The 576,716-nt window shown below is 41.7% G+C and overlaps 11 protein-coding genes, 1 long non-coding RNA gene and 4 pseudogenes across 36 annotated transcripts; 10 read left to right on the top strand and 6 right to left on the bottom strand.

Annotated features, from left to right (window-relative positions):
* The first annotated feature begins 1,054 nt into the window (after positions 1–1,054).
* LOC309610080 (olfactory receptor 8S1-like) lies at positions 1,055–15,832 on the top strand (annotated as a pseudogene). The gene has a single exon. The product of its transcript is annotated as an olfactory receptor 8S1-like (transcript).
* A 34,450-nt stretch (positions 15,833–50,282) lies between these two features.
* On the top strand, positions 50,283–89,549 carry LOC309610085 (olfactory receptor 8S1-like). Its single transcript, XM_082352542.1, has 2 exons — positions 50,283–50,338; positions 81,509–89,549. The coding sequence occupies exon 2, from the start codon at positions 87,785–87,787 to the stop codon at positions 88,583–88,585; it is 801 nt and encodes a 266-aa protein (XP_082208668.1). The 5' UTR covers positions 50,283–50,338; positions 81,509–87,784; the 3' UTR covers positions 88,586–89,549.
* A 20,708-nt stretch (positions 89,550–110,257) lies between these two features.
* On the top strand, positions 110,258–120,784 carry ZNF641 (zinc finger protein 641). 2 transcript variants are annotated; one of them, XM_082352473.1, is made up of 6 exons: positions 110,258–110,401; positions 113,069–113,277; positions 113,903–113,994; positions 115,227–115,314; positions 116,112–116,225; positions 117,088–120,784. In XM_082352473.1, the coding sequence occupies exons 2-6, from the start codon at positions 113,094–113,096 to the stop codon at positions 117,840–117,842; spliced, it is 1,233 nt and encodes a 410-aa protein (XP_082208599.1). In that variant the 5' UTR covers positions 110,258–110,401; positions 113,069–113,093; the 3' UTR covers positions 117,843–120,784. The 2 variants fall into 2 exon arrangements, with proteins under 2 accessions (XP_082208599.1, XP_082208598.1); XM_082352472.1 differs by having other exon boundaries at positions 115,185–115,314.
* A 1,899-nt stretch (positions 120,785–122,683) lies between these two features.
* H1-7 (H1.7 linker histone) lies at positions 122,684–144,940 on the bottom strand. Its single transcript, XM_082352541.1, has one exon. It carries the CDS (start codon positions 128,814–128,816, stop codon positions 128,001–128,003), a length of 816 nt encoding a protein of 271 aa, XP_082208667.1. The 5' UTR covers positions 128,817–144,940; the 3' UTR covers positions 122,684–128,000.
* A 42,337-nt stretch (positions 144,941–187,277) lies between these two features.
* On the top strand, positions 187,278–194,479 carry LOC309610082 (olfactory receptor 10AD1-like; annotated as a pseudogene). Its single transcript has one exon. The product of its transcript is annotated as an olfactory receptor 10AD1-like (transcript).
* Positions 194,480–229,897: 35,418 nt separating this feature from the next.
* On the top strand, positions 229,898–245,885 carry OR10AD1 (olfactory receptor family 10 subfamily AD member 1). Of its 8 annotated transcripts, none has more exons than XM_082352527.1 (3): positions 229,898–230,150; positions 231,810–238,386; positions 243,519–245,885. In XM_082352527.1, exons 2-3 carry the CDS (start codon positions 238,352–238,354, stop codon positions 244,480–244,482), a joined length of 999 nt encoding a protein of 332 aa, XP_082208653.1. In that variant the 5' UTR covers positions 229,898–230,150; positions 231,810–238,351; the 3' UTR covers positions 244,483–245,885. The 8 variants fall into 8 exon arrangements, with proteins under 8 accessions (XP_082208653.1, XP_082208654.1, XP_082208652.1 ...); XM_082352528.1 differs by having other exon boundaries at positions 229,898–230,426; positions 238,218–238,386; XM_082352526.1 differs by having other exon boundaries at positions 229,898–230,426.
* Positions 245,886–258,105: 12,220 nt separating this feature from the next.
* On the bottom strand, positions 258,106–423,416 carry LOC309609347. Its single transcript, XR_014233382.1, has 2 exons — positions 416,414–423,416; positions 258,106–264,511 (listed from the first exon to the last, which is right to left on the bottom strand). It is a non-coding gene; the product is annotated as an uncharacterized lncRNA (long non-coding RNA).
* LOC309609341 (olfactory receptor 10AD1-like) lies at positions 280,103–282,826 on the top strand. The gene has a single exon (XM_082350652.1). The coding sequence runs from the start codon at positions 281,725–281,727 to the stop codon at positions 282,655–282,657; it is 933 nt and encodes a 310-aa protein (XP_082206778.1). The 5' UTR covers positions 280,103–281,724; the 3' UTR covers positions 282,658–282,826.
* CCDC184 (coiled-coil domain containing 184) lies at positions 290,251–315,793 on the bottom strand. Its single transcript, XM_082350659.1, has one exon. It carries the CDS (start codon positions 298,149–298,151, stop codon positions 297,564–297,566), a length of 588 nt encoding a protein of 195 aa, XP_082206785.1. The 5' UTR covers positions 298,152–315,793; the 3' UTR covers positions 290,251–297,563.
* Positions 316,128–317,280, bottom strand: LOC309609345 (ERO1-like protein alpha pseudogene; annotated as a pseudogene). Its single transcript has one exon. The product of its transcript is annotated as an ERO1-like protein alpha pseudogene (transcript).
* ASB8 (ankyrin repeat and SOCS box containing 8) lies at positions 326,230–334,399 on the top strand. Of its 4 annotated transcripts, none has more exons than XM_082350653.1 (4): positions 326,230–326,357; positions 328,911–329,070; positions 330,525–330,629; positions 332,481–334,399. In XM_082350653.1, exons 2-4 carry the CDS (start codon positions 328,942–328,944, stop codon positions 333,111–333,113), a joined length of 867 nt encoding a protein of 288 aa, XP_082206779.1. In that variant the 5' UTR covers positions 326,230–326,357; positions 328,911–328,941; the 3' UTR covers positions 333,114–334,399. The 4 variants fall into 4 exon arrangements, with proteins under 4 accessions (XP_082206779.1, XP_082206782.1, XP_082206780.1 ...); XM_082350654.1 differs by having other exon boundaries at positions 326,287–326,357; positions 328,907–329,070; XM_082350656.1 differs by lacking the exon at positions 328,911–329,070 and having other exon boundaries at positions 326,285–326,357.
* PFKM (phosphofructokinase, muscle) lies at positions 335,809–524,535 on the bottom strand. 3 transcript variants are annotated; one of them, XM_082350631.1, is made up of 23 exons: positions 524,526–524,535; positions 357,570–357,662; positions 350,195–350,268; positions 349,259–349,336; positions 347,430–347,619; positions 347,059–347,224; positions 346,248–346,292; positions 345,722–345,830; positions 345,513–345,608; positions 345,158–345,250; positions 344,449–344,574; positions 343,284–343,348; positions 342,699–342,762; positions 341,803–341,952; positions 340,944–341,014; positions 340,501–340,588; positions 340,261–340,413; positions 339,600–339,764; positions 338,548–338,609; positions 338,208–338,319; positions 336,782–336,881; positions 336,598–336,703; positions 335,809–336,356 (listed from the first exon to the last, which is right to left on the bottom strand). In XM_082350631.1, the coding sequence occupies exons 2-23, from the start codon at positions 357,652–357,654 to the stop codon at positions 336,212–336,214; spliced, it is 2,343 nt and encodes a 780-aa protein (XP_082206757.1). In that variant the 5' UTR covers positions 357,655–357,662; positions 524,526–524,535; the 3' UTR covers positions 335,809–336,211. The 3 variants fall into 3 exon arrangements, with proteins under 3 accessions (XP_082206757.1, XP_082206755.1, XP_082206756.1); XM_082350629.1 differs by lacking the exon at positions 524,526–524,535 and adding an exon at positions 360,832–360,946; XM_082350630.1 differs by lacking the exon at positions 524,526–524,535 and adding an exon at positions 360,827–360,933.
* Positions 369,152–435,104, top strand: SENP1 (SUMO specific peptidase 1). 6 transcript variants are annotated; one of them, XM_082350633.1, is made up of 19 exons: positions 369,152–377,465; positions 381,944–381,991; positions 383,904–384,034; positions 385,078–385,159; positions 386,024–386,065; positions 390,288–390,447; positions 394,190–394,361; positions 401,517–401,620; positions 401,703–401,989; positions 403,537–403,585; positions 407,447–407,485; positions 408,332–408,416; positions 408,648–408,803; positions 409,680–409,811; positions 428,893–429,096; positions 429,966–430,045; positions 430,972–431,056; positions 431,583–431,678; positions 432,634–435,104. In XM_082350633.1, exons 1-19 carry the CDS (start codon positions 377,387–377,389, stop codon positions 432,694–432,696), a joined length of 2,094 nt encoding a protein of 697 aa, XP_082206759.1. In that variant the 5' UTR covers positions 369,152–377,386; the 3' UTR covers positions 432,697–435,104. The 6 variants fall into 6 exon arrangements, with proteins under 6 accessions (XP_082206759.1, XP_082206758.1, XP_082206760.1 ...); XM_082350632.1 differs by having other exon boundaries at positions 401,703–401,995; XM_082350634.1 differs by having other exon boundaries at positions 369,152–378,428; positions 401,703–401,995.
* On the top strand, positions 437,493–438,281 carry LOC309609346 (proline-rich protein 13 pseudogene; annotated as a pseudogene). The gene has a single exon. The product of its transcript is annotated as a proline-rich protein 13 pseudogene (transcript).
* On the top strand, positions 473,808–513,929 carry COL2A1 (collagen type II alpha 1 chain). Of its 2 annotated transcripts, XM_082350627.1 has the most exons (54): positions 473,808–474,074; positions 478,127–478,333; positions 479,847–479,863; positions 480,073–480,105; positions 480,207–480,239; positions 480,338–480,391; positions 480,556–480,657; positions 481,954–482,031; positions 482,664–482,708; positions 482,813–482,866; positions 483,457–483,510; positions 484,283–484,336; positions 484,712–484,765; positions 484,893–484,946; positions 485,218–485,262; positions 485,812–485,865; positions 488,326–488,370; positions 488,845–488,898; positions 490,334–490,432; positions 490,761–490,805; positions 490,898–490,996; positions 491,162–491,215; positions 491,567–491,674; positions 492,074–492,127; positions 492,208–492,306; positions 492,458–492,511; positions 492,961–493,059; positions 493,455–493,508; positions 493,889–493,942; positions 494,283–494,336; positions 494,537–494,590; positions 494,831–494,875; positions 495,036–495,134; positions 495,336–495,443; positions 495,758–495,811; positions 496,115–496,168; positions 496,586–496,639; positions 496,980–497,033; positions 497,327–497,434; positions 498,036–498,089; positions 498,522–498,575; positions 499,270–499,431; positions 499,676–499,783; positions 499,982–500,089; positions 500,310–500,363; positions 500,508–500,615; positions 500,830–500,883; positions 501,025–501,132; positions 501,410–501,463; positions 501,931–502,038; positions 502,418–502,706; positions 503,178–503,365; positions 503,671–503,913; positions 504,370–513,929. In XM_082350627.1, exons 1-54 carry the CDS (start codon positions 473,990–473,992, stop codon positions 504,514–504,516), a joined length of 4,464 nt encoding a protein of 1,487 aa, XP_082206753.1. In that variant the 5' UTR covers positions 473,808–473,989; the 3' UTR covers positions 504,517–513,929. The 2 variants fall into 2 exon arrangements, with proteins under 2 accessions (XP_082206753.1, XP_082206754.1); XM_082350628.1 differs by lacking the exon at positions 478,127–478,333.
* A 2,890-nt stretch (positions 524,536–527,425) lies between the features above and the next one.
* On the bottom strand, positions 527,426–533,152 carry TMEM106C (transmembrane protein 106C). Of its 2 annotated transcripts, none has more exons than XM_082350657.1 (8): positions 533,005–533,152; positions 532,314–532,528; positions 530,975–531,038; positions 530,318–530,477; positions 530,087–530,227; positions 529,595–529,644; positions 529,055–529,108; positions 527,426–528,172 (listed from the first exon to the last, which is right to left on the bottom strand). In XM_082350657.1, the coding sequence occupies exons 2-8, from the start codon at positions 532,498–532,500 to the stop codon at positions 528,076–528,078; spliced, it is 753 nt and encodes a 250-aa protein (XP_082206783.1). In that variant the 5' UTR covers positions 532,501–532,528; positions 533,005–533,152; the 3' UTR covers positions 527,426–528,075. The 2 variants fall into 2 exon arrangements, with proteins under 2 accessions (XP_082206783.1, XP_082206784.1); XM_082350658.1 differs by having other exon boundaries at positions 530,186–530,227.
* Positions 533,153–576,716: the final 43,564 nt, after the last annotated feature.

Genomic DNA, 576,716 nt, shown 5'->3' with positions numbered 1-576,716 from the left:
TCCAAAGAGTTTTCTCTTTCTGTTCTTTAATCAATTGATTAATTGAATGATTGATTTTACATTGTCATTAAATCATGTCTTTTTACATATTCATGTGTTTTAATCAATTTCAGTCATTAACTTTCATTAGAATACTCCATTTTTGGCCTGTGGGCTGGTTGCTGTGACCTTCTGATGACGATAATAGGTTTTGATGCCTTTCTCACTTTCTGGCACACACACACAAAAAAATCCCAGATTTATTATGTGCACTTGCTGTCCTAAACCTGTAATCAGCCCTTTTTCTAAGGAATCCTAGTTCCTTTAATAGTATTTGGAAAACAAACTCAGGGTACCATAGGTGATCACTACTACTGTATCATAACTTCTAGGCTTTTTCAATGGGCAGAGCCTTTTAAAGCAGAAAACAATGTAGCAAGTTCATAAATATTTCAAACTCAAATTTAAGATTACAAAAACTCTATTTGATTTTATATTGTCTCACGTTGTTCTTGTGCTGAAATATATATTCCTAACAATATTAGCATAATATTTGTTTTATCTTTCAAATGTACATCTAATAGTTTCAAAAACAATACCAATATTATTACCAATAATAATACTACTGAGTGAAATCATCTCTCACTGAGTCAGCCCAGTCAAAATTCTACAATCTAAGGTCAGCTGAAATAATTCTTTTCCATTGTGGTTATGTCACTACTTTGATATACAGCTAAGCTCATTTGTTTTAGTTTTTAATTTTAGGATTTTTAAATTTAATCTTTTTTATTTTATAAAATTCAGAAGTTTTACTCAGAAGTCAATACTATAAAACAAAGTACATTCAAAGCGGTGTCACTTTCATCCTTGTTTCCCCCACCCTGTTTGTTTTCTCCATCCTCCTACATGTAATCATTTTTGTTTTTATTTTATACTTCCAATGTTTCTTTTTTGAAAATTAAACTGTGTGTATTGTATGCACATGGGTGTGTGCTTGCTACTCAGAAGTTAGCATACTATTTAGACCACCCTGCATTTTGCTTTCTTTACTTAACAATATATCCTGGATATCGCTCCATAGCAATACATAGAGATCTTTCCTATTCCTTTCTACAGCTTAAAAGTACTCCATCGTGTGAGTGTCCAGTCTCTACTTATGGGTATCTGTGGTGTTTCCAATTCTTTGCTATTATAAATGGTGTCCCAATGAATACTTTTACACAGATGTACACATGAACCTTTCTTCCCGCCTTACTAAAGTGACATGGGGCCATTTACCCAGGTAACCGCATACAGTAAATTATGAAAACCTCTTGACATCTACTTAATATTAGCCCTTGAGATAACAGTAATTCCTTGGCATCAAAAAATGTCATTGCTGTTCCTGTACTTCATAGAGCTAGCACCATTCTGATTCCTATGGATATTTTCTGGGTATAGTTAGACCAGATATCTTTAACAGCTGGATACTTCTCTCCTATTGGCTCCCTGATCTATGAGAAATAAGAATAGGGGAAATCACAGGAAAGCTATTGAAGCTTATGTTCAGCTTGTACACTTTACCATCATCATCTATTTCTTGCATAATACAATACTAATTTTTAAAAGTTACCTCACTTGATTAATATTAATACTGATTAACATTAAATCCAGTTGAATTTCTCATACACATGAGAAGCTAACCTGGAGGTTAGCTGTGAGTCTAGTTTCAAATCCCAAGTGAATTCTCTGAGGGTCCACATGGCCTGTATGTCCCTAAGGGAAAATTCTGGCTTTCTTCGCAGGTTCCAAATTCCCTTCTCCTACCCTTCCTCTCTTCGGTTCCCAGCAGACTAGCAGGAAAGCTCATCTAGGAGTTCAAGTTGATTGCTTCAGTTCACAAGTTGCAAAGGTCACACATGAGAAAATCCCTTATGTCTTTTTAAAAGTTCAAGCTTCTTAGCAAATGAGTCTAGACTTTAGCTTCAAGCTGTAACTTCTAGGGATATAGATTATTGAACCAGTCCTCTGGGTTCCTTAGTTCAGCCTAAACCAACTGCTCTTTTAATTGTCTAGACATCAGAATCCTTTGTTCAGATAACACTATCGGCAACATATTTAGAGTCACTGAGGAAAATGTGTGAACTCATGATCTTGTACTCACTGACTCACATAAGCTTGAGACACTATGAGAGAAATTAGTACAACCTGTCAAGAACTTGAAATTTTCAAGATATTTCTCTTTTCTTTTCTTCAAAGCCATGATGGGGTAAGAGTTCAAATAAGATTCTGAACACTTTCTCTACAAATAACATGCTTTTTGGAGCCTGAGCTAATGTATTTCTTTTTTTCTCCCCTCTCAGCTGCCTAGAAAGAAAACTATGTCTATTCCCAGAGTTGGGAAGTTATGCTACATCTTTTTCTAATGAATATCACTTGATCTCTGATCTCTTCACCTATTGACTCAAAGCTCCAGGATACTGTTTCCACCAAGAGAAGCCAAGAGCATGAAAATGTTCTACTGAATCCTCTGATGCTTTGTCCCCTCCTAACCTACTCCTTGAGGTACTTCTTTCTTCCCTATACTCCCTTCCTCTCTTCTTGCTTCCTAAGAGACTTAGCTTCCCTTTGAAGACTCGTCTCCTCACTGTTCTCCAGCTAAACACTGCTTCCAGGTCTAGGGACAGCTCTTCTGCAATACGGCTTCATATTATCTCTTCCCTAACATGCTTTGATCCACTCCTCTGAAATGCCCTTCTTCTTCTTCCTCTTTCTGGTATGCATTAATAATTACAGTATGTCAGAAATCTTGTTTCCAGCTCTTTATGTATAAGCTAATTCAGTCCTTCCAAATGTATGATATATATTACTTCCCCCAAGTTTACTCAATCTACATGTGGAAAAATTATGATTTAAAAGAACAAACAATATCACAAAAGTTAAACAGATGGTAAGTGACACAACTGGGTTATACAACACATGTCTGTCTCTAAATTGCAGGATGTTGGCAACATGCCACTGCACTTACTGAACCTCAGGCATAAAGCCTGTGTTTTATCTTGGAGCAGCTGAGAGCAGCCCAGATATGGATATGGTAGGACATTAGGAACACATTTCCCACTCTTCATGCCTTAAACTCTCTCCTCATCAACCACAGTCTTAAATCTGCAATTCAAATAATTGCAGATTTAATTTTGCAGTAAATTTTGCAGTAAAATTAAAAAACAAAAACAAAACAGGAAAAAAATCCTCACCACACTAACTCAGCAACCTAGACTTTGTCCTCTACGGTGCCAGAGACTGAATCTTCTACCTCATCTTAGGCACCTACTGCCACAATAATGCCCATCACTTTGTCATCAGGAGTATTTATACTTACAAAATCTGAATTTCAAGCATCCCTCTATCTAACGACTATCTCCAAATCTTAAAATTTGCTTAACCTAGTGTTCCTACATAAGCAATTCTTCAAACCCAAACCAGTGACTATATGACTTTTGCCCTAGCCATAATCCTCTGCTTGGCCACCCATTTAATTCCTTGCACAGCCTTGTTTCTGTGATTCATTCACTTTGTAAGCATGCTTTTCTTCCCTACCTCTTTTTTTTTTCTTTATCACTGCATGTGCCTGGAAAAAAACAAACCCCATTTAAAGCCAGATATCCGCCTGCTCCACACATGTGCTTAAGCAGCTAAATACTACTGTGACAACCACACACTTGTCCAAATTGGTCCCAGAATCTCAAATAGGCAAATATATCACCAGTTAATCCTACTGTAAATTAGTTTTCCACTTGGTATACCTGAGTTTTGTATTCTTGGTTCATCAAAATCCCTCATCGCCACTTCGCTAAAACCACACAACATACGTACGCACACAGATAGAGAGATAGATAGATAGATAGATAGATAGATAGATAGATAGATAGGTAGGTAGGTAGGTAGGTAGGTAGGTAGACAGATAGATAGGCAAACTCTGTTCATGGTCTCATCTCACAGTTCTTCAAAAACTTTGCAGCAATCAGAAAGTCTCTCATATCTCAGCCATAAAATCCTCCAAGCTAGCTGCCTCAGTCCCCACTCTCTATAACTTCCCTCCTATTTACAAAAGATAAAGAGCCTCTCCTCCTGTCTATGGACAAAACTCCACCTGTGCTGTCTGGATCTCATTCCTTTTCCCTTTCTCAAGGACTACACTTCTGCTCTTTACCTCTTACTCTGCTGCATCAATAAATTCTCTATTTCCACTGACTATACAAAATGTTCTTTGTATTAATACCCATCTTAAAAATAAAAGAAACCTCTAGAGACATAAGATGAGGGTCTACAAATTTACATAGGGAGTTGATAGAGGGGTGGTAGAATGCCATCCAGCAATATCAAAGTTATCATGATGATTAGGAAATGAGTTTAGGAATATGTGAACATGGTTTTCAGTACAGTTGTGAAATGATGTATATGAACAAGAGGGCTAAGTCAGTGGGGTAATTGGGAGGCGCAAAAGGAGTTTTAATGTCTCTCTCTCTTGGATTCCTAGGGTAAATCTTTTTATCACTGGGAAACCACAGCATGTTCAGTGGGTTTATCCTCCTTGGGTTTTCTGTTGACCCTCAGACCCAGATTCTGCTCTTCATGTTGTTTCTGATGATTTACCTCCTGACCCTGTTGGGGAACCTGGTAATGCTGCTGGTTATCAGAGTTGATCCCCACCTCCACACGCCCATGTACTTCTTTTTGGGACAGTTCTCCTTTCTGGACATCTGCCATTCATCTGTCACACTCCCCAAGATGCTGGAGAATCTACTTTCTGAAAGTAAAACCATCTTTGTAGAGAGCTGCCTGGCTCAGGCCTTCTTTGTGTTTGCCACCGGGGGGCACTGAGGCACGTCTGCTGGCTGTGATGGCCTATGACCGCTATGTAGCCATCAGCTCCCCTCTGCTCTATGGCCAGGTGATGAACAACCAGCTCTGTACTGGGCTGGTGTGGGGCTCCTGGGGCCTGGCCTTTGTTGATGCTGTCATCAACATCCTTCTGGCTGTCAATTTAGTCTATTGTGAGGACCAAACTATTCCCCACTTCAGCTGCGAGCTGTCTTCTCTCTTCCATCTTTCTTGCTCTGATACCTCCACCAATTTCACACTCTTGCTCTGCTCTTCTGTCTTCCGTTACTTTGGAACCTTAATTTTAATCTTCTTCTCTTATATCTGCATTGTCTCCACCATCCTGAGCATCAGCTCCACCTCAGGCAGAAGCAAGGCCTTCTCTACCTGCTCCTCCCACCTCACTGCAGTGATCCTGTTCTATGGCTCAGGTTTCCTCAGTTATCTCTTTGCCAACCTCAGGTTCCTCCTGGAGATGATCTTCCCTTTACAATACAGTGTGATCACTCCCATGCTGAATCCCCTCATCTATAGCCTTTAGAACAAGGAGGTGAAGGCAGCTATGGGAAGAATGTTAAGAAGATATGTTAACTTTTTCACATAGAGGACCAGAGGAACAGGACCATGGAGAAGCTAAACTACTCTGTAACAAAATACGTAACTGGAAATTAAGTTTTTTTTAGCCTTCTTAGAAACATCTTTATTAGAAGTGTTCTTAAATCCTTCAATACATGAGGATTGTATTGAAGGATGACTTCCATTCACTGATATAATACTGGTCTGATCACAGCTTGCAAGTAGTGTTCTTAGAAACAAGGGATTATTTCTTGATTGACCATCATGCCAGATGTTAAAAGATATATATATGTCAGAATCTTAATACATGCTTAAGAAGGCAGCAAGCTCTATTCATAGGATGATTAATGGTCAGCCCTCTTCAGAGGATGAGAAGTGGGTCAGGTAATTTTACAACATATTGTTTATATATTTGTGTTGTAGAAAACACCTGTTACTTTTGCCTACCCAGCATGATTTTATCCTTCCTACTTTAACTGCACACCACTCTTGCTTAGGGAAATTAACACTTCCCCTTCTGTGTAGACCAGTGGGATTCCCCATGGTGCCCCGTGTCCCCACGCTCACCACAAGGAGATCATGTGACCCACGAAACGCCAATCATTCTACACCTGCCTCCTAACAAGAGACTGCCCAGGCTCTCCTGCTACTGAGGTCTCCAGTGATTCCATGCCCAGTGGGCTTCCTCCCAGGAGGTTTTTCAATAAGCAAAATAACAATAGCAAACTTTTAATAAAGACTCTTATCTTAAGTGTTTTACACATATAATCCTCTTTATCTCAACAACCTTGTATGAACTAAGTACTATTACTCCTGTTTTACAAATAAATAACTGAGAACCAGAAAAGTTGCCTACAGGTGAAGGGAACTGGAATTTCAAACCAGTAGGTCTGAATCCAGAGTCCATTTTCACAAACCCTTTCTTGCGTCTGGTACTTTGCAGAACATCCTTTTCTTTATTAGTGTGAACCAAATTCTAATTATGTTGGTTGGAAACAAAGAAGTCAAACTGGTACTCAAATTGGCACTAAAACTTGAATTATGTCCTTCACTTGACCCCCAGTGGGATTATTTTTGATTAATTAATATACAAGGAGGTACAAAAGATAGCAAATCTTCTATTTATATTCTCTGATGGGAACATATACATCACGCTATACTATAATGGCAAATGTATACTTACCACCTGTGATTACCTAAAATCATGCACCCACCGAGAATGAAACTATAGTGATTAAGAAGCTGCTGCTGTCATTCGATATGGTGGGGATAAAAATATTAAGAACGAAGGATAATTTCAAGCAAGACAAGTTCAAATCTGGAAATTTTGACCTTACTGCTTGCGGCTCAGAGACGACCTAAAGCCAAAGTCAGAGGTTGATTCTCTGGCTTGCTGAATTACAACCCTGTGAGAATGAACTATAATATTGGGCTGCATATAGAACTGATCAAGAGTTGAACACTTATACCTGGGAGGATTTGAGGACAGCATACCGAACCTCCAAACCACTCAAAACTACCTCCACAGTGCTCTCCTCACCCAAGCTCTTCCTTTCCTGTTGGAAAAAACACAAAATTCTTCTCATGCTCATCCCTTCCTGTTACTCTATTAGTTTCCAGCACTCAAAATTAACATGACTTGGGCTGAAATGAAGAATCAGAAAAGATAATTAGGGGATTTGAATTTAAAATAACAATAATAACCCACTAATTTCTATTTCAAAAATATGGAGATAATTTGTGAAAAATTATTTTAAGTATGTTCGGCCAAGGAGTGTGGACTTGACATTTTAAAATTAATTTTTATATCTTTATATACATAAAGACACATATATAATTTTATGAGATCATTTCATGTATAGTGCTTCATGGTAGTCCAGTCTTATTTTTTCCTTTTTTACTTACCTCCCTTTTCCCTAATTTCTATTCTCCCTCCAACTACATCACCTCCTTTTCCATGAACCCATGTTAACTAAAAGTATTTTCCTTCATAATTTTCTCCATGCTCATATAATCATATATAAGTGCTCATATATACATATACACATATATTCATTTCTACATACACATTCATTTTTACATATACATGGCTTCTCTGTTTTTTAAACTCCCTTTAAATATGTAGGTTTTATCTTGTTTTTCTCATTCAGCAATACCAGGGGCATATTAATCTAGGTCAAATGGTTTAGTTCTAATTTAGTCTTTCAAATCGTAGCCTAATATTCCATGGTAAGGATATGCTATAATTGATACAACTATCTTTTAGTTGGGCATTACCTTTGCTTCCAGATTTTTGTCATAATGAGTAATAGTTCAATAAACATATTTGTATATAAATCCTTAAACTTTGGATGCTTTTATTTATATGGGGGTGATTCTCAGGAATGAGATTCTAAAATCAATGTGGATACATATTTTAATTTGAATATATGTTGCTAGATTGCCTTCTGGAATGTTCACACATTCTAAGTAGTGAATAGGTGTAGTTTTCCCCTACATACTCTCCAGATACAGTTGTTACAGATCATTTAAAACTTATGAAAAAGAATATATATATATATATATATATATATATATATATATATATATGTATATAACTGAGTCACTTTGCTGTACAGTAGTAATTAACACAATGTTTTAAATCAACTATACTTCAATTAAAAAAAAATGAAAAAACATTAAAAAAACACTTTCTGCCTTCTGGTGGGTACAAAGTGGTGTCTTTGTTTAGCTTATTCTACATTTTCCTTACTACTGGTGAGCGTTACTGATTTTTCCTGTGTTTGTTAACCATTTGGATTTACTCTCCTGTAAGTTTCTCATTCATATCTTTTGCCTATTTCTCTTTTGTGTTTGTCTTTTTCTTGTCCATTAGTGCCATTTTATAATTAGCAATATTAATAGTAGTTTGTAATCTATATTGCAAATATTGATAATCTATTATCTGTCTATTTATTTTGTCATATAAAAGTTTAACTATTTACATAGTCAAATATGTATGCCTTTTACCTGATAGCATGTAGCTGTCCTGTTTTATTTAAGAATTTCTCTAACTACTCAACTGTACATATTATCTCTTAACTTTCCTTGGTTTATATTACATTAAACTACTTAATCATTTGGAATTTACTTACGGGTGTAATATGGATGTCTAGATGTATTGTTTTTTTTAATTTATTTATTTTTGGTCTTCGTTGCTGCACTTGGGATTTCTCTAGTTGTGGCAAGTGGGGGCTACTCTTCATTGTGGTGCACAGGCTTCTCGCTGCGGTGGCTTCTCTTGTGGTGGAGCACAGGTTCTAGGCACGCAGGCTTCAGTAGTTGTGGCATGCGGGCTCAGTAGTTGTGGCTCGCGGGCTTAGTTGCTCCGTGGCGTGTGGGATCTTCCCAGACCAAGGATTGAACCTGTGTCCCCTGCATTGGCAGGCAGATTCTTAACCACTGTGCCACCACGGAAGTCCCTAGATGTATTGTTTTATGAATTTAAAGCCACTTAGAGAACAATATTTATTAAATATTACTTTCTTTCCCACTGAATAGAAATAATGTATGCTATACATTAAATTCTGTGATATATATCTGAGGTTTCTTTGCTGAGTCAATCATCTATTTGTCTTTTCCAATTATAATTTTACATTGATTAATCTGAAATATCATAGGCTGTTTCATACATCCCTCATTTATCTTTTATTAACAGCTTTATCAAAGTATACTATATGTACTATAAAATTAATATATAAAATTTTATGTACTGTAAAATTCACTCTTTTTAAGTGTGAATTCCATGATTTTAGTACATCTGCAGAGTTGTGCAACCATCACCACAGTTCAATTTTAGAATGTTTTTATATCCCCCAAAGATCCCTTGTACTCATTTGCAGTCACTCCTTGTTTTCATCCTCAGACCCAGGCACCCCCAGACACAGATTTGCTTCTTCTGGACATTTCACTTAAATGGAACTATACAATATGTGCTCTTTTGTGTCTAGCTTCTTTTACTTAGAATCTCTTTTTTTTGTTTGTTTTGTTTTGTTTTGCTTGTTTGTTTTCATCAACATATTCTTTTTTATTGAAGTATAGTTTATTTACCATATTATATTAGTTTTAGTTGTAAAACATAGTGATTTGATATTTTTATAGATTATACCCCATGTAAAGTTATTATAAAATATTGAACATAGTCCCTGTACTATATTATATCCTTGTATCTTATTTACTTTATACCTAGTAGTTTGTACCTCTTAACCCCTTCCACTATACTGCCCATCCTCCCACCCTTCTCCCCACTTGTGACCACTAGTTTGTTCTCTAATATCTATGAGTCTGTTTGTGATTTGTTATATTCATTTGTTTGTTTTATTTTTTAGTTCCACATATAAGTGAAAACACACAGTATTTGTCCTTCTCTGTGTGACTTACTTCACTAAGTATAATACCCTCCAGGTTTATCCATGTTGTTGCAAATAGCAAAAGTTCATTCTTTTTATGGATGAGTAATATTCCATTATGTGTATGTGTGAATATATATATATATAATCTTTTCGATTAGTGTTTTCATTTACTTTGGATATATACCAAGGAGTGGAATTGCCGGATCATATGGTAGTTCTCTTTCTAATTTTTTGAGGAACCTCAATACTGTTTTCCACAGTGGCTATACCACTATACATTCCTACCAACAATGAAATAGGGTTCCCTTTACTCCACATCCTCCCCAACATTTATTACTTCTTGTCTTTTTGATGATAGCCATTCTCACATATATGAGGTAATATCTCATCGTGGTTTTGATTTGCATTTCCCTGATGATTAGTGTTGTTGAGCATCGTTTCCTGTGTCTGTTGGCCATCTGTATATCTTCTTTGGACAAATGTCTGTTCAGGTTGTCTGCCCATTTTTTAAAAGGGTTGTGTTTTGTTTTGTTTTGTTTTGATACTGAGTTCTGTAAGGTCTTTATATATTTTGGATATTAACCCCCTTATCAGAGATATCATTTGCAAATATCTTCTCCAATTAAATGGGTTGTTTTTCATTATTATTGATGGTTTCCTATGCTGTGCAAAAGCTTGTAAGTTTAATTAGGTCCTGTTTGTTTATTTTTTGCTTTTGTCTCCCTTGCCTGAGGAGAAAGATACAAAAAACATTATTGCCAAAACTGATGTCAAAGAGTGTACTGCCTATGTTTTCTTCAAGGAGATTTAGGGTTCTGGTCCTACATATAGGTCTTTAGTACATTTTGAGTTTATTTTTGTTTATGGTGTGAGAAAATGTTCTAATCTGACTCATTTACATGTAGCCGTCCAGGTTTCCTACCACCACTTATTGAAGAGACTGTCTTTTCTCCATTGTATATTCTTTCCTCCTTTGTTGTAGATTATGACATCTATACAAAGATTAACTGACCATAAGTGCATGGGTTTATTTCTGGGCTCTCTATTCTGTTCCATTGACCTATGTGTCTTTATGCCAGTACCACACTGTTTTGATGATTGTAGTTTTGTAGTATAGTATGAAGTCAGGGTGCGTGATGCCTCCAGTTTTTTTCTTCTTTCTCAAGATTATTTTGGCTATTTGGGGTCTTTTGTGTTTCCATACAAATTTTAATATTATTTGCTCTAGTTCTGTGAAAAATGTTCTTGGTATTTGATAGGGATTGCATTGAATCTGTAGATTTCCTTGGTTAGTATGGTCATTTTAAGAATATTAATTCTTCTAACATATTAACATGGTATATCTTTCCATCTGTTAATGTCATCTTCTATTTCTTTCATCAGTGTCTTATAGTTTTCCAAGTATAGGTCTTTTATCTTTTTAGGTAGGTTTATTACTAGGTATTTTATTCTTCAAGAAAAGCAAGATTTTTTCTTGTTTCTGGAGATATGACCATAACACTGTAAATTTCCATCTTCAAACCGCTTTTGCTGCATCCCATAGATTTTGGAAAGTTGTGTTTTAATTTCATTTGTCTCAAGATATTTTCTGATTTCCTCTTTGGTTTTTTCTTTGACCCATTTTTTTTTAATCTCCACTTTTTTGTGTTTTTTACATTTTTCTTCCTGTAATTGATTTCTAGTTTCATACCCTTTTGGTTGGAAAAGATGCTTGCATACTTTCTACTCTCTTAAGTTTGTTGAGACTCGTTTTTTTGCCTATCATGTGATCTATGCTGCAGGGCATTCCATGTGCACTTGAAAAGAATGTGTATTCTGGTGTTTTTGGATGGAATGTCCTGTAGACACCTATTAAGTCCAACTGGACTAATGTGTCATTTAAGATCATTGTTTCCTTATTGATTTTCTGTCTGGGTGATATGTCCATTGATGTAAGTGGGGTTTTAAAGTTCCCTACTGTTATTGTATTGTTGTCAATTTATCCCTGTCTGTTAATATTTGCTTTATATTTTAGGTGCTCCTATATCAGGTATGTATATGTTTACAAACGTTATAGAATCTTCCTGTATTGATCCCTATATCATTATATAATACCCTTATTTGTATCTTATTATAGACTTTAAGTCTAATTTTTTTCTAATGTGAGTATTGCTACCCCAGCTTTCTTTTCATTTCCATTTACACTGAATATCTTTTTCTATCCCCTCACTCCCAGTCCATGTGTGTGTTTAGCTCTGAACTGAATCTCTGTAGGCAGCATGTAGATGGGTCTCGTTTTTTTTTTTTTTTTTTATGATTGAAGCATTAGTCCTTTGACATTTAAAGTGATTATTGATAGGTATATAGTTATTGCCAATTTGTTACTTTTTTTCTGGTGGTTTTTGTAGTTCTTCTCTTTTCGACTTTTAGTCTCTTTGTGGCTTGATGGTTTTCTTTTTTATTTTAATTTTATTGTAGTATAGTTGATTTACAATGTTTTGTTAGTTTCAGGTGTACAGCAAAGTGATTCAGTTATACATATACATATATTCATTCCTTTTTAGATTCTTTTCTCATATAGGTTATCACAGAATATTGAGTGGAGTTCCCTGTGCTATGCAGTAGGTCCTTGTTGGTTACCTATCTTATATATGTTAGTGTTTGTGTGTTCATCCCAGGCTCCTAATTTATCCCTCCCCCTGACACTTACCCTTTGGTAACCATAAGTTTGTTTTTCATATCTGTAAATCTGTTCCTCCTTTGTAAATAAGTTCATTTGTATCATTTTTAATGTAGATTTCACAAATGAGTGATATCATATGATATTTGTCTTTGTAGTATGATAATCTTTAGGTCCATCCATGTTGCTGCAAATGGCATTACTTCATTCTTTTTTATGGCAGAGTAATATTCTATTATATATATGTATCACATCTTCTTGATCCATTCCTCTGTCAATGGATATTTAGGTTACTTCCATGTCTTGGTCATTGTAAATAGTGCTGCAATGAACATTGGGGTACGTGTGTCTTTTCAGATTATGGTTTTCTCTGGATATGCACAGGAGTGGGATTGCTGAATCATATGGTAGTTCTATTTTTGGTATTTTAAGGAAGTTCCATACTGTTCTCCATAGTGGTTGTACCAATTTACATTCCCACCAACGTTGTAGGAGGGTTCCCTTTTCTCCACACCCTCTCCAGCATGTGTTGTTTGTAGACTTTTTGCTGACGGCCATTCTGACCAATGTGAGGTGATACCTCATTGTGGTTTCGATTTGCACTTCTCTGATAAGTAGTGATGTTGAGCATCTTTCCATGTGCTTTTTGGCCATCTTTATGTCTTCTTTGGAGAAATGTCTATTTATATCTTCTGCCCATTTTTTGATTGGGTTCTCTGTTTTTTTGACATAGAGGTGCATGTGCTGTTTTTATATTTTGGAGATTAACCCCTTGTCAGTCTCTTTGTTTGCGGATATTTTCTCCCATACCGTGTGTTGTCTTTTTGTTTTGCTGATGGTTTCCTTTGCTGTGCAGAAGCTTTTTTAAGTTTAAGTAGGTCCCATTTGTTTATTTTTGTTTTTATTTTCATTACACTAGGAGGTGAGTCAAAAAAGACATTGCAGCAATTTATGTCACAGAGTGTTCTGCCTATGTTTTCCTCTAAGAGGTTTATAGTGTCTGGCCTTACATTTAGGTCTTTGATCTATTTTGAGTTTATTTTTGTTTATGGTGTTAGAGAATGATCTAATTTCATTCTTTTACATGTAGCTGTCCAGTTTTCCCATCACCACTTATTGAAGAGATTGTCTCTTCTCCATTGTTTTTTCTTGCCTCCTTTGTCATAGATTAATTGACCATAGGTTTGTGGGTTTATTTCTGGGCTTTCTATCCTGTTCCATTGGTCTGTACTTCTGTTTTTGTACCAGTACAATACTGTTTTAATTACTGTAGCTTTGTCATATAGTCTGAAGTCAGGGAGTCTGATTCCTCCAGCTCCGTTTTTCTTTCTCAAGATTGCTTTGGCTATTTGTGGTATTTGTATTTCCATATAAATTAAAAAATTTTTTGTTCTAGTTGTGTGAAAAATGCCTTTGGTAATTTGGAAGGGATTACATTGAATCTGTAGATTGCCTTGGGTAGTATAGTCATTTTGACAATATTGATTCTTCTAATCCAAAAACATGGTATATCTTTCTATTTGTTTGTGTCATCTTTGCTTTCTTTCGACAGCGTCTTATCGTTTTCAGAGTACAGGTCTTTTGTCTCCTTGTGTGGTTTATTCCTAGGTATTTTATTCTTTTTGATGTGATGGTAAATGAGATTGTTTCCTTAATTTCTCTTTCTGATCTTTTGTTGTTAGTGTATAGGAATGCAAGAGATTTCTGTGTATTAATTTTGTATCCTGCAACTTTGCTGAATTCATTGGTGAACTCTAGTAGTTATCCGGTAGCATCTTTAGGATTTTCTATGTATAGTATCATGTCATTTGCAAACAGTGACAGTTTTACTTCTTTTCCACTTTGGATTCCTTTTATTTCTTTTTATTCTCTGATTTCTGTGGCTAGGGCTCCCAAAAATATGTTGAATAAGAGTGGCAACAATGGTATCCTTGCCTTGTTCAGATCTTAGAGGGAATGCTTTCAGCTTTTCACTGTTGAGAATGATGTTAGCTATGGATTTGTCATATATGGCCTTTATTATGTTGAGGTAGATTCCCTCTATGCTCACTTTCTGGAGAGTTTTTATCATAAATGGGTGTTGATTTTTGTCAAAAGCTTTTTCTGCATCTGTTGAGATGATCATATGGTTTTTATTCTTCAGTTTGTTAATGTGGTGTATCACACTGGCTTATTTGTGGATATTGAAGAATCCTTGCATCCCTGGGATAAATCCCACTTGATCATGATGTATGATCCTTTTAATGTATTGTTAGATTCTGTTTACTAGTATTTTGTGGAAGAATTGTGTGTCTATGTTCATCAGTAATATTGGTCAGTAATCTTTTTTTGTGGTATCTTTGTCTGGTTTTGGCATCAGGGTGATGCTGGCATCATAGAATGAGTTCAGAAGTGTTCCTTCCTCTGCAATGTTTTGGAAGAGTTTCAGAAGGGTAGGTTTTAACTCTTCTCTAAATGTTTGATAGAATTCATATGTGAAGGCATCTGGTCCTGGACTTTTGTTTGTTGGAAATTTTTTTTTTTTTAATTTTTAATTTTTAATTTTTTTTAATTTATTTTTTAAACATCTTTATTGGAGTATAATTGCTTTACAATGGTGTGTTAGTTTCTGCTTTATAATGAAGTGAATCAGTTATACATACACATATGTTCCCATATCTCTTCCCTCTTGCGTCTCCCTCCCTCCCACCCTCCCTATCCCACCCCTCTAGGTGGTCACAAACCACCGAGCTGATCTCCCTGTGCTATGCGGCTGCTTCCCACTAGCTATCTATTTTACATTTGTTAGTGTATATATGTCCATGCCACTCTCTCACTTTGTCACAGCTTACCCTTCCCCCTCCCCATATCCTCAAGTCCATTCTCTAGTACGTCTGTGTCTTTATTGCCGTCTTACCCCTAGGTTCTTCATGACCTTTTTTTTTTTTTTCTTAGATTCCATATATATGTGTTAGCATACTGTATTTGTTTTTCTCTTTCTGACTTACTTCACTCTGTATGACAGACTGTCGGTCCATCCACCTCACTACAAATATCTCAATTTCGTTTCTTTTTATGGCTGAGTAATATTCCATTGTATATATGTGCCACATCTTCTTTATCCATTCATCCGATGATGGACACTTAGGTTGCTTTCATGTCCTGGCTATTGTAAATAGAGCTGCAATGAACATTTTGGTACATGACTCTTTGAATTATGGTTTTCTCAGGGTATATGCCCAGTAGTGGGATTGCTGGGTTGTATGGTAGTTCTATTTTTAGTTTTTTAAGGAACCTCCATACTGTTCTCCATGGTGGCTGTATCAATTTACATTCCCACCAACAGTGCAAGAGGGTTCCCTTTTCTCCACACCCTCTCCAGCATTTATTGTTTGCAGATTTTCTGGACCTTTTTTTTTTTTTTTTTCACACACACACACACTGTATTTTATTTTTACAAGAGATAAATAGACTGACACCAAGCATTGTACATGGATGACCACAACAAAAGCAACAATGATTGTAATTACCAAACATGAAACACACTCATACTATGTCATAATATTGACATTCAGTCCAGTAATCCTCCACTGTAACAGCTCCTTTACTTTGCAGTGAAAATTGATTTGTATATTCTTTGCCTCTGAGTCCTTGTGGGATTTTTTTTTTTTAATTCAGACAGAAAGTCACAAAAATTATACTCATCCTCATCAGTTCACTCAGTCCCATGTAATTAATTTTTTTTTCATCTTGATCTTTTGTTAGCAGTTTTATGAGTTCATCAGTTTTTCATTAGAGTTCTGAAAATGCTTCTTCATTCAGTTCAGCAGTACAGTCAGTTACCAGAAACCTGTACTTGTTAGAGTCTTTTCCATGAATTTCTTAAAGATGAAACCCTTTTATAGGAACATATTTGCAAAAGCATCAGAGTACACACAGAACTGTCTGTAAATGACAAAAGACTTAAAAATGACCACGGTTAAAAATTTGATGAAAGTTCATAATAATGCAGTTGACAAGAAAATTAGTTATTTCTGAGATATACATTTTAAGGTAATAACTAGGATTATGACTTATAACATTATACCAGAACATATAAGATTTTTAGAAATTTCATGTAATGTCTGAAACATTTATATTAACATATTTCCATACAAATAACCCAATGAAAGTTTAGTATTAGTTGTTTTGTTTGTTTGTTTTTTTATACTGCAGGTTCTTATTAGGCATCAGTTTTATACACATCAGTGTATACATGTCAATCCCAATCGCCCAATTCAGCACAACACCATCCCCACCCCACCGCAGTTTTCCCCCCTTGGTGTGCATATGTCCATTCTCTACATCTGTGTCTCAACTTCTGCCCTGCAAACCGGCTCATCTGTACCATTTTTCTAGGTTCCACATACATGCGTTAATATATGATATTTGTTTTTCTCTTTCTGACTTACTTCACTCTGTATGACAGTCTCTAGATCCATCCACGTCTCAACAAATGACTCAGTTTCGTTCCTTTTTATGGCTGAGTAATATTCCATTGTATATATGTAACACAACTTCTTTATCCATTCGTCTGTTGATGGGCATTTAGGTTGCTTCCATGACCTGGCTATTGTAAATAGTGCTGCAATGAACATTCGGGTGCATGTGTCTTTTTGAACTATGGTTTTCTCTGGGTATATGCCCAGTAGTGGGATTGCTGGGTCATATGGTAATTCTATTTTTAGTTTTTTAAGGAACCTCCATATTGTTCTCCACAGTGGCTGTATCAATTTACATTCCCACCAACAGTGCAAGAGGGTTCCCTTTTCTCCACACCCTCTCCAGCATTTGTTGTTTGTTGATTTTCTGATGATGCCCATTCTAACAGGAGTGAGGTGATACCTCATTGTAGTTTTGATTTGCATTTCTCTAATAATTAGTGATGTTGAGCATCTTTTCATGTGCTTCGTGGCCATCTGTATGTCTTCTTTGGAGAAATGTCTATTTAGGTCATCTGCCCATTTTTGGATTGGGGTGTTTGTTTCTTTAATATTGAGCTGAATGAGCTGTTTATATATTTTGGAGATTAATCCTTTGTCCGTTGCTTCGTTTGCAAATATTTTCTCCCATTCTGGGGGTTGTCTTTTTGTCTTGTTTATGGTTTCCTTTGCTGTGCAAAAGCTTTGAAATTTCATTAGGTCCCATTTGTTTATTTTTGTTTTTATTTCCATTACTCTAGGAGGTGGATCAAAAAAGATCTTGCTGTGATTTATGTCAAAGAGTGTTCTTCCTATGTTTTCCTCTAAGAGTTTTATAGTGTCCAGTCTTACATTTAGGTCTCATATCCATTTTGAGTTTATTTTTGTGTATGGTGTTAGGGAATATTCTAATTTCATTCTTTTACATGTAGCTGTCCAGTTTTCCCAGCACCACTTATTGAAGAGACTGTCTTTTCTCCATTATATATCTTTGCCTCCTTTGTCATAGATTAGTTGACCATAGATGCATGGGTTTATCTCTGGGCTTTCAATCTTGTTCCATTGATCTATGTTTCTGTTTTTGTGCCAGTACCATACTGTCTTGATTACTGTAGCTTTGTAGTATAGTCTGAAGTCAGGGAGTCTGATTCCTCCAGCTCCATTTTTTTCCCTCAAGACTGCTTTGGCTATTCGGGGTCTTTTGTGTCTCCATACAAAGTTTAAGATGATTTGTTCTAGTTCCGTAAAAAATGCCATTGGTAATTTGATAGGGATTGCATTGAATCTGTAGATTGCTTTGGGTAGTATAGTCATTTTCACAATGTTGATTCTTCCACTCCAAGAACATGGTATATCTCTCCATCTGTTGGTATCATCTTTAATTTCTTTCATCAGTGTCTTATAGTTTTCTGCATACAGGTCTTTTGTCTCCCTAGGTAGGTTTATTCCTAGGTATTTTATTCTTTTTGTTGCAATGGTAAATGGGAGTGTTTCCATAATTTCTCTTTCAGATTTTTCATCATTAGTGTATAGGAATGCAAGAGATTTCTGTGCATTAATTTTGTATCCTGCAACTTTACCATATTCATTAATTAGCTCTAGCAGTTTTCTGGTGGCAGTTTTAGGATTCTCTATGTATAATATCATGTCATCCGCAAACAGTGACAATTTTAATTCTTCTTTTCCAATTTGTATTCCTTTTATTTCTTTTTCTTCTCTTATTGCCGTGGCTAGGACTTCCAGAACTATGTTGAATAATAGTGGTGAGAGTTGACGTCCTTGTCTCGTTCCTGATCTTAGAGGAAATGCTTTCAGTTTTTCACCATTGAGAATGATGTTTGCTGTGGGTTTGTCATATATGGCCTTTATTATGTTGAGGTAGGTTCCCTCTATGCCCACTTTCTGGAGAGTTTTTATCATAAATGAGTGTTGAATTTTGTCAAAAGCTTTTTCTGCATCTATTGAGATGATCATATGGTTTTTCTTCTTCAATTTGTAAATATGGTGTATCACATTGATTGATTTGCGTATATTGAAGAATCCTTGCATCCCTGGGATAAATCCCACTTGATCGTGGTGTATGATCCTTTTAATGTGTTGTTGGATTCTGTTTGCTAGTATTTTGTTGAGGATTTTTGCAACTATATTCATCAGTGATATTGGTCTGTAATTTTCTTTCTTTGTAGTGTCTTTGTCTGGTTTTGGTATCAGGGTGATGGTGGCCTCATAGAATGAGTTTGGGAGTGTTCCTTCCTCTGCAATTTTTTGGAAGAGTTTGAGAAGGATAGGTGTTAGCTCTTCTCTAAATGTTTGATAGAATTCACCTGTGAAGCCATCTGGTCCTGGACTTTTGTTTGTTGGAAGATTTGTAATCACAGTTTCAATTTCATTACTTGTGATTGGTCTGTTCATATTTTCTCTTTCTTCCTGGTTCAGTCTTGGAAGGTTATACCTTTCTAAGAATTTGTCCATTTCTTCCAGGTTGTCCATTTTATTGGCATAAAGTTGCTTGTAGTAGTCTCTTAGGATGCTTTGTATTTCTGCAGTGTCTGTTGTAACTTCTCCTTTTTCATTTCTGATTTTATTGATTTGAGTCCTCTCCCTCTTTTTCTTGATGAGTCTGGCTAATGGCTTATCAATTTTGTTTATCTCTCAAAGAATCAGCTTTTAGTTTTATTGATCTTTGCTATTGTTTTCTTTGTTTCTATTTCCTTTATTTCTGCTCTGATCTTTATGATTTCTTTCCTTCTGCTAACTTTGGGTTTTGTTTGTTCTTCTTTCTCTAGTTTCTTTAGGTATAAGGTTAGATTGTTTACTTGAGATTTTTCTTGTTTCTTGAGGTAGGCTTGTATAGCTATAAACTTCCCTTTAGAACTGCTCTTGCTGCGTCCCATAGGTTTCAGATCGTCGTGTTTTCATTGTCATTTGTCTCTAGGTATTTTTTTATTTCCTCTTTGATTTCTTCAGTGATCTCTTGGTTATTTAGTAATGTATTGTTTAGCCTCCATGTGTTTGTCTTTTTTATGGTTTTTTCCCTGTAATTCATTTCTAATCTCATAGCATTGTGGTCAAGAAAGATGCTTGATATGATTTCAATTTTCTTAAATTTACTGAGGCTTGATTTGTGACCCAAGATGTGATCTATCCTGGAGAATGTTCCGTGCGCACTTGAGAAGAACGTGTCATCTGCTGTTTTTGGATGGAATGTCCTATAAATATCAATTAAATCTATCTGGTCTATTGTGTCATTTAAAGCTTCTGTTTCCTTATTTATTTTCATTTTGGATGATCTGTCCATTGGTGTAAGTGAGGTGTTAAAGTCCCCCACTACTATTGTGTTACTGTCAATTTCCTCTTTTATGGCTGTTAGTAGTTGCCTTATGTATTGAGGTGCTCCTATGTTGGGTGCATATATATTTATAATTGTTATATCTTCTTCTTGGATTGATCCCTTGATCATTATGTAGTGTCCTTCTTTGTCTCTTGTAACATTCTTTACTTTAAAGTCTATTTTATCTGATATGAGTATAGCTACTCCAGCTTTCTTTTGATTTCCATTTGCATGGAATATCTTTTTCCATCCCCTCACTTTCAGTCTGTATGTGTCCCTAGGTCTAAAGTGGGTCTCTTGTAGACAGCATATATATGGGTCTTGTTTTTGTATCCATTCAGCAAGCAGCTTGTGTCTTTTGGTTGGAGCATTTAATCCATTCACGTGTAAGGTTATTATCGATATGTATGTTCCTACGACCATTTTCTTAATTGTTTTGGGTTTGTTTTTGTAGGTCCTTTTCTTCTCTTGTGTTTCCCACTTAGAGACGTTCCTTTAGCATTTGTTGTAGAGCTGGTTTGGTGGTGCTGAATTCTCTTAGCTTTTGCTTGTCTGTAAAGCTTTTGATTTCTCCATCAAATCTGAATGAGATCCTTGCTGGGTAGAGTAATCTTGGTTGTAGGTTCTTCCCTTTCATCACTTTAAGTATATCATGCCACTCCCTTCTGGCTTGTAGAGTTTCTGCTGAGAAATCAGCTGTTAACCTTATGGGAGTTCCCTTGTATGTTATTTGTTGTTTTTCCCTTGCTGCTTTCAATAATTTTTCTTTGTCTTTAATTTTTGCCATTTTGATTACTATGTGTCTCGGTGTGTTTCTCCTTGGGTTTATCCTGTATGGGACTCGCTGCGCTTCCTGGATTTGGGTGGCTATTTCCTTTCCCATGTTAGGGAAGTTTTCGACTATAATCTCTTCAAATATTTTCTCTGGCCCTTTCTCTCTCTCTTCTCCTTCTGGGACCCCTATAATGCGAATGTTGTTGCGTTTAATGTTGTCCCAGAGGTCTCTTAGGCTGTCTTCATTTCTTTTCATTCTTTTTTCTTTAGTCTGTTCCGCAGCAGTGAATTCTACCATTCTGTCTTCCAGGTCACTTATCCGTTCTTCTGCCTCAGTTATTCTGCTATTGATTCCTTCTAGTGTAGTTTTCATTTCAGTTATTGTATTGGTCATCTCTGTTTGTTTGTTCTTTAATTCTTCTAGGTCTTTGTTAATCATTTCTTGCATCTTCTCAATGTTTGCCTCCATTCTTATTCCGAGGTCCTGGATCATCTTCACTATCATTATTCTGAATTCTTTTTCTCGAAGGTTGCCTATCTCCACTTCATTTAGTTGTTTTTCTGGGGTTTTTTCTTGTTCCTTCATCTGGTACATAGCCCTCTGCCTTTTCATCTTGTCTATCTTTCTGTAACTGTGGGTTTTGGTCCACAGGCTGCAGGATTGTAGTTTTTCTTGCTTCTGCTGTCTGTCCTCTGGTGGTTGAGGCTATCTAAGAGGCTTGATGGGAGGCTCTGGTGGTGGGTAGAGCTGACTGTTGCTGTGGCGGACAGAGCTCCGTAACACTTTAATCCACTTGACTGTTGATGGGTGGGGCTGTGTTCCCTCCCTGTTGGTTGTTTTGCCTGAGGCAACCCAACACTGGAGCCTACCTGGGCTCTTTGGTGGGGTTAATGGCAGACTCTGGGAGGGCTCATGCCAAGGAGCACTTCCCAGAGCCTCCGCTGCCAGTGTCCTTGTCCCCACGGTGAAACAGAGCCACCCCCCGCCTCTGCAGAAGACCCCCCAACACCAGCAGGTAGGTTTGGTTCAGTCTCCCCCTGGGTCACTGCTCCTTCCCCTGGGTCCCGATGCACACACTACTTTGTGTGTGCCCTCCAAGAGTGGGGTCTCTGTTTCCCCCAGTCCTGTTGAAGTCCTGCAATCAATTCCCACTAGGCTTCAAAGTCTGATTCTCTAGGAATTCCTCCTCCCGTTGCCAGACCCCCAGGTTGGGAAGCTTGACGTGGGGCTCAGAAGCTTCACTCCAGTGGGTGGACTTCTGTGGTATAAGTGTTCACCAGTCTGTGAGTCACCCACCCAGCAGTTATGGGATTTGATTTTACTCTGATTGTGCCCCTCCTACCGTCTCACTGTGGCTTCTCCTCTGTCCTTGGACGTGGGGTATCCTTCTTGGTGAGTTCCAGTGTCTTCCTGTCGATGATTATTCAGCAGCCAGTTGTGATTCTGGTGCTCTCGCAAGAGGGAGTGAGAGCACGTCCTTCTACTCCACCATCTTGGTTAATCTCCTCATGCTTTTTTGTTGGAAATTTTTTAATCACTGTCTCAATTTCAGTACTTGTGATTTGTCTGTTCATATTTTCTATTTCTTCCTGGTTCAGTCTTGGAAGGTTGTACCTTTTTAAGAATTTGTCCATTTCTTCTAGGTTGTCCATTTTATTGGCATATAGTTGCGTTTAGTAGTCTGTTATGTTCTTTTGTACTTCCGTGGTGTCCACTGTAACTTCTTCTTCTTCCTTTATAATTTTATTGATTTGAATCCTCTCCCTTTTTTTCTTGATGTTTCTGGCTCAAGGTTTATCAATTTTGTTTATCTTTTCAGAGAACCAGCTTTTAGTTTCATTGATCTTTGCTATTGTTTTCTTCATCTCTATTTCATTTATCTGTGCTCTGATCTTTATGATTTCTTTCCTTCTACTTACTTTGGGTTTTTTTGTTTCTCTTTCTCTACTTGCATTAGGTGTAAGTTTAGGTTGTTTATTTGTGATTTTTCTTGTTTCCTGAGCTAAGATTGTATTGCTATAAACTTCCCTCTTAGAACTGCTTTTGATGCATCCCTTAGATTTTGGATCGGTGTGTTTTCATCTTCATTTGCCTCTAGGTATTTTTTGATTTCCTCTTTGATTTCTTCAGTGATCCACTGGTTGTTTAGTAGCATGTTGTTTAGCCTCTATGCATTTGTGTTTTTTACAGTTTTTTTTTCTTGTAATTGATTTCTATTATCATAGTGTTGTGGTTGGAAAATATGCTTGGTTATTATTTCAATTTTCTTAAATTTTCCAAGGCTTGGTTTGTGGCCCAAGATATGATCTATCCTGGAGAATGTTCCATGTACACTTGAGAATGATTATTTTCGTTAGTGTTGTGTTTGTGTTTTTTTCTCTCTAGTTTTTGTATATCTATTGTAGGTTTTTTTTTTTAAATTAATTAATTAATTTTTGGCTGTGTTGGGTCTTCGTTTCTGTGTGAGGGCTTTCTCCAGTTGCGGCGAGCGGGGGCCACTCTTCATCGCGGTGCGCGGGCCTCTCACTGTCGCAGCCTCTCCCGTTGCGGAGCACAGGCTCCAGATGCGCAGGCTCAGTAATTGTGGCTCACGGGCCCAGTTGCTCCGTGGCATGTGGGATCCTCCCAGACCAGGGCTCGAACCCGTGTCCCCTGCATTGGCAGGCAGATTCTCAACCACTGCGCCACCAGGGAAGCCCTATTGTAGGTTTTTGATTTGTGGTTACCATGGAGTTCATACATGTTGACCTATAACTATATCTACTTGATTTAAGTTGACAGTCATTTAAGTTCAAATACATTCAGAAAGCTCTAGATTTTTTACTCCCCTCACCACGTTTTGTGTTTTTGATGTCCTATCTTAAATCTTCATGTTTATCCCTACATGTTTATTTTAGCTATAGTTCATTTTATATTTTTTGTATTTGAACCTTCATACTAGCTTATTTAAGTGGTTGATCCACAGCCTTACTATATATTTGCCCTTACCAGTGGGATTTTCCTCTGCCTATAATTTCTTATTTCTTATTGTAGGCTTTTCTTTTTCACTTAAGACTATTTAACACTTCTTGTAAGGTCAGTTTCATATTGGTAAACTCTTAGTTTTTGCTTGTCTGAGAAGCTCTTTATCTCTCCTTCAATTTTGAATGTTAACCTTGTGGGTAGAGTATCCTAGGTTGTAGGTTTTTTCCTTTCAGCACTTTAAATATATCATGCCAGGACTTCCCTGGTGGTGCAGTGGTTAAGAATCTGCCTGCCAATGCAGAGGACACGGGTTTGAGCCCTGGTCCGGGAAGATCCCACATGCCACGGAGCAACTAAGCCTGTGCGCCACAAATACTGAGACCACGTGCCACAACTACTGAAGCCCACGCACCTAGAGCCTTGCTCCACAACAAGAGAAACCACCGCAATGAGAAGCCCATGCACCGCAATGAAGAGTAGCCCCCACTTGCCTCAACTAGGAAAGCCTGCCTGCGGCAATGAAGACCCAATGCAGCCAAAAATAAATATAAATAAATAAATAAATAAATAAATAAATAAATAATGCCACTTACTTCTCGCCTGCAAAGTTTCTCCTGAAAAATCAGCTGATAGCCTTATGGGGGTTCCTTTATATGTGACATTTTTCTCTCCTGCTGCCTTTAAAATTCTCTTTATCTGTAACTTTTGCCATTTTAATCATGATATTATTTGGCATAGGTTCTTTGGGTTCATCTTATTTGGGATTCTGTGTGTTTCCTGTACCTGGATATCTATTTCCTTCTTCAGGTTCAAAAAGTTTTCATCCATATGTTGATCAAATATATTTTCTACCACTTTCTCTCTTCTCCTTCTGGGACCCCTAAAATGCAAACGTTTAGCATGCTTGATATTGTCCTGGAGGTCCCTTCAACTATTCTCTTTTTTGTTGTTGTTGCTATTCTGATTGTGTAGTTTCCATTAGCATATGTTTTGAGTTTCATCTATGCAATAGCATGTATCAGTACTTCTAGTCCTCATATTGTTACTGTTTGTAGGTATACCTTTACTCACCTTTTAATTTTCAATCTGTTTGTGTCTTTTACTCTAACGTGTTTCTCATGTAGACAGCGTATAGCTAGACCTAATTTTTAAAATCCAGTCTGGCCATATCAGACTTTTGCTTGCACTGTTTAATCAATTTACTCTTAATATAATTATCAATATAGCTAGACTTAAATCTGCCATTTTGTCATTTATTCCTATATCCCATGTCTTTTTTGTTTCTCTTTTCATCCTTTTCTACTTTCTTTTGTATTAGGTAGATAATTTTCTAGTGCTCTACTTTGTTTCTTTTGTTGATTTTTCTGACATGTGTTTGGAACTATTTTCTTAGTTAGCTCTACCTTAGTTCTAGCATAGAGTTTCTCAAAAGGGGATAATTCTTCCCCTAAGGGGACACTTGATAATGTCTTAAGATGAAATAAAGGGTTTTTCAAACAAAGGAAAGCTGAAAAAATTCATTGTCAGTAGAATTTACTACAAGGATGTTAAAGTAAGTTCTTCAAGCAGGAGACAAATGATACCAGATGGAAATTTAGATATACACAAAATTTCGCAAAATGGAAAACATGTAGGTAAGTATAAAAGGCATTTATCTCATTTATTAATCTTCTTAAAACATAGTTGGCTGCTTAAAGCAAATATAGTAATAGTGTATTTGGGGGCATATAATATGTGTAGAATTAAAATGTATGACAAAAATAGCACATGAGACAGAAAGGGGGAAATGGAAGTGTAGTGTACTATATATGAAGTTGTATAATATTATTTATAGATAGTCTCTGATGAGTTAAAGACACAGATAGTATCATAATGCTGAAAAACTCAGTTTTCACACTAAGATGAGGTACAAGGCAAGAATGTCCCCTCTCACCACTGCTTTTCCACATCATACTGGAAGTTATAGCTAATACAATAAGACAAGAAAAAGAAATAAAAGATATACAGATTAGGGAGGAAGAAATAAAACTGTCTTTGCTCACAGATGACATGATCATCTGTGTGGAAAATCCAAAAAGTTGACCATAATACTCCTGGAACTAATGGGAATTTACATCAGATTTGCAGGATATAAGGTTAATATGCAAAAGTCAATTGCTTTTCTAAAAACCAGCTATGAACAATTGGAATTTGATTGTTCATATCAACAGTTGTAAAAATACAATACCATTTACATTGACACCAAAAAATGAAATATTTCAGTATAAATCTAACAAAATGTGTACAAGATCTGTATGATAAAAATGACAAATCTCTGATGAACACAATCAAAGAAGAAGTAAATAAATGTAGTGATATTCCATGTTCAAAGATAGGAAGACTCAATATTGCCAAAATGTCAGTACTTTTCAACTTGATAAATAGATTCAGTGCAATCCCAATCAAAATTCCAGAAAGTTACTTTGTAGATACTGACAAACTGATTCTAAAGTTGACATGGAAAGGCAAAAGACCCAGAATAACAGAAACAATACTGAAGGAGAAAAACAAAGTTAGAGAACCAAAACTGACACTACCTGACTTCAAGACTTATTATAAAGCTACAGCAATCAAGACAGTGTGGTATTGGTGAAAGAACAGACAAATCAATCAATGGAGTAGAATAAAGAGCCCAGAAATAGACTACATATATATAGTAGCTGATGTTTGCAAAGGAGCAAAGGTAATAGAATGGAGCAAAGATAGCCTTTTCAACAAATGGCACTGAAACAACTGGACATCCACATGCAAAAAAAAAAAAAAAAAAAGAATCTAAACACAGAAATTACACCCTTCACAAAAATTAACTCAAAATAGATCACAGAACTAAATGTAAAGTGCAAAATATATAAGTCCTGGAAGTTAACATAGGAGAAAATCTAGAAGACCTTAGATATTGCTATGATTTTTTAGATACAATATCAAAGACAGGATTAATGAGAGAAATAATTGATAAACCAGACTTTATTGAAATTAAAAACTTCTTCTCTGTGAACAATGTCAAGAGAATGAGAAGATAGGTCACAGATTGGGAGAAAATATTTGCAAAATGCACATCAGAAAGAGTACTGTTATCCAAAATATACAAAGAAACCCCTATAACTCAACAATTAAAAAAAATAATTAAAAAATGGGCCAAGTACTTTGACACCTTGCAAAGAAGATATACAGATAGAAAATAAGCACATGATGAAGTGTTCTGCATCATATGTCATCAGGGAAATGCAAATTAAAACAAAAATAAGAAGCCATTGGACATCCTTTAGAATTGGCAAAATCTAAAATACTGACAATACCAAATACTGGTAGGGATATGGGGCAACAGGAATTCTCATTCACTACTGGTGGGAATGTAAAATGGGATTGTCACTTTGGAAGACAGTTTGATATTTCTTACAAAACTAAAAATACTCTTAGCATAATCTAGCAATCATGCTCCTTGGTATTTACTCAAAGGAGTTAAATACTTATGTCCACACAAAAACCTGCTCATGGATGTTTATAGCAGCTTTATTAACAATTCCCCAAATCTGGAAGTAATCAAGATGTCCTTCAGTAGGGAAATGAATAAATTGTGGTACATCCAAACAATGGAATGTTACTCAGTGCTAAAAAAAATAGCAAGTCATGAGAAGACATGAAGAAACCTTAAATGCATATTACTAAGTGAACAAAACCAAACTGGAAAAGCTACATACTTTGATTCCAAATGTATGACATTCTGGAAAAGGCAAAACTGTGGAGACAGTATAAAGATCAGTGATTGCCAGGGGCTAGGGTAGGGGAGGGATGAATAGGTAGAATACAGAGGATTTTTAGGGCAGTGAAACTACTTTGTATAATACAGATGGATACATGTCATTATACATTTGTCCAAATGCATAGAATGTACAACACCAAGAGTAAACCTTAAGGTAAGCTGTGTACTTTGGTTGTTTATGATGTGTCATTGTAGGTTCATCAGTTGTAACATTTGTATAACTTTGGTGGGTGATATTGATAGTGGAGGAGGCTATGCATGAGTGGGGGTGGGGATAAATGGAAAATCTCTGTATCTTCCTCTCAATTTTGCTGTGAACCTGAAAATACGCTAAAATATAAAGTCACAAAAATTATTGAAATAAAGAATAAATAAGTTAAAAAATAGCCTATGTTCAAGTGTTGGAAGTCTCAATATTGTGACGATATTAATAGTCCCCAAAGTAATACACTGAATCTTCACCCTAAGAATGTTTAATTAATATACAAAAGAAGAAGACAAGGATACTTTACTGTGAAATAATTATGCTATCTTCTCAATTTTGATATAAAATAGTTACAACCTTAAAATTGTAATTAAAAAACAATAACAACAACAACGTGCTTGGAACATGCTGTCTTTTGAAATATTTTCCCCTAAAATCAAAAGGAAAACTTGAATTTATTTTTAAAAAATATGCTCATGTCTTATCATCAAAACAAGAGGGAAATTAAAAGATAAAGGAAGATGATATGATTAATCAGGAGTAAGAGATAAAGCAGGGATTTTTGGTGCTTCACTCACAACTCCTCAGATTTTACCTTCTTAACATTGAGGTACAGGTTGTCCTGACAGAGCCCACATTTGATCTAACATGTGGTGTCAGAAACAAATGCTAGAACAAAATAGAAATTAAAATATTTTGAATACTCTGAGAGGCAAAGAAAGTACCTTACTTCAGTAACTATCCCAGGGACTGGGACTACCACTATTGCAAATGTTTACTCTTTCTAAGACAGCAATATTTTAAATATCACTTTCTGAGAGATGCATCCATGTGTATATATGGCTTTGGCCCAACAAATATGGCAAAACTTAGGGCCAAAATTACTTCTTGACAGATTATTTTTCTCATTTGTGTCTTAGTTAACAAGTCGTGTCTTTCAGGCAACAAGCAAAGAGTGACTGGTATCCTGGTTACCATAAAAGCAAAATTTGCTCCATCTGCTTACCTTCCCCCAGGCCCCTGTATGTCTCTGTTACGGTCTTTGACAATGGTAATGTAGTTCTAATCGAACAATGAATTGAGTTTATTCAGTTTGCTTGAAATAACTTACCTGGTGCTAGCACAATTGTTTCTTCGAATAATATTTTAGGTGTTTGGCTGATGCTCTGATAATCTTATGGGTTTTATTAATTCTTTACAGTATTCAACAGTGGAGCCTATGAGAGATTAAACAGCTTCTAAAGTTCAGAAATTCCACTGGATTTCATCTTAGGATACAGCTGCTAGACTTTACCTGAAATCACAGTCTTGTACAAATCCTACCCTATACTGGATATAATGGATTCCCCTTACTTCCTTACTGATTTCTCCTGAGAGCTTTCTCCTTTAAATTATATACATATGAACATCCGTCTCAGTTTCTGGTTCTCAGGATCCCAACCTAAGACACTATCTACCCCTCAATCAATCTTTCCAACCCCACCAGAGGGCAAGTTGTTACCCGATTGGTGAGTTAGGGAGAAGAAGCATTGCTCAACCCCACCTTTCTCCTCTTTCCCATTTATCCATAGAGAAAGGTACACGCTAGTTTATTCCTTTGGCCATGTGATAAAATTAGTGGAGCAAGTTCACCCTGTTGAGACATGTGTGTTAACCTGTGCTATCTATGATGGGATGCATAAATAAGCCTAATTCAGGGGGAGTGGTAGCTACTTACAACTCAGTAGAGCATGTATGTGTGTGTGTTCCTTATGGTCAATCAATGGGATGTCACGCTCACTGAGTTATTCCTGAGTTTGCAAATGCTTTTCTCTGTGATTAGGCCATCCATATTTACTAGTATTTACTAATTGTTGTTTATGTAAATTAGTCTCCTGTCCTTCCACAGAGACTGAGAGCTAGGAGTACTATCTTCTTCAATGTTTACATTTCAAAGAGATAGTTCTCAGGATCTCGAGAAAGACAGGCAAGAAGCTGAGAGAAGATTCACATTCATTTTAAAGAGGCAGAGAAAGAATTTACAATTTCAAGTTTTTTGTGTTTTTTTTTTATAAATTTATTTATTTATTTTATTTGGCTGTGTTGGGTCTTCGTTTCTGTGCGAGGGCTTTCTCCAGTTGCGGCAAGTGGGGGCCACTCTTCATCGCGGTGTGCGGGCCTCTCACTGTCGCGGCCTCTCTTGTTGCGGAGCACAGGCTGCAGACGCGCAGGCTCAGTGGTTGTGGCGCACGGGCCTAGTTGCTCCGCGGCATGTGGGATCTTCCCAGACCAGGGCTCGAACCCGTGTCCCCTGCATTGGCAGGCAGATTCTCAACCACTGCGCCACCAGGGAAGCCCTCAATTTTTTTAAAGCAAATGCTCTAAGAAAAGGGGGATCAGGGACCTATATTCAGGAAAAACCTATTTAAGGTTTAGTCAAGCTGACTAAGGTTTAGTCAAAAACCTATTTAAGGTTTAGTCATTAAGATTATATTTGTCAACACACACATACATGCATATAAGGAAACTTCTAAGATAATGAGGTCAAAAATCTGCTTCTGGCTGAACTCCAAGGAATTCAAGGAATCAACTCAGCTGTATCCTGGACTTGCGTGATCAGGTACCCACCCGCTGGCTATTTAAATCTAGGCATTCTTCTGAATGGTTAGATCTGAGGAGGCTTTATTTGCATAATACCCTTGGGAAACTATTTAGATCAATAAGAGAAAATAGTGAAAAACAACTGTGTAATTGGTTTTGAAATGGTCTGAGTAGTTGCTCAAATATTTATATGCTGAGAATCAGAACTTTTCAAAATGGTATTTCTATATACTTTTCTTAGGATTCAGAGCAGCCCAAGTTTATAAGAATCTAAAAAAGGATTTTGAAATCTTAGCCAGGGAGACTCCTGGCACATACACTAATATCCTTTCTTTTTTCCCCTAATACTGTCATGTAGATAGACAAGAGCTTTTCTTCAGAGAAAAGAGTTGTTGCTGTTTTCCACCTGCATGGTTTATTGAGACATTCTGTTAACAGGTCAGAGCACCTAGAGGGTTCTCTCCACTGGGGAAGAGGAGAGCTAGGTCTGCCTTGATATCTCCTGGGCCACTTATCTCTACTCTTCATCTCTTCCTCTCTATGTCTCCTTTGCTCTGTACTTTAAGCTTTCCTGCAACTCTGCTCTTACAGTGAGATCATCCTTCCCCCATCCATCTCCGTCTCTCCCTCTTTGATCTGGTTTTTATTTCTCTATTTACGAACATGCTCTGATCTGCCCTCAAAATTAACTCCTGTCCTCTCCTTGAGAATATTGAGGGATTACAACTAAGGCAATGAATAACAAATAAGTCTATCATAACCAACGTATGCACATAAGTTATATAAATAACTTCTTAAAACAATGTAAGAGAGGTATTACTATATGCCATTTTATGGATCAGAAAATTGAGATAAGGAAGGCTTAAAGACTTTCCAAAGATCATACAACTAGTAAGAAACAGAACTAGGACTTGATGACTTGACCCCAGGTATGTCTCAGGCCATAGGAAGAGACACAGGGGAGGTTCAGAAAAACAAAATCTATTGTACTCACAGGTACTAGAAACAGTAGGCATGGCACACCACACAGGGCCATGTGGGGAAGCACCAGCATTGGTGAAGAGGCAGAAGGGGAGAGAGGGGGAGCATGGCCTAGAGCCTTTACTGGGGTTTTCACTAGAAGGCAAGGCAGGGCAGGAACAGTTTGGAACTGGCTAGGTTGAATAATTTTGGGAGGCTCTGTGCTATAGGGGTGGTCCCGAGTTGCCTGGTACCTTGCCTGGTACCTGGTACCTGGTACCTGGTACCTGGCAAGGCAGGGCAGGAACAGTTTGGAACTGGCTAGGTTGAATAATTTGGGAGGCTCTGTGCTATAGGGGTGGTCCCGAGTTGCCTGGTACCTGGCTCTGGGATGGTTAAGGCAGACAAATATTGTTTCCTGGCTTGTAAGGGCTACATAGAGGAGATATGGCTGTGAATTGGTTATTGTGTATAATAAAGGCATTCTCCCTGCTAATTCCTTTGCTATCTCTAAGAATTAGCTATCCCTGGTGAGAGGCAGACTCTCCACAGCCAGAAAGTTTAAGATGTCAAAACATCACATTATACAAAAAATTAAAAATATAAACAATACACTGAGCCAGCTCCTTACTGGCAGTTCTCAAAGCATATTTTACAAGCCAATTAAACATCTTTGTCAGTGAATCTGAATGAATTCTGCCAACTTGTCTACTGATTGGTTCATTGGATTATGTTCACAGGTTAATTTGGACTTGGTAGCTAACAAGGGCTTGATTGCTGGGTGAAGAAACAATAGGAGAAAAGTCTCAGTCTCCCTTAAGTAATTAATTGCATCAGCCATAAGACAGGAAGGCCAGAATGAACCAGCTGACTGAGCCAACAAGTTTGAATAGTGATCTTGAGGCTGAGTTTGTGTGTCAGTGTCAGGTCAGAGCAAGTGAACCTGGGCAAGTTCTAGGTTAGCATAAGTTAGCTAAATCTGGTATGAGAACACAGAATGTAGCAAGGTCTGAATATAACACTCTTAAATAGAACTTAATTATGGATCTGTAGAGGGGAATAAGTAATCATGACCCATTGAGACAGGTGCCTTTCCACAGTAGAACATCTGGGGTATCTCTGGACTAATTTCCTTGTGCTCTAATTTCTAAATTTTAAAACTTTAACATACTTTTAAATGTTTTAACATCATGTGACTTTTCTAGGAGAAGAAGAAAAAATAAACAAAAAAATTCTCATCTTAATTAAAATAGTACCAAGTCTCTGGTTTCCATGTGTCCCTCCATCCAAGGATGTTTTCCTTCACACATTCAGCCAGCACCTTCAAAAACCTCAGTTTCAAACACTCTCCTACCACAGTCACCTCTATTTCTGATTCATTTAATTTAGTGTTCCTACACCAACCATTTTTCACATGCATTGAGAACACTAATCCTTTATGTTGACCACATTTTCATTTCATACCACTCATATCCTTACTTCTCTCATTACACAGGCAAGATTCATTCACTTAATCACCAAGGAAATTTCTTAACTCCATAACCCATCTCTCCTTTTATTACATCACATGTCTGACATAAATGCAATGACTGACTTACTCTCCACATATACCAAACATGAGAAAAATCACATAAGAGTGATCACTGGACTCAAATTTATAACCAAAAATCTGGACTAGACTTTGCCACTGCAACTAATCCAAAGTACTTATTTCAAACACCAGTCTCCCCCCTGCATACCCCCACTGATAACTTTACCTTTCACCTTATTGACATTATAGAGGCTATAAATGGGAAACCCCCTTCCCTTCCAGATACAAAAACTTCCCTGTATCTTTCTCCACACTTTTTACTTTCCTTCCTCTTACAATGGATCAAGCATCCCTATTCCCAAGGTAAACTCCTCCACTCATTCTCTGGATCCTATTGACATTCCCCTTTCAATAAATGCAGCCCTTCCACCTACATTAGCAACTTCTCTCTGCATCTGCAAATGCTGTAATCTATCATCCATCTAAATATTTTATTAAAGACTGAGCAGCATCAGCTTGATCTAGAGTTGAGGGCGTAGAATATAAGAAAATCAAAGATACTATGGAGTCTAGAGAGTTTGTGAAGGTGGTTCAAAACTTGAACTTGGATCCTAGAGTCAAGAAATAATGTGTATAGAGAAAGGATTTAAGGCCCAGAGGAAATAGAGAGGCAAAAAATGAGGTTCAAAATGCTAGTTTTATTCCAAGGGAAAGTTTCTTCTTTTTGAGAAATGCAGCACCATCACCAAGTTCACCATCCTCAGGCTATCTGCTGACCCCCACATCGAGGCTCTGCGTTTTGTGCTACTCCTTGGGGTTTACTTCCTAACCCTGATGAAGAATCTGGTGATGCTGCTGGTGATCAGTGCTGATTCCCGTTTCCATGTACCTATGTACTTCTTCCTAGGACAACTCTCCTTCCTGGATATCTGCTACTTCTCAGTCTCAGTGCCCAAGTTGCTGGAAAATCTCTTGTCTAAAAAGAAAGCAATCTCAGTAGTGGGTTGCATGGCCCACATCTTCTTCGTGTCTGCCTCTGAGGGCATTGAATCCTTCCTGTTCCTAGCAATGGCCCATGACCACTACGTTGACATTTTTCATTCTCTGTTATTCAGTCAGGTGATGAGAAACCAACTGTGTGTGGGACTGCTGTTGGCCTAGTGGGGCCTGGGTTTTCTGGATGATCACATCAATATCTTTGGAGCTGGCAATTTAGAGTTCTGTGAGCCCCACACTGTCTCCTATTTCAGTTGTGACCTGCCCTCCCTCTTCCCTCTAGCCTGCTCCACCAGTCTCACTGTCCTGGCCTGGTCTTATGTCACACATAGCCTTGGAACTGTCCTCCTCATTTTCTTCTCCTATGCTCGCATTGTGTCCACCATTCTGAGCATTAACTCCACCACAAGCAAAAGCAAGGATTTCTCTGCCTGTTCCTCCTACCTCACTGTAGTATCTTGTCTAAGTCTTAGATTTTCACTTGAGCAACTGGGTAAAAATGGTGGCATCACTTACTAAAATCAGCATGATTGGGGGAAATGCACAATAGAAGGGTGAAAATTAAGGATTTGATTTTTTGTTAGTTTGGCTGTTTGGTTAGTTGCATTTTGGCTAAACTGCTTAAGATGCTTATTAGACATTAAAGTGGAATGTCAAGTTGTACGTATTATTTTGACGTTCTGGGGAGAGGTCAGGGCTAATATTTGGCGTATATGTGGTATTTAGAGATATAAGATTAGCATAGAACATCTAAGGAAAATGAAGTGAAGAGGAGGTCCTGGGAATGAGGTCTGGAGCAGTCCAGCATTTCTAGTTCAAGCTGAGAATGACCCAGCAAGAGAAACAGGAGCAGCAGCCATTAAGTAAGAAAGAAAATCAGGAAATTTTTGTGTCACAAAATCCAAGGAAAGAGAATGCTACAAGGACGATAGAGAGGTCAGCTGTGTTGGATGCTGAAGAAGAAAACAGAAAAGTTACCATTGGGTTTTGCAACATTGGTTTTAAAGGGGTTGACAATATTGACAAGAGAAGTTTCAGCTAGCTGGAATAAGATGAGGAGAGAATGGCAACTGAAAAAGTACAAAGAGCAACCATAGATAAATTTACTGAGAAGTTTTGCTGTGAAGGAGATTGAGAAAATGGAGCAGTAGGTTTAAGGAAAGTCAAGGGTTTTTTTTGTTTGCTTTTGCTTCTTGCTTTTGGTTTTGTTTTGTTTTTGAGAAGAGATACTAAAGCTTGTTTAGGTGTTTGTGGAAATGGTCACATAGGTAATATAATATCAAGATTTGGATCAGGATGGAGGCAAAGAAACTTTAGCTGATGGAAGAGAGTTCCTGAGGAAGTTCAAACAGAGGCTGGATGGTCACTTACGGGACATGTTGTATGGGACTCATGCATCAGATTGGAGATTGAAATAAAATGATCCATGTGATCCTTTATGCTCCATAGAATCCTGTGATTCTAAAAGGCTTATCTGTTTGCATATATGTGAGAGAGTGTGGGTAGGAGTATATGTGCATGTAAGTTTACACTGAGGTCGAGTTTTGTCAAACCTGAGGAAGCCCCAGGCTGGTCTCTGGCTAGCAGAAGGGTTTATAGGCCCTCAGTGTCCACCCCATATCCTCCTCTTTCTCAGGACCACAATAGAGGCAGGAGTGCCAGCGGTCCAGATAACTGGCTACTGCTGTTTCCCCATGAGTACTGATTAGTTCCCAGCTCCCTGGGGCCCTCATTACTCCCTCTCACTCTTTAAGAACCAGCCTGGTATATGGGTACCAAGTAGAGAGAGACTAGAGAAAAATGATACAAGTCACACAAACTGGCCAGGAGCCCTCCTTAGAACCAAAAGTGATAAAGGAGGAAGAAGAAGGAAGAAAAGGAGGATGGCTAAAGCTTCTTAATAGGTACTGACTCAAACCAGAGCCCATGCATACCAACACTTCAGGCTTTATCCAAAACTAAACACAAGGTGACTGTTTAACTGCATTAAACACAGTTTTCAACTGGTTGGGAAAGAAAACCAGCGTTTCCTGAAGTCTGAGTTCTTTGAGCATTGCACATCATTCACTCTCAAAGTGACACAGAAGGCAACGACTCAGGTCTCCATGTTAGAGCGAGACTCAACAGTCCTTCTTGGTCCTTCCCATCCCATGAGATGTGAGTAATCTTACTAGGTTCCAAACCTTTTATTGCACAGCAGAGGGAACTGAGCTCAAGAAGAAGAAGCAAAAACTGCCTTGCCAAACTGGCAAAAGTAGGTAATGACAGAGCTGGGATGAGATATTTATGAGGTTGAGCAACTTGCCACTTTATTAATCTGTAATCTGTCCTTTCCCTTCATTTATAAGATGAAGTTCAAGATTCCTTTGGGATATAATGGGGGGGGGCTATAACTTCAGTGGTGGGGGGGGAGCTGAATGGAGCATTTCTGAATTATGGAGCGAGTTTGGAGTATTCTCTGGTTGAAGATTTCCTAGATAAATGCCAGGATCTTAAGCTGAAAGTAATTTGAGAGGTCATTTAGTTCAGGGCCCATCTCCAAGCAAGACCAAATCTGTAGAAATCACAGCCTTAATTGCACAGCTTCTTAGAATTTTTCAGAGATAAAGCAAAATCTGTAACTCTCTTTTACATTCTTGTCACAAAACAAGATTTTTTGAAAGTTTTCATTATCTAAAAGTCTAAACACCTTGTGTCTACAAAGATTTACTCAGGAAGACCACAAAGTCTGCAACTAGGGTAAGAAATGGAGACGAAAAAAGGACATTTTTGATACCCCTTTCTTCCTACTACACCAGAGCACAGCTCCTCTTGTCTTCACTTCAAGACCTTCTCTTCCCTTAAAAAGCTTCTTTCTTTCCTTTTCTACCAGGAAACTTTCGATATCCTTCAACCTTCCCAGTGGCCTCAAGACCGTATCCTCCAGCCACATTTCCTAGACCACAAACTTGGGATTAAAGAGTTAGTAGACAGGGGACAGAAATAAGAATAAAGCAGAATAACTAAGAGAAAAATTAAACTACTTGAGCCAGTTCCATTCTCCAGCTGAGCATTTAAGACTCCTTCTTGAAGAAATGGCTTCTCAGACCAAGTTCAATCTTGTTAGAGAATATGCAGGGTAGAAATAGAATGGGAAGAGGAAGAGGTGCATATATTTTGTTGGATTGAGCTTAATTAATTGCTGAATTTGAAGCAAAAGGGTAGGACTTGGATTGCATATTACCCCCCATAAAGATATTTTTCATTGAAAATATAAAAAAACATATTTTAAAAAATGTAAAATCAAGACAACTGACCATTCTGTTACTACCCAAACAACTCAGCTGTTTATTTTTCCATTGTTAATTCCACATAAGCCCCTATTGTGTGCATATTTTTACATAATTTAATGAATTTATACTAATCATGTATTCTGATCTTTTTACTAGATATCATGAATATATTCTTTCTGTCTCTCCTCTATAATTATCATTTTATTCATTACATAATATTCTGTCATTTGTTTCTACAAAAATAAAGTAGCTATTCTCCAGTTATTAGATCTTTTAGGTTGATCCTTGTGTCACTGTCTTGAAAATAACCCTGGAATATATATTTTCCTACACAGTTTTTTCTCTTCTTTGAATCATTTGTTTAAGATAAATTTCCAAAAGAGAGAACTTAGATTTCATGTTGCCAAAATTATTGTACCAAATCTAATGCTACCAATAATGTATAAGGTCATATAAGACTCACCAAATCTTGCCAGCACTGGGTATTACAATTTAAAATAGTTGATTTCCATATAAATAGATGTAGAACAGTATAATCATCTGGCTTTAATTTGAAAATAGAGTGGAGGATTCCCATATATATTTCTAGTATATGCATAGGATTTTTGGCTACTTATGCATTCACCACTTTAATTTTGTCCGAGGAATTGCAGCAGCTTGAAACCATGGCAGAGAGAACCTGAATACAGACAGGATACAGAAAGCTTCTAGAGTCGTTCAGTGCCAGATGATGAATCCCAAAGTGCCAGATGATGAATCCCATACTGTAGAAGGATATGGAAAGAGGGAAATTTTTAAATATTGAGAAGACAATTAAAATAACAAAATATGTTAGGTAGAAACTGGGGAGACTACCCTGTACCCAGCAGCATGTTTAGACTAAACCAAGAAGAATCAATTGGCTTGTTAAAGACCATGAACTACGTAAGTTAGTTCTCATCAGAAATAGAGTTCATACATTAGCAAATTACTTTTGTTTTCCAATCAATTTTACTCCATTATGGACATGTTGTTATCCCTATTTTTTCCAACAATGTAACCAATCCTCTCTGAAGTGAACTGACAAATCCAAGGTTCCCAAACTAAACCAACTGGTGTTGGAATTAGGACCAGAAACTAGACTTTAAGGCCTATTTCTATATAGTTTGTCATGTAGACCTTGGGAGATAACTCAAATGAGAAAACAGAGATTCAGATTCAGATTTTCCTCCTTGCCCAAAGTCTGACAGCCTGCACAGTAGCTGAGGCTCACGTCAAGGTCCTCTGACTCTGTACAGCCCCATTACCATCCATTCAAGAAAGCTACAGAGACCTCAAACTAGCCCCTTCCTTCAAAGAGGACACAGGCCATAGAGTGTATGTAACATCTCACTGCCAGTGCAACTTATGGTCTTACCAGTGGGGTTGCCTGTGGATCATATGATTATTTATTTCATTAATTCTTTTACTTATTCAATAACCAAAAATATTTTTATGATCTCCTATGTGTGGTGCATTAAAAATAGAACAAGCTTATGCAAAATCTAGCTTTATGGTGTTTTCATGTGTTTATTCTATAAACCTTTACTAAGTGCCAGGCACTGTGCTAAGCTCTGAGGAGATGATGAAAAATACTGACATAGTCTCTGTCTTCACAGAACTTACTCAAAAATCAGACAGTTGTGAAACAAATGCATTCGGTCACTCAGTAAATATATACTGAGCCCTTTTCACATGTTAGGCACTCTTTTATGTGCTAGAAATAGAGTAATGACCAAAACAGACAAAATCTTTGAGTTTACGTTTCAGTAGAAGAGAAAATTGATAATAAATGTATTTTAAAATAGCAGGTGCTGGTAAGTGCTGTGAAGACAAAGCAGGGTAATAAGACAGAGGTAGTCTGCAGGGAGTGGGGACAGGTTGAGGGAGGATGGGAAAAACTTTCTTACATACTCTAAAAAAGTTTTTTTTTTTTTTACAATTATAACTAGCATAATAAAAGAGAAACAAGTATACCAAAAGAAAATTACTGTGTCGGGATGGAGAGCGAGGGCTTCCCTGAGGAAATGACCCTTGAACTGAGACATGATGGTTCTTAGCAGGTTAGGAAGAAAAAGAGAAATAGGGATGATGGGTGGGTTAGTGAGTGATGGAGCTAGAGGAAGGAGTTATAGGTCACTTTCCCCTCTTTGGGACCCAGTCTCCTCACCTATAAACAGAGGGCATTGGGCCTCATGACCTCCAGGGGACCCTTCAGATCAGAGAGGCATAGGTGCATGATTGACCATGCTGAATGAGTGCAGGGACCCTTTGTGAGTTTCTCTTCCTCTCTTTTCATTAAATTTTTCTGGTATATGAAACTCTGTCTTAGAGCATCTTCTCTTATGAGTGGGCTCTCTCTGTGTAAGCTTGTTGATGGTTCTTTAACTCATATATTCAGCCCAAGTAATTTTCCTGAACTTCAGGACTCTAGCTTCAAGTGCCTCCTGGATGTCTCATCACTGTCTCATAGGCTCATCAAACACAACATATTCAAAACTGAGTTTATCATCTTTCCCTCAAACATACTTGTTTTCCCGGGTCACCTTTTTAATCAATGGGACCCCTCAGTCACCAAAGACAGAAACCTGAGAATCATTTTTTATTCACTTCCTTTTACCCTATCATCTAATTGATGATGAAATTCTTTTGGTTTTTTGTTTGTTTGTTTGGTTTTGGGGGTTTTTGTTTTGAGAAGTATCAATGTAAGTTCTTCATTTTATGGTTGGTAGAATTCCCCAGTGAAGCCATCTAGTCCTGGACTTTTGTTTGCAGGGGATTTTTTAAATTACAGATTCTACTTCACTTCTAGTGATAAGCTGTTCAAATTATCTATTTCTTCTTGATTCAGTTTTGGTGGGCTGTATGTTTCTAGAAACTTGTCCATTTCTTCCAGGTTGCCCAATTTGTTGGCATGTAATTGCTCAGAGTTTTCTCTTATGGGTTTTTGTATTTTGAGTATCAGTTCTCATTTTTCCTCTATCATTTCTTATTTTATTTTGGTCCTCTCTCTTTTCTTCTTTGTGAGCCCTGCCAGAGGTTTGTCGGTTTTGTTTACCCTTTCAAAGAACCAGCTCTTGATTTTATTGATTATTTTTCTAGTTTTTTAATCTCTATTTTATTTATTTCGTCTCTGATCTTTATTATTCCTTCCTTGTGCTGACTTTAGGTTTTGTTTTTTCTTCCTTTTCTGATTCTTCTAGGTGGTAGATTAGGTTGTTGATTTGATATTTTTTTCTTGTTTTTTGAGGAAGGCCTGTATTGCTGTGAACTTCCCTCTTAGGACTGCTTTTACTGCATCCCATAGACTATGATCATCCCACAGAATTTGTATGGTTGTGTTCTCATTGTCATTTGTCTCAAGGTATTATTTAATATCCTCTTTGATTTCATTGTTGACCCGTTGGTTTTTTAGTAGCATGTTATTTAGTCTCCAGGTAATCATTTTTGTCTCATTTCTTTTTCTGTGGTTTACTTCTAGTTTCATGCTATTGTGTTCAGAAAAGATGCTTGAAATAATTTCTATCGTCTTAAATTTGTTGAGGCTTGTTTTGTGTCTATCCTAGAGAATGTTCCATATGCACTTGAAAAGAATGTGCATTCTGGTTTTTTCTGATGTAATGTTGTGAAAATATTAATTAAGTCTAACTGTTCTATTGTGTCATTTAGGATCTCTATCTCCTTACTGATTTTCTGCCTGGAAGATTTGTCCATTGATGTCAGTGGGGTATTAAAATCTCCTACTATTATTGTATTCCTGTCAATTTCTCTCTTTATGTCTGTTAGTGTATTGATATTTGCTTTATATACTTAGGTGCTCCTATATTGGTTGCATATATGTTAACAAGTGTAGTATCCTCTTCTTGTATTGATCTCTCTATCATGATATAGTGTCTTTCTTTATCTTTCTTTATGGCCTTTGTTTTAAAGTCTTTTTTTTTGTCTGATATGAGTATTGTGACCTCCACTTTCTTGTCATTTCCATTTGCATGAAATACCTTTTTCCATTCCCTCACTTTCAATCTATGTGTGTCCTTTGCCCAAAGTGGCATCTTGTAGGCAGCATACCGTAGGCTCTTATTTTTTTTAATCCAGTCTGCCACTCTATGTCTTTTGGTTAGAGCATTTAGTCCATTGGCATTTAAGGTAATTATTGATAGATATGTATTTATTGCCATCTTAAACCTTGTTTTCCAGTTGATTTGTATTTCTTCTAGATGGTTTCTTTTTCTTTTTGTTTTTCCTTTTGTGGTTTGATGGTTTTCTTTTGTATTATGCTTGTGTTCTCTTCTTTTTGGTTTTTGTGAATCTATTGTATGTTTTTGATTTGTGGTTACCCTGTTTTTCAAGTAAGTCAACCCATTATTATATCTACTTGCTTTAGACTAGTAGTCATATAGGCTCAAATACATTCTAAAAAAAAGAAGAAAAAGAAAACTACATTTTTACTCACCTCCCCCACATTTTATGATTTGATGTCCTCTTTTACATCTTCATGTTTATCCTTTTGCTGTTCATTGTAGTTATCATTGCTTTCACAAGTTTTTTGTTTGTTTGTTTGTTTTTAAATCTGTGTACTGGCTTATTTAAGTGATTTACTTTCCAATTGTGATTTTCTCTTTTCTATAGATTCTTATTTCTTTTCTAAAGACGACCTTTCAATATTTCTTTTAAGATAGGCTTAGTATTGCTGTATTCTTTTAATTTTTGCTTGTCTGAGAAATTCTTTCTCTTCCCTTCTATTCTAAATGATAAACTTGCTGGATAAAGTATCCTAGGTTGCAGGTTTTTCCCCTTCAGGGCTTTGAATGCAACGTTTCTGTATAGAATCAGCTGATAGCCTTTCAGGGCTTCCCTTATAATTAACTCTTTGTTTTTCTCTTGCTGCCTTTAGAATCCTCTCTTTAACTTTTGCCATTTCAATTATAGTATGTCTTCGTGTAGGTCTGTTTGGATTCACCTTGTTTGGGACCCTCTGTTTTTCCTGTACCTAGACATCAGTTTCCTTCTTTAGGTTTGGGAAGTTTTCAGCTATAATTTCTTCAAATACATTTTCTATCCCTTTTCTCTTTCTTCTCCTTCTGGGATCCCTATTATGCATAGATTGGCATGCTTTATATTATCCCATAGGTTTCATATCTTGCTTTCATTTTTTTTTTTTTTTTTTGTCTTTCTGTCTGCTGTTTTGATTGGGTGATTTTCATTTTTCTGTCTCCCAGATCACTTATTTGTTCTTTTGCATTATTTAGTTTGCTATTTATTGCCTTTAGGTCAGCTTTTGTCTCAGCAAATGAGTTTTTAAATTTTAATTGGCTCCTCTTTATAGTTTCTAGTTCCTTTTTACAGTGATCTGCATTTCTATCGATAGCCCCTCTTAATTCCTTCAGTATTTTTATTACCTCCTTTTTCAGCTCGAGATCTAGTAGACTGGATAGGTCTGTTTCATTGTTTGTTCTTTCAGGAGGATTCTCTTGTTCTCTTAATTGGGAATGGTTCCTCTGCTTCTTCGTTTTATTTATATTTGTCTGACTCTATGAATTTTGGAGAAACAGTTATCTATTATGGTCTTGAAGGGCTGTTTTTATGTGGGAGCATCCCTGCGTAGCCTGCATGAGTCTAATATTTTTGGTGTGAGGGCTGTTTTTGATATGGATGCCTGCCACGTGTTTCCTCAGTGTGTGCTGGCTGTTATCCCCTTGATAGGAGGTGTGATTGGTGTTGTGGTGACCAGAGCCTGCACTGTATGTTAAGCAGCACCTCCTCTTTGCTAGGTGGTTTTCACAGCCCTGCTGGTGGCAGGGTCTGCTCCCCAGTTGGAGTAGAAGCCCCCAGATCCTTTTCTGAGCTGTGGCGTGAGATAGGCCCAACTGGAGTACTCCCACTGAGAAAGAAGCCACTGAGTATTCCTCTGCAGGAGCTGTCCACAGGGAAGTGCTTTGTGGTGTCACCTGTCATCTGATGTGCAGGCTCACAAAGTACACTGTTGTTGGCACTGACCTCAGCCCCACCTCAACCATGGGAACACAGGCAATAGGCCCAGATGTCCCTCAGGCGCTGTATTCACAAACCACCAGTACAAATCTACCAGTACAGATCTGAGGAACTCAGGCATTGGGCCCATCTGTGGGAGCTATGGAATCAGCCCAGACCCCAGCCCCACCTCCATGTGCACGTGCCTGCAAAGCCCACAGCTGCTAACACTGGACCCACCCCAGCCCCTGGAGCACCAGTAATCCTCTCGGATGTCCCACAGGCCCTGAGCTTACAAAGCCACTGGCAGTGGTGTAAATCCACTGACTTCAAACAGCCTCTGGGACACAGCCCAAATTTCAGTCCCACCTCTGCATGTGGGCCACCCACCAGCACTTGCACACTCCCAGAGCTCATAGAGGTGGAGCCGTGCCCACTGTGAGCAAGGTGAGAATGAGGCTGCAGTGGTGGAGCCCCACCCCTCACCTCACACACCCATTAACAATGGGGCTTCTATGGCAGACCCGAGCTCCGTCCTGTATACACTCTTGGTTGTGGCCCAGATTGAACTACAGTCTCTTCAGGCTGTCTATATGCAGCCGACCCCAGTCCTCTCCTTGGGTCTGTCTGCTGAAGCATGAGTTTCAGCACCCAGCCCCTGCATGCACCATCAGATGCGTGTCTCAAGTTGGGGAGTGCAGCGAGGTGGCCAGATTGTCTGTGCTGCTCTCTCTCCATTCTGCCTGCCACAATCTGGCTGCTGCACTCTCCTCTGAGTCTCTGAAGCTCCCTGTCTGTCCCAGCTGATCTCCCAGCAGAGGAAGGGGGTTCCCAGGGTGAGAGAACCTTTCTCTTTCACAGCTCCCTCCCAGGGCCACAGGTCCCATCCTGATTCCTTTTCTTCTCCTTTCTTCCCACCCAGTTATGCAGTGACCTTTCTTGCAGCTTTGATAGTATGATATCTTCCACCAGCGTTCAGTAGGTATTCTGTGAGAACTGTTCCACATGTAGATGTATTTTTGATGTATTTTTGGGAGGAGGTGAGCTCCATGTCCTTCTACTCTGCCATCTTGATCTCCTCTCTAAAATTAGTATGTTTATCTTCTTTCAAGATAATATGAAGGCCATAAAACACTTTAACTCAAAACAACATCATCCCCAATTTATATGCCCTTTCAATCCAGTAATTTAGTTTTTCCTTTCCCCCCCTTAAATTAGATATTATTACTATTTTATTTATTCAGTCAGTTTTGTTTAGATATGCCTAGATATTTACCATATCATTGCTTGCCCTTTCTTTTTAAAAATACTGTAATATGGTTGTTATTTATGTGGTGCTTACAGAATGCTGAAGAAACTTGATTTATGACAATTATACTTATGAAGGTACAATCACAAACAAAATACAAATTATTATAGCACCATAATGATGTTTTACAACATATAGAAAAAACACAGGAGACTTTATATGATGTGATTTTCCCTATACATGCTATAGATCACATAACTTATTAAATTAAAAAAACAATTATTTATTAGAGTATACAATTAAAAGTTATTTATATCAATATTGTCTATGCATCCAATGAAATGAAATGCTAACAATAGAATTACAAACTACAAATATTGACTTTTCTGATAATATTTATCAGTAATTTTGGTATTGTTTTATTAAACCGTAACACTTGGGATCTGTATGTATCTTTTATAGAAGGCACTCAAAACACTTCATAAATATTGAATATCATTTTGGGTACAAGCGACAAATGCAATACCAGCCCACCTCCACATGAGACCTTATAAAATATAGGCAGGCTCCTTGAACTCACTATGTCTTTTTGCATCTCAAATCTTTCATTAGGGATCATTTTCTCATGTCTAAATTGGATCCTTTAGAATTCTCTTTAAGTATCCATCTCTCAGTAAAGAAATGTTTTCGTTTGCCTGAAAATGACTTTATTTCCTGAAAGATAATTTTTCTGGCCATAAAATTCAATGTTGTGGTCTGAGTTGAAGTTTCTATTTTCACAGAAAGGATATTTATTTCATTCTAATTGTTACCTGGGTGTCAGCGCCACTTTTTAAAATTGGAGTATAGTTGATTCACAATACTATATTAGTTTAGGTGTGCAGCATAGTGATTCAATATTTTCACAGACTATACTCCATTAAAAGTGATTAGAAGATAATGCTTATAATTCCCTGTGCTATACCATATATCCTTGTTGCTTATCTATTTTATGCATAGTAGTTTTTATCTCTTAATCCCAAATCCCTAATTTGCCACTCCCACCTTCCCTCTCCCCTTTGCTAACCACTAGTTTGTTTTCTATATCTGTGACCTGTTTCTGTTTTACATTTACATTCGTTTGTATGATTTTTTTAGATTCCACATATCATACTGCTTGAGGGGTTTCAGACAAAAAAAAAAAACACCACGGCATGAATTCAGACCTCAAACTTGTCTGAGCACCAGCTGTAGTTATGAATTTTCAAGAAATACCCTCCTCTTCATTTAACCAACTCCAATGTCAAAAGACCCAATTTTATCATGACCCCTGTCCACATGGTGAATTATTCCTTATTTATGATTACACACATGTTGTTGTCCCTATTTATAACAATTATATAGTTCTTGCTATCTGCTAGGCATTCTAAGAACTTTATTTTATTTAATGTTTGATATATTTATATTTGTATAGCATTTTAAAAATGTTTATTTTATATTGGAATACAGTTGATTTACAATGTTGTGTTAGTTTCAGGTATACAGCAAAGTAAAACAGTTATACATATCCATATATCTATTCTTCCACAAATTCTCTTCCCATTTAGGTTATTACAGATTACTGAGTAGAGTTCCCTGTACTATACAGTAGGTCTGTGTTGATTATCTATTTTATATATAGTAGTGTGTATATGTTAATCCCAAACTCCCAATTTATTCCTCCCCCCTCTTTTCCCCTTTGGTAACCATAACTTTGTTTTCTAAGTCTGTGAGTCTGTTTATATTTTGTAAATAAGTTCATTTGTATCATTTTTTTAGATTCCACATATAAGTGATGTCATGTGATATTTGTCTTTCTCTGTCCACCTTACTTCACTTAGTATGATAATGTACACATCCATTCGTTGCTGCAAATGGCATTATTTCATTCTTTTTAATGGCTGAGTAAAATTCCTTTCTATATATGTACCACATCTTCTTTATCCATTAATCTGTTAATGGAAATTTAGGTTGCTTCCACGTCTTGGCTATTGTAAACAGTGCTGCTATAAACGTTGGGGTGCAGGTATCTTTTTAAACCATGGTTTTCTCCATATATATGGCCAGGAGTGTGATTACTGGATCATATGGTAACTCTATGTTTAATTTTTTAAGGAACCTCCATACTGTTCTGCATAGAGGCTGTACCAATTTATATTTTCACCAACAGTGTAGGAGGGTTCATGTTTCTCAACAGCCTCTCCAAGCAATTACTGTTTTTAGACTTTTTGATGATGGACATTGTGACTAGTGTGAAGTGATATCTCATTGTAGTTTTGATTTGCATTTCTCTAATAATATGCGATGTTGAGCATCTTTGCATGTGCCCCTTGACCATCTGTATGTCTTCTTTAGAGAAATGTCTATTTAGGTCTTCTGCCTATTTTTTGATTGGGTTCTTTGTTTTTTAGATATTGAGCTGCATGTGCTGTTTGTAAATTTTGGAGAATAATTCCTTGTCAGTCACATTGTTTGTGAATATTTTCTCCCATTCTGTGGGTTGTCTTTTCATTTTGTTTGTGGTTTCCTTTGCTGTGCAAAAGCTTTTGAATTTAATTAGGTCCCATTTGTTTATTTTTGTTTTTATTTCCATTACTCTAGGAGACAGATAAAAAAGATATTGCTGCGATTTATGTCAGAGAGTGTTCTGCCTATATTTTCCTCTAAGAGTTTTATAGTGTCTTGTTTTACTTTTAGGTCTTTAATCAATTTTGAGTTTATTTTCGTGTATGGTGTTAGAGAATGTTCTAATTTCATTCTTTTATATGTAGCTGTCCAGTTTTCCCACTACCATTTTTTGAAGAGACTGTCTCTTCTCCATTGTATTATTCTTGCCTCCTTTGCCATATATTAGTAGACCATAGGTGTGTGGATTTATTTCTGGGCTTTCTATCCTGTTCCATTGATCTATAAGTCTGTTTTTGTGCCAGTACCATACTGTTTTGATTAGTGTAGCTTTATAGTATAGTCTGAAGTCAGGGAGCCTGATTCTTCCAACTCCGTTTTTCTTTCTCAGGATTGCTTTGGCTATTTGGGGTCTTTTGGGTCTGCGTATAAATTTTAAGATTTTTTGTTCTAGTTCTGAGAAAAATGGCCTTGGTAATTTGATAGGGATTGCACTGAATCTGTAGATTCCCTGGGCAGTATGGTCATTTTGACCATATTGATTCTTCCGGTCCAAGAACATGGTATATCTTTCCATCTGTTTGTGTCACCATTGATTTTCTTCATCAGCATCTTATAGTTTTCAGAGTACAGGAGTTTTGCCTCCTTAGGTAGGTTTATTCCTAGGTATTTTTTTCTTTTTGTTGTGATGGTAAATGGTATTGTTCCTTGAATTTCTCTCTCTGATTTTTTGTTGTTAGTGTATGAAAATGCAACTGATTTCTCTGTATAAATTTTGTATCCTGTAATTCTACCAAATTCATTGATGAGCTCTAGTAGTTTTCTGGTAGCATCCTTAGGATTTTCTAAGTATAGTATGTTCCAAAACTATGTTCAGTAAAAGTGGGGAGAGTCAAAATCCTTGTCTTCTTTCTGATCTTAGAGGAAATGCTTTCAGCTTTTCACCATTGAGTATGATGTTACCTGTAGGTTTGTCATATATGGTCTTTATTATGTTGAGATTTGTTCCCTCTATGCCCACTTTCTGGAGAGTTTTTATTATAAATGGGTGTTGAATTTTGTCAAAAGCTTTTTCTGCAACTGTTGAGATGATCATATGGTTTTTATTCTTCAGTTTGTTAATGTGGTGTATCACACTGATTGATTTGTGGATATTGAAGAATCCTTGCATCACTGGGATAAATCCCACTTGATCATGGTGTATGATCCTTTTAATGTATTGTTAGATTCGGTTTGCTAGTATTTTGTTGAGAAATTGTGCATTTATGTTCATCAGTAATATTGGTCAGTAATCTTTTTTTGTGGTGTCTTTGGTTTTGGCATCAGGGTGATGCTGGCATCATAGAATGAGTTTGGGAGTATTCCTTCCTCTGCAATTTTTTGGAAGAATTTCAGAAGGACAGGTGTTAACTCTTCACTAAACGTTTTATAGAATTCACCTGTGAAGCCATCTGGTTCTGGACTTTTTGGGAGTTTTAAAATCACAGTTTCAATTTCAGTACTTGTGATTGGTCTGTTCATATTTTCTATATCTTCCTGTTTCAGTGTTGGGAGATTGTACCTTTCTACGAATTAGCCCATTTCTTCCAGGTTGTCCATTTTATTGGCATATAGTTGCTTGTAATAATCTCTTATGATCCTTTGTATTTCTGTGATATCCGTTGTAAGGTCTCCTTTTTTATTTCTAATTTTATTGATTTGAGTCCTCTCCCATTTTTTCTTGATGAGTCTGGCTAAAGGTTTATCAATTTTATTTATCTTCTCAAAGAACCACCTTTTAGTTTCATTGATCTTTTCTATTGATTTCTTGGATTCTATGCCATTTTTATTTCTGCTTTGATCTTTATGATTTCTTTCCTTCTGCTAACTTTGGGTTTTGTTTGTTCTTTTTTCTCTAGTTGCTTTATTGTAAGCTTACATTGTTTATTTGTCATTTTTCTTGTTTCTTGAGGTAAGATTGTATTGGTATGAACTTCCCTCTTAGAACTGCTTTTGCTGTGTCCCATAGGTTTTGCATCATCATGCTTTTGTTTTCATTTCTCTCTAGGTATATTTTTAAATTTCCTCTTTGATTTCTTCAGTGATCCATTGGGTGTTGAGTAGAATATTGCTTAGCCTCCATGTCTTTTTGTATTTTACAGTTTTTTTTTCTTGTACTCGACTTCTAATCTCATAGCATTTTGGTCAGAAAGTTGTTTGATATGATTTCAATTTTTAAAAATTTACCAAGGCTTGCTTTGTGTCCCAGCATGTGATCTCTCCTGGAGAATGTTCTGTGTGGACTTGAAAAGAATGTGTATTCTGCTGCTTTCGGATGTAATGCTCTATAAATACCAGTTAAGTGCATCTGTAGTCTAATATGTCATTTAAGGCCTTTGTTTCCATATTGGTTTTGTATCTGGGTGATCTATTGATGAAAGTGAGGTGTTAAATTCCCTCACTATTATTGTGTTACTGTCAATTTCTCCTTTTATAGCTGTTAGCATTTGCCTTATATATTGAGGTACTCTTATGTTGGCTGCAAAGATATTTACAATTGTTATATCTTCTTCTTAGACCGATCTCTCTTTTTTTTAATTTTTATTTATTTTTTAAACATCTTTATTGGAGTATAATTGCTTTACAATGGTGTGTTAGTTTCTGCTTTATAACAAAGTGAATCAGTTATACATATACATATGTACCCATATCTCTTCCCTCTTGTGTCGCCCTCCCTCCCACCCTCCCTATCCCACCCCTCTAGGTGGTCACAAAGCAACGAGCTGATCTCCCTGTGCTATGTGACTGCTTCCCACTAGCTATCTATTTTACATTTGGTAGTGTATATATGTCCATGACACTCTCTCACTTTGTCCCAGCTTACCCTTCCCCCTCCCCGTGTCCTCAAGTCCATTCTCTAGTAGGTCTGTGTCTTTATTCCCATCTTGCCCCTAGGTTCTTCATGACTTTTTTTTTTTTTTTTAGATTCCATATATATGTGTTAGCATACGGTATTTGTTTTTCTCTTTCTGACTTACTTCACTCTGTATGACAGACTCTAACTCCATCCACCTCACTACAAATAACTCAATTTCGTTTCTTTTTATGGCTGAGTAATATTCCATTGTATATATGTGCCACATCTTCTTTATTCATTCATCTGTTGATGGACACTTAGGTTGCTTCCATGTCCGGGCTATTGTAAATAGAGCTGCAATGAACATTTTGGTACATGACTGTTTTTGAATTATGGTTTTCTCAGGGTATATGCCCAGTAGTGGGATTGCTGGGTCATATGATAGTTCTATTTTTAGTTTTTTAAGGAACCTCCATACTGTTCTCCATAGTGGCTGTATCAATTTACATTCCCACCAACAGTGCAAGAGTGTTCCCTTTTCTCCACACCCTCTCCAACATTTATTGTTTGTAGATTTTTTGATGATGGCCATTCTGACGGGTGTGAGATGATATCTCATTGTAGTTTTGATTTGCATTTCTCTAATGTTTAATGATGTTGAGCATTCTTTCATGTGTTTGTTGGCAATCTGTATATCTTCTTTGGAGAAATGTCTATTTAGGTCTTCTGCCCATTTTTGGATTGGGTTGTTTGTTTTTTTGATATTGAGCTGCATGAGCTGCTTGTAAATTTTGGAGATTAATCCTTTGTCAGTTGCTTCATTTGCAAATATTTTCTCCCATTCTGAGGGTTGTTGGACTGATCTCTTGATCATTATGTAGGGTCCTTCTTTGTCTCTTGTAATAGTCTTTATTTTAAAGTCTATTTTGTGTGATATGAAAATTGCTACTCCAGCTTTCTTTTGATTTCCATTTGCATGGAATATCCTTTTCCATCCCCTCACTTTCAGTCTGTATATGTCCCTAGGTCTGAAGTGGGTCTCTTGTAGACAGCATTTATATGTGTCTTGTTATTGTATTCATTCAACCAGTCTATGTCTTTAGGTTAGAATATGTAATCTGTTTAATTTTAAGGTAATTATTGATATGTATGTCCTTATTGCAATTTTGTTAATTGATTTGGATTTGTTTTTGTAAGTCCTTTTTCTTCCCTTCCTCTTTTGTTCTCTTCTCTTGTGATTTGATGACTAACTTTAGGGCTGTGTTTGGATTCCCTTTTCTTTTTTTGTGTGTGTATTTATTGTAAATTTTCGGTTTGCAGTTACCATGAGGTTTTGATATAGCAGTCTATATATAAACAATATTTTTTTAAATTGATGGTCTTTTAATTTCAGATGCATTTCTAATATCCTGCATTTGTACTCTCCTTTTCTCATGATTTCTGGTTTTGATATCATATTTGTGTGTGGATGATTTCCTACATTTAGTATATTTTTGCCTTTTTCAGTGAGCTTTCCCATTTGTAATTTCCTTGTTTCTAGTTGTGGGCTTTACTTTTTCTGCCTAGAGAAGTTCCTTTAGCATTTGTTGCAAAGCTGGTCTGGTGGTGCTGAATTCTCTTAGCCTTGCTTGAGTGCAGTGTTTTTGATTTCTCCATCAAATCTGAATGAGAGCCTTGCTGGGTAGAATCTTCTTGGTTGTAGTTTTTTCCCTTTCATCACTTTAAATATATCATGCCACTCCCTTCTGTACTGCAGAGTTTCTACTGAAAAATCAGCTGATAACCTTATGGGAATTCCCCTGTATGTTATTTGTTGCTTTTCCCTTGCTGCTTTTAATATTTTCTGTTTGTCTTTAATATTTGATTAATAAATGTCTTGGCAAGTTCCTCCTTGACTTTATCCTGTATGGGGCTCTCTGCACTTCCTGGACTTGTGTGACTGTTTCCTTTCCCATGTTAGGGAAGTTTTTGCTTATTATCTCTTCAAGTATTTTCTCAATCCCTTTCTTTCTCTTCTCCTTCTGGAACCCCTATTAATGTGGATGTTGTTGTATTTAATGTTATCTCAGAAGCCTCTTAGACTGTCCTCATTTCTTTCCATTCTTTTTTCTTTATTCTGTTCTGTAGCAGTGATTTCCACCATTCTGTCTTCCAGCTCACTCATCCGTTCTTCTGCCTGATTTATTCTGCTATTGATTTCTTCTAGTGTATTTTTCATTTCAGTTATTGTATTGTTTATCTCTTTCTGTTTGTTCTTAGACTTTCTAGCTCTTGGTTAAACATTTCTTGTATCTTCTCGGTCTGTGCCTCCATTCTTTTTCTGAAATCTTGGATCATCTTTACTATCATTACTCTGAATTCTTTTTCAGGTAGATTGCCTATCTCCACTTCACTTAGTTGTTCTTCTGAGGTTTTATCTTGTTCCTTCATCTGGGACATACTCCTCTGCCATCTCTTCTTGCCTACCTTTCGGTGATTGTGGTTTGCATTTCACAGCCTGCAGGGTTGTAGTTCTTCCTGCTTCTGCTGTCTGCCCCATGATGGATGAGGCTGGGTTAAGAGGCTTGTGCAGGCTTCCTGGTGGAAGGGACTGGTTCCTGCCCACTGTTGGGTGGAACTGGGTCTTGTCACTCTTTTGGGCAGGGCCGTGTCAAGGCGTGTGTCTAGTGGGTAGCTGTGGGCTCAGGAATAGTTTAGGCAGCCTGTCTGCTGATGGATGGTGCTATGTTCCCACCCTGTTTGTTGTTTGGCCTGAGGTGTCCCAGCACTGGAGCTTACAGGTTGTTGGGTGGGGCCAGGACTTGGTGAGAAAATGGCAGCCTCCAGGAGGGCTGATGCCAATGAGTACTCCCCAGAACTACTGCCACCAGTGTGTTTGTCCCCACAGTGCACCATAACTGCCCCCCACCTCTGCAGGAGACCCTCCAATACCAACAGTAGGTCTGGCCCATGCTCCTATGAGGTCAGTGCTTTTTCCCCTGGGTTCTAGTCATATGAATCCTTGTGTGCACCCTCCAAGAGTGGAATATCATTTCCCCCAGTCCTGTGGAATTCCTGCAATCAAACCCTGCTGACCTTCAAATCCAGATGCTCTGGGGGCTCCTCCTACCACTGCCAAACCCCCAGGTTGGGGAGCCTGATGTGGGGCTCAGAACTTCACTCCTGTGGGATGAAATAATATAATTATTTTCCAGTTTGTCGGTCCCCCACCCAACAGGTAATGGATTTGATTTATTGTGATTGTACCCCTCCTACCATTTCATTGTGGCTTCTTCTTTGTCTTTGGATGTTGAGTATCATTTTGTTAGGTTCTGGTGTTTTTAGTTGATGGTTGTTCAGCAGTTAGTTGTGATTTTGGTGTGCTCATAAGAAGAGTTGAGCTTATGTCCCTGTACTCTGCCATCTTGTTTCCACTCCCCGTCTCTAAGATCTTTATATATCTTAACTAATTTAATGCTCTGAACAACCATATGAGATAGTTACATTATTATCCTTATTTTACAGATAAAGAAACTGATCAACAGGGAGGAAAAGTGCCTTCTTCAAGGTCATTGGAAGAGCTGGGATTTAAACCCAGGCAGTTTGGACCCAGAATCTATGCTCTTAACTGCTAGGCTATAATGCTTCTGGGATTCATTCCAGTGAATGTGTATCATTCTCACTGTTGGAGTTCTCCTATTAGGATCATTTCTATTAGAATTTTCCTATTAGACTCATTAGCCTAGATGGTCTCTAGGTTTTATCTTCTGCCCCTGCATCTAGCTGGTTTGGGTATATGCTTAACTTCTAGGATTTCTGCTTTCACTTCATTTGTGAACTGTGAAGAGCTAAAAATGTCATCTTGGCAACACATTAATTTTTTAAAATTCAGCTTGTTAGTTATTTAAACCAAAAACATTGTTTGAGTCAATTAATGTACTATATTGTCAGAAGTAGAAGTCATCTCCTCAGTCAATAATTCTTGATACTTTCTAATCCTACCATCCCAATTTCTGGCCCAGGTGTCTTCTGACTTCCAAACTTGTCACTGACATTTTCAGTATTTTATACTTTATTAAGATGTATCAGAACCTCGTTTTCAATAAAACAATTTAATTAAACAAAGAAGCCAATAACTGCATTATGTTGAATTACGATACTCATACTAATTTTTTCAAAAATAGAAATTAATCCTTGGTGTCAGCTCCTTATTTATTTTGGAGGTAACAAATTTACTCCTTCAGAGATAAAGGGTCTTGGTAAAAAACATAACCAGCCACATATCTTATTTAGAATATCTGATTTCCCTAGAACTTCATCTTTAAGAAGCCAACATCTGAGAAATATTTAGAAAGTAGAATTAAGACAACTTGATAACCCATTAGATCTGATGAATGAAGGAAAAGCAAGAATCTGGCATGCTTTAATTTGATTTGGGTTAATATGAACTCTTTCATAATTGTGGAACTATTAGACTTTTTGTCAGGTTTTTCTGTTTAATATTGTTCTTGACATCTTTGTGCCTAAATACTGGTTCTGTATTTTAGGTTCTTTGCTTTAAAAAGAGTCCCAGAAGTAGAATCACCAGTTCAAATTGTTTAACATGATATCCACATTGCTCCTGGCCATATCTGGGCATGAAAGATGGAGTCACATAAACTATTTGGAAGGATTTGGCAGAGGGATGCTTGCTTTCATGAGCTGCTATTAGATATGTGTTCCCTCCCTTATGACTTGCCTACATTTACAGGAAACCCCAGGAGTGTTTATTGGTTCTCTAAGCATGTCCTCCCAAGTTCCATAAACTTCCAAGAGCAGTTGCATGGGAGCTATTGAAATGGCCCTAAACCACTACCACTGATGTCAGTGCCTGAGAATATTTTGCAATATTCAGTATTCTGATCCAGAAAAGTGAAATTCTCTACTCACTGAGATCTTCTACTTAGGACAGAAATAGGTGGTTTTTCTTCATACTGATTCCACATGTTTCTTGTTCAGGATTAGTCTTAGTTGTTGTTTTTTTTACAGATTATATAAATGGAATCTATTTTTCTGTTATTGTGATTGTATTCCCATTGATTGTTACTGGAAAACAGAATATATAATAGTGAAAACAATGATACCATATACATGATATTTCTGATACACTGACAAATATATATGTACTAGTAGTGTCTTGGGAAAATGTTCGGTGCTTTCCTTTACTCTTACACTCATGCTTCTGTGACCAGATGTGTGGGTTTTTCCCCACACTGACCAGTTAGTTCTCTGACACCAGTCAGCTGTCCTACAATTCAATTCAATTCTGATACTATCTACCTGTGGTTAGCACAGACCCCAAAGTTTAAGAGCTCAGTCCCACAAGACTGCCCTCCACCCCAACTTCAGATATCAATCACAATCCAGGTTGTCACCTGTGCCTCTGACCAACCATCTATAAATCAGGGTTTCCCATGACCCCCTCCTTGGATTTGATAATTTGCTAGAGCAGTTCACAGAACTCAGGAAAACATTTTGCTTACTAGATTACTTGTTTATTATAAAAGAATACAACTCAGGAATGGGCAGATGAAATAAATGCATTGGGCAAAGCATGTGGGAAGTGGCACAGAGCTTCCATGCCCTTCTGGAGGCCACCCGCAGGCATCTCCACAAGTTTAGTTAGCTTGAAGCTCTCTAAACCTCATACTTTAGGAATTTTTATGGAGATTGCATCATGTAGGCATGATCAATTAACTCATTTTCCAGCCCCTCTCTCTTCTCCAGAGGATTGGGTAGGTAGGGCTGAAAGTTACAAGCTTCTAATCATGGTTTGGTCTAATGACCATCCCTCATCCAGGAGCCCACCAAGCGTTGACACTCTTATGAGTCAGGAAATTGTAAGAGATTTAGGAGCTCTGTATCAGAGACTCTTATCGCTCAAGAAATTACAGTCGTCCTCCCTTATCTGTGGTTTCACTTTTCATGGTTTCAGTGACCCACATTAAACTGTGGTCCAAAAATACTACATGGAAAGTTCCAGAAATAAAGAATTCATAAGTTTTTAACTGCACACCTTTCTGAGTAGCATTATGAAATCTCGTGCCTTTCTGCTCTGTCCCAGCCAGGACATGAATCATACCCCTGTCAAGCTTGTCCATGCTGTATACACTACCAGCCCATTAGTATAGGAAAAATCATAGTACAGTTGACCCTTGAACAATGCAGGGACTAGGGGCATGGACCCCACACAGTAAAAAAATCTGCATCAGCCTTGCATATCTGCAATACCAAATCCATGGATTCAACCAATCAACTGCAGATTTTGTAGTACTATAATACATATTTATTGAAAACTAAGTCTTGTATAAGTCGACCACCACAGTTCAAGCCCGTATTGTTCAAGGGTCAACTGTATATTTAGGGTTCAGTACTATCTGGGGTTTCAGGCATCCACTGGAATTCCTGGAACTTATTCCCCATGGAAAGTGTTTAAGAGCCTTATATCAGTAATTGGGGTCAAAAACAAAATTTTCGTAGAAACATGGTGGCAGACCAATATATATAATGTACGTATCACATATACTATGTATTTGTTATTTCACAAGTATTTATTACACACACACACACACTCATTTTCACGATGTTGTTTCTCTAACTCAAAAAGTGTACATACCCATTTAAATAAAAAAATCTTTCAATATTATCAATCTTTTCCTGCATTATTTTATTATAACATTTAAAAATATGTTCAAACAAGAGGAAATATAACTTCCTTACCTATATAACATATAATACACTGTGAAACCAAATCAAACATATAAATTAAACATGCACAATATTACAAGACTCATAAAACTCCAAGTAACTACCTTAATGGGATGGATACTATCATTTGCTGTATTTGCTTGCTTTATGTTTGACTGGCCAATTTTATTCATTTGATTCTAAGCATAATGGTTTATCATTTGAGTCACTGTAATTATCATTATTTTTCTTTTTAACAATTGACTCTTTTTATCTCCAATGTGCTATTTTGATTAAATAGTCAGTTTAATGTTATTTCAGTGAAATACTGAATAAACAACATTGTTTAATTAAAAGACTTTCATTCATATTTAATAATGCAGTTACTGCTAATTACCTTTTTCACCGCACTGTGATGTATTTCACCTTTTACTTCACCCAAGAAATGAATAGTCATCAGTATTTTCTCTCGATTGCCTATAACAATTAAAATATCCCCTCACTGTGGAAAAGTCTTTTAACTGTAAATTAGCACTGTAACAGAGGAACACATTCTAACTAGTAATTATGAAAATAATTAATCATGAATAAAACAATGGGAGAGGATTATTGTAGGGTTTCTACATTGAACATTCAAACCTAATGGCCTCCAGAGTGCTTAACATATCAAATTAACTTCCATTGTTATTCCTTCTCTGATCTGTGGGTTACATGAAATTATATTGCTTTTCCCCCAAACATTTAAGGTTTTCTAGCTATTTTTATTGATTTGTACTTAAATTAGAGACCATCATGCTCTGTATGATTTCAATCCATTGGAAATTTATTTAGATTTTTAAAATATTTTTATTTTATTTTGGAGTATAATTGATTAACAATGTTGTGTTAGTTTCAGGTGTACACAGAGTGATTCAGTTTTACATATACATGTATCTATTCTTTTTCAAATTCTTTTCCCATTTAGGTTATTACAGAGTATTGAGCAGAGTTCCCTGTGCTATACAGTAGGTTCTTGATGGTTATCTATTTTAAATATAGCAGTGTCCTGGCTTATGGTGAACTTTAGAAAATGTTTCCTGTGCATGAGAATGAAAACAGTGAGCATTCTGCAGTTGTGAGCTGCAATGATTTGTGTATATCAGTGAAGTCAAGATGTTACTCATTCTTTTCCAATCTTTCACATACTTACTGGGTTTTGGTCTACTTTTCTATCAGATGGTTATTAAGGGTGGGGTTTGTCTATTTCTTTTTTTAGTTACATTTTTACTTTATATATTTATGTATATATATTGAAGTTTTGTTATTAGGTGATCTATCAGTCATCTGTTGTTGCACAATAAGCATCCACAAAATCTTAGTGGCATACAGCAGTAACTACTTAGTTAGTTCTCACTCATGGGCATACAGATCAGCTGAGGTTACACAGCTGCAGATTGGCTGGACTTGGTTCCTGGCTGTAATCTATTCCAAATGTCTCATTCTGGGGCATAGGCTGAAGGGGCAGTGCCTTCCTGGGGCTATTAGTTTCATCATGGAGGTTAGAAACTCTCAGAAAGACAAATGGAAATATGCATTCCCTCTTAAAGCCCATGCTCAGAGCTGGCAATCTGGCACTTCTATTTACATTCCATTGGACAAAGCAATTCATTCCCATGGACAAGCCCAACTTCAATGGGATAGAGAACTGTATTTCTCTATGGAGGTGGTGAGGAAGGGTTAAGTAGTAGATATTTGCTGAACAGTGATCTAATCCACATGTGCTTACAATTAGCAATTTTATATGATCTTATTGGATTGACTCTTCTATCATTTTTAAATGTGTCTTATTATCTCCAGTAAATTTTTTTTGCTTTAATTCTACTTTGATATTAATATAGTTTCACCAACTTCCTTTAGGTTAGTGTTGCTTGATATATCATTTTCCATCCTTTTAATGTCATCCTAAGTGTCTTTATATTTCAAACATGTCCCTTATAAGTAGCATATACTGGAGTTTTGTTTTTTAATCCAATATGATCATCTTTACCTTTTAATTGGAGTGTTCAGTAGATTTACACTTAATATAATTATTCATACATTCTGGTTTAAGTTGACTATCTGACTGTTTTCTTTAAGTCCCATATGTTCTATGCTCCTTTTTCTATCCTTTTATTTCCTTCCTTTCAATTTACTAAGAATTTTTATTATTCTGTTTTTCCCCTTTACTAACTTGTTAGATATAAATTTTTTCCACTATTTTTAGGAGTGGCTCTAGAAATAACATGTGTTCTTGTTTTATTAAAGTCTAATGTAGAGTAGTACTTTTGTTACTTTCTAAATAGCAGAAGGACCCTAGAACCTTTTAACTGAATTTTTTTTTTTTTGCCTTTTATTCTATGGCTAGCATATATTTTGATTATATATATTATTTATAAACAGTTGAACCTTGAACAACACGGGTTTGAACTGTGTGGGTCCACTTATACATGGATTTTTTTCAATAGGAAATTCTACAGTACTAAGCGATCTGTAGTTGGTTGATCCAGGGATGTGGGACAGCAGATGTGGAGGAACCCAACTGCATATATGTAGGGCTGATTGTAAGTAATATGTGGATTTTCCACTCCACGGAGGGTCAGTGCCCCAACTCTCTCTTGGTTCAAGCTCAACTGTGTATATACACACACACACACACACACACACACACACACACACACACACACACACACACATACATATGTATATAACTTCAGTATGTAGGTACGTATATAACTATATATATATACGTATATATAATATCACAAGATATTGTTGTTATTTTATTATTACTGTTGTTATTTCATGCAGTCAGTATTCTTTCAGATTTACCCATGTATTTATCTTTTCTTTTTTTATTGAAGTATAGTTGATTTTCAATGTTGTATTAGTTTCAAGTGTACAGCAAACTAATTCAGTTATTTATATATATGTATAGATATTCCTTTTTAGATTCTTTTCCATTTTATAGGTTATTACAAGATATTGAGTACAGATCCATGTGCTATACAGTAGGTCCTTGTTGCTTACTTATTTTAGATATAGAAGTATGTGCATGTTAATCTCAAACTCCTAATTTATCCCTCCCTGCACCACTCTCCCCACTATCCCCTCTGGTAACCATAAGTTTGTTTTCTATGTCTGTGAGTCTTTTCCTGTTTTGTAAATTAGTTCATTTTCATCATATTTTAGATTCCACATACAAGTGATGTCATATGATATTTGTCGTCCTCTAACTTACATCCCTTAAAATGATACTCTCTAGGTCTATCCATGTTGCTGCAAATGGCATTGTTTCACAAGTCCAGGAAGCACAGAGAGCCCCATACAGGATAAATCCAAGGAGAAACACACCAAAACACATATTAATCGAACTATCAAAAATTAAATACAAAGAAAAAATATTAAAAGCAGCAAGGGAAAAACAACAAATAACACACAAGGGAATCCCCATAAGGTTAACAGCTGATCTTTCAGCAGAAACTCTGCAAGCCAGAAGGGAGTGGCAGGACATATTTAAAGTGATGAAGGAGAAAAACCTACAACCAAGATTACTCTACCCAGCAAGGATCTCACTCAGATTTGACAGAGAAATTAAAACCTTTACAGACAAGCAAAAGCTAAAAGAATTCAGCACCACCAAACAGCTTTACAGCAAATGCTAAAGGAACTTCTCTAGGCGGGAAACACAAGAGAAGGAAAAGACCTACAATAACAAACCCAAAACAATTCAGAAAATGGTAATAGGAACATACATATAGATAATTACCTTAAATGTAAATGGATTAAATGCTCCAACCAAAAGACATGGACTGGCTGAATGGATACAAAAACAAGACCCGTATATATGCTGTCTACAAGAGACCCACTTCAGACTTAGGGACACATACAGACTGAAAGTGAGGGGATGGAAAAAGATATTCCATGCAAATGGAAATCAAAAGAAAGCTGGAGTAGCAATTCTCATATCAGAAAAAATAGACTTTAAAACAAAGACTATTACAAGAGACAAAGAAGGACACTATATAATGATCAAGGGATCGATCCAAGAGGAAGGTATAACAATTGTAAATATCTATGCACCCAACATAGGAGCACCTCAATACATAAGGCAAATACTAACAGCCATAAAAGGGGAAATCAACAGCAACACAATCATAGTAGGGGACTTTAACACCCCACTTTCACCAATGGACAGATCATCCAAAATGAAAATAAATAAGGAAACACAAGCTTTAAATGATACATTAAACAAGATGGATTTCATTGATATTTATAGGACATTCCATCCAAAAACAAAAGAATACACATTCTTCTCAAGTGCTCATGGAACATTCTCCAGGATAGATCATATCTTGGGTCACAAATCAAGCCTTGATAAATTTCAGAAAATTGAAATCGTATCAAGTATCTTTTCTGACCACAATGCTATGAGACTAGATATCAATTACAGGAAAAAATCTGTAAAAAATACAAACACATGGAGGCTAAACAATACACTATTTAATAACCAAGAGATCACTGAAGAAATCAAAGAGGAAATCAAAAAATACCTAGAAACAAATGACAATGAAAACACGACGACCCAAAACCTATGGGATGCAGCAAAAGCAGTTCTAAGAGGGAAGTTTATAGCAATACAATCCTACCTTAAGAAACAAGAAACATCTCAAATAAACAACCTAACCTTACACCTAAAGCAATTAAGGAAAGAAGAACATAAAAACCCCCCAAAGTTAGCAGAAGGAAAGAAATCATAAAGATCAGATCAGAAATAAATGAAAAAGAAATGACAGAAACAATAGCAAAGATCAATAAAACTAAAAGCTGGTTCTTTGAGAAGATAAACAAAATTGATAAACCATTAGCCAGACTCATCAAGAAAAAAAGGAAGACTCAAATCAATAGAATTAGAAATGAAAAAGGAGAAGTAACAACTGACACTGCAGAAATACAAACGATCATGAGAGATTACTACAGGCAACTCTATGCCAATAAAATGGACAACCTGGAAGAAATGGGCATTGTTTCATTCTTTTTTATGACTGAGTAATATTCCATTGTATATACATATATACACCACATCTTCTGTATCCATTCATCTGTCAGTGGACATTTAGGTTGCTTCCACATCTTGGCTATTGTAAATAGTGCTGCTATGAACACAGGGATGCACGTATCATTTTGAATTAGAGTTTTCTCCAGATATGTGCCCAGGAGTGGGATTGCAGGATCATATGGTAACTCTAATTTTAGTTTTTTGAGGAACGTCCATACTGTTCTCTGTAGTGGCTGCACCAATTTACATTCCTACCAGCAGTGTAGGATGGTTCCTTATTCTCCACACCCTTTCCACTATTTATTATTGGTAGACTTTTTAAAGATGGCCATTCTGACTGGTGTGAGGTGATACCTCATTGTAGTTTTGATTTGCATTTCTCTAATAATTAGCAATATTGAGCATCTTTTCATGTGCCTGTTTGCCATCTGTATGTCTTCTTTGGAGAAATGTCTGTTTAGGTCTTCTGGCCATCTTTAGATTAGGTTGTTTTGTTTGTGATATTAAGCTATATGGGCTGTTTGGATAGTTTGGAAATTAATCCCTTGTCGGTCACATCATTTGCAACCATTTTCTCCTAATTTGTAGGTTGCCTTTTCATTTTGTTTACAGTTTCTTTGCTGTACAAAAGCTTTTAAGTTTAATTAGGTCCCATTTGTTTATTTTTGTTTTTATTTCCATTACTCTAAGAGACAGAGCCAAAAAAATATTGCTACAATTTATGTCAAAGAGTGTTCTGCCTATGTTTTCCTCTAGGAGCTTTATAATATCTGGTCTTATATTTAGATCTTTAATCAATTTTTAGTTTATTTTTGTATATGGTGTTAGAGAATGTTCTAATTTCATTCTTTTACATATCCAGTTTTGCCAGCACCACTTATTAAAGAGACTGTCTTTTTCCCATTGTATATTCTTGCCTCCTTTGTTGTAGATTAATTGACCATAAGTGTGTGGGTTTATTTCTGGGCTTTCCATCATGTTCCACTGATTTATATGTCTGTATTTGTGCCAGGACCATACTGTTTTGATTACTGTAGCTTTGTAGTATAGTCTGAAGTCCGGGAGCATGATTCCTCCAGTTTCATTCTTCTTTCTCAAGATTGTTTTGGCTATTTGGGGTCTTTTGTGTTTCCGTACAAATTAAAAAAAAATATTTGTTCTACTTCTGTGAAAAATGCCCTTGGTAATTTGACAGGGATTACACTGATTCTGTAGATTACCTTGGGTAGTATGGTCATTTGAACAATATTGATTCTTCCAATCCAAAAACATGGTATATATTTCTATCTGTTTGTTTTGTCTTCAATTTATTTTACCAGTATCTTATAGTTTTCAGAGTACAGGTCTTTTGCTCCCTAAGTAGGTTTATTCCTAGGTATTTTATTATTTTTGCTGTGATGGTAAATGGGATTGTTTCCTTAAGTTCTCTTCCTATTTTTTTGTTAGTATATAGAAAATCAGGAGATTTCTATATATTAATTTTGTATCCAGCAACTTTACTGAGTTCATTAATGAGCTCTAGTAGTTTTCTGGTAGCATCTTCAGGATTTTCTATGTATAGCATCATGTCATCTGCAAACAGTGACAATTTTACCTCTTCTTTTCCAAGTTAGATTCCCTTTATTTCTTTTTCTTCTCTGATTTCTGTGGGTAGGATTTCCAAAACTATGTTGAATAAAAGTGGTGAGAGTGGGCATCCTGGTCTTGTTCCTGATCTTAGAGGACATGCTTTCAGCTTTTCACTGTTGAGTATGATCTTAGCTGTGGGTTTGTCATATATGGCCTTTATTATGTTGAGGTACGTTCCCTCTAAGCCCACTTTCTGGAAAGTTTTTATCATAAATTTATGTTAAATTGTATCAATAGCTTTTTCTTCATCTATTGGGATGATCATATGGCTTTTATTCTTCATTTTGTTAATGTTAATATTATTCTTTAATTTGTTATCACATTGATTGATTAGCAGATATTGAAAAATACTTGCATCCCTGGGATAAATCCCAGTTGATTATGGTGTATGATCCTTTGAATGTATTGTTGGAGTCCGTTTGCTAGTATTTTGTTGAGGATTTTTGCACCTATGTTCATAAGTGATATTGGCCTGTAATTTTCTTTTTTGGTGATATCTTTGTCTGGTTTTGGTATCAGGGTGATGGTGCACTCATAGAATGAGTTCAGAAATGTTCCTTCCTCTGCAATGTTTTGGAATAGTTTCAGAAGGATAGGTATTTACTCTTTTCAAAATGTTTGGTAGAATTCACCTGTGAAGTCATCTATTCCTGGACTTTTGCTTGTTGGGAGTTTTTTAATCCCTGATTCAATCTCAGTACTGGTATTGGTCTATTCATATTTTCTATTTCTTCCTGCTTCAGTCTTGGGAGATTGTACATTTCTAAAAATTTGTCCATTTCTTCTAGGTTGTCCATTTTATTGGAGTATAGTTGCTCATAGTAGTATCTTATGATCCTTTGTATTGCTGTGGTGTCAGTTGTAACTTCTTTTTTATTTCTGATTTTATTGATTTGGGCCCTCTCCTTTTTTTTCCTGATGAGTCTGGCTAAAGGATTATCAATTTTGTTTATCTTTTCAAAGAACCAGCTTTTAATTTCTTTGATCTTTTCTATTGTTTTCTTCTCTATTTCATTTATTTCTGCTCTGATCCTTATGATTTCTTTCCACTACTAACTTTGGGTTTTGTTTGTTCTTCTTTCTTTAGTTGATTTAAGCATAAGGTTAGGTTGTTTGTTTCAGAGTTTTCTTGTTTCCTGAGGTAAGCCTATATCACTATAAACTTCCCTCTTAGAACTGCTTTTGCTGCAAACTGTAGGTTTTGGATCATCATGTTTTCATTTTCATTTGTCTCTAGGTATTTACCTTTTCTTATTGATCTTTACTCCCTCTTGCTTCTGGCTTGATTCATTGTCCTTTTTCCTGAAGGACTGTTATTAAATGTGCTGGTGATGAATTCTCCAATTTTTTTTTTAAAGGTGTGGCTTGTGCTGCTAGGGTTTTTTTTTTTTTTTAATTTATTTATGGCTGTGTTGGGTCTTCGTTTCTGTGCAAGGGCTTTCTCTAGTTGTGGCAAGCAGGGGCCATTCTTCATCGCGGTGTGTGGGCCTCTCACTACCGCGGCCCCTCTTGTTGCAGAGCACAGGCTCCAGACGCGCAGGCTCAGTAATTGTGGCTCACGGGCCCAGTTGCTCCATGGCATGTGGGATCTTCCCAGACCAGGGCTCGAACCTGTGTCCCCTGCATTGGCAGGCAGACTCTCAACCACTGCGCCACCAGGGAAGCCCCAAATTCTCCAATTTTTTGATTGTCTAAAAGTATCTCTCTTTAGCCTTTGTTTTTAAAGAATATTTTTACTGGCTGTAGAATTCTTGACAAATATTTTCTCCCAGTGCTTTGAGGAGCACATGACTTTGTCCTTCAGCTTCCACTGAGAGGTTAGCTCTAAGTTTTAGTATTGCTAATTAGACGGTACTATATCTTTTTATTCTAGCTGCTTTTGTTATTTTGCTCTTGGTCAGCTATTTCATTATGTATTTTGTTGTGGAATTCTTTGTGTTAATCCGGTTTGGAGTTTAGAGCTCTTCTTAAATCAGTAGCTTGATGGCAGCTTGTGTCAGATTGGGATAATCTTTAAATATTGCATCTGCCTAATTCTCTCCTCCCTCTCCTTCTGTGCATTAGATGTTTCCACCATTAGCTACATGTCTTTTATGCTCTTCTCTATATCTTCTGTCATGTTTTTCTCACTACTTAAGTCTGGATATTTTCTTCCAACCCATCTTCATCAAATCTCTCTTCTGTTATATCTAATAGCTCTTATACATATCCATCAAATTATTAATTTGAGTTATTTTTGTTTTCTGTTCTAAAACTCAAATGTGGTTTTTATTTTTTTATAGATTTCAAGTCTCTTCTGAAAATGTCCATTTAGTCATCAAATTTCTTAAACATATTAATTAGTTACATGTGAGTCCATGTCTGATCACTTCAATATCTGGATCTCCTATGGATCTATTTCTTTCTAATTTTCCTATTATTTTCCAATCATGTGGTATTGCCTCCTGGCATCCCTGATTCTTTTTTTAAACTGAATTCTGAGCATTTTGTTTAACAAATTATAGAAATAATTTTACCCTATGTGATATTTTCTTTCTTCAGAGAAGATATAGCAATGAAGGTAGATGAAAGATAACCTTAATCCAATCAGATTTATGCTGCTTTGAAACTGACCATCAGCCTTTAATGATAGCTGGTCTATTTCCAGTTTATACTTACTCTTAGCATGTAGTTCTTCTGAGGTCCTAACTAAAAATCTGGAGTGCTTACCAGATCCTCTCTTCTATGGTGGTGTTAAGCACCAATTTTTGTCCCCTCAGACTTATAAGACAATTAGCATTTCTGCTCAGTTTCTCAGATGCCACTTACTGTTCCGATTTTTAACTACTCTGCTTCTGATTTTGCGTTAAAAATCAATGGATGACTTAAGGCAGAAAGCAGTATCAAATGGCATCATAACTTCTCTTCAGTTATATTGATCCCTCAAATTTCAGCTGTTTTGGTACATCTCTGGTACTATCAAAATTCAAAAAAGTATATACTTATATATTTACATTTGCTTAATTTTTAAAGTTGTTTTGGGGAGGGAACTTGGTCTTCAATACACTAGTCTGCCATTACCAAATAGGACATCAAATTTAATTGCTTTCACTTTAATTTGGCATCCTTGCCATAATGAATCAGAATGCAAATCAGGTGCTAAAATCAGATTCCACTATCCAAATGATTTAGAATTAAAATAGTTTTATATTGTTTTGATGTGAAAACAATTAAAAGTTGTTATAAGGAAATACAGAAATATCCACTAGACCAGAGAAAAATACTTGATCTAGGAGCTGCTGATAGGAATACTCCAGTTGAAATGGTGATTAAACAACCTAATTAGAGTCTCCTAATTTATGGACACTAAAGATAAAAGTCATAGGCTCAATGTTAGAGAAATAATATCCATGAGGAAAGTGGATTAGGGCTGCCTCTAATCTGAATGTACTCCAATTCCAATCCAACAACCTCTCTTTTTTTCTTAAACTAATCTGACATTCTCCTTGTCCTTTAATGACCACAATGTGATATAAATCATATTATCAATAAAAAAGCAAGTTAGGTGTCCTCCTTTCTCATCCTTAAAATGTCCATTTCTTACTCCTATCTTTTAACATACACTAATAATTCCATAATAACAGGAAAAGAATAATAGTTTGAGTGGTCAGTCTTGTTTAGTTTCTAATTTTAATAAAAAAGCCTCTGATAATTCACTGTTAGTATGATGTTAGATGTCAGCATATAGTCCATGTTTTTATCAAGTTATAGTGATCCATTTTAGTTGTAAAGAGATATTATCAAAATAGATATTGAACTTTGTAGATTTTCAGAATTTATTGAGATTATTATATATTTCTTCTTGTTGGACCAATTATAAAAATTTCTAATATTAAAGGATCATTACATTCCATGAGAAAACCTATTAATTGATACACCATTTCATAAACCATTAAATTAAATTAACATGTATTTGAGAAGTGTTAACATATATTTATAATTAAAAGTGATTGATATTTAGGTTTCAGTATCTAGATTGTCTTAACCTATTTATTTTTCTCAATTTAATTTTTTATATTGGAGTATAGCTGATTTACAATGTTGTGTTAGTTTCAGGTATACAGCAAAGTGATACAATTATACATATACATATATCCATTCTTTTTCAGATTCTTTTCCTTTATAGGTTGTTACAGAATATTGAGTAGAGGTCCCTGTGCTATACAGTAGGTCCTTGTTGATTATTTTATATATCGTAGTGTGTATATGTTAATCCCAGACTCCTAATTTATCCCTCCTCCTGACCTTTCCCCTTTGGTAACCATAAATTTGTTTTTGAAGTCTGTGAGTCTGTGTCTGTTTTGTAAATAAGTTCATTTGTGTCATTTTTTTAGACTCCACATGTGATATCATATATTTGTCTTTCTGTGTCTGACTTACTTCACTTAGTATGATAATCTCTAGGTCTATGCATGTTGCTACAAATGGCATTATTTCATTCTTTTTTATAGCTGAGTAATATTCCATTGTATATATGTACCACATCTTCTTTATCCATTCCTCTGTCAATGGACATTTAGGTTGCTGCGTGTCTTGGCTGTTGTAAATAGTGCATGTATCTTTTTGAATTACGTTTTTTTCCAGATATATGCCAAGAAGTGGGATTGCTGGTTCATATGGTAGTTCTATTTTTAGTTTTTTAAGGACCCTCCATACTGTTCTCCTTAGTGGCTGTACCAATTTACATTCCCACCAACAGTGTAGGAGGGTTCTTTCTCCACACCCTCTCCAGCATTTATTGTTTGTAGATTTTTTTGACGATGACCATTCTGACCGGTGTGAGGTGATACCTCATTGCAGTTTTGATTTGCATTTCTCTAATAATTAGTGACATTGAGCATCTTTTCATGTGCCTTTTGGCCATATGTATGTCTTCTTTGGAGAAATGTCTGTTTAGACCTTCTGCCCATTTTTTGATTGGGTCGTTTGTTTTTTTGATATTAAGCTGCATGAGCTGCTTGTATATTTTGGAGATTAATCCCTCATCAGTCACTTCAATTGCAAATATTTTCTCCCATTCCGTGGATTGTCTTTTTGTTTTGTTTATGGTTTCCTTTGCTGTGCAAAAGCGTTTGAGTTTAATTAAGTCCCATTTGTTTATTTTTGTTTTTATTTCCATTACTCTAGGAGACAGATTGGAAAAGATATTGCTGCAATTTATGTCAAAGAGTGTTCTGCCTATGTTTTTCTCTAGGAGTTTTATAGTATCCAGTCTTACATTTAGGTCTTTAATGCATTTTGAGTTTATTTTTGTATATGGTGTTAGAGAATGTTCTAATTTCATTCTTTTACATGTAGCTGTCCAGTTTTCCCAGCACCACTTATTAAAGGATTGTCTTTTCTCCATTGTATAGTCTTGCCTCTTTTGTCATAGATTAATTGACCATATGTGCATGGGTTTACTTCTGGGCTTTCTTTTCTATCCTGTTCCATTGATCTATAGTTCTATTTTTGTGCCAGTACCATACTGTTTTGATTAGCATAGATTTGTATTATACTCTGAAGTCAGGGAGCCTGATTCCTCCAGCTCCACTTTGTTTCTCAGGATTGCTTTGAATATACAGAGTCTTTTGTGTTTCCATACAAATTAAAAATTTTTTTGTTCCAGTTCTGTGAAAAATGCCATTGGCAATGTGATAGGGATTGCACTGAATCTGTAGATTGCCTTGGGTAGTATAGTCATTTTGATGATATTTATTCTTCCAATTCAAGAACATGATATATCTTTCCATGTTTTTGTCATCTTTGATTTCTTTCATTAGCATCTTATAGTTTATAGAGTACAGGTCTTTTGTTTCCTTAGATAGGTTTATTCCTAGGTATTTTATTCTTTTTGATATGATGGTAAATGGGACTGTTTCCTTAATTGCTCTTTCTGATCTTTTGTTGTTAGTGTATGGACATGCAACAGATTTCTGTGTATTAATTTTGTATCCTGCAACTTTACCGAATTCATTGATGAGGTCTAATAGTTTTCTGGTAGCATCTTTAGGATTTTCTATGTATAGTATCATGTCATCTGCAAACAGTGACAGTTTTTTTCCCTAGAATTTTATTAGTTTTAGATTTTTACATTTGGGTCTGTGAGTTGATTTTGCATAAGGTATGGGGTATTGGTCAAGGTCTTTCTTATCTATGTATACATACAAATGTGTGTATATGTATATATATATATATATATATATATATATATATATATATACATACACATACACACATATATAATACATATATTATTTGCTTCTAAATGTCCAAATGTTCTAGCACTTTTCTTAAAAGATACCATAATTTCTCTGTTGAAATGTTTTGTAGCTTTATCAAAAATCCACTGACCATAAATACAAGGGTTTATTTCTGGACTCTCAATTCTGTTTCATTGATCTATATTCCTATCCTTTTGACATTATCATACTGTCTATAAGTCTTGAAATTAGGTAGTATGAGATCTCCAACTCTGTTCTTTTTTTTTTTTTTTTTTTTTTTTTTTTTTTTTTTTTTTTTATTTTTTATTTTTAAACATCTTTATTGAAGTATAATTGCCTTACAATAGTGTGTTAGCTTCTGCTTTATAACAAGGTGAATCAGTTATACATATACAATATGTTCCCATTTCTCTTCCCTCTTGCATCTCCCTCCCTCCCACCCTCCCCATCCCACCCCTCTAGGTGGTCACAAAGCACCGAGCTGATCTCCCTGTGCTATGCGGCTGCTTCCCACTAGCTATCTATTTTACATTTGGTAGTGTATATATGTCCATGACACTCTCTTACCCTGTCACATCTCACCCCACCCCCTCCCCATATCCTCAAGTCCATTCTCTAGTAGGTCTGTGTCTTTATTCCCGTCTTGCCTCCAACTCTGTTCTTTTTCTAATTTTTGTTTGTGTATTTTTAAGCTATTCTGGTTCCCTTGACTTTTCATATAAAATTTTAAGTCAGCTTCTCTGTATCTATAAAAAAAAAAGTACTGCTGGAATATTGATTGGGATGGCCTTGACTGTATAGGTTGGTTTGGGAAGAACTGACTTCTTAACAATACTGAATCTTCCAATTCATGAATAGTGTATGTCTCTGCATTTTTTAAGATCTTTGGTTTTTCTCATCAGTCTTTTGTAGTTTTTAGCATATACATTCTGCTCAAGTTTTGTAGGTTAATACCTAAGTACTTCACTTATTTTTGGTACTACTGTAGATGGTATTTTTAAAATTTTGAATTAATTAGGATTCCTTTTATTTCTTTTTCCTCTCTGATAGCCATGGCTAGGACTTCCAAAACTATGTTGAATAAAAGTGGTGGGAGTGGACATCCTTGTCTTTTTCCTGATCTTAGAGGAAATGCTTTCAGCCTTTGAATGTTGAGTATGATGTTAGCTGTAGGTTTGTCATATATGGTCTTTATTATGTTGAGGTTTGTTCCCTCTCCACTTTCTGGAGAGTTTTTATCATAAATGGGTGTTGAATTTTGTCAAAAGCTCTTTCTGCATCTGTTTAGATGATTGTATGGGTTTTATTCTTCAGTTTGTTAATGTGGTGTATCACACTGATTGATTTGTGGATATTGAAGAATCCTTGCATCCCTGGGATAAATCCCTCTTGACCATGGTGTATGATCCTTTTAATGTATTGTTAGGTTTGGTTTGCTAGTATTTTGTTGAGGATTTGTGTGTCTATGTTCCTCAGTACTATTGGCCAGTAATCTTCATTTCTTGTGGTACCTTTGTCTGGTTTTGGTATCAGGGTGATGGTGACCTTGTACAATGAGCTTGGGAGTATTCCTTCCTCTGCAATTTTTTGGAATAGTTTCAAAAGGATAGGTTTAACTCTTCTCCAAGTGTTTGATAGAATTTGCCTATGAAGTCATCTGGTTCTGGACTTTTGTTTGTTGGGAGTTGATAATCACAGTTTCAATTTCAGTATTTACTTGTGATTGGTCTGTTCATATTTTCAATTTCTTCCTGGTCAGTGTTAGGAGATTGTACATTTCTAAGAATTTGTCCATTTCTTCTAGGTTGTTCATTTCATTGGCATATAGTTGCTTGTAGTACTCTCTTATGATCCTTTGTATTTCTGTGATGTCAGCTGTAACTTCTCCTTTTTCATTTCTAATTTTATTGATTTGATCCCTCTCCGTTTTTTTCCTTATGAGTCTGCCTAAACGTTTATCAATCTTTTTATCTTTTCAAAGAACCAGCTTTTAGTTTGATTGATCTTTCTATTGTTTTCTTCTCTATTTCATTTATTTCTCCTCTGACTTTATTTATTCTACTAACTTCGGATTTTGCTTTCTCTAGTTGTTTTAGGTGTAAGCTTAGGTTGTTTATTTGAGATTTTCCTTGTTTCCTGAGGTAAGATTGTATCACTAAAAACTTCCCCCTTAGAACTGCTTTTGGTGCATCCCATAGGTTTTGGATTGTCATGTTTTCATTTTCATTTGTCTCTAGGTATTTTTTTATTTCCTCTTTGATTTCTTCAGTGATCCATTGATTCTTTAGTAACATATAGTGTAGCCTCTACGTGTTTGTGTTTTTTACAGTTTTTTTTCTTGTAGTTGGCTTCTAATCTCATAGCATTGTGGTCAGAAAAGATTCTTGATATGATTTCAGTTTTCTTACATTTACCAAGGCTTGCTTTGTGTCCCAGCATGTGATCTATCCTGGAGAATGTTCCATGTGCACTTGAGAAGAATGTGTATTCTCCTGCTTTCAGATGGAGTGTTCTATAGATATCAATTAAGTCCATCTGGTCTATTGTATCATTTAGGGCCTGTTTTTCCTTACTGATTTTTTTCAGGAGTTTGTCCTTTGATGTAAGTGGGGTGTTAAAGTCCCCCACTATTATTGTGTTACTGTCAAGTTCTCCTTTCATAGCTGTTAGCATTTGATTTACATATGAGTTACTCCTATGTTGGCTGCATATATATTTACCAGTATTGTATCTTCTACTTGTATTGATTCCTTGACCATTATGTACTGTCCTATTTGTCTCTTGTAACAGTCTTTATTTTAAAGTCTATTTTGTCTGATATGACTATTGCTACTCCAGCTTTATTTTGATTTTCATTTGCATGGAATACCTTTTTCCATACCCTCACTTTCAGTCTGTATGTGTCCCTAGATCTGAAGTGGGTCTCTTGTAGACAGCATATATACAGGTCTTGTTTTTGTGTCCATTCAGCCAGTCTATGTCTTTTGGTTGGAGCACTTAATCCATTTGCGTTTAAGGTAATTATTGATATGTATGTTCTTATGGCCATTTTGTTAATTGTTTTGAAGTTGTTTTTGTAGGTCTTTTTTTTCCCCTTCCACTTTTGTTCTCTTCTCTTGTGATTTGATGACTATTTTTAGTGTTGTGTTTGGATTGCTTTTTATTTTTTGTGTACGTATCTATTGTAGATTTTTGCTTTGTGGTTACCATGAAGTTTTTTGTTTTTTTTTAAAACCCCACATTTGGGGGTTAAAATAAATAAATATTTATTTATTTTTGGCTGTGTTGGGTCTTCGTTTCTGTGCGAGGGCTTCCTCTAGTTGCGGTGAGCGGGGGCCACTCTTCATCGCGGTGCGCGGGCCTCTCACTATCACGGCCTCCCTTGTTGCGGAGCACAGGCTCCAGATGCGCAGGCTCAGTAATTGTGGCTCATGGGCCTAGTTCCTCCGCGGCATGTGGGATCTTCCCAGACCAGGGCTCGAACCCGTGTCCCCTGCATTGGCAGGCAGATTCTCAACCACTGCGCCACCAGGGAAGCCCTACCATGAAGTTTTGATATAGCATTCTATATATAAACAATATTGTTTTAAGTTGCTGGTCTCTTAATTTCAAATGTATTTCCAATATCCTGCATTTGTACTCTCCTTATCTCATGATTGTTAGTTTTGATACCATATTTGTTTGCAGATGATATCCTACCTTTCCTGTATTTTCACTTTTACCGGTGAGCTTTTCCATTCATAATTTTCTTGTTTCTATTTCTGTGCTTTTCTTTTCCACCTAGAGAAGTTCCTTTAGCATTTGTTGTAAAGCTGGTTTGGTGGTGCTGAATTCTCTTAGCTATCCTCTTCTGTAAAGCTTTTAATTTCTCCATCAAATCTGAATGACAGCCTTTCTGGATAGAGTATTCTTGGTTGTAGGTTTCTCCCTTTCATCACTTTAAATATACCGTGCCACTCCCTTCTGGCTGCAGAGTTTCTGCTGAAAAATCAGCTGATAACCTTACGGGGATTCTCTTGTATGTTATTTTTTGCTTTTCTCTTGTTGCTTTTAACATTTTCTCTTTGTCTTTAATTTTTGATTAATAAATGTCTCGGCAAGTTCCTCCTTGACTTTATCCTGTATGGGGCTCTCTGCACTTCCTGGACTTGAGTGAGTGTTTCCTTTTTCATGTTAGGGAAGTTTTCAGTTATTATCTCTTCAAATATTTTCTAAGGCCCTTTCTCTGTCTCTTCTCCTTCTTGGACCTGTATAATGTGAATGTTAGTGTATTCAGTGTTATTCCAGAGGTCTCTTAGACTGTCCTAATTTCTTTTCAATCTTTTTTCTTTATTCTGTTCTACAGCAGTGGTTTCCACCATTCTATCTTCCAGCTCACTTATTCGTTCTTAGGCCTCATTCATTCTGCCATTGTTTCCTTCTAGTGTATTTTTCATTCCAGTTATTGTATTGCTTAACTCTCGGTTTGTTCTTTAAATCTTGTTGCTCTTTGTTAAACATTTCTTGTGGGGAATTCCCTGGCAGTCCAGTGGTTAGGACTCCGTGTTTTCACTGCTGAGGGCCTGGATTCAATCCTTGGTCAGGGAACAAAGATCCCAGAAGCTGTGCAGTGTGGCAAAAAAAAAACATTTCTTGTATCTTCTGGTCTGTGCTTCCGTTCTTTTTCCGATATCTTGGATCATCTTCACTATCATTATTCTGAATTCATTTTCAGGCAGATTTCCTATCTCCACTTCACTTATTAGTTCTTCTGGGTTTTTATCTTGTTCCTTCATGTAGAAAATATTTCTCTGCCATCTCATTTTGTCTAACTCTCTGTGTTTGTGGGCTCCATTCTGTAGGCTGTAGGATTGTAGTTATTCTTGCTTCTGGTGCCTGCCTCCTGGTGGGTGAGGTTGGTCCAGGGGCTTGTTCAGGTTTCCTGGTGGGAGGGACTGGTGTCTGCCCACTGGTGGGTGGGGCTGGTTCATGTCCCTATGGTAGGCAAGGCCATGTCAGGTTGCATGTCTAGAGGTAGCTGTGGGATCAGGACAACTTTACACAGGCTGTCTGTTGATGGGTGTGGCACTGTTCACACTCTGTTGGTTGTTTCACCTGAGGCATCCCAGCATTGGAGCCTGCAAGCTGTTGGGTGGGGTCAGGTCTCAGTGCCAAAATGGCAACCTGTGGGAGAGCTCATACTGAGTAATATTCCCTGGGGCCTCCACCACCATTGTCCTTGCCCCCACTATGGGCCATAACCAACCTTCACCTCCCCAGTAGAACCTCCAAGACCCATAGGTAGGTCTGGCTCAGGCGCCTATGGAGTCACTGCTTTGCCCTCGGTTCCAGTGCATGTGAAACCTTGTGTGCACCCTCCAAGAGTGGAGTTCTGTTTCCCCCAGTCCTGTGGAGCTCCTGCACTCAAGCCCCACTGGGCTTCAAAGCTGAATGCTCTGGGGGCTCCTCCCCTGATGCCAGACCCCCAGGCTGGGAAGCCTGATGTGGGGCTCAGAACTTTCACTCCTGTGGGAGAACCTCTGCCATATAATTATTTTCCAGTTTGTGGGTCACCCATCCAGCAGGTATGGGATTTGATTATATTGTGAAAAGCACCCCTCCTACCATCTCATTATGGCTTCTTTTTTGTCTTTAGTTGTAGAATATTTTTTTTGTAGGTTCCAGTCTTTTTTTTGTCAGTGGTTGTTCAGCAGTTAGTTATGATTTTGGTGTTTTGTGAGAGGAGGTGAGCTCAAGTCCTTCTACTCCACCATCATGTCCTTGTTCTATTTATCATACACTCAAATCGTTTGCAGTGTTGTTGACTTTCACTTCATTTCTTCTGTCAAAGACTGAAAAAATATGTATAAGTTTGACACCAGCATTGTGCCTCTGGATGTATTTCACGGTATTAACATGTCTTTGCTTCATTTATTTTGAAACTGAATTTTGTAGCCTTAAAAGATCATGATAGTTTTGTCTTCACTGTGGGTTATACCTCTTATCATTATATTATAAAATGGAACTCTTTTATAGTTTAATGTTTTTTCTTTGAATTTCACTTTCTGTGATGTTAATATTTCCACTTTGTTCTTTCTTTTTTAGAAGCCACCATGTATATCTTTGCCCATCATGGCAGCTTTAATGTTTCTGTATCATTTTGTTATACGCTTTAAGCAGCATATCATTAGATTTTTGTTTCTTAAATCTGTGCCTTTTAATGAGGATACTTAAAACTTTGTATTTAATACCACTGTGATTTTTACATACATTGTCATAAATTATGGGTTTAATTTATTCAACTGTCTTATTTGATCATTTTTGTTGTAAACTTCCTTTCTCTACTTTTATTTTTGCCATAAAAATAGGCAAAAGAGCTACAGTTTATCAAGCTATCAGCCAGCAGTATTCTGTATACTATTTAAAAAAAGTCTTTATTTATTCATTATAACAACCTTGTAAGGTAGAAGTTCCATTTTTTAAAAAAAAATTATTTATTTATGGCTGTGTTGGGTCTTTGTTTCTGTGTGAGGGCTTTCTCTAGTTGCGGCAAGTGGGGGCCACTCTTCATCGCGGTGCGCGGGCCTCTCACTATTGTGGCCTCTCTTATTGTGGAGCACAGGCTCCAGACGCGCAGGCTCAGTAATTGTGGCACACGGGCCTAGTCGCTCCGCGGCATGTGGGATCTTCCCAGACCAGGGCTCGAACCCGTGTTCCCTGCACTGGCAGGCAGATTCTCAACCACTGTGCCACCAGGGAAGCCCCAGAAGTTCCATTTTTAAAAACGAAGTTACTGAGTGTGTCTGAGACCATTAACTTGCCTAAGTCACTTAGCCAGTAAGTGATGGAGTCAGGATTGATGTCCAATACTTCTGCAGTACAAAATGCAAATTCATAACCAATCTCGTTCCCTTTCTCTCTCCCTCTCTCTCGGCTTCATTGTTTTATCATCTCTAGTGAATTGGAACATATAGCTTGTGACTTTCTGATTATAAAATGGTCTACTGACCATATGATGCAGTATTTCTTTTAAGAAACAAACCATGGAAAAATATTAAAGAGGGTTTTTAAGTGAATTTACCTATTGTCAAATCAAAAGAGTGATTACTTAGAAGACCAGATATTAAGTAGTTGCTGAGAAACTGAAAGCAGTTCTGATGGTACTAAAGAGAGAAATGGTAACTTGAAAGTATGCAGGGGTCAACAGAAAAGTACCAACACAAAAAAGTGGGAGAAAAATCTGAAAGTTTCCTGATTGGACAAGTAGAAGCCAGGAAGAGGGGAAAGTAAAAGGGTACCAATAGGGACTTTGGTTGGAGTAATGCATGAGCAAATACACATGGCATCAGACAGGCAACTGGAACTGGGTGACATGTTTCATTGAAGGACCAGAGCTTGGGAAGAAGAGAGTGCCTCCCTTTGGCTGATGATGTCAGGGAAGAACAATAAGTACTGGAGGCCAGACTAATATTTCCTGGTGTATCCTATCTGGCAGCATATGCCCACATAAAATCAAATTTCTCCATAAGAGTATGGAGCTCAAGCCCTAGAAGCTGCTGCTACTTCTCCACAAAGCTATGTAGTTGGGAGCCTCAACTGCAAAGTTCATAAGTAAAAGAGCAAAAAAACCTATATATAATACACAGACAAGCTCTACCCACCACCAGTCCCTCCCATCAGGAAACTTGCACAAGCCTCTTGGATAGCCTCACCCACCAGAGGGCAGACAGCAGAAGCAATAAGAACTACAGTCTTGCAGCCTGTGGAACCAAAACCACATTCACAGAAAGATAGACAAGATGGAAAGGCAGAGGGCTATGTACCAGATGAAGGAACAAGATAAAACCGCAGAAAGACAACTAAATAAAGTGGAGATAGGCAACCTTCCAGAAAAAGAATTCAGAATAATGATAGTGAAGATGATCCGGGACCTCGGAAAAAGAATGGAGGCAAAGATCAAGAAGATGCAAGAAATGTTTAACAAAGACCTAGAAGACTTAAAGAACAAACAAACAGAGATGAACAATACAATAACTGAAATGAAAACTACACTAGAAGGAATCAATAGCAGAATAACTGAGGCAGAAGAACGGATAAGTGACCTGGAAGACAGAATGGTGGAATGCACTGCTGCAGAACAGAATAAAGAAAAAAGAATGAAAAGAAATGAAGACAGCCTAAAAGGCCTCAGGGACAACATTAAACACAACAACATTCACAATATAGGGGTCCCAGAAGGAGAAGAGAGAGAGAAAGGACCAGAGAAAATGTTTGAAGAGATTATAGTCGAAAAATTCCCTAACATGGGAAAGGAAATAGACACCCAAGTCCAGGAAGCGCAGCAAGTCCCATAGAGGATAAACCCAAGGAGAAACATGCTGAGACACATAGTAATCAAATTGGCAAAAATTAAAGACAAAGAAAAATTATTGAAAGCAGCAAGGGAAAAACGACAAATAACATACAAGGGAACTCCCATAAGGTTAACAGCTGATTTCTCAGCAGAAACTCTACAAGCCAGAAGGGAATGGCATGATATAATTAAAGTGATGAAAGGGAAGAACCTACAACCAAGATTACTCTACCCGGCAAGTATCTCATTCAGATTCTATGGAGAAATCAAAAGCTTTACAGACAAGCAAAAGCTAAGAGAATTCAGCACCACCAAACCAGCTCTACAACAAATTGTAAAGGAACTTCTCTAAGTGGGAAACACAAGAGAAGAAAAGGACCTACAAAAAAAACACCCCAAAATGATTAAGAAAATGGTCGTAGGAACATACATATCGATGATTACCTTAAACGTAAATGGATTAAATGCTCCAACCAAAAGACACAGGCTTGCTGAATGGATACAAAAACAAGACCCATATATATGCTGTCTACAAGAGACCCACTTCAGACTTAGGGACACATACAGACTGACAGTGAGGGGATGGAAAAAGATATTCCATGCAAATGGAAATCAAAAGAAAGCTGGAGTAGCAATACTCATATCAGCTAAAATAGACTTTAAAATAAAGAATGTTACAAGAGACAAGGGAGGACACTACATAATGATCAAGGGATCAATCCAAGAAGAAGGTATAACAATTATAAATATGTATGCACCCAACATAGGAGCACCTCAATACACGAGGCAACTGCTAACAGCCATAAAAGAGGAAATCGACAGTAACACAAAAATAGTGGGGGACTTTAACATCTCACTTACACCAATGGACAGATCACCCAAAAGGAAAATAAATAAGGAAACACAAGCTTTAAATGACACAACAGACCAGATAGATTTAATTGATATTTATAGGACATTCCATCCAAAAACAGCAGATGACACGTTCTTCTCAAGTGCGCACGGAACATTCTCCAGGATAGATCACATCTTGGGTCACAAATCAAGCCTCAGTAAATTTAAGAAAATTGAAATCATATCAAGCATCTTTTCTGACCACAACGCTATGAGATTAGAAATGAATTACAGGGAAAAATACGTAAAAAACACAAACACATGGAGGCTAAACAATACATTACTAAATAACCAAGAGACCACTGAAGAAATCAAAGAGGAAATCAAAAAATACCTAGAGACAAATGACAATGAAAACACGACGATCTGAAACCTATGGGACGCAGCAAGAGCAGTTCTAAAGGGAAGTTTATAGCTATAAAAGCCTACCTCAACAAACAAGAAAAATCTCAAATAAACAATCTAACGTTACACCTAAAGTAACTAGAGAAAGAAGAACAAACAAAACCCAAAGTTAGCAGAAGGAAAGAAATCATAAATATCAGAGGAGAAATAAATGAAATAGAAAAAAAGAAACCAATAGCAAAGATCAATGAAACTAAAAGCTGGTTCTTTGAGAAGATAAACAAAATTGATAAACCATTAGCCAGACTCATGAAGAAAAAGAGGGAGAGGACTCAAATCAATAAAATTAGAAATGAAAAAGGATAAGTTACAACAGACACCACAGAAATACAATGCATCCTAAGAGACTACTACAAGCAACTCTATGCCAATAAAATGGACAACCTGGAAGAAATAGACAAATTTTTAGAAAGGTATAAACTTCCAAGACTGAACCAGGAAGAAATTGAAAATATGAACAGAGAAATCACAAGTAATGAAATTGAAACTGTGACTAAAAACCTTCCAACAAACAGAAGTCCAGGACCAGATGGCTTCACAGGTGAATTCTATCAAACATTTAGAGAAGAGCTAACACCTATCCTTCTCAAACTCTTCCAAAAAATTGTGGAGGAAGGAACATTCCCAAACTCATTCTATGAGGCCACCATCACCCTGATACCAAAACCAGACAAAGATACTACAAAAAAAGAAAATTACAGACCAATATCACTGATGAATATAGATGCAAAAATCCTCAACAAAACACTAGCAAATAGAATCCAACAACACATTAAAAGGATCATACACCGTGATCAAATGGGATTTATCCCAGAGATGCAAGGATTCTTCAGTATACTCAAATCAATCAATGTGATACACCATATTTACAAACTGAAGAAGAAAAACCATACAATCATCTCAATAGATGCAGAAAAAGCTTTTGACAAAATTCAACACCCATTTATGGTAAAAACTCTCCAGAAAGTGGGCATAGAGGGAACCTACCTCAACATAATAAAGGCCATATATGACAAACCCTCAGCAAACATCATTCTCAATGGTGAAAAACTGAAAGCATTTCCTGTAAGATCAGGAACAAGACAAGGATGTCCATTCTTACCACTATTATTCAACATAGTTTTGGAAGTCCTAACCATGGCAATCAGAGAAGAAAAAGAAATAAAAGGAAAACAAATTGGAAAAGAAGAAGTAAAACTGTCACTGTTTTGCAGATGACATGATACTATACATAGAGAATCCTAAAGATGCCACCAGAAAACTACTAGAGCTAATCAATGAATTTGGTAAAGTTGCGGGATACAAAATTAATGCACAGAAATCTATTGCATTCCTATACCCTAATGATGAAAAATCTAAAAGAGAAATTAAGGAAACACTCCCATTTACCATTGCAACAAAAAGAATAAAATACCTAGGAATAAACCTACCAAGGGAGACAAAAGACCTGTATGCAGAAAACTATAAGACACTGTTGAAAGAAATTAAAGATGATACCAACAGATGGAGAGATATACCATGTTCTTGGATTGGAAGAATCAACATTGTGAAAATGACTATACTACCCAAAGCAATCTACAGATTCAATGCAATCCCTATCAAATTACCAATGGCATTTTTTACAGAACTAGAACAAATCATCTTAAAATTTGTATGGAGACACAAAAGACCCCGAATAGCCAAAGCAGTCTTGAGGGAAAAAAACGGAGCTGGAGGAATCAGACTCCCTGACTTCAGACTATACTACAAAGCTACAGTAATCAAGACAATATGGTACTGGCACAAAAACAGAAACATAGACCAATGGAACAATATAGAAAGCCCAGAGATAAACCCACGCACCTATGGTCAACTAATCTATGACAAAGGAGGCAAGGATATACAATGGAGAAAAGACAGTCTCTTCAATAAGTGGTGCTGGCAAAACTGGACAGCTACATGTAAAAGAATGAAATTAGAACACTCCCTAACACCATACACAAAAATAAACTCAAAATGCATTAGAGACCTAAATGTAAGACCGGACACTATAAAACTCTTAGAGGAAAACATAGGAAGAACACACTTTGACATAAATCAAAGCAAGGTCTTTTTTGATCCACCTCCTAGAGTAATGGAAATAAAAACAAATATAAACAAATGGGACCTAATGAAACTTCAAAGCTTTTGCACAGCAAAGGAAATGATAAACAAGATGAAATGACAACCCTCAGAATGGGAGAAAATATTTGCAAACAAATCAAGGGACAAAGGATTAATCTCCAATATATATAAACAGCTCATGCAGCTCAATATTAAGAAAACAAACAACCCAATCCAAAAATGGGCAGAAGACCTAAATAGACATTTCTCCAAAGAAGACATACAGATGGCCAAGAAGCACATGAAAAGCTGATCAACATCACTAATTCTTAGAGAAATGCAAATCAAAACTACAATGAGGTACCACCTCACACCAGTTAGAATGGGCATCATCAGAAAATCTACAAACTACAAATGCTGGAGAGGTTGTGGAGAATTGGGAACCCTCTCGCACTGTTGGTTGGAATGTAAATTGATACAGCCACTATGGAGAACAGTATGGAGGTTCCTTAAAAAACTGAAAATAAAATTACCATATGATCCAGCAATCCCACTACTGGGCATATACCCAGAGAAAACCATTATTCAAAAAGACACATGCACCCCAATGTTCATTGCAGCACTATTTAGAATAGCCAGGTCATAGAAGCAACCTAAATGCCCATCGACAGACGAATGGATAAAGAAGATGTGGTACACATATACAATGGAATATTACTCAGCCATATGAAGGAATGAGATTGGGTCATTTGTTGAGACATGGATGGATCTAGAGAGTGTCTTACAGAGTGAAGTAAGTCAGAAAGAGAAAAACAAATATTGTATATTAACACATATATGTGGAACCTAGAAAAATGATACAGATGAACCGGTTTGCAGGGCAGAAACTGAGACACAGATGTAGAGAACAAACGTATGGACACCAAGGGGGGAAAGCCGCTTTGGGGTGGGGGTGGAGGTGTGATGAATTGGGCCATTGGGATTGACATGTATACACTGATGTGTATAAAATTGATGACTAATAAGAACCTGCTGTATAAAAAAAAATACACAGACAAAAAAAGCCTAGGGCCTATGTGAAGAAAATAAAAAATTACAGTGTAAGCAAAAAGAAAAGGCTCAAACAAAAGGTAGAACAAATTGTAAAGCTTACTGCCAAAGTAATATTGACATCTTGGTGAAAAAACAACTCCAGCTGAAATCTCAAGGGAATTTTTCAAACTAAAAATTCAATTATGAAGTGAAATTATAAGAATAAATGAAAAAATAACATAGAAAGTATAAACATTAGGAACTGGCATCATTACGTATTAAAGCATATACTGTATCTACAGTCATTAGAGAGTGTGGCACTACTGTAAAAACAGACACATCAAGGAATAGAATAGGAAACCTAGAAATAAAAGCCAGTGAATACAGAAATTTAAGACAGGTTTATAAGCTCTCATCTCCTTTTCCAAAATCTCCAAAAATCTGTAAAAGCCAAACTTTTTTTTCCAGAACTAGTTTGGAGGAAACACTGGAAGTTAATTGATATGAGGCTATTTGTAGACTCTTAAAATCCCATGTAGAAGGGGTACTCAGAAGTTTCATTACAGAAATAGTAATGTGTTTGACTACAGGGTGCAGCAGAGGTGTTATATAATATGTGGTATATTCCATATAAATTTTTTCTGAAGGATTGGGGTAACATCAGAAATATACTAAAATCTAGATGGGTGAGTAAAATTTTCACTAATGTGGACTTTATGTCTCAAACGAAAAGTTATCTAAGTCTTAGTGTTTTTACATGTAGAAAACTTTAAAGGCAAAATATTTTATTACCCAAGGAAGGGCGCCAAATTCTATTATATTTTTAAGGCTTCTTATGGAAGAAAGAAGGTTATTAATTGTTTCTGCTCTATTTTAAATGGATAAATGTGAGTAGTTCTACATATAAACTGAGTGGATATGCTCGATGGAAAGGGAGAGACAAGGGAAGTGAAAGAGCATGGTTGATTCAGAGAGATGCTCAAAGAGAAGGGTTAAGAGGGAATCCAGAGCAGAGAGAAGCACACACCAGAGGTGAAGGAGAAGGGCCTCCTCCCCAAGCTGGAGGGGAGAAAAGAAGAATAACTCCATGTGTGGGAATTAGGGAGTTAGAGATCGCCCATAACAGGAACATGTCCTCTGCCAATTATCAGCTGAGAGTTAGGAGTGTGAGGTTAAAGGAGTAGGTAGCTTCAAGAGAGTAATGAAATGACTGAATTTGTCACAGTGAGAAAGGAGAGTATATGTACTTGGTTGAATAGAGAGAGAAAGAGAGTGTGTGTGTGTGTATGTGTATGTGTGTGTGTGTGTTTTCAGAATGCTAGGACTATCAGGGAATAAAGACTCTATGCAGAGTCTCACACATTGGAGTTCACCTGGTCACCTAATAGCAAAGCCATTTATAGCTAGGAGCATTCTGCAGTCCTGTGTCCTCCACTGGCCACAGCAGGACTAGTAGCTTGTCCCTCTCTGGACTGAGAACCACTTTGGCTCTGGCTACTGCTGCCTCTCCCAGGGGCAGTGAACTGGTCCTGGCTCCCAACGGTTCTTACTCAACATCCGTCTCCAGGGCTCAGCTGGCACAAGATTACCAACGAGTTGATGAAAAAAGAGATATAAGTCACACAAACTGGGCAGGCGCTGTCCTCAGGACTGAGGGAGACAAAAGGAGAGTAAAATGATAAGGAAGAGTACCAGATTCTCTTAGCTGAGACCAGGAGACTCAAATCAGTGCAACTGGATGCTGGGACACTTTAGCCTTAACCCAGAAGTGACTTTGAGGTCAGCTGCTTTGCGTCTGAACATGACTCCAGACCTAGAATTGATTGGGAACTAAATCTTCTTTGGAGCCCTCTGCAGAACACACCCACTCCATGTATATAGATAGATAGATAGATAGAGAGAGAGAGAGAGAGAGAGAGAGAGAGAGAGAGAGTCCTATTTTGGAGGCAGTTGACAGCCTGACTCAAAGTGGAGAGTGTTTTGGACCCAGAACAGACCTGCTCAGGTGGAAGGTAAGTGAGTTAGATATACACCTAAATGGAAGGACCTTAATGGGCACCAGTTCTAAATTTCTTATTAGAACTGGCAACTAAACCCAACACAGAGAAGATTACTGCTCAAAGTCAGAAAACTAAGTCGTAACTGTCCTGCAAATTCGAACTCTCTACCCATTTGCCAAATTGGGATTTTTTTCTGTTCTCTTTCTTCTTATACTAGGGAACTTGACAAAAAAAAAAAAAAAAAAAAAAAAGTTGCTTTTTAAGAAGCAGGATGGGTGGAGTGAAGTAAATATGGAGACCAGAGAGACTATTTCTCCCTACCTCTTTCCAAAGTTTCCCTATGTCATTTGTTTTCAAAGTTATTTTATTAGTTAAATATTATGTTTACTTTTTTAAAAGTCCACTGAAAAGCTACATATGTATTAAACAGATTAATGAAAAGCTATGGTGATCATAGTACATGGGGATGGGGAGAGACCCACATATCCTACTAGCCTCTCAGTGACTTCAGTGGCCCGTGAAGCACTGGGGCAGCACATTTGGGCTCCAAGGAGCCCAAAAAAGACTCTAGAAAACTTTCACTAGAGTTTGGGATCTTGGGGATTCCTAAATTCATTGACCAGTGTTCTGCCTCCAGATGGGATCAAAATGTAAGCATTGTAGCTGTTGGAAGAGTGTAATAAGGGTGTGAAAGATATTTTTTAAGTCAAATTTGCTGCTGTTTTTAGGAAACAGGACAAGAAGAGAATAGTTCTTTGCATGAATAAATCCTAATCCTTCATGTCTACAATCACTTACTTGATGCATCAGTGCCAGGACTTCTTCAGATGCTTCAGGTAGGGAAACAGGGGAGGGAAACCTAGAAGGGCCATTTCTGCTACCCTAATCCCCCCAGATCTGTAGAGTGCTGCTTCTTTCAGCCTGAATTGATCTTAGTCCTCAATCTGGCTTTTCCTTAGACTTCTCTTCCTGGAATTTTCCCTGGCCCAGAAGACCCCATCTCTGGTCGAAGAGGTCAAATCCCTGATACCAGTATGTCTGGGAGCAGCAGGACATCCTGGGTAAGAAGTTTCAGACATGGTTAGTGGCCCAAACTCCCAAGGCAACCTCACATTCCTGTCTGGGTTCCCAAGTTCCCTCAGGAGAAAGTATAATCTCCAAACCAGGAAAGATTTTCTCATAAACAAAGGTTTGCAGTGTTGCAAAGTAGGAAGAATATGGGATTTGGAATCAGAGGACCTTGGATGTGAGTCCCAACTCCATGACTTTTTTTTTTTTAAAGTAAATTTATTTATTTATTTTTGGCTGCATTGGGTCTTTGTTGCTGCGCGGTTGTGCCGAGTGGGGGCTACTCTTTGTTGTGTTGCACCGGCTTCTCATTGCGGTGGCTTCTCTTGTCGTGGAGCATGGGCTCTAGGTATATGGGCTTCAGTAGTTGTGGCACGTGGGCTCAGTAGTTGTGGCTCGCGGGCTCTAGAGCGCAGGCTCAGTTGTTGTGGCGCACGGGCTTAGTTGCTCTGCGGCATGTGGGATCTTCCCGGACCAGGGCTCAAACCCATGTCCCCTGCATTGTCAGGCAGATTCTTAACCACTGAGCCACCAGGGAAGTCCCTCCATGACTTTTAAAGTCTATGCCTGTGTATGTCACTTAACCTTTCCGACCCACAGAAATGGGATCAGTAATATCTTTGTTACAAGGTTGTATAAGGAATAAATGAGATCAAGCCCTTGTTATAGTGTTTGGCATAAATTATGCATTAAATAACAGTTATTATCATATGAGTGTAGATGTAAGTAGATGGCGGTGGGAAGGAACATGTATGAAATGAGGTTTGGGGAGAGAGGGAAATAAGAATGGGAAGTAAGTTTATTGCTGATAGGTTTCAATATAAAAATGCAAGCAGTCAGTATATCCCAGGAGCAGAGAAAGAATGTCAGGAGAGAAAAAAATGAATTCTTGGAAATCAGGCTGGAAGGAATTGGGAACCAGAAAGCATGTTTCCTACTTTAAAAAATGTATTTAGTGAAAATAATTTTACAGCATTGGTGAAATATTTAATTAGGACAAAATATGCATAAACAAAACTCAACAGATCACAAATGTTCATTTACCATAAACTGTTTCACTCTTCTGCATTTATAGAAGTTTTTAGTTTTTATAAATTATTTCATAGACTATAAAGATTTTACGACATTTCACCTCATTTTTTTCCAATTTTCATTTGAGTAGGTTATGTCTTGAATAGGTTTCACTGCCAGTAATCAGCAAGGACAATCTGACTCTGAGTCCAGTGCTCATTGTACCATTACAGAAGCTGCTGTAGAACCTTACGGCATATTGCAAATTCACAGGACCAAGGAAAGCAGGGGTCACTTCTGTAACTCCCAAACCACACCAATCTCAACCACAAACTCCTTAAATCCACAAATATTTACTGTCTGTGTGTGAAGCACCTGAAAGAGAATTGGTTGTGAAATCAGAAACTCTGGCTCAGTCCTGGCTCTGAGCCATCTAGTTAGGATGGAAGTCATATTACCCCTCTGTCCCACATTGTCCTCGTCTAAAAATATGATGTCAGATAACAGGTCTCGGTTGACATGTCAATGAGATGTACTAGGAATTTAAGCTATAATTGAAAAGCGGTCACCCACAAAAGGATGTCTCTTGCTTCACCAATGGGTGTCTTTCTGCTTTTGCAGAAAGGGTTCACCAGGTCTTGGATGATATCAGGTGCTGAGGAAAGGCTGGGGAAGAGCATGAGAGGATAGAGACTGTGAGGGTCTACGATCTAAGAAGTCAGAGGATGGTAGCAAGGAGGGTTAAGACAAGACACTGTAGCTGAGGAAGCATTCATTCTTTCCTTCCACAAATGTTTATTTAGAGCCCTCTAGCTGGGTGTACTGAATTTCTAGGACTGTGACAATTTCCTGATCCTCTTTTCTTACTCAAAACTTATGAAGCCAGTGACAATTATTGGCATTTAGGAATACATCCATGGGGGGGGAAACAGACAAAGATCCTTGCCTGTGTATAATATAAATTCTAGCAGAAGAGATAATTTTTTAATGTACTAAATAAGTCTACTATCCAATATGTTAGAAATTGTTACGTGTCATAGGGAAAAAATCTGAATTTGATAAAGAGTACTTAACCAGGAGAAGGAAAGTTGCGGTATTTAATAGGGTAATAGAATGGTCAGATCCTTCTTTATCCTCAGGTTCAATTTCTGGCTTGAAGCAAAAGAGTGGATCTTTTATAGATTAAAAAGTCCTATTCACTGAGTGTGACTCAGATCATTGTCCCACCAAATGAATAAGTATTTGTCTCTCTCCAGGGATAGGATATCTAAGAAACCATGACAAATCTTAGCATTATTGATGAATTTGTGCTGCTGGGATTGTCTAGTGACCCGGATATCCAGACCATGCTCTTTGTTCTCTTTCTGGGGATTGACCTCCTGACCCTGATAGGGAACCTGATGATGATCCTGGTGATCAGGGCTGATTCTCACCTCCACATGCCCATGTACTTCTTCCTTGGACATTTATCTTTCCTAGACATATGCTACTCTTTAGTCACTGTGCCCAAGATGCTGCATAATTTCCTGTCTCAGAAGAAAACCATTTCGGTGTGGGGCGGCATTACCCAGAGTTTCTTTTTCATGACTTCTGGAGTCACTGAGAGTTGCTTGCTCTCTGCTATGGCCTATGACCGCTATGCTGCCATGTGTCACCCTCTGCTCTACACCGTGGTCATGAATAGACCTCTCTGCACTGCAATGGTCGGTACAGCATGGGTGATGGGGTTTCTGAACTCACTAGTGAATAATCTTTGTGTTCAGAACTTACAGTTCTATGGTCCCAATATCATCTCCCATTTCAGTTGTGAACTGCCTTCTCACTTCCCTCTGTCCTGCAGTGATACCACACCTAACACCATCCTGCTGGCTAGGTTTTCTGCATTTCTAGGACTTGTGACACTTCCCCTGATTCTCTTCTCTTACTCAAAAATTATTCTTGCCATTCTAAGTATCTCTTCCTCTAAAAGCCAAGGCGAAGCCTTCTCCACCTGCTACTCCCATCTCACCGTGGTGCTCTTGTTCTATGGGACCGCTCTATTCAGGTACATCAGCCCCTCTTCAGGATCAGTCCTGTAGTGAGTTGTCTCTATACAGTATGGTGTGATCACTTCCTTATTAAACCCCCTCATTTACAGCTTCAAGAACCAGGAGGTGAATGCAGCTCTGCAGAGGATGCTGAGGCAGCAGATATGTGTCTCAGGGTAAGAAACCGCAACATGATGTTTGTTCTATAAGAGAACCAATCTACAAGGGCTGAAAACTTTGTAAGCTTAGAGCTCACGTATAACTTGATTTTTAATTAAATTCAACTGTATTGATTTCTTATTCAAAGTTAAGTAACTTCCAAAAGCTAAGCAATATAGTCAGAGAAGTATTTGGCCCATCCTGGGTCTTAGGGGAAAGGTTCACAGACATCAGCTCCTACCATAGCCTTTGTAAACTAATCCAGAAAGAATGACTTCACTACAGTTGAGGAGGCTGAACCAGAACAAAGACCCTGACAAGAACTAAGATTCTGAGCCCAGGACTTTTACCTGTGGAGTTACACAAAGGAGCCCATTAGTAGAAGGGCACAGAACAAGTAAACTAGACACAGACAATGCTCCAGGATAAGACAGTTCAGCACCCTCCATTCACCTGACCTGGTGGCACCATAGGCATCAAATGGCATGTGTGCCTGCAAATAGTCAAAGAATAGTGAACACAAAGAATGAACATATTAAATGTCCATGGACAGATTAATAGATAAAGAAAATGTGATATATACATACAATGGAGTATTATTCAGCTTTAAAACAAGAAGGAAATTCTACAATGTGTGACAACATAGATTAACCTTGAGGCCATTGTGTTAAGTGAGATAAGCCAGTCACAGGAGAAATACTGTGTAGTTCTACTTATATGAGACATCTAAAGCAAACTCATAGAAGCAGAAAGCAGAATGGTGGTTGCCAGGGACTAGAGGAAAGGGGGAACTGGAAAGTTGCTACTCATTGGGTATAGAGTTTCAGTCATGAAGATAAAAATAGTTCTGAAGATCTTCTACACAGCAATATGCATATAGTTAACAATACTGTACACTTAAAATTTGTTAAGAGGGTAAAATTTATGTTTTGTGTTTTTTACCACAATAAAAATAAATAAATATATAAGAAGATTGAACACATTGTTATGCTAAAAATTGATCTTGCATTCTGCTACAGCCTCTTGCCTGAAGGCATACATTATAAAATGCAGCATTTGTACTTGATGTATAAACATACTGTAAACAAAAAAAAGCAGAAGTAAATTAAAGCAAATTAAAACATCAAGAGAGCATTATTTTTATATTTATCTTAACAAACATAAAGAAATATCAAGAAATACAGTGATAAAATGGGCACACAGATATGTGTATACATTGTTGACCATGCTTTATTTTATTAGCTAAACCTTTCATATCAATCTAGTTATATGCATCAATATTAAGAGTTATAACATGATCATACAGGTTTTAAAACACCACTCTTATTATAAGTGAAGAAGTTCTTACACCTTCCCCTAAATGAAGATGCACACTGTCCCACTAGTCATTGTATCTGCCCTGGCTAAATTCATCACTACACATATTCCACCACAGTATCACTAAATAATCTGTTCCTTAAAGATTAAACTGCAAGTGAGATCAGCAAAATGAAGAAATAGGAAGACTCAATCGTTGTTCCCCCATAGAAACAGCGATGTAAAAATTATACATAAACCAAAATACCTTTATGAGAATTCCAGATTCCAAATAAGAAGTTTCAGCACCCCAGATAAGCACAAAAACCAAGAACAGCCACGTTGAAACAGGTAAGAAGAGCAATTTCACTTTAACTGCATTAGCCCCTCCTCCCAAACTGCACAGCCCAGGGCCAGGAGAGAGCTCCTCAGTCAATGACTTCTCCCATGGTGGGGAAAAGAGAATGGAGTGTGCACTCAGCCTCCCAGCCTTTCAGTGCACTCACTCCCCAAGGGGTCAGGTCCTGTCTCACTTCACACCAAGTGCTGAAGGAACTAGCATAGTCCAGATGCCTGGGGCAGCTAAGAACAAAGGAAAAGCAGAGGGTGGCTTCCTACAGCTAGCAGGGATCTTCAAGATTGGGAAAATGTGCAGAACTGAGGCTTCTCCCTCAGAAGGGAGGCAGAGGAGTAGGGCATGCCTCCAATGTCCTTACCTTTCAGGGTCCTACCCACGGGACCAGCTTCTGTGTAGCCTCACATCAAGTGCTGACAGAACCAGCAAAGTTAGACACCAGAGGGAATAAGCGATTACAGCCTCCATTAAAAAAAAAAGGCTGGTCATCTGGAGCAATTTAGAGTGTTTGTGTCTTCAAAAAATGCAGACTTCAGCACAAAGCTACAAGGGACTCGACTGATCAGGAAAATATAACATAATCAAAGGAGAAAAATAAATCTCAAGTAACTGACCCTAAAGAAATAGAGATCTATGAATTTGCTGACAAAATTCAAAACAATCTTCTAAAAGAAGCTCAGTGAGTTACAGTAGAACTCAGCCAATTAAGTGAATTCAGGAAAATGATATATGAACAAAATGAAAAACATCAATAAAGAGACAGAAACAATAAAAAGAACCACTCAGAAATACTGGAGATGAGAGCAGATTGGTGGTTGCCAGAAGTGGGGGATGGGGGTTAGATAAAATGGGTGATGGTGTCAAAAGGTACAAACTTCCAGTTATAAAATAAATAAGTCCTGGGGATGTAATGTACAGCATGACGAATATGTTAACAATACTCTATTGTATACTTGAAAGTTGCTAAGAGAGTAACCTTAAAAGTTCTCATCACAAGAAAAATAAAAACGTAAGTATGTGTGGTGATGGATGCTAGCTAAACTTATTGTGGTGATCATTTCACAGTATATACATATATCAACCATTATGTCGTACACCTAAAACGAATACAATGTTATATGTCAATGTCTCAATTAAAAAAAAACAAACCTCATCATTTAAAAAATGACCATAAAGATACAGAAAAGGAGAAAAACTGGCAATGACACTATGGATTTAAAATGAGAGAGGAACAGTTGCTAAAGTCCAGGTGGAATTTCAACTAACTGTTTTATTGATGATGGACTGAAAACATACTTTTAAACTACTTTCCATGAGCCCCTCCCTCTGAAACATGTCAGATGATGTAAAAACACAGGGAAAATTTGGCATCCCCCACGCACACTGTCTGCATTTAACTCCAGTATGCAGGTACTTTGCTGACCATAAACAAACACCTACTGAGCCAGAGAGGTGGCTATTATTTACCTTCTCTTCCATCACCTAATCTCATTAGCATCTATCTCTCCTTTAATTCAGAAACAAGTCCCAGAAACAACACAGCAGAAAGAGGGATTCTGTGGGTCAGAAATTGGAAAGGGCACAGCAAGGATGACTTTTATGTGCTTCACCCCATCTGGGCTTCAGCTAGGAGGAGTCAAAGGCTTGGGGTGACTCAACAGCTGGGAGCTGAGATTACCTATGTGCTCCTTCAGTCACAGTATCTGACACATAGGCTGGGAGGACTTGACGACAGAGAATGCCCATCAGAGTGGTTTGGCTTCATCACTGCATGGTACCCTTAGGATAGTCAGACTTATGCATGGCATTCCTGGGCTCTGAGTATGAGAGTTCAAGAGAAGAAGGTAAGAGTAGCATGGCCTTTTCTGGCCTTACCTAGGAAGTCATCCAGCATCACTTCTACTTCACTCTGATTACAAGTGAGTCTAAGCCCACTCAGATTTGAGGTCAAGAGCAGATCCACTAATCAGTGAGAATGTCAAAGGAGATATTGCATCATCTTTAGAAAATAGAATCTGCCATACCCTGTAAAAGAAACTAATAAAATAAAATAAAAATACTGGAGCTGAAGAGTGCAATGACTGCAATGAAAAATTCAACAGCAGACTTAAAAAAAAACAGAAGAAGGAATCAATAAACTCAAAGACAGAGTATTTAAATTATACAACCAGAGGATCAAAAAGAAAAAAGAATGAAAAAGGTGAAGAAAGCCTAAAGGGCTCAGGGAACTCCATCAACTGAACCAATATACACATTTTAGAAGTCCTGAAATAGAAGAGATAGAGAAAGGGGCAGAAAGCTTTTTTAAGGAACTAATGGCTGAAAACTTCCCAGATGTGGAGAGAGAAATGGGCATCCATATTCAGGATGCCAAAGGATGTCAAATAGAAGAAACCAAGAAGTCTATACTGATACATTATAATCACATTTTCAAAGATAAAGAAAGAATTTTGAAAGCAGCAAGAGAAAAGCAATTCATCACATATAAGGGAACCCCATAAGGCTATCAGTGGATTTCTCAGCAGAAACCTGTCAATCCAGGAAAGATTGAGATGATATATTCAAAGTGCTGAAAGAAAAAAATTAACAACCAAGAATACTGTACCCAGTAAAACTGTCCCTTAGAAATAAAGCCAAGATAAAGTCTTCCAGAAAAACAAAAGAAGAAATAGAAAACCTTAACTGGCTAATATAAATAAAGAGATTAGCAGAAAAAGTAAATAACCACATTAAAAAATGGGCAACAGAATTGAATAGACATTTTCCACAGAAAACATACAAATGGTCAACAAGTATATGAAAAAGTGCTAAGTATCAGTAATCATCAGGGAAATGCAAATCAAAAACAGTGAGATATCACCTCAAACTTTTAGAATGACTATTACAAAAACAAACAAAAGATAAAAAGTGTTGTCAAGGATCTGGAGAAATTGGAACCGTCTACTTGTTGGTGGGAATGTAAATTGGTACAGCGGCTGTAGAAAACAGCACTTATATTAGGTGCATATTTGTTTACGATTGTTATATCTTCTTCTTGGATTGATCCCTCGACCGTTATGTAGTGTCCTTCTTTGTCTCTTGTAATAGTCTTTATTTTAAAGTCTATTTTGTCTGATATGAGAATTGCTACTCCAGCTTTCTTTTGATTTCCATTTTCATGGAATATCTTTTTCCATCCCCTCACTTTCAGTCTGTATGTGTCCCTAGGTCTGAAGTGGGTCTCCTGTAGACAGCATATATATGGGTCTTGTTTTTGTATCCATTCAGCCAGTCTATGTCTTTTGGTTAGAGCATTAATGTAGAACAATGTTAACTCTCATTTGGGAAAAAGTTTTAGTTACCCATTATGTAGTAAAGTTAATTTGGCCCAAAATTCTACTATTAGGGATTTATCCTAGAGAAACTCATACGCATTGCACCAAAAGAAATGTACAAAAATGTTCATGGTATCCATGTTTGTAATAACCAAATATAGGAGATAACTCATGGACACCTACAATAGAAATTAAAAGATAAATTTTGATATATCCATACTGTGAAGTGAATACAACCAAAGAAAATGAATAAACCTTTTCACATGAAGTAGCATGGATCAATCTTAGATATAATATTGAACAAAATGATACATAAAACATTATTCCATTCATATAAAGTTCAAATAAAGGCAAATAGGACTATATTATTTAGGGTTGCACGTATAAACGATAAAACTATTAAAAAAGTAAGGAAATCAGTAAGAATGTTAGGGCAACCTGTGTTACCACTAAGAGGAGAAGGAACAGGGTTCTTGTAGCAGAGTTGTGTACATTCCCAGTGCTGGTAATGTACTATCTCTTAACCTTTAAAATTTTTTCGTGTACAGTGGTCACATAGATTTTTGCTTTACAATTATTTGTTAAATTGTACATATATGTTGCGTGTACTTTTCAGTATATATGGCATATTTTACTTTCTTGAATAAACTGTAAACAACAAGATAAATGGTGAAATACTAAAATAATTTCTATTAAAACCAGATATTGGGCAGAGATGCCTGTTTTCTCCACTATTTCCTAACATTGTTTTGAAAGTTATAACTAATGTAATAGACATGAAGATGAAATACTTAGAATAATTATAAAATACCAAATTACTTATTTTGTATGCACATGATATGATTATATTCTTGGAATCAATAGGCTGAGGGTTGGGGGGAAGAATGAGAATAAGAGAGATTAAGTTGGCAACACAAAAAATAAATACACAAAAATAGTCTTTCACTATCCTATTAATAATCAATTTGAACTGAAAATAGGAGAAAATCCATTCACATTAGCAACAAAATCATAAAATAACTAGTAATAAATTTAACCAAAACAGGTATAGAATTTGTATGACTAAAACTATATTTAGTGTCATAAAACAAGATCTGAATAAAAATTTCTGAAAACAAATTTTTGTAGAATTACTATCCTTTTGTTTAAGCTTGATCAAATACACCAGTAAAACCACCTGGACCTTGGGTTTCCTTCTGATTTATGGTTACAAATTCAATTTATTTAGTTGATATAGGACTACTGTGGTTTCCTATATTTTCTTGTAATTTTGTAATTTGTGTCTTTCAAAGAATTTGTCCACTTCAACTAAATTGTCAAATTCATTGGCATAAAATCGTTCATAACATTCTCTTATTAGCTTTTAAGTCTGTGAAGGATCTGTAGTGATACACTCTTTTATTCCTGATACTGATAATTTGTTTTTTCTCTTTTAATCAATCTAATGGAGATTTATTGACTTTACTGATTAAAAAAAAAAGTTTTTGGTTTAATTCATTTTCTTTATTGTTTGTTGTTTCTTATTTTGTTGACTTCAACTTTTCATTATTGTTTCTTTATATTTATTTTCAGTCTAAGTTGATTTTTTCTGACTTCTTAAGGTGGATTTTAGACCTTTCTTCTTTTCTAATATAAGCATTTAATTTCCCTTTAAGTATTAATTTAGCTGTACTCCACAAATGTTGATGTTCTCATTTTCATTCAGTTAAAAAATAATTTACTATTTCCTTTGTGGTTTCTTCTTTGACCTCTGGGGTTATTTGAAAGTGTGTTGTTTGACATTTAACTATTTTGGGATTTTCCAGATACTTTCAAATATTGATTTATAATTTAGTTCCATTGTGATCAATTTGCTTAATGGATAATCATAGTTCTAGCTTGAGACTGTTCCATGTGTATTCAGCTGTTGTTGAATGGAGTGTTCTATAAATGTCTACTAGATAAAGTTTATGGTTATGTTATTCAAGTCTTCTATATCCTTACTGATTTTTCTGTCTACTTTTTGTATTAATTACTGAGAAAGGAGAGTTAAAATAAATTCACAAGTATCATTGTGAATTTGTCTATTTTTTCTTTCAATTCCATCAGTTTTTCCTTCATTATTTTGAAGTTCTGTTGTGTCTTCTTGGAAAATTGTTTTTTTTTATTATTACGAAGTGTCTGTATTTATCCCTAGTAGTATGGCTTGTTCTGAAGTATACTTTGCCGTAGATTTCTATAACGCCTTCTGCTTTCTTATAATTGTATATAATATATCCTTTCCCATCCTTTTACTTTTAAACTAAGGCAAAGGCTGCCATTGCCAATAAGAGTGTGCACACATAGAAGGAACAGAGCTGACTTGAACACCAGACCTGCCTCTGACCAGGGCAGAAGCAACCTTTCCAGTGTATGTGTCCCTGCCTACATTTGGGAAGAGCAAAACTAGTTCCAGGGTGGAGACCACCAAAGCCTGTAGGAGAAAAAACAGCTTAATAGTGTAGCACCAGGCACTGAGGCCCCAACCCAGCCTCTAACTAAGGCGTGTACACAGAGGAAAAAGTGAAACCAGCATAGAAATGCAGTCCCTCAGGCCCCAGCCATAACCCCAACCAAGGCAAAGACTACCATCACACCCAGGAGAAACACAACTGCTTCTGGAGTCCTGCTCCAGCACCTTGGGCCCCAAACCTGCCTCCAACAGGGTGGTAATAGCCATTAAGCATAGGAAAAGTCCTGGTCACACTTGGCTCTGGCTCTAGCCCTTCAAATCCATCCCTACTTCCCACCAAGGTGGTGGTTGCCAGAAGAACCCAGGGTAAGATGTGGCCCATGCTCACTTCAGATCCAGCTCTCCTACCAAAGCCACTGGGCACATGCAGACTACATAGGGATGCTCCCACACAAGGAAATGACTTCAAGACTGAGATAGGTAACTGCTTCACCTAATTTCATAAAGAAAGAGAAAGTTAAAAACAAGATGAGAAGACAAAGGAATATGTTTCAAACAAAAGAATAAGAAAAAAACCACCCTAATGAAACAAAGATAAGTAATTTACCTGATAAAGAGTTCAAAGCAATAGTAATAAGAATGCTAACTGAACTTGGGAAAAGAAAAAATGAACACAGCAAGAATTTTAAAAAAGAACTAGAAAATATAAAAAAAGAGCCAGTCAGAGCTGAAGAATACAATAACTGAAATAAAAATTACACTAGAAGGAATTAACAGCAGCTTAATGGTACAGAACACACAAGTGATCTGGAAGATAGAATAATGGAAACAACCTTATCAGAACAGCAAAAAGAAAAACACATTAAAAAAAATAAGGATAGTTTAAGGGACCTCTATGACAACATCAAACATACACCAAGAAGGAGAAGAGAGAGAAAAAAAGGGGTAGAAAATGTATCTGATGAAATTATAGTTGAAAATTTCCTGAACCTAAAGAAAGAAATAGATGTCCAGGTACAGGAAGCAAAGAGAGTCCCAAACAAGATGAAACCAAAAAGACCCACACCAAGACATGTCATAATTAAAATGCCAAAAGTTAAAGAGATAATTTTAAAGGCAGCAAGAGAAAAACAAAGGGTCACATACAAGGGAACCCCCTTAAGGCTATCAGCTGATTTTTCTGCAGAAATTTTGCAGGCCAAAAGGGAGTGGAATAATATATTTAATGTGCTGAAGGGGAAAAACCTACAATCTAGGATACTCTACCAGCAAGGTTATCATTCAGAATTAAAGGAAAGATAAAGAGCTTCTCAGACAAGCAAGATCTAAAAGAGTTAATCAAAACTAAACTGACCTTACAAAGTGTTTAAGGGTCTTCTTTAACTGAAAAATAAAAGACTACAACAAAAATAAGAAATTATAGGAAAGGAAAATTCCCACAGGTAAAGGCAAATATATGGTAAGGCTGTGGATCAACCACTTAAATAAGTTAGTACAAAGATTAAAAGACAAATTGTAAAATCAACTATAAGTACAATAAACAGTTAAAGGATAGACACAAAGATGTAAAACATGATATTGAAAACAAAACAGTGGGGGAGGGTAAAATGTAGAGCTTTTAGAATGTGTTTGAACTGATATAACAAGATTAAAACGAGTAGGTAAGCTATAATAGGTCAACATACATGAACTCTATGGTAACCACAAATCAAAAACCTCCAATAGATACATAAAAACTAGAGAGAAATGAATACAAGCGTACCACTAAAGAAAATCATCAAACCACAAGGGAAGAGACTAAAAGAAGAAAAGAACAGAGGAGAACTACCAAAACAACTAAAAAACAACTAACAAAATGTTAATAAGTACATACCTACCAATAATCACTTTAAATGTCAATGAACTAAATGCTCCAATCAAAAGAAACAGGATGGGTTGTTTGTATAAAAAACAAGACCCATCTATATGCTGCTATAAGAGACTTATTTCAGAGATAAAGACACAGAATGAAAGTGCAGGGATGGAAAAATATATTCCAAGCAAATGGAAACAGAAAGCTTGAGTAGCAATACTCATGTCAGGCAAAATAGACTTTAAAACAAAGTCTAAAACAAAAGACAAAGAAGGGCATCATGTAATGATAAAGGCATCAATACAAAAAGAGGATATAACACTCATAAACAAATATGCACCTAATATAAGAGCACTTAAAATATAAAACAAGTACTAACAGACATAAAGGGAGAAATTGAAAATAATACAATAATAAGAGGAGACTTTAACACCCCACTTACATCAATGGACAGATCATCCAGACAGAAAGTCAATAAGAAAACTATGGCCTTAAATGCCACATTAGACCAGTTGGACTTAATAGATATCCACAGGGCATTCCATCAAAAAACAGCAGAATACATATTCTTTTCAAGTGCACATGGAACTTTCTCTGGGATACCTCACATGCTAGATCACAAAGCAAGTCTCAACAAATGTAATAGGATAGAAATTTAATCAAGCACATTTCCCAACTACAATTGCATGAAACTAGAAATCAATCACAGGATGAAAAATGGAAAAAACACAAACAAGTGAAGACTAAACAATATGCTACTAAAAATCCAATGGGTCAACGAAGATATCAAAGAGGAAATTAGAAAATAGCTTGAGACAAATGAAAACAAAAATACAACTTTCCAAGTCTATGGGATGCAGTAAAAGCAGTTTAAGAGGGAAATTTATAGTGATATGGGCATACCTTAAGAAACAAGAAAAATCTCAAACAACTTAAACTACCACCTAAAGAAATTAGAAAAAAGAGAAAAAACAAAGCCCAAAGTCAGGGGAAGGAAGGAAATAATAAGGATCAGAGAGGAAATAAATAAAATAGAGGCCAAAAGAATAGAAAAGATTAATTAAACCAAGAGTTGGTTCTTTGGAAAGATAAACAAAATTGATAAGCCTTTAGCCAGGCTCATCAAGAAAAAAAAGAGAGGGCCCAAATAAAATAAGAAATGAAAGAGGAGAAATTACAACCAATATCACAGAGATACAAATACTACAAGCAATGTAGTTTTCATGAGAAAATACTACAATTACATGCCAACAAATTGGACATACTAGAAGAAATGGATAGATTCCTAGAAACATACGATCTTCCAAAACTTAACCAGGAAGAAACAGATAATCTGAACAGACTGATTATTAGTATTGAAATTGAATCAGTAATGAAAAAAACTCCTAAGAAACAAAAGTCCAGGACCAGACAGCTTCACAGGGGAAATCTACCAAACATATAAAGAAGAGCTAATACCTATCCTTTGCAAAATATTCAAAAAAACTGGAGAGGACAGAATACTACCAAATTCATTCTATGAGTTCACCATTACCCTGATACCACAACCAGACAAAGACACTACCAAAAATAAAGAAAACTATAGGCCAATATCCATGATTAATATATATAAATCCTCAACAATATATTAGCAAGCTGAATTCAACAATATGTAAAACGAATCATATACCATGATGAAGTGGGATTATTCCAAAGGTGCAAGGATGGTTTAATATTCACAAATCAATCAATGTGATACACCACATTAACAAAACAAAGGATAAAAATCACATGATCATATCAATTGACACAGAAAAGGCATCTGGCAAAATTCAACATCCCTAATGATAAAAAACCTCAACAAATTTGGTATAGAGGGAACATATCTCAACATAGCAAAGTCCATTTATGACAAAATCAAAGCTAACATCATACTCAATGGTGAAAGCTGAAAGCTTTTCCTCTAAAATCAGGAAAAAGACAATGATGCCCACTCTCACCATTTCTATTTAATATAGTATTGGAAGTCCTAGCCACAGCAATCAGACAAGAAAAAGGAATAAATGGCATCCAAGTTGGAAGGGAAGAAATAAAACTGTAACTATTTGCAGGTGACATGATGCTATACATAGAAAACCCTAAAGTCTCTACCAAAAAAATTTAGAACTAATAAATGAATTTAGGAAAGTTGCAGGATACAAAATTAATATACAGAAATCCATTGCTTCTCTATACACTAATAATAAGCTATCAAAAAGAGAAAGCAACAAAACCCATTCAATATCACATCAGAAAGAATAAAATATCTAGGAATAAACTTAACCAAGAAGGTGAAAGACCTGTACTCTGAAAAATATAAGACATTGATGAAGGAAAGTGAAGATGATACAAATAAATGGAAAGACAGCCCATGTTCATGAATTACAATTAGAAAAAGTAATATTGTTAAAATGGCCATACTACCCAAAACAATCTACAGATGTAATGCAATCCCTATCAAAATACCCATGACATTTTTCACAGAACAAGAACAAACAATCCTAAAATTTATAGGGAACCACAAAAGACCCTAAAATAGCCAAATTAATCTTGAGAAAGAAGAACAAAACTGGAGGAATCATGCACCCTGACTTCAGATTATACTTCAAAGCTACAGTAATCAAAACAGTATGGTACTGGCACAAGCACAGAAACATAGATCAGTGGAACAGAATAGAAAGCCCAAAAATAAATCCATGCACTTGTGGTCAATTAATCTATGACAAAGGTGGAAAAAACATACAATGGGAAAAATTCTCTTCAATAGCTGGTGCCAGGAAAACTGGACAGCTACATGTAAAAGAATGAAATTAGAACATTTTCTCATGCCATATACAAAAAAAACCCCTCAATTTGGATTAAAGATCTAAATGTAAGACCAGAAACCATAAAACTCTTAGAGGAAAACATAGGCAGTACACTCTTTGATATAAGTCTTAGCAATATTTTTTATGGATCTGTCTCCTTAGGCAAGAAAAACAAAAGCAAAAATAAACAAACAAATGAGACCTGATTAAACTTAGAAGCTTAGAAAGCATCAACAAAACAAAAGGACAACCTACCGAATTTGGAGAAAATATTTACATTGGTATGTCTGATAAGGGGCAATATCTAAAACATGTAAAAAGCTCATACAACTCAATATCAAAAAACCAACCTGATTAAAAATGGGCAGATTGCCTGAATAGACATTTTTCCAAAGAAGAGATACAGATGGCCAACAGGCACATGCAAATATGCTCAACATCACTAATTATCAGGGAACTGCAAATCAAAACCACAATGGGTTATTACCTCACACCTGTCAGAATGGCTATCATCAAAAAGACAACAAATAATAAATGTTGGTGAGAATGTGGAGAAAAGGGAGCCCTAGTACACTATTGGTGGGAATGTACATTGGTACAGCCCCTGTGGAAAACAGTATGGCATTTCCTCAAAAATAAAAATAGAACTATCATATTATCCAGCAACTCCACTCCTAGTTATACATCCAAAGAAAACGAAAAAACACTAATTTGAAAAGATATATGCACCCCAATGTTCATAGCAGCATTACTCACAATAGCTAAGATATGGAAGCAACCTAAGTGTCCACCAACAGATGAATGGATAAAGAAGCTGTGATTATATATATATATATATAATCATACATACACACACACACACAAAATGGCATATTACTCAGCCATAAAAAAAAAGCATGAAAATTTGCTATTTGCAACAACATGGATGGACCTGAAGAGTATTATGCTTGGTGACATAAGGCAGATAGAAAGACAAATACTGTATGTTTTCACTTATATGTGGAATGTTAAAAATAAAACAAATGAATGAATATAACAACACAGAAACATACTCAGAGGTACAGAGAACAAACTAGTGGTTACCAGTGAGGAGAAGGGTGAGGGGAGAGGCAAGATAGGGGAAAGGGATTAAGAGGTACGAGCTAGTAGGTATAAACTAAATAAGCAACACAAATATATTGTACAGCACAGGGAGTATAGCCAATATATTATAATTACTTTAAATGGGGTATAATCTATAAAAATATTAAATCACTGCTGTATACCTGAAACTAATATAATATTGTAAATCAACTATACTTCAACTTAAGAAAAAACAACAAATAAATAAATAAAGAAACTATACTATGTCAATGAGAAATCTGCTTAGAGTAAGTTTTTGCAGTCTAAAATAATGGCAATTTGAGATTACACCACTTTGAACCCGTCTGCCTGTAACATGATATTTCACAAGTGCTAGAATTCCCTGGTGATCCAGTGGTTAGGACTCCGTGCTTCCACTGCAGGGGGCCTGAGTTCGATCCCTGGTCAGGGAACTAAGATTTCGCAAGCCTCGCAGCATGGCCAAAAAAAAAAAACAAGTGCTGTCTTGACCGAGTCTTCCTGCCATGACTGAAACCCTCTATTCCACTTAACCTGCAATTTGTCAAATCCCCATCCCAACTACTTCCCTTATCAGGCTCTAACATTCCTGGGTTATTTCTTTTTCTTTATTTTTTTGACTGTGTCAGGTCTTAGTTGCGGCCTGAGGGGTCTTCGTTGCAGCCTGCGAGATCTTTGTTGTGGCTCGCGGGCTTCTCTCTAGTTATGGCCTGCAGGTTTTCTCTTTCTAGTTGTGACGCATGGGCTCCAGAGTGCATGGGCTCTGTAGCTTGTGGCATGCAGGCTCCAGAGCACGTGGGCTCTGTAGTTTGCAGCACACAGGCTCTTTCGTTGAGGCTCACGAGCTCAGTAGTTGTGGCACACTGGCTTAGTTGCCCCGCGGCATGCGGGATCTTAGTTCCCCGACCAGGGATGAACCCGCATCACCTGCATTGGAAGGCAGATTCTCTACCACTGGACCGCCAGCGAAGTGCCCACTCTTGGGTTATAATACATATATACCCAACTGCCAGAGGCCCCCTTCTCCATACCTATACCGAGGGACAGCCCCTTCTTTCTTAGGCCTGAAGAATTATTCAAAATACCCAATACCCTAGAAGCCTACGAAACCTAGCTACTGCATCCTGTTTGCCATACATAAGCATTTCCTGCAGTTCCAGCTTCCTGTTACATGTCCCTGGGTGCAAATTCCTGTGTGGCCCTGTGTGACAGCCTTGTCTGGTTTGGAGCTATAAGTAACAAAGAGTTCTGCCTTTCATCTGTCTTTGAGTTGTGTCCCACCATCAAAAAAACTTTAAATCTTATAAAACATCTAATCTTACCCTGATTGCAACACCAGCTGTCACTAACTGACAGCTGCCTGTACTTGGTTCACTATTTACACTGACTACATATTATTTCTGCCAAGTAGCGCCAATTGCCAACTTCTTGCCTTTAAATAGTGCTTTATAAGTTTTACACCATATGCCTGTATTTTTACTTAATTTAGTCCTCACAACAGCTTTTAAGGAAAAAAAGGCATGACATTACACTAATTTAACTGATGAGGTTAAGGCTCTGATCTGTTACCCAGAGGCAAAGCCAGAACTAAAAACAAATCTTCTGGTTCTTAGTTTAGTGCTATTTCTAGCACAACTTTGTGCGCACCATTCAATTTAGCACTGTCTTTTAAATTAAAATTTTCCTATATAAAGAGTACACAAGAGGGGCTTCCCTGGTGGCGCAGTGGCTGAGAATCTGCCTGCCAATGCAGGGGACACGGGTTCGAGGCCTGGTCTGGGAAGATCCCACATGCCGCGGAGCAACTAAGCCCGTGCGCCACAACTACTGAGCCTGTGCGTCTGGAGCCTGTGCTCCGCAACAAGAGAGGCCGCGATAGTGAGAGGCCCGCGCACCGCGATGAAGAGTGGCCTCCACTCGCCACAACTAGAGAAAGCCCTCGCACAGAAATGAAGACCCAGCACAGCCAAAAATAAATAAATAAATAAATAAAAACCCATTTAGCCATCCATTTTAAAAAAAAAAAAGAGTACACAAGAAACTGTTAACTCCTTGTAAGGCCACTCCTTTCCTCCCCCTCAGTATCAAGGACAATAGGACTTAAGGGTAAGCCACAGAACTCCCTAAGCCTTGACACCATCACCACCATTGCCAAGCATGATTTAAGGGACCTCGGAACTCTGGCACTTCTGGAAAGACAGCCCCTCTAGGCTTAACTCTGTCCACAGTAGGATTGAAAGAGGGTCCACAAGTGCAGCACACTTCTAGTGAGATCCTCATTCTACCACACACACCTCATCAACTCACTCCCAGCCAACCCTTATACCTCACCTCACCACTGACAAGATGACTAGACCAGTCCCAAGAAGGGGGCTATAATTAGAACTGATTATCCACCTACCCCTGAGACTACTAATCCCCTCATGTCCTATATCTCTGCTTACAACACAAGAATCCTTGGCCTCCAGATCATTCCTCGTCATAGAGATTCTTACCCTATCACAGTCCTCTATACTGCCTAATTTGAATTAGACTCTAACCCCCAAAATAACATCTAACTCCTTCCACTGTGACCTCTGGAATTCAGGATCTGTCATCAACAAAATCCCCTTGCTATAGCTTGAATGCTTGTGCCCTCCCAAAATTCATTTATTGGAACCTAATCCCCAATGTGATGGCATTTGGATGTGCAGCCTTCAGGGAAGTGATTAGGTCATGAGGGCAGAACCCTCATAAATGTGATTAATGTCCTTCTAAAAGAGGCCTCAGAGAGCTCCCTCGCCCCTTTGGTCATGTGAAGACACAGCAAGAAGACACCAGAAAGCATTTTTCACCAGACACTGAATCTGTCAGTGCCTTAATCTTAGACTTCTCAGCCTCCAGAAATGTGAAAATAAATGTTCATTGTTTATAAGCCACCCAGTCTATGGTATTTTGTTGCCACAGCCCGAACAGACTAAGATACTCCTATATCCTTCAACCTCTTTGATAGATGTTTTTTTCACCTCCTTTATCTAACTGAAACCTGGCTACCTCTTGAGGAAAAAGCATGCTTCCTTTGCAGTCCTCTCAAGGGGGTGGCTATTTTTTCTCCTACAACTTACATACCAATGCTTTTCAAATTGTAAACTGCAACCCATCTATGGTTTATGAAATCGATTTAGTGGGTAGGAAATAGAAAACTTTAAAAATAAAGTAATACAAAACATCAGCATCTACTGCATGTGGTTAAGGTGAGTATTGTTCCATGAAAGATTTTTTTCAATTATAATAAATGATGACTTTCAAATATATGTTTTTTTCAAATATTTTTTCATATACAATATATGAAATTTGAAAGCCACTGCTTTACACCTTCTAGGGTTAGAAGTAGAGTAAATATTCTCTTTGCTCTTCATTGCTGCCTCAAGTACCACTTTCCTCCTTCCTCCCTAAATAATGTCCTGATCCTTTGAGACATCAAGCCATTCCACACATTCCAAGCCATTCCACACCCTTCCTTGTTATTATCACCTACCATAGTCCTGGTCATTCTCCTTCTTTCATTAAAGACTCCCTCAACTAGCTTGCTATCTCACTCTCCATAACCCCATCATCATTCCTGGTAATATCCATGTGGACGATCCATCTTATGGCCTGGGTTCGACTGCACAAGTATGATCATTAAAATACTGAAACATTTTCATAGCCACTAGTGCCTCCGAGACCCTGCACAGCACGATAGGCTACATTCATTTTGATGGATCCATGCCCACCCTAGTACTGGCAGTTAAATATTTTGATTACTATCCCTGCTAATACCAAGCCTCTCAGTTCCTTGACTTTTTCTTACCTTAAATGATCTTGTCCACCACCTCAGTCACCCACTTTCACAATCATACCCTATATCTAGTTATTACCAACAACTGCAACCCCCATCCTAATCTCCAGTTAAAGCATCCTACTCTGCCACCTACACCTTCAGCTTCAACCAATTTGTCTACCTCACTGAGACTCAGGAATAAAATTTATCTTTCATCCCATCTTTGCTCTGTCCCACCCTACTAAAGTCTTCTTTTCACCCATTATACAGCTTCAGTTCCTAGGTCTTATCATTTACTATATTCTTACTATGTATTAAATTGTGTATTTTGTCAACTGAAAAAAAATGCACAATGTGAGAGTTGTGAGTTAAGTTTTATTTGGGGCAAAATGAGGACTATAGCCTGGGAGACAGCCGCTCAGATAGCTCTGAGGAATTGCTTCGAAGAGGTTGGGGGGGAGGTCAGTATATATGTGATTTTGCTGAAGGGCAATACGTGCACTCAAGCACACATTTTGGCAGAAGGTTACTGCTGGTCACAAGAAGGTTGCTCATAGTCACAAGGAGTAGATGTCTGCATTAATGATTTTAGTGCTTTCCTAGATATGAGAAGATGCAAGAAATTGGGCTCATAAAAACTTCTCCTGAAAATACCTAACTATCTGAAGGCCTGTTCTGTCAGTTTTTCCCAGAGCACAGAGTGCCTCATTCCTGACCTCCACCCTGAACTCCTTTTAGGGTGTGTTGAAGGTCAGCAACTACAGTGGCTAGTGACCTAATCCTTGTAGAGGCAGATGGCGAGTGACAATTTTAAGGTGGCAATTTACATCATCTCATTTACTCTTCACAACAACCCTACAAAGTAGGTATAATGATTTTCATTTTATTAATTAGGAAACAGGTGTATCTATATAAATCTGCCCAGGATTATAAAAATAAAAAGTGAGATTCTACGATTTTAAATGTCTGAACCACTATTTCCTTAAATATAAACTAGAGATAAAGATAACTTATCTATCTCCCTGAGTTATGAAGATCACATGTACACAGAAGCACTTTGTAAATTGTGAAGTGCTCTACAAATACCAGTTTTAATTACTGACTACTGACTAGGGGACCCTTACCCTTTCTTTCCACAGGAATCCTAACCTGACACTTCCCTCAACCTTCCTCTTTCTTTTATAGTCCTAGACATAGAGAACGCAAACAGCTGCACTGCCCTGTTGGTAGAAAACTCATCTCTGACATCAAGCTTCAAAACTTTGAATGGAAGAAAAGCAGTGTTATAAATGGTGATTAGGCTCTAATTAGCAATTGGAGGTATGGTTTATTATAGCGGAAAAGGTTTTTGTAAGCCAAGCTGCTAATTCATTGCAATCAACTGACTAATAAAGAAACTCTTATTACACAATACTAAACTGGTGAACACCTGCATTATACGTTTTTATTCAAACCACAGCAGAACAAGAGTTCAGAAATGAAGGAGCTAAGGCTGATAGGCAAGAGACTGAGTCTCTTAAGGTCTTTTGAAGTCCAGTGGAGAACTTGGAACCTTAAATGATTGTGACCTCTCCCTGAGCCCCAGGAAGAACACTGCTGTGTCCTGAGGAACTCTGTACTCCACACACTAGAATCTGGCTTTGGGTCCAACTCATCCCATTCTGTCGTTCTGAACTCTATCAACAGGGCAGCCCTGGATGACCAAGTTTCCTTAGAATGATATAATTGGACCCACCAGGTATATCACTTCCTTATAACACTAAATATAGTGACTCTCTATTACTTGACGTGGCAAAGTAAAAATCCTTGACCTACTATTCTAATCTTTCTATCAATTTCCCCATTTCTTCTCTACTCTAGATAGGCATGTCCACACCTGTGTGTTCTTCACCCCACAGCAGGTACACTTCTGCCTTCTGATTCTGCCCAAGATGCTGTTCCTACATTTTGCCTTCAAAGCTGATCTTGAAACTCTTCCACCAGAAAGTCTTAAAAAGATGGAATCACCTGCCTGCTACTCACTGCATATTTAATTACCCCACCTTACACAGGAGTTTGGACTTGTCCATATATTACTGTGAAAGGTAAAGTACCATTCTGGTGACAGGTGCACCAGATTGTAAGTCTAAGGCCAGGGTTCAATTCCTAATTTTGCCTTTTGGCTCACTGAATGCTCCTAAACCCATGCTGAGATAATATCTACAGTTTGCCGATTGAAAGCTAAAGAGATGGCACATTAAAGTTAATAAGCTAAATATAAAGGTATTTTATTTTTTTTTCCCTCTGATGTTAAAAAACAAAGTTCTCACATAAAGTAGATGTTTATTAAATATTAATGACCCATTATTGTGCCATCAGGCCAAAGATGACTATTTTGCCTCCTTTTTCTTTCCGTTTTTGATATAATCTGGCAGCTCTCCCCAGATCTCTCTTTCAAGTAAAGTCAGCTTGGTTATTTAATTTAATTTAATTATATGTGTGACAGAGGCAATGCTAATTGTTCATCAAACCCCATTTCCTTTTCTACTGGAGTGCACACACTTTACAGCCACCCCTGCAGTTAGGTGGAGCCATATGATCATGCACCTTAGTCATGAATTCTGGCTAAGGAAATGGGTGAAAATGATGTACAGCACTTCCAGGGCTGGCCCCTGATATCTCCAATAAGTCAGCCACAGCTTTCCTCCCTTACCTGAAGCCCACAGATTGGATGATTCCAAGGCAACAGGGGATGGTGGAACCACAAGATAGAAGAAACCTGGTCTTTCCATGATTGCAAGGAGCAGACACCCCACCCACTGGCTCCAACAAGCCTGCTACACACTGTGACTTATGTGAAACATAAGCTTTTATTATGTTAAACCACTGAGACACTGGTATTGTTAACATACCCAGATTAACATACCTTGTATTTCTCACCTGTGGAAACATAAATGCAAAGAACCCCTGGACTTAGTTCCAGGACCTGAGATACAAATCCTGGCTTTACCACCTCCCCCAAATACCCTATGATCTGCTCTAGAACATGGTCTATACCCTTTCTCAACTGCATGTCTAGCACTTTCTCCTCTTTTTCATTAATGGAGCCCTCCCCACTCTTCTCTCCCTCAAGACTTCTGTCAGGCCTTCTCTGACCTCCCACCCATACATGTTAACTTCTTTGCTCCTAGTGCAAAGTATATTCCTCCACTTTAGCATCTGTCACATTTTATTGCAAATATTTGTTGACATGTGTTTCCACGGACTGAGTTCTTGAATCCACAGACAGGCAATTCCTTTGGGACCTTTGACTTACAGAATTTAGTTACAGTGCCTGGCACATAGCAAAAAATAAATATATATTAAAGGAATGTTTGTAACCTATGACCTTAAGTGAGTCACTTATTTTTTAAGTCTATAAAATAAAATTGAACAGAATTGTTCGGATGATGAAGTAATGAATGTGACTTGTAGATTATAAACAGATTCTAATAGTAATCTGTTTATTCTGTTTTGTAGGCCCTTTCTCATCTTTTCCAGTCAAATCTGTCTAATGCTTCGAGGTAGCTTTGTCCAGTAGAAATATAATGTAAGCCGCAAATATAATTTAAACACCTTAGTACCCATATTTAAAATGTTGGGGCTTCCCTGGTGGCGCAGTGGTTGAGAATCTGCCTGCTAATGTAAGGGACACGGGTTCGGGCCCTGGTCTGGGAAGATCCCACATGCCGCGGAGCAGCTGGGCCCGTGAGCCACAACTACTGAGCCTGCGCGTCTGGAGCCTGTGCTCCGCAACGAGAGGCCGCGATAGTGAAGAGGCCCGCGCATCGCGATGAAGAGTGGCCCTCGCTTGCCGCAACTGGAGAAAGCCCTCGCACAGAAACGAAGACCCAACACAGCCAAGAATAAATATAAAAATAAATAAATAAAAGATTACTAAATACAAAAAAAAAAAAAGTTGAAAGAAGTAGGTGAAGTGAATATCAACAATACATTTTAGCCGAACATATTCAAAATATTGCTTATTAGCTATTGTACATTTTGTTAATTAAGTCTTCTAAATCTGGTGTGTATGTTACAACACACCTCAATCCGGAGGCTGGTGGCTCCCGCAAATCGGACAATGCAGCCGCAAGGCCGACTTCAGACACACGTCTTGGTGAAGTCAACCTCGTTCAGAATTAGTGATTCCTCCTCAACGCTCTCTCCAGTCCCTTGTCATCACCCTGGCTATCTTGAAACCTAGAAGGTGAGTTCCTTGAGGAATTCCAGACCGTTGTCTCGAGAAATCTCTCTCACAGAGATCGTTGGCATGTGAGGAGCGGTTGTTAAATGTCGAGGTAATTAATGAACCTGTGTGCAAAGGACCCCGCGGGAGGCCGCGTGGCCGGGACGGAAGATGGTCAGTCAGGGAGAGGGCGGGGGCGAGCCGCCAAGGTCGGCCGGGATCCTGGCGCCTGGGCCCGCGGCGTCCAGGGGCGGCGGGCGCCGAGATGCGGGGCCGGGCCGCCTGGGGGCCCTGGAGCCGCAGCCCGTCCCCCGCCCCGGCCCCCACCCACCTCGGCGCCGCCGCGGCCGCCGAGCCCCGGAAGCGGGCGGGGATTTCCTGTGCCCGCCCCGCCCGCGCCCGCCGGGCCGCCGTCTCCGCCTGTCGCTGGCTCCGCGGCCGCCGGCTCCGAGGAAGCGAGGGCGGAGGGGAGGGGCAGGCGGCGCCCGGGAGGGAGGCACCGGGCCGCAGGCCAAGACGACCGGGGTGAGTGGGGCCGGGCGGAGGGAGTCGCGGCTGGAGGGAGGGACGCCTGGCTTCCCGGGGCGGTGAGTGGGGCCGGTCACCCGTGGGGGCGGGGAGGAGCGTCGTCGCGGCCTCTGGGTCGCTGCCATTCTGGGGAGCGGGGGTCGGCCACACTGACATTCTGTGCTCGCCCCTCTCCTGTCTCCCCGTCCCCACATCGTCGCTGTCAGGCCCCGCGGGTTCCCGCCGCTGTCACCGCGCGCAGGTCACCCCGCGGCTCCTTTTTCTTCACTTGCTCATGCCCCAGTTCACGAGAAACCTGTTTTCTGACCTCACTTCCCCTGCTCCAGCTCTGCCTCTCTCGGGTTCTCTGAAATCTGACCCTCTCCAGGGGCACTGTGACAAGGAGGGAAGAAGCAACCTTACTCCGGAGCGGGCGCCCGTCCCGCCCACGCCCCGCCCGGGGCAGGGGCCAGGCTTCTCTGACAGCGCGACTGTCCCTGTGTCCTTGGACTACTCATTTCGGTAGCATGGCCCTTTCTCTATCCAACAACATTCGCTGCAGAAACCAACTTCTACAGGTGCCATGCCCCCCAGATATGTGAGGAAAAGCGGGAAGTGAAAGTCTTAGAACCCCGACTCCAGTAGGCCTGAGATCATCCTGGAGCCGGGAGAAACCAGGTTAGGGCTGACACCTTAACTGCCCAGGTGCTGGCTGTGAGAGAGCATATATTTTAGCAAATGCAGTCTGAGGACAAGTACCTGCCCCCTCCTTTGCTGATATTTCTGCTAGCACTTCCACAGGTTTTCTGTCAGTGGTCTGGAGAGGCTCACATCTGGCCTGTGAAAGAGGCTTCCTATCAAGGGACTCTGCTGCTGGAGAGATGGAGAAGTGGGTCTCAGGTGTCCAGATATTTACCTAGAGGTAAAGTCCTGAAGGAGGACTTTCCAACGGAGCTAGAGAATGAGGAAGACATCTGGTGAAGAGGGGGAATCCATGCTTTACATGTTAAAAGTGAAGTGAATACAGGGGCTGGAAGTCAGAGGAAAAAGCTAAGATGGAACTTTCCCTTTATTGCTTTATTGGGAATTTTCCTTTCTCATGAGAAGTCTCTGAAAAGGAAACCTTGTAAGCTGGGAATCAGTCCAGGCTGCTCCCATGAGGCCCTGAGACATCTCTGGACTTCTGAGATGAAAGGGAAATTTGTTCCCTTCCTGTGCATTGAGCTTAGAGTTCCCACCTACCTCTTTTGTCGAAGACAAATAGGCAAGAAAATGAACAACTTGACAGTTGTCATTACCTATCCTGGGCTCCTGGATTCTTGCAAATGTTTTTGGATGGATACGAGTGAGCCAGAACAGTTACCAAGGTTCTGACCTGTTTGTGGAAGACTTTCACTGGCTCTGACTGCTTGGGCATTGAGTAAGAATCACAAAAATATGATGTTGCCAAGCAAAAAGGGACTCTTCACAGTCTCATAGACTATTTCCCTGCTGTAAGGCAGGGAGACCGCTATCACAACACAACCTGTCCTGCTCCTAAGATGTCCAGAGCAAAAAGCCTTCAACCAGGTCCCATGCACTGCAGGATTATTAGGAATTTTTTCTTAATCTAACCTAAATCTCTTCTCTTGCAATCAAGAGAAGAGATCTACATAGAGATAGAAAACATCTCTCTTTTTATTCATTGGCAGCATCATTCATCAGCCTTCTTCCCTAGTCAAGAGAAGATTATGTCCATTGTTTTGAACTTTCCCCCAATGTACATATTTCCCATCCCTTTCTTCACTTTTGTTTCTTCTGATGGAACACACTCTGGCTTCACCATACGCTTCTTTAAAATTGAATATGTTTTTGTAATGAGATCTGACTGGTTCTATCCTGTGTCTCAGGTTCTTTCTTGTGTCTTAAATCACAGGGCTGTTAATTCACCCCAGGGTCATGTTAGCAGCACCTGCTTCCCCCTTTTCTACCTAGTCCAAACCCTTTCTGTTCTTTTCTTTTCTCAATCAGACATTAACTGACCAACAGTTTCTCTTATCTTTTAGGGTTGCTTTAGAGTCTTATACCTGCTTTCCAAGTTATTGATCTTTCTACCATATTTACTACCAGTTCTCTTTTTCTACAACAGAGTGACAAGTTATATGTCTGTTTGTTGAGGCTTGTCCTAAGTAAGGCACCATTTGGTACAGCCTCATAAAAAATACACCCTTTGACTAGGACTTCTACGTATAGTAATCATTTCATTCTAGACTAACTGATGAGAATGGGATTTGTGGCAGAAAATCTTATGTGTAATTACATCTGTTTTTATTGAGTGCAAGTCTGTTTGCATCCCATCCTGCATATTTCCAGATTGCTTACATTCAGTGGTTGAAATTTCCAGTTAAGTATTTTCAGTTGTTGAAATTAATTGATAGCTTTTGAATTTCCAGGATTGTTCTTTTTTTTTTTTTTAATGAAGTTCTTCCAGCCCCAAAATAAACATTTGTGACTTTGCTGTGTAGCACCTGCTCTTTTCTGGCTCAGGTTCAATTGATTGGAACACATCAAGCTTTTAAAGTTCATCTTTCATCAAGCTCCTCCTATCCAGTGTCATCTTTTCTCCCTGGGCTGTTCTCCATAACTCCCTTAGGAATATCACCCCTTTCCATTTTCATGGGCATAACTGATATGAATTTGTTCCAGGTCACAATTTGGGTTTGTAGCAAAAATGCTTTCAGAACAGACAGCAGCCCTGGGGACAGGATGGGAATCAATGAGTGTTCAGCTGGATGGAGTGGAGCCCCAGGTGGAAAGGGGAAGCCAGGAAGAGGGGCCATGGAGAACAGCACCAGGGCCACTGGAGCACCTGTGCTGTGACCTTGAAGAGGAGCCACAGTCGCTTCAGGAGAAGGGTGAGAGCCCGGAGGGGGTGAGTGTGGGAAGCACAGTGCAGAGAATAGTCTTCTAATCTCTGTTGAAAAAGTAGAGTTAAAAATCCCCAAATTGCCATGGACTGACTGAACAGCATAGTCAGTACCAGGACTAGGTCACAGAAATACAAGGAACTTATGGGCTCTGGTCACAGAAATATTAATATAATGAACACCTGGATTCTGCAAACCATGTAACTGGGCTTCTCCCGTTTCTTGCATAATCACTCCCTCCACATGCTACATGGTTAGTGGTAACAAATATGGGAAACCAAGGAAGTGACAGAAACACTGACTGCTGTTGGAAAACACACTCGGTAAAATGCACTTTACAAGATGAAAATTACATTCAAATAATATAAATTCAAACCACAGCTAGTCGAGTAGAAATGGATGAGATAAATGCTCTACTAACAACCACTCGGTACCCTTTCAGGATATTTTGAGGGAGAGTCTTTTCTACTACATTTATGCATTTGAGTCTTACCAATGGGTAAAAATATAGGAAAAAAAATGTGACCCTTAAGCCCCTCTAAAATAGGGCCCAGGCTCTAATTGGGAAAGGATGGATGCCCCATCTCTAATGGTTCCTCTCTCCCCTCACCAGCTCAGTCGGCTCCCTGGGTTCCTGCCATTCCCCAGGAAGGGAGCACTGGAGATTGGGAGATGGCAGCTGCACTTCTTGCAGCTGGATCACAGGTGGGCTGTGTTCTTCCCTTGGCCTCTCTCAGGGTTTTCTCAACGCTGCCTTTCTACAGCCTTTGCGTCATTCCATTGATTTGTCATTTCACATGACCACTAATGGTATGTCCATTTTATGTCTGAACAGATTCTATCCCTTTCCAAGGGGCTCATAATACCCTTTTAAAAAATGAATGGAGGCATGATGAGAAGAAGGGAATTCCTAGAGGTTAGGTGTTTTGTTTTGTTTTTTAATGGATGGCTGTGCTATCCACAGGGGGAATTTAAGAACAATTCATTAATGTCCTTTAAGAAATAAATCTGGAAAGATTAGGAAAAGAGGACCTGAAGGAAGCTTGGAAGAACATAAAGTAGACAGGATTGGGTGGATGATAGAGCATTTATGGAAAAGAATAGAAGATAGAAAGATGTAAAAAGGGGCAGAGCCAGAGAGAGAAAACAGGTTTAGATTCAGAAGGCAAGGGGAGAGCCATGGGAAGACAGTAATAATAGTAGTAGTAGTATCCATACTCCCAAAGTGCTTACCATGCTTGCTGTTGTCTGAGTGCTTTATGTATAGTAACTCATTTTACCCTGAGAGAAACTCAGTTATCCCCATTTTACAGATGAGAAAATTGGACAGAAAAAGATTAAGGCACTTGTATAAGGTCATACTGCTAATAAGTGGCAGTGCTAGGAGTCATTTGGCTCCAGAATCTGGGCTCCTAACTGCCACACTATGCTCCCTTAAAAGATAAGGATATGGCATAATAGGGGAAGGGGGCAAGAAAGAATATTTTATCTATATTCTTTTGTGCTGATAGGAAAGGAAAGGTCAAGTGGAGAAAGGAGAAGCTAGTACACAGTTTCTACAAGGAAAAGAATAAGGCCGGTGAGAAGAGACTGGGCAGACACCTGTAACTAAACAGAGGGACCAAAGAGTTTGTGGTGCCTCCAACTTCTCATGGTCCCAATTTGGGAAACTCCTCTACAGCCGTTATCCTCGCTCATTCACGGACCATTACCTTTACCCCTTTCCTCATTTCCTCTTCACCAAAACCATGTGCCCTGCCCAGGGACCTCTGGGCAGTTCTTTTTCTAGACACTCTCTTGCCCTCTCCCCTCTACTACTACCTCAGCCTTTTATACTGAGAACCCATTTTCCTTAAGGAACAGCTGCTGACAGATGATGCTACATTTTGTTTCAGGGCCTGGTAACCATCAAGGATGTGTCACTGTGTTTCTCTCAGGAGGAGTGGCGGAGCCTGGACCCTTCTCAGACAGACTTTTATGGAGAATACGTCATGCAGGAAAACTGTGGGATAGTGGTCTCTCTAAGTAAGCATGGCCTTCCCCAGCCACTAAATGACTGTACTCTGGGAGAATGGAGTCATCTGCTCCAGGGCTGTTGGAGAGCGTCTATTTGGGGTTCTTTTCTAGGCAGAGAATCTGTCTAGGCTTCCACTAGAGAAAGAATGCTAGAGTTAATTCAAAGGGAAAGGAAGTAAAGTGTCATATTTTTAAAAACAACAAAATGATGTGCATTATTAGAGAAGAGAACTTTAGGCTCTTCGTGGTTGGGAATTGGGAGGTTCTTTCAAAGCAGAGAGAAGGACACCTAAGAGATGGAACTGAGTCCTTGGAAACTCAGAAACCACCTAGGGAAAGATGGGAGTGTAGGTGGTGAGACAGCTGCAGTAGGGCTAATTAAGTGAAGTTATGACCAGAAAAGACAGTTGGACTGGAAGTATTTGAACTTTGAGTGGAAGAGAACACTCATTGGGAAGAAAGTATGATTTTCTGAAAGAAAGAAGAGGGACTGAACAGAAACGGGAGGGGGAAAGAGGGAAAGGCTTGTATCTGGCCTTCTATCTTTTTTTTTTCCTAATATTTCTCTACTGATGTGGTTGCACTGGGTCTTAGCTGCGGCACGCGGGATCTAGTTCCCTGAAAAGGGATCGAACCCGGGCCCCCTGCCTTGGGAGCATGGAGTCTTAACCGCTGTACCACCAGGGAAGTCCCCTGGCCTTTTCTATCTATAGAGTTCCAAGGAATAATCTAGGAAACAGCTTTTTTCAGAAATGAGAATTATGGTTGAACTAATTGACATCTCTGTTTTCCTTTCCCATGGGCAGGATTTCCAATCCCCAAACTGGATATGCTTTCTCAACTAGAAGGAGGGGAAGAACAATGGGTTCCTGACCCCCAGGACTTAGAAGAGAGGGACATTCTGAAGGTCACATATACAGGTAATGACGTAGAATACACTCAGCCACGGCCTTCACCCCTTTTGGAGTTTCATCATTACATGTCCCTCCTCTGCCTCAGAGAGTTATAGTACTGAAAGGTTTAGAGATCTTTTTCTTCAAAAGCAAGACGGTGTAACACAGTGGTTTAGAGGGCAGGCTCTGGAGCTAAACTTTGTGGATCTGAATCCAGGACCATACCTGTGGAACCTTGGAAAAGTAATTAACTTATCTTTGGGTTCCTCATCTATAAATTATTGTGAGATTTAAATATGTAACCATAGTAGAACAGTACCAGCCACATAATAAGCACTCAATAAATGTTAATTGTTGTTGTTGTTCAACCTGCCACCCATTGTGGAAATGCCTTCCACAATGTCTCTAGTGCTGACAGGTGGTCACCCAGCCAGTGATGATTGTAGCACATTTCTTAACTCTCTCCATCTATGCTTAGGCAGGAAGATGGTGATTAATAGTTTTTTTTTAAAGTGCTAAATAAATAACAGTAATAAATAACAACAATAGCATAGACCATTTACTAGTGCTTACTATATGCAGGTACTATCCTATCTGTCTTATAACATCTATCTTATAATGATTCCAATTTTACAGAAGAAGAAAGGAAAGCCTACAGAAGTTAAGTGGGAAAGCTGAGATTCAAAATTGGGTATCTGTCTCCTAAGGCTAGGCTTTTAACCTCTGTACCTCTTGCACTGTCTTCTACAACATTAAAATCTGTTCTCTCAGCCTTTATGGGGTGAGGTTTAGGCCCTAATAGGCATCATACAACCTCACCTATGACTCAGGTCCTGGGGTACTCCCTTGTGACTCCCCTCTTGGGGTCGGTATTTTCCCTTCTCCACAGGAGATGGAAGTGAGCACGAAGGGGATACCCCTGAACTAGAAGCAGAACCTCCCAGAATGTTATCTAGTGTGTCTGAAGATACCGTTCTCTGGAACCCAGAGCAGGATGAGAGCTGGGATTCCATGCCCAGGAGCTCCAGAGGCATGCTCCTTGGCCCACCGTTTCTTCAGGAAGATAGCTTCTCAAACCTTCTGTGTAGCACAGAAATGGATTCCCTGTTAAGACCGCACACATGCCCCCAGTGTGGGAAACAGTTTGTGTGGGGCTCCCACCTTGCCAGGCACCAGCAAACACACACTGGGGAGAGGCCCTACAGCTGCCTCAAGTGTGAGAAGAGCTTTGGGAGAAGACATCACCTGATCCGACACCAGAAAACCCACCTACATGACAAGCCCAGCAAGTGCTCTGAGTGTGGAAAGAATTTCCGATGCAACTCCCATCTGGCCAGCCACCAGAGAGTACACGCAGAAGGCAAACCCTGCAAGGGCCAAGAGGTTGCAGAGAGCCCTGGGGCTCGGAAGCGGCAGCGCGCTCCGCCAGTGCCAAAGTGCCACGTGTGCACTGAGTGTGGGAAGAGCTTTGGCCGACGGCACCACCTGGTGAGACACTGGCTGACGCACACCGGGGAGAAGCCCTTCCAGTGCCCGCGCTGTGAGAAGAGCTTCGGCCGTAAACACCACCTGGACAGGCACCTGCTGACCCACCAGGGACAGAGTCCCCGGAGCAGCTGGGACAGAGGGACATCTGTCTTTTGAAATCTGTTTCTGTTGCAGCTGTGGTCACATCTTTCAACCGGTGCTACCAGGAGTCTCTGCCAGAGCTGACCCTCTCCTGCACCCCCGTGGCCAGAGTCATGAGTCCCAGTCCATCCCTAGAAAGATGAGGTTCCAGCATTGGCCAGAGTATTTCTCACCAGTTCTATGAGATGCCACATAAAGTAGAGTTCTTTGGGCAAAACTTTTGGGAAACAGTGCCTACTGCATGGGCTGATATTCAGCCTGAACCCATTCTCCAGGGTACAGTGGTACCAGCAGTTTTTGGCTAAGGCCCAAACTGCTTGGATTGGTTGGTTGGAGCTTATGCCATACCAGTCGTTAAATATTTTGAGTATCACCCTTCCATAACATAACTATTCTCTCTCTCTCTCTCTCTCTCTCTATATATATATATATATATATGAAGAGAAAGACCATATTGGCATATTAAAGGCTCTGAAAATTTATGCAGTAGAGCAAATGGTTAAGCCTCTTTTAATGCAGTGTTTCCTAAATTTATTTGACTTCAGTATCCTTTTTATCTCACATCCCACAGAACTGGTGACTCCATGAAACATACTGGTGAACACTGGGTTAGAGAGTAACGAGGAAACAGGAAAGAGATAGTGATCAGGCACCCAGAGCCCCCTTTTTTATCCAGATGAAAGCTGAGGGGCAGACCTCATTCTTGTGTGGGCCCATCATCCTTACACCGATCATCTGAATATACATCCACACCTCTCACCCAACCTGCTGAAAAACAGAAACAATAACCTTCTCACCCCTGTTCCTGCTCCCTTCACCCTGCATATACATATATCCAGCTGAGACACCACACTACAGTGCTAAGAGATGGACCTTATACCCCCAAGTAACCCAGGCCCACACAGAAGAAAAATACTTTATCCCCTTGAACAGACCCCTTTCCTCTTGACAGTGTCTTTATGTGTCTGTGTATCTGTGTGCAGGGTCTTTGAAGAGAGCATGCAAAGTGCAAACTGTATAAGCTAGATTTTCTAGGGGCTATGTTCTGGGGATGAGGGTAGTGGGGATTGTAAGGATTTTTTTGTTTTGTTTCAAGATAGTAAGTAAGCTGAGTGATCAAGGGAGCCCTAGTGGAAAGGGTCAAGTTGTGGCAGTTGAGGTATAAAGCCTTCCCCAGTATCACTGAGATCAAGACAACTGTGGATATTTAAGTCTAGGTCTGAATCTGTGGGCCACAGATTCTTTTTGCCAAAGTGGAGAGAGAAAGAGACACCCTCAGTGAGGTGAGCTGTTTCTTACTGATTTCAAGCAAGGTACATATAGAAGCTTTGTGCTTAGTGGATTTTTTGGTCTTGTTTTAAGTGCTGGGAAATTAAGGCAGGAGTCACAGTGCTTGCAGGTTGTTATCACCACTCTTGTTTGACCTTGACTGCCTCATCAAGGGGGCAGAGTTATTCTTGTGGATCTCAGTCCCCTAAACAGAACTTTAGGGGAAATGGCTGTGGCTTAGCTATTCAGCTGATGCAGGGTAATGAGCTTTCTGGTTGGTTTTCCTCCCAATTCTGGAAAGGTGTCTGCCCTAAGACTCTCCAACTCCAGAACTTGCATAAGTATTCTAGCATCCATTAGTTGATGAGTTGGTCATTGTTTCTCTTTGTTGATGATGTGTTAATACCAATCTTATCATTTAAAAACTACCTTGTATGTAAGAGCAGTTTGGGGTTAGGGAGGGAGAAAAGCAAAGAGGATGGAAGTGGGATATTTTCTCTTTAATGCTTAGATTCTGGTTTTTCCTTAACACACATTTCTCAACCACAGTTGGTGGAATTAACCAGAGAGGCAAGAGGAAGTTAGCTGCAACAGTCTAGTTTAATGACTGTTCCACTTGCTTAGGAAAAACTGGGTGAATCATAGCTCCTTAGAGTCCTGGGCCCAAATGGAGCCAAAAATAGGGTCATTTTGCTCACTGGGCTTCTTAGAGTGGGTATGACTTGAGCAACCCAGCCCCTACCTCCCTTCTGCTCAGAGCAGCCTTCCCTCTTTGCCTAGAATGTACTTCTCTTGCTTATGTTCCTATGAATAGAGCAAAATGGCCAGCCCTTTCTTTGTAAGGCATCCTTGTCCCAGGTCCTCAGAGACAGGAGCATTTTAGGATCAGTATTAGGAGATGCCCCAGGGCACAGGAAAATACTGGGTTCCACTGGCAAAACTGGACTATGCCATTTCTTTTACCCTCCCACTATGCCTCATTCATTAATACAAATCAGCTCTATGTGAGCAATGGTTCAGAACCTGTTTTGGATCACAGGCCCTTTTGAGAATCTGACAAAAAACCATAAACTCACTTTTGAGGAAAAAAAGATATTAGTAATTCACTCAGTTTTGCATACACATTTAACAGGTTCACAGCCCATCCATGGATTCACTAAATGGGGGTCAAAGAAAGGAGTCACCCTGACCCAATATGGTCATTATATATTTGTGTCAAGAATTACAAGGCAAGGATCACTAAACATTTTAAGGACTAAGATACCAGAGGCGATAGGATATAAGGAGTGTCTAGTCTTTAATGACTTGAAGGGTATTGCTTACATTCTACTCTATGTTTTTTAAAAAATTCATATGACATGCTGACAAATCCAGCTCCTCACGAACCTTGTTTTAAAGACTTGTATGAGGTGACTGTCCATACCATCGGATCATGCCTCTTAATAACCAGGTGTTAACCTCCAGCCTTTGATCTGTTTTAGTAATTGTAAGGTGAGAAAGTGAAGCCCCCGAAGTGTAGGTGCACTCATAGCACCCAACTGAAAGGCAACATGGCATCTAAGGGCATTCTGCAGAAGGGGCATCCCTTTAGGTCATTTCTACTGTACTGCTGTCTTCTCTACCTCCGTCCAACACCACTTCCCTTGGACGAAAAATAAAATAAGCAACAGCCATCAGCTGGGCAAAGAGATTTGAGTGATTTTTTCCACAGGGAACACTCCCATCTTCCTCCCAACTGCCTCTGCCACATGTCTACCCTATCCTATCCCCTTTAAATAAAAAATATCTCCGTGTTCTCTCTGAGCAAAATGTAAAATAGGGAAGTCCATATTTAGGAACCTGTCACCTTTTTCCCTCTGTGTGGTGCCTCTACCCTATTCAGAGCCCAAGTATCCTTGCCTTTCCACCCCATCAGAGTATCTCTGCAAAGAATCCCTTACAATGGAGATTGTAACCAAAGGGTTAGCTTTCTCAGAGCTATCTACATTTTAAGCTGTAGTTCTGATAGTGGAAGTGGAAAAAGGAAAAGATTTTCCCTTGTTAAAGTGATGTTATGCCTTCAGGGAGCAAAGGGGTGATAATTTGGGACAAAATCCTCCCCTTTCCAGCACTCCTGCAATCAAACCACTGTTTCCTATTTCCATCAAGGGCAAGGTGAGCCCTGACTCAGAACCAGAGGTTCCAGAAGACAAGTTCTTTCCATCTCTATTCAGTTGAGTGCACTGGATGGGGGTGAGTGGGGTTGGGCAACAACGGAAAAGTGAAATCTATTCCCTTAGGCCCCTTAGAGATCCTGAGATGGCAAAGTTTATTTCTATTCCATCAGAAACTTTGGGGATGGAACCCAGCAATCGGTCTTTTAACATACCTACCAGGGTATTTGATGTAGGCTCAAGTTTAAGAACTACTGGCTAGGAGATTCAAATTCCATTTTAATCAGTGGTTCCTCACCATCTTCAAATAGGGAGAGATGGAATCTTCACACCCCTGTTCTCAGATTTATTTTCTGCAAAATCCTAGGCTAGTTGCTCCTCAGTTCAATTCCTCTTGGGTCCCAAGTTATTCCCCCACCCTTAAGTCAGTGAAAGAACTGGGTTAGTCACCAATTTCAGAAACTGTGGTGGGGTAACTACCAAGCTGTTGTAATTGGTTGGGGTTGGGGCTGGAGCTTCTTAAATGGGTATTGAGAATTCATGGGTCGAGAAATCTGAAAAGACAAAAAGCAGACACCTCGAAGAAGGTAAATCCAATGTAAAACTGAAAAATCCAATGTAAAACTGAAAAATCCAAAGAAATGGTCCTCCTTTGTTAGTTATCTGGTCCTTTTTCAGGCCTAATAAGTTGCCCTGGAGGCAGGCGGGGTGGGCATTCAGCACAAAGGTAGAGAGTAAGGCCATCTGTCTCAAGCCCCTAAGGACCCAAGTATTCCTACCCCACAATTGCACTGGAGACCAATAAGGGGCCATGCAGAGGATTCCTAACCATGATTTGGCCAACCCAAATCATGGGCAAGGGCAGCAGGAGGATTAGAGAGCCCCCAGGACATAAGAGGAAACCAGGCTCATTTAGTAAGATGTGACACAAGCAAGATTTGAACCTAGACTCTGTTTACTTGGTAGAGGTTGTAACCAATTAAGCCATGGTGCCTGTGTCAAAACTGCATCCTCCTGCTTTGAAGATTCTGTCCAGTTCAGGCTACAGGAAGGGATCTGTCTTGCAGGCCCTGGCCCTGATACCTCCTCCACCCCCTCTCCTAGACATACCCATGAGGACAGTTGCAAACCTGCCACCTCTGTGGCGCTCTGCAAGGTCAAAAGGTTAGAGTGAACCCAGGTTTCTTCGGGGGAGGCAATCAACCCGTCTCCTAAGGCAGAGAAGGTTGGCTACAGCTTTCTTCAACTCCAGGACTCAGGCTCTCCCTCTCTCCTTTCCTGCCACAGCCTCCGTACAGTAAGCAGAGCTCTTCCTCCACTCTTCACTCCCACTTCTCTTTTTCAGTTGGTTTGGTTTGGCTTGGCTTTCTGCTTTGTTTTGCCTGGGGAATGCCACACCTTTCCAAGGGTATTTATTCTTCCCAATTCCTATCCTTCTTCCATTGTAGTTTCTCGCTTCAAGTTTCTAGCCAGTTCCATTCCATCGTGAGCCCACTTGCTACCTGTCCCTCTGCCTACTGTCCAGTTTCTTTTCTGTCATCAAGCCTACTAAGCAGAGTCCATTCCTCATATTTCCCACTTTCTTCCCTCAGATTCTTGGCTTGGCTGCAGCATCTCAGCTGCCATCTCCCCACTCTGCCTCTCTCTCTCATACACATCTCCCCACATCTGGACTTGGCCAAGGTTGCCTGTACTGCCAAATCCAGGCTCTTTACTCCCTCCCTACAGGCTCTTCTTCCCTTGATGAAGTTTCCATTTTTTGCATGCTTACTACGTCCCAGGCACTGGCTGTCCCAGGCCTGGGAGACTGAGTATGGTGATGGCCCCTGTACTTAGCATGTTCCTCAGCCGACCCCTCCACTGCCACCACTCTCCTGCCACACCTCAGGACACTGTGCGCCAAGGGACCCTCTTCCAGGCAACTCTGGGGGTGTATGCCCACTTGCCATCCAGCCCAACAGCCTAGTGCCTGCCAGATTTCTAGCTATTGTCTGACTTGCTTCCCTCTGAGGGACAGTGAACTTCCCAAGGATTACCCCACCAGGGACCTTCATCCGTATCTTTCGAGATCTCTAATACAGTATGATCCCTGTCAGTTGAATAAAGGATGTATTGGCTGTGTCGCTGACTGCCTTTCTCCATCCTCTCCTCTCCCTTCCATTCTCAGCTCTTCTCTCCTGATAAAAAGGCTGCAGCAGAGTGGGAAACACCAGACAGCTCCAGGGGGAGTCACGCAGCCATGCAGGGGCCCCTCGCTGCCCCTCCCAAAACACACACCTCAAGATACCACAAGTTAGGCCTCCCCACCTCCCTCCTAGTGTCTTGGCTCCCAGATGTCACTCCCATCAGCTAGGGAGGCAACCTGTTCTGGAGACTCAGGGAGCAGAGTGCTGAGCAGGCCGGGCCAAGGGTGAGGTGAGTGAGGGCCTAGCCCATGAACTTAAGGAGGCCTTCCATCTCAGGGTCGTTTAAGTGCTGATCCACTCTTGAGAGACCCTTAGAGTGCTGAGCCTGAGTCTGGAGCCTGAGGTGGTGGTGGTGGTGACTGAACTGACCCCCTAGACAAATGTGCAATTATTGGAAGTTTGGGGGGAGCCAGAGGAAACCTGCACAGATGGGGTTAGACAGGAACTGGGTCCACCAGATGCATTCACCTTTGAGGGTGAAGAGGATGGGCATCTGGTAGAGGGTATCAAGAGGACAGGGTAAGAAACAGTGTGGGGAAAAAACATGGAAACCTGGCCTGGGTAAAACCACCAGCCTGTGACCCACTGACATGGCCTCTCACCCATGGAACTTCACTGGGGTGGGGAGGGGGAATCACTTTGCAGGCACTGGGTGCAGCCCAAAGGCTTTGCTCTTCTTCATGGGAGTTGCCTTCAAGAGCTTCAATCCTACTGCTTAGGGGGTGATCTGTCTCTGCAGCGTTCTTAACACCAGCCAGCCTGTTTTGCCACCTGCCTCGTACTGCATATGTTTCACAATTTTCTTGCGTTCACTCTTACTTCCCCCCCCAGGCACTTGGAGTAAAACTTTTGACATGTCTGGTCTTTCCCCTAACCAAAAAGGGGAAGAGGGAAGGAACTGACAGAGGAAGGAGAAACACAACTGTGACTGTTCATTGATGGACCTGTTCTCTCAGCCAGTTCCAGTGGACGACTGAAATCCTGACTTCCTTCTTCTTACTCTCCTATCAGTGTCTTTCCTAGCATTGACAGGACTCATGCTGACACCGCGTCAGTCTTCAGTTCCTCTCTTCCAAATCCTTTGGCTTTTTAAAAGTCCTTTCCAGCATGGTGTCCCTCAATTAATTCCCCGAGCAACCTGTCTTCTTGTCCTTGCTAGGCACTTAGGTTTTGGCTGGATCTGCAGCCCAACCAGACAGCCTTGCCATGTTAGAAGTCCTCAGAGGAGAAAGAAGAATAGGAGAAATCTATTGCTTTGAGACCACTGACAAACGGAAATATTTTCATGTTCTGAAAACACACTGCCCCCAGTGTGTTGGAGAACACCTTTCCCTACAAGAAACCACTAAATTATTAAAACACTCAAGTGTATAAATGAATTCTAAACTTCTGACCTTTCCCTACATAAAAAAAGATGTAGAGTTAATGAGTAGATGGTGAGGCCCCACTCAACATCTATAACTGTAGTGAAGAGAGCACTGGATTTGCAGTTAAAAGTCAATTTCTAAATTGTACATTTTCTAAACATTAGCTTTTTAATTTAAAATCTAAGAGATTGTAGTGAAGTAAAATGAAATAGTGCATGCAAAAGCGTAAACCACCTTATAAACGAAAAAACTATAACTGACAATTATGTGGAAATTTCTACCTTATTTTTGAACAAGTTACAATTTATACGAATCTGAAAATGTGTTAAATGAAACACATTTCTATGTGTTTCCTACAATTCCCATCACCTTCCTTCACAATACAGAACCACTTAGATTTTTTTGTGTAATCTTCCAGAGTTTCTTTATACAATTGCAAAGAGATATATTTTCCTTCATTTTACACAAAAGGTAGTTTGGTATACTCAATGTCTTGAATTTTTTCCACTTAATCTATCTTGGGGAGCTTGTCATAACAATACATAGAGAATCTCCCCCTTTTTGTAGCTGTATGCTGTTTCACTGTATTGAAGTTTCACAGTTTAACCAGTCCCCTAGTGATATTTCCATTAATATCATTTAGTGCAATGCTGCACTAAATACCTTGGACATAAGTCTTTTCACAAATGCATTAATATCTAAAAGGTAAATTCCTAAAAGTGGTTCCACTGGGTCAAAGGACATTTGAATTTGTAATTCTGAAAGCCAAATTTCTTCCACTGGGGTCATGGAGATTTACACTCCCACTAGCACTGTATGTGAGTGCCTGTTTCCCCACAGCCTCACCAATAGAGGTTCTTAAACATTTTAGATTAAAAATGCTGTCTTATTGTTTTAATGTGCATTTCCCTTATGAGTAAAGTTATACTTTTTTCATATTTTTAAAGGCCATTTGTATTTGTTTTTTCAACAACTATTGAATATTTGATGCTAGAGGGCATTACAACTCTAAAGTCCAACAATTTTCTGATCATCGTTACACTAGGCAGTTGAGATAAAAGGAGAGCAAAGAATTGATGTCAGGGGTGTTCTATTTGCTCTGACCAAGGTTAAATACCCAAATATGCCACTAGAATGTGAGCACTGAAAAGTGGGGATTATGTTTTATCCATCTTTATTCCCAGCAAAGGGTTGAGAATCTTGCAGACACTTAGTCATTTGTGAACAGGGATGAGATGAGCGATTCTTGGGAATTTCTTCCACAGAAGTATGGTCTAGATAATCTGGATTGCCTACCTATGAGTTAAGGTCATTTCTCATATTTCATCAGAACCACCCTAAAGCTTATCAATGAAAAATAATCTGAAATGACCATTGTTAGCTATGTAAGTTATTTAAGTCTGGCACTTAACAGATTTGATAAGTTTACTGAGTGAATTAAGTTTGCTTAAATGAAGAAATCATCATAATATAAACAGAAGCATGAAGATTCTTAGGAAATCTAGAAAACAAATTGTTGCCAGTGTCCTTCCCATCCTAACTTAGGGGAAAAGGATTTCTAATTCTAGACCACATTGTTCTTTAGGTAAAAACATCCTGGGACTATAAAGGAGCAATACATCTGGCTATCGTAAGAGCATTTGATTAATTTTGTTCTAATTGTGTTCAATAGACAATGTTTCTCATTGCCTCTTTTCAGGTGTCTATTTCCTGACTGTTTGCTTCATTCCACCACTCACAGACAATTCAAGTGCACAATAAACCTAATTACAGCAGGGGCAGATTTCAAAGTTCAAATCATCTACTGATGAGATACACTGCAAGCATTTTGCTCTTACACTGTATAGGCTTAAAGCAGTGATTCCCATTTAAGGGTGTGAGAGTGAATATTAGCATCACTTAAGTCTGTTTGTTTTAAATACAAATCCTGTTCCCCCTTGTAGAAGATATCAGACTTTCCTGGGAAAAGATTGGTCAGGTATACTCTAAAAAAACACGGATGTTTACTTCCCTAGGCATCATTTCTGTGTCCTGTCATGGCCTATGGCCTGAGAACTACTCTCACACTGTGCTTAACCCCTGCTTTCAGAACCAAAAGAAATCATACATTTGCTCCAATTTGGTATATAATGCTTAGTACATGTTGTTTTTTTAAGAAGAGCAAAGACCTAGCTCTTCATTATTTAGCCTTCTCCATCTTATACTGCTGATATGCATTCTGTATATCTTAATAGTTTCCTCTCTAGGAGCTATTACTTTCCCAGTTGATAATTCCCTTAATGAATTTTGTCAATCAAAGCATATACCATGATGTCTAAGTCCCTCTTATCATTTTACTGACACTTAATATCACCTAAAATAATCCTAGTCCAATTCCAACTTTTTTTACAGAGAAGGAAACCAAGACCACGAATGATTAAGTGAATAACTCAGCTAAGGTCAGAGTGGCAGAACTCTGACTAGAATCCTGGTCTCATTAAGTACTGATTCCGTGTAGTTTTCTGCTGTAGCACATTATCACTCCATCACGAATTATTTATACTCATATTTAACTCTCTGTGATAAGCACCTACCATTTGTCAAGCCTTGTGCTAGCTTTCACACACACTGTTATTTAACTAAGGATTAATATATAAGACATATTTTCTAAGTTAAAACAATTATCAAATCAGGGCAAAAACTACAAACCCATTACAATCAATTTTGGGAGAAGGGACTTTTTCCTAAAAGGAATTTCAGGTAAGAACACTTTGGATCAGTGGGACCACTTAGCCTAAAGGCTGTCTATTCTTCTCTTGCCCCAGTGATGCCCACACTTCTCTCCTTACATGCCCGTCCCCCCGGAACTCAATATGTATTTGCTAGGGTATCTGACATTAATTCAACACTTCATCTAATCCCATGAAGTTGCTGGCTTTCTTCTACCTGTTTTCTTTCCTTCTGAAAGATATTTTCTTGGCTCCTGCAACAGGAACCGAATCTCAACTCCTTTTTCTCTCTTCACCTGTCATGCTTCTGCTACAGGTCTCACCTCAATAACCACCCTTTCCCTTCCAGGTGCGGCAGAGAGGAAACAGACACAATGTGGTGGAAAGGTCATGTAAATAGTTTTGCCCATTTCAATGAGTGTGGAGCTGCTCTCATTGGAGCCTATGGGGAAAGGCATCTGTGCCTGGAGGAAGGGAAGTTGCTCCCACACTATGGATTCCCGGCTGCATTCTGAGGACCTTCAGATTTAATGGAAGTCTTTGTGCGAGCAGCCCTTGGGTCGTGAGTCTTCCCCTGCCTATTCGAAGCCCCGTCGGTATTAACGGAGGTTGGCTTCTGGATGGTCAATTTTACTGGCTTCTCCTGGGCCTGTTTCTTCTCTTCCCTGGGCTTTGAGCGTGGCCTCCTCTCGTCTCGGGTCCTGGGCCTGATGTCTTCCTTCTCGGTCCGTCCTCTCCCCTCGTCCACTGCCTTGGCCCTCCCTTCCTCCTTGGCTCTGGAACTCACCGGTTCCCTGGCCCTTGGCCTTAACCTCCTCATCCTCCTGTGTGCCCTCGAGCTCTGTCTCCACACTTCCCGGGCCTTCTTGGCCGCCCTGCGTCTCCCGCAGCGCCTGCGTGGGCTCCGCGTCCCGAGAGGGGTTCTCCTGGGCGAGCGGACACCCTCCTCCAACCTCGAGCGTCCCGGCTTTCTCTTCGACTTCAGAATCTTCCAGACCCTGAAGTAGCCGGCGGCGTCGCTGCCACTGACCCGGAGGAGAGCGCCCTTCACACGGGACCTGGACCCTTCGCGCGAGTGGGGGCCGCACTTCCTGCGCACTCTGTAGCCGGCACTTCTGAGCTCCTTTTTGAGAGCTGCCAGAGTCAGCCCTTTGTGCGCAGTGATGGCTCGGAGCAACAGCTGGGACACTTTGAGCACGGAGAGCGGGCCCTGCCTCGGCGGTCCCCCGAGGACATTTTCCGTGGGCTGCTGGGTTTTAACTTCAGCACCTTGGGATTGGCCCATGGGCTCGGCCCCGTCAGCCATGGCCCCGCTCCCACTTCCGCTGGGCCGCTGGCTTTGGACCTCACTCACTTTAGCCTAAGGCTGAGGCCAGCTGGGCCACGTCACAAAGGTAGGTAAGGCACGTCCTAGTAAGAGGGCGGCAGATCCCACCCAGGTAACCGGTCTTTCTCACTTTGAATAACCAATCAGACGCCACTTCCTTCTAGGTCTAAACCAATCCGGACTTTCAGAGCCTATGCAGACCTAAAGAATCACCTTCATAATGTCCAGGGTTTTGTTTCCTGCTCTTATGTTCATACTTCTCATTGATCTTGATCTCGGCCGCTTTCTGAAGGTCACTATTTTTCCTGTGGTGCTGCACGCCATCTACCCACATTCCCCAAAGTGTGAGAAGTTGCTCCCAACCATCCACAAGTAATACGATGCCTTTAGAAAGTAGGTGTAATAGTCTATAAAACACAACCCAGCCGAGAAACTCCCATTTTTAGGTCCCACCAGATGGATATATGCAGTCATATCTCCCTGACTCTCTGCACGGTGGATTTTTTGCAAGAGTATGAAACAAAGGAAGAACCCACTGTGATCCCTCTATCCTAAACGTAATTCCCACACCTAGGAAGTTCAGATGCTTCATTCAATTGGATTGGAACAATCCAGATTCCAAATAGCCTAAGAACACTGGTCTAATCATTATTCTCTGAACAGACTCTGTGCTTTTCTGCTTCTTGTCCTCTTCTTGGATTGCCTATCCCTCCCCCGTGCAGATATCCTGCTCATCTTTCAGTCCTACTAAATGCTTCCGTCACTGAAGCCTCCTCAGACTCTTTCAGTCAAATAATTTCCCTCCTTTTAACTACCACAATTACTTCTGCAATCCTATACTGTTTTTTCTTTTTCTTTTTTTTTTTTTAAAGATGATTTACTCTGGTACTGTCTTTTGGCATTTCTCCTTTTCTATTTCTAGAAGAAAGTAAATCATCACCTTTTTTGACCAGGATTCTGTATTTATTTATTTATTTATTTATTTATTTATTTATTTATTTATTTATTTATTTATTTATTTATTTATTTATTTATTTATTTATTTATTTATTTATTTATTTATTTATTTATTTATTTATTTATTTATTTATGGCTGTGTTGGGTCTTCGTTTCTGTGCGAGGGCTTTCTCTAGTTGCGGCAAGTGGGGGCCGCTCTTCATCGCGGTGCGCGGGCCTCTCATTATCACAGCCTCTCTTGTTGCGGAGCACAGGCTCCAGACGCGCAGGCTCAGTAATTGTGGCTCACGGGCCTAGCTGCTCCGCGGCATGTGGGATCTTCCCAGACCAGGGCTCGAACCCGTGTCCCCTGCATTGGCAAGCAGATTCTCAACCACTGTGCCACCAGGGAAGCCCCTGTTTTTTCTTTATTTTAAATTAATTTGGTATTAGATGGTACAATGTGGCACCATATTTAAAAAAAGAAAAAAAACCTGGACCTGGAGCTGGAAAATATGGATACATATCCTAGCTCTTTAATAGCCATATGACATTAATAATCCCTTAATATTTTTTAATCCTACTTCTTTATCTAAAAAACAAAAATAAAAATGCTTAATAATCCCTTCCTACCAATATCACAGAATTATTGCAAAGATTCAAAAGAGGTGATGGTAGATAACAAAGGGCTACTCAAATATAAAGCATAAAATTAGCATAAAGTTATTTTACTCTGAATGTTTATGTCTTTCCAACTAAATAAAAAGGTCCCTGAGAGTCAGACAGTCTTTGAATTTCTATGCCCCATGCTGTACCTAACACTATCCTTCATTATATATAGCAGGCATTTGATTGAGTCTGCTTAAGTTCCTTGCTGGTGAGGAGGCTTTCTCTGGATTCAGAAGGAAACTCCCAGAAAATCAGGAGAAAAGAGCAGGATGAATTTCAAAGGACTGGAAATGAAGGCAACCAAGGAAGCTAGTTGCAAGGACCTCTTATTTTGGACACAGTTTAGCTGGGAATAATTCAAAGAATACCTCAAATTGCAAAGCATATCATACTTTTCCAGAGGACATTCACATATAATCAGCAGTCATAGGCTAGACTGTGGCACTGTTTCTTCCAGGAATCAAAGTTCCAGGAAGTTGCTTAGACCAGTGCTTCTTAAACTCTAATGTGCACTTACTTCATAAAGTGCAGATTCTAATACATTAGATCTGGGATGGATCCAGAGATTTTACCTTTCCAACAAGCTCCCAGGTAGTTCCTGGTTAAAACACAAGTGTTGGGGGGTGGGGGAGAGTAGACAATGAGAAGGGAAGTGGCAGGAGATGAGGCTGGAAAGGTGGGTTAGGGCCAAGGTGTGAAGGACAGATACAATAATAATGACACAGATGTCAGTGGTCACATAGTAGTAAGTGGTAGAGTTTGGATTTAAACCTAAGTCTACTTAATTCTAAGGCCTGAGCTCTTAAAACTACTATGCTAGGTTTCCTTTTCTCCAAGGTTGACCCTCCCTACCCCCTTATACATCTCCATTATAGAGTAGAGGGAAGTTTATAATCACAGCTCAGAATCAAGAGTATCTATAAGCACTCACTGTACCTTCTCCCAGTCTTTCAATCAGGGCAGAGTACTGTGAGGCTGAGGTTCTCCAGGGGCAGGGGCTAACACATCAGCACAGGGACAGTGCATCAAGGAAGAGTTGCCAGATGGAGAGGCAGAACCACATGGTGCTGATTTCTCCCATCTGTGTAGTCTCTTGGTCTGGCTATTCTTCATGGTTGCATAGGCCAGTGGTCACAGGATGGGGCAACCACCAGAGAAAAAAAGAAACAAAAGCGTTTGCTTTGAGAATAGGAGGAAAATAAATGAAGTCTGACCTTCAAATCAGCTGACTCCAGGTAAAAACAGGTTGGCTGCACATAATGGTATCATCACAAAAGAAAGACAAGAACCAGATCAAACAACCATGTTTACTGATACCCCTGTGATTAGAAACGAGGCCAAGTGGAAACCTTTGGGAGAGGTTGAAATCAAAGGAAAAGAAATATATGAAAAAAATATCAAAAACACCTATGGCAAAAAAGAGCAAACATTTTGATTTATATATAACCATTCATTTCACATAGATTTCTGTATAAATATGTTGTAAGTAATAGAGGAATAACCAAAAATGGGAGGTAGGAAACAAATGCCCCACCACCACTCAGCTGGTTCAGAGGACAAGAAAGCCAGTTGACATTTTCCATGGCACCAATCCCTTCCTCTTTAGAATAAATCTCCTTGCCAGCCCCCATCATCTGACACCCCAAAAGGAAAAGATACTTCAGGAAAAAACGATTTCTTCAGGAAAAGAGTCAGTGCAAACCAACATCATACCCCCAATCAGGAAATACCAACCCCAGCTACAGACATATAAGACTGAACTATCCCTTCCAATTTTAATAGTCTATGATTACAAACCAGAAGTTATCACCTAGAGAGGACAGCACCACCCTGTTGTGAGAAAGAGCAATAGCTCTTAATTTCTGGAAGTCCTGGGGGCTGGAGGTGGCAGCGGGTGGCGGGAGAGGAAAAAGCATACTTGGGAATAATGTCTGGTCGTAATCCTTCTGCTTCAAGTTCCAGAGCAAGATCGTTTTGTCCTTGGTTGAAAACAAGACCCTTCCTCTAGGGTAGTCATACCTCTATGAGGTGTCTGTAGAGTATCTTCGTTGATTTAGATAATAAGCAACCTTTAATTACTATACTAAATTCTAAGAACATCAAGGTTTTATTAATCTCATTCCTTCATACAGAGTTATATAACTCTAACTTCACCAAGGATAACTCCATGTCAGAGCACAGCAAAATTTAGTAGCACACTCTGATCTAACCTCAATCTATATCTCACTGCCCTTCCCTGATCCACAGGCCTGGGGTTCCCAGGGGCTAGGTCTTTCTGACTCAGTTATCTTGCACTGATTTGATTTATCTCTCCCCAAACTGAATGACAGAAACCTGTTCAACAATCTATTACAACTGATCTTAAACTGCTAGCTCTTTTTTTTGCAAAAGTAACTTGCCATCTCATTTTGTTTTATATTCTAAAACCCTTTTCCTCTCCTGAACTACTATTGTGCCTTCCACTTTAATGCAAATAACCCCACAACAGTCATCTGAGCAAATAAGCCCACTAGTCCACTCATGGCTTTCGGGAGGACTAAAGTGGTTTCACAAAAAGGAATGCAAAGATAAAATATCAAGATTCCTTAAAAGCATGGAGACAGTCTGGCAATTGGACATTCATCATTTTAATCCTCAGCACAACTGTTCAGAAGGGAGTACAGAGAATCTAGATCCAGGCGATCTTACTGGAGGACCAGGCAAACCTCTCAGCAATTAGCCTGCAGATATGAAGATCTGGTCTCCCTAACCCCTCCCAAGAAGCTCTAAGCATACCCATCCCCACATACATAAAATCTATATGCCCCCAAAGTATGACAGCAAGAAAGAAATACGGGCTTTGGTATTACTAAAATCCTAACCCAAACAAAGATATGCTATACAAATTAAGCCTTTCATCCAAGGCTTATTAATAGTTAAGTCTTTCCATGAGTCTAAAATATGGGACGTCTAAGAACTGTTCTACTACAGTCAGTTAAATCTCAAGCTGAAAACCCATTTCTCTGAGGATTTATACTTTCAACATGAGGCTTGGGAAATCCCAAGACACAGTCATGCTGCAGCCCCCCAATAACACTACATTCTGGGCATCATTCAATTCTGTTATCATAATTCCCAGCCATCCACCCCTTTTCAAATTCCCAGAATATTGTACAAATGAAGCCAAAGCAGAAACAGAAATTTGCAAAGTAGCAATCATTTACCATGTATATGTTAACTCCTATAGTCTAAGAATTAAAACATCCCATACCTACATGCCCAATTTGATATACCAATCCCACCATGAAGAACTTTATTTCTATCCTAATCTCTAAACACCTAAAATTCTACAAAATTGAATTCACTTATTAAAAATTGCTTTCCACCAAACTGAGTAACCATGTAAATAAATGTCCATGCTAAAGAATACAGCCAAAAGCAGGCTTTATTTGCATTCCCATTTAACAATACACGTTCTTGTATTATACTGCATAACTTCTCCCAATTTTTTCTTCAAAATTCCAGTTCTAAATATTTCAGTTCAAAAAACACTTAATTCTCCATTTCCTGGGAAAATAATACCCATTTTTAAATTTTAACACAACTACTCTCCCATGGATTTTTGTCAGCCTTTGATCCATCTAGGGAAGAAGAGCTACTATTTATTGAAGGCCTATGGACCAGGCATTATAATTAGTTATAAATTATCACTAATTCTTTCAACAACACTGAAAAGTGGATAATATTATTCACATTTACAGATGAGAAGGTAAATGGTGTATAAAAGAAAAATTTCAGAATGAGAATTCTCCACACCTCACAAGTAAACCCAACAAGGATCTCAAATTTTCCTCTTCCACCTAGGGAAGAGAAATTGCAGCACCACCTCTCTTTTCTTATATCATCTCACTAATCAAAGCTTTGAACAAGCAATACATATTCTCCTTTTCCTACCATAATTTCTACCATACTAGCTATTCCAGTTACCAGTTTATTGCTTCTCCACCAAATTCACCCTTTGTTGCCGGATATGTGAAAATGGATCTGGGCCTTTTAAATATTTTTCCTTTTCCAGCTGACATGATGTTAAGCCTTGTCAGTAGAGGGCACTGGAGAGACACTGCAGGAGGAAAGGGTTTTTCCTCCTTTACTCAACACAAGAAAATTCCTACTGGGAGGGAGATGCAAGAGGGAAAAGATATGGGAACATATGTATATGTATAACTGATTCACTTTGTTATAAAGCAGAAACTAACACACCATTGTAAAGCAATTATACTCCAATAAAGATGTTTAAAAAAAAATTCCTACTGGTGAGAAATGCTGTGAATGTAATTAATGTGGAAGATGTTTCAGTACTACTCTTAACTTTCTATGCATATGGGAATACATAATGAAGAGAAACCCTAAGAGTGTAAGAACTATAGGAAGGCCTTTGGTTATCACTCATCCCTTTGGATACATATGAGAATTCACACTAGAATAGAACACTATGAACATAAGTAGTGTTTTTGAGTCTTTAGCATTAGATCTGTCCCTGGAGGGCACAAGAGAATTCATACTGGGGACAATCCCTATAAACATAATTGATATGGAAAGGCTTTCAGTGTAAATTCTACCTGCACTGCACACATAAGACTGGTGAGAAACTCTATGAATGCCATGATTGTGGGACAATCTTCAGGAAGCACGCATGAGAACTCACACTGGAGAAAACCCTATGTTTGTAATCAATATGAAAAATCCTTCAGGAGTAGTTTTTCCCTTACTGTGTACGACAGAACACAAAATGGAATTCAGTGACTGTGGGAAAGCCTTCAGTGCTACTTCATCCCCTAGGAAACATGACAAACCACATCAGAGAAAAGCCCTATGAATGTAATCAGTACAGAAAATCCTTCCACTGAAGTTCTTTGCTCACTGTGCATAAGAGAGTACTCAGTGGGGAGAATTCCTATGAATGCAATGAGTGTTGAAAAGCACTTACTGATCTTTCATCCCTTAGACAACCTAAGAGAATTCACACTGGACAGAAATCTTATGAATGTTACCAATGAGTAGGGGGCAATTTCTCTATCCTTAGGTAATGGATGAGCAGTCACACCACGGAGAAACACCTTGAATGTCATCAGTGTGAATGAGCCTTCTATTTTGCACAAGATAAATAACACAACAGGAATACATAAGGAATGTATATCCCTCATCTTTTACACTGGAGAAAATTTCTTTAATGTAATTAGCAGGGCCAGGTTCTTGGGCATGTGACTAGTGCAGTCACACAGGGCTCCATGCGTGAAGTTTAATACTGAGGTTGTATCTTAAAATTCTTAATAACTTTATTTTTGAGTTTGTGTCTGGTAAGTGAAATTGTATGGGACAATTAAGCATGAGCTGGAAGCCTGGAAGTTAATGCAGAGTCTTGCCTCATACCACCCCCTGCCTCTTGGGGACAAATTCTCTATATCAATATATATGAGAGTTCTGAAATTATTTTTACAGCTAAGTATTATACAAAAAAGTCTCCTTTGACACTAATATACAAAAATATGCCAAAAAGAGGCGCAACCTTCTCTACAAATACTAAAAGAAATAAATACATGGACCTGTGGACCTAGGCTAGAAATCTGGATTATTTACCAATACTACAACTGCAAGACGGCTACAAACGTAACAGATTAAAGAACTAACTTTACAAAGCACTTAAACTGATTCAGAAGTTATACTATTAAAAACATAGAATTCTACTATTCATATTATGTGCTAGAGAATCATTTATCTAGCATAAACTGACACAAAACAGCACGTGCTGGAAACAAATCCCACATATTTCAATCCCCACCCTCATCACCACCAGAAGTCGTTTTGTCCTTCAACAACTAGACTGCTCTTCTAAAACAACAGATATGATGGTCCAACACTCAAGGATAACTCCAACTTAAAATCAACCCAAAGTTTTCATATATAAAATACTTGGCAAGTTTTTCCTCTTACACTGGATTCCTGTTGGCCTATCAGATTCCACCTTTCATAGATTTCAGGAAAACCGAGATACTCTTTCTTTGCCACTCATTTCCAGTTTCCCTTATTGGATGCTTGGGAAACATTCCCCTTCATAGTTCCTGTCCCACTTTCTTATATGCTTCCTCCTTCGACCATCAAAAGAATAAATTAAAGTTATGGTTTAAACTTATTTTTAAAACCAATAGGGAAAAAGCCTCTAGGGTCTCTGTCAATAAAGTATGTTTAAACATCAGCAAAAAAAGTTAGGTTTCAGGATTAGTATCCAAAGGCCTTAATTATCCAAAAGAGGGTAAAATCACATTCATTTCATATATCAGAATTCTAAAATATGACTTTCCAGAAGAAAAGGACCAGACTACAGATAAAATACCTAGTCTGCTGAGAACTATTATTTCGGCATTTTAAGAACTTTCAGATACAGCTGCTCCTTTTTCCTCATCTACTAGTTGCTTTTATCTAGCCATTCTTCATATGTTCCTCACCTGGGTCCTTTCGCCAGAATTCAGTTGCCTTAAGATCCTTAAGATACAGTACCAAGTCTCTTTGTGCCTGTAGTTGGATAAGGTTGAAGAAGGCACCTTGGGTCCTAAAAAATTGAAACAATATGTTAGATAAACTAATTCTGCCCTGTCTGCAGCCTCTGAACTTCAACAGTTATTTTTCTTTTCAAATAATATTTATATCCTATTTTTCTGATTCATATAGGTGCATTGTTAAGACTGTGGAAAACACAAAAAATGCTACAGATAAATAAATAAATAGGGGCTTCCCTGGTGGCGCAGTGGTTAAGAATCCGCCTGCCAATGCAGGGGACATAGGTTCGAGCCCTGGTCCGGGAAGATCCCACATGCTGCAGAGCAACTAAGCCCGTGCGCCACAACTACTGAGCCTGCGCTCTAGAGCTCGCATGCCACAACTACTGAGCCCACGTGTCACAACTACTGAAGCCCGCACGCCTAGAGCCCGTGCTCCGCAACAAGAGAAGCCCCTGCTCGCCGCAACCAGAGAAAGCCTGTGCGCAGCAACGAGGACCCAATGCAGTCAAAAATAAAAATAAAAAATAAATAAATTTATAAAAATAGATAAATAAATAAGAGTATTCCTAAAGGAGCCTTAAAAATGAAAGCATCTACTCTGAAGAAGTTAGGGCAGGTCTTTTTTAGAAAGAGAAAATTAAGGACAGGGAAAGAATGCCCAAATAAATTAAGACTCCAAGGAGGACTGCTCCTCCCGTGGTCACAAAAATGTAGGGGTTTTCAATCCATAAAAGACAGGGAAATTTTCTCAAACAAAATTTGAGAAATTTTCTCAAAAAAGTGAATCTTCCTCCTGTTCACTTTACCTGCACTGATTACATAATGAATCTCCATCTGCCTCTTCCATTCCTTCCATAGTGTGTTTATCATTTATCCATTCTCAAAGGCATAAACTAGCAGTAACACTGGGAGTTAATTTTAATAACACGGCTTGTCAAAACTTGCTGATGGGCAGGAGAATGAGGTAAAGAGAAAGCCTGAGTGCTCAAGGTCACTACAAGCACGCTAAATGGAGAGCCAATAGTGGGAAAGAACATCAAAAAACCGTCAGAAAACCTCCATTAACGGGTCTTCTAAACACCGGTTTCCAAAATTCTTAATCTTTCGCACCTCCAGAAGTGAGGGGGTCACAGCACGAAGTCCTGTGAGTGATGTAGGCAGAAGGCCTGCCAGGGACGTTGCAGGGCCCTCAGAAGCTCAGAGTAGTCCACATTAAAACGATGGTTTCCAGAAAACCTCCTTCAGAGAGCGGGTAGAGCCTCCCAGAGCTGCCCCGCCCACAGAGGAAGGTAACCCAGTGCCTTGAGGACCGGGAAACCATGCGCCCAATAGCAGTGAAGCCCAGTAATTAGGGCAGTGCTTCTCCTCCCAGGAACGCCCCCCTCCCCAGAGGTGGGGGGCGGGGAAGCAAACGTTGGCCAATGAGAGCAGATTTCCCCTGGCCCCGCCCCTGCTGTGTTCCCACCCTTTACCCCGAGGCGCGAGGGAGGAGGCTCCTCAGAGCCTAGCCCGGGAATTGTGAAGGAAATTGGTAACCTCTGGCGAAGAGCACGTGCCGAGAGGGCTACCCGGAGGAAAAAAGACAAACAGTTAAGGCGTGAAAAGTCTCTATTAGGGTAAGGCCAAAGAGCAAAAGGAACGCAGAGAACAAAGGTAACTTCACTAGGCCGGGGAGAGGAACACGCTGGCCAAGTGGACCGCTGAGGAGACTCCTGAGGTGAGTAAGAGTTGCTTATCAAAGGGCTAGGCTGGGCAGAGAAACGGAAACAAGGCATTTAGTCAGAATGAATGGCGTGGGCAGCGCCAGGAGACGGCCTTTCCCCAGCGCTTAGAGATTTCTGGATAATTAACGAAAATACCCTTTCCCTTCCTGCGTTTCCTCCGCCTTTTGATGTTCTTTCCCACTACAGGCTCTCCATTTAGCGTGCTTGTAGTGGCCTTGAGCACTCAGGCTTTCTTTTTACCTCATTCTCCTGCCCATCAGCAAGTTTTGACCAGCAATGTTATTAAAATTAACTCCCAGTGTTACTGCTAGTTTATGCCTTTGAGAATGGATAAATGATAAACAAGATACTTGTAAATATATCTTCAGGAGAATTTCGGTGTTTGCTTTTGTCATGCTGGGAACTAATTCTCAAACTTTGGCTATACATATTAGAATCACTTGAAGAGCCTGTTAAAAAAAACATTGCTGGGTCCTACTCCAGAAGTTTCTGGTTTAGTACATTCAGGGTTAGGCCCAAGAATTTGCATTTTGTTTGGTTTTATATAATTAACATATAGCATTATATTAGTTTCAGGTGTACAACATAGTGATTCTATATTTGTATATATTGTCTAGTTACCATCTATATATATAGTTACAAAATTTTTTTTCTTATAATGAGAACTTTTCAGATCTACTCTTAGCAACTTTCAAATATGCAATGCAGTATAATTAACTCTAGTCACCATACTGTACATTACATCCCCGTGACTTAGCTATTTTATAACTGGAAATTTGCACATTTTGACCCCCTTCACTTATTTCACCCACCCGCACCCCCCACTTCTGGCAACCACCAGTCTGTTCTCTGTATCTATGAGCTTGTGCTTTTTTTTTTAGATTCCACAGATAAGTGAGCTCATACGGTGTTTATCTTTCTCTGTCTGAGCATAATACCTTCCACATCCATGCTTGTCGCAAATGGCAAGATTTCATTCTTTTTTATGGCTGAGTAATGTGCCATTGTGTGTGTGTGTGTGTGTGTGTGTGTGTGTACACATGTACATACCTCATCTTCTTTATCCATTCACCTGTTGATGGGCACTTAGGTTGCTTCCATATCTTGGCTATTGTAAATAAAGCTGTGATGAAATTAGAGGTGCATATATCTTTTCTAATTAGTGTTTTTGTTTTCTTCAGATTAATTTCTAGGAGTGGTATTGCTGGAACATATGGTAGTTCTATTTGTAATTTTTGAGGAACCTCCATACAGTTTTCCATAGTGGCTGCACCAATTTACAATCCCAACAGCAGTGCACGAGGGTTCCCTTTTCTCCATGTCCTTGCCAATACTCATTATTTCTTGTGTTTTTGATAATAGCCACTCTGACAGGTGTGAGGTGATAGCTCATTGTGGTTTTGAGTTGTATTTCCCTGATGATTAGTGATGTTGGGCATTTTTTCTGTACCTGTTAGCCATCTTTATGTCTTAATAATTTGCATTTTTAATAAATTCTCAGCTGATGCTGTTGGTGTTCTGGGGACCACATTTTGAGAACTACTTGTCTAGCATATCTAATAGGTAGAATTTACTGAATTTCAGGCATTCTACTAAATGAGTGGTTTATTTTACATGCAGTTCTTATAAAAACTATAACAGATAGGGGTTAATATTTCTCTAATAGCAGAAGAAACCTGACTGAACATAATGACTGATATTATTCATTCTCAGAGAAGGCTACTGAAGTTTACAAGAAACACACCTCTCCACCTTCAGGCCAGCCACCAGCTTCACATTCTTCTCTGATCTAAAGAATAAGCAGTCACAGAACACTATTGCCCTATGGTTTAAAATACCTGTGCAGATAAAGACAGGCATATACACCACTGGGACAGAATAGAGAGCCCAGAAATAAACCCTCCCATACACAGTCAAATGATTTTTGATAAGGGTGCCAAGATCATTGACTAGAGAAGGATAGTCTTTAAACAAATAGCGCTGGTAAAACTGTATATCTACATGCAAAAGAATGAAGGTGGACCTTTACCTAATACTATATACAAAAATTAATTCAAAATGGATCAAGGACCCAGATGTAAGACCTAAAATAATAAAACTCGTAGAAGAAAACATAGGACCAAAGCTTCACAACATTGGACTTGGTAATGATTTATTGGATATGACACCAAAGGCATGTAACAAAAGAAAAAGTAGACAAATTGGACTTACAAAAATTTTTCAAATTTATACATCAAAAACCACTATCCACAGAGTAAAAAGGCAACCTACAGAATGGGAGAAAATATTTTCAAATCATATATCTGATAAAGGATTAATATCCAGAATATACAGAGAACTCCTAAAATTCAACAACAAAAAAGCAAACAGCCTGATTCAAAAATGGGCAAAGGACTTGAATAGACATTTCTTCATAGAAGATATAGGAATGGCCAATAAGCACATGAAAAGATGGTCAACATCACTAAGCATTGGGGAAATGCAAATTAAAACTGCAATGAGATACAGCCTCACACCCATTAGGATGGCTACTGCTGAAAACAAACAAACAAACAGAAAACAAGTGATGTGGAAAAATTGGAGCCCTTGTGCTCTGTTAGTGGGAATATAAAATGGTATAGCTGCTATGGAAAACAGTATCATTCTTCAAAAAATTAAAAATAGAATTACCATATGATCCAGCAATTCCACTTTTGTGTATATATCCAAAAGAATTGAAAGCAGGGTCTCAAAGAGATAGCTGTACACCCGTGTTCATAGCAGCATTATTCACAATAGCTAAAACATGGAAGCAATCCAAATGTTCATTGATGAATAAATGGATAAGCAAAATGTGGTATATATAGCTAATGAATATTTTTCACCCATAAGCAGGAAGGCAATTCTGACATATGCTGCAACATGGATGAACCTTGACGACATTATGCTAAATGGAATAAGCCAGTAACAAAAAGACAAATACCGTATGATTCCACTTATATGAGGTACTTATTAGGGTTGTCAAAATCATAGAGACAGATAGTAGAATGGTGGTTGCCAGGGGTGAGTGGGAGGGGAGAATGAGGAGTTATTGTTTACAGATATAGAGTTTCAGTTTTACAGGATGAAAAAGTTATGGGGTTGGATGGTGGTGATGGCTGCACAATAATGTGAATGAATGTATATATAATACCACTCAACTGTACACTTAAAAATGGTTAAGATGGTACACTTTATGTTATGTATATTTTAACACAGTAAAAAACATTTGTTTGCTGAACTGTGTTCCCTAGGAGAGTAGCTTTGGGCAAATTATTTCACCTCTCCAAGCCTAGGTATCCTCAAAATGGGCAGGTTGACTACAGCAGTGAGACCATCAGGAACCCTAACTTGTTACTATTTTTCCTCCTTGGGTCTCATGCTTTGAAAGATTCTGTCTTGTAAGGTACATACCATATTTATTAAGAAACTATTTGTTTTCTATTTCTTATTAATTAAAGACATTTTTGTTTCTGATTAGCATAAGATAAACATGATTGCCACCCTGAGTTGCTATGTCAGTCAAAACCAAAAAACAAGGTTTCATTTAGCATGCACTGACTTAGGTAGCTATGTGATTTCTATGAGACCATTTGAAATGTTGAAAATTGCTTATGAATTCCTACAGGTTTGGAGACCACAGGCTTGACATCCCAGAAATGGTTGATTTTCAAGGTTGTTCTTCCTAATACTATGATTCTCTGAAGGTCTGGCTTCCTATAGGCTTAGTGCTGACATAAGGTTATGGAAACTTGTACTACATCAGTTATAATTGGCTTGACCAAGGCTTGAGTCTGTAGGATAATTCCATAGATATCTCTGTTTCTTTACTTTGGCCCAGAGATGAAATAGGAATGAGAAGTGAAAATGGAGTTCAGAAAAATGAAATTCAGTTTATATCAACACATTGCTTGAGATATGGAGCCCAGTTCGAAGAGTCAGAGCACAAACTTCAGCCACAAAGCCTGGCTTGCACTGTTGTAATGGTTAAGAGCATAGACTTTGGAGTCGGGCCGACTTCGGTTGGAATCACAGCTCTGTCACTTATTTGCTGTGTGACCTTGGGGAAGTGACTTAACCCCTCTCAATTTCATCTACAAAATGTAGATATTTTGAGGAATAGATAAGGCTAACAGTTCTAGAGCACTCAGTGCTTTATAGACAGTGTTGTTATCACTTAAGAAAGCAAATACAGTAGTCTTTTACCTTAGCTCTTAATATCCTCTTTCTCATTTCAACATGTGGAAATCATAAATCCTCCTCTACTTTGAGACCAGTTTCAAAGTGTACCTCTTCATGAAGTTGTTCTGATTTCCCTCAATATAATATAACCTTTGCTTCTGCTTAAAATTCAAGCATTTTGTGCCTCATTTGTGTGCTCCTTTTGTCCCTCAGTATATTATAAGCTCCTTGGCACAAATACTCCCTAGAACCTAACACATTACCTTGCATATAATATAGGGTCAATAAATGTCTAGTGGAATTTATCACCAGTTACTTTTATATTTATGCCGTCTATGCTCTTCAGCCAAAAGCTACAGGAACACCTGCAGTTAAATTAGTTGAATCTATTACTCATTGTAGAAAGGGAGAACACACACCATGGGAAGCTGTGTGGTGTCTCAGTAAGAGGATGTTAGCAAAAACTTATTCTGGGATTTTGACTTTGATAATTTTGTGGAGAGTCTAAGGAAGCGGACATTCTAGATTTGGTGGTGTCAAAAAGCAGGGACAACACTATGATTGGATATCTCCATAAATTTTATCTATAGGGAGAGCAAACTAGAGCAAAGATAAAGCTATAATGGTAAAGAAGAAGCAATCATTCATTTAGGTGACAGGGAAATATTTGGTATTTTGTGGGGTTGTAGAATAATCTTATCTGAAGTGGATGTTCTTGTGAGATTGTTTACGTCCAGGGACAACATAGCTTAGCTGTATCAAATCAGTTCCTGGATATTAAGGGTAGTTTTTTTTTTTTTTCTTTCTCACCATATTTCACTTATAAAAACCTCATTTGATGTTTCTAATTCAAAAATTATAAAAGGTAATTTTGCTTTGCTCTTGTTGTTGAACTCTAAGATTTAGGCTATCACAAATAAGTGTTGGAGGGCTCTCTAATTGGTCTTGGACCTAAGAAAAATTTTTCCTTTTGGGAACTTTCTTCTCCCCTCAAAAGTTTTGCATTTTGAGCAGTATAAGAACTCCTTGATATACTTGTAGATAGAAATATTTTTTTGCCCTTGATTAATTAACTGTGATCATAACATAAAGGTTTTAAAGTGACCTTGGAGTCAGGCCATCTAGGTTTATTTCTCAACTCTGACACTTGCTGGCTTTGTGATTTTTGGAAAGTTGTTTAATTTCTCTGTTCATCAGGTTTCCTTATCTATAAAATAGTTTTAATAATACCTATGAGACATCGTTGGAAGGATTATATAACTCATGAGCTCTACTAGAAAATAAGCCCAATGAGAGCAAGAATCTTATCCAAGTTGTTAACCACCCTATTCTCACTAGCACAGTGCCTACTAGCACATACTAGGTGCTCAATAAATATTGGTTAAATGATTGAATGTAAAGCACTTATCATGACCTTACAACATATTAAGCATTCAAAACTGTTGGTTATTATATTTATTGTTATCACTATTATTATTCTCATGAGGATATGAGAATATCCTTTTACCCAAATGAAATTGCCCATTTATCTCACTCTCTAGAGCTGTACCAGCAATGTAGTTATGATACTGTTTGGATCCAGTCATATTACAGCAGCTGTACTTTGCTTATATCTTCTAATTGGGTCTAAACTTTTGATTATGCTCGTAAGCTTTCTACCATCAAGTTTAACCTGTCATCACAGTGTTATATAGTGAATTCCTTCAGCAAACCCACTGAAGCGCTTATTCTTACCCCTCTCTATAAAACCATTTCAAAGTCTATGTGGCAGTTTCACTTGGAGCCTGACCCTTACCACACCATAACCCTGAAATATGTGTGAGCCATGCTCTTACTCCTCTTTACCAGTTGGACTTCCTTAGACTTGCTTCTTGGTTACATTTTCTATTCTCTTCTTATTTATGGTGGAATTACTTGCATAAGCTCAGATGAGATCTGCAACCGTGGGATACACTTTTGTCAAAATTTTAAAAGGCCTGGAGTTTGATCATATTCTTCTCAAAGTTCTGTGTTAATTATTAAATAATGGCTCATGGTGAGAGGATTGGCAAAGCTCAGAATTGGAATAAAGCCAAGGATTTGAGTAAGGCTCAGTGATAAAAATAAGAGGGCCTGATGCTTGGTAAGTAAAAATAACAAAAGCTTTATAAAGCAGTATTAACATGTCAGCAGGGTCACTAAATCAGTTTGGAACATGGCAGCACGTGTGCATAAGAGCAACCAGATTTTAAAATGGGTCATGGAGTCTGGGTACTTTTGGAGAATCTTGTTTTCCCTTGTGAACTCTTCTCTGCATAGGGACTATTTTTTGACAATCATTTAGCCAGTCCAGCTAGTCTGGATTAGTACTTGCTGACATGTCGTAGACTGCTACATTTTTTAAATGTTCCTATTCATTTCTAAAAGAAGTGCATACTAATTAATCACAGTTTGGAAACACTGAAAATTAGAAAGAAGGGAAAAAATTTCCCATAGCCCCGCCATCTAAATATACTATTCGTATTTAGGAGTATTTCCTAAATCTTTTTTTTCCTTTGGAAAGTTTTTTTAAAAATAGAATCATACTGATGTATAACTATGAATGCTGCTTTCTTTATTAAATGTTATGGTATAATTGTGTTCCTATGTTGCTACTTAGAGCCATAAATATTGACTTTCAAGTGTTTTTTTTAAATTAAATAACAGAAGGTTAAATAAGATCAAACTTAAACTACTGTGAAATATTCCAGAGTTTATTTAATTATTCCTTTTTGCCAGTTATTTAGGTTTTCCAGTTTTAACTATTATAAACATGCTACAATAAATATCCTTTTATATTCCTCTTTGTGTACATGTGCATATAATTCTCTAGGAGAGATTTCAAGAAATGGAATTCCTGGTTGAAAGGTACTTGCATATAATATTTTGGTAGATATTGTCAAATTGCCATCCAAAAAGCCTGGACCAATTTAAATTAACACCAACAGTGTTTTACTGTTTTAATTTGCATTTTCCTATTGGTGCAGTTGAGCATCTTTTCATGTGTTTAATTATTCATTTTTATTTTTTCTTTTGTGAATTATTGTTCTTATCCTTTCCTAATGTTTTATTGTGTTGTCTACTGTTTCGTTATTGACTTCTACGGGAAACAAAAATGACAGGTGTCAGATAGGAGGAGGTAGCCTGCAACTAGTACCTAGGCCCAGGCATTCCCTACTTAATGTAAACAACTGCAGAGAATAACCAACATCAGACAAGGTTATTCTGTGATTCCAATGGAGCAGGACAAAAATACAACCGTTCTGAAATTGTCTGAGCACAGATAAAAACAAGAACATTGTACAAATCACAAAAAATGACCAAACATCCCCTTCTCCCAGGGAACAGGAGGGCCTGCTGCTGCTTTACCAATTACAGCTTTAGCTCCATTCAGTTTCTCTCACCTCCTAGATAAAAATTAAGATATCCAATCATAGAATTGCCCCGATTTCTGACAGACTCTCCGCAAATGTAACAAAAGCCCAAATCACAGAACAATCCCCTCTTAACCCCATCTTACGGAAATGTCCCACTGGTTGCCCATGGTGTGCAGTCTTCCTTGTTGCAGTAAGTATTAGACTCAACTCTGCTTGCCTACTGTTGTGTTTCCTGGTACTTTTGGCTGGTGGGCACAAACATGTGGATGTTCATTGCTCTCATGCATGACACAGATATTTTTTTCCTTGTCTTTCTCTTGTCTCTTAACCTTGTTTATGGTATCTTCTGTTATTGATAAGTTTCTAATTTTATGTTCTCAGTTTTTTAAAATTAATTTTTATTGGAGCATAGTTGCTTTACAATGTTGTGTTAGTTTCTACTGTACAGCAAAATGAATCAGCTATACATATACATATATCCCCTTTTTTTTGGATTTCCTTCCCATTTTGGTCACCACATTGCATTAAGTAGAGTTCCCTGTGCTATACAGTATGTTCTATGTTGTCAGTTTTATCAGTCTTCTCCTTGATGACTTCTTAGTTTTGTGACTTGTTTCCCTGCCTTAGATCATAGAAAGAGTATTAGTATCCTATATTTTCTTTTAATACTTTTACTTTTTTTTTTTTTAATATTTAGCTCTTTCATCATCTGGACTTTAATTTTTATTTTTTGGACTTTAATTTTGTGTACAGATAATGAGGATTGAAGTTCTTTGCAAATACAGGTCACTTCAGAACTTAATTCCCATCCATCACTTTCTCTGGACGGCTTTCCTTGACTCTCTCCCCCTCCATTTTAATAGTCTGGGTTAGGAGTCTTTGCCTTTTGTTCCCATACCACACATCACAACAATCATCGCTTCTGTCTTAGAATAGTTTGCAGGAGAGCAAGGGCAGCACTTTATTTATTGTTTTACCTCCGTGTCTAATGTGTTGCCGACATAGGAGTTTAATAAATATTTATCGATTGACTGTCATCTTTACTTTGTCTCCTAGAGAACAAGGGCCAGATCTTATTTGATGGGCCTCTACCAGTGTTTGTTGATCTGAGAATGAAAGAAAAGAGAAATTTTTGTCCCTGGGCTATTTATGTTGCCTTGGTAACGGGGCGGGCCTTTCAGGCCTGCAACTGCACTTGTGCATTACAATTGGATAAAAAATTGACTGCTTATCGCATTCTTGTTAACAATTTTCTCCCCACCTACTACACTTAAAACTAAAATTATGCAAGCTGCAGGAATAATTTCCATGAAGATTCGCCAAAGCCCCTTTTGTGGGGCTTTGGCTCCTCCTTCCTGTCTTAAGGCTGAGGGGACGCACGCAGCGGACTCCCGTCCTCAAAGGACGACGGGCATCGAAAAGAGGGACGATGTGGGGTCCCGGGACTACCACAAGAGGTGGAGAAAGACTGGGTGCCTGGAGTGGGTGAAAGCCAAAAGCTCCGGTCTTGTTGCTCACCCCTTTCCGGTACTCTGAAGGCTGGCTGGGTCTAACTTGTCAATACTCCAATCGCGGGGTTGGGGGAGATAGGGCGTGGAGGAGAATCTGATGCTAATGGTCAGAGCATGCGCGCCCCCTCAAAAGGCTGTTCTGAGACCACAAGCGGAGCGGTGGTTTCTGGGAAATGTAGTCTCAGATCCTGCTGTGTCCTGAGTCTAATGTGGAGCCTGAGAGGCCGCTAAGCCTCAAGATGCTGTCGTGGTCATTTGCCTCTGAAGGAGAAAGGCTGTTGTGCTCCTTATTAATGAGACATAGAAGAATAAGAAATGTGTAAAAAGATAGCTATAGACAATCTGGAGTAGAATTTGGCAGCCTCCTAAATTTCACCCTCCTGAACAGACCCTACTCTCCTTCAGTCTCTTGCCTTGGAACTGCGGAGTGTTCCAGAATCTGACTAGGACTTTTATTTTGTTCACCCAAGCATTAGGGTGCGGAAGTTGGGGATGTGTTTAGTTTTTGTTTCTCCACGAGAGTGCCAATTGGAAAGCCCCATATATGTGAAGATGCTCAGCACAGTGCTTGGCACAAAGAAGCTAGTAGATGTTGGTGTTTGTTGAATCTAACATGGTAAAGGGCTCTGGGAATAAAAGTATTACCCATTATGGGTTAGGAACTTGGAAGGGAGCAATATATGGTGTGGGTCAGAGGCTCCATGGATCTGCCCTTGTCCATTGCTTGACTACTGACAGTAGGTCTTGGCCGGCTCTCTCATTTCACAGAAGAGAAAACAGAGATAAAAGGCCCCGCCCAGGGTTCCACCACTGTATAGCAAAAACATTGAAACTAGTACCCAGGGCTCTCCCTCCAATGATTTAGCTCTAAGTGAGCCAATGAAGTATGGAAATCAGCTTCTCACACCTCTGGGGGTGGATAAAGGCCAGGCAGGCAGTGTCAGGGAAAGGTAATGTTAGAATCTGGGTTTTCTGCCTGGACGAATGGAAGCCTCCTGCTCCTAGGGAATATGTTGTGTAGCTTGGCTCTACAAAGAGAGCTTACCCTTCCTTTGAGCTTCAGGACAGGAGGATTAACTGTTTGAATCCCCAGTGACAAGGAGCCTGGGACACATGAAATTGGTAAAGTGGACATATTCAGTTGTATCATACAGTCTGGCCTAAACTAGATTATCCTTTCCATTTCATGTCTCTTCCTCCTCCTAATGATTCTTATCAATTCTAAACTAACCTCTGAAAAGATGGGGTTAGAGAGTTTCATTCTATCTTTCCTAGATAACTTTAGATATTGAATTTCTAATTGAGTGATGACCCCCAACATGGAAAATGGAAAGAACAGAGGCCTTGGTCTTAGAAAAGCCTAGATTCAGGTTCCAACTCTATCATTAAATCTGACATAATCAAGTTACTTCTCTGAGTTTTCTCATCTACTAAATGGGGATACGAATACTTCATAAGGCTGTGGTAGATAGTCTTGAAAAAAAACCTCACAAATGAGATTTTTATCAGAGTAAAGCACTAACACACGGTGGAAAGCACATTGGTTTCAAGGATTTTGAACTTGGCTTCTCTCTGGTCCCCAAATGTCTGTGAATTATAGTTGAAGAACTAGAAAAGCAAGATACACAAATAAAAGCTTTTAGAGGAAATCCTGGGAGAAGATCTTTCTTCCTGAGGGAACAGTGTATAACAGAAATTTGGAATGGTATCACATAGACTGAGATAGTGTTTAATTTCCATATAGCTCCTGTATTCACAGGGCTGCATTTCTGAAGTCTGTACCTCTTTTCACCTAGGAATAAAGGAGGCCTAAGGAGGCCAAAGACCTGTGCCTAAGGAGGCCAAAGACCTGAATGCAGAAAACTATAAGATACTGATGAAAGAAATCAAAGATGACACAAACAGATGGAGAGATATACCATGTTCTTGGATTGGAAGAATCAATATTGTTAAAATGAATATACTACCCAAAGCAGTCTACAGATTCAATGCAATCCCTATCAAATTACCAATGGCATTTTTCACACAACTAGAACAGAAAATTTTACAATTTGTATGGAAACACAAAAGACCCCAAATAGCCAAAGCAATCTTGAGAAAGAAAAACAGAGCTGGAGGAATCAGGCTCCTTAACTTCAGACTATATTACAAAGCTACAGTAATCAAGACAGTATGGTACTGGCACAAAAACAGAAATATAAACCAATGGAACAGGATAGAAAGCCCAGAGATAAACACATGCACCTGTGATCAACTAATCTGTGACAAAGGAGGCAAGGATATACAATGGAGAAGAGACAGTATCTTCAATAAGTGGTGCTGGGAAAACTGGACAGTTACATGTAAAAGAATGAAATTTGAACACTCCCTAACACCATACACAAAACTAAACTCAAAATGTATTAAAGACATGTAATCTAAATGTAATACCAGACACTATAAAACTCTTAGAGGAAAACATAGGCAGAACTCTCTTTGACGTAAATCGCAGCAAGATCTTTTTTGACCCACCTCCTAGAGTAATGAAAACAAAACCAAAAATAAACTAATGAGACCTAATGAAACTTAAAAGCTTTTGCACAGCAAAGGAAACAAGACGAAGAGACAACCCTCAGAATGGGAGAAAATATTTGCAAATGAAACAACAGACAAAGGATTAATCTACAAAATATACAAACAGCCCATGCAGCTCAATATTAAAAAACAACAAACCAATCAAAAAATGGGTAGAAGACCAAAATAGACATTTCTCCAAAGAAGACATACAGATGGCCAAGAAGCACATGAAAAGCTGCTCAACATCACTAATTATTAGAGAAATACAAATCAAAACTACAATGAGGTATCACCTCACACTGGTTAGAATGGCCATCATTAAAAATCTACAAACAATAAATGCTGGAGAGGGTGTGGAGAAAAGGGAACCCTCTTGCACTGTTGGTGGGAACGTAAATTGATACAGCCACTATGGAGAACAGTATGGAGATTCCTTAAAAAACTAAAAATAGAACTACCATATGACCCAGCAATCCCACTACTGGGCATATACCCAGAGAAAACCATAATTCAAAAAGACACATGCACCCCAATGTTCATAGCAGCACTATTTACAATATCCAGGACATGGAATCAACCTAAATGTCCATCAACAGAGGAATGGATAAAGAAGATGAGGTACATATATACAATGGAATATTACTCAGTCATAAAAAGGAAAGAAATAGTGCCATTTGCAGAGACGTGGATAGATGTAGAGACTGTCATACAGAGTGAAGTAAGACAGAAAAACAAATATAATATTGCTTATATGTGGAATTTAGAAAATGGTACAGATGAACTTATTTGCAAAGCAGAAATAGAGACATAGAAGTAGAGAACAAATGTATGGACACCATGGTGGGAGGGGGGGTGGGATGAATTGGGAGATTGGGATTGACATATATACACTGTTGATACTATGTATAAAATAGATAACTAATGAGAACTCACTGTATAGCTCAGGGAGCTCTACTCAGTGCTCTGTGGTGACCTAAATGGGAAGGAAATCCAAAAAAGAGAGGATACATTTATATGTATAGCTGATCCACTGTGCTGTACAGTAGAAACTAACACAACATTGTAAAGCAACTATACTCCAATAAAAATTAATTTAAAAAAAATAATTAAAAAAAAAGAAGCTGGCTTCCCCCTGGCCTGAAGTTGTTCTCTGAGCTAGATAATGCCTTTAGGGCCAGGCATTGGAGCCAGAAGGGTACCCTGCAGTGAAACTCAGGAACATTGCCCCCATGGAATCATAAGTTCAGCCTAAGTGGGAACTCTTTTGGCCCCAGTATTTCCTGCCATAGCTTCTTTAGATTAGTTCTGACTCAATTCTGGCAGCTGGGCTTCCCTGGTGGCGCAGTGGTTGAGAATCTGCCTGCCAATGCAGGGGACACGGGTTCGAGCCCTGGTCTGGGAAGATCCCACATTGCCGCGGAGCAACTAGGCCCGTGCGCCACAGCTATTGAGCCTGTGCGTCTGGAGCCTGTGCTCCGCAACAGGAGAGGCTGCGATAGTGAGAGGCCCGCGCACCGCGATGAAGAGTGGCCCCCGCTTGCTGCAACTAGAGAAAGCCCTCGCACAGAAACGAAGACCCAACACAGCCAAAAAATAAAAAAATAATAATTAATTAATTAAAAATTCTGGCAGCTATGCCTTAAGGAGTTCAGGTCAGAACCACACCAAGGAACAGATTCTGCCCAAGAATATCTAGTCCTGGGTTCAGTAGCAGCATCCAAAATGTGGTGAAGAATTTGTGACCATGACATAAGAGAAAACTTGCAGAAAGAATCCTGGAAGCTCACACAGTAGATGAAATGGGGTACTCGTATTAAAGGGGGGGGGCTAGAAGGGCAGAGTTGGAGAAAAGGAATGGAGCTCATTGCCTCTTTGTTTTCTGTAAGGACACATACAAATACAGTATGTAGAATACTTGTAAATGTTTTTGAGAATTTTCTGCCAGAAAGGAAAACAATGAACAGAGAGGAAGGAGGTTATGTTTGGGCCAGTACCCTTCCTTCATGTTACGAAGATTTGTATTTCTTTTGGCCCCCTAATCTTTTGAGAGAAGAGGTTAGTGATTCTTTCCTGAGGCCCATTAGCCCCCAGTATTGATTTGTTTCTTTGCTTGAAGTTATTAAATATTGAAGCACAGCAGAGGTCATGATAGGTATGAATGAAACTAGAGGGCAACAAAGTAGAGTAGTGACTAGAAGGTCCCGCTAACTCTCATTACCCTATATCTCAGTAGATCCTAGCTGAAGCTTTAGGCCAGAGGTTTTTGGAAATTTCTTTATTCTCCTTAACAACCCCTGAACACAGGACTTTATTTTCTGTTTTCCCTTCTCTTATTCTATGCAAAAGTCAGGCCACTTTTTTCAAGAAGCCTCAATCCTGAATGCTACAGCAAACAAGGAATGGTGTTCAGGTCACAATCCAGAAATAGGACCAGGGAGTTCTTTTAGTGGAGTTAGCATCACTGAGTTCCCCAGTAGCGAAAACTGTACCATAACCTGAAGAAGAAGAGGAGTCACAACATCTGTATCCCAGATTAGAGGAAGAGGGAAGGCCTAGGTAAGTGAGTGGAAGTTTCAGAAGTTGAAGCCCGATACGGACTCAAGGGACAGAGATCTGTTTATGACCTCTATCCTTTGTCCCCACCCAAAACTTTTTAATCTCACTTTCTGAGAAGCATATTCAGATTGGGACCAACCAAACTAACTTTCTAGAATCAACTTTATGGAGAGTGGATCTAGATTTCAAATTAATGATGAAAAAACTACATTTCAGTTTTCATTTTCTTAGGCTCGCTAGTAGTATTACCTTTGGGGAGATAGACCCTCTTGTAATGAAAAAAATCAGAATATTGCTTTTTTCTAATTATTTTATGTATCATCCACCTTCCTAGTTTCCCTCTCTTCCTACTGACAGTAATACTAGACTGGAATATGGCATCCCTAGTTTTCTTACAGTCAGGTCCTCAGTTTTTCTCTGTTCTTAATTGAGAAGATGACAGACTAAGTTAATGATTCCAGAATCATAGTGCTGGGAAATGGGGACTGCCATGAAATTTTGGTGATGAAATTTGACAAAAAGCTTCAGTAGTGAAGCTGAAGGAGATGATTTTCTGATAGTTTAGAGTGTGTGTTCGCTTATATGTGCATGTATTTCTGGAATATGATTTCAGAAAAGTGCTAAAAGAGGAAGGATGGTCCTATGTGTACCCATCCTGTGATACTAAGCTTCCAGGTCATGAGTATGCAAACCTTTTCTGTAGAGGGCCAGATAGCAAATATTCTTTACTTTTCCGGCCACAGTCACTGTCACAACTACTCAGCTCTACTAGTAGCAAAAAAAAAAAAAAAAAAAAGAAGCCATAGACAAAAAATAAACAAGTGTGTGTGAATACCGAAATATGAATTTCATATAATTTTATGTGTCATAAAATATTCTTCTTTTGATTTTTTTCAGCCACTTAAAATTGTAAAAGTCATTCTTACCTCATAGGTCATACTAAAACAGGTGGCAGGCTGATTTTCCCTAAGGGGTATAGTTTGCCCACCCATATTCTATGTCCATGAGGTTTCTTTGTGCATTTTGGAACATAAAGAGGGGAGTGTAAGCTGTGGGCATTTACAAGGGGAGAGCAAGCTGGATATTCAGAGTGAATATCCAATTTATATATAGGCCAAAATCAGGTACTATGGCCTCTCTTGGAACCCAGGAATTTTAAATATTACTTTTGATTTTGATTAACATAATACACGCACTAAGTTTAAAGAGTTATCAAATAGTACTGGAAGATTTAGTGTAAATATAGTGACTACCCCACTCCTCTTTGCTTCCCCAAGTCTTCCTCCTCAGAAGCAACAACTTCTGACTCCTTTTCTAGCTGTGTCTTCTGGCTTTTATACATCTCCATTTACTTATCTCCAAATTTCTAATCTTGTTCATTCATTTATTTTTGACATTGTCCTTTGACATCCTATTTTGGTAGATAGGAATGGTAGAGGGAGGATTTAGCTCTGGTGTGCTTCCATCCTCTCTGGCTTTTCCTTCCCCATCCTCCCAGTGGAGTTATAGTATAGTTTTTTATTGATCAATATTTAGTATTTATATGATTATTGTCTGTCCAGATATTTCTATCATATTATTGTAAGGTACTAGGATTACATTCTTACATCTTTCCCTAAAGTACACGGGGAGGGGGAAGGGTAAGCTGGGACGAAGTGAGAGAGTAGCACTGACATATATACACTACCAAATGTAAAATAGATAGCTAGTGGGAGGCAGCTGCATAGCACAGGGAGATCAGCTCAGTGCTTTGTGACCACCTAGAGGGGTGGGATAGGGAGGGTGGGAGGGAGACGCAAGAGGGAGGAGATATGGGGATATACGTATACATATAACTGATTCACTTTGTTAAGCAGAGACTAACACAACATTGTAAAGAAATTATACTTCAGTAAAGATGTTAAAAAAATAATTGCTCTGTTTTTTTTTTTGCAGTTTTTACATAATTTTTCTTTTACCAATTGCTATTTCTTCTCATATCTTCCAATAATCTCTCACTATAATTTCCCACAAGAGCAATTTTATCAGCTAATATATCAGTTCCAGAGTGTGTGTGTGTGTGAGTCTATGGGGGATTGAGAGAGAGACAGACACTTAAGACTCTTCCAAGAGATTCATTCTGCCCTGATTGCTTTTTGGTCTTGCTCTGAAACTATGATCCTGAGACTTCCTTTTACTGCCATCCTAGGAATTCCCTTTGGCTTTCTTCTGATTTGGATTCCCTGTTTCCTGGATCTCATGCCTTTGTCTTTTGGGGGGAAGTACACTTACTAGTAGCTTTGTGAAGATTAAAAAATGGAATAATGACAGGGAATGGGGATGACAGCCCTTAATATGTATTTTTTTGAGTTGGACTGCTCTAATCTGGTACATAATTCTCATTTTAGGATATCTCTTCATCATTGGGGATTTCTTTCACCTCTCACTTCTGCTGGATCTCCTGTCTTCTGCATCCCATATCTTCCTCTTAGTTTACTCCCTTTTTTTGAAGTAAACTATCCTCTAGTATCTTCTGAGAAAAAGTGCAAGGAAGATAAATGTAAGAACTTGCATGTCAAAAATGTGTTTATTATACCCTCTCATTTGATTGGTAGTTTCACAGGATACAGTATTCTAGGTTGGAAATACTATTTTTCTTTGGTATTTATCCATTGTTTTCTAGATTCTGGAGTAACTTTTGAGAAGTACAAAACCGTTTTTGGTTTATGATTCCTTTTACCTTATTATTTCTATCTTTCTATTTTTCCATATTTCTATCTATCTGGAAGCTTATAGAATTTTCTTTGTCCCACTGTACTATAATTTTACAGTGGTGTACTTCAGTGTTTCTTTATTTTCTTTATCACAATGAGCATTTTTGGACCCTTCAATCTGAAAATTCATGCAGTGTAAGAAACTGTTAGGTTCTAAGAAAAAAATATTAATTATCATGGTGATGGTTTTCTCCCACGTGGTAGCCTCTTTGGGTCTTTGCCTTACTTCCTGGGAGATATCTTTAACTTTATTTTCCAATTCTATTGATATTTTCATTTCTGTTATCATATTTAATGCTAAGAGCCCTTTCTTTGTTTTCTAAATATTCCTTTTTATACTTGCTTCATGGATGCATTTCATCTGTCTGGGTGTTGACTTTTGGTTTTCTTCTCTCTGCATATTGTCTGTTTCTTCTAGCTGCTCTTTTTTTTTTTCCTATTAGTTTGATTTGGTCTTTATCTTTCATATTGAAAGCTTTCCTCATTTGCCTAGTAATACTTTGTTGCCTGTTCACATTTACAGTGGAAGACTAAAATATGGATGAAATTCCAAGTTCTTTGGTGGGATTTGTCGACTTTGAGGGTTTTTTTATTGTTTAATTTGGTTGTGTCTTTGGTTAGGAAGCCCTGATGTCAATACATTTAGGCCTTTCCTCTTAGGCTGCTCTGATTCCTCAGAGAAGACTCTTCCAGTCTTCTACCTGGAGGCTTAAGACGTGGCTGCCAGCATCTGGAAGTTAAGGTGGGAAAGAGATCTGGGCCTCTTAGCATTTAGGAAGCATATGTTTCTTTAATCCCCCCTATTTTAAGCATAATATTAATGCCTTCAAGTAGACCTAGTGTGTCTGAGACCAAATCACTGCTTCTTCTCAGCAAAGAATAAACTCCCAATTTTCTGCTAGGGTGAGTGAGAGATGGTCTCACAACAGTGTGCAATGGGGAAAGGGATGAAAGGATTGAAAAGTTTTTAAGGTAGCTTTCAACCAGTTCTTCCTATTTTAGCCTTTACCTCATACCTTTCATTCCCAATTCCAGAGGATTTTGCAGTACACATCAGTTTATTCTCAGTTCCATACCCCTGCCTAGCTACTGGCCTGGAATTTACCTTTCTTAGCTCTGCAAAATCAGATAACACACATCTATCTACCTTCAGTTTCCAAAATATATTGTTGCTGATGTTTTATCTTTTGTTTACTCTGTAGGTTTGTGTCTTTTGAAAAAAAAAAAAAACCCTCTTTCCTATAGTTTATGCAGGGTTTAGGAGAGAGCAAAATTAGATGTTTGTGTTCAGATTACACTCTTCTGGCTCCCATAAACTTTGACCTCTCTCGTTGGCCCTCAGTTAATTCACTAACAATATGTAGAATGCCAGTTCAACAAAAGCAAATGGCCAGTTTGCCAAATTGTCAATTCACCAAATCATCATTTCAACAAATTTACCTCTTTATTTTAACTATATACTACTATTTAAAGCTTTAAAAAAATTATTTGTTGCCTAACAGCATTTTAAATAATGTTTTGTTTTCTTTACCCCATCTCTTGCTACTATAGCTAGATTTTGAGGGACAGATAGAGGAAGAGATTAAAGATCATAAAAATAGTAGAGTAATAAGAATGTATTCTGGAATATGAAGACTTCTCGTGATTTTATTTAAGAATATATTTTTCATGAGTATATTTTAATAATTACTTAAGTAGATTCTATTTATTAGGATAAAAGTATTTGTTGAAAAATTCTTATTAATAGAATATTAATGTTTTATTATTATATAATAATGCCAATAAAGTTCTTCTTTGGGTAGAAATCCTTATTTTTTATGTATTTTTAAATTCTTGTTTAAGAAGTCTTTCTCAGCAGATTATTTCATAATTGATGCTAGATATAATAAGCTATCTTGAAAGCAAAAAGAAAAGTTCAACCAGAAACTTATTCATTTGACTTTCTCTATGATGAGGTTTTTATGAATCCTACTATAAAGAATTTTTTCCCTATACATGTAAAACGAAATTCAGACTCCTTCCCTGACCTACACTCCCTGCATGAACTGTCCTCTGGACACCTGTGCTACTCCTCTCCACTTTGCTCACCCTGCTCCAGTCACACTAGTCTTTCTTATTTCCATCTTAACACTCGGCACTTTCTGTTCTTTCTGCCTGTAACCCTCTGTTCCAAAATCTTCATACTTGCTCCTTCATATCATTCTTTTCTCAGGTCATTCCTTGAACAACCAATATAAAGTAGTATAGCATTTATTATTATCTGAATAATATCCTGTTTGTTTACTTATTCATTTGATAGTTAACTTCCTCTTCCTCTAGAATCTACAATCCATAAGAGCAAGGGACTTGTCTTTCTTCTTCACTGCTACATCTCCTGCATCTGAAAGAGTGTCTGGAGCATAGTAGATGCTCGATAAATATGAGGCTGAATCTCAAATGTTTAAAGTTCTAGAATACAGTGGTCTAGAAGCCCCCTCATACATGGACAAAGGAGGAACCCATATGACACACACGTATAACAGTATGTGAAGGCTTAAGTGTATCTTTTTTCCAGAAAGAATGGAGGAGCAAAATTTCTCAATCAGAACTAAGAGGGACTCAAGCAGGAGACCTGCTGAGATATTGTTTCACTGGATAATGATTTGTGCTGGCTTTTTTTCATTAAGCAAGAGCTGACTTTAATTTTATATAAATCAGATTGAATGGCCCATAAGTAGAAAAGGAATTACAAGAATTTACTGGAAATATTTGAGCAGTGATTTATCATTAAGAGGAAGTCTATGCCAATAGGAAGTCTCTGCCCCTTCTGCTCACTTCTGTCTTTCCTTAAAAATCTTCTTACCTTCTATTTGGCTTGTTGCCTACACCTCTTTTGCTTGTTGCCTACACTTTTCCTTTTAACTAGACCCCTTTCCATCACTTACACAATAACTTCTTGGGTTATAAAGAGAGATTTGGTTTCTCTGTTAAACAGTGCAGGAGTCAGGAAATACTACCACATTCCTCAAGTATTAAATCTCAAATTTACTTATCTTTGTGCATTTAAAAAATTTCTATAGATTTTTACCTTTCTACCATTTGAAGAAAACATCCAGCTAAGGAAAGAAAAAGTGAGGAATTTTTAAATAGGATACTACCAAGATTATGGGCAGACTTCATGTGGGGGAATGAATGGTAAATCTTGCAGGATAGTACTAGACTGGCACTTTATCTAATATTGTTCTTCCTTCTGAAATTTCATTGGGCCTATTCATGACTGACCTTATCCTAGACTCAGAAATAAGAAGTGACAGAATGGGAATCGTTAATTAGTTGAGTCAGTGTCTAAAAATTCCTAGTATAGGACTTTCTGGTAAATTATGAGTTAGCAGGTATTGCTTAGGCTCAAGCCTTAAATGAAGGCTTCCTCTTTTCTCTGATCCCCAGCTCTAAATTTTGGGACCTATACTCCCAGATGTGCTTGCAAAGAGAAAAAAAATAGTGTGGCTCCCCAAGAGGAACCCTAAGTCCACTTATGCATTTAGCTCTATGTGGAAGAGAAATGTTAATAAGGGTAGCTGGCCTGCCCCCTAGGGACTAAGGTCAGCAGAGGCAAGAAGGCAAGAAGATGCATGGGGCCTTTAGAGCTTATATAATTTCCACGGTTTCTAAAGCTTCATGCATAAACATGAAAACAGGCTGTTTTTTCACTGATGATGAATACCTGCAATAACAGCATCCATTTAATGGACCAGTGGAATATATTGTGGAAGGAAAAGGTGATCAAGATCCCTGTAAACTAAATTATGAAGTAGGGCTGGAGAGTTGCTATATCTCTGAGGTAGGACAGTGAAGGTGTATTGCTTGCCTTGTCAACTGAAAGCAAACTGCTTCTTGTGGTCTTAACTAACAGGTATCAAGAAAAAAGCATTTGGTTAAGCATTGAAACCACATCTGGTACAGAAGCTGCAATTGGAGTCACCACCTGATAAGCTTATGATAATCCACTCTCATTCTCCAAGATCCATCTGCCTTCTGCACAGGCCACATAGGAGAGTTGAATGGGGATGTAGTGGGACTCACCACTCCTGCATCCCTCAAGTCCTTGATGGTGGTACTAATCTTTGCAATCCCTCCAGCAGTATGGTAGTGCTTTTGGTTTATGATTTTCCTAGGTAGAGGCAGCTCTAGTGGCTTCGACTTTGCCTTTCCCACCATAATAGCCCTCACTCCGCAAGTTAGAGAACTAATGTGGGGATTCTGCCAAGCCTGTATTCTTGAAATGGAGAAATAACCACACAATAGGTTTGGTGACCCACTGTGCCTTCTCTGAGATGGATCTGACCTAAAACTTCATTGATCACCTAACCTCTATAAGCCTGTATTCTGCCTGGTGGACCACAGTGACATTTTGGGTTTCCTGGAATTTGTATCAGTTCAGAGTCAGTGTCCAGTAGTCCCTGCAAGGTCTGATTATTTCATTTTCTTCAGTGCACAGTAACTCTGATAAAAGGCCATAAGTCCCTTTGGGGAAGGCCAGGAGAAAGATTAACAGTATAAATTTTATATATCTCAAGAGGTTTATTATGAGGAACTGGCTTGTATGATTATAAAGGCTGAAAAATCCCACAGTCTGCTATCTGCAAGCTGGAGACCCAGGAAAGCTGGTGGTATAGTTCTAGTGCAAGTCCAAGGGTCTGAGAACTGGGGCACCAATGATGTAAGTCCCAGTATAAGGGCAGGAGAAGACCAATGCCAAAACTCAAGCAGTCAGAGAGCACAAATTCTCCTTTCCTCTGCCTTTTTATTCTTTTCAGGCCCTCAACAGATTGAATGATGCCCACCCACATTGGAAAACACAATCTGCTTTACTCAGCATACTTATTCCAATGCTAATCTCTTCTGGAAACACCCTCACTGACACACCTAGGAATAACATTTAACCAAATATCTGGGCATCCTGTGGCCTAGTCAAATTGACACATAAAATTAACCATACTTCCATTGCCCCCTATTACCCTACTAGCTCAGGTTACCGCAGCAAGCCTCTTACAATCAGACATTTCAAGGTAAAATGTAGGCACACATCTTTAGGAACATGTAAATATGACAAGATCCATACAAAACTTGATGGCATCTCATCAATTCCACCATTCTGTGAGCATCCAATCAGGGATTTACACACCTGCTTCCCTTTTCTAAATACAGCCCCCCAAACTAACTGGAGGTTTTCTTGGGACCTCCCTCCTCACTTGTCTGGGGTGGTGGTGGAGGAAGCTGCCCTGTCCTCTATGAGAAAGAAGAAGCTGCTTAGGGTGAGAGTAGCTGGAGGAGGAACTAGAGCAAGCAACCCCAGGCCTGGGCATATACCCTGAGAAAACCATAATTCAAAAAGAGTCATGTACCAAAATGTTCATTGCAGCTCTATTTACAATAGCCAGGACATGGAAGCAACCTAAGTGTCCATCAACAGATGGATAAAGAAGTTGTGGCACATATATACAATGGAATATTACTCAGCCATAAAAAGAAACGAAATTGATTTATTTGTAGTGAGGTGGATGGACTGAGAGTCTGTCATAAAGAATGAAGTAAGTCAGAAAGAGAAAAGCACATACCGTATGCTAACACATATATATGGAATCTAAAAAAAAAAAAAAAAAAAGGTCATGAAGAACCTAGGGGCAAGATGGGAATAAAGACACAGACCTACTAGAGAATGGACTTGAGGATACGGGGAGGGGGAAGGGTACTCTGGGCCAAAGTAAGAGAGTGGCATGGACATATATACACTACCAAATGTAAAATCGATAGCTAGTGGGAAGCAGCCACATAGCTCAAGGAGATCAGTTCGGTGCTTTGTGACCACCTAGAGGGGTGGGATAGGGAGGGTGGGAGGGAGGGAGATGCAAGAAGGAAGAGAGGAGGATTAACCAAGATGGCGGAGTAGAAGGATGTGCTCTCACTCCCTCTTGCGAGAGCACCAGAATCACGACTGGCTGCTGGACAATCATTGACAGGAAGACCCTGGATTTCACCAAGGAGGATACCCCACATCCAAGGACAGAGGAGAAGCCACAGTGAGACGGTAGGAGGGGCGCAATCAGAGTAAAATCTAATCCCATAACTGCTGGGTGGGTGACTCACAGACTGGTGAACACTTATACCACAGAAGTCCACCCACTGGAGTGAAGGTTCTGAGCCCCACGTCAGGCTTCCCAACCTGGGGGTCCGGCAACAGGAGGAAGAATTCCTAGAGAATCAGACTTTGAAGCCTAGTGGGAATTGATTGCAGGACTTCGACAGGACTGGGGGAAACAGAGACCCCACTCTTGGAGGGCACACACAAAGTAGTGTGCGCATCGGGACCCAGGGGAAGGAGCAGTGACCCTGGGGGAGACTGAACCAGACCTACCTGCTGGTGTTGGGGGGTCTTCTGCAGAGGCGGGGGGTGGCTCTGTTTCACCGTGGGGACAAGGACACTGGCAGCGGAGGCTCTGGGAAGTGCTCCTTGGCATGAGCCCTCCCAGAGGCTGCCATTAACCCCACCAAAGAGCCCAGGTAGGCTCCAGTGTTGGGTTGCCTCAGGCAAAACAACCAACAGGGAGGGAACCCAGCCCCACCCATCAACAGTCAAGTGGATTAAAGTGTTACGGAGCTCTGTCCGCCACAGCAACAGTCAGCTCTACCCACCACCAGAGCCTCCCATCAAGCCTCTTAGATAGCCTCAACCACCAGAGGACAGACAGCAGAAGCAAGAAAAACTACAATCCTGCAGCCTGTGGACCAAAACCCACAGTTACAGAAAGATAGACAAGATGAAAAGGCAGAGGGCTATATATCAGATGAAGGAACAAGAAAAAACCCCAGAAAAACAACTAAATGAAGTGGAGATAGGCAACCTTCCAGAAAAAGAATTCAGTATAATGATAGTGAAGATGATCCAGGACCTCGGAATAAGAAAGGAGGCAAAGATTAAGAAGATGCAAGAAATGATTAACAAAGACCTAGACGAATTAAAGAACAAACAAACAGAGATGGCCAATACAATAAATGAAATGAAAACTACACTAGAAGGAATCAATAGCAGAATAACTGAGGCAGAAGAACGGATAAGTGACCTGGAAGACAGAATGGTAGAATTCACTGCTGCGGAACAGACTAAAGAAAAAAGAATGAAAAGAAATGAAGACAGCCTAAGAGACCTCTGGGACAACATTAAACGCAACAACATTCGCATTATAGGGGTCCCAGAAGGAGAAGAGAGAGAGAAAGGACCAGAGAAAATATTTGAAGAGATTATAGTCAAAAACTTCCCTAACATGGGAAAGGAAATAGCCACCCAAGTCCAGGAAGCGCAGAGAGCCCCATACAGGATAAACCCAAGGAGAAACACACCGAGACACATAGTAATCAAAATGGCAAAAATTAAAGACAAAGAAAAATTATTGAAAGCAGCAAGGGAAAAATGACAAATAACATACAAGGGAACTCCCATAAGGTTAACAGCTGATTTCTCAGCAGAAACTCTACAAGCCAGAAGGGAGTGGCATGATATACTTAAAGTGATGGAAGGGAAGAACCTACAACCAAGATTACTCTACCCGGCAAGGATCTCATTTAGATTTGATGGAGAAATCAAAAGCTTTACAGACAAGCAAAAGCTAAGAGAATTCAGCACCACCAAACCAGCTCTACAACAAATGCTAAAGGAACGTCTCTAAGTGGGAAACACAAGAGAAGAAAAGGACCTACAAAAACAAACCCAAAACAATTAAGAAAATGGTCGTAGGAACATACATATCGATAATAACCTTACACGTGAATGGATTAAATGCTCCAACCAAAAGACACAAGCTGCTTGCTGAATGGATACAAAAACAAGACCCATATATATGCTGTCTACAAGAGACCCACTTTAGACCTAGGGACACATACAGACTGAAAGTGAGGGGATGGAAAAAGATATTCCATGCAAATGGAAATCAAAAGAAAGCTGGAGTAGCTATACTCATATCAGATAAAATAGACTTTAAAGTAAAGAATGTTACAAGAGACAAAGAAGGACACTACATAATGATCAAGGGATCAATCCAAGAAGAAGATATAACAATTATAAATATATATGCACCCAACATAGGAGCACCTCAATACATAAGGCAACTGCTAACAGCCATAAAAGAGGAAATTGACAGTAACACAATAATTGTGGGAGACTTTAACACCTCACTTACACCAATGGACAGATCATCCAAAATGAAAATAAATAAGGAAACAGAAGCTTTAAATGACACAATAAACCAGATAGATTTAATTGATATTTATAGGACATTCCATCCAAAAACAGCAGATGACACTTTCTTCTCAAGTGCGCACGGAACATTCTCCAGGATAGATCACATCTTGGGTCACAAATCAAGCCTCAGTAAATTTAAGAAAATTGAAATCATATCAAGCATCTTTTCTGACCACAACACTATGAGATTAGAAATGAATTACAGGGAAAAAAACGTAAAAAATACAAACACATGGAGGCTAAACAATACGTTACTAAATAACCAAGAGATCACTGAAGAAATCAAAGAGGAAATAAAAAAATACCTAGAGACAAATGACAATGAAAACACGACGACCCAAAACCTATGGGATGCAGCAAAAGCAGTTCTAAGAGGGAAGTTTATAGCTATACAAGCCTACCTCAAGAAACAAGAAAAATCTCAAGTAAACAATCTAAACTTATACCTAAAGAAACTAGAGAAAGAAGAACAAACAAAACCCAAAGTTAGCAGAAGGAAAGAAATCATAAAGATCAGAGCAGAAATAAATGAAATAGAAACAAAGAAAATAATAGCAAAGATCAATAAAACTAAAAGCTGGTTCTTTGAGAAGATAAACAAAATTGATAAGCCATTAGCCAGACTCATCAAGAAAAAGAGGGAGAGGACTCAAATCAATAAAATCAGAAATGAAAAAGGAGAAGTTACAACAGACACTGCAGAAATACAAAGCATCCTAAGAGACTACTACAAGCAACTTTATGCCAATAAAATGGACAACCTGGAAGAAATGGACAAATTCTTAGAAAGGTATAACCTTCCAAGACTGAACCAGGAAGAAACAGAAAATATGAACAGACCAATCAGAAGCAATGAAATTGAAACTGTGATTAAAAATCTTCCAACAAACAAAAGTCCAGGACCAGATGGCTTCACAGGTGAATTCTATCAAACATTTAGAGAAGAGCTAACACCTATCCTTCTCAAACTCTTCCAAAAAAATGCAGAGGAAGGAACACTCCCAAACTCATTCTATGAGGCCACCATCACCCTGATACCAAAACCAGACAAAGACACTACAAAGAAAGAAAATTACAGACCAATGTCACTGATGAATATAGATGCAAAAATCCTCAACAAAATACTAGCAAACAGAATCCAGCAACACATTAAAAGGATCATACACCACGATCAAGTGGGATTTATCCCAGGGATGCAAGGATTCTTCAATATACGCAAATCAATCAATGTGATACACCATATTAACAAACTGAAGAAGAAAAACCATATGATCATCTCAATAGATGCAGAAAAAGCTTTTGACAAAATTCAACACCCATTTATGATAAAAATCCTCCAGAAAATGGGCATAGAGGGAACCTATCTCAACATAACAAAGGCCATATATGACAAACCCTCAGCAAACATCATTCTCAATGGTGTAAAACTGAAAGCATTTCCTCTAAGATCAGGAACGAGACAAGGATGTCCACTCTCACCACTATTATTCAACATAGTTCTGGAAGTCCTAGCCATGGCAATAAGAGAAGAAAAAGAAATAAAATGAATACAAATTGGAAAAGAAGAAATAAAACTGTCACTGTTTGCGGATGACATGATATTATACATAGAGAATCCTAAAACTGCCACCAGAAAACTGCTAGAGCTAATTAATGAATATGGTAACGTTGCAGGATACAAATTTAATGCACAGAAATCTCTTGCATTCCTATACACTAATGATGAAAAATCTGAAAGAGAAATTATGGAAACAGTCCCATTTACCATTGCAACAAAAAGAATAAAATACCTAGGAATAAACCTACCTAGGGAGACAAAAGACCTGTATGCAGAAAACTATAAGACACTGATGAAAGAAATTAAAGATGATACCAACAGATGGAGAGATATACCATGTTCTTGGATTGGAAGAATCAACATTGTGAAAATGACTATACTACCCAAAGCAATCTACAGATTCAATGCAATCCCTATCAAATTACCAATGGCATTTTTTACGGAACTAAAACAAATCATCTTAAAATTTGTATGGAGACACAAAAGACCCCGAATAGCCAAAGCAGTCTTGAGGGAAAAAAACGGAGCTGGAGGAATCAGACTCCCTGACTTCAGACTATACTACAAAGCTACAGTAATCAAGACAATATGGTACTGGCACAAAAACAGAAACATCGATCAATGGAACAAGATAGAAAGCCCAGAGATAAACCCACGCACCTATGGTCAACTAATCTATGACAAAGGAGGCAAAGATATACAATGGAGAAAAGACAGTCTCTTCAATAACTGGTGCTGGGAAAACTGGACAGCTACATGTAAAAGAATGAAATTAGAATATTCCCTAACACCATACACAAAAATAAACTCAAAATGGATTCGAGACCTAAATGTAAGACTGGACACTGTAAAACTCTTAGAGGAAAACATAGGAAGAACACTCTTTGACATTAATCACAGCAAGATCTTTTTTGATCCACCTCCTAGAGTAATGGAAATAAAAACAAAAATAAACAAATGGGACCTAATGAAACTTCAAAGCTTTTGCACAGCAAAGGAAACCATAAACAAGACGAAAAGACAACCCTCAGAATGGGAGAAAATATTTGCAAACGAATCAACGGACAAAGGATTAATCTCCAAAATATATAAACAGCTCATTCAGCTCAATATTAAAGAAACAAACACCCCAATCCAAAAATGGGCAGAAGACCTAAATAGACATTTCTCCAAAGAAGACATACAGACGGCCATGAAGCACATGAAAAGATGCTCAACATCACTAATTATTAGAGAAATGCAAATCAAAACTACAATGAGGTATCACCTCACTCCTGTTAGAATGGGCATCATCAGAAAATCTACAAACAACAAATGCTGGAGAGGGTGTGGAGAAAAGGGAACCCTCTTGCACTGTTGGTGGGAATGTAAATTGATACAGCCACTATGGAGAACAATATGGAGGTTCCTTAAAAAACTAAAAATAGAAATACCATATGACCCAGCAATCCCAGCACTGGGCATATACCCAGAGAAAACCGTAATTCAAAAGATGCATGCACCCGAATGTTCATTGCAGCACTATTTACAATAGCCAGGTCATGGAAGCAACCTAAATGCCCATCAACAGACGAATGGATAAAGAAGACATGGTACATATGTACAATGGACTATTACTCAGCCATAAAAAGGAACGAAATTGAGTCATTTGTTGAGAAGTGGATGGATCTAGAGACTGTCATACAGAGTGAAGTAAGTCAGAAAGAGAAAAACAAATATCGTATATTAATGCATGTATGTGGAACCTAGAAAAATGGTACAGATGAGCCGGTTTGCAGGGCAGAAGTTGAGACACAGATGTAGAGAATGGACATATGGACACCAAGGGGGGAAAACTGCGGTGGGGTGGGGATGGTGGTGTGCTGAATTGGGCGATTGGGATTGACATGTATACACTGATGTGTATAAAATTGATGCCTAATAAGAACCTGCAGTATAAACAAACAAACAAACAAAACAACTAATACTAAACTTTCATTGGGTTATTTGTATGGAAATATGTTAATATAAATATTTCAGACATTACATGAAATTTCTAAAAATCTTATATTTGTATTTGTATGGAAATATGTATGGAAATATGTTAATATAAATGTTTCAGACATTAAAAAAAAAAGGAAGAGATATGGGGACATATGTATATGTATAAATGGTTCACTTTGTTATAAAGCAGAAACTAACACACCATTGTAAAGCAATTATAATCCAATAAAGATGTTTAAAAAAAATAAAATGGTGCCCCATTGAATCTCAAATAAAATGGATGCTAAATGGAATTTTATTGGGCATGTGCAGCAGTTTTTGTATCCTAATAAAAACCATTACTGATTTCCAAAAGTGAAAAAAAAATATGCAAGGATCTCTCTCCTCTCCAATTCAGATGCCTTGCTCTAGATCATGTTAAAAAGTTTTTATTAATTTCTGAATTTTTGTTCTGATTTTGCAAGGCATTGTTGGATATTAAAAAACAGACCCTCTTTCACTTTTAGGAATTTATCATACAGGAATAGTTGTTTGTTTAACTGTGTCAAGGATATGTGTTCAAGATGTTCATTTACTTGTAACAGTGAAAGTTTAGAAAACTAATTATCCAACAATAGGAATAAATTATGATCCATCTATGGAGGCAGTACATGGAACAGTGGTTAAAAGCATGGGCTCTGGAGCTAGAAAGTCTGTCTTCAAATTTTTGCTCTACTGTTTACTAGATGTGTGACTAAACCTCAATTTCCATATCTATAAAATAGAGATACACTAATCCCTACTTAATACAGTTATTGTGTGACTTTGAATACATTTTTTCTCCCTGCTTGATCTCATTTTTTCACCAGTAAAATAAAAGTAGTAATATCTACCTAGAAAGAAAATAATGACTGTGTAAGTTGCCTAGTTTAATGTCTGACATAAATAATAACAACAACAGTAATAATAATATCTCACATTTATTGCACCCTTGTAATATGTGAGTCATTGTTTACTTTATATACATTGATGGATTTAATCTTCACAAGAGATATATGACATAGGTATTATTATTACTCCCATTTTGCAGATAAGAAAACTGAAGTAAGAGAGATTAAATTACTTGCCCAAGGTCACAGACTTTAATAAGAGTTAGATACTCAGTGTGGCATAGCTGCTGTTTAACAAATAAGTCACAGTATTGTCTGTCGGGATACTTTTAGTTGAACTTAATATAAATTCAACCAAAAGTGACACAACAATGAATACATTGTTAAATCACATAACAAGGACTATACAGATGGATGATCTGGGGTTGGTTAATTCAGCAACTCAGCAACATTATCAGAATCCCAGGTATTTGCTAAATCTTTCTGCTCTGCCATCTTCACTTAGTGTTGGTTTGCCTTCTTAGTCTGGATGCCCACATGCTTCCAAGATGGCTGACATGGTTCCAGGCATCAGATGCAAAAAAACTACATTCAGAGGAGCAGGAAGTGTCCCTGTGTTTGTGTCCCTTTTAAGAATGAGGGTGATCTTCTCAGAAGCCTCCCAGAAGGTTAGCCTCACATATTTTTTACCAGAATTGTATCATACACTTATACTTAAAGTAACCCTTGGCAAAGGAAATAGGATAACCATGATTGGTTTAGGCTAATTAAGATTGACCCCCTGGAGCTGGGAAGGGACCCAGCTACCTCTGAAGCATTTGGTTGTTAGGAAGAGGGGAACAAAGTTAGCACTCTATTAGAGAGAATGAAGGGGGCCGTGTTGTTCACATTCTTATTTAATTCTTTCCCCTTGAGTGTGGACTAGACCTACTGACTTGCTCCTAATGAATACAGTACAGGAAAAGTGATGGTGTGTCACTTCCATGATTAGGTTATAAGAGATTCCAACTTCCATCTGGCTGGGATTTTCTCTCTCTGGATCTTCTTGAGTCTTTACTTTGATAAAGAAATGTAAAAGGCCCACATGGCAAGGAACAGCCTCCCAACAAGTACTAGGGAGGAACTGAGACCTCAGGTCAAACATACAAACATTCATGACACTAAATAAATATCCAGTGTTCTAGATAGCTTCCTTTTGCCCTTACAACTCCATTCCTCACTCTGCTCAGTGCTCCCAGAGGATGATGTGTATGGTCTCCATCATAGACTTCCTTGCCCTCTGGCTTCCATTTAGGTTCTACCATTTGGCTAGAGATGGGAAATAGAACAGAGTAAAGTCTGGGTATTTATTCTCCCAGCAACATCTCTGTGAATGTGACCTTATTTGGAAATAGGGTCTTAGCAGATGTAATCAAGTTAAGATGAGGTCATACCGGATGAGGGTGGACCCTTATCTAATGACTGGTGTCCTTGTAAGAGGGAGATTGGACAAAAACACACAGGGAAAAGGCCATGTGATGATGAAGTAATGTTTCTACAAGCCAAAGAATGCCAGGGATTGCCAGCAACCACCAGAAGGAGAGCTGTATGGAACAAATTCTCCCTCAGAGCCTCCAGAAGGAACAAACCCTGCCAACACCTTGATTTTGGACTTCTAGCTTCCAGAACTATGAGAGAATAAATTTCTGTTGTTTTAAACTACCCAGTTTGTGGTAATTTGTTATGGCAGCTCTAGGAAACAAATACATTGTTCAGTGATTTTTCTTTGGTGTTATGTGAGACAATCATAACTCTGTGCTGAATGGCTCCATTACCATTTTAATGTGTTTTTCCTTATTATGATAGTAATACATGCTACTGGAATTATAGAAACATTTAAAGAAAAATAACAAGTAGGAAATATTATCTATAATACTTCCATTGTTCTCATTTTGGTATATTTCCATTTATTCCTTGCCTAAATGTGATTTTATATAGCCTTTTCATATTATATATAGAATTCTTCATCCTGACTTTTCACTTAAAATTATAGGTAAATAGGTATTCATGGAGTAAACAACTCATTATAAATATTTTTATGACTGCATAAAATATCATTATATAGGTAGTCCATATTTTATTTAACAGTTTATCTATTGTTGAATAATTGGATTGCTTTTACTTTTTTGTTATTGCAAACAATCTGTGATACAGGGTAAATAAAATGAAAGTCTTGTTTCCAGAAGGAATTTAATCTGTCTATTGGTGATTGGGATGGATTAGAGAAATGCACAGTTAACAGGGATGTCCCAAAATCAGAGATCAGCCTTTCCTGACTAATCCAAAAGAGACTGCAAAGGAAAGATTTGTGGTGGGAGTAGAGAGAGTCTTCCAGGAACAGTCTTTAAGTTACTTAGCAGGGACAGTTGGCCCTGGAGTTGCCAGGCTACTCAGAATGTTCAGAACAAGATCTGTAGGGACATCTCCTGGACGTATGCCCTTTGTTCACTTCTTTAATAAATCCCAGCTGCTCCTGATCCTCTTTAGGCTGTCACTCAGGGAGTTCCTGTAGGCATCTTCCTAACTAACCTCCTGAGACTCATTTAGAGTAAAAGCAAAACTCAGTCTGGACTTAACTGGTCTGAAGTAAAGCTGCCTGTTGGGATGTCCACACTTGGAACCTCTGGGAATCTCTAAGTAACAAATGCTAATGAGGCCCTGAGGGTCTCAGTTTGAATCTACCTTCTCTTCCCCTTAAACCTATTCCCACACACACCAAAGGAGGAAAGAGACTGGCTGGGACCCAAGTGCCTCCTCAGAGTGTGTTCAAGACTATTACCAGGTTTCCCCAGGGAGAAAAGTTTGCAAGTTCAAAGTAATTTCTATTGCCCTTACTGGGTTGTGCTGGGAAATGCTCTGTATTATAATCATTTGGGAAATAACAGGCTTTTTACTCAAGATTATTAATTCTGGAGAAAGGTCAATCCATTGTTTGTATCTTTCTTTGGTCTCCCTCAGAAAGTGAAGCATGGCAAGCTCATGCCCTGGGCAAAGAACTTTTGTAATGAGATTGGAAAACTTTCAAGCAGCATGAGCCCCTCCCTCCCCTCATCCTAGAACAGGAAAATGTTCAGATCATCCCCTCATCCTTTCATTCAAAACATATATTCAGTCTACTATTTGCCAAGTCAGGTGCTGCATATTATGGGAGATAGATGAATAAAATATAGTCTTTGCTTTAAGATAGGATCTGACAGGAGAGAGTAGTTGTTCAAAACAATCACTACAAGAGTTAGAGAATGTTAAGTACCACAAATTAGGCACAAACAAAAATCAGAGATTGTTCAGCCATGGAACACTATACTCAATTTCTTAATAGAGAGATAAGGAGAGGCCTCAGAAAGGATTGGACATTTAACCTGGGTCTAAAAAGTTTCAAATGTTCTTTCTTTTCTTTCCCCATGGCCACTGCACTGGATAACAACTTCATTATTTCATTTATTCATTAATACACTCATTTATTCAACATTTTTTTTAAACCTACAAAGTACCAGGGTCAAGGCCAGGTGTGGGGATACAACAGTGAGCAACACAGAAATGGTTCCTACCTTCATTGTGCTTACACTCTAGTTGAGATAAGTAAACCAACAAATAAGAATTATGATAGAATCAAACAAAGAGCTAGGTAGAGAATAGCAGGGGGACAAACTTTAGAGAGGAGGGTCACAGAAGGCCTATCTGAGAAAATGATACATAAATTAAGACTTAAGGGATGATGATGAGCAAAAAAAAAAAAAAAAAGGCATTCTAGAGAGATTTAACAGCATATGCAAAGGGAATGATACAGGAAAGAGCTTGGAAATTTTTTTCTGAGATAAGACTCTTGTGGCTGGAATATAGTGAATAAAAGAAGAAACCAGAATGAGATGAGATTAGAGAGATAGGCAGAAGGAGGATAATACGTGGCTTCCAATGCTGTTAGGAGTTTAAATTTTATTCTAAGTACAATAGAAAGTCTTTTTTTAAGTGAGTGAACAATGCAAACTGATTTACATCTTAAGATCAGTCTTGCTGCAGTGAGGAAAATTGATAGGTGAAGTGTAAGAGTAAAAGTGAGAAGACCAATTAGGAGACTCTTGGAGCCCAGGCAAGAGATGATGGTATCTTAGATTAGCATGGCAGAAAGAAAATGTATGGACTCTATGTACTTTGACAAAAGATTCAACAGGATATCCTGATGGAGTAGATGTGAGGAGTGAGGAAAATGGAGGAATCAAAGGAGACTCCTAGGTTTCTGGAATGGCAATTGCATAGATTGATTTAATAGACTAGTTTCTATCTCCTTGCAATAGGATAATAATCCCTATCCATTATCATGTGACTATACATTTCTACCCATTGACTCTAACTTGACTAAGTGGCTTTCTTTGACCAATAGAATGTAGGCAGAAGTGATAGAATGCTAGTATCCTCGAGGTCATCTCATAGTCACAAAGAACTTTTGTTGTCAGTTGTTTCAAGAAGAAAAGAGAATTAATATCTTTAAAATATCCATACTACCCAAAGCAATCTACAGATTTAATGCAATCCCTATCAAAATACCTATGACATTTTTCACAGAAGTAGAACAAATAATCCTAAAATCCATATGGAAACACAAAAGACCCCAAATTGCCAAAGCAATCTTGGGAAAAAAGAACAAAGCTGGTGGTATAGTCCTCCCAGATATCAGACTGTACTACAAAGCTATAGTAATCAAAACAGTATTGTACTGGCACCAAAAAAAAAGCACATAGATCAATGGAACAGAACAAAGAGCCCAGAAATAAACTCACACACCTATGGCTAACTAATCCATGACACCAGAGACAAGAATATACAATGGAGAAAAGACAGTCTCTTCAATAAGTGGTGCTGGGAAAACTGGACAGCAACATGTAAAAGAATGAGATTAGAACATTTCCTCACACCATATACAAAAATAAATTCAAAATGGTTTAAAGACCTAAATGTAAGACATGAAACCATAAAACTCCTAGAAGAGAACATAGGCAGAACACCCTCCAACATAAATCATAGCAATATTTTTTGGATCTGTCTCCTAAGGCAAGATAGCTAAAAGCAAAAATAAACAAATGGGACCTAACCAAATTTTGAAGTTTTGCACAGCAAAGGAAGCCATTAACAAAATGAAAAGATAACCTATTGAATGGGAGAAAATATTTGCAAATGATATGACCAATAAAGTGTCAATATGTATACAGCTCATATTAACTCAATATCGTAAAAACAAAGAACCCAACCAAAAAATGGGCAGAAGACCTGAATAGATATTTTTCCATAGAAGACATACAGATGGCTAACATGCACATGAAAAGATGCTCAACATCTCTAATTACTAGAGAAATGCAAATCAAAACCACAATGAGATATCACCTCACATCTTTCAGAATGGTCATCATTAAAAAGTATACAAATAACTGCTGGCAAAGGTGTGGAGAAAAGGAAACCCTTGTACACTGTTGGTGGGAATGTAAATTGGTGCAACCACTATGGAAAATAGTATGGAGGTTTCTCAAAAAAACTAAAATTAGAACTACTATATGATCCAGAAATTCTACTCCTGAGTATACATCCAGAAAAAAGCAAAAACACTAATTTGAAAGGATACATGCACCCCAATGTTCATAGCAGTATTGTTTACAGTAGCCAAAATATGGAGGCAACCTAAATGTCTATCTTTATGTTATTGATTTCTAATATAATTTTGTTATTATCAAGTAACATAATTTGAATGATTTAAGTTCTTTAAAATTCCTTATTTATTGCCCAGAGTAACGTCTATCTTGGTGAATTCTCCTTGTGCATCTGGAAAGGACATGGTATTTATATTGTTAATGCTAGGTTCAGTGTTCCGTAAATGTCACTTTGGTTAACATGAGTGATAGAGTTGTTCAGATCTATTATATTTTGGGATTTCATCTACTTGTAGAATTGATTACTGCAACATCTCTGACTGTAATTTTGTAGTCTTTTTCTCCTAGTTTTACTTACTTTTGCCTCAGGTATTTTGGAGTTTTTTTACTAAGTTATACTTGACATACAAAATTATATTTGTTTCAGATGTACAACAAAGTATATATATTCAGTATTTTTATACATTACGAAATAATCACCACAATCAATCCAGTTACCATCAAGCACCATGCAAAGTTGTTACAATATTATTGACTCTATTTCCTATGTGTACATTACATCCTCATGACTTATTTATTTTATAGCTAGAAGATTGTACCTTTTAATCTCCTTCACCTGCACCCACATTTTATCCATCCCTGCACCCATCTTTCTTCTGGCCAGCATCAGTTTATACTCTCCATCTATGAGTCTCTTTCTGTTTTGTCTTGTTTGCTCATTTCTTTTGATTTTTAAGATTCCACATGTGAATGAAATAGTACAGTATTTGAGTTTCTCTGTCTGCCTTATTTCACTTAGCATAATACCCTAAAGGTCCATCCCTGTGGATTTGATTTGCATTTCCCTGTTGATTAGTAATATTGAGCATCTTTTCATGTGCATTTTTATGTCTTCTTTGGAAAGATGTCTATTCAGGCCCTCTGCCCAATTTTTAATTTTTTTTTAGTTGTATGAATTCTTTATGTATTTTGGATATCAACCACTTATCAGATACATAGTTTGCAAACATCTGCTATTTGCTATCTTCTACATATTGTTGGTGGTTCCCTTCAGTGTGCAAAAACATTTTAGTTTGATAGAGTCCCATTTGTTTATTTTAGCTTTTGTTTCCCTTGCCTGAAGAGACAGATCCAAAAAAATATTGCTAAGAACTATATCAGAGACTGCCCTGCATATGTTTTCTTCTAGGAGCTTTATGATTTCAGGTCTTACATTTCACTCTTTAATCCATTTTGAGTTCATTTTTGTATATGGTGTAAGAAAGTGGTCAAATTTCATTCTTTTGCATGTAGCTGTCCAGTTTTCCCAACACCATCTATTGAAGAGACTGTCCTTTCCCCATTGTATATTTTTGCCTCGTTTGTCAAATATTAATTGACCATGTAAGTGTGGATTTATTTCTGGGCTCTCTGTTCTGTTCCATTGATCTATGTGTCTGTTTTTGTGCCAGTACCATACTGTTTTGATTATTATATCTTTGTAGTATAGTTTCAAGTCTGGGCATGTGATACCTCCAGCTTTGTTCTTATTTCTCAAGATTGCTTTGGCTTTTGTGGCTCCATACAAATTTTAGGATTATTTGTTCTAGTTCTGTGAAAAATGCCATTAGTATTTTGATAAGGATTGCATTGAATCTGTAGATTACTTTGAGTAGTATGGACATTTTAATGCTATTGATTCTTCCAATCCATGAGCACAGTATATCTTTCCATTTGTGTGTCATCTTCAGTTTCTTTCCTCAGTGTCTTATGCTTTTCAGAGTACAGGGCTTTCATCTCCTTGGCTAAATTTATTCCTAAGTATTTTATTCTTTTTGGTGCAATTGTCATTGAAATTGTTTTCTTCACTGCTCTTTCTGATAGTTTATTATTAGTGTATAGAAATGCAACAAATTTCTGTATATTAATTTTGTATCCTGCAACTCCACTGAATTCACTTATTAGTTCTAATTGTTTTCTGGTGGAGTCTTTAGAATTTTATATATATAGTATCATGTCATCAGCAAGTAGTGACAGGTTTTTCTCCTTCCTTTCCAGTTTGGTTGAATTTTTGAGTTCTCTTGCCTAGTTGCTCTGGCTAGAACTTCCAATACAATGTTGAATAAAAGTGGTGAGAGTAGGCATCCTTGTCTTGTTCCTAATCTTAGAGAATTAAGTTATGATGTTAGCTGTGTGTTTGTCATATTGACCTTTATTATGTTGATATATGTTCCCTCTGCACCCACTTTGTTGAGAGTTTTTATCATACATGAATGGGAATTTGTCAGATGCTTTTGCTGCATCTACTGAGATGATCATATGACTTTTATCCTTTGTTTTTTTTTTTTAAATTTATTTATTATTTATTTATTTAATTTAGTTTTGGCCGCATCGGGTCTTAGTTGCGGTACGTGAGATCTTCCTTGAGGCATGCGGGATTTTTTTTTTTTTTATAAATTTATTTATTTATTTATTTTTGGGTGTGTTGGGTCTTCATTTCTGTGTGAGGGCTTTCTCCAGTTCCTGCGAGCGGGAGCCACTCTTCATCACGGTGCACGGGCCTCTCACTGTCACGGCCTCTCCCATTGCGGAGCACAGGCTCCAGACGCACAGGCTCAGTAGTCGTGGCTCACGGGCCTAGCCGCTCTGCGGCATGTGGGATCTTCCCAGACCAGGGCTCGAACCCCTGTCCCCTGCATTGGCAGGCAGATTCTTAACCACTGCGCCACCAGGGAAGCCCTTATCCTTTGTTTTGTTAATATAATGTATCACATTGATCAATTTACAGGGGTAAAATCATCCTTGCATCCCTGAAATGAATCCCACTTGATCATGGTGTATGGGTTTTTTTAATGTTAACTTCAGTTTTCTAATATTTTGTTGAGAATTTTTGCAAATAAGTTCATCAAGGATTTTGGTGTTAATTTTTTTTGCATTGTCCTTGTCTGGTTTTGTAATCTGTCCTCATAAAATGAGTTTGAATATGTTTCTTCTTCAATTTTTTGGAATAATTTGAGAAAGATAGGTATTAAATCTTCTTTATAGGTTTGGCAAAAATTCACCTGTGAAGTGTTCTGGACCTGGAATTTTAGGATGCAAGTTTTCTTATTACTGATTTAATTTCATTACTAGTAATCAGTCTGTTCAGATTTTCTATTTCTTTATGACTCAGGCTTTAAAGATTATATGGTTCTAGGAATTTATTCATTTCTTCCAGCCTTTCTAATTTGTTGGCATATAATTGTTCATAGTATACTCTTATAATCCTTTGTATTTCTATAGTGTCCATTGTAATTTTTCCTCCTTAATTTCTGGTTTTATTTATTTGGGCTCTCTTCTTTTCTTGGTGAATCTGGCTAAAGGATTTTTTTTAAAATTTTTTATTTATTTATTTTTAACATCTTTATTGGAGTATAATTGCTTTACAATGGTGTGTTAGTTTCTGCTTTATAACAAAGTGAATCAGCTATATATACATATATATCCCCATATCCCCTCCCTCTTGCGTCTCCCTCCCACTCTCCCTATCCCACCCCTCTAGGTGGTCACAAAGCACCAAGCTGATTTCCCTGTGCTATGCAGCTGCTTCCCACTAGCTATCTATTTTACATTTGGTAGTATATATAAGCCCATGCCACTCTCTCACTTCATCCCAGCTTACCCTTCCCCCTCCCCGTGTTCTCAAGTCCATTCTCTATGTCTGCGTCTTTGTTCCTGTCCTGCCCCTAAGTTCTTCAGAACCTTTTTTTTTTTTTTTAGATTCTATATATATGTGTTAGCATACAGTATTTATTTTTCACTTTCTGACTTACTTCACTATGTATGACAATCTCTAGGTCCATCCACCTCACTACAAATGACTCAGTTTCATTTCTTTTTATGACTGAGTAACATTCCATTTTTTATATGTGCCACACCTTCCTTATCCATTCATCTGTTGATGGACACTTAGGTTGCTTCCATGTCCTGGTTATTGTAAATAGAGCTGCAATGAATTTTGTGGTACATGACTCTTTGAATTATGGTTTTCTCAGGGTATATGCCCAGTAGTAGGATTGCTGGGTCATATGGTAGTTCTAGTTTTAGTTTTTTAAGGAATCTCCATACTGTTCTCCATAGTGGCTGTATCAATTTACATTCCCACCAACAGTGCAAGAGGATTCCATTTCTCCACAACCTCTCCAGCATTTATTGTTTGTAGATTTTTTGGTGATGGCCATTTTGACCGGTGTGAGGTGATATTTCACTGTAGTTTTGATTTGCATTTCTCTAATAATTAGTGATGTTAAGCAGCCTTTCATGTGTTTGTTGGCAATCTGTATATCTTTTTTGGAGAAATGTCTATTTATGTCTTCCGCTCATTTTTGGATTGGGTTGTTTGTTTTTTATAAATTTATTTACTTTATTTATTTATTTTTGGCTGCGTTGGGTCTTCTTTCCTGTGTGCAGGCTTTCTCTAGTTGTGGCGAGCGGGGGCTTCTCTTGTTACGGAGCACGGGTTCTAGGCATGCGGGCTTCAGTAGTTGTGGCACGTGGGCTCAGTAGTTGTGGCTCATGGGCTCTAGAGCGCAGACTCAGTAGTTGTGGCACACGGGCTTCGTTGCTCCGCGGCATGTCGGATCTTCCCAGCCCAGGGCTTGAACCCGTGTCCCCTGCATTGGCAGGCGGATTCTTAACCACTGCGCCACCAGGGAAGCCCAGGTTGTTTGTTTTTTTGATATTGAGCTGCTTGTAAATTTTGGAGATTAATCGTTTGTCAGTTGCTTCATTTGCAAATATTTCCTCCTATTCTGAGGGTTGTCTTTTCGTCTTGTTTATGGTTTCATTTGCTGTGCAAAAGCTTTTAAGTTTCATTAGGTTCCATTTGTTTTTGTTTTTTTTTTTAATTTCCATTTCTCTAGGAAGTGGGTCAAAAAGGATCTTGCTGTGATTTATGTCATAGAGTGTTCTGCCTATGTTTTCCTCTAAAAGTTTTATGGTGTCTGGCCTTACATTTAGTTCTTTAATCCACTTTGAGTTGTTTTTTGTGTACGGTGTTAGAGAGGGTTCTAATTTCATTCTTTTACATGTAGCTGTCCAGTTCTCCCAGTGCTGTCCAGCACCACTTATTGAAGATGCTGTCTTTTCTCCATTGTATATTCTTGCCTCCTTTATCAAAGATAAGGTGACCAAATGTGCGTGGGTTTATCTCTGGGCTTTCTATCCTGTTCCATTGATCTATATTTTTGTTTTTGTGCCACTACCATACTGTCTTGATTACTGTAGCTTTGTAGTATAGTCTGAAGTCAGGGAGCCTGATTCCTCCAGCTCCATTTTCCGTTCTCAAGATTGCTTTGGCTATTCAAGGTCTTTTGTGTTTACATACAAATTGTGAAAGTTTTTCTTCTAGTTCTGTGAAAAATGCCATTGGTTGTTTGATAGGGATTGCATTGAATATGTAGATTGCTTTGGGTAGTATAGTCATTTTCACAATGTTGATTCTTCCAATCCAAGAACATGGTATATCTCTCCATCTGTTTGTATCATCTATAATTTCTTTCATCAGTGTTTTATAGTTTTCTGCATACAGGTCTTTTGTCTCCTTAGGTAGGTTTTCTCCTAGGTATTTTATTCTTTTTGTTGCATTGTAAATGGGAGTGTTTCTTTAATTTGTCTTTCAGATTTTTCATCATTAGTGTGTAGGAATGCAAGAGATTTCTGTGCATTAATTTTGTATCCTGCTACTTTACCAAATTCATTGATTAGCTCTAGTAGTTTTCTGGTGGCGTCTTTAGGATTCTCTATGTATAGTATCATGTCATCTGCAAACAGTGACAGCTTTACTTCTTCTTTTCCAATTTGTATTCCTTTTATTTCTTTTTCTTCTCTGATTGCTGTGGCTAAAACTTCCAAAACTATGTTGAATAATAGTGGTGAGAGTGGACAACCTTGGCTTGTTCCTGATCTTAGAGGAAATGGTTTCACCTTTTCACCATTGAGAATGTTTTTGGCTGTGGGTTTGTCATATATGACCTTTATTATGTTGAGGAAAGTTCCCTCTATGCCTGCTTTCTGGAGGGTTTTTATCATAAATGGGTGTTAAATTTTGGTGATAGCTTTTTCTGCATCTATTGAGATGATCATATGGTTTCTCTCCTTCAATTTTTTGGTGTATCACATTGATTGATTTCCCTATATTGAACAATCCTTGCATTCCGGGATAAACCCCACTTGATCATGGTGTATGATCCTTTTAATGTGTTGTTGGATTCTGTTTGCTAGTATTTTGTTGAGGATTTTTGCATCTCTGTTCATCAGTGATATTGGCCTGTAGTTTTCTTTCTTTGTGACTTCTTTGGTTTTGGTATCAGGGTGATAGTGGCGTTGGAGAATGAGTTTGGAAGTGTTCCTCCCTCTGCTATAATTTGGAAGAGTTTGAGAAGGATAGGTGTTAGCTCTTCTCTAAATGTTTCATAGAATTCGCCTGTGAAGCCATCTGGTCTTGGGCTTTTGTTTGTTGGGAGATTTTTTTTTTAAACATCTTTATTGGAGTATAATTGCTTTACAATGGTGTGTTAGTTTCTGCTTTATAACAAAGTGAATCAGTTATACATATACATATGTTCCCATATCTCTTCCCTCTTGCATCTCCCTCCCTCACACCCTCCCTATCCCACCCCTCTATGTGGTCACAAAGCACCGAGCTGATCTCCCTGTGCTATGCAGCTGCTTCCCACTAGCTATCTATTTTATATTTGGTAGTGTATATATGTCCATGCCACCCTCTCTCCCCGTCACATCTTACCTCTCCCCCTCGCCATATCCTCAAGTCCATTCTCTAGTAGGTCTGTGTCTTTATTCCCGTCTTGCCACTAGGTTCTTCTTGACCTTTATTTTCCCTTAGATTCCATATATATGTGTTAGCATACGGTATTTGTTTTTCTCTTTCTGACTTACTTCACTCTGTATGACAGACTCTAACTCCATCCACCTCACTACAAATACCTCCATGTCATTTCTTTTTATGGCTGAGTAATATTCCATTGTATATATGTGCCACATCTTCTTTATCCATTCATCCAATGATGGACACTTAGGTTGCTTCCATGTCCTGGCTATTGTAAATAGAGCTGCAATGAGCATTTTGGTACATGACTCTTTTTGAATTATGGTTTTCTCAGGGTATATGCCCGGTAGTGGGATTGCTGGGTCGTATGGTAGTTCTATTTTTAGTTTTTTAAGGAACCTCCATACTGTTCTCCATAGTGGCAGTATCAATTTACATTCCCACCAACAGTGCAAGAGTGTTCCCTTTTCTCCACACCCTCTCCAGCGTTTATTGTTTCTAGATTTTTTGATGATGGCCATTCTGACCGGTGTGAGATGATAGCTCATTGTAGTTTTGATTTGCATCTCTCTAATGATTAATGATGTTGAGCATTCTTTCATGTGTTTGTTGGCAATCTGTATATCTTCTTTGGAGAAATGTCTATTTAGGTCTTCTGCCCCTTTTTGGATTGGGTTGTTTGTTTTTTTTTTATTGAGCTGCATGAGCTGCTTGTAAATCTTGGAGATTAATCCTTTGTCAGTTGCTTCATTTGCAAATATTTTCTCCCATTCTGAGGGTTGTCTTTTGGTCTTGTTTATGGTTTCCTTTGCTGTGCAAAAGCTTTTAAGTTTCATTAGGTCCCATTTGTTTATTTGTGTTCTTATTTCCATTTCTCTGGGAGCTGGGTCAAAAAGAATCTTGCTGTGATGTATGTCATAGAGTGTTCTGCCTATGTTTTCCTCTAAGAGTTTGATAGTGTCTGCCTTTACACTTAGGTCTTTAATCCATTTTGAGTTTATTTTTGTGCATGGTATCAGGGAGTGTTCTAATTTCATTCTTTTACATGTACCTGTCCAATTTTCCCAGCACCACTTATTGAAGAGGCTGTCTTTTCTCCACTGTATATGCTTGCCTCCTTTATCAAAGATAAGGTGACCATATGTGTGTGGGTTTATCTCTGGGCTTTCTATCCTGTTCCATTGATCTATATTTCTGTTTTTGTGCCAGTACCAAACTGTCTTGATTACTGAAGCTTTGTAATATAGTCTGAAGTCAGGGAGCCTGATTCCCCCAGCTCCATTTTTCGTTCTCAAGATTGCTTTGGCTATTCGGGGTCTTTTGTGTTTCCATACAAATTGTGAAATTTTTTGTTCTAGTTCTGTGAAAAATGCCAGTGGTAGTTTGATAGGGATTGCATTGAATCTGTAGATTGCTTTGGGTAGTAGAGTCATTTTCACAATGTTGATTCTTCCAATCCAAGAACATGGTATATCTCTCCATTGATTTGTATCATCTTTAATTTCTTTCATCAGTGTCTTATAATTTTCTGCATACAGGTCTTTTGTCTCCTTAGGTAGGTTTATTCCTAGATATTTTATTCTTTTTGTTGCAATGGTAAAAGGGAGTGTTTTTTTAATTTCACTTTCAGATTTTTCATCATTAGTGTATAGAAATGCAAGAAATTTCTGTGCATTAATTTTGTATCCTGCTACTTTACCAAATTCATTGATTGGCTCTAGTAGTTTTCTGGTAGCGTCTTTAGGATTCTCTATGTATAGTATCATGTCATCTGCAAACAGTGACAGCTTTACTTCTTCTTTTCCAATTTGGATTCCTTTTATTTCTTTTTCTTCTCTGATTGCTGTGGCTAAAACTTCCAAAACTATGTTTAATAATAGTGGTGAGAGTGGACAACCTTGGCTTGTTCCTGATCTTAGTGGAAATCGTTTCAGTTTTTCACCATTGAGGACAATGTTGGCTGTGGGTTTGTCATATATGGCCTTTATTATGTTGAGGAAAGTTCCCTCTATGCCTACTTTCTGCAGGGCTTTTATCATAAATGGGTGTTGAATTTTGTCAAAAGCTTTCTCTGCATCTATTGAGATGATCATATGGTTTTTCTCCTTCAATTTGTTAATATGGTGTATCACGTTGATTGATTTGCGTATATTGAAGAATCCTTGCATTCCTGGAATAAACCCGAGTTGATCATGGTGTATGATCCTTTTAATGTGCTGTTGGATTCCGTTTGCTAGTATTTTGTTGAGAATTTTTGCATCTATGTTCATCAGTGATATTGGCCTGTAGTTTTCTTTCTTTGTGACATCTTTGTCTGGTTTTGGTATCAGGGTGATGGTGGCCTCATAGAATGAGTTTGGGAGTGTTCCTCCCTCTGCAGTATTTTGGAAGAGTTTGAGGATAGGTGTTAGCTCTTCTCTAAATGTTTGATAGAATTCGCCTGTGAAGCCATCTGGTCCTGGGCTTTTGTTTGTTGGAAGATTTTTAATCACAGTTTCAATTTCAGTGCTTGTGATTTGTCTGTTCATATTTTCTATTTCTTCCTGGTTCAGTCTCGGCAGGTTGTGCATTTCTAAGAGTCTGTCCATTTCTTCCAGGTTGTCCATTTTATTGGCATAGAGTTGCTTGTAGTAATCTCTCATGATCGTTTGTATTTCTGCAGTGTCAGTGGTTACTTCTCCTTTTTCATTTCTAATTCTATAGATTTGAGTCTTCTCTCTTTTTCTCTTGATGAGTCTGGCTAATGGTTTATCAATTTTGTTTATCTTCTCAAAGAACCAGCTTTTAGTTTTATTGATCTTTGCTATTGTCTCCTTCATTTCTTTTTCATTTATTTCTGATCTGATCTTTATGATTTCTTTCCTTCTGCTAGCTTTGGGGTTTTTTTGTTCTTCTTTCTCTAATTACTTCATGTGCAAGGTTAGGTTGTTTATTCGAGATGTTTCCTGTTTCTTGAGGTAGGCTTGTATTGCTATAAACTTCCCTCTTAGCACTGCTTGTGCTGCATCCCATAGGTTTTGGGTCGTCGTGTCTCCATTGTCATTTGTTTCTAGGTATTTTTTGATTTCCCCTTTGATTTCTTCAGTGATCACTTCGTTATTAAGTAGTGTATTGTGTAGCCTCCATGTGTTTGTATTTTTTACAGATCTTTTCCTGTAATTGATATCTAGTCTCATAGCGTTGTGGTCGGAAAAGATAGTTGATACGATTTCAATTTTCTTAAATTTACCAAGGCTTGATTTGCGACCCAAGATATGATCTATCCTGAAGAATGTTCCATGAGCACTTGAGAAAAATGTGTATTCTGTTGTTTTTGGGTGGAATGTCCTATAAATATCAATTAAGTCCATCTTGTTTAATGTATCATTTAAAGCTTGTGTTTCCTTATTTATTTTCATTTTGGATGATCTGTCCTTTGGTGAAAGTGGGGTGTTAAAGTCCCCTACTATGATTGTGTTGCTATCGATTTCCCCTTTTATGGCTGTTAGTATTTGCCTTATGTATTGAGGTGCTCCTATGTTGGGTGCATGAATATTTACAATTGTTATACCTTCCTCTTGGATCGATCCCTTGATCATTATATAGTGTCCTTCTTTGTTTCTTGTAATAGTCTTTATTTTAAAGTCTATTTTGTCTGATATGAGAATTGCTACTCCCGCTTTCTTTTGATTTCCATTTGCATGTAATATCTTTTTCCATCCCCTCACTTTCAGTCTGTATGTGTCTCTAGGTCTGAAGTGGGTCTCTTGTAGACAGTATATATATGGGTCTTGTTTTTGTATCCATTCAGCCAGCCTGTGTCTTTTGGTGGGAGCATTTAATCCATTTACATTTAAGGTAATTATCGATATGTATGTTCCTATTCCCATTTTCTTAAATGTTTTGGGTTTGTTATTGTAGGTGTTTTCCTTCTCTTGTGTTTCTTGCCTAGAGAAGTTCCTTTAGCATTTGTTGTAAAGCTGGTTTGGTGGTGCTGAACTCTCTCAGCCTTTGCTTGTCTGTAAAGGTTTTAATTTCTCCATCAAATCTAAATGAGATCCTTGCTGGGTAGAGTGATCTTGGTTGTACGTTTTTCTCCTTCATCACTTTAAGTATATCCTGCCACTCCCTTCTGGCTTGCAGAGTTTCTGCTGAAAGATCAGCTGTTAACCTTATGGGGATTCCCTTGTGTGTTATTTGTTGTTTTTCCCTTGCTGCTTTTAATATGTTTTCTTTATATTTAATTTTTGACAGTTTGATTAATATGTGTCTTGGCGTGTTTCTCCTTGGATTTATCCTGTATGGGACTCTCTGTGCTTCCAGGACTTGATTAACTATTTCCTTTCCCATATTAGGGAAGTTTTCAACTATAATCTCTTCAAATATTTTCTCAGTCCCTTTCTTTTTCTCTTCTTCTTCTGGGACCCCTATAATTCGAATGTTGGTGTGTTTAATGTTGCCCCAGAGATCTCTGAGACTGTCCTCAGTTCTTTTCATTCTTTTTTCTTTATTCTGCTCTGCAGTAGTTATTTCCACCATTTTATCTTCCAGGTCACTTTTTCGTTCTTCTGCCTCAGTTATTCTGCTATTGATTCCTTCTAGAGAATTTTAAATTTCAGTTATTGTGTTTGTCATCGTTGCTTGGTTCCTCTTTAGTTCTTCTACGTCCTTGTTAAATGTTTCTTGCATTTTGTCTATTCTATTTCCAAGATTTTGGATCATCTTTACTATCATTATTCTGAATTCTTTTTCAGGTAGACTACCTATTTCCTCTTCATTTGTTAGGTCTGGTGTGTTTTGACCCTGCTCCTTCATCTGCTGTGTGTTTTTCTGTCTTCTCATTTTGCTTATCTTACTGTGTTTGGGGTCTCCTTTTCACAGGCTGCAGGTTCGTAGTTCCTGTTGTTTTTGGTATCTGTCCCCAGTAGCTAAGGTTGGTTCAGTGGGTTTTGTAGGCTTCCTGGTGGAGGGAACTAGTGCCTGTGTTCTGGTGGATGAGGCTGGATCTTGTCTTTCTGGTGGGCACGTCCACGTCTGGTGGTGTGTTTTGTGGTGTCTGTGGCCTTATTATGATTTTAGGCAGCCTCTCTGCTAATGGATGGGGTTGTGTTCCTTTCTTGCTAGTTGTTTGGCATAGGGTGTCCAGCACTGTAGATTGCTTGTCATTGAGTGAAGCTGGGTCTTGATGTTGAGATGGAGCTCTCTGAGAGATTTTCGCTGTTTGGTTACGTGGAGCTGGGAGGTCTCTTGTGGACCAGTGTCCTCAAGTTGGCTCTCCCACCTCAGAGGCATAGCCCTGATGCCTGGCTGGATCACCAAGAGCCTTTCATCCACACGGCTCAGAGTAAAAGGGAGAAAAAATAGAAAGAAAGAAAGAGGATAAAATATAATGAAGTAAGATAAGGTATTATAAAGCAAAGCTATACAGACAAAATCTCACCCAGAAGCATACACATATACACTCACAAAAAAGGAAAAGGGGAAAAATTAATATATCCTGCTCCCAAAGTCCACCTCCTGAATTTGGGATGATTCATTGTCTATTCAGGTATTCAACAGATGCAGGCACATCAAGTTGTTTGTGGAGTTTTAATCCGCTGCTTCTGAGGCTGCTGGGAGAGATTTCCCTTTCTCTTCTTTGTTCGCACAGCTCCCGGGGTTCAGCTTTGGATTTGGACCCGCCTCTGCATGTAGGTCGCCTGAGGGCGTCTGTTCCCCCCCCCAGACAGAACGAGGTTAAAGGAGCAGCTGCTTCGGGGGCTCTGGCTCACTCAGGCGAGGGGGAGGGAAGGATATGGATGTGGGGCAAGCCTGCAGTGGCGGAGGCCAGCATGACGTTGCACCAGCCCGAGGCGCGCCGTGTGTTCTCCCGGGGAAGTTGTCCCTGGATCACGGGAGCCTGGCCGAGGCGGGCTGCACTGGCTCCCAGGAGGGGCGGTGTGGAGAGTGACCTGTGCTGGCACACAGGCTTTTTGGTGTTGGCAGCAGCAGCCTTAGTGTCTCATGTCCGTCTCTGGGGTCCGCGCTGATAGCCACGGCTTGCGCTCATCTCTGGAGCTCCTTTAAGCGGCGCTCTGAATCCCCTCTCCTCGCGCACCAGGAAACAAAGAGGCAAGAAGTCTCTTGCCTCTTCGGCAGCTCCAGACTTTTTCCCGGACTCCCTCCCGGCTAGCTGTGGTGCGCTAACCCCTTCAGCCCGTGTTCACACCGCCAACCCCAGTCCTCTCCCTGGGATCCGACCGACTGACTGAAGCCCGAGCCTCAGCTCCCAGCCCCCACCCACCCCGGCGGGTGAGCAGACAAGCCTCTTGGGCTGGTGAGCGCCTGTTGGCACCGATCCTCTGTGTGGGAATCTCTCTGCTTTGCCCTCCGCACCCCTGTGGCTGCTCTGTCCTCCATGGCCCCGAAGCTTCCCCCCCTCCGCCACCCGCTGTCTCTGCCCATGAAGGGGCTTCCTAGTATGTGGAAACCTTTCCTCCTTCACGGCTCCCTCGCACTGGTGCAGGCCCCATCCCTATTCTTTTGTCTCTGTTATTTCTTTTTTCTTTTGCCCTACACAAGTACGTGGGGAGTTTCTTGCCTTTTGGGAGGTCTGACGTCTTCTGCCAGTGTTCAGTGGGTGTTCTGTAGGAGCAGTTCCACGTGTAGATGTATTTCTAATGTATCTGTGGGAAGGAAGGTGATCTCCGTGTCTTACTCTTCCGCCATCTTGCCCTATTCCCGTTATGTATGTTCTTATTGCCATATTGTTAATTGTTTTGGATTTGGTTTTGTAGGTCTTTTTTCTTCCCTTCCTCTTTTGTTCTCTTCTCTTGTTATTTGGTAACTAACTTTAGTGTTGTGTTTGGATTCCTTTTTCTTTTGTGTGTGTGTATCTATTGTAGATTTTTGGTTTGTGGTTACCATGAGATTTTGATATAGCAGTCTATATATATACACAAGATTGTTTTTTCCTGGTCACTTAATTTCAAATGCATTTCCATTATCTAGCATTTGTACTCTCCTCTTCTCATGGTTGTTTGTTTTGATATCATATTTGTGTGTGGATGATTTCATACCTTTACTGTATGTTTGCCTTTACAGGTGAGCTTGCCTATTCATAGTTTTCTTGTTTCCAGTCATGGCCTTTTCATTTCCACCTACGAAGTTCCTTTAGCATTTTGTGTAAAGCTGATTTGGTGGTGCTGAAGTCTCTTAGTTTTTGCTTGTCTGTAAAGCTTTTGATCTCTCCATCAAATCTGAATGAGCCTTGCTGGGTAGTGTATTCTTTGTTGTACATTTTCCCTTTCATCACTTTAGATATATTGTACCACTGCCTTCTGGCCTGCAGAGTTTTTGCTGAAAAATCAGCTGATAACCTTATGGGGATTCCCTTGTATGTTATTTGTTGCTTTTCTCTTGTTGCTTTTAATATTTTCTCTTTGTCTTTAATTTTTTTACTTTGATTATTATGTGTCTCCATGTATTCCTCCTTGGGTTTATCTTATATGGGACTGTGCAATTTCTGGACTTGGGTGACTGTTTCCTTTCCCATGTTAGGGAATTTTTCAGCTATATCTCTTCAAATATTTTCTCAGGCTCTTTCTCTCTCTCTTCTCCTTCTGGGACTCCTATAATGTGAATGGTGGTGTGTTTAATGTTTTCCCAGAAGTTTCTTAAACTGTCATCTTTTCTGTTTATTCTCTTCTCTTTATTCTGTTCTGTGGCAGTGATTTCCACCATTCTGTCTTCCAGCTGTTCTTCTGCCTCATTTATTCTGCTATTGATTCCCTCTAGTGTATTTTTCATTTAAGTTACTGTATTGTTCAACTCTCTTTGCTCTTTATATATTCTATCTCTTTGTTAAACATTTCTTGTATCCTCTCAGTCTGTGCCTCCATTCTCTTTCCGAGATCCTGGATCATCTTTACTATTATTACTCTGAATTCTTTTTCAGGTAGATTGCCTATCTCCATTTCACTTAGTTGTTCTTCTGGGGTTTTATCTTGTTTCTTCGTCTGGAACATATTCCTCTTCTATCTCATTTTCTCTAGCTTTCTGTGATTGCAATTTCCATTCTATAGGCTGCAGGATTGTAGTTCCTCTTGCTTCTGGTGTCTGCCCCCTGGTGGTTGAGGCTGGTCTAAGAGTCTTATGCAGGCGTCCTGGTGGGTGGGACTGGTGCATGCCCACTGGTTGGTGGAGCTGGGTCTTGTCCCTCTGGGGGGCAGGGCCGTGTCAAAGGTGTGTGTAGAGGTGGATTTGGGCTCAGGAAGATTTAGACAGCCTGTCTGCTGATGGGTGGAGCTGTGTTCCCGCCCTGTTGGCTGTTTGGCCTGAGGCGTCCCAGCAGTGGAGCCTACAGGCTGTTGCGGGGGTCAGGCCTTGGTGTCAAAATGGTAGCCTCCAGGAGAGCTCACAACATTGAGTACTCCCTGGTATTTTTGCCACCAGTGTCCTTGTCCCACAGTGAGCCACAGCCACCCCCTGCCTCCCCAGGAGTCCCTCCAAGACCAGCAGGTATGTCTGGCCCCCACTCCTATGAAGTCAGTGCTTTTTCCCCTGGGTCCCGGTGCACACAAGACCTTGTGAGTGCCCTCCAAGAGTGGAGTTTCTGTCTTCTCCAGTCCTGTGGAGTGCCTGTGATCAAGGCCCACTGGCCTTCAAATCAAATGCTCTGGGGGCTCCTCCTCCCAATGCAAGACCACCAGGCTGGGGAGCCTGATGCAGGGCTCAGAACTCTCAGTCCTTTGGGAGTACCTCTGAGATATAATTATTTTCCAATTTGTGGGTTGCCCACCCAGTGGGTATGGGATTTGAGTTTTTTGCAAATGTGCCCCTCCTACCTTCTCATTGTGGCTGCTTCTCTATCTTTGGATGTAGAATATCTTCTTTGGTAGGTTCCAGTCTTTTTTGTTGATGGTTGTTCAGCAGTTAGTTGTGATTTTGGTGTTTTTGTGGGAGGTGGTGAACTCAAGTACTTCTATGCTGCCATGTCTCACTTTTCCTTCTATCATAAGTGAACCCTTTGTCTGTGAACCCTTAATTGATTACTCCCCCAAAGTGGGTTTGGCCCTCATGGAGCCTCCAAGGAGGCTACGAGCAGCTCGGGTCCATGTGTATCCAGGGCCTCTGCTGCTTTTCTTCTTGAAGATATACTTCTCCCCCTCACTTAGGTTCCTATGGAAGGTTCTATCAGGTTTTGTATTAGTCTTAAAACCTTTTAAAGTATAAACAAAGAAAAACAACTACTGAAAAGACATGAACTAAAACACAGGTGTGGTTTCTCTCTGGTTGTGTCCTTTTATTTATCTATTTTTACTTTTGCTTTTTGGTACTTTTCAGATGTTCTATAATCAAGCATTACATTTATAGTTAGGAAAACAAAGAAAATTTATAATTAGAAATATCTGTTATTTTTTGTGGTTTTTATAATCTCTGGTTTCAGTTCTAAGCATTGGAGGTTACACAGAAGTAAATTTCTCTCCCAAATGAAAAACCACTTGACTTTTAAAGGGACGTCTCAGATTCGCCCTAAGTCTTTCCTTTAAAGTTTCCTTTAAAAGTTTGTCACGTGGTTCCTAGATCATTCACAATCTTTTTTTGTCTCTGAAGATAATCCCATTGGTATATAATCATTTGAAATAGATATCACAGAACTGGATACAGTATTTCAGGTCCAACTTGATTCATACGAAGTAGAACAGAATCTCTCTTGGTTCATAATATGTTTCCATTATTGCTGCCTACAGTAGAACTGGTATTTTCAGTGCCCATGACACTGCCGACTCACATGGAGTTTACTGAAATTCCCATCTCTTTCACCCTTTTCCCCTTAATCTATTTTTATACAAGTGGATAAAACCTGTACACAGCTATCCTGTCTGTGCTTTTGCTGTCCTCCCTCTTCAAGCAGGCCTCAGATTGTGGATATAGGGAATAGGAGCACAGTGATAGAGTTTATCCTCGTGGGCTTTGAGCAGAGCTCCCCTTCCACTCGGGCATTGCTCTTTGTCCTCTTCCTAGCCCTCTACAGCCTTGCCATGGCCATGAATGGCCTCATCATCTTCATCACCTGGAGAGATCCCAGGCTTAACAGCCCCACGCAGTTCCTTGGCCACCTGTCCTTCCTGAATATCTACTTCGTTCCTACCACCATTCCACCTGGTGGAATGCTGATGCTGATCCACCTGGTGGTCAAGAACTGTGTTCTCTCCTTTGCCTCGTGCTTGACCCACATGTATCTGGTTTTTGGTGTGGGTGTGGCTGAGTGCATCCTCTTGGCTTTCATGGTCTATGACCGTTATGTTGCTATCTGCCACCCACTTAGCTATGCCCAGACCATGAGCCAGCAGGTCTGTGTGAGGCTGGTGAGTACTGCCTGGTTCTTTGGGCTGATCAACGGCATCTTTCTTGAGTATATGTCATTCCAGAATCCCTTCTGCAGAGACAACCACATAGAAAACTTCTTCTGCAAGGCCCCCATAGTGATTGTTCTCTCTGTGGAGACCCCCAGTTTAGTCTGAGAGTCATCTTTGCCGATGCCATCGTGGTGCTGCTCAGCCCCATGGTACTCATTGTCATCTCTTATGCCCACATCCTGGCCTCCATCCTGGGCAGAGCCTCCTCCTCTGGTCTGGGGAAGACCTTCTCTACTTGTGCCTCCCATCTGACTGTGGTCATCTTTTTCTACACCTCAGCCATGTTCTCTTACATGAACCCACGCAGCACACATGGTCCTGACAAAGACAAGCCTTTCTCTCTCCTCTACACCATCATCACCCCCATATGCAACCCCATCATCTTCAGTTTTTGAAATAAAGAAATGAAAGGGGCCATGGTGAGGGCCCTTGGGAGGAGCAGCTTTTCCCAGGCAGAGTCTGCCTAGTGGGAAGACTCCTGGAGGGGAAGCTCCCTCCTCCAACCCTGACAGTTGGGTAACTCTCCAGTGCTGAAAGGCTCCAGGAAAGAGCATTCATAGCTTCCTTTGCAATAGCATCAGACCTGGAAGATCCTATTGATGTCTAATGCTCATCTGTCTGAGGTAACTTTAAGCACTGTTTTCTCTTGGACCTTCCTCAGGAGAATTTGAGACTTTCCTGAGTGATTTTCTTCTAAGTTACCACAACAGGATCTATAAGCACACTTAAGTCCATTTCATTTTCTTTCTATACATGCTCTTCCTAGCCTGAGTTCTGCATATCCATTTAGGAGTAAACTTTTTTCTCTTTCAACTTATCATTTTAATCTGTTTTTCTTTGTCACACTCCACTCTCACTTCCTGAATCTGCCCTCATCCACCCTGCTCCTATATGAGAAACAGTAGAGGAAGAAGTAAGAAAAAGGGAATTAGGGAGCAGTGTTGACATTAAGAAAAGTCAGTTAGAGAAAAGAAGAAAAAGAAAAACTAAGGATCAGCAGCCTGAGCTTCATCTTGTTTGCCTCCACTAGGCCACGAGGGAGAATTTGTGGTGGCATTAAATAATCAACACTGCATTCAATGTATGTTTATGCTTGTGTGTGTTGGGGAAGGGCAAAGGGGAGAGGCCAGGTGTCAAACCCCTTCTTCCTAAGTCCTCTAGTTTCCTTAAATACATGACTATTTGATATTTCCCTTCAGATCCAAGTAATAAGTACCTCTACCAAGCTTCTCAGACTACCAGTTTCCTTCCCTGTTACCCATACTCCTAGTTAACTCCCCTCTCCCTACGGCCTGTTTTTCTCAACCATCTTTCATTTCATTCCAATTCAGTCCTATTCCACTTTACCTCCTCATCGTAAATGGGTCCACTTAATTCCCTGTACTTTAAGGAACACCTCTCCACACTACCTCCACCACTGCAGAAGGCTTTCTATTTGCAACGCTTCCTCTCTGGCTTAGCTTCTCTTCTTAACAAAACCCAGTGTCCCTTGAAAGGGCATTATATTCTCAGCTGTTCTCTTTTTTTGAAAATTACATCTTTCTCATGCTCCTTTCATAATAGATAGGAAAGGAAAGGGCATAGGCCTGTGCTTTGTTTTCTGGTGCTACTTCCATAAGATGAACACACCTCACTTGGGATGCCCTCAAATAGATGTACTACCCTTTCCACATTCTGCACATCACCTACTACCCTCTGCAGTAAATTGAAGCAGTAGCTTTACTTCACAAAGCTCTTACTATTTTCAGTCCTAATTGGTGAATCTCTAGATATCAGAGAACATGTGAGAAGCACTACTCAGTCATCAGGGAGGAAATGAGACACCACTGTAATCAAGAAGAAACAATAAGCACAGAACCTAAACATTTACATTATCAAAGAAAAACTACACGAAGGCAAAGTTAAGCAGGCAAGAAAGACTTTATTTAAGGCTACTGCAATAGGAAGGAGACCAAATTCAACTGTGCTGAAACAAGTGGCTGGAGAGTTTTTAAGAGCTGCAGTAGGGAGATCTTAGGCCACCTGTGGGTGGTAATTGCTCTTACCCAAAGAAAAGTCAGCTTACATGCTGTAGTTTACAATTTGGAGCAAGACACCCACTACAGTTAGGCTCTTACCCTCCCACAGAGAGTAGGAAACGGGGGGTGCTATCTTCCTTGAGGATTATATTTCAAAGGGATGGCTCCCAGGTCCTTGAGAAAGACATTCCCTGGGTCTTAAAACTGGCAAGAGGCTTTTAGGGAGATTTCTATACATTTCAAAGGGGCAGAGAAAGAATTTGTAATTGCAAGTTTCTAAAGTAAATGCTCTGAGAAAAAAGAGATCAGGGGACAATAGTCAAGAAGAAACTTGTCCTAAGTGTAGTCAAGGGAAGGGGAAATGTTAAGGCTTTCCTTGTCACCATGGAGAACAAAGAAGTGGTTATTCTTGCCTCAGGATCTCAGCTCCTTCTCCAAGTTTGAAAATTCCTGTCTCTAAAAGCCTTAAAAGTTAAAATAAATAAATAAGTAAAGGATAGAGAAAAAAGGAAGAATGAAAAAAAGGGAAAGGAGTGGAAAGTGTGCTTTTTAAAAAGTCTTCTGAGAAATAATTTAACACTTCCTCAGCACTGTGGCATGCTGACATTATAAACAAGACACAGTTCCAGCTTTTAAGCTCTAAGTCTAATAGGGCAGATAAGAACCAATAATGGTAATACAAAGGGCAAACATAACAGGCCTATACAAGGTACATGAGAAGACAGATAATAATAGCGCTCACATTTATTAAGCACTTCGGTCCAAACAGCTTCATTCAATCGTCACTAAACCCTGTAAGCACTAGTACTGCCTCCATTTTAAGAAGCAAAACTGAGGCTCAAAGAGGTTAATTTGCTCAAAATCATATCACATTTCAAATGGCATAGATGTAACTCTAACTTGGGCAACAGCCCAGAGCCTGCATTCCTTAAGAGGTAATCGAATACTTTCCTGAAGAATGCGGCAGGCTTTATACTGAGGAGGTGATATTGGAATTAAGCCTTAAAGAATAATCAGTGAATTAAACGTAGAAAATGGGGCGAGTTGTGGCATTGGCAGGGACTGGTAACTCCAGGCAAGAGGTACTGCCTGATTCATCGTAAAAACGGTGCGTTCACCGTAGATGGCGAAGAGCGAGTATGGTCGGGGATGCTGGAAAATCAGACTGAGTGACCTAGAACTGTCTTCTCAAGGCCACGCACTTCTCCTGCAAGGTCCTGGGCTCCTGGGAGTACCCGGCGCCAGGCAGGAACCGACGCATGGGGCTGCGGGGGATACCACAGCCCCGCCCAGTGGCCGAAAACGGGGGAAAGAAACCCAGTAATTCTACCCCGAGTCCGGGCTCATCCCGACCTCAGGCCTTGCCCCGGTCCTATGCTCCTTTCGTCTAAAGCCGGCGCCATGCTTCCCGGCCCGGTTCTGCGCCGCACCACTAAACTACCCGGGAGGCCTCGGGCCCTGACCGGATCACAGCTGGCGGGGGAGGTGGGCGTGGTCCGCTCCAAGAACCGGCGGCCAGTCAGCCTTCCCCAGCCTCTCGGATCGCCGCTATGGCAACCAATGAGCGTCTTCTAGGCTGCCCAGCCCGGGCAGGAGAGCCGTAACCAGACCACTCTGGGAGACACCAGCTACTCTGGGAGACTCTGCAGACATCTGCCCCCGCTGGTGATGCGGACCTCGGGCTTGGGATACCCTCCCAGCGGAGTGCAATTTTTGAAATGCCACGCCCCTTTGGCTGAGGACTGGATGGGATGGGGGCGGAGCAAGGCTGGAGGCAGGCCTGAACGGAGATCTTTGCCTATCCCGTGGAGTCACCGTAGCTGCCAGCCTTTTTCACGGATCTGTATCCTAGTTCTTTCCAGGTGATAGCTCCCCCTTTCAGTGAATTGCATACTGTTGGGCTCCTCTTCCCTCTTTTGGACAACGGCAATGTTCTCTGAGCTTCCTTGCCTCCCTTTCCAGTTACCGACTCCAGGAAGCCTTCCTTGATCCCTCGCCCCTTCTGGGTTCACTGGACTTTCTTTAACCCTTCATCACCTGTGCGTTTTCCTAACACCGTACTGTTACTTACTTTTCTGTCTTCCCCACTAGTCTGTGGTTCGAGTCCTTAGCACATTGCCTGACTATAGGTGGTGCTATAGCGCTGTTTCCTCAATGAAATCTTAAGCAGAATCCTGTTGTATTAACCAAATAAAAACAAAGCTGTTCTGATAGGAGTGGAGAGGGAGTGTCCAGAGTCCTGGACCTCCAAGGAAGCCCCTGAGGCACCATAATTAGTGACTTCAGCTGAAGTAATCCGTTTAATATATATGGCTTACCCAGGACATGAAAATTAAACATATATAGAGCCTCTAGGAACACCCTTAAAAATCTCATTTTTGGGTTTCAAATCTGATTTATACGTGCTTATTTTTATTTTCCAGTCTAACGACCTAGATAGCTGTTTCTTTCTTCTGTTTAATTCCTTATCCTCTTCACCCAGCTCTGGGCTTTGAGGCTAACCTGTATAGACCACATCAACAGATTCCCTTACTTCCCTGGCTTTCTATTAGGTTCAGCCAGTGAGTAGCATAGGCAGAATATCAGAGGGAAGTAGGAGTGTGAGGTTGGGTATTTAATCCTCTGTTTCCCTATGAGGGTTGTGGACTCGCTTGAGTCCCCTTGCTAAGATCTCACTCCTGCCATGTGACCCCCTCTACCTAGCTCTCTGTTTCTAAGTTTGAACCACCATCTCCCATTACCTCTTCAGGCTCACCCCCTCTAATACTAGATTCTGGGAACTGCTCACCGCCCTTGTGCTCTCTCTTCATCATGCCCACACCTTTGTAAATAATCCTTTATTAAACTCCTCAAACTACTGTAACCTAAGTATGCCATCTATTTACTGGGTATGCCCTTATACAAGACCATTCTCTTTTACTGAGGTAATGTGAACAGCTATCTCACATGCAAACATTTGTAGGCTACATGATGTATTAGAAAGATCATGGGCTTCGAAGTTGGAGAAACCTGAGTCTCATGTCATTCAATCATTCATTCATTTGGCAGATGTTGCTCAGTCCTATTAGTTGTGGTAGAGATTTTAGAGAGTATCTTCTATGCACACAGCCCATTCCCCAAGAACCCTCTTCTTCTCCCACAGGGTGAGCCCTGGCAACCAATTTACCATGGGACACCACCCCTCCCCCACCATAACCCCAATCAGTGCAGTCAAGCTGAATCAACTAAGTCCTCTTTCCTGGGAATTTGGAGTAGTATGCAGTAAGTATAATCATTTCTGACCTGGAACAAGTGGACATTCAAGCTATGGAGCAATTGTCTTCTGCCATGTACCTAAAGAAAAAAAAATATTGGCAGGGAGAACAGGTTGAAGTCATAGGACAGAGGGAGGCAGAGATAAGATAACATGTCTCCAGACAACGACCCTAAGATAATGACTGTCCAGGTTTTGGTCAGCTTTGGAGACCCACCTGCAGTCTTGCTGTTGGGTTTTGTGAATAACCTTGCATCCTTATAATGAACTCCATTTTTCCTCAAAACTACTATGGATGGGTTCCTATTTCTTGCAACCAAAAAAGTCTTAACTAAGATAATATCTACCTCAATGTGGTTATAAGGACTAAATGATAAATGAGATAAAGTATTTCAAACATCTAAATCAGCACCTCCAAAATGTTGCTTTATCCCTTCCAACTGTAAGTGGCACCCCATGTGTCTGAGAATCAGACATATGTTTTTTGTACTTCTTATTCGGAATGAAAAGCCCATTTCTCTGTCAGTATTTTTGCAAGTTGTTCATCATTCCACCTTTTCCTCCTTCAAGTGCTGTTCTGTTCGTATTCTGTGTGCTGATATATTTATGTTTGTGTTTTGATACGTTTTGTTTTGAAAATTTTGTTCCTGGAAGAATTGAGTTAATCATAATCTTCAGTTCCTGACACACCATCATTAGTCCCTGCAAGGAAAGGCCCTCTTGTTTTAGGTCTTTATTTATTTCTTTATTCTATCTTTATACCCTTTATCTCCACTCCGCCCCACCCCCACCCCGCTGCAACAATAAGCAATTTTCTAATGTGCTTAAAGTGTATATTTCGGTTTAAGTGTGTTCTCAAAAAATAGTTTTTATTTTGTAGGCATGTATTCTTAAATGTACTCCGAAGCTACTGTTATATGTCTCATTCTGTGCCTTACTTTTTACACTGAGCACCATTTTTCTTCTCCATCCACATTGCCAGATGCTAACATTTAATCTGTTGCTTCACTTTGTTGCCTGCTGTTCCATGGTGTGCACTCTTCACTCACAGTGTTGCATCTGTCCACTCCTCCATTGATGAACACCCACATTGCCCCCAACTCCACACCACTACAAGTAACCCTGCAAAGAACATCCTCCTATTAGTCCCTTGCTGGACTTGTAAAGAATTTGTTTTATATTTCTTAGGGGAGGAATTGCTGGGCTATAGGGTATGAATCTACTTAATGTATCCAAGTTTTGCCAGATTGCTTTCCAGAAGTGGTGGAACTAGTCTTACAGCAGTGCAAGTTTCTACATTTCCACATTCCTGACAACATTAGTAATTATCTAGATTTCTAATTTTTGCTGTTTTTATAGACATAAACTGATCTCATCGTTGGTTTAATTTGCATTTGATTAATAATGGTTTTGATCAAATTTCCATATCCATATTAGTTTTTTCTATTCTGTAAATTGCCTATTGATATTATTTGTACCCTTTTTTTCTATTGGATTGCTGTCTTTTTCCTGTTCATTTGCCAGAGTTCCATGTATATTTTAGGATTATATTACATCCTTGTCAGTTTTAGACAAATATTTTCTGCATTCTGCCATCTGCCTATTAACTTTGTCCATGGTGATGTTTATAGAACATAAATCTTTGTTTTGTAATCGAATTCCTCAGTTTTGCCATATGGTTTATGCTTTTGAAAGTGTTGAAATGTGTGGACTACTCTCTTAGTTATGCCTACTCTCAGCCTGGTGTCTCTAACTCTGAGTTCCTGGAGTGGTCCCTGTAGTCATTGCATCTACTCCTCTTCATTGGACTCCAAAGTATTTGCATTGACTGAGTTTCATTCTTAAGAGAATCACATCTTTCTTGAGCCTTTTCCTCCATAGAATCTCAGGCTATGAAACTCATATCTTTTATCTATTTGAAGTCAATTTTCCCATAATCCTAGACACACATCTCACTTTATCTCCTTGGCTATCAGGGAGAACCAAATCACCATAGTTACTGTCTTTCAAGATTTTCCTCACTCCCATTCCACTAGTCAATTCCATCTTTGTTGGTCAAGATTAGACCCAGAGTTGCAATCTCTACTCTGCCAACCTCTTCCTTATGAAGGTTGAGACTACACTAAATCAACATTCTCCTCACTTCTGGAACTTGGCTTTGTGCCATTTCATGATTTGTCCTGGGACCTGTAATACAGTTTACCTGTTTTGACAGACTCTAGCACATTTTTATAATGATATTATGTTTTTCCTCTCTTTTATCCTCACCTGAATAATTCCTTTCTTGGTTCTCCTCTCAAGGATATAAAATTCCATACGAGTCTCTATCTTCATGATGTAAAAAAAAAAAAAAGTATTTATTTGACTTTCCTTCGATCAGTTTCTTCTGTTTTTATTTTATTCCTTCTACTTATTTCCTTGTGTCTCTGTCCTTCCCTCTCACCCTGCCCTTTTTCTTCCTCCTATCCTTTCTGAATTTTACAACTGCATAGGGCCAGGGCTGTCTTTCTGTAGATCACAGCAAGGAAACTGCTTCTATACCAAATGCAGGTTCCCCACCATCATTTGGTGTATGTCACGTGACTGGCAATTCCTTTCCAGTTGCACATCAGAACCCAATTCTGTTTCTTTGGAAGAATGTACTGCACCTTTTTTTCACTACCATGTTCCAGGCATGCTACTGAACCAAATTTGGATCCACTCACCAATGCACAGAAAAGCCAATCTGCTGACACCAGGTTGTGGTGATGGAAAGTGCAGCCTTTATTGTAAGGTGCCAAGCTAATGCTCAAGAGATATGAACTCCCTTTTAGCTTTCAGGGAAGGGTCTTTAAAGGCAGGGTGAGGGAGAGGGCCTCGAGGTACGTGATTAGCTCATGTACATCCTTCTGACTCTGACTCGGTGGTTGTGAGGTAACAGGTGGTATGTCAGGAGTCCACATCATCAACTTCTGGTTCCAACCAGTCTAGAATCTACATGCTTATGGTCAGCATGCAGTCAACTTCTTCCATCTGGTGGGGGTTTTATTAAAACAGCTCAAGGATATGGCTTAGGACATTATCTACAGCCCTTAAAGAGGAACTAAAGGTTCTTGACTTTGTTTTATGGCTAGACTATTATTATTTTATCTTGCTTGACTGTTTTCCTTTGTTTCTCACTTCTATAATTAAATTTGCTCTTTGGAATTCAGGGAAGGCCTAGGAGGCTAACGCTTGTCTACTGTTTTAAACAAGAGGCAAGGGACATGGGGCTGGAGAGAGTTTGCCCCTGGGAAGGCCCTGCAGTTTCCTTCTTGGATTCAGGCGTGAATCCCACCCTACCAAATTTCTTTATATTTGTGACATTTTATTTTCCTCATTGTATAAAACCTTAAGTTCTATTTTTATATTACCTGTACTTTGTGAATCAGTGTAGAAGGCATAAGTACTTTTTTCCCCAACCTCTTTCCACTTACTGTTTCCAGAGAATTACGGGATGCCGCCCCTGCTACTGCTTTTCTTCCAATATCATACTTTATGTCCTCTGTAGTATAAAATTCTGTGGGTTTTCTCAGCCTTTTTTTCACTGTTGTCCTCTCCATTTTATCTTGTCAACCCCACCCTCCCACTGACTCCTACCAGACACAAACCATTCCCATTTTCAAGTTGAAGTACTCAATTCAGTTGACAATGCTCACAGAGAACAGATTTTTCCCTTCAATCTTCTTGAGAAGCACTCTGTCTAATTCCCTCATCCTTAGACTGAGAGCAACATAAGGGCAGGGACCATGACTTCTTGGAGTCTGCTCCACTGCCTATCACCTTCCATGAGATGTAGTAGGCAGTCGGTAAATACTTGCTGGCAGATTGACTCAGTCATGGTTCCCTTATTAGATCTTATTAGATGTCTTTTTCCATCATTCTTACAAGAATTATTCACCTACTCTAAAAGGAATTTTGAATCCACTTTTTATTCTCAAAGCTGAATCCAAGCCACTGTAAGTATTGATTATATGTACACCTGTAGCATATAATAACCACTTATAGCAGAGTAAGATGCAGTACTTTTTAATGAGGAAAAAATCCCTGATCTGTGATTCAGACGAACAGGGTTCTGGTCCTACAGCTGTCATTGACTATGCAAACCTGAGCATGTCGTCCCATCTATTTCTTTAGTTACTTGCAATGACATAATATTTATTCACTGTAAAACCTCTTAGAAGTAGACTACACTTTTTTAATAGTACTTGGGGTAGAAATAAGGTAAATTTCCCCAACCCAAGGGTCTAAATGTGAGAGAAACTGTTTTTCTCAAAATGAGAGAATTTGCTTATTATTCTGCAGCAAGAAGGAGGAGGAAGGGAGTAAAGGAAGGATAGGGTAGAGGAGCCTGTCAAAGGCATAAACTCCTCACTGGGAACTTTCCTTGTGATCACTCCCCCGTCTTTTTTTTTTTTTTTAATTCAATCTACAGTAAAAAATTTTAAATGCCTGATAAGTTCATATTTCATATTGAAACCAGTGAAGGGGCTTTTCACTGTTGAATATTATGTTGGCTGTGGGTTTTTCACAAATGGCCTTTACTATGTTGAGATATGTTCCCTCTATACTCACTTTGTCGAGAATTTTTGTCATGAATGGATGTTGAATTAAGTGAAATGCATTTTCTGCATCTATTGAGATGATCATGTGATTTTTATCTTTCCTTTTGTTAATGTGGTGTATCACCTTGATTGATTTGCAAATGTAAAACCATTCTTATGACCTTTGAATAAATACAACGTGATCATGGTGTAGGATCCTTTTTATGTTTTATTGGATTCTTTTTTTTTTAAATTAATTAATTATTTATTATTTTTGGCTGTGTTGGGTCTTCATTTCTGTGCGAGGGCTTTCTCTAGTTGTGGCAAGCGGGGGCCACTCTTCATCGCGGTGCGCGGGCCTCTCACTATCGTGGCCTCTTTTGTTGAGGAGCACAGGCTCCAGACGCGCAGGCTCAGTAGTTGTGGCTCACGGGCCTAGCCACTCCGTGGCATGTGGGATCCTCCCAGACCAGGGCTCGAACCCGTGTCCCCTGCATTGGCAGGCAGACTCTCAACCACTGTGCCACCAGGGAAGCCCCCGTTTTATTCGATTCTGTTTGCTAATATTTTGTTGAGGATTTTTGAATCTATATTCATCAAAGATATTGGCCTCTAATTTTCTTTTTTGGTAGTGTCTTTGTCTGGTTTTGGTATCAGGATAATGGTAGACTCATAGAATGAATTTGGAAGTATTCCCTCCTCTTTAATGTTTTGGGATAGTCTGAGAAGGATAGGTATAAGTTCTTTGTGTTTTTGGTGGAATTGCCTTGTGAAGCCCTCTGGTCCTGGACTTTCGTTTGCTGGGTTTTTTTTTTTTTTTTTAAAGATTCAATTTCTGAGGACCCAACAATTTCCCCATTAGTACCTCAGGGAGGTGAAAGGCAAATGACACAGCACATGTGACAGGTCCCTGAGGATTACAATTGGCATGTGTTATAAGCCATTATTATGAAAACTTTGATTCTCACACATGTACAAGGCAGCACAGATCAAAATGCTCATGGTTTAAGACACACATAATTTCAATGTTAGGAAAACATAGAGGGAAAACCACATGAAACAGGGAAAGGTGAAATACTGATTATAAAACTCTCAATAGCACTTTAAAATATGGCATTCGATTTCTTTGTTCCACATGGATTGGCTAGTCTTCAAACCAGCTCTAATGTTTAGCTTAGTGACTTCACTGTGTAAGTATCTATGGCTACTTCTTACCAGAAGGCACGCTCACCTCTGTATAGACAGAACTTACAGCCTGCAAAATTCAATTTCTGTTACTGACCCTTTAAATAATTTCAGCACCTTGAAATGAGTTTGAGGATTAAAATACACACACACACACACACACACATTCACCTAGACAAACACTCAAAAAAAAGAAAAAAAAAAAAAAGATTCAATTTCACTTCTAGTGATTGGTCTGTTCAAGTTATCTGTTTCTTCTTGACTCAGTCTTGGCAGGCTATATATTTCTAGTAATTTCTTCTAGATGGTCCAATTTGGTGGCATATAACTGTTCTTAGTATTCTCTTATGATTTTTCATATCTTTGTGGTATTGTTGTTATTTCTCCTCTTACATTTCTTATTTTATTTATTTTGGTCCTCTTTTCTTCTTGGTGAGCCTAGCTAAAGGCTTATGAATTTTGTTTATTTTTTCAAAAAAAACCAACTCTTAACTTCATTGATCTTTTCCATTGTCTTTTTAGTCTCTATTTTATTTTTATTTCTACTTTGATTTTTATTATTTTTTCCTTCTACTGACTTTGGGCTTTGTTCTTTTTCTAGTTCCTTTAGGTGTAAGGATAGATTGTTTGAGATTTTTCTTGTTTCTTGAGGTAGACCTGTATTGCTATAAACTTCCATCTTAGTACCTCTTTTGCTGCATCCTGCATATTTTGGTATGTCATATATCATTTGTCATCAGGGTATTTTTATTTTCAGTTCACCTTTGATTTCTCCAGTGACCCAGTAGCATGTTGTTTAGCCTCCATATATTTGTGATTTTTCCTGCATTCGTCTTCTAGTTGATTTCTAGTTTCATACCACTGTGGTTGGAAAAGATACTTGATACGATTTCAATCTTCTTAAATTTAGCGAGGCTTGTTTTGCATTCCAACATATGGTCTATCCTTGAGAATGTTCCTTGTGCACTTGAGATGAATGTGTTTTCTACTGCATTTGGGTGGAATGTTTTATATAAATCTATTAAGTCTATCTGGTATAATGTTTCATTGAAGACCACTGTTTCCTTGTTGACTTTCTATTTGGATAATCAATCCATTGATTTAAGTGGGATGTTAATGTCCCCTACTATTACTGTGTTGCCATCAATTTCTCCCTTTATGTCTGTTAATAACTGCTTTATATATTTTGGTGCTCCCATGTTAGGTGCATATATATTAATAAATATTATGTCTCCTTGATGGATTGTCCCCTTTAACATTATATAATGTCCATCTTTGTCTCTTGTTACCTTTTTTTGGCTTGAAGCCCATTTGTCTGATATAAGTATGGCTACACCTGCTTTCTTTTGGCTGCCATTTGCTTGGAGTATCATTTTCCATCCCTTCACTTTGAGCCTATGTTTGTTTGTAGAAATGAGATGAGTCTTCTAGGGGTAGCATTTAGTTAGGCCTAGTTTTTTTATCCATCTAGCCACTCTGCATCTTTTGATTGGTAAATTCAATCCTTTTACATTTAGGGTGATTACTGATATATGAGGATTTATTACTGCCATTCTATCTTTTGTCTTCTGGTTGTTCTATATCTCCATTGTTTCTTTTTCCTCGTGTTTCTGTCTGTCATTTTAGTTTGGTGGTTTTCTATGATTTTTTTTATTTCATCTTTTTTAATGTTTCACGTCTCTGCTCTAGATTTTTGTTTTGTGGTTACCATGAGGTTTGTATATATAAAATATCTCATAGGTATCTCTTTCTGCTCATAGCATCTTATGTTCATTTGCCTCTACAGGTTCTATCCTTTTCCTCTTTCCCTTTTATGTTATTGTTGTCACAAATTATCCCTTTTTATGTTGTGAGTTTATTACCAAATTGAAGTAACTGTAGTTATTTTTAATGCTTCTTTCCCTTTAACCTTTATGATATAATTAAATGTTTAACAAGATATTCTGATATAGAATTGGAATTTTCTGATTCTGTCTGTCTGCTTCTCAGCTTACGCAAAGTTTTGTATAATGTTGCCTCTTCATTTAAGGTAGAAGAGCTCCTTTCAACATTTCTTGTAATGAAGTGGTGATGAACTCCCTCAACTTTGGTTGGTATTGGAAAACCTTTATTTATCCTTCATATCTGAAGGATAACTTTGCTGTATAGAGTAATTTTTGTTTGACGTTTTTAATCTTTCAACATTTTGAGTATGTCATTTCAGTCTCATCTGACCTGTAGAGCTTCTGCTGAAAAATCTGCTGATAGCCTACCAGGGGTATCTTTAAGGTTACTGTATTATTTCCCATGGCTGTCTTTCAAATTCTTTCTTTACCATTGACTTTTTTTTTTAATTTATTTATTTTTGGCAGCGCTGGGTCTTTGTTGCTGCGTACGGGCTTTCTCTAGTTGCTGTGAGTGGGGGGCTACACTTCATTGTGGTGCTCAAGCTTCTCACTATGGTGGCTTCTCTTGTTGCGGACCTCAGGCTCTAGGCAAGTGGGCTTCAGTAGTTGTGGCATGTGGGCTCAGTAGTTGTGACGCATGGGCTTAGTTGCTCCACGGCATGTGGGATCTTCCCAGACCAGGGCTCGAACCCATGTCCCCTGCATTGGCAGGTGGATTCTCGACCACTGTGCCACCAGGGAAGTCCTACCATTGACTTTTGACAGTTTTAATATAATGTGTCTTGGAAAAAGTTCTTTTGTGATGAATTAATTAGGCATCCTATTAGCTTCATTGACTTGTATATCCAGTTCCTTCCCCAGGTTTGGGATGTTTTCAACTATTATTTCTTTAACTAAGATCTCTTCTCCCATCTCCCTCTCTTCTCCTTATGGGATATCCGTTATTATTATGTTGCCTTTTCTAATGGAATTGGAGAGTTCTCATAGAATTTCTTCATTTTTAAGAAAACTTCATTCCCTCTCCTCTTTTACCTGTATCATTTCTAGATTTCTAACTTCAAGCTCATTTATTCTCTTTTCTTTGTAGTCTGATCTGTTTCCAATACTTTCCAATGCATTTTAATCTCATTTTTTGAGTTCTGAAGCTCTAGAATCTCAAATCTCTTTGGTTCTTTTTTAGAGTTTCCATCTCTTTGGTACAGTATTCCTCCTTTCCATAAATTTTGTTCCTGGGTGCATTGAACTGCCTTTCTGAGTTTTCTTTTAGCTCACTGAGTTTCTTCATGAAAGCTATTTTGAATTCTCTATCATTTAGATCACAGTCTTTCATGACTATGTTTGGTTTCTGGAGAATTGTCATTTTCTTTTTGTGATACAATGTCACTGTGGTTTTTCATGGTGCTTATGAGTTGTTACTCTGTCAGCACATTTGAAGTAGCAAATACCTTTCATATTTAGGTAAAGCTTTGCTTACTTTGATTCTAATATTTCAACAGGTTGGCATTTAGAGACCTAACTGTTGTTTTTAAGTAGGTGACACTACAGCACAAGTTTTTGGTTTCTCTTACCTGAGCTACTTCTGGGTGTATTTGAGAATCAACACTTTCTGCCCAACACTGCTTCTGCCAGAGGTGTCACCAGTGCCCTCATTGTCAATTGCTTTTGCCTCTGAAGTCACTGGTGCCTTGCTGCTGCTAGTGTCACTTCTGTCTCTGGTGTCACTGCCAAAGGTACTGGAATGACTGGCACCTCCACCACATCTGGGGTCACCTAGGTTGCAGGCACTGCCACCATGGTGGGGGAGGTGTGTAGGGTAGAGGGGGAGCTGGAGTCACAGGTGCCCCTTCTGCATCCAGGGCAGTCAGGTTGTAGGGCACTGCTACTGTGGGAAGGGGGACTGGATTCATTCACACCATCACAGCTGAAAGTACTGGCATGATGGGACCTGCAAATACTGTACCCAGTTCCCTGTGCCTGTGGACACCTCAGCGGCTTTGTGGTGGGAGTCATGTGCGCTGTCTTCACTATGCCTACTGGGTTAGATGGGGTTGTAGGCTCACCTGCTGTGGCTGAGGGGTAGCTGGTTTCACAAACACAGGATCCCCTACCCAGGTTTCACCTCCTCTGTGTGTTCCCATACACCCACCTTCAGATGTACAGTTGTGTGAATCTCTCTGGAGTCCTGATATTTTGGGCAGAGTAACCTTTGTTGAGTTATGGATATATTACTAGTTGTAGATTGAAGAGGAAAGACAAAGGACACATCTCACACCTCCATGATGCTGACATCACCTCCTCCTTACCACTCTTGCAAAACCTAATTTGATCAACTAACTAATGCTAAAACAGATACCATTTCTAGCAGATCCTGTACAATGAAGTAAACCCAAGTTCTGTATACCTTTTGATAACTGAACTTTAACTGAATTCCCCTTCCTCAATTAAAAAAATACAAAAAAAAAAAAAACAGAGATCAAAATGGCAGTATACGAGGACACCTCCCTTAACAAACACATCAAAACTAGAAGTACAAATAGAGCGACTCTCACTGAAATCAACCTGAGGACTAAAATACCAGCTCTTCTACAACCAAGCCCGTAAAGAAATATCCACAATAAGCATGGCAGGAAGGAAGGAGACATGATATGATTGGGACCCACAACCCTAGTGGAGACACAGAAGAGGAAGGGGACATCACAGCCTCAGCGATCCTCCCTGAGTAGTGAAGGGATCAACTCACATATTAGGCACTCCAGTTCTGGGGTCCAACACTGAGAAGATGAGCCCCTTAGCTGGTTGGAAAACCAGTGGGGCTTACCAGAGTCCTATAAGAAACCAAGACTCTGTTCTTAAAGAATGCGTGAACATGGTCAACTAATCTATGACAAAGGAGGCAATGATATACAATGGAGAAAAGACAGTCTCTTCAATAAGTGGTACTGGGAAAACTGAACAGCTACATGTAAAAGAATGAAATTAGAACACTCCCTAAAGCCATACACAAAAATAAACTCAAAATGGATTAGAGACCTAAATATAAGACCAGACACTATAAAACTCTTAGGGAAAGACATAGGAAGAACACTCTTTAACATGAATCACAGCAAGATCTTTTTTGATCCACCTCCTAGAGTAATGGAAATAAAAACAAAAATAAACAAATGGGACCTAATGAAACTTAAAAGCTTTTGCAAAGCAAAGGAAACTACAAACAAGATGAAAAGACAACCCTCAGAATGGAAGAAAATATTTGCAAACAAATCAATGGACAAAGGATTAATCTCCAAAATATATAAACAGCTCATGCAGCTCAATATTAAAAAAACAAACAACCCAATCAAAAACTGGGCAGAAGACCTAAATAGACATTTCCAAAGAAGACATACGGATGGGCAAGAAGCACATGAAAAGCTGCTCAACATCACTAATTATTAGAGAAATGCAAATCAAAACTACAATGAGGTATCACCTCATACCAGTTAGAATGGGCATCATCAGAAAATCTACAAACAACAAATGCTGGAGAGGGTGTGGAGAAAAGGGAACCCTCTGACACTGTTGGTGGGAATGTAAATTGTTACAGCCACTATGGAGAACAGTATGGAGGTTCCTTAAAAAACTAAAAATAGAATTACCATATGACTCAGCAATCCCACTACTGGGCATATACCCAGAGAAAACCATAATTCAAAAAGACACATGCACCCGAATGTTCATTGCAGCACTATTTACAATAGCCAGGTCATGGAAGCAACCTGAAAGCCCATCGACAGATGAATGGATAAAGAAGATGTGGTACATATATACAATGGAATATTACTCGGCCATAAAAAGGAAGAAAATTGGGTCACTTGTAGAGACGTGGATGGATCTAGAGACTATCATACAGAGTGAAGTAAGTCAGAAAGAGAAAAACAAATATCGTATATTAACGCATGTATGTGGAACCTAGAAAAATGAAACAGATGAACTGGTTTGCAGGGCAGAAATAGCAACACAGATGTAGAGAACAAACGTATGAACACCAAGAGGGGAAAGTAGTGGGGGTGGAGTGATGGTGGTGGGATGAATTGGGAGATTGGGATTGACATTATACACTAATATGTATAAAATAGATAACTAATAAGAACCTGCTGTATAAAAAAATAAAGTTCAAAAATTAAAAAAAAAAAGAGTGTGTGAAGAGACTTGCTTATTCCCAGTCACAGCATGGAAGCAGTGGGTTGAAAACTGCCTAGATCTCTGAACAACTTGCCAGGACTTCCCCAGCATGCTCCCCAGCTTGAACCTGACTCATGCTCCAAAACCTCTTACTCCAGCATTGCTCCACACTAAGCAGAAACAGCTGTTGTCAACAGTGCACACACTTGGCGGGAACAAGGCCAGCTTGGACCCAGACTGCTTCACCAGGACACAGGCAGCCATTGCCAGAGCATGTGTTATACCCCCAGTAGGGTGGTGCTGGCCACTGAACAAAGGAGAAGCCCTGGCTTACACCACCATGACTCTAGCCCTTCCAACTCCAGCCCAAGCTACGACCATAGTGGTGGCTGCTAACATACCCCAGGGGAAGATGCAGCTCTCCCTAAAAACCAATGTGCACATACACACTGCATAGACATGCTCCAACACAAGAACTAGCATTCAAGACCTGGATAGATAAGTGTTATAACTAATTTCATAGAGAGTTAAACAAAACAAGAAGACAGAGGAATATGTTTCAAATGAAAGAACAAGAAAAGAAACCTGAAAAAAAACCCTAATGAAACAGATAAAGAGTACAAAGCAATAGTAATAAGAATGCTTACTGAATGGGGGAAAAGACTAGATGAACACAGTGAGAATTTTAACAAAGACTACAAAATATAAAAAGAACCAGTCAGAGCTAAGGAATGTAATAACTGAAATAAAAAATATATTAGAGGGAATTAACAGCAGATATAAGTGATATAGAAAAACACATAAATGATCTGGAAGATAGAATATTGGAAATAACCCAATCAAAACAGCAAAATGAAAACCAAATTTTTTAAAATGAGCATAGTTTAAGAGACTTCTGAGGCAACATTAAGAATACTAACATTCAGGGGCTTCCCTGGTGGTGCAGTGGTTAAGAATCCGCCTGCCAATGCAGGGGACACGGGTTCGAGCCCTGGGCCAGGAAGATCCCACATGCCACGGAGCGGCTGGGCCCGTGTGCCACAACTACTGAGCCCGTGCTCTAGAGCCTGCGAGCCACAGCTGCTGAGCCCATGTGCCACAACTGCTGAAGCCTGCACACCTAGAGCCCGTGCTCTGCAACAAGAGAGGCCGCCGCAATGAGAAGCCTGCGCACCAGAACGAAGAGTAGCCCTGGCTCTCCGCAGCTAGAGAAAGCCTGCGCACAGCAACAAAGACCCAGTGCAGCCAAAAATAAATAAACTAACTAAATAAATAAGAAAACATTAAAAAAAAAAGAATACTAACATTCACATGATAGGGGTCTCAGAAGGAGAAAAGACAGAGAAAGGGGTAAAAATATATTTGATGAAATTCTGGCTGAATACTTACTGAACCTGAAGAGGGAGACAGATATCCAGATACAGGAAGCACAGAGAGTCTCAAACAAGATGAACCCAAACAAACCAAAAACAAGACATATCATAAATAAAATGGCAAAAGTTAAAGATAAAGAGAGAATTCTTAAGGCAGCAAGAAAAAAACAAAAAACAGACACACACACAAGGGAGTCCCCAGAAGTCTATCAGCTGATTTTTCAACAGAAACTTTGCAGGCCAGAAGGGAGTGGCATGATATATTTAATGTGCTTAAAGGGGAAAAAACTACAAACTAGGATACTCTATCCAGCAAGATTATTATTCAGCATTGAAGGAGAGATAAAGAGCTTCTCAGACAAGCAAAAAATAAAAGTTCACAACACTGAACCAACCTTATAAGAAATGTTAAAGGCCTTTCTTTAAGTTAAAAATAAAAGGCTACAATAAGAAATAAGAAATTATAGGAAGAGGAAAACTCACACTGGGAAAGGAAAATATATAGCAAAGGCTGTGGATGAACCACTTAAATAAACTAGTACCAAGGATAGAAGACAAAAATTGTAAAACCAAGTATAACTACAGTGAACAGTTAAGGGAAAAGCATGAAGAAGGGACTTCCCTCGTGGTGCAGTGGTTAAGAATCCACCTGCCAATGCAGGGGACACGGGTTCGAGCCCTGGTCCGGGAAGATCCCACATGCTACAGAGCAAATAAGCCCGTGCACTACAACTACTGAGCCTGTGCTCTAGTGGCCATGAGCCACAACTATTGAGCCCACATGCCACAACTACTGAAACCCATGCACCTAGAGCCCATGGTCCACAAAAGAAAAGCCACCGCAATGAGAAGCCCATGCACCACAACGAAGAGTAACCCCTTCTCACTGCAACTAGAGAAAGCCCATGCACAGCAACAAAAACCCAATGCAACCAAAAATAAATAAATTAAGTAATTAATTTTAAAAAACCATGAAGACGTAAAATATGACATCAAAACCACAAAATGTAGTTGAGGGAGTAAAAAAGTAGAGACTTTAGAATGTGAACTGAAACAATTACCAGTTTAAAACAAGTAGATATAGGCCAACATATATGGACTACATAGTAACCACAAATCAAAAAATTACAGTAGATATACAAAAACTAGAGAGAAAGGAATATAAACATAACACAAAATAAAATCATCAAACAATAAGCACAGAGACTAAAAACAGAAGGAAAGAACAGAGAAGAACCACAAAAACTACCAGAAAACAAATTACAAAATAGCAATAAGTAAATACCTATTAACAATCAATTTAACTGTCAATGGACTAAGTGCTTCAATCAAAACATGCAGGGTGCTGATTGGATGAAAAAACAAGACCCATCCACATGCTATCTATAAGAGACTCACTTCAGAACTAAAGACACACAGAGACTGAAAGATACAGCATGGAAAAAGATATTCCATGCAAATGGAAATGAAAAGAAAGCTGGGGTAGCAATACTCATATTAGACAAAGTAGACTTTAGAACAAAGTCTATTAATAAAAGACAAAAAAGGGCATTGTATAATGATTAAGGGATCAGTACAAAAGAGGATATAATATTTGTAAACATAAATGCATCTAATGTAGAAACAATAAATATGAAAGTAATTATTAACAGATATAAAGGGAGAAATTGACAATAATACAATAATACTGGGGTCTTTAACACCACTTACAACAATGGACAGATAATCCAGACAAAAAATTAATAAGTAAAGAGTGGCCTTAAATGACACATTAGACCAGTTGGATTTAATAGATATCTACAGGAAATTCCATCCAGAAACAGCAGAATACACATTCTTTTCTAGTGCACAGGGAACATTCTCCTGGATAGATCCCACGTTAGGCCACAAGACGATTCTCAACAAGGTTAAGAGAGTAGAAAGTATACAAGCATCTTTTCCAGCAACAATGGTATGAAAATAGAATTCAATTACAAGAAGAAAATTGGAAAAACACAAACAAGTGGAGAATAAACTTGCTAATAAAAAAAAAGCAGTGGATCAACTATGAAATCAAAGAAGAAATAAGAGATTTCCTTGAGAAAAATGAAAAAAACACAACTTTGCAAAATCTATGGGACACTACAAAAGCATTTTTAAGAGGGTATTTTATAGCAATACAGGAATACCTCAAGAAATAATAAAAATCTCAATAAACAATCTAACCTATAATGTAAAGGAATTAGAAAAAGAAAAACAAACAGAAGCTGGGACTTCCCTGGTGGCGCAGTGGTTAAGAATCTGCCTGCCAATGCAGGGGACACAGGTTCAAGCCCTGGTCCGGGAAGATCCCACATGCCGCGGAGCAACTAAGCCCGTGTGCCACAACTACTGAGCCTGCGCTCTAGAGCCTGTGAGCCACAACTACTGAGCCCACATGCCACAACTACCAAAATCCATGCTCCTAGAGCCTGTGCTCTGCAACAAGAGAAGCCACTGCATTGAGAAGCCCGCGCACCACAACGAAGAGTAGCCCCCACTTGCCGCACCTAGAGAAAGCCTGCACGCAGCAATGAAGACCCAACACAGCCAAGAATAAATAAATAAATTCATTTAAAAAAAACAGAGGCCAAAGTCAGCAGAAGAAAGGAAATAATAAAGATCAAAGGAAATAAATAAAATAGAGACCAAAAAGAGAGAGAAGGAGAGAGAGAGAGAGAGAGAGAGAGAGAACATCATTGAAACCAAGAGTGGGTTTTTTAAAAAGATAAACAAAATTGATAAGCCTTTAGCTAGGTTCACCAAGAAGGAAAGAGAGAGGACCCAAGTAAGCAAAATAAGAAAGGAAAGGAGATATTACAACCAATAGCACAGAAATACAAACAATATTATTGGGTTGGCCAGAGTTCATTCAGTTTTTTCCGTAAGATGGCCCTAGTAGCACTTAATTGTCTTTAACTTCATTCAAAACAATTTTGTTAGATTGTATTGTGACAGCCATCATATCAGCCTGCATTTAAGAAAAAAAAATTATCAAAAATGGTGAATTTTTGTGTAGCCATTTTAATATTGAAGATGGAAGAAAAAGCAATATTTTCAACATATTATGCTTTATTATTTCAAGAAAGGTAAAAATGCAGCTGAAACACACACACACAAAAAAGGTTTGTGCAGTGTATGGAGAAGGTGCTGTGACTGATCAAATGTGTCAAAAGTGGTTTGCGAAGTTTCATGCTGGAGATTTCTCACTGGGTGATGCTTCATGGTCAGGTAGACCAGTTGAAGTTGATAGTGATCAAATCGAGACATTGAGAACAATCAACATTATACCACACGGGAGATAGCCAACATACTCAAAATATCCAAATCAAGCGTTGAAAATCATTTGCACCAGCTTGGTTATGTTAATTGCTTTGATGTTTGGGTTCCACATAAGTGAAAAGAAACCTTCTTGACCGTATTTCCACATGCCATTCTCTACTTAAATGTAATGAAAGCATTCCGTTTTTAAAACAAATTGTGGTGGACGATGAAAAGTGGATACTGTACAATAATGTGGAACAGAAGAGATCATGGGGCAATTGAAATGAGCCACCACCAGCCACACTAAAGGCCAGTCTTCATCCAAAGAAGGTGATGTTGTGTATATGGTGGGATTGGAAGGGAGTCCTCTATTATGAGCTCCTTCCAGAAAACCAAACGATTAATTCCAACAAGTACTGCTCCCAATTAGACCAACTGAAAATGGCACTTGATGAAAAGCGTCCAGAATTAGTCAACAAAAAACTCATACTCTTCCATCAAGATAATGCAAGACCGCTTGTTTCTTTGATGACCAGGCAAAAACTGTTACAGCTTGGCTGGGAAATTCTGTTTCCTCTGCCATAATCACCAGATATTACACTTTCAGATTTCCACTTATTTCAGTCTTTACAAAATTCTCTTAATGGAAAAAAATTTCAATTCCCTGGAATACTGTAAAAGACACCTGGAAGAATTCTTTGCTCAAAAAGATAAAGTTTGGGGAAGATGGAATTATGAAGTTGCCTGAAAAATGGCAGAAGGTAGTGGAACAAAAGGATGAATACGTTGTTCAATAAAGTTCCTGGTGAAAATGAAAAATGTGTCTTTTATTTTTACTTAAAAACTGAAGGAACTTTTTGGCCAACCCTATAGATTATGTGAATAGTTATATGCTAACAAATTGGACAACCTAGGAGATATGGATAAATTCCTAGAAAAATACAATCTTGCAATCATGAATCAGGAAGAAATAGATAATCTGAAAAGACTGAGTACTGGTATTGAAATTAAATCAGTAATCAAAAAGCTCTCAATAAACAAGCATCCAGGACCAGATAACTTCACAGGGAAGTTCTACCAAACATAGGAAGAGTTACTACCTATTCTTCTTAAACTATTCCAAAAAATTGAAGAGAAGGGAATACTGCCAAATTTATTCTATGAGACTACAATTACCATGATACTGAAACCAGACAAAACCACCAAAAAGAAAGAAAATCACAGGTCAATATTCCTAATGAATATAGATGCAAAAATTCTCAGCAAAATATTAGCAAATTTAATTCAACAACATATAAAAAGGATCAGACAGCATGGAAAAAGTGGGATTTATTTCAGGGGTGCAGGGATGGTTCAATATCCACAAATCAATCAATATAATACACCATATTAACAAAACAAAAAAAGAAAAATCACATAATTATCCCTATAGATGCAGAAAACTAACATTTGACAAAATTCATCAACCATTTGTGATAAAAATTCTCAACAAAGTTGGTATAGAAGGAAGATATCTCTACGTAATTAAGGCCATTCAAGACAAACCCAAAGCTAATATCATACTCAATGTTGAAAAACTTAAAGCCTTTCCTCTAAGTTCTGGAACATGACAAAGATGCCCACTGATGCCACTTCTATTTAACATAGTACTGGTGGTCCTGTCCAGAGAAAGTAGGCAAGAAAAGAAATGTCATTGAACTTGGAATGGAAGAGGTAATACTGTCACTATTTGCAGATGACATGATACTATATATAGAAAACCCTAAAGTCTCCACCCAAAAACTATTAGAACTAATAAATGAATTCAACAAGGTTGCAGGATACAATATTAAAATATAGAAATCTTTCTATACACTAATAATGAACTATCAGAAGGAGAAAGCAAGAAAACAATCCCGTTTACAATTGCACCAAGGGAATAAAATACTTAGGAATAAACTAAACCAGATAGGTGAAAGGCCTGTACACTTAAAATTTTAAGACATTGATGTAGGAAACTGAAGATGATACAAAGAAATGGAAAGAGATCCCATGCTCTTGGATTATAAGAATTAATATTGTTAAAATGTCCATACTGCCCAAAACAGTCTACAGATTTAATGCAATCCCTATCAAAATACTCATGATATTTTTCACAGAACTAGAAAAAATAATCCTAAAATTCATATGGGATTACAAAAGAATCCAAATTGCCAAAGCAATCTTGAAAAAAAAAGAACAAATCTGGTGGTTTCGCCCTCCCAGCTTTTATCCTACAAAGCTACAGTAACCACAACAGCATAGTACTGGCACAAAAACAGACTTAAAGATCAGTGAAACAGTATAGAATGCCCAGAAATTAAACCCCAGAAATTAAACCCATGTACCTGTAGTCAATTAATCTAGGACAAAGGAGGCAAGAATATACAATGGAGAAAAGACATTGGTGCTGGGAAAACTGGACAGCTACATGTAAAAGAATGAAATTAGAACATTCTCAACACCATATACAAAAGTAAACTCAAAATGGTTTAAAGACTTAAAGGTAAGACCAGATACAATAAAACTCCTAGAGGAAAACATAGGCAGAACACTCTTTTACATAAATCATAGCCATATTTTTTTGGATCTGTCTCCTAAGGCAAAAGAAATAAAAGGAAAAATAAACAAATGGAGCCTAATTAAACTTAAAAGCTTTTGCACATCGAAGGAAACCACTGACAAAACAAAAGACAGCCTACTGAATGGGAGAAATTTTTGCTAATGTTATGTCTGATGAGGTGTTAATATCTAAAATATATGAAGAGTTCATACAACTCAGTATGAAAAAAATCATACAACCTGATTTAAAATGGGCAAAAGACCTGAATAAAGAAGACATACAAATGGACACAGGCACATGAAAAGATGCTAACATCACTAATCATCAGGGAAATGCAATTCAAAACCACAATGAGATATCACCTCACACCTGTCAGAATGGTCAAAAAGCAACAAATAATAAACATTGGTGAGGATGTGGAGAAAAGGGAACTCTGGAACACTGTTGATGGGAATGTTAATTGGTACAGTCAATGTGGAAATTGGAGTACTTCAAAAAAACTCAAAATATTGAATAGAACTACCATATGATCCAGCAATTCAAATTTTGGGTATATATCTGAAACACACAAAAACACTAATTCAAAAAGATATATGCACCCCAAAGTTCAATAGCAGTATTGTTTATAATACTCAAGATATGAAAGCAATCCAAGTGCCCGTCAACAGATTAATATTTAAAGAAGACATGGTACGTATACATAATGGAATAGTACTCAGCCACAAAAACGTGGAACATCATAGATGGACTTGGAGGGTATGCTTAGTGAAGTAAATCATGCAAAGACAAATATTGTATGTTTTCACTTATATGTGGAATTTAAAAAATAAAAGAATAAATGAAAAAATAAGGGACAAATCAAAGAAACAGCCAAGAGAATAAAAATTAATTAAAGAAAAAATTCAATAGAACTAGAAAACGATTGAAATGAAATACAGGCAAAGATGATTCAACATTCATATAATGGAGTCTGAAAGCAAAAACAAATTATTTAAATAGAACACTTAGTTTAAACTATAGTCCAAGAAAACATATTAGATTTTTTAAGCTTGAATTTACATGATAAAAGAACCTATAGAGTACCTAAAAATAAAGCAACCAAATGGTTACCTACTGCAAACTTAAAGGTCAATGAAGAATACTCAGTGTCTCTAGAAGGGACAGAAGACCAAAAAACCTGTAAAGGGAAGAAAATTAGACTGGCATCACATTTCTCAAGAGCAACATACAAATAAAAGCAAAAATTGAGCAGCATTTTCAAAAAAAACTCAAAAAAGAAACTGTGAGCTAATATTTATATCCAACCAAGTTATGCTTCAAGTACTAAGTATCAATGAAAAAAATACTTTGAACATGCAAAAACCTCAGGTGGTACTATACAAAAGTACTTTGTGAGAAATCTATTAGAAGATGGATTTGTACAACCAAAGATGAATGGTAAAGTATCAGCAAAATAATTGATGATGAGCTTTTAATATATTTAATTGTAAAACTAAGGACAAAACAAGGGAAGGACAAAGGTAGAAGAATAATGCTAAGATATGAGAGAAGAAGGAGAAAGATAAAAGATAAAAGGCAGTAGAATAAGTTCATTGATAATTGCACAGGTAATAGTTAATAGTCAAATAATGCCATTAAAAACTGAAAAAAATATATATGTATAATAAAGGTTAAATAATTTTTTTCAAATAATAGCAAAGAAAACACATTACGTAGGAAAAGAAACATAATACTCATTAATGATACAATAATTTCCTTATCAACCTTGTTAATAAATGTGAATGGGCTTAAATCATCTATTAAAAGGAAATATTTTAAAATTGTATCACAAAACAAGACCTCATTCCATGCTGTATATAAGAGACCTACCTAAAACAAAATGTTTTAGAAAGGATAAAAATAAAGGGATATAAAATATATGCCAAGCAAGTGGAAAAAAGAAGAAAGCAATATTGTGTTCCTGATATATAATTATATAATTCAAACCAGAAGGCATTAAATGTGAAAAAGAAAGATGTTCTTTAACAACAAAGCTACGATTTGTGTGTAAATATGACGATTATAAATATCTATGGAACAAATAACATAGCAACCACCCTTATAAAAACTACAGGAAACATAGAAACCCATAATAAGAGAAGATTTTAACACTCTTCTCAGGCAGACAAAAAATAAACAAGGATATAAAAGACCTACACAACTTACATGTATTCATATAACATAAATTATATAATATGTATATACAGTGAAGTACATTCTGATAGTGAGAATACATTTTCTCAAGTACAGAGGGAAATTCACAGAAATTGTTCATATATTAGATCACAAAAAATTATTATTTAAATACTATAAAGTAGGAACATAAAAAGTACTCTCTGATATCAGTACAAGTAGAAATAACTAATGTTTAATAAAATCTTTCCACCAGAAAATTTTTAAACCTTATATTAAATAACTCCTAAATGACAAGTGACTTAGATACAACGAAATGACAGAATTTCTAAAAAGTAATTGTAATGAAAACCGTACATTTGAGAACTTATAGAGTACATTTAAAGCAGTGATCAAAGAAAACTTCATGGCCTTAACCACAAATCAAAAATAATGAAAGAATGAAAAAATCAATTAAATTCCTAACTTAAAGAACTAAAACAACAAAGTAAAAGAAAAAAAAAGCATAAGGAATACAGGATAAAGATAAAAGTAAAAATTAATGAACAAGGGAGTCAAGATAGCAGACTAGGAGGACACAGAATTCGCATCTCCACACAACTAAGGCACCTACCAGGCACCGGTGGGGGACCATAGACACCTAAGGAGACAGGAGGAACACCCAGCGACCAGTTGTTCCAATTATATTTTTATTTTTCCTATTATATTTTTTCTTTTTCTAATTTTATTTTGTTTTTTATTCTTTGATATTGTACTCCTTTTTTCTTTCTTCTTCTTCTTATTTTTTTTTGCCATGCCACGCAACTTGTGGGATCTTGGTTCCCAGGCCGGAGGTCGGGCCCGAGCTCCTGTGGCAGGAGCTCCGAGTCCAAACTGCTGGACTGACAGAGAAACTCAGACCCCAGGGAATATTAATTGGAGTAGGGCCTCCTGGACGTCCTCATCTCACCACAAAGACCAGGCTCTAACCAACTGCATGCAAATTCCAGTGCTGGACACCTCAGGCCAAACAGCCAGTAAGACAGGAATTCAGCCTCACCATCACAAAAAAACCCAAAAAAAAAAAAACATGAAATGACAAAAAAAATATGTTACAGACGAAGGAACAAGGTAAAAACCTACAAGATGAAATAAATGAAGATGAAATAGGCAACCTACCTGAAAAAGAATTCAGAGTAATAATAGTAAAGATGATCCAAAATCTTGGAAACAGAATGGAGAAAATACAAGAAACATTTAACAAGGATCCAGAAAAACTAAAGACCAAACAAACAGTGAGGAACAACACAATAACTGAAATTAAAAATACTCTAGAAGGAATCAATAGCAGAATAACTGAGGCAGAAGAATGGATAAGTGAGCTAGAAGATAAAATGGTGGAAATAACTGCCAGGGAGCAGAATAAAGAAAAAAGAATGAAAAGAATTGAGGACAGTCTCAGAGACCTGAGACCTGTCCCCTAAGGGACAACATTAAACACACCAACATTCGAATTATAGGGGTCCCGGAAGAAGAAGAGAAAAAGAAAGGGTCTGAGAAAATATTTGAAAAGATTATACTCAAAAACTTCCCTAACATGGGAAAGGAAATAGTCAATCAAATCCCGGAAGAGCAGAGAGTCCCATACAGGATAAACCCAAAGAGAAACATGCTGAGACACATATTAATCAAACAATCAAAAATTAAATACAAAGAAAAATATTAAAAGCAGCAAGGGAAAAAAACCAAATAACATACAAGGGAATACCCGTAAGGTTAACAGCTGATCTTTCAGCAGAAAATCTGCATGCCAGAAGGGAGTGGCAAGACATATTTAAACTGATGAAAGGGAAAAACCTACAATGAAGATTATTCTACCCAGCAAGAATCTCATTCAGATTCGATGGAGAAATTAAAACCTTTACAGACAAGCAAAAGTTAAGACAATTCAGCACCACAAAACCAGCTTTACAACAAATATTAAAGGAACTTTTCTAGGCAGGAAACACAAGAGAAGGAAAAGACCTACAAAAACAAACCTAAAACAATTAAGAAAATGGTAATAGGAACATGCATATCGATAATTGCCTTAAATGTAAATGGGTTAACTGCTCCAACCAAAAGACATAGACTGGCTGAATGGATACAAAAACAAGACCCACATATATGCTGTCTACAAGAGACCCACTTCAAACCCAGGGACACATACAGACTGAAGGTGAGGGGATGGAAAAAGATATTCCACGCAAATGGAAATCAAAAGAAAGCTGGAGTAGGAATTCTCATATCACACAAAATAGACTTTAAAACAAAGATTGTTACAAGAGACAAAGAAGGACATTACATAATGATCAAGGGATCAATCCAAGAAGAAGATATAACAATTGTAAATATTTATGCATCCAACATAGGAGCACCTCAGTACATAAGGCAAATGCTAATGGTCATAAAAGGGGAAATTGACAGTAACACAAACATAGGAGGGGACTTTAACACCCCACTCTCACCAATGGACAGGTCATCCAAAATGAAAATAAATAAGGAAACAGAAGCTTTAAGTGACACGTTAAACAAGATGGACTTAATTGATATTTGTAGGCCATTCCATCCAAAAACAACAGAATACACTTTCTTCTCAAGTGCTCATGGAACGTTCTCCAGGATAGACCATATCTTGGGTCACAAATCAAGCCTTGGTAAATTTAAGGAAATTGAAATTGTATCAAGTACCTTTTCCGACCACAGTGCTATGAGACTGTAATATATCAATTACAGGAAAAAGTCTGTAAAAACTACAAACAAATGGAGGCTAAACAATATGCTGCTAAATAACCAAGAAATCACTGAAGAAACCAAAGAGGAAATCAAAAAATACCTAGAAACAAATGACGATGAAAACATGATGACCCAAACCTATAGGATGCAGCAAAAGCCGTTCTAAGAGGGAAGTTTATAGCAATACAATCCTACCTTAAGAAACAAGAAACATCTCAAATAAACAACCTAACCTTGCACCTAAAGCAATTAGAGAAAGAAGAACAAAAAAACCCCAAAGTTAGCAGAAGGAAAGAAATCATAAAGATCAGATCAGAAATAAATGAAAAAGAAATGAAGGAAACAATAGCAAAGATCAATAAAACTAAAAGCTGGATCTTTGAGAAGATAAGCAAAATTGAGAAACCATTAGCCAGACTCGTCAAGAAAAAAAGGGAGAAGACTCAAATCAACAGAATTAGCAATGAAAAAGGAGAAGTAACAACTGACACTGCAGAAATACAAAGGATCATGAGAGATTACTACAAGCAACTATATGCCAATAAAGTGGACAACCCGGAAGAAATGGACAAATTCTTTGAAAAGCACAACTTCCAAGACTGAACCAGGAAGAAATAGAAAATATGAACAGAACAATCACAAGCACTGAAACAGAAACTGTGATTTAAAATCTTCCAACAAACAGAAGCCCAGGACCAGATGGCTTCACAGGTGAATTCGATCAAACGTTTAGAGAAGAGCTAACACCTATCCTTCTCAAACTATTCTAAAATATAGCAGAGGGAAGAACACTCCCAAACTCATTCTACGAGGCCACCATCATCCTAATACCAAAACCAAAGATTCACAAAGAAAGAAAACTACAGGCCAATATCACTGATGAACATAGATGCAAAAATCCTCAACAAAATACTTGCAAAAAGAATCCAACAGCACATTAAAAGGATCATACACCATGATCAACTGGGGTTTATCCCAGGAATGCAAAGATTCTTCAATATACGCAAATCAATCAATGTGATACACCATATTAACAAATTGAAGGATAAAAACCACATGATAATCTCAACAGATGCAGACGAAGCTTTTGACAATATTCAACACCCATTTATTATAAAAACCCTCCAGAGAGTAGGCATAGAGGGAACTTATCTCAACATAATAAAGGCCATATGTGACAAACCCACAGCCAACATCGTTCTCAATGGTGAAAAACTGAAACCATTTCCACTAAGATCAGGAACAAGACAAGGTTGCCCACTCTCACAACTATTATTCAACATAGTTTTGGAAGTTTTAGCCACAGGAATCAGAGAAGAAAAGAAATAAAAGGAATCCAAATCAGAAAAGAAGAAGTAAAAGTGTCACTGTTTGCAGATGACATGATACTATACATAGAGAATCCTAAAGATGCTACCAGAAAACTACTAGAGCTAATCAATGAATTTGGTAGAGTAGCAGGATACAAAATTAATGCACAGAAATCTCTTGCATTCCTATACACTAATGATGAAAAATCTGAAAGAGAAAATAAGGAAACACACTCATTTACCAGTGCAACAAAAAGTATAAAATACGTAGGAATAAACCTACCTAAGGAGACAAAAGACCTGTATGCAGAAAACTATAAGACACTGATGAAAGAAATCAAAGATGATACAAACAGATGGAGAGATATACCATGTTCTTGGATTGGAAGAATCAATATTGTGAAAATGACTATACTACCCAAAGCAATCTACATGTTCTATGCAATCCCTATCAAACTACCAATGGCATTTTTCACAGAACTATAATGAAAATTTTCACAATTTGTATGGAAACACAAAAGACCCCAAATAGCCAAAGCAATCTTGAGAAAGAAAAACGGAGCTGGAGGAATCAGGCTCCCTGACTTCAGACTATACTACAAGCTACAGTAATCAAGACAGTATGGTACTGGCACAAAATCAGAAATATAGTTCAATGGAACAGGATAGAAAACCCAGGGATAAACCCACGCACATATGGTCACGTTATCTTTGATAAAGGAGGCAAGAGTATACAGTGGAGAAAAAACAGCATCTTCAATAAGTGGTGCTGGGAAAACTGGACAGCTACATGTAAAAGAATGAGATTAGAACACTTCCTAACACCATACACAAAAATAAACTCAAAATGGATTACAGACTTAAATGTAAGGCCAGACACTCTAAAACTCTTAGAGAAAAACATAGGCAGAGCACTCTATGACATAAATCACAACAAGATCCTTTTTGAACCACCTTCTAGAGAAATGGAAATGAAAACAAAAATAAACAAATGGGACTTAATGAAACTTAACAGCTTTTTCACAGCAAAGGAAACCATAAACAAGATGAAAAGACAACCCTCAGAATAGGAGAAAATATTTGCAAATTAAGCAACTGACAAAGGATTAATGTCCAAAATATCCAAGCAGCTCATGCAGCTCAATATCAAAAAAAAAAATCAACCCAATCCAAAATGGGCAGAAGACCTAAATACACATTTCTCCAAAGAAGATAATACAGATTGCCAACAAACACATGAAAAGATGCTCAACATCACTAATCATTAGAGAAATGAAAGTCAAAACTACAATGAGGTATCACCTCACACTGGTCAGAATGTCCATCATTAAAAAATCTACAAACAGTAAATGCTGGAGAGGGTGTGGGGAAAAGGGCACCCTCTTGCAGTGTTGGTGGGAATGTAAATTGATACAGCCACAATGGAGAACAGTATGGAGGTCCCTTAAGAACTAAAAATAGAACTACCATACAACCCAGCAATCCCACTACTGGGCATATACCCTGAGAAAACCATAATTCAAAAAGAGTCATGTACCACAATGTTCATTGCAGCTCTAATTACAATAGCCAGGACATGGAAGCAACTTAAGTGTCCATTGACAGATGCATGGATAAAGAAGATGTGCCCCATATGAAAAATGGAATATTACTCAGCCATAAAAAGAAATGAAATCATGTTATTTGTAGTGAGGTGGATGGATCTAGAGTCTGTCATACAAAGTGAAGTAAGTCAGAAAGAGAAAAACAAGTACCATATGCTAACACACATATATGGAATCTAAAAAAAAAAAAAGGTTCTGCTGAACCTAGGGCCAGGAAAGGAATAAAGACACTGACGCAGATAATGGACTTGAGGACACAGGGAGGGGGAAGTGTTACCTGAGACGAAGTGAGAGAGTAGTATTGGCATATATATTTAAAATAGAAAGATAGTGGGAAGCAGCTGCATAGCACAGGGAGATCAGTTCAATGCGTTGTGACCACCTAGAGGGGTGGGAAAAGGAGAGTGGGAGGGAGATGCAAGAGGGAGGGGATATGGGGATATATGTATGCATATAGCTGATTCACTTTGTTATACGACAGAAGCTAACACAACATTGTAAAGCAATTATACTCCAATAAAGATGTTAAAAAAATTAATGAAGGAAGGAGAGATTGATCATGATGGCAGAGTAAGAGAGAATTCTAAAGGCAGCAAGAGAAAAACAACGAGTCATACACAAGAGAATCCCCATAAGGCTATCAGCTGATTTCTCTGCAAAAACTTTACAGGCCAGAAGGGAGTGGCATGATATATTCAAAGTGCTAAAAGGGGAAAACCTGGAACCTAGGATACTCTACCCAGCAAGATTATCATTTAGAATCAAAGGAGAGGTAAATAACTTTTCAGACAAGGAAAACTAAAAGAGTTCACCAATACTAAACCTACCCTCCAAAAAATGTTAAAAGATCTTCACTAAGTGGAAAAGAAGCAAAAATCTATAGGAAGGGGAAAATCACACTAGGAAAGGCAAATATATAGGAAGGACTGAGAATCAACAACTCAAATAAGCCAGTACAAGAATAAAAGACAAAAAAAATTGTTAAAGCAGCTATAACTACAATAAACAGTTAAGAGGTAAAGATAAAGATGTAAAATATGACATCAAAAACACAAAATGAGGACGAGGGGAGTAAAAATTGTAGATCATTTAGAGAGTGTTTGAACTTAAATGACTGCCTGTGTAAAACAAATAGATATAGTTATAGGTCAACATATATGAAGCCCATGGTAACCATAAATAAAAAACCTTCAAGAGATACACAAAATGTAAAAAGAAAGGAACACAAGCATACTACTAAAGAAAATCATCAAACCACAAGGGAAGACACAAAAAGGAAGAGAAATGAACAGAGAAGAACTACAAAAACAACTGGAAAACACATAGTGAAATGGCAATAGGTACAAAACTAACAATAATTACTTTAAATGTCAATGGACTAAATCCTCCAATCAAAGGACATAGAGTGGCTGATTGGATAACAACAACAACAACCATCTATATGCTGCCTATGAGAGATTCACTTCAGAACCAAAGACACACACAGATGGAAAGTGAGGAAAGTGAGGGTATGGAAAAAAATATCTCACACAAATGGAAATGACAAGAAAGTGGTGATAGCAATACCCATATTAGACAAAACAGCCTTTAAAATAAAGGCTATAACGAAAGACAAAGAAGACTATTATATAATAATAAAGGGATCAAAGAAGAGGATATTACACTCATTAACATATACACACTCATACAGGAGCACCTAAATATATATAAAAAAATAGTAACAGACATAAAAGGAGAAACTGACAGTAATACAATAATAGTAGGAGACTTTAACCCCCCACTGGCATCTATGGACAGATCATCCAGACATAAAATCAGTAAGGCAACAGAGGTCCTAAATAACACAATAAACTGGTGGAATTATTTGATAATTCAGGACACTACATCCAAAAATAAGTAGAATACACATTCTTTTCAAGTGCACATGGAACATTCTCCACGATAGATCACATACTAGTTCACAAAACAAGCCACAACAAATTTCTAAGAGGATAGAAATTATATCAAGCATGTTTTCCAACCACAATGGTATTAAACTAGAAATCAACTACAGAAAGAAAAATGGGAAAAGAACAAAAACGTGGAGACTAAACAACATGCTACTAAAAAACCAATGGGTCAATGATAAAATCAATAAGGAAATCAGAAAATACCTTGTGACAAATGAAAATAAAAACATAACTTTCCAAAATCTATGGGATGCACCGAGAGCATTTCTTAGATGGAGGTTCATAGCAATACAGGCCTTCCTCAAGAAACAAGAAAAATCTGAAATACTTAACCTACCACCTGAAAGAATTAGAAAAATAAGAACAAATAAAGCCCAAAGTCAGAAGAAGGAAGGAAATAATAAGGATCAGGGAGGAAATAAATAAAATAGAGATTAAAATATAGAAAATATCAATGAAAGCAAGAGCTGGATTTTTGAAAAGATAAACAAAATTGAGAAGCCTTTAGCTAGGCTCACCAAGAAGAAAAGAGAGATGACCCAAATAAACAAAATAAGAAATGAAAGGGGAAATTACAACCAATACCACAGAGACACAAAAAATTGTAAGAGAGTACCATGAACAGTTATATGCCAACAAATGGGATAATCTAGAAGAAATGGACAAATTTCTAGAAACATATAACCTGCCAAGACCGAGTCATGAAGAAACAGGTAATTTGAACAGGCCAATCACTAGAAGTGAAATTGCATCTTTAATTTAAAAAGCTCCTAGCAAACAAAAGCCCCAGACAGAATGGCTTCACAGGGGAATTCTACCAAACATATAAATAAGAACTTATACCTATCCTTCCCAAACTATACCCAAAAATTGAAGAAGAGAGAACACTCCCAAATTCATTCTATTGGGCCATTACCCTGATACCAAAACCAGACAAAGACACTACCAAAAAAGAAAATTAGAGGCCAATATCTTTGATGAATATAGATGCAAAAATCCTCAACAAATTATTGATATTAGCAAACATAATCCAATGAAACATAAAAAGAATTCTACACCGTGATCAAGTTGTGATACACCACATTAATAAAAGGAAAGACAAAAACCACATGATCATCTCAATAGATGCAGAAAAAGCTTTTGACAAAATTCAATATCCATTCATGATAAAAACTCTCAACAAAGTGAGTATAGAGGGAACATATGTCAACATAATAATGGCCATTTATGACAAACCCACAGCCAACATCATACTCAATGGTGAAAATCTGAAAGCCTTCCCACTAAATTCAGGAACAACACAAGGATGCCCACTCTCGATACCTTTATTTAACATAGTATTGGAAGCCCTAGCCACAACAATCAGATAAGAAAAAGAAATTAAAGGTATCCAAATTGGAATGGAAGAAGTAAAACTATCCCTACTTGGGGATGACATGACACTCTGTATAGAGAATCCTAAAGTCTCCATGCAAAAACTATTAGAATTAATAAATGAATTCAGCAAGGTTGCAGGATACAGGATTAACATACAAAAATCGTGTTTCTTTACACTAATAATGAAATATCAGAAAGAGAAAGTAAAAAAAATAAATGCCATTTAAAACTGAAAAAAAAAATACCTAGGAATAAACTTCACCAAGGAAGTGAAATACTTATACGCTGAAAACTATAAAACATTGATGAAGGAAACTGAAGATGATACAAAGAAACCGAAAGGTATCCTATGCTCTTGGATTGGGAGAATTAATATTATTAAAATGGCCATACTACCCAAAGTAGTATATAGATTTAATACAATTCCTATCAAAATACTCATGACATTTTTCACAGAACTAAATGAATAATCCAAAAATTCATATGGAATCATAAAAGACTCCAAATTGCCAAAACAATCCTGAGAAAAAAGAACAAAGCTGGTGGTATCATCCGAGTAGGCTTCAGACTATACTACAAAGCTATAGTAATAAAAACAGCATGTTATATCCTTATTAAAGTCTCCAGAAAGTGCAGCTCTGAAAAAAAAATAATAAAAATAAATAAAAACAGCATGGTATTGGCAGAAAAACAGACACATAGATCATTGGGACAGAAGAGAGGGCCCAGAAATAAACCCACACACTTACAGTCAATTAATCTATGATAAGGGAGACAAGACTATACAATGGAGAAAAGACAGTCTCTTCAACAGGTCATGCTGGGAAAACTGAACAGCCACATGTAGAACAATGAAAGTAGAACATTCCATTACAACATATACAATAATAATCTTAAAACTTAAGGTCTAAATATAAGACATGAAACCATAAAAATCCTAGGAGAGAACATAGGCAAAATGCTAACATAAATCATAGCAATATTTTCTTGGATCATTCTTCTAAGGCAAAAGAAATAAAAGCATATATAAGAAATAAAAGCAAAACTAAAAAACTGGGACCTAATTAAACTTAAAAGCTTTTGCACAGCAAAGGAAACCATCAACAAAATGAAAAGACAACCTATGGAATGGGAGAAAATATTTGCAAATGATGTGACCAACAAAGGGTTAATATCCAAAATATACAAAGAGTTCATACACCCCAATATCAAGACAACAACAGCAACAGTCCAATCAAAAAATGGGCAGAAGACCTTCTTTTCCAAAGAAGATATACAGATGGCTAACAGGCACATGAAAAGATGCTCAACATCACAAATTATTAGAGAAATGCAAATCAAAACCACAATGAGGTATCACTTCACACCTGTCAGAAAGCCTATCCTCAAAAAGTCTACAAGTAACAACAGTTGGAGAGGATGTGGAGAAAATGGAACCCTCATATAATGTTGATAGGAATGTAAATTGGTGCATCCACTATAGAAAACAGTATGGAATTTCCTCAAAAACTAAAAATAGGACTACCATATGATCCAGCAATTCCATTCCAGGGTATATATCCAGAAAAAATGAAAACACTAATTTGAAAGTATACATGCACCCCAATGTTTATAGTAACATTATTTACAATAGCCAAGACATGGAAGCAACCAAAGTGCCCATCAACAGATGATTGGGGGAATTCCTTGGTGGTCCAGTGGTTAAGACTTTGTGCTTTCACTGCCCTGGGACTGGGTTCAACCTCTGGTTGGAGAGCTAAGATCCCACAAGCCACACAGCATGGCCAAAAAACAACAACAAAAACAGATGATTGGATTAAGTGGTGTGTGTGTGTGTGTGTGTGTGTGTGTGTATACATATACACATGTAGCGTGTATATATATACACACACACATAGATTCCACATATGTGATCTCACACAGTATTTTTCTTTCTCTGTCTGACTTATTTCACTAAGCATAATATTCTCTAGGTTCATCCATATTGCTGCCAATGGTAGAATTTCATTCTTCTTTATGACTCAGTAGTATTCCATTCCATATCTAATACCACATCTTCTTTATCCATTTGTCTGTTGATGGATACTTGAGTGACTTCCATATATTGGCTATTGTAAATAGTACTGCTATGAACATTGGGGTGTGTGTATATTTTTGAATTAGTATTTTCATTTTTTCCAGATATGTACCCAGAATTGGAATTGCTGGATCATATGGTAATTTTATTTTTAGTTTTTTGAGGAACCTTCACACCGTTTTCAAGAGTGGCTGCACTAGTTTACATTCCCACCAACAGTGTATCAGAGTTCCCTTTTCTCTACATCCTCACCAACATTTGTTATTTGTAGACTTTTAAAAATTGAAGTGTAGTTGATTTACAATATTGTGTTAGTTTCAGGTATACAGCATAGTGATTCAGTATTTTTGCAGATTATATTCTATTATAGGTTATTACAGGATAATGGGTATAATTCCCTATGCTATAAAATATATCCTTGTTGCTTATCTATTTTATATATAGTAGTTTGTCCCTGTAAATACCATACCCCAAATTTGTCTCTCCTCCTTCCCTTTCCCCTTTGATAACCACGTTTGTTTTCTATTTCTGTGAATCTGTTTCTGTTTTCCATATACACTCATTTGTATTATATTTTATATTCCACAGATAAGTGATTCATATAGTATTTATCTTTGACTTATTTCACTAAACATTGATATTCTCTAGGTCCATCCATGTTGCTGCAAATGGCAGAATTTCATTTGGCTTTGTCGCTAATATTCCATTATATATACGTGTGTGTGTGTGTGTATGTGTGTGTGTGTATGTGTGTGCAATTGCTAAGCCCATCTGAACAAGGCAAGGGAGGAAATTAGAACCTCCCCTCTGCCAGCAGAGGTATGCAAAATTAGTCTTATTGACATGGCCCACTCTTTCCTGTGCTGTGCTGCCTATAAGTACTAGGTCTTGTTTGGATTCTCATTCTAACAAACCAACTATAAAAAAAAGAGTATACAAGACAAGAAGGAAATTTCAAACATGACTAGATAATTGATTCCACTTAGGAACTATTCTGAATAAACATTTTTCCAAAGAAAACATTCTAACCTCTTCATTTCCTTGCATCCCACCTTGGACTGGATCTTCCTAAATCCCTAGGGTTGGGTGTGATGGTGACACGCTCTAGGTAGGTTCTACCTCTGGGGATGGGGATTCTATGTCTGGCATAAGGGGGCAAGAAACACAGAAATATCATGACCTTCCAAATATCATGTTCTTCCAAACAGCAGAATTGGGTGGGGAAAAAAAGATTCTGCCTGGGAAATCTGAAACTCACCCAGAAATTCCAGGGCCGTTTGCCAGTGGAGAAGTCTCCCTGAGGATCCTAGGACTGCTCTGATCTGCTTAAACTCCTGAGACCTGGTCAGACGAAGACAGACTTCAAAAATGGATTCTTTATCTGTTACAGTAAGTTTCCTATCAGTAGCCAGTGAGAAGCAACCTCTACCTCCCTGATGTTGAGAGCCTGTTGGATGTCCTGCTACATCAGTGTGTGTGTGTGTGATGAGAGAGTGAGAGAGACAGCATGGAGAGTACTGTACTGTCAGAGGGAGTAGAGACTCAGAAGCTCACATTCTATAAATGAGCAGCTGGTTTACAGCAGAACTCACAGCACCTTCACTCTGGGCCTGATATCAGCACAGCCAATGTCCTCACCTGCATATGCCAAAGCCAATGGAGAAGGTCAGTGAATGTATTCGCTTCTGAAAACTGACTCTGCTTCTGTTGGTATTCATCAGAGATGAACACTCAATGTCTCCCTCAGAAACCACCTGTGTTCAGATCACACCAGGGCTCAGCACACAGTGGCCATAGATGAGATGTCACAGATCTTGACTCAGTTAACCCCTTGCTCTGTTTCTCCCTCTCTAGATGCCTAGCTATGTCTGCTTTCCCAACTCTCTCCGGTTAGTTGCTTCTTCCTCTGTATCTCCCCTCCATGTTTCCATCAGCTCTCTGAGTCTGCCCACCTGCCCTTCTGGCTCTGGCTGAGGGGCAGATGGCTTGGATGAGAGGGCTGGTCTGGTTTTGAGGTGACTTATCTACAAGGCAGAAAGAGCCCAGAGACCCCAGTTCTTCTGAGTCACCTGGTTGAAGTGAGAGGGTTCCAAACTCCTAGATTAAGGGTTCGGTTCTATACCATCCAAGGACATGTACCATTATGCTTATGTGGGCCTCTCCATCTGTTTCCTATTTGGCTTTTCATCTTTCTAAGAGTTTTTTCTCTCTTTTTCTCGCTTTCTGTCTGCTTTCACCATGTCCTTCATCTCCTTCTCTCTCGATCCCCATCTTTAGTAATTTTTCCATTCTCTTTCAGCATGAGTAGCAGAAAGGGCACTGTCCCAGGACCAGAAATTTTCTTTTGGTATTCATATTTTATTGATAAATGGCCTTGATCCACAGGGGTTTTGAGTACTAAAAGGCCACAATTAGAGTCTTGCCTCTATCTCTCTCTAGCTACTTGACAAGTCAGGTCACTTACTCTCCTGAGGTTCCATTTCCCCACTTTAAAGTCCTGTTAGTGACACCTTTTTAGAGCATGAAGTTCCTCCCAGGTTGTTGTGAGGCATATGTGAGAGAATCCAAACCATGGAGAGTCACAGAAGTGGAAGGGATTGTTGCAATTATGTTTTCACAATCTTTTCTTGTCTTATTTCTAATTTTCACTTTATTCCCCAATTTGACTTCATCTTCTGTTTTCTGTCCATCCACCTTTTTTCTTTTATCTGCCTCACAATGTATTTCTCTTCCTCCTTTCTCATTTGTGCTTTTCTCTCAATTCATTTGCCTGCATGAATAGTTTTCCTGTTTATCTGTGCATTTTTCTTTCCTGCTCCTTTGAGAAAAGATGGCTGAGGGTTCTCAAAGAGGTTTGTGAATATATTACAAAATAAGGCAAATAATATGAAAATTTGGCTTTTCCCATTTTTTCTAAGATATACAAAATAAATAAATTTAAAAAGAGGTAGGGCAAGGAGTCAAGATAGGACAGGAGTTTAATCTGATATACAAAAGAATTTCCTCATCCAGAACAGTGATTTTTTAAAAACCATAGTTTCTACCCAGGAATTTTCCATGGCAGTGGAATATTGGTTCAAGACCTTAAAAGATCTCTTCCAACATATGAAGTGCAAAGAAGAAAAGAAGGGAGAACAAAAGTGAAGAAGGTAATCTATGTGTACTAAGCAATTACTGTTTGTCAGTCACATTGAGTATAGTATTTTCCTTATCAATTAATCTTTACACCAATCGACAAAATGCTATTAGTAAGTTTATCTAATTCCAAACTCTAAGCTTTTTCTATACATCTGCCATATATGTGTGTATTTCACATGTGGATGTTAGATTTCAAAAACGTAGCTATGTCACCCCTAAATACTATGTATGTCATTGACCAGATAACTCTCTAGTTCTTTCCAAGACTTTCAGATGTAACTGTCTAATCTCCCTATCTTTGTATTTCTGGTTCTTTTTACAATCAGTACAATTTTTCAAGACAGCATAAATGACACTGTAGTTACATTAACTGTGGCCCTAAAAATGCAGAAAAGAGCCAATCTACTGCTCAGTTTTGACCTCATCAATCACAAAGTACCTCTGTATAATTTCCAGCAACCTCATCTTGTGCAAATAGCCAAACCCTTAATATTCAGGGACTAATCATTCTAAAAGTGGATTAACTGGTCACCTTTTCATCTTGTTTTCCCTCTACCTTTTAGAGTGTTGGAAGGAGGGGTTTTTTTCATGGGTGGACTCTTTTTCCAAATTATTTAAACCCCATTCCAGGGGTGGCTATTGTCAGGAGGTTTTATTTGATTTTCGCTTTATAGCTTAGATTGTGTCTCTGTAGAGGAAACTATGAACAACTATCAAGTGGAAAGGATAAGTGGATTTGAGATCCATCTAGAATTAAGAAAGTAGATTGAGAGAAAGATCTAAAATCACATCTCACTCGTGGATGCCAGAAGTTTCCTTGTGAATGCAGCCTGTGCTTCCATCTTGTCCATAGTAGTAAAGATCTGTCATACCAAGCAAGGGCCCTCACAATGTCAATCAGACCAACATGAGATATGAAGCATAGTTCAGGGTCCCTCAATTGCAGAAATGTGGAGACTTTGCAGTGGATCTAACTATAAATCTAGAAGAGACAGAGTAAGGGGGATAAGCCACATTTACCTTGAAAAATGTCTATATAACATAATAGAAAATATTATAATTTAACAAATTTGTAATATTTGTATGCTACATGGTAAAGAAAAGATTGAACATAAACCTTATTTTTTGCTGAGGCTATGACAACATAAATTGCTCTATAATAGTTGTAGGTTAGACCTAGCCAGGTATTTGATAGCAATATTCCTTTTAATTCCCATAAAAATCACAGAAGCTATTTAGATATTAATTCCACCATAGCCTAAAGGGAGTAAACTAAGTGTCCTAAAACCAATCCTCCTGTAAGCTTAATGATTAATTTTCACAATGACAGATTCACCTAAAATTCACATTTAATAAATTCATAACAGCTTGTATGTAGTTAAATGATCTCGGCTCTTTAAGAGTTTTCTATTTTTGCATCTGCTTAGGGGTCTGTATTTCTCTTAATTTTAACATCCAAGGAAATCATCGCAGAATATGATTGTCTGAAGTTCATATGTCTAGGAATTATTAAATTTGATAGACTTTGGTTAATAATACCGTGAGTTTAACCCTTCTAAATCCTTTTTGGTCCTTTGAGATGTGTATTTTTAGACACTTCAAGATTCTTTTAGCAAAGCCATTCCCACTTTATTTTCTTAGTTCCAATAGAATGGAAGCATCATGAGGACAATAATCTTGATCACTTGCTATTTCCCGAGTGTCTAAAACGGGACCTGGCTCACAATAAGTTCTTAATAAATATTTGTTGAGTGAATGAATAAATTAGATATTTATTAAGTTGTTTATTCCTTTTTAATATATCTAATATATTTTAATTACATACACATGTAACTATTTATTTATTAACAAACTAGTTATACACAATATTTATTCAGTTTAAGAAGGGTATTTTAAACACTAAGAGTAAGAAGATGCAATGGGTAAATGAGAAGTCTGTTTATCTTTGGTGCACTTTATAAGTCATAGCGAACTAATATTATTATGTATAATATCACTTTATACCTTAAAAATGTGTATCAAGCAACATATAAAAGTACAAGGAACCACTTTTAACATTTTGGTGAACTTCCTTTGATCTTTTATCAATGCAAAGGAAATTTCTTTTTAATTAATGCAGTCATGAGTATACCAAATATGCTGATTTATGTTTTGCTTTTTGTTTCACTTAAAATTATAAGTATTTCAACATCATTACACAGAGTTGTAATGTAATTACAAAACATAATTTTAATGACTGCATATTTCATTACTTTAATTTTCTATGGTATAGTTAACCATTTCTCTATTATAGCTTGTTATTTTTTGCTGTTATAAATAATGCTATGATTTGCAATTTTGTGTATAAAGCTCTGGTAATTAATTTTTTGGAGTAAATTTTTTAAATAGTTGATCCTATTCACATTTAGAAAACTTATTTAGCACTATGTGCCAGGCACTAGACCAAAAACTTCACATGTATTGATCCATTTAATCCTCATAATGATCCAATAATGTAGGTACTGTCATTATAATTCTTATCTTAGAGATGAGGAAGCTGAGCCATGTTAATTTAAGTCACCTAAGTTTACACAGTTGGTAAGTGTTGAAGCCAGAATTTTAATCCAGATAATTGGACTCTGGGGTCTGTATTATTAAAAAGACCTTACATTAAAAGGAATGAACATTTTTAAAGCTTTTGGTACATCTTGCCAAACTGCTTTCCAGCCAAGAATGGAATACCATTTAACCAGCACTGATGTTATAATTTTAAAATTTCTTTAATTTAATGGATCAGAAATGGTACCTAATTGTTTTAAAACTGTTGTTTGTTATTAATGAGTTTGAACACTTTTGGATGGTTTTCCACTTTTATGAATTATTAGTGCTTGTCTTTTTATCTCTTAAGATCTTGGTGTTTTGATAAGCTCTTTAAAAATAAATTTAATATATTATTGCCTCTTATATTTGCTTTTTTTGCTTTTGTTGTTCTACCAAAGTGTTCTGTTTGATTCTTCATGATTTTTTGTGTGACTTAGGAAAAGCCTGAATTCCTATAGGAGTCAGATACTGCAATTGAGTGACAATTAGGAGTCTTGGGACTGGGAAGGACTAGAGGCTTGTCCAAACAGGGAGACCATCACTGAACTCCACTAGTTGTTGATGAGAATAGGCACAGTGCAACAAGATCTTCTGATTGTTTTTCCCTGAGAAGTTAGCATCTAGAGTTTTATGTGCAATGTCCTTCAGAGGGAAGCTGTGGCTTAATAAAACACATCTGTGTGAGCCAGAAGACTAATGATTTATCACCTTTGGCACAGAAGTTCCCCTTCATTCAAAATTCAGTTCTATTTTCTTCCAGTTTTCTGTGAGCTTTTGAAATATATTCAAAATTTTATACAACTATAATTAAGTTGTGGTGTGAAGCTTAAAACAAACTAAAGAAAAGATTAATTTACATTTCTCAGTCCTGTTCCCTTGCCCTCAAGTTTCTCTCTTTTGTTCTTCGAAAGCAGAAGGATCAATGAAGTAATGAAGAAATATTAAACATTATTATGGTGGTTTCTCTAATTTAAAGGAACAGTTGTCCCTTTTTCTCTATATGATGGACTTATATTGAATGTTCTCATTTCCTGATTAATAGAATATGTTTTTGTTTGTTTAAAATTAAGGCAGGAGGATACATAGATCAATTGGAATTTAAAACTCCTTGATATGCTCAAAAGAAAGCTAAATAGAAAGGGAGAAGTACACAAAGTAATGCAAATTTTTCAGATTAAAACAATCTATCTAATTATGTACTAAATATTGCAAATTTGATAAATATGAATTTCAGAGAGATTTCAGTTAGTGGGTTACACAGTTAGAAAGTGATCAACAAAAATCATGCTGTTTAAATATTCATTTATTTGTTCAAAAACCATTAATCGAGAGCTTACTTTGTGCTGGAGAACCAGTAGATATTTTTGTTCCACTATTATGATTCTATAGTTATTTTTCTCTCACTATTTTGGCCCTGGGATTGATTTTATGTTAGTGAATAAAAGCATTTAAGTCAGAATTATACCAGCACCAATGAATTATTGACATGAATTACTCTTAATAATTCCATTAACCCAAATTAATTCCTTGATCAGTTTTCTAGTATAGTACTTAAAATATTTACAATTTTGTCATGTGAATAAAAATACTGAAATTATTTTGATCCAGACTAATTCATTTATGTTTAACTTATCAACACAGTTCTATCAGTCTTTTGTCCAAATTAATTTTACCATAATAGCTTCTGCTACTATGAGATTTGTTTTGTGGGCATTATTTTTATCCAGTCCCATTTTCCCAAGTCAAAATTTATAGATCTAAATCTTACCACATACAGTTTTACCCATTTTCAGTTTTATTTTGTATTGATTATTTCTCTCAGTTATATTTGGTATTTATTTCTTAGCTAATCCATGATAAAATTGTTAAATATCTCAGTATCGGTCTATTGCCAGAATTGTCTGTTATAAAGCTAATTTAATTCTTCTGATTATTTTGGGACCCTTGTATAAACTGTTCACAACAATTGTGGCTGAAAGAGCAACTAATGGGATCAAAAAATCTTACTTCTAAAAAAATTAAGTGATTTTTCACTAAAAGAAAGGTGGGGAGGAGATGATAGGTTTGGGGAAGGCTTCGCTGCGGAGGCAGTGTATGATTTGCATCACAAAAGATGAGAAAGAATTCACCAGATGCCAATAGGGGTGAAGGGCATTACATAGAAAACGACCAGTATGTGTAAAAGCGTGGAGTCAAGGAGTGGAGTGTGTGCATGGTAGGCACCAAATAAAAACTGAATGAATAAATAAATGGGTTTGTGTATGGTAAATAGTAAATGGAGTGTAGGGTGCATAAAACGGGTAGAGGAGGTTGAAATGAGAGAACGAAATGCTAATTGGGTATGGAGATGAGTGACAGAGAAGTGAAAGAGATCACTCCGTGTCCCACTTAAATTAGTGGCTGTATCTTTTTTTTTTTTAACATCTTTATTGGAGTATAATTGCTTTACAATGGTGTGTTAGTTTCTGCTTTATAACAAAGTGAATCAGCTATACATATACATATATCCCCATATCTCCTCCCTCTTGCGTCTCCCTCCCACCCTCAGTGGCTGAATCTTGATGCTATTAAACACAGAAGCAAACACAGAAGGAAGCACAGGCTCCAGTCCACTCTGCTTTTGCACCATTATGACCCGAAATGAGACCTGAGGCACTGGAATCTGTCTTTTTTGCAAAGACCACAGAAAAGATCTCTCATTACTCCTTGGTCAGTCACTTTGATGCTTTCAAATTCCTCATTAAAATCAGTAAAATATTCCTTTAGTCTAACCTAATACTCTTGTTGTACTTACCTCCATTTCCTATTATTCTGTCTTGCAAGAGTTGGAGAAGAGCTGGTCACCATATTTGAATAGGGGTATCTCCCAGAATGTTCCTTCTTAACCTCTTAAATCTTTCTTTTCAGTGTTCTTCTGATTCAACGCCCTCCATAATATATTCTTTTTCAAGGATGATCTGATCAGCCGGTTGGCCATCTTTTTCAAGGATGATCTGATCAGCCGGTTGGCCAAGGGTATTATATACATTGTATTTTTTTAATACAAAGTTTATGCACTTCTTTAGTTCTTATACTTTCCTCCATGCCTCCCATCATGTCTTCTTTAGTTGTTTCTTTCCTTATTTCTGGAAACTTTAAAGGTAATGAGGAAATAAGGATAGCAAGGCATGGTAAAAGGGCCTGTGAATGTTTAGCCTAAGGAAAAAAGGCTAAAATGGTTAATCACTATACCCAAATCTCAAAGGGAATTCCCCCCTCATAATATTAGGGACTAATTTCAAAGAATGAAGCCTATAACTATAATGAAATATGGATTATAACATATGTGTGTGTGCATAGTGTGTGTGTATTCCTGACTGAAATGGGACATTAATCAATTGTATAACATACAGGAGGTAGTGACATCTCTGCCCTAGGCACCTTGGTATAGTGGAAAACGTAGTCTAAGAACTTAAAAGGCCTGGTCTGAATCTCATTACTTTCATTTACTAGCTGTATGACCTTGCGCAAGTTACTTTAGCTCTCTGAGCTTCAGTTGTCCTCATCTGTAAAATAGAGATAGTATCTACTTCATAGGTTTTTGTAAGAGTTAAATGGGATAATATATGTGAATATGATTTGTAAGCTGTAAATTGCTGTAAATGAGTAAAGAAATTTTATCTGAGTAGACATTCATCTGTAATGATTTGAGAAATTTCATGTAAGGGATATAAGCTAACGGGGTACCATCTCTTCCAGAGAGGACCCCAACGTCAGATGTCCTCCCTGGGCCAGCTCATCCGCAGCCTCCGTGAGACTATCTTTCTTACCTGTTGAAGTGACTTGATGACAAACAGACCATTTCCAGCTATAGCAACAGAATGAGGTAAGACATGACTTCCATTTCCAGCTATAGCAACAGAATGAGGTAAGATTTTCGCATTTTATGTTTGTACCATAATATATATAACCAGTGCCCAATTGAGGGATATTTAAGTTATTTCTAGAGCAAAGATGAACAGTGGGGTCATAAGTGTTTTCTGTAACATTATTCTATTCCCTCCTAAGTAGAAAATCTGGCCTCCCTATAGGTTGTGGCAGAAACATAAAGAGAGAGGAAGAAATTCACCCTAATCCTAAAATACCTTCTGCAAATAATTCTGCCCATTCCTTTTCATTCCGGTGGTATGCCGGACCCATTTGGTACCAGCTCTGAAGAGCCAAGTGTTAAATTTTGAGGAATTTCAAGAACTGGTTGTTAAACACAGACATTATAAACAAATTTTAATTAACTACTAAATATATTACAAAACAAAGGTAATACTCAAAATTCATCACTTCCTAAGTTTTTCACTACATTTTACTATTATCTATGCTCTCAAGGTTATATATTTACATCTATTGTATCTATATGGTTGGAAAACCATACAATAGTGACCTAATTTGCATCCCTTCCTAACTCCACGTTTAGTGGTATCACATTTCTAGTGAAATAGGTCATAGTGGGTGTATTTATACCATGGAGATTGGCAAATGCTACAAATCAGGTGACCCTATTGGAGCCATCTGTTAAACACGTACCAACTTACTACTCCTTTAATTCATTTGTCAAATGCTTTGGCTAGTAATTGTAGGGCATCCAAAAGCCTGAAGCTGTGGGGATAGTTGACAGTGCAGCTTGTGGAATCAGACTCCTCAGATTTGAATTCAAGCTTCACTACTTACTCCCTGTGTGACATTGGGCAAATTACTGACCTTTTCTGTGTATTTGTAAAATAAGGATAAAAGAAAGACTACCTTCTCCATGTACGGTTTTGAAGCTTTAAAAACTTACTACCTATAACACATCAGAACAAACAAGACGTAACACATAGTACATATCAATTATTTTACTTTAGATAAATTTTAAAATTATGACATGGAATCCTCTTTAAAGTACTATTTTATAATACTAAGAAATTTTAAAAATCAGGTGTCACTACTGAATTTTATCAAATGCCTTAATATCTCATTGATCAGAATTTTCTCACCTTTGACATATTACTATGGTAGTTACAGTACTAAAATTCCTAATATAAGCAGATCCTTAAATCACTGGAATGGATTTCACTTGGTCATGGTGCAGTATTCTTTGAATGCACTGATTAATTCCATTTACTAATAGTTAACTTTGCCTATGTCATCATTATTAATAAATTATCTTAGTTATAATTTTCTTTTGTGTACTTTTTTCAGGTTTTGGTATCAATGGTTTGATGACTTTGTAAAAGTAACCAGGGAGCCATTATTTTTTCTGTCCTTATAAACAGTTTCAGTAGCCTTCACATATATCTGATTGCTGCAAGATTAGAAACAACTCATTTAGGGAGCTCTCAGGGCCTGGAGCTATTTGGGGCATAGCTCTTTGTCAACTTTCTCTATTTTATCAATAGTAGTTCTCAAACTTGGCTACAACATTGGAATCACCTGGGAAGCTTTTAAAAACACTGAGGCCTGAGTCCCTCTCAGTACATTCTGTTTTAATTATGTCTCGTATGCAGCCTGGGCATGGGGACATTTTCTTCAAGTGACTATAATGTGAAGCCAAAGTTCAGAACTGCTGCGTTTCATTCAGGATGTTAGTTTAATTTGGTTTCTGTATTTTCTTTAATGAATTTTAGTGATTGATATTTACCTAGAAAGTTATCTTTTCTTCCAGGCTTTCAAACAGATTGTCATAGTGTTTAGCAAAGTATTGTTGCATAATTATTTTTATTTCCTTTGTGGCTGTTATTATTTCAACTTTTCTATTTATAATTTGTGTATTTATGCTTTCTTCCTCCCATCTCATTTTTGTTGTTGTTATTACATAAATAATAGTTTGTCTATTTTATTGGTTTTTTCAAAGGACCAATTCCTGAATTTATTTATTAACTCTATTTTTTTCTGTTTTGGTATTCAATAATTTCTCCTTTGATCTTTCCATATATTCCCTTTCTGGTCTTCCTTATGTTAATTTTGTTTATCTGCTTCTAATCTCTTGAGCTATTTCATTTCATTTTATTTCATTTCATTTATCTCTATTTCTTTTTCTTAATACAAGTATTTCAGGCTATTAACTTTTCCTTTAACAAATATCTGTGTATATATTTATTAACATATGCTACCTTTTATTATCATTTTTTAGATTGTCTGTAATTACTGTTTTGATTTCCTGTTTGATCTAAGAGTTGTTTTCAGAGGACTTTTTCTTTTCCAATTTTCAAGTAGGTGGGGTGTTTTTCATAATCATGTCTAGTTTTTTTTTTTTTTTTTTTTTTTTTTAGAAATTCACGTTCTTCTTTTTTTTATTTATTTATTTATGACTGTGTTGAGTCTTCGTTTCTGTGTGAGGGCTTTCTCTAGTTGCGGCAAGTGGGGACCACTCTTCATCGCGGTGCGCGGGCCTCTCACCATCGCGGCCTCTCCTGTTGCGGAGCACAGGCTCCAGACGCGCAGGCTCAGCAATTGTGGCTCACGGGCCCAGTTGCTCCGTGGCATGTGGGATCTTCCCAGACCAGGGCTCGAACCCGTGTCCCCTGCATTGGCAGGCAGATTCTCAACCACTGCGCCACCAGGGAAGCCCTCATGTCTAGTTTTATTGTCACAAAATCCCTTCTGAATTAGTTAGACAATCCTTCTAAAACATCTGCTTGATCTTAATTGAACATGTGTAACACCAGGCACTTAAAAAGGAAAAGCAACTGGTATAAGTTTAATAAACAGAAAAACAAGTGGCACGAAAAAAATTCAGTGGTGAAATTTAAATATTCACATGGCCAGATCTTCCTACCTAACATATCTGGTACATTTGGGTTAATTTAAAAAAGTCACTCCCTCTCAGGGAAGGATTAGAAGAAAGGCACCACTTCCTCTGAATTCACACAGCCCCTCACCAGGGTGCACAGCATGGTAAGTTGAGCAAAGGCTGGACTTCAGCATCCACTCTTCCCTTCAGGAGCCTTTGTACAGTGCACAATGGTACAACACTCTTGGCAGCCCTGCTGATCAAAAGAATGTTATCTACAATTTATCAAAGCAATACATTCTAAATTTAAATATTCAGGACTTCCCTGGTGGCACAGTGGTTAAGAATCTGCCTGCCAATGCAGGGGACACGGGTTCAATCCCTGGTCTGGCAAGATCCCACTTGCTGCAGAGCAACTAAGCCTGTGTGCCACAGCTGCTGAACCTGCGTGCTAGAGCCGTGAGCCACAGATACTGAGCCCCCGCGCTACAACTACTGAAGCCCGCACGTCCTAGAGCCTGCGCGCCACAACTACTTAGCCTGTGTGCTGCAACTACTGAAGCCCGCGTGCCTAGAGCCCGTGCTCCGCAACAAGAGAAGCCACCGCAATGAGAAGCCCACGAAGGGCAGTGAAGAGTAGCCCCCACTCGCCACAGCTAGAGAAAAGCCCATGCGCAGCTACGAAGACCCAACGCAGCCAAAAAAAAAATTCTTTCTAATTTAAATATTCAGTAAGAGTTTACTTCTTTTCTTGAAGTAAAAAAATAATAAGCAAACAACATTCCTTTTTTTTCCCACTTGGATTTGACAGGGTTTTTTTCATCTTCATTGAGGTATAATTTTAAAAAGTGTATGATATTTAAGTGTGCAATGTGATGATAAACAATATTCCTAAGGAAATCCCCATACACAAGCTGACACCTGTGCTCTTTTTCTCTCATCAAGGGGAGAAAATAAATAGAATTTTTAAAAATCGCCTCTATATGGAAATTTAAGGATTTCAATACCTAGTTTTAGTGTAGTGAATATGGTCTGAACTGTTTTGGATCTTTGGAATTCGTTTAAGATTTTTTTATACTCTAATATACCAATAATATGTTGCAAGTGTTCCATGACCCTTCAAAAAGGTATATTCCCTGTATGGAGGCAATGAAGTTTGAAATACATCTACTTATAAATGTGTGCTTTTTGGTTAATATTATCCATATTTTATATGGATTATCTATACTCTTACCCCCTGATCTAATGTCTTAAGATATAGTATAATCTCCATGAGGTCAGTGAGGAAGTTCTCATGCATGATTGAATATCCTTGGCACCTAGCTCAATGTCTGAATACAGTAGGCTTTCATTTATTAAATGAATAAAACATTTTTGACTGTAAAGTGGAGCGGAGTGCAATTGTTCCCAGTTCCCCCATTCAAATGAAGAATGAATTCTTATCCTTTTTTAGTTTCTCCCTATTCAACTTGTATTGCATCCCCCAACCTGGAATCAACTGTAAATACTGCATTTCTTCTTGAAAATATACTTCTCCCCCTCACTTAAGTTACTATGGAAGGTCCTACTCAGGCTTTGTGTTGGTCTTAAAAGATTTTGATATATAAACATAGAAAAAAAGAAACTACTGAAAAGACATGAACTAAAATATAGATGTGGTTTCCCTCTGGTTGATTCTTTTTATTTATTTATTTTGCTTTTGCTTTTTGGTATTTTCCAGATGTTCTACAATGAGCAAGCATTAGTTTTATAGTTAAAAGAACAAAAAAAATTGTAATTAGAAATAACAGTCGTTTTCTTCTCTAATATTTCTACTCTTTGGCTTGAGTCCTACTCATTGAGGTTACACAGAAAAAGTAAATTCTCTCTTCTACATGAAAAACCTATCTACATTTAAAGGGACCTCTCAGAGTTTCCCTAAGTCTTCCCTTTAAAGGTTCCTTTAAAAGTTTGTCATGTGGTTCCTAGATCATTCACCATCTTTTTTGTCTCTGAACATAATCCCTTTGGTGGATAATCATTTAAAATAGAGGTCAGAACAGGATACAGTATTTCAGGTACAGCCTGATTCACACAAAGAACAATAGAGTCTCCCTTGTTTCATATATGGTTCCATTATTGCTGCCTACAATAGTATTAGATTTTCAGTGCCCATGACACTGCTGACTCGCATAGAGTTTACTGAAATTCCCATCTTTTTCATGCATTTTCCCTTAATCTATTTTTATACAAGTGGGTAAAACCTATACACAACTATCTTATCTGTGCTTTATATGTCCTCTTTTCTCAAGCAGGCCCCAGATGGTAGACACAAGGAATGAGAGCATAGTGACAGAGTTTATCCTCGTGGGCTTTGAGCAGAGCTCCCCTTCCACTCGGGCATTGCTCTTTGCCCTCTTCCTAGCCCTCTACAGCCTTGCCATGGCCATGAATGGCCTCATCATCTTCATCACCTGGACAGACCCCAGGCTCAACAGCCCTATGTACTTCTTCCTTGGCCACCTGTCCTTCCTGGATGTCTGCTTCATCACCACCACCATCCCACAGATGCTGATCCACCTGATGGTGAAGAACCATATTGTCTCCTTTGTCTCTTGCGTGACCCAGATGTACTTGGTCTTCTGTGTGGGTGTGGCTCAGTGCATCCTCTTGGCTTTCATGGCCTATGACCGTTATGTTGCTATCTGCCACCCACTTAGCTATGCCCAGATCATGAGCCAGCAGGTCTGTGTGAGGCTGGTAAGTACTGCCTGGTTCTTCGGGCTGATCAACGGCATCTTTCTTGAGTATATGTCATTCCGGAATCCCTTCTGCAGAGACAACCACATAGAAAACTTCTTCTGTGAGGCCCCCATAGTGATCACCCTCTCTTGTGGAGACCCCCAGTTTAGTCTGAGAGTCATCTTTGCCGATGCCATCGTGGTGCTGCTCAGCCCCATGGTGCTCATTGTCATCTCTTATGCCCGCATCCTGGCCTCCATCCTGGGCAGAGCCTCCTGCTCTGGTCTGGGGAAGACCTTCTCTACTTGTGCCTCCCATCTGACTGTGGTCATTTTTCTCTACACCTCAGCCATGTTCTCTTACATGAACCCCCGCAGCACACACGGTCCTGACAAAGACAAGCCTTTCTCTCTCCTCTACACCATCATCGCCCCCATGTGCAACCCCATCATCTACAGTTTTCAAAATAAAGAAATGAAAGGGGCCATGGTGAGGGCCCTTGGGAGGAGTAGCCTTTCCCAGGCAGAGTCTGTCTAGTGGGAAGACTCCTGGCGGGCCAGCTACTTCCCCTGACTTCCCCTCCCTCAGCCCACACAGGTAGGAGATTCACTAGCTGACAGTCTCCAGGAAAGCATACTCATGGCTTCCTTTCTACTAGTATCAGACCTGGAAGATCCTGTTGATGTCTAATAATGCTCATCTATCTGATTTCACTTCCACCATAGATTGATCCTTTCAAACTTCTCTTAGTTATACATTTTCATGATTGGAGGGGCAAGTGTAATGAAATGGAGAAGTATATTCCAAAATTTGGGGAAAGGTAGTATGGTCCTCTAGAGAAAGTCAGTGAAGAGGATGACCAGTCCATTCTTCCCAGAGCAGTTCTTTCCAGGGCAAAGTCAATTGGTAGGAGACTTAGGATTGGGAAAGGAGCAGACTGAGAGCCATGAGGGAAACAAAGGGATGTGTGGAAGATAGGAAAAAGGCAATGAGTGCGAGAAATATGCCATAAGGTGTGTGACACCATCCCTGTATGGTGGCCTCAAAATTCCCCATGAAATTTGTACCCCCATATAAGAACTGATTAATAGGATTACTTCTCAGAGGAAGCAAGAGGAGGAGCTGTATGCCAAATACATGTGGATTATTGATGGGGAGGAGGAAGGGCAGAAGCAAGAACAAAGTCTGAGGAGAGCACCCACTTCCCCAGGTTGTAAACTGGGGGTGGGAGCTATAGGTCAAAATCTCCTAGGGTCAGGGAAAGTTTGAGTGACATCTGCATTGTACAAGAATATAAAAAGTGCACTTTGACCTATTTGCACATTTATTTGCTTCCACTTGTAAATTTTGTCACCAGCCTGGATGCAGTTTGTGCAGTTTAAATGTATCTTTTTTTTTTTCATGAAGATTCCTTCCTATCTCTTGCTTTACCTATAATATACTATATTTCCTGAGACTCTACTCCCACCTCTACCTTCTTTCTTCCGCACCACTATTCCATTACCCAAAGTCTAGAGCAGGGGTTCTAAGTGGGGATGATTTTCCCCCCAGGGGTATTTAGCAATATCTGAAGACATTTTTTGCTTGTCACTACTGGAGAAAGAGTATGCTGCTGGCATCTAGTAGGTAGAGGCCAAAGATGCTGCTGAACATTCTACAATACACAGGACAGCCCCTAAAATAAAGAATTGTGTGGCCCAAGATGTCAATAATGCCAAGGTTGAGTATTCCCGATCTAGAGATGAGGTATGAAAAGGGCAGAATCATAAAGATGAGAGTTATTGATCTGGGGAGTGAAGAGAGAGGAGGAAACCAAGGAGAATTTAGAACACAGAATTCTATCTGCAAAGTCATTTACTGCTGGACTGTGGGCAGGATTTCTGCTGGCCCTGCCATGGCAACAGGCTATGTAAGTACTTGTAATAAAACCTTCCCTAAAACCTCTGTGTTTGTCTCTATTTGAGCTTACCCCTATCCATCCCCCCAAGTTTTTTCAAGTTATAGGAATTTCCTATTCAATCATGCCCTTCTGTCTATCACCAGTGTGGACTCCTACTTAAATTCTGCCCTTTTCCTCTGTTACTTCCAACCAAACTTCATCCACCCAACATCCATCCTTTCCTTGTTCCCACCAATCTCACATTCTTGCCTACCTCAGTCTTACCCTTCATCACCTCTGCTTGTTTGCAGTGGGACTCTTACAAATGCCATTTAGTGCAACCTGTGGAAGCCATGTAACCTCTTATGGAAATACTCCCTAGAATTTTGACACTTTTCTCATCCCCTTTACCAATCTCCTTCTTTTACCAATGCTTATATTTCCCCACCCGTATGCTCCACCCATCCTGAAGGGTCTGCTCTACCTTTCATGTGTGCTGGATTTTTTTTTTTTTTTTTGCCCCTCTAGAAATAAATATACACCTTCTCCCCCTGATCTGGGTCCTGGTAGAAAAACCTTTGTTGACTGCCTCAATGGGCTTCATTACCTTCTAGGCTCTGGTTGGGTTCAACTAATAAGAGTGTCTTAGTAGGATAGAGGAAGGCAGGAAGAGAGTGAGTGAGTGTGTTTACTTTCCTGTCTCCTTCCCTGATGTTCCAGAGCCCCTGTCAAGTGGCCTTGTTTTACAGCTCCCTTCCCTGTCCCCGGAAGGTAATACCTGCTCCCCCTCTTGAGAGCCCAGGATGTTTTACCACCCTTCTTTGACTCCCCTTAATCTTGTCCACATCCCCTCATTGGCCCTACTTAAGTATGCCAACTATTTCCTTCCACCACACCAACTGGCTCAGTAATAGGTACCAGGCATCTAGTACAAAAACAAATGGAAAATTTCTCAAAATAGACCATATGTTGGTCCATAAAGCAAATCTTAAAACATTTCAAAGATATGGAATCACACAGACCAAGATCTCTGATCATGTTACCGAAATGCAAGTCTGTGTGCCTGATGCACAGTGAGGCCAAACAATACCAAAACGCCAGAGTTTGGAACAGAGAAAGGTTTATTGCAGGGCCATGAAGGAGATGGGTGGCTCATGCCTTAAAACCCCCAAACTACCTGAAAGCTTTCAGCAAAGCCCTTTTATAGGAAAGGTGAGGGAGGGGCGTTGTTAGTTGTTGCAAATGTCTTGGTGTCAGATCCTTTGTTCTTGAGGTCAGTCAAAGTCAGGTAATGATGTTCCTGTAAATCTCCACCAAACAAATGTTACTCTCTGTTCTGACAAGAAAGGAGAAGGTCCCAAGGCACAACTTTCACCCTTTGAGGTCCAGGCCTGGCTAAGAGAAGGGGGTCCTTGCGGGGGCGGGGGCGTTACCCTGCCCCAGAGCATTCGTCCAGCACCCAATCTGGGTCCTCCTGCCAGTGCCCAGGCCTGGCTGAAGAGGCAGATCTCAGTTGGTGGCTCCCTCAGGGCCAGGTCATACATCGCTGAGGGAGCCAGGAACCCAGGACCCAGCTAGCCCAGTGTGACTCCTCAGGCCACCTGAACGATGTGGCCATTAGGTTGCAGAGGCAGGAATGGGGGAAAGGTTCACTGCCTTCTCAGGGCCTGAGCCCGGCCAGTGGGTGGTCCTGGCAAGGGCTCTGGGGCCCTGCAGGACACACCCCCAGCCTGTTCCCTGGGCCCCCCAGCTCACCCGCCAGCCCAAGGCTGGGTGAGCTGAAGGGCCCCGGGGAGAAGACGGGGATCTGCCTCTTACCTCACTCTCCACCTGACGACAACCACCCCACCAGCCGTTGGCTCAGTGCCCCTCTAATGGTTGCTCCTTGACAGTCGCTCGCTTGGGGGAGGGGCCCACTGCAGCGCCGACCAATGGTTAGACCAACGCTGCTCTAACCGTCCCACCCGGTAACCATTGCCTGGTAATGGGGTGAGGGGTAACGGTGCACAGCAATGGCCGAGTGCTAAGTGCTGTGCACTGCAGCGCTCTATTACAGTCATAATGCGGTTCACTTAGAAATCAGTATCAAAAAGATAACTGGAAAGAAACACATATATTTGGAAATTAAGAAACACAATTCTATTTTACCTGCAAAGCAAAGAATGAATTATAAGTCTAGTCTAACATGGAAAGAGTATAGGGCTTGGAACTTGTCATTTCCACCCTCATCAGTGAAAAAGAAAAAAAAAATGAACAAACTGAAAATCAACAACACTTCTTAGATCCATCAGAAAATTGAAGTCACAGGGCAAACCACCACCCCAAAAACTGGAAGACGGGTGAACACAGAGAATCACAGCTTCCTTAGGAACAGAAGCTGCAGCTAGAGCCTGGTCAGAACACTTAAAGGAAAATTGACTAGTTACTGAAGACTGAGCATGGACTAGCTTCATAGAAAAAAACTCCTGGAGGCTCACCCTTACGGAAGTCTTCATAGTTCCGTGAGTTTTATCTCCAGCATCCCCACCAGATTCTCATGATAAAGATCAGAAAAAAAATCCTCTTATACTTCAGCAGTGGGAAAAGAAAATAACCATTCTGAAATAAGCCCAGAGAGCTCTGTTCTCCTTAACAGACTATCTTCATGGAAATCTATCATATGAGAACCTAACCAACCTGGGGAAGGATCCAAGAAAAAGAAAATCTGAGAAGCACTTGTGAAAGTCACAGCCCAAGGACACAGGCTCACTAGAAGACTGAGACCTAATCATAGGACCATAGAATCCCCCCACACCTTACCACCACCTCAGTAGGGCTGGAGGATTTCAAGGATTACAGCTGAAAGACCTGTGACCCTCAGTCCCTATTTAGGAAGGCGTCTCTAAGGAAATGAAAAGACAACAGAGGAGACAAAAACAAGGACAGCAGAGGAAATATTAGCCGCTGACACCACAGCTACAGCAAACATTAAACACCACCTAACACCTAACAAGATCAACATAAACCCCCCCACTAAGGGCCTATTTACCTCAGTTCCTTTTACCTGATACCTTGTGTCTGGTTTTTAACAAAAGAGCCAATTATGATAAAAAATAGAAAATTTCACAAACCCCAAAATAGTGATGGATCTACATACAATTTTGTAGGATGTAGCTAGAGCAGCACTTTTTTTTATTAGAAAAAAAGTTAAAATGTAATAAACTACCAATTTAATCACAGATTAATAGATTACACAGGAAAGCAGGAGAAAATGCATATGATTTGTTCAACCAATCCAAAGCTTGATTAAATTAATAGAGTTAGAAGGGATTGATAATTTGTGACTGACCAAAAATAAACAAACTTAAACTATACAAAGAATGAAAGGAGCACATGATTACAGATGTTGCAGACTGAATTATAAAATTGTCCTCTGCTTCTAATACAGATGGACTAGGTAATTTGGAACAACTATCTCACTAAGAACAATCAAAAGCTGGACACTTATTTAAAAAGATCTTCTTGAAGGCATTAAAGCACTAAAAATTCTGTGAAGACTTTCTGAGCCAAGATACAGGAACATTCAATGTGTGTTTACAGAACTGGTAAAGTGGGAGATATGTCATAAAGAAGATGAAAGAAAGAATGGTTACAGCAATAACAATAATTTGAAGAGAAAATAGCCAAGAATTTTCCAAAGTCAAAAAAAAAAAAAACAACAACAACATCAGTCCACAGATTACAGAGGTCCTAAGTACCCCCAAAATATATTATTTATAAAAAGAAAAACACACCTGGTCACACCATTAAAACTTCTGAAAATGAAAGACAAAGAAAAAAGAACAATAGCCACCTAAATAAAAAGAGAGGTTCTTTTCAAAGGAATCACAATTAGACTGAAAGCTCTCTTCTCAACAATGAAAGTCAAGGTATAAAGTTTATCTCATATAAAACTACATCATAGCAGACTAGAGATAGTTGGAAGTCAAAACAAATGCTCCAGATGGTGGGGCAGAGAGCAAACATTCATGCTGTGAACCACCTATGGGGCCATGTGTCAAGGAACCGTGGGCAGCCTCTAGGAGCTGAGAGCAGTACCTGGCTGATGGCTAGTAAGTAGACAGGTACCTCAGTAGTACAACTTCAAAGAAATGGATTTTTCTAATAACCAGTGAGCATGGAAGAGGACCCTGAACCACAGATGAGAATCATAGCCTGGTTGACACCTTGATTTCAGCCTGGTGAGGTCCTGAGCAGAAGACCCAGCTAATCCTACCCAGGCTCCTGACCCAAGGAAATTGTAAGGATAATAAGTTTGTTTTACTTTAAGCCACTGAACTTGTGGTAGTTTGTTACACAGCAATAGAAAACTAATACAAGTCTTTAAAATTCTAAGAGAATACTATGGAAAAATTTATGACATTAAATCTGCTAACTTAGATGAATGGAAAATCACTAGAAAAATATTATTTTCCAAAACTGACAGAGGAAAAAATAGAAAACTTGAACACACCTATATGCACGAATTTAAATCAGTAGTTAAAATTTTTTCTCTATAAAGAGCCAGACATATGCTTTTAAGGCAAATACTGCCAACAACAACAAAAAATTCTAATTTTAGATGGAGGTATTCCTTGTTTTATTGTGCTTCACAGATACTGCGATTTTTAATTAATTTTTATTGGCGTATAGTTGCTTTACAATGTTGTGTTAGTTTCAGCTGTACAGCAAAGTGAAACAGTTATACATACACATATATCCACTCTTTTTTTCTTTTTAAAGAAGGCTGTTTTTAATGTAGGAATAAAACAAGCTTATAAGAAAGAAAATATAGCCATCACATTTTATAAGATCCACTTTAAATATTTATCTAATCATACCAGTGTAGCACAAAAAATTTTTTTTAATTAATTAATTTTATTTATTTTTGGCTAGGTTGGGTCTTCATTGCTGCGTGCGGGCTTTCTCTAGTTGTGGTGAGCAGGGGCTACTCTTCGTTGCAGTGCACAGGCTTCTCATTGCAGTGGCTTTCTCTTGCAGATCACGGGCTCTAGGGTGCCTGGTATCCACTCTTTTTTAGATTCCCTTCCCATCTAGGTCACCACAGAGCACTGAGTAGAGTTTCCTGTGCTATACAGTAGGTTCTCATTAGCTATCTATTTTATGTATAGTAGTGTATATATATCAATCCCAATCTCCCAATTGATATTGCGATTTTTATAAATTGAAAGTTTGTGGTAACTCTGCATTGAGCAAGTCTATCTGCACATTTTTTCCAATAACATTTGCTTACTTTGTGTCTCTGTGTCACATTATGGTAATCCTTGCAATATTTAGTTAGTATTATATTTGTTATGGTGATCTGTGATCAGTGATCTTTGATGTTACTACCATGACTCTCTGAAGACTCGATGATGGTTAGCGTTTTTTAGCAATAAAGTTTATTTAATTGAATATGTACATTGTATTTTAGACATAATGTTATTGCACACTTAATAGACTACAGAATAGTGTAAACATAACTTTTATATGCACTGGGAAACAAAACATTTGTGTGACTTGCTTTATTGCAATATTCGCTTTATTGTGGTAGTCTGGAATGGAACACGCAATATTATGGAGGTATACCTGTATACTAGAAAAGATGGAAAGACCTCAAAAAAAAAAAATGAAAATAGAGCTACCAAATGACTCAGCAATTCCACTCTGGGATATATGTCTGAAAGAAAAAGAAAACACTAATTCAAAAAGATAGATGCATCTCAATGTTTATAGCAGCACTATTTACAATAACCAAGATATGAAAGCAACCTAAGTGTCCATCAACAGATGAATGAATAAAGAAGATATGGTATATTTAAAAACAGTGGAATACTACTCAGGCATTAAAAAAATGAAATTTTGCTATTTGCAAACAACATGGATGGACTTGAAGGGTATTATGCTAAACGAAATAAGTTAGACAGAGAAAAATATATACTCTGTGATATCACTTACACGTGGAATCTAAAAAATAAACTAGTGAATATAACAACAAAAAAAGAGGGAAGACCTCAACTTTTTAAATAACTTTGAAACCAAAACTTGACAAAGATAAAATAATCTAATCTCACTCATGAACAGAGTTGCAAAATTCCTAAACAGAATTGTCTCCTACAATGTGTTAAAAAGATAATACCTTATATCATGAACAAAATTGAGTCTGTCCCAGTACATTCAAAGTTTATTTAACATAAGAAAATGAATTAATATAAATCACTACATTAACAGACAAATGAAGAAAAACCACATGGTAATCTTAGTAGATGTAGGAAAGGCATCGATTTTACTGCAAATTCACACCTGTTTATAATATTAAAAAAAAAAAATCTCAGCCAACCAGGAATAGATATGTACTTCCTTAAGCTATTAAAGTGATCATATACCAAATCTCTGCAAGCATCATCCTTAATAGTGAAACATTAAAATTACTTTTAGATTATAAACAAACCTAGGGTAACCATTATCCCTACTTTCATTCAAGATTGTATTGACAATCCTAGACAGTACAATAAAGCAAGGGAAGTAGATAAATGGTATAAGAACTAGCAATGAAAAAGGAAAACTGTATTTAGGGATGGCATGATTATCTTCATAGAAAAACTAAAAGAAGGCAGAGATAATTTATTTAAATTAATAGAATTTAACAAGTTTACTAGATACAAAATCAATATGCAAAGATCAAATTGCATTTCTATATTCCAGCAAACAAAATAGAAAAATAAATTTTAAGACCATTTTAAATAATATCCAAAATGTAAAAGTACTTGGGAATAACCATAATGAAATAGAGCAATCCTTCATGGAAAGATGCATGTAAATTTATGGACTGTCACTAGGGAAAATCTAAATAAATGGAAATATATAGAGACTTAACACATAACATCGATAGATATACTCTTTGTCCTAATGACTCTTGAAGTTATACCATTTTTGGACTGCTCATTTTTGGTATAATTATTTTTTCACCCACATTTGAATTGCACATCATGTTTGGATTGGAATTGTGTCAATAAATACTATGGACCAGTTGTGATAAGGAAGTGAGGAGACCAATGAGCTTCCTTCTTAACATGCCAATGAATGATGTAGAAATAGGTGCTTTAAAAGAGCTTGACAAGTTCACTTTTTTTCAGACGTTTCTGAGTGGATATCTGAAGGATCATCAAAAATCTTTACTGCAGAGGTCAGTTTCCTGAAGCTTAACTTTTGTGCGTTATGCTTAAAAATTGCACTTTCCTCCAAACTCATTTATGTTACAAAAATACCCCAATTGTATTAGATTTCTCCAAGACCCACACTTGGAGATGGTGCTTAAGATATATGTTATAGGGTGAAGCTGGGGGTGAAACCATCCTACACAATTAGAATGAGTCAGGGCACAAGCAGCATAAACTTCAACTTTATAGGAATCCAAGTGCTCCAAAAGTAGTAAGAGGAGCTGCAGAGCAGGGGTCCCCAACACCCGGGCCACAGACCGGTACTGGTCCGTGGCCTGTTAGGAACCAGGCCGCACAGCAGGAGGCGAGCGGCGGGCGAGCGAGCGAAGCTTCATCTGTATTTACAGCAGCTCTGCATCACTTGCATTACTGCCTGAGCGCCGCCTCCTGTCAACATTATGGTGAGTTGTATAACTATTTCATTATATATTACAATGTAATAATAATAGAAATAAAGTACACAATAAATGTAATGCGCTTGAGTCATCCCAAAACCATCCCCCACCCCAGTCCATGGAAAAATTGTCTTCCACAAAACCGGTCCCTGGTGCCAAAAATGTTGGAGACCGGTGCTGCAGAGGATTGAAGGAGTGAGAGAAGTTCTTGGAGTTATGCATAATCTAATTCAGTATCAGGCAGGATCTGGGGAGAACAGTGGGTGAATTAAGGAGAAGAAGGTTATTTGAGATTTGAAGAATAGAATTGTGATAATGAAAAGGTAGAGGATGGAGGTTAGGAGGGGAGCATGTTATCAAATATGTGTGCTCCACCAGGGAGCACTTTTGACTGTCTTTCACCCTGTCAGCAGCATTTAATAAGGTGACTGCTTCATTTGTGTATTCAGCCAATATTTATTGTTGTGTTGAACATAGTATAATGATATGAAAAAATATTGAATTGGGGGCACAAGGAGTGATATCTAAGTCATAAGAAACCCTAACTAGAAAATTAATTCAAAATAAAATTGCGAAATAGGTGGTCAAGAGTTAAAGGGCTCCAAGATTTGAAGCTAAGGACACAGGATAATGACACTTGCCAGGGCCCCTTAAATATCAGCTCGTCTTATAACCGGAACAGAACTTTCCTGGGAAACCCTGAGACCATTCTAGACCTTCCAGGCCACTTACCATGGACATAGTCTCATACCCTTGTGAGACCAGGGGTCCAGTTAAAATGGTAAGACTTCAAGATGAGATAGTTGGCCTTATTACGCTTGGCTCCCAACAGTAACCAGGTAGAAGCTCATGCCTGCCTGAGTGTGTGTGTGTGTGTGTGTGTGTGTGTGCGCGCGCAAGGAGCCCATACTCCCTACCCTATAAATGAGCAGCTGGTTTGCAGCAGAACTCACTGCACCCTCACTCTATGCCTATTGATCCCTCCTCTGGGCCTGAGATCAGCACAGCCAATGTCATCAGCAGGGTGTGCCGAAGTCAATGCAGAAGGTCAGTAAATGTGTTCACTTCTCCAGTGAAAGCTGACCCTGACTCTGTTGGCATCCATCAGAGATAAACATCCCTGGGTTCCTCAGTGACCACCTGTGTTTAGATCACACCAGGACTCTGCACACAGTGGCCATGGAGGAGATGTCACAGATCTTGACTCCATTAACCTCCACCTTGCTCCTTTCTCCCTCTCTAGACATCTAACTGTCTCTGCTTTTCCAACTCTCTCCAGCTAGTCTGTTCTCTAGATCTCCCCTCCAACTTTCCATCAGGCTCTCAGAGACTGCCCACTGGCCCTCCCAGCTCTGGCTGAGGGACAGATGGCTTGGGTGTGTCTGACAGGGCCCTTCTGGTTAACAGTTCCCTTTTCTCCACACCCTCTCCAGCGTTTATTTTTTGCAGATTTTTTGTTGATGGCCATTCTGACTGGTGTGAGATGATATCTCATTGTAGTTTTGATTTGCATTTCTCTAATGATTAATGATTTTGAGCATTCTTTCATGCTCATGACAGTGACAAAGGCCTGTCACCCATTGCTGCAGAGAAGGAGACAATCCTATCTCTAGGAGTACTTTTTTTCATTTCTTTCTTTTTCAACCTTCCTCTTCATGTTTGTGCATGTTGGCATTTTCTAGAATTTTAACATTTTTCTTTCTTATTCCCTGGAGAAGAGGAAGCTTAGAAGTGACTCTAGGATGATTCTCTTTCAGAGGTTGTGATACAGAGCTGAGGTCCATATTTTTTGCAGTGTTTTGAGGAGCAAGATTAAGAGAAAGTGGGACTTTAATATCAGGGGAAAAACCTGTGTTAAATGGAAAGACCCTTCTGACAGGGAGAAGCAGGAACCATTAAGATGGATTATAAACTGTGAATGAGATCCTCTCCTCTTTCCAGGTTTCTGCAGGGCCAGTTTGGCTTCCAACTGGGACACTGGCCAAGTCTTTACAGTATTTCTTTCACAAGTGAAGTGAAACCACAGGGAGAGGGAGAGAAAACAGAAATCACAACTAATGTTTATTGTCCAATCTGTACCAGCACTAATTATATCTTATTTTAATTAATCCTCATTTTATAGTAGAAAAAACTTGAGAATCAGCTAGCCAACTCCACATTATAGTAAGTGACAACGTCAAGGCTGAATTTCAGGTATGCCTGCCTCCAAAGTCCCTGTACTTTACCCCGTGCTTCACTGCCTCCTTACAAAGTGATGAGATCAGGTTTTCGTGTGTGTGTGTGTGTGTGTGTGTGTACCACATCTTCTCTATCCATTTATCTATTGATGGGCACTTAGGCTGCTTCCGTATATTGGCTATTGTAGATAATACTGCAATGAACATAGGGGTTCATATATCTTTTCTAATTAGTGTTTTTATTTTCTTTGCATAAATACCCAGGAGTGGAATTGCTGGGTCGTATGGTAGTTCCATTTTCAGTTTTTTGAAGAACCTCCATACTGTTTTCCATAGTGGCTGTTCCAATTTACATTCCCACCAAAAGTGTGGGAGGGTTCCCTTTTCTCCACATCTTCACCAGCATTTGTTATTTGTTCTCTTTTTGATAATTGCCATTCTGACAGTTATAAGGGTGATATCTCATTGTGGTTTTGATTTTCTTTTCCCTGATGATTAGTGATGTTGAGGATCTTTTCATGTGCCTGTTGGCCAGCTGTATGTCTTCTTTGGAAAAATGTCTATTCAGATTTTCTGCCCATTTTTTAATTGTCCTCAGATTTTTTTTAACATCTTTATTGGAGTATAATTGCTTTACAATGGTGTGTTACTCTCTGCTTTATAACAAAGTGAATCAGTTATACATATACATATGTTCCCATATCTCTTCCCTCTTGCATCTCCCTCCCTCCCACCCTCCCTATCCCATCCCTCTAGGTGGTCACAAAGCACCAAGCTGATCTCCCTGTGCTATGCGGCTGCTTCCCATTAGCTATCTATTTTACGTTTGGTAGTGTATATATGTCCATGCCACTCTCTCACTTTGTTCCAGCTTACCCTTCCCCCTCCCTGTATCCTCAAGTCCATTCTCTAGCAGGTCTGTGTCTTTATTCCCGTCTTGCCCCTAGGTTCTTCAGAACTTTTTTTTTTTTTATTCCATATATGTGTGTCAGCATACGATATTTGTTTTTCTCTTTCTGACTTACTTCACTCTGTATAACAGTCTCTAGTTCCATCCACCTCACTACAAATAACTCAATTTCATTTCTTTTTAGGGCTGAGTAGTATTCCATTGTATATATGGGCCACATCTTCTTTATCCATTCATCTGTCAATGGACACTTAGGTTGCTTCCATGTCCTGGCTATTGTAATTAGAGCTGCAATGAACATTTTGGTACATGACTCTTTTTGAATTAGAGTTTTCTCAGGGTATAGGCCCAGTAGAGGGATTGCTGGGTCATATGGTAGTTCTATTTTTAGCTTTTTAAGGAACCTCCATACTGTTCTCCATAGTGGCGGTATCAATTTACATTCCCACCAACAGTGCAAGAGGTTTCCCTTTTCTCCACACCGTCTCCAGCATTTATTGTTTGTAGATTTTTTGTTGATGGCCATTCTGACTGGTGTGAGATGATAACTCATTGTAGTTTTGATTTGCATTTCTCTAATGATTAATGATGTTGAGCATTCTTTCATGTGTTTGTTGGCAATCTGTATATCTTCTTTGGAGAAATGTCTATTTAGGTCTTTTGCCCATTTTTGGATTAGGTTGTTTGTTTTTTTTTTATTGAGCTGCATGAGCTGCTTATAAATCTTGGAGATTAATCCTTTGTCTGTTGATTCGTTTGCAAATATTTTCTCCCATCTGAGGGTTGTCTTTTCAACTTGTTTATGGTTTCCTGTGCTGTGCAGAAGCTTTTAAGTTTCATTAGGTCCCATTTGTTTATTTTTGTTTTTATTTCCTTTTCTCTAGGAAGTGGGTCAAAAAGGATCTTGCTGTGATTTATGTCATAGAGTGTTCTGCCTATGTTTTCCTCTAAGAGTTTGACAGTGTCTGGCCTTACATTTAGGTCTTTAATCCATTTTGAGTTTATTCTTGTGTATGGTGTTAGTGAGTGTTCTAATTTCATTCTTTTACATGTAGCTGTCCAGTTTTCCCAGCACCGCTTATTGAAGATGCTGTCTTTTCTCCACTGTATATTCTTGCCTCCTTTATCAAAGATAAGGTGACCATATGTGCGTGGGTTTATCTCTGGTCTTGCTATCCTGTTCCATTGATCTATATTTCTGTTTTTGTGCCAGTACCATACTGTCTTGATTACTGTAGCTTTGTAGTATAGGCTGAAGTCAGGGAGCCTGATTCCTCCAGCTCCGTTTTTACTTCTCAAATTGCTTTGGCTATTCGGGGTCTTTTGTGTTTCCATATAAATTGTGAAATTTTTTGTTCTACTTCTGTAAGAAATGCCAGTGGTAGTTTGATAGGGATTGCATTGAATCTGTAGATTGCTTTGGGTAGTATAGTCATTTTCACAATGTTGATTCTTCCAATCCAAGAACATGATATATCTCTCCATCTATTTGTATCATCTTTAATTTCTTTCATCAGTGTCTTTTTTTTTTTCTTTTTTTTTTTCACACACACACACTGTATTTTATTTTTACAAGAGATAAATCGACTGACACCAAGCATTGTACATGGATGACCACAACAAAAGCAACAATGATTGCAATTACCAAACATGAAACACACTCATACTATGTCATAGTATTGACATTCAGTCCAGTAATCCTCCACTGTAACAGCTCCTTTACTTTGCAGTGAAAATTGATTTGTATATTCTTTGCCTCTGAGTCCTTGTGGAATTTTTTTTTTTTTTTTTTTTAATTCAGACAGAAAGTCACAAAAATTATACTCATCCTCATCAGTTCACTCAGTCCCATGTAATTAATTTTTTTTTTTCATCTTGATCTTTTGTTAGCACTTTTATGAGTTCATCAGTTTTTCATTAGAGTTCTGAAAATGCTTATTCATTCAGTTCAGCAGTACAGTCCGTTACCAGAAACCTGTACTTATCAGAGTCTTTTCCATATATTTCTTGAAGATGAAACCCTTTTATAGGAACATATTTGCAAAATCATCAGAGTACACCCAGAACTGTCTGTAAATTACAAAAGACTTAAAAATGACCACGGTTAAAGATCTGATGACAGTTCATAATAATGCAGTTGACAAGAAAATTAGTTATTTCTGAGATATACATTTTAAAGTAATAACTAGGATTATTACTTATAACATTATACCAGAACATATAAGATTTTTAGAAATTTCATGTAATGTCTGAAACATTTATATTAACATATTTCCATACATATTTCCATACAAATACAAATATGATTTTTAGAAATTTCATGTAATGTCTGAAACATTTATATTAACATATTTCCATACATATTTCCATACAAATACAAATATAAGATTTTTAGAAATTTCATGTAATGTCTGAAACATTTATATTAACATATTTCCATACAAATAACCCAATGAAAGTTTAGTATTAGTTGTTTTGTTTGTTTTTTTATACTGCAGGTTCTTATTAGGCATCAATTTTATACACATCAGTGTATACATGTCAATCCCAATCGCCCAATTCAGCACACCACCATCCCCACCTCACCGCAGTTTTCCCCCCTTGGTGTCCATATGTCCATTCTCTACATCTGTGTCTCAACTTCTGCCCTGCAAACTGGCTCATCTGTACCATTTTTCTAGGTTCCGCATACATGCATTAATATACGATATTTGTTTTTCTCTTTCTGACTTACTTCACTCTGTATGACAGTCTCTAGATCCATCCACGTCTCAACAAATGACTCAATTTCGTTCCTTTTTATGGCTGAGTAATATTCCATTGTATATATGTACCACATGTTCTTTATCCATTCGTCTGTTGATGGGCATTTAGGTTGCTTCCATGACCTGGCTATTGTAAATAGTGCTGCAATGAACATTCGGGTGCATGTGTCTTTTTGAATTACGGTTTTCTCTGGGTATATGCCCAGTGCTGGGATTGCTGGGTCATATGGTAATTCTATTTTTAGTTTTTTAAGGAACCTCCATATTGTTCTCCATAGTGGCTATATCAATTTACATTCCCACCAACAGTGCAAGAGGGTTCCCTTTTCACCACACCCTCTCCAGCATTTGTTGTTTGTAGATTTTCTGATGATGCCCATTCTAACAGGAGTGAGGTGATACCTCATTGTAGTTTTGATTTGCATTTCTCTAATAATTAGTGATGTTGAGCATCTTTTCATGTGCTTCGTGGCCATCTGTATGTCTTCTTTGGAGAAATGTCTATTTAGGTCTTCTGCCCATTTTTGGATTGGGGTGTTTGTTTCTTTGATATTGAGCTGAATGAGCTGTTTATATATTTTGGAGATTAATCCTTTGTCCGTTGATTCATTTGCAAATATTTTCTCCCATTCTGAGGGTTGTCTTTTCGTCTTGTTTATGGTTTCCTTTGCTGTGCAAAAGCTTTGAAGTTTCATTAGGTCCCACTTGTTTATTTTTGTTTTTATTTCCATTACTCTAGGAGGTGGATCAAAAAAGATCTTGCTGTGATTTATGTCAAAGAGTGTTCTTCCTATGTTTTCCTCTAAGAGTTTTATAGTGTCCAGTCTTATATTTAGGTCTCTAATCCATTTTGAGTTTATTTTTGTGTATGGTGTTAGGGAGTATTCTAATTTCATTCTTTTCCATGTAGCTGTCCAGTTTTCCCAGCACCACTTATTGAAGAGACTGTCTTTTCTCCATTGTATATCTTTGCCTCCTTTGTCATAGATTAGTTGACCATAGGTGCGTGGGTTAATGTCTGGGCTTTCTATCTTGTTCCATTGATCTATGTTTCTGTTTTTGTGCCAGTACCATATTGTCTTGATTACTGTAGCTTTGTAGTATAGTCTGAAGTCAGGGAGTCTGATTCCTCCAGCTCCATTTTTTTGCCTCAAGACTGCTTTGCCTATTCGGGGTCTTTTGTGTCTCCATACAAATTTTAAGATGATTTGTTCTAGCTCCGTAAAAAATGCCATTGGTAATTTGATAGGGATTGCATTGAATCTGTAGATTGCTTTGGGTAGTATACTCATTTTCACAATGTTGATTCTTCCAATCCAAGAACATGGTATATCTCTCCATCTGTTGGTATCATCTTTAATTTGTTTCATCAGTGTCTTATAGTTTTCTGCATACAGGTCTTTTGTCTCCCTAGGTAGGTTTATTCCTAGGTATTTTATTCTTTTTGTTGCAATGGTAAATGGGAGTGTTTCCATAATTTCTCTTTCAGATTTTTCATCATTAGTGTATAGGAATGCAAGAGATTTCTGTGCATTAATTTTGTATCCTGCAACTTTACCATATTCATTAATTAGCTCTAGCAGTTTTCTGGTGGCAGTTTTAGGATTCTCTATGTATAGTATCATGTCATCCGCAAACAGTGACAGTTTTACTTCTTCTTTTCCAATTTGTATTCCTTTTATTTCTTTTTCTTCTCTAATTGCCGTGGCTAGGACTTCCAAAACTATGTTGAATAATAGTGGTGAGAGTGGACATCCTTCTCTCGTTCCTGATCTTAGAGGAAATGCTTTCAGTTTTTCACCATTGAGAATGATGTTTGCTGTGGGTTTGTCATATATGGCCTTTATTATGTTGAGGTAGGTTCCCTCTATGCCCACTTTCTGGAGAGTTTTTATCAGAAATGGGTGTTGAATTTTGTCAAAAGCTTTTTCTGCATCTATTGAGATGATCATATGGTTTTTATTCTTCAATTTGTTAATATGGTGTATCACACTGATTGATTTGCGTATATTGAAGAATCCTTGCATCCCTGGGATAAATCCCACTTGATCGTGGTGTATGATCCTTTCAATGTGTTGTTGGATTCTGTTTGCTAGTATTTTGTTGAGGATTTTTGCATCTATATTCATCAGTGATATTGGTCTGTAATTTTCTTTTTTTGTAGTGTCTTTGTCTGGTTTTGGTATCAGGGTGATGGTGGCCTCATAGAATGAGTTTGGGAGTGTTCCTTCCTCTGCAATTTTTTGGAAGAGTTTGAGAAGGATGGGTGTTAGCTCTTCTCTAAATGTTTGATAGAATTCACCTGTGAAGCCATCTGGTCCTGGACTTTTGTTTGTTGGAAGATTTTTAATCACAGTTTCAATTTCATTACTTGTGATTGGTCTGTTCATATTTTCTGTTTCTTCCTGGTTCAGTCTTGGAAGGTTATACCTTTCTAAGAATTTGTCCATTTCTTCCAGGTTGTCCATTTTATTGGCATAAAGTTGCTTGTAGTAGTCTCTTAGGATGCTTTGTATTTCTGCAGTGTCTGTTGTAACTTCTCCTTTTTCATTTCTGATTTTATTGATTTGAGTCCTCTCCCTCTTTTTCTTGATGAGTCTGGCTAATGGCTTATCAATTTTGTTTATCTTCTCAAAGAACCAACTTTTAGTTTTATTGATCTTTGCTATTGTTTTCTTTGTTTCTATTTCATTTATTTCTGCTCTGATCTTTATGATTTCTTTCCTTCTGCTAACTTTGGGTTTTGTTTGTTCTTCTTTCTCTAGTTTCTTTAAGTGTAAGGTTAGATTGTTTACTTGAGCTTTTTCTTGTTTCTTTAGGTAGGCTTGTATAGCTATAAACTTCCCTCTTAGAACTGCTTTTGCTGCATCCCATAGGTTTTGGGTCGTCGTGTTTTCATTGTCATTTGTCTCTAGGTATTTTTTGATTTCCTCTTTGATTTCTTCAGTGATCTCTTGGTTATTTAGTAACGTATTGTTTAGCCTCCATGTGTTTGTCCTTTTTACGTTTTTTTCCCTGTAATTCATTTCTAATCTCATAGCGTTGTGGTCAGAAAAGATGCTTGATATGATTTCAATTTTCTTAAATTTACTGAGGCTTGATTTGTGACCCAAGATGTGATCTATCCTGGAGAATGTTCCGTGCGCACTTGAGAAGAACGTGTAATCTGCTGTTTTTGGATGGAATGTCCGATATATATCAATGAAATCTATTTGGTCTATTGTGTCATTTAAAGCTTCTGTTTCCTTATTTATTTTCATTTTGGATGATCTGTCCATTGGTGTAAGTGAGGTGTTAAAGTCCCCCACTATTATTGTGTTACTGTCGATTTCCTCTTTTATAGCTGTTAGCAGTTGCCTTATGTATTGAGGTGCTCCTATGTTGGGTGCATATATATTTATAATTGTTATATCTTCTTCTTGGATTGATCCCTGGATCATTATGTAGTGTCCTTCCTTGTCTCTTGTAACATTCTTTATTTTAAAGTCTATTTTATCTGATATGAGTATAGCTACTCCAGCTTTCTTTTGATTTCCATTTGCATGGAATATCTTTTTCCATCCCCTCACTTTCAGTCTGTATGTGTCCCTAGGTCTAAAGTGGGTCTCTTGTAGACAGCATATATATGGGTCTTGTTTTTGTATCCATTCAGCCAGTCTATGTCTTTTGGTTGGGGCATTTAATCCATTCACGTTTAAGGTAATAATCGATATGTATGTTCCTATGACCATTTTCTTAATTGTTTTGGGTTTGTTTTTGTAGGTCCTTTTCTTCTCTTGTGTTTCCCACTTAGAGAAGTTCCTTTAGCATTTGTTGTAGAGCTGGTTTGGTGGTGCTGAATTCTCTTAGCTTTTGCTTGTCTGTAAAGCTTTTGATTTCTCCATCAAATCTAAATGAGATCCTTGCCGGGTAGAGTAATCTTGGTTGTAGGTTCTTCCCTTTCATCACTTTAAGTATATCATGCCACTCCCTTCTGGCTTGCAGAGTTTCTGCTGAGAAATCAGCTGTTAACCTTATGGGAGTTCCCTTGTATGTTATTTGTCGTTTTTCCCTTGCTGCTTTCAATAATTTTTCTTTGTCTTTAATTTTTGCCACTTTGATTACTATGTGTCTCGGCGTGTTTCTCCTTGGGTTTATCCTGTATAGGACTCTCTGCGCTTCCTGGACTTGGGTGGCTATTTCCTTTCCCATGTTAGGGAAGTTTTCGACTATAATCTCTTCAAATATTTTCTCTGGTCCTTTCTCTCTCTCTTCTCCTTCTGGGACCCCTATAATGCGAATGTTGTTGCGTTTAATGTTGTCCCAGAGGTCTCTTAGGCTGTCTTCATTTCTTTTCATTCTTTTTTCTTTAGTCTGTTCCACAGCAGTGACTTCCATCATTCTGTCTTCCAGGTCACTTATCCGTTCTTCTGCCTCAGTTATTCTGCTATTGATTCCTTCTAGTGTAGTTTTCATTTCAGTTATTGTATTGGTCATCTCTGTTTGTTTGTTCTTTAATTCTTCTAGGTCTTTGTTAATCATTTCTTGCATCTTCTCAATCTTTGCCTCCATTCTTATTCCGAGGTCCTGGATCATCTTCACTATCATTATTCTGAATTCTTTTTCTGGAAGGTTGCCTATCTCCACTTCATTTAGTTGTTTTTCTGGGGTTTTTTCTTGTTCCTTCATCTGGTACATAGCCCTCTGCCTTTTCATCTTCTCTATCTTTCTGTAACTGTGGTTTTTGGTCCACAGGCTGAGGATTATAGTTTTTCTTGCTTCTGTTGTCTGCCCTCTGGTGGTTGAGGCTATCTAAGAGGCTTGATGGGAGGCTCTGGTGGTGGGTAGAGCTGACTGTTGCTGTGGCGGTCAGAGCTCAGTAAAACCTTAATCCACTTGACTGTTGATGGGTGGGGCTGGGTTCCCTCCCTGTTGCTGTGGCGGTCAGAGCTCAGTAAAACCTTAATCCACTTGACTGTTGATGGGTGGGGCTGGGTTCCCTCCCTGTTGGCTGTTTTGCCTGAGGCAACCCAACACTGGAGCCTACCCGTGCTCTTTGGTGGGGTTAATGGCAGACTCTGGGAGGGCTCACGCCAAGGAGAACTTCCCAGAACCTCTGCTGCCAGTGTCCTTATCCCCACGGTGAAACAGAGCCACCACTCGCCTCTGCAGGAGACCCCCCAACACCAGCAGGTAGGTCTGGTTCAGTCTCCCCCAGGCTCACTGCTCCTTCCCCTGGGTCCTGATGCACACATTACTTTGTGTGTGCCCTCCAAGAGTGGGATCTTTGTTTCCCCCAGTCCCGTCAAAGTCCTGCAATCCAATTCCCACTAGGCTTCAAAGTCTGATTCTTTAGGAATTCCTCCTCCGGTTGCCTGACCCCCAGGTTGGGAAGCCTGACGTGGGGCTCAGAACCTTTACTCCAGTGGGTGGACTTCTGTGGTATAAGTGTTCGCCAGTCTGTGAGTCACCCACCCAGCAGTTATGGGGTTTGATTTTACTCTGCGCCCCTCCTACCGTCTCACTGTGGCTTCTCCTCTGTCCTTGGACGTGGGGTATCCGCCTTGGTGAAGTCCAGGGTCTTCCTGTCAATGATTGTCCAGCAGCCAGTTGTGATTCTGGTGCTCTCGCAAGAGGGAGTGACAGCACGTCCTTCTACTCCGCCATCTTGGTTCTCCCATCCTCATCAGTGTCTTATAATTTTCTGCATACAGGTCTTTTGTCTCCTTAGATAGGTTTATTCCTAGATATTTTATTCTTTTTGTTGCAATGGTAAATGGGAGTGTTTTCTTAATTTCACTTTCAGATTTTTCATCATTAGTGTATAGGAATGCAAGAGATTTCTGTGCATTAATTTTATATCCTGCTACTTTACCAAATTCATTGATTAGCTCTAGTAGTTTTCTGGTAGCATCTTCAGGATTCGCTATGTATAATATCTTGTCATCTGCAAACAGAGACAGCTTTACTTCTTTTTTTCTGATTTGGATTCCTTTTATTTCTTTTTGTTCTCTGATGGCTGTGGCTAACACTTCCAAAACTATGTTGAATAATAGTGGTGAGAGTGGGCAACCTTGTCTTGTTCCTGATCTTAGTGGAAATGGTTTCAGTTTTTCACCATTGAGGACGATGTTGGCTGTGGGTTTGTCATATATGGCCTTTATTATGTTGAGGAAAGTTCCCTCTATGCCTACTTTCTGCAGGGCTTTTATCATAAATGGGTGTTGAATTTTGTTGAACTCTTTCTCTGCATCTATTGAGATAATCATATGGTTTTTCTCCTTCAATTTGTTAATATGGTGTATCACGTTGATTGATTTGCGTATATTGAAGAATCCTTGCATTCCTGGGATAAACCCCACTTGATCATGTTGTATAATCCTTTTAATGTGCTGTTGGTTTCTGTTTGCTAGTATTTTGTTGAGGATTTTTGCATCTATGTTCATCAGTGATATTGGCCTGTAGTTTTCTTTCTTTGTGACCTTTTTGTCTGGTTTTGGTATAAAGGTGATGGTAACCTCGTAGAATGAGTTTGGGAGTGTTCCTCCCTCTGCTATATTTTGGAAGAGCTTGAGAAGGATGAGTGTTACCTCTTCTCTAAATGTTTGACAGAGTTCGCCTGTGAAGCCATCTGGTCCTGGGCTTTTGTTTGTTGGAAGATTTTTAATCACAGTTTCTATTTCAGTGCTTGTGATTGGTCTGTTCATATTTTCTATTTCTTCTTGGTTCAGTCTCGGCAGTTTGTGCATTTCTAAGAATTTGTCCGTTTCTTCCAGGTTGTCCATTTTATTGGCATATAGTTGCTTGTAGTAATCTCTCATGATCCTTTGTATTTCTGCAGTGTCCGTTGTTACTTCTCCTTTTTCATTGCTAATTCTGTTGATTTGAGTCCTCTCCCTTTTTTTCTTGATGAGTCTGGCTAATGGTTTATCAATTTCGTTTATCTTCTCAAAGAACCAGCTTTTAGTTTTATTGATCTTCGCTATCGTTTCCTTCATTTCTTTTTCATTTATTTCTGATCTGATCTTTATGATTTCCTTCCTTCTGCTAACTTTGGGGGTTTTTGTTCTTCTTTCTCTAATTACTTTAGGTGTAAGGTTAGGTTGTTTATTTGAGATGTTTCTTGTTTCTAGAGGTAGGATTGTATTGCTATAAACTTCCCTCTTAGAACTGCTTTTGCTGCATCTCATAGGTTTTGGGTCATTGTGTTTTCATTGTCATTTGTTTCTAGGTATTTTTTGATTTCCTCTTTGATTTCTTCAGTGGTCTCTTGGTTATTAAGTAGTGTATTGTTTAGCCTCTATGTGTTTGTATCTTTTACAGATTTTTTCCTATAATTGATATCTAGTCTCATAGCATTGTGGTTGGAAAAGATACTTGATACGATTTCAGTTTTCTTAAATTTACCAAGGCTTGATTTGTGACCCAAGATATGATGTATCCTGGAGAATGTTTCATGAGCACTTGAGAAGAAAGTGTATTCTGTTGTTTTTGGATGGAATGTCCTATAAATATCAATTAAGTCCATCTTGTTTAATGTATTATTTAAAGCTTGTGTTTCCTTATTCATTTTCATTTTGGATGATCTGTCCATTGGTGAAAGTGGGGTGTTAAAGTCCCCTACTATGATTGTGTTACTGTCGATTTCCCCTTTTATGGCTGTTAGTATTTGCCTTATGTATTGAGGTGCTCCTATGTTGGGTGCATAAATATTTACAATTGTTATATCTTCTTCTTGGATTGATCCCTTGATCATTATGTAGTGTCCTTCTTTGTCTCTTGTAACAATCTTTGTTTTAAAGTCTATTTTGTCTGATATGAGAATTGCTACTCCAGCTTTCTTTTGATTTCCATATGCATGGAATATCTTTTTCCATCCCCTAAATTTCAGTCTGTATGTGTCCCTAGGTCTGAAGTGGGTCTCTTGTAGACAGCATATATACGGGTCTTGTTTTTGTATCCATTCAGCCAGTCTATGTCTTTTTGTTGAAGCATTTAAGCCATTTACATAAGGTAATTATCAATATGTACATTCCTATTACCATTTTCTTAATTGTTTTGGGTTTGTTATTGTAGGTGTTTTCCTTCTCTTGTGTTTCTTGCCTAGAGAAGTTCCTTTAGCATTTGTTGTAAAGCTGGTTTGGTGGTGCTGAATTCTCTTAGCTTTTGCTTGTCTGTAAAGTTTTGTTTTTTTTTTTGAGAGGTAGAAATGGAACTTTTATGTATTTATTTATTTATTTTTTAACATCTTTATTGGAGTATAATTGCTTTACAATGGTGTGTTAGTTTCTGCTTTATAACAAAGTGAATCAGTTATACATATACATATGTTCCCATATCTCTTCCCTCTTGCGTCTCCCTCCCTCCCACCCTCCCTATCCCACCCCTCTAGGTGGTCACAAAGCACCGAGCTGATCTCCCTGTGCTATGTGGCTGCTTCCCACTAGCTATCTATTTTACGTTTGGTAGTGTATATATGTCCATGCCACTCTCTCACGTTGTCCATCTTACCCTTCCCCCTCCCCATATCCTCAAGTCCATTCTCTAGTAGGTCTGTGTCTTTATTCCCATCTTGCCCCTAGGTTCTTCATGACCTTTTTTTTTTTTTTCTTAGATTCCATATATATGTGTTGGCATACGGTAGTTGTTTTTCTCTTTCTGACTTACTTCACTCTGTATGACAGACTCTAGGTCCATCTACCTCACTACAAATAACTCAATTTCGTTTCTTTTTATGGCTGAGTAATATTCCATTGTATATATGTGCCACATCTTTTTTATCCATTCATCTCCATCAAATCTGAATGAGATCCTTGCTGGGTAGAGTAATCTTGGTTGTAGGTTTTTCTCCTTCATCACTTTAAATATGTCCTGCCACTCCCTTCTGCGTTGCGGAGTTTCTGCTGAAAGATCAGCTGTTAACCTTATGGGGATTCCCTTGTGTGTTATTTGTTGTTTTTCCCTTGCTGCTTTTAATATTTTTTCTTTGTATTTAATTTTTGATAATTTGATTAATATGTGTCTTGGAGTGTTTCTCCTTGTATTTATCCTGTATGGGACTCTCTGTGCTTCCTGGACTTGATTAACTATTTCCTTTCCCATATTAGGGAAGTTTTCAACTATAATCTCTTCAAATATTTTCTCTGTCCCTTTGTTTTTCTCTTCTTCTTCTGAGACCACTATAATTCGAATGTTGGTGGGTTTAATGTTGTCCCTGAGTTCTCTGACACTGTCCTCAATTCTTTTCATTCTTTTTTCTTTATTCTGCTCTGCAGTAGTTATTTCCACTATTTTATCTTCCAGGTCACTTATCCATCCTTCTGCCTCAGTTATTCTGCTATTGATCCCTTCTAGAGAATTTTTAATTTCATTTATTGTGTTGTTCATCACTGTTTGTTTGCTCTTTAGTTCTTCTAGGTCCTTGTTAAACGTTTCTTGTATTTTCTCCATTCTATTTCCTAGATTTTGGATCATCTTTACTATCATTATTCTGAATTCTTTTTCAGGTAGACTGCCTATTTCCTCTTCATTTGTTAGGTCTGGTGGGTTTTTGCCTTGCTCCCTCATCTGCTGTGTGTTTCTCTGTCTTCTCATTTTGTTTAACTTACTGTTTTTGGGGTCTCCTTTTCGCAGGCTGCATGTTGGTAGTTCCTATTGTTTTTGGTGTCTGTCCCCAGTGGCTCAGGTTGGTTCAATGGGTTGTGTAGGCTTCCTGGTGGAGGGGACTAGTTCCTGTGTTCTGGTGGATGAGGCTGGATCTTGTGTTTCTGGTGGGCAGGTCCACTTCTGGTGGTGTGTTTTGGGGTGTCTGTGGCCTTATTATGATTTTAGGCAGCCTCTCTGCTAATGGATGAGGTTGTGTTCCTTTCTTGCCAGTTGTTTGACATAGGGTGTCCAGCACTGTAACTTGCTCGTCGTTGAGTGGAGCTGGGTCTTGGTGTTGAGATGGAGATCTCTGGGAGATTTTTGCCATTTGATAGTACATGGAGCTGGGAGGTCTCTTGTAGACCAGTGTCCTGAACTTGGCTCTCCCACCTCAGAGACACAGCCCTGATGTCTGGCTGGAACACCAAGAGCCTGTCATCCACATGGCTCAGAATAAAAGGGAGAAAAGAAAGAAAGAAAGAAGAAGATAAAATAAAATAAAATAAAGTTATTAAAATAAAAACTAATTATTAAAATAAATTTGTTTTAAGTATTAAAAAAAAAGAAAGAAGAGAGCAACCAAACCAAAAAACAAATCCACCAATAATAAGTGCTAAAAACTATACTAAAAAAAAAAAAAAAACGGGCAGACAGAACCCCAGGACAAATGGTAAAAGCAAAGCTATACAGACAAAATCACCCACAGAAGCATACACATACACACTCACAGAAAGAGAAAAAGGGGAAAATATATGTATATCATTGTTCCCAAAGTCCACCTCCTCAATTTGGGATGATTCGTTATCTATTCAGGTATTCCACAGATGCAGGGTACATCAAGTTGATTGTGGAGATTTAATCCGCTGCTCCTGAGGCTGCTGGGAGAGATTTCCCTTTCTCTTCTTTGTTCGTTCAGCTCCTGGGGTTCAGCTTTGGATTTGGCCCCACCTCTGCGTGTAGGTCACCTGAGGGTGTCTGTTCTTCGCTCAGACAAGACGGGGTTAAAGAAGCAGCTAATTCGGGGGCTCTGGCTCACTCAGGCCTGGGGGAGGGAGGGGTACGGAGTGCGGGGCGAGCCTGTGGCGGCAGAGGCCGGCGTGACGTTGCAGCAGCCCGAGGCGCGCCGTGCGTTCTCCCGGGGAAGTTGTCCCTGGATCACGGGACCTTGGCAGTGGCGGCTGCACAGGTTCCCAGGAGGGGAGGTGTGGATAGTGACCTGTGCTCGCACACAGGCTTCTTGGTGGCGGCAGCAGCAGCCTTAGTGTCTCATGCCCGTCTCTGGGGTCTGCGCTGATAGCCGCGGCTTGTGTCCTTCTCTGGAGCTCCTTTAAGCGGCGCTCTTAATCCCCTCTCCTCGTGCACCAGGAAACAAAGAAGCAAGAAAAAGTCTCTTGCCTCTTCGGCAGGTCCAGACTTTTCCCCGGACTCCCTCCCAGCTAGCTGTGGCGCACTAGCCCCCTTCAGGCTGTGTTCACGCAGCCAACCCCAGTCCCCTCTCTCTTCAGGATCCCACCGAAGCCCGAGCCTCAGCTCCCAGGCCCCGCCCACCCTGGCGGGTGAGCAGACAAGCCTCTCGGGCTGGTGAGTGCAGGTCGGCACCCATCCTCCATGCGGGAATCTCTCTCCTTTGCCCTCCGCACCCCTGTTGCTGCGCTCTCCTCCGTGACTCCAAAGCTCCCCCCTCTGCCACCCGCAGTCTCCTCCAGCAAAAGGGCTTCCTAGTGTGTGGAAACCTTTCCTTCTTCACAGCTCCCTCTCACTGGTGCAGGTCCTGTCCCTATTCTTTTGTCTCTGCTTTTTCTTTTTTCTTTTGCCCTACCCAGGTACGTGGGGAGTTTCTTGCCTTTTGGGAGGTCTGAGGTCTCTGCCAGCGTTCAGTAGGTGTTCTGTAGGAGTTGTTCCACATGTAGATGTATTTCTGATGTATTTGTGGGGAGGAAGGTGATCTCCACGCCTTACTCTTCCGCCATCTTGAAGCTCCCCCGAGATAATATTTTTTAATCTCTAAATATATCTGTTCACCTCTCAAAATCATTTATTTCTTAGTCTAAGAATCTTTCTGAGTTTCAGCTTTTTTCTCTTCTATTGTGTTGGTACACATCTCACTCTCTCCCTCTCCCTTTCCTTCTTTCTCTCTCACATTATCCCTCACTTTTTCTCTCTCTTTATTCCCTTCTTGAAGCTAATTAGAGTCATTGCAAATTTTTTTCCACACACTTTAAGTACCAAAATAGCTGAGATTAACCAATGACACGGAATAACTGAAGTTATCCAATCCACTGACGTTCAATAATTCTCCTTGATTACTAAGTTTTCCTCCCAGATTTCTCTTTTTTTTTTAATATTGATTTATTTGGTTGTGCTGGGTCTTAGTTGCAGCAAGCAGGCTCCTTAGTTGCAGCTTGAGGGCTCCTTAATTGCAGCTTGCCAGCTCCTTAGTTGCAGCACGTGGGCTCCTTAGTTGTGGCAGGTGGGCTCCTTAGTTGTGGCTCATGGCCACCTTAGTTGTGGCACGTGAACCCCTAGTTGTGGCAGGCACGTGGGATCCAGCACCCTGACCAGGAATCGAACCTGGGCCCTCTGCATTGGGAGCGTGGAGTCTTAACCACTGCACCACCAGGGAAGTCCCTCCTCCCAGATTTCTTATTAATACATCTTTGGACTTACACACAGGCTCTGAATATTCAGAGGAATATCATTATGGATACTTCTGTGTATCATTTCCTGTCTCTTTTCCTTGGTTATCTAGTTGTTTTACTCTTTGTTTAAGTCTCCATATTGAAGGTGACTGTGAGAAGGGAGAGGAGCAACAGATCTAGTCTGGTTTCATTACAGCTTCTACTGGAATAGTGAATTCACTTTAGGGGTCAGCTGGAGAATGAACAGGGATGATGGAAGGAGATCAAGTTTCAAGAGATGGAAGGAGGTACAATATGGAGTTAAAACCTCAGGTATAAAATGAAATTGAGGTTATTTTCAGTACTTCCATTATTTATGGTATCTCCTATTAGTGCAGATCTACATGAATGGTCTTCTGGGAGAGTTTGTGACCTACATGGACCTTTGGACATCACAGGGATCTGGTCATCACAGGCATCTGAAATGCCCAGCTGTGGTGCATTTATAACACTTAGTCCTCACCAGGCCATCATCAGGGGGTGCAGGCACTTCAGAGGTTCTGTTTCAGAAAGAAATAGAGAAACTGATGTGGATCCAGTAGCAAGGAGGAGGATGAAGCAAAAAGAAGGCAGAAGACTGAGAGAGACAAGAGAATTTAGAAGATTTCTACAATTTAACTCAATTGGATTAATCTCTGTTGCAAGCCGATTATTAGCAAGGCACTATGAGGAGCAAAAAGAGCATTGTCCATCTTGCTTAAGAAAAGGGAAATGGGAATAAAGTTAATATAGAAAAGAGAGGAAACAGGTAGGCCTATAGAAATACTTCTAAGTAAATTCGTAAGACATTGGGATAGCTTGCTAAGTTGTAACAGAGTTACCAGCAGAGGCCTCCAGGGACTCACACTAACAATTAGTTTTCCTTCCTTAAAAGTCATTTACATCTGTCCTCAAAATATCTTTCCGTCCATGGATCCATATGATTTCGTCTACACAACTTTGTTAAGTATTACATGGCAAAATTTTATTTCCTATTATCTCCCAATATTATTCCTAAATTCCTCAAAGTTCATGTAGATGTGTTAGTGAAAATCACTGAGTTCCAAAGTTACATGTCACATTTTAAAACCTTTAAAAATGCCATGGGGCTTCCCTGGTGGCGCAGTGGTTGAGAATCTGCCTGCCAATGCAGAGGACACGGGTTCGAGCCCTGGTCTGGGAAGATCCCACATGCCGCGGAGCAACTAGGCCCGTGAGCCACAACTACTGAGCCTGCGCGTCTGGAGCCTGTGCTCCGCAACAAGAGAGGCCGCGATACTGAGAGGCCCGCGCACCACGATGAAGAGTGGCCCCCACTTGCCACAACTGGAGAAAGCCCTCGCACAGAAATGAAGACCCAACACAACCATAAATAAATAAAAATAAATAAATTTTTTTAAAATGCCATAATTCCAGGGCATTATGAATAATATGTGCAGGGAAAACAATTATTCTTTTCCGATCATTTAAGGATTTGGTAAGAGCCTGGCCTGTCTTTATAATGATGCGGTTAGTGTCATAGGATGCAGGGTCAGAGAGGCCTGGAGAACAAGGGCTCTGGTCTTACAAGGTCTTTCTAATTTCTCTCCTTTTTGCTCCTAGTGAAAGGACCCACTGTAGTTTCCTCTCTTTCTGACATTCCTGCTGTGCGACAACTATTTGGTTCTCTTCCTGTGCACTTACCAAAATCTTCTAAACAGCCCTTCAATTGTGCATTCTCTCTGATCTCTGGTTGTGGACGACTGGGGTCTCACTAACAAGGATCTCTGTAGATCCTGGTTGCCCTTCTATTTTAACAGGGCTAATTCAGGGCTCATCCCTCATTGATTTCTGGGGCTTGTCATCATGTCTGTTTTTTTTTTTTTAATAAATTTATTTATTTATTTATTTATTTATTTATTTATTTATTTATTTATTTTTGGTTGTGTTGGGTCTTCGTTTCTGTGCGAGGGCTTTCTCTAGTTGCGGCAAGCAGGGGCCACTCTTCATCACGGTGCGCGGGCCTCTCACTATCGCGTCCTCTCTTGTTGCAGAGCACAGGCTCCAGACGCGCAGGCTCAGTAGTTGTGGCTCACGGGCCTAGTTGCTCCACGGCATGTGGGATCTTCCCAGACCAGAGCTTGAACCCGTGTCCCCTGCATTGGCAGGCAGATTCTCAACCACTGCGCCACCAGGGAAGCCCCATGTCTGTATTTTTAAATGATGAATGGCCCTATATTACATTTTTAAATCTGATTTCTAAGTTCTCTTAGTTTTCCTATTTAGTAAAAAGTTATGTTGTCTCACTCTTAGTTAACAAAGAGAAATTGATTAGCCACTTTAGGGTGAACTACCCATTCTCTGAGCTGGAATCAGGTGGGTGGATGCCTTTGCCTTCTTCCTGCAGGTTGCCTGTTGATCTACTCCTATTTGATTAGGAGAATTTTCAGAGTTGGAAGAGGGAATACAAGCCTTATATGTACTAAGAGCAGGCTTTTAGTTCCCGGCCTTGAGAAGCAAGGGCAATCTTCACTCAATCCTCAAATAAGCCACAATTAGTTTACACTTTTTATTGTATGTATTTGATTTCAAAATTATTGCATATTGGCCATTATGGAATTTGGTACCTACAATCTATTCTCACATTGTCAAATTGAGAGCAGGAATTTCTATCTTCCCTAATAAAGATTGAAGAGGAACTGCTTTATATCCACTAACAATTAAATTTACTAAAAGAACATCTTTTTATGGCTACTTTCTGCCTCTTAAAGTCTTTTCAAAATTTAGATGTAATTTCAGCTTTATACCTAATTTGAAACATTTTGGGCTTAACTCAGTTTCTCACTTAGAGTGATCATTTTTTCTTTTACCAAAGATGCCTTTTTCCAAGAACAGCCTTTTTTAATCTGTCAGTCATTAGCAAATATTTTTTTTGCATCTGATATTTTTTCTTCTTGTGCACATTTTTTCCTGAGTACTTTATTATTTCATTATCCTTCAGATCCCCCAATATTTTATTGAAGCCCTATTAGAGCTCTTAACCATATCATATTATATTTAATTTGTAAAACATCCCTGCCCTCAACTGTACTGCATGCTCTGCCAGAACTTAACAGTATTTGAGAAATGCATTTTTAATATGCAGATTCAGTTTTTAAAAGGCTTTAGGAATTTGAGGATTACAGACATTTAAAAACATGAATGTCCTAATTAATATTTTTCATTTAATCAGTGACCTACAAAAAGGAACAGTAGATTAAAATTTTTTGAGCACTTTTCCTATTGTAGATATTGTTCTGTGTGGTTTACATGTATATTTTTATATAAATATATCTTTTGATTGAGTGAATAATTTCCTCCTAATCTTCACAACAACTACACAGACAAATATAGTTTTCTTCATTTTACAGATGACAAAACGGGTTTTTAGGAGTTGATTTTTAAGGTTTTATCATGGACAACATTAAATAATGTAGAAAATTGGAGCTCAGATGGTCATTTACTCCACTATTCCTTCAACATACATATTCAATATATTGAACAACTACTATGTCTTAGGCAGTGTGCCAGGAGATAGGGATGTAAAATCTCTACAGTTAAGGAGCTCAGGAACAAGTGCAACTTCAAATAGGCTGACATGGGAAGAGTTACTGAAGACTTCACTATGGTTGCAAGACTTGAGATTGGTCTTGTAGAAACAAGAGTTTGCGAAATGGAGAAAATATATAAAGACTGAATTCCAGAAAGAAGACTAGCTGGGACTTGGAAGTTTAGGAAACTACAGTGTATTTGGGAAACAAAAGTTGTAGCTGGGGTATAGGGTGTCTGTTGGAGAGTAGGGGAAGATAAAGAGTATTTATCAACACTTAATAGCAATATAATACAGAGGTTAGAAAGAGGGGAGTGGAAAGTGACTTCATGGTTTTTGATTTAGGTTACTAAGGGTTCAATTAATACCGTTAACTAAGGAGGAGATTAATACAAAGAGCCATCCATGCTCCTCGGTACACTGATAACTCTGCAGACTGCTATCTGTCCTTAGTCTTTTACTAGACCAAATCTAAACCAGACTTGACACACTGAAGCTTTTATAGAAATATTCTCTAAAACCTACAGAGCAGGAAATTACACCCCTTAGCTAGTCATATTATTGTTTAAAAGCACTTTTGGGACAGGAAGTTCCTCTAGCTACCATATCTGCATGCCCTAACCTTGAAAGAAATGGGAAACCACTGGCCACCATAGAGGGATTCCCCAGGATGAACTTCTTTAAGTGCCTTGAAGCTCCATTTTAGTGCTTTTTTTCCTTCCATCACCTCCTCCCACTTCTACTCCCAATTAAAAATATTAATATTCTCTCTGGGTAAGATCTGGTTACTCATATGGCCAGAGGCACTGCCTCCGTGGTGATTTAGAATGTCATTTTCTGAACTTACGTCATAAATATGCTATTTAATTACTCATCTTATTGCACTCTCCTCACCACCCCAACTCAGTTCTCTATGCTCGTAGGTCATTTTAGTCTCCTTTTAATTCTGAAAGCAAGATTGCAGCATAGGTCTGGAGAAGAGCAACAAGGAGGCTTCTCAGCTACTTTAGGCATTGTAGGTCTTAGGCTACCGAATAGCCCAGGAAAAAAAGCTTACCAAGTGGTCCCCCTCAAACATGACAGCTAGGGTACCTCAACACATGGTTGGGAGCCAAAGCCCCAGCCAGTAACAAACTGTTTGCCTGGACTTCTTTAAGACATCTTGGAGGTAGCTATAGTCTCAAGAGGTTATTGGCAGTGGAATTGGGTGCTCAACCATCACTCAATCACTCTGCACAGGAGACACTTTTTTTTTTTAAATTATTTGCTTTATTTATTTATTTATAAATTTTATTTATTTATTTATTTATTTATTTATTTATGGCTGTGTTGGGTCTTCATTTCTGTGCGAGGGCTTTCTGTAGTTGCGGCAAGTGGGAGCCACTCTTCATCACGGTGCGCGGGCCTCTCACTGTCGCGGCCTCTCTTGTTGCGAAGCACAGGCTCCAGACGCGCAGGCTCAGCAAATGTGGCTCACAGGCCTAGTCGCTCCGCGGCATGTGGGATCTTCCCAGATCAGGGCTCGAACCCGTGTCCCCTGCATTGGCAGGCAAATTCTCAACCACTGTGCCACCAGGGAAGCCCCAGAAGACACTTTTGAGGAAACAAACAGTTCTGCGAGATGAAAGAGTGCTTTCATGTTCAGTCTAAAGAAGAGAAGTCTATGGGACTTCAGTGACTTTAAATCTCTAAATCACAAGTTTTTTCACCCTTTGTGAGTTCCAGCTGCCTTTTAGAAGTTGATTAAACGGTGGACTTTCCAAGAAAATAGTTCTCACACACACAACATTTCCTATAACCTTTCAGAGATGCATGAGTGGACATTCTGAAACATATCTATTGATTCCCTTGGGTCCATGAACCCAAGTATGAATATATCTACCATAAGGTTTTTCACCCAGAAAAATGATGCTTTTCTGCTTTAAGGTCATGAAATGAGTTTTTTTTTTTTTGTAAGTGAATGGTGTTTGTTTTTTTAATTTATTTGTTTTATTTATTTTATTTTTGGCTGCACTGGGTCTTTTTTGCTGCGCACGGGCTTTTCTCTAGCTGCGGCAAGTGGGGGCTACTCCTCATTGCGGTGCGTGGGCTTCTCATTGCGGTGGCCTCTCTTGTTGTGGAGCACGGGCTCTAGGAGCACAGGCTTCAGTAGTTGTGGCGCACGGGCTCAGTAGTTGTGGCTTGTGGGCTCCAGAGCGCAGGCTCAGTAGTTGTGGTGCATGGGCTTAGTTGCTCCGCGGCATGTGGGATCTCCCCGGACCAGGGCTCAATCCCGTGTCCCCTGTATTGGCAGGTGGATTCTTAACCACTGCACCACAAGGGAAGCCCATGAAATGAGTATTTAATCCAAAAAGTAAAGAATTAGAGTATACAGAAGAGGAACCAGATTTCAAGCTGGTAAGATTTGAAATTACTAGAAGCCCGTTTTATTTAAAGCAGACCTGTAAGAGGATATTCAAGCCTCACAGAGGCTGAAACTTTCTAAGAGAAGAACTTACATGATTTTAAACAAGTCTGGTGAGTTCCCTTACAACATGAGTGAACTAACCTCATCCCTAAAACAAACGTACTCTACAAAATAAATAAGCAATACGATGCTAAGTATATTTTCTTTCCTGTGGTCATAGCATTCTAGGAAGGCAACAGAAACATAGTGGCTAACTGTTGAATTATTCAAAAGTGTCCTGGCCCCTTTGGTAAATATGACAGGAGTCAGAGTCTTACTTTATAATGAGACATTTTCCCACCAGTCTAGTCTACAGTAGCACACTTTGTTCATTGGTGCTCCTGTGGTCATGTAATGTAGACTTCTCTCAACTCACCAGCACTGTTATTTGAGAATTCAGTATATGTGTATCAGCAGAATTCTTCCCTCTCAGGATCTGCCAGACATCATTGTGACTCACAGTTTCTTTTTTTATACCCAAAGCTCTATCATATTTCTTTGTTTACAATTTTATTTCCATGTATGTGATAATATTACTAATAATTGGGACTTTGATGGGTCCAGTAAATAACACTACTCCTCCCTTCACTTCTTAATCAACTGAGAAATAAGGTAGAGTCTGCAAATGGAGGGTAAAATATCAACTTTATTAATACCAATGCAGAAATTTGAGCAATTGGACTTCCTAATGCCAAAACACAGAGTTAAACAGACTTATTTCCCTGTAGCTGGCAGCTATAGGAACATTGCCTCCCCAAACAGGGGTAGGGCCTGCCCTTAAGAATGCCACTCACCCCCAAGGGGAAGACTGGAGGAAAGAGACAGACACATGTGGTCGGTTTTCCTTCTAAAATCAGGTAACCACGCCATCTCCCAGGAGATGGTGTGAATGAAGGAGAAGGGAAGGGTCAGGAGTATGGTGCTACAGTTCCTTTCACATGGAAGGAAACATCAGGAATATAGAAGAAGTTATTCCCCACCCTACCCACCTCTAACCATATCTAACATTATGTTCTCTTGCCCCATTAAGTCTTTGGTTAACCAGGGGTGTGGTGTATCAAGACAGTCCTACTTCCGCCTTCATGTGGCTGCTCCTACAATACAAATCATTGCTCTGTTGAAAGGCTCTTGGAGCTTTTCAGCCGTTCTATTTTGCTTGCAGACGGTTCTAAAATGGATCAGAACAGTAAGTTAATTAAATCAAATCTGAAGTCAGTCTAGAGCACAGCTGAAAATTCATTCCCTATTCTTTTCTCCTTACCAAACTGTGTTCAGCTACACCGTCCAACATAACAGAGTTTCTTCAATGAGATTATATCACATCATTAAATTACAATAATAAATTTCAGGTTCAAATGTGATGGTGGGTGTAAACTATTTTATAAACTATTGTTAATTTAAATGAGAGTACAGACCCTCCAGTCTTTAAATAAGAAACCCAAGGAGTCATGAGTGGTTATTTATTTTATCTCTATGCACTTGGCAAAAGAAAATCCCATGATCCTCTTCTGGTTTAACAAAGAAATCTCACAAGTATATGTACCTTTTAGAAATCAGAGAGATATCAATCTAAATATTACCATAGCCATAATTAAGACCACCAATAAAAATTACATTTTAGATGTTCGAGGTTAGCTTTACAGCACATAGCAACAATTTCTGATGTCCAGTCTTAGAAGATTCTTTGTCAGAAATAATATTTGCAAGTACTTGTTTTATGTTACAGAATAATATGAGCTTATTTGAAGCTAAAGGAGAATGAATGTCTTCTTATTTTCCTGCTGGTATTTCTTTAACTAACAGTTATAAGGGAATGTGATTTCAAATAAAGGTGCTAGAATTCAGTTAGTTATCACAGACAAAATTAAAAATCCTAAGAAAGTAAAAACATACACTATAAAAAAGTGAGGACAAAATAAGTTTATTAACAAATGGAATGTGTGAAATGTAAAGTTTCGCACATATTCTATAAAATGCAGTACACACATAACTTAGTAATATTTAAATAAACATTCATCACCTATGGTATAGATGACAAAGAACTAACAAGGTCATCAGACAAAACTTCTCTCCCAGAGTGACCCACCAGTTCAGACCATCCTCCGTGGAAAAATTCTTCAAACACCATGAGAGTTTCTCTGTTATTTGCCACAGTGATTCAGTGACAAACATCATTACCAGCCAAGCAACAAAATGAGGTAATATGTGATTTTCAGGATGTTGTACCACTTATTTACACAAATGTTTGATTGGTTAACCCCTGATGGTAGTTAACAAGGCACTTGATGCCAAGTATCACCGAATATTCTTTCTGGCACAATGAACCACAAATAAGCATTTATACTGCTGTATAATACACTACTTTCCTAGTGATTCCATAGGTTGAACTTCAGTTTCTTCTTGGTCAAGTCCCAGCTGTCTAAGCTGTCCCAGCTCATTTATTTCTGTTGCCCAGACTCTGACCTCAGCTTCAACATATGCACTGGGCCCAGGATTCAAAACAGTTCTCTCTGTCCCTCCCTTTTCTCGTTCTGGGCCCCCAAGAGGAGAACTTCCAGGGGATCATTCCAAAGTAGAGATGATGGGAATGGCCTACTGCCCAAACACTGCCTAGACGTATCAGGAAACACCTAGAGGGAATGCAGAGCTGAAAAGAGTGAGAGTAATGGCATAGGTATCTCCTAAAATTAAGAAAGGCAACATAAGAGATTTAAAGACATGGAGAACAGAAGGGAGTTCAGCCAAAGGTAGCTCAATGACAGATACCCACCACCAGAGATGAGAAAGGGAGAGGAAGAAGAAAAGAGTGAGAAATGGAAGTTAGTGGGGAAACCGGGGAAAAAACAACAGAGGGGGAAAATTGAGAGTGTGTAGAAAAGGGAGTGGAAGAGAAAATGAAGAAGAGTGGTTGGCAGAACTGAAAGTTAAGAAGGAATATACTGTCTATAAGCATCTGAAAGTGGAAGGGATCTATCAAATATATACTAACTCCCAAATAAGATGAAAAGTAGGAGAGATTTAATATGAACATAATGACTTCCTAAAAGTTAAACAATGAGAAAAGAGCATGAGAATTCTGAATGCTTGTTCTTTGATTATAGAAAAAGGAAAAGATTTACTCCTATTAGTAAAGGGGCAGATTGAAGTTGTCTGAAGGTCTATCCAGAAAGATTGAATTTGTGCCCTGCTAATAACTTCCCTTTTCTCACAGGGATGGTTGGATCCTTTTCACCCAATGATGCACAGATGTAGAGCCCTAAATTCCAACCCCAGCAGGAAAACTATCTCCTGTTAGGAAGCCTGCAAGTGCTCACAACCAGGCCCCATCTCCAGTATGCACAGCGTGGGTGGTTAATGCAGCAGCAGCAACCAATGGGAGAGTGAGTCTGGAAAGAGGTAGGATGACTGGGAAGAGTTAAGCATGACGGTTTCCAGAGATATGAAAATCATTCTCACATAAGGGACAATCCTTAGGGTTAGCATGTTTTTATTTTCTCTAAAAACTCAACCCACTCATTGTTTTAAATAGGTACAGTAAGACTGAGCATTTTTTTCTTCTAGAAAAATACACATTCAAATATCTTTCAAGTACATCCTCAATATGATCTTCTATAAACTAATAGCTACCATACCCTCCCCTCAAACACTCCATTCCTCTGTTTGGCATGGGTTCTGAAAAACTATCTTGTTTATTCACTTCTGAATACATTTTGACTAAAGGCTAATCCTTCATCATAGAGGATCCTGGAGTGGGTACTTTATTTGACTTGAGGCCTGATTAAACTAGAATAAAATATAACCACCACTTCCTTAATTTTTGATACTGTGATTCCATGGATGCAGCCTATAGTGACCCTGGCATTTTCACTGCCCCATAACGTTGCCAATTAAATAATGTTTACTTAATACAAAACATTTACCACCACTCATCCTTATATTATATTTATTATATTATATTATATTATATTATATTATATTATATTATATTATATCCATCTATGTTAGCTGGGTTTCTGTCCCCAAGTGAGTACCTTGCATTACCCTACAGCTGTCTCTCTTGTGCTTTTCCTGTCCTTCCTCCTCAAACAGGTCCAAGCCATAGGACCTAAGGAATGGCAGCATGGTGACAGAGTTTCTCCTCGTGGGCTTTGAGCAGAGCTCCCCTTCCACTCGGGCATTGCTCTTTGCCCTCTTCCTAGCCCTCTACAGCCTTGCCATGGCCATGAATGGCCGCATCATCTTCATCACCTGGACAGACCCCAGGCTCAACAGCCCTATGTACTTCTTCCTTGGCCACCTGTCCTTCCTGGATGTCTGCTTCATCACCACCACCATCCCACAGATGCTGATCCACCTGATGGTGAAGAACCATATTGTCTCCTTTGTCTCTTGCGTGACCCAGATGTACTTGGTCTTCTGTGTGGGTGTGGCTCAGTGCATCCTCTTGGCTTTCATGGCCTATGACCGTTATGTTGCTATCTGCCACCCACTTAGCTATGCCCAGATCATGAGCCAGCAGGTCTGTGTGAGGCTGATGAGTACTGCCTGGTTCTTCGGGCTGATCAACGGCATCTTTCTTGAGAATATGTCATTCCGGAATCCCTTCTGCAGAGACAACCACATAGAAAACTTCTTCTGTGAGGCCCCCATAGTGATCACCCTCTCTTGTGGAGACCCCCAGTTTAGTCTGAGAGTCATCTTTGCCGATGCCATCGTGGTGCTGCTCAGCCCCATGGTGCTCATTGTCATCTCTTATGCCCACATCCTGGCCTCCATGCTGGGCAGAGCCTCCTGCTCTGGTCTGGGGAAGACCTTCTCTACTTGTGCCTCCCATCTGACTGTGGTCATTTTTCTCTACACCTCAGCCATATTCTCTTACATGAACCCCTGCAGCATACACGGTCCTGACAAAGACAAGCCTTTCTCTCTCCTCTACACCCTCATCGCCCCCATATGCAACCCCATCATCTACAGTTTTCAAAATAAAGAAATGAAAGGGGCCGTGGTGGGGGCCCTTGGGAGGAGCAGCCTTTCCCAGGCAAAGTCTGTCTAGTGGGAAGACTCCTGGAGGGGAAGCTCCCTCCTCCAGCCCTGACAGTTGGGTAACTCTCCAGTGCTGAAAGGCTCCAGGAAAGAGCATTCATAGCTTCCTTTGTACTAGCATCAGACCTGGAAGATCCTATTGATGTATAATGCTCATCTGTCTGATGTAACTTTAAGCACTGTTTTCTCTTGGAAACACAGAATTTGAGACTTTCCTGAGTGATTTTCTTCTAAGTTACCACAACAGGATCTATAAACACATAAGTGCACTTCTGTTTCATTTTCTTTCTGTAGCACTTTTATATGTTCTTCCCAGCCTGAGTTCTGCATATATGTTTAGGAGTAAACTTTTTTCTCTTTCAACTTATTTTAATCTGTTTTTCTTTGTCACACTCCACTCTCACTTCCTGAATCTGCCCTCATCCACCCTGCTCTTATATGAGAAACAGTAGAGGAAGAAGTAAGAAAAAGGGAATTAGGGAGCAGTGTTGACATTAAGAAAAGTCAGTTAGAGAAAAGAAGAAAAAGAAAAACTAAGGATCAGCAGCCTGAGCTTCATCTTGTTTGCCTCCACTAGGCCACGAGGGAGAATTTGTGGTGGCATTAAATAATCAACACTGCATTCAATGTATGTTTATGCTTGTGTGTGTTGGGGGAGGGCAAGGGGGAGAGGCCAGGTGTCAAACCCCTTCTTCCTAAGTCTTCTAGTTTCCTTAAATACATGACTATTTGATATTTCCCTTCAGATCCAAGTAATAAGTACCTCTACCAAGCTTCTCAGACTACCAGTTTCCTTCCCTGTTACCCATACTCCTAGTTAACTCCCCTCTCCCTACGGCCTGTTTTTCTCAACCATCTTTCATTTCATTCCAATTCAGTCCTATTCCACCTTACCTCCTCATCATAAATGGGTCCACTTAATTCCCTGTACTTTAAGGAACACCTCTCCACACTACCTCCACCACTGCAGAAGGCTTTCTATTTGCAATGCTTCCTCTCTGGCTTAGCTTCTCTTCTTAACAAAACCCAGTGTCCCTTGATAGGGCATTATATTCCCAGCTGTTCTCTGTTTTGAAAATTACATCTTTCTCATGCTCCTTTCATAATAGATAGGAAAGGAAAGGGCATAGGCCTGTGCTTTGTTTTCTGGTGCTACTTCCATAAGATGAACACACCTCACTTGGGATGCCCTCAAATAGATGTACTGCCCTTTCCACATCCTGCACATCACATACTAACTACCCTGCAGTGAATTGAAGCAGTAGCTTCACTCCACAAAGCTCTACTCTTTTCAGTCCAAACTGGTGAATCTCTAGATAGTAGAGGACATGTGAGAAGCACTTCTCAGACAGCAAGGAGTAAGAAATGAGACACCACTGTAATCAAGAAGAAACAATAAGCACAGAACCTAAACATTTACATTATGAAAGAAAGACTACACCAAGGCAAAGTTAAGCAGGCAAGAAAGACTTTATTTAAGGCTACTGCAAGAGGTAGGAGACTGAATTCAACTCTGCTGAAACAAGTGGCTGGAGAATTTTTAAGAGCTGCAGTAGGGAGATCTTAGGCCACCTGTGGGTGGTAATTGTTCTTACCCAAAGGAAAGGTAAGTTTACATGCTGTAGTTTACAATTTGGAGCAAGACACCCACTAAAGTTGGGCTCCGACCCTCCCACAGAGACTAGGAAATAGGGGTGCTATCTTCCTTGAGGATTACACTTCAAAGGGATGGCTCTTGAGAAAGACATTCCCTGGGTCTTAAAACTGGCAAGAGGCTTTTAGGGAGATTTCTATACATTTCAAAAGGGCAGAGAAAGAATTTGTAATTGCAAGTTTCTAAAGTTAATGCGCTGAGAAAAAAGAGATCAGGAGACAATAGTCAAGAAGAAACTTGCCCTAAATGTAGTCAAGGGAAAGGGAAATGTTAAGGCTTTCCTGGTCACCATGGAGAACAAAGAAGTGCTTATTCTTGCCTCAGGATCTCAGCTCCTTCTCCAAGTTTGAAAATTCCTGTCTCAAGGAGCCTTTAAGAGTAAAAAGAAAAAGTGAAGGAAAGAAAAAAAAGAAGAAAGGAAAAAAGCGAAAAGAGAGGAAAGGGTGCTTTTTACAAAGTTTTCTGAGAAATAATATAACATTTCCCAGCACTGTTTATGCTGATGATATAAACAAAACACAGTTCCAGCTTTTAAGCTCTAACAGGGCAGATAAGAACAAATAATGGTAATACAATGGGCAAACTTAATAACAAGCCTATACAAAGTACACTGGGATGACAGATAATAACAGAGTACAATGTACAAAGTACATTGGGATGACAGATAATAACAGCGTTCACAACTATTAAGCACTTAGGTTCTAACAACGTTACATCTAAACCTCACAAAACCCTTGAAGTAATACTACTGCCTCCATTTTGAGAAGCAAAACTGAGGCTCAAGGAGGTTAAGTAATTTGCTCAAAATCACAGCGCATTTCAAATGGCATAGCCGCAATACTAACTGGGCACCGCTTCCTGAGCCTGCACTCCTTAAGAGGTAATAGAATAACTATCCTGAAGAATGGGCAGGCTTTATACTGAGGTGATATTAGATCTAAGCCTTAAAGAATAAGTAGTGAATTAAAAGGTAGAAAATGGGGCAGGGTGCGGCGTTGGCAGGGACTAGTGATTCCAGGCAAGAGGAACTGCGTGATTCGTCATAAAAATGTTGCGTTCAACGTGGATGGAGAAGGGCAAGTTTGGCCAGGAATGTTGGAAAACCAGGCTGAGTGACCTAGAACTGTCTTCTCAAGGCCACGCACTTTCTGGTTCAAGGTCCGGCTCCCAGGAGTCACGGGCGCCAGACGGGAACCGACGCATGGTGGGGCTGTAGCGCTAAAGATACACCGCCCTGGCCGTGTATCCCTTGCAGCCTCTGCCTTGGTCCCTGGGGGCACAAGAAGAGCCCACAGGGACAGCGAAAACGCCTGTAAATGCATTAACTAGAAGCCATCCTGAAATGCGCGTCATCTCACGATGTAAAGTCACTGGTCACCAGACCGCGCGACCAGGCTGTAGGGTTACCACAGCCCGGCCGAAGGGCCGAAAATGTGGGAAGAAAACCCAGAAATTCTACCGAGAGTCCCGACTCAGCCCGAACTCAGCTGTGGTCCGGCCCTGCGCTCCTCCCATCTAAATCCGGCGCCACGTTAACCAGCCCGGTTTGGCGCCGCACCACTAAACAACCCAAGAGGCCTCGGGGCCCTGACCTGATTGCAGCTGGCACAGGAGGTGGGCGTGGTCCGCCCCAAGAACCTGCGGCCAATCAGCCTTCCCCAGCCTCTCGGATCGCCTCTATGGCAACCAATGAGCGCCTTCTCCTTGGCTACCCTTCCCGGGCAGGAGAGCCCTAACCAGACCAGTCTGGGAGACACCAGCTATTCTGGGAGACTCTGCAGACATCCGCCCCAGCTGGTGATGCGGGCCTCGGGCTTGGGATGTCCTCCCAGCCGAGTGCAGTTGTTGAAATGCCGCGCCCCTTTGGCGGACGGTGGGGTGGGATGGGATGGGATGGGGGCGGAGCAGGGCTGGGGGCAGGACTGAGCGAAGATCTTTGCCCGTCACGTGCAGTCACACTAGCTCCCAGCCTTGTCCGCGGATCTGTATCCTAGTTCTTTCCAGGTGATAACCCCCCTTTCAGCGAATTGCGTAATATTGGGCTCCTCTTCCCTCTTTAGACAAAGGCAGTGTCCTCTGAGCTTCCTTGCCTCCCTTTCCAGTTACCGACTCCAGGAAGCCTTCCTTGATCCCTTGCCCCTTCTGGGTTCACTGGACTTTCTTTAACCCTTCATCACCTGTGCGTTTTCCTAACACCGTACTGTTACTTACTTTTCTGTCTTCCCCACTAGTCTGTGGTTCGAGTCCTTAGCACATTGCCTGACTATAGGTGGTGCTATAGCGCTGTTTCTTCAATGAAATCTTAAGCAGAATCCTGTTGTATTAACCAAATAAAAGCAAAGCTGTTCTGATAGGAGTGGAGAGGGAGTGTCCAGAGTCCTGGACCTCCAAGGAAGCCCCTGAGGCACCATAATTAGTGACTTCAGCTGAAGTAATCAGTTTAATATATATAGCTTACCGAGGACACGAAAATTAAACATATCTAGAGCCTCTAGGAACACCCTTAAAAATCTCATTTTGGGGTTTCAAATCTGATTACACGTGCTTATTTTTATTTTCCAGTCTAACGACCTAGATAGCTGTTTCTTTCTTCTGTTTAATTCCTTATCCTCTTCACCCAGCTCTGGGCTTTGAGGCTAACCTGTATGGACCACATCAACAGATTCCCTTACTTCCCTGGCTTTCTATTAGGTTCAGCCAGTGAGTAGCATAGGCAGAATGTCAGAGGGAAGTAGGAGTGTGAGGTTGGGTATTTAATCCTCTGTTTCCCTATGAGGGTTGTGGACTCACTTGAGTCCCCTTGCTAAGATCTCACTCCTGCCATGTGACCCCCTCTACCTAGCTCTCTGTTTCTAAGTTTGAACCACCATCTCCCATTACCTCTTCAGGCTCAGCCCCTCTAATACTAGATTCTGGGAACTGCCCACTGCCCTTGTGATTTCCCTACACCATGCCCACATCTTTGCAAATAAATCTTTATTAAACTTCCTTAAATTATTGTGATTTGAATGTGCCATCTGTTTCCTGGGTATGCCCTTATACAAGACCATTCTCTTTTACTGAGGTAATGGAAACAGTTATCTCACATGCAAACATTTGAAGGCTACATGATGTATTAGAAAGAGTATGCGCTTTGAAGTTGGAGAAACCTGAGTCTCCTGTCATTCAATCATTCATTCATTTGGCAGATACTGCAGAGTCCTATCAGTTGTGGTAGAGATTTTAGAGAGTATCTGCTATGCACACAGCCCATTCCCTAAGAACCCTCTTCTCCTCCCATAAGGGTGAACCTGGCAATCAAGTTAGTAAGTGCCATGGGACGCCACCCTCCACCATCAGCACAATCAGTGCAGCAAAGCTAGATGGATTAAGTCCTCTTTCACAGGAGTTTGGAATTGGTATGCAGTGGGTATAATCAGTTCAGGGCTGGAACAGGCAGACACCCAACCTATGGAGCAATTGTCTTCTGCCATGTACCTGAAGAAACAAAGAAAGTTAGCAGGGAGAATAGGTTGAAGTCAGAGGAGAGGGAAGCAGAGATAAAACACCATGTCTCTAAAGAAAGAGCCCAAGATAATGACTGCCCTGGTTTTAGTCAGCCTTGGAGGCCCACCTGCATTCTTGCTCTTGGGTTTTGTGAGATAACCTTGCATGCTTATAATAAGCTCCTTTTCTCCCCCCCTCAAAACTAATACAGATGGGTTCCTGTTTCTTGCAACCAGAAAAGTCTTAGCTGAGGCAGTATCTACCGCAATGTGATTATAAGGACTAAATGAGATAAAGTATTTCAAACATCTAAATCAGTGCCTCCAAAAATGTTACTTTCTCCCTTCCAGCTGTAAATGGCACCCATGTGCTCTGAGCATCAGACTTCTCTGTTCTTTGTACTTATTTGGAGTGACAAGCCCATTTTGCTGTCAGTATTTTTGCAAGATTTTCTTCATTCCTGCTTTTCCTTTTCCAGTTGCCATTCTGTTCATGGTCCAAGTGCTGATATATTTGTGTTTGTGTTTTGCTATGTTTTGTTTTGAAGTTTTTGTTCCTCAATGGATGGAATTAATCATAATCCTCAGTTCACGAGACACCATCATTGGTCCCTGCAAGGAAAGGCTCTCTTGTTTTATGTCTTTATTTATTGCTTTATTCTATCTTTATATCCTGTATCTTCACTCCCTCCACCCCCCAAAATAGGCAGTTTTCTAGTGTGTATATTTCTGTTTAAATGTGTCTTCAGAAAATAGTTATCATTTTGTAGGCATTTATTTTTAAATGTACTCCAAAGCTACTGTTACATGTCTCATTCTGTGTCTTACTTTTTTCACTGAGCACTGTTTTTCATCTCCATCCACATTGCCAGATGCTAATATTTAATCTGTTGCTTCACTTTGTTGCCTGCTGTTCCATGGTGTGCACTCTTCACTCACAGTGTTGCATCTGTCCACTCCTCCATTGATGAACACCCACATTGCCCCCAACTCCATACCACTACAAGTAACCCTGCAAAGAACATCCTCCTAGTAGTCCCCTGCTGGACTTGTAAAGAATTTGTTTTATATTTCTTAGGGGAGGAATTCGTGGGCTATAGGGTATGAATCTATTTAATGTATCCAAGTTTTGCCAGATTGCTTTCCAGAAGTGGTGAAACTAGTCTTGCAGCAGTGCAAGTTTCTACATTTCCACATTGCTGACAACATTAGTAATTGTCTAGATTTCTAATTTTTGCTGTTTTTATAGACATAAACTGATCTCATTGTTGGTTTAATTTGCATTTGAGTAATAATGGTTTTGATCAAATTTCCATATCCATATTAGTTTTTCTATTCTGTACATTGCCTATTGATATTATTTGTACCCTTTTTTTCTATTGGGTTGCTGTCTTTTTCCTGCTCATTTGCAGGAGTTCCATGTATATTTTAGAATGATATTACATCCTTGTCAGTTTTAGACAAATATTTTCTTCATTCTGCCATCTGCCTATTAACTTCCATGGTGCTGTTTATAGAACATAAATCTTTAATTGTTTTCTAATCGAATTCCTCAGTTTTTGCCATATGGTTTACGCTTTTTAAAGTGTTGAAATATGTGGACTACTCTCTTAGTTATGCCTACTCTCAGCCTGGCATCTCTAAATCTGAGTTCACTGGAGTGGTCCCTGTAGTCATTGCATCTACTCCTCTTCATTGGACTCCAAAGTATCTGCACTGACTGAGTTTCATTCTTAAGAGGATCACATCTTCCTTGAGCCTTTTCCTCCATAGAATCTCAGGCTATGAAACTCATATCTTTTATCTATTTGAAGTCAATTTTCCCATAATCCTGGACACACATCTCACCTTATCTCCTTGGCTATCAGGGAGAACCAAATCACCATAGTTACTGTCTTTCAAGATTTTCCTCACTCCCATTCCACTAGTCAATTCCATCTTTGTTGGTCAAAATTAGACCCAGAGTTGCAATCTCTACTCTGCCAACTTCTTCCTTATGAAGGTTGAGACTACACTAAATCAACATTCTCCTCACTTCTGGAACTTGGCTTTGTGCCATTTCATGATTTGTCCTGGAATCTGTAATAGAGTTTATCTGTTTTGGCAGACTCTAGCACATTTTTACAATGATATTACTTATTTTCCTCTCCTTTATCCTCACCTAAATAATTCCTTTCTTCTTTCCACTCTCAAGGTTATAAAATCCCATAAAAGACTCTATCTTCGTGATGTAAAGTACTACTCTGACTTTCCTCCTATCATTTTCTTTAGTTTTTATTCCTCCTCCTTACTTCCTTGTGTCTCTTTTCTTGTTTCCTTCTTTCCCTCCCTGCCCTTCTTCTTCCTCCTTTCCTTTCTGAATTTTACAAATACTGAGGGCCAGGACAGGCTTTCTGTAGATCAGAGCAAAGAAGCTGCTGCTATCCCAGGAGCAAATTCCCCACAAACAGGTGGTGTGTGTCACATGACTGGCAATTCCTTTCCAGTTGCACATCAGAACCCAGTTCTGTTTCTTTGGAACAACGTACTCCACCTTTTTTCACTGCCATGGTCCAGGCATGAGTCCCATCCTACCAAGTTTCTTTATATATGTGACATTTTATTTTTCTCATTGTGTAAAAACTCAAGTTCTATTTTATATTACCTGTACTTTGTGCACTGGTGTAGAGGCCATAACTACTTTTTTTTTTTCCCAACCCTTTTCTACTTACTTTTTCCAGAGAATTATGGGATGCCGCTTCGGCTACTGCTTTTCTTCCAGTGTCATATCTGATATCCTCTGTGGTATAAAGTTTTGTGAGCACTTTTTTTCACTGTTGTCCTCTCCATTTTTATTTTGTCATCCCACCCTCCCACTGACTCCCAACACACCACACACCCACACACCCACACACACACACCATTCCCATTTTCAAATTGAAGTTCTCTTAATTCAGTTAACATTGCTCACAGAAAACATTCCCTTCAATCTTCTGAGAAGCACTGTGTTCCAGTTCAAGAACATATCATCCCCCCATCATTAGACTGTGAGCAACATAAGGTCAGGTACCATGACTTCTTGGAGTCTGCCCCAGAGCCTACCACCTTCCATGAGACATGGTAAGCAGTTGGCACATACTTCCTGGTAGATTGAGTCAGTCATGGGTCTCTTCTTGGATGTCTTTTTCCATCATCCTTATAAGAATTATTCACCTACTCTAAATGGAATTTTCAATTTCCCTTTTTATTCCCAAAGCAGAATCCAAGCCGCCATAAGCTTCCCTTAGCATACTGTAATTACTTATAACAGAGTAAGATGCAGACCCATTTAATGAGAAAAAAACAAAACAAAACAAAAAAAACCCTGATTTTTATTTCAAACGAACAGGATTCTAGTCCTAATGCTGTCATTGACTATGCAAGCTTGCACATGTCATTCCATCTATTACTTTATTTATAAGCAATGACATAATGTTTATTCACTGTAAACCCTCTTAAAAGGAGACCGTACATTTTTTTTAAAGTACTTGAGGTAGAAATAAGGTAAATTTCCCTGACCCAGGGGTCTAAATGTGAGATGAACTATTTGATAAGAAAAAGAATTTGTTTGAATTTGCTTTCTTCAATATTCTGAAGAAATATTAGTCCTGGTCATTGTCTGAACATCTTTCTTGACCTCTCACTGGCAAGATCAAAAAAAGTCCCCGTTTTAAAACTTTCAGCATAGGTGGTGTGGTCTGGAAGAAATTCCCAGAGATAATAGTCACCCTCTCTTTCAAGAAATGCTGCTTCACTAACACTCAAAATGGCCCAGAGAATATAAATGCATGAAAAGTACAGGCATCAACAACTCTGAGTCAAAAAGTGACTCAGAAGTGTCAGACTCAGTATGAAGAAATTATAATAATACTATAATGACTTTCAGTTATGTTTGTGTGCATTGTAGTGATATAAAAAAGTTCGTTTTCTAAATAAGTCTAAATAAGCTCTTTAAATAAGAATGAAATTTTAAAATATGTGATAAGAAAGCATGGTGATAGTTGAATTGGCAGTATTTTTTTCTTTCTTAATGGTGCCTAAAATAATGACGTGCCACACAATTGATAGTGCCTTAAAGTCAATAAAATAAGATAAATATTTCAGAGACTATAAAAATGAGAAAGCAGTTCCAGCTCAAGATATTCATAATCTGGAAGGGGGAATAACAAGCATAAAGAATAGTAGAAGTGAGGGAAAATACACTAATTGTCCCCCAAAGAGTTACAAACAAAAAGATTTGGATATTTAAGGGAGGAAGAGATCACATTAGGAAAGGTTCCATGGAGGAAGTAGCCTTTGAGAAGGGCCTCGAAAAACTGATAGGATTCCAACTGGCAGAGATGGAACAGAGTAAGAATAATAGAGAGCAAGAAATCAGCTGCAGGAAAATGGGCATTTCTAGAGAATGGTGAATAGCATATTTTGATTCAAGGGTTTGTTAACGTTTTCTGGCTTTAAGAATTTTATGAAAACTATGAACCCAATTCCTAGAAATAAAAGCACAAATTTCATAATCAAAAGGTTTTTTGCATACTGTTTCTGGGGATTTCCCATTTACAGGTAGCATAAGAGAGAGGAGGGGAAAGCAGCCTTGCAGGACACCCCATGAGAAGCTGGTGCAGGTGACCAAGGCAGCAGAAGTCCCTTTTCTGAAGGAGAAATTTGGATCTGACTGCATTTGGGAAGAATGGCTAAGAGAAATTGTAGCAAGGGCCAGGGGGACACATCCAGTCCACTCATCCAGAGATTAAAAGAGCTGAGATACACTTGAGAATCATTTCTAGCTGACTGGATGATATAGGCTTCCAACTGATGGTATGATGGCTAAAAAATGAAATGAATGGGAAATGAAATGTATGGGTTTAAAAGTATGCCAGGGCCTTACTGGGGGGAGCTTGACTACCGCCACTGTATTTTATGCTTAATTCGAGAAGTAATGGGACATGATGCAGATTTCTGAGGAGAATGAATGTTCAGAGCTGTGGTTTAGGAAAATCAATCTTCAGGATTATAGGTGTGTGAGAGGCCAGGGGAGACCATTTAGGAGTTCATTGCAGTTAGTTTTTATATCCTTCAAATACATTCTATTTATTCGGTTCCCCTTCTGTCCTGGCCACCCACTATTTGGCAGAGCCAGGCCTTTAGTAAGCATTTGGTGGTGCTTGCTGAATTGAAAACCACAAATTTACTTTGTGAAGGTCCCCTTGCAACTTTGTAATGGTCCCCTCACCAGGTGGCACCATTACAGCATTACTTACAGAGCAGACTTCCTTCTATATGCACAGTGCTTCCAAGCAGAAAGGCTGTGTTTCTTTGAGGGAATTCACCTTCTGGGGACAATCTAGAGGTGTGGGGTTGGGGAGGGGGGTGGAGGGAATGGTAGCTGGGATTAAAGATTCAAGAATATTCTTTTTTGTATTGTACATCAACTATCCCTCAACTTTTACAAATATTCCTTTTGTACTTCTATATATCATTTCTTATTGTAGCTGAGACTCTTGGCTGAATTTCTATTCCTAGGCATATAAATGGAGAAAGATGCTTAGGAAAACCTGCCTTTTCAAAGATGCAAGCAGTTTTCCGTCTTGCAAGGAGTATTAGACTCAAATATATCTGGGGAAGAACTGTCCCTTAGTTTTGGGAATACTTCTAGGTGAGCCATTTCATTATACATATCAAGCAAAGACCATACTCTGGTGATACTGAAGCCACATAAAACTGCATATTTAGGTTGTAGGCCGGTTTGCATCTCTTAGAGAAATAACTATTTCTCTAGAACAGACTTTAGTTGTACCACGCTAAAGTTGTAGCTTATTTCTATGAAGTTGTATGTTTTCATTTTGAGATTTAGAGCTAACCCTGAGAGATTTCCCAATGAGAGATAGGAGTGCCAGAAACAGAAGGAGTTGTGATGACTTACATGCAGCATTGCGCTGGGCTCAGACATAAAGTGCAGCACAAAGCTATGGGGGGAGGGGGTGGGAACCATCACCTCACTGCCACACATCAGCAGTGCTCTGACAAACTCCCAAGTACTGGAAGACTTGGAAATAATGGTAGACAAGATCCTTAGTGCATTCTAATGGGTATCAATATAATTTGAATTTGTTGAATAAGTGATGAGTAATCAGGTTTATGCAAAGATTTCAATTCAGTGTAGGAAATACTCTGGAGGCCCCAGGAGAGAAAGGGTGTATCAGTTCAGGCAGGGTCATTTCTTCTTTGTTACTTTTTGAATTTAAAAGTCTCATTATCTTTTAGCTCAGTGATTCTTACCTTTTTACTTAATTCTTACCTTTTAGAATTAAGTTAAAACAATAGATCTTCTCTCTAGAGAATATACATACACGATTTTGCATTCAATTTCAAGGGGCTATGGCCCCCTGAAATTCATAGTGACCCCATCCATGAGTCCCAGGTTATAAATCTCACCTGAAACTCACTCATCAGAAGCATTACAAAGGAGAAATGCCAGAGGAGAGTGGGGAATCTGGAGAAAGGAGGAGGTGGGAGAGAAACCTGTGCTGTATCCCTCTGAAATGCTGATGCAGGTCACTAAAGAAAGCTGAAAAATTGCTTTATCTGGGGAGATTTTTATCTATCTGGACTTGGAAGGAATAGCTAGAGAAATTCCAGGAGCCCTGGGCTAAAGGACTGATGACCATTTAGGATGGTAGGCATAGGAAGAGGAACTGAATTGGCATCAAGGGTTAAAAGCCTCAACCAGACATTTCTACAGGTGCTAAAGAGCTAAGCTGCCTTGAGATTCATGTCACTCTCTGCGGAATCTGAGCTACAGGGAACAGGAAAGAGGCACAAGAATGGAGCTGTGTCAGGGAATATCTGGGGACATCAGCTTCTTCCTCTCAAGAAGCAAGTCCAGAAGACCATCTCCTCTGTGCCATTATTGAATTATCACCCACTAGACTCTGAGAAGGGTCACTAACCAAAACCTGATCTGCAATTACTTGTTCCAACTGAGAAGATGAAAAGTGAGTAAAACTAACATTTCTTCCTGTTCAGGACTCTTAGACTCTTGATTGGGGAAGTAAGGGATTTCCTTCTCTGAAGAAGAAATAATAGAGCAATTAGCGGAGTGGTTCCCATCTAGGGTTCTTTAAGTCAGAAGATCTGGATTAAGTCCTGGTTCTGCCAAGTACTAGCTGTATGACCTTGACCAAGTCTTGGAGACTGTTTTTGGAACTGTTAAGTGAAAATAATAATAGTGCCTGCTTCATAAGGTTGTTGGGAGATAAAATTGGGCACAGTGTCTGGCACACAGTAAGTGCTCAATAAATGATAGCTATCATTGTTGTTATTGGTGCAGAATGCTGGAACTGTAACAGGAAACTATCTTCCAGCCCTCAGGGACACTTCCCCACTAATATACTTTAGCTGCCCTCTCTAGGGCCCTGGCACATATTCCCCAACCACTGCACAACTCAAAGCTTCCTCTGGTCATCCTATGTGTACAGAGCTGGCTTTAAGTCCTTTTTGACCCATAACTACATGACATTTATGAAGAAAGTCCATGTCAGCTTGGGAATCTCATCATCCCCTTGACTATCTTGAATGATAAGAGTTTTAGGTAGGGAAGGATTATACTAAACAGGAGCTTCTAGGACCTTCCCTAAGTAATTGTATTTTCCCAGAGGAGCCAGTCACCACCATCACCCCCTATCCCAAGAGAACTATAAGAAAAAACTAACATTTGCACAAGACTTCCCAAGGATCTTAGATATTTTTCTCCTCAACAATTTTTGTCCCCATTTTACACAGGCAGAAACTAAGCCTCAAGCAAGGAAGCAAGTCTCAAACGTTTACTCATTTACTGTTGGAACTGAGATTCAATGCCAGTGCTCTTTCCATCTCTCTGCAACAACCAGCAGCAAGAACACACACAAATACATAGCACACATACATACATATGCAGATATGCAGGTGCAAGTGCACACACACACACAGAACCCCAGCTCATTCTTCTCCCAGATTTTGTTTGGAGCAGCCTGGAAAATCTCCAGTGCCCAAGGGAGCAGACTAGAGCTGATGTCAATCTAAGCTCCCGGGGGAGCATTCTCCACAAGAGGCCTGAGGCAGTTTTTGTGGTTTCCTTTGTGATATGTCACTCTACTGCCAGAGATTCCAGGCAATCCCTCCTGAACAATACCCCTTCCCTAACCCTCCCATGGAACAAGTGTCATGCCTACCATTCCAGGACTCAGATTTGGAAATCATCTCCCAGGAGCCAGGTGCTTCACTGAAAATAAGTCTCCTGCACATCTGGATTTCTAGCTACTAAAAACCCTTGTTAGTTTGGGAGTCTCAACACGTACCCTCTCCAGCTTGAGGTGAAGGTCCAGGTCGGAAATGACAGCAGGTAGAGTTGGCAATGCATGTCCCAATCAGGGCAGGGACAGTCAACTCCTTGGAACCAGAGGCAAGAAGAAAGGAGGAAAGGCATGGTCCCTGTAGTTGCCACTAAGCCTGTGTCCATGCAGTGGGTCCAGAAGCCCCACCCTGACATCGCCCTAGTACCAGTCAGCAAGGAGGGGAGATGACGCCTCTTTATTAAGGTTAACACCAAGGAAAGCACTGAGAAGGGATACACGGAGGAGGAGAAAGGGCACATAAAGTCACCACTTGAGGAAGGAGCCTCAGGGCAGCCACATGCTCCGTGCCCTGGTTGTGGGGGTGAAAGAGGAGAGGAGAGGGGAAAGCGCCGTGAGAGCCTGGGCCTCACAGAAGGGTCTGAAGCTCCCTGAACCTAACACCAGAGCCACAAGCCCTGCCCCTCAGGGCTCACACACTACTACACAGGTCGGCACACATAACGCACACAAGACATTATGGAGGCAGCACCAAGAGGCAGCGGGCAGGGAAGTGTTGACAGGAAAAGAAAACTGAAGTTAAGCAGGTATAGCCAGAAGAGAGACAGTTTTTGGCTGCGGCCCCCAAGAGTCCCTCAGCGTCCCCTAAGTCTGGGCTGTTGCTGAGCATCCCCAAGTCTCTGCCTGTGAACTGGGCTCTTTGTTCTCTAAGCCTCAGTGAGTGGATAAAACAATCCCAGATGAAGTCAGTGACAAGGCAGGATCCACTCTGCATGCAAAATCCTAGAGGCTGAGCTATTATGTCTTCATGCACATTGATAGCCAGCTCCTCCCAGCCCAGAGGCCCTTGGAACCCCATTCACCCAGACTCCCAGGGCTGCAGTTCCCTCCTCAAGCTTCTTTTACCAATCAGCAGCCGCAGAGATCTGTGAGGGGGAGAGGCTTCTGCAGAATGCTGAATAACTTGGATTTCATCAGAAGGGTAAATTTTCTGTTAGCCAGAACAGAATACCCCCAACTCCTTAATTTCTAGGTAAATTGTTAGAGATTATTTGCCAGAGTCCTAGATAAGTCCTTTTTCAGAATAGAAAAAGCAGAATTTTATTTACACAACTCAGGGGTTCTCCTGTTGGCTGGAGAGGGGGAAAGGGCAGGGTAGGGGATTGGATGGGGGTCCAGAGATGGGCGCTTCCTCTCCCACAACCTCACCTTTCCGCAGTTTGCTACGTCTCGCTTGGTCAGGCAGAAAGAATTCTTGATGCTCCCAAAGTCCTTCACCCTATAAATGCTTCCTCGAGGGAGTCTCTTCCGCCTGACCCGCAAGAATAGCGGTCGGAGTGAAGCATGTTGCACCGCGCGGTTCAGTCCTCTCGCGTCATGCGCTCGGAAACCCCAAGCCAGCCCGGGAAAGTAGTGCCCCCTCAGAGTCCCCTCACAGAGAGGCCTCTCCCTCCAGCTGCAGCAGGGTAATGTCGGGCAGATCGAGGGGCTCCACAAGTGGCCTGTCCCCCACAAGGAGGCCAGCACAGGGGCTCTCGGGGCGCTCACAGTGACTAGTGGGTGTGGCGGAGCTGGGAATCTCCTTCTCTTCTGAATCGTCGTCCTCCTCGTCCTCAGGATCGCGACCCAGCAAACCGCTGTCCCCGATCCCAAGCGAAGGGGTCTCCGGCTCTTGGGGGGCGCCCGGGAAGCTCCCCTTGCCGCCGACCACGCCCAGGCCACCCTGGCGGGGCGCGGTGGTCATAATCCGGCACATGGAGACGATGGCCCGCTGGTTGGCGCACACGTCGTCCGAGAGCACCTGGATGTGCGAGGCCTGCTCGTCCAGGGCCCCACGCATGGCCCTCACGTCCTCAAACAGGGCCTGCAGCTGGGCCTTGAGGTGCTCCATCAGCTCCTTCATGCCGCCGTTGTACTCCCCGGAGATCACGTCCCCCACGGCCGGCACCGTGGACACCTCCAGAGGTGCCGGCATGTCGCCGCCGTCCTTCGTCATGATCTCCAGCAGACCGTCCTCCATTGAATGGCAGAAGCGGGCGGTGGCGGCTCCGGGTCCGGTCCAGCCCGGCCTCGAGGTGGGGGGAAGGTACGGGGAGGGGGAGAGGTGCCCGGAGGGGCTGGGAGGAGCGGAGGTAAGAGGAGGCTCCCGAGAGGGGCGGGGAGCCGACGTGAGGAGGTGAGTCTCGGGCGGAGGGTGCGGGCAGGATCGGGAGGCCGGGAAGAGCCTGCGGGACGAGGATCGCGCTACAGTTGCAGGGCCGGCGTCTCTCCGGCTCGCCACGGGGCGAAAGCGCCCTGCCTTACCTAGCCTCCTGAATTGCACCCGTGTCAGCTCCGCCCTCTGGGCGCCAAGAGCGGCAAGTGCCTGCGGGTTCCCTGGGTCACAGAAGCGCTCGCACAGGCGCTCAGGTCGAGGCAGAGGCCAGTAGCGGGTCGAGCTCGGGACTCCCCTCGGCCATTAACGGGCAGCGCCAGCGAGTGTGGTTGGAAGTGACAAGGGCGGGTCTCCCAGCCGAGCCGCGGATGCTCCTCTGTTTCCGAGGCGACGCACGGCCCTTAAATGACGTGTGTCTCCATGGCAACCAGGAAGTGGAGAAGAAAAGGGAGGATGGTTGGGAAGCTGCAGTGGGGCTCTGGAGTCTGAGCTAGCGGGCGAAGCGGGAGGGGAGGGGACGCTGCAGTGGCCTCAGCTGAAAGAGCGTGTGGCTGCAATGTTTAATAGGGAAGCATGAGAGAGCAGTTTGCTGCATAAATCCCCAGGTCGGGGAGACATCGTCCCTCCCCTAGCCTGGGTGGTAGACACTGAGCGCGACTGCCTTGGAAGGATTTTCACCCGCCCGAAATCCTTTCTCTGAGGATGACGTTAGAGCCGGTCCTGCTTCTCTGTCCTCCAGCAGGGAAGCAGAGCGGGTAGCGAGGCCGACCCTATTACCCAGACTAGAGCTGGGGCGCGGTGGCGCCCTGGAGCCGGCCCCGCCCGGCCTTAGAGGTGCAGAGGCGCGGGAGGGCACTACGGAGGTTTCCGCCACTCCCTTCTGCTGCAGTAAATCAGCCCTCGTTGTAGGTAAGGTAGTACAGGAGCCGAGAAAAGATGGAATTCCCTCCCATATGAGACCCAGCACGGTGAGGCAAAGCGCTTCAGTTTTGAGAAAGAAAGCTCCGTAAGAACAGAGATTTTTGTCTCCTCCGTGTCCTCCAGCACGGAATCCCCAGCACCTAAAATAGAACCTGGCGCGTAGTAAGTAAATGCTCAGTACGTTTGTTGAATGAATAATTTAACAAGAACCACTGGGTCCCATTCCCTCATCCATTACTCTCCAGCTCACAGGTAGTGGATTTTAGGAGACCTGAATTCAGTTTTGTTTCTTCCATTTATTAGTTCAGAGACCCTGAATAAATCATTTTCCTGATCTGTTAGGGGATTGGACTGGGTAATATTGGGTAATATTATTTCTAACTCTGAATAACACTGCATCAGCTCACAGTTGAAAGGGCGAACTGTCGACAATGTGTGGAAGGGATGGGGAGGAGGGATTATGTAAGGGTAATTCCCCCTCAGCAGGCCCACCACCCAGGTACAGACATACACTGAGTGTCTCAACCTTTGTGACAATGCCTTTCCCTTTTTGAGGAGCGGAGTCAGGACTCCTGGGAAAGGGAAAGGAGGAGGAGGAAGAAAAATTGAATTTAATACATTTACAGATGACTTCAGATTGCAAAGCAAACAATACCTGGGCAGCAGCATATTAACTAATAATGACCTTAGTAAATTGGAGAAGCCAAGTGTTCAGAAACCAAAATGAAGTTCACAAGAAGAAGTAAATCTGGGGAAGAGAAAAGCTGTATCATTTCAAGATGGGGAAGAGCTAGGTATGGGTGTTTCGTATACTAGTGGTTCAGTGATAGCAAATGTGTTACCTTGAGGTTTCCCTGCTTGCATACTGGGGAGTGGGGCTGGCCCAGAGAAACTTTTCTGGCACTAAAAAACTCTTTGGCTTATTCCTTGTCTTACTGCTATTAAAATAGAAACAAGTGGGGAAATATCCTAAACAGCAAAATGTTTAATCAAAGGCAGTGTTGATACAATAAAGTATTATGCAGCCATTAGAAATTTGATTTCCCAAAACAAATATATGGAGAAATTTTTAAAACCTATTGTATTTTCTATGATTCAATCCTATTTGCTTGCTCATTCCATCCTTCCTCCGTTCCACAGACTTGTGACTCTCACCTCAGTTATCACTCCCACCTCCACCATGTGTCCCACAGGTTATTCCTAAAGCTCAGGAGAAGACAGAAATGCTTTTCCTTGGTTTCCCTAAGCAGAGCCAAAGTGCGCTGGTATTCACGAAAAGACTTTACCAAAAAGGAGCTGTAGGAAAACTAGAAACAGACAAGACACACCAAAAACAGCGGAGCTTACACAGTATAAGTTTATAGCAAGCATATTCTCAGGGCTTATGGATTCAACCCTGCTGTTCGTCTTTCCCTGGAGACTTTTGCTATAGTCAGAAAAGACTGGCATGATTTTCAGATTTTTTGCCTGGGTCTGTTACTTCACATCTCTTGACCAGCACTTCACATGGATGATTTCACCTTGCCAGCTCCCTCACTCTTCAGATAGGCCCCTGCCTTCTACCTACAAGAACTGACCCTGTTCCCAACACAGGGCCTCCCATCTTAGCCTTAACCTTACATTAAACATAGCCCCCATACAGTAGGAGCTGGGTTATGCCATCATACAAGGCCCTTTGCCACTCTTGTTGCGGATACCATGTATGTCAAGGCTTTCAGCATAAGATTACATCATGCTCCCCAGAGACGCTGGCATGAGGTATGCTGAGAGTACAGGGGTCTGAGCCTAGAGGGAGGGGAAATTATTGGAGAAGCATGAAAGAATATGGGAAACAGTGCAGAGATCAAGGGGTGTGGCTGATCCAGTCAAGTTCCAAGTCAGACATTGGAGAGCCAAGGGTAGGTGGGATCTGGAGTGTGGACTAGTACCAAGACTTGAAAATACAAGGAGACAATTGGCGCCTCAGATTCAGAACCAGATAATTTTAGGAATTCTCTGTGAAATTGAGACAAGGGGAAATAGGAGAGGTCTAGTCTCAGAAAAATAAGGGGGACAGATGCAGAGAGTGGAGCAGAGCCTCAGTCAGCTGTTTGGGTTACAGTGCTGGGCCCTCTTGGAAGCCAGGGCCCTGGGGTTTGTTAATTGGGTCCATCCCCAAGCTGAATGGGTAGGTACTCTGGCTATATCACTAGAGTGTTCAGACACAGCAAGAAAAAATAAGCCCTATGCACTCCTCTTCTGCTTCCTGCCTTTTTCTTTTCCTCTGGGAATCACCTTAGCTGTTCTATTCCTTCATCCCAATCTCATCAGCTCATGGGGGGAAGAGACTCCATGCTGCATAGATAAAGGTCTCCATCAGGTACACCTAGTTCCAAACCTCAAATTGTCACTAAAATTGTGATTCTTAGTAGTCTCTGCCATTTTCCTCTGTCTCGTGTCTAGTTTATCTCCAGTGTCTATTTTATATAGCTGGTGTACTTTTTGCACTATAAATCCAGCAATTGTAATAAAGATGCTCGCTTGACTCAGATCTAGAATGATGGTCAAAATCAAGGAACAGCTGACTGCTGCACCATAGGTCCGCAATCCCAGACAGTACTCCCCAAATGTAAATTTTATGAAGCTGAGCTGCCTTGTGGCCCATCTCAGCATGATATCACATTCAAAAGAAACACATCTAATAACAAAAAAGAATTAAAAAGCAATTGAGATTTTTATTATGTCTCTGGAAAAACTCTAAAGGGGTTTACATTCTTAGCACAGAGCAAAACATCTTAAACTTCTCTTCTCTCCTTCTCTATTCATCTCGCTCATGTGACCATAGCTGTTGCTGCCCTTCTCTCTCCTCTCTCCCCCAACACCCCCAAACTTTCTCTCAAGCCTGGCCCTTGTTTCTTCACTCCCCCACCCCCTTTACTTCTTGAGTGTATTCTTTTTCTCTTCTGCAAGAAGAAACTCCTTGTCCTTGTTTCAGCTCCTTTGATTCTGTTCCTCAGTTCCCTGATCTGCACAGGTACCAGGAGCCCCAGCTGTCAGTGACAGGGGTCTCCTTCCAAGAGGGTAAGAAAGACTGAGAGGCTGAGAATACTCACATTATTGTGGATTTTGTCTGTCACATAGACTAAATTTTCTCATCATGAGAGGGTGGGTGGCCTGATGTTACAGCCAACCTGCTTTGCTCATCTCCTCCACACTTGTACAGAGAAATGGGCATGGCCATTTGCAAAGATCCGAAATCCATATAAGCCTCTGACTGGAGAGGGGGTCCAACTGTTCACACACTCAGGAGTCTCTACTGTCACAGATATGGTCATGAGGTGAGACACACACACACACACACACACACCCCTCACTTAAGCCCAGAGCTGGGCTTTCAGTTGCTTGCTTTGTGCCTTCAACCTAATTTTAGGAATCCTAAAGGCCACCCCTCCCCATTTCTTTTTCACTCATATTAACTTTACTCAGAGCAAGAATACCAGGGGACCTTCCGACTTCTCATGCAGTCTGCACTTCCACTGAAAATAGCCTGTCATTTCAATTAAACCTGCTTTGCTTGTTTTCACACTACTTCCCCTTTCTTCATTGCCCACTGCAACAGCTTTTCTTGTATCAACACTTGCAAAGGGTTTTTCCGCTTTCAGTGCATGTTTAGTCATTTATCCTGTGCCACTCTGGACATGACTAGTTCCTGTCCAAGTGTCGCTGGGCAGTTGGCCATAGCCACAGACATTCCAAGCTCTGGAGCCACCCATGACCTCTGGTGCAGGGCCTGGTGCACCCTCCTCATGCATCCTCTCCATATATTTTTCTGCCCCCAGAAAGTTGCCAATAGCTCAGGGCCTGGTTTGTCCCCAAGTCAGGATCCTCATCAGGCATGGATAATGCTGCACCACCTGAGAACACCCACAATTTCTGGTGCCATGGGGCAATTTTGCTTGGCAAATTGCCTCTCCCAGAGTATCAGTCAAATTTGGAGGAAATTATGTCCAAGTATCTGGGCAGGGTATGGACTGTGGTATGCCTGCCTCAGACTTCTCTTCCGTTTAAAAGAATTTTTAGAAATTTAGTTCCTTAATACTGACTTATGCAAATTTCTAGGCCCCTTCTCACCTGTCATATCTTAAGGAAGTCTGTGGACAATATATAAAAATTTTTTCAGGTCTCACTCTTACTAATGCCTCTACTTATGCTCTCTCCAGACTTCTCAAAGGCCCTAAAAATACTATCAAAAGTGGTTCCTACCACTTCCCTTTTGCTATGAGGTGGTATTCCAAGAGCCAACAAGGCACTGTCAGCTGCCCTAGTAGAGCAACCACTGTGAGGGTGCACTATGGTTCTGTTCAACACACACAACTACACTAGTATTCATGATTATGTCATGAACAGGGTCCCCCAAAAGTAATCCACATCTTCAAAGGACTGCAGAGGTGCTGCATCTTAGGCAGAAGTGAGGAGGAGGGCCCTTTCTCCAACTTTTTCACCAAGACCCTGAAACCCCTGTTTTAGGAAGTCTTACATGAAAGCAGCTCCATCTTCTGTGGTCAACTACACATTCACGGTTTATAGACACAATGCCTGCTTTATTTGTTTTAAGGCACTAGGATCCCCTTCACTCTGGAATACTCTAGTCCCTCTACTTTGCTTTATACATCTCCACAGCCATTACCATCTGTGATACTGTATTTTTACTTGTTTGTTTATTCATTTATGTATTTATTTATTGTCTTTCACCTCCAACTAGGTGTAAGATCCATTATGGCAGAGGTTTGGTTTTGTTCACTGCAATATCTCCAGCGCTAGAATAGTGCCTGGCACCTGGGAGATGCTCAATAAATATATGTTGAATAGATGAATGAATGAAGCCTGAATCCATACCTAGAAAAAGAAACATCTCCCTTAAGGACACATAGCCTGCAGAGCTCCAACTCTGCCTTATCTTAGAGAGCAGGTTATCTTTGGTTTTAGCCATCTACTTTGATGATCTATGGCTTATGTTCACAGAGTTAAATGGCCCATTTACTGGCTTTCCTTGTACGAAGGAATACTTACTGTAAGACACATGGAAGTCCCCACCTCTTGCAAGATAAAAAAGTGCTTGTAGCTTTGAAATAAGAATTATCACCTAGCCACCCACTGGAACCCCCAGCAGCATATTCCACCATCAAAGTGGCAAAGAATGGGGCCAAGTTTTAGTCAAACTTCAAGGTCAGAGGACTGCATGCTCTCCCCTCCCCTCAAATGTTTGAGAATGGGATGATGCCAAGCCTGTATCCCCATCCTGTATGTCACAGAGAAGAACTCCTGATTTATACCCTTATTCTACTAGAGACAGGCTCAGAAAAAGTACCCTGCTACTGGTTATAAGATTGGTAGCTAACTGAGAAGGGATATTATGAAGAGAAAGGTTACTGTGCTGTAAAGCTAGGGTTTCTCTTCCCTTTGAGTTCCTGAGCTGATAGGCTAGTAATTTAGTGTAATGTTAGCCCAGGGTACTTTATACTATAATAAAATTGAGGCCTTTTTGTCCTCTGCTTATGCCTTCCCTATTTCTGTTCTATGACCAAACCAAAACAAACAAACAAAAAGTCTCCACATTGATCAAATATATAACAAAGGAGATATAAAGATCAGTTTTTCCAGGATAGTAAAATCAAATTAAAAACCAAACATCAAACCTGGATCAGAAAAACAGTATTCCAGGGATTGAGGTTAGTTTTAAACAACCTAAGTAGGACAATTTCAACAAGAACTTGCTGAATTGGGCGATTGGGATTGACATGTATACACTGATGTGTATAAAATTGATGAAAAAAAAAAAAGAACTTGCTATTCTCAGCAGTGTTATCTGGGTCTCCAAGAAGCAGAGGGCAATTTCACTGGTAGTTGCCTGGATAAAATGCATTAAACTGGGACTCAGTTCCCCTCAGAGGGTGATCCTGAGTCACATACCCAATCTCGTATTCATCCTAGCTCATCCATCACCATATCACACATCCTTCCAGTTTTCATGTATTATTAAAAATCAATTCCCTCTTACCAAGGACATTAGTGGCTTTTGCTGCTCAGCAGAACAATGAGTACCGTCCAAGACACTTGCAGGTGTGAAAGACAATAAACTGCTCACAATTTTACATTACTAGAACATTGAAATCACTGGTGTTTCAATTGTAATGAGATCTCTGGGACATAAGCCCTCTCTGCTTCATACTTGTGGATTTTTATTAGTGTTTCAGGGATATTCTTTTCATAAAAAAGAGTGATTGAGGAGACAAGTTCAATGCAGATGGAGATGGAGCATGGAGATGATACCAGGGCTATAATTTGAGTCTAAAGTCTAAGGGAAGAAAGGAAATAATCAACAAAGGTGAGAGAGAAGGAAAAGCTAGAAGGAGATTCTCCATAGATTTTAAACTCTGAAACAAACCAGCACAGAGGGTAGAGGGCAGCATCATACCCTGATTCCACTATGAGGACAAGAGGCAGGATGAAGCATTTAAGTAAGATTTCTTAAAGGACTTCTTGAGAGTGCTGGATCCGTGAGAGGAAGGAGCTTGCCTTTCCTTTCCAGGAGGACTTGAAAACTGGGAGAGTCTTACTTGTCTGAGTTTAGCTTGGAAAGAAATAGATTTATTTACCCTTGAGACCAGCTCTGTGATATTTTGGCACCCCACTGCCCACATTTGAAGCACAGACCCAAAGCTGAAAGAGTCCTGAAGCAATTGTGTATTTTTCAAAATAGGAAGATTTACAGTAATCTCTGATCCCATAGACCATTCTCTAATCCATTCCCTTCTCCCTTTTCTATAGGCAATGCCATCCTTCAGGCCCTGGTTATCTCATGCCTGGAGGATTGGGACAGTTCCACTTTCAGCCTTTCCTCTGCCCCTCCCCTCTCTCCTCCCTGTAAATCCCTCTCCTCACAGCATTTAGAAGAATCTACTTAAAATTCACATTTAAGCCTTCTCACAAACCAGCTTAAAATATTCCAAAGGCTTCCCATAGCTTCCAGCTTCATTTTTTCCCACCTCTTTCTGCCTCACTGTTTGCCTTCTAGATGCACATACACCCAGCACAATTTCATGCCTCCCCACCTTTAGTCATGCTGTTCTCTAAGTTTTCTCACCTTTTTCTCCCTTTTCTTTTTTAAAAATATATTTATTTATAAAAGTTTCAATAACTACATAACAAAATAAATATGAATAATGCTTCTTTTCTTTTTTTTTAATTTTTAAATTTTATTTTATTGATTTTTTTATACAGCAGGTTCTTATTAGTCACCAATTTTATACACATCAGTGTATACATGTCAATCCCAATCGCCCAGTTCATCACACCACCCCCCCCCCCCCGCAGCTTTCCCCCCTTGGTGTCCATACATTTGTTCTCTGCATCTGTGTCTCAATTTCTGCCCTGCAAACCGGTTCATCTGTACCATTTTTCTAGGTTTCACATATATGTGTTAATATACAATATTTGTTTTTCTCTTTCTGACTTACTTCACTCTGTATGACAGTCTCTAGATCCATCCACGTCTCAACAAATGACCCAATTTCGTTCCTTTTTATGGCTGAGTAATATTCCATTGTATATATGTACCACATCTTCTTTATCCATTCGTCTGTTGATGGGCATTTAGGTTGCTTCCATGACCTGGCTATTGTAAATAGTGCTGCAATGAACATTGGGGTGCATGTGTCTTTTTGAATTATGGTTTTCTCTGGGTATATACCCAGTAGTGGGATTACTGGATCATATGGTAATTCTATTTTTAGTTTTTTAAGGAACCTCGATACTGTCCTCCATAGTGGCTGTATCAATTTACATTCCCACCAACAGTGCAAGAGGGTTCCCTTTTCTCCACACCCTCTCCAGCATTTGTTGTTTGTAGATTTTCTGATGATGCCCATTCTAACTTGTGTGAGGTGATACCTCATTGTGGTTTTGACTTGCATTTCTCTAATAATTAGTGATGTTGAGCAGCTTTTCATGTGCTTCTTGGCTATCTGTATGTCTTCTTGGGAGAAATGTCTATTTAGGTCTTCTGCCCGTTTTTTGATTGGGTTGTTTGTTCTTTTAATATTGAGCTGCATGAGCTGTTTATATATTTTGGATATTAATCCTTTGTCCGTTGATTCATTTGCAAATATTCTCTCCCATTCTGAGGGTTGTCTTTTCGTCTTGTTTATGGTTTCCTTTGCTGTGCAAAAGCTTTGAAGTTTCATTAGGTCCCATTTGTTTAGTTTTGTTTTTATTTCCATTACTCCAGGAGGTGGATCAAAAAAGATCTTGCTGTGATTTATGTCAAAGAGTGTTCTCCCTATGTTTTCCTCTAAGAGTTTTATGGTGTCCAGTCTTACATTTAGGTCTCTAATCCATTTTGAGTTTATTTTTGTGTATGGTGTTAGGGAGTGTTCTAATTTCATTCTTTTACATGTAGCTGTCCAATTTTCCCAGCATCACTTATTGAAGAGACTGTCTTTTCTCCATTGTATATCCTTGTCTCCTTTGTCATAGATTAGTTGACCATAGGTGCGTGGGTTTATCTCTGGGCTTTCTATCTTGTTCCATTGATCTACGTTTCTGTTTTTGTGCCAGTACCATATTGTCTTGATTACTGTAGCTTTGTAGTATAGTCTGACGTCAGGGAGTCTGATTCCTCCAGCTCCGTTATTTTCCATCAAGACTGCTTTGGCTATTCGCGGTCTTTTGTGTCTCCATACAAATTTTAAGATTTTTTTGTTCTAGTTGTCTGGAAAATGCCATTGGTAATTTGATAGGGATTGCATTGAATCTGTAGATTGCTTTGAGTAGTATAGTCATTTTCACAATATTAATTCTTCCAATCCAAGAACATGGTGTATCTCTCCATCTGTTGGTATCATCTTTAATTTCTTTCATCAGTGTCTTATAGTTTTCTGCATACAGGTCTTTTGTCTCCCTAGGTAGGTTTATTCCTAGGTATTTTATTCTTTTTGTTGCAATGGTAAATGGGAGTGTTTCCATAATTTCTCTGTCACATTTTTCATCATTGGTGTATAGGAATGCAAGAGACTTCTGTGCATTAATTTTGTATCCTGCAACTTTACCAAATTCATTGATTAGCTCTAGTAGTTTTCTGGTAGCATCTTTAGGATTCTCTATGTATAGTATCGTGTCATCTGCAAACAGTGACAGTTTTACTTCTTCTTTTCCAATTTGTATTCCTTTTATTTCTTTTTCTTCTCTGATTGCCGTGGCCAGGACTTCCAAAACTATGTTGAATAATAGTGGTGAGAGTGGACATCCTTGTCTCGTTCCTGATCTTAGAGGAAATGCTTTCAGTTTTTCACCATTGAGAATGATGTTTGCTGAGGGTTTGTCTTATATGGCCTTTATTATGTTGAGGTAGGTTCCCTCTATGCCCACTTTCTGGAGAGTTTTTGTCATAAATGGGTGTTGAATTTTGTCAACAGCTTTTTCTGCATCTATTGAGATGATCATATGGTTTTTATTCTTCAATTTGTTAATATGGTGTATCACATTGATTGATTTGCGTATATTGAAGAATCCTTGCATCCCTGGGATAAATCCCACTTGATCGTGGTGTATGATCCTTTCAATGTGTTGTTGGATTCTGTTTGCTAGTATTTTGTTGAGGATTTTTGCATCTCTGTTCATCAGTGATATTGGCCTGTAGTTTTCTTTCTTTGTGACATTTTTGTCTGGTTTTGGTATCAGGGTGATGGTGGCCTCATAGAATGAGTTTGGGAGTGTTCCTTCCTCTGCAATTTTTTGGAAGAGTTTGAGAAGGATAGGTGTTAGCTCTTCTCTAAATGTTTGATAGAATTTACCTGTGAAGCCATCTGGTCCTGGCCTTTTGTTTGTTGGAAGATTTTTAATCACAGTTTCAATTTCATTACTTGTGATTGGTCTGTTCATATTTTCTATTTCTTCCTGGTTCAGTCTTTGAAGGTTATACCTTTCTAAAACTTTGTCCATTTCTTCCAGGTTGTCCATTTAATGTCATAGAGTTGCTAGTAGTAGTCTCTTAGTATGCTTGGTATTTCTGCGGTGTCTGTTGTAACTTATCCTTTTTCGTTTCTAATTTTATTGATTTGAGTCCTCTCCTTCTTTTTCTTGATGAGTCTGGCTAATGGTTTATCAATTTTGTTTATCTTCTCAAAGAACCAGCTTTTAGTTTTATTGATCTTTGCTATTGTTTTCTTTGTTTCTATTTCATTTATTTCTGCTCTGATCTTTATGATTTCTTTCCTTCTGCTAACTTTGGGTTTTGTTTGTTCTTCTTTCTCTAGTTGCTTTAGGTGTAAGGTTAGATTGTTTATTTGAGATTTTTCTTGTTTCTTGAGGTAGGCTTGTATAGCTATAAACTTCCCTCTTAGAACTGCTTTTGTTGCATCCCATAGGTTTTGGATCGTCGTGTTTTCATTGTCATTTGTCTCTAGGTATTTTTTGATTTCCTCTTTGATTTCTTCAGTGATCTCTTGGTTATTTAGTAACGTATTGTTTAGCCTCCATGTGTTTGTCTTTTTTACGTTTTTTTCCCTGTAATTCATTTCTAATCTCATAGCACTGTGGTCAGAAAAGATGCTTGATATGATTTCAATTTTCTTAAATTTACTGAGGCTTGATTTGTGACCCAAGATGTGATCTATCCTGGAGAATGTTCCATGTGCACTTGAGAAGAAAGTGTAATCTGCTGTTTTTGGATGGAATGTCCTATAAATATCAATTAAATCTATCTGGTCTATTGTGTCTTTTAAAGCTTGTGTTTACTTATTTATTTTCATTTTGGATATCTGTCCATTGGTGTAAGTGAGGTGTTAGAGTCCCCCACTATTATTGTGTTACTGTCAATTTCCTCTTTTATAGCTGTTTGCAGTTGCCTTATGTATTGAGGTGCTCCTATGTTGGGTGCATATATATTTATAATTGTTATATCTTCTTCTTGGATTGATCCCTTGATCATTATGTAGTGTCCTTCCTTGTCTCTTGTAACATTCTTTATTTTAAAGTCTATTTTATCTGATATGAGTATTGCTACTCCAGCTTTCTTTTGGTTTCCATTTGCATGGAATATCTTTTTCCATCCCCTCACTTTCAGTCTCTGTGTGTCCCTCGGTCTGCAGTGGGTCTCTTGTAGACAGCATATATATGGGTCTTGTTTTTGTATCCATTCAGCCAGTCTATGTCTTTTGGTTGGAGCAGTTAATCCATTCACGTTTAAGGTAATAATCGATATGTAGGTTCCTACGACCATTTTCTTAATCATTTTGGGGTTTTTTTTTTTTTTTGTAGGTCCTTTTCTTCTCTTGTGTTTCCCACTTAGAGAAGTTCCTTTAGCATTTGTTGTAAAGGTGGTTTGGTGGTGCTGAATTCTCTTAGCTTTTGCTTGTCTGTAAAGCTTTTGATTTCTCCATCGAATCTGAATGAGGTCCTTGCCGGGTAGAGTAATCTTTGTTGTAGGTTCTTCCCTTTCATCACTTTAAGTATATCATGCCACTCCCTTCTGGCTTGTAGAGTTTCTGCTGAGAAATCAGCTGTTAACCTTATGGGAGTTCCCTTGTATGTTGTTATTTGTCGTTTTTCCTTTGCTGCTTTCAATAATTTTTCTTTGTCTTTAATTTTTACCAATTTGATTACTATGTATCTCAGCGTGTTTCTCCTTGGGTTTATCCTGTATGGGACTTGCTGCACTTCCTGGACTTGGGTGGCTATTTCCTTTCCCATGTTAGGGAAGTTTTCGACTATAATCTCTTCAAATATTTTCTCTGGTCCTTTCTCTCTCTCTTCTCCTTCTGGGACCCCTATAATGTGAATGTTGTTGCGTTTAATGTTGTCCCAGAGGTCTCTTAGGCTGTCTTCATTTCTTTTCATTCTTTTTTCTTTATTCTGTTCCGCAGCAGTGAATACCACCATCCTGTCTTCCAGGTCACTTATCCTTTCTTTTGCCTCAGTTATTCTGCTATTGCTTCCTTCTGGTGTAGTTTTCATTTCAGTTATTGTATTGTTCATCTCTGTTTGTTTGTTCTTTAATTCTTCTAGGTCTCTTTTAAACATTTCTTACATCTTCTCAATCTTTGAGTCCATTCTTTTTCCGACGTCCTGGATCATCTTCACTATCATTATTCTGAATTCTTTTTCTGGAAGATTGCCTATCTCCACTTCATTTAGTTTTTTTTCTGGGCTTTTATCTTGTTCCTTCATCTGGTACATAGCCCTCTGCCTTTTCATTTTGTCTATCTTTCTGTGAATGTGGTTTTTATTCCACGGGCTGCAGGATTGTAGTTCTTCTTGCTTCTGCTGTCTGCCCTGTCTCCCTTTCCTTTTCTTGGACCTTTGTTAACTGTGAAATAGAGGACAAATACATAAAAGTAAATAAACATACATGTACAATTTAATGAATAATCACTCTACCCAGATCAAGAAACAGAGTACTGCAGTCATCTTTCCTCCCCTCCCCAATGTCCCTCACTGCTATGCTGGAGTCAAAACTCCCTCCCTCCTGTGGGTAACCACTGCCTTGATTGCCATGATGATAATTGTCTTGCTTTTCTTTATATTTTATCATATATTTATACAGTGCTAAAAATGTAGTGTTATTTTGCCTGTTTTTGAACATTATATGGATAGAATCACAATGAATTCGTTCATTTGAACTTTATATGAATGGAACCATACAATTTATTATTTTGTGTCTTGCTTCTTTTTCACAACATTATATTTGTAAAAGTCATCAGTGTTTTGAGGATACCTGTGTGTTGTTTATATTTATTTTTCTACTGTATTCCATTGCATGAATATACTGCAACGTATTTGTCTGTATTCTACTGCTGTATTCTACTGTTGATGGACCTTTCAGTTGTTTTAAAATTTAGGATATTACTATTGTTACTAATGCTCTAGTACATATCTTTTGTTGCACATAACGAGTTTTTCTAAAGTTTATACATACAGATGGACTTGCTGAATCATAAGGTATGAGCTTCAGCTCTATTAGAAAAGATCAACTTATTTTCAAAAGTGGTTGTAATGATTTACACTTCACCAGCAGGGTAAAAGTTCTCATGACTCCACATTCTCTCCAACATTTGGTATAGTCAGACTTTTAATTATAAATTTCTCTCAGATATAGTAATCCCAAGTGTCTAGACTGTGCCTGGCTTATAGTATGCATGCATTAAATATTTGTTGAATAAACTAATATTTCTTAATTTCCAAACGTGGGAGTTTTCTAATTCTCTTTTTGTTATTAAAACTTAAATCCATTGTAGTTGAAGAACACTTCCTGTTCAATATCAACCTTTGGAAATTTGTTGAAATTTTTCTAATAGACAAGGTGTTTGCAATTGTTATGTATATGCATCATGGAAGAATATGTGTTTTGCTTTTGTTGGATGCAAGGTTTAGAGACACCCATTAGCACAAAATTTAAAACAAATTTATAAATTGTTTATTAAAAATTTTTATATCCTAAGTGATTTTTTTCTATACGTATTACAAATTACTAAGAAGAGGTTTTTATAATCTTCCACTATGTTTGTGAATTTATTCTTCTGATAAATTTTTTGTAGTTCTGATAATTTTTGCTTTATATATTCTAGTGCTATGTTATAGGTATAATTTAAATTTTTGAATTGACATATTTTCCTGGTGAATGGAATGGTTTTCATTATTGGGCAGTGTTTTTGTTCACTGATAATGCTTTTTGCCTTAAAGTCAATTTTGACTGATGTTAATATAGCTACACCAGCTTTCTTTTGAATGGGGTGCATATCTCCTTTTCCATTTCTCTACTTTCAACTTCCTAAGTTTTAAGTGTATTTCTGACAGATAGCATGTAGTCACATTTTGTTTTGTTTTGCTTTTTTTCCATTTTGGCAGCCTTTGTCTTTTATCTAGTGCATTTAATGCAGTTATATTTAATATTAATAATTTGGATTTAAACCAAATTTGTGGACTTATCTATTTCTCATTTCTATTAGGTTTTGCCTCCTATATTTTGGAGGATCTTTTATTATATATTTTACAATTTAGGATTGTTATGTCCTTTTGCTGAATTGACCACTTTATCATTATGAAATGGCCTTACTTTATTCCTAGTAATATCCATTGCTGTAATATTTACTTAGTCTGATATTCATGGAGCCATTTCAGCTTTCTTAAGTGTTTGCATGGTATATATTTTCTATTTTTTTCTTTTGTCATATCTGTGCCTTTACATTTCAAGTAGGTTTCCTATAGACAGAATGTACTTGAGTCTTACTTTTTATGTAACCTGACCATCTCTACCCTTTAATTGGGATGTCATTTATACTTATTATAATTATTAATAAGATTGGATTTCCATCTATCATCTTGCTATTTTGTTTCTGTATGTCTCATCTGTTCTTTGTTTCTTTTTTCTTATTTCCATTCCAATGTTTAGACTAAGTGAATTTTAAAATGATTTTTTTACCTTGGCTTTTGGCATTTTAGTTCTTCTTCCTCTTTTCTCTTTGTTTTGTTTTGTTTTTATTGCTTTAGAGCCATTCTTTCCAACAGAATTTTCTGTGAAGATGGAGTTCTATGTCTGCATTGTCCAGTATGGTAACCACTAGCCACATATGACTATTTAAGACTTGAAATATAGCTAGTATGACTAAGGAACTGAATTTTAAATTTTTTTCTAATTTAAATTTTAATAGCCACATATGGTGAGTGGCTACTGTATTGGACAGTGCAGTTCAAGAGTTTACAATATACACCCTTATCTTGTCACAGTGCAAGAAACTTACAAAGACATACTTTCATTTCCTCCCTTATGTCCTTTGTGGTTTTGTTGTCACACTTATTACTTCTACATAAGCTAAAATCCCAAATGCACTTTAATTATTTTTACTTTAATCATTTATCTTTTTAAGAGATAAAATTTGAGAAAAATATTTTACCAAGTATTTATCATTTTTTGTACTCTCTATTCCTTTTTGTTGATCCAAATTTTTCATGTTGTTTTTTTCTGCCTGAAGAACTTCCTTTAACATTTCATCTTTTGTTTGTTTAAAATGGTCTTTAGTTGAGGTCTATCCCAATGAGGCTTTTTCTGTAAACCTACATCATTGGAAACGCCTCACGGAGTTAACTGTGGTTTCCTTTACTCATAGAACTACCTGTTAGATCAGTGGGGAAGAACTACAAGACAGAGCTGCCAACTAAACTATGAAAAACCTAACAGTCAAACTTTTTTTTATCTTCAGTATTTGCATATCCCAACGATCTCTATGTACTGTTCTAGGGTGTGATGGTTTAGGAGTGAATACGATTTGAACCTAATACATTTTTAGAGGGTGTCAAATTCAGAAACAGGCAGATCCATCTCCTGACCCTAAACATGGTCCTAAAGTAAATTGCTTGAGGAAATTGGATCCCAAAGATTACAAGTGGGGAATTTTGAAGTATGTCCATATTCCACTGGAGATCAAAGAAGCCCAACTAAAAGAATTGTGGGCTGACTCACATGACAACTTCTTTTTGAAAAGGCTATTTTATCTTGAAGATTATGAGTTTGGAGGAACTAAGGTGATTGGCAGTGGAAAGAATCAGAACATGTGAAATTCCTTAAAAATTTATTGACAAATAATTTTGCCTATGTTACACAAAATAGAATAAAAAACCCTTTACACTTTGTACAGGAAAAAAAATGGTCTTTATTTCATCTTTATGTGTGACAGGTATTTTTGCTGCATAAAAAATTCTAGGTCAACCTTGTCTTCTGCCTTGCTTAGCCGTTATAAGAAATCAGCTGTCATTATTTTCTTTGTTTTTCTGTAGTGGGGGATGGCAAACTTTCCTGTAAAGGTTCAGGTAGTCTTTTAGGTTTTGCAAGGCATATAGTCTCCATTGAATCTAGTCAACTCTGCCAAGGTGGCACAGAAGCAGCCATAGCAAATACATAAATGAATGCATGCGCTGTATTCCAACTAAACTTTAGTTACAGAAACAAGAGGTGAGCCAGATTTGACCCATAGCCATAGTTTGCCAATCCCTGCTCTATATGTAACTTGTCTTTTTTATCTAGCTGCTTTTAGAATATTTTCTTTATCCTTGGTTTTTAGAAGTTTGATTATTATGTGCCTTGGCATGGTTTTCTTTAAGCTTATTATGCCTGGATTTCATTGAGCTTTCAAACTTGGAATTTTTAGCCATTATTTCTTTAAATATTCGTATAGCCCCCAGTTCTTCTGAAACTTCAGTTACATGTATGTTAAACTGCTTGATATGTCTCACAGATCACTTTTACTCTGATCCTTTCTTTTTCAGTCTTTTTTTTCCTCTGCTTCATTTTGAATAGTTTCTATCTCTGTCTTCAAGCTCTCTAATCTTTTCTTCTATAGTCTATAATTTGCTATATTTCTCCTTTGAAAATTTTAAATTTTATTCATTTTTAAATTTTGATACTCCTCATTTTTTTCAATATTAAACTTTAAAATTTGTGCCAAATTGTCAAAGTCTTACTTTGACTCACAATAATATTATACATATGTAAACTCAGCACAATTACAAAATAAAGTTGTTTACTTAAACAATATAGTTCTCCTCTAATAAAGATAGCTTTAGGGCTTCCCTGGTGGCGCAGTGGTTGAGAATCCGCCTGCCAGTGCAGGGGACACGGGTTCGAGCCCTGGTCTGGGAAGATCCCACATGCCGCGGAGCAACTGGGCCCGTGAGCCACAATTACTGAGCCTGCGCGTCTGGAGCCTGTGCTCCGCAACAAGAGAGGCCGCGACAGTGAGAGGCCCGCGCACCGCGATGAAGAGTGGCCCCTGCTCGCTGCAACTAGAGAAAGCCCTCGCACAGAAACGAAGACCCAACACAGCCAAAAAAAAAAAAAAAAAAAATGATAATAATAAATAAATAAAATTTAAAAAAAAAAAAAAAAAAAAAGATAGCTTTAAATAAAAGGTCTGACTTCAAACTTTCATTGCTATTTCACTCTTTGGCCTCCATTGTCCAGAAACAGGCACATTTCAACTCATTTCTTTAATGGATATTTTGCAACAAGTTTCTGAATTTTTCCAATTCTTTCATATTTGTATAAATTCTTTCAAATACATTAAACAGTGATACTATTTCTTGCCTGTTTGGATGGATTTCATATGTGGACCCACTTTCTGGTTTATTTGCTATCAATTTCTCTGAAAACAAGACCTTCAAAGCAGTGCCCAAACCCTGAGTCTGAATATTTTCCACAGTCGACATTTAAAACAAACAACGTAATCCATAATTTTGGGAACATTTCTATAATGCAGCCTAAAGTGTGCCTGTTTTTTTTTAATCCTAAGGGGAAAAAATGAATTCCATAAAGATGCAAAAGAAAAAAATTTGACTTTATGAAACATTTCCAAGAGTAATTTTTGAATCTTGTTTTATGAACCTTAAACTTCATTTTCAGTGAATAGCTGGAAATCTGGGTGCCCAGAGAATGGTAGCACTTTAGATAAAGTCCTTAATTCTTTTAAGTAGAGAAAATACGTGTTCTTAGGCCTTCTTGGATATTCCCCTTCAGTCAAAATTCCATCAAACCCACTGGTGAAATTCTGTAATGTGTGTCCCCTTTCTTTTCCAAACAGGTATCTTGTAAAAGCTCTCTCACACTCAAACACACATTATTGCTTGCATGTAATCCAGATATGTCTGTAGTATGTCACTTCTTTTACACAGAGACCTTCTAGCCATCTGTGAAAAGTGTTCTCTTCACATTTCCCTTGACTAGAAGCCAAAATATTTAAATGTCTTTTATTGTCTGTGACTTGAAATAATTTTCTTCATAGATAATGATATTCCCTATCTTCCAAGCATCTGGTCCATTCTAACTATGTAATGCTTAGGATTAAGAACAATCTACATATTCATTGCCAGGGTACTATATGTCCTCACCTTCACAGAGGTTGTCTAAGGAATCATCATACTTGGCCCACTGAAGAACAGTCTTCTGTATTTCCTCATTTAGAGAGTCTTTCCAAACTCCATGTCACTGAGCTTGTTCATATTCTTCAGTGAGCTTATTGGCTTCTTCAGAATACCTGTATCTTGTGGATTTGATTTAAATTTAATTAAAACACTAAATTTTTAACATATTTAATTTTACATTTTTATTACTTCTTACACTGAACTTATTTGCTTTATCCTATAACATACACAAAACAGTTTCACAATACCAGTATTAGTACTAACAATAAAACTACAAAATGAAGTTTTAAGAGTTCTTTGCAGTTTGTTTTGTTCTTACAATATATCCCACTAAAGAAGGACAAAGTCCTGTGTTCAGAAGTCATTTGAAATAAATCTTTCTTTTTGGTTATGTTATCGATATCATACACATTTAGGTTTATTTTGTTTGTTTTCAATTTTAGGGCTTGTCCTTTTTTTCTTTTTGGTTTAATTTATTTTTTGAATATGTAAAATAATTACTTGATTCTAAAGTCAAAAATAAACTCAGAGGAGTCTCCCTTCCACTCCTAACCCCGATCCCAGTTCCCCCTCCTCGCCTTCTATAAATAACCATTTTCATTAGTTTCTGGATTATCTTTCTAATGCTTCATTTTGTTCAAAGGGTAACTATCATATAACTTGTTCTGCACCTTTCCTCACACAATGTGACAATTATTCTATAGCAACATATAAAAATATTCTTCGTTATGTTTATAGCTTCATAGTATTCCATTATGTGTCATAGTTTAACTATTCAACTCCCCACTGTTGATAGTATTTGGGACATTTCTAGGTTTTTTGCCATTAAAAATAATGCCACACACATAAATACAATGGAATATTACTCAGCCATAAAAAGAAACGAAATTGAGTTATTTGTAGTGAGGTGGATAGACCTAGAGTCTGTCATACAGAGTGAAGTAAATCAGAAAGAGAAAAACAAATATCGTATGCTAACACATATATATGGAATCTGAAAAAAAAAAAAAAAAAAAGGTCATGAAGAACCTAGGGGCAAGACGGGAATAAAGACACAGACCTACTAGAGAATGGACTTGAGGATACGGGGAGGGGGAACGGTAAGCTGGGACAACGTGAGAGAGTGGCATGGACATATATACACTACCAAACGTAAAATAGATAGCTAGTGGGAAGCAGCCGCATAGTACAGGGAGATCAGCTCTGTGCTTTGTGACTACCTAGAAGGGTGGGATAGGGAGGGTGGGAGGGAGGGAGACGCAAGAGGGAAGAGATATGGGGACATATATATATATGTATAACTGATTCACTTTGTTGTAGAGCGGAAGCTGGCGCACCATTGTGAAGCAATTATACTCCAATAAAGATGTTAAAAAAAAAATAATGCCACAATGACTAACCTTGTGCACATATTATTTCAAGTTTGTGCAGTGTATTTTGAGTATAGATTTCTAGAAAATGTGATTGCTGGGTTAAAGGGTGAATGCATCTATTTGTAATTTTGCTAGATAATACAAAATTCCCTATAAAATAGGTAACTAATAAGGATCTACTGTATAGTACAGGGAACTCTACTCAATACTCTGTAATGACCTATATGGAAAAGAATTTGAACAAAAAAAGAGTGGACATATGTATATGTAGAAATGATTCACTTTGCTATACAGCAGAAACTAACACAACATTGTAACTCAGCTATACTCCAATAAAAAATTAATTCAAAAAATACAAAATTCCCCTCCTTAAGGGCTGTATCATTCTACATTTCCACCAGTAGCATATCAATGTCTCTTTCCCTAGAGCTTTGGCAACAAATTGTTCTCTCAAACTACTGGATTTTTGCCAACACAGCAAGCAATTCTATCTCAGTGTAATGTAATTTGCTTTTCTTTCTTGAGTGAGTTAAGTGTGTTTCACTATTTTAAGGGCCACTTGCATGAATCTTTTAAAACTATCTGTCCATGTCTTGTGCTCATTTTTCTACTGGGCTTACGTCTTTTTATTTCTAGAAGATCTTTATATATTAGGGAGATTAACTTTTTCCTGTGATAGAGTTGTTAATATTTTGTCCAGTGAATTCTTTGTCTTTGGTCTTACAGTATTTGGGCCATGTAATTTTTAAAAATTATATGTAATAGAATTTATCAGTCTTTTATTGATTCTAGATTTTGAATCATATAAATGCTTTCCCCACTACCCCCATGGGAATACTATACAGAAATCTACACATGTTTTTTTCTATAACTTGTATGGTTTCCATTTTTGTTATGTTTAATTAACTGATCCATTTGGAGTTTATCTAGGTGTGCAGTATAAGCTATAGATACAAGTTTATCTTTTTCCAAACGATGCCTAGTTGTCTCAACAGCATTTATTTGAGTCCATTTTTTCATTATTTTGAAACGTCCTTATCATTAATAAATTTCTTCGTGTATCGGATTGACTTTATATTATGTTCCACTAGTGTCTGTCTGTTCATGTACCAATTCTACACCATTTTAATTATGAAGGCTTTATAGTACTTTAAATGTCTAGTAAGACTGGCCCCTCCCCATTGCTCTTCTATTTGGGGTTTCCCTGGAAGTTCTTGTTTGTTTTTTCCATATGAGCATAAGAATCAACTTGTCTAACTAAAAAACAAACAAAAATCTTGTTGAATTTTTTATTAGAATTATATTAAATTTACAAATTCACTTAAGGTATGTCTTTCATTTGTTCAAGTCCACTTTTGTGTCTTTGGGTAATATTATAAAATTTTTCTCATAGATTTTTACATATTTCTTCTTAATCCTAAGAGTTTTATAATTATGGTTGCTATTAAATGGGATGTGGGTGTTCTCTATGTTATCTTCTCACTGGTTCTTCCTTGTTTCTATGAAGCCTACTGACTTCTGCAAATTGCTTTTATATCCTGCTGCCTTACTGAATCATCTTTTTGTATGCAGTAGTTTTTCCATTGACTTACTTTCATTTTCTAGACTCCCCATCAGATTATCTACAATTCTCATACATTTAATTCTTTCTTTGTAACAATGCTGTGGCAAATACGTCCAACAACATGTTAGATGTTACAGTAGTAGTGGATAGCCTCGTTTTGTTTTAGATATTAGTAGGGATGCCGCTGGTGCTTTCCCATGAAAATAGTAAGATAGAGGTTGGTAAGCAAGATACTTTGTGACATTAAGAAAATAGTCTTTTATTCCTCTTTTGAAAGTTATTTTTACTAGGAATACATCTTGAATTTTCTCAAATATTTTTCCAGCACTATGGAGATAATTGCAAGATCTTTTCTTCTTATATATAATAACATTATTAAATATATTAATGTATATTCTAACATTGAACCATCTTTGTATACCTGAAGCAGTTGACACTTGGTCATGACATTTCATGCTGTTTGATTCCATTTACTAATGTTTTATTTAAGATATTTGCATTGATATTCATACATGAGATTGGTCTGTAGTGTTCCCTTTTGTGCAATCTTTATCCGATTCCGGTTTCAGTGTTATATTTATTTCTTTAAAGAATTTTTGAAGTTGTCTTTCTTCTGTGTTTTGGAATAGAATTGAGATTATAAGTCTTTAACTCAAAGATACAGAAAACAAATCAGTGAGGAGAGGGAAGGGGGTAGAGACAAATAGGGGTAAGAGATCAAGAGGCATAAACTACCATGCATAAAATAAATAAGCTACAAGGATATATTGTACAGCACAGGGAATATAGCCAATATTTTATAATCACTTTAAATGGAGTATAATCTATGAAAATACTGAATCACTGTGTTGTACACCTGAAACTCATATAATATTGTAAATCAACTATTCTTCAATTTGAAATAAAATAAAATAGATAATAGGTCTTTAAAGAATCCCATTTGAAACCACCTTGGGTATTTTTAGGGAGATTTTTAAAAAATATTCTATCCAGTATTTTAATTGTTTTCAGAAGAATGACTGGTCTAAATAAGTTATTACTTTTTTTCCTGAGGAAAAACTCCCACCTTTCTTTACCTTATTTACTCCTTCTAATCTTTCAAGACTTTGTTCAGTTATCATCTCCTCTGAAAAGTCTCTGAAACCCCCAGGTTGTGCTAAGCTGCCTCTTTTCTGGGCTCCTTCTGGCCATTGTTCATTCTTGCATAGCTACATTATATTGAAGTAATCTATTAATGGTATCCTTACTCTGCCCCTTCTATAATCCATTCTTCAACAGAAAGTCAAAGTAATCCTTTAAAAACACAGTTGTGATCATGTCACTTGCATAAAACCTATTGATAGCTTCCTATTCTTTTGGGATAAAGTTTAGAATCCTTCACATGGCCCCCAAGACACTGCCTGATCTGAAGCATCCTTACCTTTCTGGCCTCAACTTGTGTCCCAGCCTCCTTATTCTGACCTCTTTCTCTTCTTCCAACTTCCTAAACTTTCCTTCTTGAAGTCTTTCAATACTCTTTTCCATTTGCTTGAAGACCCACTCCCTTCACTTCCTCCACACCTTTGATCTGGCTATATCCATGTATCTTCCAGGTCTCAGGGAAGTTTTCCCTGAACTCCCAGTCCGATTGAGGTCTTCTTTGAAAAGTCATATTATCCTCCACACTTTTCCTTTATGTAACTTATCACTATTGTGATTATTTAGGCATTCAGGTGATCCTTTAATGTTCATTTCTCACACTAACCTATAATTTCCCTGGAGACAGGGACCGTGCTGATCTTATTTTCAGCTGGATCATAACAAACAGCAAAATAATAGGATTAAATAAGTATTTGTTGAATGAATGGATGAATGAAGGAAGGAAGGGAAAAAACCCTAATTATTGAACTCTGAGCAAGAAACCTGAAGGAACAAATGCTCTATTTCCCCTCCAGGGGGAGACATACTCCTACTAGAAGTCTCACAGGCCTAGGAGAGCACAAAATTATGAGATCAACCAAAACTTGCTTCTCAAATCCCTAAAATTGATCCAAAGAATCCAATCATTTCCTTGCTAGTAGGACTCTTCAGATCAGTCTGAACCACCCACTGGAACCAGGCAAGTGGGCATTTCCTCTGTTAATTTCCCTCCCCTGAACAATCTTAAAAACTCTCCTGCTAGAGTTTGTCTACTCCAGTCTTGGTTTGCTAGCAAATAACTGCCCACAGTCTTGAAAAAAATAGTATCATGTATATGTAATTTAACTATTATCATTAACATTGTTATTTGTATTTTTACTGTAACTTTTTTTCAAACTCCCTCAGATAGTCTTTCTTTATAAAGTCTCAAGATTAGCAAAATTATTCTGATAGTAGAAAATACTGGTAACCTGTAGGGCCAAAAAATAATAAAATACTGATGAAAAGCTAACTGAAAAAAAACAATGATTCATAAATTTCCCCAAGCCTTGGGGAAATTTAAAGGGAAAAAGAGCAGAGTTTGAATACTGAGAGCATGTCTGCCTCTGAGCAATTCTGAAAGAAATGCTTGTTTAATCTTGATAACATGTCTTGGGAGACTACCCCTGCTGCACATTAATACTGTTCTTTTATTCACTGAACTACTTTCTCTAGGACAAGGTTTAAGTGTATAAAAAGTTTCATGAGGTTTGCATTATATTTCCCTGAACTTTTTTTTTTCTTTTCCTTTGCTCTATTTCCAAAGCCCTCTTTCAACTTTCCTTGTAAATGTGCCACTGACTTTTTTCTCAAGATCAGGGACCAGTACATAGAGGCATTCTGCTATCCCTGTCTTTGAGAAGTCAGTTCACCATAGTTCAATTCAGTTCGCATTTATCCAATACCTACTGTGTGTTTGGGACTGTGCTATGGGGAGAGGTGAGTGCAGGAAATCTAAGTGCCTGCCTTAGCTTGCAGTGTAACTGAGAGGCCCAGACATTTGGTAACCTCCTTGAACAAATACATAGATGACACAGATAAGAACCAACATTTATATAGTTTAGAAAACCACTTTTCACAAATATGATCTAAGTTTTGTGAAATTAACTGTTGGGGGTAGGTGTTGCTACAAGTAAGGGAACTAGAACAACTATCAGAACTGGAACCTTGGTCCCTATGGTGTTTTCATGGATATTTCATTGTTTCTAAATTAAGGAATACACTACAAGTGATAATCCTAAAAATTAAAGAAATTCAAAATAGAAAGAGAAAATGCACCATTACACTAATGAAAGAAAGTTATTTTTCCCAACCAGTCTGACACTTGGATATTATCTTTTCACTCTACGTTGTTAATTTTGACAGCTTTCCTTCACTCTTAGGGTATCTCAAACTTCCTTTTGGTTCTTTTCATTTTCTTTGGTGACGGGGGAAGAGCTTCTTTGGAAGGAATCACTTCTTCTTACTTAAGTCACCTTTCTCTAGGAAAGGTGTGAGGAAAACTTTTTCATCAACATTAGTCAAGCAGCCCCTGAAGAAGGACGAGGCTGTTTAGTCAGAAGAGTAACTGATGAGTTCTAGACAGAAGCCAGAAAACTTGTGCTTCGTGTTACCACTTAAGAGAGGTTGCAGGGCAGAATTCCTCTCCTCCAGGAATTGTCATTCTAGAGGACTGCATTCAAAATCAGGAAACGGTTTGGAGCCAACTGGTGAAAAAAGGAGTTTTTCACTCCAAAAAGGAGTTGTACAAAAGCCCACGGCTGTTAGGTTGCTGCAGCGCTCAAGAAGAAAGACACCCAGATCTGTAAACTGGGACAGCTCGCTGGCATCTATCCATGGAGACTGGATACTGATATATGTTGAACAGTGATAGTAGCGTTCATTACAAGCAAAACATTATTATCAAATTTCTAGTTCCAGTTTATGCCAAGGTGTGAAAATAGGAACACTAGTTGTACTGTCAATCAACACCATCTCATGAACAGTTCTTCAAAACAGAACTAGAACTGGCAAGGGAGAGAAGAAAAAATAAAAGTCTTATGAGAGACACAACATATTAAAAAAAAAGTCAAACTCAGGGAATCACTTGTAATCAAAGCATGAAGATCATAAATAAGCTGAAATATATAGAGATGGTGTTGGGATGTTGAATGGAAGATTCATGGGATATGATCAAAATACCACTTTACTTTTTGGCTTTTACCGTCTTTTAAAAATATTTATTAAGAGGGGATAATTCATGCCCCTGAATGGAAAATTGGGCAGATTCTCTGACTTTTTGGTTTATTCTTTGATAATGGACAGTATTTTAAGTAACAGTCATTTTAAGTCAAAAAAAGAGTCTTGATTTAGTAATTAGAATGTTTCCAGTCCAAGATGGTAATCAAATACTTCAGGCTTCATTCTAAGGTGCCAGTCTAAGCACTCTCCTCCCCTCCCCCACGAGGGGAGGGTTGGTAGCTGCCTCCTGTGGCTGGTGGCTGCTGCCTTCAGCTTTCTCCTCGGCTTACCACTAGCTAACTGCTGTTTGATCTGCTGTGTAAAAGTGGGAGGAGGCAGGACAGCCAAGGGGATAGGGCGGTTCTGTTTTGATAGGATGGGTCCGTACTACCTGGGTCTGGTAGATGGTTACTCTTTTTCTTGTAAGGTGCTTTTAGAGGTTCTTTGGAGATTCCCATCATCAGAGACCTCTCACTTGAGTCCCTTTGGCCTAGACAGACACAGGTGGTTGCCTGCAACAGCCTCTGTGGGATCTAGGATTCCTGCGTTCATCTCTAGCTTCTGGTCACTGGGTCCCTCTACACCTCTAGACAAGTCTTTTGAATAGACCAAAAGCAACCTCATGCTGACTGTCCTCTACGTGGCCCACGTTGGGTCCAGGAAAACGTTTCACATTTGTCATCCCTACCGAATCTGGGTGTGCTGGTGGATCCCAGTGCAGCCACCTCTGCTTTATGGTCACTGCCTTCTTTTATTTATATGCAAGAGTCAGTGCAATCCTCTGTGTTTTACAACTATGGGGAAAAATTTCCAAGCCCTCTGGTCCCACAGAGCCCCTCTTTAGGCTTGAGAAGGATGCAGCACCAGCACTGCCTCTCCCTCTGGGTGGGAAGGGAGCGGGATCTCAACAAAACACATTTCTCCACAAGAAACCTCTTCACAGACCCTCTCTCTCTACACTCTCTTGATCTCACCATGAAGTAGAACTGTTCTTCAGCATCAGCTTTGTACAGTAAAATTTTGTTGAAATAGTGATCTTTAACTGCAATTGACTGTTTGCAAATCTGTCTCCCAATCCTTAATAATAAGGAAATGTACTAAGCATCCTTAATCTATAAGATGCTGGGAGGAGGCTCAGTGAACTTTTCCAGTTCGCCATTCCCTCACTGACATACAAGAACTATCTGGGCCCTGCTTTACTCTCAAACTGGTTAAATTCTGTTGCTCAGAGCAAGCTTTGCGGAGGGGGTGCTGGGAAACTCTTGGTTAAACGGGCTGCGTGCGGGGTAGATCACGGCTCTTAACAGTCTGCCTGTGTGGGCTGCTTTACTCTTTGCATGCACCACTACGTGCTGCTGGCTTTGAAATGTTTATGCTTTGCATGGAAAAATCATCACTCGCAGGTGTCAGCATCTCTCTGGTTGGGAAAGGTTAATGTCAGCATGTACATATTTTTTCAGCCCTCAACATTTGGGCTAGTACTCCTCGTGAGTGCTTGTTTATCTTTGATATATCAATAGTTTCCTTTGAGGGAGGGTGGACAATATCCAGAGGGGTTCCGAGGAGCATCGATGCGTTCCAATGTTATGAAAAATGCTGGAAGTCTCTTTTATTTGCCAAAGACACTTCTTACTAACAGTTTATTCTCCCAACTAACCGCATCAGTGTCGCGAGTTTGGGAATAATCTGGGAATTGGCTGTTCAGGTCCGGTATCACATGGAGACAGTGGGAGGCAGCGGAGGTCTCGGATGAACTCATTGCTTCACGCAGGCACAGCCCCACGGAGTTGGTCGAACAGCCAGCGGGGAGTGAGCTCTTTGCCCACCACCGCCACGGACCTAGCGCCGGGCCAGTAACCGATAGCGCCACATTGCGCCTGCGCAAACCCTGTGGCGGGGCTAGATAGTAAAGCGGTTAACTAAGCCTTGGTTGGACCAAGGCGGCTTCACAATCTGCGCAGGCGCGTTCCGCCTTCGGACACCGGTCGCTGCGCAGGCGCCCATTCTAGTCACCCATCCAGTAAACAGAGGGGCCCCCGGGAGACAACTTCTGCTTCCGGGTGACGTCTTGACAGCGGCTTTCACCACCCAGGTCAGCCCCGCAGTTCGGTGAGTGTTGCCCCGCTGCAGAAATGTCTGCAGCCTGGTTCCCTAATCCGGGGCCGCACGCCCAGTAACGCTTCCTCCACTCCCAGCTCGGGGTCCGCCAGCCCTCGAGGCTGGGACCTCGTTCCGGGCCTTGCGGAGATCGGGGCAGGGGTTGGTCCGCCTCAGGGGCTCCCCTGCCAGATTTCGCGACCCCGTTTCAATACCGGCCCCGGGAGACCTGCTGGAATTGCTGCGGTCTCTGAGGAGCCCGTGCGGAAAGTGACACCACGTGTCTTCGCATTTCGTGCAGTTGTCCACCGCCCCCCTAGATTCGGCGAGACCAAGCTGCCGCGAGTCCTCCCCCAAGCAGGTGCGGTGGGGCGGGGGGCCCCGCCTTGGTGGGCGGAAGCCTGGCCTCACTAGCACCAGAGCTCTGGAACGTCACCTCTCTCCTACTTTGCTTCTAGCTTCGCAATAAAAACAAAAAACAAAAACCTTGGGGTTGTCTCTGGATCCGAAGTGAAAGAAAACGGGAGAGAGAGGACTTTCAGCACCAGGAGAGGAAAGGGGAGACTTGGGGTCAAACCGTGTATAGGCTGCTGCCCGGAGATACGTCGAGTTTAGATTTCGTTGACCCTCCGTGACAGTGACAGTGTTGTCTGTGTGCCCCGAAGTTTCGCTCTTCAGCACGAGCTTCGAGGCGGCAGCAGCAGAGGACCAGTGGTCATATTCTGAGTTAGGAGTTCTTAGCGTGGAGCCCAAGGGCGCTCCGAAAATGATTGCAGGGTCTAGTTTTTTCAGATTATCATGACCCAGAAATGGTTAACAGAACCACTTCGGTGTAAGCCTTCCACTTTGGACGCTCTGTTTTCTGCCCCCGTTCTTGAAATCAATGACTCAAATGCAGCTATGCCTTTTTCCCCTTTTTCCTTGCAACAAAGAAGTGTAAGATACAGACCCTTTGTCTCTGAGGAGTTTCGTGGCTGTTGGAGAGATTAAAACGTATGCCAAGTCTAAACTATCTAGAAAATTTCAGGGAGGCATATAAACAAGTGTGTAAGCTTACTTATTCTTAATAAAGTAGGGGAGAATACCCAGTTTGAATCATTGATACCTATGAATTGAATATTTTTAACTTGCATTCCATTAATTAGTACTGTATATATTTTAAACAGATAAATGGCTACTGAGTAGCAAAATGGAAACTATTAGAGTTTATAGTATATTACATAATGTATAAGGGGATAGTCCTTCACAAAAGGCAAAAATTACATAGTATGAAATGACCAAAATAATTTTTGGATTTTTCCCTTAGTAGTCATCATATGCATAAGATGTTTAATTACTGCAAGTCTTGGATTTTTTTAGGATCCAAAGTAATAAGCTTTACACTGGTTCAACAGATATTTATTGAGAACCTGCCGTGTGCCAGGCACTATTAAAAATAACACTATATTTACCGCCAAGGAGCTTATAGTTTGATAAGAACATGGATTCCTAAACAGTTGTACCTAGAGAGCCATACAGCATACCATGTTTTCTCTACAGTTTGATATATGCTTTTTCATAGAAATACTCCACATTCTTTGCTGTAATCTTAAATGTTCCCCAACTGATACATGGCTCTTATACAGCCAAAACTTATCATAGTTGAATTTAAGTATATTGCATTATTTTCTTCTTCCAACGCCGAACTCAAGTCTGCTTCTCAGTTGTCACAAATGGCCAATTTTTAAATTCATTTTTCACTATGCTTGTTTTCGTACAACTGCAAGCATATGTCATTGGTGTGAACTTTGAAATTTTTTTCTAATTTTATATAGATGACCCCAGAGTAATTATACTTTGGCGTTCCTTCCTTATTTTAGAATATTACCTCAAAAACTTCCTATTTTTTTCTTTGCTGAAGACATTTTAAACTGTTTCACAGATGCCTTGTCATTTGTATTTGTTCCATCTCTTCTCACAAGTAGCAATCACTCCCATACCCTTTAGTCAGTCAATCAACCAGTATTTATTAAATACCTGCTTTTTGTAAGACTCTGTGGCTGGCCTTATACGGGCCGAAAAAGTAGAAGACAAGGACCTTGCCTTCCAATTGATTACAGTTTAGATGGAAAGACAATATGACCGTAACTATACTGCAAGGCCAAATGTAACAAGTAACCTAAAGGGGGTGCTGACAATAAAGACCACGTAATTCAGAGGAGGAAAAGAATGTTTTATGGCATCTTTAGCCTTTAGAAGAATCCCCTTCCTTGCCTAGTCTTTTTTAAACCACACAGAGCTCCATGGGGAGCTTGGAGCCTCTTGGGGAAATCTTGTGCTAGACTAGGTCAGAGAGTAGAACTGAGATTTCAAGGGTCAGAACATTTGCATCCAGGTTTACCCAGCTCCTTCAGCAACTATTATAATCTATTTCTTATGATTAAGAAAAAATGATATTAATGAATGAATCATTGATCTATTTGAAATCTGGTTTTAGTAGTGGGAAGGCCTCGGAGAACCTCTAACTCTAAGGACAGGTGTGCTCAGTGAGACTGTGTATGCCTAAAACATCTTTGTTTCAGGCAGTTTGGAGCATGTGAACGTACTCTGAGCCTTGATGAGTTCCAGTATGTGGTATATTATGCAGAGCATTCAGAGCAAATACTCTCTCTCAGAGCGCTTAATCCGAACAATCGCTGCCATTCGTTCCTTCCCACATGACAATGTAGAGGACCTCATCAGAGGGGTGAGTGTGCTGTGTTGATGCAAGAGTCCTTGGGGAGGTGAAGTGGGAAAGCTCCCGGGGAATCCTAATGGATGACAGATTTGCAGCTCTGACTCAGCACAAGATCACAGGGAGTCGTCTAAAATGTATTAACTTGACCATTAAAATATATTTAGCCTATGTTTTGCTTCTCTTCCCTTCTGCCTTTCACTTTGCGCCTATGATATTTTTCTTCAGGAATTATGTTCTAGATAAACCTAGTCCCTTGTTCTCTATAAAATCTCCGTCTGCATATGGTGCATATGGGACCCAGCAAGCTCAAAGTCTTCAACACATGCTGTACTAAGGGAGGAAGGAGGCAAGCAAAGCATAAGCGGCTTTCAAATCCTTGTGTTTTGTAATAATTACATGGAGTGATATCATTGGCCTTCTGTCTTACCAACAGCCACCACTTACAGTTCCACAGAGAAGATCAACCCCTAAAATGCATGGTAATTTTTGACTTAAGAAAACTCCTTAACTATCTGATGTCTAGCCACTACTATTCAGTAATTCTGCTGAATGACTAGTATCCTAGAAAGGCTTTGATGCCTTTGTCTGTGTATTATTCCTGTTGAAGAGAAGTTACAGGGTAATTTTTGTGGTCACTAGAGAATGCATCTAGATGGTTACTTCTGTACATTCTTTTTAACAACTTTAGTGTCCTTATTTACAGTCTAGAGCCCTGTAGCTGCTTCAGAGTTGTGTGGCACAGCTGTGAGAAGAAAAAGTCATACAGCATTAGCTTGTTCTCAGCAAAAGTGGTATCAGAAGACTCAGCAGTAGAAAGTTTGTCACGTTCTAATTCTAGCTCTGCTGCTGAGTCATTCTGTGACTTTGGTCTGCTGTGCTATCTCCATCTTCTTCACCAGATTTGAAATAGAAGTACCAGTGGGCACTAGGTGGTAGAGAATGCTGATACTAATAGGCTACTTTGAAGATGTTTATAAACAAAGAGACAACATTAAGATGACCTTAATATTAGTGATGGTCATCTGTCAGTTGGCAAAAGAGCATGCCAGTTCTCCTGGCTTCAGTCTGAAAGACTCCCTTTCCTGACTTTTTCAGAGCATGGTAGCCATAGAAAGTTGATTGCTTTTCCAACCTTCTTGCCTGATGATAAGGTTCCACTGCTTTTACATATAAGGTTATGTCCTCAGTGATATGCAAATGACCATCTGGCAGTCTAGCTTGTGGAGAAACTTAATGACTTGATCTAAGGAATTGACAGTTCCTTTCGTTCATCTTCAGTGTATTCTCTTGGTTTGGATATTGGCATTAGAATATCATTTAATGAATAGGAATAGAAACTGGGGCTGGTGGTATGTTTACAGTACAGAGTTAGAACCCTTTCCCCCCCGGCCCTTGTTCTGAGTCTTGTCCTGCGTGGTGAGCCGGAGCTGAGCACACTGACTGAAGTTTCCTTCTGCCCGCAGGGAGCAGATGTGAACTGTACCCATGGCACGCTGAAGCCCCTGCACTGTGCCTGCATGGTGTCCGATGCGGACTGTGTGGAGTTACTGCTGGAGAAGGGAGCTGAGGTAACGTTTTTAACACTGTCAGATCAGTGATTCACTAACACTTGAGCGTCACACTTTCTTAAAATTTCTTGTCTCTTCTCCCATTTCTTCCCACCTTCTAGCTCCTGGTAACACTGGCATGGCCAATATTAAAACAAAATGTAGTGGTAAATCATCCGAAGTATTTCATTCCTTTGCCTTTCTTTCTTACACTGTCCATGACTCCAGGAAGAGGGAATTTTTATCTCCCCTTAATCTCTCAGCCTTCCTTCTAGGGTTGTTTATATTTCCATTTAATCCTCTCATTGCCTGTTGACTCTCCAGGCCCCTCAACCCTGATTCAATGTAAACCACTTGAGACCTGCTACTGGATGTACACTTCTAATACCTCTGTCACTGGAGAATAGATCACTAGGCAGTCCCTTCCCCAGGATTGAGCTACCTGTGCTCTTTCTGCCCACTGATTTTTTTCTGTCTTAGCATATCTTGTTCCTATTTTCTTTCAAATGTATCTTAACATAAAAAAACATAGATTACTTTTTATTGGCAGTAGCAAGAAGCAGCATAGTATAATGAATGATTAAAAGAACAGAGTCTGGAGCCATACTTCATGAATTTGAATTCCAGCTCTGTCACTTTCAGCTGTGTGACCTTGAACAAGTTACTTAACCTTTCTTTGCCTCAGTTTCCCCATCTGTAAAATGAGGATGATAGTGGTGTCTTCTTCATAAGGTTGTAAACTGTTTAGAGCACTGGCATGTAGTAATTACTAAGTAAGTGCCTATTAAATAAATAAATCAGCAGTTTCGACAGCTTTTGAGGCATCTTCAAGGTGCACACGCTGCGGCACTCATTTGAATCGGACATGCCATGAAGCTGGTGTGCGGGCCCCAGACACACTGGTCGGTAAGCCTGCTGCAGCCCCCAGCGTCCTCACCTCCACACCGCCATGTTGTTCTCTACTTGTCATTAACTATCCCGTAACTATTATGAGTGACCCTGAAGTGAAAGCCAGTGATTAATGTCAATGATAAAAGTGAAACTACCCCGGGGGGCAGTGGGGGAGGCAGTTTTTAGCTAAGTAGAAGGTTGAACTCAGTTAAATATCGCAGGGGTTTTTTTTTTTTAGTGCCTTTCATGGGAGAAGATAATTCGCTATTTAAACCTGGGATCTGAAGTCTTTGTAGCCTTCAAAAATTATAGGTGATGCTGAGTTTTAGCAAGCCAGCTGCTCTTCCAGCACTGGAAGATCTGTGTTCTTTCCTCCACATGCTTTCCTCCAGGCTCTCTTGTGACCTCACAGCATATGTTTGCAGGGGGCTGACTTGGATGAACAATCTGAGCTTCTCCGTATGGTTAAAGAACACAGCAGAGCTACATGGGCAGAATCTTGACCTCATTACTTTTCAGTCTGGTTGCCGTTAGCCACGGGATACAGAGTGAGTCAGGATAAGTAAAATAATCCAAAACCTTTTCTCTGGCCAGTATATTCAAGCCGCTTTCCAATAAACGTCTTTCAGAGTAGTTACGAGGACTTAGACTTCATCTTCTCTTTCTTTCCCCTTACTCTGTGGTAGAAGTCCTAGTGAATAGTAAATAAGAACGTGGAAGCAAAATCCTAGATAATGCAGGCCAGCTAATCAGCGGACATAATAGTGTCGGTTGTCTGGGGACAGTTGTTTTCCTATTTGCTCCTCAGCTCCTGTCATAGCTCCATCCTGATCACCATGACTCCCTGGGAATTGCTTGTTGACCCTCATGTTCAGAACGTTACATAGCAAAGGTAGTGGATAGACACATGCAAGCGTCTTTGCCCGCCTGTCGTCCTCTCAGTCGTCTATACACTGTAATGTAGTTGCTCCCCCTTTACAGGTGAATGCCCTGGATGGTTATAACCGAACAGCCCTCCACTATGCAGCCGAGAAAGATGAGGCTTGTGTGGAGGTCCTGTTGGAATATGGTGCAAACCCCAATGCACTGGACGGCAACCGAGACACCCCACTTCACTGGGCAGCCTTTAAGAACAATGCCGAGTGTGTGCGGGCCCTCCTAGAGAGCGGGGCCTCTGTCAACGCCCTGGATTACAACAATGACACCCCGCTCAGCTGGGCTGCCATGAAGGGAAATCTGGAGAGCGTCAGCATCCTTCTTGATTATGGTGCAGAGGTCAGAGTCATCAACCTAAAAGGCCAGACGCCCATCTCCCGCCTGGTGGCTCTGCTAGTCAGGGGACTTGGAACAGAGAAAGAGGACTCTTGCTTTGAGCTCCTCCACAGAGCTGTGGGACACTTCGAATTAAGGAAAAATGGCACCATGCCACGAGAAGTGGCCAAAGACCAGCAGCTATGTGAAAAACTGACTGTTCTGTGCTCAGCCCCAGGGACCCTCAAAACCCTCTCTCGCTATGCTGTGCGCCGGAGCCTGGGACTCCAGTACCTGCCGGATGCGGTGAAGGGCCTTCCGCTGCCAGCTTCTCTGAAGGAATACGTGTTACTCGTAGAATAGCCCAGAGGAGACGAGTGCGCCGTCAGGCAGGCAGCCCTGGGTGAGGTTTTGCCTCGCAGCACCGTCTCTGTCTTGGGAAACAGGAGAAGCAGTTGCTCCTGCTCTGTGGTTTCTGTTTCGAGGCAACATGTCACAGCAGTAACGTCCACATCACCTCCCCTCCCCGAACCAAGCAACCAAAACGTCCCTCACTTTTGTTTGTTTCTTGCTTACCTGGCCTTTCATATTGCACCCTGAAAAGGAAGAGGTCTCCCCGACCCTCCCTTTAGGGAAAAAGTCAACAGTGAGACTAAATTTCTCTTGGAAGATGAAGCGTATTTATAGAACATATGTTTAGTTTTCCTTTGGGGACCTGATTAACGTTTTCAGAAGAATCCCTCTTAGCAACATTTTAATTGATCTGTGAAGTTTAAGAAAATTCCAGCTAACAATTGCAGCCCCAAAATGAAGATACTACAGCCTCAAATGGTGTGCAGGTTCAGAATTGGGCTGGATGATATCCCTAGAATCATCCTGGGGCATTCAGAAGGGACTGGCCCCCTTTCTCACCATCCAAGGGAAGGGCAGCCTTTGCTCCTTTTCCATGGGTGTGCCCAAGGGTTACAGTGGTTCAGCAATATTATTTTAGAAAGACTGTCATGCTGCTTTCCATACAGTAGAAGGGATAGGAGGTTCTAAGCAGTCCTAAGAACTAACAGTCCTCAGAACTTTTCTTCTAATGCAGTTCTTTCTCCTCCTGACAGCCAGTTTGCTCTAGTGGGCTTGACAGGCACTTGCCGCACCATAGGCAAAGGTGTTTGCTCGAGCACAGGAGGACATGGGCTGGGCTGCCTTTTCTCTCTGGTCTTCTTCATTCACTCTGCTATGAGTTTGGAATTTGTTTTGTTTTGTTTTGTTTTCAGGTGTTTTGGAAACTTTACTTTTTACTGATCTATACTAGACATTGGTGGAGGGGGTGGAGAGTTGAGGAGTGGGGGAGGAGCATTATAAGAGCTTCCTCTGAGATGACCCACCTACCCAAAAAAGATCTGTTTTAGTGAACAATACTTAGTTTACAGTACTCTCCCTTTTCATGTTCCTAAACTAGATCAAGTTGTTATTGATCCTAGATGACCTTATGCAAATGTGAAAAACTTTTTTTTTTAACTGATTGGGAACTATAAATAAAATTGAACAGAATCTGCTGACACAGCTAATTTGAAAAAGTTTGTCTGCTTTTGTCCTTTTGCTGTTGGTGTTTTTTGCTCACTTAAAAAAAAAAAAGAAATAAACAGTTCTAAAAGCAAGTTTGGCAATTTCTACTGTTCCTACTTTTCTGTACATTATTTAATTACCATGAGCCCCAGTGTCCTCATCTCTGAAATGGGGCTGTCACCACCACCTGCATTGGCTGTTCTGAAGAATCAGTGATAACAGTGCTTGATATTTATTAATTTTTCTTCCCCTTAAAGAACTGTACAAAGAGCATTTGGCTGCTTTAATGCTGGGCTCTGACGAGACTTCTCGGTCATTTTTTTGTTTGTTTTATAAATTTATTTATTTTATTTTATTTATTTTTGGCTGCATTGGGTCTTTGTTGCTGCGTGCGTGCTTTCTCTAGTTGTGGCGAGCGGGGGCTACTCTTCGTTGCGGTGTGCAGGCTTCTCATTGCGGTAGTTTCTCTTGTTGTGGAGCACGGGCTCTAGGCATGCGGGCTTTAGTAGTTGTGGCACGCGGGCTCAGTAGTTGTGGCCCACGGGCTTAGTTGCTCCGTGGCATGTGGGATCTTCCTGGCCCAGGGCTCGAACCCATGTCCCCTGCATTGGCAGGCGGGTTCTTAACCACTGCACCACCAGGGAAGCCCTCGGTCATTTTTTAGAACTGTTTTTAGGGTATAGCAGTTATACTTTGGACAGCCAGCGAAAGTGAAGTACTACAGATAATCCTTTCCTCCATCCCTTGTAAAACCTCAAACCTCCTTCCTGCTTCAGCAAGCAAGCGAGGAAACTGTGTAGGTTGGGAGGAATATGTATGCTTGTGCCAAGAGCCAGGATCTGATTATTGGAGACTAATCTCAAGCCTGGCATTGACAGGGCAGCATCCTATCAACTGGGGGAACAGTCTGTAGTCCCAATCCTAAGAACCAACTGTATTACATGGATACTTGCTAATGAGGAAGTATGGGACAGAAAACAAATTGAGCTGAATAAGAACCGACAATTTTCCTAAGCAGTATTTCAACCAATCCATCAAACTAGGTCCGGGACTGGGTGTCTCTATTTCCCAGGCATTCAAGATGTACATGTCTCCCCACCGATGGTGTCTGGCTTTCATCAAGGAAGGAACACAGGGGAAAAGTTGAGAAGGAAGAACCCTGGATTGTCAGAGGAAGAGTAGAGATTGGGGGATGGCTGGAAAATAGCAACGCTGGGTAATGGGTAGATGATCAAGAGGTGAAACACAACTTCATGCTTAAGGAAGACGGGAGCATCCTGTTGGCTGCAGAGGATGCAGGAGGACTAGTTGCGGGATGAGGATAAGGACAGTGTCCTATGTTTTAGGACCCTGTGTACAGAGTCAAGAGATGTCCAAGAACACAGAGAAGTACATGGGGTTAGCGCATGGGCTGCATTTTCCTAGGTGTCCGCTGGGCAGAGTCTGGTGCTTGAGGCTGATAGGAATGCACTTGTGAAGATGATAACAGGAGAACCAAAAGCACAGTGACCAGTTGGCATTTATTAGTGTAGTTATGGTTTGTCACTGTCGTAAATGTAGTAGAGGAACCAAGACTTTGTTATCACAAAGAAATAAATAAAGCTTATTTTTAGGAAAATTCTAACCGAGTAACTGAAATCGAGCAGTAGCACTAGAGGAGCCCAGCCTCGTGTGACACATGAAGCCGGGGCAGAAGTCAGGATAAATTCTACCTACAAGGAGCTTATGCTTACTGCCCCCTGCCCCAGCTCCCTGGCCAGAGCTGACCATGGCTGCAGTTACAGAGTAAAAGGAAACCTAATTGAAAATGAGCTGAGCTGAAACACTTGAGAATGCATGGACTTGGATCTATCGGGGTGAGCTGACCATGATCAGACGATCCGTTCCTCTCACTGCAAAGAGGTTTAGACCTTAGCTTCCCCGGACCGCTTCCGACTGACGTGCTCAAAGTGGGCGTGCTCTGAGGTATCCAAGTCAATCTCATACTTGGCTAGGATTTTGAGGATGGGCCTCAGCTTCAGCCACCACTGTTCCTTGGGGATGCGGTGCCTACAGAGGAACGAGGTAGATGATGATTTAATCTTTAGCACCCCAATCAACTTCTATCAAAGGCTATGGGAAGAAGTTGAGCAGAAGAGGCTGGATTTGGGGCCTGGGCATCAGATCTGAAGTAGGTACGACTACAGGTGTTACTCGTAAAAGAAAAGGACTGAGGAGAGTGAGCAGCTTGGGAAGGGTAGATCTTGAAATTACCGGGGAGGGAACCACCGCAGGAAGTAGAGGTACTCACTCAAAATCTGTCTGTTCCTTCAGCTCAGTCACGGGTTGAAAGACCAGGGCCCTCTTACGCATCCCCAGAACACAGCCCGAGTCTGGGGTATTGGCAAAGATCCGCCCTGCAACAGGGATGGTCAGTCAGCTTCTATACTGGGAACCAGCTTCTAGGAAGAGGGCAACCCTGTTACCCCACCTACCATTACGGTAACTCTCTTTGATTTTCCCAGACATCCAGTTCATAGCCTTTGCACCCATCTTAGTGGCAAAATTCCTGTCAAATGGAGTTGGGCTCCCACCCTGGAAAAAGAATCATAAAAGTTACACGGGGAAGGGCTCTAATGAAGTGGCAAAGATATGGGAATACACAGAGAAAAGTTTATAACCAGAAATAGGAATCCAGAAGTCTAACTATGAAAGGAAATCCTGAAACAGGGCCGGGAACCAGGGCAAGCTGGCCTAGTGTATTTGGCCGTTTATCAGACTTCAGAGTAACTAATTAGTACAGGCGGATGACTGGTCTCACAGTCGCCTCTTCCAGCTCCATAGCTGCATGACCCTGTTCATTTCCGTCTAGTCTTACTGGCCATTCAGTCAATTCCCTGCCCCTCATTAGCTTAGCAGCTTCTGTCAGTCACCATCATCAATGACACAAGTGTTCCTTGTGACCCAATTTGGATGCTCTTGGTAGCACCTCAGAATAATATAAAACATGGTGCACAGTTTCTCTGAACAAAGCAGAAGTGGGAAAATGGGAAGGAAGGAAAAACAGAAAATAGGTCTTCATACTTTATGCAATAGTACCCCATTCCTGCAGGAGCTGCTAAGCCCATTCAAACTGAGATAATGTGAATTCATCTGTGGATATAGAAAGGTCAAAGGTCAATGCTTAAGAGGCATCTGCGGGGACATTTGGGATGGGATAGGCCTCAGACCACTAGTATCATCTGTGAGTGAGGCCTGCCTTGGGTGGGGATTGAATGTGGGTGATAGAAAGGGATTCCTTTCTCCTTGAAACTCCAGTTAGTAGAGACGGAGCCCAACCCTAGCAAGGTGCCTGTACTCGTCTCACAGGTTCCCCACAAAAGGCAGCACGCTGTGGTGGCGAAAGCACTGGACCAGCTCATTTTGACCTCATTCCAGCTTGACTAGTGGCCCTGGAAAAAGCATTTCTCCTCTGTGAGCCTCATTTTCTTCATCTGAAGCAGTGGTTCTCAACTGGAGACGATTCGGCCCCCCAGGGGACATATGGTAATGTCTAGAGACATTTTTTCAGTCATACAAGTGGGGAGGCTGTGCTACTGGCATCTAGTGAGTAAGAGCAGAGGGATGCCGCTAAGTAAGCAATCCTACGCCACACAGAACCACCACAAAGACTTTTCCAGCTCAAAATGGCAAGAGTGCCACGGTTGAGAAACCCTGCCCTAAATAAAGAGGATGAACCACAGAATGTCTAAGGCCATTTCCAAGGTAAAGATTTCTGATTCTGTGGCTGTAAAAGCCTGCAGGCCCACGCTCTGTGGCAGCCCCAGTAGCCTCCAGCGGGTCGGAGGCTACTGGGAGATTCAGTGACTGTTGGGGGTTATTTATGGCTGTCTGGTGACGGGCATGGCGTGTCTTCCGCACCTGCTGCATGTGGCCAAGCACATTCTTCCTGCTGTCGAAAATGCCCTTCCCCTCCTCAGAGTACAAGTTGAAGATGAAGTCAGTGGTATAGTTCTCATTGCACTTCTCATTCCTGCAGGAGAGACCGAAGCCTGTGCCGGGCATTGTCCCCCTCCCTCCACCCGCCTTCTGCCTTGGTCAGCTTTGCCCCTCCCGGTTCCATCTCCCCCCGCGGTCCAGGCGCTCTCCATTTGTATCCAGACTCCTCAGGGTGTCCCAGCCACGGATGCAGTCTGACTAGGGCCAAAGCCTGACTATTGCTTCTCTTCACTTAGGAGCAAACCGGGGATGAGGTAGGTACCTTAACACCAGTCCCCTCTTCACAGTTGTTTTCATCTTTTGTACCAGATGTTCCACGTTCACCTGAAAATGAAACAGAAAATCCAAAGCCCGGCTGAGAGTGGATCCGGCTGGGCAGGCTCATAGATCCCTTCTTCCCCGCCAGGCGTCTGCAGGAGGGAGAGGGACACGAAGAGGGCTATTTACAGCCCAGGGCCTGAACCGTGCCTAAGCCCTTTAAGAAGGTCAGTGCAGACTGAAATTAAGACTCCAGATGCGACAGGCAGAACAGGCAGAGGGAAAGTTGGACAAAGCGTGGCAACTGTCAGTTTTCGGCCCCTTCAGGGGTTTCCAGTTCTCCCTCCCTCGAGGGCTGACCCTTCTCTCCGTGTAGGTCTCTAAACGGGTTGCGTCCGGGTTGCATCCGTCCGTGTACAGCAGTGATTCACCCAGAAGCAGTCCCTTCATTGGGCTTTGAGTTGGGGGTGAAGGAGAGAAAAGGTCACCCTCCACTGCAGGCAGGCGTTGGCTGGGCCCTTGGATTAGGGAGTTCCCTCAGCCTGCGGCCCTCCACCTTGTGGCTCTTTTTCCCTCCAGTGAACGGGGATCTTGGAAAATGAGGATCATAAAGGTATGCCCTCAAATAATGGAATGAGGACCCCGGTTTGGTAGCAAGGGAAAGCTGGTGGGGGGTAGGGGGGTGGGCGTGTGACTTTCTCAATCAGTTAAACCGCCTACTCAAAGTTTAGAAAGGTTTTGTAACCTCACTAAACCTTTCTGATCTGTAATATGGAGATAATAGCTCCCTTGCATGTCTGTTATGAAAATAAAATGCAAAACTGCACATAAAGTGCTTAGCTGCATACCACCCTTCAAACAAATGCTCCAGCAACAGGAGCGGCGGCCACGTACGGGAGGTTACACCAGAGAATGCCCGCCTGGTGCTCCTTCTAGGACTCCACACACAGACCACACATCAGCTCTGTCCTCGCCTTGGGCTCTCACAGCTTAGGTCGCTGTGGGGACAGTGGGGAGAGACTGGGGCGGGGAGAGGGGCTCTCGGCAGCCGTCTACCTGCAGGTCTCGAATGGTGAAGGGCTCCTCAAAAATATAGGCAGCATCGGCCCCGGCTGCCAGACCCGCCATGGTGGCCAGGTACCCGCAATAGCCACCCATAGTTTCAATGATAAACACCCGGCGCTTGGTGCCTGCCGCTGACTGCTTGATGCGGTCACACGTCTGCAAAGACAACAGGTCATAGAAAGACACGGTCAGGGGTGTGATTCTTGTCACTTCGCCGGCCCCTGCCATCCCCCAACTCTGGAGCGACATCCTCCCCGGGCCAGCGGGGCCCCTACGCCTCATCGAGCGCTTGCCTTCCGGGACAGCAGGCACGTCTGCTAAGCAGAGCGTGGAGCTCCTCCCCTGGAAGGAAGCTGTCCCTACCCCTCCTGTTGCTCGGAGTAGGGGAACTAGGCTGTAGGACCTCAGAAAGGAAAAATCATTTGATATGCAGAGTACAGACGCCTTTCTAGGTGAGAGGACTCACAAGGCGTGGAGGATGGACACCATATGTACGGTTAAAGGCAGTGTGTATAAATGCCGGGGCTTGAAGAAGCATTCTTCTAACACTGCCACTTGGTTGGTACAAAACAAGTGGCTCACTTTCTACGCTCAGACTCGGTCCAGGGATTACAGTCCTGGCCAGAGGCTGGGAAGCAGTGGTGGCCCTCACCATGCAGATGGTGTTGAGAGCCGTGTCAGTCCCCACGCTGAAGTCCGAGCCGGGCACGTTGTTGGAGACCGTGGCAGGGATGACCACAAACGGGATGCAGAGCTCGTCATAGTGCTTCCTGCCCTCCATCAGCTCTAGGCCCCCCGTGTAAGCCTGAGAAGACGAGAGCAGCGGGGGCGGGAATGAGGGGAGAGGGAAGGCGGGGGCGGGGGGGGTAGGAAGAAAGGGGGGGGCACTCACCTCAAAGCCCCCGATGAGGACAAGGCCCTGAATGTTGAACTTGGTGATGTTGGCACTGATCTGTTCGAAGCTCTTCTTGGGTAGAGTTCTAGTTGATTGGGGCAGGGGGAGGGGAATAGAATTTGGGGAAGAGACAGCAAAATTGAAGGAGAGAAACGCTACAGTTAGAAGGCACTTTGTTTATAGTTTCTTAACTTGTGCCCCCTTCCCTACCCCACTTTCTCATCCCCGTCCGAGGATACACGCTGGGGCTCTAAGTTGCCAGAGCTGCCAAGAGATGTCTGGATTGGCACGTCTGCCCTCATGAGGCAACTGTGAGCCTGGGGGGAGCGGACCCAGAGACAGCACTGGTCAGGCAGACCCTGACCGGATGAACTGACGCCCGCGTGCCAAGGCCCACCTTTCAGGGCAACTAGGAGGAAGTGCTCCTGTAATGCACTGACCTTTTAGTTCCAAGTTTAGAACCACCTTGGCCAGTCCAGCCCCCAACATAGCTCCAGCCAGCCTCCTCGATCTGCAGGGAAAGGTCGCACAGGTCCGCCTCGTGGCCTGACACAACTCCGTCAGCTCTGACCCTGCCCCAACACCCACCTGCCCGGACAGAGGAACGCCAGGCACCAGCTTTTCCCACCTCACTCAACTTCCTCCCCTTTCTGTTCATTCACAAATCTTAAGCGCCTTAGATTACGCCAGGCCCTGCGCTGAACTCTGGGACAGAGAATTAAATCAGACACGTTGTTTGCAAAGGGTTCCTTTCAGCGGCTCCTGCCTGTTCCCACTGCCCTAAAATTAAATACAGTAGTCCCCCTTTATCTGTGATTCCACTTTCCAAGCTTTCAGTTACCTGCGGTCAATCTCAGTCCAAAAATATTAAATGGAAAATTCCAGAAATAAACAATTCACAGCTTTTAAATTGCATGCTCTTCTGAGTGGTGTGATGAAATCTTGCACCATCCCACCCAAGACGTGGGTCATCCCTTTGCCCTGTGTGTCCACGATGTGTACGCCACCCGCCCGTTAGTACAGAAAAAACACATAGTATACAGCTGACCCCGAACGGCATGGAGGTTGGGTGCCAACCCTCTGCGCAGTCAAAAGTACATGTGTAACTTGACAGTCAGCTCTCACATCCACCGCTCTGCATTCGTGGATCCAACCAACCCCGGATCATATAGTACTGCAGTATTTGCTACTGAAAAGTTCTGGGGACTTCCCTGGCGGTCCAGTGGTTAGGACTCGGTGCTCTCACTGCACTGCTCCTTGGCCCCAAAGTAAGTGCCCTCCTTCCTTGTATCCCTGTACCTGACCCTTGGCCAGGCCCTCGAAGCCGTCGTGTACAACCAGCACTCGGTTGCCCTGGATGAGACCGATTCTCACAGTGGAGCGGACGGCGGCATTCATGCCTGCGGCCGGGGCCCCCACATTCATCACGGCCACTGTGTAAGAGGCACTCTGGAGAAGGAAGCAGAGGGGGAAAGGGGAAAGAGGGGACAGCAGGGGGAGGGGGACAGGTCAGTAAGGGGAGCTACACTCTGAGTCCCTTATGGTCCTGACAGCACACCCCTCCCCCAGGGAACGCCAGCACAGCCTGTCCCCTCCCCCATAGGAGGGAAGCAGATGTCTTCATCACAGATCAATAAATAAAGCTGTGCTCCCTGATCCCAGGTATCACTGCAAAATGAATAGGAGACCCTCCAGAGCAGTGTTTCCCAATGTGGGATCCTTGGACCACCTGCTGTATCAGATCCACCCAGGGAGCTTGTTAAATCTGCATATTCCTGACACTACCCCCGATCTGAATCCCCTCTGAGGGAGGGGAATATGCATGTTTAATAAGCAACCCAGGTAATTTTGGTATATGGTAAATATTAAGAACCACTACGCCAATGGAAGAGGTGGCTCAAATACACTTAGATGTGATTATTCCAGATTTGCCCAGAGAAAATAACACATGAGCCTTCTTTCCCATTCCTTGCATGCTATCTTGTCAGCCCTAAACTGGATGTGGGTCTTGGCTTAGAGACCTTCAGGGCACTCTAAGAACACGGGCTTATATCTGGGGTGACTGAGAGAAAATTATCTTAGTGGGGTCTAGGACTCAGCACTGAAGATTACAGGCGGGCAAAGAAGTAGGTTGTGTGGATTGAGGGTAGCACTTCATAATGGGAGAAAAAGGGGAGAGAGCAACTTGCCAGTACCTTAGATACTGGGGGTCTGACATGAGCCAGAAGCTTGTATACCTCCCAGTTGTTCATGAAGCTCCTAAAAAAGTACAGAGAGAGAGAGAGAGAGAGAGAGAGGGAGGGAGAGAGGGGCGGTGTCTCCAGGCCATTCCCCGAGGCCAGCAGCCAAGGGGATCTGGTCTGAAGTTTTGCTCCCAGCGTGAAGTTCCACAGGGCAAACCTCTAAGGACATAACTGGGCCCCGAGCAGGGACTGGGCGGGGCTGCAAAGAGGCCACTAACTCACCAAACACTCCCTGAGCACTCTTCCCCCCTCGCCTAGAGAAACTTATGATCTAGCTGGGTCCACATATAGAAATAACAGACTATGAAAGGCTAAGGCCAGGGAGAGAATCCCTGGGGTGAACTGAGACACCTGGTCATCTCACAACTAATTCTCTCTTGGTTCATCTCACAACTAATTCTCAGAAGAAACTGTTGCAGAGACAATAAGAAGAGGAAAAAGCAGAAGCTCCTATTTTGGGTCTGGAGCTACGTCGATTTTTGGCTTCATTGTGGCATCAGATTTCTGTAGCTAGTGAGCTCCTGGTCATTTCCTCACCGGCCTCTCAGCTTCAAGGCTTCATCAAATCTCCTCTCATCCATGGCCTTGGTCACGTCTTTGGTCTGAGGGAGGAGCACGGCAACAGTCAGACTCCAGGGCAGGGTTCTGCAGCGCTGGATTCCCATCCCACACTGAGACCCTGCCCATCTCTGGGCTTGTGATTGGATCCTGCCCATCCTGTACCCCACCTTTTCTATGCCCCCCAAACTTTCATAGAAGAGGTATCTTTGTTTTCCTTAATTTTCTGAGTAATGAGCAGCAAAAGAACAGGGCTGATTCTATGCTCTATTTATTCGAAGACGGGCAGAGTGGAGGAGTACACCCAGATAAGATAGCACCCTCCTCCATTCCACAGCCAGGGCCCCAGCCTCAGAGGAGCCTGTAAACTAATGACTAAATGAAGACGATCCTGCAGGTAACCAGTTAGGAGGAAAGGCTGATCCCTGCCATGTGCTTCCCAACTATTGCTTTCTGTTCTGCGAGCCAGGGCTTCAGCTTGGGGCTTTTAGAGATACGGTTCCAGGCAAGCCTGGAGCTTGTCTGGGCTGTAGGTAATTAGGACTCCCAAGTCTCAGAGAGAAGCAGCCAGGAGACGGAGAGCCAGCCCTGAGAATCAACCGGACCCCTGAGCTCCCAGCCTCAGCGTCTGCCCTGTGGTATCAGAGGAGCGATTCCTCCATAACTAGAGCCACCACTTCCTGAGCACTCAGCATCTTCCAGACCATTTACATGTCTTCTCTCCAGTCCTTATACTCACCCTCGAGGTGAGCATTTCTCAGTAACCTCACGTTGGTTCAGAGAAACATGTTCAATGGAGAAATCAGAGAGAGGGATAAGCTACCCAGCCAGACCTTAATAGTATTCCCCTGCTTTTAATAAGTTTGGAGAGAGATTGCATGGGTCTCATTACTAGGTAGGATGTAGAGCTTCGCATCTTCTTTAGCAACATCTGGCGGATGGGAAAACTGAGGCTTAGTTAGAGAGGTGACAGCTCCTGCACAAAGCCCATCGTGTGCCTTCCCCACGTGTCCCTTCCTGTGCTGCGCCACCTCTCCACCTGCTCCCGCCCTGGTAGCCTCGGAAGGTGCTCTCTTCCCCCATTAGCTCGAGCTCAGAGACGGGTTTGGGGCTGGCAGGAAGGCAGGCTGGGGTCAGTACTCACCACCTGGACACATTCCATGAGGGGCAGGCGCACAGCCTGGTTACCAGAGAGGCTCACCACACAGGCTGGGGTGTCCGGGGTCCCCTCCAAAAGAGCCATCACTGCTTCCACACCCATCCTGCTGCCCTGCAGGGAGCAGAGACAGTCTGGTTCAAGCCTCCCCATCTAGTCTTGGCCTGGAGAACCTGGGCATTCAAGGCCCTTTCCAAATCACGAGTTGAGTTCCGCATTTAAGGACCGTGGCCAAAAACTCACTGGGCTTTACCTCCCGACCCAGATGTTGTCTAAAGCTTGATGACTCTTCATCCTTTTGCCACCAGAACCCCAAGGATTCTACCTGGTTCCAGAGAAAGATATCCACTACAGTAATCAAGGGGATTACTGGGGCTGAATAATATTCCCTTCCTGATGAAAGTAGGATAAGAGGGTACAAACTGAGTATCTGAGGTTAGATCTTAATACTTTCACTCATGCTCAAAGCTCTAAGATATCAGACCTTAGGGGAGCATATCGTTTCCCATCATTTTCTGCAACAAAAGAGAACTCTTGAGCACATGGGAATGGGTCAAGGGCCACTGCAGTCCAGAGTCTGGTGGCAGGGTGGCATGAGCAGGTTGAAGCCCCTGTGCTGGTGAAGCACTGTCCTGCTGGGAAAGGACAGCAGGTTGAGGGTTCCACGGTGTGAGGGCCCCAGAGCCCCATGACTTACCAGGATTCTGTCAAAGGCTGACGGTGTCCCACCCCGCTGCACATGCCCCAAGACGGTGACCCGGGTGTCATATCCCAGACGCTTGACCACCAGCTGAAGGGATCAAGAGAGGGACAGAGAGAGATACAGAGTCAAGGACCTAGACTTAAAGTCAAGGTCCCTAAACAAGCAGGGACCTAGATAAACCAAGGATGACTTAGCCTCTTATCTTGTAATGATTCCTAGGTGGGAGGAAACCAGGGGGCAGGAAACCTGGGGAGAGATGTGCAGGACTAAGGGGAGACTCAGAAACCACCAGGGAATGGGGCCAGGGTGGGTAAGGTGTCAAGGCCTCTCTGGCTCCATTCATACGAACATTTCTGATGTCTTCTGAGCTGATTGGTTTCCCATTCTTGTCAATCGCCCCCTCAGCCACAATGATGATGTTGAGACGAGAACCACGGTTCCTTGTCTGGTCAAGAACAAAGGAAAACATGGTCAGTGTTATGAAACTGAGGGACAGGAAAGGGGCCAGCAGCAGAACAGGGCGAGGGATTTTCAAAGGGCGAAGTAAAGCGCCGGTACCTCGCTGAGCCGGCGGCAGAGGTGCTCCTCCCAGTCATCATCTGGCGGACACTCAGGAATAAAAACCCAGTCGGCCCCACAGGAGAGAGAGGTGACAAGGGCCAGGTATCTGAGACGAGAGCCAGAAGCGTCACGCCAGGAGCTACACTCCACAAACAGCCTCTCCCGTTCCTGACAACCCCTAGTCCCGCAGCCGGTGAAAGGTCTGAGGAGCCGCCGTTTCATTCTTGGGGCGAGGGGACAAGCCCCACTGGTTCAGCCAATCAGCGAGATTCTGTCCCTGAAGAGCCCCTTCTATCCACGCTCACCTGCCACAGCGGCTCCCCATCTCAGAGCACCGTCTGCTCTTTCACCCGTGCACGTGTGGGATGTAAGGGAGGTTGGCTGGAGACGGGGAAAGGCAGCCACCCCAAGTGTGTACACCTCCAAGGTGCCACCGCTGGGACGCCTCCCCGGACTCCCCGGGGAAGAGGAAAGGGCCACTGCCTGGTCCAAGGCGTAAACGAGGCAAGGTGGGGGATCTTACCCGCAGTGCCGGCCCATCACTTCTAACACAAATGTCCTCTGGTGGCTGTAAGAGACAGACAAAGGGCTTACACAGTCCAAGTGGCCCTATGGCCAGGACCAAGCCCCCACCCACACTGAGGCCAAGGAAGCGCTCGGCGAGATGCATTTATGCTGTGGGCTTTCCAGCAGGTCTCCTGAGACACCTGGAAGACCCAGGGGAAACACTTTAGCCACAGGGTGTCCCAGGTCTGAGAAAACACCACAGAAAAAGGTGTCAGTACTGAGGCTCTGTGCCTGGGAAGGAGGGGGCCTGGGAAGGGAAGGAGCGAAGGGAAAAGAAGCGGAGGGAGGATTCCACTAACCTCGAATCCTCCAGGATCAACCTGCAGGAGACTGTCACCCGCCCCCGCCCTCCCATTCTCCTGCACTGCTTCCCGAGTCCCTGCCCTTCTGAGCAGTGGCGTAATGACCGCTACAATCTCTAGGACACGGTTGGAGAGGTTTGGGGCTCCCTGGATTTGTCTCAGTCTGTAGACAAATCATTTAGACCAATCATTTTTAATCATTTAGGAGACCCCACAGGTATTAAAGACCTCAGAGCGACACATTTGGACAGTGGGTAGATAGCGGCCAGAGGCAAGTCTTATGGCATTTATAGAGCAGTGCAATTCAGTGCTCTAGGGATAATTTTTAGTTAAAAACAATGTTCTAGTCCCAGAAAACTGGTCACTGTAGTCACCATAGCTCAAGCACTTTCATCTTCTCTAGTCCCCAGCTGGCTGGTCTGTCCCAGCGCCGTCCTCCCACGCCTCCTCCCACTGGGCCCTCACCTCTGAGCGGTAGTGGTGATGGCATCTACAATCTCTATGATCCGGTGCAGGGCAGAGTCAGTGCCGATGGTCATGTCAGTGCCGCAAAAGTCGTTGTCAATTGATCCAACCAGACCGACAATGTTCAGGTACCTGGACTTGGCAGCCTCCTCCACTGCGATCTTACCTGACAAGGGGAAGCAAAGCAGGAGGCACTGGGTGAGGTCCCTGGAGAGGGAAGGGGCTGCAGCCAATGGCAGTTGTTGACAATGGCAGACAAAAGAGGGCAAAGACGGCCCTCTGTGTCTGGGCAACAGTTTTCTTCCATGGGAGGGAAAGGCGGGTGTGTGTGCACATACGCAGAAACCACACTCACGAGAGCAACGTCTCACCTGATTTCTGGAGGTCGCTCAACAAGTCACTCCACTCAGAGCGGAAGGTGTCAGCCCCGGTGAGGCTGCCGTCACCCCCAATGACGCACAGGTTGGTGATCCCGCGCTTCACCAGGTTGTGGGCAGCTCGGAGCCGGCCCTCTCGTTCCCGAAAGTCCTTGCACCGGGCGCTTCCAATCACCGTGCCTCCCTTTGGGGAAGAGGTGGGAGTCAGCTCCCCAGGTGACATGGCCAAATTTGGGCTCAACATGCTAAGATTGCCCTATCCCAACACTGTGATGGGCTGGCATCACCACGTGGCTCCCTAGGAAGTTCCCTGACATCCTGAAGAGTCACTGGCCCCTTCTTTTGTGTGTGTGTGTGTGTGGTTTTAAAGTTTTATTCTTCATGAAAAGGATTAATGAAGTTCACATGAGTTTCAAATTCCAGAGTCACGAATACTGATGTTTAACTCTGTTGTCAGAGGGTACATAATTATACAAGCTTAGCCATTAATAGAAGACATGCGAGTCTTGATTGCCTTAGACACGTTTCTATTTCATTTGCCTAACTAACTCCTTTGACTGCATTCAAGATTGTTCACTTTATCTTAATTTTCAGCTTGATTTGCATGGGCCTACCCATAGCTTTCCCTGTTTTTAACCTCCTTGTAGTTCACTGAGTTGGTTTTTGTTTTGTTTTGTTTTGTTTCTGGCCCCTTCTAAAGGAAGGCGAGATGGTGCTGGCTGAAGTATCACAGGGTCATTCCCATGTTCTGCTACACTTCTTAGAAGACTGCTAAGATGGGCCCATTCCACTGAAGGCTTTGTCACTGTGACTGTCCTAAAGAGAACTAGGAATACACACATATCTGTAGGCATCTGAAATAATCTCCATCTTTCTCATCTTAGACGTGTAAGAAGCAGCAGCAGTGACTTCAACAGGGACAAGGCACCGCTAATCCTTTCCCCTTTGTGCCTGGGGATCTGTGTGCTAGTGGGAGGAACCACAAGACCCAGGCATTCACAGGAAAAACAGCTCTGAATATGGAGAGCCCTAAATCCCCAGGAGCTTGTAGATACCCCAAGAGAGGAAAGTACACTTAGGGTTTTCACAAATCATATGCACTCCTGGCACCCATGACTTCGGGGATATTGATGGAGAATTATGGCTCATTCTCAGACCAATTTATGGAGGCGCCATTGCCTGTATAAAACCTTCACAAAGTGCTGCTCATTACATTTCTTCCCAGGGATTTTTTTTTTTAGGGCATTGAGGTAAAGAATGAGGATACAAATGTAATGTGCAGATTTTTCAGTAAATCAGAAGATGAGTATAGAATGACGTAGAGAAAGTAGCAAAAAGGGCTGTGGATACAATCGAAATCATCTTAGATTTTTCTTTAAACTCTAAAACGCTCTCTCGATTCCTTCCTTCCTTAAAAGGTCTGGTATCAGGTCACCTCATCGTCATCACATGAGGACTGGCAAACTTCAGCTCTACTCTGGCTCTGGCTCCAGTCCTCTAGTGAGGTTATTTTCAGGGCCTGACCTTCCCTGTGACCCCAGAGCAGGACCTGTTACGTGCCAGTTCCTCAAGTCTTGCCTATGACCTTTCTATAAAAAGCAAAGTGTCCTGTGATCACACACCCAATCCTCCATCCCGCCCCAAGAAACCAGGGTGATGTTTTCAAATGTAAAGAGTAAAGGACAAACATAGCCCCTCTCTGGTCACAGAATCCCTTCTCATCAAACCACATGGCAGGGAATTCAGGAAACCATGAGCCCCAATCCAAGTGGGGGTGAGACAAGGACAGGACAAACACGGGACAGGAATCCTCTGGAACATACCAGCTGAAGCATCATCGAAACACTCTCCCAGGTGGCTTCCCTGATGTTATCTCCACCATCCACCAGGCCTTGATAACCCTGTGGGGTACATTACACCCATTCAGCCTCTGCTAGGCTTCCCCCAAACTCCCAGGATTAAGACAGAGTCCCTGGGAAGAGGTTCTCTGAGAATCAAGTCACCCATCCCGCCTCCCATTACTGACGCCTGGGTGCTCCTGAGAATAACACAGTCCAAGGAAGGAGACGTCAGCTTTTTCAATACCCTCTTCTAGTTTCTCTCATTCTCTAAACATCAGAATGCCCTTCCTAATATTTGATCTTGATTCCTCTTATTTTTGGTTCATCCCATTTCCTCCCAGGGGAACTAGATGACAGATGGTTTTGATAACCAACAATGGAGGAAAAAAAGAAGGGTATGTTGGAAGGAGGAAGGGAGATAAATGTGACTTGAAAAGATAAGAGACTATAACGTTTGAGAGAAGAAAGGCAGACAGACCTTATGGAAAGAAGAGTGGACAAAGGATGAGAGGAAAAGGAGAGGAGGGAACCAAAGAGGACTTAGAACCTCAGAAAGTAAGGCAAACTGCAGAAACACAGTGGGACTCTAGGGCTCTGTCCCTCCTAGGGCTCTGTCTCTGGATGTATTGAATTTGCTATGACATACTAACTCATTTCACCTTCTCTTCTCTTGGGGGAGGTAAAGGGAAGACAGAGCTACTTCTTACTTTAAATCGAACAGGCAACACGAGGACCCAGCCTGCAGATCCCTGGGTCCCACCATCATTACTGGAGCCCCGAGTGGGGAGGGGTGACTTGTGAAGACAGGGAACCAAGACTAACCAGACACAGCAACGTAACTGGGAGGTAAGGAAAGAGAGTGGGGAGGGGGAGCAGAAACCAGAGAAAGAATAATGGGGAGCAGAGCAGAGAACCAACCTCATGGACAAAGAAGACACGGGCACCAGTATAGATGCCAACTCGAACCACAGCCCTGACAGCAGCATTCATACCTGCAAGGAGGAAAGAGTCAGAGAGAGGTTATCCTAAGAAAAGCGGCCCTGGACTCTAAGATCTGAGACAGTCCTTTTCTAAGGCTTTTCTCTGAATCTAGAATCCTCTCATCCAATTCTTCTGGCCTCCCCACTAACACTGAATTACTTCATTCAATGTTAATATAGCACAAGTTACCTCCATTCCTCCCCCCTCACCCCAAAACCCCATCTTTCCTAAGACCTTTCCTTGCCAGGGCAATCTGGGGAATAATAATCTTGAATGCTTATTGTGGGGTTAGATGCTGCTAGATGCTTGTCGATTGCCAACTCATTTAATCCTATCCACAGCTCTGGAGTTGCCTCCATTTTACAGATTTGGAAACTGAAGTTCAAAGAGGTCGAGGTCACAGAACTAGGACGAGCTCAGCTTTTAATCCAAATCCTAAATGTCTAAACCAACACTGCTGACCTCCATGCTAATCCCAATGGCTGTACGAGGCTTTTCCTTGCCTTCTGCATTGAATCTAGGTCTCCAGCTTGTATAGGCTTTTCAGGACAAAGACATGGCTCTCTGGGGCTCAGTGACCTGACCATTCACAAGCTGTTCTTGAGCACAACAATTACTGGCTGACGGATTCTCCCAGTCTACACACACACACAGCTTTTTAGTGTCATTGAGTTGGTGTATGTTCCAGTGTGCACCACACACTGAGATTCTCTGGCTCCCAAACTACCAGAAGAGGTTGTGACCAAGTGTGCAGACAGAATTCGTGGAGACTCTGTGCTCTCCTTCTCCCGCGCTGATCTTCTCCTGTGACCCTGTGTGTAACACGTGTATGAGGAACTTACAAATCACGCTGCCAATTATTCTGTTTCCACTGGGAGAAACAATTAGGGCTGAAACAGAGAGGAGAGCCTTTCCTCCTTTTCCCATGTGAGTACTATCCTTCTCCTAGTAGCTACTCAATGACAAGAACTCTCTCCCAAGAGTATGGGAAGGAGCTGTCCTGTCTCAACACACAACACATGGTTGTGAAGACCTCCACAGCAGAGACAATGCCGCTGCTGACTGTGCTCAGCACAGCCTCACTGGTGAGACATCCCTGGGTCTTGATCCTGGCAACGCTGTCTTACCTTGTAACGTGAGGAGGTGATGCTGCGATGGGTCAGCTTCTCATGAACCACTCTAATCACCATCCCTCAGATACCCCTGTATACATTACACATTTTTGTTTCAATCTCAAATCTATTCATATGGTCCTTAACCCTGCCTGGGGAAACATCATACACCAGTGAGCACTAGAGAAGTCAGTAACTGGAAAAATCTGCAGCAGCAGACTAAAATCCATAACAAACTATTGCATTATCCAAAGCTATCTGGAATGGAATAGAATCAAAAAGATTCTATCGGGTTGGTTTGTTTGCAGGCTGACAAAGGTTGGTATTACGTGGCGACAAGCTCCAAATTAAATTGAAGGTTCATTCACTTACTGAACAAATATGTATTAAATACCTCTCATGTTCCTGACACTATGTAGGCACTGGGGATGCATCACGGAATGATAGAGAGTCTGGGGATACAAAGATAAAGGACTCAGGAATGGTCCTCAAGACTTGGGAAGAATTATAGTGTTATTCTAAATTGGATCCATATGGAGGGGATTTGTACAAAGTGCAGGGGGGACAAGGAAAAGGAACATCTACACTGCCAGGAGGAAGCTAGGGAAGGTGATACAGAAAAGACAGCATTTGTCCTGAGGCCTAAAGGATAATTTCCTTTCAAATCTTTTTGCTAGGTGGATGAATTTGGGGAGTGTTATAGACAGGAGAAATAGCACAAATAAAGGTGAGGGTCAAGAAATAACCTTAGGAAATTCAGTATTATAAAGAATAAAATGTAAAATGATGGCGAGATGAAGCTACACAGATGGGCAGGCACGTGTGTGCCCAGTGAGGAAGTCTGGCTTTTATTCTGAAGGCCAGGGCTTGACTGGGGATCCATGGGTGATAGTTTCAGGGAATCCATGAACCCCATGAAACTATATGAAAAGCTTTGTGGGCACGGGCATTTCTTTTGGGAGAAGGTCCACAACTTTCATTTGATTCTTTTTTTTTTTTTTGGCCGCACCGCACGGCATGCGGGATCCTCGTACCCCGCCGGACCTGGGATCAAACCTGCAGCCCCTGCAGTAGAAGCATGGAGTCTTAACCACTGGACCACCAGGGAAGTCCCTCACTTGATTCTTAAAGGGGTCTGTAACCTTAAAAAAAAAGTTGCAAGCAACAGAGAATCTTTGAAGAACTTTGAGAGCGGTGGGACATGATGAGATTTAGGTATCAGAAACATCACTCTGGCAGCAACGTGAAAGACAGACTGAAAGAAGTGACACTAGGGTTAGATGGCAGCCTAGACAAAAACGATGAGGGCCTAGACTGGGAGAGTGGCATTTAGGACAAAACAGAGATACTGGACAAGAGACGCCTAGGAAACAGAAGCAACAGGACTTCCATCTAATCGGCCATGTGATTAGATTTCAAGGTGTTGGAGAGGAAGGAGGAGATGTCCTGTGACTGGCTTAGGCCACGGGGAAAACGGTGGTGCAGTTAACTGAGCAGAGGCGGGTTTTGGTTCGGGAAGGTAGGGGTGGGGGTGATATATTTATATTTGGATCTATTGAGTTTGAAGTTCTTCTGGAACATCGATGTGGACTTGGAAGAGACTGTTTCAAGAAAATATGTAAAATTAGAAGGGAAAAGGGCAAGGAATGGAACCCTGAGGAAAACCAACATTGAAGGAATGGGCAGAGAAAGAGGAGTTCCATGATGAAAACTAACACTAACACTAACTAACACTAAACTAAAACTAAAACTAACATGATGAAAACTAACAGGGGTTCCATGATGAAAACTAACTAGCAAGAAAGGCAAGAGGAGAACCAGGACTTAGCAATGTCTTGGAAGCCAAAGGAGACAGTTTCAAGAAGTGGGAACATTGCCAAATGCTTCTGATAATTGATCTAAGGTGAGGACTAGAAGGTTGGGCTTGCCAACAGGAGGTCATTGGTGAGCACTGATGTCAAAACTTACTCACCTCATACAGAGTGAAGTAAGTCAGAAAGAGAAAAACAGATACCGTATGCTAACACATATATATGGAATCTTAAAAAAGAAAAAAAAAAGGTTCTGAAGAACCTAGGGGCAGGACAGGACGAAAGACACAGACGTAGAGAATGGACTTAAGGACACGGGGAGGGGGAAGGATTAGCTGGGATGAAGTGAGAGAGTGGCATGGACATATATACACTACCAAATGTAAAACAGATAGCTAGTGGGAAGCAGCCGCATAGCACAGGGAGATCAGCTCAGTGCTTTGTGACCACCTAGAGGGGTGGGATAGGGAGGGTGGGAGGGAGACGCAAGAGGGAGGAGATATGGGGATATATGTATATGTATAGCTGATTCACTTTGTTATAAAGCAGAAACTAACACACCATTGTAAAGCAATTATACTCCAATAAAGATGTTTAAAAAAAAAACAAAACTTACTTATGACATCACTAAGGCAAAGCCCCATGAAGTCTAGAAGTCTAATTGAAGGACTTAAACGAATCAAACGAATCAAAACAAAAATCTGTAAAGGAAGGGGGCTTCTCAGAAGCTTTAGGAAAAGCCTGTGTGTATGAAAAACTACAAGGTTAGAGTCAACACAAAGCCATCAGTGCTTTAGGAAAGATGAATAAACTCAACTTAAAAAGATCAGAACAGATATGAAACTATTGTTTGTTTATTTATTTTCTAGACTTTCACAAGGCCTATGGGATTCTCTTTTGGATACCTGGAGTCCCAGAATATAAATCTGTAATCTTAAGAAGTAAGGAAAAAACCTTCTGAAACATATAGGCTGGAATGCTGTTTCCTGCTCCCAGAGGTGAGCAAGGGTAGGGGAGAAAACATTTAAGGAAAACAAATCACTTAAAAGGTTTTAAGTGTAAAGCAAACAACAGATGGTGGACAGGAAATATCCAAATCCATTGGGCAGAAGAAAAATCCCATAAGAAGATTCTCTTTTCTCCTCCCTCTGCCTTCTCACTTCAACCGTATCAACCTCCAGAGGTCATCCTTCCTGCCTCTGAATTGGATATCTGAGTGTTTCCCTAGAAATCAAGTTTTAGGACCCCTTTTGTGCCTCTGTGCCTGTGTCCCAAACCCCTAGTTCCCTAGAAATCACAGACTGGGCTGTATAGATAGCTTACACTAAAAAGTCCCAGCAATTCTTTGGGCTCTCCTACTGGCCTCTTCATCACTGGCCTCTTCTGGTCCCAGGCCAGTCCTTGGCTGCTCCATATTGCCCTAAATAACCCTCTATGAGCAGCTGTCTGACTTATTAGAAGCAAGATGAAGGATAAGATTACAGGCACCATCCAGGGGGTACTCTGGGTACAGCCAGGAGGGGCTCTGGAGAACATCAGAAGCACATATTTTGGAGTCTCCAATTACAGCCTGTTGGGAAGAGGCTTTAGGGAGAACTATGGGTGATGGGTCTCTATGACATGAGATAGAAGAAGAAACAATGTATGACTTGGTCACTACCTTTTTGCTAAAAAGTTTCTTTCTACCCTAACTGAACATTAAATAAGAAATAAAGGACATGAGGAGCAAATGTTTGTTAGATGTGAATTATACTTTCTGATGGATATGCAATTAAAAATTGTAAATCCTACAACAGCAATCCAGAGAGGGAATAGAATCCTGTTCCTATGAACCTTTAAAAATAGGATAAACATGCATTTGGAATGGACTGCCTGTCTGAAGACAGAGGGATAGAGTAGATGACTGAGGTCCTCTCCAGCAGAATATGCCGATTTCATAAGGCCAAATGTAGCATGGTTTTAAGAGGACTGGGACCACTTCTGGGCTGGAAAGCGAGTTAGGATTTGGTATCTAATCAGCCCAGTTTCTGAGTTCAGGATGTCTGATTTCTGGCCACTCTTCTACTTTAAGAGGTTACTAGCCTTGCTAAGTTCAGGGAATGACAGAGCTGAGGCCCCTCTTGATCTTACAGAGCCCAACCTCACTTTCCCATGTGGCCCACAGCCTCTAGGGAAAAACCTTTCTGTGCCCTTTCCCTCTGAGAACTAGGGCCCCTCAAACCTATCTCCGGGAAGGTCACTTCTGCATTTGAGCTGCTCTTTCCGTTGGGACCTCTCAGCTCTACTTGGAGTTTTCTGTTTTGCTTCCTTCCTCCCTAGAATTCCATCCTCTACAACTCTCAGTCCCTACTGACATGCACCTGTGATGTTATGGGGATTCAGAGTGGGGTGTTTCCCTGGGTACACTGTGCCTGTCACAGAATCCCATAGGCATTGGTCCAGTTGGGCCCTCCAGAAATGAGCTTATCAATAGCCCCTGCCTCCACAGAAGATGATCCTTCCCTTAAAGTGGGTGATGGGCATCTCTAGAATAAGAGGGTCTCTCTGCTCAGGATCAGAAGCTGGGAGGGCTCTGCTGCTCTTGGACCCACGTTAAATCTTAGACCTTTTTTTTTTTTTTAACCTCCTTCCCTCTCCAGGAAGCTCTACTTTTTCATAAATGCATAACTCTGTGTGCTTCATCCGGATTTTTTAGCAGGCTCTCACTTCCCCTAATCTGACAATCCAATTCCACAGGCCATCCTACCAAGGTTTTAGGATCAACATTCAGAGTTCCTGTTGAAGAACTCATTACTGGCACGGGATTCTTTCCAGGAGAGGAGAGAGAAGCAACAGAAACCAAGTCAGCAGTCTCCACAGCCTCAAGGAGGGCTCTGCATTCCTAATCTGGCTACTCTTCCTAAACTCAGGCCTCTGTGCCCTCCTTCCTCTGTTTCCTCATTATAGCGTTCTCCTGGTCATAATACATATCACAATTATAAACATTAGTTTAAAATATACTTAAGGTCTAGCTTAACTAATATACTAATAAGAAGGATCATAAGAGCAAAGATGATGTGTGACTTTTCCACTGATGTAGCCTTAGTGCCTACCATCCTGTTTGGCACACAGCAGATGCTCAACAATTCACTTTTTATTTAATTAGTAATGCATTTATTGCATCATGCACTATTCTAAGCACTTTACTTAAATGAAGAGTTCAGTTTCTTGAAATCTATCTTTTTCATGAAGTCTTCCCTGGTTAATCCAACCAACGCCTATCATTTCATTACGTAAGTGGATTCTACTTGGTTAAGACACACGTGATTATTTTTATTTATGTGCCTTACGTAAGAATTCTAGTAATGTATGATATCTTTCCTCATTAAAGTTCCCAAAGGAAATCAACTTCTCCACAACACACAGGACAGGGCGCTATACAAAGTGGGTGCTTGACACAAAGTCTAGGAAAGCCTAGGGAGGGTGGTGCAGAGGGAAGGGGAGGTTAGCTGAGATCCCCTTCTTTCTCTCTTTTCCTCATCACAGTCTCCATGTCCTAGTATCCCTTTCAAAGAAATTCTGCCTCTCTTCAACATATCACAAATTACGATATACAAGAACGTACATCAAAGAGGGAAAACAGTAAAAATAAATTGAAAAAAAAGAAAAAAACACCACATCCCCTATCTGCCACTTCATCTTTCCATATACCTGATATTTCTGACTCCTAGGTTTCTTGGACTCAACCCAGAGACCCGTTCTCTCTGGCTTTGCTTTCTGCCCCACTCCCTTGGATATGTACTGATTAACTGCTGCTGTTCCCGTTTGTTCAAGGGTTAAAGGAATGGAAGGGGAGGAGAGGCCAGAGAATGACAGAATGACGCAGAAGTGCGCCTAGTAGAAGGAACTGTGCTGTAAGAGTGAGGCACCTGACCCTGGTCAGTGCAGGAGCTCTGCAGACATCAGAACTGGTACCTGAAGATTCACTAGGGCCCACCAAATACCAATGCCAAATCTCCTCCTTTCCCCATCATTTCCAACATACTTGAAGTGAATCCACCTACTGCCCCCTCAACAATTTTATCTCTTTAGTCTATTTCTTTCCAATGTTGCTTGAGAAAACACCAGTTTTCCAGGTACCAAAGGACCAAATGGTCCCAAATCTTCAGAGAAATGTGGAAAGAAGATTTATGGAGACTTAAGTGAATAAGTAGAGCAAATGAAATCCAAAAGCACTTGTGGACTTAGACCTAACAGAGTTTTAGGGAAGCCCAAGATTCCAGTGTGAATCTACAGCAGGAGGATCTTAAGGAGGATAGCTCTGTTCTACGGGCTAGGGAAGTGAGAAAATTCAAGGCAGCCTCCAAGCCATGGCTTTTGTCTCTCCCCAGGCTGGGCCCTCCTCCTTACCTTGGGCATCGCCACCGGAGGTTAACACGGCGATGGCTTTGCCAACCCCCAGGGTTTTGGCTTCATGGTGGTCTTCATGGGTCATGATCCACTCTAGAATTCAAGAGAATGGCCAGTTAAGACACAGCTGGATCAAGGTGCTATGAGCTCAGGGGATGGCTCTGTTAGACTGGCTAGAGCCACCTCAGTCAGGCTCTCCCACTACACTGAGTCTGAGCTTTGCAGCCTGGGATCTTTGGACTTCCTCCAGAAGAAAGCCACACCCCACAGAGTGACAAGCTGAAATGTCACAGAAATCAAGCCCAAGACTGCAAAAATCCTCTCTAATCCCTCCCACCCCAATTGGAGCCTATTTGGAGAATGAGCTAAGGTCAAGGAGAAGGGTGGGTGACTGAACAGAAATGAGAAAGGAAAAAGTTAAGTTAGCCTCAAAGATTCCTCCCTTTTAATGAAGGGAAGGGCTGTTGCCGAGGATAGGAATCAGATGAGGCTTGGGGCACTGAAAACTAGCAAAGTGGAAGCAGAAAAGCAAGGGTAGGTTGGGTTATGGTGAAGATTAGGGTTGGGTGTTACGGAATTGGGCTAAGTTAGAACAGGAGTTTGAGGTTATAGAGGCACACTGGAGCTCGGGCAAAATAATGGTTCAGGCTCAGGAATGGTTAGGGACTTTCTCTGGCTTTTCCCATCCCTCTCAGGGTCTCTGCCTCCTGAGCGTCTCTTGATCCTTTATCTTCAGGCCTTGCTCCTCACACTAAATACTATCAAATGGGAAGAGTAACACAAAATCAGTGCCACATATACACAGATATATACACATGACATGTGAACACCTTCCTATTTTTGTCTTTAGGGCTTATCTCTCTCAAAGGAAAACAAAGGACATACTTTTGTATCCATAAAAATGCCAATGGAATCATCACTCTCCCAGTTATCTGGCTAAAATCTGCTATCTTTTAAATTTATCTCCTCTTTACTCTCAGAATCAAAACGGTTACCAAACCCTATTATTCTTCCTTCTTATTATCTTCCCTTATCCTTCTCTTCCTTTTTGTCCTCATTGCCTCTTTCCACCTGAATTGCTTACTACAATAGCTGGTCCCCCTCTGCTTGTGCTTCCCTTCTCCACTCTATTTGAGACACAAAATAAACCTCCATGGGAAGGTCATAGGCCCCTGAGGCCTCACTGAAGGGAGGATTCATTCACACAAACAGGAGCTGATGACCTTTAAATACAGCTCATGTTTCTGCTGTGAACCCAGGGCAATCAGGGTAGCTGCTGATAAAGACATAGGTCACATCCACATACAGATCCACACACATGCCAATCAAATACATGCAATGAGACACTCATGAAGAAAAACAAACAGAAACATACATAGTGCTGTTAACACAGATTCACAGACATGCTACATATAATCAGTGCTGACAGATAAACCCAAACTTTTTGGGTTGGCATTCAAACTTCCATGATCTAACTCTTGCCTAGAGTTTCAACCTTTGCTCCCATGAATTCTCTGCTCCATGATCACCTGAACATTTCTTTGTTCCTCCCCACTTTTGTGCCTGTGCACACTGCATCACTTGTCTGGAAGGCCACCCTGGTTCTTTCCACAGATCAATATCCTACTCCATTATTTACGGCCCGTCCTAGTCACATCCCTGTTAAACCTATTAAGCCCTCACTGATTACCACAGGTCAAGGAGGGCTTCTTACTGGACCTCCTCTAATCACATATTGTCTGAAACCAGATCATTCACTTAGCACTTAATTACTACTTTATGTGATAGTTTAATTGCTTCTTACGTACTGAAAAGGTTGGACTAGATAAGGAGTCAGCAAACTACAGCCCACGGGCCAAATCAAGCCCTTCTAACATTTTTGTATGGCAGCAAACTAAGAAAAGTTTTCACATTTTTCTAAGAAAAGTTTTTACATTTTAAGTGGTTGAAAAAACAATTCCATGACATGTGAAAATGATATGAAATCCAGATTTCAGTGCTCATACCACTCACATTCTTTTGCATATTATCTATGGCTGCTTTTGTGCAGAAGAGATTATTGTGACAGAGACCCGATAGCCTGCAAAGCCTAAAACATTTACTATCTGGCCTTTAAGAGAAAAAGTCTGCAGACACCTGGACTAATGATTGCTAAAGTCATTTCCCCAACTAGACTGAAAACTCCTCGGGGGGGGGGGGGGGGGGGCGGGGGGGGGGATCATGTTCATGTTGTAAACTCTCCCATGGCCTATCAAAGCCTAAAGAAGTCTATGCACATAACAACAGGAGTTCAATAAACTCTTATCAAAAGCATTAGTGAACTGACAAACAACAGGAAATGCACACAAATATAGAAAAATTTAAAAATATGCTTGGATACAGATGTACCTCTATATTCCCTCTACTTCTAACACATACAGATACAAATAGGACTTAAGAAAGCAGATAGTGACAGTGAGAGGAATACATACACACATAGATAGAAACACTCTCCTATTTAACCAGAGTGTTCCTGTGCAAATTTCTGCAGTTCTCAAAAAAAAAAGAAAGACTAAGTGGTTGCAAATAGGAAGGCAAAATTTTGGAAAGAAAAGAACAAAACATATGAGTACTATGCTGATCCCTTTTTCCCTGAGTGTTTTTCTTCTCAGTCACTCTGGGAGCTCATCACTGGCAGAAACCCATACAGGGATCTTCCACCCACAGAGGCTTCAGTGAGGGAGAGAATTCATCATAAACGGGGAAGGTTAGGAGTGCTGACCGGCAAAATGCAGCTCAAATTCTTCTCCTGCTTCTCTAAAATTGTTATAGAGGCACCAGTCACAGATATGCAAGCAGATTCGTGAATAAACAGATCAACAGTGACACACACGTAGAAACAGACATGTTAAAACCTATATATAAAATCGCAGGTGCGGAGATAAGCACGCGGGAGGGAGAAATACTGGAGGCAGCATCCTAGGTGCACTGATTTGAACTGGATGAGTGCCAGGGTAGGAGTCGGGCAGCCGAGGGCCACTAGGTCCGAACACCACCCACCCATCCGTGATTTCCAGGCAAGGGGCAGTGCGTGCAAGCCGAGCGAAGGGGCTAGGATTCTTCACCCATCCCCCGCCTCAGCTCCTGCTTCTGATGCCATGCCACCTCTTTTTCTCCCTTCTGCTCCTTTCTGTTCTCCCCACCGCCTCCTCCCAGCACGTTCATTCCCACCTCGCCCTCAGCTTTCCCCTCGCTCTTTACCCAAGGGCCCCTCTTGCCTTACAGTCTTAGCTCTCCTCCGCCCGGTCTTCCTTGCAGATTGTCCTTGGGGAAGGGGGGAGGGGAGCTTGGCGAACACGGGGAGGAGCCAGGTGGAGGCAACAGGGGAGGGGAAAGAGGAGAGCCTTTCCAGCCTCCACTAAGCTGATGCTGGCCCGGAGGCTCCGCCTCCTCCTGGTAGCTTTTCTCCTCCTCTTCCCCCTCCCGCTAAGAACACAGCTCAAATGTGACACCGGCTTAGTCTCTTCACTCCGCAGAGGGTTCTGGAGTCCCTGCATCTATCTCGGGAGCCATCAGCTCCTGTGTACAGTGGGAATCAGAATTATTTAGTTGCTTCCCTTGTTGTCATCAGAGACACTTTTTTTCCGAGCGGAGGCTGCCTGAGACTCCTTGCATTCAAACATCCTCCGCAACTAATAATAAGCCTCCCTCTCTGGCCCTATCCATTGTCTCCCACCTCTATCACTCTTTGAACAAACATTTATTGGAAGTCTGTGTGCCAGGTTTTGTATTAGGTTCTGAGAGATGTAAACGACAAGTGAAACAGAATCCCTGCCCTTGAGGAACATTGATCACTGGTATTTTCTATGGAGGGACCTCAAAAACTCCTTTTACATTTACCTACCTTTCTCAGAGAAAATACGGAGAAGCTACCTAGGAACGAGAGTACTAAGAGGCAAGACCCCTGCCTTGATAGCCTCATTCTCAAGCCTGCACTAGAAGAGGGTGCAGGATTCTGATAGTGAAGCAAGCATATCTGTTGGGCTACAAAGCAAACAGAATCCATTCTGGGAACATAGGTCCGGTACTACCACAGCAAGAGGTGCAACCTTTACTCAGATCCTCTTTACTCTTTCCACTGCTCCACCCATGCCTTGTTTCAATGCCTCTCCACAGTCATCTCTCGTCTCCTTGCTGTTTCTACTGCCCTTCCTCTTGCTTTCTTTCGTCTCTGCACCTGCACATTCTACAAACAATAAGAATGCAAGTGACTAGGAGATAAAACCATGTGACTACACAAAATTAACTTTTGTACTGCAAATGATACCATCAAGAAAGTGAAAAGACAACCCATGGAATGGGAGAAAATATTTGCAAATCATATATCTGATAAAGGACCAGGTATCGAGAATATGTAGCTCTGGCAACCCAACAATAAAAAGATAACCGAATTTAAAAATGGACAAAAGATCTGAACAGATACCTCACCAAAGAAGACAGAAGATGGCAAATAAGCATATAAAATGATGCTCAACATCATATGTCATTAGCAACCACAAATTAAAACAGAGATACCACTACAATCTATTAGAATGAAAAAAAAAACAAAAACTGACAATACCAAATACTGACAAGAATGTGGAGCAACAAGCACTCTCATTCTTTGTTGGTGCAAATGCAAAATGGTACAGTCACTTTAAAAGATAGTTTGGCAGTTTCTTACAAAGCTAAGTATAGTATTGCCATATGATCCAGCAATCACATTCCTAAATATTTACACAAATGAGTTGAAAACTACATCCATACAAAAACCTGCACATGAATGTTTACAGCAGCTTTATTCATAATTGCCAGAAACTGGAAGCAACCAAAATGCCCCTCAAAAGGTGAATGGATAATCAAACTGTGGTACATCCATACAGTGGAATATTGCAATTAAAAAAAAAAAAATGACCCATCAAGCCAAGAAAAGACATGGAGGAAGCTTAAATACAAATTGCTTAGTGAAAGAATCCAGTCTGAAAAGGCTACATACTGTATGATTCCAACTGTGTGACATTCTGGAAAAAATGAAACTATAAAGACAGTGAAAAGATCAATGGTTGCCAAGGGCTCAGAGTAGAGATGGAGCAATAGATAGGCAGAACACAAGGGATTTTTAGGGCAGTGAAATTATTCTGTGTGATGCTCTAATGGAGGATACATGACATTATGCATTTGTCAATAGTTATAGAACTGTACAACACAAAGAGTAAACCCTAGTGTAAACTATGGACTTTAGTCAATTATAATGTATCAATATTGGTTCAACAATTGTAACAAATATACCACACCACTGCAAGATGTTAATAATAGGGGAAACTGAGCAGAAAACAGAGAGGATATATGGAAACTCTGTGCAATCTGCTCAATTTTCTGTAAGCCTAAAGCTTCTCTAACAAATAAAGTCTATTAATTTCAAAAATATATCCTGTTCAATGAAATATCAAATAAAATTGTGATATTAAAAAATATGGGCAAGGGTTTGAAAAGACATTTATCTAAAGAAAATATACAAATAACCAATAAGTACATGAAAGGACACTTTCTTTTTTTGAAGATTATTATTAATTCAATTTCTTTAATAGATATAGGCATATTCAAATCATCTGTTTCTCCTTGTGTGAATTTTGTCAGATTGTGTCTTTCAAGGGATTGGTCCTTTCCATCTAGGTTATCAAATTTGTAGGCATAGAGTTGTTCATAGTATTCCTTTATTATCCTTTTAATTTCCATGGGATCTGTAGTGATGTCCCCTCTTTCATTTTGGGTATTAGTAATCTGTGTCCTCTTTCTTTTCTTCTTAGTTACCCTAGCTAGGGATTTATTAACGTTATTGATCTTTTCAAAGAACCAGCTTTTGGTTTCATTAATTTTCTCTGTTGATTTCTTGTTTTCAACTTTATTGACTTCTGCTCTAATTCTTTTTTTTTTTTTTTTTCCTGCTTACTTTGGATTTAATTTACTCTTCACCTATAGTTTCCTAAGATGGAAACTTAGGGAACTATAAGAGATTTAGATCATCTTCTTTTCTGATATATACATTCAAGGCTATAAATTTCCCTCTAAGCACTGCTTTCTCTGTATCCAACAAATTTTAATAAGTTGAGTTTTTCATTTAGTTCAAAATATATTTAAATTTCCTTGAGATTTTTTCTTTGACTCATGCGTTATTTAGAAGTACGTTGTTTAATCTCCAAGTATTGGGGGATTTTCCAGTTATCTTTCTGTTATTGACTTCTAGTTTAATTCCACTGTGGTCTGAGACCAGCCATCGTATAATTTCTGTTCTTTTAAATTAGTTAAGATGTTTTTTATAGCCCAGAATGTGGTCTAGCTTGGTAAATATGTTATCATGTATGCATGAATGTATGAATGAATATGTATGGGTGAATCATGTGACCCTGAGAAAAATTTACATTCGGCTGTTGTTGGGTGAATTGTTTTTTACGCTTTTTTCCTGGTAATTGATTTCTAATCTCATAGCATTGTGGTTGGAAAAGATGCTTGATACGATTCCAATTTTCTTAAATCTACCAAGGCTTGATTTGTGACCCAAGTTGTGATCTATCCTGGAGAATGTTCCATGTACACTTGAGAAGAAACTGTAATCTGCTGTTTTCAGATGGAATGTCCTATAAATATGAATTAAATCTATCTGGTCTATTTTGTCATTTACAGCTTGTGTTTCCTTATTAATTTTCTGTCTGGATGATCTGTCCATTGGTTAAAGTCCCCCACTATTATTGTTACTGTCAATTTCCTCTTTTATAGCTGTTAGCATTTGCCTTATGTATTGATGTGCTCCTATGTTGGTGCATATATATTTATAATTGTTATATCTTCTTCTTGGATTGATCCCGTGATCATTATGTAGTGGCCTTCCTTGTCTCTTGTAACATTCTTTATTTTAAAGTCTATTTTATCTGTATGGGTCCCTAGGTCTGCAGTGGGTCTCTTGTAGACAGCATATATATAGGTCTTGTTTTTGTATCCATTCAGTAAGCCTGTGGCTTTTGGTTGGAGCATTTAATTCATTCACATTTAAGGTAATTATCGATATGTATGTTCCTATGACCATTTTCTTAATTGTTTTGGGTTTGTTTTTGTAGGTCCTTTTCTTCTCTTGTGTTTCCCACTTAGAGAAGTTCCTTTAGCGTTTGTGGTAGAGCTGGTTTGGTGGTGCTGAATTCTCTTAGCTTTTGGTTGCTTGTAAAGTTTTTGATTTCTCCGTCGAATCTGAATGAGACCCTTGCCGGGTAGAGTAATCTTGGTTGTAGGTTCTTCACTTTCATCACTTTAAATATATCGTGCCACTCCCTTCTGGCTTGTAGAGTTTCTGCTGAGAAATCAGCTGTTAACCTTATGGGAGTTCCCTTGTATATTATTTTTCCCTTGTTGCTTTTAATAATTTTTGTCTTTAATTTTTGTCAATTTGATTACTATGTGTCTCGGAGCGTTTCTCCTTGGGTTTATCCTGCCTGGGACTCTCTGCACTTCCTGGATTTGGGTGGTTATTTCCTTTCCCATGTTAGGGAAGTTTTCGACTGTAACCTCTTCAAATATTTTCTCGGGTCCTTTCTCTCTCTCTTCTCTTTCTGGGACCCCTATAATGCGAATGTTGGTGTGTTTAATGTTGTCCCAGAGGTCTCTTAGGCTGTTTTCATTTTTTTTTCTTTATTCTCTTCCGCAGCAGTGAATTCCACCATTCTGTCTTCCAGGTCACTTATCCGTTCTTCGGCCTCAGTTATTCTGCTATTGATTCCTTCTAGTGTAGTTTTCATTTCAGTTATTGTATTATTCATCTCTGTTTGTTTGTTCTTTAATTCTTCTAGGTCCTTGTTAAACATTTCTTGCATCTTCTCGATCTTTGCCTCCATTCTTTTTCCGAGGTCCTGGATCATCTTCCCTATCATTATTCTGAATTCTTTTTCTGGAAGGTTGCCTATCTCCACTACATTTAGTTGTTTTTCTGGGGTTTTATCTTGTTCCTCCATCTGGTACATAGTCCTCTGCCTTTTTATTTTATCTGTCTTTCTGTGAATGTGGTTTTCGTTCCATAGGCTACAGGATTGTAGTTCTTCTTGCTTCTGCTGTCTGCCCTCTGGTGGATGAGGCTATCTCAGAGGCTTGTGCAAGCTTCCTGATGGGAGGGACTGGTGGTGTGTAGAGCTGGGTGTTGCTCTGGTGGGCAAAGCTTAGTAAAACTTTAATCTGCTTGTCTGCTAATGGGTGGGGCTGAGTTCCCTCCCTGTTGGTTGTTTGGCCTGAGGCAACCCAGCACTGGAGACTATAGGCTTTTTTGGTGGGGCTATCCAGGAGTACTTCTCAGAAATTCTGCTGCCAGTGTCCCTGTCCCCGTGGTGAGCCACAGCCACCCCCCCACCTCTGCAGGAGACCCTCCAACACTACCAGGTAGGTCTGGTTCAGTCTCCTGTGGGGGGGGTCACTGCTCCTTCCCCCTGGGTCCTGGTGCACACACTACTTTGTGTGTGCCCTCCACGAATGGAGTCTCTCTTTCCCCCAGTCCTGTCGAAGTCCTGCAATCAAATACCTCTAGACTTCAAAGTCTGATTCTCTGGGAATTCCTCCTCCCGTTGCCAGACCCCCAGGTTGGGAAGCCTGATGTGGCACTCAGAACATTTACTCCAGTGGTGGACTTCTGTGGTATAATTGTTCTCCAGTTTGTGAGTCACTCACCCAGCAGTTATAGGATTTGATTTTATTGTGACTATGTGCCTCCTACCATCTCATTGTGGCTTCTCCTTTGTCTTTGGATGTGGGGTATCTTTTTTGGTGAGTCCCAGTATCTTCCTATCGACTGTTCAGCAGTTAGTTGTGATTCTGGTGTCTCATAAGAGGGAGTGAGTGCATGTCCTCTACTCCGCCATCTTGAACCAATCTCTGGATGAATTGTTGATGTCAATAATATTCAGTTCATTGGTGGCGTTGAGTTTAACTATGTCCGTACTTATTTTCTGTATGCTATGTCTGTCCACTCCTGAAAAATGCTGAAGTCTCCATTTCTGATAGTCAATTCTTCTATTTCTCCTTTTAGTTCTATCAGTTTTTGCCTCATGTACTTTGATGCTGTGTGTTAGGCACATAGACATTAAGAATTATTATATCTTCTTGGAGAATTGAGCCCTTCATCATTATGTAATACCCTTTTTCAATGCTGATAACTTTTCTTTGAAGTCTGCTCTGTCTAAAATTAAAATTATCCTGCTTTCTTTGATTAGTGTTAGCATGGGATATTTTTCTCCATCCATTTACTTTTTATCTATAGATATCTTTATATTTAAAGTGGGTTTTTTCGTAGACAACACATAGTTGGGTCATGTCTTCAGGTCAACTCTGACAATCTGTCTTTTAATTGGTACATTTAGACCACTGACATTCAAAATGAGTATTGTATTAATATCTACCATATTCATTACCATTTTCTATTTGTTGTCCTGTTCTTTGTTCCTATTTTTGTCTTCCACTCTTTTTCTGCCTTTTGTGGTTTTACCTGAGTATTTTATGTGACTCTATTTTCTCTCCTTTCTTAGCATATCAGTAATACCTTATCACTTCTTTTAGTGATTGCCCTAGAGTTTGCAATATACATTTGCAACTAATCCAAGTTTCAAATAACACTATTTCTGAAGATTTCCATCTCTCTGCTTACATTGCTTGTCTGTTCTTACATGCTATCTATTTTATCCATTAGAACCCTTAGCACATTAATCATAGGTGTTCAAAATTTCTGGTCTGATAATTCCAACATCTCTGCCACGTTTGGTTCTGATGTTTGCTCTGTCTCTTCAAATTGTGTTTTTTTTGCCTTTTTATATGCCTTATAACTTTTTCTTGGCAGCCAGACATGACATACTAGATAAAAGAAAGTGCTGTAAATAGGCCTTAATGATGTGGTCTTAAATATGGGGGGAGGAAAAGCATTCTACAGTCCTATGGTTAGATTTCATTCTTTTACAGTGCCTATGCCTCTGGACTATGAATTTCACAAGTGTTTCTTGCATTTTTTTTCTCCCCACCCCCCTTAGGTGGGATAGGACAGCTAGAGTGGGCTGGAGTTGGGTATTTCCCTTCCTCAGGTCAGTTAGACTCTGATAACTTACCCCAGTAAGTTAGGCTCTGGTTAACTAGTTTCTCCTGAAGGCAGGCCTTGTTAAGAAGAATAAAGTGCTCTTGTAACAGGCAGGAACAAATCTGACTCCATATTGGATCTATTTCTTTTACTTTAACCTTTGTAGTCTATGCCTTTTGCTACAAGTCAGTCACTAACGGGATGTTGCCTATAAGCTTAAATTATACATAATGGTCCATCTCTGGGAACCCTGCCTCCCGTGTAATGAACGTTAAGCTAATATACCTTTGTTTACCTCACAGGAAACCTTCTGACCAGGTCCACCTGTGAATGGCTGCAGGGAGGAAGAAATGAACACATGTAGGAACCAGGACTTTACCCTCCTTTTAGTATAAAAGAAGCCTGAATTCTAACACAGGGAAAATGGTTTTTGGGGACACTAATCTACCATCTTCTCAGTCTGCTGGCTTTCCAAATAAAGCTGCTATTCCTTGCCCCAACAACTTGTCTCTCAATTTACTGGCTTGTCGTGAGGCAAGCAGTACAAGCTTCGACTTGGTAGCACTCTGGTTTAGTTCAAAATGGTTCCTCTTCTCCTCTCCCTGCTGGAAGCCCAAGGAGATTTTTCTCTGATATTTACTGTGGGAATCTGGTCAAACTCCTGGAAGTAAATCTCACAATATTGTGAGGGTCCCCCTTTGATTGGATCCCCCTATAGTTTTTAACTCCCAGAACTGTGTGCACTGAGCCTCCAGCAATTTGTCAATTACAGTTCAGGCTTTCCTACCCCTTCACTGGTTCCAGAGGAGGTTTCCACTCCTGGGTCTCTGCTCCAGTAAGCTGTGATAAACTGTATTCACCTGTTTGTCTCTCCAGTTTTGGGGTCAACAGTTTGCCCTTTGTCCTCCCCTCTCTTACAGATTCAAGAAGAGTTGTTGGTTTTTCAGTCTTTTTACTATTACTTGCTGTTAGCATGGAGTGTGACTTCCAAGCGCCTTACATGGGGAACTGGAAGATAGAAGCCCAAATTATACATATTAAATGGGTGAATTTTATGATATGTGAATTACATCTCAATAAATATGTATTTAAAATTTGAAAAAGGAGAGGCTGGAAAAGCTCCCCATACATTCTGGGGTTTTTAACTCCAAAAATTAATCTAAAGGCTGAAATTTAAAAATCAATCCACCCCTTCCCCTTTCTACCCACTACCGATTCCTATATCTTCATTGAAAGTGTTCTTAATGAATTACTGCATTAATGAGTCTACCTTAATTAGGTAAAGACAAGGAAATGTCATTCACTCATAGCCTTATCCCAAGATACTTGATCTTTTAGATCCCTTTTTCTGTCCAGGGATCAATCATCCCTAGGAGTTCCTAGAAAACTATATGAGCACAATTCAAAGAAATACCATATCAAAAGGCACCTAGGGGGCTTCCCTGGTGGAGCAGTGGTTGAGAATCTGCCTGCCAATGCAGGGGACACAGGTTCGAGCCCTGGTCTGGGAGGATCCCACATGCCACGGAGCAATTGGGCCCGTGAGCCACAATTACTGAGCCTGCGCGTCTGGAGCCTGTGCTCCGCAACAAGAGAGGCCGCGATGGTGAGAGGCCCGCGCACCGCGATGAAGAGTGGTCCCCACTTGCCACAACTAGAGAAAGCCCTCGCACAGAAACGAAGACCCAACACAGTCATAAATAAATAAAAGAACGTGAATTTCTAAAAAAAAAAAAAAAAAAAAAAGGCACCTAGGGAACCTTCAGGTCAGTTGGAGGTTGGAATCACAGAAAGTACTTAGGCCTTGCCTATGGTCATCCTGGTGTAATCCCCAAATTTGAAGATGTTACTCTCTGAGAGCTAAATTAGTAAAAATCCAACCCAAAATAGAGAGTAGCTAATGGAAGAAATACATCATATTAAGAAATGGCTGTAAATGTCTTCCTGATAAGAATTTTGAGAAACTCCTATTCATTATTAATTTATTCATACATTCAACAAATATTTATTGAGGACTCATTATGTGCCAGCCACTGTGTCAGGTACTGAGGTTATAATAAGCTCTCAAGAAGCTTATCTAGAGGGGCTATCAAAGGTTCATAGGAAGCTTATATTTCATTGGACCTGGGATATAATTGAAGAAGTCAGTAACCCAATTAACAATTATAATATATCAAATTCTTATGCCATAAATATATTAGTTGAGGGAAAACAGAGCAAGAAAAAAAATGGGACCTGGATAGTAAGAATTTGGCAGTGTTTATTTAGTACTGTTTGAGAGACACCAGTGGATATTCCAGTATTAGAGAGATGGATGATATGATAAAACCATGACAGCTCCTTATATGGATTTTCCATAATTTTAATCTTAAACTCCAGGACCATACATTTCACTTTTTCATAATTTTCTGTTTATCAAACAACTTTTAAATTTCAAATATAGTTTCCCAGGAACCTTAACAACTTGGAAGGGGCATTTTTGTGAGCCATGGCTGACTTATGAATCAAAATTTGGATGTATAATTTGATGGTGGACTGATGACAGAAGGGAATGTTTGAGATCTGGGAAGTTCTAAAAAATATGGTATATATCCAATCCTCGGGCCTCTAATAGGGGAGGCTGAGAAGCATCCCTCAGGGCATGGTGCTGGTATGTGAAGCCTACAGGTAAACATAGTATGGTGACTAAGGAAGAAGAGGTTGAGAAAGGGGTCTAAACATTGTCATACAAGCTAGGGTGCCTAAGGAAACTGTCAGGAGTAAAGCACACAGCTTAGCAGAGTTAAGGACCAGGAGTCACAAAAACAAAGCAGCAAGTTAGGCAAACAAGAGATGGTACCCAAAAAAATCTTGAGGCAACCAAACTAAGCCAGCAGCTGAATTTGCCCTTATTAGAAGATTATTTTCATTGCTGGTATGGTTTAATGGGGCTGAAAAAGGACACCCTGGACCCCTCTTCCAGAGAAGAAAGCTAAAATGTCCTGGGTTTGCACTGGAAAAAAACCTGGGGTCCTCAAATAGGCTTCTCAAGAGGGGCTTATGCCCATTCTAATGACTCAATGATAGGAATTAGCTAGGGTTCTGCTGGAAATCTAGAACTTTGTCCAAAATATAATCAGCTTTCTTCAGTTGTCGAGGTTTGTAGCTAGAATTCAGGCTTTAGGGGACTTGGCAGAGAGTGAGGGGAAAAAAAGACTTGAACCCATAAGAAGAGAGTCAGTTGGACCCAGAAGGCCATGTGGTTAAAGTCCACTATTTCTTCTGCCTTGTACTATCTGTTGGTGGTCTTCTTGTTTTCAGCACAAAGGAGAGCCACCTTATACGACAGCTCACCTTATACGTCATACGCTGGTACCAAGCAATGAAAGACATATTCTTTACATAGATCCTCATAGTATGGGAAGACATTTAGAAGGTCCTCTTAGACTCCCCAGAGCTTTCTAGGTATTAGCCAGCTATTTGGGATATTGACATGAAGTCCAGGCAAATAATAGGGGCAAAAATTATAATTATCATGGAGTAATTATCATGGCATATAATTATAAGGCATTCTGGGGGAGAGAAGTACAAGAAGATGTTTAAAGAGAATTCTGCAGCAGCTAGATAGGAAGAGCACTTGAGTAAACCAGCTGAGGTATCCTAAAGTACTTGGTTCATATGCTCTGCCCATTAACCCTGTTAAGTAATGGTAGTTAAATAAACATATAGAGAGCTTTGGAGAGGACCCTCTAAACTAGGATAAAATTAGACATTACTGCCAGGAAGTCGAGTAGTTTATGAAGACAGAAGATCTCTTTCACAATGATTACTAAAGGCTGGTATAGATGAGGGGCAATAAAGAGGATGTTGTATGCCATACTCATGAGTCCATTCACTACCACTAGGATGGTATGAGAAGATAAAGATTATGGTGATGATGCTAGTGATGCTGTACCAGGACCATCATTTAGGAATGAGAAGTAGGTATGTCAGTCATCCAGGTGTAACTCTAACCCAGGAGAAGAGGAAATAGCATACTATAGGTTTCTTGTGTTCAGTCAACAAATATTGAGCACCTATTACATGTTAGGCACTGTTCTAGACACAAGGGGATCCAGGATTGGAGAAACAAAACAAAACCTGTCTATCCTTATGGAGCTTAAATAATAGTGAGGAAAGCAGATAATGAACAAATTAGTCAATTAGTGATAAATGCTTTGAAGAAAAATAAAGCAGGGCAAAGAAGCAGAGCAACAAGTGTGCTATCTGAAGTAGGGTGTTCTGGAAAAACCTTGCTGAAATGACATTCTAGGAAGAAGTCTGAACAAACAGGAGAGAAAACCATGCTACCAGTTGGAGGGAGAGCTTTCAGATGGGGAGAATAGCAAATGCAAAGGTTCTGAGGCAGGAAGAAGTTAGGAGTATCATACCAGAGGATCACCAAGATTTCCTTTGGACTAGAATCAGAATTGTAACTGGGTTACTATGACTTGGTGGGTTCATATTGTGAAACATATGTAGCAGTTAGGTATGGGTCTCTCTCTGGGTTGAAACAAATATCTATCTGGTCCTCTCACTTCTACACAACCCCTGGATCTCGTCTAGTCATCACCTGACTAATATACTATTGTGTGTTTGCCTCCACTAGAATGTAAGCTCCCTGAGGACAGACCCTGGGCACAAGCATGAAACCACTGTCTGCGCTGGAGAGTCATCTTTAGCTCTAGTTGGCATAGGATGACCCCTGGAGACACTGCAGCCTCTACTAGCAACAAATATTAAAGTTTCTGACACAGTGCACTGGCTTAAGACAAAACATCTTGATTCCAGTCCAGCAGATTCAGCATCACCTGGATCCTTGTCAGAAATGAAAATTTTGGGGCCCTACCTGGAACCTACTGAATCAGAAGCTCTGGGGCTGAGGCACAGCAATGTGGTTTAACAAGCCCTCCAAGTGATTCAGATGCACAATGAAGTTTGAGAACCATTGTTCTAAGTTGTGGAGGTCTAGGAACACCAGCCACTTGAAGAATAAATCTGCATGTCTCAAAGGCCTGGGTGGTTCCTATGGAGTCATTTCTGCCAATGAGGATCAACTTCTTGAGAAAGCTAGCTCAAGAAAGAGGTTACAGGTAACAAGATGACCCCTACCGCAGGCTGAAGCACCACATTCAAGTCTTGATAAGGGCAGAGGTAAACAAAGTCTTTAGCTGAGGTATGAAGACTCAAGCTTGGACCAGATACACTTTTTCTTTTCTTAAAGAAGAAAGTTTGGGGGATTATCAGAGAAGAGAAGACAAATAATCATTATATAAGACAATATTGGGAGTGAGTCTTCTACTTCAGATCTTCTACTTCATCTCATCAAGCATAATGTGAAAGGCCTAGCTGTTTAGCAAGTCCAAGGGATATATCTTCAGGCTCTTATACACATTTCCCTGGGTTAACTGAGAGGCAGTTTACCAGGGGGCCACCCATAGTAGGGTGGTCCAAGAGGATAAATAAGATCATTTCTATTAACCAATGGAAGATGAAAAAAAGTGTTCCACAGGTCTACTGGTATCCTTGCATATTTGACTGGAAGAAAAGCATCTATAAGGCTATTTTCCCACTCAGTGATCTTTCCAATTTAGTTGACACTATAAAAGCCCTGAGAACTTTAGCTTCATGAAAATACAAGTTCCTTGGAGCTGGTCCTGGGAGGTTGGGATCGGGAGCTCAATGTTGAATGGTGACTAGGTTAAGATGAAGGCAATCTTGATAGAGGCAGAGCTCCCACTGATTTTCCTTTAGCAAGAATACAGGTTCTTACAGCTTAGAAGTGGTAAAACCCAGAAGGCACAGCATGATTTGGCTCTTCTACTATCTTTATAGTTGGCTCCCCAGTTACTCCTCCCCTCACTCAAGTTGTACTGGCCTCTCTACTCCTCCAATGAGCCAAACTCCTTCTCATCTCAGAGCCTACTGTCCCTTTTTCCAGAAAGCTCCTCTTCCCCCTTTGCCTGGCTAGTGCATACTCATCTCTCAGGTCTTCCCGAGAAAGCATTTTTCTGACTTCTCAGGCCAGGTTAGGTGCTCTGTTTTACACTCTGATTACATGGTATTATTTTCCTTCATTGTACTAGCATTATTCTAATTATCTAGCCACATGTGTGATCATGTGATTACTGTCTTCCTCCCACAAGACCATAAACTTCATGAGGGCAGGCAATGTACTGATTTTCCTTACTTTACTCCCAGTGCCAAGTACAGTGCCTGACATAGTATGTGCTAAACAAGTTTTCTTGGAAGGAACAAAAAGGAGGGAGGTAGAGAGAAAGGAAGAAAAGGAAGGGAAGAGGAGGGAATGAAGGAGGGGAAGTAGGCAGGGAGAAAGGCAGATAAGGAGGAATGGAGGCCCCATTGGGGCAAATTGGGAAGATATTTGATTCTCAATCTCTAATGGGAGAGTTGGAAGGGTTAAATGTAGCTCTTACCTGAGGCCTCAGTGCTTAAAGGCAGAAGGTGAACATCAAAATTTTGTCCATGGGATAATGCTGAGTTCAAACCACAGAAGCAGTTCCAAATGGGTCATCAGAGCAAAGGGGGTCTGAGGTGAGTATTAAGTATAGAGCAAAATGAGAATGGGAAAAGCAGGGAAGAAGAGGGCAAATAAGAAATAATCTATACAAATTCGGGAAACTGTAGGACAAGTCCACCAGCTGGGCTTATTTCTTTACCTAGCAGCTTTTTATGCATGGGCAAAGCAATGTCTGATTAAAGGGACACAGACCACACACAGTTGCCATATATAGATATGTATTCTTCCAACAGCTTAATAAATTGGGATTCTTGTATACAAACCATTTTCTTGTGAGTCTGGTTAACCCTGGGTACACTAAGGGGACTGAATTAAGTTAGAGTTATGCCATTTCAAAGCTTAGGACTGGATCCTGGACCATTGTGCCCTGCCAACATGCTGAAGCTCAGTGAAACTCTACCTAAGCAGTCAGCTGGCCCCTCCCTTTCCTACATCTCCAAGGCATCTTCTTTTTAAATTGAACATTTTTGAACCAAAGTTATCAAGCTCTTAACTTATTATCTCCCTTCTTGATCGTCAGCTGCTGGGGGAGAGGGAAAGCATCTAGTTCATTTTCTCATCTCCTACTGAGTCTAGTACAATGACTTCAAATAGTAAGTGCTCAAAAATTATTGAATAAATATTGCTATATACTTCATAGGTGCTGGGAGTAATTACTCCAATGAATTTGTTAACTTCTTGAGGAAAACCTTTTTAGACCTGAATTCCTTCTGGAAATATAAGGAGTTGGACTAAATAATCTCTAAGGCATTTCCAAATTGTAAACTACTGCAACAATGACAAGGTTATGTTACAACCTCTCTTATCATTTCTAGCATATTATTGGGCACATAGTGGGAACTCAATAAATGTTTGCAGTGAACTGACTCCAATACAGATATATTTAAGTTGAGAAGAAACACAGAAATGTGTTTCTGAAGTTTCATATAAATTGCCTAAGAGTTGGACACTACTTAAAGAGAAATCTGTTATTAAGTGGATTCTGAAGGTGAATATTTTTTATGATATTTGGAATCACTTTGTGATATAATAACTCCTTAATTTATTTTTTTAAGTTTCACATTTTTATATATCAAGGTTCCTAATAATAGGTTAAACCAGATTAGCAGCTTACAGTTATGAGGGAGCCACAAGACTTACTATCGACTAAATCAAGCTATTCTTCATAGAGGGAACTGTCCCTCTTTCTGTAGTTTTACAGATTTCTCTCTCTCTCTCTCTCTCACACACACACACACACACACACACACAACTTTCTCCCCTGTGTCTTAACTCATATTTTGAATTTAGCAAGTCTATCCTGATTTATAATGCTACTCATAAATTTTTCACTTTCCAATACTCCTTTCCACATTCCTCCCCCTTGTTTAACCACATGCCTCACCATTTTTAAAAATAGGTATGCCTTCCACGGTGTCTGGATCATCCATAGTATCTAGACTCTTCAAGGCATCTGTCTTGGGTGGTGGCTTTTGTATGAGCATGCAGCAAGTTGAAGCTTCCCCAGCTGAGAAGCAACATTTCTAGGTCACCCTCATGGTGGGATTCAGGGAGGGGAGTGCTCTTTATTCTCTTTCACTTTCTCTATGGCTCTCAGTTAGCTGTCCAGGGCATTTTTCACATAAATCCAGGGACAAATTAGAGAAGTGATGACTCTTATCAACAACTATCTTACCTCCAAAAGGTTCTACTATTTTGACATAAATGAGGTAAAGGCAGAACACATAACTAGAAACTTTAAGACTGGGGTGGAAGAGAAAGCCATTTTTCTTTGGGACTCTATTTATCTTATAGGTTTTGGAGTGTCAATTCCAATGGCAACAAGGACTCCCACAGATGAACCTGGAAAGGTTGAAATAATTCACAAAGGACAGAGAAATCAACTACCAGCTCATGTGCTATAAATCTTGTTTTCCTTCAACTCCCAAGTCCTCCTTACCTGCCTGGGGCCTATCCCCCAAACATCAGGCCAAAATCTCACCTGATACTTGTACAAGGAAAAGACAGGACTCAGTCATAAACATTTTATCATAGTGGGGATGGAATAAACAAGGTCAGTTGACTGCTAAAGCCTGCCTCTACACTACTAAGTCTCATATCCTGTACTGAGATTCCCTGCAAGAGAACCCATTCTGTCACTGGAGTATGATCAGGAGACACTGGTACCTGTTCTCTGAGAAGTCCTGACTAACTGGCGAGACTGAATCACACACATGAAAAATTTCAGATGCAACTCCTCTTTATGCATGGTTGTCTCCTAGAAATAGAGACAGAGTTTAATGCAAATCAACAGATCTGTGGAATGATTAAGATGGACAAAAGTGACATGGACCAGGTATGTTCAATACTAACAGGTCTTAGGACCTGACAGTATAAAATGTCAGCATATGAAGTGATACATATAATCTACTTTTATACATTTGACAGGGCAAGATATCCTGAACTCAGCAAGCATCTTCTCCAGCATCTGGGAGTAGCTAAACGGCTGGGGGCCTCCAGCTCAGCCAAGTCTGACCTCAGACTGTGGCTGTCATCTGGGTCTAGAGTGCTTACTCAGAAGCATTTCTCCAAGACTTCTAGACAGGGCCTGGGTCCTGAGGCCTGCCAAGCTGAGGGACTTGGTAACAAGTCTAAATGAACAAACATATTTCTTCTCATTATTTTCTCTTAAAAATAAAGATTAAAGGTTAATCAATTTGGTCCCAGGAACAACAACATGGCCATTTAGTTCTTCAGAGGGCAGAAATCTGAAGTATCCGGGTTTGACCCCGGATAGCTTTCCTTACACTTCCTGGAGGAGTGTTTCAAACTCCTCCAGAGTTCTGGAAATTTCTACACGTTTCTAGAGTCCAACCTAAGCCAATCCCAAGCTGCTCCCCGCCCCCTTTTCCCCAATGGCCAATCAAGCATGATGTAGTGCAAAGAGTATAGGATTGCAAGTTAAGAAACTTGTTTACTAGGCCCAGATCTGCCATGTACTTTATAACTTTGGGAAAAGACTTCACATCTCTGAAAGTCAGACTGAATGATCGCCAATAACCTCTACAAGCACTAACGTTTTGTGATTCTCAATAAAACATGAATCTAGCCTGAGTTCGATTTAGCTCTCAGGTCAACATCTGTCAAGGTGGACACAGGTTCCCGCAGATGGAGGGCCACAGCAAGAAGCTGCCATGGAAACCAGAGCATAAGCAAAAACCGCCAGAGCGGAACCAGAAGGCGGCAGGTAAGGGGGCCGAGGGAACAGAGAAAAGCGAAGGACGAAGGGCAAACTAACAGTATTCTAACAACGAGAACAAGAAAAAGTCTAAACTGAAAGAGGAAATCATAACCACAGCCTTGGATGATCCCTCGGCTTCTCAGGCCTCGCCACACTGCGCAGGCGTTGCGCGGGTCCTCGACTCTGCTCTTTGACCTCTCGCCCCACCCCCCTCCTCCGCTGCCACCGAACAGCTCTTCCGGTGTTGTGGAGGCGGTTCCGGTTCGCGGCGGTTCCCGGGTTTTGCGTTCCGCGCCCGGCCGGAAACCCCTTCGCATAGCAGCCGGTTCCGGTTCGGTGAGTGGCGGCGGGAAGCTGGGGGAGGGGTGAGGATGGAGGGAGCTTGGGCCGGGAGGCAGTGCGAGCCCGGGCCCGGCAGCCTGGGCTGGGCTGGACGGAAGCGGGGACGGCTGTGGGGACGGCGCTTTTTCCTCTGCCCCGCCCCCTGGGACCACCTCCCCTCACCCCTGCTGTCTGCCGGCCGCGGTCTGGCCGGTGGCCGTTAGTTAGGTTTCCCGAGGCCGTTCCTTGAGGCCTCTTTCTCCGGGGTCGAGGAGAGGCCGTCTCCCTAAGGTCACGGCCGGCCCCATCTCAGCACCCAGCCCTACGTGTGAGGAAAAGGCCGGTTGGGATTTCGGGGCTTTCCCGCCAGAGCAGGTCTTCTCTCAGGGGAAAGCTGTTTTCACCGGGAAGCTCAGCTTTTCTGTTATACCTGCTTCACCTCCCGCCTTCCTTGAGACCTGAAAGATATTTCTCGACTACTTCTGCGTCTCACGTAAACATTTCTCCAACTCTTTTTACTCTGTGGTATCTCCCCGAGATGTGATACCGCTAGTGCCACCACCAGAGAGAAGCGTCTGGACCCTCCTGCCCAGGTTATGAAAATCCCCTTAACCGCCACCGTTTGCTTACCTGGCTCATCGCCTTCTGGTAATTCCTTTGAACCGTCTCTTTCTTGGGGTCCCCTAACGTGATCTCTCTGGATATATGCCCGGTTTCTCTTGAGCTTGGTGATTTCTGTTTATCGGTGCCTCTGCAGTATTTCCACTATCTTGTTGGCAATAACTTGCTCCTTTATCACTTTCACGTCAGCCTTGTTAAGTCATTTCATCTCACGTTTGGTTCACTTATATTTGGGGTGGTGGTGATTCTTATGAAATTTATATAAAGCCTTTTATAGGCCACTAACTATTTGATTTAGGGTCCCTCTTCCAATTGGATGTTTTTGGATGGAGTAGATCGCATCATCTCCTAAATCTTCACTCTCTATAAAGATAATTTGTGTTAAGGACTCGTGTTGAAAGATAGATTACACTGAATTTGAATTTACAGTTACCGTGAAACCTTAAGCATCTCTTTAAAGCATGATCCCTTAACCTTCCAATTTAGAGTTTCCCTTTTTTCCCTCTAGTCCCATTTTGGAAGCCTCATTTGTTTTTATCTTGAGAAGCCTCATTCACTCTTACCTAATTCCAATTAATTATCCCAACTGCAAAGGTGGTCTTCGTATCACCCATCTGATGACAAATCTAGAGGGAGCAAATGGATTAAAAGACAGGTTCTTCTGCCTCAAGCTAAGGTGATGTAACTCTTGACTGCTGCTTTGGAAGTCTTTCCTTTTCTTTAGCTGACTCCTACACCTCCTACCAATTGCACCAGCTTTATTGTCTGGCTGTAAGTATCTGTTGATGAATCTGGTTTCCTCCTGTGGACAGTGAGATTCTCAGCAGCAGGGACCAGTTCTTATTCATCTTTGTATCACCAGTCCCCTGTATGTTATTGGTGCACAGTAAATGTTTGTGTATGAAAGAAAGTGAATCTTTGGTGTTTAAGGTGTTAGAGTCTAATTGGAGAGATTCCTTGTAAAAATATGAAAAACAACCAAAAAATACATAGTGATATAGTACAAACTGTCTCATAAACATAATTTCCCACAGTTCGTAGTAGGATAATTCATATGATCACTTCCACGCCCTTCTCATATCATAAATTGTTCTTACTACATCTTGGTCCTGCATAAAGCTAATTGTACAATGCCTCTCCTCAATATATACTTTCAAAAAACTTCATCATAGCTCTAAACATTCACTTTTATAATCAGCTCTTTGCATGTATGTAAACTTATAAATGTTTTACCATACTCATTACATTCTGTTATTGCCAGGACTTTGCCATCTTTTTTTTTTTTCTTTCAGATTTCCTATTATCTTGTGTTCAGCTACTTACCTGACTTCACCTGAATACCTGTAACTACTTATGTTCTTTTAGTAAATTAAATGAACAAAGTGAAGTAGAAAATGTGTTACTAGAATGCTCTTCGTAGAGGGAAAAAATTCTTATGCTTGAAAGAATTTGGTGGTATCAGAGGTTCCAGGTCCAACATTTCATGTTGAATCTTGGGGTAAAATATTCCTTCTCCCATTGTATTTGCCAAGTGACAAAAAGGAAGTAGCACACTGAAGAAGCTGGATGTATTTGTATTAAAATGTAAATGTGGGGCTTTAATTCTTAAAATTATAAAAAAGTGTGGATTCCCCAGAATTAGCTAGGGATTACTTTTATCTTGCCAATGTGTATGAATCCTTGAATAAGGATATGCTAAAGGATGTGAAACTTTGTGTTGTTTATTGAAAGAACATTTGCTTGGAAGTGAGGATGCCTGGATTTTTGTCTTCCCTTTGCCCCATCTTTGAGATTTCAGGCAAGTCACTTAACCTCTCTGGACATAATCTCTAACATTCTTTGATTTGCTTGCTTCCCTCTTCACATCTATCTCAGCAATGCAAAGAAAGTTAACATGGGATTGTTCTGATGGGCACCAGGCTTTTAAATTGGCATTCTTAACACAACAGAAAAGACTAGTGATGACTCCTGGCCCATGGGCCCCCAGAGCTGGGGATGGCTGGGGGACAGGGAGAGAAGAGAGGCAAAGTGTCCTAGGGAACCTTTGGAAGTGCTGAAATGATTGGACAGTAGAAAATGAGCAAATATTTTAAAACTAAACCTGAAAAAAATGTCCCCTCACCCCTCCCCACCCAAGCCAAACAGGTGTGTTATGAAACTTTAAATAAATATTAAAAGGGTAGGTTTGTTAAAAAAAAAAAGACTAGCGATGACAGTTACGGGATGACCTGAAAGAGTGAAATGTGAAAAAGCCACTGCTAGTTTATTGGTTGATAGGATTTTTTTTTTTCCCTTAATGGGGGACCCAGGGAATTTGGCTTTATTAAAAAAGAAAGAAGCGGAAAGAATAATCTGTAGAATTACCAGATAGAAACCTTTTAGTAAGTTGAGCATTTGGAAATATATTTGAAGCCTAAATCTAGGGCTTAAATTCTTTGGGAAACCTCCCTGGCAAGACTAGGTAATCAGATGATTACTCTGCTTAGTCTGTACCTATGCCAGGAAAAGCTCAAGCAGCCTTCCTTTATGTGTGCACTTCGTTATTGGGGCCATAAAGAATTCCTGTTATCATCATTCAGTTTCCTTAGATTGAAGCTCTGATAGTGCTATGTATTTGGTGAAGTGCTCAATCTTTTTAAAAATATGTGATAAGATTATGACTATATCTATGTACCATCTCTAGTCTCCTCCTATTGTAAATCTGCCAAGAAGCCTGTGTCCAAGGGTACATTTACTAACCTAGTTCCACCAGTTAGTCTTTTAACTTCTTTTTCTGGGCAAATTAGATATATCGAGGAAAAAAATAATTTCATGTAGGCAAAGGGGCTTTGGTATGCAACTGTTTGAGTAATGATGGGGGGAAAAGTACTTAGTACAACTGTGAAGTGTTCCTTGATAACTTTTTGTTTGGCTGGTAAGACGTATGGAAGAGAAGTCCTAACAGGACTACCACAAGATCTGTCACTTGTTTACAAATTTTTTAGTGGGACTTCCCTAGTGGTCCAGTGGTTAAGACTTCGCCTTCCAATGCAGGGGGAACCCTGGTCAGGGAGCTAAGATCTCATGTGCCTCGGGGCCAAAAAACCAAAACATAAAACCGAAACAATATTGTAACAAATTCAATAAAGACTTTTAAAATGGTCCAAATAAAATAAAATAAAATGGTTTAGCATGAGGTAATAGAAAGAGTAATGGATTGGGAAGAATGTTTAGGTTGTAATTTCAGTGCAGTCACTAACTTTATGATCATATGCAAATTAATCTGCAAAGGGTTGGCTCTCCTAACCTGCTTCGTGCTGTATTATTCTGTGATTCTGTGGGTAGTCCATAATTGCTGTTTAGTATTACACAGGTTGCCAAAATGTTTGGAACTACCTCAGGCTAGTTTTAGTTCCCATTCTCTTACCATCAACTTGCCTTACCATGTTATATTTTTCTCCACTAAGAATACAAGTGTCACTTCTGAGTGGCTTCCTGTTCTGTAATGACATGAAAGAGATGTTTCAGAATGTAACATTTATATTTTCTGTCTTCTTTTATAGGACTTTGTATCTTTGCTGAAGTCAGTGATGTGAAAGCACCTGACATGGGTAAGACTGACTATGAAGTAGTGTTCAATCCTTTTAGTTACGCTGATTAGATAAGCTGGAGTGAAAGAATATTTGCATCTTTGTGCTTAATAATATTTTCAGTATTTGTGTCTTTGTGCTTAATAATAATTTTAAAGGAGATCTCATCCTAATTATGTAATACAGTATACCAAACAATTTTCTTTTGGTTGGGATATTGTTTATAGCAACATTTTAAAGCATTTTCTCATTCATTGTATTGAAAAAGCTAAATACACAGTAGCAAGCATTTCTGTGTGCAAGGCTTTGTTTTTTAAGTACTTAAGATACCTAATACAGTAAGTCCCCTACATACAAACCTTCAAGTTGTGAACTTCCTTTTCAAAGATGCAAACATGCGTTTGCGTGTCCAATCACGTAAGTTAGTTCACGTGTCTGGCGTACATTGTCACGTGCGTGCATCCTCTACAAGTCCTTGTGCTTTTGTGTACTTTACTGTACAGTACTGTATAGAGTACAGTAGTACAGTGTCTTTATTTCAAGCCCAGGATGTCTGGAAGCAAGCGTAAAAGCAGCAGTAATGTAGGTGGTACTGCTAAGAAGCACCAGCCGTTTTACTGCACTGTACTACTATACTTTTCAAGGTACTGTAAGATTAAAAAGGTTTTCTTTATTTTTTGTGTTTGTTTTTTATGTATTATTTGTGTGAAAAGTATTATAAACCTATTATAGTACAGTACTATATAGCCAATTGTGTTAGTTGGGTACCTAGGCTAACTTTGTTGGACTTACAAACAAATTGGACTTAACGGACGCGCCCTCGGAACGGAACTCGTTTGTATGTAGGGGACTTACTTTAGTACCTAGTAGGTACTATTATTATCTCCATTTTATTGACAGGGAAACTGAGACACAGAGGTTAAGAAACTTGCCTAGGATCACACAGCTATAACTGGCAGAGCCAGGATTTAAACTCAGGGACTGGTTCCAGGGTCCTTGTTCTTTAGTACTGTTATACTGCCCTCTATGTGATAAATAATATGATTAAGGTAAAATTTAAATTTCATTTAGCTAGTGGCATTGAGAATTAATTGTGATTGGAACATTTTCTGCTATTCATAGTACTTTATGTCTATAACGGGGAACAATATAAGGTCAAGACTAGTAGTCAATTTAGGAATAGTTTGAAAAATCTATACAGTTAGATCTTATAACATCCCATATGCTCCTTTTAAGTCCACATTAGTCTTCTCTCTACTGTTTTTTCCTTTTGTTTAGTCTACCTTCTTTCTCCTGGTCATTTGTTTCCCTTCTCTCTCATTGCTGATAGCAGTATAAATCACTGAGTTCCCTTACTCTCACTTGTTCCTGTTCTAACTCTTTTATGGTAACAAAGGTCTCAAAAATGGTAATAAAGTACGGTTCTGCCACAGTATACAGTAACTGAGCTGATATCTGTTAAGAGCTACATGGATAAATTACGCTTTTTGCAGAAAAAATTTTCAAGTGGATTAAATTTTAAAGCACCTTGTTGAGTTGAAACAGAGGAAATAAACCAGGGTTAAGAGTATTTGCTTTGAATGGTGAAATTTTTTTCCCGTTTTTTTTTTTTTTTTCTACAGTTAAAATAAAAAAATCTTTTGGGAAAATTTCATTATTTTTAAAACTTTGAATTAAGCTCTTTTTATTTTTGTACAAGTTTTGAACTATTTAGTAGATGATCTCGATTCCAAATTAACCAATTTCTGCACGTGGGCCTGTTTTTTTGACAGTGACATTTTGAGATTTCTTGCCAATAGTTATGAAGGAGCGGTTTTATTTGACTGTAGAGGTGTTTGGGGGAAATCATTTTTATTAGGTGAAAAGATTGGTTCATAGGAAAGTAGGTATTGAAGAATTACGTGACTTGAACTAATCCGGACTCTTTCCCCAGATGATACTGCTGATAGGATGAGGATGGATGCTGGAGAAGTAACTTTAGTGAACCACAACTCCATATTCAAAACCCATCTCCTGTCACAAACAGGTTTTCCAGAGGACCAGCTTTCACTTTCTGACCATCAGGTTAGTAATAATTTTCTTTCCTTAATTAATGAATTATTTTGGCTTAAGTTTTCATCTGATAGAGTTTAAATGCCACACTCAAAAGCACAAGAATATATGTAAACTTTTTACAATCAGTAATGCTAGTATTTGGAATTCCGTTTGATACGTTAAAGTTAAATAAGAGCCAGGCTATGTATAAATTCTTGGAGAATGGTACCTTTTAGAAACTCTTTATTATTCCTCTGAATATTACAATTACTAATACACAGATCAGCTTTCTTTTAAACTGGTGTCTTAAAATTGCTGAGCATTAAATGGGGGGAAACTATGAAAATATACAGTAGCTCTGAAATTTCTCTGTTCTGTAAAGCTTACTTTCTCAAGGGACCAGCAGCATCAGCATCACCTGAGACCTTATTAGAAAAGCAGAATCTCAGGCTTTACCCCATACCTACTGAATCAGAATCTACAGTTTAAAAAATCTCCGAGGTTTGAGGACTGTTAATAAAGCGGTCTTCCTCAGTAGTAGGAAGCCATTACTAATTAGGATGAGCCCGTTCTTTGCTGTGTGCAGAATGTTCAGCATCCGTGGGCACTAAATACCTGTAGCATCTGCCCCCAGTAATCATTTTGATAACTGAATATATATCTACACATTTCCAGATTTGTACTGGGGTGCAGCAGCACCCCTGATTAAGAACTGTCCTGTAAAGTTATCAAGAGAATCAAAACCAGGTTGATTTTGTCAGCTGCTTTGATATGTTATACAGCTGGCTTTGAGAACAGGATATATTAAATACGTATTACCTTCTAATGAGCATTCTTTGAATTAAGTTGTATAACAGATATTTTGCCCATTTTTCCCCTTGAAGCCTTAATCATTTCATCATGTTTTCCTTTCTTACTAGTATGTAGCTTTATTTATAATATATATAATTATAATTAATTATATTGCATTCTGAAATATGTCATAATCTTGTTTAATTATATATTTTTCCTAGTGTAAATTTTTGTTTTATTGTAAGAAATATGGTTTAAGAAAAAACTTTTGTTTTGTTTAGATTTTACCTTCCAGGCAAGGAAATTTGGACCGATCTTATACTTGTTCTACAAGAAGTGCAGCTTATCCAAATTATTATTCAGGTATGACACATTACTTGGAGTCAAGGCATTTCTACCTTTCAGACTTCTTCCTAGCAAGTTGTTTGTGTTTACTGTCTCTAAAAGTGAAAACATTGTCAAAAGCAAAATGGTATTTTCTCCACTAAAACATCATTTTAATGAGCTCTCTGTGTATAGTTGCTATAATACTTCACTGATCTAGTCTCAACCAAATATTTTTTAAAGGGAGAGTTTTTTTTTAGAATCCATTCTCCTACTTGTCTATTATGCCCTTGTTAAAAGCAATGCAGCTTTGTTTTTGGCTTTTAGTTTTTTTGGTTTTTTGTTTTTTTAGATATGTGTATGTGATGTAAAGGTTACTTGTATTGATTTGAAGCACAGAGCTAGCCTATTTGTATTCTGCTTGAAATCATAAACCCTGAAAATTTATTTCTACCCAAGCTTGTCCCTCCATTAGGGCAGGAAATGTTAACTACATGTTTCTGTCTAGCACCTGCCACAGCCATGCTTGCATATTCAAGGGCTTGCCTTTTCAACTTGTGATCCATGACAGAAGTCAGCATTCTCTAGGCTATTCCTAGCCCCTGGCCTGCCTGACTTTTCATCTGCCCCCTTTCTAAGGTTTGGATTTCCAATGATCTGGCTCTGTCTTGGGGAAACTTAAGAGTTTTTTATTGGTTAGTCTCCTGGCAGTATGACCCAGGAAGATTATAGTGGTCTTCCAAAGTCTTTTCACTCTTCATGCCTTAATCTCCTCACCTGACCCAAGTATGGGGATATTAGCCATACCATTGAACCTGTTTCAATGGGATTTTTATAAGGATAAGTTGAGATAATAAATATGAAATGCAAATAATAATTATTGTTGTTATTTGGCTTCCTCAGGATTCTTTGTCAGCAAGATGAGATCTCCTCCCCTAAAAAGACGTTAGTATGATGCTCTTTTAGATTTATATTATATTTAAATATCATTTAGGTGGGTGGTACTTTACCTTGGGCACTGGATTTCCTCTTCTGGGGTGGGAAATGGTGTCCACATAGTATGTGCATAATTGTATAGAAAAATCAGTTAATTTTTTCAGAAAGTAACTCTGCCATCATTATTGTTGAAAAGGCCTTTCTGATGAGCAGAGAGCCTGAAATATGGCTTGATAGCTTATTAGTATTGATCCTAGGGGAAGGACAGTTGAGTGGATAATATTTTCATTTGAACTCAGGCTGTGTTTGCTTGTAATTTTGTATGCTGATTTACCTTTGGACAGAATTTTGGTTTTTGTTTAAAGTAATTGCTTAATAGTAAACAATCATATATAGAAAATTATACTCAAGATCTCCTGGCTAACTCAACTCTTACTTAACCCTGTGGTCTTTTCTGTTTTTTTATCTGAGTATATATCTATGTACACATTGTATGATTTGAAACGTAATTTTTTTTTTAGCCCAATATATATTTTTTTAATTTTCTATCTGCTTACCTGTTATTCTTCTTATTTACCTTTTTCTGTTGATTTCTCATAATCCGTGGAATTTATATGCACATTCACAATCCTTTACGTGCAATTCCAAAATCCGAAAAGCTCTGAAAACCAAAAAATTTTTTCATGATTTATTTGACATCAAAACCTGACCTGAGCTCAATTCATTACTTGGCAAAAGCTACATGAACTGACATTTAACTGTTTATGTTTTGTCTTTTATTTATCTCTGTAAATATGAATATTTACACATTTTACTGTAGATATATCAATATGTTTGATAACAGGGTGCTGCTTCAGATTATACTTAGAAGTGCTACATAGTATATACCAGGTTATCTTTGTAAAATCGCCAAAATTTTCAATGTAGAAACACAACTGGATCCAGGGGGCTGTGATTTAGGATAATGGGCCTGTGTCTTCATTTCCTTCATTTTCTCTATGGTTTAGGTCCCCTTCACCCTCTCCATTTTCAGCTATTATAAATAACATGACTTAAAATAATTTGTTTTAGCTTTTTTCTTTTAAATTTCAGTAGACCCTTGATATTCAAAAAGCATATTTCTGAGATCATCTCAGGTCCTTATATTCTTGACTGGTGGTATTTAACCAGAGTGCTGGCTTTCTACTCAGTTACATGTTTCTTGAGGGTTATATTTTTTCTATGTTTGTCCTCATACCACAACTTGATCCCTATATCAAAATTTTATGCCAGAGTTTTTATCTCTCACTTGAAGGCCTTTTTTTTAGGAAAAGAAAAAAAATCATAACAGTTACTTTATACAGGACGATGACTAGAGAGTACCAACAGCAAATAATAAAACCATATTGAAATGGGGTTGCTGAGGTATTAGATTCATTCTCTAAAATACAGCCTGAAGCAGAGGATTCAGATTTATGCCTCTGCCAAGTTTAGTCTAGCCCCTGACCAAGCAAGCTTATGACATGCCACAGACCTTTTAGGTTGCTCACTGACTATCAGAACTTTCAATCTGTGAATGCCAAGGGTCTGTATACTTTTTTCTTATAATAAAGACTTTAATTCAAATCTTTTTACTGTGTACTTTTTTAACTTTGTTCCTTTGCCACACCCATTCTTGTTCATTACAAGTCCTGCAGAATATTGTCTCTGTTATCTCCTGTTCTTTGCCAATAATTTCCACATTGATTTCTGTGGTCAGTCACCTTGAGACTTAACTCTTGATTGGGCTAGATGTGGGTCCCCAGTTTACCTGCCTTAGTCTCCTCATTCTGACTGTACTGGTCTTTGTCTCCTCTCCTACCTTACTATCCTGTCCTCCACTAAGATGAAAACAAACACAGGAAAAACTCAAACTTCAGAGCCTAGAGTCTGGAGCTTCCCATTTACACTTTACTGGATCTGCCTCTCTGTATCAAGCTTTTTAAATATTTGCTTCTTAATCCCAAGAATAGACTGTTAAAAACATTTTTTTTTTAATTTAGAAAGCAGAGAAAATGCAACATTTTCACTTTAATAACTTAGTGCTGGTCAGACTTGAAGACTTCTTGATTTTATTAAGAGCACAATTGAAAAGAAAATTAAAACATTTTAAACCTTAAAGAAAAGTAGCTTTAGATGAAAAGAAATGATTTTGCTCTTGCTTAGAATCATTGTCAATGTCTTATCTTTGGAAAATATGTTAAATTAGGTTGCCAAATAGGCATTTAGTAGGTAAGATGAATTAAAGCATCCTGTATTCATAATAACTAAATGAATCTGAAAGTTAACAGGAGCAACTGATGGTTACTTTCATACTAAGTGATTGCCTGACACACTTTTTTTTAAATATAAAATTTCATTATGTCCATAAAATTACTGCCTGTCCTTGTAGAAAATTTGTAGAGAAAAGTAGAAAAATCCCCATCATTCTGTCATTGGAACACACCCAAAGTTAAAATTTTGGTGTATTTCCCTATAGTTCTATGTGTGTGTGTGTGTACACATAAGTAATCTTATTTGTGACATTTGCAATCTGACTTCTTAATGATGACAGAATACTGGGTTAAACTGTCAACTAAAAAAGAATGTGTGCAGCCTCCTGTTGGTCCCTTTCTAGCTTTGCTTGATCCCGTCAGCAGTAGAGCACTATTCAGTGATTTCATTGAGTGGGGATGGAACCACCTTATTCTGGCGAAACAGATTGCCTGATCCTGTGCTTTTCCCTTGAATTTTAAAGCCAAAACCTCTGTCAGATGCCATTGAGGAGGCTACTCTGGTTTATCCTTGGTCTCAAATTTGCACTTTTTGGTAGACTTATTCCTCAAGTAGACATCTCTAGTTAGATCATTCCCAAATCAAATTTTAACAACAACAAAGTATGAGAGACGAAGATTTTTACTGTTATTACTTTGCTTAAAGATAATGATTTTCTGGTCCTTTAATGAAACTCATTTTCATTAGCCTCATGTCTCTTATTTTTACAGTAATAGCAATAGATGTCAAGCATAGTTGTTGATTATAAAGGGAAAAGGTTGTAATTCATTTTAAAAGTAAATTTAATTATTAATTAGGTCATCCACTGGTGCATCAACTGGTACTAATACCACCCCTGACTGCTGCTTTTTTTCCATCTTATTTAGCCTAAATTCTGATAATCCTGATCAGCTTAAAAAAAAAAATTCCAATACAATACAAAACTGATACTTTTGTCAGCTGCCAGACTTTTTGGATAGAGTATCAAAAGCTACGTTAAGTAGTTTAAATACCATAAATACATAATATTGTGCAGAGTTCCATAGTAATATGCTTTGAAAGAGGATCCTCAAAGTGATGTTGGCATTAGACAAAATTCAGGGAGTAGAGAGTTACATTTTTGTCTTTCTACTGGTGCTCCTCAGTTACATAGCCTAACATCTGAAGTTATTTTGAAGGTGTTGTTTTAAATTGTCCCATCCTGCTGATGGAGAGAGGAGGCTATAAAAATTATTCTACTCCTAGCTGAAACTTTGAAAGATTTTTATCACCCCAGTTTGTAAGCCACAAGTCAGAAAATTCAAATAATAATTAATCCTCGCTTAGTCTGATTGCAATAGCAAGCATCCGAGTATTGATATGTCTGATGATTATAACATTAAGTGACTGAAGATTGTCATACCAGAACCAAATGCATAATGACGGGTCATTCCTGCCATAAGCCGGCCAGAATAAGCAGCAATTAGGTTACCTCTGCTCTTAGACAGAGCCCCTGAGTCGTGAACATGGTAATTAAAACAAGAAAGTGACACCAGCTGCTTATTAAGCAATAACTGTTGTTCATTTGAATTACAATTCTCCTTGGCCCTCCACCTGCTTTCTTACTGGTCTGGCCTACCTTCTTTCAGGCCCAGGCCTGGGAGTGCTTGCAAGATATAGTTGGGGTAAAATGTTGACTTTTGGTGGACACCACGGAGTCACATTGATGCAGATAAGGCACATGGCTGTGGCAGGATTCAGCTCCTTCATCAATTTTCAGGTTAGTATGGCTGAATCAATTATAGTTTGTAGAAGTTCCCTTATTGCAGACTTTACTGGCAGTTGAGACCGGGATCTTTCTTCCATTAGAGACATGGTGATATGCCACATTACTTTGGAATACAATGTTGGACATGGTTGCAGTCATATGGAGAACCAGTATAGGTATTTGTTTAATTTATTCAAACTTTTATTCTTCTAGACAACCCTTCCTCAGACAGTTTTCTTGGCTCAGGAGACCTAAGAACCTTTGGCCAGAGTGCAAATGGCCAGTGGAGAAATTCCACTCCAGCATCAGGTTCAACTTTACAAAAATCAAGAAACAGCCGAAGTCTTTACCTCGAAACCCGAAAGACCTCAAGGTAAGTATTCTGGCTGCTCAGTTCACAAGCTCTTCCTGCAATATAAGGGAAAATGGCTATAAGATAGTTGTTACATTGGCATTTTTAAAAAGTAACACCACTTTTGAACTTTAAACCATAGAGATACGGACGAATTCATTTTGAACTTTCAACTTTTAATTTATCTGGTGCTGGATTTTGGTGACAGCCAAATCTTATCATTAGAGAGAGAGAGTTTTGAGGGAAATCTTGGTGGATATGAGTGTATTGGGACCCTTCAGGATCAATATGGCTATTTTGAACCTTAAAGTGAAAATTGATCAATTTCTGCAACTTCAGTAGCAAAGAAACCAGCGCATTTTGTAGGCTCTCATGTGAGCAGAGACCTGACTTAAACCAGAACAACCTTACACCTTAGTCAACTACCTATAGTGTAAAATTAAACTCAGAAAGAACTTGATCATATTTAGTCTAACTTATAAGCCCTGCTCATTCCCTCACCAAACTTCTGATTATTAAAGGCAGATGAAGTTTGGCTTAGAAACTTTTCCCTCAAGTACTTTATTATATTAGTAAATATTTCTTTTTTAATATGGTATTTATGACTTCTTAAATATTACTCTGGTGGTGGATTTTAGGCATGTGGGATCATTCAGTTTCCTGCTTAGTCAAAGCTAAGCTTTCTGGTGCTGATTGAAACCAACAAGATGGTTTTTATTTTATTTTATGATTATCAGCACATGGACTCTGGAAACATGTGTGAGTACTCCCAGGGATTGTCTTCCCCACTTCTTAATATTTTTAAAAATTACATAAGAATTCATTAACACAGTCACGTTGTAAAAGTTAAAACATTGCCAATAAAGCCAAAGATCCCTTGACCACTACTCACAATCTTACTCCCTTCCCCTTCATGCGTTTCCTTCCAAATCTTTTCCTATGCTTGTTTCTCTTTCACTTTCTCTTGCTTAGATATAGAATGATATATATGCTGTGTAATACTATGAAATGTATAATATGTTATCTTCATTAAAGATATTCTGTTTGCATCATTTGGCAAGTTGCTTTTTTTCCTCAATAATGCCATGCTGTTATTTTTTTAAATAATGTTATTACAGAAACAGTGCGCATGCTTTGTACAAAATCGGAAAATACAGATAAGCACAAATAAACGATAAAAACATCATATTCCCACCAGTCAGAGGTCACCTTTGTAATGTCTTAGTACATGTCCTTCCAGATATTTTTCTGTTTACACACATTTTTTTCCAAAAATGAGTTCATATTGTGCATACTCTTTTGTAATCTTTTTCAATCATCTTCTCTTTTTCATTCAGTAAATTTTATCTTATACACTGAATAAGTTATATTTAAGTTTTCCTAGTTGACCCAAAAGTATCCTTTACAGCTAGTTTGTCCAAAGCAGTATGCAGTTTAAAATTGCATCTGGTATTTATCACCCTTAAGTCTCTTACAAGCCTGAACAGCACCCCCTTTTTTTATGACATGACTTTTTTCTGCATAATGTTCCACCTTTTGGATTTGACAGGTTGCTTTCCCGTAGTATCATTATTTTGTCCTCTATCCTCTGTATATTTTATAAACTAGATTTTTGACCTTAATAAAAGCCGATGCTGTGTTACATCATATTAGAAAACTTACAGTCCTATCATTAGTGATGCTGGATTGACCTCTAGATTTAGAGTGATAGCGCTCTAGTCCTTAATTGTACAGTTAGGTTTTCTTCCCCCTTGTGACTAGAATGTAATCTAAATGATGTTACTTTGGCATTTTATGAACGACCAGTTTCAAATCAGCCTAGGAGTTGTTAATATCAACTGATAATCCTTAGCTGATAGTAATTTTTTAATTGAGGTATAATTGACATATAACATTATATTAGTTTCGGGTGTGCAGCATAATGATGCAATATTTGTATATTGATCACCACGATAAGTTTAGTTAACATCCATCACCATACATGGTTACAAAATTTTTTTTTCTTGTTATGAGAACTTTTAAGATCTACTTTCTCAGTAACTTTCAAATATGAAATATGGTATTATTAACTATAGTCACCATGCTCTACATTACATCCCCATGACTTGTTTTATCACTGGAAGTTTGTACCTTTTGACCTCCTTTGACCTGATAATAATTTTAGTAGTTAATGAAATAGTATTTTTCTAATTTTATCATTTCTTTTACACTAATTAATTGGCACTCTGCTATAAGGGAGAGCTTTTTTCCTCATTAGGGCTGTTTGGTTACCCTGAAATAGTTTTCCTACTGGGAAGGCAGGGTATGTGATTAGATCTTTCTTTTTCATTACCAATTTTCAAAGTAAGTTTTTTTTTTTTAATCGCCACTTCATGTGGTTCAAATGAATTTTTCTGTTCTTTTTTCAGTGTCATGGATTCAGTGTGTTTTAATCCACTACTACAATCGTTATTCTTTTAATGCTTACACTCTCACAACTTTGGCTAGTGGAAGTTCCTTCAGGCTTATGTCTGTGTCTGACTCAACCTCGTTAGTTGTTGGTAGCACCCTTGCTTTCCGGCATCGCAAGTGCCCTCATACCGTTTCTTTAGGAAGAAGAATCTTTTGCATTAAACACGCACACACACTCCAGGAAAAATAAATGCAAAAGACATTGTGGGGAATTCATTATATCTTTATCAAGCAAGTTATATTGCCCTTGCCATTTTTTCCTAGCCACATCTACCCATCCTAAGAAAAGAACCGTGTTTCTGAAATTCCAAGTTCTTGCTCCTTTCCCCACTCTAACACACGTAGGAAACATTAGAGTTTGAAGAGTCAGAGGGAGTATATGTACTTTTTAATTTTCTTTAGACCTAGTCTGATTTCATTTGGATCAGACCACATGTACTGATTTAAAGAGTTCATTTCAATAAATTCAGCTTAGTCAGCTATGTACTTTACTCTTCATCCTCAGCAGAAAGAAAGAAAATTAATTATATTGAGCACAAGTACCTGTGCTGGGCAATGATATTTGAAAAAGAGCACATAGAAAAAAACTTTAAATTATTAACCTAACCTTAGAGATAAAACTGGATTTTGAGTCCACAAAAATATTTTTCTTGCCAATTTTTCCCATTATTTGAGGCACATATGGTATAAAGAAACAAAGCAAGATTCTCCTTCAAAAGAGGTAGATAGGGCAGAAGGAGCAGTCACAGTGATGCAACCTCATAAAAAGCCTAGTTTTTTTTAATGGAGGATGGGAGCCCTCTGTTGGTCTTTTAGGAAACTTAAATTCAATTGAAAAACAGTTGAGAAGCTTCAGCTTTATCCATCTTTGCATATTTAATATTAAAATAATTCCCTCCAAAAGGCTGGGAAAGGGGACTGCAGGGAGTAAATAGAATGTGCATATTAGCACACCTAGAACCCAGGTGCATACCTAGAACCCAGGTTTTCTGAAGAACTCTAATCTGATAGGCTTTCTGTCATACCACACAGGTCTATGGTTCCTGACCAAAGGAACTTATAGATGGCGAAGCTAAGAAATACAATTTTAGGTGTTTGATAATTACATAGTTTGGCACTTTAAGACCTCCTAAGTGGCAGAACCTAATGCAGCAACTCATGTATCATTTCTTGTGTATTTCCCTTACAGGGTACATCTGTCAGTCTGCATTTTTTGTTTTTGTTATTTCTTAAAAGTGAAAATAATCACCTGGTTAGATTTTCTTACTTACTGTTCTTGTCTTTTCTTACAAACTTTTTTTTTTTTTTTTAGTGGATTATCAAACACTTTTACAGGAAAGTCAAACCATCACTGTCATGTGTCTGCATATGAAAAATCTTTTCCTATTAAGCCTGTTCCAAGTCCATCTTGGAGTGGTTCATGTCGTCGAAATCTTTTGAGCCCCAAGAAAACTCAGAGGCGACACATTAGTACAGCAGAAGAGGTAAGGAAAACCTGCAACAAAAGCTGCTAAAAGTTAAGACTCTCCCTACATTCAGCCATTTGTTCCCTCTGACTTAGATGTTTATTAACCATTCCATTAATCCTTTCTATGTTTTTTTTTTCTTTCTTAATGACTCTTCTTGAGTGCCAGCATCTCTTCTAAAGAAAGTAAGGAGATATTTTAGCACGACTTCAGTATTTTTCTTAGCATCTTCTATTCCTGTTGGACAGCACACTTAATCTTCAGTATTGTCTGAGTGGCTTTCGTACATCAAACTATCTCTGTTCTCTTTTGGACCCTTATTAAAACTCTAGTTTCATGTGGCAAAGCTGTTAACCTTGCTGGATTTCATACCTGCCCTTCTTACTAGGATAATTTTTCCTCAATATAAAAGAAAAGTCAAGAAGCCAGCTAAATAATTTACATCCTTTCATTATGAGTAAGATCTTTGAGATCATAAACTTTCTCCACAAGAAAGATGTTGTGTTGACACTATGTTATATTCATTCAGTAAACTTAGGAAAAAATCAGTTCCTTATATATAACATAATTTATACAATAAGGAGATGTGCTTACACCTGTTCAATTAAATATTTATTGTGCATCTAGTCAGCTTTGGACTGGTTGCTGTGGAGATACATATGAATAATAATGACCTCATACTTATATAGCATTAGAGTTTCCAGTGTGCTTTCCACATGTATTATTGTTTTGAATTCTTATAACCTTGTGAAATAGGTAGAGATGAGGTAATAACCACATTTTACAAAGTTGGAAAGTAAAGATCAGAGGTCACACAACTAATAAATGGCCAGCCTGCAGCCCAGTTCTTCTACAGGAGTCTAGACGGTATGCTTTCTTTTATACAGCATGGTTCTGTGGTTCCTGTCCATTGGCGCTCACAGACCGTGGAGTCAAGAATATAGCATTATGTGCTAAATAATTGTGTAATTTGGTGGTGAAGATCTCTTAGGTGGCAAAACTTGATTATTTGTTACATAGTTCAAAATGCTGTATATTTTTTGGTTTTAAATTTGTATTGAATCTAAAATATTCAAGCAGAGGATGACAGAGCTAGTAAATCATAATTATCAGGGGGAAGGATAGACAAGAAACTGGCACCAGTTGCATTTGGTAATAAGAGCCGAGCAACAGTTAATGAAAGGGTGATTTATTTTTCACTGTGCCTTTTGTAACATTGAATTTAGTACGATCTGCGTATCAGTTATTACATACATAAATAATTCTTTTTTAGTTACTGGAGCTGTGGGGGTTGTGCTTGTGCTAGAGTGTAGGCAGCCAGCAGGATACCGAGAGACTTGTGGGGACCGAGACGGTAACACATGGCAGCCGGTACAGGCCTCGCGAACCCTTCCCTGCCCCGTGTGGCTGCTGCTGGCATCACCAGTGCCCTTTAGAATGTGCTCATTGTAAGCCCCCCATTCACCCACTAGCCAACCAGTCCTTGGGACCACTCAGCCCCTCCTCCTTTCACCTCCACTTCCAGCCCGAAGACTTGGGCTGACCCAATACTTTCATCCTTCCAATCCACCTTCCAGGCCGCAGGCTGGGTCAAGGGAGGACATGAAGCTGGTTTCTCTTTCCTTCTGCAGTGTCAAAAAGATGCCAAGGATTGAACCTGTCCTATGGAACAAGAGATGCAGAGAATTTTGTCTCAGTTGTTTTTAGGTCTATAATCTGCTGTGAAAAGCAAGTCACCTGTAGTGTAGAAATATGGAGTAACCCATATTATATGAACAAGACGAAATATTGGACCAAACTTTATTAAATGAAACTCTCAACAGATTATTTAGATATTTAGTCTTGGATATTACAGATAATCCAGATTAAAATGTTACTTTTCCCCCCTGGACTAAAATTATTGATGGGAGCTTATAAGCTGGAGGAAAAGTTATTTTCCATGGAAATATTGGGATCTCCAAGAGACATCTGTTGCTTATGTTAAAGAAGGAGAATTGTGTATGAATCTTGCTGCTGGAGTTGTCTAACACCTTCAGGAATATGAAGCTATCTGCGGAATTAACATGTCACCACTGTGCTGTTGAGTCTTACAACGGGTTTGAAGATAATACGTGAGGAAGAAGAATTTGGAAATATGCAGGTGGTGGCTGTACCACCACTTGGCTGATGGCTGATTCAAGGGCAACATTAAAGAACGATACTATCCAATAGGGCAGGGGTCCCCAACACCCCGGCCACAGACCGGTATCGGTCCCTGGCCTGTTAGGAACTGGGCTGCACAGCAGGAGGTGAGTGGCCGGCAAGTGAAGCTTCATCTGTATTTACAGCCTCTCCGCATCGCTCACATTACCGCCTGAGCTCCGCCTCCTGTCAGATCAGCGGCGACATTAGATTCTCATAGGAGCTCGAACCCTACCGTGAACTGCGCATGTGAGGGATCTAGGTTGCTTGCTCCTTATGAGAATCTAATGCCTGATGATCTGAGGTGGAGCTGAGGCGGTGATGCTAGCGCTGGGGAGTGGCTGCAAATACAGATTCTCATTAGCAGAGAGGTCTGACTGCACAGAGACAGTAATAAATCAATTGCTTGCAGACTCACAAAACCCTATCAGTGAATGGCAAGTGAAAACAAGCTCAGGGCTCCCACTGATTCTGTATTATGGTGACTTGTATAATTATTTCATTATATATTGCAGTGTAATAATAATAGAAATAAAGTGCACAATAAATGTAATGCACTTGAATCATCCCGAAACCATCTCCCCCTCCCCCCGTTCCATGGAAAAATTGTCTTCCATGAAACCGGTCCCTGTTGCCAAAAAGGTTGGGGACCACTGCAGTAGGGTTACCACCAGCCACGTGCACTATTTAAGTTAATTCAAATTAAATAAAAGTGTAGTTTCTCAGTCACGCTAGCCACATTTCAAGTACTCATTAGCCATATATGGCTAGTGGCTACCATATTGGACAGGATAGAGATCATTTCTATTATCACAGAAGGTTCTCTTAGCACTGTTACAGAGGATGAGAGTTTCTGTTTAGGAAAGAAAAAAATATTAGGGACAATAGAAATGTTAAATAGTAAAAACACAAGTAGTTTCTTTTCAATTATATGTTGCTTCCAGACATGCTTCTCTGCTACATATTGAGCAGCATTTTAAGATGTTAGACTGCCTTATAGATGTCACTGATGGTTTTATTCTTTTTCTTTTAAAAAAAACATACTTTACTAATTGTCCTTATACTTATTAAACTTTCTTTGGTCCTCTATTAGGTTTTGAAACATAACGTTAGCCAACTTCCTTTAACATTTTATCCAATTATAGCTTCCTTTCCTCTCAATTTCCTAATTTGCTTTCTCAATAGAAAATAGTTTAATAAGTAATATACATAGAAAGAATTTTTTTTTTTACTTTATAGTACCAGATGCTCCAAAAAAGGATTATGTTTGAAGTCTCAAGTGACTTACCTCCTTGCATCTTGCATTTGCTTTTGGTAAAGCCAAATGTTACGTGTTCTTCTGAGAGTTGCTTAGACTATTCTTTCTTTGTCCGAAATGGTTCTAAATAAAATGTAATATACCCAGTGTTTTATTGTTTAATGAAGCCCCAAAAAGAAAAGTGCCTTGCCTCATTAAAAAAAGCATAAATTCTTGTAACTTCCAAATAAACATGTAGAACAGTGAAAACTTCTTAACCTTTTTTCTGTAATTTCTTTTTTAAACCATAAATCAGTTTAAACTGAAAGTATGGGATTTGAAGGAGTTCAGATAATTATTTGGAATATGGATTTATTTCTGTTCATTTTATGTTGTCTAATGACTGTGAGGTTGTTCAGGCTCAGACAGAAGCTTTTCTTTGAAGATATATTTATTGGGGAAAAAGATTTGTGGGGGACTTTTGTGTGTGTTAAATTATTTTTAAAAATCAACTCTTTGCGTTCAGTTAATCTAGATTTCTTGTAATTTGCATTAGCTGAGTTGCTTAATGGCTCCTTAGTTTATTCATGTTTTATTTATAAGTATAAAAAAAATTTTTTTTTTTTTTTTGGCTGCGTTGGGTCTTTGTTGCTGCACGCGAGCTACTCTTCGTTGCAGTGTGTGGGCTTCTCATTGGGGTGGCTTCTCTTGTTGCGGAGCACGGGCTGTAGGCACACGGGCTTCAGTAGTTGCAGCCGCGGGCTCAGTAGTTGCAACATGTGGGCTTAGTTGCTCCGCGGCATGTGGGATCTTCCCGGACCAGAGATCAAACCCGTGTCCCCTGCATTGGCAGACGGATTCTTAACCACTGTGCCACCAGGGAAGTCCTAAGTATAAAAATTTATTTCAAGAAAACATTTCGCTATGAGGTATCAGGAAGGAGGGAAATGTTTCTAACTTTTTATGGTTTAAGTCTCTTTTAAAAAAATTTTATTGGATTATAGTTGATTTACAATGTTGTGTTAGTTTCAGGTTTACAGCAAAGTGATTCAGTTATACATATACATATATTTATTCTTTTTCAGATTCTTTTCTCATATAGGTTATCACAGAATATTCAGTAGATTTCCCTGTGCTATAGAGTAGGTCCTTGTTGGTTGTCTATCTTGTATATAGTAGTATATGTATGTTAATCCCAAGCTCCTGATTTATTCTTCCCCCCACCTCATGTTTCCCCTTTTGGTTGAAGTGTTTAGGGTACCACAAATAAATTGGTGTTCTCATAATTCTTGGTGTTCTCTGGAGGTCTTTAAGTAATGGGCATATTTCTTTATTTTCCCTTGGTATGCAGAGTAACCTCCTACACCAGTTTATCTGCTTTACTTTCCTCCCTGTGTTATGATAATACAGTCAGAGCTTTTTAAGATGTAGTTTGTTGGGACAGTGAAAATGAACTAAAATGATTGAGTTAATATCCACGACTCAGGTGTGGTATTCCGCTTACGGTTTCCCTTCCCTCCTTCCATTTTACCACCCCTGAAAACAACATACTGTTAACCCCATAGTATTGTGGATTAGGTTACTTGGTGTAGTGGGAAGGTGGAGTCAAGATGTACATTGAGGGGTATTCAAAATTCCAGTCATTAAAGTGCCAGATAACACAGCTTTCCTGTATATAGATCACAGTGGAGTTGGTTGGCAAAGATGTCTCTTACAATCTAATAATCTGTAATGATGCTTCATTCTTCATATTATCTACTTGAAGAATTTTCATAGTAGCCAATTTATGTTTTAATAAAGAGGCATTTATTTTAATTATGGTTTTTAATACTGTAGACAGTCTCTTCACAAACACTAAAAAAGAAGACCACCATCATCTTGAATATAATATTAATGTCTAAGGGATAAAATAATGGTGTTTATTTTCTTCATATAGAACATTGCAAATTTGTTTTTTCTCTTGGGTCTATTTTGCCACCAAATGCTCAACTAGTTCTACCTTTTCTGATCACTCAACTATTCAGATTTGAGGATAGCTCTTTCTCATAAGGAATTGTCATGCAGCACAGTACAAGGTGTATCTTGTTAGATCAGTAACATTATACTGACAATGTAATTGAAATTTACTATGTACAAAAAAAGATTCAAGAAGAAAAAATTTAGTGTCTCTTTACCTTTGCATAGATAATTGCTTTATTTATTGTGCTTTTTAAAATTAATTAATTAATTAATTTATTTATTTTTGGCTGTGTTGGGTCTTCGTTGCTGTGCATGGGCTTTCTCTAGTTGCGGCGAGCGGGGGCTACTCTTCGTTGTAGTGCGCAGGCTTCTCACTGCGGTGGCTTCTCTTGTTGCGGAGCATGGGCTCTAGGCACGCGGGCTTCAGTAGTTGCGGCACGTGGGCTCAGTAGTTGTGGCTCGTGAGCTCTAGAGCACAGGCTCAGTAGTTGTGGCGCACGGGCTTAGTTGCTCTGCGGCATGTGGGGTCTTCCCGGACCAGGGCTCGAACCCGTGTCCCCAGCATTGGCAGGAAGATTCTTAACCATTGCGCCACCAGGGAAGTCCCTTCACTGTGCTTTTAACAAACATTTGAAACTGAATGAAATGCTTATGTGCATATTGAAATGTCACAGTGTAGGATGTTGCTAGCATTGGCACAAAGTATTAAAATTATTTTGTGAAGATTGGTGCTTGTATTAAACTCTATATAAGATTTTGAAAATACTGGGGCATGTTATTTAATGAATGCAGCCCATTGCTTCAGGGGATCTGTGCAGTGTAGATACTTTACCATGATTATAGTTACAAGTCCTTATGTAATCTGGTTCTCTGCTAAGTGACCTCATTTCTTATTATTCTTCTGATTCACACTGACCTTACTATTCCTTGAACACATCAAGCATATTTCTGTCTCAGGGCCTTTGCATTTGCTCTGACTCTACCTGGAATACTGTTTATAAATTTCTGTGACTGATTTCTTCCTTTGATTTAGGTTTCTATTGAAATATCACCTTTTTAGAAATGTCTTACCTGTTCTTGCTGTTCCTCCTCCATCACTTTCTATTCTCTTATCTTTAATTTTCTTCATACTACTTGACTAGTTTGTCAGTCTTTCAACTGTAATGTAAGCTTCACAAGGGCATGGACTTCCTTTTATTCAGTGCGGTATCTTAGTGACTGGAGCATAGTAGGTGTTTAAGTCAATAAGTGAATTATGTTGTAGATGTATAGTATGTGCTTTTCCCTAAATTCAGTATTGGGACTTGAGGGGGAAAAAAAAGTAAATAATGAAAACCATCTCTGGAAAATACTTACACTCTTAAAAATTGGATAGAATAGGAAACTTTAGCAAGATATCCCATTTCACTGTTCTGGTTACTTCCTTGTGGTTTTTCTAACAGGTATTAGGAGTCAAGGGATATGTTGGAGTCCTATTTAGAGGTCCTCAAATGTTTTATTTCTGGCACTCTATAAGTGACACAAAAGTGGCCTTCTGCTTTCATATCCCATAGTTTCTCTATGCTGTTATTTACGTATATGCCCCATAATTTTCCAAAATATACTGTCTGGTATTTGCTTCACTCAACTCCTCTTATGTATACTTTATAATTTTCTAGAATATTATTAATGAACCATAATTCTTAATTATCGTGAGGACGCTGCCAGAGCTTTGACAGAGCTTCTGGGAGTCTAGATACTACTTTGAGAAACATTTGCCTCATTGGATGTATTTAAGATTTTTTTTTCTTTTATAGACAGTTCAAGAGGAAGAACGAGAGATTTACAGACAGCTGCTACAGATGGTCACAGGGAAACAGTTTTCTGTAGCCAAACCTACCACACACTTTCCTTTACACTTGTGAGTCACGGAAACATTGTTCAAATGAATTTAATTCGACATTTTGTTATTTGATATTGAAGTTGTATTCTTCTCTTGCTAGGTCTCGATGTCTTAGTTCCAGTAAGAATACTTTGAAAGACTCACTGTTTAAAAATGGAAACTCTTGTGCAACCCAGATCATTGGCTCTGATACTTCATCATCTGGATCGGCCAGCATTTTAACTGCCCAGGAACAATTGTCCCACAATGTGTTTTCCATATCATCTTATACCCCAGATGTTGTTGCATTTGGATCCAAAGATTCTGATCCTCTCCATCAACCCCAACATCACCACTCTCTTTCACATCAGCCAGATAACTTACCAGCTTCAAATACACAATCTGAAGGTAAAAGTGGTGTTGTATAACTGTATTTTGAACCCTAATAGCCAATTAACAGTTTATTGGATCCATGTGAATTATAGGCAAGGTAGTAATACACATGTAACTTAATTAAGATATAAGATACAAGATACCTTAAATACATTTAATTCAGTTAGCTGTGCCACGAGTAAATGAAGCATATAATAAGTAGCTTACTTTTTTCTTACATGGAGATGCAAATGATTTCCTATAATATTTTATTTAAAAGATTAACTTCCTGAGCAGTCTTGTGTCAGAATATATTAAGCCCAATTACTTCAGTACTGTCTCTGTTTCTAGTACTTTACAATGAAAATTAAGTACTCTGAAGTTCTAGAAGTTTTGGAACATCAATTAAGAACTGAAGTAGAAGTTCTTAAACAAGTACTACTTATAAAACCTGTATAGTAGGTTTATGCATTTTGGAATGGTCATCGGCAAGTTTGGGAAACAAAGTTTTCTACCTAACTTTCAGCTAACCAAAATATTCAGTCTCTTAGCATTCCAGTTAATTAAAAGGTTTGCTCTGGTAGTTTTTTTTTGTTTGCTTAGTTTTCCCCTTCTTTAAGTGTGTGTTATGTGTGTATTTATGGTATGTATTTAGGCATGTAACTTAAAACAAGTTTTATGTTAAGTGGTTAGACATTAGGGATCTTTTGCTAGATCAGTCTCTAAGGCTCTCCCCTCCTTCTTCAGGTTATTTAGTTTTTTTTTTAATCTATTCCTCACTTTCTTAAAATTCTCACTTGGGGATTAAAATTATTGGTGACATCATTATATAGCTACACATATTCATGAAAACTTAAATTTTGTCAGGTGATTTACTGAGAACTATTATTAAAAGCTGTTAATTTCAGAAGCATGCATTGTATGGCAGATGCTTAGATACAGCTAAACTGGAACAAATATACTACACTGAACTGTTTAATTACTTTCCTGGTACCATTTATTAAATATTCTAAATGAGATTCTAATCATAGTGCTTTAGAAGGACATGATTTCTTCCTCTATCAATAGAAAATAAATGCTAGAATGATAGAATTTACACTCTTTAGAGTCTGCTACTTCTCACATAGCTGTTGCTCTCTTTCTTTCTGCCTTCCCTCCTCTTCTTGTCCCCTCCCCTCTCTTCCCTTCCTCCTTCCCCTTCCCTCTTTCACCTTATTCAGTCTTGTGGTAGCTCATGAACTAAAGACTTTTGAGAAATCTTGGCACATTCTTGTTTCCCAGGAATAGAAAGAAGAAGCACAGGGAGCAAGCTCAGCCCAGGAGGAGATGCTGAAGGGCGTATATACTTTCTTTTAGAGTGATTGCTTTATTTGTGAGGCAGGCTCTTCACTAAGCCCTATTTATGGCTCAGTGAAAATGGATCTGCCTCTCTTTCTCTTCCAATTTACCTTTATCCTTATGCTGTGTTATGTTTATGGAAATAGAATATAACAAAATATGGGAACTTAAACTACAGACATCTAGAAGGTACAACCATGTGGAATTTTGTTAATAATGATATGCTCTTGTGTTTTATTGTTTAGACTCTGTGATTTTACTCAAAGTGAAAGATTCCCAGACTCCAACTCCCAGGTAAACTTTGGTTAAAGGACATTTTTAACATATTGTTCTCCCTCTATTTAATCACCGTTTCTTCACTAAGATCTAGGTAATATAAAATGGCCTCAACTCAGACCTCTCTTATATGTTGTTTGAATTATTTCAGTAACTTCCTGATTAATCTCTTTTCCTCCAGCCTCCATTTTGTTCTTCATTCCATTTTCCACCATGTTTTCTAATCCATTCTTTGCCTTGTTCTTTAGTCCATCTTCCATTCTGCAGAGTGATCTTCCTAAAATGCTTATCTAATCATTCATTAAACTCCCTCAAGGGTGGCTTATCAGACATAGAATCAAGCCCAAACTCCTAGTATGGTATACAACACCCTTCCTCCACAAGTCTTGCTTCCTATCATGCGTTCTTTCCTTTAACAAGTATTTATTGATAGTCTCTTGGGTGCCAGGTACTAGTATAGACATTGGAGATAACAGCAGTGAACAAAATGAAGTTCCTGCTCTCAAGGAGTCTACATTCTAATTGTAAGGGGTGTAAGGGGAGGGATGGGGGACAGATAGAGAACAAATAAGCAAATAAACACATGCCTGTTGGTGATAAGTGCTGCAAAGAAAAATAAAGCAGGGTAGTATATGGACTGGGGTTTGGGGGTGCTATTTATCTAGGATAGTCATGGCAAGTTTCTGATTAGGTGACATTTGAGGAGAGACACAGTGGAGGTGAGAGAAGGAACCATGTGTAAATACTGGATTCTTTCGTGTGTTTATTCTATGCTGACTTATAAGATGATAGGCATTTTCTTACCTTCACATTGTGTGCCTTCTGCCTGGCATGCTCTCCTTCTCGCCCCTCCACTTGTCTATCGGGCAGTAGTCTTTTTCTTATCTTCTAAGTCTCAATTCACGTGTGATCTTCTATAGGAAACTTGACCCCTCTGAGAGGTACCAAGTACTTCTTCCTCTGTAATCCAATAAGTTGCTACTCAGATTGCTGTGTCTTTGCCATATCTGGCCTTAGCAATTCAATTGCTAGAATAATAATGGTATCAGTTTTCCATTGAGAAGATTAGGAATAATAAAATGTTCTTTCTCATCTCAGTTCCTCTGTGTCTTTGCAGCTCCCTTGTATGTTCTAAACTTTAGATATTTTAAAAAATTCTCCAGTTATAGTTTCTCAAGGAGACTTTATAGTTTAGATGCTTTATTCTTTATACTTTTTTTTTTTTTTTTTTTTTTTTGAGTTAGACCTGGGTTCTGATCTTGCCTTTTCCAGGCTTCATGTAACTTTGGACAAGTTACTCTTCTAAACCTCAGTTTCCTTATCAATAAAATGCGAGTATTAATACCTTACTATTGAATTGTTGTGAAGATTAACTTACAGATAAAACACTTATAAAAGTGCTTTACATGTATGTGCAAAAATAGGTGTTCTTTCTTGGGAAAAATTTGATTTCATGTAATGGGTGCTCTCAGTTCTTCAGTTCTTTACTGAGTCTGCCTTTCCTTTATGGAGAATTTCTCCTAGTGACGACTGAAGAGTGAGATGGACAAGAAGTAGTCTTGGGTAAGGCTTATTGGATGATGCTGTTTGTCAAAGTTGGAGCCTGCTCTCCCAAGGCTTGGTTGATTGATTGGCTCTTTATTCTTAATCTCCCAGCATTCCCGCTCGGTTAAGTTCCAGCAATGAAGATCTGCCCTTATTTCCCAGAATGTGCCATGTATTTTATGCCTTTGTGCCATTGTACATTCCAACCCTTCCCCTTCTGCCTGGAATTCCTTTTCTCTCCGTGTCCACTTGTTACACTCTTATTTTGCTTTTCAGAATCTGACTCAGGTGTTATTTTTTTCTCAGGACATTTCTCTGGCTTCTCCTGATAGCATTAGTCTTTCCTTCCAGTACTTCTATCTCTGTACTTTGTTCGGTACTAGTACCTTTGCACTACCACCTGGTGCCCATAATAGTGCATGGCACATCATGGGTACTTAGTAAATAAATCTGTGTTAAATAAATGAATTTCCTAGAAAGCCTGAAATACTCTCTTGAGTAGCCCAAATACTCATCATCTCCATTTTGGCTTAATACTTTGGTTTATTAGAAGACACTTTACAATAATAGAAAGAACACAGTCTTTGGAATTGGACATAAATAGTTTCTGATCCAGGCTCTTCCAAAACAAATTATTCTTTTGAACTCAATTTCCTTTTCTGTACAGTATAAGTAATATTTCCTTATTACACATTATATTGAGTCTTAATTAATTTGAGGATTATTGTGAGGCTTAACTAATATGTAAAACCCCCCAAAGAGAGTTTTATACATAAAGCACTAAGTAGGTGCTCATTAAGTAGCTGTAATTATTATTGCTTCAATTATATGAGAAGTAATGTATAATCTCTGAAAAGCAAACAGATTTTGCTTTTTCCTCTGCATTTTGCTTTCCTGCGCCAGCAGATACCTTGATCCGTTAAAGAGAAGTGTTTGGCCCTTACATTATTTATTTATTCAGTAAATACTGACTGCCTGCTATGTGTCAGGCACTATTCTTGGTGCAGAGGATACAGTAGTAAATACAAAAGAGAAAAATTCCTATCCTCATCAAGCTTATATTCTAATAAGGGGAGCAGACAAATTTGAATAGCATGATCCAGTACCATGAAATTCTGGGTGATTCTTGTCACTTTGTTATATTGTTCAATAAATGTATTCTCACGTTCATTTGTTTTTAGTATCCCGCGCTAAGTAGCCCCTCACAGTGCTTCCACTGATCTCTGTGACTTTATTTCTTGGCTGTTGTATCAGTCGTTCACTGTGTTAAGGAGGTAGCTACCGACAGTGGGGAGGTAATAGAGCAGCATGTTTATCACCAAACCCCAGAACTAAGGATGACTGGGAATACTAATTCTCAGAAGTTAGGCTAAGGAGCAAGGGGATAATCTCTGAGCCCTTATTCTTGCCTTTACAGGACAGACTGTAGAAATTTAAGAACTGAAAGGGACTCTTATCTCCATGTTTACAAACCCAGAAATTGAGGCCCATGGAAAGCAAGTGACTTGCTCAAGGTCACAAAGCAGCTCCAGGAGATACTGGTCTCTTAAATTGCAATTTGATGCTCTGTTTACTTGTTCTACGTATCTGAAAGTTTTCTTTGGAAAACTGTTCCCTCTTCTTTCATTTGGTTCTATGAGAACTCCTTCAGTTAGGGGCAAGGAGATAAGAAAGGAGACAAGAAAGTCTGAGAAGAGCAAAAGGCTCTAGAACAGAGAGCATACCTGTGACTCTGCTAAGCATTATTCACTTGGGTTGTCAGCAAGAGCTGCATGGAGTAGAACTGGCCTTTCATCTTTGGAATGGAGTTGTATTGCTGATTATCCGCTTTGGTTCGTTGGCTCATTAGCCATTTGATATGGGCTGTTCTGTGGGCGGGGATTTTCAGTATCTAATGTGATGTGGTTGAATGTATTTTTACTCAAGTAGACCTACAAGAAGTCCAAGAACCCATAAGATTTTATTAAACCATTAATAAATCTGTCAATCTGAGCCATTTGGAAAGAGGAATGTTCTAGCTTAATATATTGCCTTGACAAGTGATGTACTCTTTCACATCGTGTTGGTCTCTCTTGCAAGTAAGGAGCATGCTAAACTTAATTTCTCGGCTGAATGTTGGGTCATCTTTTTAACTGTACGTGTGCGGATGACTCATATTTGTATTCCTTTACTTCCCAGTTAGAATTGTTTTATGTAATTTAGGTCCTTTTATTTATTGCATACTTGTAAAGCATTTTTATAAACTGTTTAAATAATTGGTTTTCTTGATGAAAATATTTGATTTTCCTTTACGTCTCCTGCTCATTTGTCACATTTTTCTTTTCCCACCCATAGTCCTACTTTTTTCCAGGCAGAGCTGTGGATCAAAGAATTGTAAGTTATTATTTTTGGTATCATTTTTCCCTCTCTATCACTTTCTTTTCAGTTAGAAGAAATCAATTAGCCAATCACCCTACCTATTTTTAGTCAGTAAAAATTTCCTATGTTTGTCTATATAGAAAATAACTTATAAGTTAATTGGGTTTTAAAGGTTCTATTGGAGTTGGGACATATCTATGCTCAGGTTTATTAAATCTGTAACAATTGTTGAAGCTCAACTGAATTGGAAAAATATTTCAAAGTTAGCTATTGTATAGAAAGGAAAGTAAGTGCCTTTATTTTCACATTGATAAAACTAATTTACTGAATAATCTTTATTTCTGGAGTTTGCAAAATCACTGAAAGTTTAGTCTCTAGTTTCAAGGACTCACTTTGAGTTATCCAAACCCCTGGTCTAGTTGATTTTTTTGAAAGAAAAAAAGAAACCCATATTTCTTCTTCTGGATCATAAATACAATATTTGAACTAAAACCTCGATGATATATTATTCTCTTCTTTGGGATTCAGTTTCATTTTTGGATTTCTAGAATGAAGCTTCACTTTCTCCATAATCTTAGAAGCATGTTTTTAAAAAAGGACTCCACATTTACGAACACAAAAGTCACTTGTTCACGTTTAGCAACAAACTAGTAATTTTCATTATATCAAAAAAAAATAGGATAATTTCAGTAACACCATGTGGTTTCACTTTGTCTTAAGGTAAATGTAGTGATAAGTTAGTATAAGGATTTTAGACTTTCTCTCTGAGGGTTTTATATTTAATGCTCATTGTGCGTCAGCAATGTTCTTGACACTGAGAGAGTGGTCTGCATTTGTGTCACGTTCCTTTTCATTTCCAAGGACTAGTGTTTATGATTCTCGAGCACGGGAAAGATTGCGCCAGATTGAAGAGCAGAAAGCACTGGCATTACAGCTTCAAAACCAGGTAAAACAATTTTTTTGACATAATAAATGAATAGCACATCCAGGTTGAAACTAATTTTAGAAGGTTACCTGGATTTGGGATCAAAGTTGTTGTAATTACAAGATAGTGTGATAGCATAGCATTGTATGATAAGTGGTCGATGTTCTTGGTCTCTCCAGCTAGTACTACTTAGTGTACATAGACAAATAGTAGATTTCTTTATTCCACTTATTTTGAAGCTCTGTTTTTCAGAGACTGCAGGAACAAGAACATTCAGTACATGATTCAGTAGAACTGCATCTTCGTGTGCCTCTTGAAAAGGAGATTCCTGTCACGATCGCCCAAGAAACAGGAAAAAAAGGTCATAAATTAACGCAGAGCGAAGATGAATTTCCTGAAATCACAGAGGTAAATTATATACTCTCAATTCCTACACTAGCAAGTGTTGTGTTTAGAGAGAATTCTTTGGACAAATTTCAAACATAAAAGTAATCTGGTATTTAAATTGTATTGCATACTCCTGCTTTCATTTGTATTGCATACCAATCTTGGCTTTATTTTTAAAGGATTATTGAAAATTCAGGAAAGAATTATGGGTGACTTTTAGTGACTTCAATAAAAAAGCATTTAATAAATTTGTGTTTCATTTCATGTGCACTTTTACTTAATGCATGTGTCTGGTACTTTAATATCAAATAGTAAGTTGAGCCTTACCTTTTTTTTTTAAGCAATAAAACGCAGAATAAAAATTTGGAAAATACATAAAAGTCGGCATACATTTAAAAATCTGTTCCTTAATTCATTCTTCTGTTTGAAAAACTATCATATAGCTGGTGAGTGTAACACATTTATTATAGTTGTGCTGAATTCCACAGTTTTACATTAAAAAAGTAAAACAAATTTTTCTAGGAAAATGTTTCTAAAAGACTTCACTACCTTTATTCCCTTATTGCCTTTGAGAAAGATTCTATTTCTCAGGAAATTGTTTGGACCAAAGATATAAAATATAATTAGGTCTTCTCATGAACTTAGGAAATTTGACAGCAGAAGGTTATTTCAGACTTCAGGAATAATATGAAACAAGGGTCTGAAATGTACTGAAACAGAGAAGGGAGGACAAGCTAGGATGGAAAGAAGTAATCAGGGAGATTACTGGAAGGAATAGAAACCAAAATATTAGAAGTAAATAGTTGATTTAAGTCTAGGGATTGCATGGAGCTCGGTGGGAGATTGGTATGTCTAAGGCCATGTATGCTTGATCTCTGACACTTCTTGGTTCCCTAGGAAATGGAGAAAGAAATAAAGAATGTATTTCGTAATGGGAACCAGGATGAAGTTCTGAGTGAAGCATTCCGCTTGACTATTACACGCAAAGATATTCAAACTCTAAACCATCTGAACTGGCTCAATGATGAGGTAATCTCACACTAGTTTTTATATTCAAAGAGTAAGTAAACATCAAGTGGAAACGAAAGGTATTATTTCACTGTTTCTCAAAGTGTGGTCCTTGGATGACCTGCTTCAGAATCAGCTCTCACAGGCCTCTCCATTCTCCTGAATAAGTTTGAGGCAGTGTGGTAGAGTTATGTATTTTAAACAAAGATCTCAGGTGATTTTTTTATGTACCTTAATGTCTGAGAACTGCTGATTTATCTTTTTATGTGTTGAAGATTTGGACGCTGAGGGAGAGGACCTTCGCTTATTGGTATTCTCGCTCTGTTTAAGGCACCTGCCCTGCAGTTCACATCTTTTGATCAAATATTTAATAGCTGACCATGTTGCAGCATGAAGGAATACTTTGGGATTTCCATATAGGAATCCATTTCTACTACCCTTTCTGTCTCTACTTAGGTCACTTACGTTATGAGTGGGAAGCTTTCTAAAATAGCCTACATTTATACGTGATATTATTTAAACTGACATAGAAGTTACATTATTAAATATTTGATGTATTGAGTTAAAAAAGAAAAAAGGTATGGCTCTCAGCTCCTGAGAGTTCTAATTATTTTATGTAGATTAGTTACATTAGAATCTTTAAACTGATCTGTCCTATTCCTAAATCTGTAGGAGTCTACAGGTTTAGGAAGGATATTTTCACAGCAAAAGAAGAGAGCTGGGTTGGGATTTTTTCCTATTTACCTGCCTCCTTTCTTAGGCCCACTAGGAGCATTCCTGCCTGATATCTTTGGTGTACTCAAGCTTCATAGCTATGGATACTTTTTAGATGCTCAATATAGTAAGCACTAGATATTCTAGGTACCTGTATACTGGCCTTCTATGTTTAAGACCTTCCAAATACTAATATTGGCCAACGTCTGTTGGGCATTTACCTTATGTTATGCAGTATTTTTTTTTAACTCAAATACCTTTTTTTTTTAAACATCTTTATTGGAGTATAATTGCTTTACAATGGTGTGTTAGTCTCTGCTGTATAACAAAGTGAATCAGCTATATGTAAACATATCCCCATATCCCCTCCCTCTTGCGTCTCCCTCCCACCCTCCCTATCCCACCCCTCTACGTGGTCACAAAGCACCGAGCTGATCTCCCTGTGCTATGCGGCTGCTTCCCACTAGCTATCTGTTTTATGTTTGGTAGTGTGTATATGTCAGTGCCACTCTCTCACTTCGTCGCAGCTTATCCTTCCCCCTCCCCGTGTCCTCAAGTCCATCCTCTACGTCTGCGTCTTTATTCCTGTACTGTCCCTAGGTTCATCAGAACCATTTTTTTTTAGATTCCATGTATATGTGTTAGCATACGGTATTTGTTTTTCTCTTTCTGACTTATTTCACTCTGTATGACAGACTCTCGGTCCACCCATATCACTACAAATAACTCAATTTTGTTTCTTTTTATGGCTGAGTAATATTCCATTGTGTATATGTGCCACATCTTCTCTATCCATTGGACACTCAAGTTGCTTCCATGTCCTGGCTATTGTAAATAGTGCTGCAATGAACATTGTGGTACATGTCTCTTTTTGAATTATGGTTTTCTCAGGGTATATGCCCAGTAGTGGGATTGCTGGGTCATATGGTAGTTCTATTTTTAGTTTATTAAGGAACCTCCATACTGTTCTCCATAGTGACTGTATCATTTTACATTCCCACCAACAGTGCAAGAGGGTTCCCTTTTTTCCACACTCTCTCCAGCATGTATTGTTTGTAGATTTTTTTGATGATGGCCATTCTGACCGGTGTGAGGTGATAACCTCATTGTGGTTTTGACTTGCATTTCTCTAATGATTAGTGATGTTGAGCATCCTTTCATGTGTTTGTTGGCAATCTGTATATCTTCTTTGGAGAAATGTCTATTTAGTTCTGCCCATTTTTGGATTGGGTTGTTTGTTTTTTTGATATTGAGCTGCATGAGCTGCTTGTATATTTTGGAGATTAATCCTTTGTCAGTTGCTTCATTTGCAGATATTTTCTCCCATTCTGAGGGTTGTCTTTCGTCTTGTTTATGGTTTATTCTAAGTGTTTTATGTGTTCTACTCATGTCATAGTCACCACAACCCTTGGAGGTAGATACTGTAATTTTATCATCTCCATTTAATAAAGAAACAAGGCATAGAAAGATTAAGAAACTTGCAAGGTTACATAACTAGTAAGTAGCAGAGCCAGGATTCAGACTCAAGCATTGGGTCTTATCTATTATGTCATACTGCCTCAGAATCTTAAATTGGATCCCATTTTAGGATTAGATGTATAGGATTTGAGAACCATGTCATGTCCAGTAGGTTGATCTTCTATGGGGCCAGCTGAACTAACCCCACGGTCTTTGCCATTGGTGAGTTTATAAGATATAAATTTCAGAAGTTCATCACTCCCTGAATAATATCTTTGACAAAGAATAGTAAAGAAATTATGGTTTGATACTGTCTTGCTTTAGGGGAAGCATCCCTTGCTTCTTGTGCCTCAGAATAGTGATATTTGAACATTGGGTCAAATAACAGGGGAAAAAAAGAGCTCACCAAATCAAAGGGCAAAATGAAAATCAAAAACAGTCATAAGTATCCACCAATTAAGTGTTTTTGATTTGGAGATATTAATCTGTGGTCTTTTACCAGTTTTTGACTGCCACTGCTAAATGGGGAAGAGTCAGTTATTCTATAGGAATTGTAGCTCGTGTTTGTTGTAAATTATGCAGAACCTTCTAGGGGGCAGCAATGAGTAGGATATGAGCTGAGTTCTAGCTATATATTCTGGTATTACCTCAGTGAGCTCCCTTACAGAGGCAGCATTCATCAGGACATATTTTCCATTCCCTGGGCCCACCAGAGGCTGGATTTTTACCAAACAAAGTTCATGGAAATTACATTACTTAGAAGAGACAAGGGAAAGGAACGATTCCTTGCCTACTTTATCTCTACCACACCTACCCATAACTTTTGTAAGGAGTACTTGTCTTCTGAGTTCAGGATAATGTTAACCTTGAAAGCAGGTGCCAATTCACATGTCCATAATGATGATGAGAACTGTTATAATAACTACTTTAATAACTATTTTAACTATTTTAAAAAGCACCATTTTCAAAGTACTGCATTTCTCAGGCTTTTAGAATTACTGCCCTTGAGAAGCTAATACCATTCTGAAGGGGAATTAGTAGATATCCTTAATTATTCATAATCATTTTAAAATACTTAATTCCATTTCTCAATTGTGAACTCTCAATCTTTTGCAAGTAATTTGCTCTCTTCAGTGCTATTCTCCTTCCCTCAAACAGATATTTTCATTAATAACCATTTCTTTTCTTTTTGTTTCTCATGTCAGTTTTATAGGCTGCATTAAAATTTTCTCCAAAAGAAGGTGGTTGACACATTATTTCTACTATTTTATAGACGAGGAATATAAGATCCTAGAAATGAAAGGGATCAGATTTAGTTTATAAGGAAAATAAAATCCAGAAGTCCTGTATTTGGGATATGTACAGAAAGCCATTAGGCTACCCTTTCTCTGCTCTCTTTCCTAAAAGAAGAGTAAGCCACAGTGCCTGTTCATACAATAGGCTTTCTAACATGGTTTTTTTTTTTTCTTAACATCTTTATTGGAGTATAATTGCTTTACAGTGTTGTATTAGTTTCTGCTGTATAACAAAGTGAATCAGCTATATGCATATGTATATCCCCATATCCCCTCCCTCTTGCATCTCCCTCCCACCCTCCTTATCCCACCCCTCTAGGTGGTCGCAAAGCACCGAACTGATCTCCCTGTGCTATGCAGCTACTTCCCACTAGCTATCTATTTTACATTTGGTAGTGTATATATGTCAGTGCTACTCTCTCACTTCGTCCCAGCTTACCCTTCCCCCTCCTCGTGTCCTCAAGTCCATTCTCTACATCTGTGTCTTTATTCCTGTCCTGCCCCTAGGTTCATCACAACCATTTTTTTTTAGATTCCATGTATATGTGTTAGCATATGGTATTTATTTTTCTCTTTCTGACTTCACTCTGTATGATAGACTCTCGGTCCATCCACCTCACTACAAATAACTCAATTTCGTTTCTTTTTATGGCTGAGTAATATTCCATTGTATACATGCACCACTTCTTCTTTATCCATTAATCTGTCCCTGGACACTTAGGTTGCTTCCATGTCCTGGCTATTGTAAATAGAGCTGCAATGAACATTGTGGTACATGACTCTTTTTTTAATTTTTTACTTTTAAAATATTTTTATGTATTTATTTGTTTTTATTTTTGGCTGTATTGGGTCTTCGTTGCTGTGCTCGGGCTTTCCCTACTGTTTGTTGCAGTGCGCAGGCTTCTCATTGTTGTGGCTTCTCTTGCAGAGCATGGGCTCTAGGCGCAAGAGTTTCAGTAGTTGTGGCTCATGGGCTCTAGAGCGCAGGCTCAGTAGTTGTGGCGCACAGGCTTAGTTGCTCCGTGGCATGTGGGATCTTCCCAGACCAGGGCTCGAACCCATGTCCCCTGCGTTGGCAGGCGGATTCTTAACCACTGCGCCACTAGGGAAGCTCCCAAGACTCTTTTTGAATTATGGTTTTCTCAGGGTATATGCCCAGTAGTGGGATTGCTGGGTCATATGGTAGTTCTATTTTTAGTTTTTTAAGGAACCTCCATACTGTTCTCCATAGTGGCTGTATCAATTTACATTCCCACCAACAGTGCAAGAAGGTTCCCTTTTCTCCACACCCTCTCCAGCATTTATTGTTTGTAGAGTTTTTGATGATGGCCATTCTGACTGGTGTGAGGTGATACCTCATTGTAGTTTTTTTTTTTTTTTTTTTTAACTTTGGGTTTGTTTATTTATTTATTTATTTATTTATTGCTGTGTTGGGTCTTCGTTTCTGTGCGAGGGCTTTCTCTAGTTGTGGCAAGTGGGGGCCACTCTTCATCGCGGTGCACGGGCCTCTCATTATCGTGGCCTCTCTTGTTGCGGAGCACAGGCTCCAGACGCGCAGGCTCAGTAATTGTGGCTCACGGGCCCAGTTGCTCCGTGGCATGTGGGATCTTCCCAGACCAGGGCTTGAACCCGTGTCCCCTACACTGGCAGGCAGATTCTCAACCACTGCGCCACCAGGGAAGTCCCCTCATTGTAGTTTTGATTTGCATTTCTCTAATGATTAGTGATGTTGAGCATCCTTTCATGTGTTTGTTGGTAATCTGTATATCTTCTTTGGAGAAATGTCTATTTAGTTCTTCTGCCCATTTTTTGATTGGGTTGTTTGTTTTTTTGATATTGAGCTGCATGTGCTGCTTGTATATTTTGGAGATTAATTCTTTGTCAGTTGCTTCGTTTGCGAATATTTTCTCCCATTCTGAGGGTTATCTTTTCGTCTTGTTTATGGTTTCCTTTGCTGTGCAAAAGCTTTTAAGTTTCATTAGATTCCATTTGTTTGTTTTTGTTTCCATTTCTCTAGGAGGTGGGTCAAAAAGGATCTTGCTGTGATTTATGTCATAGAGTGTTCTGCCTATGTTTTCCTCTAAGAGTTTTATAGTGTCTGGCCTTACATTTAGGTCTTTAATCCATTTTGAGTTTATTTTTGTGTATGGTGTTAGGAAGTGTTCTAATTTCATTCTTTTCCATGTAGCTGTCCAGTTTTCCCAGCACCGCTTATTGAAGAGGCTGTCTTTTCTCCATTGTATACTCTTGCCTCCTTTATCAAAGATAAGGTGACCATATGTGCGTGGGTTTATCTCTGGGCTTCTATCCTGTTCCATTGATCTATATTTCTGTTTTTGTGCCAGTACCATACTGTCTTGATTACTGTAGCTTTGTAGTATAGTCTGAAGTCAGGGGGTGATTCCTCCAGCTCCGTTTTTTTTTCTCAAGATTGCTTTGGGTATTCGGGGTCTTTTGTGTCTCCAGACATATTTTAAGAATTTTTTGTTCTAGTTCTGTAAAAAAAATGCCATTGGTAATTTGATAGGGATTGCATTGAATCTGTAGATTGTTTTGGGTGGTATAGTCATTTTCACAATGTTGATTCTTCCAATCCAAGAACATAGTATATCTCTCCATCTGTTTGTATCATCTTTAATTTCTTTCATCAGTGTCTTATAGTTTTCTGCAAACAGGTCTTTTCTCTCCTTAGGTAGGTTTATTCCTAGGTATTTTATTCTTTTTGTTGCAATGGTAAATGGGAGTGTTTCCTTAATTTCTCTTTCAGGTTTTTCATCATTAGTGTATCAGAATGCAAAAGATTTCTGTGCATTGATTTTGTATCCTGCTGCTTTACCAAATTCATTGATTAGCTTTAGTAGTTTTCTGGTAGCACCTTTAGGATTCTCTATGTATAGTATCATGTCATCTGCAAACAGTGACAGTTTTACTTCTTCTTTTCTGATTTGGATTCCTTTTATTTCTTTTTGTTCTCTGATGGCTGTGGCTAAAATTTCCAAAACTTATGTGGAATAATAGTGGTGAGAGTGGGCAACCTTGTCTTGTTCCTGATCTTAGTGGAAATGGTTTCAGTTTTTCACCATTGAGAACGATGTTGGCTGTGGGTTTGTCATATATAGCCTTTATTTTGTTGAGGTAGGTTCCCTCTGTGCCTACTTTCTGGAGGCTTTTTATCATAAATGGGTGTTGAATTTTCTTGAAAGCTTTTTCTGCATCTACTGAGATGATCATATGGTTTTTCTCCTTCAGTTTGTTAATATGGTGTATCACATTGATTGATTTGCATATATTGAAGAATCCTTGCATTCCTGGGATAAACCCCACTGGATCAAGGTGTATGATCCTTTTAATGTGCTGTTGGATTCTGTTTGCTATTATTTTGTTGAGGATTTTTGCATCTATGTTCATCAGAGATATTGGCCTGTAGTTTTCTTTTTTTGTGACATCTTTGTCTGGTTTTGGTATCAGGGTGATAGTGGCCTTTTAGAATGAGTTTGGGAGTGTTCTTCCCTCTGCTATATTTTGGAAGAGTTTGAGAAGGATAGGTGTTAGCTCTTCTCTAAATGTTTGATAGAATTTGCTTGTGAAGCCATCTGGTCCTGGGCTTTTGTTTGCTGGAAGATTTTTAATCACAATTTCCATTTCAGTGCTTGTGGTTGGTCTGTTTATATTTTCTATTTCTTCGTGGTTCAGTCTTGGAAGGTTGTGCTTTTGTAAGAATTTGTCCATTTCTTCCAGGTTGTCCATTTTATTGGCATATGGTTGCTTGTAGTAATCTCTCATGATCCTTTGTATTTCTGCAGTGTCGGTTGTTATTTCTCCTTTTTCATTTCTAATTCTGTTGATTTGAGTCTTCTCCCTTTTTTTCTTGATGAGTCTGGCTAATGGTTTATCAATTTTGTTTATCTTCTCAAAGATCCAGCTTTTAGTTTCATTGATCTTTGCTATTGTTTCCTTCATTTCTTTTTCATTTATTTCTGATCTGATCTTTATGATTTCTTTCCTTCTGGTAACTTTGGGGTTTTTTTGTTCTTCCTTCTCTAATTGCTTTAGGTGTAAGGTTAGGTTGTTTATTTGAGATGTTTCTTGTTTCTTGAGGTAGGACTGTATTGCTATAAACTTCCCTCTTAGAACTGCTTTTGCTGCATCCCATAGGTTTTGGGTTGTTGTGTTTTCATTGTCGTTTGTTTCTAGGTATTTTTTGATTTCCTCTTTGATTTCTTCATTGATCTCTTGGTTATTTAGTAGTGTATTGTTTAGCCTCCATGTGTTTGTATTTTTTACAGATTTTTTCCTGTAATTGATATCTAGTCTCATAGCATTGTGATCAGAAAAGATACTTGATACGATTCAATTTTCTTAAATTTACCAAGGTTTGATTTGTGTCCCAAGATATGGTCTATCCTGGAGAATGTTCCATGAGCACTTGAGAAGAAAGTGTATTCTGTTGTTTTTGGATGGAATGTCCTATAAATATCAATTCAGTCCATCTTGTTTAATGTGTCATTTAAAGATGTGTTTCCTTATTTATTTTCATTTTGGGTGATCTGTCCATTGGTGAAAGTGGGGTGTTAAAGTCCCCTACTATGATTGTGTTACTGTTGATTTCCCCTTTTATGGCTGTTAGTATTTGCCTTATGTATTGAGGTGCTCCTATGTTGGGTGCATAAATATTTACAATTGTTATATCTTCTTCTTGGATTGATCCCTTGATCATTATGTAGTGTCCTTCTTTGTCTGTTGTAATAGCCTTTATTTTAAAGTCTATTTTGTCTGATATGAGAATTGCTACTCCAGCTTTCTTTTGATTTCCATTTGCATGGAATATCTTTTTCCATCCCCTCACTTTCAGTCTGTATGTGTCCCTAGGTCTGAAGTGGGTCTCTTGTAGACAGCATATGTGCGGGTCTTGTTTTTGTATCCATTCAGCCAGTCTATGTCTTTTGGTTGGAGAATTTAATCCATTTACATTTAAGGTAATTATGGGTATGTATGTTCCTATTACCATTTTCTTAATTGTTTTGGGTTTGTTTTTGTAAGTCTTTTCCTTCTCTTGTGTTTTCCGCCTCAAGAAGTTCCTTTCGCGTTTGTTGTAAAGCTGGTTTGGTGGTGCTGAATTCTCATAACTTTTGCTTATCTGTAAAGGTTTTAATTTCTCCCTCGATTCTGAATGAGATCCTTGCTGGGTAGTGTAATCTTGGTTGTAGGTTTTTCCCTTTCATCACTTTAAACATGTCCTTCCACTCCCTTCTGGCTTGCAGAGTTTCTGCTGAAAAATCAGCTGTTAACCTTATGGGGATTCCCTTGTATATTATTTGTTGCTTTTAATATTTTTTCTTTGTATTTAATTTTTGATAGTTTGATTAATATGTGCCTCAGATTGTTTCTCTTTGGGTTTATCCTATCTGGTTCTCTCTGTGCTTTCTGGACTTGATTCACTATTTCCTTTCCCATGTTAGGGAAGTTTTTTGACTGTACTCTCTTCAAATATTTTCTCAGTCCCTTTCTTTTTCTCTTCTTCTTCTGGGACCCATATAATTTGAATGTTGGTGTGTTTAATGTTGTCCCAGAGGTCTCTGAGACTGTCTTCAATTCTTTTCATTCTTTTTTCTTTATTCTGCTCCCTGGCAGTTATTTCCACCATTTTGACTTCCAGCTCACTTATTCGTTCTTCTGTCTCAGTTATTCTGTTATTGATTCCTTCTAGAGTATTTTTAATTTCAGTAATTGTGTTTTCCATCACTGTTTGTTTGCTCTTTAGTTCTTCTAGATCCTTGTTAAATGTTTCTTGCATTTTCTCCATTCTGTTTCTGAGATTTTGGATTATCTTTACTACCATTACTCTGAATTCTTTTTTGTGTAGTTTGCCTATTTCATCTTCATTATTTGGTCTTGTAAGTTTTACCTTTCTCCTTTGTCTATAACATATTTTTTTGTCATTTCATTTTTTGTTTTTTTTGATGGTTGGTCCTGTATTCCTGTCTTACTGGTTGTTTGGCCTGAGACGTCCAGCACTGGAGTGTGCAGGCAGTTGGATAGAGTTGGGTCTTTGTGCTGAGATGAGGACCTCCAGGAGGTCTCACTCTGATTAATATTCCCTGGGGTCTGAGGTTCCTGTTAGTCCAGTGGTTTGGACTCAGAGCTCCCACTATGAGAGCTTGGGCCCAACCTCCACCCTGGGAACCAAGATCCCGTGAGGTTTGTGGCACGGTAAAAAAAAGAAGAAGAAAGAAAGAAAGAAAAAAAGGAGCAGTACAATATCAAAGAATAAAAGACAAAATAAAAGTAGAAAGATAAAAAATATGTTAGGAAAAGTAAAAGTATAATTGAAACAACTGCAACAAGGCAAAATAAAACCACAACAGAAAAAAGGAAGAAAAGGCGGGGTGGAGGACAAGCCAAAAGGAGAGATCACTAACAAAGTATAAAGAATAAAATAAAATTAGAAAAATAAAAGATTTATTAGGAAAAATAAAAATATAAAAGAATCAACAACAGTGAATCAACAAGGTAAAACAGAACCCCAATCTAAAAGAGGAAAAAAGAAAAAAAAAAAAAAAAAAGCCTTGACCATGGGGGTGGAGTTTAGGCTGTGGTGGCACTTAGGCAGGGGCGCTGTTTAGGGTGTGGCAGGGCCTAGGCAGGTGGGGGGTGACATTTGAGCATGGGGTGGGGCCTAGGTGGGTGACTTTTAAGCTTGAGGCGTGGCCTCTGCTTAGGACCTGTGGGGAATAGGAGAGGCAGCATGCAGAAATGAGGGCCTCAGGAGTGTGGAGTTCCGTAGTTTGGAGGTAGGGCACTGAGTGAGGGTGTGTGGGTGGGGTTTAGGCCCAGCTCGTTGGAGGGGGTCTCCGAGTGTAGAGTTGGGGCCCTGGGTGGGGGTGTAGGGGTGGGGCTTGGGCTCTGCACAGCAGGGGGGAGGCTCCGAGGGCAGAGGATTAGGCCCGGGAGCCCAACAGGCTTCCCGGTGCCTAAGTGGACAGGGAAAGTACTGGCCCCGTTCCCTTCCGCTCCTTCGTGCCCCTCCCCCACCGTCTCCCCCAGGGTCTCCCCCGTTGCCACTGGACCCCTAACCGTGGGTGGGTCCCGCTGGGTGTAGGAACTCCTTCCCTCCCCCGGCCAGCCCTCAGGGTGCCGGTCCTGGAGGTCTGGCCTTAACTTTTGCTCCCCCTTCCCTCCCTCCCACTCCCTCAGGACCCACATGGCTGGAGGGGGCCTCAATGGGCAGAGGATCAGGCCCGGGATCTCAGCAGGTTCCTGGGGGTTCAAGTGGGCAGGGGAAACCTGGCCACTCTCCCTTTTGATCCTCTACCCTCCCAGTGGTTCCCCAATTTACCCCTTCCCCTCCCGCAGCCACCCCTCGGGGCGCCAGTCCCATCCCACCTCCACTTCCCCTCCCCCTTCCTTCCCCCAGTGACCCACGTCCTACCCAGTCGCTGGGGGTTCCTCCTACCTGCTTAGGTGTCCGTGGTCCCCCACTGGTGCCTGGTAGGTGTCCTAGTTGTGAGGAGACGCGAATTCCGCATCCTCCTAGTATGCCATCTTGACTCCGCCCCCCCAACATGTTTTTAAGAATGGATTTTTATATAGGTGAGGATTAACATTTTACCTTACTATAAGAAAATGAAACTTCTCAAAGTTGGAATGTGGGAAGTGGCTGCCTTGTAAAGAATAGAAAATGAGGCTGGAAAGCTAATAACATATAGATGGGGATTTCTATACCAGGTCTGGTGATTAGTTATTAAAAGAAATTTCTAATTAAGGGAAGGAAGACAGGGTTAAAGAGAGGAGGAGTTAGTTGCAAAAGTAGATTGAAACAAAAGGAAATATTAACAAATATTAACAATACAATATTATTAAATATTAACAATATTAACAAATTAAACAAAAGGAAATATTTTTAAGTGTATGTCAGTACTAGAAACTATTTATTATTTCCTGGAGATTGAGTTGAATAACTTCTGGAATCCAAGTCTAAGATTTTAGGTTAATGATCCTGAGGAGAGGACTACCTTAGGCTTTGTGTTTCTCTTTATGGCCTGCTAATTCTGCTTCTTAGAGGGCCTAAAAGTTGTTTTATAAAGCATCAGATAAATTTAGAAATACATGGAAATTATTTAGGCATACAAGTAAATGAATCTGACTTCTTCTGATCTTGATAGAATAAAATGGATCAGATTTACTCTTTCAACTTAACTAGGAAACTAGATAAAACATCAAGCAAGAATTTTCAGACATTGGATAACAGTGATTCCTGAGAGAAGGGAAATGAAAAGGATGAGCCTATGATTTCCACAGCTTACTGGGGCGGTGTGTTGAGGGGAGAGAGCTGGTAAAACCTGGCAGTGCCTGGCAGTCTTGTGAGTGGAGGAGACAGAGTTCAGGGAGGCCAAAGTGGCTAAGGTTTGTGAGATAAATACTGGAGGGGAAGTTGCTGAACAAAGAGAAAGCTCCAGAGATATGCAGTGGGCCCCCCTCATATCTTTGGCTGAATACTGATCTGTACATATATGGGAAGAAACTACCAGAGCCTGGGGAAAGAACCACCAGAAAGAAGGAATCAGAACAAGCCTGAGAGCTAACACAGGTGCCAAGAATAGTTCATGTCCCAACCATCTAGAGTAGAAAAGTTGTGGGGCATTGAATAGAGTCCTCAAAAGGGCATTGCTTCAAGAGTGGGGCCAAAGTGACCCTAGAATAAAGGTTGCCCTGAACCCATGGTAACAAGCTTAAATACAAGTCTTGAAAGCTTGAAACTGATCCAACTAACTTAGCTATATCACAGAACAAAGCCCAACAATATTTAAAGGAACACAGCAAATTCTGGTAACAACAAAACCCAACAACATGAAATTCACAATGTCTAGCATCCAATTAAAAATTCCCAGGCATGCAAATAGAAGAAAAATATAACAAAGGGAAAAAACAGTCACTATAGAAATACCCAGAAAAGACAAAAATGATAGGATTAGCCAACAAAGATATTAAAACAGATATCATTAACATATTCACATGTTCAGGAAAGTGGACATTATGAGGAGAAAAATGGAAAATATAAAAGACCCAAATTGAACTTCTAGAGGTGAAAAATACAGTATCTGAAATGAAAAATACATGAGATGAGATTAACATATTAGACACTGTGGAAGAAACAGTTAGTGAACTTGAAAATAGAGCAATAGGAACCATTCAAATGGAGTAGAAAAAAGGCTGAAAAAAGATGACTAGAGCTTAGCGAGCTCTGGGACAGTGTCAAGCCTAAGCATGTAATTGAAGTCCCAGAAGGGAAAGTTGGGTGTAAGTGGTATCAGAAAAAATGTTTAAAGAAATAATGGTGGAAGATTTTCCAAATTTGGAAATATACTGACAGATCCCAGAAATTCAGCATACCTCAAATAGAAGAAACACCATAGTGAAATGTATAATAATCAAATTGCTAAAGACCACTGATAAAGAGAAAACTAATGAAAGCAACCAGAGGAAAAGAGGCATATTATGTACAGAGGAACAAAGATCTGTCAGAAACCATGTAGGCCAGAGGACAATATAGCTACATCTTTAAAGTACTGAAGGAGGAAAAAAAAAAGCTTGTCAACCTAAATTCTATACCAGCAAATAAATCTTTCAAAAAATAAGGCTATACTTTTTTAGGCAAACAAATGCTGAAAGAATTCATCACCAGCAGACTTCTACCATAAGAAATATTAAAAGATATTTGTCAGGCAGAAGACAAATATGAGGTAAAAGTTTCAATCAACACGAGGAGTGAAGAGCAGTGGAAATGCTCTCAGTTTTTAATATCTCTGAAAGACAATTGACTAGTCAAGTCAAAAATAAAACAACATACTGTGGGGTTTATAACATGTTGAAGTGAAGTTTATGACAATCATAACATAAAGGAGGGGGAAAATGGAAGTACATACTTGTCTAAGGTTCCTATACAATACATGAAGTGGTATAATGTTATATGAAGGTAGACTACAATAAGTTAAAGACATATAAATCCTAGAGCGACCAGTTAAAAACAAAAACAAAAACCAGAGAGGTATCGTTATAAGCCAGTAATGGAGATAAAATGGAATTAAAAGATACCCAATCCAAAGGAAGGCAGGGAAAGAGGAAGGATACAAAGAACAGATGGGACTAATAGTAAAAAAAGAACATGGGGCTTCCCTGGTGGCGCAGTGGTTGAGAATCCGCCTGCCGATGCAGGGGACACGGGTTCGAGCCCTGGTCCGGGAAGATCCCACATGCCACGGAGCAACTAGGCCCGTGAGCCACAACTACTGAGCCTGCGCGTCTGGAGCCCGTGCTCCGCAACAAGAGAGGCCGCGATAGTGAGAGGCCCGCGCACCGCGATGAAGAGTGGACCCCGCTCGCCACAACTAGAGAAAGCCCTCGCACAGAAACGAAGACCCAACACACCCAAAAACCACTCAATTAATAAATAAATTTAAAAAAAAAAAAAAAAGAACATGATGGTAGATTTAAAACCAACCATCTCATTAATCACATTAAATGTAAATGACCTAACCCAGCACACCCAATAGAAATATAATGTGAGCCATGTATGTAATTTTAAGTTTTCTAGTAGTCACATTAAAAAAAAGTGAAAAGAAACAGGTAAAACTAATTTTATAATATATTTTATTTAACCCAATATATCCAAAATATGTTATTTTGGCATGTAATAAATCTGAAAATATTGTTAATGAGATATTTTACCTTCTCTTTAAAATGTATGTATTTTACACTTACAGCACATTTACACTTACAACACAATTTGCATTAGTCATATTTCAAGTGCTCAAGAGTCACATTTGGCTAGTAGCTACCATATTGGACAGTATAAATATCCTGTTAAAAAGCAGAGATTGTCAGATTAGGTTAAAAGATATGTCTACAGGAAACCTATTTTAAATATGAAGACACATATAGGTTAAAAGTAAAAGGATGGAAAAAATATACCGTGCCAACACTAAACAAAGGAAAGATGAAGTAACTGTATTAATATCACACCAAGTAGATTTCAGAGCAAGTCATATTACCAGTGATAGACTTTTCATAATGGTAAAGGGGTAAGTTCAAGAGGATTAACAACCTAGATATGTACACACCTAACAGAACTTCAAAATAGATGAAGTAAAAACTGAGAAAATTGGAAGGGGAAATAGACAAATTTATAATTACTGTTGAAGATTTCAACACCTCTCTCTCAATAATTAACTGTTTCCGAGGAGAAGTTAAATCTAAGTGATGCTTGGTAAGAGAGGAAACATCGTGCCAAACATTAAGCCCAACTAGACAAACCTAGCACAGGGAGTAGGTTTTCCTTAGGAAATAAAAACTGCGTAAGAAGGGAAAAAAATCAGACAAAATGAGATAAATTAAGTGAATATGATGGGGTCTACGATATGCTATGCACTCTAACATGTGGAATAAAATGACTAGAATGGAAGTTATAGTGTTTCTAACATGACTCGTGGGAAGATTCCACGTCATTATAGTTTACCTCTTTAAAGTGTTTCTTAATAGAACTAGTCCTATTGATAAACCAGGGATTTATGTGAGGTCACAGGGAGAATAATTACAGTTGTCATGACTCCATAAAGATAGATGTTGCCTGCCTCTCTTTCTCTAAAACCTTGGCAGTAATTCTAATAATTTGTTACTTGAATTCGCATGTGAGAAAAATCCTGGACACAGTGAGGGATGCAGTAACATAGAGCTTACCTGAAGTCTGCCTTCTTGGTTTCCATAGTATTATTAGATTAGATCTTTTAGGAGTGAGTGACCTTCTGACTCATAATATTCAGGGGTTGTTGCTTGGTTAGTCTTTTGGGTTTTGTGGTTGACAAGGATAAGTCTAATTTAAAAATCAGAATGAGGAAGACTTCCCCAGTGGCACAGTGGCTAAGAATCCGCCTGCCAATGCAGGGGACACGGGTTCGAGCCCTGGTCCAGGAAGATCCCACATGCCACGGAGCAACTAAGCCCGCATGCCACAACTACTGAGCCTGCGCTCTAGGGCCCGCATGCCACAACTACTGAGCCCGCGTGCCACAACTACTGAAGCCCGCGCGCCTAGAGCCTGTGCTCCACAACAAGAGAAACCACCGCAAGTAGCCCACGCACCACAAGGAAGAGTAGCCCCCACTCACCACAACTAGAGAAAGCCTGTGCACAGCAACGAAAACCCAACACAGCCAAAAATAAATACAATTAAATCTTTAAAAAAAAAAAAAAATTCAGAATGAGTATGTCGAGGGGGAAATCTGGAGGGGTAAAATAGGAAAACAGCTTTTTTTCCCCCTGAAAGTTATCGTGGTCTCTGCTCAGGAACACTGTCATGCTCAGGACTTTTAGAACATTTATTTCCTAAGTCAATTATAAGGGTTCAGAGTGTGAAATTGGAAAGGGTTAAAGTCAGGATTGTATTGTGAAATGTTTTACTTCTAAATGCATGAGAAAACAATAGTTTGGCTGGTTTACTGCGTGAGAAGGAGGATACAAATAGCAGTCATTTATGTCATTGTGGTAACATACAGGAAAAGGATTGAGTCCTTAGTTTGAAAACATGGTAGGCTTTTCTTTTAAAGAGAAGCTTTTTTCAGCTTCAACCTGGCAACTCTTCAAATAAAATCACAAAGGAATAAGACACTATAAACAACCATTCCACCCCCAGACAGGACTGCATAGACAAGTAGGCACTCATGGCCAAAGCTGCAAAGGCAGCAGGAAGGGCAGCTCTTTAGGCACCAAGAGCTGCAGCAAGCAGAGGCAAGTGTGGACCCCCAAAAGAGTGACAAGTGCAAGACAAACAGTAGGCACCGGGCTGACTTATTACTCTTAGCCCCCTATTCCAAAGGGAATTGAAGATCTTCTGAAGCTAAGAGAGTCCTGTGTGCAGAAAGGCTCTCACTATGGAAGGGGAGGGAACCTTGTCTTCACAAAATACAAGCAAGTGCTCTGACCATCATTGCTCCTCTTTCATCTTAAGCACTGTGATCCCTTCTCTCATTTCTTTTTCCTTTATCTTCAGCCCTCTGTGAGATGACGTGTAGGATTCTTTTTGTTCTCCTAACTCCTAGCTTGTTTTTTTGGTATGATTGTGTCTTGGCTGAACTATGGCAGTTTTCCTCATTTGGATAGAGTAAGAGCTGAAAAACTGAGGAGAGAAACTCAGATCTAAATTCTGCCTCAGATGTCAGATTACATGTCCTCAGTTAATGGGAGGGAACATTGAAGCCACTAAACTCCCTCCTACTGAGATACAGGAGAAATGAAAAAGAACCCAGACCACTCCATAGGGCTAATTAATGAGCTGGCTTTGGAGGAAGCCATTTCCCTCTCAGTGGAGAAACCTTGGTTGGAGGCAGAACTGAAGCAGTGGAAGAGGGATTCTTAGTGTGGTATCCTGATCACTAGGTCTCTGTTCCTGTTCAGCTGGCTTGGTCTTTAGCTTTATAGGTCCACTCTCTCAAAATAACAAAATGAAATAAGAAGCCAAACAACTCAGTCTATGGAGGTCCAGCTAAACTTAATTGGTTTCTGGCACTCTTTCCTCCTGAAAAATAGGATAGTCATGTGTAGCATGACACTCATAATGTCATCCTTTTCACTTCAGGGTAACTATACCAAAGGTGGTATGCCCCTCTGATGGGCACCTGGGGGAGATACATCTCCGTGGCTTTCATGTGCTTGGCTATCCTTATCTCTCTCTAATTTCTTCCACTTCCATCCTAAGTCCTTGTTGCCTGTTGTAATATATAACTTGTCTGCCCCCATGGAAGGTTTGGCTTACAGTGACTGACAGGTTGTCTGCCTGTTCACTTCACCCCCTGGATTGAAGGGTTTAGTTAGCCTCATAGCATGGCTAATACTGTGGGATAGAATGCCAGAGGAATCAGTCCCTTCCTGCTGATTTTCTCTCACTAGAGGATGTAGATTATAGCTGTGAAATCTGTGCTTGCTGAGCAAGATCCTCCTGCATTCCTGGCTGCCTTCACAAGTGGAGAAGCATCCTTTAGCACCATTATCTTCGGGGGCAGGGTTAGATTAAAAACCTGGATTGGAGAAATCTGTGATCCTAATTGTGTCTTAATTCATTATCGTTATTTTAAATAACTGAGCTCCAGTTACCTATTGGGCGTCACTCAGCAGAGAATTAACCACAGCCTGAGTCCTCTGGGCCTGTTGTTCCGTCTTCAGAGATGCAGGAAAAACAGTGTCTTTCTTCAGTCCTGGCTCTCCCTCCCACCACCCTCAGAGCTCTGCTTCACGGCGAATGTGGTTTCCCTGCAGCTGCTTAGGCTTCCTCATCTATAGGCCCTTTCTCTGGTCTAGGCCATGCTCCGGGGTGTCCCTGGCAGCGTTCCCTGCTGCCTCCCCAGTATGTAGTTGCCTACTATTGGGCTCACTGCTCTGGCATTCTAGTGTGTAAATATTTGTCAAGGGACGGGGGTGTTTTCCCATTCCCCAAAAAGCATTCTGAAAAATGTGCCTGTTTTCTTAGTCATATTTCCAAGCTTTGGATGAGTTAGCCCATTCATTCCTTGCAGTTGACAGACACTGGCCTGACCTCAGCTGGCCACATAAAATAAGTATGCAGTAACTTCCGGCACAGTAACTTTCAAGCTTTGGGACCAAGGAGTCCTGGACTTAAAGGAACCATGGATGACATAGTCATTGTTAGAGAACACATTGTTTCATTAACATATCTCCTGTATCAAGCATTTTAATTTCTTTCACTTGTACTTGATATTGAAGGCATAAATGGAATCAACAAAAATGAGGCAGCTAACCATATAGATTCTGGGGGAGAACTTTACTCTTCATGTTTGTCATTTTACTTTCAGGTCTCATGTAATGTAGGTTATACTATATCCATGTCTGCCTCTATAATGGTGACATTGCTGAGCTACTACCAGTTTAGAGATGTTTTTCCAATATAGTTGATGGTTTATTCTGTCGCTCAGTTGTACTTGAGACCAAAACAGTTTGCTTCTGCTAGGTGGCTTGTTAGGCTGAAAATGCAATCCTTAGTCATGGAGCAGAATTTTCTATCTTTGTGCAGAATCAGGAGACCTACATAGAAGGATTGAACTACTGATCTTAGCTTTATTAACACTAGACTCTGAGCTCAGGATTTATTTAAATTACTCGCACAGTCCCGATAGATTAAAGGAACTGCTAGTGTGTACCTCATTAAACTGCTTGTACTCCTTCCTTTCCTTTTCTCTGAGTCTCACCTTGTACCACCCCTTCCTCCTCATTTTCCAGTTTTTTTAACCTAATCTTCAGTCTTCTACAAGTCTGGCCAACATCTTCCCATATGTATCTGGAACCATATATATACACATATGTGTGTGTGTGTGTGTGTGTGTGTGTGTGTATACACACATACACACATCAGCTTTTTCTGTTTTCACTGTTTATAACCACCTCAACACCTCCCTCCCTTCTAGTCAGAATTTGATATAGGGACATGAGGCTGTTGGGTGTTGAAGTCATAATTGAATTGATTAGGAAACTAACCTATGCTGTGCAATATCGCAACTGTGTTTCCTTCTTACAATACAACTATTTTGAAAGGCTGGAGTATCTATTTTAATACATATACTTTCTTCCCACAGATCATCAATTTCTACATGAATATGCTGATGGAGCGAAGTAAAGAGAAGGGATTGCCAAGTGTGCATGCATTTAATACCTTTTTTTTCACTAAGTTAAAAACGGCTGGTTATCAAGCAGTGAAACGTTGGACAAAGAAAGTGGATGTCTTTTCTGTTGACATTCTTTTGGTGCCCATTCACCTGGGAGTGCACTGGTGTCTTGCTGTGAGTGCCTCTTTTATTACTGATAAAATTTAAAAGAAATCTATGTAATTATAGAATACACAGAGAGTGGTGAATATTCTACATTTTCACTAGATGACTGAGAGAAAAAGTAGCATTTAGTTGTCTAAAAATTGGATAGATCAGTGAACTCCCTGTCAAGAGTGGGAGATACTTAGACTTTGAAGAAAGCGATGGAGTTTTCCTTTTCTGGAAATATTTAAAAAGGGAGTTATAAGTCAAAGCAGGCTAAAGGCAAGGCACGGGGAGTAAAAGTGACTTCTCAGTGATGCTGCCAACTCAGATTCTATGACTGTTATTTTCTGCCTAATCATGACTTGTCTTGCATACTTGGTAATTCAATATTTTTTATGATTCTGAGAACATGGATACATGAGCTTAATATATTAATAAAAGTATAAAAAGTATTTCACAGTCTGTTTTGAATTACATTTGAAAAGCATAAGCCAAAAGGAAATTCTCCAAGTAAAGAAACAAAAACTAGACTCTTTTACCATCTTTCAGAAAATGTATGGAAATTATCTCACTCAACTTACGTTCTCTGAAGAGCATGTTGTGTCTTCACTGTTACCCACAGTGCAGATGGAGAACCTGAGTACTAGAAAAAGGTTTCAGGGCAATTACTGGAGCCTCCAGTCAATCAGCCCCCATCGTAGTTCTGAGTAAATAACCCCCCTGTTCTTCTCTCCTCTGCAGATTAAGCATGGTATAATGCTAAGCATCCATCAAACTTGTCATGATATCATAGGAAATCTGGCAGAAGGTTCCAAATTCCAGGGAAGGGAAAAGCTGAGAAACCAGTTTTCTTCACTTCATAAACACAGATTTTTTTTTTTTTTTTTAATTCCCAGGTTGTAGACTTTAGAAAGAAGAATATTACCTATTACGACTCCATGGGTGGGATAAACAATGAAGCCTGCAGGATCCTCTTGTAAGTAGGGAGTTGAGGACAAAGAGTTTGATGTTGGGTATATGTTATGTTTTTCCAGCTATTGAACTCAGTTCTCTGATCCCTTCAATGTAGTGATTAATAAAGGAAATCTTTATCTTGAGTAAGAATGGATATTTTCCTTCTAAATAAGTAAAGTTTAATAATAATATAATACCAAAAATACACCCTAATGGGGATAATTACTGTCCCAGTGCCCTAAATACAGAGTGGATATATACATATAGATATAGAAACTACTTAGAAATCATCTACTCCAACCTCCTAATTTTTCAGATGAAGAAACCAAGACCCACAGAGGTGACTTCGATTTGCTCAGGTCCTGCTAGTTAGTGGCTCAACTGGGAACCAGAATGCAAATCTCTTTATATCCCATCCGTTTCTCTTTCCAAAATGTCTATTTCTCACTGTACCATTTTGGCAGCCAGGAGGGGGCTGGGTTCCAGAATGGTGAGCAGTTCGCACTTAAGAAGAGTGCTGTATATGAGGTATGCACTCAACAAATTGTTGATTTGGATTGAATTTTCACACAGGAGAATCAAGACTGTAAATAAATAAATACCTCAGTATTGCTGGAGAAACATTTTTCTTCCATTAGATTGAGTTCTGTAGGACCATATAAACCAAGGAAAAGAACCAAAACTTGTTCCTCAGGACGGACAGTAGGTAGAAGGAGCCTGGGTATCAAAGGCAGATGTCATGCTTCTCTTGGGTTGACAGGGAAGGCCTGAATTGTGGGACCTCCAAAGGAAGCTTAGCAGTCCAAAGATTCCCTGCCCAGTAGTATATACTGTTTTCCTTAGACGCACAGAAGAAAACTCTTCCTAAGGATTGTCAGCCCCGTTCTTGCAGTGGCAGCTGTCATCACTGCTCCCCAAGCTCATCTCATTCTCTCCCAATACCTTTAGGCAATACCTGAAGCAAGAAAGCATTGACAAGAAAAGGAAAGAGTTTGACACCAATGGCTGGCAACTCTTCAGCAAGAAAAGCCAGGTACATTTCTTCTTGATGAGGTGGAAATCCTGAGACCTAGGGTATTGGAAAGAAAAGGATTTTACTGCTTGGTCCCCAGAGACCTTCTGTGTTAGTGTCTAGCCTCACCTCAGCTTGGTCGTTTGGTTCCTTGGGGAAGATAGAGTAAGCTATCTGTGGGAAACTAGTAATGTGTTTCTTATGAAGAACTAGGTTTTATAAATGCCCAGCTATTTTGCTAAACTTTCATCTGTGGGAAATGTTTGCAGATTGTTTGGCCCTTGTGGGAGGGGCCAGCTTTTACACCCTTGGGTGTCATGGAAATCTAAGATAGTCTCCTGTGTGATTAATATGAAATACACAGGCTGGACTGAGATGCTGAATTTTTTTCTCTGAGCCTCTGTTGTTCTGATTCGGGGACCAGGGTCATCTCTTCCAAATTCAGGGAAACCTGTAAAATTTATATCCTTTGGCTCTTATTTATAATCAAATAAGAAAGAAGGAAGCTTGGAAAGATGTCACTTTTTTATTGTTTTTGGCCTTTCAGGAAATTCCACAGCAGATGAATGGAAGCGACTGTGGCATGTTTGCCTGCAAATATGCTGACTGCATTACCAAAGACAGACCAATCAACTTCACACAGGTGAGCCAAGCCTTCAGGAGGGAGCTCTATGACCACCCTGTCTCCAGGCTGCCGGATAGATGTTTTTCCCTCCACTTGCTCCACTTAGGGGGCTCTGCTTCAGCTTGTGGCTCATAACACGGGTGGTTACTGCCTGTGCCGCGTCACAAGAAAAAGGGTAGTGATAGGCCACATCCCGGGTTACCGTATATCACATATTGTGATGTATGGGCAGAGCCTTCTTCTCCGCCCATCTCTCCCACCTACCTCAAATCCTGTAAGAAGCAGAGAACTGGGACCAGAGCAAGTTTCCTATAGTTTCCCGTTATTTGGATAGCAGTTAAGTTTTGGAACAGGCCACACCTTGATCTAGTGTAATTTGTTATGCTGCCCTCTTCCCCTGCCCCTCACTTGATGCAGCTGGTCAGTCTTCTTATAGTTTGTGATTGTTTATTTCTGTCCACGTGGTCCTTCGGAGACCAAAGTGGATTGAGACTAGAGATTAGGGGTTATTCTGTGTCCTCCACTTAACTCTTTACTTCTGTTTAAATCAATGGCTTTACTAGATTTTTCCACCATAGCCCTTGGGTGGAGCTCACTCTTGCAGTTCCTATAACTCCTCCCGTAAAAAGTGAGTTTTTGATTTTCAAGTGTCGGATCTCATATCCTCTTAAAAGTTTAACATAGAGGACTTGATAGACACCATTCTCAAAATTCTTGGAGACATTTGGGTGTACCCTAGGGACTTCTGGCAATGCCCAACAAAACTTCTAAGGTTACAACAATGGAAAATAGCAATAGAGATAGTAATAGAAAAAAGCAATAGAAAGAAAAAAAATCACATGTGATGAAGAATGAGCCATTTGAAAGATCAGAAATTCAGCTGAGATTATTTTAGTTGAAAACCTCAAGACGGAAAGGAGTGTTAGGTCTGCATACAAGAAATGAAAATAAGGGTGTCTCTGTGTCCCTACAGCAACACATGCCCTACTTCCGGAAGCGGATGGTCTGGGAAATCCTCCACCGAAAGCTTTTGTGAAGACTGTCTCAATTAGCAGACGTGGACTTGTGGGAGACCAGCTCTTTGTTGTCTACGGCCAGAGACCTTGGAAACAGCTGCTCCCAACCCTCTGTTCTTGTAAAGTCCTTGATCCTGGACCAGGCCCTGGAGAGATGCACTCACAAGCACATCTGCCTTTCCTTTTGTATCTCAGATACTATTTTTGCAAAGAAACTTTGGTGCTGTGAAAGGGGTGAGGGACATCCCTAAGCTGAAGAGAGAGACTGCTTTTCACTTCTTCAGTTCTGCCATCTTATTTTCAAAGGGCTCCAGCCTCACTCAGTCTCTAATTAGGGGCCTGAGAGAAGCTTGGAAAGACTCTTGATTTCATGTAAACTCTTGTTGTTAGGCCTTACTAAGAGGTAGGAAAGGACGTGGGCAAAAAGGTAGGGATGAAAACCACCAGCATATACACGCACACATACATACACACAGGATTTTCAAGATATGTCACTGGGAAAGTGACTGTAAACTGGACTTTGGGGCACCTGCATAATTCCCTCCTCCGGGACTTTTCCTATTTATATGCCCCTTTGTGAAATCCGTCTGCTTCTGTACAAGGCTGTTTTATCATCTGTAGCATCTTCCTCTCCTGAGGCACAACACGTGAGCCCTGGATGGACCCCAAAGTCCCAGGCAGTCCTTTCCTTAAAAGCAGAGGCTTGCATGTGCTCACAACACATGATATGGGGAAGACCCACCCAGGGAGTGGTTTAGTGGAGCGACAAGGCACCACTTTTACTGCTACCTACTTCTGACCAAGAAGAAGGACCTCAGTCTTTAGCATAAAATTCCAGCATTGGATGAATGCAGGTCTAGTTTGGTCTGTGGCTAGCTAGTTTAAATATGTTTCTAACCACAGAGAATTTAATATATATATATATTTCACAGGGATATGTTTTTTTTTTTTTTTGAAGGCTGAATGTGTTCACCATTTTAGCCTGTAGGTTTATTACCATTTTCCAAATTTAGCTCCAGCACGCACAGATCCCAGCCCCTATGTGTAGGGTGTTTGTGGACTTCCTAACAGAATATTTTGATTCCTGGTTGAATTTTGGCTTAGGGGTAGAGGTTACAGAGGGAGGTGAGATTTTCAACTGGAAAACGGGTGGAATTTGGACTGATCAACTTGAGATTGAAAAACTGCTATTCCTTTTGTTCTTTGTGGCATCTCCCCACCCTCTGAGCGCTCCTCAGGCTAGATAGTGAAACGATCCAATGCCAGTGTCATTTTGTACTTAAGTTCCAAAATAGGAACATTTTATACTTTTTTCTGTATTGTAATAGGTAGTTTTGTATGAAATCTTTTCTTCTCTTCCCATGTACCTCATCCTTTCCAACATTGTGCTTTCTCCCTGGGCTTATTTGAAAATTTTACTCTGTTTTATATCAAGCTTGTTTAGTACATTTTTCTATGTGTTACCACAGGTTACAATTTGAAAAGAAAACTATTTTTTTTAAATATTCCATTGTTAACTGAATGTTACTGTTTTCCACTCCAGCAACTAGATGTCCTACCTTTTTCATATGCCTGCCTTTGGGGGGAAGACCACCTTTTGTTTGTTTGTTTTCTTTTTTTTTCTTCTTTCTTTCTTGCCTGTTTTGTTTTGTTTTGTTTTGATTTTTTGTTTTGTTTTGTTTTGGTTTTTTTTGGTGTTTTCTATAGGAAATAAATAGCTTTCTATATATGAGTTCCTGGGACTTTCACATTCTCTTTTAGAGAGCTATGGCATGCAGGCTCATTGTGGGACTCCTGAACATTGATTCTTGGTACTTAATGTATTTAAGTGACAACTTGAAAGGTGACAATATGGTATAGATTTTGGACCATGAATCAAAAAGACCTGAGTTTTTCAGGCACTCTTTGCTATTGTCTGGGGGACTCAAAACAAGATACTTCTCTGTATTTATTGTTTGTCCATTTAGATAACATCTGTCTTACTTTCCTCACAGACTTTTTGTACAGACCAAAGCAACAAATATTTATTGCCATGTACAGCAGAAAATGAAACATGCAACAAAAGCACTTTGAAAAATATACAAGGAATTGTTAAGCCTGTCTGAATTTGGCCCCACTTTCTGACCAGTGTAGTTTTGTACAAGGTGAAGTTAGTGATCCTGAGATGCCCTGCATGAGTGGTCCAGGCTGAGACACAGGTTGTGGTCCAGGGTGGGAACCAAGTAGACTTAACATAGTGGGGGCCATTCTTTCCAGACAGCTGCCCAAGAAGAGCAGGACTAGCATCTGGAAACTTTCTTCTTCATTTAAGGGCGGACCTTGATGACAGGGGGGAAAAAATACGACGTTCCTGTATTCCATGGCCAAGGGCATGTTACCAATGTCTTGTTTAACCTGCTTTAAACTAAAGCCTGTTGCTTTCCTTTTCTCCGATCTTCCCCTCTCCTCTGTGTCCAGTGCTCATAATTACCTGCCTCCCCAAAGAAAGGGAACACTTGATGGATGATAAGCTCTAGATGCCAGATATGGAGCCTTCAGCAGAAACCACAGTCTCAACAATCACTCCTGGACCCTGTACAGAGAAAATCAGACCATTCCTGCCCATTTGAGGATACATGGTGCGAGGCACAGAGGCTAGTTCCATCCCATTTGTCACCTGGGATCCACCGTTGCTCCTGGGAGCCCTGTTTAGGTTTGAATGTAAGAGCGCTTTTCCCTCATCTGGCCTGGAGACTCTGTGTAAACTGACTCTTCATATTTCTCTGTGGTATCAACTTCTCTCTTATTTTGCCCTTGTAATTGTGCTAGCATCTTCTACCCACTGCCCCTAGCAAGATTAGCCCCAAAGTTTTAGTGTTCTGGGATAGAAACAGGTTGCCTGGAAAAGCACTGCCAGCAGCCATATTACAGAGTCTGTCCATCGCCACCTGGTTCTGCGTGGCCCATAAAAGGCTCTAGTGGGTAGAGAGGGAGGGTTCACTTCAGAGCCCCAATGTTTTTAGCGTTTCAGCTTCTGGTCCTTCTCCTGTGCCATCCCTCCAGCTCTCAAATACGTCTTAACCCAGAGTAAGAGAGACAACTGACACTCGGCCTTTGTCTTCTCCCTTGCTCCACCTGGATGGGCCAGGGGGGTTGGGGTAGGGTGGAATATGATGCTTTCATCCTGGGAGCTCACATACCCAAGAGAGTCAGAAAAGGACGTGTAACGCTATCAGGCCCTGTTGTTGACTCAGACTACATGCTGAGCTCCTGGCAAAGTGGCCATATTTCCCTACCCAGGAGCAATCTGTCCACAGCTTCAAATTCATCCTAAAATTTGGGAAGGGACAAGTAAGACTCAACTCAATAGCTTTCCTAATAGCCCAGGCCTTATTTCACCTGTGTTGAATCCTAATATCTGTCTTTTAAGAGCCCATAATTCCTATTCCCAGCTTTGGAGGTGGTGGGTGATGTAACGTAAGGGTAAATGGGGTTATGCTGGTCACCACTGAGAGAAGAGTACTTAGGGGCTTCCCTGGTGGCGCAGTGGTTGAGAGTCTGCCTGCCAATGCAGGGGACACGGGTTCGAGCCCTGGTCTGGGAGGATCCCACATGCTGCGGAGCAACTGGGCCTGTGAGCCACAATTGCTGAGCCTGCGCGTCTGGAGCCTGTGCTCCGCAACAGGAGAGGCCACGATGGTGAGGGGCCCGCGCACCGCGATGAAGAGTGGCCCCCGCTTGCCACAACTAGAGAGAGCCCTCGCACAGAAATGAAGACCCAACACAGCCATAAATAAATAAGTAAAAAAATTTAAAAAAAAAAAGAGAAGAGAAGAGTACTTAGACATGCATCCCCTGTGGGAGAGAAATGGGAAACTAGGAGACTTTTAGCTACAAGATAAACCTCGAGGAAACGTTAGTGCAGGCTGCCTCTCTGGCCTGTCAGGGAGAGGGTGGGGAGAGTTCCATTTGGGAGTGGTTGAACCAGATTCTGAAATGTTATTGAGGGCCATAATGCTGCTTGGAATAGAAATTGGTCAAGGTAGAGATTCAAAGTCAAGTTTAAGGCCAGTGTTAACACTGGCTTGATCTTAGAGTTAAGACCCAGGTCAGTCTTTCCTAATGGAACAGATCATAGCTGCTGACTTTTCTCCATTCTAAACTGAGGAGTAACCATCAACTGCTTGACTTCTGGAGATTGTCCTTCCTCCTTCACAGAACTTTAGTGCTGGGAAAGGCAAGTTGTCGGGGAGAGGCACACAAGGAGCCCAGAGCCTTCAACCTGCTGGGCACCCCTCATCCAATTTACTCTTACCGCTTTCACGAATACACAGCGCGCACACACCCAAATCTCACCTCCTTGAAGCCTTCCCTGATTACATTAAAATCTCTTATCTGGACATCTGCAGCGCTTAGAAAATAATACAACTCCACATGGCATATGTATTGTAATCTGTCCTTTACATCAAGAATGAACTGAGACCTGTGTTGCCAGTGAAGGCAGGTGAATGATTTGGTGCTTTTTTTTCCAGGCCAGGAGTGCAAGCTGCTTCTCTCTGGCCTGCTAGGGAGGAGTAGGGGTAACTGACTAAACATTTACTTAACCAACATTTCAGGAGTCCGGGGGAGAAGGTCCACTCACATCAGCCTGCAGTGAGGCTGCACCTCCTTTGTTGGCCCTAAACCTAATGCCTCACTCTGCCCTTAACAAAAGCCCCTTCCTCAGCAGTTTGGCATATCCTTCATGGGTTTCAGTCTCTATGCAAGGGGCCTAATCAAAGTATTTTTTCCCGGAAAGGAGGAGTCCGGCCAAGCAGTGGTGTAGAGGTGACGGGACGCCAGTGGTGTAGAGGCTGGAAGAAATACCTGAACATGTGGAATCCCAATGCCGGGAAGCCAGGGCCATATCCACACCCCCCTAACGTCGGGTGCCCTGGAGGTTGCAATCCTGCCCATCCACCACCTGCCGCCCTTACCTTTCCTCCAGGCCCCTTTCCCACTCCCCCAGGAGCACCCCAGGGGAATCCAGCCTTTCCCCCTGGTGGGCCCTGTCATCCTGTGCCACAACCAGGGTATCCAGGATGCCAACCCTCAGGCCCCTACCCCCCTCCATACCCACCACCTGCCCCTGGCATGTGTCCTGTGAATCCATGGGCTCCTGGCATGGTAGGACCAGGAATGGTGATTGACAAGAAGATGCAAAAGAAAATGAAAAAAGCTCATAAAAAGAAGCAGAAACACCACAGACACGGCAAGCATTCCTCCTCCTCCTCCTCCTCTTCCAGCAGTGACTCTGACTGAATACAGGGCCTGGACCCTTCCCTCAAGTCTCTCCAGCTCTGCTCTCCCATCAAGCTTCAGATGCCATCTTGTACTGGGGGAAATTAGCCCTTGTGTCCCTCCCCCCGCCAACCCTGCAATCTAAGCCTCACTCTGCTGTTCAACCCTAACTGGCTAGGGAAAATGGGAAAAGAATTGCCATGGGCTAGCAAAGGCCGTCTTCCCACTGCTTGGATAGAACTTTTAGCTGGTGAATTTTGCAGGAGAACTAGTTTTTGAAGATGGTGAGATTTGAGCTAAATGCTGAAGACAAGTCTAAGATCTGTAAAATGTGATTTTTTTTTTTTTTTTTTTTTGGCTGTGTTGGGTCTTCGTTTCTGTGAGGGCTTTCTCTAGTTTCTGTGAGGGCAAGTGGGGGCCACTCTTCATCGCGGTGCGCGGGCCTCTCACTATCACGGCCTCTCTTGTTGCGGAGCACAGGCTCCAGACGCGCAGGCTCAGTAATTGTGGCTCACGGGCCTAGTTGCTCCGCGGCATGTGGGATCTTCCCAGACCAGGGCTCGAACCCGTGTCCCCTGCATTAGCAGGCAGATTCTCAACCACTGCGCCACCAGGGAAGCCCCTAAAATGTGATTTTTTTCCTTTTTTTTTGTAATACTCATGATTGGGGAGATGCTGTGGAAATTTAATTATGGAAAGGAAAAAACGACCTGTACCTTTCTTGTAATTGTGGCATGCTTGGATGATTTAGTGGCAAATAAACGTTTCCCAGCAGGCCTTTCATTGACTGAACTCGCTGCAAGGCTGCTGGGAAGTGGAGTCCACTTGGCTGATGAGCTCTGCCTGCCGTTTTGGAAACTGATCTCTACCCCTTAGCTCAGTATGCTATCTCAGGTCCTCCTCTCACTCTCCAGCTCTCAGTCCAAATAAAGCTGTTTCTCCTGGGGAAAAAAAAAAAAAAAGTATTTTTTCCCTAACCACACACCTTTCTATTATATACAGTTTTCTTTATGCTTTTTTTATTTCCAGTGATGTTGTACATCCATTATGGATTGTGGGTCCCCTTCTGTCTGCCTTGTCCTTTAAATGGACTGTTTTACATGCTGCCTGTGTCTTGTCTATTAGCCGGAGCTAAGTTCCTGGAGGGCATTTTCCTCATCTAATACTTCTGAGGAGCCCCTTATGCTAGGTGTTTAATAAGCCTGTGTTTAAGCACTGGGCTTGGGGGCCCTGGAGGGTGGAGTGAAGAGATGGTTTGACCATCTGGTGGAAATGGTTTGACCATTTGGTGGAAATAAAAGCCACCCATCCTCAAAGACCTTAGAGTCTAACTCATGTAGGAGGCCAGGCAGATACCAAGCAATGGACCTTATCAAGAAGGCAGACTCATAGGCATATGGTCCAGTTTGAAGCTGGGTGTAGATGATGGCGGGGCAGAGGTGGAGATAAGTCAAGGATGATGTTGCCTTTATCTGACTATCTATGTGTGGCTCTCTCCTTAGTTTTTAAAAGTTGATTTATTTTAAAATAAATTCTGTGGATTTTGCTTTCTTGCTTTGACTTGGAAACTCCCTGGTAAAAAAGGACTCGATGGTGTTTGTCTCTCTGACTGTCTCTCTGTCTCTTTGACTGTTTGTTCTGTCTCTGTCTGTGTCTGTGTCTCCTGATCCAAGCTGGACCAGTGATTGGATCCTCAGTGTGGTCTGGATTCCGGAGTCCACGCCTTAACCAGGAGTCTCAATACTGTTCATTCATTCATTTCATTCCACATACCTGGAATTGAAGTCTGAAACTCAAATAACATGCAAATCTGTGGCTCCTTGGCACTTTTTAAAACCAGACCTGTCTGTGGAGCCAGCCAGAGAGCCCTCCTGAGCCAAACACACCGGTCGGGACTTCCAACCCACCCTGGATACCTAACAGCATCCCTTGTCTCCTTGCCCCCTCCCACACCCCTTTCTCCTCACCATCTAACCTCCAGGAAGTGCTTCCGCTGGTCTACCTGTAAAACTCGGACTCCAAAGAATAAAACAAGAAAGCACCAACTTCTGAAAAATCTTCCACTATCCTGGGGAAACAGTTTTATCTGTGTTGAGTTAGAAGAGTTGCTTGTCATCTCCAGGACATTCTTTTTTTTTAATAAATTTATTTATTTATTTATTTATTTTTGGCTGCTACTCTTCGTTGCGGTGTGCGGGCTTCTCATTGCGGTGGCTTCTGTTGTTGCGGAGCATGGGCTCTAGGCATGTGGGCTTCAGTAGTTGTGGCACGCAGGCTCAGTAGTTGTGGCACATGGGCTCAGTAGTTGTGGCGCACGGGCTTAGTTGCTCCGCGGCATGTGGGATCTTCCCGGACCAGGGCTCGAACCCGTGTCCCCTGCATTGGCAGGCGGATTCTTAACCACTGCGCCACCAGGGAAGTCCCTCCAGGACATTTCTTGAGTTCTAACATTTTTCTGACACAGTTAAGATTTTTCAGCCGTTTGAAAATGGTTGGAGTGAGGAGGGAAGCCTTCAAGCCACTCTTGTTTTCTGATTCCCCAGTGTGGTTAAAGATAGCTGATGATTGCCTGGGTCTACAGATGGAGAGAAGACTCCATCACAGTGGGGACCTGGACCCAAACGTGAGTCAGAGTCAGGCTCTACCCCCAGGTGGCTGGGTTGGTCTTGGGCCCTGCAGAAAGTTACAAAGGGAAGGGGGGGTGCGATTCACGTTCCTTAAGGAATTCATGTTGCAGATGCGCTTTTTATTCTTTTTCAGATTCTTTTCTATTATAGTTTATTACAAGATATTGAATATATAGTTCCCTGTGCTAGATAGTAGGACCTTGTTGTTTATCTATTTTATATATAGTGTTTGTACCAGATGCTCTTCTGAAACCCAGGAAAGAAAGTTTGCTTCCTTGTACACCTGAGCTCCGTTTCCCGTCAGCCCACCACCGGCCAATTACATATGCCTACAAGGGCCCGCGAGGCCCTGCACGGTGGCTCACCACCTCTCCAACAGCTTCCCCCATCACTCTGCCCCGGCTCCTTGGTCTCGGCCGCACAGGCCTGCTTGGTGTTTGTCTAACAAACCCACCTTGCTTCTGCCTCATGGTCATTCTACTTGCAGCTTCCTGTGGCTGGAGGGCTTTCCCCCAGACACTCTCCCCCCGACTCACTCCCTCACCTCCTCTGTCATTCCCACACCCCAGTTCTCACGCTCCCTAGCTCCCTTCATGTTTTCTCTGTAGCATTTCATATATGACTATATTATTTACTCATTTGCTTTGTCAGTCTCTCACTAAAATGTCTGTTCTGTTTATGCTGCATCCCAGGTGCCTAGAACAACGGAAGGAAAGAATTGTTGAAGGAGTGAACGAGTTACAGTTATTCAGCATCTCTGAGCAGTGCCTACCTTCCGTATTGAGAACCTCCACCCTATCAAGTCCTCACTCACTTCCTCGCATGTGGTTGACAGGGCAGCCTCCCCCAGGACCTCTGGCTTCAAATTCATCATCCACTTAGCACTTAGAGCTGTCTTCTTCCAATAATAATAAGAAGACTAAGCATTTATTGAGGCCCTGGCCCCAGCTTTATGTGCCCAATCTTTATATACATTACCTCATTTAATCCTTACAAGTGTATGAGGTAGGTACTTTATCCCCATTTCTCAGATGAGAAAACGAGCATAGAGATTGCATAAGTTGCCCAAATTCTCACAGATTGTCAGTGATAGAAACAGAGACTCCAAGCCAAGAGCCTGTGTCCCCGAAGCCTGTGGCCTGCCACTTCACACAGCCAGCCCTGCTCCGTCTCACTCAGCAGGGGTCACGGGGCTCCAGCAGCATGAAGCCAGTGAGAGCCTCCGATGAGGTCCGCAAAGGCCAAGGCTCCCTCTTTTCCCTCATGAGCAGGATTGAGGCCCTTACTTGTCTCTTCGCCTTACTTTGGAAGGTCAAGGGGAATGTCAGGGCACCTCTCCTTTGGGGTTCATTTCCTCTTGACTTCTCTAGCAAGGGGTACCAAGGAATTCCCTCACCCCTCCTTCGACAGCTCTTTCTCCAACTGCCCTTCTTTTTGCCCCCCACTCTTGTCCCCAACTCCAGGTTGCCCATACTAGCAACACTTGTCCTTTGAGGCCTCTGGTTCTAACCCCGAAAGGGGCAGGGCTGAGGATTGGAGGGTGGTGACTAGGGAGACACCAGCCGATCCAGCGCATCCCCACAGATTCTCAGGGATCCAGGGCGTTGCGTGGGGGGCACACTTGCAGACATTTTGGGTGCTCCACAGTGCTCCATTTTATCTTTTCACTTTCTTCTGCGTCTAGGGCTCAGTCCCCTCAGTATGAAGTTTCCTCTGCCATTCCGTTCCGACTGGTTTGAGAATCTCAGGAATGCAGAGCCCAGTGCCCTCCTGCTCTCCCCTCCCACCTCCGGACAGAGAGTCCCTGTAGAGGCCGAGGGGAAGGAGTCCTGCTGTCTTCCTGGAAAAGAAAGACAGCACACACTCGACCCTTCCTCCCACCCTCTGTCTCTGATTTTTTCCCCAAAATCAGTCTGCTGCTTTCAGCTTCCTCTTAAACAGACGGCCTTTCCCACCCTCACCCCTCACTGGGGGCCTCTCTTGATGGTAATTACTCCTAATTGTTTTCCCTTGGCGCACGAGGCCTTTTCTTGCCTGCCCTGAGCCAACAGTTCTGTGTCTGCTCAGAAAATGGGCTCAGCACAGACCAGAGGCAAGCCCCCTCCGGCCTTAAAACCCAGGCTTTCTAGGTCTGATTCAGAGGGCAGCTTTGACCATGGATCTACTTTAAGGGAAGGCTCTACTTGGACTCTCCCAAAACAAATTGCAGCAGGGAAGAGTGATTAAACTTCAGGAGCACATCCCAGCAACAAGAGCCCCTGAGGAGCTCTGAGAACTTCCTTCCATGAAGATCTCCGCACCAGAGAAGATCTACTGGATCTGGCCTGGGGACAGGACCCCTGAATGGGGTCTCCGAGCCCCACGGCGCCAGCCTTGGTGGTATGGAGCCGCCCGTCTCCTCAGTCAAGCCCCCTCATCACGGCCACTCGTGCATGCACACATGCACTCACGTACACACGGCGGCTTTGTGCTGCTCCCTTCTGGCACCCCCAGCTTCTGGATCAGCACCGTGATAGCTAGTGATGGGGCTGGAGGAGGAGGACGAAGGAGGGGGGACCATGGGTAGCAGGGGTGGGGGTGAGAAGAGTTTGGATGGGGGCAGAGATGCCACTGTCCCTTTTTCCCTCAGCAGGGCTGCTGACCCTGATTCGTTCTACCCTCAAAGGAAGGTCCTTAACGGTCTAGCACTCTTGAGAATTCTCTATACCTTTTGGGAAAGGATTTGGGGGTGTTATCTAGAGAGAAGAGGACATAGGAATGTTTTATTCATTCATTCAAAAAAATACAAGTGCTTACTATGTCAGGCCCCTGTGTTAGGTGCTGGAAATGTTCTCCACCTCCTGGTCCAAGCACATAACAGTCTACTCTAGCCCCAGCCTAAAACATTTTGTGCCCAGGGTCCTGTTCCATGGCACCCCCATCAGCTTGAGCCTCATCTCTTCCCATCTATCTCCTCCCTAACTCAGTGCTGCTTTGCCCAGCTGCAGAGCACCTTTTCTAGTGGGCAGAGAAGCCTCTGCAAGAAGGCGCCTGAAGTAAAACATGACGATGGAGAAAAGGCCAGTTTCACCCAACCCCAGACCTCCAGGGGAGTCTCAAGGACACGCTGTAAAGAGTCTGGGAAGAGAGATTTCCTTTAAATTCAGGAATAAGTTGGCTGCACCTTCTAGACCTAGGTTTCTCCTTCCTTGTATCCCATGTTTGGACCAAGAAATCAGATTAGGTTTATCAGAATGTCTACTTGGATCTAAGAGTCTTCATTTATTTATCTATCTTTCTACCCATTCACCCATCTACACATCTGCTTATCCATCCATCCATCCAACATTCACTCACTCACTCTTTTAGGACCTACTCTGTGCCAGGCACTGGGGAGAGAGGGATGAATATGGTATGGTCATTGGTCTCTGTGGGCCTATTCTTTGGTCCCCAGGGCATCTCTCTCAGCCTCAGCTACTTCCACAGAACCCAGATCTCCCTTCTCTCCTCACATAAGAAGCCAGACTCCTACTGAGGAGGACTCCCAATGGATAACTAGAAGTCCTGAACCAGAAGCCACTGGTGACAAGGGCCAGTGAGGGGAATGGAGGCCAGGCTAGTGGTGGGAGGGATGAGGAAGGCTCCCAGCCAGGCCACTGAGCCCATCACTGTGGCTTGGCTCTTTTTGGTGAAAAAAATAGCAACTTTGGACAAGTGTCTCCCTGTGTCCTGAGCTCTGGGTTGCTCCCGACAGGAGTCACTCCATTAAACAAACCACAGCCAAGGGCAACAGGGGCCCAGAGAGGACTCGAAGGGGGAACAGGGACATGGGGCTGAGGACAGGACTTGGGCCAAGCCCATCCATCACAGGCACAATGGTGCAAGTGAGGCCTGCTGGCTGAGTTGGAGTTCTGAGCACACATCGCGGGAGCTGCAGGTGAGGCAGGGGAAAGAGAAGCCACACCCAGACTCACAGACAAGGAGAAGACAGACACACACAGTGCGAAACTGAAACCTCTCCAAAAGCAAATAGGGTCAGGTCTCTAGAATCTGTTTTAAGGTATTAGCCAAAGATTCTTCCCCCAAAGTACCCAGATGCGTAACAGGAGGTTGACAGTAGGGTTGAGAAGGGGAGGTAATGACAGGGCACCATAGCGTGTGTGTGTGCATGTGTGTGTGTGTGTGTGTGTGTGCGCGTGCATGCGTGCACGCTCTATTAATATACGAGTTTGGGTCAGTATAATTTTCTTTCTTCTGTGCCTTCTACTTCATTCTAAAATCAGAAGGACTCTGAGTGGTTTGGGCTTCTCCAGGCCTCTCCTCCCCTTTCCACATGTGGCCGAGGGCGAGTTAATGGGACTGCACACACAGAGACTCACACAGCCTTGCAGACAGAGACCCATTCATCCCAGGACACTGCGGCACCGCTCTCCCAGGCTGGCCTGCGGTCCGTAGCTCCCACATGCGCGAGTGAGAGACGTGCGCCTTTGCACACGCCATGCCCTTGAGCACACACACAGAGCCACACTCGGGCTCTGTTAACCCTTCACCACCACGTGCGGGGGGCTCTTGGCTCCCAGCCTGGGCTCTGGACTTGCCTTTCTCAATCCCTTTTACCCAAGCCTGGCCACACCTGAGTTAACCCTTGAACAACGTCCTCAGGATCCCCAGGGAGCCCACCGCGGGCCTGCAAATCCCGAGTCCCCGGGAGGGGAAGTGAACACACTCTCAGCCAAAGAACTGGATGAAAGCCTTCCTCCCCATGAAGGAAGAGAGAGGACTCTGAACGTCTGGGTTCAAATCACAGCTACGCCGCCTGCAAGCTGCGGTCCTCAGGCAAGTCGGTCCGCCCCTCTGGGCTCCAGTCTCTGACAGTGAGATGAATAGAGACCACCCTGAGGTCCATAGAGAAACCTACTAAAATCATACGCAAAACATGTAGAAGTCTATATTTTGCTGGAAAGAGGTTTCATGAGTTTAGCCAGCTTCTCATAGGTCCGTTGAACTCCCTCAAAACCAAAGAATCAGTGAATTTCTTGACCATTCAGGGCTCTACGTGTATGAGTCATGTGCTTTGCAAGTGACACAAAATGGCCAATGTAAGTCCACTCAATCATCTAAGGTCAGTGTCAGCCTCACCCGACACCTACTTTCTGAGGTTCTCCCACACGACCCCCATTCCCATATCCCCATACCCATCACCTCCGTGGAGAGTCTAGCTCAGGCTCAGACTGAGGTCCTCTCATCTGACGGACCCATTTGCTGGGCTGAGGTCGTCAGGTTGGAGGGTCAAGCCTGGTAGTGGTCATGGAGCAAGAGAGAATGGAGGATGGGGTGGATATTTGGAATAATAACCATGATACTAATGTCTATAGAGTGCTTTCTATGTGCTAGGCATTGTGAAACCAAACAATGAAGTGAATAATATCATTATTCTCATTTTACAGGTGAGGAAACTGAGGCTCAGGGACATTGTGCATTGCTCAGGATCACTTGCCCAATAAGCGGTAGAAACTAACACTGAAATCAGAACTGTCTGACTCCAAAGTCTTTACTCTTAAAAGAGAAGGACATCAAAGGCATGAACCCATCCCTGGTGACATTTCAGATGAATTGGACACAGCACTCTTCAGCATTTGGGGTACAAAGCTACATAAGGAATCCCCTTTGGAGAGAAGGGCCAGAGCCAGAAGTCTGTCTGAGCCAGTCCTTGGGAGTATGAGGGCAGCAAGAAGGCTGGGCCAAAGGCACTGGCTCTTCAGAGCTTTTGCCAAGGCCTGGTTCAAAGGCCTCTTTGTTCACTGCTCTGACTTCTACAGGGTCCTCCATCTCCATCCTCAGGGACCTTGGGCTGCTTCACCAACATACAGGGGTCCCAAGTCCCTCCCACCCTCAGCCAGAGAACAGCCAGCCCCCATCATGCCGAGGGTCCCTGAGAGGGTGGGTGGCTCGGGGACCAGGGGCAGGACTGCTCAGGAGGTGGGGTGGGCAGGAGGGACTGTGTCCGGGAGAATCAGAGTGGAGGCACTGCACGCCCGCTGCTCCCCAAACAAACAGGCTTTACTTCTTTTGAGGCAGAGAATCAAAGACTTATTAGCTGCTTATTTTTATATTACTTAAAAGAATTTTACAAATTCTTATTAATGTGCTACTAAAGGGCTCAGAATTCCTCCAAACGCTTGTTAATACAGCTCCCCTATCCTCTTCTCCCTATAATCCTTCAGCCCCCTTCAGCCTCTGCTGAAGTAACAAAAAGAGAAGGGAAGATGGGAAAATGTGCCAGCTGGATTCTTGATAGATATCCCAGAACTTAATTTCAGCTTCCTCCTCCCCAGACTGGTGTCTAGAAGGAACCAGAGAATATAGGAAGGAGCCCTAGCTCTAGGAAGTTCTGGAGGATGGGGTCCACTCCACTAGGGAGTGGGGAGTCGGGAAATCTCCAACTCCCTTCCTGGTCCCCTTGCTGGACACTCCTAATACTCCATTCTTCTCACACTGTTACCTTGGCCCTTCCGGATTTGAGCTCCATCTCCTTCCTGATGGTAGGGATGGTAGTCATGGCTGCATTTCCCAAGCCCAGGAAGAATATGACTGACAGCTTTGCAGGAGCCTCCATGTCTGCGGCCTCGTTTCCTTGCCCCCTTTGCCAGGGAGGACATGAGGCTGTTCCCAGACAGGGCTTGTTTCTCCTGCTTACCTGGGTCCCCCTCACAGAGCACCTCCTTCAGGTCCCCCTGTTCTCTGCTTAGCAGTCACCTCCTGCTCCAGCACAGGCATCTTCCTGCCCTGTTCACAGACAATTCTAGAGATTTCCTCTCAGTGCAGAGCAGCGTGTGGACTGGGGGCCCAGGGACCTGTGATGGTGGGATGTCCTCGGAGCTGGGTGGTCCAAAGGTGGGCTAGAAACTACTCGGGGCACCAGGAGGGCAGCGTCACTAAATAAAAAATTAATCATGTAATCTCTGATATTTGATTTTTTTTTAAGCATACAGGTGGTCATCATGGTAAAAGCCAAAACTTTGTTGAACTTCTGTATACTTACTTTACCATTTGAACTGCTTTTATTTGAATACCAATCTTTTCAAAGCTGGCACTTGTAAAAGTTTTAATCCAGCTCCAAGGGCTCTGCATTGTCCCTAAGCAAAAAGAAAATCAGCCTGGAAAAGTCAGTCCTATGTGGCCCCCAAAATGGGGGTGGAGTGACGGCAGTGTGCCAGAAATAAGGGGTCTAGGCTTTGGGGCCAAGGGGCTTAGGTTCAGGCCCCAGAGCCACAATGTGTTACCTGAGAGACCCTCAGCTCACCCTGTGTTCTCTCCCCTCCAGACGGTGCAGTATTATTTGCCTCTACTTCAGTGGATTGTAATGAAGGTCAGTAGGACTGCAGATGCCCAGGCACGTTGAAAATAGTCACGACATCAACATCAGTCATCATTAGAGCAAAGGGTGGAGGGAATGTCCCAGAAAGACCATCAGATGCTTTATGATGGCATCTCGTCCACCTCTTGGTTTCTAGTCCAACCCAAATACACACAGGGAAGGAGACCCCAGGCCTTCTCAGTCTAATTCTGGCCTCACCACATTGTGAGGGTGGTCTCTCTCTCTACTGCTGAAATAAACACCTTTGGGTTATGTAAACAACAACAGTTTAGTTCAAGGTAAATTTCCAAAAGGACTCCCTTTGCTAATTAGAGACACAATGCCACCGGGCCTCCAGGGAGAGTGGACCCCACCGTAAGCAGCCCTGTCCAAGTAGGGCTTCTTGGTCCCTGTGGTGTCAGCGGAGACTGTGATCTCTGAGTTCACCCTCTTGCTTCTGGCCAGGGCAGAGTGCAGCCCCGTGTGCTGTTTCTATCGTGTGAGCGCACTGTCACAGCCTACTAGTTGAAAATTGGCTCTCCTTGGATGGCCCTCAGCACTGCATTTTTTTCCAGCAAGTCTCACCAGACCCACAGATGAATTTATCTTCCCTGCGTGTGCCATTTGGCTGTTTCTGTTTCAGGAACCGCTAGCTCAATGAGTTCCACTGTTCTATGGAGCTGGCCAAAACAGCCATGGCTCTGTTCTCTCCGCCAGACCCTGGGGCCTGGAGTTCTGCCTCCGGGAATTCCAGAATTTGAGAATGTTAGAGCTGGAAGACACCCCAGCCCTCACCTAGTCTTGCGCCAACCTCTGTACAGATGGGGAAACTGAAGCCTAGGGAGGGGAAGTCCTTCAGGAGCACAGAACGTCAGCCTTTCCTTTAAGCTGTGCAGGCACCCCTTTCCCTGGCCTGCTGGCCTCTTGGCCATGGAGAGCTGGGACCCTCCCAGGCAGCCCACTCCATTGCTGGAACGCTAGGAACGTTCTTCCTAACACTGGGCTAAAACTGACCCCCTGACTCCCTTTGTTGCTCATCTTTTTGTGCAGTCTCCATGGAGAGACAAGACCGACCTATAAAGAACAATTTAGAAATCAGTTCATCCTCAAAGGGAGTGGAGCAGACCGTCCTGGGTCTTTCCCGGTCAGCCCCTGCCACCAGATTGGAGAGAAGGCCCAGCCTCCTCATCACAGATACTTGGATTCAAATCACACTCGATTGCTTAAGCGCTATGGGACGGGGAGCATGTTACTTAACCTCCGTTCCCTCATCTGCAAAAATAGGGATAATGGTAGTTTCCACCTCTAAAGGCTGTTGTGAAGATGCAACGAAATAACATGAAAAGTGATTAAGCACAGAGCCGGTCTATGGTCAGAAGGCAACCAATGTGGTTTGTTGATGCTGTTGGGAGAGCATAGGCTCTGGATTCATATTGCTTTCATTTAAATCCCAGCTCCTTCACTCCTTCATGTATGTATCATACTTGACTTCGAACAAGTTACTTAACTTTCCTGGGCCTCGTATTCTGCATCAGTTTGGATACTTGCAAGTTACCAAAAAAAGAAAAAAAAATTCCAACTCAACTATCTTAAATAATAATGGACTTTATTAATTCACATAACAGAAAATCCTAAGGTCATAAGAGTTTCAGGAATAGTCTGATCAGGGCTTCAGCTTGTCTCTGTGATTCTCTTGGCTTGGCTTGGCTTTGCTGATATGTTGGTTCATCCTCATCTATGATGATGGCTCACCTATGATCCTAAGATCGCTACCAGCAGTTCCAGGCCTCACACCTGCACATATCACAGTCTAACATAAAAAGGAAAGAGAAGAGCGGTCTTTTCTTTCCTCATCATTAAATCAACTTCTGCTCTACACTTCGTTTGGATCAACCTGAAAGAGTTTCTCGGGCATGAGTGATAGGATTACCCTGATTGGCTCAGATCTACCAGGTTCTACCCTTGGAATTGGGCCTGGTGTCAACCCTACCAAACTGCAAGTTTGCTCCATAGTGGGGGTGGGGTGTGATGGATGCTGAGGAAGAAACCACCATGTCCTCTGCAGAGGACATTTGTCAGGGCTGGATTAGATAAGGTATGAAAAGTGTTCAGAGTAGCACCTGACCCCCAGGTTTTTTTGTTTGTGTGTTTGTTTGTTTTTGTCGGTAGCACCGTGCGGCATGTGGGATCTTAGTTCCCCAACCAGGGATTGAACCTGCGTCCCCTGCAGTGGAAGCACGAGGTCTTAACCACGGGACCACCAGGGAAGTCCCAGGGCTAACCATTTTTTATGAACTATCATTGTTATTAGCATCCTGAGCTCATGCCGCGAATCAGTTTTCAAATGCATTTCTGATGGCCAGTTTGGGGTACAGCCCCAGCAACATCACCAAGCCTATTCCTTTCTATTTCACAGCAACAATATTGCTGCAGCCCTACTCCTTGTTTCTTTCTCCCTTAGGACTCTGTTCAGCCTCAGGCCACTGGGAACCCTTCAGGCCCTGCAGTGCCAACAGCCTGCTTGTGATTATGGCTTCTGTAGCTCCCTAGCCCTCTCCTAGCTTTGGTGGGCAGCTGTGCTGCGTGGTTCTTTGTTCCCAAAGTAGAGCTTCCTTTATAGTCTTTCCACATTTTAACTTCTCCCTCCAAAAGTTGCTTTAAGGCATCCAGGACCCCAGCTTTATTCTCCCCTTTGATCTGTGTCACTCAAAGTACACCAGTCCCAGGGAGATGATATGTCCCCTCTGCTGGCCCCATAAATTATCTCAGGAGAGATAAACCTTCCCTCCTAGACAAAAGTTTCAAGGGTGTCTTCAATGGCACGTGTCCTACCAACCTCTGGTTTTAAGTGGATCAATCCCAAGTTTGGGTGATAAAAGAACTACGGGAGATTTCTTACAGCAAAGGACTTCACTTACGTGGTTAATATTAGAACCTACTCTTCTCCCAATGGCTGATGCTGGAGGCTCCTCTCTGACCTTCTGGCTGCAGAACAGAGAGCCCCTCCTGCCGCTTTCAGGTGGCGTGAGTGGTCTGGTTACTAAGACTCTAATGACTTCTAGGTCAGCATCAGCCCGTTGCCAGTGCCTGGAGAAATGTGTCCGAATGGGTCATCCCCTCTTGTCATCTTGCTGGTACCGTACAGCTTAGAGAGTCCATTGGACGCCCTTCTAAGGATGTGCCCAGTGGCCCTGACAGTTGGGGATGGCGGGGGGGGTAGTTGTTATTTTTCTAGTTTACGGAGAAGACAATGAGGCTGGAAGACTTTAAATGGTTTGTACAAGACCACTCAGCTCAAAAGTGGGAGAGCTGGGACTTGAATCTAGGGCCTCTTGAATCCAATGCCAGTGTTCTTTTGACTCCTGCAGATTGGTTTCTTGCCTTTGGACCTGTCTCTGGGGAAGGAATACCCTGAGAAACCTCAGTCAGGCGCCTAGCCCAGCCTGAGCCAGAGCAGGAGCTGGTGCAGCGAAGCAGGAATGGGCCCCAAAGCCCAGCTCTGCCCCTGCGTGGCCTTCCCTTGGGGCTGGGGGCACACACAGTGGGGATCCCAGGAATTGGACCAAATCCTTAGTTATATCTGTAAACACGGCGGCGGTCTCTTCCGATCCCTGGAGCTCCATAGCTGTGTGGGTGAACATTTCTCACTGTTTTCTTTCTCCTTTAACTTCAGTCTCCTCCCCAGGTCTCCTCTCCATTGAACTTGATTTTCCTCTTAATTTCTCTCTTGATCTCCAGCGCATCTCAGTTGGCCTTTCTCTCTTGTTGATTTCTTCTTTCTGCCTTTTCTCTCCCTCCTTTTTCAGAACTTCCTGGGTTAAGCAGGCAGGGAGATGCTTCAGCAGGGCTAGGGGAGAGAGGCTGCTGAGCTGCCTTCCCCTCCCCCCCCTCCTCCCCCTCCTCCCCCCTCCTCCCCCTCCTCCCCCCTCCTCCCCCTCCTCCCCCCTCCCCCCCCATGCCCTCCATCGGCAGCTGCCCTGCACCCCTCTCACTTGGGCCCTGGCCCCTCATCACCTTAGCCAGCTCCTCCTTGATGTGTGGGGCTGAGACGAAGGTACACGGGGACCGTCAGAGCCACTTGTCTGGGTACAAAAGCTTCTTTCTCCCCTTCGGAGATGAGGTTTCCAGGCAGGTTATTTTTATAGCAGGGCTCAGGCGGGAGCCTTCAGAGAAAATAAACAAAGTCACACACACCAGTCCTTCACACTCCTCAACCCCTTCCCTGAGGGGCCCAGCCTGGCTATTGCGGACACAGGGACACCCACCTCCCCAGAGGGGCCGGGGACGCTGCTGCCTGGATGGAGAGAGGCCGGGAGGTCCGTGGGGTGTGGGGAGGGGCTCCTGCGAGGGAGACAGACAAAAGCCCTCTGCCGCTGGTCCTGGTTGTCCAAAGGGGGTCCGGGAGGAGAGTGCTGAAACCCTGGGGCCCCATCTCACAATCTGGGCCGGGGTCTTGGGTTCTGCATCTGTAGGGGAGAGTCAGATTTAAATTCAAATTTAACCCCGATTTTCTAATTGCCTGCCAAAGCCGGTCACTGTGCTTGGAGCTTTCAAACACATCTCATTTATTCCTCATCACTGCATCCAGTAGAATTCAGTTCAACAAATTGCCACTTCGCATCCACCGCTGTGTGCCCTGTTTCAGGTGCCTGAGAGACAAGAATACACAAGACACATAGAGGCGAGTCCTCAGAGGGCTGTCTGGACTGGGGAGAGGTGCAATATGGGGCTACAAGAAGCTGAGGTAGGTACTGTCATGCTCACTTTGCAGATGAGAAAACCGAGGCTCAAATGAGGTAAAGTGGCTTGTCCAAGGGAAGCCTGGGCCTTGGAAGTCAAGGGCATCGGGGAGTTCTCGGGGCAGGTTTCTGCTAAGGGGATGAGGAGGGCGAGAAGCCTGAGCAAGGGTGGGGGACAAGGCACAAGTCCAGGTCCAGTTTTCCTGGGGTCCCCGATCCCCACATTCCAGACCCAGGGTGGGGCATGCACAGTTCCCAGCCCCTGAGGGCAGGCAGGCGGGCAGCAATGCCATGTCTACCAGATCCGCAGGAAGGAAGACCTTTCATAACTAGGTTCCCTGAAGTCTCCTCAAAGCTGCTTTATGAGGAAGCATCAGGTTAAAAAGGCTTCATAAATCACACACATTCCCCGTTGGGAAGGACAGAAATATACAGCCCCCGAGCACACCTGCCCAGAGAAGGCAGAGACAGCTCACGACAGCGGTCCGGGGTCCACCCAGGCCGGCACCCTCCCCGCCCTCGGCAGAGCCAGTCCCTGACTAGGGGCAGGCCCTCGCCACCCCCGGGCCAGGGAATTCCAGATCCCAGCGTTCACACTAATGACCCTGCAGGAGGAGTGAGCTTCAGTGCTGCCTCAGCCCCAGTGCTCATTCAGCCTTTTTATGACTAATTGTGGAGTGAAGGAATGTGTCCCCAGTTCAGCAGTGTCGAGTGTCAGGAGGTCACGTTCTAGTGAGTTCTTGAAGAGCCAGAGGAGACCCAAATAACACATTCTGCACTCCCTTATCTTTGAAATGGAGCTAATGATACTTGGGCGGTGGGGTTACTAAGAGCTTCTAGATAGGCCGTGCTTAGCACAGAGCCTGACGCACCGGAGGTCTGAGCTGCTGCCGGCCCCGCTGCCCGAGGACCAGACTAGATATACATTCATTCATCAAACGGACGTTGAACGCATGCTGGCACTGAGTACGTGCCGGTGCCGGGCGCTGGGGGTTCAGCGTCCCCTGAGGCCCAGCCTCCATCTCCAGATGTCCACATAATGGAGGCTGTTCAGACCTCACCTCTGGGACCCTTAGGATCAGGCAAGAGAAGCTGGCAGCCCTTCCAGGACCCAGGGCCTTCCCTTCCCGTCTTGAGCCCGGGACATCCCCTTTTAACGCCCCCAGTTCGCATCCCACCCCTCTCCCAGGTCGCAGTTGATTATTTTCATTCGACTGCGGGCTGACCTCAGTATGGTTTACTGGCCTTTTCCTCCTGCGGCCACTCTCATCTGACACCTGGAATGCCGCTCTGAGCTGCTTCGCGCCTTTCTGTCTCTGCTAATGAGGCTTTCTAACAAAGCCATGCGTCAGAGGGACCGCTGGAACGCCGCCTGGGGACCCGGGCTCTGTGGGTGGAAGGGGAGGGCTGAGGGAACACAGCATTTCTTTCAGAAAAGGTTGAGGCCTGGGCGGGGCAGGGAAGGCCCGCTGCTTCCTCCAGGCCGGCTCCAGGGTGGCCACGGGCCATTTGCTGGAGAATTCGTCCTCAGCCCCAGGCTCTGGGACTGTCTCTATAGCCAACCTGAGCAAGGGCCGAGGGGCCAGACCAGGGAGCAGGGCCTGGACCTGCAGGGGGCACCCAGCACAGGGCCTTGGAGAGGGAGTCCTGGGTGGATGTGGGCTGCAGGCCTCTCTCCTCTGTCCACGCAGGTGGCCTTGCATGTGTCCAGGCACCGTCCTGTCTCCACCCATCTGCTCTGGGGATGCTTCATACGCCACCTCCACTGGCCTCGCCCGCTCCTGGGAAGACTCCAGCTATTCGGCCAAATTTGAAGGATAAGAGGTAGATAGTTCCACAAAGAGCCCTGGAGGCTAAAGATAACTTGGTCTAGAGAAGAGAAGGCCATGAGTTGGCCCAGGAATAGATGCTCTCCAAGGCTCCAAAGGGTCCTTAGACCCAGGCAAAGGAACGCAGCTCTCAGGCTCCATGGAGTCTACTATCAAGAGAATGTAAGAAAACACTTCCCAGCACAGCCACGATCAATCAGCAAATGTCTATCAAACACCTACTCCCTGGAAAACAAGTGCCAAAAGGCTGCTCTTGGCAAGAGCTAATTCAAGGAAGGTACAGCCACCGCAGTTTACTTGCTGTTACTGTGTATCTGGTGCTATGCCAGGAGCATCTCATTCGGTCCTCCCAACAAAACTGGGAGGAGGTAGATGTCGCTGTCATTACCCACTCGTTACAGATGAGGCAGTTGGGTAACAGAGAGGGTAAGTAACTGACTCAAGGACACACAGCTGGTAAGCAGTAGAGTCAGGGTCAGAACTCACAGCCTGCCTGTGAGCATTACGCTGTAGGAACTGTCCCTCCTCAGGGAAGAGGAGGTTTGGGGGCCTCGGAGGAGGTTGAGGAGGAGCAGGACAGGTTGGAGGTGGGGGGGGCAGTTCACCTCGGTGGAGCAGTATGGGCAGAGGGGAGGTCAAAGGAAGGAGACCAGATGCCCGGGCAGCGAGTACACCGGGCCAGGGGCAGAGACCGGAAAGACGGATTAAGAAGGGCTTCGAGTGCCAGGCTGAGGAGTTGGCCTCCATCCTGCAGGCAATGGGGACTTACAGAGGGCTTCAGAGCAGTTCGACTGAAACTCCATGAGAGTAGCATTTGAGGACAGCAAGTCGGGCCGGGTGTGCAGACCACAGGGGGCAGACAGAACCACCATCCAGGGAGCTGTGACATGTCACCAGAGCTCTTTGGACATGGAGCAACCCAGCCCAGCCCAGGGTTGGACCCTCCTGTTTAGATCAAAACCTTGTCCATGTCTAGGAAGCTTTAGGTGAGGGTTGAGATCAAGTATGCAGTGTTCCCAGATGGATCTGTCAGATCTGAGGGCCACCTGCACTACTATGGATTTAATAGTTTCCTTAAGTCAACTCTCTCATTCTCTTTTCCTTTACTCAAGTTTACGTGAACTGAAAACTCTACATCACGGCATTGATATTCTACCTTTTCCTCCAATGCACATTAAAATAAATACATTACAAAAATGTATAACTATTAAGACGAAAAATATTTACCCATGTTCCACCTAAAATCACCCCAGGGACCTCTGCACTTAGGAAATATTGGTGACCCTCCCCCGGCTCCCCCACTTGAAGTGACCTCATTCCAAGATTTCACATTTGGAAAAAGCAAGTCAGAAATCACTCAGAGCCAAGGGAAGGGAGGAGGCCAGGCTTGGGGGGTGGGGTGCTCTGCAAACCACGCCCAGCAGGCCGGGTGCTGGTGGGTGTGAGACCGAGGGGCTGGGGGCAGCAGAGGGAGCTGCCCGGGGAAGTGAATGAGGCCTTGTTGAGAGCCATGGCAGCTGGGCAGTGTGCAGAGACCATGCTGCAAGTGTAAAGTTTCCAATAACTTTTATGGATGGTTTCTTAATAAACATTTGAGCCATCTGTCTGGACTGGAACATCCGTTATCCCAGGCTCCTGGAGATGGGGCTGGGAGAGGGGCTGCTGTCTCATGCACCTCTCCCACGATGTCCCCTCTCCCCATCCTCGACTTGTTCCCTTGTTCTTCTTTTTTGTCATAATTAGAATAGCTTCCGTCTGCTGAGTGTCGACTGAGCCCAGCGCTGTCCGTTGTGGTCTACATTCTGCCTTATTTAATCCTCACAATTACTTTACAAGGCAGGCGCTTGAATGGTGCCACTTTTGCATGTGCGGAAATGTGTAAGCACGTTAGGTTGCAGAGCTGCTAAGTGGCAGAGCCTGGCTAGCCCTTTGGGCCCAGATCTGTGTGACCCCCAAGCCCATGCTCTGAGCCACCTGATAACTCTTTCTCGCCCATGTCAGCACACTGCCTGCCCTTTCCTCCTCTACTTCTCCTTTCAAAGCCAATCTCAGCTGGTGCCTCTCCTCTCAAACATCACTAGGGAAACACCTCCCCCCACCCCAGGTGTCAGAACGGGCATCACTCATGAATATAGCAGGCTGGTCCATAGGGCAGCTGACCTTTCTGTGATGGAACTGATTAATCTAACGCAGAGAAACCTTCTGAGCCATTGAAAGTCACTTGGATTATTGGCTCTGGCTTCAAATAAACAGGATAAATAAACTTCAGCCAAAAAAGAAATGGTTCCTGGTGTCTTTCTCTGAATCTGGTGCCTTTCTCTGAATCTGGTGCATCAAAGACAATCGAGTTCTAGTTGGAAGCATGATCTTCTTACACGCACCTTCCAGTGGGGTCCCTTGCTTTGTTTAGTTGATGTATATGAATTGATAATAATTTTAAAAAATATTATAGATGATTAATGGCCTTGCTGGGCCTATCCAAAGATAGAATGTTATAGGAGAGGAAAACATCCCAAGAAGAAAGGTGCTCAGATGTCAAGAGGCAGAAATGGCGGCCTTGAAGCATTCCATCTACAGCCCTAGTAAACCCTCGACACACAGCTCATAACGAATCAATCAGTCTGTTGCGTCTAGTCTACTAACCAAACTGACTTCAACCCTGTATTTCTTGGGTCTGGGGTTTTGTAGGGCCTGTTTGATCTGTAAATGTATAATTTTCAAAAACCCCCAGTGAGGAAGCAACCAGCTGGGAGTTAGAACCCATGAATAGGAGGTGCTCTCATCCTCTGTGCAGAAAAAAAGTCAGTTTAGATTATTCAAAACTCTGGATCGACTGATGCACATATGTGTGCACTCAAACCCTGCCGTGACCTCTCTTACTTTGCGTTTGCATGCAGATTATAAGCTTCCTCAGGGCAGAGACCATGGACCAGGGAAGAAGTCCTTCTCCTTCCAAGATGGAGACCAAGTCATAGAGGTCCTCAGGGTCCATGGGATGCCATGTCCATGTGTCACTCTCTGATTAGCATTTGGCTTGCAGGGCTGTGGGCCTCTGGGGTTGGAGGACCCACATTTGTTCTACTCTAACACAATCAAGAAGGATAAAAGATGGAAAGATAGCTAAGGAATTAGCTAAGGAATCTCAGCAGCTGATGAGCCCAAGTACCAGCCATCCAAAGGAGGGGGGTGAAGCCCTGGGCCAGGGGTCAGGCCTGAGAACTGGTCCAGTTCCTCCCTTTGTCTGGTCTATGAAGGCTGCTCAGAGGGACGAATCATGGACCCAGGCTCTGGACGGCTTCACTGAAGGACAGAGAGCACTTGTTACAAGCAGTTCTTCAGGGTTGAAATTCCACATCAGGTCTCAGTACCTAAAGTCATTTTTCTTCCTTATTTATGTTTCCTGTGGAAAGTCTGAAGAAAAACCTGTGGAGCATCTTTTGAGTGTGCATTTGGAAGGGAGGAAATATGTTCCCTCTCTGCTGGGCAAACACAGCAAACATTGGTGCTTTCACAACTCGGACACAAGCTGGTTTTCAAAGCCTCCCGCTTGGCAGCCCCGAGGAGCTCGTCGGAGGGGTGAGGGGAGCAGAACTTGGGCTGAGGAGGTTTGCTTTGGGAGCAGAGCTTGGAATTTGTGAGTTTTCTACTCCAAGCGCGTCCAAACGGAGCAGCCACGGACCCCTTTGGCACAAGCTCAGGCATCTGGGGCTCCGTCTGCCTGGGGAGGTGCTGGAGGGCCAAGGGCCTCGGATGACCGGCTCCCTGATCCCATGAAGCCTGTGCTGGGGTGTTGGAGGCTTAGCAGAGAGGATGCAGATGAACAAAAAGATGGCCTCAGGGACTCTGGTCCCCCTCTCTGGGTGATGCTGAGGATAGAGGGTGGAGGTGAGAGCGAAAGGGACATGCTTCTGCACCCACAAATATTTCCAGGCTTCCAAACACTAATCAGGGAAACCACTGGGCAACAGTTGTTCCTGTAAAGCTAGAACTGTGAGATGGCAGCTACCCACTGTGGGCTGTCTGGCTCTTTCAATGTGGTCTGCAGCAAGGGTTTCCTTCCCCCCACCCCGCCCCGCCTCCCTCCCTCCCTTCCTTCTTTCCTTCCTTCCCTCCATCATTTCTTTCATGAGAGAATAAAATAATAAACTCCCAAGCACCCATCAATAGCAATGGCCAATCTTGTTTCACCTGTAACTTCACCTACCCCGCCCGCTCCATGCCCTCCAACTGGAATCTATTGAAGCAAATTCTAGACATCATCTTATCCATAGATATCTAGATTTTTTTTTCTTTAAGTATTGGACTCTGGTGAACACCAAGAACCCTCCTTCCCCTAGGCCTATGTATACATTTGCAAATCACTGCAGGGGTTCAGGGAACATCTGAACTGCATCCAAAGGCCTTAACTTGAAAACCTCTGCTATATAGGATAAGCTCTATCTCCAAAGGAAAACTTCCCTTTTGATATCTTGGAACTCTCAGCCGTTCCTTCTAAGGAGCTGTACTTACTTGTTTTGTTTGCAGTGGCTGTTTACTGAGTGCAGAGGAGCATGCTGGGTGATTGTGGGGAGAGGTGAAAGAAGCCAGGGCAGGGCAGCTGCCTTCCAGGTGCTTTCAGTCCAGTGGTGGGGTGGAGAGGGGGGAGCCGTAGGAAGGAGCCCACAGGCTGAGGGAGCAAGAACTCCGCCTTGGGAGGAGGAGGAACCTCTTCTGCATAATCTCTCCTGGGGGGTTGTTTATTGGCCAGCATTAGTTAGGTCTCTTAGTGGCTGTTAATGTGTTTGTTTAGGGTCTGTTGTAATGTCTCTAAGATAAGGACCAGCTCAGTTTACACTCCACCTTCAAGAACTGGGCTTGGGGCCTAGGGCACCTGTGAGGGAAGCGAGGCAGTGACCAAAGGCCTTCGTGGGCTTCTGAAATTGGCAAGGAAGACACTGCGAGGATAGCCAGTGCACAGGGGAGAAGGGCTTCCCTCAGGGCTGGACAAATAGCCAGATTTTTAAATGAGGAAACAAACTTTGTTCTCTTTTTGATTTTCTTTTGAGAGGAGGTATGGGAGCAAAGACATTTTTGATGCGGGGTTCTTTGGAGAGAGCTTAGAATCTTTCTGATCTTAATAGCCAACTTTTTGCTATTCCCCCATCCCCATCCCATCCCACCCCAGTGTCTGCAAACCCAGAGACCTGCAGTCAAGTCCAAGTGGCACCTAAAGAAAAGACAGGCTGTGGTGCTGGTGCACGGGGACCTAGGCCAGTGGGGCAGCAGGGGAAGCACTGAGACAGGCACAAACAGGCTCTGGAAGTGACAACATAGTAAAGATGGCATTTCCACCAGTGAGGAAAGATAGGCTTCTCAATAAATGTTCTGGAACAACTGGGTAGACACTCAGGGAAAAAAGTTAAAGTCAGATTTATACCTCACACCTTAAAATGAAATAAATTGCATATGGATGAAAAGTGTAAATGTAAAAATTAAACTCTGAAAAAACTCAAAGAAACCATGAGGAAAAATTTAAATCTATGAATTAAGCCAGAAATCAAAATAAAATAATTTTGACCATAAAAAATAAAAGGTTTTTCCATGGCAAAACAAAAAACAAAAAAATCACCATAGGCAAACTCAAAAGACAAAATGTTAAACCATGAGAAAATACTTGCAACTATTATTGCAGCATTATTTCATCAAAAGACTAGAAATGGCCCAAATGTCCATCAAAAGAGGATTGGTTAAATAAATTATGGTTTATCCACACCGTGCAATACTAAGCAACCAGTAAAATAATGAGGCCATTTTTAATGTGTTGATATGAAATCATCTCCAAGATACAAAAAAAAAAGGAAGTCCCATGTAGACCAGTGTGTAGAGTGTGTTACAATTTGTGTTAAAACAGAGGACGGATGATATTTACCATTTGTAATGCGAGGGGGGGAACAGTTGCTGAGCTATGCTTGTAATCTCTTGGGAAGGATACCTGAGAACTTGTCATGTTGATCTCTTCTGGGAGGGGAAGTAGGTGACTGGGAGGGAGAGTTCACTTTTTTTTGTAACTTTGGAATCTTGAATCATGTGAATGAATTACCTATTAGAAATAATAGTAAAGTTATGATATTTTTTCTTTAAAAAAAAAAGAAAGGAGAAAAACCAAGAGTACTTTCCTTTCTTTGTAGATGATGCAAAGCTGACCCAACCTGGTTCATGGTAAGATGGCACCTCACTGCCCTCTCCTCTCCTTCTTTATGGGCTCTCCCAGCAGCCATGCTCACAGAGATTTTTAGCGAACAATTGTCTGTAAAAGCTTACCACCAAACCACGATTTCCATAAATTTGGGTTTCCAAGCCTTTCTTTTGAGTGGGGGACAGTTGATCCTATAGCTAGAGGATGTGAATCACAAGCAGCACTGATTCTGGGCAGGGACCGTGTACTCTTTCTAAGAAAACTGTGTGCTTTACATGAGTGTGCAATGGAGAACCCTGGAGAAACAAAAGAGGGTTATCCCTAGCTGAAAAGTTAGAGGGGAGACAGAAAGAGAGATTGAGAGAGAGAGGAGGGGAGGGGAAGGAGAGAGAAAACCAAAAAGAAGCAACTGAGTGTCCATCAACATGTGACTGGTGCGCCATGGTGCATCCCTGCAGAGGAACGCCGTGTCGCGTGACCATACAACGAAAGAAGAGGTGCTTCATCGGTGCCCAGTTGTTGCATATTGTTCACGCTTTACGTGCCTAAGACTGTGCTTTATGCCATGAGCATGGGGTGAGGAAAAGAACCACCGGTATGGTGAAGCTTTATCAAAGAAACAAAACTATTTTGAAGAATGCCAGCCTGGGTTTGGGAAGGATGGAAGGGGCTTCCTCACTTCCAAAGTAGTACAGGTGAGAGAGGGTTGGGCAGGAGAACTGGCCCACATTTTAGCCTGTGTTTCTACATCTGTTGTTACCTCACTGCAGTATCACTATTCTGATACTATCATCAATAGCAATCTGTTATTTAGGGAATAATTTTGCAGTTTCTTAAATGTGCAAATATTGCTTCTCTGACTGGGCAATAACAAAGCAAGAGTGTTATTAGTCCTCAAGTTCAGCTCCCTGCCTGTTGAAGCGCTCCACTTATTTGGAGAAACAAGATCTCACACTTGAAGTCGACAGAGAAGAAGGAGGTAGACGTAGTTGGAAGGCCCAAGCTCTCCTTTTGCCTCTGGTCAAAACTAGCGCTGCTGTGGTCAAGTCCCTACCCTTCTTGCCAGGGCCACCCAGGCCTAGGGTGAGAGGCAAGTAAGGCACTTGCTTTGGGTGCAAACTTTTAAGGACACACAAAAAAGCCTTAGTAATCAAGATAAAGAGTATTTTAAGGTAATATTTTAAAAATAAAAATTAATACAAAAAATCCATGATGAACAGAATGTCCACCTTTGAAATAAAGATGGGGGCAGCATTACTGATTTCTGCTTTAGCTTTAGGCTCCATTATGGCTCACAGCTCTGCCCCCTAGGTCTCATTTCTCCATCTTTAAGTCAAGAGGGTTGGACCATTTGACCTTCCAGTAGACGGCTGGGCCCTGATGATTTATGGCTCAGTAATGAAGTACCATTGAAGAATTAGGGAGCATTTAGCAAAGCGATAATTGTGCAGCCTAGATAACAGTACAGGTGGGTGACAGGGAGTCTTCATCTAGTCAGTGGGACAGCAATAAAGTTGAGACAGTTGGAGGAGATAACATTTAGCCAGCTTTCTTTCTCTGTTCCCACTGGGCATAACCTACCTATGCAGCCGTGGAGGGAAGAAAATCCTCCCATTGCCTCTTTTCCTGATTTTCCCCCTAGAAATAGGTTCACATCCAGTCGGAGCAAAGAGAGAGCTTCATTCAGATGTGGCTTGCGGCCAGGGGCCTGCTGGCTAACAAAGCCTCCTAAGGATGTCTGGATGTCTGCAGGATGCGTGGTAACCTGCAGGTGGAGGTGGATTTGGAGGAGACAGCAGCAGATGTCCTTGCTCTGGCTGTCCTAGGACACTCCCAGTGCTGGCCCTTACTCTTCCCTTGCCCCAAATGGGCAAAGCATCATAGCTTGTTCCCTTGTTTCTGAGGGCACCCTTGTCTTGACAGAGTCTCCTAAGGTCGACATGGAGAAGAGTTATGGATAGAAAGCTTAAGAAATTCTATGGACACGTCAAGACAAAGGGGCAAATAATCATATAGTTGTGGATCCCATTTCCACAGTGCATCACTTGCATCTCCAAATTACCCAAGTCAAGGATGAAATTCCTCAGTGAGACTCTGGAAATTGATGTTCCATACAGGGGCTGCAGCTCCATCCCTGGGGACAGCCATGCTGTTCATGGGACCCAGTTTTCTCAGAGCCTGATTTCAGATATGCTTTTCCCGAGTCTTTGCCAGCTGGAAGATGAAGACTCATCTCCTAAAATGTCATTCATCACTAGAAAGTGACTGGGGCCTTTAAGGTCCTGTTTGAATCAACAGGATGAGAGAGTCTGGCTCTTCAGGAAAATCCACCTTTTCTCTTTGGCTCCAGTGACCCTCGGACATTTGCTGAGGTACAGGGAAGGACAGCTGAAGAGAGTGGCATTGGAAAAACCAGCCGCCTCCACCCTGGATGGGAAGAATATCTCCCTTCATGGGGCTGCTCTGGGATGCCAGTGTTATCCAAGTCCCAGAGTAAGGAAGTGAATCAGCCCTTCCCAGCCCTCCAGTCATCAGGTCTGTTCAGTATGCTCTGGTGGTGTGGCATTTGGATGTGTTTTGTCAAAAACTTATGAACATCTCACTTAGGCGTTGGAAACAAATATAAGCCCCAGCCAGTTCTTTTACTTGCTGAGGATGAATACCTCCCTTTGGCTTCCCAGCCAGCCGGGCCCAACAAGTGAATTTAGAGGCTGAGAGATGAGACACTGGCCCTCACACACACTCATCCATCAGAGTGTGACCCAGGCCGGCTGCATGGCCCAGGAGCAGCCATTCTCAACCTTGGGAGTACGCTGGAGTCACATAAGGAGGGGGCTTAAAAAGCACTGGTGCCTGAAATTCTGATTTAACTTGTCTGGGGTGCAGTCACAGCTTTGGGAGTATTAAAAGCTCCCCTTGTTAGGAATTTGAATACACAGTCAAGTTTGGGAAGCACTGCCCCTGGACTAGTGCTTCTCCAACTTCATGTGCAAGCACATGACCCTGGGATATTGTTAAAATACAGATTCTGACTCAGTAGTTCTGGAGGGGGGGGGTGCTGACATTCTGCATTTCTAACAGTCTCCCAGGCGACGTGATGCTGCTGGTTTGTTTGCAGGCCACACTTTGAGTAGCAAGGTTGTGACATGTGGTCCAAGATGGTAGCTACTAGCCTCATGTGGCTAATTAATTAAAATTAAAACCAATTAAAACTTAAAAAGTCAGTTTCTCAATTGCATTAGCCACTTTTCAAGTGCTCAATCATCACATGTAGTTAGTGACTACCATACTGGACGGCACAGATGTAGAATGTTTCCATCATCACAGAAAGTTCTGTTAGGCAGTTCTGTCTTAGAGCATCTCTTTGTCTCTGAAGCTGTATTGGAGCAGCTTGAAATGTGGGTCATCTCTTGGAATGTGGGTCGAAGCTTTCTTGGTGCGAGGACTACAAAACACTTCTTTTGCACTCCTCACATCACACCTGTGCCCTGGGCTTGTGGAAGATGCTTGGTTAACACTTGCTCAGGTTAGCGCACTCAGGCTTTTGCCCACAGACAAGCATCACGTAAACACTGGCTGATTGACTGATGTCTACTTGGGCATCAATTAGCATTCTCATGGAGTTTTATCCAGGACAGCTCAATGGGCTTGTCAGAGGTTGATGGCCAGGTTGCACTGGGAATGCCTCCCCTACCTCTGGCCAGCCCCTGATTCAGGCAAGAAAATGCAGGGCTCCAGGTGATCGCCTCTCAGAGCATCTGCTGTTGTCAGTCATTATAGCCTGGAAGATGGACCAGGATACACTGGTGCAGCTGACAGGTGCTTCATCTTCCAAGCCCAACTCAGAGGCGACAAATCTAGACATATTCTCTCTTCTCAAGGTATTTTTTTCTGGGTCTTGGGGAAAGGGAAGTACTGGAGGCGGCCTGCCTCCTATGCCTGAGTAACCGCTCTGCTTCTCCTTGGGTGACTAGCATGGACCCAGGTGGAGCTGGGAGAGGGGTGCTGAGCCCAAAGGCAGAGGAAGTGCCATCTGACTTAGTCACACTGGATGGGAAAGTTAAACCCTCAGCCAGTTGATCCCTTAGCTTCACAGTGGTTGATTTTCAGATTCAACTGATGGGTCATTGATAGTGAAACTAGGATTAGGGTGAAGTGATAGAGGAAAAGAAACTGGAGCTGGTGCCTCTCATTGTAAAACCACACGCAGCTACCTCGTTTTACAGATGAAACATCTGAGGCTCACCGAGTAAAGCAATTAGATCAAGATCACGAGGCGGGCTTCCCTGGTGGCGCAGTGGTTGAGAATCTGCCTGCCAATGCAGGGGACACGGGTTCGAGCCCTGGTCTGGGAAGATCCCACATGCCACGGAGCAGCTAGGCCCGTGAGCCACAACTACTGAGCCTGCGCGTCTGGAGCCTGTGCTCCGCAACAAGAGAGGCCGCGATAGTGAGAGGCCCGCGCACCGCGATGAAGAGTGGACTTCGCTTGCTGCAGCTAGAGAAAGTCCTCGCACAGAAACGAAGACCCAGCACAGCCGAAAATAATAAATAAATTAATCTTAAAAAAAAAAAAAAAAAAAAGATCACGAGGCAAGTTAGATGCACGGGTAGGTGTAAATTTTAGGTTTCCTGACTCCAAGGCCAGTGTTCTTTCCACTGCTCCACGCCCAAGAGATTTGCAAGGATGCATAAGCCATTCAAGAGAAGAAATAAAATATTACATAAATTTTTATCTCTAGTACAATACATAATATAGGTAGGTGTTCGTTAAATGTTTGCTAGTAAGGATGATAATGAAATTGCTTTTTTCTCATCTTCTCACTCCCGGCCACCACATCCTACTGCTGGATTCACCTTGCACACACTGTTTCTGGGATAACTAAACCTCCCCCCCACCCATTACTTTTTCAATAGTAAATATTACAGTACTACACAATGCGCAGTTGTTGAATTCGCAGAGGCAGAACTGTATATATGGAGGAACCGTACATACAGAGGGTCAGGGTAAATTATATGCCGATTTTCGACTGCCAAAGGGTCGGCGCCCCTAGTGCCTCTCCCCTTCAACTGTAGAGCATTGGTGCCACTGTGACCTGAGAAGAATCCGCTCCTCTCTCTGCCGTCTTTGAGTTAGATTCTCTGGAGCTTCTCATCAAACTGGATCAAAAAGACTTACAGGGTAATTTCCCCCCAAATCTTGGTCTTTCCACAGTTATGCTTTTGTTTAAACTGATAGGTATTGAGAAGGTTAACCACTATCCTAGTCTTCCTAGCTTTCATGATAAACTTAGAAGCTCCTGTTTTCCTTCTTAGGGAGAAGTTGTGCCCAAGTATTGGGTCCATGTATCCCTAGTGCCAAGTCTCCTTTGCAGGTAATACTAAATGTTTGTGAATCCCGAGTTTGTGTTACTGACTTCAAAACAATGAAAACACTCTCAATTCTATACCTCAAATCCCAGGATCTTCATCAATCAACCTAGATACTATCAGTTGTCATCCAAACTCATGGAAACACAACTGGTAAGACAAAAATGTTAACGGGACTAGACTAAATTAAAAAGAGAGAAATGAGATTGTTTCTTTACGGTATGGTAGGCAGGTGGGGCAAGGGTAAATAAATGGGGTGGAGACCACGGAAAGCCGGGATGAAGATAATGAATGTGACCCTGAGCCTCCTCCGAGGAGTGCTCTGCCGAGCTCCACATCTGTATTTCATTTATCCTCACAATGAGCCCAGGAGAAAATGGCTATTATCCCTGCTTTATGGATGAAGGTCAGAGAAACCGAGTAACTCGCCCAAGGGGACAGAGCTGGGAAGTGCAGTTGCCTTGTCTAGCCTGGGCAAGTCGAAGGGCAACAGTAAGGGCATGTGCGTGTCTAAGAACTTTTAGGATAAAACCAGACAGGCATCTTGACGGGCTGGCATAGGAGGGAACTAGGGTGTAGGTGGGATTCTTTTTTTTTTTTTTTTTTACAGCATTAGCAACTCTGGATTTTTTTTTTTTTAATTTATTTAATTTATTTATTTATTTATTTTTGGCTGTGTTGGGTCTTCGTTTCTGTGCGAGGGCTTTCTCTAGTTGCGGCAAGTGGGGGCCACTCTTCATCGCGGTGCGCGGGCCTCTCACTATCGCGGCCTCTCTTGTTGCGGAGCACAGGCTCCAGACGCGCAGGCTCAGTAGTTGTGGTTCACGGGCCTAGTTGCTCCGCGGCATGTGGGATCCTCCCAGACCAGGGCTTGAACCCGTGTCCCCTGCATTGGCAGGCAGATTCTCAACCACTGCGCCACCAGGGAAGCCCAAAGTGGGATTCTTTACTCTTGTTTCCATGAGAATGGAGCTCTTGTACAACTGGCTGAGGATTCCCGGGCAGGGTCCCCAAGTGACAATGATCAAAGCCACTGTGGCGGCCTTGCTGGTGGTGTCTTAGTTAAGCTGCCCGAGGAAGAAACTTACAGTTGGGGATGTGGAGGTGGGGTTAATGGCAGATCTCTGGAGACTCTAATGATTAGGAAGTAACGCTTTGGCACAGATACAACCAAGCTGCCTTCGCTACCCAAAGCTGTGCGAAGAAGAACTATTCTCAGTTAAACGCCAGGCCAGAGTGCTTCCACGTACGGCATTGCACTGAGCTGCCTCACATCGCGCGATACACTATGTTGCAACCTGTTCACCTCGTAGTTTGCCTCTTTATGTGACTATCTCCCCTGAGGTGGTGATCTCCCTAAGGACAGGATCCACATCAAACAGATCTTTCTGTGTTGATGCTCAAAACAGTGCAGTGGAAGGAATGCCGGCTGAGGCGTGGGAGAGGGAAACGGGCAGGAAGGGGGACAGAGTGAGGGGAGACAGTCAAAGAGGAGTCCCTGGCTTTGTGCCCAGGAGTCTGGGGGGCGGTGTCAGGGGTAGTGGGTGGGTGTCAGCAGAGGGCCTGGCCTGCAGGCTGGAGTGGGGTGCAGGCGTGCAGAGCAGGGGGGTGTCCTGTCGGGCCCTAGACAGGTGCCTCGCTCAGCAGGACAGACGAGGCGCCTTCACTGGGTCTGCGGATGGGGAAGGGCGCACACGTGTCCTCCTGCTCCCTCCTGAGGTTGTTTTTGGTAGAGGAACCCACCAGAAGCTTACCACACATTCGCTTCTCAAGGACTTCCTGGAGGGCAGGTCCACCCCACCCACGGGGGTAGAATAAACTTGGTTTCCAGGTGCCTGGCTTTCTTGAGGGGTGAGAGAGGGAGAAGCAGGGGTATGTGCCCTGCTAGGCCCAGGGGCTCCAGTCTAGCTCCTAGCTTTCCGTGATAAATTCCCACCCAGGAGGAGTTCATGGGTCACGACCCCAAGTGGCGGGGCTGGTGGGAAAGAGGTAAGACGTCAGCCTCCACTCCAGCTCGGCCCCGACACTCTCTCCATGGAGTTCCAGACTCAAGTTCTAGAACGGGTCCATCTCTTCCTGGCACCGACCCCACTTCATATCAGAGAAATGGAACGGAAGAAGAGTGACCCCCACCTACCACAGAAGGAGATGGCTTTTAACATGCTCACCCCCCCAGCAGCAGGCTTTCCAAAGCCCTGCATCTGTCTCCTCCTTGGCAAACCCTCTGTCCATCCCTCTCCCTCAACTCACTTCTCCTTTCTGCCACCCCTTAACTCAGGCCCCCTCCTTGCCACGCCGGCAGACGCAGTACACGCACGATCGCAGCTGTCTGGAACTGAAGATAACACCCGCTCTATTAGCCAGGCCCACAAATAACTATCCTCAAACCAACATTTAGACCAGCACTTCTCCAGCCTAAATGGGCGCGTGAGTTATCTGGAGATTCGGCAAGATACCAAATCTGCTTGAGTGGATTCTGTGGCCCACTCTTCCAGTAGCAAGAACTTAGAACACTTACTACGTGACAGCACTGTGCTAGATAGACTTTGTGGGGGAAACCGTAAATGTAAAAATTACGGCCCCCGCTCTCAAGATGTGTGAATAGACTCAAGTAGGATTTTTCTACACGGTTGAGGGATAGATGAATGAATGAATGAATGAATGAGGGCACAACGGTATGGTATGGGTTATATATTAGTGCAAAGAGTTCAAGGGAAGGAGAGAGATAGGAGATAGAAGCCACCCACTTTCACATGTCTGGCAGGTTGTTGGTCCCTCGAAGGGTGTCCCCTGGAGCCACCATGCTGTGCCATTGCCTGACGAGTGCCCGGAGCAAATGCTCCCTGGCTCTTGAAGACAGATGTGGCTGGACAACCATGACTGCTTCACATGTAACCTTTGCTGGGAGTGCTGCAGCATCTCTGCATCGAGGCACTGATATTTTTCCCTTCACCCCATAACCAGCAAGAGCTGATGAGAGATACACATGTTCCGTTAAGCCAGAAGGCCACGTACTTCAAGAAAATGCAAGACATTGCGTGAAATGGATTTGTTTGAAAAAAAGAAAAAAGTGAAATGGGAAGGTATTTCCGTGTAAAAGTACAGCTATTTCTTCAAAAAGTAAGCCTTCAGAAAACCCAGACATCTTTCTCTTTTGCCCCAAAGGCCTACCTAGTAGGAGATAAGTAGAAAAGGAAAAAATGAGAAGTAAGAAAGGCAGGTCTGAGCCAGACCCAGTGACAACTAGTGGCACTCATGGAGTCCTCTGTGTCTGGCCTTTGTCTCACCCTAGTGCTACGTCTTATTCCCACTGGCCCCCATGGCTGACTCCACACTGTTCTGGGCCCCCTACCATGTCTTCTGGTTCATCTACCCTCCTTTGCTTTCTTATAGGTGTCTCCTGTCCTCTCACTATACCTCCACATTTCAAAACCCCACCCACCCTTGGAGACTCACTTCTCCTAGGAAACCTTCCCCAGCTTGCTCTATGGCTTCCAGAATGCTGTTCTTTCTGTTTTTGTTTGTTTTCGTTTTTAGGAGGAAGGAGAGTACCTTGCTTGTGGCATTTTTCACAGTCTTTTTTTCTCATTTCCCCTGCAGATTCAAAGACAGTCTCTTAATCCTCACTGTATCTCCATTTCATACAGAAGTGGGTGTTCGGTATGAGCGCTAAACTGAATGCGTATGGCGCTGGGATAGGACCGAAGAGACAGAGTTGGATTCTTAATGCTGTTTGCGCTGAGACTACATAGTAACACATTTATGCTCCCATGAAATGGAATGTACGCCATAAATCTAGAAACCCTACCCTGGACAGTCCTGATCCTGTTACTCTGCCCCAAAAATGCCAAAGGAAAACATAAACACACCTTGAAAAGATGTCTGAACTGAGCCCAACCAACAGAAGCTGAATGTCGCTGAGCAAGTTGGCCCGGCTCTGCCTCCACCGTGGCTGGCTGTGTGAACTGTGTGCATTCACCACCTGCCATATTTGGGGCTTACCTCTTTGGAATGTGAATCCTTCCCCACTTTATCACTATTTTTAAATGGGATTTGTTTAGAGGGAGAGAAAGCGATCTTTTCTTTACAGTTTACCTACAAATATCTTTCCCAATAAGGCTGTGTCCACTGTAAGTCTAAATTTAATATCCCCGTAAAAGAGAGAAAAATAATGAAATAGTTATTTCGTTTATACAACATAAAATGGTTTAATCCACCTGTCTCACTGAGTTGGTCTGATTTGGGGTAGATACACTGATTGTGTCCATTTAATTTCTAACTGTTCTACCAAGCCTGCCGTACTTAAAGATGTAAGTGAACAATGAAGGCCACGTGGGACCTTCATCCTTAGCCATCCATGCCTTTCTTCCGCTAAGTGGGAGGAAATAGCAGCTCTTTGATTCCACTTCTACAGTTCTAGACATTGTAGTGCTTCACATCTATTTAACACTGCTAGGATATAAGGTTTTCCACATTAAGTGAACAAACATTTACTTTCATTATGTTTAATGGAAACCTTTCTAAAATGGAATACAAATTTCCCTGTCTCCCCGAAGAGACCATATTAAACTCGAGTTAACATTTTATTGGACATTTAAGTTCATCATATGAACCACAGGGACAGCAGCAAATGCTATATAAACCAGGATACTCCCTGGAACTACTGAGGACTTTAGGACTATTGACCCCTACCCTATTGGCCCTAGGCAACCGTGTTTTTTATTGGTTCCTTTTCTATCTCCTGTCTTATTGTCCCTTCTTGCTGTTCTTCCTGTGTTTCATCAACTGCTCTCCTGTCTTACCTCGATTTTTCTGCATCTAATTGGTGAGGTCAGATGACTATCTGTTAATGCAGTATCTAAACTATGAATTAATAGACGCGGGATAAGAGGGGCTCTGCTACGCATAAAATGCATAAGGTTTAGCACATAACACAAATTCTGGCTGCTCAGAATCCTGAGTGCTGCTTCTCCCCCCAGCTCACAGGTTTATTTCTCCTTCTTTTCAGTTTGTTGGCTATGTTCTGGATAGTGAGATTGCTGGGTAAGTAATCTCCAAATCAGTGATTTTTTTTGCCTCCCACATATAGGTTCAGTCCCAGTCTGAGTCACAAATTAGGGGTTTTTTAATTGTAGTTGTTTGGATTCATGGATGGGTAAAATATTAATACTGGTATTTAGTTGACTTTAGAATTTAAATAATTTCCATAGTTTATTTTGGCTTTGTCAATTTAAATTTTATTTTGCTTTTGTCAATTCTCATCTCTGATGAAAAAACTTCCCCCCCCCCCCATGGGGAGTAGAGAACTAAATTTTGTATTCACAAATGAACCATTATTACTGGGAAGACTCCAGAGCTCTTACATGTAGACACAGTTCACTGCAAAGATGAATCACAGAGTTTAGAGGATGAAATCAAGAGCAACTTACCAACAGAAATATGTATAATTTTTGCCCACTGAACCAGATCACTTTGAAATAGGCTTCAATTTTTTCATCTATTTTAGTGTTTTCAACCAAACTCTTTTTTTTGGTTGAACTTTTATGGCCACTTGTATTTGAGGTCAGTTGTATAAATGCCTAGATTTGCTTGTATTGTATTGCTTGTATCAGAAAATATGTATGGCTTGTATCAGAAAATAAATCATATTTTGCGTCTAAATGCAGTAGTCCACACGGGTTTTCTTAAATCCTCCTATGTTCTAAAATTGTGCTAGGCAACTGTGCTTGTCCCCAGGGAGCTTCTAGGCTCATTAGTAAGATAAGACCAATGAATACGGGGGGGAGGAGGGAATGAAAACCACGCAAAAAAGTATGTAGCTTAGAATATAGTTGTGGATACAGGCTATAAGCGCCAGAGGGATTCAGAAAGGCAGGGAGACATTGCATTCTAGAGATATCAGAGAAGGCTCTCAAAGGGGCGTAAACGTAGGGGGTCTTGAATAATGTGTGAGATTTGGTCATTCTACCTTCCAGGTGGAGAAGATAGGACCCATGGCTCCAAGCAGGGCATGGGACACCTCAGGGGGTGAGACTGGCCTTCTCCCAGCTGGAGCTGGGGAAAGGCTCAGAGCTTAATGCAAGGTCTTGAACAGGAGGATGGGAAAATAACCAAGGAAGGCCCATGGCAGGTAGAGGAGAAGTTGGAACCAGTGCTTTAATCCTTCACCCACCAACATCCAGACTAGACAAAGCGTGGAGGTATTTCTTTAAACGATGCAAGTTCCTTCACTCTCGAGCCAGCACACTTGCACTGAAGTTAAACTCTGCACACTTGGAATTCAGGGCTCTACTCTGAGAAGCTTCAAAGCCCAAGGGGGGTGGAGAGAGAGAGGAGAACCCCAGAGCCTCTGTGAAGACTGAGGCCTGGGTGGAGAAGCAGCTTCTAAGCTCCTTCAGCTTCAAGGAGGAAAGCGCTGCAGAAACCCCACCACTGGGGAGGGGATTTCTGGTTAAGTCAAACTCCAAATTCTGAGTTTCATTAAAGTTTGCCTTTTTGCCTGAAGTTCTTTGGGAGGGGGGGGCTTACAATCCTCAGAGATAGAAAACCGTCAAGAGGAAGAAGGTCTGTTTGGGGGCTTTTCCTCCCCGGTATTAATGGAGACACCTGGAGCCAAGAGAAGAGCACAGCTGAGCCCTTCTGCAAGGCAGCATTTGGGCCAAGGTGCCACACAGGCGCTCACCGGGAAAGGTGAGATGAGGTGGGAAGTGAGGGCCAGGGGGCCACCTAGGGAATTCTGGCTTCTCCTCTGGCTCACAGAACTCGGTCCAGCTGGAGGAGCCGCCTCCCTCCCTGGCCAGGGCTACAGTAGTAGCCCACTGTCCCTGGCCAGAGCTGCTCAACCCCAGCCGGCAGCGCCCACTCCCCCCGCCACCGCCCCCCGGGACTCCCGGACCCCGGCCAGGAAGAGCAGACACCGAGTTTGAGCCTGGAACTAGACAGTCCCCCACCTCGGCCGCGCGCACGGTTTAGTCTCGCCTCCCTCGGTCCTCTATGTCTCCTCGAGCCCCCTCCCCAGGGTCGGACGCCGCCCTCCACACCTTCACACAGGTCTCCCTCTGTGCTGTAACACACCGGCCCCTTTCCTGGCGCTCGGCTCGGGTCAACGTCTGCTGAGGTTCCAGAGGAGGCTCATTCATCGCATAGTTGGATGGGGGAGGGGTTGGGGGTCTGTCGTTCTGAACCTCCAGGTGGGAGCCCAGAGGCCAGGTGCCCCGAGAAGCTGCTAGAAGATAGGTCGGGACGACGCCCCCAAACTTGGCCCTGCTTGCCAGTCTCCAAGATTTAGGGCTCCAGTTACTTCGTGGGCTCCCCCTGCGCCCTTCCCCTCGCCTCCCGCCCAGGGTCCCAGCGCAATGCCCCCTCTCTCCCTCCCCCGCTGCTCCTTTCTGCCGCTTCCCCTCCTCCCTCCCAAGTCTTTTCCGTCCACGGTCTAGGGCTCGCAGCCTGCGCCTCTGCAAACACCCCCCGCCCCTCCAATCCGGGCAGAACTCCGAGGGGAGGGGCCGGAGGCCCCCATTCCCGCCTGTGGTCGGAGAGGGCAGCGCCGCAGCCCCGCGTGGAGGGGAGTACAGGGGCCGTCTCTGCGCCCCGCCCGATCAGGCCACTCGGCACACTAGGGGTGGGGGGCGGGAAGCAGGGCTAGTGGAGAGGGGGCTCCGGCCCGGGCAGGTGCGGGCTCTGGCTGGGCCCGGGCGGGCTTCGGGGGCGGGGTCTCAGGTTACAACCCTGCGGGGGGCCGGGGGCGGCCCGCGGTTTGGGCGAGTTCTCCAGCCTCGAGTAGGGCCGGGCGCATATAACGGGCGCCGCGGCGCAGAGAAGACGCAGAGCGCTGCTGGGCTGCCGGGTCTCCTGCCTCCTCCTCCTGCTCCGAGGGCCTCCTGCATGAGGGCGCGGTAGAGACCCGGACCTACGCCGTGCTCCTGCCGCCTCGCTGCGCTCCGCCCGGGCCCGGCTCCGCCAGGCCCCGCGGTGAGCCATGATCCGCCTCGGGGCTCCCCAGACGCTGGTGCTGCTGACGCTGCTCGTCGCCGCTGTCCTTCGGTGTCACGGCCAGGATGTCCGTAAGTTGCCCACAGCCCCTGCCTGCCACCCTTCTGTGCCGTCCCTCCGCATCCTCTTCCCTGGCCCTCTCGCGCTCTGGAGCCTGCGGATGAGCAGAAGCTCATCGAGCGGAGTTCTGTAAGTCAGGGGCTCTGTCCGAGCGTCCTCCGTGCCGGTCGTGGTTGGAGGCATTTGCAGGTCCCTGCGTTGCAAAGGAATACTAAACAAGCAAAGCGTCGGGTCCGAGGTTTGCGCACAGATTTTAAGCGAGCTCATTCCCACCAGCTTTGATAATTAGGCGCACACGCACACAACTTGGCTTCCCGAAGCACTCAGAGTTCAGCAAAACAGGTTGCGGCCCATCGAGCTTAGGAAAAGTAGGAGAGAAAGAGCGCGAGCAAAGGAGCGAGCAAGCGCCAACGGGTTGACGGCCCAGTAGTGTCCAGGGGTTGGTGCCTGGGGGTTCAAAAGGAAGTTAGACAAAGGATATGCTCTGAAACTGGTGGGCTGAAATCCGAGGCCACAAAGAAGGGCTTCGGAGAGACACTCTGAGACCTCAGCGCCTCTCGCGGGTTTCCTCCCCCTCACGGCTGGCCCAGGAGCAAAGTGCAGCCCTCTCGCATCTCGGCTTTCCCCTTGCCTCTAAAGCATACAGAAACTTCCCGTAGGAGAGGCCATCTGAAAGGCGATAACATTCCAACCAGACCGTGCTTTTCAAACGCCCAGGAAAATAGCGCCCCCTCCCCGCCGTCTTCCCCCCTAACACTCCCTCCCACCCGCCCAGGTACTACAATGAGTTACTTTTCTGAAAGTTTCTGGAACTAACCGAGGCTCTGCCAGGTGTGTGTGTGTGTGTGTGTGTGTGTGTGTGTGTGTGTGTGTGTGTGTGTGTGTGTGTGTGTGTGTGTGTGTGTGTGTGTGTGTGTGTATAGCAAAGGCGATTCGAACCGCACCTTTCCATCGCCTCCTTTGGTGAAGTCCCACTGCCTGGGATTATATTTAGGACAAATGAAGCCTGGAAAGTGTATTAGGTAGAGAAGTTATTTTTTTTTCCACGTGTTTGGGCACGTTTCCGACGGCTGGGATTCCAGCCCTGTCTTTGTATGTTACAGATTGTAAATCAATCGCAGGGGAAATTTTTTGGCGGGGGGAGTAATGGAAATCAAAGTCCGTCTGCCGACGAGGCTGTCTGCAGTCTCGTCTGCCACTAGGCTATCTCCAGACACAGTTTAGAAGGCTGCGGACCCAGAAGGACTTTCCGTTCATTAGGGTGGTTGACTGGGACAGGGTCAGGACTGGGGCCCACGGTGCAGCTGCAAGGAGCCCCGGGCAGGAGATTTTGGCCAGGCGGTCGGATGGTGCACTAAGCTGGAGGCCTGCTCCCAGGTACTTGTTGGAATACGGTGCGTCTATAAGTGGCCCCAGCTCGGACTGACTATATATTTGTCCTAAATTTGCATGTACACACTCACAAAATTGTCTTCTTGACTGACCTCTGCCTCAGTGCGCAGTGGAATGAGCTAGGTGACTCTAAAATAATTCCCCAATTCTCCATCTGGTATCAGAGGCGCTCACTTAAGTGGCAGAGCGTTCTCAGCGCAGCAGCCTTCCTAGGAGGTAGTGAATTCCACAGTTTCTTGGGCCCAAATCTTCCAGTCGTTCCTCCTCCTCCCCAGGGGAAGTGCTTTGGAGCCGCTGACTTTGCGCCCTGGCGCATCCCGGCTCCGTACCCCCCTCCCCTGGGTCAGCGGACCCAAAGACGTGACGTGGGGAAAGACGCAGTCTGCGTGGACATCAGGAATGTCAGAAACCTAGAACTCTGGCACGCCCCTCCTCCCCATCTTTCCACAAGTTTGAGAAACTTATTGGCTGCGGCGTCTTTGACCCACATCTGCATTTCACAGCCCTCGCCTCTGAATGTGCCCCTCGGCTCAGGGGAGAGACCTCAATCCTCCATTGTGAGGCTTGTTTGCGTTGGGAGATTGGCGGCGATGGCTTCCAGATGGGGCTGAAACGCTGCCCGTATTTATTTAAACTGGTTCCTTGCGGAGACCTGTGAATCGGTCTCTGTGTGCACTCGAGAAAAGCCGCATTCATGAGAGACGAGGTCCGGTGGGTTCCCCAGGACTCCCCGACCCCCTCTCCCACAATGCTCCCGTGTGCCCGCCCGCCCCGCCGCCACCTCCCGGGCTCCAGCCCTGCGCAAAGCGGCTGCGAAGCAAAACAGTTCCCCGAAAGAGGTAACTTTTTAATTGGCCTGCTACAAAGAATCACTTATGTGGCGCTGCGGTAATGAAGGGAACCCGATCAGGCGCGCCGGGATGCTATCGGCAGCCGTTTCGAACAGCAATTATGGTGGCGCTGGGCTCGTCCGTCCACACCTAGGGGATCCGGTTACGGCGCTGGCTCCTTTCTGGGGCAGTCATTTAATCCCACTTTTCACCCCCCTCCCAGTGTCTGTGCGCGAGCCGTGTCCAGAGCCGCAGCCACAAAGAATCACCCGACGGCTCTCACGCCCAGCGCTGCCGGCCCCGCCCCTGCACCCGCTCATCCCCGGCCACCCTTCCGAGGGAAATCTGATACGCCTTCAGGGTGCACCCCGCTCTCCCAGCACTTTACTCTCTTCCCCCACGGCCCCTCTTGGGTGAGGGGGGTTCTTCCTCAGTCGCTCCCCCGCCGCTCGCTTTCTACAGCTCCACCTATTTATAGCGGTGCGCGTGCCCCGCCAACAACTGTATATACCCTAGGCTCCCCCTCTCCCCCCACTCCGCTCCCCGTGATGATCTCGCCTAAAGGCTGGGTGGAGTTTTTCTAGTAGAAAAAAAAAAAAAAGACAGAAAGAAAGATTTATCTTTCAGTCTCCTTAAAGAGCACGGGGCGGGCCGTTTCTCTCTCCGCCCACCTGGTTTGTGGCCCTTTCCTATTATTCAACCCCCGCAGTCGCCAGGGCTTTGGGGATTTTGATGAGAAAAACAGCACCGGGCGCTCCCCGGCACGTGGCGCGGGCTCTGCCGCGCTTGGCGCTCTCCGGAGCGCTCTTGTCAGCACAGGCTTCGTTTGCAGGGTGGATTCTGGAAGGCAGGCCGCTTGTGGAGAGGGACTAGTGCATGCCGTTCTTGGTCTGCGTTCCTGGAGGAGGCCAGGCCTGGACTGGCTAATCTTAGCCCGGACCAGGCATTCAAAGCCCCCCGTCACACACACCCTTCCTCAAATTGGGCTGTTGTCTTCAGATGCAAGCAGGGTCTCTCCAGAGAGGGCTACAGCTGGAGGTCAGCACCGGCAGCGGGGCGGGGTTCTTTGGCCCTGCTTGCCTCCCCGGGGCATTTTGTTATACCCTTGGGTCCCAGGTGTATTGTTGAACTGGGCCTATGCCCCTCCCCCAATCGGTCCTAATCCTAATATGATGTAAAGAATGGAACAAGATCCTAATTTGTAACAGTTCCTCCTTTCACACCCACCCCACCCCCATGTATCACTTCTGGAGCCTGGCTCTTTGCAGAGTCTGATTTTTGTGGGCAGAATTTTCTGCATGCCTTCTAAATTTTAGCTGTCAGTTGTATTTAGCAAATCCCATAATTCCTAGAGGAAGGCAGGAAAAAGAAGGCCTCTGCTCCCGTGCTGTGGGTGGGCAGGTGGGGGCATCTCTCCATGTCCCCCTCCCCTCTGTCTGTACAGTCCTGAGTTCCCATTCAAAGGCTCCTGTCCTCCTGCTCCCACTCTCAGTTGCCCCTGACCTCCACATCATCAGGGCCCCCCCTCCCATTGCTAGATGCATGAAGACAGTACGGCATAGTCAGTCCCCCTCGCCTTCCCTGCTGGGTCAGGATTTTCACTGGTGAATAGACAGCAGAGTGCAAGGCACACAATAAATGTTTGTTGACTCCGTGGAAGAATGAATGATGTCTTAGAAAAATAATTTTCAAGTTCTCTGTGTTCGAGTGGCCCGAGCCCACCTTCTTCAGCATTTGAATTATGTCAAGTTGACTTGCAACCTCTTTCTCTTTTTCTCTTCTGGCTCCTCACCCCCTCCTTCCCTTGGCTGTCTGCTTCGCCTGCCCCACCCCCGGTGCAGAGAAGGCTGGCAGCTGTGTGCAGGACGGGCAGAGGTATAACGATAAGGATGTGTGGAAGCCCGAGCCCTGCCGGATCTGTGTCTGTGACACTGGGACTGTCCTCTGCGACGACATAATCTGTGAAGACATGAAAGACTGCCTCAGCCCCGAGACCCCCTTCGGAGAGTGCTGCCCCATCTGCTCAACTGACCTCACCACTGCCAGTGGTCGTAATTTATTTATTTCCTGTTCCACATAAATAAATTACTTGCAGGGGCAGCAAATGCCCTGCCATAGATGCCGGTCATCTCCGCGAAGCGGAGGGGCTGGTTATCCATGGGACCCCAGCAGCTGAGGCTGAAAGGAAAGGCCATTTCTCGCTTGCAGGTTGACACTGAGTGAGCCTGACACACTAGAGGGGTCCTTCCTCACCCAGCACCTCCAAACAATACGCTTCTAAGACATGGAGGACAGAGGTGATTCCACACAGGTATCCTCACTGGAATCACCTCTGCAGATGCCTAGAGCCACCGTGGAGATCCAGTGCTCCTTCCGGCCAAACCACAGACTAACTCCTCCTCCAGTACCCACACCTTGGCTTCTCTGTAGAAGGCCTCAAATGTATGGTCTTCGGTGTGGAGCGAGCTCTGCTGGCCAGCGGGCAGACAGAGAGGGCAGGCCCCCTTCTTGAAATATGGAACACTGGTGGCAGTTTCCTTTTGGTTTTGCCTCTGTTGGCGTTGACTGCCAGTTAAGAAGCAAGTTCCTAGGAGAAGGAGGAGCTGGGGTCTGGGAGTTCTAGTGGTGAAGGGCAGAGATGGGGCTGGGACAGAGCCCCGTGTGCCTGCACTCTGGTGGGTTGTTAACTCCCAGATGGAGCCAGGGCTGGTGGGTGTGCAGGTGACCCCTCCTCAGCTCTGGAACACATGCCCTATCTCCCTGTAGGGTGGCTGGGGACACACATCTAGGCCTCTTGGGTGGCCCTCACTTTTCCCTTCCTGCTCAAGTAGAGAAGACAATTGAAAGGGAAGCGAGCAGTTGCCTTTCCTTAACACTTCACCCACCCTGGAAAGCTGCCTGGGGAAGCTGCTTTGATGGTCCAGATTCCCAGATCATTTCTGAGGGGGCCTGTGTGAGTGAAGCGTTGATCACCTTTACCACTTCACTGCTACAAAGGGGGAAGGGGTTATTGACTCGGGGTGGCACTGGCTCCAATGCCCTCTGTAACTCCTATGCTCTGCTGTTTTTTTGTGCTTGCTTCACGGAGATCCAGCTTGAATGTAAGACCTTTCCAACTACCTAACTCTTCTTCTGGGGTGGAGGAGGTTGGCGGGCGGTGGCGCTTGGGCTACGGAGGGGCTTCTTACCCTGTGAGGAAGAGAAGAGACTGAACCTCTCAGTTTCTCAGTTTCGGCTGCTTTCTTTCTTGGCGGCTGATTAGATCTTGAATTCTTCATTTTCTCTTTGTACCAACCCTGCTCCATTCTTGTGCACGCTGACTGCCTTTTGAATAACAAAGTCTGGATCATCTCCATTCCTCATGGGACCTCAGCAACTCCAGGACCCCAGTGACCCTAACACCCCAACAGAGGGGTTCAGTGGAGTAACAGGAAGCTGCCTCCTTCCCTGGTTGTGTCCCTTTCTTTGTTTGATCCGTTAAAGAGTGTCTAAGTGACAAGAAGTTGTACGTATCCATCTCATGAATCTTACATTTTCCTTCTCTATTTTGTCCATTTGCAGGGCAACCAGGACCAAAGGTGAGGATTTCTGTTGTTTTTTGCTCTTTCATTTGCCTTTATATTTCCTTCTTTAGAAGCAGTGCTATGCTCATTCAGCCTGTGGTCTTTAGACATCAACAGGGATCTGTTTCAGAGGGCATCTCCATGCAAGGGCTCCTGGGCGAGGTTTTGTGCTTGGGGCTTGGTGGGCTTGCTTGGCTCAATCCTGACAGTGTTTCATGTTTCAGGGACAGAAAGGAGAACCTGGAGACATCAAGGATGTAAGTACGCATTATACTCCCATGTTGCATCTACTGCTCTCACTGGGTCATTTCCTTGAGGTTCCCTCTAACTTGCCGTCCTGTGGGTCTCTCTATCACAGATTGTAGGACCCAAAGGACCTCCTGGGCCTCAGGTAAGAAAGGGAGAAACCCCTTCCTCCGTGTCTTCCTTGAGTTACTGAACTGCAGGCCCCTGGTCTTGCTGTCATCTCAATATTTTCTTCATTTTCAGGGACCTGCAGGTGAACAAGGACCCAGAGGTGATCGTGGTGACAAAGGTGAAAAAGTGAGTAGAGAAACAATGCTGTCTGACCCTTGTGGACTCCCAAGGTTCTCTAAGCTCCCCCTCCCCAAATGGCTGACTACCTACCTCCTCAAGGGCAGCCTGTAGACAGATGGTTCTCGCATAAACACTGCTTCTCATTGGGGCTTTTTTCTTTTTCTGCCAAGGGTGCTCCTGGACCTCGTGGCAGAGATGGAGAGCCTGGGACCCCTGGAAACCCTGGCCCCCCTGGCCCTCCTGGCCCGCCTGGCCCCCCTGGTCTTGGTGGAGTAAGTATCCTTATGTCCCCTTCCTTCAGGCTGTCCCTCCAGAAGCGTGGCTTCTAAATTGCTAGTCGCACTCACCTGGCTGGCTCCCAGGTCTGCCAGCAGTGTGTACACAGCCTGTCCATGGGCTTCTCCCCCAGGCCTATAATTTAGTGGAATCACATAGTAGGCGTGAGACTGTGGCGCTAAGGGATGACTTTTTTCACTCATTGGGTTTCTGCAAAGCAAGTCTTCAGTTACCTGGCTTCCTGGCGTCTGTACTGTGTGGCTGATTCTTGGGAGTGGGTGTGGGGCTTGGGGGAGAGGATGGCTGGGCACTTGTAGTTCCCTGGAGGAAGAGTGACCGCTGTCCTTGGAAGACATTGAATCTTCATCTTTGCCAAGTACATTCCAAGCAATTATTTATTCTCATGAAAGAGCCCCAGTGAGTGAAGGTGTGTGGCTAAAGTCATTTTTGGAATCAAACCAATCAACAAATTATATTATTGCCCAGTTTTTGCAGGTTTGCCATTTTGATGTTTGCTGTGATTTAAATTTTTAAACTTGAATGGCTCATAGATGCCTACTACATTCCCTGCTAAAATATTTCAAGACTGTTCATTTTAGCCTTTTGCTGGGCATTAAAGTCTTGGAAAAGAAAAAAAGAAACTTTAAAAGTGATATTTTTAGTTATATTTCTCAATTTATGTTAAATAATGTATTTAATATTTTAGAATTTTTTTAAAAAACTTATAAAATGAAATGCAAGTAATGGATACTCTCCCAAATAACACTTCATCTCCCAGGGAAATGACTATGCCACTGTCATCTAATAACCCATTTCCAAAACTATTTTTCAGGAATCATTAGTAATTCAGATCAATGCTAGGTTAGTCTCCAACAATTAGAATTTATCTAAATAGAGTATTTTCTATTCAGATATAGCTTACCTAGCCAAGTAGGAAAAGCACAGGGCCTCTCAAACTTTTTTTTTTTTTAATTTCTTTCTTTCTTTCTTTCTGGCTGTGTTGGGTCTTCGTTTCTGTGCGAGGGCTTTCTCTAGTTGCGGCAAGTGGGGGCCACTCTTCATCGCGGTGCGCGGGCCTCTCACTGTCGCGGCCTCTCTTGTTGCGGAGCACAGGCTCCAGACGCGCAGGCTCAGTAATTGTGGCTCACGGGCCTAGTTGCTCCGTGGCATGTGGGATCTTCCCAGACCAGGGCTCGAACCCGTGTCCCCTGCATTGGCAGGCAGATTCTCAACCACTGCACCACCAAGGAAGCCCCCTCTCAAGCTTTTAATGTTGTTGGGTTTATTTGCAGAACTTTGCTGCTCAGATGGCTGGAGGATTTGATGAGAAGGCTGGTGGCGCCCAGTTGGGAGTAATGCAGGGACCAATGGTAAGAAAAAAACACCAGTTCTTTGCAGCCAAAATGGCAGGAGGTGGCCCTTAGCAGGGCCAGGGACTCTGACAACCTCACTTTACAGGTAGTTGCTTAGAGCAGCTCTTCCCCAACAGTTACGTAACCTCCCATTTAGCTAGCCCAAAGCATTTGGGTTTTAACGGCGATGGATGCCAGTTTTAATGATGCGCTGGAGTGACTAAGAAGAATGAGGATGGAGAGAGGCATATAGGCTGATCTGTCAGAAGGCCAGTTGCTATTGCTCTTGGAATGAGAACTGAAGAATGCAGACAGCAGCCACTGTTCTCCAGCATCCACAAGACTTCCAGCAGGAAATCTCAGCCCTGCAGCTCCCACTTGGCACATGCTAAATGAAACTCAGACTTTAGTAAACATGGCTGCTGTCCAGGGGAAAGCAAGGCCAGCTTCTCTGTCCAAATGGTACCTATAAATACAAATAGATTGTTGCGAGGGGAGCGGGAAAGGAGAAGGAGCAGCCACTGCAGGCCCCCTGCTCACAGAGTAACTCCTTGTCCTTTGTCTGGGCTGTTGGCTGGGAGGAGGTGGCACCCTGGAGGCTGTGGGTGAAGCATTTCCAGTAAACCTCCTCATTTTCTGTTCCAATGCAGGGCCCCATGGGACCTCGGGGACCTCCAGGCCCTGCTGGTGCTCCCGTAAGTACTGGGCCTTTCCTTTGGGAAGGTGGAGACACAGATGCTTTCAAGCTCTCTGATGTGTTTGCGGGGGGCCAACCTGGTGTCCTCACTTTACTTTTTAGGGACCTCAAGGATTTCAAGGCAACCCTGGTGAACCTGGGGAACCCGGCGTTGCTGTGAGTACCTCCATGGGCCCTGCCCTCCTTGGGGGGAGCTTCCAATGATGTACCACTCCGACCCCGATCCCGTCGCCTCCTGGGCTCTGCCCAGCACTTTCCACGGTGGAGGGCTCAAAGGAAACCTAGATGTCCCCTCTTAGCTCTGGGGGAACAGAGAGCCAGATGTGGCAAGAACCACCCAGGACTCTGTCATCTCAGTCCTTTTCTGGGTCACCCCTGGCCCGTGCTGTCCACTGCCTCTCACTATGATCTGCTCTGTGCCTCTGCTCTCTCTCAGCACAAAGTGGGTTCTTCCATCTTTTTTTTTTTTTTTTTTTTAATTGGAGTGTAGTTGAATTTTTTGGCCAAGCCGCGCGGCATGCCCGCATGCGGGATCTTAGTTCCCCGACCAGGGAACGAAGCCGCAACCCCTGCGTTGGAAGCATGGAGTCTGAACCACTGGACTGCCAGGGAAGTCCCAGGGTTCTTCCATCATTTTTTCCTTATAGAGGAACTAGCTTCCAAAAGCTACAATTCCCAAATTTTGTCCGCGGATTAGGTGTCTTCCCCCTCCAACCATCTCTTAAACTCTCTTATTTCGTTCGAAGGGTCCCATGGGTCCCCGCGGTCCTTCCGGCCCCCCTGGAAAACCTGGTGATGATGTGAGTACACCTGAGGAGTCAAACACGTGGCCGCCTCACTTGAAAGGGCCCAGAGAGGGGGTGCTGGGCAGTGATACAGATGCACCCTCGGCTTGACCCAAGGGGGAGGCAACCTGAGGGGCAGAGCTGGTCTGTTGGAGACTCGGACTCCGCCTACTGTCCACATTTCCACTGGCAACTTAGCTTGCAATTGCCTTGGGGACTGCTTTGGACCCACTGGGAAGGGAAATAATTAAAACATCATTAACTCCTGGAAGGGAAATTGAGAAGTGAGAGAAGGGAGAGGGAAAACACAAGGGGAAAGATGTAGAGAAGGAAAAACAAAGAAACACTCAACAGCCCAACATTATCTTAATTGTAAATGAGTTAGGAAAAGCTCAGCCTGAGGATGTCTGCAAGGGATGCAAACGAAGGGAAGAGACAAGAGTTGGCACTCGTGAATCCCATTAGGCAGTGAAAGTCTCTGAGGTTAGGGGGCCCTAGGCCAGTCAGCAGCGCCTATGAGAGGAGACAGGGAGCCCACCAGGAGAGGCTTGAGGCCGTGGGGTTGGGGACGGAGGAGCTTGCCCAGGGCACAGGCAGCTGTGTGAGAGAAGACATGGTGACCCAGGGAAGGCATTCGGGGAAGTCTGGGACCTGAAGGAGGCGGGTGGAGATGAAGAAGCAGGTGGGCAAAGGCATGGCGGGCTGGGAGGAGAGACGGTGCTCCGGAGTGTGCCAGCTGTGCTAACGTGTCTTCTGAGGAAGCTGAGGTTCATCTCTCTCCCTTCAGGGTGAAGCTGGAAAGGCTGGAAAACCTGGCGAGAGAGGCCTTCCTGGCCCTCAGGTAAAGCCCACCTCCCCAGCCTCCAACATCATTCCCAGAGTCTCCCTCCTTGCAGCCGAGGCAGTGGCCTCCCGCCCAGCTCATCCAGGTCCGTTAGCTCACTCCTAAAATTCCAGCAGTCTCCACGTACATCACACCTTCATGCTGATGACCATGTCTCTGATCCTAGCATGGGCCCTGGGAGGCTGGCAGTTGTTCATACCCACTTTGCATAAGATGGGGTGAGGCACAGTGAAAGGGATTCTGGGATTGACTGAAAGATGGTCCCCATGCTGGGCTTCCACTGCTCCCTGGCTCTGAGGGCTCTGTAGCAGCCCAGGACAGTCTTGACCCGGTTCTGCTCGGTGCCCTGAGAATCTCTTCTTTGGATTGCAGGGTGCTCGCGGCTTTCCAGGAACCCCAGGCCTTCCTGGTGTCAAAGGTCACAGAGTAAGTATCATGGGTGAAGGCATTGGAAGGAAGGGATTGACCAAGGGAGAAAAAAGCTTTTGAGGACATGAATCTTCCTATTTGGCTTCCCCAGAAGTGCGATTGAATGTCTTCTCTTGTCCCGTAGGGTTACCCAGGTCTAGATGGTGCTAAGGGAGAAGCTGGTGCTCCAGGTGTGAAGGTAAGGACCAAGAAGCACACGAGGATGGGGGACGGACAATGAGGAGATGCTACTGAGCTCAGTGGAGTTAGGACGTCTGAACGGCTTGGGTTAGGACAACCAGTCCTACATCCTAATGTACGAACGGCAGTTCTGGAGAGCTCTGGGAATTGTCTCTCACAGAACTAAAGTTTGGGGGTGTCAGTACTAGCTGAGATGACCAGAGCTTTCGGCTTCCTCCATGGGAGTTGTCTGGGGTCCCAGCCACTGACCCTCTGCCTCTTTTTTCCAGGGTGAGAGTGGTTCCCCAGGAGAGAACGGTTCTCCAGGCCCAATGGTGAGTATGAGCGTTCCCCCCGGGAGGGCCTCTCCAGACGCTCTTCAGATACCTTCTAAAGCCTGGCAGGTGGCTTCACAGTAAATGCCACGGCTCCCTTTATGCAAAGTAGATACTCAATTTTGTAGATTGATCTGATTATGAGCAAAAGGCAAAATGTATCAAGTAGATGATTTGGTCAAGGTTTCACCAACATTTCCTTGAAATAGCCCTGTTAGCACACTTGAGGTGTGCTTCAATTTTTACAAATTTCATTTATTTTCAACATTTTGGGGAGCTCATCTATTGCAAGAAGCAAGATGTGCCTCGAACAGGGCTCCCAGTAGGTAACAACAGGCGCACCTGTGTGCTCTGCCATGGCAGAAGAACCTTTGGTGTGATAGGAGCGTCCTGAATCAGGAAGGTGAGGTCAGGAGCATCCACACCTTTGCCTCCTGGGCACTGCACGCTCCCTCCCCTCAGGTGTCCAGGAAGGGCCTGCAGGTTAAGTGATGGTGCAGAGTGTCCTTGAGTCAGCTCACGCTTGTGCTGTCCTGGTGTGTGTTCCAGGGTCCCCGTGGCCTGCCTGGTGAGAGAGGACGGTCCGGCCCTGCTGGCGCCGCGGTGAGTAATTGACAAGACCAAGAGCCACCATTTGTCCAGCACTTTCAAGTTTACGAGGCACTTGCATGTAGGGTTATTCTGCCTGACCCTCAAAACAACCCTGCGAGGTGTAGAGAGTACCATCCTCCCGTGAGGATTCACTCTAGCGTGCCCGTCACAAATTCCCAGGCTGGGTCTGCAGTCGGAGGACTGGGAGTGGGCCACGGGAGGGCTGGTTGGTAAGGGCAGGAGTATCCTTAACCAGCCTCGATTATTCAGGTAATCCCCTCAACAGCCCCACCTGCTCCCTGTCAATCCTGTTCGAATTTATGGACAGACTTTAACTGGCTAGAGTACTGTGCTCCTTTTTGTTCTTTCTGGTTGCTCAGATGCTGCCCTAGAAAAGTACTAACAGTCCAGGGTCAGCTCACATACTTGACATTGGTGCACTGCTGGTGACACTATGATAACACCAGTGGCCACCACTTCACGGACACTCCCTCTGTTTAATACCTGAGATGCTTAGTCTCATCCAATCTTCCCTCATATCCTGTGAGGTAGATTCTGTTGTCCTCCGCATTTTAGTGTAGAAGAAACCGAGGCACCGCACGGTTAAATAGCTTAAGACAAACTATGCTTTGCAGCCTCAGACTCTGGTGGCCTCTTGTTAATGGGGGAAGTTAAGAGCACGGGGATTTGCCATGGTGGAGGGTGCAGGTGTTTAGCTCTGATCCCTTAGCAATCGAGAGCCCTTGTGGGCGCCTGGTCAGGCGAGTGATGCGATGAAAGCTGTGTTTAAGAAAGATTATGCTCTCTTGTTGATTTCACACCCAGCCACCCAAGCTCTGAGGCCCCTCCTCACGGGTCCTTGCAGGACCGGCCAAAGTAAATCAGCTTCACTCGGTTTTACTGCTTTCCAGATAATGTATCTGTTTTGGCAGAAATTTCCCTCAAAAGCAGGTCAGTGAAATACCAAGCAGCCTCGACCCCCATTTGTCAGCCAGAGCTGTTGAAGTGGCTTGTCCCCGGGTCGCTTTGTGTGAGGGGATTAGAGAGCGCTGGACCTGCCGAGAAACACTGCGATTTCGGCAGGTTGTCAAGACCTGGCTTGTGGGGCCCATGGTGGCCACACTCCGTGAGGGGCACAGATGAGCTGCATCCCTGTTTTCCCTCCTTCCCGGGCACAGTACACCCTGCTTCTCGCTCCTCCTCGCTGACTCCTATCCCCGTGGTAGTCAGGCTGGCAGGGTGTGCACAGGATTAGGCATCGAAGATTGACAGCGTCACGTAGTTCCAAGCGCAGGCCGGGGTTCAAGGCCTCGTCAGGGACTGGGCTGGGTTGGCCTCTGCCTGCTGTGGTCACGTGCCCCCCACCTTGGGCCAGACGGTGCCCACTCCCCAGCCTTGCTGCAGGAGGAACCCTGGATGCCCGCTCAGCTCTAGCCTCGCGGGAAGCACTGCAGCTCCCCTCACTCACGGCCAGCCCAGGCCTCTCCTCTGGCTGACCCCTGGAGGGTGGGTGCTTCTCGAAGCGGCCAGGCTAGTCCAGAAGGGGCTCTGGCCAGTGCTGAGGCTTTATGTTCCCTGTGACATTTTCTTCTGTTAAGTCTTCTCTTGCTTCCCTGTTTAATGCCAACGGGGACAGTCTCAGGAGAAATGGACCACAGCCAGGAGGAAGATTTGAGTCTTCTTTAAAACAGGAGCTCCCCGTAAAGCATCCTTCGTCAGCTTCCGAGGAGAGGCAGAGGCAGGTAGACGGCGCTCAGCCGAGGTCCTCCAAGGACCAGGTGCCAGGCCCAGCTCCACCTAGCCTAACGGTCCCCTGGGCCTTGAGGGGCCTTGAGAGAGGCACTAGGTGTGCTCACCACAAACCCAGGAGAAAACCCTTAAAGGGCAAGGCCTGTAGAGGAAACGCCCGCAGCCTTGCCTTTCTGTGAAGGAAGTCTTGGGGCAGATGTGGTCCCCGGGCTGTGCCCGGTGCCCTGTCCCCATCACAGAGCTTCTTCCTGGGCTGCTGGCAGACGTCCTGCAGCTTCTCTGTTTTCCATAGAAGCAGGTGGTTTTATGGGTTGGAGGATGGTGGGGCGCAGATCCTGGAGTTAACCAACCCTCAACCAGGGAGGTTACCCGAGTCCCGAGAGGGCTTCCTGCTGTGACAGGCAGGAAGCACTGAGTCAGGGTCGATGCTTGGCTGTTTCGTTCTCCTTTGGCCCAGTTCACCGAATCTTTAAATGATGACTTGGCCTTGGAGTTAGGAATACTTGGGGTCTAAACGGAAGTTTAAGAAATGATGAAATAGCTGGAAAATTACCCAGGCTTTGTTAAGCTGAGAACAAGCCCACTGCCCTCCCGGTTCTCCCAGCCGCCTTGGAGGACCTGCCAGCCTCCTGCTCAGCCCTGGGATACCATGGGGGAGGGCTGAGGCAGGGAGGGATTGGACGTGCGCGCCTCTGACGGTGGCTGCTTCCTTCTCGCTCGCAGGGTGCTCGGGGCAACGATGGCCAACCCGGCCCCGCAGGGCCTCCGGTAAGTTCGCTTCAGCCCCGGCAGGTCTACCTGCGTCCCAGTCAGCCGCCCAATGAAGTTGCAGTGTTTACTCAGTACCCAGGCCATGCTCTGGCTTCTACTGGAAAGGAGGAGAAATAATTTTTCATTGCTGCAAGAGCATGTTGAATAAGCTTTGAAGCAGCGGGTCATTTTTCTCAGCCACGCTTTTGGTAGTTTTCTTGAGGAGGGATAGAGAGGGAGGTGAAAGAATCACCTGCTTCTCACCATGTATTTAGTCAGAAACCTGCTTTGCCTTGTGAAGCCAGGCTTGGGGACACTGGCAGTGGGGACAGTTTTCACCCAGGGACTTTCGGCCACAATGGATGTAGGGCAATATCGGTACAAAGGTGGGACGGCATGTGAGGCGTTGCGGGGGGGGGGTTCTCACTCTGGAGGCTGGAGAGAGTCTGCCCAGAATCAGCATTCACCTCTCCATCCACTTGCTTCCTCCAGGGTCCCGTGGGTCCTGCTGGCGGTCCTGGCTTCCCTGGTGCTCCTGGTGCCAAGGTGCGTGTCCTGCCCGTTGTGTCAGGAACCCCGCTTTCCCCGTAGCCCTTGCTGACTGCCCCCTGAATGACCCCCCCTTCCCCGCCCCCTTCCCTTCGGAGGCGTGTCCCCCAGCCCCACCCCACCTCCGCTCTCCACGGAAACGAGGAAAAAGCCAGGCACTTGGCAGAGTCACCAGCTGGAAGGGAAAGTAAGATGGAATGATAAAAAGCTGGAGATACAGTTACAGCTTCAGAGTGGGGCAAGGCAGAAAAAGGTGGGGAGACACCTGAGACCTGGGAGGGAGCAGAAGACCAGGAACCAAAGGGAAGAAGGCAAAGCTCAGCCGACTTAGACCCGGAAGAGAGTCGGAGGGAAGTGGGCTCAGAGATGGTTCCACGCTTCCCGCTCGCCGCTGCTTCATCTGGGGGCCTTGGCTCTCCCAAGCCGTGTTAATAGAGTTCTTCCAAGGATTAACAGAGGCCAGTGGGAGGCCAGCCAGTTCAGGGAAAGGCCCCTGTGGCCCAGGAGGGATTCCAATGCGCGTGTGTCCCTGGGAATTCTCTCCTGGTGCCCGCCAGGGGATGAATAAGGAGCCTCCATGCGGTCACTGGCATCAGGTTGCTTTTTCCCTCCTGGGGGTTTCCATGGCAACCAGACAGTGTCTGAGGCCCCAGGAGCCGGGTGAAGGAGACCCATTGTGAAGAGGGACAGCGGAAGGTGAGGGGGCCTGACCTTTAGAAAATAATAATTACAGAAGTAAAGCAAGAATGTTCTGAGAAGAAACCTGAGGAGGCTCTGCCCTCCCTCCAGGTCATCCGTCCTCCCCAGGGACTCCGCTGTCCAGAGAGCCTAGATCGCAGCCAGTTGTAACTTTCAGGAAAAAATGAAAGTAAAAGCAGAGGCCATTTTGGGAAAAGTGGTGTTGGGGTGCTGGACCCAGCTTGCTTCTGCCCTGGCTTTCTGGCTCCCTTCAAACAGGCTTGGCTCAGAGCCTGGGTCACACATCAGCCAGATACAAGCCAAGTGGTGCCCCGAGCTGAGCTGTTTGAGAGCCTGAATAAAAGAGAAAATAGGTAGGGAAGGGGAGGTAGAGGTGCCTGCCCATCTCGGCCATCTGTCCATCATCCCCGTGACACTGGGCCGGCAGGGTTCCCCAGCTTGGGCTTTCCTGAACGGTGCTGACGGGACGAGCACGATGCCAGGCTGTAGCATGAAGCTGTGTGCTTGCTCCTGGTGGTCACCGTACAGGGGGCAGATGGAGAGCACAGTGGGTGGGGTAGGAAGTCATCAGGGCAGCGAGCTCAGCCAGGCAGCCCGTGTGGGAACCCAGGTGCTCAGGAGCAGGACTCAGCTCTTTGGTGCGTGTGTACAGCTTGCCCTGAACAGTTGCTGGCCCACGAGGTCTCTGTCCCCCTGACTTGCCCTCACTCCATCCCTCCCTATCTCTTCCCAGGGTGAAGCTGGCCCCACCGGTGCTCGAGGTCCTGAAGGTGCCCAAGGTCCTCGCGGTGAAGCTGGTACTCCTGGGTCCCCTGGGCCGGCTGGTGCTTCTGTAAGTGTAGCTTCTCTTTTGCCTGAAGGGTCTGGGGTCTGAGGCCTTGGCACACTTGACTCTGTGCTTAGCTATGAGGGAAGTGGCGTCTCAATCATGAAACCTTCATTCTGGCTGAATGCCTGCCACCAGCCCCACCCCCACCCCCCACCCATCTCTAGAGACATGTCTCCCTCCATCGCCTATCCTCCCCCTGAAATGTCCAGTAGGGCCATGCCTGGAATGGACAGCTGCTGCTGCAGCCCCTGGACCTGGGGCCTGGAGGGCTAGGAGATGGCTGGGGTTTATGCTTCGCTGCTTATTTTATAACGACAGTCTCCTTTTTCAGGGTAACCCTGGATCTGATGGAATTCCTGGAGCTAAAGGATCTGCTGTGAGTGCTGCCCTTGGACTTGGCTCCTCCCGGTGGGGTCAGTCCCTCCTCGCCCCCTCTCCTGATGCCTCTCTCTCTGCTCATGCTGATAGGGTGCCCCTGGCATTGCTGGTGCTCCCGGCTTCCCTGGGCCCCGTGGTCCACCCGGCCCTCAAGGTGCAACTGGTCCTCTGGGCCCAAAAGGTCAAACGGTAAGATCCAGGATGAACCCCAAGCACCCCAGAGTCAAACCCGCCATCCCTCCTTCCTGCGCTCACACCATGTCCTTTGGTGGGGCGCCTTTAAGGGTTTCGGGAGGTAGGGACAGGGCCGTGGAGAGGACCGAGTGTGAGAACCTGCCTTTCTCTTTTGTTAAGGGTGAGCCTGGTATTGCTGGCTTCAAAGGCGAACAAGGCCCCAAGGGAGAACCGGTGAGTATCTGGCCACCACCCCTGGCCCACTGCCCACCTCTGCAGGAGCTCTGTCCCCTAATCCGGGTAGTCTCAGGCTGTGTCGGAGACGAGATATGACAAGTCTGAGAAGCTGTTGCAGCTTCAGCTCCCATCGCTGGCCTGACCAGCTTGACCAGTTGGAACTGTATACTCTCTCTCTTCCCCCTGGGGCACTTCTGCTCTCCCCGAGCTGATCCTTTGTGGCCTCACTTCCCCAGGTCCCCCAGCCCTGAAACGATAGTCACAGCCACTTCCTCCACACACCAGGCCGGTGCTCGCCCCAGGGCCTGGCGAAGACTCACCCCGTTTCTCTTTTGTGCTGGTTCTCAGGGCCCTGCTGGTCCCCAAGGAGCCCCCGGTCCTGCTGGTGAAGAAGGCAAAAGAGGGTCCCGTGGAGAACCTGGAGGTGCCGGGCCCGCTGGGCCCCCTGGAGAAAGAGTAAGTGGCCCAGGAGTCCCCACGCTCATTGGGGTGTGACCTGGAGATGCAAGTCCGGTCCCTGTGGCTCTGGGTCTTTGCCGAGTCTGTGGCCTCCTAGACGACCTACTTCTCTTTTCTCCACCCACCACCATGGGGATAGGGAAACTTCTCCTTCTTTGTGTCTCTCCCCGCCACCCCGGGATGACATGAAATAGTTGGAGCTCCTTCCCAGAAAGGTGGGGACAGGCCCAAGAAGTTAATCTCTCAGAATCTTGCAGGCCGTAGCTACTGCGCCACAGAAATTATGGTTGGCGGGTTCGTGGGATGGACCCCCTGGGGTCTGGCAAGGCTCTCTGCAGCCACGGTTGGGTCAGGGGCCACTCTAACTCACAGCCTCTCCTCTCCACTTCTTCCTAGGGTCCTCCTGGCAACCGTGGGTTCCCAGGTCAGGATGGTCTGGCAGGTCCCAAGGTGAGTCGGGGCACAGGGGCTGGGGTCCCACATCACTGGTCAAATGGCTTTCTGCTGACCCCCTTCCTCCTCTTGTGTAGGGAGCCCCTGGAGAGCGAGGGCCCAGTGGCCTTGCTGGTCCCAAGGGAGCCAATGGTGACCCTGGCCGTCCTGGAGAACCCGGCCTCCCTGGCGCCCGGGTAAGTAGCAGAGCTGCTTTTGTCCTCGGCTTCCGACTTTGAGCAGACTCTTCATGCCCTGCCCCACCTGGTCCCTCCACCCCTGTGCTGCCAGTTTTGGGAGGTCCTGGGGCTGCCCTGACACCCATCCTCTTCTCTCTCCTAAACAAAGGGTCTCACTGGTCGCCCTGGTGATGCTGGTCCTCAAGGCAAAGTTGGTCCTTCTGTAAGTCCATCATCTGGGGTCGCTGGGAGGGGTTGGGGAAATCCTTGGGGAGGCAGATGGGAAAAGAGACAGGAGTTGGGTAGGGGCAGCCCGTGAATTTTGAGAATTGGGGTGGGGGACAGATGGTAGATACTACGGCCAGGTGTAGCCTGTGCAGTGCCTGTGAGTTCTGAAAATGCCACCGCCTTGTGCATTTGGGCCTTCTGTTGGCGGAAGACAAAGCATGATGTGCACTTTCAGGGACAAAACTTATAAGCGAAGGAGTGCCTTGTCGCTGATGGGACCTGTGTGTGATGTGGGCTGCTGTTTGCGAACTTGGTCAGTCCCACGTGCTGTATGTCTGGCCAGTGCCCCGCCCTGAGCCTGCTACGTAGTAGGCACTTAGTAGATACTGGATGGACAAATGTGGTCGAGCGTCCATGTTCTGAGAATGGTGTCCTCTCTTTCAGGGAGCCCCTGGTGAAGATGGTCGCCCTGGACCTCCAGGTCCTCAGGGGACTCGTGGGCAGCCTGGTGTCATGGGTTTCCCTGGCCCCAAAGGTGCCAATGTAAGTAATCACCTGCCCTTCCTTTCCTTCCATATGGTGCCACTACCTCCCTGCCCCTGGGGAAAGGGCTGGCCCTGAATAGAGTTAACCCAAGGGCCACGATGGGCAGGATCCATGAGTGCCCTGGGCAGCTTGGACCTCCACGCCCAGCAGGAGTGACTGTGATCGGGGGAAACCCAGGGCTCTTTAGAGCCCTTGGGACATCTCAGCCATGACGTTGATCCGTGGGGCAGCGCTATCAGTTCACACCTCTGAGCGTAAGAGAGGTGCTGATACTTGGCTTTGGCCTTTGCTGTCCACGAGGCAGTGACCCCCAAGCCCCAATCTCCCAAGCTGGCCATACCCCCACTCCCACCAAAGCCCTCCACCTTACGGCCCTGCACTCTTTCTTCCAGGGTGAGCCTGGCAAAGCTGGTGAGAAAGGATTGCCTGGTGCTCCTGGCCTGAGAGTAAGTACCCTCCCCACTGCCCACGCCTTAGCGTTTGCTGGACCCCCGCAAGGAGAGAGCATCCCTGTGGCATGCTTCTGGGACCCCTAGGTGGCAGTGTGGATTCCTGTGGCTGAGCCCATGCTGCTCTGGGCCTGAGTCCGCACGGGGAGACTTCTGGTGGCTGACAGCAGCCCAGAGAGATGGAGGAGGCTACCATGCTGAGAAGGACTGAGGGGAAGAAGGGGGCCAGGGAAGGACAGGAAGGGAAAGTGTGGAAATGGAGTTCAGGTGGGGGATCATCTAGAAACTCTGGGCCACATAGTACACCCGCCTGGTCCTGGGGTCTGTAGAACTGAAGAAGAGTGTATCATTACATCACCCCTTTCTCTCCCCTCTAGGGTCTCCCTGGCAAAGATGGTGAGACAGGAGCTGCAGGCCCCCCTGGACCCGCTGTAAGTACCTGCCCAGCCTCTCCAGGTGGCCCGTGGGCAGGAGCTTTGTGGGTAGAGGTGGGGAGTAATGGAGCTGACAGGTGTGGATCTGGGCTGATCCAGGACACCTGACCCAGCCTGAGCTGAGGCAGGGCTTCCCAGGAGGCAGTCTGGACCCCATCGGGGTTGTCAGGGGTGTGGGTCGCTGGTGGGAGGGCAGCGAGGCACGCACACCTTGCTTGGGCAGTGAGGCAAGGTGTCGCCTGCCCTCCTGCGGGCCGGCCCCAGGCCCCTCTAGGCCTAGCTGAGGCTCCCAGAGTCTCTGGAGGCTGGCTCAGCTCGTCTTTGTCTTCCTCCGCAGGGACCTGCAGGGGAACGAGGCGAACAGGGTGCTCCTGGGCCATCTGGGTTCCAGGTAGGTGGCTGGATCAGTCCTGTTCAGGCTCCGTCCACACGCAGGGCTCTGGGGCAGCAGCAGCGCCCCCTCGAGGGGGACCCGGGGACGAGTCTTCCCTGAACCCCCTCCCCTACACCTGCTCTCGCACTGTGCTGGCCTCCCTGCAGGGCGCCGCAGCAAACGCACTCCTTTCCTAACTAAGTCACTTTGGCTTCTAGGGACTTCCTGGCCCACCCGGTCCCCCAGGTGAAGGTGGAAAACCAGGTGACCAGGTGAGTTTGGGGCTCTTTGAACCTGTAGCCTGTTTAGGTGGGAAGATCTATCCTCATGCCCAGGAGGCAAGGGCAGGAGGGGGCACGAGGAGCCCCATGAGGCCAGGGAGTGTCCAGGACCTGCTGCCCAGATCTCCACAGAGGACAGTCTGAGCTCAGCCCCCAGCGGGAGGGCGGCTCGGCCAAGGATCTGGGACAGAAAAGCCTCTGCTCTCGCTCGCATCCTTCTTTGTTCTTCAGGGCGTTCCTGGTGAAGCTGGAGCTCCCGGCCTCGTGGGTCCCAGGGTGAGTGTCCCGTCCGCTGTTTCCGCGCGGCCTCCTTGGGCCTGCTCTCTCCCATGTGGTTCTGCCCGCCCGTCCCAGCCCAGCCGTCCTGGGTCTCCTCTCTCTTTGGGCCTCCACCCCATCTCTCCTGCCTGACTGCTCCTTGGTGTCTCTGCCACAGGGTGAACGAGGTTTCCCAGGGGAACGTGGCTCTCCCGGGTCCCAGGGCCTCCAGGGGCCCCGCGGCCTCCCTGGCACTCCTGGCACTGATGGTCCCAAAGTGAGTGAGGCGGGTCCTGCTGGCGGGGGTCCTCTGGGCTGGAAGGGGAGGGGGCTCAGGGGGGATGAAGATGGAAGGAGGGAGGGATGGAGGATGAGACAGAAAGGGGTCTGGGCAGAGGAAGAAGGGAAGGAAAGGGGGCTTGGGGCCTGGGGGGCCCAGGGGAAGTGCTGCCCTCCACAGATTCCTCTCCCACCGCAGGGCGCAGCTGGCCCAGCTGGCCCCACTGGGGCTCAGGGCCCTCCAGGTCTGCAGGGGATGCCCGGTGAGAGAGGAGCAGCTGGCATCGCTGGCCCCAAGGGAGACAGGGTGAGTACCAGGCTGAGCGCGCTTCCGCCACAGCTGGGCTTCCCCACGGCATCTGGGGGTGAGGGTCCCCGTTACCCTCTTGAGGAACTTGGAGACCCCTCCCAGGCTCTCTGTTTGACCTTGAGTGACATCCTGCCCTGACACTTCCCTCCGTCTCACTTCTGTTACTCCTCGTCACCCACCCTGAGACTGAAGCAAATCCCTCTTGGCCAGGCTCTGAGCTCTGCCTGGAGCCCCATTCAGGGGGGCACTGAGCTGGCAAAGGGGATCTTGGAATGCCTCCCTGAGGTGGCCCGTTTTTCTCTATCCCGCAGGGTGATGTTGGTGAGAAAGGCCCCGAGGGAGCCCCCGGGAAGGACGGTGGACGAGTAAGTGGATGCTGGTTGCAGGCTCCCTGGGGTTGGGATGGGGATGGATTCAGGGGACCTCATGCACTCAGGGGACAGAGGGGCGCCGTGTGAGCGTGGTCTCTGCTCCCATCTCAGTGTTGTGGGCTGGGCAACTACAGGGACTTCCCTGACAAAAGTGGGGGCCCCAGGGTGAGAGGGAGCTCTGGGGGCCACGGGAGGGTACACCAAGGTCCGCTGGGTGTGGCGTCTCCAGGCTCCCTGTTGGGCTCCGCGTCCCTGCCTGCCTCTCACCGCCCCTCACTCCGCCTTCTCCCCCCACAGGGTCTGACTGGCCCCATTGGCCCCCCTGGCCCGGCCGGTGCCAACGGTGAGAAGGTGAGTCGTGGATCCCTTTCCTCGCTCTGCCTTGCCTCCCCCATCAAATCTCCTTCTCATCTCCTGCCAAAGACTGCTCTCTCTTCCCCTCGACACCTGTTGGTCTGGTCTCCTGCCCTGCAGCGGCTGCGAGGAGTGGAGGGTGGGGGCTCTTCTTAGAGGCAAAGTCATGGCTGTGTGCACCAGCGAGGGAAGCCGTTGGATGGGGGGGTACGGGTGTCTTCAGCAAAGGCCCCGAGTAGGTGCAGGTATGGCCAAAGCAACAAGGGGAGAACATGCCGCGGGTCGGAGGGGAGACCAGAGCCCCCGTCCCCCTTCAGGGCTCTCTGGATGCACTTTGCTCTGGAAGGGCCCCCCTCTCACCCCACATCCGTCATCCTTGGCTTTTGTCCCCCGCCCCCCGCCGGCCCACTTTAGGGAGAAGTTGGACCTCCTGGTCCTGCAGGAACTGTTGGTGCTCGCGGCGCCCCGGTGAGTATCTGCCCCTGAGCCCGGCCCTGCAGGCCCCCGGGCATGGCTCCCACCCTGCCCTCTGGGCCTGGGGGTGGGAGGAGAGATGAGAAAGGAAGGGAGAAGGCACGTCCCCCCATGATGTGATCAGGGTGGGGGGCCTTCGGGTCCCTGGATCCTCTGACCGCGAGAGGCTTTCTGACCTGGGTCCCTTTATTTAGGACGGAGCCTTCCGACCCCCTTCCCTCTGGGGGTTACTGTGCAGTAGGCTAGGCTGGGCCAGAGCGGGCTCTGGGCTCACAGGAGGGCACAGAGCAGGCCGCAGCTGAGCCTCACCCCTCCCGGCCCTCTTCTCTCACAGGGTGAACGTGGCGAGACTGGACCCCCCGGACCCGCTGGATTTGCCGGTCCTCCTGTGAGTATCTCTGTCCACCTCTCCCTCCCTCCCATGCCCTCCGCTCTGGCCATCTCGCGTCATTCCCCAAGGACACCTTCCCGCCTGCGGCGGGTGGAGAGGGAGGGACAGGATTTAAAGAAGAGGGAAATGGCTCCTCTCTGTCCACATCTCCACACCGATGTAACCGTCCTACCTGAGACTCGGTGTCCAGGCCCAGGGTGGACGCACACACTCACACAGTCTCTGGCCCCTTTGGAGGAACCTCGAGTGTTTGCCCGCACTCACTGGCTTCCTCCTCCTTCCCGGGACAGGGTGCTGACGGCCAGCCCGGTGCCAAAGGCGAGCAAGGAGAGGCTGGCCAGAAAGGTGACGCTGGTGCCCCGGGTCCTCAGGGCCCCTCTGGAGCTCCCGGGCCTCAGGTGGGTAACGCTGAGCTCCCCCCCGGCAACCGATCCCACAGGGTAGGCGGTGCTGGGTGCCAGGAGAGGGGCCTGGGCAGGCAGAGGTGGCTAGGAGGCCTGGGGATGGCCGCCTGTGTTTAGGGCCCTCCACCCAGCAGACTCCGGAGCCGCTGCTGCAGCCACAGGAGCGGGAGGCTGCAGGGAGGAGGAATTTGTGCTCAGGGGTAAAGGTTCAAGGAGCTAAGCTGGCTTTCAGTGCCGTGGGTGTGGGTGTGTGGCTGGGGGCCGGACACAGGGTACCAGCCGCTGGGTCTCCCTGAGCACAGACGGCCTGGGGCAGAGCGGCCAGTCTCCTGGGAGACCTTGGACTGGCTCTGAGGACACCTGATGGGCCTGCCCTCCCCGAGGTCTCCTAGAACACGAGTCTCCTATGGGTCAGGGTGGCAGGCCCACCTGTGACAGCCTCTCCAGGCTGGGATTTTAGTGCTGACAAAGCTGCGTCTTTGAGAACCTAGCTCTCAGGAGTCCACGGTCGGGGCTCAGAAGGAACTCACGCCCAGAAGCCCACAGCCCTGCCCCGGGGCGACCGGGCCTCACTGTCTCCCTCCTTCCTCCTCAGGGTCCTACTGGTGTGACTGGTCCTAAAGGAGCCCGAGGTGCTCAAGGTCCCCCGGTGAGCGAGGCCCCCATTCCCACTGTCACTGGGCCGGGTGGAGGGCACTGTAGGGGCAGTGGCTTCTCTCGCACCCACCCCTGGCCTCAGGAAGGAGGCCTGGCCCCAGGGACCCCACCCTGCCTCCTTCCCTCTCAGGCCGAGCCCCTCCCACACAGAGCCCACCCCACAGCCGGGTGGGAGAGAGGGCGCCCCCCCCAGCGCTGACCGCCCCAGCCGCATCCTCCCCCTGCAGGGGCTGGAGGCTGAGAAGCTGCAGCTGCACGAGGCAGCGGCCAGACCTGGGGGCCCTTTCTCCCTCTCTAGCTCTCCCCTTGCTGCCGTGCGCCCCTTGCCCCTTTCCACACCAGCCTATGAGATCCCCGCCCCCAAATTTGATTCTTGGGCCTCCTGAGGGTCTGAGGTACTCAGGGTCCTCTTCTCGTCACATAGGGGGCCACCGGATTCCCCGGAGCTGCAGGCCGCGTCGGACCCCCAGGTTCCAATGTAAGTGCTGCCCCCGGCTGTTTCCTCCCTAACTCCAGGCATGGGAGGCACAGGCAGGGGTCGAAGAGTCTGGCCCAGTCCCCCACACGTCTGTGTGCCCATCCCCACTCCTGGGAACAGTAGTTAACTGACCACAGGGACCTGTTCTCCTTGTAGACAGCTGGGAGCAGGGCGGTGTGCCCTCTTGCTGGCCACGGGCTTCTGGCTCCGTGGACAGGGCAGGGCTGGTACAGTTGCTTTCATCGTGGACACACACTTCTTGAGCACACTGTGCTTTGTAAGAATGTCTGCATCTTGCTCTTGAGGAGTTCGCAGGAGTGGGAGGAGAGGTGATGAGAAGTCCCCCAGCTCACCAACACCACCAAGTGCAGAGGGAGCGGGCGCAGAGGCTTAGGGGCCAGGAGCAAGGCTGGAGCTGTTCCTTGAGGACCGGTGGTGGGACTGAGGCCACAGGGAAGGAGGCAGGAGGGAGTCCAGGTAGATCAGAGAAAGGAAAGTGTGCAGAGGCTGGAGAAGCCAGGCTGGCTTGAAGCCAGAGCTCACGGGGGAGAGAAGATGGAAGATGTAGCCCGGGGTGGGGGTCAGGCTGCCCTTAGGGTGGAGGAAGCCCCCAGAGGGTCACCGTGGCTTTGGCAGCCTGGAAGGATGGTGAAGGGTGAGATGAGTTCTCACTTCCTGCATTTGCTCCTTCTAGGGCAACCCTGGACCCCCCGGCCCCCCTGGTCCTTCTGGAAAAGATGGTCCCAAAGGTGCTCGAGGAGACAGCGGCCCCCCTGGCCGAGCTGGTGACCCTGGCCTCCAAGGTCCTTCCGGACCCCCTGGCGAGAAGGGAGAGCCTGGAGACGACGGTCCTTCTGTAAGTCCCACCCCAGGCTGGGGAGCCCAGGGCCAAGGTCCCTGGAGCAGGAGTGTGAAGGGCACGTGGGCCCACAGAGCCCAGAGTGGGGGGGGGGCAGGACAGTGGGGCTGCCGGGGAGGGGCGGGCGCCGCAGAGAGAAGAGCCCTGACCCCTGCAGTGGGCAGCCAGCCGCCTCACGGATGGGCGGGGGGCGGCTCCGTGTCACTTCTCAAGTTCTCACCTCCCTCCTCTCCTCCCTCAGGGTCCCGACGGTCCTCCAGGTCCCCAGGGTCTGGCTGGTCAGAGGGGCATCGTTGGTCTGCCTGGGCAGCGTGGTGAGCGAGGATTCCCCGGCCTGCCCGGCCCATCGGTGAGTGGGGATGCCCCTTCCTCCGCGCAGGCCGGGCCCAGCCTGGCTCGGGTGGAGGCTCTTCACCTGGTGCTCTCGGCGGCCCGGCCGCCCCGAGGCTGCCACCCGCTCCGTACCGTCTGAACTGAGCCCCGGTCAGCGCCCTCCCCAGGAGGGGCCTCGGAGCGCGCACTCATCCTCCTCGTTGCTGTCCCCCAGGGTGAGCCTGGCAAGCAGGGAGCTCCTGGAGCATCTGGGGACCGAGGCCCCCCTGGCCCCGTGGGTCCTCCCGGCCTGACTGGTCCTGCGGGTGAACCTGGACGCGAGGTGTGCGGTGGGATCCACTGTGGGGTAGCCCGTTCTAGGGAGAAGGGAGCCCTGGAGAAGGGGGTGACAGACGGGCCGAGCCCAAGCGCCCAGCTGTGATGGGAAGGTGGTGACGGGAGAGAGAGGGCATGGAGACTGAGAGCTGGGCTCCTGAGGGAGGACGGGAAGCAGAGGCGGGGATGGCGGGCAGCTCTGATGGCGTCCGTTTCCCTTTGCGCAGGGAAGCCCTGGTGCTGACGGCCCCCCCGGCAGAGACGGTGCAGCTGGAGTCAAGGTGAGTATCAGGGTCTCACTCAAGGTGAGTGCAGTGGGGCGGGGAGGACATTCCATTGGCCTGGCAGGTTTGGGGTCAGAATCACGTCTCTCCTTGCCTCTTCTGGAACGTTCCTCTCTGAGCCTGAGACCTCTCTCCTGACAGGGCGATCGTGGTGAGACCGGTCCCGTGGGTGGCCCCGGAGCCCCAGGGGCCCCTGGCTCTCCTGGCCCCGCCGGCCCAATTGGCAAGCAGGGAGACCGAGGAGAAGCTGTGAGTATCTTCGAGTCAGTAAAAGGCACGGTGGAGGAGGGTGGCTGCGTGGGTAGGGAGCTTTCCACCACCCGCCCTCCCCCACGCCAGGCCCTGGACGCGTCCCTGGGGTGGGCTGTGGAGCAGTAGCCTCCGTGCCCAGCCCGGGGCAGACGCAGAAGAGGGCCGTGCCTGTCCTGACTGTGCTCTGACGCTGCCCCCACTCTCCCCACAGGGTGCACAAGGCCCCATGGGACCCTCAGGACCAGCCGGAGCCCGGGGATTGCCAGTGAGTATCTGAGCGTCCGGTGCTGGGTCCCCGACAGGCAGGTTCAGGGGGCAGCAGGGACCTGGGGCTCCTTGGCTCGGGTGAGGCTGGCAGAGGCTGGCCTGAGCTGAGCAAACCTGTGTCTCTGTGTCTTGTTCCCAGGGTCCTCAAGGCCCCCGAGGTGACAAAGGAGAAACGGGAGAGGCTGGCGAGAGGGGACTGAAGGGACACCGTGGCTTCACTGGTCTGCAGGGTCTGCCCGGCCCCCCCGTGAGTGCCGCTGGCTGCGCTTGGCTCCCCAAGGCGTCCCACTTCACAGAGCCCACCTGAGTTTCCCAAGCTGCTCCGGCGACTTGGGATCATCCTGAGAAATGTCCAGGACCTCCTCAGGGTTGGAGGGAGGAGCACATGGAAGGGGCACAGGGGCGGGACATGTATGTGCTCCCCCAACTCCCAGTATATACACATGTTCAAGAAGGCCTCCTGACATGGAAGATGGGGCCCTGTCTGTGCTGACCTCTGACCTTTGCCTCTTCCCGCTGCCCAGGGTCCTGCTGGAGACCAAGGTACTTCTGGTCCTGCCGGTCCTTCTGGCCCCAGAGTAAGTGAGACGGAGAGAACCCTTCCTCCGGGGTGGGACCAGGGTGCTGGTCAGGTGTTTGGTGAGGAGGGAAATGTGGCTGCTTCTGGGGGAGCCTCGGGCTCAGGAGCCTCACTCAGCAGCAGAAGTGGGCCTGGCTCGGTGAGACTGTGGTCAGAGAAGTACCTGAGATCACAGGACGAACACGAGAGCAGCTCTCGGCTGTCAGACGTTGGTCTGCATCCTATCCCTGGGAATAGGATTTTACAAAGAGGACTGTGGGGAGTAGGAGAGCCGTGGCGCCATCCTGCTGGTTCTTGGCCACACGGAGACCAGCATGGGGTTCTGTGACTGAGAAACGGGAAAACTTGGGAAGAGAGCAGCTATTAGTGCTACCAGGACGGCCACCTCACCAGCCCCGGCTTCTCCCGGACCTTCCCTGTGTCGATGGCTCTCATCTCACTGCCTTTCTCTCTACCGGCCCGCAGGGTCCTCCTGGCCCCGTCGGTCCCTCTGGCAAAGATGGCGCTAATGGAATCCCCGGCCCCATTGGACCTCCTGGACCCCGTGGACGTTCAGGCGAAACTGGCCCTGCTGTGAGTGTCCTTCCTGCTGTCTGGGGTGTTCCCAGCACCGGGAGGCTTGAGCTCTCTGATGCTAAGGGCTTCTTTCGGGGCATCAGCCTGCAGCTAATGTGACAGCATCCTTTATCCTGGGAGCTCCATGGAAGTTCAAAGAGTCCATGAGACAGAGAAGAGAGGGGCTAATGAAAAAACAGGGAGCATTCTATGGTTTTCTTGGTCTTGGCCTGCTGCACACACACACACACACACACACACATACACACACACATGCACACACCCAACCTCACGGGACTGGGAAGAAGACATCCTAGTACATTCTAGCAGGTGGGGATGGACACCGGAGGGGCATCTCCCTGTAATTCCTGACTGATTTCTCTGTTTCCTGCTGCAGGGTCCTCCTGGAAATCCTGGACCCCCTGGCCCTCCAGGTCCCCCTGGCCCTGGCATTGACATGTCCGCCTTTGCTGGCCTAGGCCAGAGAGAGAAGGGCCCCGACCCCCTGCAGTACATGCGGGCCGATGAGGCAGCCGGCAACCTGAGACAGCACGACGCCGAGGTGGATGCCACACTCAAGTCCCTCAACAACCAGATCGAGAGCATCCGCAGCCCTGAGGGATCCCGCAAGAACCCTGCTCGCACCTGCCGGGACCTGAAACTCTGTCACCCTGAGTGGAAGAGCGGTGAGCCTGGAGGGCAGGATCCCCGCCCCGGAGAATAGGAAGTCAGCCCGCTGGGCATGGCCCCCTTCTGAAGGAGGGAGCAGGCATCTCTTAGTGCCGGGCAGAGTCAGGCCTGGAAGGTTCTGGCACTGGTGGCTCCCCCATTTCACAGCAGAGAAACTGCAGCCCTGGTCCCATCCTGCCATGACTACATGGTGGAAGTGACTTCAGGGTAGAGTTCCATCCACCAGGCAGGCCTTGCTCCTGTCCCTTTGCCTGCACCCCTGTTTAGCCCTGGACATTCCCATCCGGGTCTCCTCGCCCGGATCCCTCCCTCTCCCCTCCCTTTGGCCGCATGTGGCCCTCACACCCTGCTCCTCTCCCCCTGGTGTCCCCGTAGGCCTTTCTGTCACCCCAGGCAGGCCTGGCCCTCTCGGGAGCGTGTGTCTGTGCCTGTCTGAGCCCCGATGGGGTGTTGCCTCTCCGCTGCAGGAGATTACTGGATCGACCCGAACCAGGGCTGCACCCTGGACGCCATGAAGGTTTTCTGCAACATGGACACTGGCGAGACCTGCGTCTACCCCAGCCCGGCCAGCGTCCCCAAGAAGAACTGGTGGAGCAGCAAGAGCAAGGACAAGAAACACATCTGGTTCGGAGAAACCATCAACGGTGGCTTCCACGTGAGTCCCCGCTTGCTCTAGGCCAGGGACGGCGCCTCAGCAACCTTCTCTGCTTTCTCCCTGGCAGTTTTTAGCACCTTGCTCACATAGCGCCTTGCTCGCAGAGTTGAGGGGAAGGAAAGAGGAGGGGTAGGATTTTTTCCCATTTCGAGGTGGAGGGAGAGTCCTTGGAGGCTTGCTCCACTCCCTGGAAGCTAAAATGTCTTCCCAGTCATCTGCCCCCCCCCAGCCCCCTTCAGCTCCTCCGAACCCTGGTCGGAGGCCCCCGCCCCCGGGCCTCACGCCACTGCTCTCTGCCCTCCCAGTTCAGCTATGGAGATGACAACCTGGCTCCCAACACCGCCAACGTCCAGATGACCTTCCTGCGCCTGCTGTCCACCGAGGGCTCCCAGAACGTCACCTACCACTGCAAGAACAGCATCGCCTACCTGGACGAAGCCGCGGGCAACCTCAAGAAGGCCCTGCTCCTCCAGGGCTCCAACGACGTGGAGATCCGGGCTGAGGGCAACAGCAGGTTCACATATACTGTTCTGAAGGATGGCTGCACGGTGAGTGAGGCCGGTTGGGCCGCCAGAGAGATGAGCTTCCCGGGGCCCCGGGCTGGAGCGGGCAGAGGGCTGGTCCACAGCAGGCATCGTAGTCCTAAAGGGGCACGAGCATGAGGGGCTACGTGGGGATGACACGCAGAGCGACAGGTGTGGCAGTGGAGCGTGTTGTTCCGTCTCCTCCCCTCCCTTGGCTCAGCGGGTCCAGTGGCTTGGAGGAACACTCGTGCAACGTGCGTGTGCCTCTGCCCTTGCAGGCCGGGTCACTGTGGAGAGTGGGGAGGAGAAGGGCAGGGGGAGGAGGCCCTACTGCTGAGGACTGGAGTCGAGGTGGAGGTCAATCCAAAAGAGGTCTAGGCCCCCCGCGTGTGTTCTGTGCTTTGTGTTCAGTTTTGGGGTCCAGGGCAGCTGGCACCAGCTTGTAAGGCAGCCACCGACTCTCCTCTCTTTCTCCCCTAGAAACACACCGGTAAGTGGGGCAAGACTATGATCGAGTACCGGTCGCAGAAGACCTCACGCCTCCCCATCATTGACATTGCACCCATGGACATAGGAGGGCCTGAGCAGGAATTCGGTGTGGACATAGGGCCTGTCTGCTTCTTGTAAAAACCCGAACCCAGAAACAACACAATCCATTGCAAACCCAAAGGACCCAAGTACTTTCCAATCCCAGTCACTCTAGGACTCTGCACTGAATGGCTGACCTGACCTGATGTCCATTCATCCCACCCTCTCACAGTTTGGACTTTTCTCCCTTCTCTAAGAGACCTGAACTGGGCAGACTGCAAAATAAAATCTCGGTGTTCTATTTATTTATTGTCTTCCTGTAAGACCTTTGGGTCAAGGCAGAGGCAGGAAACTAACTGGTGTGAGTCAAACGCCCCCTGAGTGACTGCCCCCCAGCCCAGGCAAGAGAACCCCCCCTTCAGGTGCTGGGCGCAGGAACTGTGTGTGTCCTACACAATGGTGCTATTCTGTGTCAAACACCTCTGTATTTTTTAAAATGTCAATTGATATTAAAAACAAAAAATTATTGGAAAGTACATACTGGCTTGTGCTTTGTTCTTTATTTTCCATTAGTCCTGGAGTCTGTGGGCAGGACAGAATCCTCTTTCGTAAACTTTGGCACCAAGTGGAACCCAGGGGTGAACTAGGAACAGAGACCAAGGTTTGGGAAGGGAGGCACACGAGAGGGGGTGGCCTTGTTCCTGAGCATAAGCCCAGACACACCTCCAGGCGGATTAGTGCAAGAGAAAAGACGTGCTCTGAACTCCGATGGGGAGGTGGGGCCTGCATCGTGCCACTCGGGAGAGACCAGAGACGCCCCGAGGGGGGAGGGGTGCACAGTGCAGGGGGGAGGGGAGGGGAGGGAATCCACAGAGGCCCACGATAAGTGCACACAGTCAGACAATCTATTTATCTGTATCTTTCCCTCAGACTTCAGTTCAAGGAGAAGTGTTAGTGCTGAACACTCGCCCCACCCCTTATTCCTTTTTCCTGGGCCCCGTTCCTCACTTCCTGGGCTGGCACCTAAAGCTTCCATGGATGTCTTCTCAACACACAGAGTGTTCCTTTCTTGCCTTCCAAAGACTTGTGTATGTGGGGCAAAAATGAGGAAGTGGTCACCTTTTCCACTAGAGGGCGCTAGTTCCCGACAAACTAAAAGAGTGAAATGCAAACATAATTAAAAACACACAATTAGAAGAGCTATCTCATAATTTAAAATAAACAACCCTTCCATATACCAAGAGAGCTAGTGGGGGCAAGGGGGGAGAGGTATGCGGATGCTTATGGAAACCTCCTCAGACCACATATGGAGCTGAATCGTGGAGTTTGGTTCCAACCTGTCAGCCACACTCAAAGCCTACCCTGCTCCCTAGCTCACTTCACTGCCCACAGTGGTGTCAGAGCTACTTATTCTAAAGCAGCTCAATAGATCGTGAGCATCGGCTCGGTCCCTGGTAAGAGGAGTCCCATTTGCATCAGGATATAAAGCTGATCCCTCGTAGCCCACCCATTTCCCGGGTACCCAGTAAAACCTAGAAATAATCGCAACTGCTGCATAGGTAACTGATGAATGAACCAGAAGGGAAGAGAAGCAGCGGGACAGAAAGCCCTGCATCTGTGGTCAGATCAAAACGCACCACCCTGGGTGACAGTGCTGCACTACAGTATTACTGCCCCCTTGTCCCGACCTGGGCCAGAGGCTCACCACTAGTTCCCATGATCCCTGATGCCCCAGGGAAGGCAGAAGGTCTCTCCAGGCACAATAACCTCTCAGATAACATTCTGACCCCAGCAGGACAGAGTGGACAGACCTGGCTTACTAGCTGCAGGTCTCAGTCAGGCTACTGTTCCTTTCTTGAGCTTCCTCGTCTCTACGAAAGTGTCCTGCCTCAAAGGGCTTTTGCTTTTTGCACTGCGTGGAACCCAGGAGTCTGACTCCAGTGAAGACTTGCTCAAGACCCTGGATCCTGGGTAAATCGCAGGCCAACTTCTGAAATAGTTTCCCCTTCTAAACAAGAGAAGAAACACAGAATGCACAGAACGAATCTCGAGGTGATGAAGAATCTTACTTATAAAGGCAAAGAATAAGGATTATTTTGCCCAGAGAAATACTTAGGACCCCTTAGATTCATGTAGAACTTTTACAAACAGGCTGATTTTTTTTTTTTTAATGTGGACCATTTTTAAAGTCTTTATTGAATTTGTTACAATATTGCTTCTGTTTTATGTTTTGGGTTTTTGGCCCTGAGGCATGTGGGATCTTAGCTCCCTGACCAGGGATCGAACCCATACCCCTTGCATTGGAAGGCGAAGTCTCAACCACTGGACCACCAGGGAAGTCCCCAGGCTGATTCTTTTAATAGTTGTTTCACATTTGGGGCTAGAATCCCTAGAAGGACAGTTGACCCAGCGGTCTCAGGGATCCTGCTTTGGGGTAACTAGTGTTGCAGAACAGACAGTGGAAGTATATTGTGGCCTATATGGGACCCAGTGAGTATCAAAGGCTTATGATGGCATATGAAACATCTACCTATGACTCTGGACAAAAACGCATAGAAAATGCAATCCTTAGCATATAGCAGGTGCTCAATAAATACTTTTTTGGAACGAGTAAATGAATAAATGGAGATTTCAACCAGATGACATGGTGTAAGTACACTGAGAGTAAGAAAGAGGTCACAGCAGAGGCCAACCCAGAAGCTACAGAGAAAGATCTCTGGTGAAGCTTCATCTCCAAGAAACACATTCCTGCGCTCCAGTCAAGATGGTGGAGTAAAAGGATGTGGAACTCACCTCCTCCCACAAATACATCAAAAAATACAAATGGAAAAATTCTCACAGAATACCTACCCATCACTGGCAGGAGACCTCAAATACGTGAAAGGACAAGAAGGATCTCCATGTAACCGGGCAGGATGAAAGAAAAAAAAAAAAAAAAAAAGAGGAAGCGGGATGGGACCTGCTCCCCCGGGAAGGAGCTGAAGGAGTGGTGAGGTTCCTGCACCCTGGGAAGCCCCCTCACTGGTGGCGAGATCAGCCAGGACAGAAAGGGAGCTCCAGAAGCTCAGAGGAGAGCACAACTGGTTTGTGGCAGGCAGAGCAGAGAGAGACGTACATAGGTGGTCTGTGCCACTGCTTTGTGCACCCCAGCCTGAGATGCGCAGCTGCTGGTGTGGGGGCTGGGGGCTGGAACGCGGGGTTTAGAGAACAGACCTGGGGAGAGGAGTGCTGTTGGCTGCACGGAGACAGCCTGAAGGGGCTGGAGTGTGGTACAGCCGCAACTGGGGGTGTTTGCAGAAGAAGCTCGAGCCCGCCATAGAAGTGAAGCGCCATTAAGCGGTGTACAAAGGGAGGGGTGGAGCCGCCATAGCAGCCTCTACAGGCTCTGGGAACGCGCACCCAAGCCACCACCTCAGTGGGCCGCCGCCTGGGTGGGCTCCCGCCTGGGCTGGGCTCCCACGCCCCAGCCACCAGTGGGTTGCCCACGTGCAGAGGAGGGGCTGAAATCACAGCTGAGCCCAGGGGCCACACAACTTAGGAAGCAGGGCTGAAATCTCTCCCTGCGCGGCTGCCTCGCTCAACATCTAGTGCAGGCTCTGATCACAATGCCAGTCACACCTCCTATCAAGGGGATAATGGCCAGCATACACTAAGGAAAGATGCGACAGGCATCCATACTAAAAACAGCCCTCGCACCCAAAATATTAAACCCAAGCAGGCTACACAGGGATGTTCCCACATATAAATAGCCCTCCAAGACCACAGTAGATAACTGTTTCTCCTAAACTCATAAAGCAACAGAAATATAAGTAAAATGAAGAAGCAGAGGAACCGCTCCCAGTTAAAAAATCAGGAGAATTCCCCTGAAAGGACAACAAATGAAACAGATCTCTTCAGTCTAACAGACAGAGTTCGAAAAGGAGATAATGAAAATACTGAAGGAACTAAGAAGGGCTGTTGACAGAAATGCAGATTACTGTAAAAAGGAACTAGAAACTATAAAAAAGGAACCAAGAAAAGCTAGAGAACTCATTCGCCAAGAGGAAAGCTGAGCTAAAGGCAATGAACAGCAGAATGAATAACACAGAGGAACAAATAAGCGATCTGGAAGACAGAATAATGGAAAGCACCCAATCAGAACAGCAGACAGAAAGCCAAATTTTAAAAAATGAAAGCAATACAAGAGACTTATGGGATAATATAAAGCATGCCAATCTATGCATAATAGGGATCCCAGAAGGAGAAGAAAGAGAAAAGGGAATTGAAAACGTATTTGAAGAAACTATGGCTGAAAACTTCCCAAACCTAGAGAAGGAAACAGATATCCAGTTACAGGAAGCACAGAGGGTCCCAAACAAGATGAACCCAAACGGACCTACACCAAGACATATTATAATTAAAATGGCAAAAGTTCAAGAGAGGATTCTAAAGGCAGCAAGAGAAAAACAAAGAGTTAACTACAAGGTAACCCCCATAAGGCTATCAGCTGATTTCTCTACTGAAACGTTGCAGGCCAGAAAGGAGCGGCAAGATATATTCAAAGTCCTGAAAGGGAAAAATCTGCAACCTAGGATACTCTACCCAGCAAGATTATCATTTAGAATAGAAGAAGAGATAAAGAATTTCTCACACAGGCAAAACCTAAAAGAATACAGCAATACTAAACCTATCCTAAAGGAAATATTGAAAGGTCTTCTCTAAATAGAAAAGAAGTAAGAATCTACAGGGAAGAGAAAATCACATTTGGAAAGTAAATCACTTAAATAAGCCAGTACACAGATTTAAAGAAAGACAAAACAAAAAATTTCTGTGAAAGTGACGATAATGACAATGAACAGCAAAAGGATGAACGTGAAGATGTAAAAGAGGACATCAAATCATAAAATGTGGGGGAGGACAGTAAGAAAATGTAGATTTTTTTTTTCCTAGAGTGTGTTTAAGCCTGTATGACTACCAGTCTAAAGCTAGTAGATATAGGAAGGGGTTAACATACTTGAAAAACAGGGTATCCAAAAATCAAAAACATACAATAGGTTCACAAAAACCAAAAAGAAGAGAACACAAGCATACTACAAAAAAAACCATCAAACCACAAAAGGAAAAACAAAAAAAGAAAGGGACAAGGAAGAAATATAAAATCAATGGGAAAACAAGGTTCAAAATGGCAATAAATACATATCTATCAGTAATTACCTTAAATGTCAATGGACTAAATGCTCCAATCAAAAGACACAGAGTGGCAGACTGGATAAAAAGGACAAGAGCCTACAATACGCTGCCTACAAGAGACCCACTTTAGGGCAAAGGACACACATAGATTGAAAGTGAGGGGATGGGGCTTCCCTGGTGGCACAGTCGTTAAGAATCCGCCTGCCAATGCAGAGGACACGGGTTCGAGCCCTGGTCCGGGAAGATCCCATATGCTGTGGAGCAACTAAGCCCATGCACCACAACTACTGAGCCTGTGCTCTAGAGCCCACGAGCCACAACTACTGAGCCTGTGTGCCACAACTACTGAAGCCTGTGTGCCTAGAGCCCGTGCTCCACAACAAGAGAAGCCACTGCAATGAGAAGCCCGTGCACTGCAAAGAAGAGTAGCCCCTGCTCGCCACAACCAGAGAAAAGCCTGCGTGCAGCAACGAAGACCCAACACAGCCAAAAATAAAATAAATAAAAATAAAAAAAAAAGAAAGTGAGAGGATGGAAAAGGACATTTCATGCAAACGGAAATGACAAGAAAGCAGGGGTAGCAATACTCATATCAGACAAAATAGACTTTAAAACAAAGGCTATAAAGAAAGATAAAGAAGGATACTATATAATGATAAAAGGATCAACACAAGAAGAGAATATTACACTTGTCCACATATATGCACCCAATATAGGAGCACCCAAATACATAAAAGAAATACTAACAGACATAAAGGGAGAAATTGATGGAATACAATAATAGTAGGAGATTTTAACACCCCACTCACATCAATGAACAGATCTTCGAGACAGAAGATCAATAAGGCAACAGAGATCCTAAAGGATACAATAGAACTGTTATACTTAATTGATATTTTCAAGATATTACAGCCAAAAAAGCAGAATACACCTTCTTTTCAAGTGCACATGGAACACTCTCTAGGATTGGCCACGTACTAGGGCACAAGTCTCAACAAGCCTCAACAAATTTAAGAGGATAGAAATTATTTCAAGCATCTTTTCTGACGATGATGGGATGAAACTAGAAATCAACCACAGAAAAAGAAACGAGAAAAAAACCAATTACATGGACTAAACAACATGCTTCTAAAAAACTAATAGGTCAACGATGAAATCAAAGAAGAAATTAAAAAATACCTTGAGGTAAATGACAATGAAAGCACAATCATATGAAATCTATGGAATGCAGCAAAACCAGTTCTTAGAGAGAAGTTCATAGTGATACAGGCCTTCTTTAAAACAAGAAAAATCTCAAACAACTGAACCCACCACCTAAAAGAATTAGAAAAAGAAGAACAAAAAAACCTAAAATTAGCAGGAGGAAGGAGATAATAAAGATCAGAGAGGAAATAAATAAAACAGAGATTAAAAAAACAATTAAAAAAATCAATAAAACCAAGAGCCAGTTCTTTGAAAGGGTAAACAAAATTGACAAACCTCTGGCCAGGCTCACCAAGAAGAAAAGAGAGAAGACCCAAATAAAAACATAAGAAATGAAAGAGGAGAAATCCCAGCTGATACCAGAGAAATACCACAAACCATGAGAATACTATGCACAATTATATGCCAATAAATTTGATAACCTGGAAGAAATGGACAAGTTTCTAGAAATATACAGCCCACCAAAACTGGAGCAAGAAGAAATAGAGGGACTTCCCTGGTGGCGCAGTGGTTAAGAATCCGCCTGCCAAAGCAGGGGACACGGGTTCGATCCCTGGTCTGGGAAGATCCCACATGCCGCGGAGCAACTAAGCCCGTGAGCCACAACTACTGAGCCCACGTGCCACAACTACTGAAGCCCACATGCCTAGAGCCTGTGCTCTGCAACAAGAGAGTCCACCACAATGAGAAGTCCATGCACCACAATGAAGAGTAGCCCCTGCTCACTGCAACTAGAGAAAGCTTGCGCGCAGCAATGAAGACCCAACGCAGCAAAAAATAAACACATTAATAAATTAAAAAAAAGAAGAAATAGATAACTTGAACAGAATGATCACTAGAAGTGAAATAGAATGTGTAATTTTTAAAACTCCCTACAAACGAAAGTCCAGGACCACATGGCTTCACAGGCGAATTCTACCAAATATACAAAGAAGAGTTTATACTGATCCTTCTCAAACTCTTCCAAAAGATTGAAGAAAAGGAACATTCCCAAAGACATTCTATGAAGCCACCATCACCCTGATACCAAAGCCAGACAAAGACACTACCAAAAAAGAAAACTACAGGCCAATATCTTTGATGAATATAGATGCAAAAATTCTCAGCAAACCAAATCCAACAACACATAAAAAAGGTCATACACCATGATCAAGTTAGATTCATCCCAGGGTCACAAGGATCATCACAGGGTCAAAATACGCAAATGAATGTGATACACCACATCAACAAAAGAAAAGACAAAAACCATATGATGATCTCAATAGATGCAGAAAAAGCATCCAATAAAATTCAACATCCATTCATGATAAAAATCCTTATGAAAGTGGGTATAGATGGAACATATCTCAACATAATAAAAGTTTTTATGACAAACCCACAGCCAATATAATACTCAATGGTGAAAAGCTGAAAGCCTTCCTGCTAAAATGTGGCACAAGACAAGAATGCCTACTCTCACCACTTTTATACAACATAGTACTGGAAGTCCTAGCCACAGCAATCAGACAAGAAATAAAAGGTACTCAGATTGGTAGGGAAGAGGTAAAACTGCCATTATATGCAGATGGCATGATACTATATATAGAAAACCCTAAAGACTCCACACCAAAACTACTAGAACTGATAAATGAATTCAGCAAGGTAGCAGCATACAAGATTAAGATACAGAAATTGGTTGCATTTCTTTACACTAACAGTGAAATATCAGAAAGGGAATGTAAACAAACAATCTCTTTTAAAATCACATCAAAAAAATTAAAATACTTAGGAATAAACCTCACCAAGGAGGTGAAAGACTTATATGCTGAAAACTATAAAACATTAATAAAGGAAACTGAAGATGATTCAAAGAAATGGAAAGATATCCCATGCTCTTGGACTGGAAAAACTAACATTGTTAAAATGGCCACACTACCCAAAGCAATCTACAGATTTAATGTGATCCCTTATCAAATGACCCATGACATTTTTCACAAAACAAGAACAAATAATCCTAAATTTTACAGGGAACCATAAAAGATCCAGAATTGCCAAAGCAATCCTGAGGAAAAAGAACAAAGCAGGAGGCATAACCCTCCCAGATTTAAGACAATACTGCAAAGCTGTAGTAATCAAAACAGTGTGGTATTGGCACAAAAACAGACATATGGATCAGTGGAACAGAATAGAGAGCCCAGAGATAAACCACATACCTATGGTCAGTAAATCTTCAACAAAGAATATACAAGGCAAGAATATACAATGGTGAAAAGATAGTCTCTTCAGCAAGTGGTGTTGGGAAAGTTGGACAGCCATATGCAAATCAATGAAGTTAGAACACACCCTCACACCACACAGAAAAATAAACTCAAAATGACTTAAAGACTTAAACATGACACCATAAAACTCCCAGAAGAGAACACAGGCAAAACATTCTCTGACATAAATTGTACCAATGTTTTTAGATCAGTCTCCCAAGGCACTAGAAATAAAAGCAAAAATAAACAAATGGGACCTAATTAAACCTATAAGCTTTTGCACAGCAAAGGAAACCAGAAACAAAATGAAAAGACAGCCTATGGACTGTGAGAAAATATTTGCAAATGATGCACCTGACAAGGGCTTAATTTCCAAAATATATAAACAGCTCATACAATTAAATAACAACAAAAAAAACAACCCAATCAAAAATTAGGCAGAAGACCTAAATATACACTTCTCCAAAAAAGACTTACAGATGGCCAATAGACACATGAAAATATGCTCATCACCACTAATTATTAGAGAAATGCAAATCAGAACTACAATGAAGTACCACCTCACACTGGTCAGAATGGTCATCTTTAAAAAGTCTACAAATAACAAATGCTGGAGAGGGTGTGGAGAAAAGGGAACCCTCTTACACTGTTGGTGGGAATGTAAATTGGTGCAGCCACTATGGAAAACAGTATGGAGGTTTCTCAAAAAACTAGAAATAGAGTTGCCATATGATCCAGCAATCCCACTCCTGGGCACATACCCAGACAAAACTATAATTCCAAAAGATACATGCACCCCTATGTTCATAGCAGCACTATTTACAATAGCCAAGGTGTGGAAACAACCTAAATGTCCATCAACAGATGAATGGATAAAGAAGATGTGATATCTGTGTGTGTGTGTGTGTGTGTGTGTGTGTGTGTGTGTGTGTGTGTATCTCACATGGAATATATGGGAATATTACCCAGCCATAAAAAAGAAGAAATAATGCTATTTGCAGCAACATGGATGGACCTAGAGTTTAAGTGAAGTCAGACAAAGAAAAATACCATATGATATCATTTATATGTGGAGTCTAAAATATGACGCAAATGAACATATCTACAAAACAGAAAAAAAGACTCACAGAAAAAGAGAATGGACTTGTGGTTGCCAAGGGGGAGGGGGGGGGGAGGGAAGGATCAGGAGTTTGGGGTTAGCAGATGCAAACTATTATATACAGGATGGATAAACAAGGTCCTACTGTATAGCACAGGGAACTATATTCAATATCCTGTAATAAACCATAATGGAAAATAATATGAAAAAGAATATATATTGGGTGGGCTAAAAAGTGCCTTTGGTTTTTTTTTTTTTTTTAATTTATTTTTATTTATTTATGGCTGTGTTGGGTCTTCGTTTCTGTGCGAGGGCTTTCTCTAGTTGTGGCAAGCAGGGGCCACTCTTCATCGCGGTGCGCGGGCCTCTCACTATCGCAGCCTCTCTTGTTGCGGAGCACAGGCTCCAGACGCGCAGGCTCAGTAATTGTGGCTCACGGGCCCAGTTGCTCCGCGGCAGGTGGGATCTTCCCAGACCAGGGCTCGAACCCGTGTCCCCTGCATTGGCAGGCAGATTCTCAACCACTGTGCCACCAGGGAAGCCCCCTTTGGTTTTTTAAGTAAAAATAAAAGACACATTTTTCATTTCCACCAAGAACTTTATTGAACAACATATTCACCCTTTTGTTCCACTATCTTCTGCCATTTTTCAGGCAACTTCGTAATTCCATCTTCCCAAAACTTTTTATCTTTTTAAGCAAAGAACTGTTCCAGGTGCCTTTTACAGTCTTCCAGGGAATTGAAATTTTTTCCACTAAGAGAATTTTATAAAGACTGAAATAAATGGAAATCCGAAGGTGCAATGTCTGGTGAATACGGCGGATGAATCAGAACTTCCCAGCCAAGCTGTAACAGTTTTTGCCTGGTCATCAAAAAAACATGCAGTCTTGAATTATCCTGATGGAAGATTATGCATTTTCTGTTGACTAATTCTGGATGCTTTTAGTCGAATGCCATTTTCAGTTGGTCTGGTTGGGAGCAGTACTTGTTGGAATTAATCGTTTGGTTTTCTGGAAGGAGCTCATAATAGAGGACTCCCTTCCAATCCCACCATATACACAACATCACCTTCTTTGGATGAAGACTGGCCTTTGGTGTGGTTGGTGGTGGTTCATTTTGCTTGCCCCACGATCTCTTCTGTTCCACATTGTTGTACAGTATCCACTCTTCATCGCCTGCCACAATTTGTTTTAAAAATGGAACATTTTCATTAGGTTCCAGTAGAGAACCACATGCAGAAGTATGGTCAACAAGGTTCTTTTTTTGCTTCACTTACGTGGAACCCAAACATCAAAGCGATTAGCATAACCAAGCTGGTGCAAATGATTTTCAACGCTTGATTTGGATATTTTGAGTATGTCAGCTATCTCCCGTATGGTATAAAGTTGATTGCTCTCAATTATTGTTTCAATTTGATCGGTATCAACTTCAACCGGTCTACCCGACCGTGGAGCATCATCCAGCGAGAAGAAACTTCGCAAACCACTTCTGACGTGTTCAATCAGTCACAGCACCTTCTCCATACACTGCACAAATCTTTTTTTGCGTTTTAACCTTTCTTGAAATAATAAAGCATAATATGGCTAAAATGTTGGGGTTTTCCCCCCCATCTTCAGCGTTAAAATGGCTACACAAAAATTCATCAAGATTGATGTGTTTTTTTAAATGCATGCTGACATGACAGCTGTCACATACAATCTAACAAAATTGTTTCAGATGAAGTTAAAGACAGCTAAGTGCTACTAGAGCCATCTTACGGAAAAAAACAAATGAACCTTTTGGCCCACGCAATATATGTATAACTGAATCACTCTGCTGCACAGCAGGAATTAATACAAATTGTAAATCAACTATACTTTAATAAAATTTAAAAAAGAAACACACTCCTTCCAAATCTCAATCCGGTACAAATACAATGGTGATAGCAATGATACCGGAGCCAACCACTTCCCCTTTCTGTTTTGGTGTTGTTGAGAGCAAATTCTATGTATTTGTTCAAGAATTAACAGAGAGCATGATACAACTACGCAGAGCATCCCGAAGTGCAGTATGGGATGCTGAGAATATAAACAGGTATGAGAGTTCGTAGCATTATTAGATCAGACTTACTGCTGTATGTTTAAAAAATTTAACTGCTCTCATTTGAATATCATAGCTGCATTTAAAGTTAACATTGACTCCCTCTTATGAGAGCACCGGAATCACAACTAACTGCTGAACAATCATCAACAAGAAGACACTGGAACTCACCAAAAAAGATACCCCACACCCAAAGACAAATGAGAAGTCTCAGTGAGACGGTAGGAGGGACACAATCATGATAAAACCAAATCCCATAACTGCTGGGTGGGCGACTCACAAACTGGAGAACAATTATACCACAGAAGTCCACCCACTGGAGTGAAAGTTCTGAGCTCCATGTCAGGCTTCCCAGCCTGGGGGTCTGGCAACAGGAGGAGGAATCCCCAGAGACTCAGACCTTGAAGGCCAGCAGGATTTGATTGCAGGACTTTGACAGGACTGGGGGAAAGAGACTCCACTCTCGGAGGGCACACACAAAGTAGTGTGCACACCAGGACCCAGGGGGGAAGGGGCACTGACCCCAGAGGAGACTGAACCAGACCTACCTGCTAGTGTTGGAGGGTCTCCTGCAGAGGCAGGGGGTGGCTATGGCTCACCGCGGGGACAGGGACACTGGCAGCAGAATTTCTGGGAAGTACTCCTTGGCATGAGCCCTCCTGGATAGCCCCACCAAAAAGCCTATAGCCTCCAGTGCTGGGTTGCCTCAGGCCAAACAACCAACAGGGAGGGAACCCAGTCCCACACATCAGCAGACAAGTGGATTAAAGTTTTACTGAGCTCTGCCCACCAGAGCAACACCCAGCTCTATACACCACCAGTCGCTCCCATCAGGAACCTTGCACAAACCTCTTAGATAGCGTCATCCACCAGAGAGCAGACAGCAGAAGCAAGAAGAAATACAATCCAGCAGCCTGCAGAACAAAAACCACAATCACAGATATATAGCAAAATGAAAAGGCAGAGGACTATGTACCAGATGAAGGAACAAGACAAAACCCCAGAAAAACGGCTAAATGAAGTGGAGATAGGCAATCTTCCAGAAAAAGAATTCAGAATAATGATAGTGAAGATGATCCAAGACCTCGGAAAAAGAATGGAGGCAAAGATTGAGAAGATGCAAGAAATGTTTAACAAAGACCTAGGAGAATTAAAGAACAAACAGAGATGAACAATACAATAACTGAAATGAAAAATACACTAGAAGGAATCAATAGCAGAATAAGTGAGGCAGAAGAACGGACAAGTGACCTGGAAGACAGAATGGTGGAAATCACTGTCACGGAACAGAATAAAGAAAAAAGAATCAAAAGAAATGAAGACAGCCTAAGAGACCTTGAGGACAACATTAAACACACTAACATTCACATTATAGGGGTCCCAGAAGGAGAAGAGAGAAAGGACCCAAGAAAATATTTGAAGAGATTATAGTCGAAAACTTCCCTAACATGGGAAAGGAAATTACCACCCAAGTCCAGGAAGCACAGAGAGTCCCATACAGGATAAACCCAAGGAGAAACACACCGAGACACATAGTAATCAAACTGGCAAAAATTAAAGACAAAGAAAAATTATTGAAAACAGCAAGGGAAAAATGACAAATAACATACAAGGGAACTCCCATAAGATTAACAGCTGATTTCTCAGCAGAAACTCTACAAGCCAGAAGGGAGTGGCATGATATACTTAAAGTGATGAAAGGGAAGAACCTACAACCAAGATTACTCTACCCGGCAAGGATCTCATTTAGATTTGATGGAGAAATCAAAAGCTTTACAGACAAGCAAAAGCTAAGAGAATTCAGCACCACCAAACCAGCTCTACAACAAATGCTAAAGGAACTTCTCTAAGTGGGAAACACAAGAGAAGAAAAGGACCTACAAAAACAAACCCAAAATAATTAAGAAAATGGTCATAGGAACATACATATCGATAATTACCTTAAACGTGAATGGATTAAATGCACCAACCAAAAGACACAGGCTTGCTGAATGGATACAAAAACAAGACCCATATATATGCTGTCTAAAAGAGACCCACTTTAGACCTAGGGACACATACAGACTGAAAGTGAGGGGATGGAAAAAGATATTCCATGCAAATGGAAATCAAAAGAAAGCTGGGAAAAAAAAAAAAAGAAAGCTGGAGTAGCTATACTCATATCAGATAAAATAGACTTTAAAATAAAAAATGTTACAAGAGACAAGGAAGGACACTACATAATGATCAAGGGTTCAATCCAAGAAGAAGATATAACAATTATAAATATATATGCACCCAACATGGGAGCACCTCAATACATAAGGCAACTGCTAACAGCTATAAAAGAGGAAATCGACAGTAACACAATAATAGTGGGGGACTTTAACATCTCACTTACACCAATGGACAGATCATCCAAAAGGAAAATAAATAAGGAAACACAAGCTTTAAAAGACACAATAGACCAGATAGATTTAATTGATATTTATAGGACATTCCATCCAAAAGCAGCAGATTACACTTTCTTCTCAAGTGCACATGGAACATTCTCCAGGATAGATCACATCTTGGGTCACAAATCAAGCCTCAGTAAATTTAAGAAAATTGAAATCATATCAAGCATCTTTTCTGACCACAACGCTATGAGATTAGAAATGAATTACAGGGAAAAAAACGTAAAAAACACAAACACATGGAGGCTAAACAATACATTACTAAATAACCAAGAGATCACTGAAGAAATCAAAGAGGAAATCAAAGAATACCTAGAGACAAATGACAATGAAAACGCGATGATCCAAAACCTATGGGATGCAACAAAAGCAGTTCTAAGAGGGAAGTTTATAGCTATACAAGCCTACCTCAAGAAACAAGAAAAATCTCAAGTAAACAATCTAACCTTACACCTAAAGCAACTAGAGAAAGAAGAACAAACAAAACCCAAAGTTAGCAGAAGGAAAGAAATCATAAAGATCAGAGCAGAAATAAATGAAATAGAAACAAAGAAAACAATAGCAAAGATCAATAAAACTAAAAGCTGGTTCTTTGAGAAGATAAACAAAATTGATAAGCCATTAGCCAGACTCATCAAGAAAAAGAGGGAGAAGACTCAAATCAATAAAATCAGAAATGAAAAAGGAGAAGTTACAACAGATACCGCAGAAATACAAAGCATCCTAAGAGACTACTACAAGCAACTCTATGCCATTAAATGGACAACCTGGAAGAAATGGACAAATTCTTAGAAAGGTATAACTTTCCAAGACTGAACCAGGAAGAAACAGAAAATATGAACAGACCAATCACAAGTAATGAAATTGAAACTGTGATTAAAAATCTTCCAACAAACAAAAGTCCAGGACCAGATGGCTTCACAGGTGAATTCTAGCAAACATTTAGAGAAGAGCTAACACCCATCCTTCTCAAACTCTTCCAAAAAATTGCAGAGGAAGGAACATTCCCAAACTCATTCTATGAGGCCACCATCACCCTGATACCAAAACCAGACAAAGATACTACAAAAAAAGAAAATTACAGACCAGTATCACTGATGAAAATAGATGCAAAAATCCTCAACAAAATACTAGCAAACAGAATCCAACAACACATTAAAAGGATCATACACCACGATCAAGTGGGATTTATCCCAGGGATGCAAGGATTCTTCAATATACGCAAATCAATCAATGTGATACACCATATTAACAAATTGAAGAAGAAAAACCATATGATCATCTCAATAGATGCAGAAAAAGCTTTTGACAAAATTCAACACCCATTTATGATAAAAACTCTCCAGAAAGTGGGCATAGAGGGAACCTACCTCAACATAATAAAGGCCATATATGACAAACCCACAGCAAACATCATTCTCAATGGTGAAAAACTGAAAGCATTTCCTCTAAGATCAGGAACGAGACAAGGATGTCCACTCTCACCACTATTATTCAACATAGTTCTGGAAGTCCTAGCCACGGCAATCAGAGAAGAAAAAGAAATAAAAGGAATCCAAATTGGAAAAGAAGAAGTAAAACTGTCACTGTTTGCAGATGACATGATACTATACATAGAGAATCCTAAAACTGCCACCCGAAAACTACTAGAGCTAATTAATGAATTTGGTAAAGTTGCAGGATACAAAATTAATGCACAGAAATCTCTTGCATTCCTATACACTAATGATGAAAAATCTGAAAGAGAAATTATGGAAACACTCCCATTTACCATTGCAACGAAAAGAATAAAATACCTAGGAATAAACCTACCTAGGGAGACAAAAGACCTGTATGCAGAAAACTATAAGACACTGATGAAAGAAATTAAAGATGATACCAACAGGTGGAGAGATATACCATTTTCTTGGATTGGAAGAATCAATATTGTGAAAATGACTATACTACCCAAAGCAATCTACAGATTCAATGCAATCCCTATCAAATTACCAATGGCATTTTTTACGGAACTAGAACAAATCATCTTAAAATTTGTATGGAGACACAAAAGATCCCGAATAGCCAAAGCAGTCTTGAGGGAAAAAAACGGAGCTGGAGGAATCAGACTCCCTGAATTCAGACTATACTACAAAGCTACAGTAATCAAGACAATATGGTACTGGCACAAAAACAGAAACATAGATCAATGGAACAAGATAGAAAGCCCAGAGATAAACCCATGCACCTATGGTCAACTAATCTATGACAAAGGAGGCAAAGATATACAATGGAGAAAAGACAGTCTCTTCAGTAAGTGGTGCTGGGAAAACTGGACAGCTACATGTAGAAGAATGAAATTAGAACACTCCTTAACACCATACACAAAAATAAACTCAAAATGGATTAGAGACCTAAATGTAAGACTGGACACTATAAAACTCTTAGAGGAAAACATAGGAAGAACACTCTTTGACATAAATCACAGCAAGATCTTTTTTGATCCACCTCCTAGAGTAATGGAAATAAAAACAAAAATAAACAAATGGGACCTAATGAAACTTCAAAGCTTTTGCACAGCAAAGGAAACCATAAACAAGACGAAAAGACAAGCCTCAGAATGGGAGAAAATATTTGCAAACGAATCAACGGACAAAGGATTAATCTCCAAAATATATAAACAGCTCATTCAGCTCAATATTAAAGAAACAAACAACCCAATCCAAAAATGGGCAGAAAACCTAAATAGACATTTCTCCAAAGAAGACATACAGACGGCCACGAAGCACATGAAAAGATGCTCAACATCACTAATTATTAGAGAAATGTAAATCAAAACTACAATGAGGTATCACCTCACACCAGTTAGAATGGGCATCATCAGAAAATCTACAAACAACAAATGCTGGAGAGGGTGTGGAGAAAAGGGAACCCTCTTGCACTGTTGGTGGGAATGTAAATTGATACAGCCACTATGGAGAACACTATGGAGGTTCCTTAAAAAACTAAAAATAGAACTACCATACCACCCAGCAATCCCACTACTGGGCATATACCCAGAGAAAACCATAATTCAAAAAGACACATGCACCCGAATGTTCATTGCAGCACTATTTACAATAGCCAGGTCATGGAAGCAACCTAAATGCCCATCGACAGACGAATGGATAAAGAAGTTGTGGTACATATATACAATGGAATATTACTCAGCCATAAAAAGGAACGAAATTGAGTCATTTGTTGAGACGTGGATGGATCTAGAGACTGTCATACAGAGTGAAGTAAGTCAGAAAGAGAAAAACAAACATCGTATATTAACACATGTATGTGGAACCTAGAAAAATGAAACAGATGAACCGGGTTGCAGGGCAGAAGTTGAGACGCAGATGTAGAGAACAAACGTATGGACACCAAGGGGGGAAAACTGCGGTGGGGTGGGGATGGGGTGTGCTGAATTGGGCGATTGGGATTGACATGTATACAATGATGTGTATAAAATTGATGACTGATTAAAAAATAGAAATTAAAAAAAAAGAAAAAAGAAACTCTGAAAGGCAGAAGGGAGTGGCACAATATATTTAAAGTGATGAAAGGGAAGAACCTACAACCAAGAATACTCTACCCAGCAAGGATCACATTCAGATTCGACGGAGAAATCAAAAGCTTTACAGACAAGCAAAAGCTAAGAGACAGCACCACCAAACCAGCTCTACGACAAATGCTAAAGGAAATTCTCTAAGTGGGAAACACAAGAGAAGAAAAGCACCTACAAAAACAAACCCCCCAAAATTAAGAAAATAGTAATAGGAACATACATATCGATAAGTACCTTAAATGTGAATGGATTAAACGCTCTAACCAAAAGACACAGGCTCACTGAATGGATACAAAAACAAGACCCACATATATGCTGTCTACAAGAGACCCACTTTAGACCTAGGGACACATACAGACTGAAAGTGAGGGAATGGAAAGAAATATTCCATGCAAATGGAAATCAAAAGAAAGCTGGAACAGCAATACTCGTATCAGATAAAATAGACTTTAAAATAAAGAATGTTACAAGAGACAAGGAAGGACACTACATAATGATCAGGGATCAATCCAATAAGAAGATATAACAATTATAAATATATATGCACCCAACATAGAAGCACCTCAATACATCAGGCAACTGCTAACAGCTATAAAAGAGGAAATCAACAGTAACACAATAATAGTGGGGGACTTTCACACCTCACTTACACCAATGGACAGATCATCTGGACAGAAAATGAATAAGGAAGCACAAGCTTTAAACAACACAATAGACCAGATAGATTTAATTGATATTTATAGGACATTCCATCCAAAAACAGCAGATTACACTTTCTTCTCAAGTGCACATGGAACATTCTCCAGGATAGATCACATCTTGGGTCACAAATCAAGCCTCGGTAAATTTAAGAAAACTGAAATCATATCAAGCATCTTTTCTGACCACAATGCTTTGAGATTAGAAATCAATTACAATCAATTTGTAAAAAACACAAACACATGGAGGCTAACCAATACGTTACTAAATGACCAAGAGATCACTGAAGAAATCAAAGAGGAAATCAAAAGATACCTAGAGACAAATGACAATGAAAACACAATGATCCAAAACGTATGGGATGCAACAAAAGCAGTTCTAAGAGGGAAATTTATAGCAACGCAACCCTACCTCAAGAAACAAGAAAAATCTCAAATAAACAATCTAACCTTACACCTAAAGGAACTAGAGGAAGAAGAACAAACAAAACCCAAAGTAAGTAGAAGGAAAGAAATACAAAGATCAGAGCAGAAGTAAATGAAATAGAAACATAGAAAACATTAGGAAAGATCAATAAAACTAAAAGCTGGTTCTTTGAGCAGATTGGGATTGACATATCTATGCTAATATGTATAAAATAGATAACTAATAAGAACCTGCTGTATAAAAAATAAAATAAAATTCAAAAAAATAATAAAATTAAATTAAATTAAAAAATTGAGAAACCTTTAGCCAGACTCATCAAGAAAAAGAGGGAGAGGACTCAAATCAATAAAATCAGAAATGAAAAAGGAGAAGTTACAACAGACACCACAGAAATACAAAGCATCCTAAGAGACTACTACAAGCAACTCTATGCCAATAAAATGGACAACCTAGAAGAAATGGACAAATCCTTAGAAAGGTATAACCTTCCAAGACTAAACCAGGAAAAATAGAAAATATGAACATACCAATCACAAGTAATGAAATTGAAAGTGTGATAAAAAATCTCCCAACAAACAAAAGTCCAGGACAGATGGCTTCATCGGTGAATTCTATCAAACATTTAGAGAATAGCTAACACCCATCCTTCTCAAACTCTTCCAAAAAATTGCAGAAGAAGAAACACTCCCAAACTCCTTCTATGGGGGCACCATCACCCTGATACCAAAACCAGACAAAGATACTACAAAAAAAAGAAAATTACAGACCAGTATCACTGAAGAATATGGATGCAAAAATCCTCAACAAAATACTAGCAAACAGAATCCAACAACACTGTAAAAGGATCATACACCACGATCAAGTGGGATTTATCCCAGGGATCTGCAACGATTCTTCAGTATACACAAATCAATCAATGTGATAAACCATATTAACAAATTGAAGAATAAAAACCATATGATCATCTCAATAGATGCAGAAAAAGCTTTTGACAAAAGTCAACACCATTTATGATAAAAACTCTCCAGAAAGTGGGCATAGAGGGAATCTACCTCAACATAATAAAGGCCATATACGACAAACCACAGCAAACATCATTCTCAATGGTGAAAAACTGAAAGCATTTCCTCTAAGACCAGGAACAAGACAAGGATGTCCACTCTCGCCACTATTATTCGACATAGTTTTGGAAGTCTTAGCCATGGCAATCAGAGAAGAAAAAGAAATAAAAGCAATACAAATTGAAAAAGAAGAAGTAAAACTGTCACTGTTTGCAGATGACATGATACTATACATAGAGAATCCTAAAGATGCCACCAGAAAACTACTAGAGCTAATTAATGAATTTGTTAAAGTTGCAGGATACAAAATGCACAGAAATCTCTTGCATTCCTATACACTAATGATGAAAAATCTGAAAGAGAAATTAAGGAAACACTCCCATTTACCATTGCAACGAAAAGAATAAAATACCTAGGAATAAACCTACCTACGGAGACAAAAGACCTGTATACAGAAAACTATAAGACACTGATGAAAGAAATTAAAGATGATACCAACAGATGGAGAGATATACCATGTTCTTGGATTGGAAGAATCAATATTGTGAAAATGACTATACTACCCAAAGCAATCTACAGATTCAATGCAATCTCTATCAAATTACCAATGGCATTTTTTTACAGAACTATAACAAAAAAATCTTAAAATATGTCTGGAGACACAAAAGACCCCGAATAGCCAAAGCAATCTTGAGGAAAAAAAACGGAGGTGGAGGAATCAGACTCCCTGACTTCAGACTATACTACAAAGCTACAGTAATCAAGACTACTATGGTACAGGCACAAAAACTGAAATATAGATGAATGGAACAGAATAGAAAGCCCAGAGATAAACCTATGCATCTATGTATGACAAAGGAGGCAAGGATATACAATGGAGAAAAGACACCATTTTCAATAAGTGGTACTGGAAAAACTGGACAGCTACATGTAAAAGAATGAAATTAGAACATAAATCACAGCAAGATCTTTTTTGACCCACCTCCTAGAGTAAAGGAAATAAAAAAAAAATAAACAAATGGGACCTAATGAAACTTCAAAGCTTTTGCACAGCAAAGGAAGCTATAAACAAAAAGACAACCCTCAGAATGGGAGAAAATATTGGCAAACAAATCAATAGACAAAGGATTAATCTACAAAATATATAAACAGCTCATGCAGCTCAATATCAAAAAAACAAACAACCCAATGAAAAAATAGACAGAAGACCTAAACAGACGTTTCTCCAAAGAAAAGGCACATGAAAAGCTGCTCAACATCACTAGTTATTAGAGAAACGCATATCAAAACTACAACGAGGTGTCACCTCACACCGGGTAGAATGGGCATCATCAGAAAATCTACAAACAATAAATGCTGGAGAGGGTGTGGAGAAAAGGGAACCCTCTTGCACTGTTGGTGGGAAGGTAAATTGATACAGCCACTATGGAGAACAGTATGGAGGTTCCTTAAAAAACTAAAAATAGAACTACCATACGACCCAGCAATCCCACTACTGGGCATATACCCAGAGAAAACCATAATTCAAAAAGACACATGCCACATGCACCCTAAGTTCATTGCAGCACTATCTACAATAGCCAGGTCATGGAAGCAACCTAAATGACCATCGACAGACAAATGGATAAAGGAGATGTGGTACATATATACAATGGAATATTACTCAGCCATAAAAAGGAACGAAATTGGGTCATTTGAAGAGATGTGGATGGACCTAGAGACTGTCATAGAGTGAAGTAAGTCAGAAAGAGAAAAACAAATAACATATACTAACGCATATATGTGGAATCTAGAAAAATGGTACAGATGAACCAGTTTGCAAGGCAGAAACAGAGACACAGATGTAGAGAACAAATGTATTGATACCAAGGGGGGAAAGCGGGGGGGCGGGGTGGGGGGATGAACTGGGAGATTGGGATTGACATATATACACTAATATGTATAAAATAGATAATAAGAACCTGCTGTATAGCACAGGGAACTCCACTCCGCTGTACAGTAGAAACTAACACAACATTGTAAAACAACTATACCCCAATTAAAAAAAAAATGAGTAAACAATTTGAAAGTTCTAAAATAAAAAAAATAAAGATAACATTGAGAAGCAAGAAATGCTACTGAAGCACACGGTCACAAAAAATTATTGAAAACTGAAGTACCAATAGGAGTAACTTCTTCAAAATCACATGAAAAATATGCTAGAGGCTGTTTGGAAAATGGGAAAATAAAAAAATGTAGCAATGTGTACATCTTCATGTGTTTAGGGCATGTCCTCAAAAGTGGTGCACATCTGCTTCCATACAAGTTGCGTTCCATCATTTACACACAGAACAGTCATCAACATCGTGTACATACAGACCGTTAAAGGATCCAGGTTAACAGGGAAACTTGGCTTTCAACCCTCAGCTCTTGGGTTACTCAAGCATGGTCAGCATCAGCCAAACAGCCGTGAAATTTAGGCTTAGCCTGAAGATTCAGAGTGCAAAGATCATTAATATTGAAAATCAAGCTATGTGAATGAAGACAAAAAAGAAAATAGACGTGCCACCACCTGTTGCTGTTAGGGTTTCCCGAGGCACCAGGGCTGGAGAAGGAGCTGGAGCCCACCTCAGCAGACCTCTGAAACTCACTACTCAAGCTTCCCCCTAGATACCCTGCCATCGTGGGGCTGGAGTCTGCTCTTCGGGTGGTGGAGAGGGTGGAGACAGTTCAAGAAACTTTCAACTTCAAACCAGGTCCTCTTAATTAGCAAGTTATTCCTCCTCAGGGAAGCAGCTTCTCACTCCTCAGGCATCACTGCTCTCCCTCGTCCAACCTCCAGGGGGCATTAAGTGCTCTGTTCTAGAACAGCGATAGGTCAGCATGTCACCATCAGAGGCAGACGGACTGTGATAGCAGCTCATGGGGACAGTACAAGCAGGGCTTCTTCTCTTCCCTTCCCATCCTGTGCTGATACACTTCACAGGCAACTCTTCTACGGTCCCCCAGAGGTGCCTACTGAGACATCCAGGCAATCAGAGGAGACACAGATGAATCAAAAGCAGGGTTTATTTTTCTACCAAATTCTCCAATCCATGTTCCAGCCAATGGATGAAGGGTAAATCAGACCCCACAGACTCTTGGTAAAAACAGTTTTAACTTTCTACAGGAAAAAAAAGTTATTTTTTTTCTTTAATAAAGTTCCTAGGCATTTGGAAGCAGATGAAAAAACTTCACATATTGAATGGTCTGTGCTTTCTTCTTTAATGTATTCAAATGCTCCCTCCCTGCTGCCTCTTCTGTGATGAGGCCCCGAAAATAGTTCTGCAACTGCACTGACCGTCCTATTTCCGGATCACTCTATCGTCTGATACCCTAGAACCATGGTATGATTTTAATTGATAATGCCCCAAGAACAGCTGAAAAGATCTCAGTTAAACTCTTCAAACCTTCTTTGAGTGCCTACTATTTGCTGGGCATAGGCTAGGCACTAGGCAGTGATCCTGCTGGTTCTGAGAAAAGTAAATGGCGCTACAGAGAGGAGTTTTCCTCCCTAGTGGCAGGAGGATGTCTGCTGGGGACTGAGAGAACCAATTTCTCCTCTGGTTCTACCCCCTGGGGTAGGTACAGGGCTCAGGCCCTGGGAACAGATGCTGTGTCTCTTCTGACAGGTGCTGCCATGGAAGAACCACGAGCAGTTTCTAAACAGCTGTGGAATTTGCTCCACAATCCACATAGTGATGTGTCTCCAAGGAGCTCTGGGTCATGTGGCCAATGTAGGAAATCTTCACTGAAGTTCTAGGGAAAGGAAAACCAATGAGAATTAATTGTTTCTGAGATGAAATAAGTAAGAAAGATTGCCCAAGTAATTTCCTGCAAGCTCAGGCAATAATATTCACAGGTCCTAGATACGTATCTTCATGGTTACACAACCAGGAAGTCAGAGGATCTTTCCACGTCCCCAGAGACACTGTGCCCTGAGCTGACCCTCTAAATATGTGGTTCTAAACCGGAGACAATTTTAACCCACAGGGGACTTCTGGCAACGTCTAAACATTTGGTGGGGTTGTTACAGCTGAGTGGGGGAGGAGGTGCTGTTACTGGCATCTAGTGGGTAGAGGCCAGGCTGTAAAACGTCCTACAATGCACAGAACAGCCCCTGGCAACAAAGAACTGTCTGGCCCAAAATGTCAATAGTGCCAAGGCCAAGAAACCCTGCTCTAACCCTACTATTTCAAATGTCTGCAGCAGAACCTTGTCACTGGCAAATTTAACAGTCATGGTTCTAGAAATTACCCGACCGGTCCATGACATGTGGTAATTTGTGTGGCTACAGAGTAAGTCTGGCCAGATGCCCAGGGCTTATGCCTTGAGAAAGCTTTTCTTTTCTTTACTAGTTCCATCAGGATTCTAAAGGGATCACACAACTCGACCCCATTTCATGGAGAAAATTCTACATCTAACCGTTCACTGTGACCCTGGTGATTTGTGACAGGGATTTGGACACTGTATCTAAAGGACAGCAAGGCTCTGCCGTGTCTGTGCCTGTAAGGTACTGGGCATCCCCTCTTTGGTTTGTGGGCCCCACAGGCTCTCCCGAGCAAAGGTGGCCAGCTCACGTGGCCTGACGGTCCAGGCTCAAACACAAAGGCCCTGGACACAGGGAAATGAGCAACGTACCGCATGAAGACCACTATGTTGTGCACCAGGATATCGGGTAACGTGCAGAAGAAGCTGCCAAACAGCAAATAGAGAAATGGTCATTTTTTTGTTTTTTGTTTTTTGTTTTTAAAAAAAGGCGAATCAGCAGGAGTGCTGAGTTACACTGTCAAACTGAGGAGCAGTCAGCCCCGTTTGGGTACCTCCCCTGCCTCACACCCGCCCTTCTGGCCTAAGTGCTGCCCTGGCTCACCAGTTCCGAGTCCCCACAAGTGTCCTTCCATCCTCCCACATCACCATCTTTTTGTTTGTTCATACCCATCACAAAATGCTGCAGCTTGGAAATGTTTCTAGTGGCCTAATGTTCTCTTTTCGAAATTTGAGCACTTCAGTCACATATCAAATACCACATCCTCCAAGTAAACCTCAAGATGGCCAAAGCTAGGGAATCCACAGGCCCAAGGCTGGAACTTAAGGCAGGATCGGCCCCCAACAATTGAGCTCAACTCTGAATCCCTTTCATCCAGTAAAAAGCACACATGTAGAGAACACTGTCCTTACTACACATAGGAAAATGGTCCTCCCATCTCAGCCTTCACGGTAAAATTCACCTGAAAATAAGACACCAGAGTCAGTCTGTGGCTAAGCAGTCTTGACAAAGAACAGTACTATTATCAGCAACCCAAGGACCTGAGAGCATTCTTCTATCACATACAAAATATTTCCCCAAGACTGTCCCTGATCCAGATGATGAGCCTCTAACAAATCTTCCAACCTCTTCCCTGTTGAGAGGCCAATGGACCACATGGCCTCTTCTCAATTGCTGGCAAATTGCTTTCTCCGACAAATTCTTTTGTTCCTGTAACACTTAAATGCTAGCTGATTTTTTTCCCTAATTTTTCATAATTACAGAGCTCATCAGGTCTTCCTCATCAACCAGTTGCTACAAGTGGAAATGAGGAGAGGAAGAGGAAAGTAATGAGGTGACAGCATTCCACAGTGCCTACTCTTCTCTCAGGCCCACGGGACCAGGATCCTAAAAGGATGGCGTACCAGATGCTCGCTCCGAGGTGGAATGAGGGAGATGTTAGTTGTCACGTATGACCCAACCACGGTGTTCATGTACTGAACCTGGCTGGACAGGCTGCTCACCGCCACAGAGTAGAAGTTGGAGTTCCTGATTTTCAGGGTGGCCTGCATCAGGGCAAGAGAGGAAACACGTGTAAGGGTCCTGGGTACAAGACTCACAGGTGCACAACCCAGGAAGGGAGGCCCTAATCTTACCGTGATGGCGAGGATTACAAGGGAGTCCTGCTCATTAAATGTGACTTTCACCACTTTGATGCCGTCATCATCCACGAGGACCGAATGTGGAAACAGGAAGAAAACCACCAAACCAGATGCCAGGAGACAGAGCAGAACAGACAGGAGGACATACTGCTTACTGCAAACGACAAAGCACATGACCAACCCAGGCAGTCAGATATCAAGGTCCAATCAGTCAAGATTAAATGCAAAACCAGGAATGAGGCGGGGAGGGACAAGAAAGTGAAAAGAGCAAGGAATCACAAACCAGGCACGAATAAGTGGAGCATGTTCACAAACCCATCTGAATGCTGTCTTCAGTCTGGGAAGAGAAGCTGAAGAGAGGAATTGTATGGACAGAAACATCTCTTCACCTCCCAGGACACCCTCTCCTCCAATTCCTTCCGATTCAAGTTCCTTCATTTGGCTCTCTGTCCTCAAAACATTTCTAGCTTCAAGTTCCCTTCCCCAGATTGTGATGGGGGCAGAGACATCTTGCTTGAGCAGACAGTATTAAAGGAAGTGGGGAATTTACAGAAACAGATAACGTTTTCAAGAAGTTAACTGGCATTCATACACAGAAAAAGGGACTAGGGACAACTGTAGGCATTAACAGGAGAGACGCAGGTGACTCACGTTCTCTGAGGACGCAATCTCTGATCACTGTGTGGGATCAAAGCCACCAACTCATTTACTTGCTCTAGAAAAGAAACAAACAATTTTGGTAAAATAAACCCCATGTGTTGCAGTACTTTCCATCACATACACAGTAGCCTGTCACACATATACTTGTCTGGAATTAGACGTTTCTAAGATACCAGTTTTATATTTGGGGTCTAATGAACAAGAAACAAGTAAATATGTAGAGAGTGCTACAAATTACAATGCTCCCAGGGCAGTGACGTGGAAGTTGAGAAATCTAGGATCTTGTTCTGGCTTTACTGAATGGCCTTGAGCTGCTGCATGGCTTTCAGCTGCTGCATAGCCTTGGGGAAGTCATTACCTCTCTAGGCCACTGTGTCCTCATCTGTAATATGAAGGCTTTGGATTAAATGGTTTCTAAGGTTCTTACCAGCTCTAAACCTCTGTGACCCTCCATCTACACTGTTAAGACTTTTTTTTTTTTTAATGAACATGTCAAATGTTTACAGATGGCTATTTTTTTTTAAATTTATTTATTATTTATTTTTTTTGGCCGTGTTGGGTCTTCGTTTCTGTGCGAGGGCTTTCTCTAGTTGCGGCAAGCGGGGGCCACTCTTCATCGCGGTGTGCGGGCCTCTCACTGTCGGGGCCTCTCTTGTTGCGGAGCACAGGCTCCAGACGCGCAGGCTCAGTAGTTGTGGCTCACGGACCTAGTTGCTCCGCGGCATGTGGGATCTTCCCAGACCAGGGCTCGAACCCGTGTCCCCTGCATTGGCAGGCAGATTCTCAACCACTGCGCCACCAGGGAAGCCCCTGTTAAGACTTTTTGAGAGCCAACTTAGTGACAGATGATTCTGTACCCAATCCAGGCTCCACTCCTGTGCATGTTTTTCTCCCCCCACTTGATTTGTTTTTCAGATCTTAGGTTGTTTATGATTCACTACCTGCTTCCTTGAACGGAAGCTTCCAAGATGGTGTCTGCTCCTCCCACACAAAGCCATGCCAGGCCTTATGAGTGAGAGCAATAAAGAAATGTGCCTGTCAACAAATCCCACAATCTAGAGCAAACCAAATGTTCCAAACCAAGGAAACAACGAACAAGAGTGGAAGTGAAGAAAAGCAAGGCTTTCAAATATTGGGAAACCTAGAGAAGTTGTGGAACCTGCCCAAGTTTATCAAGTCAGCTCAGCTGGCTCCTGCTCAGGGCATGGCCTATGACTGTGGTATTGCCGCCTAGGAGAAAAGTTCTGTCTGGGAGACCGGAGAAGCCCTCTGGGTATCTTGGAATTCTCCTCGGGGAATCATCCTTCCCGTGATAACCAAAGACTCTCACCTGTTGGAATGTAGCCTGTCCCCTGGCATGTGAGACAGGTGATGCTATCTCGCCCTGTGAACTCCACATATGGGAACTGAGCAATGGCTTCTTCCTGCTCCCGTTCAGCCAGCAAATCCTTCCTGTCATCTGCTTTCTTCCGCTTGCAAGAACGGGGGTGAGCATAGGCGGACTGCTGGGACCCCATGGCCAGGATGTGCGACTTGTGTCATGTCCTAGGGTGCAAAGAGGCAAGTGAGTGCCTGTATAGGTGGCCGTGCATCTTTCTATGAGAAAAGTGATAACACAAAAATGACCAAATTGCCGTCCTGAATGTGATCCCAAACACCTGCACAATTTCTACCAGGCTCCTCATTTTGTAGCACTGCTCCCTAACCCCCTCCGACTCGGGACACACACAGCCGGAGAAACGGGGCCGCCAGCTCCTCGCAGTCCCAGGGCTCGGGTCACCCCAGCTCCCACGTGGTCCAGCCTCACCCCTTCCTGTCCGCTATTTGCAAACTCTGTGCCCTCCTCGAGAAAACCTCCCCAACAATCAACAGGCACCAAATTAATCACAGGCCTCAAAGATTCCCCATCCCCCTCCACTCCCAGACCCAGGAGGCGGGCTCAGGTCACGCCCCTTGGCAAAAAGCGCGCTCCGAGCCCACCAGAGTCGCCCAGGAGAGAGCAAATGCCGAAGGCTCCAGACCTGCAGGGAACGAGCTCCCGGCAGCTCCTTCACGGGCCGGACCGCCAGCCACCTGCCCGCTTCAGCGGGTTTACCTTCCTCTTGGGTCTTCAAAACTGCCCGCACTCGATGAGCATGCGCAGAACGCAAGGTGGCCCGGGGATGCCGGCGTGAGCCCGCGCGTGCGCTCTTCGCGGCCCTGCTGACGGCGCTGGGAGAGGGCGGCAGAGAGCTGGGGGGCTGGGGTTCGGGGTGGAGCAGCGCTTCTCGGGGCTTGAGGCAGGTCCAGTGGAGTGATTGAGTCCTCCAGAAACGCTGGGAAAGGCTCAAGTTTCCAGAGGAAGAGGAAGGCGGAAAGAGCCGGCAGCCAAAGCCATTTTCAACTATTCTTTGAGCACAGGGGTTGTGTAGATGCCGAGGGTAAAAAGTGCATCAGACACAGAATCTGCCCTCATCCTGCTTTAGGACGTCCCCTTCCGCAGCCCTAGACACACACACACAAGGCATGCACATAAGGGGTTAGAGGACACTTTTTAAAGTGGCGGGTTTAGTGCTTGTGTTACCTCTTCCATGAAGCCCTCCTCGATTCTGACACTTTTTTTAGGGCGGGTTTCTTTGTAGGGACTGCCTGGTTGAGCTTCGCCTGCAGCAGAAGGAAGCAAGCGAGGGCAGACTTTAAGCAGGTGAAGTTATAAAGACGATGCTGGGGAGAGGAGAGATTCTGAACTGGGTGAATGGGGGGGCATGCCCTGCAACGTGGAGGGAGGCTGGCGACCTTCGAGCTCTCTGCCATCTCCACTTCTCTCTCCTCCTTCTCCTGTGAGGAAGGCTGATGCCCCTGCTGCTGTCTAGCCACCTGAACAACTGCTGGTCCCAGTCAGCCCACTGAGTCTTTAGAATAAGAAATGGTAAAGAAAAAATTATTGAATGACACTGGTTGGAGACAGTAAGGCAGACTTTGTTCAAGGTGGGCAATGGTGATAGGTGTGGAGGGACAGCTGCACCAATGGGGTCTTCCAGTGGGGGAGAGAGATTGGGTTCAAGTCTGAATACAGCAAGGTAACTGGGAATTTAGAGTCAAGGGACAGGGTGCCGGTCAGTGGATGGAAAATTACCAAGAGAAAACATACCGGTAAGGGGAATTCTGGCTAAACTGACCTAACAGGATTCTTGCTGAAGACACACCATGGTGATCAGACATCACCTGGGGGATGATGGAGGATGAGGAATCCAATCAGATATGGAAGGTGATCAGATCTTGAGAGGGGTTCTTGCTAAGCTGACTTAGCGGGGTTCATGCAAAAACTGGATTATACAATAAGTGCACAGATGGGTCTAAGAGAAGGTTCAGGAACTTGACTAAAGTTTGGTCAAGAAAAGAATATTTGGCAGAAGCAACAAGAAACCATTGCTCCTCTTTTTCCACCTACGGCCCATACCTTCCCCTTCCTGAAATCGATCTTCACCTCTCTCCTTGCAAGCTCTATACCAGTTTATATTCCTTGTTTATACAAATCTGATTTTGTTGGAGGCAGCGATATGCTCAATGAAAAATACATTTCCCTGCCTACTTACCATATGACACAGTTTGAGCCAATGAGGTGTGTGGACTTCCAGGAAAGCTCCTTAAAAGTGATGGAGACTCAATCTGTGCTTTGACCTTCCTCTTCCTGTTTGGAATTTAGACTTGATGTTGGAGATGGGGCAGCCATATTGTGCCCATGAGGTGAGAAGTGCATGTGAAGGAAGGCTGGGTAGAGGGATTAAAAGAGCCTGGGTGGCTGATGACATTTGGAGCCACACTCAGGCTCTGGACTACCTTTCTTCTGACTTCTCATTGCATGAGAAAAATAACCAACACCACCCCAACAAATTGTGTTGTGTGTGTGTGTGTGTGTGTGTGTGTGTGTGTGCCTTTCTCATAGTAGGATGCAATGCTAGAAGATACAGACACAGAGCTAGTTAAGGGGGAAGCCTGGATTTTAACACAGGCAGTCTGACTGCTTTACCCAAACACCATGTAAGCCACGCTTAGGTTTCTATCCTCTTCTAACATCTGCTCTTAGGGCACATGCCTTTAGAGAGAGGGAGGCCTCTTGCCTGTCTGAGACCTGTCTTCCAAGTTCGGCTTTCTTGTCTGAAGACCCACTTCTCACAGGGAATTCATCTTGGGAATCTGGGGAATGAGCCCATCCTTTAGTCACATGGGGATTGCCTCATTTTGTGGCCTCTGCTGGAACGCTGCCAAGGGCAAGAGGCAGTGAGCCTAATGTCCACACTATGGATGGACACTGCAGAGGGTGGTCCAGGCTGTCCCAGGAACAGGGAAGGTGAGGAGGCAGCAGCCTGATTCATACCAGCTTAAGAGGAAGAGAAGGCCAGGGGAAGATGGAGGGCTGTGGATGCTTCATAAAGGAAGGGAAACAGGCTAAGGGCTTGGGCCTGTGGTGAGGAAAAGTGGGGCTCATGTTGCTGGGGACTGTAAAGGGGGTCTGGGGGTGTAGCCAGCAGAACCCTTGAGGCTTTCTGTCCACTGTCTGGGACAAATAGACTGTACCCTCCAGTGTGGCTCCTATTCCTCCTTGTTTCCCCAGCACCCAGCTTGAAGCCTGAGGCATAGTAGGCCCTCAATAAACACTTGCAGACCGACTCCACCTGGAAGCTGGCCCGCACTGCCTGGGGGAGTAGTCCCAGCATCCGCCATGGCCATCCAGGAGGCTGTTTTAATTGGGCAGCACATTCCGAGGAGACACCCATCACTTCTCACTTGTGCCTGGCTTCCAAGGTTGTCTCAGCATCCCAGTTATGAGCAGTGAGGTTACTGCAGACGTGAGCTCACGGGGGGCTCTCTGCTGGGGGGGCCAGGGTGGAGTATGACCAACTGGGAATCCCTGCCCTCCCAGCCTCCTCGATTTCTCCATGTGCATTATGTACCCCCGGCCCCACAGGCTGAGGGGAGTCAAGGTATTGAGGGGCCGTGGTCCTGAAAGGCCCTGCACATGGGGAAACCGAGGGCTTAGAGCTGGAAGTGTTCTTCATGGTCTTCATTCTGCCCCCTTTATTAAGTCCACAGTGGAGAAAACTTGCTTGAGGTTAAATGACACCCAGTTAGTGAAAAAATCTAGACCAGAACCAAATCCGCTCTTTCCTTGTTCAGTATACTTTCCAAAGAGATCAGGGGACTAGTTAGAGTGTGGGCAGTGAGGGGCAGAGCCAGATCGTAGCCCATTGCTGCAGCCACTGTGGCCACAGGCAGATTTCAGGGGCGTACAACCCTTTTTATTTAAGGGATTCTGTGTTTATCCTAACTCACATCAGAGATCTCAGTGTTCAAAGCTCTGGTGCATGTGTTGTTCAGATAAAGAGAGAAATCGATCCCACCCTCCAAAGTTCCAGGTCCAGTTCTCTAAAGGAAGGTCTAGAGGGAGAAGGGGAAGAAGATGGTTCCTTGCATTTAAGAACCTCTTCTAGCAATGGAGCATTTTGCCACTTGTGCTTCCATCTATGTGAAGCGGCTGTTATTTCTATTTTACACTGAGACACGATCGGGGAAGCTGATTGCCCCAGCTATAGTGGTAAGGTCAGAACTGGATCATGGGTTTTCTGCTCCCAAGTGCTGTCTCTTTCTACTTTACTGTGCTATTTCCTAGGAAGATTGGCTACAGAAAGAAAGTTTACAGGCCTGTTCTAGGAAGAGAAGTGGCACAGAGGGTGCTTATACACAGAAGCGGTCTAGGTTGGGGGGTTGCACTGTGTCCTGGGCCCATAGCAGCTGAAGGCAGGAGCTCTGCCCAGAGAGGTCACCTTGATGGAGAGACCCCTTGGGTTGCAGGGGCTTGTGTGTGCAAGGAACTGACAATCCATCTCAAGCCACTGAAGGTCTTGGCCCTTTACCGAAGCTGCAATCAACCATGGTGGTCCTCCAGGCCACGGTCTCCTCAGCTCCTTTCCCGAGGGGCATAGAGGAGGCTGATTGTGGGGCTTATGCTCACCTGGCTCAGGGGTGCACCCTGGAAGAGCCAATAAAGTGTTCTGAGTGCTGGCTGCATGAAAGGTATGAACCTTCTTCCACAAACCCAGGTGGACAAAAGATGTCCTATTAAAAAAAAAAAAGGAAACCAACCTAAATCCAACTCAGAGCCCCATCCTGACTGGCTGGCAGGGGATTTGGTCTTGGTCACTGAGGCTGCCTTCTCTTCCCCAAGATGTCTCAAGAACCCAGGAAGCAGGGGCAGGAAGGGCCTCTCGCACTCAGCCCACCGTGTCACGCTCTCTCCTCCTCGTTCAACACCCCATGGGCCTCTGATTTGGGGGATGGTACTGCTTTCTTGGACCCTGGGAATCTCTGCTCAGGCTGGCAGAGCTGGTGCCCAGGGTCCTGCATGCCCAGTGCACAGGCCAGACCCAGCCAGGGCAGGGGTCTCAGAGCCTCCTGGCCCCCCCCAGCGGGCTCACCCGAGGGAAGTCCCTTCCCTGCCTGGTGCAGGCTCCACCTCTCCCTGCCCTCCCCATATTTTCCTTTCTCTCCTCAACGGCACCTCAGTATCATCTCTCTAATGAGCTGAGCCATTGACAGAAGACAGTTTAAGAGGTAGTCTTTTAAGTCTTGAAGCAATCTTTTAAGAAAATTTCTACCCCACATAAATCAAAGAGACCCAAAGGGCTGTAATCTCCTTGGAACAGGGGGACAGGAATACAGGGAAAACAAAACAAAACAAAATGACACCTTAAAAGGAACACCTGAACCAGATTCTCTTGTAGGGGGACTTGCAGATGGAGGAGACTAATTCCTGACCCCTGAACACTATTAACAACTCTCCCCAGGGCCTATGTGATGGCTGCGGGGGCCTTGACCCTTATAACTGCCAAAAGTCCCTCCCCTGACAGTGACCTGAGATGAACACACTCTAAGTCACATCGGCATATGTGCTATACACACGTAATATAAACTGCATGGCCCTGCCTCCCCTCCAGGAATTGCCACCCCTAAGCATCTCCCTCCACCCAAGAAGTTCTGGACCACCTCCTGAATGGGAATTATGTTAGGAGCTGGCACCCTCGGGGCAGGTGTGGGAGGAAGGTTGCCTGGGCTGGAGAATTTGGGAAGCCTGCCTGAGCGGGGAGGCCAGAGGTGGGCTTGCTGGATTTTAACACTATAGTGATGAGACCAGTCATCACCATTATATCATCGTCACTGGCAGCAGTGAGCCGGTCTTCCTGGTTGACCTCCCCCAGCACTGCCTTTCTCACCCCTGTGCCAGCTTCAGGGACAAACCTGATGGCTGAGCAGCTGCACATCTGATTATCGTCAGAAACTGCCATTCACCTCCTGTCCGTGTCTGCTGCCGCGCTGGGCACTCGCCTATAGGGCCTCAGCCAGCGGAGCCTCTGCCCAGAGGAGGGACCAGCCCTGAACAAGAAAGCATCCTGTGCAAAGCAGGCAGTGAGGACGCAGGGGGTGATAGGAATAGGGGAGCCCCAGGGAGAGCCTGAGGGCAGGAGGCAGAGGTAAACTCCAAGAGGTGTTTAGAGAAACAAATTCCATACCCAACCCCATCCTGAAAGCCAACTGTCTGAAATAGCTCTTGGTGTCTTCCCTCCCTACCCATCCATAGTCTGTGATCGGATTCAGGCCCTCTACATCCTTTGCCTAGGCAATTGTAATAGGCTGCATAGTAGGCTCTCTGACTTCCAAAAATGATAATTTTACTGAGTGTCTATTATGTGCCAAGCACTGGAGTAGGCGCTTCCCACACAGTCTCTCATCTGGTCCTCTCAACAGCTCTGCAGGCTGGGCGCCATCACCCCCTTTGACAGATGAGGGGTCTGCGGCTCAGAGAAGTGAAGTGGCTTGCTGCATGTCACCCAGCTGGGGTACAAGCACCACACCAGCCTCGACTGCTCGCTCTTCTAGCCCTTCCTCCACATTCCATTGGTCTAGGGGTCCTTTTCTGAAATGCCGACGTGGTGGTATCATCCTGTCTCTTAAAACCTTCTGTGGCTCCTCACAGGCTGCAGGAAAAGACCCAAACCCCTTCCACAACTTGCAAGGCCCTTTCCACTCTCCTGCTGCCCTCTTCCCGCTAACCACACACTCCGACCACAGGAGACTATTTGTAGCTCCCTAAACACGCTGGGACTTTATGTGCCTGCTCGTTCTGTCCTTTGTGTAGGATATTCTTTCCTCCCTGCCCCACCTCACTCCACACCCCGTTTCCTATTCCCAGAGAGATCCTACGCAACCCTCCAAACCCAGCCCAGCGGTCACCCTGAAATCTTCTCCGCACACCCGTCCCCTGCTGCGCCTACACACACGCCGCTCGGTGTCAGCGCCACTGTCCTCACATCTGTCTGTCTCCTCTGCTGGACTCCTCTCTAGCACCTGTGCTTTCTCCGCTATATTATAATTCTCTGTTACCCAGGCTGAACATCCTGTTAGACTGTAAACTCCGTGCGGGCAGGGTTGGTGTCTCTGGAGCCTAGAGGAGAGCCTGGTGGAGAGTAGGAGCTCCATGAATATTTGTCGAATGAGTGAGTGAGGTGAGTGAATGAATGGCAAGCACCTCGGGGCAGGGACAGTGTCACAGTCACAGGACACAGTCTGTGTCCCCCATCTCGTGGCAGGTGCCTGGCACCCAGTGGACGTGCCGTCAAGGGTGAATGAACGGAGGCGAGAAGAGGAGAGAGGATGGAGCGGGGGAGAGAGGAGGGAAGGTTGGAGTCAGAATGCAGTGCAGGCCTGGCACTGCTCAGTTCCTTCCACCAGGGGGCGGAAGAGGCCCAGGAGCCGGGGCCCTCAGGCTGGTAGTTCTCTTCTCCTTGAGGCTCAGCCCTCACACCCGCAGAGGTCTGGGGTGGTTTACCTCCACAGAAGAGTTCTGGAGGCAGCCCAGATCCAAGGGAAGGAGCCCACCCAAAGCTGGTTTACTGCAGCAGCGGATCTGGCACTGGCCTGGCCTGCCCTGCCTGGTGGGACCGGAAGGAGCCAGCTCCCCATCCTGGGATCTGGATGCACCCAGGCAAGGACCACCTTGGGACAGGTGGGTGCTTGCAGCTGGAGGCTATGGCTGGAGTTGAGTTGGTCCAGAGCCAGGAAAGGGCTCAGAGCCCTTCACATCATGGACCTGGGGGAGGTGGTTTGCACAAATTCCTGGACAGTAAGCAACTCTTTCGAACTCACAGCTTTGTCTTCCCACCCAACCCCATACCATTCAAGGCCAATCTTCCAGGGAACCGGGGTTGGGAGACAGTGCTGAGCAGGACATGGTCCCTGGCCTCCAGGTGCTCCCTCCCTCCCCGTGGAAGCCCTGCACCCGAGTGTGACCTTGGGTACTGCCCTTAACCCTTTCCGGGCCTCAGCTTCATCATATGTAGCATTGTTAAAATGATGAAACGAGGTAATCCATGAGAGCCTCTTAGAATAATGTCTGTCAGGCTATCAGCATTCAATAAAGGGCAGCTATTATCAGCTATTATCGTGATGATGAGTCTCTATCAACAAGCCCTTAGAAGCTTGCATGGAAGGCCCACAGGAGACCGCCCAATGCCACCATCTTTGGATGAGCCTTGAACACCCACCCAGCTGGTCTTCCCAGCTTCCCAGCTGGCAAGTCCTTAGGTACGGAGAAGAGGGCTGAGTACTCCGTGCTCACGGGGACTTCAGACCTGAAAGGGAGCACACCAAACAGATCCAGAGGGAGACCTGAGGCTCAGAGAGGCCCAGTGACTGGAAGAGGTCACAGAGACAAGTGGAAGCAGGGCAGAGAGAATAAGGGTCCAGTCCACTGACCCGCCACCCTACCTCTTGTGTTCTTGGGGCCACATGGCTGTGTGGCCACCTCCTGGGCCGTTCGTCCCAACCAAGACAGCTTGGTGATTTTGGTCTAAATTAGATGCCGCCAAACATTTGTATTATAAAGAGTTTTTAGAGTGTTGTGGCTTTTGCCTCTCACCCGCTCCTGTGAACGGGTGTGCAAGGGGACCAGTACAAACAGGAAGAGTGAGAGGGTTGCATGGGAGTTGTCAGAGGGAGGTGAGAGAGCAACCCAGGATGCTGCAGAGATGGAGGGTGAATCTGGACCATGGTCCACAATGGCCAGGCCTGGGCTCAGCTGTGCGTTCTTCCCTCTGGGCACTGGGCAGGGATAAAGCAAGCCTCTTGAGTGGTGGGGGCCATACGTTGGGAGCTGGGCCTCTTGGGTCTTGTTTTTGTCTCTGCTCCTGCCTCAGCTTTCTCGGCTCTATACCTTCTGTCCCTGCCACGGAGCATAGGCTCAAAATCCTCACTATCCTTCCAGAAGTAGTGCTTGTGTTACCTCCTCCATGAAGCCCTCCTTGATTCTGACCCTCTGCCAGGGGCCATCTCTTTGAATTTTCATGTTAACTTGTTTATATGCTCTCATGGGGTTTTTGCTTTGCCTCTTGCACTATGGTACAGAGGCAGCAGATTACAGAGCTGAGTGCATGGATTCTGGACTCCCTGGGCCTAGATTCTGATTCTAGCCTTTACTGGTTGTATGGTGGGGTGAGAGTTTCTTTTTCTTTTTCTTTTTTTAAATATTTATTTATTTATTTGGCTGGGCCGGGTCTTAGTTGTGGCATGCGGGATCTTTAGTTTTGACCTGCGGGATCTAGTTCCCTGACCAGGGATCGAACCCAGACCCCCTGCATTGGGAGCACAGAGTCTTAACCACTGGACCACCAGGGAAGTCCCCCCTTTTTTTTTTTTAAATATGAGAGTTTCTTAATTTTTGTGTGCCTCAGTTTCCTCCTTTGTTCTAGATGGAGAGAACAAAAGTACCTTCCGTACAGGGCTGATAGGGCTTTAATTGAGTCATACATGTGAAGCGTTGAGGCCAGCACCTCGAACGTAGGAAACATTCTCTAAGTGTATGCTCTTGCTGTCAGTGAAGCGTTTGCATCTGCTCCTTACCTCCTCATGAAGCCTGCAACTCCTTGAGGAGAGGTCTCATTACTTAAGCTAATTTGTGTCCCCCCAGGGTCCCAGCACAGGGCCTGGCCACTGTGGGTCCTCACTGACCATGTGTGGAATGGTGATGGGACCCGAGGGCCCTCTCCCCGTCTGCTGTCCCACCCAGGCCCCTGCAGAGCGGGACTGCCTCCGTGGCTGAGGCCTTCCCTCTCACTGCCCCGCCTGAGCTGCGGCAATTTTCCCTGGCAGCTCCCACGTTCTGGACTAACTTTAGGGTTGGTTTCCAGCTGTGGTTGGATTTTTCTGTTTGAAAAATATTTTAAGCAGCTGGTGGGGAAGGGGTGGAGAGGTGGGAAAAGAATAATAAATAAGTTCGTGAAAGGAAGATTGTCTAAATGGCTTGGAGTGGCCGCTTCCTCCAGCTTGGTCTCTGGGTTGTGCCCAGGACTGGGGAGCTATCAGGTGGTCTGGGATGGGGAGGGGACACCCTGGTGGCTTCACAGGCCGAGGAGAAGGGCTCCCTACCCCTCACAAGCACCTCTTGTACTTGCCTTCACTGTACGCCTGGCACGGATTCTGAGGATGCAAGAAAAAACAGATGGGAAAGAGCTAGTTCTGCAGCAGTCAGGCTTGAGGTTAGACCCTGAAAAAAAACTTAATGTCAGAACCTATCCCAGATTACATCACTCAAGACTCTTTGTTACTCCAGAACTCAGCTCCCTTCTTAGCTCTTATTGTGCAAGACCTCAGACAGCCCGTCCCCCGCCCCACCCCCGCGTTGCCCTTCACTCCCCTACCAACAGAAGTTCCATCTTCCTGCACCCCAGTTTCATCAGCTTCCTCTTCCCTTTCAGCTCAGCTCTGCCACTGAGGCCCTCAGGCTCTTTTCTGAAGTCTTCACCTCCGTTACTTCCCAGGTGGGAGACGAGCAGGGAGCAGCTCAGGCTGATGGCCAAGACCAGAAGCCCACGGGCTGCCCCACATGCAGATGGAAGGTTCCTGCTGCCCCTGTGCTGGCTGGGGAGGATTGTGGAGACAGAGGCCCATAGAAAAGCAGGGATGGGAGACAGACTAAATCACAGAGTCGAACAGAAGCCGAGTCAGAAAGAGACAGGGAGCAAGTCACATGCGGGGGTAGAGAGCTGAACTTCCCTGCCATGGAAATTCCTGTGGCCTCTGATGGCAGGGTGGGATCAGCCCTGAAGGCTGTTGGGTGCTGGGGCCCAGCATGGGGTCTCTGGCCTGGGGGGGGCGGGCCCTGCCCTCCATGCCAGGTCTCCTGACGGCTCCGTCCACTGGAGTCAGAGCCAGTATGGGGGGCATGCCATTGTGCAGACTGGGCTCTGGAGCCCCAGGATGCTGTGGGTGGTAGAGAGTTCTCCCCATCTAGGGGAGCCAGCAGTGGGGCCGGGGAAAGCTGGGAAGTAGGGGGCAGACCTTCCGGGCACAAGGTAGGACGCCAGTGGAGCAGGAAAGTGCTGGGCCTGAGGACCAAGGAAGGGGCCGTCCTGTTGAGGAATATGGGGTGGTGGCCAGTACAGAAAGGAGGTTGCCTGGGGTTCAGGGAGCTTTGCAAGGGCAAGGATTATGCCAGCCAGGAAGCCTGGGTGGGCAGATGTGCCTGTGGTTCTCAGCACTTCGCGGCAGGGAGGAGCCACGAGGGAGGGCAGAATTGACCGCTTTCTTCAAGGCCTCCCCCATAGGATCCACACCCCTCAGGCACCTCTGCCCTCGAGGCCTCCTCTAGCAAGGAAGACAACACTGGTCTAGATTTATAACTGAAATTCCTGCTTATTAGCTGATCCTTGCCACCCAGCTAACCCTGACCATGGCGAAATTCAGAGTCCCGGAGGCTTCTCAAAGGGTATGAGAATGGGAATTTGTGCTTGTTAATATTATTTTACATTTATGCTGAACATGAAACTTTCCAAAGCATTTTTTCTTATTATAAAACATAACATACATATGTTAAATATATTTACAGTTTAATAAATAATTATAAATTAAACATCCATGTTTCCATAGCTCAGGTCAAAAATTAGAATACTGCCAGTACCTCAGTGGTCTCTGTGTCCTTCCCTGATCACAGCCCTATCCCTCTGCCCTGGAGGGAACCAGGATCCTGACATCTGTGATCGTCATTTCCTTGTTTGTCTTCCAAAGCATTTAGTCTCTTAGATATTATCATCTTTGAGTTTCACAATAACCTTATTATTCCCATTTTACAGATGAGGAAACTGAGGCTCAGAAGGTTTTAACAACTAGCCCAAGGTCACCCAACAAGTAAGCGGCAGAACCAGGGTCATATTCGGACTGGCTGATGCCCAGGCGGTTTCTTAGTCAAACCAGAATCCAAAAGAAACCCTGGAACAACCCCGGTTTTGGAGATGGGTGCCCCAGTGCCCCAGAGAAGGGGGAGGCCATATTCATGGCCAGGCCACAGGCTCCCCTCCTGCATCTGTTGACTCTCCTGACTGCCTAGGGTCCTGCTGTGTGAGTACCTGGCAGGAAATGATGGAGGCCCAGGGGAGAGCATTTGGAGATTGGGGAAGCGAGAGGAGCTAGGGGCTGATCTGGGATGGGATCGATGCCTAGAGAGAGCTTCGGGCCCTGCCAGACACGTGTCAAGGGAACCCAGCACTGTGGGAATGTGCCTGAGCCAGGTGTGCACCCACGTTTTTGCCAGATTTACCAGGTGTGCCTTCCTTGGTGGGCCAGATGTGCTTGGTGTGAGCACGTGCTTATGTGTGTGTGCGTGTGTGCGTGCCTGCACCTGGCATGTCTGTGTGTGTGCCCAGCTCTATCTACACACTTGGACTGCTCTGAATCATCTCCCCCACCCTCATCTTTTTCCTTTGCATTTCAAAATTATACATGCTTAGTATAAAAAGTTCTAATACAAAAGTCTCTCCTTTACTCTAATTCTAATCCAAATGACCCCAGGCATACATTAGCACATTTATCCTTCTTTCTAAGCACATTAAAATATGTAGTTATTTAGATACGCATATCCAAATGCAGTGGTTTGAGGTTTAAGTATTTTTAAGAAAATTGTATCAGAATCTTCTTATTGTTTTTCCACTTACTATGCTTTGGTCATCCTTTCTGTCAGGATGCATGGATTTACTCGACTTTTTTAAAAAGTTGAAGAGTACTGCATTAAATAGATGTACCGTCATGTGTTTTAACTGAGTGGACCCCTCCGTGTCACAGATGCCCCAGAAGCTGAGATAGTCGGGTACAACAGGGGGTGGAGGACACGGAGACTGGCCTCACTGTTGAGGGAGGCCAGGCCCAGCTGCCCTTTGACCTCCTGCAGATGGATTCCCCTCAACGCCCTCCCCCGCCCGAAGCCCACACCTCCTACCCTCTGTCATTTGTCCCCTCCCCCTTCTCTCTCCTGACGCTTGACCTCTGCCCAGTGCTGCAGGTCTGGGGGGGCTGCTGGGTGAGCTTCTGGCCTCCGAGACTGTCTGATCTGAGAGAGCTGGGAGGAACTGGGTTCGGGGGACCCAGAGTTCAGGAGACTGCACGGACACCGCAACGGCAGTGAGCTCACCTCCTGCCAAGGCAGCCCCAGGAGAGGGCGCCGTGCTGATGGTGAGGCTGGCACTGCCCCAGGCCCAGATGGCAGCTTCCTGCTTCCCAGAGGGCACGGGTGATGGGCACTGTGCCAGGCAGGCACGGGGGCCCCCGCCCCTGCACAAGTGTCATGGAAAATCCGAAGCCTTGATCTCCGTTCTTGATCTCTCCTCCCGACTTTTACAACTGGAAACTTGCAGCCTCTTTGTTCCCATCAGCTTGGGAGGGAGGTGTTGGGAGGGGAGCGGGAGGTGGCTGAGTCAGCAGCTGGGGGTTCAGAGCCTGGTGCGTCCAAGGACCAAGCACGGCCCCTTCTCTCTCTTACCCACACTCATAGTTTGCCTACAAACAGAGGGCGCTCCTGTGCCAGGAGGCAGGAGGAGTGAGAATGGGCACGGCCTCTGGGTCCTTCCTGGGTCAACTGTCTCCCCTCGCCCAGGGCCGGTCCCCCGGGGGTCCAGGTACCGGGTCCCTTGCTGCCAACACCTCTACTTCTCTAATGTCCTGGTGGTATGTGGTTCCCAGCCGTGCTCATTCCTTGGGCAGGTCCGGTGTGTCTGTTTATACCGCGGGATCCAGTTAGAAGTTTACGGTAAGGAAACCACTAGGGGAGTTACTTCCCTCCCCTGCGCCTTGCCCAGCTCCTTTGGGCCTCTCCCCCCGCTTCTCCCACATGGCCAGAGTTCATGGAAACTTCTCAGGTCAGTGATTCTCACCTTCCTTTCCTCCTCGGGAGAGAGGGGCCCAACCCCCCCCCCCCAACCCTCTGGAGCCTGGCACCTTCCGTCCCTCAAAGCCCTGCTTTCCTCGGGGATGGCATGCCGTGGGGAGGAGGGGCAGGCGTGGGGCTGGACCCAGGGCAGAGCCTCAACCCCATGGCCTCAGCCCCATCTTCCGGCACCATCTGCTGGTTGAGAAGATGTGTCTCTTGCTTCCTGTGATCTTAGAGGTGAGCCTGGGGAGCGGGAGGTGAAGCAGAGAGAGACTGGGGCGCCTTTGCCCCAAGGCGAGGGAGGACAGTGGTGCTGAAACAAAAAGGGAGAAGGACCCCAAACCAACCCCCCACCCAATCAATTCATAGATGCTGTTAGCTCGGCATCCCCTCTGAGGAACCTATAATGCGCTGCGTGGGTAGGGGTGGGGGGAGGAACGTGTGCATAAGCTTTGGGACCTCGGGCGAGGGAGACCTGAGGGAGGCTGAGGCAGTCAAGGCCCGCTTCCTGAAGCGGGGTGGGACTCCACCCCTCTCTGACCACAGGCAGTTGGGGCTCTGCCCTGCTCTGTCTGTCTGTCTGGGTGGTGTCCTCATCTGGGGTCCAGAGCAGGCGGTGCTGTGCGTGCGGCAAGAGGGGACTGAGCTCGCCGGCCTCGGCACTGGTCCGCGGGCTTCACTCGCGGACGCTCTGTCCGCCGGGAACCATCCATCGCTCCCGGCCGGGCCAGAGCAAGACAGAAGAGCGGCGCTCGCCCCTGCAGGCCAGGGAGGGGTGCCGGGGGGTGAGGGACCGCAGACCAGGCCTCTCCGCCCCCCACATCCGATCTGCCTCACCGCCCAAGCGGCACAGATTATTTTTGCTCCTTCAGACTCTGCCAGGGCCTTTGCCCCATCTCCAGGAGTTACTCAGTTACCAGCGTCGGGTTTTCTATTTCCAGAGCAAGGCAGGCCCTCCCCTCCTGGCTTCCTTCACCCAGGCCCTGGCATTTCCTCTGCATCCAGCCCCGGGAGGGGCCGAGGCCCGGGGTCCGGGTCCGGGTCCAAGGGCAGGGGATTCCTCATCTGCATTGGAAGAGGCAGGGACATCTGAGGGAGGACCAACCCCCTTCCCCTTCACACCTTCTCTCTCCGGCTTCCTCCTGGAATGTTCCCATCCGTACAGGGACAGGTCTTCTAAAAATCCCTCTACCACACCCACACCCCTCCCACACAGCCCCAGGGGCAGGGGGAGGGTGTGCATGACACTCGCTGCTTCTACTTCCTCCCCGGCCATCCCTGCTTCACTCCACCCCAGCCCGGCTTCTGCCCCACCACCATTCATATTAAATTCACCAAACTCTCGCCTCAGGTGTCCCCTCTCTCCGCAGCTTTAACTCAGCTGACCCCACCCTGAAGCCCTCCCTTCTCCAGGCTTCCCCACATGGTGCTCTCCTGGTTTTCTTCCTGCCTCGCTGGTGGCTTCAAAGAGATGCTAGTGCCAGTGCCCTTGGACTTGGTCTTGGGCTCTTCTCTCCATGCCTCCATGGCTGTAGACACCACACACATGGTGGCAAGCCCACATTTCTGACTGGCCCCTTCCTCCTCTTTGAGGTCCGACTTTCAGAGGGAGGTCCCACGTGGCGTTTCTACTTGAGGTCTCCGGACGTTTTGAAATTAACCTGTCGCGACAAGAACTCTTTGATTCTCACTGCTGCCTCCCCACCAGGCTTGCCTATATCACCTCCACCTTCCTAGTTGCTAAAGACTGTGGTCCTGGATTCCTCCTCACCTTCCACATCCATTATATCATCAGGTCCAGCAAACTCTGACTCCAAAGTGTACTTCTAATCCCACCACTTCTCTCAATTGTCACAACCTCCCCAGTTTTTTCTAAATTACCCTCCTCTCCTTACCTGGAATCTATGGTGGCCTCATGACTGGTCTCCCTGCTTCCAAGTTGAGGCTCCTCCATTTCAATCTCCTTGAAGCATTAAGAATCATCATTCAGACCATAGCAGACTTTCCCCACAAGCCTTTCCCTTCAGCATGCCCGTGTTTGTGTGTGTGTGTGTGTGTGTGTGTGTTCAGAACGTTACTGTGGCCTATCAGGCAGGCCCTGAGTGATTCTGGACTTTTCCCATATCCCTAGCTTCATCTTCTGCCCTCCTTACTGGCCAGGCACTCAGCTCTTTCAGTTCCTAATGGTCAAAGTTCTTTTCCTGCCTCAGGGCCTAGAACTTCCACTCGCCCGCCACCTGCTCCCCTCCCCCCCAGGAGCTAGCCCCATTCTCATCCTTTAGGTTGGCCTGAGTGTCATCTCCTCAGAAAGGCTTTCCGCACTGTCCTGTCCACACTAGCCCTCCCAGGTCTCAGCTGTCAGAGCCAGGTCGGTCTGTGGGGCTGGAGGAGGGGAGGGGAGGACTCCCCGGGACAATGCTGCCTGCAAAAAAGGGCAGAGCACAAACTTCCAGCGGCCTCTTTACACCCAGGCCCGGGGGATCCGCCTGGACGCAGGATGGAACAGGGCATCAACACATGTTCAGGGGTGTCCTGGTCTCACCAGCCTCTCCCAGTGACATTAAACATATTGTGTAGTGACCTCAGTCCCCCAGAGGCTTCCAAGGCCTGGGGAATACAAGCAGAATGGAGAAAGGGCTGGTGAAATGCTTGCGCCACCCTGACCCCCTCCCATCCCAAGGGTCTCTGATCCTTCCAACTCTGGGGCTACAGGCAAGCTCACATTCCTTTGCTTGGAAACCCCAGATCTCATAGCTTTTCAGATCAGGTTGGGCTCCAAGAGGGCATCCTTGCCCTCCTCTTCCCTCCAGGAAGGCCAGGCTCCTGTGGCATCAGAGATACCTGGGAAGGAGAGGCTGCACAGCCTATCTGGTTCACCCTTCCCAGGGTCTTCCACGCCTAAGGAGTAGAAACCTCTTCCCGGTTTTGTCCCTCCCACTGGCATTTGTGGCAAGTTACTATATGTAGTCCAGGTCTCTGAGAACCAAGATGAACTTGTTTCAGCTAATGCTTTTTCTGTCTTTCCAATTCCCCATGGCTCTATCTATTTTCCTTTGCGTCTCTATGTTGCTTCCCAATTAATTAATAATTTTCAAGGAGATGTAGCTCGGGTGTGGGGAATCCCCTCCTTGAGTCCTCAGGGGGCTGACACGTAGGATTTCCCAGCATCGGGTCCAACACCTAATGAATGAGTCTAGAGACACACTTTACACATTTTCCTAGTCACATTTGGTCTGATTCCTAGGGCTGCTTTCCACATGTGCAAACACACAGATAGTCACACATACGCACACTTGCGCATACACATTCTCTCAGCCAAGCTTGCACATGCATTCACACACATACACTAGCACCTGGATGCCATCCATCTACCTATCCTATAACAGGAGGCGTTGGTGTGTCGGGAAAGGGCCCACTGTCACTGACACCTGTGGGAGAATTCATCCTTGGGCCCTTTGTTGAACAAACATCATGATGGGCCATTTGAGTCCTGGAAGGCAGTCCTCAAATGGGATAGGCTTGGACTGAGACAAAGAGATAATCAACATAGGAATTTGTGGATGAGGGCTGTTTAGCTTAGAAGGCACTTGGATGAGGAAGGAGCCACAACATGGTAGGAGGCTTGAGCCCAAGTAGAAGACAATTCCCCATGGCAGGAATGTGGGGGAAGGGAACAGCTGGAAGACTTTTAAGGACAAAGTTCTAGTAATCAACATTAGGAGCTATCCTATTGTGTGGCAAAGAACAGCCTCTCTGCTCCTTCCACATCCACAGGGAAAGTTGGCTGCATCCACTGACTTTGGCGAGTGATGTTTGGGAGAAATCAAGGAAAATGGACTGAATTAGATGTTTGAATCCATGCAGGTGGAGAGTGGAAATGTCCACAGGAGACAAGATATAAAAGAGAAAATCCCACAGAAGCATGAACTTAGAGCCAGAAGTGACTGGGGTGGCCAGGGTGAGGTGGGGGGACATTAGGCCAGCCCCCTTCCCATCCCAAACATTCCTAGAGATATTGGGAGGGACCCTGGATTTCCCACCATCTGTGGGATGAATGTTTGAGTTGATATCTCATCTCAAAGAACAAATGACCCATGTAAACACACATATTAAAACGTGTGTGTTCACACTCACATAAGAATTTCTTTCCCCTTGATAGAGCGTGAATGAGGCAGTGATTTGGTAAGTATCAGGTTAACTTTATAAATGAAGACAGCCAAACCAGAATATTTAGGTTCAAAAAGCTACTACTGGCCTGAATGATCTGGTTTGGCCTTCTTGACTTAGCAAATTAACCAGAAAATTGCCAAAGCCCTGCACTTGTGCTGGACAGACACAGTTTTAGTGTGGCCTGTATCCTTATAGATACATAGATATCTCTCCACACATTATTATTAAGTAGATCTCTCCACATGTTATTACATCTAATTTATATTTGTAACCAACTCGATGATTGTCCCAGATTGGTCCAGAACCAATCTTTCATAGCGGGCTGGTTTTCTACAGCTGCCTAGCATGTGACTAAACCATGGGTATAAAACACTGAAAAAGTAGGACACGCTAAACAAAGAAAAGGCCATGACTGCTTCTGTTCTTGTTATTGTTTTCATTCTCTATTAATGTGTGTCAGAAAATGAAATGACATTTACTGTTAGCCTAAATTGCACATAATTGGCAAGGGAAGCCTGCTTTTATAACAGAACCCCAAATAAGAAGCACCAAATAGGAAAATTCTTAAAGAAATAGGAAGAGGGAAGGTATAATGGAAGCCTTTTGAGTCAAAAGAGAGATTTGCATTTTCACCTTAGTTTTGCTAGGGACTTGTTTTGAAAATTTGTCAGTGTCACCATCTGTACCATGATGGAGTAGGTGTAGGTGCTTTTGAGAAGTTCCTTCCAGCTCTAAAATACTGAGACTCCCCAAGAACATCGATCTCATGGGGGTCATCAGGTGTTTATGAGAATGGTCTGATATGGTAGACATAGTAGGCCTCAAATTTTAATGTGAGTATTAAAATGTGAATCACCTAAGGATCTTGTTAAAATGCTGATTCTGATTCACTAAGTCTGGGTTTGAAATTTCTTATTTCTAATAAGCTCCCAGGGTAGGCCTATGCTGCTGGTCCAAGGACCACACTTTGAGAAGCAAAGGCATTAAACCTCCTGGGTCTGGCGTGAGAAGTCCCAGGTCTGTCCCTAGTTTCTTATCTTTGCTGAGCCTCAGTTTGCTCTTTTGCAAAATAAAAGCAGTCTTAAATACGTACTCCCAGGGCTTGTTGTGAGGCTCATAGGAGATAACATATTTTTGAACGCCCTCTCTACGTCGTAAAGTGTCTTACAAATGTTTGTTATTATTGTTTTGGGGTTGCACAGCTTTACCTTCAAAGACTCCCGAGTGCTGCTGACATGGCGGGTGGACCAATGGGGTGATAGCAGCGAGCGTCCCTGCATCCTCGCGTCGGTTCCACAGCGCGCTCACGTGAAGCCTTTTCCCTGGAAGCTGTTATTCGCAGAGCCAGACGCTCTGTGTTTCTCCCTCTGCCCCCCGATTGCCGTTCTGCTTGTTCTCCTGGCCCATGACCCAGAGAGGCCACATGGCTTCCAGCTGTGCTGGGGCATCCGGAACACATTCTTCCACCCCTCCTCCCCGCGCCCCCTCTTGTGAACTCTCCCTTTAGCTCGCTACGTGCTCAGGGCTGGCCCAGGCAGAACTCTGCACTATGCGGTTTTAACTCCCTGTTTTTCCCTCAGGCAGCCAGTGCCCTCATGTCCTCATGCCTTCAGCTCACTCCACCACACACCCCATCAAATCCTCACGTTGGGAAAGCATCTGATTCTCGAATTCAGGGTTAGCAATGGCTGATAACACTTAGGGTGACCTCTCCTTAGAGGACAAAGCCAAGATGTGGTTAGAACCACAAGGGAACGGTTCAGGCCTCAGTGCCTGCAAAGGGCATCTTTGGAAGGGGTCAGGAGCCCTCTCTACTACCTCTGAAATCCTAGACTTCGGTGTTCTGCATCTGTCTGCCTTGCAGTGTTCCATTTTCAGCCAGAAACATTCCAGCCTTGCGGTGTTCTTGATCTTGATCCTGACCTGCATGGGTGTTTGTGAAAGCCGAGACCAACTCCTTTGATTTCATAGACAGATGTGAAAACCTGGCAGGTCCAGGTTTCTTCACCACATAGAAGCTTTGACACAGACGTCATGATGAACCAGGGGTTTCCAACCTGCTTCCCCCCTCGACAGCCTTGTTAGTCGGTGGTCACGTGTGGGACAAAATCTCCTCCAAGTGCCCTGGGTGATGAATACCAACCCCCCGCATCCCCACCCCAGCTATAACTCTACCCTTTTCACTCTTATTCAGACCAGTCTCATCCAAGTAAGGAAGAAGAATATTATTATAAGGATAACTTTAATTTACTCTGATTATTATTATTTTTCAAGTATGGGGTTTCTAAACTTTGGTGCTTTATTTAACAGCAAGAACAAATAGTGACATCGGATAGTTGTTGAGAACTCTGTCCGTGGACTCTGCTTGCTCCAATACTGGGGCCACGGACTGCCAGCTCAAGAATAGGATTTGATTTTATATAACAAGCTCACTGAATATCTATTTCGTACCAGGCTGCCAGCCTTTGAAGATACAAAGATAAATAAGACATGGGCACTGCATAGCCAGCTGGAAAGGGGAGGGAGAGCTGTCTCCCCTAAGGACGTGCTATTCTTTCAGGCTTTTGTCGTATCTACACTGCCTCTAGTTGCCATTAAGGCTGTTTCTGCCACCTCTTTTTTTTTTTTTTTTCTTTTTTCTTCCTAAATGAATCTTGCTATTTTATTTTCTTTAAGTCTGTCAAGTTCGGTAATCTTCTCAGAAACCAGCTTTTGAGTATGTCCATTATTGTTTGTCTCTGGATTTCTTAATTTTGCTTTTATTTTTATGTTTCTACTTTCTTTGAATATTCTCTTGATTTTTAAAATTGAATATGTAACTGATTAACATTCAGTCTTTTTTTATTATCAGTATATTTTAAACTATACATTTTCCAATAGAGTGTTTTCACTGCATCCACAAATTCTGAGGTGTATTGTTTTCATTACTTAGTTATAATTTTCATAGCTGTAATTATTTTTCTTGGCCTATAAATTATTTCTGAGAGCATTTGAAGTTTGCCAAATAAAAATTTTGTTTGTATTTTTGAAATCGAAGTTTTGTTTTACTTCATCGTGGTCACAGAACATGTAAAAAAATGTTTTTGGTCTTTTTTTGAGACTTGGTTTATGGTCTACTTTTGTGAATATTTTGTCATGTGTTCTTGAAAAGAATGTGTATTCTCCAGTTTCGGGGTACAAGATTTTACACATGGCCTTCGGATCAAGACAATAATAAGTTGTATTGTAACAATTTACTATTTATGTTCTTATTCAATTTTTTTACTTCTTAAGCTTTGAGTTTCTGCAAAAGCTAAATGGAAATCACCCACTCTAATTGTGGATTTGTTCATTTCTCCTTGTAATTCTGTGAATTTTTGTTTCATGTATTTCAAGACTATATTGCTAAATGCATGCAGGTTCAGTTATTACTATATCTTCCTGGTATAATATCTTTGAGTAATGATTCTCTTTATCCCTACAATGCTTGTATTTTTTTCTCGCTTTAAAGTCTCTTTGATAATAATTATTAATATTATTATTGCTGATATGAATATTGCTATATCAACTTTTTCTATCATTTCACTTTCAACATTTTTGTGTTATTATGAATTATGAACAAAATATAGATTGACTCATAAAAATCCAATCTGAGAGTGTCTGTCCTTTAGCAGATACATTACATCTATTAGCATTATACACATTTACTTTTTTGTATCCCTGGGTTTTAAACAGGAGGTATCCAGAGGAATTGAGGATGGCGTGGCTATTCCCAGGAAAATGAATGTGAATTATTCTCTCACAATTCTCCTGAGCCCTAGCCCTGGGAGTTACCTTATCCTGTACTCACTTTATCTTTATCATCCATTTAAGGTGCAGTCATTTTCACTGCCGCCTGCATCTATAAGCCCTGGATCTGTCTGTGTACCTCTGTCCCCACTGCTTGGCTCCCACAACCCACAGGAGGGCATTCTACCTTGGTGGTCTATTTCCTTCAGCACATACGAGGGATGCACGAATGGGCTGATGCAGTTCTGCACAGTGAGCCCCACTGGCATCTACAAGTCTGAGCCAAACCCTCTGCTCTCCCAGGCTCTGTCCACCTGGATTTCCTCTGTCCTCCCCTCCCCACAGTGTCACTGTGGTTTCTCCTATCTCATAGGTCCCTTCACAGACCTCCCTCCTTGCATGCACAGGGGCGCACGTGCGTGTACACACACACACACCCCTTCAGATTCCTCTGCTGACTCCAGTGTAGACTGGCTAAGGAGAATTTTGCTCTGATGAGTGCCATTGTCAGGAATGTCTCTGCATTTCTTTGAAGTCAGCAAAACAGATAATTTTGTTTGGGGAGGGGAAGTACAGGTAGGGACACTGATCTACTGACCAAATGGTGTTGGTGCGGGAGACATAAGAAGCACTCATGTTTACTCAGTTGTGGGTCCCTCAATAGGGTTGGGCTTGGGGTGTCCAGGCTCTCTCCCCACCCAACCTGAGGTCAGACCTCAAGCTGAGCTTGAGTGGGGGGAGGTGATGTTGTTTCTGAAAGTCTCACCCTAGAGGCTTAGGGGCTGGAAACTGTGAAGGCTGCATGAGTGTCTGTGGTCTGGGGAAACCCTGCAAGGTAGGAGGCAGGGGCCCTGAAGTGCGTGCAGCACATCAGGAATCTGTGGGACGCGATGTGGGCAAGTCAAAGGAGGCCCCAAGAGACCTGTGAGCAAAAGAACACCTAAACTTTCACAACCCACACTACCTTCTGCCCAGAATGGGGGCTCTCTTAGGGACTGATCAGTTGCCAGGTGACTCGCAGGGACCCAGGGAGACACGGGTGGCAGATCCTGGGGGGTGGGTGTATTGAAGGGGACTTTATAAGTATCATCAGGGTCACGGCTACCGTCTAACCTTCACTGAACTGGCAGGATCTGAAGACCAGCTCATCAGAGACCCTCCTGGGGGCGGGGGCAGGAGGTGAGTTCCATTGCTTGAAAGCCTTCCTGCTGGGAGGAAACAATGGAAGGGGTCAGGTTTTCTTGGTAACAAGAGGGTTCTCAGAAACTATAACCTATGTTAGGGACCAAGCAACCCCATTAAAAATGTATTTTCACACCAATCAATGACCCAAAATGATACAAGTCCTAAACAATGTCCTATGGCCAATCATCTGAGTTTTCAGTACTCAAGGATGGGATAAAAGGGAGCAACCTTGTGGGTGGACACATCTTTACAACATATTCTTCTGATTAAGCTGAGAGATCAAAGCTTCCACCTGTGCTGGTCCCCAGCAAGCTCCTGGGCCCTCTCATCTACCCCAGGAATGGGGACATTTTCTCTCTTGGGTCGTCCCCAAGCATACCCAGATATCACCAAGCCATCTGGCATCAGCTGGTCAAGACTGACTTGGATGGACAGATCTAGATAATGATGGCACTCTGGGCCCAGGAGCAGGGTAGCAAGAACACAGGGCTGGGGGCAGCAGCCCACGGCATAGGGTATGTGTCTCAGGCAGCTCAGCACGAACCCAAATCTTTCCACGGACTCTGTGCAGGCCCCTGTGTTGCCTACTTGCTCGGCTGAGACAGACTCAAGGTTTGTCTGAAGGATCTTGGAAGTGCTCTCCGCCCGCCTTGACTTGCCTTGGGCACTGATTCCTGTGGTGGGGATGGGGAGAGGAGTCGTCGGGAGCAGGAGCGGAGGGGACACGGAGTTCCTGGAGGGCACCCAGGTGTCAGCCCCACTCGGAGGAGGAAAACAGCTCTGGAAGAAAGTATCTCAGTGGCAGGTGTATGGGTGGGTCCCTTCCTCCCTGGCACATGCAGTTAGAGTAATTGGCCAGATTACTGATTACCGCCATGGCAGGTGAGGTGTGTAATTGGGCTAGGGTGTGTGTGTGTGTGTGGTGTGTGTGCGTGTGTGTGGTGTTTTGTGTGTGTGTGTGTGGTGTGTGCGTGCGTGTGTGTGTGTGTGTGTGTGTGTGTGTGTGTTTGCTGGGGACCGGAACCTAACAAAGCAAGTCTAGGAAATCGAGAGCTGGCTTGTTAACAGTGAGAGCCCCCCTGCACCTGGAGCTCAGCCCTGGGCGCCTTGGGGCCTGGAGTCAGGGGTCAGAGTGAGGCTGGAGGTACTGATGGTACCCAGAGATCCCCAACTTTGGATCGCTTGCTTACAGTGGTTTTCTCTTGCTTCACTATAAGCTAATAAACTCTAAATCACATCTGGCCCTTAGTTTGCCTTTGGACATCAAACCAGGGAGGATCTGATGGTGGTTGCCAACTCCGCCCAGCCCCAGTCCCCCCACCCGTCTTTCCAGCCTGCACTTAATGGGTCCAAAGTCTGGCTGAAGGCTTCATGCCAAGCTCATGGGCTCCGGGAGTCCCTGGGGAGCCATGGGGGGCCTGGACGGCAGGGGCTGTGACGCCTCCGAATGCGTCTCGCTTGTGGTCTCAGGCAGGCGGCAAATACCGTGGGGCAGCTTGGTCTTGGGCTCAGCTTCCACTCTCCCCACTGGCCACGCTGACCCAGGCCTCCCAACCCCATCTTGGCCTGTCCTCTGTGTCTGGGGACCCAGGGAAGAGGGCCGGATTGTGCAAGTTTGGGTCCAGACCTCTGCTGTGGGGACTTTCTCTGGGCTCAAGAGGGAATTTGGGCCACGGGGTAGAGTAAACAGGCCATGTTCCTGGGAACAATTGCCCTGACCAGCTGCTTGAGGTTGAGGGAGAGGGCCTGGTGTCCAGACCCACAGCCAGGGGGCCAGGTCACACAGAATCATCTGGAGGGAGGGGAGACTGGACTCAGCCAAAAGGTGAGTCCTCTCTTGGGCCTCACGCCTTCCCTGGCCCTTCATGTGGCGCTTCAGTCTGCCTTATCTTTGTTTTCAATCGCGGACCTGGTCCTTAAAGTCCCACAGGGCTGGAGAAGCTTGCCCTGAAGCTTGTTGGGGGCTGGCTCAGCTGTGGGATTAGGCTAGAAGTGCGAGATAATACTTAGCCTTTCTGAGCCAAATGCTGAGAGGGAGCAGGGGGTTGTCCAAAGTGGACAAGGCAGCCTGGAGTGCGTGTAGTGAGATTTGGGTCACTTAAGGGCTCCATCTGTCCTGATAGTACTGACTGTGGCTCTTCATCAGAATTAATTTTAAAGTCTCTGGATGGTCAGAAACCTTCCTAGGATCATTCTAAGCCCAAGGAGGATATTTTAGGAGAAGAATGTCCTTATTTAAAGCTGAAAAAAATAAAACAGTGTGATTCTTGCTGTTCTAGTAAATTTATCAATCCCCTATAATTTTCTTGACCCAAAAGATAACAAGCTGTGCTCTTAAAGAAGGACTTAACCACATCCTTCCCCTGTGCCATCTCTTTGCTGCCCCTCTCCCTCCAAAACACAGCTTTACAGCCCTGGCACAGATGGTCAGTCCAGCCCACAATTCTAAGCATGGTTTCCCACCACTCTGAGTATGTAGACCCTAAATAGTTCAGGCTGCAATCTCTGGGAAGCCCCTAATGTCCTTGGGCTAGAAGCTCCCACAATGACATATGATACCCCTGTGTTCACTCCCCCAAACCCTCTCCTCATATGGGAGGTGACTGCATTCATAGAGGGTCCTTGAACTGGAGGGCCAACATGTGGGCTTGGCTGTCACGGGGTCTTTCCCCTTTCAGGTCATCCCTCCTCTGGATCCCACCAGCAAGAGTATAGCCATAGCGAGGGTCCAAGGGTTAAAAGCAGTGATGTTGAGCCCATATGTGACCCAGGTCATGGCAAAGTTAGTATCATGGCAAGGCCAATGAGCCTCTTGCTTCCCTGACGTGTTGATGATTTTCTGTTCTTCATTTCCACCTCTCTCCCAGATCCATTGACCACCTTTCTCTGCCCTGTTCTGTGCCCCAGGAGGATGACACTTTTGGACCACATCTTCCTGGGCTCCCTTGCTGACTGGCTTCTGATAGGGTTCAGCTAGGGGGACCCTATCAGGGGGTCAGAGGGAGGAGAGAGAGATTAGGTACTTCTCCCTGCTCCTCCTTGCTTCAAAACTAATTCTTTGGCAATAGTTCCATGCCTCCATGACTACTGTTTCATCCAGGCGGCCCATTCTCTATGGCTCCAGCTCTCACTGGGCACTGGTTACTTTTTTCTTATCCCTTGGACCATTGAGGTTGAGGTGGTAATGATTTCCTGTCACTCCTATACTCCATTTTTGTTCCCTTAACCTTGCCCACACATCTGTCAATGACCTTTCTTTAAAGTCTCTTCATTTGAGCCCTCTGGGGAAAATTATATTTCCAGCTGGGACCCTGATGGACACATCTCACCTCTTCCATTTCCTAAACAGACAGCACTTCTCTGGCTAATAGGATCCTTGGGTCAGTCGCAGAGCCTCCCTGCCCATAATTCTTCCATTACTTCCTATATGAGACACCCAGGCTCTGATCCACTCTGTTCCTTCCATTTGGAGAAGATTCTACTCCCTCTCACCATCAGCCAGTCCCTTCAAAAGGGCCTGGTGGTGGACACTGGTGGACATTGTCAAGGCTATGGCCATGCAGCTATGTCCCCTTCTGGCCATCATCAGGCAGGACTCCTGGGCATCTTCCTACCTGAAGGGAAACAGTGCCAGAGTGAAGAGCAGGAATGATGCAGGTGGATATTAAACAGGAAAGGAAAGAAGAGAAAAGAAAGACAGATGCATTAAAAAACGGTATGGACATCCCAGACACTAGTCAAATAAGAGAAGTATTTCCATGTTGGGCAGATGATGGAGCTGCTAGGAGGGAAGGGAAGGTAGAACGTGGTGCTCAAGATAAAGCCCAAACTCCTCGACATGCATGACATTCAATGACTTTCCTGGTCTGACTCAAACTCAGCTTTGTAGACTTCCAGGCTACTGCCTGTGCACTCAGGCACCCCACGTTTCCAAGCTACTTGTTCTCCCCCTAAGTCTCTGAGCCCTCATGCTTTTCCCTCCGAATAGAAAATGCTTCTCTGTGAGATTTTTATTGCTGTGTAATGAGTATCACATAGGTAATGGCTTAAAACAACACCCATTTATGATCTTACTGTTCTATAGGTCAGGAGTCCAGGCAGGCTCCACTGAGGTCTCTACTGAAAGTCTCACAAGGCCAAAATCAAAGTGTTGGCCAGGGTGGGCTCAGATCGGGAGGCTCTGGGGAAGAATCTGCTTTCAGGTTCATTCAGGCTTTTGGGAGAATTCATTACCTCGTGGCTGAAGGGCTGAGGTCCTGGTGTCCTGGCTGGCTGTCAGCCAGGAGTCTCTTTTGGCTCCTTTAATCCATCCTCATCCTTTCCCCTGTGGTTTCTCCATCTGCAAAGCAGCAATGGCATGTTGAGCCCTCCTCATGCTTCAGATCTCTCTGCATTACTCTTCTGACACCAGCTAGATAAAAATCCTTTGCTTTAAAGGGCTCGTGTGATTAGATTAGGCCCATATGGACAATTTCCCTTTTGCCATATAATCATAGGAGTAACACCATCCGTCTTAAAATTCTGCTCACCACACTTTCGGTCCTTAGTTCAAATGCTACCACCAGTGTAAAGCCTTCCTGGTTAATTCACTCAGAATTAACTGCTCTCCTAGCACATCACTGGCCCTCCATTCAACCTCTTATCTCATTGTATTCAATATTAATGAGCAGTTTGAGAATAGGAACCATGTCTTACTCATCTTCGTATCTTCTGTTGCACCAATGCCTCCCACTTAGTAGGTGCTCAATAAACATTTATTAAAAAACAGGTGAGAAGGAAGGAAGGAAGAGAGGGAGAGAGGGAGAGAGGGAGGGAGGGAGGGAAGGAGAGAGGAAGGAAGGAAGGAAGGAAGGAAGGCAGGAAGGCAGAGGTAGAGGCTATGAGGGACATAATGGCTAGCACCTGAAAAGTCACCTAATCTGAAGTATTATATCTCTATAAAGATATTGAGGATACTAGGACCACTTCATTTTTTAAAAAAAAGTTTCCCCCTCCTCCTCCTCCTGTTCCTGTTCCTACTTTTCCTCTTTCTCTTCCTTCTCCTTCTTCCTTAAACTTGATTTGGAAGTTTCAGACTCAGCACTCATTTACTACACCAAGGGGTCAAGAATTAATGTTTCATACCTTTGTTTCCCAGCAAAGTGCATAGTCTATTCATTAAAAGAACCAATTCAAGAAATTCATCCTAAATTGTGTAAGCCCAGTGGTCATTCCCTCTCTCAAAGGGCCGGGATCAAGAGGTCAGGCCACAAAGGACAAAGTCAGGGCCCCAGCTCCTCCTGCAGGGCTTCTAAGTTGGCCTTTTCTGATTCTTCTTACATGTTTCCAGTTTCCTGTTCTCCCTACCCCAGCCCCAGGTACCAAAATGGAGAGAGGTAACCCGATTAGGGAAACGCATTCTTTTGATGCATTGACACTTTAAAAAACTAATAGGTGTAATGCACATATATAGTAAACACACAAACTGAGCAGAAAGATTAGAGAAAAAGTAAAAATCTCCCTCTACACATCCCTCACCCAACCTAAGTTTCAGACCCTAAGTTCGGAGAGGAACCTCTCTCCAAACGTTGTCGCCGTTAACGGTTACTTATAACTCCTTCCAGAGAAAAAATTTTATAGTACCTGCCTTTTAAGCTCAATAATAATACTTCTGCAGCTAGTACACAGTTTAACTGGGGCCTGATTTCCATAAAGATCATTTTCTCTTCTCTGAGCTATTAAGCCAATTTAGAAGCGGTTAACAAAACCATTTTCCAAGCAAATTAAAGTATTGAACCCGTTTATAGTTCATCCATGATGACGATGAACCGTGTTATTTTAATCTCCCAGATAACAGCTTCCTCTCCTCCTCCCCACCACCATGCCCTTCTCATCTCCGAGTTCATCTGTCTGCTACCCAGATGAAAGCAGTCAAGAAGTTCAGAAAGACATTTTCAAGGACGTTTCAATATTTTCTCTCCAGAAGATAGAATGTGGACAAAACCATCTCCCTGGTACTTTCCCAACTGCCTTGACTTCAGCCCTTCATGGATGCAGCAAGAAAGCAATGACTGAGGCATTCAAATAATTAACAGCCATAATGTTGCAGGCACAAGGATCCTTGTTAGTTACAAAATAACATCCTTGCTAGTTACATTCTAATTTACCTGATAGGATATAATTTGGAGCATTTATTGAAGTTGTGTGTGTGTGTGTGTGTGTGTGTGTAACTTTGTTTTTATTCAGGGTGGCAACCTTTCTGTTTATAAATAAAGCTTCAGTAGAAGCAAGTGAGGCCAGCGCTAGGTACAACTGGGCTGAGCAAGTTCTTAATTCAAAGACATATCCCAAGAGAGATCTAATGATCTAGATGTTGGGGGCCAACCTTGGGCAAAGGTCTCCATCTACTACTTCAGAGATCTTTTTCATCCCCACTCCCATTATCTATACATCTTTTCTCTATTTATAGCTTCATGGATCATCTTGACTCTGTAACCCTCTAAACTAGCTTTCAGACAATCTAAAATTCATTTAGGTATAAAGTCATTCATAAAACCTAAAGCAGGGCTTCCCTGGTGGCGCAGTGGTTAAGAATCCGCCTGCCAATGCAGGGGACACTGGTTCGAGCCCTGGTCCGGGAAAATCCCACCTGCCGCGGAGCAACTAAGCCTGTGTGCCACAACTACTGAGCCTGCGCTCTAAAGCCCGCGAGCCACAACTACTGAAGCCCGCGTGCCTAGAGCCCGTGCTCTGCAACAAGAGAAGCCCATGCACCGCAACGAAGTGTAGCCCCCTCTCGCCGCAACTAAAGAAAGCCCACGTGGCAACGAAGACCCAACGCAGTACCCCCCCAAAAATTTCCTCCTTCTAGAACTTGCAATCTCTTAAAAAAAAAAAAAAAAACCTAAAGCAGTATCTCCAAAAGTATAAACAATAAAAAATTTTTCCACTCAATGCTCCAGGGAACACTTCGGTTTGGAAAAGCCTGAATACTACGTCTCCTGCTTGAAGAGTTCCAATACAGATTCATGCATGAAAGGCCCTGAGAAGTCTTGTGTTCAAAAAACCTATTTAATGTTGGTTCCTTCATTCATTCAAATATTTATTGAGTTTCCACAGTGTGCCACATATTTTTCTAGGCACTAGAGCTATAGTTATGAATAGGATAGATATGGTTTCTCATTTTAATTGGTGGAGCAGATAATACACAAGTAAAATTTGTAATTTCAGATAGTGTTAAAATTGTTATGAAGAATGTTAATGGCATGGTCAAATGTGACATTTGAACCAAGATCTGAATGAATAATCAGAAGAAGCCAGCTATGTGAAGAGCTGGGAAGAGCATCCCTGGCAGAGGGACTAGCAAACGCAAAGGTGCTGAGGCTGGAGTGAGCTTTTGCACGTTTGGGTCTGAAAGATGGAAGACAGGTGCCCTAGACCAGAGAGAAGAAGAGTGGTACCAGGTGAGATCTGAGAGGCAGGAAGGGGCCAGATCATTCATAACCTTGTCATCCACAGTGAGCTATTTACCCAGCATTTTCCAACCTTATTTGATCACGGAACTTTTTTTTTCTGGTATAAACATATCTGTTAACATCCCATAGAACTAGTATGCTGTGGATTATAGGTTGCAAAACCCAGGTCTAAGGCATTATCTCTCTCAGAATGTTTGCATCTTTTTGGAGGAATCTGCATTCTAACAGGGATTTATTCTGACAGAATAAAGCTCTAACGTAGAGTTGCAGACTTCAGCGAGCAGATTGGAGAGTATTTTCTTTTCTCTCTTCATTTGATTTTTGTTTGAATGATAAAACATGCCTCAGTTGTCAAAGATTATTTTAAAAGCTTATGAAAGGTTATTTATGTAAATTATTGCTTTTGTAAGTTTTAAATGTTTTACTGCCGATGTTTCTTTTTTTTTTTTTTAAACATCTTTATTGAAGTATAATTGTCTTACAATGGTGTGTTAGCTTCTGCTTTATAACAAAGTGAATCAGTTATACACATACAATATGTTCCCATATCTCTTCCCTCTTGCATCTCCCTCCCCCCTACCCTCCCCATCCCACCCCTCTAGGTGGTCACAAAGCACCGAGCTGATCTCCCTGTGCTATGTGGCTGCTTCCCACTAGCCATCTATTTTACATTTGGTAGTGTATATATGTCCATGACACTCTCTTACCCTGTCACATCTCACCCCACCCCCTCCCCATATCCTCAAGTCCATTCTCTAGTAGGTCTGTGTCTTTATTCCCGTCTTGCCACTAGGTTCTTCATGGCCTTTTTTTTTTTTTTTTCCTTAGATTCCGTATATATGTGTTAGCATACTGTATTTGTTTTTCTCTTTCTGACTTACTTCACTCTGTATGACAGACTCTAACTCCATCCACCTCATTACAAATACCTCCATTTCATTTCTTTTTATGGCTGAATAATATTCCATTGTATATATGTGCCACATCTTCTTTATCCATTCATCTGTCGATGGACATTTAGGTTGCTTCCATGTCCTGGCTATTGTAAATAGAGCTGCAATGAACATTTTGGTACATGACTCTTTTTGAACTATGGTTTTCTCAGGGTATATGCCCAGTAGTGGGATTGCTGGGTCGTATGGTAGTTCTATTTGTAGTTTTTTAAGGAACCTCCATACTGTTCTCCATAGTGGCTGTATCAATTTACATTCCCACCAACAGTGCAAGAGTGTTCCCTTTCCTCCACACCCTCTCCAGCATTTATTGTTTCTAGATTTTTTGATGATGGCCATTCTGACTGGTGTGAGATGATATCTCATTGTAGTTTTGATTTGCATTTCTCTAATGATTAATGATGTTGAGCATTCTTTCATGTGTCTGTGGACAATCTGTATATCTTCTTTGGAGAAATGTCTATTTAGGTCTTCTGCCCATTTTTGGATTAGGTTGTTCGTTTTTTTGTTATTGAGCTGCATGAGCTGCTTGTAAATCTTGGAGATTATTCCTTTGTCAGTTGCTTCATTTGCAAATATTTTCTCCCATTCTGAGGGTTGTCTTTTGGTCTCGTTTATGGTTTCCTTTGCTGTGCAAAAGCTTTTAAGTTTCATTAGGTCCCATTTGTTTATTTGTGTTCTTATTTCCATTTCTCTGGGAGCTGGGTCAAAAAGAATCTTGCTGTGATGTATGTCATAGAGTGTTCTGCCTATGTTTTCCTCTAAGAGTTTGATAGTGTCTGGCCTTACACTTAGGTCTTTAATCCATTTTGAGTTTATTTTTGTGCATGGTGTCAGGGAGTGTTCTAATTTCATACTTTTACATGTATCTGTCCAATTTTCCCAGCACCACTTATTGAAGAGGCTGTCTTTTCTCCAGTGTATATGCTTGCCTCCTTTATCAAAGATAAGGTGACCATATGTGTGTGGGTTTATCTCTGGGCTTTCTATCCTGTTCCATTGATCTATATTTCTGTTTTTGTGCCAGTACCAAACTGTCTTGATTACTGTAGCTTTGTAATATAGTCTGAAGTCAGGGAGCCTGATTCCCCCAGCTCCATTTTTCGTTCTCAAGATTGCTTTGGCTATTCGGGGTCTTCTGTGTTTCCATACAAATTGTGAAATTTTTTGTTCTAGTTCTGTGAAAAATGCCAGTGGTAGTTTGATAGGGATTGCATTGAATCTGTAGATTGCTTTGGGTAGTAGAGTCATTTTCACAATGTTGATTCTTCCAATCCAGGAACATGGTATATCTCTCCATCTATTTGTATCATCTTTAATTTCTTTCATCAGTGCCTTATAATTTTCTGCATACAGGTCTTTTGTCTCCTTAGGTAGGTTTATTCCTAGATATTTTATTCTTTTTGTTGCAATGGTAAATGGGAGTGCTTTCTTAATTTCACTTTCAGATTTTTCGTCATTAGTGTATAGAAATGCAAGAGATTTCTGTGCATTAATTTTGTATCCTGCTACTTTACCAAATTCATTGATTAGCTCTAGGAGTTTTCTGGTAGCCTCTTTAGGATTCTCTATATATAGTATCATGTCATCTGCAAATAGTGACAGCTTTACTTCTTCTTTTCCGATTTGGATTCCTTTTATTTCTTTGTCTTCTCTGATTGCTGTGGCTAACACTTCCAAAACTATGTTGAATAATAGTGGTGAGAGTGGGCAACCTTGTCTTGTTCCTGATCTTAGTGGAAATGATTTCAGTTTTTCACCATTGAGGACCATGTTGGCTGTGGGTTTGTCATATATGGCCTTTATTATGTTGAGGAAAGTTCCCTCTATGCCTACTTTCTGCAGGGCTTTTATCATAAATGGGTGTTGAATTTTGTCAAAAGCTTTCTCTGCATCTATTGAGATGATCATATGGTTTTTCTCCTTCAGTTTGTTAATATGGTGTATCACATTGATTGATTTGCGTATATTGAAGAATCCTTGCATTCCTGGGATAAACCCCACTTGATCATGGTGTATGATCCTTTTAATGTGCTGTTGGATTCTGTTTGCTAGTATTTTGTTGAGGATTTTTGCATCTATGTTCATCAGTGATATTGGCCTGTAGTTTTCTTTCTTTGTGACATCTTTGTCTGGTTTTGGTATCAGGGTGATGGTGGCCTCGTAGAATGAGTTTGGGAGTGTTCCTCCCTCTGCAATACTTTGGAAGAGTTTGAGAAGGATAGGTGTTAGCTCTTCTCTAAATGTTTGATAGAATTCACCTGTGAAGCCATCTTGTCCTGGGCTTTTGTTTGTTGGAAGGTTTTTAATCACAGTTTCAATTTCAGTGCTTGTGATTGGTCTGTTCATATTTTCTATTTCTTCCTGGTTCAGTCTCGGCAGTTTGTGCATTTCTAAGAATCTGTCCATTTCTTCCAGGTTGTCCATTTTATTGAATGCTGATGTTTCTTGAATGTTGGCTTTTTTATTGATATTATAGCCTAAAAAGTTTTGAAATGAGTATGAATGACAGAGAGAAGGAAGGGACAAGCCAATTAAGATTCTTCTGTGTGGATAAGAAGGGGGATGGAGAGTTTTCAGCTATTATCATAGAGTTAAGGATAAAAGCCAGTTATTCCCTATCCTCATTGAAGAATGAATGAGCGTGAGTCCAGTAAAAGGAATTGAAATCAGATATCAGGAAGAAACTCAAGACAAGCAGAAGAATGTGGTACTGTAAGGAATTACTGAGAAATCGTATAGATTGTTCTGGCTGCTCAAGAGCTTATAAGGACATGGACAGGCTTCCCATCTGCCTGGGGAGATTTTAGTTTAACTTCCTGGAGTCTCATTTTGATGCCAGAGGAGGGGAAGTGACAGTAGGAGGGTAAGTAAGTTGGAGAAAGGACTATTTTAGAGTCTAGGAAAGTTAACAAGAAATAATTTCACCACAAGGAAGAACTCAGCTTCCAAAGCAAATCGATAATATTAAGACAAAAAACAAAGGAATAATATCCGACATTTATTGAGTGCTCACTACACCTCAGACAACTTGCTTAGTGCTTTATTTAACTTAATGCTCATGATACCTTAGTGAAGTAGGAAAAAATAGCGTGTCCGGTATTTTCACAGTAAGCATCTTTGCCACAAGCATTTTCACCACAAACATTTTCGCTGCATAACTAAATGACCATCAGGCAATTTTGCCATAAAAAGTAAAATAACAACAAAAAAAAAGAGAGACATTAAAAAGGACATAATAAAACATGAAAAATGAATAACAAAATTAAAAAGACTGTCATGGAATACAAAATATTTGAATAGATTTAAAATGTGTGCATAATCATGGCACTACTGCACAAATAACTGATTTTATTTCGTGGGTTGTACCAAAGCACGTGGCTTCCAAGTCATTTGTTTATAGTATTTTATGCTTTTTTTTTTTTTTTTTTTTTGCTTGCTGATTGGTCTCCTCATTCAGCATTGCGCTTTTTCTTTTTCCATAAAATTTCTTTATTCATTAAGAGACATATCAGTTTCCAAATCCTAGGATACATATTTGTAACTGAGCTTTATGTTGCCTTGTGAGAGCCTCTATACTGCTGGTTGTTCTTGGCATATGGTTACATGTCCGTTGATAGACGTTCCAAAGTTCTATGGGAAATGTGGGTTCAACTCTGTGCCTTCAAATCATTGAAGAATTTGCAAAGTGATATGTTATCTTTCTCTAGTATAGTGTGCAACCTGGCTTTATACTCTCTTATTTCACACTTTCAGTAAGTTTTATCACTGTATTTTCCATCAAGTCGATATATGTCCACAGTTGTTGTCATCTACTACTTTAAGACTGCCACATCTACTCGTCACTGTATAGACCATTATGAAAGCTAAGATTTATGTAATATAAAAATGAGAGTACTTTGTCAATGCCAAGGAGTCGAAACCAAACTGTCAAACCAAACTGCCAACCAGTTATTTTATCTTTTAAATTGCCTTACGGCCAATTAGTTATGCTATGAAAATGTTTACGGCCAAAATGCTTGTGGTAAAGATGTCTATGGCAAAGACGTTTACGACAAAAGTACCTGGAATAAAAAAAAAAAAGATCCCAATTATATAAAGGAAGAAGGTGGGGATTCAAGTGGTTAAATAACTAGCTCAAGGTCATGCAGTTGTTAAATGGCAGGACTGAGATTTAAACTTAGATCAGCTTGAGTCCAGAACCACAATACTTAATCACTACCCTATACTGACAAAACATGGAGACAAAACATTGCTCGTTAACTTGTTGGATTTGAAGGTAAGGTGGGAAAAAGGAATCTTTTTATCCTAGGTCTGGATACAGACCCTTAAGCAGAATATGTTTCTTGTCTTGAGATGGAAAGAACACAAACAGCAGAACAATAAGAGGAAGACTGGGATGCTGCGAGTGGGCAAGTTTCCCCCAAAGAAGACGATGAGATGTTCGCATGGAGCACTTCAGCTCGGATAACAGGATGGATTTGGGAACTAGAGCCGGAGGCCGGGGAACTTGGAGAGAGGTCCAGGTGTAGCAAATCCAGTCCCAATGGGAATGGAATCGAGCGGATCTGACTGTGCCACGTCAGGAGGAAGCTTGTGCTCAGGAACGACAGGGAGGGTCCAGAGGGCACTCAGGAAGAAGACCACAATGACAATTATCTGGAATGACCAGGCAGAAAATGAAAAGACTTTTAAACACAAATTTAAAATGAGAAATTGGGTGGACTGCATAGTAGAGTCAGCCTTAGTGAGAAGTGGAAAAGGGATTCTACCTACTAAATGTTCCCAGCTCACTCTTACCGTCAGAGATATGTCCACCGGGCTTCCTTGGGGGTGCAGTGGAAAAGAAGCCACCTGCCAGTTCAGGGGACACAGGTTCGAGCCCTGGCCGGGAAGATCCCACATGCCACGGAGCAACTAAGCCCGTGCGCCACAACTACTGAGCCCGTGTGCCACAACTACTGAAACCCGCGTGCCTAGAGCCAGTGCTCCGCAACAAGAGAAGCCACTGCAATGAGAAGCCCGCGCACCGCAACAAAGAGTAGCCCCTGCTCGCCACAACAAAGACCCAATGCAGCCAAAAATAAATAAATTAATTAAAAAAATAAAATAAAATAAAATAAATTTAAAAGAAATATGTCCACAGAAAGAAAGAAAGAAAGGAGGGAGGGAGGGAGGGCAGGAAGGAAGGAAGGAAGGAAAAAAAAATGTCCACATAGCTTGCTCATCAGCACATCTTTCATTGAGCTAGTTAGTTATTATTGACTAATGGGCACACATACAATACACAAAAGAAAGTACTATTACACACACAGTTAAACACTAATACTAATATTACAATGAATACTCATATACCTAGATTAAGAAAGAGAATAATATCAGTGTATCAGAAGCCCCCGTATGCTCCTCCCCCCATAGTTCACCATTATCCTAAACTGTGTTAATCATTTCCTTGTCTTTATAGTTTTGCCACCTGTGTATGTATCCCTAGGTATTAGATTATCTAATTTTGCATATTTGGGACATTAAATAAATGAAACTATTCTGTATGTATCCCTAGGTATTAGATTATCTAATTTTGCATATTTGGGACATTAAATAAATGAAACTATTCTGTATGTATTCTTTTGTCACTTTTCTTTTACTCAATATATTTTGGAGATTCACCCATGTGGACATGTGTTGTTTTAGTTCCTTCATTTTTCACTGCCATGTGGTATTTCATTTTTTTTTTAACATACCACTATTTATGTATTCATTATGCCATTGGTGGATATCTGTTTTTCCTCCAGGTTATTATTATTTTGGGACTATTGTAAATAATTTTGAAGTGAACATTTTGTTCCTGTCTCCTGGTGAACATGGACACGAGTTTCTCTAGAGCTCCTATCTAGGAGTGGATTTGTTGGTTGTAAAGTCTGAGCACATTAAACCTCACTAGGTAGTCATAAGCTTTCTGTGTTCTCTATTGTGGTTCCAATTTACCCTGCCTTCAGCAGTGGATTGGAGTTCTGATTGCCCCACGTCTTTGCTAAAACTGGAATTGACTGACTTTTTAATCTGGGAGGTGTGAAGTGGTATTTTATTGTGGTTTTAATTTGTATTTTCCTGATTAATAATGAAGTTGGACTCCTTCCCGGCCCCTCACCCAATATGTTTATGGACCATCTGTGTTTCCTCTACCATGAAATGCCTGTTCATGTCTTCTGCTCATCTTTTGATGTGATAATTTGTATTTTTCTTATGGACTCAAAGTTGTTCTTTACATATCCTTGATACAGATCCTTCGTTGGTTATCTATGTGGCAAATATCTTGTTCCACTCTTTGGCTTGTCTTTTTAGTCTTTTGGTGGTATCTTTTTGTAAATTGAAGTTCTCCATTCAAATACAGTCAGATTTGTTAGTCTTTTTCTTTTATTTATTTTTTTAAAAAATTAAAAAAAAATTACTTAGCCATAAAAAGGAACGAAATTGGGTCATTTGTTGAGACATGGATCAATCTAGAGACTGTCATACGGAGTGAAGTAAGTCAGAAAGAGAAAAACAAATATCATGTATTAACGCATACATGTGGAACCTAGAAAAATGGTACAGATAACCGGTTTGCAGGGCAGAAATTGAGACACAGATGAAGAGAACAAACGTGTGGACACCAAGGGGGGAAAGCGGAGGAGAGGTGGGGGAGTCGTGGGATGAATTGGGCGATTGGGATTCACATGTATACACTGATGTGTATAAAATTGATGACTAGTAAGAACCTGCTGTATAAAAAATTGAATTAAATTAAATTTAAAAATTTAAAAAATTTTTATTGGAAAATTTTAAAAATAAATTTTTTTTATATTTTATAGTTGACTTACAATGTTGTGTTAGTTTCTACTGTACAGCAAAGTAAATCAGTTACACATATACATAGATCCACTCTTTTTTAGATTCTTTTCCCACCTAGGTCGTTACAGAGTATTGAGTAGAGTCGTTTTCTTTTAGTTTGCCCATTTTCTTTTTTGTTTAAGGAATCCTCCTTTTAAACATTCAATGAACTTTTAATATTAGAATAGTTTTAGATTTGTAGAAAAGTTGCAAGAGCCTTACAGATAGTTCTCATATACCCCACACCCAGTTTCCTCTATTGTTAACGTTTTACTTTATTACTACAGTGCATTTATCACAGCTAATGAACAAATATTGATACATCATTGTTATCTAAAGTCCATTTTAAAAAAATTTTATTGAAGTATAGTTGATTTACAACGTTGTGTTAATTTCTTCTGCACAGCAAAGTGACTCAGTTATACATATATATTCTTTTCCATTATGGTTTGTCACAGGATATCAAATATAGTTCCCTGTGCTATACAGTAGGACATTGTTGTTTATCCATCCTATGTATAATAGTTTGCCTCTGCTAATCCCAAACTCCTATTCCTTCCCTCCCCATCCCCCCTTCCCCTTTGGCAACCATAAGTCTGTTCTTTATGTCTGTAAGTCTGTTTCTGTTTTGTAGATATGTTCATTTGTGTCGTATTTTAGATTCCACATATAGGTGATAACATATGGTATTTATCATTCTCTTTCTGATTTACTTTGCTTAGTATGATAATTTCTGGGTCCATCCATGTTGCTGTAAATGGCATTATTTCATTCGTTTTAATGGCTGAGTAATATTCCATTGTATATATGTACTACTTCTTCTTTATCTATCCATCTAGGTTGTTTCCGTGTCTTGGCTATTGTAAATAGTGTAAAGTCCATATTTCATTCAGATTTTCTTAGTTTTTCTGTTCAAGGATCCCATCCAGGATACTACATCACATTTAGTCCTCATGTCTCCTTAGGCGCCTCTAAACTATAACAATTTCTCAAACTTTCCTTGTTTTTGAGAATCTTGACCATTTTGAGGACTGGTCAAGTATTTTGTAGAATGTCCTTCAATTGGGATTTCTTTGTCTAAAAGAATTGTTAGACAGGATTATGGATTTTCAGAAAGAAGACCACAGAGGTAAAGTGCCATTTTCATCATATCATATGAAAGGTATATGCTATTAATATTACTTATCATTGATTACATTAACCTTGATCCCCTGGCTGAGGTAGTGTTTTTCAGATTTCCCCACCTGTGATGTAATGTAAAGTTACATCCCCTACCCCTTTCCATACTGTATTCTTTAGAAGGAAGTCATAATGTACATACCACACTTAATAAGTAGGGAGTTATGCTTCATTTTCTTAAAGGGGGAGTATCTATAAAGTATTTAGAATTCTTCTGTATGGAAAGTGGTCTATCCTCCTCCATTTACTTATTCAAGCACTAATTAATGTTTATTTATTTATCATGGATATTTATTTATGGAACACGTATAGTAGAAGCTTAGTTTCTCACTATTGGAGAGGTTACAGATAAGCAAGGGGACAAGGCTGGAATGAACCATATAGTTCTTGATGAGAGTTGTTGACATTAATATGAACCCATGTTTAGCTTAATAGAGATATAGAAATAATTATAGATGTATGTATACACATGTAGAGTATACATACATATATTTCCTAACTCTGTCTGCTGAGAGGGTCTACAGTACCCCAGTAGCTATGAGCAGACCCAGCACCAAGATTTTAATTTCTAATACCATTCTCCAATAAAAAGAACCAGGGATTTTTAGAGAAATGGCTTATTCTAGGACTGGGCAGGAAATATACAAGATGAGCCTGGACCATCTTATAGTGCCAGAAAGTAAGGAAGTACTCAAAACCCCCCAGAATGATGGGAGTATGTTAAAGGGACACAGCAGCCTTCAGAGCTCCCCATGGCCAAAGCTGGAATAATTTTAACAACACAGTAAATGAGGGAGTATTAGATTATTACCCAAAGTATAAAAGAAATCTATTTGTAATGTGAAAGTCCTATTAGTAGTCTTCTATATTACCTACTAAGAGTTTTCTAGGTTTGCATTTTCCCATTTAAGGCTTGAATCAACTTGTAATGGGTTTGAGTGTACTGTTTGAGGTAGAGATCCAATTTAATCATTTTCTAAATGGATAACCATTTGTTCCAGCCTATTCAATAGTCCATCCTTTCCCCACTAATATGAAATACTTTCTGTTACAAATAGGTCTCCATACATGTGTGTCTCAATTCTGAGTCACTGATCTAGTTGTCTTTCTCTGCACTGATATCCCACAATATTAATGATTAGAGTTTTATATTATGATGATGTTGGGTAGAGTGAGTATCCCACCTTGTTCTTTTTTTTATCAGGACTATTTTGCCTGCATTTGGCACTTGATTTTCCAAATAAACTTTAGAACTAGCTTACTCAGTTCCAAGAAAAGCTCTGTTGGGGTTTTTATTGGAATTGCATTGAATTCATAATTCCATTTGTAAATAATTGACAGCTTTATTATATTGAGTCGCCTTAGCCAAGAACATGGTGTATTTCTTCATTTATTTGATCTTCTCTAATATATTTCTATAGAGATTTATATTTTTCTCCTTGAAGAACTTGAACACCTTTTGTTAGATTTTATTCCTAGGAACTTTATATTTTTGCTATTATTGTAAGATGCTTCTTTTCACTCTTTTAAATTTTCCATCAGATAGTTGATGGTATATAGAAATGCAATTACTTTTATATATTTCGTATCCAGTAATTGTCCTAAATTGTTATTAATTCTAGAATTCGTTTGTAAATGATCTCGGGTTTTCCAAACAGATAATCACATCACCTACAAATAATGACAGTTTAGTTTTTTCCTTTCGAATCCTCATAGCTTTCATTTCTATTTCTTGACTTCATTTCTATTTCTTGACTTATATCAACTGTCTAAGACTTCCAGTATGATGTTGAATAGAGCCAGTAATAAGGGGCATTCTCATCTTGTTCTAGATCTTAACAGAAGTATTTCAAAGTGTCATTATTAAGTATACTGTTTTACATATGTTTTATCAGGTTAAGGAAGTTCCCATCTCTACCAAGTTTGCAAACTTTTTTTAAAAAATCAAGAATGAATGTTACATCTTATTGAACACTTTTGGGGGGGGCATCTATTTAGATAGTCATGTGGCTCTTTCCCCTCTTTAATCTGTTAGTGTTTCACACATTGCTGGATTTGGTTTGCTAATATTTTGTCTAAGATTTTTCTGTCTGTGTTTATGGGTGAGATTAGCTTGTAATTTTCCTTATACTGTTCTTATCTGGTTTTAGAATCAAAGTTCTACTAGTTTCATCAGATGAGTTAAGGAATGTATTTTCTTGAATGTTTTCTAGAACTTCCTGTATGTACCACCTCTTGTGCCCACCTCACATCCTTTTGGCACTCCAGCTATGACAGCAATAACCAGGTTGATACAGGTGTAATGTGACAGAATCTTGCCTCAGCTACCCCACCAATCTCTCACTTTCTGTCCTATGGCTTCTCCACTATGGATGTTGAGGGGAGCCTGGAAAAACCCCTAGCGCTTGAGGGTTTGCAAATCTGGAAGTTCAAGAAAGTTAATAACCTACGGGGCAACCCTTGACCAATGGAGGATGGAAACTGGTGGCTTTCCCCTTCCATCCCTTGGGCAAACAATTCTAAGGTACATTCCATGCAGCGAGATTGAGCCTTAGTTGCCCATAGTAGTGACTCTCTTGTGTTGGCTGTTCCTCCTTCCCTGTTTCATTTTTCCTGGTTCTCCATTTCCAAAATAAAACATTTAAATTTCCAAAATAAACCATCTACACCCAAATCCTTGACTCCGGCTTTGCTTTCTGGAGGAACCCAGGCCACAACAACTACCTGTAATTAAGTTGTGTGGCCTGGTGTTTTCTTTGAGGGAACAGTTTTAACTGCCAGTTCAATTCCTTTTCTCTAATGCTTATACAACTATTCAGGTTTCTATTTCTTCTTTAGTCAGTTTTAGCAAATAGTATTGTTCTAGGAATTTCTCCACTTCCTTGAAAACTTCAAATTTATTGGCATAAAGTTGTTTTTAATATTTTCTCAACTATTTAATTTCCACAGCATCTCTAGTTATATCCCCTTTTCAATTGCTAATATTGTTTCTTTTCAACTTGTTTCTTTTTGTCTTGATTAATCTTGTGACAGGTTTGTCTATACTGTTTCAAAGTTGTTTCAAAGAACCAACTTTTAACTTGTTGATTTTTTTCCCTATAATGTATCTTTTCCAACTTAATTTGGACCCTGTTCATTTTTTCTTTTCTTACACTTTTATGGGGCCATTTTGCTTTTGTTCCTCCCTAACTTCCTAAACAAAATTCTTAGCACATTAATTCTAAGCTTTGAAATTTTTCTAATGTAAGCATTTGCAACTATAACATATGGACTTGGAAGCCACACTGGCTGAGTCCAATTCCTGGCTCTGCTGCCACTTGCTAGCTGTGTAGTTCAGTTCACTTTTCCGTGTTTCAATTTCCCCGTTTACGCCTGCCTCAAGGGTTGTTATGAGAATTAAATGAGTAAAATATGTAGAGCTCATAAACCAATGCCTGCCACACAGTAAATCCTAAGTAAATGTTAGTATTATATACTTTCCTCTAAGTACTATTTTAGCTACTTCCATAAGTTTGGATACATAGTATGGTTATTATTAAATTCTTAGTAATTTCTCTTTTGCATTATAATTTATTCTTCAGAAGTGCGTTTTTAAAATGTTAGTTGTCAGTATTTCCAGTTTTCCTCCCTTCCTGGACCTATGAGAAGATTACACTTCATAGACCCCTGGGAGTTCATAATAGCCAAGGGACTTGCTTTGCTCAATGAAATGTGAGTGGAAGCATTTAAGAAAGCAGCATGCAATTTTCCATGCTCTTTCCCTTTCTGCAGGGATTGGGGAAATACATGTTGAGATACAGGTGCCACTAGGTCAGAGCAGTCTGTAACACAAAGCCACACATAGTGGGCAGCTGCTCTGGAGGGCTCTCAACACCTTGAGCAAAAAATAAACATCATGGTGTCAAGCTACACAAGTTTTGATGTTGTTACCACACCATAATCTAGCCTATCCTACCTGATATTATTTCTATTTTAATTGAATTATGGTCCAAGAATACAATCTGTTTGAAAGTCATCCTTTAAAATGGTTGGGACTGGATTTATGCCATACTATGTGTCCAGTTTCCATAAACATTCCTTGTAACGTTTGAAAAGAATATTTATTCTCTAATTGTGTGCGCACTGTTCCTTCAATGCATATTAGATCAAGCTTGCAAACCATCTTCTCCATCCTCACTGATTTTTTGTTTCCTTAATCTATCAATTCCTGACAGAGGTAGTAAAAATTTCCCACTCTGATAGTGTACTTATCATTTTCTTATCATCTTGTCTTTTATTCTATATTTTTGGGGCTATGTTATTAACACATACAAATTTAGAATTATTTTAGCTTCCTGATTAATTGACTCCTAACAGTTTATATCTGGTATTCTAAAATTCTGATCTAGCTTCATCCTTCACTGGAACATTTATTTAATTACAACTCTGGGATTATTGACATATTTTGATTTATTGCTACCATCTTATTAAGTGCTTTATCTTTTTTTTTTTTTTTTTTTTTAATTTATTTATTTATTTATGGCTGTGTTGGGTCTTCGTTTCTGTGCGAGGGCTTTCTCTAGTTGCGGCAAGCGGGGGCCACTCTTCATCGCGGTGCGCGGGCCTCTCACTATCGCGGCCTCTCTTGTTGCGGAGCACAGGCTCCAGATGCGCAGGCTCAGCAATTGTGGCTCACGGGCCCAGTCGCTCCACGGCATGTGGGATCTTCCCAGACCAGGGCTCGAACCCGTGTCCCCTGCATTGGCAGGCAGACTCTCAACCACGGCGCCACCAGGGAAGCCCTATCTTTTTTTTTTAATGGATATGTAAGGATATTGACAACAACATTGGAATAGCAGAGGAATTGAAAATGCTATACATTGATCAATGAGAAACTAGCTAAATTAATTATATTGCATATACACAATAAAATACCATGAAGAAAGCAA

The sequence above is a fragment of the Balaenoptera borealis genome (genome assembly GCF_965194805.1).
Source record: "Balaenoptera borealis genome assembly, chromosome: 13".
Classification (NCBI taxonomy): Eukaryota; Metazoa; Chordata; class Mammalia; order Artiodactyla; family Balaenopteridae; genus Balaenoptera; species Balaenoptera borealis.
This window is presented reverse-complemented; position numbering and strand designations above follow the sequence as displayed.

Bases quoted from the DNA above. Each gene is read 5' to 3' on its own strand.
- LOC309610085 (XM_082352542.1), top strand. From the start codon at position 87,785: ATGACAAATCTTAGCATTATTGATGAATTTGTGCTGCTGGGATTGTCT.
- ZNF641 (XM_082352472.1), top strand. From the start codon at position 113,094: ATGCTTTCAGAACAGACAGCAGCCCTGGGGACAGGATGGGAATCAATG. The intron at 113,278-113,902 runs GTGAGAGCCCGG...TCCCCTCACCAG, and splicing joins ACAGTCGCTTCAGGAGAAGG to CTCAGTCGGCTCCCTGGGTT. The intron at 113,995-115,184 runs GTGGGCTGTGTT...ATTTTGTTTCAG, and splicing joins TTCTTGCAGCTGGATCACAG to GGCCTGGTAACCATCAAGGA.
- H1-7 (XM_082352541.1), bottom strand. From the start codon at position 128,816: ATGGCTGACGGGGCCGAGCCCATGGGCCAATCCCAAGGTGCTGAAGTT.
- OR10AD1 (XM_082352527.1), top strand. From the start codon at position 238,352: ATGACTTCCATTTCCAGCTATAGCAACAGAATGAG. The intron at 238,387-243,518 runs GTAAGATTTTCG...TTTCTCAAGCAG, and splicing joins AGCTATAGCAACAGAATGAG to GCCCCAGATGGTAGACACAA.
- LOC309609341 (XM_082350652.1), top strand. From the start codon at position 281,725: ATGGTGACAGAGTTTCTCCTCGTGGGCTTTGAGCAGAGCTCCCCTTCC.
- CCDC184 (XM_082350659.1), bottom strand. From the start codon at position 298,151: ATGGAGGACGGTCTGCTGGAGATCATGACGAAGGACGGCGGCGACATG.
- ASB8 (XM_082350653.1), top strand. From the start codon at position 328,942: ATGAGTTCCAGTATGTGGTATATTATGCAGAGCATTCAGAGCAAATAC. The intron at 329,071-330,524 runs GTGAGTGTGCTG...TTCTGCCCGCAG, and splicing joins TAGAGGACCTCATCAGAGGG to GGAGCAGATGTGAACTGTAC. The intron at 330,630-332,480 runs GTAACGTTTTTA...CCCCCTTTACAG, and splicing joins TGCTGGAGAAGGGAGCTGAG to GTGAATGCCCTGGATGGTTA.
- PFKM (XM_082350631.1), bottom strand. From the start codon at position 357,654: ATGACCCATGAAGACCACCATGAAGCCAAAACCCTGGGGGTTGGCAAA. The intron at 344,575-345,157 runs GTAAGTCATGGG...TGCTCCCTGCAG, and splicing joins CAGCCTTTGACAGAATCCTG to GGCAGCAGGATGGGTGTGGA. The intron at 336,882-338,207 runs GTGCGGAAGACA...TTCTTTTTCCAG, and splicing joins TGCTTGGCCACATGCAGCAG to GGTGGGAGCCCAACTCCATT.
- SENP1 (XM_082350632.1), top strand. From the start codon at position 377,387: ATGGAGGGCCACAGCAAGAAGCTGCCATGGAAACCAGAGCATAAGCAA. The intron at 394,362-401,516 runs GTAAGGAAAACC...TTTCTTTTATAG, and splicing joins ACATTAGTACAGCAGAAGAG to ACAGTTCAAGAGGAAGAACG. The intron at 431,679-432,633 runs GTGAGCCAAGCC...GTGTCCCTACAG, and splicing joins GACCAATCAACTTCACACAG to CAACACATGCCCTACTTCCG.
- COL2A1 (XM_082350627.1), top strand. From the start codon at position 473,990: ATGATCCGCCTCGGGGCTCCCCAGACGCTGGTGCTGCTGACGCTGCTC. The intron at 488,899-490,333 runs GTGCGTGTCCTG...ATCTCTTCCCAG, and splicing joins CTGGTGCTCCTGGTGCCAAG to GGTGAAGCTGGCCCCACCGG. The intron at 496,169-496,585 runs GTGAGTCGTGGA...GGCCCACTTTAG, and splicing joins CCGGTGCCAACGGTGAGAAG to GGAGAAGTTGGACCTCCTGG.
- TMEM106C (XM_082350657.1), bottom strand. From the start codon at position 532,500: ATGGGGTCCCAGCAGTCCGCCTATGCTCACCCCCGTTCTTGCAAGCGG. The intron at 529,645-530,086 runs GTACGCCATCCT...TCTTATTTTCAG, and splicing joins CACCTCGGAGCGAGCATCTG to GTGAATTTTACCGTGAAGGC. The intron at 529,109-529,594 runs GTAAGGACAGTG...GCTGTTTGGCAG, and splicing joins GGACCATTTTCCTATGTGTA to CTTCTTCTGCACGTTACCCG.